This window comes from Bombyx mandarina, chromosome 11 (genome assembly GCF_030267445.1).
Source record: "Bombyx mandarina strain Sakado chromosome 11, ASM3026744v2".
NCBI classification, from domain to species: Eukaryota; Metazoa; Arthropoda; class Insecta; order Lepidoptera; family Bombycidae; genus Bombyx; species Bombyx mandarina.
The window spans coordinates 10,306,291-10,840,878 of NC_143218.1; the positions used below are offsets into that span (position 1 = coordinate 10,306,291).

Sequence of the window (534,588 nt, forward strand, 5' to 3'; positions counted from 1 at the left end):
TCAAAGAAACTACTATCCCACAACATTCAGTAAAGCGTCCCAGTCTTTTTAAAAGTTCATTTTCATCAAATTGAGATCTTGTTTAGACTTTATAGCGACCGGCTCGCGCGCGTCCGCGGCGATGCACTAGTCTTAATTTGTGAGGTAGGCTTAGTCATGATCTAATGAAAGCGCCTTGTTAGAAAATACCGATTAATAAAATGAGATCTTTCATTACAATTACAAATATTAATATAATATAAAGACGATTAAACTAGATTTACATACAATATACAACGAATCGTTAATAAAAATTTTTACAACACCAAAGATCGTTCGTGCGATTTGTGTTCGCACTATGCGTTCTGTTGTCGACGGTTAAAATAATGAATTATTTATAATAAGCATGTAGCGTTTAACGGTACAATGAAAACAACCCTTCTAAAATACAACCGTATGTTCCACACTGTTGAGTTCAGTCGCTTAGTCGGCTAACTAAATATTTTTGGCAAGTTCTCATCGTGTAATCTCATCTCTCGGTGTTCGTCGGTAATACATCGCGGAAGACCGTGCAACCAGATTTGTTGCCAAAATGTACTGTAACTGAAAATTACTATTTCATATAAGCTCGTACAGTAATCGTGAGCGTTACGTTTTGTTTTAGCATAGTTATTGCAGTTCGAGAAACAAATAATACAATATGTCGAACTTAATGATTTATATAACATTAATATGATTTTGATATGGCCATGCGTTTGTCGTTATGTAACATAACGTTATATGTATATTAATCACAGACGCTACTATTTTTTAATTTATCTTTTACTATTTTTTTAGCGTATTCATTTTGTTTGAGTATACAACAACTATACAATTTCTTACCAATAACGTTCTTATATTCCTAAAAACATATATTCCTTTTAATCAAGCAATACTTCATACCCACTCCGACCAATAACTACAAAATATCACAGACTGTGTGTTTATTATGTATACATCTTCTCATAGAAAAGTTTTATGTGTATCACACATGGACGTCAAAAGCAATAAAGATGACATCTAAATAACCATGATCACTATACATATCAAATTTTTACAATATACATATTATGTACCTATCATTATATCAACATTTATAAAATACGTTTCAATTATTTGTCAAGAGAATCTGCAACCTTCGTTTAATGAATTACAATGGAAAGAGTCTGATACACACTATTCTAACGCATGAGAGAAATTATAGGCGCGCTATGAAATCACCACAGATATGTTTGCAGTCACAACCTTCGGAGAAAAACGGAGCCTTGACATGACTGCTTGGAAAAAATAAACACGGAAATCGCAAATCGGAGATAAGCACACGTCAGCCCTAAACTGCTAAAACATACGACCTAACATTCATTGTACCTTTATGTCTTAAAAATGCGACGCCATGTATGCACACAGACGTTCGCTCTGCCCTCTTGAAATCTCATTGGTTATCACAATTTCTACCCTAATTTAAGTTTCGAAACCTATTTTTTATTGTTTTTGTGCTCATTAAAATCCGACTTAATTCATACACAGTTGAGACATGAATCTTTATTATAACTTTTTTAACGAAAACCTTTTTAGTTTTGGTAATGCAGAATAATAGAGGTTTTCAATCAAATCACGCGCGGATAACCAACGGTACTTTTGTGACAGTGAATTAATTAGTCATGGAGTGTAACATTTAAGTTTGACCTAAGTTACTTACATATTTACAACGTCGTACACAAACGCGTACAGAAGCACCCGACAGTAAAAAGCACCTAGAATTCCCGAATAGAATAAGCGTACCATAGTGGTCGGCCGATCGCTGCAGAAACTGCGCAAATTATAATGAACAAGAACGATGGTCACAATTTACGCAACCCGACTCACTGGGGCCGGAACACCTGCAGTCCGCTACGGCTTGATCACCAACTGAATTACTAGTGACGTACCGTCCACAAGAATTCAGTTGATATAATGAAAACAGTTGGAAAACAGCTGGAAACTGCAACGAAGGCGATCACAACACATTTAATTATAGTCCACACGTTTCGGACATTTGACGTATGGCCCGTTGACTCAACGTTTTTTGAGGGGTGGATGGTCTTCTTCGCATACATCGGAGGCTGACCAGCGTCTTTTACGGGCGTCCTCTTTGACACTAAGGTTCTCTGGATGTGTCTGTGGAGGTGCCGACGGTGGCATAGAGCTGGGGGCGGGAGGCACGGGTGACGCATGTTTTCTCGGGGCCAATGACACGAACACATCGCCTATCTGAAGCCGATGTACACGCAGGCCGTATTGTGCCAACGTACGCTCAGGTTTATATGACGCCCATCCCCGACCGTACACGAAGAACGGATGTTCCACGGTCGACTCTAACTCCACCTGGAAATCGAGAAAGGTACGTTTGTACAAATATTTCCAGTATTGCCAACGTCACAGTAGCCGCGTATAAATCTTCCGCAATATCGCAATCTTTCGTAATGCTCAATTGAAAGGCATTAATTAGTAACGCTTTTCTAGTATTTTGTAGATTAGTCGTGATTCAGTAAACGATCTGATTGTTGACAGATCAAAATCTAATTTCAGAAAAGTTAGATTTTTTAGATGCCCTAAACTGGTAAACAGTAAAAGCTTTTTATTCGCGGACTATATATTCCGTAAATATGCCGCGAATACAGAAACCATGGGAATGGTAACTGTACAAAGGATATTCGGTTGGATATCTACTGGATATTAGAATCCTTTTTATCAATGTGTATATACCGACTAGAGACACGAATAAAGGAATCTACAAGAGGAATGGGGTCGCATTTTTTAAACCCGCGAATAGTGAAAACGCGAATAAGATACTTTTTACTGATGGTAGGACCTCTTGTGAGTCCGCACGGTTAGGTACCACCACCCCGCCTATATCGGCCGTGAAGCAGTAATGCGTTTGTGTTTGATGGGTGGGGCGGCCGTTGTAACTATACTGTGACCTTTGAACCTACATCTCAAAGTGGGTGGAGCATTTACGTTGTAGATGTCTATGGGCTCCAGTAACCACTTACATCAGATGGGCTGTGAGCTCGTCCACCCATCTGAGCAATAAAAAAAAAACTATTAAGATTGGGTTCACAGATGAGTAGGAATTTTTAAAAGTCTGACCTGAGAGCGATTCCTGCCGTATGTAAGCGTAAGTGCTAGTTTGTCACCCCGCTCGTCTAGCCTCAGGACGGTACACTGTGTGAGTGCCAGTTCACCAATACGATCTGCACTCATAACAAAGTCTTCCGTGCGCATCTCCTCGACACGCCTCAGCGAACCATCCTCAAGTCGAATCAGCGCACCTCGACAGAAATATGGAGCGGGAACGGCGCGCTCTGGAGATCTGGGTGATTCCTGGAAATTAATGATTTTATAAAAACGAATTCTCATTAGGTACATTCGTGACTCAAAAACATCTGACGCATAAAAAGGAACAATTTTTTTTGTTAAGGCAACTTATTAATATGCTTTTATTAGCTTCAGACGTATATATGTAATGGAATCTTTGAACATGATTTTGACCCCCTTCAAAACATCGGATTAACTCGAAATTTGGTATACTTATTAAGGACCGATGACAATTTAATATTTAAAAAAAATAATGAAAAAATTGAATTTCAACTAAAAAATGAAAAATAAATTTTATCATAGTTTTATCGTAGTACCACTAAAAAAATACACTTTTATAGAAAATCCAAATAAATAGAAAATAAAATTCAATAAATTTGAATTAAAAATAGTGTAAGAAAAAAAAATTATTGGAAAAAAAGCATGGGGTGCATGGTATCAGTAGTTATAAATATTTTATGAACAGATATGAGTAGAAAGGTTATTTTGATGATATCCAGAAAAGCACCCCACGCCTTTTTTTACAATAAAATCATTTTTTCTTAGACTATTTGTTAATTCAAATTTATTGAATTTTATTTTCTATTTTTTAGTAGGATTTTCTATAAAAGCGTATCTTGTTAGTTTATTTAAACCATTATTTATTTTTCATTTTTTAGTTGAATTTCAATTTGTTTATTATTTTTTTCATATTTTTTTTAATATTGATTTGTCATCGATCCTTAAAATTTCGAGTTAATCCGACGTTTTGAAAAGCGTATTTTGTTAATTATTTTAAAAATAAATAATAGCTATTTATTTTTAAAAGAAAATAAATAATAGCTATTTATTTTTAAAGGATTACTTGCCTCTCGCGGAGGTGGTGCGGGGGCGGGCGCAGAAACCGGCGGTGACTGCGGTGCCGGCGCGGGCGATGGCGGCACGAAACCGGATGAATACGGACGATGTTGGTAGTTCGGAGACTGCTGCGCCCGCGATCGGTACAAATACGCATAGGAAGCATGGTGCGGCAGAAAGGGTGTGTATGCCGGTACGGTTGGGAATGGCGCGCTGGGCGGCGGGGGCGCGGGCATGGGCTCCCGGGGTGCGGGACGGCGCGTGGGGTAGCGCGCGTACGGGCGCGGAGGAGGCGCCAGGAACTCTGGAGTCATGCCGCCCGACGGCGGAGGGTACAGTTGATGGCTCAGCTGCCCGAGCTGCAGCTGGGCGAGCGCCTCGCCGGGCAAGCTCGCCGAAATCATCTGATGACCTGAAATAAGAAATAAATAGATATTATTATTATGATGATAAGTTACCTATTTCTGCCGTGAAGCAGTAATGCGTTTCGGTTTGAAGGGTAGGGCAGCCGTTGTAACTATACTGAGACCATAATATCTCAAGGTGGGTGGACGACCATCAAAATATAAAGTGAATACCCCAAAATAAAATGGTCCTCGAGTTTTAGCGAGACTAAAGAACAGCAATTCATTTTTGTATATAGAGAAGATAGATTAGGCTTTAAAAGATGCTTGAAAAAATTGATTCGAATCGTTCAAAACCAAGGGAACGCTTCGGGTTGAACACGTGAAAGCTCCAAGATTAGTTAAGAGAAATAATTAGATCAGCATTAAAATAACGAGTTTATTCAAAGCATTGTGAGATCCAGAATCTGCGTCGGCCAGCATTAATCGTATAGTATCGCAGAGATAACAATGTAGAACGGTCGACGTCAACATTATAAATAGATTTAGTTCACGTACATAAAACTTAGTAATTCAGTGTGCACGCCACATGACTTCGGGCGTCTGTCGTGTGACTATAAACACGGCTTTTATTCTATTTTTAGGGATCCTTAGGTCTATGATCACATAAAACGGATTCTTTGTCGGTTTATCGTTCGTCCATCATTATATGAGTACGTGTGACCGTTCGCGGTTCTCTAGTTTACGTTTCCACTGACTATTGACTAAATAATATTTCGAATACTAGTTTTAATACTACTTTGAAGTACAAGGTTTTTTACAATATATGTTCAAAGACAATTTATATTTCTACCGATCTATAGACAATAGTACGTTAGGATTATTTTTACGTAAAGGCAAGGCGTTACGTAACTAGTAAGTTCTCATAAAGCTGAGCACGCGGTATCCAATACACGCGCTTATCTGCATTATGGATTACCCACTTACTATAATTCCGATCTCAATACAAACAATGTTAAACGTAAACAAATTCTGTTACGCTTCAAAATCCAAACAAGAGTTCGGTAATATCGTCATGATTAAAATTAGGCTAACGTAACATTGTGGTGATCGTCCACATCCAAACCTACAAGCGGTTGCATTAGATACATATAGTTAATAATAATGCGCACACATCTTTGGTTTTTCCAAGATTTTAGTGAAACTAAGAGGCTTCTCGCATTCCTGTGAACGTTCGTGGTACATACGATAATTTGAAGAACAAAGAATGTGTCCGCACACCTGCTCAAACAATAAGCTCTTTTCGAGTTAACACATGCACGTCTTACAAACTAAGGGATATCGTGAGCCGAAATGTACTCACATTATTTATTTAGTACAAATGCATACGGTACAGTAGAATATAAGGTACGTTTCAATTGGAACTCCTTTATAATGCCTTCTATAGTACTAATGGCACAGAAATGTCGTGAATATATTTTTTTTTTATTGCCCTTGTAGGCAGACGATCATACGGCCCACCTGATGGTGAGTGGTTACCATCGCCCATGGACTTCAGCAATGCCAGGGGCAGAACCAAGCCGCTGCCTACCGCTAAATAATAATAAATTCGTACCTCCCGACTAAAGTGCTACGCTTTTCATTAGTCGTATCTAGGCTGTATAGAAACTGAATTCACAATAAAAATTGTTAAAGATGTGAAACTCAACAGAATGTTACACAACTAGGCTTTCTAGACTTAGTCACGAACCTTTCTTGACCTTGTTATTGTGTTCAACGATTTTGTAAAATCGGTTATGGCTAATTTAAAGAATTGAAATTTCAGTATTAATTTTCAATGGTTTCAGTTTATTAGCAGAATTACAAATAAGAGTTTGTATAATAAGTATAGAGCATTATCTCTATATATAAAAATGAATTGCTGTTCGTTAGTCTCGCTAAAACTCGAGAACGGCTGGACCGATTTGGCTAATTTTGGTCTTGAATTATTTGTGGAAGTCCAGAAGAAGGTTTAAAAGGTAGATAAATATGAAAATGCTCGGAATTAAATAATAATAACAATTTTGTTTTTCCTTTTATCTGTCCCCCGTTTGACGGATTCCTTTTGTTTGGCGTGTATTTATCGATTGAGGCACTACGAAGTCTGCCGGGTCAGATGGTAAAATGATAAAAATAATGTTTTATATTATAGCTTACGATTGAATTTACGTTATTTTTGCTGTTCCTATAAATATGATTAATTGTAATACTTTAATTCTCCATCCGTACAATTTACTTTTTGATAGTTCCGTGATTCGCGCACGAGGAAACAAGATTATGCGGCTTCTACTGACGTGAGTCACAAAAACAATGAGAGATGGCCGTATATGTGACTAACTCTTTAAAAATTCAAGCCAATTAGCTAGTTCTCAACCGCCGGCCCAAACATAGCCGGAGGCCGACAGCACTGCATTAGGTTTTATTTTTAACAGAGATCTACTCCTTCTAACAATAGACGGGGCTAGCGACAGAATTTAAGGCATAACAGTAATTTAAACAACATCTTCAAATATTAACATCGCTCCTGAGTTGTTGTAATCTATTTAATAGTTATTTTGAGTGTTGATAACAGCGGCCGAACTCTGTATTTATGTTAAGTACTTATGCCGATATATAATATATATATGGTTCTTTGTAAGTGTAAGTATTGTATAGCATAATGAAAACCAAGATCTACACTTATTTTTCAAACTCCCACATTCCTAACCCCCCCCCCCCCCCCCTCTTGTATGTAACCCGCACGTCGCACAAACCCGTCTATTTCTTTAACCAAAACTGTAAAGCAAACAAGTATTCCATTTTGAAGGCTGAGAAATGGTTTGGACGTCTCGTCAAAATCTTAGACCACACTTTCAAAAATATCTAAAGCTAGTTCGCTTCGTTTTCAATAAATAACGTTTTCTTTAACGACTATTGTAAATTTAACCTAATTTAACAAAAATCTAATTCCATTCTGAGATTACTTTAAAATATATCTATTGAGAGCGACTTTCATACATTTTGCATCCGGACGAACAGATTGACGTATCGGCATTATTCTAATTCTGTATTTCCGACGCAGAACGTTGTTTTTCTGAGCGTAACAGCGTAAAAATACAACGAATGCTAGAGTAACTAAAAATAAAACTGGCAATGGTATTTATCATTTGCCGGAAAACCGAAAACGAAGGAAGATGGATAGAATATTTGAATATAATATATTAATTTGTCCGTTTGATTCAGGAATGCGATCCGTACCCACTCGACTTCCTACTATTCCTTAATCGATAGAGGCCCCATCGTATTTCCTAGACCTCAGCGTACTTACATAATTTCATAAATGTTCTATATTTTCAGTTTTTTTTTTCCTACTTAAGCTGATAAACCTTGAGAGGCTATTTCAGCGTAACCTTAACTAGTAGGTGAGCTCGCGGGGCTCAAACCTGACGACGTTGCTTACATGAACCCTAGCTAGAGCCGTGCTTCGCAGAATCTACCACCGGATCGGAAACGCGACCCACTGAGAAGATCCGGCGAGAAACTCAGTGGGCTGTGTCTGAGGGTTAATTTACTCGTCGAGCCCTTCGTCGCAAGCGACGGGTTCAACGAGAACGGTAACCGGTGCTTGAGGTACCTAAAAGCACCGTTAGTGGATCGGGAGGATCCGAAATGACGTGTTTGGGGCGACGTCGACTGCTTTCCGTTCTTTCCGCAGGATCGGGAATGTAGTTATCGGCGGCCACGATGAGAGGGTTCTCGTGTCGTGCCGGTTTATCGAAGTGGATTTTCAGCACCGATCGTATTCACCCTCATTACCTCTCACGGGTTCGAAACTACACAAAGGAACAGCCACTATTAATGCAACTGAGACTTCTGCCAAATATTTCATTTTTCAAACTTTTCACTTGCGGTGTCTGTCCGGTCAGTCCGTTTGCTCATCCACGATATTAAAAAAAAAAGATGGCCGCATTACAAGAGTACAAACCTAACGTCAATCCTCATGTTGAATCATTATTCAAATATTCAAATTAAAAGGAATTGTTTGGAATTTTGTATCGTTAAACCCGTTAAATAGATTAGTAATTATGCATTATTATTATGTCTAGTGTTAAATATTCTATATATATATCTTTAAACGAGCAATTCTTGTATATATGTATATATATAATCTGAATCTCGGAAACGGCTCCAACGATTTTCAAAAAATTTAGTATACAGGGGATTTCGGGGGCGATAAATCGATCTAGCTACGATTTATTTTCAGAAAATGTTGTTTTATTCGTGTTTTCAATGATCAACTCTTCCCGACATCTATTGGCGAATAATAATACTATTTTTCTTAATTGAGGGCAATTAACCGCTTTAAAGACAAAAGATGGCGTTATCAAAAAAAAAAACCGACCAAAGCTTCGTCATCATCTAGTTCTTATAAATACTATTCTGGAATTTACTCTTTTAAAAAACAGCTAAGAATTTAAACAAAGCACGGCCGGGTGTGAAACCCATGCGCCGCGATTTCACTTCACCCACGTGAATTTTTTATTCTAAAACGAAACACGTGAAAAGATATGGTTTCTTCGTTGCAAAGTGAAAAAGAGGACACACTAACAAGCACATTCTCACGTTAGAAATATTGTTATTGTAATAAAAATTAACGGATATATTTGAACTCAAGGGATTTGTTTTCTATTTTATTCAATGTACTATTGTATTATAGAGTATTGTAATGTATGAATGTATTTACTGTTGAAAGTTTATTGCTAAAAGTACTTACCTTCTAATAGCCTAACTTAGGATTTCAGATTAAATTCTTTTTGATTTCTCTAGAATTCTAGTTACGTTTCTCTACTTAAACATAATTCAAGAGCTTGTATGTGTTTGTGCATTCTCAATTAGATACATGTGTGCGCGTCTTTCTATAGTGTATATAAAGGTACGTTTCAGGCGTATGTTTGTGTATGGATATGTGTGTGTGTGTGTGTCTGCGTTATGCATTACTAGTTGAGTACGTATCGGCGTCGGCGTAGGCGCAAACAAGGCCGCGGGTTCGCCGGCCGCATCGCAAAAAACATCGTATGAATGGCACCGAATTTGCGCTGATCTTACATCATTAAACAACATGGCCGAATGAATATCGTTGAACCGTAACATGCAACACTTTATTTTTAATGTAATTACTGTTGTTATTATAATTTGAATCGAAACTAGGCACTGTCTTAGATTATTTATTATACCAACATTTATTTCAGTGATAAACTGTAATCTTAACAATAATAGTAATTGTAATAGAAAATGTTTACATTTGGGTTCCTGATCGCAGTGTACCTTTTAATGAAGAGCGTTAGATCTAAAACTCCTTAGCAATCAACAAAAAATATGGACACGGCATTGTCTATTGGCGGAAGGGAGAATGTCACTGAAGCCAAAATAAAATTACCACGAAATTAAAACATTTATCACAATTTAATACGATGATGTATTATTTCTGAGTGATCGTTTGTTAGTAGAAATGAACAATATATTATTACACAATTTTTTTAATTACAAACTTTACGTCAATCTACAAAGCTACATCCTCAATTTGATTGCACGCAACGAGTCATACGCATTCTTACAGTGGCCGGATAATAAACCTAAATAACAATATATGTAATGTCATTTTACTAGCACACACATTTTACGCAATACGAAAAACATCCATTTTCTAATTAGTCAATAGTGTGACTAGGAATGTTACCCATTATATTTAACTTCTACTATATCACTATTATTCCTCGAGTACAGAGGACGCACAAAAAAAAAATTAAAAAAAAAGAAGCTAATTTTAATTTTTGAAATACACATATCGTACTTTTCAAATTTTAAATAATTTTGTATAGTTCGTGAGTTAAAACAGTACTATTCGTTATAAAGTACACGCACATAAAATAAAACACAAAACTCTATTTTAGAGAACTGTTGGCAACCCTAAATGTTTGTGACAGCAAAGTCACGTAAAGTGGTGGTAGTAGGGGTGGATCGTCGGGCGGTCGATAGGGCGCCCGTAACCCACTTCCGACGCCCGTGACCTTGCCGCCGCCGCCATTCACACTGCGTCTTCGACTCTTAGTACCTCCCTCTCCCGCCACCCGACATCGCATCGCAGCTTACAAACATCGCGCTATCATGAATGATTGATATAATCACATGATTAGATATTAAATTCGAACATTTTGGACGATTCCCGAGTGCATATTGAACTCTCAACATAAATGTATTAATTATGTTAAACTAGGTTCATACGCATCAACACAATATTGTTCTACTAGGTTTGACAATGTAACTATGGTCACCAATTTTTTTTTTATTACTTGGTTAGTATACGAACTCACGGCCCACTTGGTGTTAAGTTGTTACCGGAGCCCATAGACATCTACAACGTAAACACCGCCATCTACCTTGAGATATAAGTTCTAAGGTCTCAGTAGTTACAACGGCTGCCCCACCCTTCAGACCAAACGCATTACTGCTTCACGGCAGAAACAAGCAGGGTGGTGGTACCTACTCGTGCGGACTCACAAGAGGTCCTACCACCAGTAATAATAATAGCTTTTCGATTAAATTATTTCGGTTTTATCTGAACCAAAACATATAACTTATCCTCTCAGTATCCGCACACATTTATATATTTATTAAACAGATCGAATTATATTATTTCACACTCATAATTTTACACAGTTAAAATTATTATTTTAAAGTTTTGAGTAGGCAAGTTGTTCATTTTCCTTTAGGGCAAGTTTGTTCGAGCGTTATACAATTCACGAGAAGTTGTTTTTGTTCATAATTATTACAAAATGAAACAAAAGGAAAATTTACGGTGATTTATTTTTGGACAATGAAATAATATCGGTTTTATAATGTTAATAATATTTTAATAATATCTGAGCGTTTAAATTTATTTAAATAATTTGCATTTATTTTCAAATATTTCATTTTTAAATAAACATAAATAAATATACATTACTTCCAAGGTATTGTAAACACAATTTACTGAAAAATCGTGAAATGCTTGTTCGTCTATTAAAAATCATACCGAGTACAATAAATTCCATTACGTCAGAATTTCTTACGTTCGATGATCACGTCTTAAGCCGAAATAATAGCCATAATAATAGCTTCCAAAACGATGAAGTAAGCTATAAGCCTATGTTTTGAACACTATTTACGATTATCGCCTTAAAACTATTGAAAAAATGAAGACGCCTCAAATGAGTGGTAAAACTCGTACCATTTATTTTTACTTGACAACAAATTTTATTACCAGAGAGATAGATATCTCTGGTAATAAAATATCAGAAAGTCTCTGTTATTAAAAACACCATCTCGAAAAGAAACACGGTACTTTACAACGCTAGTTTCCTCCGTGAAAACACTCCCGTAGATAGACGAAGGTAACTTAGTAATTGTCGAAAAATAATGTGACAATATCGTTGACAAATGGCGTACTATAAATATTTATAAAGCCGGAGATACGGTCCGCACCTGCGACAGTCAGCTGTCAGAAACGTTTCTAGCATCAACGACGTGTATGTAGTAAGCTATGCATATACATATTTCCGTTTATTTATTTAATGAAACATAACTATACGAATTCTATTTATCAACATGGAATACCTACCTCATATACATACGTATGTATATGTAAGTATGTAGAAATTAAATGGTACAAGAATGCGTGAGTCATTTCCAAAAACATTTTAACAGAAGTTGGCGTAAAATTCAATGATACAATAGATTCGAATAATAAATAGCGGGTTACATCATTTATACGCAAAACAATAAACAGCTTGCAATGTAAAATGTAACGTAAATAATTTTGTTTGTACAATTGATTTATATTGAAATAGTATTAGTATTCTAGCCATGATAGATAAAAACAATAAGGCGGTCGTATTGTAATCTTCTTAACGCTTAAGTTTAGTAATAATATTTTATCTATATTATCATCTGCTATTCACTATTAATGTCGTCCATCATAATCTTGTAGATTGACGTCACATACATATTATAGCTAATTCATTAAAAATGCGTCGTGAGTATGATTAAGCATTCTATTAATTGAACACTGCTCAAAGAAGGCGTTTTTAAACCAATAACACGTTATGATTAGTTTTGACAATTCGTTCACGTCCCGAAACTTCATTCACTTTGTCATTGCTTATTTCATACAACAGTTACAACGAAGCAATACAGACAGGACATATAAAATGTACAGAGCTGTGGTTTATATTTATAAAGATTGCGAGGCTGAATGAGCCGGCGTCTAGTCACGCGACTATTACGTAAACAAGAGTTTCCACAATACTTAGCTTACTTGTTTGCGGCAAAAAGCCGTCTGACGTGTTAATTACATTGCAGTACTGCTAATTATAATATTAAAGTTGCATTTTGATCACTATCGAGAAACTGGCTTGGCGTGTTAAGGACAGTTATTTCGAGTTTCCAATACCACTCACAATCGCTGTGAACCAGTGCGTATTGGTCACGTAAATAAATATGTTCTTTGCTGTAACGATAACGGTAAAATGTCGATTTCGTCGATACTTAACTCTCGATTGATCCGATCCTGGGATTTTTCCTTAGCGCTTTCACGCATACGTGTTCCTTAATATCCGTAGTAATTATTTGTGTCGAAATTTATCCTTCGAGGAGCTCGGTGAGTTCGTTCGAATGACCAATTTGGAATCGGATAACGATTTTATTGAGTGGATCACGCAATGAGAGCCGAGGCAAACAACCTCGCCCACTCGCATCGAGCTCGGCATGGACACTTCTCTACATTCACGGCCGACGTTCCTATAATTTACGTTAGCAATGTACAAGAAGCCCAGAGATCTCTGAACTGTATTCAACTGTTATAAATATTTAAACATACGTATTTATATACCTATTTGTGACGAAAATGCATTAGCATTTATTTGACTTCAAGATTAGCATGATAATCGTACCTACGACTTACGTAAATATATTTAGTTTCTTTCAAACAACACGAATCTACGTAACGTACGGTCTAATAGTTACATATTCAGTTTCAAGAATAAATCTAAACTAATACTTTAATACAGTGTTGTTTTAACTCATATTCAGAGAGTGTATTTGCAGTTATTCCATCATTTCGATAATTATCTTCGATTGAAAGACAGTAGTTTGCAGGAAAATTTGGTTTGGTGGTTTGAAATCCTATTCAAAAACAAGAACCACTATGCGCGATAAGGATTAACCAGAATTGTTGCTACATTTATACGGCAGATACATAAATTAGCGATTTCAGAGACCAACGATCAGTTAATATTTAATCTGGCATTCGTTTTAATTGACTTCAATAAAATAAGCACACGAGTGGATTTTTTTAACATACATTAATATTGTATTGGCGGTAGTTGTCTTATGAGCCCCTGCGGGTAGGTACCACTGCCCTGCCACCGCCCTCCCATTTTCTTCAACGATAGTTGAAGCTCATGTCTCAAAGTCTCAAACTGGATGGCCAAGTTTACGTTGATGATGTTTATGGCCTCCCTTAACCATTTTACACCAGATGGGCTGTGAGTTCGCGTATAAACAAGATAATAAAATAATTTTAGCAAGCCATGTTTTTTTTTATTGTGTAGGTTTTATATTTCTGACTAGCTGACCCGGCAGACTTCGTAGTGCCTCAATCGATAAAATAAAGGTCCTAAATTTTGTATAAAATAAAGTTAAAACAAACAAAAGGAATCCGTCCGACGGGGGACACATCAAAGGGAAAACAAAATTGTTATTTTTATTTAATTCCGAGAATTTTCATATTTATCTACCTTTTAAACCTTCTCTGGACTTCGACAAATAATTCAAGACCAAAATTAGCCAAATCGGTCCAGCCGCTCTCGTGTTTCAGCGAGACTAACGAACAGCAATTCATTTTTAAATATATAGATTAAAAGTGTACAATGTAAGCGATGATTTACAACTACAAACCAGACTAGTTCATAATAACAGAATCATAAAACGTACGAGCATACGTTTCGATCCGTTCGACTCCTACGCTTTATAGGACGCAGAGGTGATAATGTATTTATCAAGACCACAGACTTACCAAAAAAATATATGCTTTAGTTACTTACATACGTGTCGCGCGAGAAAGTTGGAAACTTGATGACATTTAACTGGGCTAGAGATGAGGAGAGATGGGATAAGAATGTTCAAACTTTTTATTTCAATTAATTATAGTCGAATTTCGACTACTGCGGGGACCACTAGTAATATAATAAAGGGCGAAAGTCATACACAGTCATTTGTCATCAACTTAGAATTCCCTACACTCTATGGGAAACAGAAACTGATATAAAAACTTACATTACTACATATCAGATACCCAGAGATATAGCGAACAAGTTCCTCACACAAATGTTTGCCCGATGTAGGAATAGAATTCCACGATCATCGGCCCTATAGTTAGGGGCGTTAATTACTGCACCACCGAATCAGTCATTACAATATTACTGTCTTGCGACATTTATTACTGGTTGCAGGAACTCTTGTGAGTCCGCACAGGTAGGTACCACCTTGCCAATTTCTGCCGTGAAGCAGTAATGCGTTTCGGTTTGAAGAGTGGGGCAGCCGTTGTAGCTGTACTGAGACCTTAGAACTTATATCTCAAAGTGGGTGGCGCATTTACGTTGTAGATGTCTATGGACTCCAGTAACCACTTAACCTAGGTGGGCTGTGAGCTTGTCCACTCAGTTAAGCAATAAAAAAAAATAGATAAAAAATTTAATTGCATTATATAACGGCCTATGAGACACTCTTAGGAGCTGGTTAAGTAAAAAACAGTAGGAATTCACGAAGATTTAATTTCTAATAAAGCTTGAAATAACACTAAAGTATCAATGTCAAGACGAGGACATGTTCTATTTTTATTAATTTTTTATTAAAATATTTATGATATTTATCGGCAAACAAAACAAATTTCCTAATCGCGTTCGCTCTTACATTAAATTCATGTTATTTTAGACTTTCCATTGCTTGTTATTATGTATACGAAATAGCCTCAGCGAATCCGGGTCACATCTAATTTAAAACCACGAACCAAGCGCTGGAGCTTTTTAAAAAACCATGCCCTGACAGCAGCCAATTTGAATTTACTATTTTTGTACCTATAGTTTTTCTTCATAAGGTGAGTTCCCACTTTAAATTCCGCAAGATGATCAAACAGAAAATAGATGTTGTTTTCGATTTAAACCTAACTACTGTTGAACTTATATTATGAGCCACATACTAACGCCGAAAGGCTGGTAATAAATACTAATTAGATATTTACAGCTTACGAACTCATTATCTTTATCTATACTAATATTATAAATCTGAAGAGTTTGTTTGTTTGAACGCGCTAATCTCAGGAACTACTTGTCCGATTTAAAAAAAGTCTGTCAGTGTTAGATAGCCCATTTATCGAGGAAGGCTATAAGGCTATATAACATCAAGCTAAGACCAATACAAGCGGAGCACCAATAAATAATGTATCAAAATCGGGGTTATTTTTACCTTTTGAGAGCTTCCGCTGTGTGCGCTGCAGAAACGGTAAAAGTTTCGCTAAAATAATGAATGACAGAATTGTTCCTCTTTAAAAGACCTAAAACAAAATTCGTAACAGCATATGTCCATATTTTAAGGTTGGCTCACTATAACGTTTTTTATGCTAACCAAATTTGTTCTAAAATAAAGCATTATTTGTGAATTATTTTCCGTTTTTTATGCTAACCAAATTTGTTCTAAAATAAAGCATTATTTGTGAATTATTTTCCACGCGGACGAAGTCGCGGGCAAAAGCTAGTATTATAATAATTCTTCTGTATCGTATATGTGACTGGCTTTAGCGATTTTGATCTAATTTTTTTGGGTTTGTTCAAGTAAAGTTCGATTTGAATGTTCGAAATGTTTTTTTTTTTCCTACCTAAGCTGGTAGCCTTGAGAGGCTATTCCAGCGTAACCTTAACTAGTAGGTGAGCTCACGGGGCTCAAACTTGACGACGTTGCTAACACGAACCCTAGCAAGAGCCGTGCTTCGCAGATTCTACCACCGGATCGGAAACGCGACCCACTGAGAAGATCCGGCGAGAAACTCAGTGGGTTGTGTCTGAGGGTTAATTTACTTGTCGAGCCCTTCGTCGCAAGCGACGGGTTCGACGAGAACGGTGACCGGTGCTTGAAGTACCTAAAAGCACCGTTAGTGGATCGGAAGGATCCGAAATGACGTAATGTTTGTAATAGTCGGATTTAAGACGTGTTTACAGGACAACTTCTGCCGTATTCGCTAGTAGTTTCTTACATATTCATTATTAATTACATTTAAAATTTAACTTGGTGCGATGTGCGCAATTAAACGCGCCTAAATTAATTTTCATTGATCCGTCTAATAATAGATTAGATGAATATCGCTGAGCCGTGAAAGCTTTGTGGTCCGTCAAAGATTCATTTTGATACTTCAGATCAGGGGGGTGCAACTCCCATACAAAGGAAAATAACATACAACTAGCGTCATCTTACTCCTGTGGCGACGTCATTTTTGTAACTTTTAGGCATTAATGATCTAATAAACTCACTAGATGGCAGATATGAGTTCTGACTCAATAAAAAATGTAGCGTACTTTGAAGCAGTGCTTCCACTTTTAGGGAATTCTCCCTTTTTTAGGGAAAAATAGCTGATATTTTGGATGATAAAGACAATTTAAAAAATACCAGGATTTAGGATATTTCGGGGTAAAAAGCAAAGCCTATACTAGTAACTGTTGTGAATTTTAAAATAAACGATAATTAAAGTAAAACAATGAACATTTTATTTTATGGAGAGAGAATGACATTAAGTCGAGTTGACAAGTAAAAGAATAAAACAGAGTTGTGTATAAAAACTATAAAGGTTTGATTCAACAGTAACCCTCTAGTAAAGTAAATCATAGATTAAGCCACTGCTTTTTCTTAGGGATTCCCCAGAATCCCAATAAGTATAATCCGCCAAATTTTTATTTACCTATTTTCGTTGATGTCACCAGAACTTACTTGTATTGTAATATACAGGTACTTCATGTACCATGAAAGATTATCATGGTAATTTCATTTACGAAAACCTTGTAATTGTCATTTCACTTTTGCTAGCAGTTCCTTCTTCAAAGACTGAGGTGGAAAGATTATTCAGTGTTCTCAAATTTAAAAACTGACAAAAGAAACAGGCTTTCTAATGAAACCCTGAACGGCTTGCTTCATAGAAAGTTCCCAACTTTGCCAGCAAACAATTGCTCATTTTTTGAACCGAACAGTGTTAGGTTGTGCAGCAAAAGAATATAAAAGCAATGCGTCGACTTCCTTGAAAATTCTAATCCTATAGATCTATGATCTTCTGGGGGCGTTTATATTATATATACCTACATTAAATAATATGCTGTGGTTTATTTTCTGTATTTTATTTACGCTTTCTATATAAAGGATTTATGAAAGTTGTCTAGGAAATTTTAGGGTAAATTCAAGAGAAACTAGGGTAAAATGTGTTAAAAAAAACGTAAGTGGAAACACTGCTTTGAAGTTTTCAAAATTCCAGGGCCGTAAAACAATCTCAAAAAAAAAAAAAAGTTTTCAAAATGTCGTAACGATTTAATTTATTAAATCGTTTTTTTTTGGTCTTGGTGTGAGTTATTTTACGTTGTAGTATTAATTTAGAGCAACTTTTAGCTTTATGAGAATATTAGACGATTAGACATTGAGAAACTCTGTTTTCAATTCTCTTTAGACATAACTTGGCTCCAATACTTTTTTCTTCGTTAGCGTTTCGTAAGCCTGTGTAACTATTTTCATTTCTTACAGAATGTTTATTATTAAAAATCAGCATGCCTCGAAGATCGAAAATGAAATGCTATTTCGCATGCCTTGATAACGGTGAGTTTACACTATTTTCGCGGTATATTATTTGCTAACATAATTATTATTCATAATATAATTAAATGAATTAGCACCAACTAATGGTCCTTCCTATTTCTGCTGCCTAGCTATCATATATGTTAAGTTTTGATCAAAACAGTCGGTATTAAGTCTCATACTATCACACACACCTCAGATAATAAAATTGTCTCGAGTGGGTGGAAGTATGTATGTTTTGCAACTCAGCGTATTATATGCTTATTGTCAAGTGGGCCCGAACTAGTTTTTTGGAATGATCAATCAGTCATGCTTTCCTGTTTAAATAAAATACAGCACAATTGATCTCACATCCAAAGTTAGATGATGGCATTCACGTTTTGTTTCCTGGTGTTTGATAACTAAGTTACACCAAGTGGCCTGTGACCACGTTCATCCTTCTACCCAATATAAAATAATGTTTTTATTTTTGTAGACAAAGGTTTGATAATGACAAAATTTTATGGAAAAATTATAAGGAGCACTAAAATGTCTGAAACATGAAAATATTGATGCACTATATTTGAACCAGAACGTGTTATGTAATATATTAATTTGTAAGTAAGATTACATTAACACTAAATTTTTCATGGTCGTATTTTTTCAATATTTGTTACATACTTAAGATACTTTGTTTCTCCGTTTCAGAAGAGAAACTGATTCAGCAAGGAACGTGAACTCTCAAGGGATCTTAATTTTTTTTAAATATGTTTATAATTGATAAATTAATAATTGAAATAGTTCATAAGAACTAAATTGATGCCAATTTTGTTTTAAAATAGGTTGTTTAGTTCTTATAGTTATAGTATTACGTTTGAATAGTTGTAATTAGTAAGTTAGTAATATATGAAAATACTGATATAAATTTTTGTAAATAACCTTTTGTAAATTCTACGAGAAGATGATTTTAATTAATGATCAAAAGTCAACGGTCTTTAAAAGCATTATTTGCAATTATTTAGATTTACTGTGGAATATATTTGCTAAGTTGTGTTTTCTGTATGAGCAGATATAAATGAAAATGCCCAAACATGATTGTTTCTTACATTTTCATTATGTGAAATCAATATGCTTGTGACTGAGTATATTAATAATTTATTAAAACTTAAGTGATAGACAGCAACCCCTATGGCACTGCTGAAGTTTATAAGCACTGGTGACCACTTATCATGGGCCGGGTTGCGTGCTCGTCTGCTGTTGAGTGCAATAAAAATTTTCGAAACCCTTTCTATTATTTAGATGTAATATTAGTGTACATTTAATTTGGATTAAAAGATAAATTTACATTTTATGTTTGCATGTGTATGTTTATAATTCATTTGCATGTAACGAACACCAGTTTCTTTTGTAACAAAATGTAAACTAATGGTTTGTAATGAATGTAATTAACTTTAAGATGATTTTCTTTCAATCTGCTGTTTGTTTCATCTAGTATTACCAAAGCTAAAGCATCAGAAACGTCAGAATAGAAATAATTTAGATAGGGAATAAAAGTATAACTAATGTAATCATGTCTAAGATTACTATAAGCGTCATTAAGTACAAACTATCAATATTTAAGAGTACTTTAAATCATCATTACATTTTTTAAACATTTTTTGTTTTTCAAATCATGTAATAAAACGTTTGTGCAGAACAAAATGTCACATGTTATGAACATGATTGTGGGTTAATCGTTTCTTAAATTTCTAAATGTTTATAAGAATGCTAAGAATAATTTAGTATTCACTTTAGTGTGTGTATTATCTCTACAATGCTAGTATAAATGACAATTATTGTATGACGAAGCATAGGTAGTGTTTATAGATGTAATATTTTCATACAAGGTCATGATCTGTCACGATCAACTTTAAGCAAGAACTGCTATAGTTAAGAAACAAATTTATTAAATTTAATTCAAATTGTCTACTATGTTTGTAATGGAAAGCTGACATGTTTATATTTCGCACAAATGACTTAAGTGACATTGAATGATTTGATTATCTAGACTTAATTAACTTTTAGATAACTTTCGATTTAATGTTATTAAGTACTCTAGTAGGATTAATCTAGAGGAGTTATTGTTATTCGAAATTTTATACAATTGTACGTTCATACTATCTTTTAACAGTAAATTGTTTGTAATATAGGGAAATTAAATAGCTTACAGAGAATTACAGCTTTTTATTTTAAAAAACTGTTTTCTCTCTGTATGAAAAGGTCTTATCGATTAGAATGCTGAACACAATCAAACGTTCTTTAATATTTCATAAGTACTACCGGGAATTTCAGCGATTCTAAACGATAAGATTTTTTCATAAAGAGAGTTAATTATAAAAAATATTAAAATTACTAAAAAAGCCACCTGGTGGGGGGTAGGGAGACTAATAATCGACAGCAGCGACGCCTGCTGTCCCGGGCTCTAACTAAAGCAAAAATAAAAATGAGAGTTGCGCATCTATCTCAAATATATTAAGTGTATAATCTATGCTTCAGATGCCTCTGTGAACCACAGTAGATATATCGGCTTAGATTTTTAATACCTACATGAGAATTTCGGACAGTACCGGTCTATTTATTAACCATGTTTTGTGAAAAAACTAGAAATAATAATAATAATTATAAATATGTATATACAATACAAAATATTAATAATTTTATTATTTTTGTAATTTATTTATAGGAATATAAAGTGAATATTCATATTTCGTTGATCCATCCCTGAAAAATGAAATTTGGTACAAAACATTTTTTTTTACTTCATGACGTATAGTTCAAAATATGGTAAGACCTCTTTGAATAGTAAAATGAAAAATAAGATTCCAGTCCTATGAAATACAGAACCTCAGTAAAATTCATATTTTGTCAAATCACAAAACCACAAATATCTCAGTAATTCAAAATATGTATACATTCGACTCCAAACGTCACAAAGAACAAAAAAGTATCCAGTTCACACTACTTTAAAGTCGATTTATCAGGTACTGGATGCTTATATTGTTACCCACAAAATATGTATTTACTCACTTGTCAGAACAAAATTATCTATGGCATTAACAAATACGGAACTATAATACACGAAAATATTAACCCTAATATTCGAACATTTTTAAGGTTAACGACCACTTATCTATTATTTAACTGTTATAATTAGCTCAAATATGCTAGAAATCCTCAAAACAATGAACATAACAATTTAAATTCTGGAAAAGATATTTTTAATTTCAATTGATCTTACGATATCGGTGACAACGTCCGTTATTTCCAAACAAGACTATTATGGAAAAGAATAGAACGTCTTTTAGGTTATTCCATAGACTAAATCGTGCTTGGTTTTTTTGTTGTCAATGTCACTAAGTGTTAGGTAATTTTAGGCAGCGGTTTGGCTCTGCCCCTGGCATTGATGAAGTTCATGGGCGACGGTAACCACTCACCATCAGGTGGGCTGTATGCTCGTCTGCCTACAAGGGCAACAAAAAAAATATAACACAGGCCATAGACACGAAATTCGTATGTCACGCTGTATCTTAAGATATGAGATCGAAGTTTCAATGTCGTTGTATGTATTTTTAACGACTGCTTCATATTTTGAATGGAAACGTAGAATTAGTCGGACGGCGTATGACTGTACTACCGTGCAGGCCCACAATCAATCATGACCGATTTAATTAAGAAATTTTACTATACGTTGTAATTTTGTCATCGTACAATCAATATTGAAAACGCGTTATCTACTTGTTTATACAATTGTTATATAATCCAGCATTCGGCTTAGCTATTACGCCTACCGGATCACGGATTAAATATGTTCAACTGTCACCTGTACATAATTAGCGAAATCCATTGGCAATCCTTCCTCAAAAAAAAGCTTACAAATTGTTGATAGATCAAGTAGACCAAGCAAGTCTAAATCTTCTTCTTCGTACTCGTTGTCACTCAAGATAATAATAAAAAAGACGATCTTTCTACGTTTGCTTCACCGATTTTTGTCAGGATTGTGGCTATTTTTTGGAATCACTCTCTTTCTTTCCTATTACCCTCTTCTGGGGCGTAGGGCACGAATGAAATCCTTCCATTTACATCGGTCTTCGGCAATCTGTTCTAGCTCCTCCCACGTCATGCCCAAGACGCCCAGCTCCTGCTTCACCCAGCGACGCCAAGTTGTTCTGGGACGGCCTCTGTTCCTTTTGCCAGACACTTTCCAGGTCAGTGGTGTCTTGGATAAGTGGGTATTTCTAAAATATGTGACCAATCCAATGCCACTTCCGCGTAAGGATCTCCTTCTCCATTGGTGTCTGCTTGGTAATCCTCCACAGCTCTTTGTTAGTGATCGTATTAGGCCAAAAATTTTCAAAATTTGACGCAGGCATTTATTCACAAATACCTAGGCGGCACTGAAAATTTCGGGAATTAACGAAATGACACAACATTACTATTTAAAAATGTATTTATTGCTTTTCGAAGTATTCTCCGCGAAATTTGACACATTTTTCCATACGATGGAACCAATCATTGAAGCAACCATTCCATTCGGAAGTTGGAGTCTCCAAAATGGCCGTTTTGTAGGCGTCCACAGCTTCTTCAGGTGATGAAAATCTCTGTCCACGCAATTTATTCTTTATTTTAGGGAAAGTATAGAAATCATTAGGGCTTAGGTCGGGGCTATACGGCGGATGGTCTAATAATTCTATGCTTTCTTGCTCTAAAAACTCTTTTGTTCTGTGCGCGGTGTGAGAACTCGCATTGTCGTGATGGAGGATGATACGGTGGTTGCAGTTCTCTTTACGGAGTTCAGAAACGACCTGTGGCAAACAAATGCTAGCATACCATTCTGCATTAACCGTTCTTTGTCCCTCAAGAGGAATAGTCGTAACATGGCCGGTTTTGGAGACAAACGTGGCCACCATTTTTTTTGCAACACTCCGTGAACGAACAATTTTTGTTGGCTTTAACTCATTTTTGAACACCCAAACTCGTGACTGGTTTTTTGTTTCGGGTTCGTACGCGTATATCCAGGATTCGTCACCTGATACAATGCTGTATACAGCATTTGAGGATCCTGCGTGGAATCTTTCGAGAGTTCTGACGCACCAAGTAACGCGAGCCGCTTTTTGCTCTTCACAGAGCGAATGCGGCATCCATCGGGAAAACAACTTTTTTACACCTAATTGTTCATGCAAGATTATTTGTATTTGACTCATGCCAATGTCTAAAGTTACCTGAATTTCGCGGTATGTCACATGTCGATCTTCCTCAATCACCTTACGCACAGCATCAACGTTTTCTTGGGTGACTGCAGTTTTTGGACGACCTTGACGGGGATCATCACTGAGCTTGACACGTCCACGTTAAAACTCAGCAAACCAGCGATAAGTTGTGGTTTTGGATGGGGCTTCATCACCAAATGCAGAAATCATCCGGTCAACACACTGTTTTTGTGTTAAATCACTTCGAAAGTCATAATAAATCATCGCTCTTGAATTTTCTCGAGTCAATTCCATTTTCTCAACGACTAAACAAATTTGACAAAACCTCGTGACAAGACCGAGAATCTTTTTTAAAATAAATAAATGGTATTCGATTTTTAAAACCAAGGAGTTTTCAATTAAAAAGATTTTAATATGAGAGGAACAGTGGAAATATTCCATTCCCGATACTTTTAGTGCAGCCCTCGTACTTGAAGTTTTTTTATGAAGTCTTTGCGAACAAACCAAGTTTCGGAATCACTAGTTTTGGAAAGTTTTGGAATTACTAGTAAAAATAATTTATTTCTTGATGGGTTGACCATGCCAAATGTCGCCTCCGATCTTGAGATATGGTTTTTGAGTCTCAGTTTTACATTACAGCGGTTGCCTTGACCTTCATACCCAAATAATTCAAGGCAAAAATAAGCTGGGTGGTGGTAGCCGTTCTGGCTCACAAGATATCCTACCACCACGGATATGTTTAAATACATTTTTTAAATGACACCTAATTTAAATAATTTATTTGTATTTGAATAACCATATTCATATTATTCAAAAAGAAGACTTAACAATGAACATTCCTGAAAGATGAAACATGCGAGTGCGCTTGCCAAGTATTTTAGCTTATTACTTAGTATTGATCTAAGAATAGCATTGCTGCGTTATCTATTTTACGCTCGTGTCTGTGGACATTAGTCTGCCAAGTGCTTTCCCCTGGGCTGCCAACGATGCACGTACTCCCTTCTAATTCATTTCAAACACAATCAACAAACAAAGGAGACACGTTCCAATCAGGATGCGTTTTGTTTTTTCGATGATATAACTTGTTTTAAAATAGAACAGTAAACATATGTTTGATTGTAACAGCGTTCGCAACCAGAGACTGGCGAGATACATATTCCGCGTTATTTATAACTAAATAAACAGTGCTTATATTGGAATTGATTATTAGCATTATGAGGCATGATTTTGACGTGAAATTTATAAATTTTTAAAATACAATACATTGTTATTTTATAATGTTTTAATTTGCCTTAACCAAGCTGAATGACTAATTGTTTGTTTCTATTATTTTTCTTACTAAATTCTATATACATATAAATAAGAATACAATGCCACCGAGACTGTATGTATATTTTCAATGGCGGTACGTAGGCGCAGTGCAAGTCTTGTCCTATTTCAAATATAATATTTGCAAACATATCTCGAGGCTGACCTCGTGCGAACAGTTATTGCTTCTTTATTTAGATTCGGTCCTTGATTGTTACACTCGTAAGCAAACGTGAGCCTCACATGCATACTAAATGCTCAGATCATAGTGGCCACGTGACTAACCTGCAGCTTGGAGTTACTAGCGATTGTATGCTAATGAAAATGCCCTATACGTCCCGATCGCCTCATCGTCATTCTACTCTATGGGAATCGTATAAAGTCCCGACTTCTATTCAAAGAAAAACTAACCTTCGACTGCAGACGGTGCGAACAACCTGTGGTCAGCGGTTACCGTCGCTCATTGATATCAGCAATAGGTGTACCTACAGCTAACCAGTTTGAAGAAGGATATACATAGTTCTCAGGAAATGTTTGGGACGGGAATTCCAGAGCTAGCTATGTGTTATATGTAAAAATGAGATGAAGGTATAATCTCAAACAATTCTTCAGAGAACTCCCTATGGGACATTCGGTACGGAATAGGGTAAGTTATTTAGATACTTTCAAGTCGTCAGCATATTTTACCGATGAATGGATTGAGTTTTATGTAAACACTCAAACGATATGTAGGCGTTTTCTTTAGAGTTCCTTGTGAATCGAATCTGCCGCGTGACGAGGTCACCTGCTTATACGTGGAGCAATTGTCCGAGCGATCAGAACTGTACAAATAATATTATATGTTCAAGGTTGAGTAAAAGTATTTTGATTTATTCCATAAAAACTCTGATTAAACAGTTTAATTTAGCGAAGATTCAACTAAAGTGATATGGTGATGTAATAGGTCAGATGTCGTCGATTTGTTGTTTATATGTTTATGTTATCTTTGTTTTCAAATTGAGTTGATAAAAATCGATCACTCGGGTAAAAAACGTGCAACGAAGCCCCACGGTTAGGTATGATAATATTATGTATTTTTATTATTCAGATATATTATTTAACAATTGCAATTAATTTTGTAATTAAACTTTGCCATCATATAGCGGACGTTAGATAAAGTTTTTTGAGGAGAAAACCTCTTTAGTACCGCCGTGACTTATAACATTCAGGTAACGAATAATATTGTAACATATCCCGTAACACAAAAGTTTGGTTGGTTGCAGCATATTGATTTTTGTACGATATTAAGAGAGATAGATCCAAAATCGAGGCAATCAAGATGTGGTGTTGGAGACTTATATTACGCATCCCATGGACTGCTGGTCGAAAAAAATTGTCGTCTCGAAAATCTCCATAATAACTAGGCCCTATACAATCAATCTCTCATCTACCCGTTGGTCATAGCATCACCTACCGGCATGCCCCATACCTGAAGCACTCAGGACCATAGAAGATATAAGCACGTGGAAAGGAACTGTGCAATGAGTGATGAGAGAACAGCCATCAAACTAGAGATGACCTTCAGAACTGAAGATGCCGGCTCAGAAGAACAAAGTAACGACGAAGCGACGCTACAAAGAGACATATATACGTCTACTATAGATTCTATAGGATTTGGCATACGAGTAAATGAGATAGAATACATCTGAAGATTTCGTTTGAACCGTGGGTAAAATGATTTTACACACTTTATTAATTTTTTTATTGTACTAGTGCATTTCTATGTTAAGTGGTCGTGTTGAATGCGCCATCCGGCTTGAGATATGAGATTGAAGTCTGAATTGTATGTTTCAAAAGGCTATTCTATAATTAAAAGCGGAAAGCGTAACTGCGTCGCGGCAGAAATGGGCAGGACGATGATTCCTGTTCATGCGGCACACATTAAAAAGGCAAGGCATTATCTGTAATGAACTCAAATTTTTCCACAAAGATAACTAATCTATATACATATAAACACAGTTCATGCAACTTCCTGGGTTAAACGCGGTTTTTAGGTTAAGTCGAAAAATTTTCGTCTTTGGTATTTTGGAGGAGATAAGATAAATTGCAGACAAACATATATACTTTATTATACATGTTATTTTTCTGTTTAGTTTTAAATAAAAATCATGTTGATTATGAAATATAAAATATCTTTAGTATCACATAGATCTGCAGACGCCTACTTCTGGACACAGATATAAAATAAATGAAGCGACAAGTCACAGACGGTCATCTGGCCTCTAGCTAGGGTTTCCTGTACTATGGAAATTGGAGACTGATATGCATACTAATTTAAGTTGAAATATATGTGGCGGGTAGCCATCATACAACGCAAGATAATTGACAGATGCCTGAATCTCGCTTACGACATTTTCAAGATAAAGCGCATATATATAAGTTCCGAACAACAACATTCGGACCATCGGTCTACCGAGCAATATCATCCGCTCGGTGGAAGATCTTCCCTCCGTCGTTCAGACTCCCAAAATATACATTTTAAAAACTTAGACAAAGAAAAACGAAGTTGTACGTCACTCGAACGTTTGCTGGATGTGGGAATCGAACTTGCGACCCTCGGCCTAGCAATCAGTGGCGTTAACTAATGCGCCACCTAGTCAGTCATACTCAATTCAAGATAGCTTGATACACCTTCTGTGATAATTGCGAAGGTAGCCTCGGTAGTTAAAAGACTCGAACCGTACTAATTTTTAATCTGCACGTGTTCTTAAAAAAATAAATACATATTACTATTACTATAAAACCAATGATCGTTAATTTATGAAGTGAACTTTTTTTATTGTAATTTTTGATGATAAACTTTGAATTCTAGATATGAGACAGTCACGTACGCCGTTTGTTATTCGATTTTTAAAAAAAAAGTGTGCAATTCACACTAGGTAGAAGTGAAACCTTCCAAAATGAAAATACAATTATCCTAAACGTCTAAAGTATATGTAAAATTTTGTCATTAGTAAATAATTGTAAGGTAGCGCTCTCTGTGAATTGATATTTTAATTTCACGTATAATCCTAAATTAAAATTCACTACAAGAGCTTTCATACACACGTTAGTATTAAAAATCTCACATATAGCGCTGTATTAAATAGTATGTATATTTCTGTCTCATTCTTTGTATTTGTGTCTCTTACCTGTCGTTTTTTCCGTTGCATCCGGTTTGAAATCACAACGATTCTAAAGAAGTTTTCACTTCAAAAACAAAGACTAACAGGACCGTACTGTGTTTATGTAACTTCTCACGATGTTAACGAAAACGAGAATTGGCTTAGTTATTTTATTTACAGAAAGCCGACGAGTTCGCTTGAGATAGGCGCCAGCGTTGGCGGCCAGCTCACGGTTTACGTTTACTCAGAAATTCAAGTAATGAGGTATGTACATAATTTTAACTTTAGCGTGAAAAAACAGCATTCACAGCCAGTGTGCTCTTGACTTGTTCTTTAAGAACGAACGCAATGGGTTCTTATTTTCTTTCGGACATGAATTATTCTGTTCTACATATATATAATAGAGAGAGAGAGGGAGAGAGAGAGAGAGAGAGAGGGAGAGAGAGAGAGAGAGAGAGGGAGAGAGAGAGAGAGAGAGAGAGAGTTAGATGAAAACTATGGGTCCAAGAGACTGTCCCTTATTTCAATAAATACGTTGATTAAAATACTACTTAACCGTGGTTAATTAATATGGCTTTAATACCTTATGACACCAAGTACTAGTCTTTTTTATTAACTAAACATTAACTTTTTTAAATAACGAAAACTAGATGGCCAGTATATTTAATAGTAAGACAAAATAATGTTTTTTTTAAATTGAATTATCATCTACGCGTTTCAATTGTTTTACTTATGTATATTTGCAGTAGACGAATAAAAGAATCATCTTGACAGGGAAATATGAAACCTTAAAATAGAAGGTAATAAACAATGAAGACTGTTTGAATAAAACACCTTGAGGCTTGAGTATTGTGTGGCTATTGTAATGTTTAAATCTTTCCCGGTAATTTGTAAAGTTTGTGTTTTACATTACATCAAAGGTGACCTTAATCGACATTAAGTCAACTTCCAAAACTTTAATTAATTAAATCGCCACCTAATTACTTCACATCTAAAATTATGATATTTGTAAAATAAGTTTGTTACGGATACAAACATTGGAGAAAAATTCAAAAAAAATCCGTAGACGATGACGAGATCCCAAATTAGTGATTATTCCAAATTAGTGAGGCTGCCGTTGTACTGTAAAAACTGACACCTTAGAACTCATATCTCAAGTAGGTAGGTGGCGGCATTTACGTTGTAGATGCCTATGGGCTCCGCTGACCACTTAACATCAGGTGGGTCGTGAGCTCCACCCACTCTCCTACCACAGAAAAAAAAAAATACAATGCGATGAACCAATTACGTCAATTGGTACAATCTTTTCCTTGATTGCAATCTTCTTTTAAGATTCTATTAATGATAATTAAAGCTATTCGGATATAATTCCAACTGACGATGTTACAACTCGCAATCTTTGATAAGGAATGGGCTTATCGTTTACTACTTAGTGGCAATAATACCACGGTTCGATACAATGAATTCGTGCTTGTGATGTTTTGGCGTAATGTTGATATTCCAGCACGAGTTCTTCACGGAACCCTCGATCAATGGATCCGAGGCTGTTTTCATAATGCTTCTTAGAAACATTCTTGATGGTTCGGATTGGTAATATTTACGAATATTCGTAAACATCTTTCTCCTAGTAAAATCGACTTGTGTACCATTAGACCCTCTGGATACAGAAGATAATTGAAGCCGTCAGCGCAAAATTGGCTTAAGCTTACCATAGTTAGTATGGAGGCAATTAGGTTTAAATTTTCATGAATTTGAATTTCAGTAGGCAAAAAAACAATACGCGCAAAAATAATGTTTACAAAGCATCTGTTATCTATGGGTGAAACCATGGATAGGCCGGTTTTGCATCAAAATTTATTATATTTTAAATAAACTCCAATATACATACATATAAGCTTGAATATAAAAAATTGTGGGTTAGGCCACTTTTGCGCTGACGGCCTTAATTTTAATTAGTGATTAAGCTTTTTTAATTTAACAAAACAAAGGAGAGGTTTTAAGAGGTAACTGTAGATTACAAAAACCAAGGTATCCAACGAAATAACCGTGACCGATCTAGAACTAAAACAAAGTTGCAAAAGTCTGTCCGTTAATGTACCATGAATAACACTACTTTTGAAAAACAAAAGCAAAAAGACGTTGCATCACGGACGATCAAAATGTATTATGAAAAAAAAAACATTTATGAATCTGAAATAGCTCGAGAATCCACGTGTTTGTTTATCAAAAAAATATTATAATACGCGATAACAGGCGTTTAAAATTTCGAGGTTACGTTATAACCTTCAAATTCGGTACATCGCTTAATTTCCTTTTTATCTGTCTTCAACGAGTCAATATACGTCCTTGTCGTGTTGCGAGTCGCTTGATGTACCTGTTGTGGCGGGTGTGTGGTGGTGCTGAGGTACGCTGAAATTAATAGTCAGCATTGAACTTGAACGTAGTGTGGTGCGTGCGAGTGTGACGTCACCGCATACAGCCACGTGCGGCGCGGTGCGGGGCGCCGCAGTCGACCGCGCCGCAAGGCCGCTGCTATCGCCACATCAACACTACCGTCCACTAACCGTGAAAGCAGCCTTATGTTACATCCTCCACACATACCTCCGTCGTGTACACGGCCTAACGTATTAACATTCATGTTGGAAACCATTTTGCGAATTGATAACATTCAGAAATGTTTCATTGTTACATATCCACGGATTTTCTTACTTGATTCAACTGTGAAGCGGGGATTTAAGAGCATTACGGCATACTTCATCGCTTTTGAGATAAGCTACGATAGATGTTTTTCCGAAAGATTATACTAGTTTACAACCGTTGTCATTAAAGTGGTTGAACAAAAAAGGTTATTTGTTTTTGTTTGTTGTTAAAACTAACCGTTTGTAACGTTGTTAAAAATATCAGACACCAATCTTTGACAAATGCAGTATCGATGTAAAACAAAAAAAAACATTTAACATGATCTTAAGGAATACAATTTCAGTTTAAATAATTTTTAAATTCAAGATCTTATTTACTACGTTGCCCTTTTCTACAGCTCTTTTTTTATGATTGAAGGATTACTGGTGACCCGGAGGCTTTTCCAGTTAGATCGATGCTTACTGACTATCAGTAAAAAGTAAATGTTTTTACGCATTTTATTAGTATTAACAAAAACATCAGTTTTTACTCATTTCCTTTTTAATGTTTCCCCGAAACTTGGGAAACATGTAATATTATATTATAACATTGTATGAGAAAGTCTAAGACAAAACCAATGTCTTAGACCTACATATATTCTATTAATGCAATGAGATAATGACAAATAAAAATCTGGACGTGAAACTTATAAATTAAAATTGAACAAATTATAAACGATTATCTGGCTTCAAATCTGGATTCCTTGTACTATGACGGCTAGAAATGATATGCATCGATATATGTTTAAATATATATAAAAAAATATAATATATTTCGATGTAAAACATTTAGACAGAAAGCAAAACATACTGTGCGCTAAAGAAAAAAAGAAAAAACTTTGTTTAATGTTGCAAACATAAATGTAATGTAAACTCTGTTTGCAATTAATTATAAAATAGAGACTGTTTGAATAAAGTATCGCATATTCATTGAACAAGTTATGCAAAAGAGTCTTTCTAAGGTCGGAGTTGAATCCATTATAGTTTCGTAATATTTCGATAGAGACACATTTACTTTTTTTAATAAATTATCTTGACTTTATTACATATTATATATTACGTATTGATATTATTACATTGACATTAAATTAAGCGAATTCATGGAAGGAATCTAAGGAATGTCACCCAAACTGAAATTCTTCGCATTAGTATACCTTTTGTTAATTGTAGGGTAATATCTTATTAGTTCTTTGAATCATTATTTATTTAAATCAATAGGTCAAACAAAATGACTTTCATTTAAAGTTTTAATAGATTGTACTATTAAAAATTATTTAAATCGTAACCTATTCCAATCCCTCTAATGTTTCTGTTAATCGTATAAGTTAACTTATTATTAGGGAGCTCAACACTCATATAAATATAACCTATCCATTAAGTACATGTATTTTTTACATGGATACCAAGTTTCAAGTCAATCGGATGCATTGTTCAGTAGTTATAACGGAACATCCGTAAAAACCACTGCAGATTTATATATGTATTAGTATAGATTTAGTAATAATTTAACAATAATTTTGATTCATAAAAATCTAACCAACTAATTATTATCAGACCGAAATTGAAATATATTTCACATACTCGTACTTTATCATTACTAACTTCACAGCAAACAGAATTCTCGAGTAACCGATTATAATCTTTCTTTTCATTATCGCATAATATGTTTCTGTATTATCATCGTAAGCCATTTGCGTAAATACACTTTTATGAAACAAATACTACAATCTGAATGTATGTAATAAATAACAAAGGATAAGATTTAGGTAACGATTTTTGTTTGTATCTTTAATTTAATTGATGCGCGATAATTTTAAGTGAATAAAAATGTACGTTAATTGAATATATTACATATATTATTTCAAAAGCGTTTTTCGTCTAACATTTTACACGTGCCATTTCAGTGAGACTTGTGTACGGACGATACGATAACAGAAGATTACATAAATGATTACCGAAAGGTTCACCTAGTAAGGAAAACACAATAGAGCTTAAAGAGTTGGTTGTCATTTACAATTGTAATGAAGATTGATACGATCGAAAAAAGATTTAAAAAAAAAACTAAAAAAATATTTATATATGAAACATTACAGAAATAATTCTATTATAAGTCAATTGATAACAATAATAGTTACGTACGTAATAATTTTATGTGCAACAACAAATAATACATATTTTAAAATATTTTCTATGAAACTTAGAAATAGCGGCTTATCAATAAAACTTGCATGACATAATATCGCAATTATTCCAGGAATAATTGTGACAATGCCAAGTGCATGTGTGTACGGGTAGTTTGTCCAATAAGTTGCACATGGGCGACGCAATGCATTAGCACGATGTTACTGTATGCAAGAGGTATTTGCGTACAGCGTATTTCTTGCATAAGTGTTGTTTCACAAGTTCTGCTGCACAGTGTATCGCGAAAGCCGTTACGTAACCGGCACGGACGACCGGCCCATTCATTAGACGATCACCGCCACTGGTTACTTAATCCAAACGATTCTTATATTCAATCACTTTCGCATCTTCGTTCTGTGTGCTTAGTGCGAGTTTTTTAACGTTCTCGAGGGCGTAAAAGTTAGTCCAATTTTGTATGCAGTTGGAACAGCGCCCCTAGCGGCAAACGTGGGCAAACGATCCCATTCCATACAAATATGAGTTAACTTTTACGCTATCGAAAACGTTATAAAAACTCGCACTAAGCACACAGGTTTACGTTTGCGAAACGATAGCTAGTGTCTGTCTTACTGGAGTACAGAAATTTTTGTGGAGAGTATTAAACGGTAGGCAGCGGCTTGGCTCTGCCCCTGGCATTGTTGACGTCCATGAGCGACGGTAACCACTCACCATCAGGTGGGCCGTATGCTCGTCTGCCTATACGGCAATAAAAAAAGAACTTGCACCTCGGATAGCTTAATGTTTTTTAGCGTTTTTGGTACATTTGTTTCATTTCCTTTGAATATACTAGCGACTTGGTAAATACGCCTGCGAACGTTGGGAATTCTAGGTCGTTGCCTTTTGCAATGTACTTATTTATCAATTCGAGAACAATATCGACGATTGAGAGGCACAAGTTTATAACAAATTATCTTTTTTTCGTGTGAACGAACTCACACCCTATCTGATGTTATGTTACAATAGTACCATCTGCGTACAATAGGTGGCCCGCGCATAGTTTCAAGAAATACACATACAACTAGCAGTAGTCACAACACAGAAAAAGCGGAACCGGGCCACTATACAGAATAAAAATGTCACAGTAAAAACCTTCCAGTAAAGATAAAAATTATAAATAGACAGAATTTGTGTGTTCTATTCAAGAATTCATACAACCTATGTTTTTATTGCATATATAGATGGACGAGCTCACAGCCCACCCCGTGTTAAGTGGTTACTGGAGCCGATAGACATCGACAACGTAAATCTCACCACCCACCTTGAGATATGTGTTCTAAGGTCTCATTATAGTTACAACGGCTGAATCACCTTTCAAACCGAAACGCATTACTGCTACACGGCAGAAATAGGCGGGGTGGTGGTACCTACCCGTGCGGTCTCACAAGAGGTCCTACCACCAGTAAGCTTAAGTAATTAGATCACCGTGTCCGTATGCGTGGTGCGTACCCAAAAAGAAAATATTCAAGAACAAGGAGGTAATTTCCATTTTTAGGCAAGTTTAGTTTCTTTGAGATGGGTCAACAACGTCCATCAACCGCGTTCCTGATAAATCAAAGGGAACAAGTCTAGCATAAATAAGTAAACAGCTTTACGTAAAAGAAAAACAATTTTACGGGTCACACTGCTTACATAAAATGTATATCGAGGGGTTAAATGATATTTGGTTTAAGAGATATTTATATTTATAATTAAAGGTGCGTTTTATTTGGTATTAGCATCAACAGTTCTATGTTATTAATTGAACTTTAATGAACTTTACTCCATTCAAATAGCTGAGGATTTTTTTTGTTATAATATAATATTTTTTTCCAAATTTTAAACTTCGAATGACTCTCCTGTAAAGTTGCAAAAATGTTGCAAAAGGATTCTTAATAAGAATGAAAATTAAATATTCAAGAAAAATAAATACTCTTTGGTTGAAATGGGCGAATGAACGGTAAGGATAAACCGGGCACTATTAACCATAACGTAAACGTTGATTGGCAATAGAAATAGGCAGTATCGTGGTACCTATAACTACAGCTTGCAACGATACAAAGAATATTAATAGAATTAATTTAACAAAGCAATTAACATCGAATATAATACTTAATTTTTTCATTCGGTTTTCGCGTATTGATTATCGCAAATTGGTTTTTCCTAACATTCCGAATACTTAACAGATTTCTTATTCATAGATAATTAAGGAATGTTCTAGATATTTAACCTCCAAATGTAATTTGTCAGCTGAATGAAACGTACAAAAAAAATAATCGAATATGTAACTTCCAGTCACGGTTGTTTGTTGTTTGATACACAAATGCACACCGACTAACATTGTGAATTCAATAATAATTGTTTAAAGAACAAAACCAAAGTACAATTCGTTTGTAAGGGCGTTGTTGATAAACACACTCCCTTAACATATTCATAACACAACAATGTCCGTTTGTATAATACATATATTGAGATGCAAATTACTGCACGAACCGCATTGTTTTACGAACACCAGAAATAGCCAATGATGAGAACAAACCCAACGCCTTGTAAATTTTAACAACGCAATTGTATCTTTTGAGCTATTCTTGATCTAAATCTTACATCACCTTCGGATCACGAACAGCCAATCTAGTGGATTTGAGTTGGGTGATGATTTTATTTTAGACTAACTTTAGACTAAGTTAATGGTTTTCTTTAGAGTTAAATAGGCAGTCGGGCCCGTGCAAGCCCAATCTAAATACTAACGCCTATCTTGACACATTACGCCGAAGTCTCCGAAGGTTTAACGCGGAGAATATAACAGTTTTCGACATCGCCAAATTCCTAATGGACTGCCAATTGTGAGCAACCGTGAATACAATTCGAATTACGCTCGCATGTCAGTAAAAAAGAATGACAACCGCTGCGAATAGATAGATCCTTTTAGGAATCTATGAAAAAAAATTGCATTAATTGTTTTTTATACCGTTATTAGATTTCAATTTAATTTATAATAATATTTCCCTAGGAATAATAAAGTGTGATGAGGAAATTATTTTTACATGCAGCAACTATTTGTGTATTATGTAGGTATAAATTACAACTATTTCCTCATTGACAATTCTTTTAATAGGGTTTATAATTTAAAAATCGTTATCAAAGTTTATTGATAAATTATAATTGTTACATTTGTTGTGCAGTTCTTATTGAATAAGCTTGAACTTTAGGTAATCTTCATTTGTCATAATTTTTATTTATCATTTTATTTCAAGAATTTTACCAACATTGAAGTTCGTAATTATGAAAATTTATTAGCCATCTTTGTTTTCAATTCAGCAAGTAGTGACTAGAACATATGTGCTCAAATTTGGTTTGGTAAAAGGCTCAATGTTTTTGTAAGTCATGGTTAAATTCATTATATGTATACAATGAAGGCGCTCCTGGTCATTAATAAATTCAGCAACGCGTGACAAAACACTAATTGGAATTAATTAATATTCCCATGATGATATTCATATTTATTTTCTTTTACTTATTTACATTATAAGTGTGTTTTGATGACATCTTATTCTAAGCCGAAACATAAATTAGTTTTGTCTTATTTCGCAGCATTACTGAATGAACTGTATCTTCAGAAGTATAGTAATGAGAAGGATCACTATTTCTTTACAACTTAACTTTTTTTCTTTTTTTAATTCTATCATTTTGTTGGAATTCGCAGCTTGTATAGATATTAAATAAATCGAATCATTTTACTGTATTGCTTTCAAAGTAGGTTACAATACGTATTTACGGAAAATTGGCTCAAGGTTTGCAATTTGAGTCGATCATTGGAGAAACGAAAAGTCGAAAACACTCATATATGTTTATTTGAGTATAGGTATTAAGATCTGGTTAACGAGGCGATGATGAAACAAAACTGTACTCTAAAATCTCTATACATATATAAAAATGAATTGCTGTTCGTTAGTCTCGCTAAAACTCGAGAACGGCTGGACCGATTTGGCAAATTTTGGTCTTCAATTATTCGTGGAAGTCCAGGGAAGGTTTGAAAGGTGAGAAAATATAAAAAAGCTCGGAATTATATAAAAACAAACAATTTTGTTTTTCCTTTGATGTGTCTTTTATTTATCGATTGAGGCACTACGAAGTCTGCCGGGTCAGCTAGTAATATATAATTTGTATATTACGGGAGTAAACAAATAAAATGAACTGTTTGAAAAACGGAGTAAATTATTTTTAGAGTTTTTTAGCAGCAATAAACCAATTTCTTTAATCACCCCCTATCCACACTTCGTAAGTCTTAAGTTATTTGAATCAGAAACTATTTGAACACTTAGATTAAATTTTTTAACACATTCAATTAAGCAGCAGCTTCACGCTTAGGGACACAAATAAAGGCAAATTTGCTTTATTAAAAGAAAGTCAACTTCCAGTATTTAGGAATTATGAAAAATATTATTCCTAACGGATATCATTCGAGAAATGTTAAAGAATGTTATATTGTTTAATGATAGGATTCCTATTATAAAAATTAAATTAAATTTATTATTTAATTTAATAATAATAATTGGTAAAATAAATAAAGTAGTGCATTTAATAGACATAGCAGTTCCTAATACGCATGATATGCAGAAAACAATAAATGAAAAAATACATAAATATACAAAATTACAGGAAGAAATTACTAGGGTTTGAAAAATTAATAAAGTATATATCGTACCGCTGGTGCTTTCCAGCACTGGACTCATACCAAAGTACTTACTACTTTTTTTAGCATGCAAAAAGCCACATTTTTAAATACGTGCCGGATTGTTCGGAAATCAGACATCAGACGAAATTAAAACTGAAAATGAACTGCACTTGGCTTAGGCCCGTGGTTTTCAGTATTTACCGAAATTCATAAAAATTCGAGAATAAAAACTTTGTATATAATAACAATAATAATAAACCTTGCTCGTATCACAAATGTCCTATAATATAGGCACTAGTGTATTATCGTTATAATGCAGCTGATAGCATTTGATGTTACGTGTAGGCGGTAGTTGGTTGATAACACATCCCACACTCGCTGATCTCGACGCGACATGTACTTACGAATGTGTGCGTGCGCGACAGTTCGATTTATGCCGGTATCTCTTTATTTTCTTTGCAATGGACGTCGGTTTTCTGGCAAATGCCTCTTTATTGAATAAACGTCGTTGATATAAAATAACTTATGTATTTTGTTGTTGTTATATGTTTTAAAAATAGAAAACCGTACATATTTATATTGCAGCGACGCCGTGCGTCGGAAAGTTTTACATTTCATTGTATTTTTTTTCGTGGTCTAGTACTATTAGTAATACGTGGAAGATTTTAGTATTTATAGTTCTTGTTATCAGTAATTTTGAAAATTTGTTGGATAGGCCATTAATTCCTGGACATATCGCCTGCAATATGAGAATTAGCTTCAATAACAATGTATTTTAAATATATGCGCTATAATAGCAGATTACAGAAGTTTTAATCGACTGAACAAATACTTTATTCAAGGATAGATTATATATCTATCAAGGTAAATACGAACGAAAGAATTATTTTAGTTTTTTATTTTTACAGGGATAGGATACTCGTGACGAAAAGTTATGATCGCGAACATAATTGAGTGCATTTCTTTTTAATAATCAAGGTTTTGTTTCTGAAGGTTCAATATTGAATAGCATATCAGTCGAATATCGTACTGTTGATAATAATAGTTATGTATATATGTATAAGACAAACAAGGTGAAGTCAAATCTTAATACTTGATGACGATCGCGAATTGATTTTTAAAACGAATTGACGAACGAATTGATTTTTGGCTTTATAGCTATAGATAGGCGAAATAATTTTAAGGGTAGTAAATTACATAGACAACACATAATTCTACCTACATAGTATTTTAATGTTTACGTATTTACGACTAGAGATTTAATTCGTAAAAATAAAAAATAAAATACTCTATCTAAAATCGCCGTAAAGTGAATTACTTATAATGTCATTATTAACATTCGACAAATTTTGTAAGGATGAACGATAAAACAATCTATCAAAAATGCTATTGTTTTTATTTGCAAAGACTGCTATGTACTTGTTCATTATTGTACAGTTTTTAATCTTTTAATCTCATGAATGTTTTATGATATTTCCTGTTCAAAGATGGAGAATTTTTTTTCATTCTGTTTCGGTTTTAATTCAGTTTTTCAGCACGTTCTATTAATCTTGTTATAATATATCGGATTAAAATTTCTACTCATTTTTCTGTACTGAACATATATTTTTTTGCTTCAATCTATACAAATAAATAAAATTGGAGTGTCTGTTTGTAATAATAAAATAAACACTTTTTACTAAATGCGTAAGTATGTATACACAGTACCTACATATACCAAAATAACATTTTTTTTAATTTTTGTCTGTCTGTCTGTTTAATCCGGCTAATCTCTAGAACGGCTGCACCGATTTTGACGGGACTGTCACTGACAGGTAGCTGATGATATAAGGAGTAACTTAGGCTACTTCTTTTACGCTAGCGTCGCCCCGCGACGTCACCCGCGGTACGAAAATAGCCGCGGGTAACATCACGGGACTCAGCTTGTAATAAAATAATTGTCGACCCTGTTATCTCATTTAACGTGTTAACACGTTTTTATTAGCTGGGTATTTGTGTATGTTTGTTTGTGTGAATAAGAATATTTGAGCATCATTTCCAAGGACTTCAAGAACCGAATAAATCGAAAATTTGCTCACTCGTTAATGGGCGTCAATGCAATAATTTTATAACTTCGCTCTAATACTCACATCAGCATCAACAGGATAAAAAAAAGATAAAATTAATTATTAGTTCGATTTGCCGTGCGTGTTTTTTACTTGTCAAACAATAATATATTATATTTTTAAGATGTCAAACGAGCGAAACGATTGCAAAATAAAATATAAATATTAATTATTAAACTTATCGCACAGCTCAACGTGTTATTTATGTATTTTTATTAAATTAATGTAATAGCCTGACCCCTGCTACTCGTTCTCAAAATACAGATAAAAGTGCGATATATAACACAGCTGTAAAAGTTTATCTCGACGCTTTTCGCAGCATTCAAAACAAATCGTTCTACTTTAATTTTATAAGCATGTTACTATCACGGGCACGAGAGAGAATGATCGGCAACAATCTAAAGCATTGTCTAATAGCAAATGAACAAGACCTAGATCACTACTAGGCTGCTTGGATGTACGAGAGAGTACTCTAAAATTAATCACAAAAAAATACCAAAAAATGAGGTGATAATTATTATTAATAAGGACTGAGAAGCATCGAATATCAAAATTTATTCTTCTTTTTCACGTGTTTGATTTTTATTGAAAACGGCACATTAAAGCACCCCAAACAATCAAGCTCAGTTGCACATTATTAGCGAATTATACAAATATAATTTAAACAGATAATGCTTCAAGATTTAAGTAACGTTTTTTTTTTTAATTTCATCAGTTTTTAAATCATTAAAAAATCGATTAATACAAAAAGACCATCAATATTAACACCTCAAGCTCGCTGCCAAGTATGAAGGCTTTACGTTAATGTGAGCGGGTGCAATAGGAAATTGGGTTTAGCCTTGTTTTTCCCTACTTATTCGCTGGTAACTTAAGGTGCTATTCCAACTATGGAATGAGCTCCCCTCCACGGTGTTTCCCGAGCACTATGACATGTCCTTCTTCAAACGAGGCTTGTGGAGAGTATTAAGCGGTAGGCAGCGGCTTGGCTCTGCCCCTGGCATTGCTGAAGTCCATGGGCGACGGTAACCACTCACCATCAGGTGGGCCGTATGACCGTCTGCCTACAAAGGCAATAAAAAAAAAAAAAACTACGTCCGAACGTGTAGGTGAGCTCACGGGCTCAACCTGAGAGAACTTGCTAACGATAGCTCCAGCGAGAGCATTGTTACGCAGAATCTACCAACGGATCGGAACCGCGACCTAGTGAGAAGATCCGGCGAGAAACTCAGTGAGCTGATTAGATTATGCCTTAAGATTGGGAACATTTTCTAGCTCAAGTTCCGTTTATCATCTTCGTAATATTTAGTGTCGAAACAACATGTACCCAATTTGTAGTGTGATTTAGTTTACAGTTAAAACCGGTTATGACCGCTAACGTCACTCTTCATTAGTCTAAGGCGTTGGAATGGAAAATCAGAGTATTAATTTACGGGAAGGTCAAGTTAAAAAGACAACGATATTGCCAATTCATAGAGAAGATGGGATAGTCGAAGTAGTTTGAAATGGTCAGCGTCACGCACCCGTATGTTCTGGTTAATAAAATTACTAAACTTAATAGTCTTGTAAGATCATGTACATTAATGATTACGCTCCAAGACTTACACATGTGCTGTCAGTATGGGACCACATGTAAAATACTTTTTTTCCTACTAAATTGTTAATACGAGTCGTAGTTCGAATTACGTAGCTTGCTCAATATACACCTTCATTTATCTTATCTATATATTAATACGTGAAGCAAAAACTTTGTATCCCTTTTTACGAAAATTGCGCGGACGGAGGAGTATGAGATTTTCCTCACTTATAGAGAATATAGAGAAGAAGTGCACAATGCTAATATTTTTTTAAAATAATGCATAAAAGATACATTAAATCAATAAAGAAAACATTACACACACTACATACCATGTATTTGACGCACACACGCATGCATACTATTTATTGTCAAACTTTTGTTCTTGACGTCTGTTGTCAAATTGAGAATAGATTAAATATTGTTTGTCTTTATTAATATTTTTTATAGTGTAGTCTTGGCGAAATTTGTGATTATAGAACTATAAAATACAATCATAATAGTGTACAAACTTACAATTCCAATTAATTATAGTTGAATTTCGACTACTGCGTGACCTCTAGTTGATTTAAAACTGCCTATAGTTGTAGTTTGCACTTTGGGGGAAGGTTTCAAGCATAGCACTATCAATATAACTGAATATTTTGATACACTATTTGCTTTATGACAACCACGCATGAATAGTGGTCACAAGTATTAATAAAAAAATTGAAATTCTAGAATCTTCTATCTAGAAACAACTTTTAAGATTGTATAAATTATCCCGAGCAGAAAAATAACATACCTAATACACCTACATCTATGAATTCGTTATTATAATTTCGTATTTCTTCCTTCACAGGGTCTGCACTATTATGCTATTTCGTACAATGGTTACACTGAAGGCCGAGATGAGTAAATCACATCAATACTATATATTCCGTTCTATATTTTGCCACGTGACCAGAACTTTAATGACATACAATCCAAATTGACTCGCATTCTAGGAAAACGACTTCTTGATAATATTAAACAATATTACGTGCTTTAAATAGTTATATCATTAATAATGTTTACTTTCCGTTGTTATCTAACATTTTATTATATTGTTGCACTTGTTACGGTACAAGGTTGAAACAGGTATAATAATTCGATAGGCATACGACTTGATATAATATTTATAACATTTTACACGTGTACGTATTGCCATCCCCATATTTCTGCCGTGAAACAGCCGTGTGTTCTGACTAAATATATGGGATTAATCATTAAACAACACAATTAAGAATTTGAGCTCATGTGTCATGCTAAGTGTTCTGGCATTTATGCTACCATTTTATAATAGGATAAGTTATTTTTAAGAAATTTTAAACGAAAAAAACTAAAAACTCAATTCATGAGCGATGTTTGCAAAAAAAAAACACGTTATATTTCTGGTGCCGAGAAATATAATTTTACATAAATGTGACAACAACGTGGATATGTCATCGGTCAGAGGGTATCAGTCCGACTCGACTGTGTAGTTTTCCTATTTGTTCTAATAATAACGTTAAACTTGAGCAATATTTATTTACACGTTGTATTATTGCTTAGACGTTCCTACAGAACAATTTGTTATGGAAACAATACTGTCAGATTTATCAACAACGCTCTATCAATTAGATTCCATAATGGGGTATTTTTTTACTACACATTCGGTATTCGTTAATCCTTCAAGGTCGGGGTTTTTTTATAATTTTAATAAAATTTCAACTATATTATTTAATTTTTTTCTTGTATCAAATTCAACCTTTATATATATTATATATATATACGACCGATTTACGGGTAATATAGATACTGTTGCAGTTTTCAATATTGCAAATAGGTACCTACTAATAAAATTAATACTACATCGCATTTTTCCAACGTGCGCTATTTGAAGTATACTATCGGCTATGAATGATGCCCCTAACTAAAATAATCATGTTTAATATTAAAGCTAATTACAATTAGAACAATAACTATTTAAACCACGTTGTTATCGGCATAGTTTGTCCCTTACTAATTGTTGTTTAAGCGAGCTCTGTGTCTACATTACCGTTATTAACCTCAGATGACGTAATTTAGAGTAAGTAAACACAGAAATTATGAATTCTGGTACAATAAATGTATAGTTCGTTTTCAAACTTGACGAATTGTTATGATCTGTTCGATCATATTTTAAGATCCAATATTTTTTTAGTACCTAAAGTACACACGTGTAATCACTTTGAAGTTGCCATCGCTAAAATCATTCCAAATATACATTTAAATTGATCATTAACGGTGTCGTAAATAAGCTTACACCATTAAACTATTCTTCCACCTAAGCGACCAAGAAACGGACGGTTTATCTTGGATATCAAGTTTGATATTGGATATCAATCGTAAATGTTTATCGTCCAACAAAACCCGTGATATTTTGGCTCAAAAGTAAAAAATAAACAAACCATTTTCTAAAAGAAGGGCTACAACATTTAGATTCAAAAGAAAAATCTTAGTGTCCCGAGATCATTGACATGTAACGCACATTGAATTGTAGAAAATGTTAATATTGCCAACACGGTAACACTGTTGGACCGGTTCTCACACCACTATACACAGTCTATGAGGAATTGCTTATAGCTAGCTCTACCTTGCTTGTTTACTCTGACGACTCTAACGATTTGTGAATAGCAGTCATTTCAGGCAAATTCAATGAATTCAGTACCTTTTTTGTACTTGATTTCATGATACAAATACACATAGCAGTACTTTCATTACTACTGCCTAAAATTTTCTGAATGAAATGATCTTAAATTTAAGATAGAGGTAGTGATAGAGGTAGGCGGTGGTGTTAGACTGAAACGAGCCGATACGCTCGGAAACAACCTAAATAAAGCGGAGCACCAGAGAATAGCCGTCTCGAGTCTCTACCGTGGAACACACACAGACAAGCAGCGCGCACACCACCGCCGGCTCGCACACTCTCGCCCGCGCACACACAGCCCGCCAGACGAAAATAAAATCCACTCGTATGCGCCATGCAAATAGGAAGGCGGGCCGTGCACGCAAGCCACCCGATTGTGCCATCAAAATTATTTCCTTACGTTTCGTGGTATTGTCTTGAGACGGTCACGGGCGCAGCATCGCAGGCCGTGGATCACTACAACGGCGGTAAGCCGGAGGTCTCATCCGAGGAAAAGTCTATCGTTCACTCTTAACTGGTTCCGTGCGTTCAAATACCGAAGGAAAAGTGCACGGATGCGACGGCCGCTTTTGTTTGTCACTCGCGGGTCGCGCGTCTTCTCGCTGCGGTCACAGCAGGTAAATCAACGGGCAGAGATCTGCATGAATGATATGACGGGTCGATGTGACGATCAGAAATACGCGAACGATGTGCGACGTCGGCGCAGGTCGCAGCGCGACTGGCAGTGGCACTACGCGGAGCCCCGTGCGTAGTGAGTGGCCGTGAGGCGCGGGGACGAGGAAACCCGGCGCGAGTACGGAGCGCCCGGCCGCGGCCCACCGCCTGCCGCCCGGGGGGCGGGGGTAGGGGGCGCGGATTAATCACGTAGTAAGTATGCCCCCCTGGGCCGCGCTCCGCTGCCGCACGCCGATAGAACCTGCCATCCACCAATACATGCATAAAAACTGTAAGCACGCACGTAGTGCCCACAATGAATCAGGAAACTTACGGCACCTTCCAGAGGTTGAGTCGACAAAAGAAGAGGATTAAATTAATAGACTAGTATTAAAATCAAGGATTAAAGACTTTTTTGCAAATGCAAATCATGAATTAATTAGAAACGTAGAGCATGTAGAGTAAGCCATATATTCATTTATTTAATCTCATTATTTTCTGGAATCAGTCTACATATTTTAGGGTAAAAAGTCTTAATATCCATATTGGATACTACTATCTACTATCATCCACTCTCTATCGTTATTTCCCACACATCTCGAGCAGAAATGTTCCCGGACCGGTTTCGAACTTTGCTTACGTCATCGCACAGCTCGTACTCACATGCCTATGGTAACTGTGTTTATGGCTTTCTTTCACCATAATTAGAGCTAACCAGGGCCATTGTACCAAAAATGTTCACTAAACGAGATAAGTTCGTAGTTAGTTAGCAAAGTAGAGTCGTAAATTTTCAATTTTAATGTTCTCGTCTCTACATTTCATTGTTAAGTCTTTGACCAACCGATTTATTTATCTGATTAGATATGAATTAAAAAAGAAAAAAATGACTGTTCTATCGGTGCGACTGACTCCAAAATCTAAAGATTAAGTTTACAACAAACGTATGAATGAATATGTTTCACTATTGGAACTTGTTACAAATGTATCGCATGCACATCGCATCGCTGCGCTTTCTTGAGTGACGCGAGTTGTATGTAACCTGAATCGATTTCATTTATTAGTGAAGGTATGCAGACAAGTTTAGGACTAGATACGGTTACCAGACTCGATATGCACCCTAGTAATAATACCTGGATATATTGTATTTGAAGTTGCACTGTGCGACTAGTGTTCGATTTTTATGCATGTTATACACTCTTAAAGACATGTCAGACATAATCAGGATTGAAGTAACCACCTTCATGGGCTAGTAAACTGTCGTAGCCACCACCAGTACCTAAGATCAAGGTTGGGAGTTGGATACGAAATATCCAAGAAAAAACCGAGGACGGAATGTCGCTTAGGTATATGTTATTGCAGAGACCGGATTCGTTAAGCCATATCTATCTATATATATATAAATGAATTGTTGTTCGTTAGTCTCGCTAAAACTCGAGAGCAGCTGGACCGATTTGGCTAATTTTGGTTTTGAATTATTTGCCGAAGTCCAGAGAAGGTTTAAAAGGTAAATAAAATTTAGGTCTTTTATTTATCGATTGAGCCACTACGAAGTCTGCCGGGTCAGCTAGTTTCATTATAAAAATATTTTATATAGGTTGGAAGGATTCTTAGAACATCTCAGACAGCAATCAATCAACCTTTGTAATTTGGTATTAAGCTTATACCAAGATTTAAGCCTCTCAGTAGACTAACTTCGAATAATTTACACGACAGGTATTTGTTGAGCCTTTTCGCTGGTATTATAGGCAGATTTAGACCAGCTCTCTGCAATTTTAACCTTATGGAGACATTAGGTTTCAATAAAATTAGTTTTAAAGTAGAATCTAATACCGAAGCATTTGTTGCAGCCTTACATGCGGTCAGTACCCGGAATTGTACCTAACTTTATCGTATGAGTCACTTGTGTTTCATTATGCTGGTATACGATAAATAAATGTATTTAAACATATTCTAGTTTTGAATCTTTCCACTTATAGGCACGGGTCATGTGCTAAAGGAGACCATCATGCTGCCTATTTTGACCACGAAACAAGCTGTTTTTTTTTTATGTAAGGGTTTTGCGGCCTAAACAAGACGAGAAAGAGTGCTTGAACTCAGCCAGGAGACATGGGATTTTCTAACGGCCCAAACGCTTCAGTATGCTACAGTAGTTCAAAGCTGATTCTTTGGCGAGTGCATCTACTACTGGATCAGAATTACGATCTGCTGAGGAGAATCGACGAGAAACTCAGCGGGGTTATAGTATGGGTTAGGTATTACGTTATTACGTTAAGTTCTTTGATGAGTACAATGACCTGTGCTATGGCTGCGTGGTTTAGGCCTAGAAGCATCCAAAAACACGGAGTTGAGTGGATCAATTAGAACGTGCCTAAAACATCGTCGGTGATGGGTTGTTGCCTGACCCGGGTAAAAGGTATAGTTAGAGGCGGCCACGATCATTGAGGTACTACTACTACTAATTCCACGCTAGTAATATAGTTCAATGGCCACGACAAAAGAGTTATATTGTCGCGAAGTAGCGTTCCTACACTAACCTCACATATTTACCGATGGATTTGAGACCGGATCATCGTGAAGATTTACATTGCTAAACAGTCAGTCACACGTTTCGATTCGAAATGTGGGAGAGCCGTTATTTAATGCAATTGAGTCTTCGACCTTGTGTATCAATATCTCTGGCCACATTCACGTTGCGAGTTTACGAACTCCGGTAACAACTTCAAGTGGACCGCGAACAATAACAACATTATCACAACAAAAAAAAATATCAAAATGATCTTCAGTATTATTTAATTGTAATAAAAATAGTAGTAGTAAATTTGACTTTAAAAATCTTCATCGCTACGGTAATGGGAAATGCCAAAATAAAGCTAATAAAGAGATATGTCCCTGCTAGGTAACAGGTAGTGTGGATGGATTGCAACTTTCACTCGAAACTGTTTCAGTTAGCGAAGATACGTATATGGTAAGAGTTTTTACGGCAAATTACTTTTTGTGTTCATTCAAACGGTTGATTACAATAGCTGAGCTGAGACAAACGAGGAAGACCGTAATTTAAAAAAAAAACACCCTTCGGTAATAATAACAAAAGATGGAGACTTCGGTTACACAAAGGAGCGTAGCTAAAATCGGCAGCCAAGTAACGTTAACATTATTCCTACTCATTATTGCACTACAAAGTAATCTACAGTTATTGTCGTTTCGTTTCTGCTTCGGGTATAAAAAGCCATAATCCTAACAAAAAGGAATACCCGGCCTGATCTCTCAAGTTCTATAATGAAAATCACAAATTTGTGGGTTTTTGGGCTTCAAAAACCGTTATATATTAATTCGTGGCCTCTTTTAAAAATTAGTGTAAATTTTATGACATGAACATTTCATTTGTACAATAAAGTAAAGTCGAATTAATTCGTTCACTTTCAAACTTTGCTTGTAAGATTCCTTTTGCAATTACACAATGTAAGACAGCGTTTTGCCGGAAATTACATACCCGATCCTGTGGGCCAAATGGTAAACAGTCGCCGTCGCCCTAAACACGTCATTACGGATGATCCATTAACGGTGCTTTTAGGTACCTCAAGCACCGGTCACCGTCCTCGCCGAACCCGTTTGCGACGAAGGGCTTGACGAGTAAATTAACCCATAGACACAGCCCACTGAGTATCTCGCCGGATCTTCTCAGTGGGTCACGTTTCCGAACCGGCGGTGGATTCTGCGAAGAACTGCTCTTGCTAGGGCCAGTGTTAGCAACACTCCTATTTGAGCCCCGTGAGCTCACCTACATGTCAAGGTGAAGCGGAAATAGCCTGTAAAGACTATCAGCATAGGTAGTGAAAAAAAGCGTTTTGACGATTCGTATTTAGAACCTTTATTTTATTACACCTTCATTCAAAAAAAGCTACTGGCGCATATCGACTGAGAATGAAAGTAAATAAATTAAATAAAATCAAGACACTAAGATTATAGTTTGAGAAAAAGTTTCCTTCTACAATCTTTTTATAATATAAACATATAAAACAGGACGGACTTGATTTATTGCATTGCATTAACATTCTTGTACACTACTTACAACAATGCTTACAACAATTAAAATTACTAAAAGTACAACAGAAGTTACTATAGAAAATTCATAGATCGTAGGACGTAGAGTTCGTTTTTGCAGTCGTAATTAATTACTAAAGTAATACAAAGCATTTTAACAACTTATTTTTACATCTTACACTGCTTAGAAATATTTTTATGTACATAAAATATCAAATTAATAACAAGAAAACAAAAATAATAAAAATGTGTTAAATACAATGTATCACCAAAAAAAACTGTATTTTGTTTCAATCCCAAGATAATGCATATAAATATTAAAAATATCTTATCGAGCACATATTATTAATTAAATTATTTGGCCCGAGAATCGCTTACATGTCGACTTAAGTTTATTTATGGCTTAAGGAATAGATAATTATTTTTAATGTACATAAACGTTCAAAGCAACTTCGCGTTGAACTCGTCAGTAGGGCCATCGATCGATTGGACACGCTCAGGCGCAGGGAAAAGAACCCAAACAGCCTTGATTATGTTGTTTAATACCATTTCAGTTTACTCAAAAGCTTACACCCACAATCACTAAAAAGACGTGACGATTTTTTTTAAACAATTTTTTTTAAATCTCTAAATGTTCAACAATCCAATAAAGTATTAAAGCAAAATTAATATGTTTTAAAGTGTAACATAAGTTTTCTTCAAAATTCATAGGATTTTCTTAAAAACGGTCTACAGCGGTTAATGATGTAATTTATGAACGCATAATATGATATATCAAATGTTTTATTAATGTTCTGAATTTGACAGTCAAATTTTTCCTCATTAGTCGATATCAAATTCTATGAACATCAACCTCAGTTGCTTATAGATTTAAACACAGTTAAAGTGAACAATTTTGTTGTGATTCATCCTTTAAATGTAAAAGACGTGTGGCACTCGGGGACTGCCGCGGTAAAGCTATTCCAAAGCATTTTTTATCAACTTATGCAGTAACAATTAGACAATAATAATTTAATATTAAAACAATAATAAAAATAAGACCACGCTATATTTATAAACATTAACAAAAGCAAAACATTAACTGTCCCCTTCACACTCATAAGCTAGACCGCGTGAGAGAGAGATGGGGAGATTTTTCATAATGCTCATGCAGTGCGACGTCACACCGCGCGCTTATTCACAAACACTACACCAGCGCAACGTGTGAATGTGTTGAACGCGAGCTACATAGTAGGCGTAGTGGGGTTATTTTCGTTACGGAATTTCTCGATTCAGTCGCCGCGCTCAAGGCCCGCGATAGAAGCTATGCAATAGCTTAAAAATGTAAAATATTAATTTATGAAACATATACATAACAGCTTCATATAATTCTCCAAGAAATACTATTATAATACAAATAAAATAAATTTAATGCTGTTGCTACATTCGAAATACATATGTCGTTATTTCTACAACGTAATTAATAAAAACCGTGTTTAATTTAGTGTTTTGATTTTTCTTTAAAATAATTTACATTATTGCTTTTAATTTCTCGTGCCAAGTAATTTAAACATATACATATTTTATATAAAATACCAGGAAAATCGTTTTCTCAGAAAAAGTAATCGAAATTGAAACCGAACTTAAGGAAAACAGTTTTGCTGTGTTCGTTTTCATTATAACTTTTCAAATTTAAAAGTCTCGTTTATTTCATGTTCTATGCATATGGGTCGTCTGTTGAGTTTGAATTTAATTCAAAATAATTTATCTCGATTTCGTAATGATTGACAATTCATATTTAGAGTCGAAATAATCGTTACGCCAGGTACTTAGATGAGAACAGTCCTAAGGAAATCGGCGAAATAAACGTAGAGGAAATATCTTTTTCCCACAGATCATAGAAACACAGGAGATATGGCAAGGAGGCGTGGCGCTTGCGAACGCATCTGGCCTCGAAGCGGCTTGATGCCAGTTTCGGTCATAAGTCGAATGTCAGCTTGCGACGTCTTCACTGCTTACGATTTTTTAACAAAATGCCGCGTTGTTGTGTTTTTCAATGATCTGTGCTTTTTTCCTATTTATGTATTACATATTATTTTTTATTAATTCGTAAACATTATAGCAATATTAAGGAATCGTACTTAAGGCCGCGACGACTTTTAAAACGATTTTCATAATTAGAATATTTCTTATCTACTGTGGTTGATTAATATGGAAATTTAAGAGGTTTTTTTGAACGCCGACTCGAATGCTTTGATAGCTGGGTACGTCAATTAATTACAGATGAATTTTGATATCACCGTTCGCGGATTTCGCAATTCCAATAAATGTGTGGTATCAATTTGACTTCATCATAAATTCCAGTGACTAACATACAGCTGAAATACGAAATTCAATAATATTAACTAAAAATAATACTCAGTAAATCACATCGGCATTATTGCGTGCAGACTATCCGATCAAAATTCAAGGCAAAACCAATAATATTGATCTTCCAAGTGAGAAGGTTTTAATAATATTATCGTTAAATTTCAGTCTTCGAAAACGTTTTCTTATCGCTTTAGGAAAACTGATGTCTATGGTTCACGCAGTATCAAAATTACCTACAAAAGTTTTCAAAATTACATAAATGTACATTTACTCAGAGCTAAGTAATGAAAAGAATCGTTCTTGAATAAGCCTGTGGGGAATCTTAATATAGGCCTTAAAAAAAACGGAATTAATATTTTTTTTTATTCACTCTCACAAATTATACATTGTTAAATGAGCATGAAAATTATTTCGTCACAAATTGTAAGTTATTTGACTGGATTGTTGTTTTTAAATCTGGCTAGTCTTTTACTTCTAAAGCTTAAGATATATTTATAAATTTAAATTTGAAAATCGATATATGGTAAAAAATTCTGAAAGAGCTCAAATTTTATAATTTTATAATATATTGCGAAAACGTTGAATTTTTTTGGGATACGAGTTACACAACTAGCTTTAACCCGAGAAAATGGAAAGAGTATCAATCTTTATGAATAACAAAATTAATGAGGGCAAAATCACGTGCGATTTCATAATAATGTATTTTTTGTTCACTTTGAATTTTTTTAGCATTATAAGTCCATATGAATATAATGTCGGCCGTCCCTCCTGAGACATGAGGCCACATTCTGCATGTGCATATTTGCTTCCAGATAGACAAGCAGGGCGGTTCCGAATCGATTGAACTCACAAAACTTTACAAGAAAATACAGTTTTATCTCAACGCAATAATTGATCTCAGTTTTAAGTGAGTTTAATTTCAAAAAATCAATCAAAGTACTTTAGTTACTCACAAAGCAAATTTGCCAGACGTCTGCCTTCCCACGCCTCCTAAGCTTCATTTAATTTTTGTTCAAAAATAAAACTTACAAGACAATTTTTTTTCTTAAATCGAAACCCTAATTTTATTTACTTTCAAAATCACAATATAAATATCCTTTTTAGTACTTTATTTGAGATGTTATTTAACTTTATCAATATTTGAATACCAAAGACTTTATAAAATGAGGTTTTCGTCAATAATAATATTTTTTTATTAACGTCTATATACGCAAGTAACAATGTTTACCTCAAATCTGAACGTTTACATGGCTATTAGATTGTCTTTAAGTTATACCAGCTTATGTAGGTACCTGATGATGTGTGAATACCGATGTCTCTTGAATATTCAAGGGTCGTTGAATCCTGTGCTTGAAGAATCCGGGATTATTCGGTAATCGCTAATTCCAGATCAACCGTGAGTTTAAAACTAATATGCAAAGCACTTTTTTAGAGCGACTTTTTTGTATTCGGCCGCATTTTTGTTTTATACTTATTATTTAACTCATATCTTATTACAAGTGATACATAATATTAATGAAAATGATACAAATTTTATAGCAATCTATAACGTGTTTAATACATCGGACTTACAAAATAATTTTAGACTATGAATTTGGTTTTCCCCTAATGAAACATCCATCGATTTAAACAATGGTATAGAAATTTCTATGAGCAAAATTTTCCTTTGCCAATTTTTTTGTGCATCAACATTCAATCTGTTGTGTGAAATCTATTCAAATTCTATCAAACTATTAGTTTCTTAAGTACAGTTGCTCTAGTATTATAATGAAAGCAATGCGGTGGAAAATTTGGTGTTTTGCCTATAATTCATTCCCCTTCTAACTATAATCTTTGGCTTTCAAGTCTTTTACACCTCGTGTTTTATTTTTTTGAAACATGATCGATAAACAAACGATACCTGGATTAAAATTGATCTTACGGAAACTTGTCAAAGAAACTTCAGCAGGCTTCGACTATACCAATCCAAGTGTCATTTTTGTAGCGCAGGATAGCCTGAAGTTCTTAAGGAGCAGCCTACGACTGCATGCGAAAATACTGAAAAAGTAAGATATTTCAAGACTCGAACCTTTGTTTATTTCGTTATTCCTTTACCAGTGACTTAGTGAGAAGATCCGACGAGAAACTCAGTGGGTTGTCTTAACATCCTTCAAAACTGAATGCTTAACTGCTGTGGTATATAAATTGGCAGGATAGTGATGCAGGATTATACCCGATCCTGTGGACCGAATAGAAAGCAGTCGACGTCGCCCTAAACACGTCATTACGGATCCGCCGGATCCATTAACGGTGTTTTTAGATAGGTTTACCGGTCATCGTTATTTGCGACGAAGTGCTCGACGAGTAAATTAACCCATAAACACAGCCCACTAAGTTTCTCGCCGGATCTTCTCAGTGGGTCGCGTTCCCGATACAGTGGTAGATTCAGCGAAGCACTGCTCTTGCTAGAGTCAGTGTTAGTAACACCTTCGCTTTGAGCCCCGTGAGCTCACCTACTAGCTTGGTGAATCTAGAATAACCCCTCGAGGCTACTAAAACAGGTAGAAAAAAAATACAGGATATGGGCGGGCGCGATTTAGGTTTTCAAATTTTTTGTTCTGTGGTAGCTACTGCTACAATAATCAAATAGTGTGTTCACTTCAAATCGGGTTTTTGTGGAATAGCTTACATATTGGACATAGGTATTTTTACCATAATTATACTGTATCGGCAGCGCATACTTTTGGTAATTTGTTTTTTGTAAAGAAAATGGTACGGTATTTTTATTTTATTTTTTAGATTAGCTACATTGGCACAAGAGTAATCATAATTTGTCAATTTAAATGTAAAATTTAGTCTTCGAAAACATATTAAAATTACGATGAATCTTTGAGGCGATTATAGTACTTAAATTCAATAAAATTAACAACTTTTAACGTAACCTATTAAACATAATTGTGACTACTACGACATTTTATTTATCTTTAAATAAATATTTATGCCACATTCATGGTCGGACATTAAATTATTGAATGTTAAACTTAAAACAAGAAATAAAATCAATTAAATATTAAAAGGCAAATGCCATCCCGCTAAAAGGCATACCAGTCAACCAAAATAAAATTATTCAGATTAATGTATCGTCGTAAAAAAGAATGCTAAGAATTAATATAGAATATAAGTCAGTGTAGAGCGTACGTCGAGAATACTCTTGTTTATTATAGTCCGCCATTTAAACTATTCCTGTAGGTTCCAGACGCCACGAGCCGAGAAATGTCGACGTACACATTAAATATAACTAACTATATTAGATCGTGCGTGTATTACGTTCGGGTACATAATAGAAAACAACATTAAAATATAAATCAGAGGGAACTTTTTCCATAGGATAATCAACTAATATGATTAAATAAAATTTTTGAAGGGCGTCAAAAAGTATGTCTAAAGTGTTGCATAATTACCGTTCCGTATTACTGAAGACTAGAGGTCCCGCAGTAGTCGAAATTCGACTATAACTAATTATATTATTATTATTATTATTATTATTATTATTACTATAACTAATTATAATATTGTAAGTTTGTACACTATTATGATTCTATTTTATACTTCTATAATCACAAATTTCGCCAAGACTACACTATAAAAAATATTAACCAAGACAAACAATATTTAATCTATTCTCAATTTGACCACAGACGTCAAGAACAAAAGTTTGACAATAAATAGTATGCATGCGTGTGTGCGTCAAATACACAGCATGTAGTGTGTGTAATATTTTCTTTATTGATTTAATGTATCTTTTATGCATTCTTTAAAAAAAATATTAGCATTGTGCACTTCTTCCCTATATTCTCTATAAGTGTGGAAAATTTCATACTCCTCCGTCCGCGCAATTTTCGTAAAAAAGGGATACAAAGTTTTTGCTTCACGTATTAATATATAGATGATGTTAAATTATTTTATTAAACGTGCCTGTTGTAGAGATATTTTGCATTTTTTCTTTAAATACAAATACCCCGTTTTCACACACATTTTTTTTCCCAGGGTTAGACGTCACTTCAATGCTATACATACATATGTACGTGTCACAAAGACATATGTATGACGACATCAATACTTTAATTGCAGCTTGTAAGTAGAATAGATTTACTTACTAATAATGACCTCCCATTATCCTTTAAGACTTGTAAACCTAGTAGTAGTATTTGCATTTCAATACTTCTGCTTCTATAGTAGTAAACCATTTAAGCCTTGAAGCATAATTAGCGACCAACAAAAGAGAAAGAGAAGATATCATTCCATTGTTCAACAGAATTTGCAAAATATGCCTTTCGTCTATGTCGATCTTATGGGAATTTCTAGAATATTCTTATAACACTATATGGGCAGTCCAATTCAGTGTTGAAATCGGGGCTGCTCTTAAAAGATTCGTCTTGTTTAATATTATAATTATCTTATCTTGTGCTTTTCACATTTATTTCTGAAGTGATATAAGGACACGATTATGGATACGTTTAAAACCGTAATCTTGCTTTTATTTTATTTATTTATTCACAGCTGTTCGTTCTAGACTGACCATTTATATTTGAGACGTTGGAAAATGAAAAACGAGATAAAACCGTATAAATGTTTTCGAACTTATAAAAACATTTGTGTTCGATAATTATAATAATAATAAGCCTTTTTATTTCTTGTTGTACAATCTTAGGTGGATAATAATATTACACTAAACAACAAATATGATTTTTGTTAGCAAGTTAGCTTAAATCATGTTAGTAATATAAGTACGTGTATTAAAATAAATATAAATTAACAAGAAATCCCGGTTTGGGTAAAGGCCTCCTCCAAAGACTTGTGTATTGAGAATCCTAGTCCAAATATTCCGGGTGAAGTTCCAATGCAGCAAAATATAAAAGCGGTTTGTTCTTCTATTTTGTTCGATAATTACATAGTCACAAACATTCCTGCTCGGTCCAATCTGGCGTCCCGTCTGGCTGCGTTCCTATTTCCGTACGAACCTACGCATCTCCGACTAGTCTCTATTTGTTTTCCGTACAAATTGTTATCGTTTCATTCGCACAAACGTCTCGTCGGCCGTGATGTTTTCAATCTCGAAATAATTTAAAGTAACATTCAAAAGCCACAGTTATTTTCACATAGTAGAGATTGTTTTTATTTTTGGCAGTTTATTTAAACAATTCACGTCTTATTGAATCGACGTTATTATACGTAATTTGTACTTTACCACTATATGTATATAATATGTAGAATGAAACAGTTTTGAAGTCGTCGTGGCCTAAAGGATAAGACGTCCGGTGCATTCGTATGTAGTATAGTAGGTTTAATTATGTCTTCGATTTGCGAAAATAGAAGCAAATACTGTAACGTTCGTAGCAACAACAAAAAAAATGTTTCATTTTTTTTGTAAGTTTCGTCATATTACATAAAGCTTATACAATTTAGGTAGGTTAATTTTTATCAGATCAAAAATTACAATCAGAATAAATACTGCCACTATCTCCAATGTTCTTATAATTAGAATTATCTCATAATTAGAATACATTGATCGAAGATTGTAAAGTGATTTTAAATTTTAATAACTTCTCAATAAAATTTTAGTACATGTTGAATATCGATTAGCGTAGTTTTTTTTTTTTTTTTTCCTTCTTTAACACCTGCGATCAGTCGCCAAGACTGCAATCAGGTGAGTTGTGATTTAACAATTGGTTTGGAGGGACAGAGCCAATGCTCCGTCTCGCCTTAGTAGGGTAGCACGTCGGCTCTCTTGAGTCTTCTAATCGGATTTGGCTGCAATAGTAAGCTGGACAACGGGCTTAGGTGAGCTTTCAAGCGATTCTTATAGTTGGCTGAGTATCGTTTAACGTCATCCAAGACGGTTGGGATTTGATTAGCGTAGTTGGCATTTTTTTTGTTACGCTTACACTTAGTTGATCAATGATTATGGTTGGCTCAATTTCATCTATATATGTACATCAATAAAAGCAATTATATAACTGTCAGCATAGCACGTAATATTTGATCATATGCCGGAATCTTCTTATCAGCCCACAGACGTCCACTACTGGATATAGGCCTCCCCTAAGCCTCGCCACAAAGACCAGTCCTGCGCTGCCTGCATCCAGCGGATCCCCGCGACCCTCAATAGATCGTCGGTCCATCTTGTGGGAGACCTACCCATGCTACGTCTTCCGGCACGCGGTCACTACTCAAGAACTTTCTGGCCCCAACGGCCATCCATTCTACGAGCAATGTGTCCTGCCCACTGCCACTTCAATGTCGCAATTCTTTGGGCTATGTCGGTTATCATGGTTTTCCTGTGAATCTCTTCATTTCTGATTGATCTCGCAGAGAAACTTCGAGCATAGCCCTCTCCATTGCTCTTTGGGTGACCTTGAGCCTTCTCATAAGGCCATTGTGAGCGACCACGTCTCAGTGCCATATGTCATCACTGGCAACAAACACTGGTCAAAGCTAGGTCAAAGACTTTGGTCTTGAGACACTGTGGTATTTGTGATGAGAAGATTTTACGTAGCTTTCCGAACGCTACTCATCCGAGCTGGATTCGACGGTTGACCTCTTTTTTGGAAGTTGGACTTACCTAGCTGGACAGTGTGTCCCAGGCAAATATACTCGTCGACAATTTCGAGCGTAGAGCTTCCGATATTTATTGGAGTGGGCGCTACATGAGCATTCAACATAATTTTTGTTTTGTCCATGTTCATATTTAGACCCACTCTGATAGAAGCCCTACTGAGGTCTTTGAGCAATGTACTGTGCATTGTATGCCGGAATATGTAATGCAATTTAAACGAGTCTAATTTATTAAAGGCACTATTTGTTGTAATCAACTACAAGTAGTTATTTCTGAAAACCCCGATTACAATGGAGTCAATGTTAATAAAATAATAAATAAAAAGGTTAAACGAATTGATCAATACTCAATCGGCTGGAACCCGTAGTCGAGATCTCTCGCTCGAGACTGTAAATTTCAGTGTACAAACGAAGATGGAAATTCCGTGTTTAAATATACACCCAGAGCATCGTGTAACCTGACTGCAACAATAACTTACACATATACTCAGAGTATTACGCACACTTACATCAATATTGCAAAAGAAACGCGAGTCGTCTGGTTTTCATAGTAAACACAAGCGTCGGGAGCCGTGTGAAGATTTATTTTTCCCAGAACGACAAAGCTACATTGTTCTTTGACTGAAATAGGTACGAGTTCAAAGCGATGTGCTGCCAGCTCATTAGGAGTGAGTTTTGTTTATGTTCGTTTCCTTATCCGAGGTGTAAAGCTAATGACTTTCCTCTAATTAGTCTCAGCTCTTTCTTTTGCGTAGATGGTAACGTCAATGTCACGCGCCCCTAGAGATTCACCATTCTTTTTGGAAGCTACCGGTAGATGCATCCAAAGCATATGTTACCATACTCGTCGAGCTGGTCGAAAAGTTCGACCTAAAGAATAGCCCATAGCGTCATCTTTCTTGAATTTCTCGCTAGATCTTCGCAGTGAGTCGCGATTCCGATCCAGTAGTGGATTCATTTGCGAACTATTTTTGACGTGACAACGTCTTATAATTCGATGGAGCCGGCTGCATGCACGAAAAACATGACTCATGCGGCGTTACCTCGCTCTGAGGCGTTCCATTTGAGGCTTGAAGTGCAAGCGAGAGCGCGCAACGAGCGACAAAGAGGCATAATCGGCCTCCGCGTTCGGCAGCGTTCGACATCTGTCTCTCTCCTACTTGAGCGATGCATCCGCGTGGACAGCTGCTATACAATAATACAATTACATGTTTTCGCCAAGTGTGAAGTTCAGTGAAAAGTGAATGTGGTGTCAATTGTCCATAAAAAATATCTATCAAACAAATAAAATTAAAATTTTCTTTTCAAAAATGAAACCATTCCATCAGTATTTTCTTATGACGTTGTCACGTTCAACTATCGTCAGTAAACCGACTTTACAGACAACCGTTTTTTTTTATGAATGATGGATTACTGGTGGCCCAGAAACCTTTCCAATGTCACCAGGACAGGTGGGCGAGCAAAGGCTCAGCCAGGAGGGGTGGGATTTGCTAACAGCTGCCCGAGCGCCCCAAAGGAAACCTAACAACTCAAGGGTAGCTACTTCACGAATAAATCTACTACTATCGGAATCGCAACCCGCTGAGAAGATCCAGCGAGAAACTCAGCGGGCTGATGCATGGGTTCATTTGCACGTCGAACTCTTTGCCGATTCGACGGGTACGGTTACCGGGGTCCCTAGGCCTGCTCCTAGCGTTAGAGCTGAAGGCGCCTAGTGCAAGAGTTATTGGATCCGATAGATTCGAAAGGACGTGTCTAGAGCGTTGAAGGTGACTGGTTCGTGCGTGATCAGAATTCGTTCGTGAAGTAGCTGCCCTTGAGCCGTTAGCTGGGGCAGCTGTTAGGAAATACCGCCTCTCCGGCATGAGCCTGTGCTTGCTCACCCACCTGCACAGGTGAAGCGGGAAGTACCCATCGGCCACCAGCAATCCCTTCATCAAGCCAATGAAAATCATAAATATAATATCAGTTTTTGTTATTTTTCGACCTTCACAATTTCTGGTATAATATGCCCAACGCCTTTATCGGCAAAACAGAGATCAAAGGGAGACTTTATTTAATTGAGAAAAAAAAACGTATTAAGACTGCCTATAACTTCTTTGACAAACACACAGCATTATTAGCTTGGTACGTATCTATGTAACACAGTGTTTCATTTTCACACATTTAAAAGCGTCACGTATTTTTACCTTAAATAGCTTTTTTTCTTAATAACTCAATTTTTTGAAAGCCTATAAAAAATATTTTCCACCTTTTAACACAGCTACCAACAAAACCGTATATTTTTTAGTCGTTTAAACCATTAATTATTGTAAATCCACAAACCAAATTAATGATGAATGTTTTTATTTTTTATTTTCATCAAGTTTTTCTCTCAGCGGAAAAATATCAGACATCTACTCGTAAGTTTATTGTAAATTGTAAACCGAGTCAAATTGAAAGAGACCAGTTTGAATTTTTGATTCAGGTTTAATCGACAGAATTTTGTCGACCTTTGTTTAGCCTGTGTGAACATAAAGGATCATCATAATTTGTAACAGTATTCTCATTGTTCCGCATAACTGTATTTTCTGTGGAAAAATATGAATAAACAATGAACAATAAGTGCAATAGCCGTTACATTTATTTAGAACAATGAATTCCTTGATACTATGTAGATCACAAGTAAATTTTAAAATTCAATACTAAAGTAAATAGAATCTATGTCGGTTAACAGAATATTCGATTAGGTTAGAAAAATATCTAACAAAATATATGACGTTAAATTTTCTACGTGTAAAATAGCTATCAAACAAAAAGCAATTATGATGTTATTTAGGAGTACCTAAAAAATGTTAAAAGAAAAATTAGTAATTAACTAATTAATTTAATTTTGGGATATTTATTATTTGCCTAAATCGTGTGAAATATTGTTAATGTCTCAAGTTTAGAATGTAATGACCTTATGTAATATTTCCGATTAGTATCGATTCAAAAGTTTTGCCGTGATCGTCCGCATGATCCAAGCAGGTAAATGTCATCCGTGTTGAAGCTTGGACGCTCCTATTACATTACGTTGTCAATGTAGCTTCTTATTTAAAATTCTCAACAGAATGAATCACGTACATAAGTGGATTAATTTTTGTTTGTAACTCAGTAAACGTTGTTGCTGAAACAGCGTTAGAAGGTAACGAGAGTGACGAGGAATTTAAAGAATAACTTATTAAATTTTATATTGGTCTCCCCTACCTCGAATGTTCGAAATCTTCAGCTATAATTGGATTTCGGAATGAAAATGCACATGCTAAAAAGCGGAAGGTTTCCCCTATTTTCCTCTTCTAAAGATGGAATCCTTTTGATATTTATTTCTGCAATAACTAAAAAGACTTTGGCTTGGTTTAACTCGAAAATGGCAGAAAAACGGGCTATTTTCTTAATTATAGAACATTCATAATTATTTTCATAACTAATTTAGATTAAGAGGAAACAGAGCAGTGCAATTTATAATATGAACTAAACGCGACCCGGGTTTTCTCGTAGTAAACTATTTCATTTTCGCAGAACATATTCTAAGGTAATATAATTTAATATTTGTAAAGTTATCAAAATGTTGTGGGTTAATCCTCCGAGAACAAATTTTCAAATAATTTTGTAATGTTCAGTATCAGCATTATGAGTCAACAGAAATAATTAGCATTACTATATTTTATGTTACTACTGCCGTATGATAGAATTCTCATTAAGGATTTGAGAATCCTCCAAATTTTATATCGTGTCTAATTTCACGCGATGATCTCATTTAGTACCCTAAATATTAATCAAGCTATATACGAACAATTTGTAATTGTAATCATCTTGTTACTTAAGCGATACTCCGATTATGCTTTCCGTGTAATGTTTATGTAGGATCATTGCACGTTTGAACTTTGATACGAATATTGCACTCGTAAAATAAATGTCTGTGTAGCGAGCACGCTTTGAATGCATGCAACGTCAATTAATTGCGCTACTGTAGCTGTCCTGACTACTTGACAAGCACTAATGTTTTCGGCTTCATTGTTACGATTATTACCAGCCACGAATTCTACCAGTGCGAATCAAGAACGAACACAAATAATACTCACAGTAGGGTTGTCAATAACGCAAATCAACGTTCTTGTTGTCTTTGATTGTAACTAGACGATGACCGGTTTTTTTTTATAACGCCATCTTGTTGTGTCTTTAAAGCGGTTAGTTGCTCTCAATTAAGAAAAATAGTATTATTATTCGCCAAGAGATGTCGGGAAGAGTTGATTATTGAAAACACGAATAAAACAACATTTTCTGAAAATAAATCGTAGCTAGATCGATTTATCGCCCCCGAAATCCTCAGTATACTAAATTTTATGAAAATCGTTGGAGCCGTTTCCGAGATTCAGATTATATATATCTATATATTAATACGTGAAGCAAAAACTTTGTATCCCTTTTTACGAAAATTACGCGGACGGAGGAGTATGAAATTTTCCACACTTATAGAGAATGTAGAGAAGAAGTGCACAATGCTAATATTTTTTTAAAATAAAGCATAAAAGATACATTAAATCAATAAAGAAAACATTACACACACTACATACCATGTATTTGACGCACACACGCATGCATACTATTTATTGTCAATCTTTTGTTCTTGACGTCTGTTGTCAAATTGAGAATAGATTAAATATTGTTTGGTTTTGTTAATATTTTTTATAGTATAGTCTTGGCAAAATTTGTGATTATAGAAGTATAAAATACAATCATAATAGTGTACAAACTTACAATTCCAATTAATTATAGTCGGATTTCGACTACTGCGGGATCTCTAGTATATATTAATATACAAGAATTGCTCGTTTAAAGGTATAAGATTCCTACACTACAATGACAGACTTTGTTGATACTGGCCATTCAAATTTTAAGGTTTAAGGCATCAAAAACTGGCAACTCACAAAATAACACAATATTTTTTCGTTGAGTATGATAAGAATAGAAAAATTTAATAAGTATACCTAAGTTGATATTTCAAACGTGTTTAATTGTTTTGATTATTTTTCAAAAACGAAAATGAAACTCAAAGCACGTAGACATTATTATCTCCTGAATCAAATTCGACAAAAATACCTGTTTATATTGGTATCCATTGTATTAGGTACATGTTGTGCATAAAAAGCGTTAAGCGTTAATTTATTATACAAACACGCAACAATAATTTCTCTGCCCGTTCTCGTATGTAACTCAAAGGGAAGTTGGTTCCTAATCCTTCAGCCAGTGACTAATGTTTTGTGAAGCAGATTTGTTATGTGGATTTTATTAAAGTATTAGTAGAGCTGAGCTGGTTTATTACAGTATATCAGGGGGCGGTGCTGCTGAGTAATTTAATAAACCCTTGAAAATGTAATAAGCACTCAATTGTAAGTTTCGATTTTTTTATACATATTATATCTATATATTTTTTTTATTTTCATGATCAACGAAACTGGATTTAGATCACATTCCGATTATTTAGATTAGATTCATTTAGATTCAGATTCATTTAGATTAGATTAGTTAGGACATTCATCCGATAGCGTAAGCAGTTTTTATCTGTGATTTGTTTGAATGTAAAAGGATATCTGAATTAAGTAGACGCTTTTTCAAAATTTTCTTTGACACATAAAATAATACGGAACTTGTAATAAATGAAGAAACGTACTTTTTAGGCCATCAGAGTAGGCCGATAGATACTTATGGAGCACTGGTATCCATTCTCCTGTGAATCAGTCAATCGCATTTTACGAAACTCATGGAAAGAGATAAAAGGTGGTGCTTTTAAGCACAAGATATATTCTAAGCCATCGAATCTCACTTAGAATAAAATTTGAAACGCATTCTTTTGTTGATTTGCTTATTTGTATGATTTCAGAATCTGATGAAACTTTATTACAAGTGTGTACAAATACCTACATTAAAGTTTACAAAAAAATTGCATCGAAAACGATTTTTATACCACACTAGCGACCCGGCCTCGCTTCGCTTCGGAAACATTAAATTTTATTATTGATAGGCGAAGCCCAATAACCCAACAATAACTGCGAGTGACGCCGCGGGGCGAAGCTAGGCTAAGAAAAGTTAAGTTACTCCTTATATCATCAGCTACCTATTAGTGAAAGTCTCATCAAAATCGGTCGAGCCGTTCCAGAGATTAGCCGGAACAAACAGGCAGACAGACAGACAAAAATTGTAAAAAAAAAAATTTTGGTGTATGTACCGTATATATATTCATATGCATGTAGTAAAAAGCGGTTATTTCAATACTACAAACAGACACTCTAATTTTATTTATATGTATAGATTGGGTGTTTTATATCGTATATCATTATTTTAGCATACCGCCACTACACTGACTTTTATTAACTTTTTTCTGTCTAAATGTATGTATTACATACAATGTATTACAAGTATGTATTAGTATTATTGCAAATTTAATCATCGTCAGAAGAACACTAAAAAGTATATATACTTATCAGAAATTTCAATGTATGTAGTATAAAATACAAGTCTTTTTGTCCAATAGTAAAAATAGTTATAATAGAAAATACAAGTTATTTTATGGGCTCTAATTAGACCTAATTGTAAAGACAGAACTAAGATGTCCGCCATTCATGACGAGAAATAAAGAGATCGAGGAGAGATTGCCTGACGCACCGATAATTTAACAACGGATAAATTCGTAAAATCTAAAACATAGTAACTAACGGAATGTTTGATGTCAAATTTCACTGAATCGCTTTTACGAAATACACGAATCTCTGACACCTGCCAACTCAGGAACACAGAAATGTGCGAAAGCTTCCTCCTAAGTGCTTTGAGGCTAGTGAAAGTAAATATCTGTTTGTTACGGATCGAAGCTTCCGTTCCATGTTTCCTTAAAAAGCTTGTCTCGGATCGTTTCGATCGATAGTACTATTGGCACGAGGAAAATTGAGGAAAATCACACACCTTATGGAAATTTTCAAATCCTATCTACAATCATAATTTTTTTTTTTTTTTTTATATTGTGATGGAAATAAGTGAACATGGATTTCGAACAATTCTAGACTCGATTTAATTCACCCTTATTAAGATAACTCTTCTGGGGCTTCATCATAAGGAAAAGTTAAAAATTCAACTGTTCATATTCAATTGTTAGTTGTGTAATTTATTGAAAATTTAATTTTAAGAGGTTGAAAAACAAATGGAGACTATAAGTGAATTTAAAATAAAAAAAAAAAGTGTGACTATTTTATCGACACACTGTTTTTGCTCTCGTTTAATATACTTAATTGTAGATTATATAATTAACATTTACCTTCAGTACCTAAATGTAAATTTTAGTTGGAATTGAACCGACTTATTATTTATTTCTACATTATTGTAAATAAATAATTCCATTAAATAGTTCATTTTTTTAATTATTGCTTAGATGGGTGGATGAGCTCACAGCCCACCTGGTGTTAAGTGCTTACTGGAGCCCATAGACATTTACAACGTAAATGCGCCACCCACCTTGAGACATAAGTTCTAAGGTCTCAGGTATAGTTACAACGGCTGCCCCACCCTTCAAACCGAAACTCATTACTGCTTCACGGCAGAAATAAGCAGGATGGTGGTACCTACCCGCGCGGACTCTTAAGAGGATCAAGTAGGATAGAAAACATATCATAGCCAATGTATTAGTATATTCTTTAAGAAGCTTGGTGTCAAAAAAGGTACCTATCATCTTTTTAGTGTGAATAACATATTGTACATCATATTGTATAGTATAACAGCTATTTTGCATTAATTTTCAGTTAGGTGCGGGCCGGCTAGGAATAAATACATCCGAGAGGCACAGGGCGTCTCCCGCTACCGTCACCCCTTAAGCGGCGCCCCACCGGTACACGGTCAGGCATCATTCATGCCACGAGCGTAACCGGGTCATCACAAAACAAAAAACAATCGCCAAACACGAAGAGTAACGAAATTTCAAACATCATGATCATGTTTACGAGAACGGAATTGATGATACGCGTTATCGTATTATCAATTCGATGCGTATCTTTTTCAGAATATCTGTTGATATATGGTTGTCTGGAAGAGATCGCCTTTAGCGGTAAGAACACCGTAAACAATTATGCGTGTTTTTTAATGTTAATTGTGTTTTGGTGTGCTCTCTCTTTCTATCTCTCGCTCTCACAAAATAATGAAAATCTTTATAAATCCCGAGCAAATGTAGTGGTCTACTTCAACGATAACTCGTATCTGTGATGTAAACAAATTATTATACAGTGTTACGACAAAATTGAGTTTGTGTACTTCTTGGAATTTAGGTCAGGTCGCGACATCCCGCGGCACGGTCTGGATGCAGCGGCGCCCCGGTGACCTACATCGCAGTAGCAAGGGCATCCCCCTACCCACACTCGTTTTTATCATTAGACCACTCCATGAGGCTCCCCTGTTCTCACTATCAGCATTCGTCTTGGCAAGAAACTTTGGGGACCGGTAACGACTCTTGGAAACTTATTCAAATGGGCACCCTTCAGGCACGCGGCACTTTCTAAAGGCAGAGAAAAGCAGGGTTTTAAGGTTGAGCTGAGCGGAAAAAAGAGGGTTTTGAGCCGAAATAATTTATCTGAGTTTATCTTCTAACACATATTAGATACTAACTGGGTACAGCTTCGCTAAGCATTTAAAATTAACATTATTATTTCTCACCCCCAAAAAGATTCTCATCATTAACGCCCCCGCAAATGGTGTACGGAGTCCCACACTCATATAAATATTAGGCTATCCATTAATAGCATGTATTTTCTACATGGGTACCAAGTTACCTAGCATTACCCTAAATTCTTAGGATGGATCAGATCCTGAAAATGTAATGTTCTAATAGTATAAATACGTTTTAATATGCAAATGGAATACAGATATAGTTATCAAACGCACTGGCAGAAAATCGATTGTGGCCTGAATCCAGACATCTAGGCCATTCAGCACTCCACGTGGAACACACGGCACAAAACATAAATAGAACCATGAGATCCGTAGTCAAGCCCAGTGTTTCCAGACGTGCAATGCGATAACTCTACTGTGATAGTTTGGAGCTAATTGACGTAAAGTTTTACTGTGTTTCACGGTAACTAATATATTAAAGACGATTCGATAGTGCTCATTATATAAATATATATAAATTATTTAGAATTTTTTCCAAAATGGAAAATTCTAGTAGGTGTATGCATTAATGACATTAACTGTTCGCACAGCACAAGATTATTTTTATGTATATATTAATACGTGAAGCAAAAACTTTGTATCCCTTTTTACGAAAATTGCGCGGATGGAGGAGTATAAAATTTTCCACACTTATAGAGAATATAGAGAAGAAGTGCACAATACTATTTTTTTTTTAAATAATGCATAAAAGATACATTAAATCAATAAAGAAAACATCACACACACTACATACCATGTATTTGACGCACACACGCATGCATACCTACTATTTATTGTCAAACTTTTGTTCTTGACGTCTGTTGTCAAATTGAGAATAGATTAAATATTGTTTGTCTTCATTAATATTTTTTTATAGTGTAGCCTTGGCGAAATGTCTGATTACAGAAGTATAAAATACAATCATAGTAGTGTACAAACTTACAATTCCAATTAATTATAGTCGAATTTCGACTACTACGGGATCACTAGTATAAATATTATTATCGATCAATTTTACTATATATTTAGGTTTATATTTTGCTAAGATTGAATAACTTTTTTTTATAGAATAGGTAAGCTTCCATAATCCAGGCTCGCCGATCATAGTGAAATAATAAACTATATCAATCAACAGGTGTCAATGGATGTCAAAATCTTTTAAATAATTTAGGCATAATATTTTTTTTATCGAATATTATTTTTGGATGTAAAAAGCTACCGTCTGTTTTGGAATGTCGACTCAGTCGGGATATACTCGTACATATAACCGGTCTGAAACGCGATAGCCTAGTTTAGGCAACATTATAACGCACGCTTACAAACGAACGAAATGCTTTTATTGGTATTTAAAAATTTTCTCGACATACTATACATATAAATTTTATTTTAATTTACTACTTTTAATACTGTATAAACTATTATATGTATGTATGTATATATGTATGTATGTATGTATATTTATATTTATATGTGATTTTGTATATATGTAGATATACTTTTTTTTTGTATGTATTCGTAGCCTAATATAAATTTCATTGCACCTACCACTATTTACTCTGCACTACCTTTGGTTGACTGGTAGAGAATGCCTTAGGCATTAAGTCCGCCAATGTAAATTTTACATGAAGTGTAATAAATAAATAAAAAATAAAAAAATAAAAAAATTGGAGTGTCTGTTTGTAATATTGAAATAAGCGCTTTTTACTTCATGCATATGAATATATATACGGTACATACATCAAAATAACATTTTTTTAAATGTTTGTCTGTCTGTCTGTTTGTTCTGGCTAATATCTGGAACGGCTGGGCGAATTTTGACGAGACTTTCACTGATAGGTAGCTGTTCATATAAGGAGTAACTTAGGCTACTTTTTTTAAAGGAGCTTCGCTCCGCGGCGTCTCTCGCGGTACGACAATAACCACGGGTGACATCGCGGCACTCAGCTACCAATAATAAAATTTAATGTTTCCGAAGCGAAGCGAGGGCGGGTCGCTAGTCTCTAATAAATTATTAACGTGAATGAATTAATATAACAGCCAAATTAGGAAGTCGAATAGACAACTTAACACGTAACTTTCTAATTATTTTATTTTGATGCGAAACATACCCAGTAGATTTTCTAAATATAAAAATAATTCATACATCAGAGGACAATTTCAATGAAACACTTACTCCGCAACCCCGTTTTTGATTTTGCAATTCTTCGACTACTATTTTATTTATTCGTTCAGAACTACCTCTCGCGTAAGCCTATTTATTATGAATAAAGACTTCATAATTTATCTAGTAACTTCAAACTTTATGTCACTATCGCAAAACTATCACAGCTTATTTCAGATCTCATACATACTCGTATATTTTTATTTTGTATCGTGTATTAGTGCTGTAGTATTAGTGTAGTGTAGTCTTCTTAGTGCTGTTTGTTTGCATCAACATATGTTATTTCCATACTGTTGATGTATTATGTGTATGTAAGTATATTAGTATGTATTGTATGTAAGTACGTATATTAGTATATAATTGGTATATAAATATTGGTATATATTTCATATTATATGTAAACGGTATATATTTTGTTTATTGTATGTATATATTTTCTATAATAATGTATTATATATAGTACACCGCAACATATCTGCTATATTTTTTATATTTTCCAGAATTTCTATAAATTTAACGGTTGTCTGGAAGAGATCGCTTTTAGCGATAAGATCACCTATTGTACAAATGTATCTGCTTTTTTTGATTGGTTTTGAATGTAAATTGTGTTTTGGTGTGCAATAAAGTGTATTATCTCTCTCTCTCTCTCTATTAGTATTTAGAAATGTTTTTACATGACAAAAAAATAACTAATCTATTATAAACAAGATTTGGAGAGATAAATCAAGAGATTAGCTCAACGATGAAACCTTCGCGTAAATTTAATCACAGCTTTAAGGTGTAGTCGTCAGATGATAGCTTATTAAAACTCTTTTGCAATTGAAAAACGGGAGCTGATTCTAAATTTGCGTTTTAAATTGACGTCAGGACGGTAATACTCACAGCCTAACTCGTATTACGTTGTTACTGTACTCCACAAACATCATACCGCGAACCCACCTTGAGATATGAGATTGAAATACATATTAAGTATATCGAAACATCGGCTATTCTGCTTCAACTGAAATGTTTCACCGTAAAAATGAGCTAAACTAAACCCTTACTTAGTATTTCCATCAGTAATAAAGTCATTTATTACAACGTATTTAAAACTTTAACATAAATAACAAAAGCATTGTTAATGTGCATTTTATGTCTATCTTTCTCTTATTTTTCTGTTTTACTTATTAACGTTTTTGTCTCGTAATTTAGCTGACCTTTGGTTATGTTAGCTTTCAACACGCTTACGTCAGCATGTGATGCGTTATTACGTGTAGTTATCCTACTTACTACGTACAAGTTCTTACTCGGAATTATGTTGATCGTTTGTCGTTTTAATTTTATATGTTTGTGTTCACTAAAATCCAAATTAAATTGCATTTAAATTGTGTTCTTAGTTAATTGATTATAACGGGGAAAAAATATAGTGACATACGCGGTGTGTTGATTTATTTTTATAAACTTTGAGTTAAATAACTTAAATAGTATAAGTCACGATTAATGCTTTAATAAAGACAAGTTACGGCAGACATTGATATAATTTTGAATGCCATTCTTCTCAAAGAGCGTTATAAGTATGTGTAATTACAAACCGCATGAAACATGCATCATAAAATTTTTCACAGGCATAATGCGCTCCTACAAAATGTTGTTTAATACGTTTCAAATGAGTATCGAACACGTGAAACAATTTAACACAAGAAGGAAGAACCACCAATGTAACACAAGCCGGTGCAGATAAAACCACAGACATTAGCGAGGTTCTGAGAATTTGTTCACTAAACAAGTTATGGAGCTTGAGATTGCACACATGCGTGGGGCAATCCGATCGTACGCACACAATTATGGGCGTGTGTAAACATGAGAGGCACGGGCTCGGTGCCTGTGTGAGTGCTAGAGGCTTGACAGACGTATCTATGTGTGCAGGGCGCGGTTGTGTGGAGCCAAGCGTAGGCGGGTACGTACACAGAGAGATACAGAGCTTTCACGACGCAGCCTTGGCCGCGAGACACGTGCGTACTGAGGGCTTCGCCTTACTGCTACTGCTCGATGTATCGATAGGTGAAGATTTAACAAATAATAGCCGCACACTAAATAAAAGGTAATAAGAAACTGAAACTTGTACAGGACTTGTTGTCTTTGTTTATAGCTAATAAAAAAATATCTTGTCCTTTTTTTAGCTTCCCATTTTCTCAGCTCGCAATTTTCGTGTTTCCAAAAAACCATTGGACTATAAGTCGTCCGATATTTTAATTGCAAGAATGCAATGCGAACACTTTTTATCCCGACTTTTAGAACTATCGTACAATACTAACATTCGAAGTAGATTCGAAGACACTTTGTACACAAGAAGGAAAATAAAAGGCGATAGGCAAGAGTTTACGCCAAATATTTTAAAGATTTTTGAAATGTCTCTTGCCTTATTATTTTTTTAAGGGCTAAATCACAGAATACCTTGCTGTAGGTAATATATAAAACAGATGACTAGTAGAATGTAGAATAAACTTATATACTTACTATATATATATATATGTAAATATATAAATGCTCTAACAGAGCAAACAATCCTGTTCGTTTGTTTGCACACGACTATTTCCCCAAAATCACGCCCACGACTCTCGGCCCAGCAATCAGAGCGATTTCATCACAGCGCCTGGTTTTAAATCGTTACTAATGATGAGGAATAGACATTACAACGTGAATAGCCCCGCTTATCTTAAGACTACGTCTAAGTCTCACTTGTAAACTATGGCTGCCGTTCTACCTTTAAGCCAGAACGCAGTTGCTTCGCGCCCTACATACTCATGTGGTTCCACAAAACGCCCAATCACCAATAAAATCAGTCAATATATGTAAAAAATAGCAACTTGTAACTTTATCGCCGGAAATTCGCAGAATGAAAGAAGCACAGAATCGGCCGTTGTGGTGAAGCTTGTGGAGGCCTATGTCCAGCAGTGGGCAGTCCGTAGGCCAAAAGAAAAAGACATCTTAAGCAGTAGATGAATTGTTCCGAAAATTCATTTTAAGTCCCGAAATGTTTTCTTAAAATATGAAATGAGTAGGTAATCCAAATTTAGATCACGTTTCATTTTTCACACTGAATTAAAAATAGTGTACATATTATAATAATATACCTATACATATTATTACATAAATAAAATGTTATTATGTTGGTTTGAGATTGCACGAGTAAACTACAGATATGCTTAAAAGAAAAACTTCCATTCTGTTTAGCAATAAACGGATGCATTTATAATAACAATGCCTTAGATATAAATCTGACAATCCATAGAGAATTTTAATAGCTGTTTGTATTACGTAACTTTAAAAACTTAACGCTTAGAAATAGGTATATTTATTCAGTTTTGTATGTATGTTACTAATAAAATAGATAGAAGTTGTTAATGGATTTAAAAAAAGTACCCATGAATTAGATTTCTCTTTATTTCTTTTTATAGATTCACCAAACTAGTAGGTGAGCTCACGGGGCTCAAACCTGACAACGTTGCTAACACTCACCCTAGCCAGAGCAGTGCTTCGCAAAATCTACCACTGGATCGGAAACGCCACCCACTGAGAAGATCCGGCGAGAAACTGGGCTGCGTCTGTGGGTTAATTTACTTGCCGATCCTTTCGTCTCAAGCGAGGGGTTCGACGAGAACGATGACTGTTTACCATTCGGTCCGCAGGATCGGGAATGTAGTTACCGGCGGCCACGATGAGAGGGTTCTCGTGTCGTGCTGCTTTTTCAAACTGATGCACTGATGCCACCTGTTTATCCTTACACATAGACTCTAGGACTCTAGGCTCAGATCATCATGGAGATCCACGTTTCTCACGTATCACGGCGTAAATTTCTCGATAAATTATCGTGCTATCGATATCGTTAGTACCCCTCACTGGCCGAGCAGCGGGTGCAGGGTAGCGTTCCTCTTCTAGCGTCCCTGTGTATCAGCTGAGCGACACGTGCGTAGTATAATGATATACTTATACTATTGGTGTTTAGTCTACTACGCCAAAGGCAGACTTCTGACAAGCTGCGACAAGTATTTACTGAATACCCACCCACACATATTTATAAATGTATTTGGATAACAGTTGTCATGAGTACAAGTTTTGTTTGATTATAGACGCTACTGTTTGGCGAGATCAAATAATGGACTCGCTTCTAATTACTCTTGTGTTATTTTCGTTGAATTGCTTTTTTTATTTATTTATTTAGTACTAGTGAGGAACCAGTCCCGGCTTTTAGCGCGCTTTACAATACCTACCGCTTGAAGCGACGTTGTAGAATCTCGTCATTAAACATAAGTATACCTTATTTGTAGATAAAACTCAAACCTGTCTTTTAAACGTCAAAATGAAATCTCTACTATATACTCGGTTTATTTTTGTTTCTATTTTATTGTTATATACAATAATATAGACATGGTATATTAAGATGGGCAGCGGTATTCGGTGACGTCTATGCGCTTCAGTATTTACTGCATGAGCTTGTCTAGTCCAGTCTTTGTTCTAACCTATGCCAATATTGAGCTATCGTGACGATTCGACTAGGTTGGATTACCTTTTGAATTGGCATAAAGAACGAACGAATGAATGAACTATCTAGTTTCAGAAAGTCTACAAGATCTAATACAAAATGTTATCATAAGGTTCCGAAAAGTTTGCGCTCAGGTTTAATTCATATTGCTTAATTAGAGATCTGTACTCCTTTCTGCTGATAAGTTGTCAAGAGTCTTACCCATGCGTAACTTTTGATTTAGCAAAGAAATAATGATTTAGCGACATGCCTTCGTCTTCAAAAGAACAAAATGCGAGAGCAGCGTCTGTTAAAGTTTCCAAAACTCCATTCGGAGAAGTATTCGTGTTCAAAGAACGACTCTGTTTGATACCTTCTTTTAATCTTGAATTACAAACACGCCCGTCACTTTGTTTTGTAACCCCGGCGATCTGATATGCGCGCGCGCATGAATGCATTCGCGTTGTGACGGCTTCCCCATATGGCCAAGGCTAGGCCTTTTATGGCTCATATAAGTGGCCACTCACCCACCGGCTGAACGAGCCAGCCATATCAATGAACTGGCCATCAATAAAACATGTGGCACTCTGCCAGGAAAGGAAACGGAGAAACGAGAAAAAGAAATATTTGAAAAACGCGCGCACTCACGAGCAATTGTTTGTGTGATCTCAGAGCATTCAATGTTGAACTGCTCCTACTTGCCATGAATTATTCGTTGCGATTCCGTTTTTTCCGTTCGCTCCGCGCCGGTCACTATGCATGCCGTAATTGATTCAATACGATTGCAAAACATCTTTGAGAACTTACATAACTTCCATAGAAACCGTACGTAATTATGGATGGATAGTGATGACGTAACGCGTGCCATTGCAGTAGTGATAATGAACGAACCAGCTATTGCTTGTGCGTAATCAATCGGTATCGGAAGGCTTTTAATGTGCCCTCTCTATTCATAGTTTATTAGGGATGTGTTTCATAAAATATTACTCTAAAATGAGTTCTTTGAGTTCTTTCAGCAATAAACGAAAGTTGTTTTAAAGACAATACACATTTCCATCATATATTTTATTTCAATCATACATTGTTTTATTAAAAATATATAGTTAGATAATTATTAATAATGTATTTAGTGTTTATACTATCGTATCGGTTTGTAGTTAATATACAGATCTTTTATATGCAGCAATGAGTAAACAAACAGATAATTTTGTATATTCGGAACTATTATTTTAGAAATTAACTTAAACGTAGGTAACGTTGAGCGAATGGACGAGATATTAGAATTAAACATGACGCCCACACTAAATGAAATATGATATAATTTCAGAAAGGAAACTAATAAATCTCATTCTCAATTAAATGAACACTTTTAGCATGTCGATAATGGGATGCGAGGCATCCGGAGCGGTCAATGGGCGCATTCCGCAGTCACAGACCGCCTAATAATGGCCGACCGATCCAATAACCAGCAGCGCTCACAACGAACACACGTAGACGATAATTGGGAGTTAACTAATATATGAGAGGCTATAACTAATATATGAGAAAAAGAGAGGAGTGAGTGTTGAGCTAACGGCTAGAAGAGAATGGTAGAGAAAAATTCGCTCTGCCGACCCCACCTAATGGGGTAAGGTGAAAAAAAAAAACAAGATAACTAAATTAACATGCACTATAATGCGATTAAAGGACATACTGACACTACAATTACGTAATGCTATTACTGCTACTACATATTAATTATTACACGTAATAGTAATGCATGTGCACGTTGCAGGCTTCATTGATATTTCTGGAACAGTGTCCAGTTTATAAACATGACAAAAAAAGAAAACCTAAAAAGACTAGATAGAAGACACACCATGAAGGGAATTTTGAGTCATTTTCAATTTTAAAATTGAAGCTATTTGTATAAGTATAGGTAAGATAAAGATGTTATTCTAAACAGTTCCGGTTTAGTTAAATTTGATCTAATCGAAGTAACGATTGGTACTAAAATTTGTAGGTGGAAAATACAAAAAAGGTAAATTATGTTTTTATTTATGGAAACGCAATGAAAATTATGAGCTTTTTTTTCCTCAAATTTTTGGTTTCCAAATTCTTTTTTTTTTCTAAGGAATCCCTAACGAAATCTGTGTTTCGAGGACAGGAAATAGGTTCCTCTTAATAAATTTGAACACATTTATCCTGATAATTGACCACTTATTCGTATGGGTTACAATAGGGTAGTTAATTTGGTCAACTTTATAACACTATGGCATTCCAGGCTTCGTGTCTTTTTTTTATTTGCCATATAAATGTCAAACGAAGTTCATGGGTCACGTGGTGCAATTGAATAAATAATAGACTTACCACAGACACTACGATGAGAATACTTCCGACTCTTTCGAACATGACATCTAAATCGTTATCGAATTGAGGTGTGCTGCTATTCAAACTGAAATGCATGCACTCATGAATGCTTCGAATCAGTGGGATGATTATGCAAACATTTGCATGCTTGAAATACGTAACTATAAAAAAACTTATGTACCTAATTCGAAAGCTAACAGGTTAAGGACCGAGATTTTTTTGCGATTTTTGCCAAAAGTCATTAAATGGATATGGATAATGAATTACTCAAATAAGCTATTCCTACTTTTAGTTTTTTGGTTATACCGAATAATCCCCCTTCAATATGTTATAGCTACTAGCCAAGATGAGCCACGGGGGTCCGCGTTTCTTACATATTCAATAGAAAACTTGCGGTCAGGGGTATTCTAGACAAATGAGTTGCGGCGCTCCCAAGGGACCGCTAATTTTGTTTTGGCAAAAGTAATAGTATCCACCCACCAGACAGGGACCGCTCCGGTCCTTAACCTGTTAAGTTCAGCCACAGTGCAAGACAGCAGAACATGTGTATAAATTGACATAAAATAAAATAAATTCAAGTAAACACACGCGATTTTCCAAGAAACCACGCGGCGTACCAGCTGATAAAATTAAAACGCGCATGTAAAGAACCAGTATTTTATTTTTTTAAACTTGCAAATTCGTATTGTTGTTATTTTAATTAAAATACTGCATAATGAAAATCATTTGAAAGTGGAAAAATTCCCACGGGATCGTTGCGAAGCCTCATATGTGAGGGGTTCACGCGAGGTTCGGCAGAATGATCGCGTGAGAAACACCTTCAAAAGAAATCACTGAAATTCTTCACGTAACATTTGGGAAAAGTATGGGAGCGAATTATTAAAAATATACCCAATTACGTAATAAAAGTTCTGAAATATTTTTCTTTATTAAATTATAAGTGACTGCTATATGTGTCAAATATTATATTAATTGAAACAGAAAGAGAGACCAAAATTTATATTTTTCTATAATATATCACTCCTCGTTCTCCAGTTGTGCTTTCCATGCCTGAAGGTCGTGACAACCTCCACCCACGACTTTCATCTTCTCGATGGAGGTACTGTGTTTAAGCGATGGAATCAAAGCGAACTTAGTCAGATCAATGCATTGGATGCGCCCCCGCGATCTTTTTCCTTCCATTTTGCCAGTAATCCTCAATTTTTCAAAATTATTTCCATATTTCCTGGCACTTAGTCCGAAGTACCTACTTTAGGATTCGCCTGAGGCAGATATTACAAGGCCTTCTTTTGATTTTGAGCTTCGCGAGTTTAAGTATATTAATATTATTATATTTAAACAATCCATGAGATCCGGAGTATTTTTCTCCAACACGACATCTCGAGGAGGGCTTCCGTTTGCAGTCATCACTCAATAAATAAATAAATAGAAACATGTATACACACACACACAGAGTAGAATATAACTGAAACCTTCACTTGTATTCTATCAAATTCTCCCGCGGCCTAAACCTTACAGATGTATATGGTTGTCCCTTTTTAGTATCGCTTTTTCGTTTCATCGTGTTTATAACCATAATGGTGAGGTGATTTTTTGTAAAATTTTACCATTAAATGGAGATTTTACTTAATTTTGTTGATTTTTTTATGACTTGGACGATCAGAGAGAGGGCTCCTTAACCATAACCTGAACCCATAGACACAGCTATAGAAAACACCACGCACCTTCCCGCAGTTCAAAGCCTCAAATGTATCAGAATAACGAAAAGCCGATCGTTCCAATCAATAAGCTTTCGAGTTTAATAACATAAGATTGACCGCCTGGATCAATAAAATCATAAAACAGTCACATTAATTAAAAATTATTATCCCATTATCACAGAGGTCAGTCGTGAACGCACGTGAATTACGCATAAAGTGGTACCTAAATCATAGTTGAAAGAAGGCTGGACTAACTACTACTATAGTTAGGTACTATCGTTTTAAACATCGTATTTTATACACGGACATTCACCGCACACCAGCACAACTGATTTGTTATGTGATTGAACTTGTAATTCGCATACAGCAAGCCCAGTATCGAACAAACTTACGCCACTAAGTTTCTCGCCGGATCTTCTCAGTGGGTTGCGATTCCGATCCTATAGTAGATTCAGCAAAGCATTGCTCTTGCTAGGGCTAGTGTTAGGCAGCGGCTTGGCTCTGTCCCTGGCATTGCTGAAGTCCATGGGCGACGGTAACCACTCACCATGAGGTGGGCCGTATGCTCGTCTGCTACAAAGGCAAAAGGGCAATAAATAAATAAAAAGGAATTCTCTCAGGTTGAGCCCATGAGCTCACCTGCCAGTCCGCGTGTAGTTGGAATAGCCTCATAAACTACCAACAATAAGGAGGGGAAAAAAGTGAACAAACTCAAAACTTTTTGATCAAATATGGCCTTAAGCAAATATGAAAACCTGAAAAAGAGAAAGACGAAATTATCTTTTTTTTAATTATTGGAGCGAATGACCTCTTCTGGTTAGTGTGTACGACGAATAAACAGGTTTGCTGTTTGGTCGTTTAATGGGTCGAAACACAACGTTGCCCTCATAGGGCTGTCTGGTTGTTAAAATAAAGGGTTACCCGATAAAAATATGGTAACAAAATCCTATCAGTTTGTATTATATTAAATATATAAGCACCACCAGTTATATTTATAATCATGGTGAATTTTTTTGATGAGATACATTTGCCATCAAGTCAGTAGTCTACAGAATGTTGCAGCCAGAATGCAATTTACTTCATTGTGTTTCAGTGTAACATACTACAAAACGCCCTTGAAAAGGTATCTTGTAATTAACGGTAGGCGGATTTAACGGTAGGCAGCGGCTTGGCTCTGCCCCTGGCATTGCTGAAGTCCATGGGCGACGGTACGACCTGTCACCATCAGATGGTCCGTAAGCTCGTCTGCCTACAAGGGCAATAAAAAAAAAGATTATGGAAATTTCTGATGTCCACTACTTCCTACCAGGAAGGAACCGACATGCCCAAAAAGTGTGCCTCAACACAAAAACGTACCGGTGATTAAACTAGTAATAACTTTAGGCTTCTACTATTTATTAGCTCTAAATTTTAACTGTATGTTTAAATGATTTTATAAAAAATGTATCTATATAATGTATTTATATGTGTGTGTCGCATCAACCATTAGTTTACAAAGCAAGCTATTTGTTTTCATTCAAAGTTCAGTTCATTCCATTTTAGAGTTGGTAACTGCATTATGTATCTAAAGTTTTTATTTTATTATACAAATAATATTATATCAATTCTTATTTTTAGATATAACCAACAGTAACTATGTCATTAACGTTTTATTTTTTAATTCGAAATAAAAAAAATTGCAGACACAAAAGTAATCAAAGACATTTTTACAAAATTAAATGAATGTCTAAAACTACACAAGGAAATTAGGCATAACGATAAATAAATCCATAAGAGCCTGCGTTAAGAATTATGTAAGTTCAATAAATATGATTTATTTATCATTATTGATAGGTGGCAGCCCTATCAACACAGTGGGCTCCTTGAACGTCTCAGCCCACACGAATCACCGGATCACGTGCAATGGACATGCACCCGCTGTGTTCAATTCTGCACATTACGGCATTGTTCAAAATTCACTGCCTACTTTTAAAATGGGACGCTTTAACATTGATCGAACGTAAATTAGAAATAACTGATAAACGAAGCGTTGTTTTCAAATTAATAGAATTATAAAAATCAGATTCCTAAGTAACCTTTTAAACTCTAATTTTGATTACATTATATTATTTTGCGACAGCTATTATAGTTCCATAAAGTGAATTAGACTTTTATTAGACTATAAAATAAAACATGTACATAGTTTCATACCGTAATGTCATTAAATAATATTGACTAGAGGTCCCGCAGTAGTCGAAATTCGACTATAATTAATTGGATTGTATTTTATACTTCTATAATCACAAATTTCGCCAAGACTACACTATAAAAAATATTAACAAAGGCAAACAATATTTATTATATTCTCAATTTGACAACAGACACCAAGAACAAAAGTTTGACAATAAATAGTATGCATGCGTGCGTGAGTCAAATACATGGTATGTAGTGTGTGTAATGTTTTCTTTATTGACTTAATGTATCTTTTATGCATTGTTTTAAAAAAATATTTGCAAGCATTGTGCACTTCTTCTCTATATTCTCTATAAGTGTGGAAAATTTCATACTCCTCCGTCCGCGCAATTTTCGTAAAAAGGGATACAAAGTTTTTGCTTCACGAATTAATATATAGATATAGTTATGAGTCACATTACGTACAAGCATCGTCCTGATTTAAATCATTCAATATTTTATTTCTTGAACCATGAGTTCCGGGTTACGTTAGTCGGTCGACTCAAACGAATTCTCGACGTGCCTAACAATCTAGACAAACAAAAATAGGCTCTCCTGCCAACTACGTAGGTGTTTCGTAACATTTTTTATATAATGGAATAGTTTCGAATTGTCACATCTCTTCTAATTTTTACTGATGGTAGGACCTCTTGTGATTCCGCACGGGTAGGTACCACCACCCTGCCTATTTCTGCCGTGAAGCAGTAATGCGTTTCGGTTTGAATGACGGGGCAGCCGTTGTAACTATACTGAGACCTTAGAACTTATATCTCAAGGTGGGTGGCGCATTTACATTGTAGATGTCTATGGGCTCCAGTAACCACTTAACAACAGGTGGGCTGTGAGCTCGTCCACCCATCTAAGCAATAAAAAAAAATTCATAATGGGGGACAATATAAAAGTGAGTTCGAGTTTGCGAGTTTTTAAGTCAGTATCTTCTTACCATTATCCCACGTTATGTGTGGTTGACGCAGCATGTTGTCTTATCATGCTGCGTAGGGATTTGGCATAATTTTTACGACTTATTTTTACGACATACGCCTGTGTGACGTCTTTGTATCTTCATACTCAAATACCTGCATAATATATCCTTTGCATCCGTGCCCTAGGGAGGGGCAACTAGTGATTGGGTAGGGGGAAAATTAGAATAGAATACAGGAACTTTTCAGTTTGTTCTTTGATATTTCTTTTACTTCATCCAATTTCGGATTTCTAGAATTATCATTTTATTGTTATAAGATATATAAAAAAAAATAGTATACAATATTAAGTTATAGCATCCATTTAAATGAAGTTGTATTTTATAATACGAAGAGCAGAGCTGTTCCAAATCAATAATTTAGTGGAAGCATTCAAGCATTCAATCAATCATTCATTCAAACATTCTCCCATCTAGGCAATAAAAATAAAAAGATTATGTACAACTTTTTTATCGTGTGTATATACACAAGCAAACAATTTCAAGTAGTAAGATTCCAGAGTATTCATCCCACTGTACATCGCTAGCAAATTTAAAAGAAATTCGCGCAACCCTTTTATAAACTACTGTAATATTTTAATACTAAGTAACATTTCAAGCAGTCAAATTTAAACAATTTTGAAGGTTCATCTTTATCGTAATAAATAGAAAACATAGAGGTCATCATTTATCGGATGCAAAACATGAGTAAAGTAGCTCTTGTGATATCAACAGTCGCATGATTTGAAACTGGGACAGACGAACGGACGGCCACGTCTTAAAATAGCCTCTTTAATGAGCGTGGTGCGAAACGTTGAAGCTTATGCGCCAATAAACAAATGATTACTGACAATTATCGTCGCGGAGGAGAGGCGAGAGAGTGCGGTGCCGCGCCGCGTGTCGCGTACTACGGTAGCGAGGCCGCGCCGCAAAATCGACAATCAACCATACAAATTTCACGCAAAAAGTATAACATTAATTTATTTTTTTGCAAAACAAGTTCTGAATTTTGATGGTCTTAAAAGAAACGTAATTTGCCTATTTTTAGATTAATTTGAATATTTATGTTTTAAAATCCGGCCAGATGTTGATAGATTTTGCTAACATATTTCAAACGAAAGTTAAGAAGCCATTATTTTTTTGTTAAATTTAAAATCACGAATATCCTTCTTGAAGCGTCTAGGGCGCCACCTGTTGTACATTCATGATACTATGACAGGTATTACCACAAAAAAGGTTCTCAGAAGCACTAATAACTTTACAGAGTGAAACTTATAACAAACTACAGGTAACATACTATAGGAATTGAAAAATAACCATGAGTTTTTCGCCGGATTTTCTCAGTGGTTCGCGATTCCGATCCAGTAGTAGATTCTGCGAAGTACTGCTCTTGCTAGAGCTAGTGTTAGCAAATTCTCTCAGGTTGAGCCCATGAGCTCACCTACGCGCCAGGGTGTAGCTGGAATTGCCTCTTAGGCTACTAACGAATAGGTTGGGGACAAAATAGAAAAATAACAAAATTAATCATATACCTACTTAAATTCATTAAAATTAATTCGTTAATATTCGCTTATAATGAACACTAATAATTAAAAATAGCATTCTAAAAATTATCACGGCCTTGTGCGCCATTTTATAAGTTTCATTGTCGTCAATGTCTGTCCGAACGGAAGCTACATTAGATCATCTAGGTATAGTTCTAGGATACTATAATGTGACCGTATCTCGAAATTGGTCACACGTTTTCCTTACTGCACAAGGTTGCCAACTTATATAAAAACGTCTTCTTGATATTTCATGTCCTTGAATAAAAGCCACTATTAAATTAGGACAATGGGTAAGAAATTTATTCTAATATTATTATTTTCAGTAATCTAAAGACACATTTCATTAACTGTCTTGTCAAGATACATGGGCCTGATCACCCATATTTGAATGTAAACTAAGCTAATTACATGAAAGAAGCGCAATGTTTGAGAAAGAAAAAAAAACGCTGACTTTTCTCTATATTAGCTGTCAATAGCGAGTGTAATGGAATTCCCAAAAACGAAGACGGTAGTTGGGAATTACAGATGCGATAACATTCAGTTAAAAGAGCTTTAATTTACTATTGATTTTGCACGGCCCGCTATTGACGCATCCAATACCAACTTCGCATCGGCTGCTTTTGTTTTAAATTTGACGTAATTTCCAATATATGAACCTAATAAACAGACACTTAATTGAGGTCGTCAGCGCAGAAGTGGCCTAACCCACAATTATTTATATTCAAGCTTATATGACGCATATTGGAATTTATTTAAAATATAATACATTTGCAAAACCGGCCTACCCATAGATAACAGATAACTTTGTAAACATTATTTTTGCGCGTATTGTTTTTTTGCCTACTCAAATTTTAATTCATAAAAATTCAAACCAAATTGCCTCCATACTAACTATGGTAAGCTTAGGCCACTTTTGCGCTGACGGCCTCAATTATGCTATATGGTACGCGTGACAACCCTGCACAGTCACGTCGGTTCGCTCACGACGAGGTTAGTGCCGGCACTGCGCCTGCGCACATCGACAAGGACGTCGACCTCAACCTTGGGACAGACCACTAAAAACAATGTTTAGTCTCTTACTCACTACATACCCTCCTAATATGCGGCCGAGCGTGCATTACAATACATTACCATACTTGAATTTAAAAATGCTGCCGATACAATATAGCATTCGTAATTAATTCATCATAATACGTTAAATAAACTATTTTTTTTTTGTAATGTTAAATTGTAAATAATTTGCTAATTTTTTTTTTTTTTTATTGCTTAGATGAATGGGCGAGCTCACAGCCCACCTGGTGTTAAGTGGTTACTGGAGCCCATAGACATCTACAACGTAAATGCGCCACCCACCTTGAGATATAAGTTCTAAGGTCTCAATTATAGTTACAACGGCTGCCCCACCCTTCAAACCGAAACGCATTACTGCTTCACGGCAGAAATAGGCAGGGTGATGGTACCTACCCGTGCGGACTCACAAGAGGTCCTACCACCAGTAATTGAAAAATAATGAAGTTTTTCAGTGAAGTAATGTCAGTAAAAGTTCAGTATGAAGTCAGTAAAAATGAAAATTTTAGCAAACAACAATTGTTTGTCCTTCATAAAATATTGTTGGCCTAAATTACCTGTTAGGACTACGTTTTTCAAATCGCTTTTATGGCAACAAATTGGTGAGTGTTAAAAATCTACTCAACGCATCTTCAGATTTTGTTCATAGAGGTATGTCATTGTAGACTTAGAATGATTGCTCTTGAAAAAACCATTCATTTTTTCATTGTCGAATCCTTAGATAAATGCGATGATAACATTGCTACTTTATTAAATACAGTCATATACCTACGAGTAGTACCACCTCGTATCTATCAATTAGATATAGGATCCGTCCTATTAATGTCAATGAATTGTAATTAATGGTTAAACAGCTGAATTGTGGATATTAAAAATAAATCGAATTCCTGTTTGTAAAATTATCTTGACTTGTTAATTGGAGACTGCATCGTTTTATATTTACTGGCGAATGGACGTTTAAATTATTTAATAACGTTTCAAACTTCGAAAAGGAAATATCACAAACGTGAACCTGTTTGATTGCTATGAAGAATCCTTCTTTGCCCTCGCGATTTTTTTCGGCTTTTACTGAATTATTCTCCACAATGTTTTTATTTACGGACTTCACAATGACCATTACGAAATAATATTAACTAGAGGTCCCGCAGTAGTCGAAATTCGACTATAATTAATTGGAATTGTAAGTTTGTACACTATTATGATTGTATTTTATACTTCTATAATCACAAATTTCGCCAAGACTACACTATAAAAAATGTTAACGAAGGCAAACAATATTTAATCTATCCTCAATTTGACAACAGACGTCAAGAACAAAAGTTCGACAATAAACAGTATGCATGCGTGTGTGCGTCAAATACATGGTATGTAGTGTATGTAAGTTTTTTTTTATTGATTTAATGTATCTTTTATGCATTATTTAAAAAAAATATTAGCATTGTGCACTCCTTCTCTATATTTTCTATAAGTGTGAGAAATTTCATACTTTTTTTTTTTATTGCCTTTGTAGGCAGACGAGCATACCGCCCACCTGATGGTAAGTGGTCACCGTCGCTCATGGACGTCAGCAATGCCAGGGGCAGAGCCAAGCCGCTACCTACCATAAAGTACTCTCCGCAAGCCTCGTTTGAAGAAGGACATGTCATAGCGTACTCCTCCGTCCGTGCAATTTTCGTAAAAAGGGGTACAAAGTTTTTGCTTCACGTATTAATATATAGATGAGAGGCTTGTATATTATTGAATTACTTACCTTTCACTTCAAAAGTCTCGCTCGGACGGCCATATTTTATTTACGAGTATTATTTAAGTGTTTCCCAAGAATATAACGTACTAAAAAAAAACATCTATAGTCGTTGTTAATGAAAACTGTAGATTAATTTACGTATTATACATCAAAGATAAACCTAATAATAAACTAAAGCGTGCCTCGTACAATAAAAGACAAGTGGCAACGATAACGCATCTATAGCTCGCCTGACAGGCCGGACAAGGTACAAGAGATTTACTAGTTACTACGGAGTACGAGCAGAGAAGGATAATGACCTGGTGCGTGTGCGTCGCGTCGCGTCTCATACTACGATGTGGTAATGCATACAAAATGGATGCTCGAGAAACCTAACCTAATTATACACGTAAGTACATAACAGAGATATAATGTTTAAGCTTTTTAGTACCTAAGCATTTTTAAAGCGGATGAGCTTTTTTTATTTTAATTTTTTCATTGTCTAACTTATTTTTTTACTTTTGCATAGTTTGATTATAAGTAAAATAAATCAGTCACATGCAGGCTGCTGGCGATAACTAGAATATGTTTCAATGCAACTTGTATCTTTAACTATGGAAAACAATCAATAATTGTGTCACTCCCCAATAGAGAGACCAATCTGTTGACACATCATTTATTGAATGCCGTCAAAAGGCTTTGTAGTTTGTAGAACATCCCTACTATTAAATAAATGTGAATTTAAGTTTGTTTGTTACGATTTCACGCGAAAACTACTCAACTTTACTATACATTTTATTAAGAAAAAAAAAAATCTTTTTTACGAAAAATAAAAAAATTGTTTGTCAAGTAACCTCAAAATCTAGCTTCTTCAACGCTATCTACCGGTTCAGTAATAAATTTCCAATCCTGAGTACTGTAAATGAAGTCGCGGGTAAAATTTAGCGTTATGCCAAAGTAACTATTCCACGCGGACGAAGTCGCGGGCAAAAGCTAGTATCAAATAATTATATGTACATGTCCGGTGAACTCGTAAGTGATGCGATTAAGCCGTTGTTTAAATCCCTCATCTAAGGAAACACGTACTTATCACGCGTTCGCGTAGCTCCATGACGAAGGTATAAAATCGTTAAATCGAAAAAAACTGCGATAAAATTAGGAATTTGCCTAATCGCTAGTATGGCGTGTTTTAAGACCGCAGATGAATCAAGTTCCTACCTATTTCTGCAGCATAATAATCGGTGTGATATCCCTTATACATATATAATTAAATCCTTTGTATTCTAAGCACCGATGACCGTTCAAGAAATCGACATGAAACATAACCCAGAGACACAAAACACTGGGTGGGTCGCATCTTCTCAGCGGGTCGCGATTTCGAGCCTGTGATGTGGTTCAGCGAAGCACTACTCTTCCCAGAGCAGATCTTTAGCAGGCTATCTTAGACTACGTGCGCTCGTCCACCAACCATGGAAAAACCAATAATAGCCCCTCGAGACCACTAGCAGATAGGTACTCAAAAAAAAAACGTAATGGGAACCATTAAAATTTAAAAAGTATAAATAATTAAAACACTTTGAATTTTGGAGCATTATTGTTTGTAGAGTTTATTAAATTGCTATAAACCTGTTTAATGAAGTAAGTAAATTTAAAAAATTTCAACCAACATTATTTAAATTTTGCATCAGAAAACAATTTAGTTTTACCGATAATTAAAGTTTCCATAAACATAAATAGGCTGTTTGTTATCTTTAAGTACACAAGTATAGAAGCGTAAAATAAACATCGAATTATTTACGAAATATCAACTCCAATGAAGTCAAAGTAAACTCATGAATATTCGTTACTATAAATTTTAGTCTGGAGATATTCTCCTTTTTTGTTCGCTCACATGGACAAATGAGTCCACGTTCCAGCTAGTGGTGAGCAATCATCGAAATCCATTGATATGATACTTATTGTCTGCATATTTTGAGAAGTCAAAGTCTCAATTGTATGAGAGCAATGGGTATTCGATCTTTCAAGGATCCGGTGACTTCCTCAAATCGGCATAATTACGGCGACATTTGCCAAGCTGCTCGTTTAAAATATTTTATCAATCTTATATTACAGTTAAAAACTATTTGAATGATTTATGTTTAAATCTATTATTTATTTATCTACACCATATCTACACTATTATTAATATCTATATAATGTATAACGATAATCTGCTTGAAGCTCGATAAAACTTTCTTCGGTAGGTACCACGATAAAAAGTGAAATTTAAATATATCATATAAATATTCATTAATAAATTTGCAATAACAAATAGATTTGAGACAACAGTAGAAGCAAAAGCCCCAACGTTCTGTTATGACGGCATCTTTAATATGAATGGCAAATTCCTCTGCCCACTTACTGGCCTGAATGATTTCAACATTCTTGGCGCTGCTCCGATAATAATCTGTGGAAAAAATAAACGAACAAAACGTAAATAAATCGAGACGAGTTGAAAGTGCGCTCTCGAAGACCGGTGGCACGACAAAATAAATCTCAGCGATATGGTTGGTACGCTCGCGCTCGGGATAACGTATTTTTACGCAACAGGGCTCTTTCTTTGTTTATGACTGGCCACGACGCCGTGCCGGACCAGACGGTTGGTTATTCAACCGGGCCGCATTCCGCGACGACTTCGCTTTTTGCTCCACCTCCGCTGCCGGTCTTGTGCGCCGTTGAAAAACGACTAATTAGAACGTTTATGGCAAGAATTAACGTCGCACATTGTTGGCGACAAAACGTTTTGGAGCCAACAATGCTTTACGGAATACCGCACGCACTTTTCACTTCGTCCACTTTATTATTGGCCGCATTCCTGCGTAATCTTGTCTGCGTAGTCTGAGTGAATTTTTACAGAAAGTAATCGTTCTTAATTTACCTGAAGTAATATTGGTGGCGCCGGAGTGTCGATGCAAGGCCGTTGTTTACTCTTCGCTCAGCGTCGGTCGTAACGTCATAGCTTGTAGAGAAAAACCTTTTAACACTTACATTAAACAAATACGAAGATACCAAACAAAAAATAAATTAACTACATCGTATCAATTGTACTTCATTTATACACATTCTAGATCCCCTAATGGCTTAATATCATATAATGTAGAATGGCTTCTCAATGCCCAATTCTGTTCAATAAAACTTTAAAGTGTTTTTATTGAATTTTCAATGTAGACACACATGGCTTTTTTTAATTATAAACTGTGTATAAAACATCATAAAACGACTAATAAAGGTCTAAGCAGACTGGTTTGTGTTACGAAAACAAAACGAACACAGGCGCCACATTGTAAATAAGAGCTGCCGCAACAGTGTACACAGGAATTAATTAAAGCGGGTTCACACATTGATTCTAATTCCGGATCATTTCTTACTTGAAACGCATCGATAGACACGAGGCTTAGTATCAAACAAATTCGTGCTGTGGTGGTACCGAAAAAAATTTTTGTTCGTAGCAGGCGCCAATAAAACCGATCACCGAACGACCAAAAGCCGTCACAAAAAATTAACTCCCGGAGCGAAGCATCAACATTACTTACTTTTTTCTTATTATACGTCGGAGTAGTATCGAATTACTATCTCGGAATGTTCGGTAGACGATCCGGACTAGACACGAGGCTGGAGAATCAATGCGTTTCGAATTTCCCATTAAATGGACATCCACGATAAACACAGAGTTTTTTTTTTTTATTACGTCTTAAGTGACGTTGAACTGTAAATGACACTCCGAGAATAGATAACGTTACTGAAGAACAATCCATCAACATCTTGAAGAATAAACAAAATAAGAGTAATATTTAAAATGAAAATAATCTAGTTACGTAGTTAGTATTAAAATCGTCTTTTTTGCCTTGGACAAGCGATGTTCCGAAACATACTGGAATACATACTTATATTATTTATTATAAGTGCAAAACCTAAATATTTTTAAAAACGTGATGCCGAGAGAGCAATAGAATAGCTGCTCGCTTCTTACCAATCAGATTCATTACAATAACATCGGAATACAGTAATTTTTTTGATTGAAGGATTACTGGTGGCCCAGAGTCCTTTCCAGTTTCATCAAGATAGGCAGGCGAGCAAGGGGTCAGCCAGGAGGGGTGGAATTTGCTAACAGCTGCCCAAACGCCTCCGAAGGAGACCTAACAACTCAAGAGCAGCTGCTTCATGAATGGATCTACTGCCGGATCGGAATTGCGACCCACTGAGAAGATCCAGCGAGAAACTCAACAGGCTGATGCATGGGTTAGGTTGCACGTCGAATTCTTTGTCGAGTTCAACGAGTACGGTTACCGGGGTCCCTAAGCCTGCTCATAGTGTTAGAGCTGAAGGCGTACTTTTTTTTTTAATGCAAAAGTTATTTGATCTGATGTATCCGTAAAGACGTGTCGGAATATAATCTGTACTATCCTTTATCCAGAACGCATGTTGAACCAATGCTAGTACTTCCGATTAAACTCTTTGCGGTAGCAGCGTGGGCAGGTATGGACCCGGTCGAGATCGTGGGTAAAGCGGAGTGTTTCTGAGACACAAAGTTGCTACCCCAGATCGGTCCCGAGAGTCTCAATAGTCAGCCGTACTAGATAGAGCCCACACTAAATAGTGCAGCTCCGTATGTAGTGCATTCACCAGTACGTCAGGCATCATCACCGTCTTTCCTGTATGTTAATGATCTGACAATCTTTGTACAAGTAAAGACCCGACGGCAAGGTGAATTTCGCGACCACAGATCATTAGATGGAAGATCTCTTTGAAGCGCTCTACCAGAATACTTCCCCCACAAAAATGTGACAGCTTACTCGCTTCTGCTATATGCACGCCGTCTGAGGTTGAGAATCTTTCTATTGAATTTTTCTATTTCTGGCCTTCAGTTAGGAAGTTCTCTGTCACTTTGGGGAACAGGCAGGCTCCTGTGTCTGCACGAGAAGGCGTGCCCGGCAGATACAGCGGCGGTTGCAGGATGAGGTGAACAAGTTGCTAAAATGCATTCGGGTGGTCCGCGTTTTTGGGTATCTGTTCGGTATCGTACCTGATCTCTTGACGGAACAGTTCGGCGGAGGAGACGAGCTCGTTCATCTTCATCATGGGCGGTGCTCCAAATGTCCTTGATCCTTGGTCCTCCTTTAATCAAGTTAAAATATGAAGTTATACCACTAATATAGAACTAATAAATCACAAATCGTGAAAAAGATTCCAATTTAATGAATAACGGTGGCATAATTAGGTATAACGGTCACATGTTTTGTAGTGTATATTTCGTGTGAAATGGGGATTACGCAAATTCGCTGGATGTTACCTGAAGAAGGCTACTTATGCGAATGACATAAAAAACAAATGTACCTGTGAAAGACCCGGCGCGGCGTTACCACCACCAACCTGTTTCCAACGAAACGTTACTACGCTAGTAAATTCAATAAAAAAAGAAAGAAAAAAAAACGTGAATAGGGCCGGCGAGGTGGCGCTTACTTCTGAAAGGACCGTTTCAAGTGACTCCTATTCAATAGGATGCAATAAACATTGAATAGCTCTGATAGCACGGACTTAAACTTGAGAGCGGTATTATTATTAACATTACGTTGGAGCGTGCACGGATTCGGATAATACTAAACTTTAAGAAGAAGAAAAAAATTGAAAAAACTGAGAGCGATGAATCATTGTAGCAGTCGATCCGGGCTCAATTAAAAAACATTATGGGGATTTCCCAACGTAGACATAGGATTTGTTTTTTTCGAATTTAAAAACAAAATAGGTTATTTCCTTTCCAAATTTGGCAATAGCCGGCATATTTCGCTACTTACAAATTATTTTACATACAAAACCTATTTATCTCAACTGCTGAGCCCAGAGTCTTTTTTTCTCACATCGGCCAAACATTTATTTGACGAGCAATTATTAAACCCATCATAATAACATAAATATCTCGCTGGTTATCTTAGTACGGCTATTTCTAATTAGAGACCAGATGATCCTATGTTATTTGCTCCCGATAATTTCGTATGAATGAATATTGAATTATAGATACTAGCCACTTTTTAGCATCAATGTATCCATGCCATGTATCCTAAGCTGGGTCACAATACGCACAACAAGAACTCAGAATAGGAATTAGTAGGAAATACGAAAAGTTAAAATAGGAAAATATCAGGATGCGTCTATTGCGCATTGCCAACGAAGAAGACTTAGTTTCAATAATAGCTAAATGAACTATTATGATTGTATGTCCTCTGGCTTTTAAATATATATAAATACATTTAACTGGGAACAAATCACACTCGGTCATACAGCCCCAATTTAGGATTCCCTGTGTTATGGGCACCAGTGACTGACATACAAACTTATATACGTTTAAATATATACTGCACCACTGAATCAGTTAACAATATGACAATCATGACACTCATTAACTCCCGTCAATAACATTTCGTTTTATGAAGAAAAAAAAAAGTTTATTCTTTAATTTCAATCATTTTGCAGATTCCTAATCCGTGTCTGTCGGGAAACACAAGAGCGTTACCTGTGGACTGTGAAGATTGGAGACGTTCCCAGCCTATCTATCGGTCCGTTAAATTTACCGAGGACAATAGAGCCCCTGAGTGGGTGTGCACTACAAATAGATGGAGTTGTATACAATGTCCGAAATTTAAATTGCTATTTCAATGACATAATAGAAACGCATTTTGTTTTTCTCAGCGCTACGCAGCACTCGACAACGAAGAGATTAGAATAAAGTTACGAGCTAAGTATATTTTTAACTGTTTTAAAAGGCTGACAGCTCCTCTATTGGTGAACGATCACCGATGCTCATGAATATCAACGATTCCACCGCCTACTGTACTGCCATATTGTAATAAGCTTAGTGAATTGGCAAGTTCATTTATTTTAACCTTGTGATGCATGTGCCTAGGGGATGTAGGAAATGGTAGTGCAAGGTAGAGGGGGAAGAGGTCGACCGAAGAAGACATGGATGGAGTGTGTGAATCACGATATAAGAGAGAGAGGAGTGAGTGTTGAGATGACGGTTTCTCCTCCTTACCCCACCTAGTGGGATAAGGTGGAGAAAAAGAAGATTTATTTTAACCTTATATCACGTTCGCCTGTAAATTTTACCTATGAGGGGACTTAAATTAAAATTTCATCCGCTTCTAATAGCAATACAGTATTAATGTACCGTATTCTGATTTGACAATGCACCGAAAGCCTGGGTAGGTAACAGGATCCTATACTCTTAGTACACTAGTAGGTACTTGCGGTAGGCAGCGGCTTGGCTCTGCCCCTGACATTGGTGACATCCATGAGAGATAATTAAATTCATAATATTTTTGTTATAAAGATCATGTTATATAAAAATACAGTAAAATAATTTCGTTTTTCGTTGGAGACCGATAACGTTTCGCCAATTCATCTTGTTTTCTGGTTTCCTGTGAACATCGTTGTTCTGGACAGAGCTCATATTAATTATATAAAACTCTCTCACAGAGAAGTCGTTTTGTCCCTCGCGACCTCTAGCACCGTGATCTCACTTGCAGGATTCCTAGGTCAATGTGGCCTGTGGACTTACCCAGGTTACCGCCACCAAAGTATCGCTGGTCAAAACATTCCGATTATCACATAAATACGTGCGTTATTGATTTAAAAGTACAATTATGACTTCATGAAATCATTTCGAAGAGGTTAATATGTACTTAAAAGAATATATTGTGCGTAGAAAATTGTTTATTTTATTTACGTTAAGAGACGTAAAAATTGAAACGTGTCAGGTTTAAAAAAAGACGTGTGGCACTCGGGGACTGCCGCGGTAAAGCTATTGCAAAGCATTTTTTATCAACTTATTACAATTATATTATTACAATTAGACAATAATAATTTAATATTAAAACAATACTAAAAATAAGACCACGCTATATTTATAAACATTAACAAAAGCAAAACATTAACTGTCCCCTTCACACTCATAGGCTAGACCGCGTGAGAGAGAGATGGACAGACTTTTCATAATGCTCATGCAGTGCGGCTTCACGCCGCGCACTTATTCACAAACACTACACCAGCGCAACGTGTGAATGTGTTGAACGCGAGCTACATAGTAGGCGTAGTGGGGGTGTCAGGTTATTTTCGTTACGGAATTTCTTGATTCAGTCGCCGCGCTCAAGGCCCGCTATAGAAGCTATGTAATAGCTTAAAACCATTACCAGAATTTATCGTTACCACAACAATGAATAATATCTATTTCCTAAGTTAAAATTCGTCCTTATGCCTTATTGTAATTGCTGGGTGGGGCATGTTGTGAACGCACAGGGCTTGGCACTACCGTTCTGCATATGTCAGTAAACAGCAGTAAAATAGTAGCTTTTAAAAAAATGCAATTTAGACTTAGACGTCAAGGTATGCCAAGGTTGCCAGATTTCCGATGAACCTTGAGTTTAAGCTAGTATAGTCCCAATTACAACGTCAATTTGATTTCAATTCATTTTTGCAATACGCTGTAAATACGATCGTAAATTTTATTTGGTTTAACTTAAATTTATATGAAAATTTGCTAACAAGGTTTGAAAGTAAAGCCACGAGGATGTAGGATAAATTATAAAATAAAAACTATTTCCTGTTGTTGCAATAACAGATATGTATATACTATTCCTGTAATTAATCACCTAGTGCCAAGTGTAATTAACTTTTCCTTTGATTGACATTTAAACCCCATAATTTGAGTAAAAATTCAACCACATTTTTCTAGTTTCGAATATGTAAAATATTTCATCTAGGTATAATATAAATACTATAAATAAACTATGTATGTATGTATATTAAAAAATGTTGTGAATTTTCTTAAAAAATGCGAAGAAACTTTTTCCCCAACCTATTATTTAACAAGATGTCGTGATATCACAAAAAATCACATAAAAACGTTCAAAGGACATGTACAAGCCCGGGTTCTCACACCAACATTCATTAGTCTCAGTTCACAAAGCACAATGGACATATTGGGCCCATGTGTGCAAAACCCTTCACGCACCATTGTGTTTAAAACGTTCGAATCACAAATTTACCGAAACTCCGTCAAAGGACTTTTGCACTTCATCAAAAATATATTTATCTCGATATAATGTAAGTTCCAACCTGTTCAAGCTTTTGTAGATGTCCACAATGGTCTCAAAAAAAAATCCTGTCTACGTCATTGTAACTCTAAATTCAAAGCTGAATTATTGTTTTTGACCGCTTTTTTTCATGTGGTTTTTCAAGTGCACTTCGAAATATTTTACCTGTGGTATTGTCAGAAATGTCATAGTCTCATTCATTTTTTTCAATTAAATGAAGAATACTTTTCTTACCTTTTCGTCATACTTACTTACTGTTTCTTTGAATGGACATATTTAAAATCCAATTTTCTCGAATATAATACAATAAAACCGGTACATCAATATCGTCTCTTGACTTGAATGTATTATGTTTTATTTTTTACGAATTCTAATGTCGTAATATATTTACCCCATGAAATAGATAAATGAAATGAAATATACTCGATAAAAGAAAAAATAAATAATAATTTTAAAATATTATTAATAATTCTATTGTTGCCAAGATTTTTTTTCCACTTTTTCATTGAAGTTTCATTTGGTACTGACTAGAAGGCAACTAGGTATATCTCAGTTAAAAGCTTAAATTAGATCATGATGATAAATCAAAAAGGTTTTTAATCGAAACTAAATCTTATGAAACTTATTTTCCTGAATTCTCGTGTGAATCTAAGCCATGTCCAGAAATGTCCATGAAATGATCTCCAACTCATCAGATTAATAAATTTAAATGAGTTATACTGTTATAGCATTCCACTGAAACAAAAATAGTAGTAAATCAGTTAATAAAAAAGTGTAAGTGAAAGACAAAAACGAAATTCTCAAAACTAAAAAAATGGAATCTAGCGCCATCTATCCATACGATAATGCTCTTTCGTATCTCTCAGGCCTACATTTTGTAAAGCAACAAAGACAGCGGAACCCTTGTATAGGTTCACGTCATTTTCACTAGATGTCACATATATAAAAAACAAGAAATGCGTTTTTTTAAATATTTTTTTATTTACCGGCTGGTATAAAATAATAGACATTATTTTACTGTGAATAACAAATAACAATTATTACACAATTATGAAGAGTGCAAAGATTAGTGACAGATTCTCATAAGTCAACATGTTTAGATGATTGGAATAAACTACAATCATAGAGGGCAATGTCAGAATGCCAAAAAAAAACCTGAATAATTTTTGACTAAATTCTGTTACTTTATAAAAAAATATGTCAAGATGATTTCTTTATAATTCACACATTTAATTTTTAAAAAAATAAGTTTTTTAACGTGAAGTTATTATCTAAACATGTCTCAGGTATTCCATAAGGCCTGTTATACATCCCGTATTCCGAAATGTCGGACACTATCGACCAATACGGATCACAACAAACAAAATGCTGACGAAGACACATACGACAGAAAAATCGAAGAACTTAAGATAGAAGTTTCGGAAAAAATCGACAAAGAAATCGATAGAGCGAAAACATCTCGACGATCGATTTTAGAAAAATTCAACAAAATCGATTCCAAAATCAACTCAATGCTCGAAATACAAGACAAGGTTACGGCTCTTCGCAATGATTTGCACACAGCCGAATATACCCTTTCTGAACTAACAGCTAAGATCGCAAAAATAGAATTAGCATCGAGTAGCAGCGACGGTTTCAGTCTGCATTCAAAGAATATGTCTTTCAGGTCAAAAGAACCGATCTTTGAAGAACCGGAGGTATTTTCGAAAAATATAAAGAATTAAAGATAATTAGTTTACTGCAATGTTTATGTACCTACATAATTTTATATTTTTTATAGATGTTTCATATTTAGTATTTGTTACTAATATTGTTTTATTAGAACCTAACTAAACCCTACCACGGTTTGCTGTGAATTTGTCTTATACATTTATCTACTTGGATCGAATTATATTCACAATTTTTAGGCTTTTCATGTCTTTGCGTGGAACTTTTTTTGACTAATAAATACCTATGGCTTAACATCAGAACATATCTATAATTGAAAATTCCTACATAATTGATTTCCAGCTTCCAGCTTGGGAAATTAATGGACCTAATGAGACAAAAAAATCACAAATTGTTTTTTTGTTAAGTCATGTAACGTATACCTATACTTAGTAGGGGAGACCGGGGCAAGATGAAGTCCGGGGCAGAACGGGAAATAAGCTTGTGTCCATGAATGGTAATCGTGTTCGGACCGGTAACGGCGCCATTTGCACGAAATTCAGACTTCGCAAGTGCGTCCGAGCAGAGCGAACGTGTTGGATCTCGTTTTTGCGTTGTATAGGAAAAAAACTGATTTTGTAAGTGTTTTTATCCGGTTTTTGGTTAAGAAACTGATGTGCAGACATGTAAGTACTTGAATTAATATAATGTCTTAATCCTCAGCGTGTTGTAGTACTATAACACTTTAAATTCAGATTAGATTTTCGCGCCGATAAGATTTAAGATTAGAATTGCTTCCACTTATTTGAATACATGTGAGTCGGGGCAAAATGATCGGGGCATAACGGAATACTATCCCGTTTTGCCCCTTTCTTGCGGTTTAAATAATACCTTCTGTGTACCTACTTACCTATCGATAGTATTGCAACCTGGTTTTGCAAGCGTCCATAGGCTACGGTAACCGCTTTCCATCAGGCGAACTGTAAACTTCTTTGCGGACTTAGTGATATAAAAAAAAGTACAGCTACATATTGTTGTAACTTCTACATTAGCAAGATATATCGTTGCTTTTCTCATAAAGTTTTTTTCTCAGATACAACGGTTCGGAACTATAAACGAAAGACAGATCGTGGCAAATGGGATCTTGAAGTTCTGTCTTATGGGTTCTTAATAGCAGGATGGGGCCTCCTCGAGCCTCAGCTACATATGATGTTTCGCCGCCGTGTAAGAAAAGCTCGTGATACTGTGGATAACGACACTGATTCCGGTAACGACTAAATATGGGAAAAAGCATTTGTGACGATTCAAAACTGTTTTTACAGCAAAACAAGAAGATAAGTTGGCGCAATGTGTGAAATCTATGGAAGAACGGTTAACAGGAAAATAACTTCGTGTAATAGCTTATCAGTTGGCTCAGCGATATCATATTGATAGCCCACTTAATGAAGAAACCGGCATGGCAGGAGAAGATTGGCGTAAAAAATCCATAAAGTTGGAAATAAGAAGATAAAAAGAACTGAAAACAAGCGTCAAGCTAAAAGACTCGCCAAAGAAATCGAATCGGAATATAGTTCATCTTAAGAGGAGGACGGTGACTGGGCCTGCATCTATTGTGGTTACTTATACTAAGAGTCAACCGAGGGTTGGGCTATCTGCAGTATTTGCCATGGTTGGGCACACGATTCCTGTGCCGGGGTAGACGAAGAAGACGACGAGGCAAACATTTCTAAACGCTGTCTGCCCGATTAAAATACGTACTCCTTTTGCCCCGTAGCATTTCCCATCTTACCCCATCCATGGGGCAAGACGGGAAATTCGCCACATTATCGTTAATCATTATTTGTCAAAAAACTTCTGTGATTTTGCTTGATAAAATTATTAATTTTAAGAAACAAATGTATAAGTGTTGCTTATTTTCTTAAAGAATTTATTTAAAGAGTATAATTTTCTTTGTACAGCGAGTTTTGTCTTAGCTATCTCATCTTGCCCCGGTCTCCCCTACTTTCGTATGCATTTAGTAAATTGTTTTTTATTTTAACATCACAAACAGACGATTTGTTAGGCGATGTATAGATGACGATTTTATTTGCTTAGAAGGCCTGCCAACCCCAGTCAAATCGGAACCAGTAGTTCGATAGCCGATAACTTGGAGAAGCTGATGGTAGTTGGTCAGGTTGACGGGAGAAGATCACGCGGACGCTCACCTATCCGCTGGTCTGATCTGGTTAAGACGCTCACCGGCCTGCCAATAACCGAGGCTATAAAGACCGCCGAGGACAGGAAGACGAGAGGAAGCATTGTGCATCGAGTGGTCCACATTTTAGATTAGACACGACCTTCAGTAATGAAGAGACCGACTCAGAAGAAGTTCGATAGACACTACACCTTGAATGAAAAGCCAACTCGAAACAAGCTCTAATTGCCTGATCTCTGACTAATAACAGATTTTCAGACAGCAATTTTTCTGTTGTGAGCTACAACAGGATTTTTTTAAGTGTAAATTTGAACTTTCACTATGTTTTTTTCAAAAATTTACTCAACCTGGTTCAGACCCCGCGCGAAGATCAGTGTAATTAGTGCGAGTTTTTAACATTCTCGATAGCGTAAAAGTTAACTTAAATTTGTATGCAGTTGGAACAGCGCCCCTAGCGGCAAACGTAGGCAAACATTCCAACTCCATACAAACTTGAGTTAACTTTTACGCTATCGAGAATGTTAAAAAACTCGCACTAAGCACACCGACGTCGGCTGAAGAGAGTGAAAGGGAAGTCGTTTGGTGGCTAGGGCCTTAAAACATCCTTAGGCCCGCGGTCCGCTCCCATCATCTGCGGACCACTAAGATCTACATACCCCGCAATCCCCCCAGGTGCGGAAACCTCGTATAAGGGTCTCAGCCCCATACCCGAAAAAAAGGTTAAAAGTCGAAATCATTATATAGGCACAGTGCGCTCGTTAAATCTCATAATTGATTTTTTTTTCTCAGCAAATACGCATCTAATAAGACATGTTTACGAGAGATTTTTCTTCCCCCTGTCTATTCGCTGATAGCCAAAGAGGCTATTCCAGCTACGCCCGGACGGGACACGCGCGACTTCTTGTGTCTTACCTTCTACTATTATTTCCACTATCACTTCTGTTAGAGTCTGGCAGCTCTACTGGGATCAGGCATAGGGACTTTGGTAACTGTACTACTCGTACTGATTGATGAGTTTAACGTGCAACCTAGGCCATAGACACAAATCTATTGAGGTTCTGGCCGGGTCTTCTCAGCGGATCGCGATCTCGATCCGGTAACAGATGCATTCGCGAAGTAGCTATCTTTGAACCGTCTAAAGCAGCTGTTAGAAAATCCCAGTTCTCTTGGCTTATCCCATGCTCGACAACTGGTCCTGGCCAAGTTAAAAAAGGCCTAATGATCACCAGGTTTCCATCCCTTTCCATCCCAAAAAAGGTAGATTTACAGGTCGGTGATAGTTTGTATAAGATTATGGGCGAAAAATAAATACGAAAACTTTTGAACATCATAATAATATATTTGGTTTAAAATCAGATAATGATTATTCTTTATTAAATCAGCTCACAGCTAAACATCAATTCAATTCGTCAAAATACACAATTATTTAATTCAATTACCATTATATTTTAATGTTAACTAAGAAACAAATCTATTACACATCCAGATATAATTACGACAAAAAGAGATTAACATTAAGTAATTTCACAACATAAAAAGCTTTATAAAGACCAAACACAGGTTATATCCAATTTGAAATGGAGAGAATACTTTTAACATTTTAATTCACATTGAATGGAAACACGAAAACTATGTTAGGCTTTTTTTTAACGCATTTTAATATGGCACATTCAAAATGAGACTTTTACTATTGAGAGTTCGACAGGCTAATTTTGAACCTTTGAAGCTTACTCGTTTGGAGTTTGTCTCCGCACTTTTTATAATTCATTAGTTATTAGCATCGAATACACTAAATCTAACTAGAATCTAACATACATCGAGAAAATGTACTTGAAAAAAACGACTAGTAATTCATTGATTTATAAATGTAAAATTAAACTTAATGGAAGGAACCGCATTAACTACAACAAGCAACAAATTAGAGACATCATGTAAAAATTACACAATAAAAATTATCATATAAATGCAACAAAGTATCGTCTAAAACTAAATTGAACTAACATTCAGATCTTAGAGAACCGCAATTCCAAATAAATGCAAATTGTCAAACAATTTGATATGTGAATTATTTTAAAAATTTAATTTTCAGTATCACAACATCCAGACAAGAAAATATCTAAGACACGAACAGCTTCGCTACTATATAAACACCAAGATAACTAACAAAGCTGGATGATTAAATACCAGCGCTCCAACAATGGGCCAAAAACGATCATTTACCGACTTTTTTCAACCTATTCAACGCGAAATTAACTAGACCTTTCAATAATAATTATAGATAGCATAATAAGTTCATAATGTAAAAGATAACAATTGTTCTATAAATATTCCAAACATAAAATAATACTACTTGCGTCATAATAAAAATCGTCAAAATCGAAGTGTATTTTTTCTTCTATTTTATATAAAATACATTATATTAAACGATTTTATTTTCCTTTGCACTTCTATAAAATTCACTTACCTAAACAAATTACATATCTTATTGACCCATTTCATACAAACTATTCTTATTCACAATAACTACTACAGTATACGTTAAAGATCCATTAAAATAATCTCAAACAAACTACACTCGCCATGTAGAAGTCTGAGAATAAATAGTTTTTATGGAAAAAATATTTTAGTTGGCCTTTGGAAGTATATTTCGTGACATACTTCAAAAATGCATTTTGTGGATTTTGTTAGATATTATTCGTCGCCTTACACGTAAGACGGCGAAGCCTTATTTCAGTCGAACAAGCAAATGAAAGCCCTCAGTAGTCCTTCTCCGAAGCTAGCGCAACATCCGCACTTTGTTGTTTTATCATCTTGATCAAAGCTGGGTTGCTTGGGTCTCTTCGGGCGGCGCACGCAAAGCTTACTGGGAACTTCTTCAATTTCGGGCTTAGACCGCGGACTAAGATGTACCGGTAGAGCAGCAGGCTCAGTGGGGCGAGGACGGGCCCACCGCTTCAACATATTCTCTTGCTCCGCCCCGACTGGTACAGGAGCTGAAAGCTTACGTGCACGGGCAATCACCAAAGCTCTCTCCATGGGTTCCAAAAGTTCTAGTGCTAGAGCTCGGTCCAGTTCTTCGCCCGAGAGGAGTAGGTAACGTGGACAATATCCCAGTTCCCCGAGAGCGGCCCGTTTATTGGCCGAAGTCAATTCTCTTTTAGTCCGCTTGCATGCTGCAGTGCTCCACCTGGCCAGAGCTTCAGCCAATATCAGCTCACTCGAAACACGGAGAGTGTTCCGTTTCACGATGAGTGCTAAATCTTCGTAAGTCAATTCTTCCAGACGCTCATCTGATAGTGCTGCGTCGGCGTTATCATCGAGTACAAGTAGAGCGTTATGAGCCAGAGAGTCGCACCAGCGAGAGCATTGTGACAGTAGCCGAGCCGCGAGGTCGTTGGTCAGCGCTGTGAGGGGAGGTGCTGACGCGGCTCCCGGTAGCCGAGCGCACAAATAGCGTAGATCTCTTAAAACTTCCAAGGCGGCTCCCGCGTCTAGCATCTCGTCAAGTCGCCGAGCGCAGCGTTCGGCTAGATGCGGACACAAGAATTTATGTGCAGCATCGAGCGTGCAGCGGGCTGTAGCGACCGAGTTCAACTGTGTGGGCTCGCAATACTGATACCGCAACAGCTGTTCGAAACCTCTCCGGTCTACGTAGTCGACGACGATGATGTCACTCTTAACGGAGAGGAGAGCAGCAAAGACCGGGCTAGTGGCCGCAAGCACGCGCCGGTGTCCGGGATAACGCCAGGTGTCCCCATTGATTCCGGCCACGAACACAATGTCACTCCGTTTTTCATCATCATACAGGCGCGCGCTCTCATCATCAGCGCCTGTCTCTGCAACGGGACTTTCGATTTGTCCATCGATCCCATAACTCTCGGCACTCTCACAATGAATGTCGATCTCGTCTTCCGAATCGGTACGTGCGGGGTTTGTCACTATCGTCATCTTGTCTGTTTATAAATTTCACTACCTGAAACAAAGAAAATTGAAATATTTATTATATTTATAATGCATTTATTTATAAATCAAAATGTGCGAGTTGCCAGGCCCTTCCTATAACAATGAAATTACCCAAAGCTACTACAACAACAAAAACCCTTATTGATATTTATTTACGCTTTATTTCCTAGTGACCATTACATACTAACCAGATCTCTTAGCACAGTTATACAGGCTATGTACGAGAACCATATAAAGCATCATTATTATGTCTATTGGCATTACGAAGTGTTAAATAGGCCACCAAGGGCAGTCACCTACAATACGACTACAATTAGAATGCTCCAACACAATATTCAAATCAAATAGCACAATACATTTAATAACTTTATCAATACTTTAATAATACAATGGCCAAGGAAATTAAGTGAATTTTTTTAGGGTTTCTCGATTAACTTTAATATGCATTCATTTGTTTGTTCGTGCATTTATTATTGCTATAGCCTAACCTTGACTGTTTGAAATTTTTCAGAAACCTATTTTGGCTATAGAACATTTTCTTTCGAATTTCTCAAAAGTTAAAAATCTATATAATAATATGTAAAATGAATTGCTGTTCGTTAGTCTCGCTAAAACTCGAGAACTGCTGGACCGATTTGGCTAATTTTGGTCTTGAATTATTTGTCGAAGTCGAGAGAAGGTTTAAAAGGTAGATAAATATGAAAATTCTGGGAATTAAATAAAGTATAGGTCTTTTATTGATTGATTGAGGCACTACGAAGTATGTCGGGTCAGCTAGTCTTAAATAAAAATTGATTCCAAAATATCGGCTTAATACTGTTTCATGCAATAAACATTTTAATTAAAAAAAAAGACTGCTAATACATATTTTTTTAACTCTATTTAAAATCCTATTGGCATATAAGCTTAATATCTATTTCATTATTCAAACATAATTCAATATGCTTCTAATTAATTCGTTCGTAGAGCATGCCGCGTACATGTCACACACTTCTCCAATGTTGAAATTTATTAAATGACTTTTATTTAGTTTAGTAGTAGGTATTATTAGTATTATTGCAAAATAGAGAAGTGCAATTTTGGATTTATTTTTAATGTAATTTAGGGCCGATCTCTAGTACTAGTATTTTTTTATGTTTAAATCTTAACTTTTTTTTAATGATTTAAAGCCATAAGTTCAATTATTTTTGTTCACTGACTAGTCCTGTGCCGTTTAAATAATGGAAACTCGTGTGGTTTTCGTTTACCTATCTCTAATCTATACTAATATATAAATCTGCAGTGGTTTGTACGGATGTTCCGAACCATGCATCCGATTGACTTGTAACTTGGTATCCGTGTAGAAAATACATGTACTTAATGGCATGCTAATATTTATATGAGCGTTGAACTCCCTACACCAGTTTCGGGGGCGTTAATGATGAGAATCTTTGTGGGGATGAGAAATAATAATGTTAATTTTAAATGCCCAGCGAAGCGGACGGGTACAGCTAGTATACTATAGAATCGAATGGTAACGTCAGTCTCCCAAATATATACAGAAATATAATTATAAAACACGTAATGGAAAACAAAGAACACGATCACAACTGAACGTAATGGATATTCGCGAAACACATACTTGTTGCTTGCGTATATCAACAGACGGCGCATGCGCATGCGTCACTCAATGCATTCCCTCTTGAGTGTAAACAAAAATAATCCTGAAACATGCCTGCGCCTGGGCTGTTTCACGGTACTGTAAACGCTTCGTTTAAACAAACGTATAGGTAATGGGTCAGACTATTAATGCTTTGTTCGAGAATAAGACCGTGATATACATTCAAAACGTCCAGTTATATTTAATTTACGCAACACCCAATTGAATCTAGACATAACGATAACGAAACGCTTTTAAATTAAACTCGATGAAAAGTATTAATTTAAATAAAAACAAGGACGAACATGTTAAAGATGAAGTTAGGTATACTGCAGATTTAAATTCATATTATTTTATCTAAAAAAGAGTTAAATGTGAGCTTGTACAAAAAGAAGGTTGACATTTAATACAAGGATGATCTTAAGGATTTTACTTCAGAACATTTTATATTTAGTGTCTGATCTCGGAGAATTTATTGGCATATTTTTACATTTTTTTCTCACTCTGTATAAAAATTTGATTACGGAAGTCGAACGATGCTCGGAATTAAGAATTCCTCAGGAATTTACAGCCTTTTTACGACGCATGTAGGTGACGAAATGGGATTTCATTGATCTACGCATTAAATAAGATTTGCATGATCGTGTTAAATCATATGTGTATCTATATTCTTTTATATTAAATTTTATTCAAATATTACAAACCCTAAACATGTCAAAGTGAAATTACATTTCATTCACGATCTGTAGAGCTCACACACAAAATCATCGTTATTTTTTCATAATTTCAAATGTAAATTCAGTGCTGCTCTACAGCATTCTGCGATGCGTTGACATGGTTAATAACAATAGTCACTGATATCGAGCGAATATCCATTTTAGCGAACGAAAGGTGTCCCTTAGATTAACTAAAATTTTGCCACAGATTATAATGAATTGTAAAGGAAAACCCGCTGGCATTCCACACAAACGCGTAGTCCACTTCCTCGCTCTAGCAAACGTCCTATATTTAGATTCTGGTTCATCTATTGCGAAAGCTAATCCATCAAACGATGGCACCCAATTTTATTATCCTGTAGATAAGTCGAACACATTATTTTTTACAGATAACTTATAGTTTACAGAACAAAAAAATATGACCACGAACTCAGGGCCCACTTAATTTGCTTAATTATGCAATTACCGGAACCTATAAAAGAAAGAACATGAATTTCGATTTCAAACATTAGATTGAAGTCTCTCCTGATTCTACATCCCAAAGAGGGACTTGCGATTCATCCGCGTCCGAAATAAATGGGATGGCTCGTGCAATTTGCAAAACGCCTCAGAAGGTTCGTTTCGTATTTAAGAAGAGCGCTTAACACGTCTTCTTTGTTTCGCTAACTTTAAAAACCAATAGAACAGAAGATACGGTCCGATTACGCCCTTAGGTCTCGTGAAGCGTGGCTCCTAAATTGCTAAACTACAAATTGACGCTGATAACCGAGTGAACGGCAGCCTTGCACGAGCAACAAGGCGTTTTTTAATTAATATATCTCAATCAGGATCCCTTTGATATGGTTTGCAGCTTTCCGCTTTTTAAATAATCACTCTAATAATATTTAAACAAAAAAATAGTATGGCGTTGCGTCGTCCATTAATGCAAATTACCCATAGATACTGGCAGGATGCTAACGATGCACGATTCCAAACTAATATCACAATCTTTAAAAAGAAACACAAGTATAATTCAAATTTTTGAATGACCGATTTATCGTTCTCGAATCGCAAGCTTGACGGAAAGCGAAACTGGAAATGGGAGAACATGAAAACAACTAACTATCGACAAGAAGAACTCCCCGCTGAACGTCGCCCCGCCCCGTAACATTGATTAATTGCAGCAGAGACGACGCAGCCTCAGTTTAACATAAAATGAATATAGCCTTTACCATTTCATAAGACTGCACAAATATTATTTTTTAAAGCACACTTAAAAATATATATAATATGTTATTGTTATAATGGTGGTCGATATTGAAATGAACGACTCAGGACGTCACACGCGTATATACTTATTACACATCAGGGGAATCGCTATATCGTCCACTCATCTAGTGCAGAAACCAAAATTTGGTTTAAATTATTATCTCACGGCTCTCTTGTTTAAATTCGTTTGCCAAAGTCTAGACTAAAATATCTTGTGCAAAAAGCCTTTCGTTTAAATTCTATGGAACGATTTAATTGAATAAATGAAATTGTTTTAATTTAATTAAATAATGAAATTAATTATATTCTCATAAAATATTTATTAAAAATAGTTTGTAATATTAATAAGTTTCTATTTTGTACTAAAAAATTACGTAACAATGTAACAGAGTAGGTACTTTTGAGAGGAAAACTCACGTATGTATACTGAAGCTCTTTTGAAATAGAAAATAGAGTTGCAACATGCGGAAATGAAAGCGCTGTGAATAGAGACCATTAAAGTTTCAACACTCGAATAATTTTGTAGCATACATTATCAAGATTTTTAAAGTATTTATTATCTGTTCATAAATTATCGTACAATAATAAACTAAATGCATTTTATCATGAGATAATTTTGCCAATTTAATCGCATTCGCCAATTCGAAAGTCCTAAGTATTGTTGAGAAATTTATGTGTAAACAATGATATATATATTATTTATATTTATACTTTCATTCTTTTTAATTAGGAGTAGTTTTGTTTACAATTGTATAACATGTAGGTAGGCGTGTTGGTGTGTAAGCAAATCTTTAAAGCAAACAATTAATTTGTACGTAAATAGAGTCGAAGTTTTCGTTAAAGGCTTAAAATAAACAGTACACACACGATTTCAAAACAAAATAAAGGTCATTCTTTTTGTAAAGTTTGACATAGGATTATCTTGAATTACGTATCTAAATTGTACGCAAACAGTATGTTCAGTTTTGGCTAACATTTGAACAGCTTGTTACGTGTTTCATAATATAAGCCTTTATATCGTTCTGTAGGTAAAATTAACTTTGGAATTTCGTGCAAATATGATACTGCTGCTTACATATTAAATGAGAAAAAAAAATACAGCAGGACAATACTTTTTGGCGTAGACAACGTAATATTCTTTTTGTCTTTATTATACACATCAACCGGTTTCAATCTCTTGTGCTCAATTTCAGTTCTCTATGGATTTCAGAAAAAAAAAATATCATTATAATCGGCACACTGAGTTTACTTAACATTAACCATAACCAACAAGGGGCATGGCAATTCTTACGGTGACTCGTTTTATGACATGCCGACCGGACGGCCCCTTCGAGCCCTACATAGCTGGAATGAGGTCAAGAGTAGCCCGATGCTCCGAAAACGCCACAACTCACGTTGCAATGTTGGGAAATTTGGCAACGCTCAGAACGGTTTCGTATTTTTAAATTTCCACTATAGTTCTACACGTGTTTGTCTTCTTCTAGTACACGGAAATGCAATGATTTTTTTAATTGTTATAACGTTAAAATAATTGTTTACTTTATGGCTCGATTAGCTGTTCATAGCCCATCTGGCACTATTCTTTTTTTTTTTTATTGAATTGAAGGGTGGACGAGCTCACAGCTCACTTGGTGTTAAGTGGTTACTGGAGCCCATTGACATTTACAACTTAAATGCGCCACGCATCTTGAGATATATGTTCTAAGATCTCAGTATAGTTACAACGGCACCCTTCAAACCGAAACGCATTACTGCTTTACGGCAGAAATAGGTGGGGTGGTGGTACCTACCCGTGCGGACTCACAAGAGGTCCTACCACCAGTATTCTTGGGATAACGCCTGATAGCTTTTATGAAGTAATAGGCGGAGTGATGGTGCCAGCAATCAGAACATTAAGTGATGCCAGATTATTCAATTTAATTACGAATAAAGTCAACACAAACATTAAGTATTTTCTTATCAAAAATATTGTAATGGTAGAAAAACTCCAAACCGCAAGCGTAGGAGCCGTTCTGGCTATATCAGTATTCAATGTACTACGATGAACTGGAATAAAATTTATTTATCACAATGTGTCACTTTGTTTCGTCACTTCTTTGTCCAAAGAACGGTCATTAGAAATTCGCATCATGAAAATCAAGATGTTCCGTTTTACATCAGTTCTGAGCGTTTTTTCCGCGTATGGGTGTAAAAAAAAAACATAAAAATGGAAGGTCAAATCTCTCGGCATCAGCTAGACGATAAACATCAATGAACCGAATTGATTCACACCATAATACATTTTAACGTTACTCTTGACTCATCAAACTGAACGTTACGTTGCCAATTTAAGAAGTAAGTCTGAACAATATCTTGCGTACCAAAATATTATATTTTATTTTAAAACAACTGAATTTCTATACTTTTCATTTCTAGAGTTTTCTACATATGTAGTTCCATAAATTTAGATTTTTTTCTTCTATTACCACATTACAATATGTTAAAGTATGTTGATTTCCCTTTTTAATTACTTATGTCTTAAACGCGAAAAAAGCATGACACGTGGAATCGAACGTTATTTTCAATTTCATTGTTACGTTTACGATAAAATCGTGTTCTTTCAAGTTCAAATATTAATTTCCTTGTTATAGTGAGCTGTATACACCATTAATTTGTTACTTATTACTTAATAAAATTTTTATGTAGTCAAACAATTTTACAACTTTAATTTAAATATTTTTACAACTATTCATCGGTATTTTACTTTTAAGATTTAATCTCTAATTTATTTTATAACAGGTCTTCAGTCGTCCATAAACAATGAGAAGTTTTTTGCTTTATTTAATTGTTTATTGTTTTGACGTTATATTTAAAAGGTTGAAAATTATAAGATTAAAATAAATGTTTTAATCCAACCCACCACACAAAATACGGTAAGCTACGAAAAACGACCTAAAAAGATCGATATATTTTCTGTTATCCATTCTAACGTATATAATATATAACGTAACATAATATATGATAATATAGTATCGTATTAAAACTTACTCGGTTTGTAGCAGAAAGGCTTTAGTTGACAGCGAGTATTGCAGCAAGGTTTCTCCATACCAGTTACATACAGACTGACGGGAATGCGATGCGGTATCCTTTTAATATAGATCTGTCTGCTATTGTATATTATTCATCACATTCCCATTTAAAAGCAGGGAAAATTTTACGAATGGAATTTATAACACTTTTGAATGCAGAGTAAACTTTTCCATGATAGGTTCCCATTAAGTTCATTGCGTTTACCGCTTTACAAATTTATATTACGGTACACGACAATCAAAGTTCCTTAATACAGATCCGTATGTATTTGTCTTAAGGTTGAATTTGAAAGGATTATTGGTTATTAGCGGCAAAACCGTAGCCAAATCATCAGTACAGTCACCGCGCTTAGGAGGTTTAACATGAATGACGACACAATACCTACACTTAATTATTAGTTCCGAGTTAAAAGTTACGTCTTTATTTTTCAACTGAATTACTCATTATTGTTCAATAAATCATACGCTACTGTTAAAATAAAAAAAACGTGTTTCAATTTGATTAGAAAAACACAGTAACTTTAGTTTCATAACTGTAACTACACTTTAAAATCTACATAAGGTCTGCTGGATAAAAGCTAACTCAAATTAGATAAAACCTCCCTTTCATACAAACTGATGATAGTCTAAAATTTGTATGTTTTTTAGTATACAATAAAAACATAGGTATCTTTGCCTTTTTTGCTAATTAAACGCAGAATGTCTCAACCAATTCAGATGTAGTACTTTGAATGGTACACAAACTTAACTTGCGTGAGACGCTACTTATAAAATGTGGATTTTTACATGTACCTTTCATGATGTATAAAATATTAAATTATGAATTGTATATGGTGAATCGAAATAGGTTCGGAATAGTATTAGTAGGGCTTAGTCCTTTGAAATCGCTTGAGAAAAGAAAAAAAACAAGGAGTTAACAACAATCAAATGAGTACTGCCTGTTTGTACGTGCAGTTTCATTTAATGTAATTTTGTAGCGCCTCTTTTCCCTGTTCCTTAATTAAAATAACTAACGAAACCGCAAAGTCTGTTATTATAATATGCCAAGACTTTTTTAAACGTTGTTTGTTAAAACCTTTTTAAAACGTAAACTAATGGGAAACACAGCAATACTGTATATATTTTGTAATATATTGTTTTACTATAATATATAATTTCAAAATTCATGAACTTAACCTAACTATTAACATTACTTAATCGGAATTATCAAAATCAAAAACTACTACTAGAGTTATCGAAAACTATTACTGTAACCTAAAGTTTCTAGATACAAGGAAATTTACAATCTATATATTAATACGTGAAGCAAAAACTTTGTATCCCTTTTTACGAAAATTGCGCGGACGGAGGAGTATGAAATTTTCCGCACTTATAGAGAATATAGAGAAGAAGTGCACAATGCTAATATTTTTTTTAAATAATGCATAAAAGATACATTAAATCAATAAAGAAAATATTACACACACTACATACCATGTATTTGACGCACACACGCATGCATACTATTTATTGTCAAACTTTTGTTCTTGACGTCTGTTGTCAAGCTGAGAATGGATTAAATATTGTTTGTGTTAAGTAGTTGATATTTTTTATAGTGTACTCTTGGCGAAATTTGTGATTATAGAAGTATAAAATCCAATCATAATAGCGTACAAACTTACAATTCCAATTAATTATAGTCGAATTTCGACTACTGCGGGACCTCTAGTTCATATTAATTGATCAAGGCACGATTTCACAATTCTCCTAAAAATTTCTAAGATCTATTGAGCTGCAGATTGACATTAAGGTAATGCGATATTGATAGCAATGGTATATTATATAACCAAATAATATTAACGAGAAATGTACATTTAATTGTTGCTAAAATAATAAATTGATTCGCAGAATTATGAATGCCAGATGAAGGCCAGAGGTGAAACAAAATTCTAAGATTACTTTCGGAAGTGTGCCAAAAACATCTTAAAAATTTTACAACACAAGATTATTTTCTTCTTTGAAATTAAGACTTCTCATCTGTAATATACCAAAATTCATTAATAAAAACTTTCAATATCTTTCTTAATTTAAAAGAGATTTCTAATATTGTTACGCAACTTGGTATGTTATTCGATGCTTGATTTTATCTAACACTGCTATATGAAAATGCAGTCCTAAACAACTACACAAAGATTTATAATTGAACCCTTTCCTAAGATCAGTGCCACGATTATCAATTTCCTATCTGCTAAGCTAATTAAAAACAAATGAAAATAATTCAAGTATTTATATACCTACAGTTCAAATATTTTAGGAACGAAATTACCCCAGAGCCGAATGGTTACCAAAATAAAAAGTAAGAAATGTAATAAAGTAGCATTCATATCTGCAAATCTGCAAATCTGTTTTACAAGTAATTCTTAGATTTCTTTTATCATCAGTTTATAGAAAAAATACAATTAAAACAATTATACTTTCGCATTTTGTAATTAATTGATGTTATGTGATGCAAACTTGTTACTATTTTATTGTATGCTGATGTAATGTAATGCAAACTCAACACGATGTGAAATAAAAAAGGAGAATTAAATCGTTTTAAGTACAAAATCGTGTACGTAACACAATGTTTCAAGGCAAACAAAGTGTTAAACAAAATCACGAAATGCATTAATAATTAAACATAATATTTCATAAAAGATGTTTTTTTTCATTGTAGTAACAATGGGGTACCATTATATTATTCTTTCATAGAATTCACTGAACAACATTACTGTATTAACATAAGAATAAACCTATCAGGCGTTCCATTTATTCACTAAAGAACTCAATGTTCGAAAATATATTTTCTATTCATGTTTAAATCCCTTATCATATTTCTTCATTAAACTAAGACAACTTTGAAACGCAAAATGTAAAAATTCCTGAGATATTGACAGCCAACTGAACATGTGCTTTTATGATAAGCTATAAGCCGGTAGGTATGTTATAAAACAATTCTCGAAATAGCGACGCGACCCGATAACCCTCTTATCAAGGCAGCTGCAAACTACATACCTGATCGTCATGACCAATCCATATACCGTCACCATCGTTTTAAGCACGCCATTTAGGAATCCTTCCGGTCTACTATCGGTGACCGGACCATTCTAAGGCTTTCAAAGCTTTTGCTAGCGCAGATGTTAGCAAACTCTCATAAGTTAAGCCCCGTGAGCGCGCCTACACGATCGGTGAAACAAGCATAACCCCACGAGGAAAACAAATTCCGCTATACTTTATTAACGTGCGCCGCAGTTTTAGCAGTTTCGTTCGTCACTTAGCTCGAAAATAAGTATTGAAATAAATGAATGCATTATTTAATGTTCACATACAAATTATTGCTTATCCGATTCAGATGTAAATTTATTAGTTTGATGGGTGGACGAGCTCACAGCCCACCGGTGATCGAAGCCCCTAGACATCAACAACGTAAATCTCGCCACCCACCTTGAGACATGAGGTCTAAATCTCAGTTTTATAGTACATCGGTTACCCCACCCTTTGAAACAAAACGCATTATTGTTTCACGACAACAATAGACAGGGTGGTAGTACACACCCGTCTTGGCTCATGATACGACCCTTAAGTATCTAATAAAAAAGCTGAAGTTGTATCTAATGATAAATAAGTAAATAAATAGGTTAGATATTAAATTAACAAAACGTAGTATAAACGCCTCTACATGACGAAATTACACAAAAAGAAGCCATTATTAAGCACGTCAGTCTAATACTCGTATAATAACGAAAAGTATTGTATTTTATATTGTACTAGCTGACACGGCAGACTTCGTAATGCCTCAATCGATAAATAAAAGACCTAAGCTTTTGTATAAAATAAACTTAAAACAAACAAAAGGAATCCAAAAACAAATCAAAGGAAAAACAAAATTGTTATTTTTATTTAATTCCGAGCATTTTCATATTTATCTACCTTTTAAACCTTCCCTGGACTTCCACAAATAATTCAAGACCAAAATTAGCCAAATCGGTCCAGCCGTTCTCGAGTTTTAGCGAGACTAACGAACAGCAATACATTTTTATATATAGAGATAAAAAAATATAAATATTATACATTTAAAAATCTGCGACATTTAAGTAAGTACTCGAAATTTATTAATTTATGAAATTAATTAAAAGGCTATTGAGTAGCACAAGTTATTTGTATCGTTCATAATTTTCTTTATAATTCATTAACTGTAATTAATTCGGTAAAAATATTCAAAATTTACCACCTTTAGCGTTATATTAAATAAATAATATGATTCTCAACTTTACGTCAAGACCAGTGAGTGAGCAGCAGAATTCAATTCCAGTTAGGATTGATGTTAGAGGTTAGAAGATTATGGATCATAAGTTTTAAATTGCATCTTGAATGATATCTTACTACCATCAACTCACGATAAGTAGCCCGCACTCTGTTTTAACAAATGAGTATTTTAAATAAGTTGGCCATAGCCTGCAAAACATAATAGATATCAGCATTACATACATATTTATGTATGTATATGGTAAATATTCAAGTAATTAAGTATGTAGACTACATTAAAACTACAAAATAGAAATCGAAAGTAGTAGATAGTAGCTACTGGTTATTTGTTAAATAAATTAAATGATGTTGAAAAACAAAACAGTGATACAAATAAATTGTGTTGTGTTGAACACCAAGTGAACTTCATTTCCCTTCAGCATCTGAAAATTAAAAAAATAAATAAAGATACGTAACAACACAAACAATACATACCTGTTGTGAGATTGCAACAACACCAGCTAAATACCCCTTAACATCTGACCCCGGAAAAAAATATATCACAGATTAACTTCTTAATACTTCATACACTTCGATGCGAAAACTTTTTCGATGGTAACAAATTATTCTTATGTCTTTGTTTGTTCACTGCCTATGAGTGTTGTTGTGTGTATGATGGATGTCGTATTGAAGATGGAGTGGGCACGGGATGCGCGCGCCGCCCGCCCTGCGCGGCCTCGCCCGGGAGACAGGTCCGATCACCGAGTGCGCACGGTTAAACAGCTCCGCTAATATTAGTGAACAGATTTTCGCAAGCCGGAGACTCGTGAGGAGGTCGGCCGACGGACGACTGCCGCTTGGCAACGATACTACGTAGACACCTTAAAGGTATCGCGCATGCGTCGCTACTAAGCAACGGAACTTACCCCGTAACCAAGGCAATATTGACTGAAACTTCAGCTGAACATACCTATAATATTATCTGAAGTAAAACGTGACTGTACATTGCATTTCAGCATATCTAAGTTGATTTATTTACTCGTGTAGACCCAAGTGAAGAATGTACGCGTTTTGTATAAGTTTTCACTATTCCGAACATTGTTTTTTGCATAAGATTCAATTTTGCAATTGCAATTTCTGCATAAGATTCATATTTGGGTTACGGAAATATGATCATATATCTGAATTTCGCACTAAGCTCAAGTGGTTACCAATTCGCCTTCGCCGCAATACTCATGTCCTTTCTTTACTATACTGTACTCTCTTTAACCCCCATACCCCTACATATCTCAAAGAACGTTTCGAGTTCCTAGGTGATACGCATAATTTTTCTCTGAGATCATCAGATAACCTGAGACTGAAAATGCCGGTGCATTCATCATCATTCTTTGACAATTCATTCACCGTCCAGGCGGTTCGATTGTGGAATGCTCTGCCGGATGCAGTGAGAAGTGCTCCAACTTTAAACTGTTTTAAAAGAATGTTGAAGGAACACTACTTATCTGCTTAGTGCTGTTTGTTGCATCATTATCATTTATAATTTCCATACTGTTGATTTATTATGTGTGTGTAAGTATATTAGTATGTATTGTATGTAAGTATGTATATTGGTATATATTATATTATGTAAACGGTATATATCTGTTTATTATATGTATATATTTTCTATAATAATGTATTGTATATGGTACACCGCAACATACCTGCTATATTTTTTATATTTTACAGAATTTCTGTAATTTAAACGGTTGTCTGGAAGAGATCGCTTTTAGCGATAAGACCGCCTATTGTACATATGTGCTTTTTGACTGTTTTTTTAAAATGTAAATTGTGTTGGTGTGCAATAAAGTGTATTCTCTCTCTCTCTCTCTGTTTTTTATGAAACAAATATTTTCTCAACTAAAATAGCTGTTCAGTTGTTTTATAAAACCTATATTTTGACTACTATTAACAAAATTAATACACAATTTTATCTTCGTCAGCTTATAGAAACAGAGATATCAGCAACATGCTTCGTCAAAAAGTACAATACTTACTTTCAGCTACAAGCCTCGTTTTATTTAATATTTCTATTTCTTTTTTTATTTATTTGCTCTAGCTAGATGGAAAAACTATTTCAGGGCCTACCTATTCTTAAATGATTACTGTAGTTAATAGACATTACATCATGAGTCTACCCACCGCCCATCTCGAGATGTGAACTGGAAATTTGAATTGTATTCTAACGTCTTCACCTTTCAAACCGTAATCCACAATTATTATCCAGCAGAAACACGTAGAGCGTTATACCAATAAAATTATACCATCCATATCGCAGAGCGACCACCGCCGTTGACAGACATCGCTTATGCCGGGGCACAAACGCGACGCTGTCAACCATGATACATACTTAACTCTTTTGAAGAGCGGCTGATTGTAGAGATTCAAAAATACTTACCATAAAGACAAGTCAAATTCAAAAAATTATTTTCGAAAAATATTCTTAAATATATGTTAATATGTTTACTCATAATTATGATGAATTCAAATGTACTACTATCCAGTTTATTGCACGTAATCAATAGACTTTAGACACGCGCCTGCAGCGATTGTGAGTCATACTAATTTTGAAATAGATACATACAATAACAACGTCGTTTAACATTGCCTTGAAGTTTTCATAGAGAACTTATTAGCTACTTTATTAACACTTTTATGTAGGTTATACTTTACAAATAACAATATAATCGACCGTCAAATTATTTCCGTTCGGTTACGCTTGTTCCGTATTTCCGGATATTTGAAATATATTAAATAAAATCAAACCGCTAAAAGTAATTACTAGCTTTTATTTGTAGTTTGTGTAAACAATTACATTTATCATAGAAGGAGACCTTGTCATGGGATATGCGAACATGGATTTGCTTGTAAGAAAAATAATACACAGTTTTTTAGCGTCGTCGTATCCCAAACAATAAGGGATAGCGATACAATTTTTACTGGTGGTAGGACCTCTTGTCAGTCCGCACGGGTAGGTACCACCACCCTGCCTATTTCTCCGTGAAGCAGTAATGCGTTTCGGTTTGAAGGGTGGGGCAGCCGTTGTAACTATACTGGAGACCTTAGAACTTATATCTCAAGGTGGGTGGCGCATTTACGTTGTAAATGTCTGTGGGCTCCAGTAACCACATAACACCAGGTGGGCTGTGAGCTCGTCCACCCATCTAAGCAAAAATAATAATAATACAAGATTAAAGGATAGGTATATTGATGTTCAAAACACAAGGCAGCTAAGCTGATAGCCTTGAGAGGCTATATCAGCGTCGCCTTAACTAGTAAGTGAGCTCACGGGGCTCAAACCTGATGACCTTGCTAACACGAACCCTAGCAGGAGCCGTGCTTCGCAGAATCTACCACCGGATCGGAAACGCGACCCACTGAGAAGATCCGGCGAGAAACTCAGTGGGCTGTGTCTGAGGGTTAATTTACTCGTCGAGCCCTTCGTCGCAAGCGACGGGTCCGAAGAGAACGATGACCGTTGCCTGAGGTAGGTTTTCTCAGGCATGCATAATTCACGCTTCTAAGCAAAAAAAAGTTAAATATTAGAGTAGAGAAAACTTTTATGCGCCAATAAATATACATAACAAATCAATTAGAAGGTAGACATCTGTAGGTAGAAAGGTCGAACTTGTCACTAAAAGCGATCTCTTGCATCGGTATGCTTAGTGCGAGTTTTTAATGTTCTCGGATAGCGTAAAAGCTAACTCAAAGTAGGTATGTAGTTGGGACAGCGCCCCTTGCGGCAAACGTAGGCAAATGTTCCAACTTCATACACATTTTAGTTAACTTTTACGGTAACGAGAACGTTAAAAAATCGCAGCACACAGAAACATTATGAAGTGACAATTGAATACAGCTATTAAAATTCATAAATTATTGGTCGCAACCTTGAAATTAATATATTTTTTTTACATAATTTTACTGATGGTAGGACCTCTTGTAAGTCCGCGCGAGTAGGTGCCACTGCCCTGTCTATTTCTGCCATGAAGCAGTAATGCATTTCTGTTTGAACGATATAGAAGCCAATGTACTATAAAAATGAGAGAGAACTCGCGTCTGAAGGTCTTTGTTGATTTCATTGACATCCGATAACCACTTAGCACAAGGTCGGGCCCCGAGCTCGTCCATCCATTTAAGCAATAAATAAAAATTTATTCAATTTTATTATAACTAATTTTATTTCAGTAAGAACTGAAATCATCTTTGATTAATAGCCTCTCGAATTTAGAATTGATCAGTGTTTTCAAATGAATAGAGGCGTGATGACTATTTTCATAAAACAAATGGTCTGATTTTAAAGTACAAATGATGTTATGAAGAAATAAATGGATTGGGAACGATTGAGTGGAAAACAGGAAAGTCTTTGTCTGTCATGGATAACATAGTTTCGAAAAGAGGGCAGCTGCCTGTACCTTCTTACCTGGCTACGCCCATGGCTGACAGCATAGTGCGCACACTTACTTGGTATAATATATACTAGGAACAAAATAATCAGATAACCAAAGTTAATACAATAGTATTAATGAGGGTAAAATAATACTGAAGTTCAAATAATCGCTATCTTTCTAATCTACTTTTGATACCTACATACAGTATTGAGTTTCCAATATTATACTACGAATTACGAAAATATCAAACTTTAAGTCAAATATCAGTTTAACTAATTGAAATAAAAGCATAATTATTGTAACTTTACTATATATACAGTTTCGTTGTAATTTGCAGTGTGACAAATAAAAACTTTAATATGGTAATCCACGCTATTTACTACCTTTAATTTTTTTAAAGATTAATTTGAAGAAGTAAATCATGAGATTCTCTTTTTGCTTTTGCCTTTTTGTTTAAAACTGCTGAGAACATCAGTTGCCGGTCAAATTGATCAAAACAGGAGTAGATTGTCAAAAATATAAATATTGTATACTAGCGGCACGCTCCGGCTTTATATATTATTTTCTTAATAAACTTTTATATTCGTTTAAATAATACCTATTTGTTTTTATCTATTTTTTTATTAGTTTTATATTATTATTTTTCTAGTTTTCGTAAAAATGTCATAGGTACATACAAAACAAAAGCCTTTGAGTTTATTGAGTCAGAGCTTCCTTGTACTGGCTGAGCCCTTGCTTTGTCTGAGCCCTTGCTCGCCCACCTGTCCTTGTGAAACTGGAAAGGCCTCCGGGGCACCAGTAAACCCACTATTATAAAAAAGCTACCCTGTGAACGATATTTGACGTTTTTTATTTTTTAAATAAATTAACACTTATTGTGGCTTAGCTATAATAGTCGGACATATGCTGTCGCCACATTTTTTGTAAATAATAATGTGTTCTACAAAGTTATAGTACATTATTTTATTCTATCATCAATAGTTTTCGCAGCACACGCGATATAAAGAATACTTTAGGTAATTTTTTACATCTTGCGTTACATTATTGGTGTTTTAGCAAGGATGTCTAATTTAAAAAAAAAGAATATAGCCTATGTCACTCGGAAATACTGTAGCTCCTAAACAGTAAAATAATTTTTTAAATCGGTTCAGTAGTTTCAAAGCCTATTCAAAACAAACAAACAAATCTTTCCTCTTTATAATATTAAGTATAGATTACTTTATTCTATCATCAATAGTTTTGGCAGGGCACGCGATGTAAAGAATATTTTAGGTGATTTTTTTATACCTTGGGTTACATTATTGGAGATTTAGTAAGGATCCCTAACTATTTTCAAAAAATATTATAGCCTATGTCACTCGGAAATATTGTAACTCCTAAACAGTGAAAGAATTTTTCAAATCGGTTCAGTAGTTTGGAAACCTATTCGAAACAAACAAACAAATCTTTCCTCTTTATAATATTAGTATAGATTAGATGTTTTCGTCTATGTATGTACCTTTTTAATTTTTGATATAACACTTAATTATGTAACAAAAAGGGCAAATTGTACATCTTCAGAATAAGATATCTTTGCACTCTGATTTAAAAAATATCAATGTTTTGACATATGACGTTTTTAACAATTTTGTTTAGAAATCCATTCGTAGTGCATTTGAGTGCGCATGTACTTATATGAGGTGAATGAAGTTAGCCTCTCAAAAAAAATTTTCTTTCCTATTTTCTACTTATTTTCTATTAATTTGTTTGTTCATCATTTGTTCTTGATTGTTCACTGTTAATAATTGTTTGTTCTGCATTTATTTATTTTAAAAAAATTATTAAAAATATATGTACAAGTTAGCCCCTCGATTGCAATTTTTTATATTTTTTCGTCCTTAATGACTCGTAAATATTCATTTTCGATTGTTCTTATATAAAACACGTTTGTTCCCTTTCGAAATTACTCGTTTTTTGTTTAATTTACTATTTGTATTAGTTGATTAAATGTATGCAAAATATGTGTACTGCGCATGCGTCAACTATAATGCCTAAACTTTCTACACGGTTTTAATCGTGAAAAAAAAAACAAATATAAATCCTGAAGGAGCAATTAATTGGTATACAGTTTAATTAAAAAATAAATAAATGAAATAATGTACATTGGCGTAAAGTTAGACCAAATACATTTTTTCCATCCTCCTACCTATCGTTATGAAGATATAAAAAAGATAGGGAGTCCACATAGTAATATAAACAAATAAGTAAATAATATGTTCATTATTTATTTTTCAAGAGATAATGTAGGTATACATTATAATAACTTTTTTACACAGTCGAAATTATATTCCTAACATTAGTAAAATAATATTTTAATAATTTTTTTATAGGTTATGTATTGAAAGTGTTGGAAAATTATTTCATGTTTTAGCTGGAAAACGACATTGAGAATTATATGCAATACAAGATAATGGGCTCCATCAAATGAATTCGAATGAAACCAAATTGTTTACCATCCAAATTCGATTGTTGGAAAACAGAATCAAAATAATAATGAGTTGCTAGCCATACAAGACCAGCATAGAAGTCTTATTAAAATCTCTTCAGTAGTTTTTGAATGAAGAGTGAAAATACAAAAATTCCTATTTATAAGTAAGGATTACTTATTTAATTATAGGTACTTAGTTAATTGTAGGTGGCAAACTATCTAAAAACTTTCTATTTTCCACCAAGTTGACATCAATTATCCTTCCTGCATATATATTTATTGCATTGTTTTTTTTTTATACTGTAACAAGGGGTGATATTACATTTGCAATTTCTGGGAGTTTGTTGAAAAATATATTGCTTGCTTGACTTACAGATAGATTGAAATCATCAGCCAATTGAGAGAATGTTCTATTTAATTTTATTCTCATCAAACATAATATTATATTTTGTTCAGAAACATTTGTATGTTTCTCAATCAAGCCTATTATGAAATATAATTCTTGTGGAAGACCAATATATAAACGTGATTTATTTTTCACTTTAGATAAAGTTGTTAACACATTCATTTTTTCAACTTTTTTAGTCTTCTTGAGAGCTATAGTCTGCAGTGCACAAGTCTTTGATGGAGTGGAGATATAGAGAGATAACTCATAGTCAACAGTTGATCCTTCTGTTGCTGGTGCATTTGACTCATCACTGTCAAATTTGTCCTCAGGAAGAACAGGTTTCTTTTTGCTGGTTCTGATTGTTTACTTGTACTTGCTTCAGATATATTAAGGGGTGATGTGGCAATACACACTTGCCTTGCCTTTGTGTTCCTGTGATGGAGCTACTTGGATAGCTTTGTCATTACTACACCTATTTTCAAGTGGCTGGACATCTGGAAATATTAAATAATGTTAGCAATTTCTAGGTACCCAACAAACTTATAGTTTGTAAATATATAGGATTATATGTGTACTGTAGTAGTAGTAGTAGTAGTAGTAGTAGTATGTAACTTCCTAGTCATCATCATCAGCCCATATAATATATCCCCTTGCTGGACACTGGCCTCTACTACCATTGAGAGGGTTTTTAGGCCTTAGTCCACCACGCTGGCCTAGTGCTGGTTGATGGATTACACACTTAGAAAATCCTAAGGACATTTAGGTGTGCAGGTTTCATCACAATGTTTTCCTTCACTGTTAAAGTAAGTAAGTGATATTACACTGTGATAAATTTTCATTATCACAAACTTCCTAGTACCTTATGTAATAGGAACTGAGGTCCACTTGCCCATTTTGACTACTTCCACTAACTAACTAACTATTCTCCTTTTTTCTGATATTGTTATTTAATTATGAGATCTGTGTGTTACTAATTATTGACAGTTACACCTACCTTGACTACAAGATGGCAAAGGTATAATAATATAACACATCTCATTTTTAGTCGTCTCTTCAATCACTGACAATAGTGAGTCTTTGCCGATTTACAAATGTAGGCCGAGGTTCACTTTGAGTGAATTTTCGTTTTCTATCTGCCCGACAATCGAATTTGGATGGTAAACAATTTGGTTTCATTCGAATTCATTTGATGGAGCCCATTATCTTGTATTGCATATAATTCTCAATGTCGTTTTCCAGCTAAAACATGAAATAATTTTCCAACACTTTCAATACATAACCTATAAAAAAATTATTAAAATATTATTTTACTAATGTTAGGAATATAATTTCGACTGTGTAAAAAAGTTATTATAATGTATACCTACATTATCTCTTGAAAAATAAATAATGAACATATTATTTACTTATTTGTTTATATTACTATGTGGACTCCCTATCTTTTTTATATCTTCATAACGATAGGTAGGAGGATGGAAAAAATGTATTTGGTCTAACTTTACGCCAATGTACATTATTTCATTTATTTATTTTTTAATTAAACTGTATACCAATTAATTGCTCCTTCAGGATTTATATTTGTTTTTTTTTTCACGATTAAAACCGTGTAGAAAGTTTAGGCATTATAGTTGACGCATGCGCAGTACTGAGTACACATATTTTGTATACATATATTCTACTAATACAAATAGTAAATTAAACAAAAAACGAGTAATTTCGAAAGGGAACAAACGTGTTTTATATAAGAACAATCGAAAATGAATATTTAAGAGTCATTAAGGACGAAAAAATATAAAAAATTGCAATCGAGGGGCTAACTTGTACATATATTTATAATAATTTTTTTAAAATAAATAAATGCAGAACAAACAATTATTAACAGTGAACAATCAAGAACAAATGATGAACAAACGAATTAATAGAAAATAAGTAGAAAATAAGAAAGAAAAATTTTTTTGAGGGGCTAACTTCATTCACCTACTTATATGTACGGTACTGTAAAAATAAAGGCATTATTTATGTTATTTAAGTACCAGACAGAAAACAGTTGCTGTTTTCTTCTAATTTAACAGTGTGAACATAATTTTTTTTACTTAAATTTACGTTTCAATAATTACCAAGTATGTTAAACTGTACAATACTTCTATAATTAAAGGTACTTTTATGGGTTCCTATTATTTTTCACTCAATTGTACACATTATATGTATACTTAACAATAGAGAATACTAAGACCAAAAGTTAACAAGGATGTCGTCATTTCACGAAAGACAGAAAAATTTATTCAATCTGCTCAAAGACGCTGAAGAACAGTACAGTTTTTCGAAATCTAATAAAGTCACAACAACCCAAGATTATGGCACAATTGACAGAAAAAGTTACAGAAAACTCAAGCACGAAATGAAGCAATTCAGAGGTAAACAAAGTATATTCAAACGGCCTGAAGCTAACATAAGGGAATGCTTAGGAACTAAAGCTGTACCAGATCATGTAAAAAATCCTGAGAAATGGAAATATTATTCACTCTCGGATGTTACAACTGAGCAAATGTCAGACGCAACCAACACAGCAACTGCATTGGCATTTATAAAAGAGTTGGAAGAAAAACATGAGGATCATAGAACAGAACAAGAAAAACTTGATGATGATATATTTAAAAAGCCAAGATTTAATTTTTCTACTGCAATTAAAAAAGGCTCTGAGGAAAAGAAGGCCATTGTTAAAGGAGGTAAAGTAATCATGCCTGAATATGTAGTTGGTATGTCAAAAAAAAAAGAAAAGAAAAACACTATAGTAATAAAGAAACAAAGTAAAGAAACAGAGGCGTGTAAAAAAATTGAATTAAAACTGGATCATTTATATGAGGAAGATAATTAAAGTTAAGGCAAAGGCATGCATTAAACAACATAAAGAAATTGAAAACCAAAATTGAGAAAGCAACCAAATACAATTAAATAATAATTGTCCATAAATTGACAACCTCATAAAGTGTGCCGATATTATATGTTAAAAAATAAAGGAAGTAAATACTGTGTAAAGTGACTGAAAGAATTTGGGACTAGTTCACATTAAAAAATACATTTGAAATACTAAGACTATCGATTATCCCCTGTCTCCTGTCTACTGTGTTTGAGAAAACTGTGGTAATTGTGTTACAAACTTTTACTTGTACTTGTCAGTGTAATAATGCAGAATAATAAATACTAGTAAACATTTGGTTCATAATTTAAAAACCTTATAATTTATATTATTACAAGACATTTCCATAAACAATAAGTTGTCTGCTATACTTGATACATAAAGCAATGTGATTCTGCTGGATTCAAAGGAAATACATTCCTAATTTATGTACTCAAACAACTTCCACAATGAAAGAATTATATTTTGGTAATAGATATAATATCAAATATAACATTATCAATAGTTTTCTGTTCTACTAATTTTAACTACTAACCTCTATATGCTAAGAATTAAAATAAAATTTGCGCGCGACTAAGCCAGTAATTACAGAGTGGCGGCCTCAACCCGCCATCCTGGAACCCGACAGCCAATGCTTCTGAGATGTGGTGCTGGAGAAGAATTCTCTGGATACCTTCGACAATGAAAAGAACCAATGTGTCTATCTTAGACCAACTGCAGATCAAGATAATACTGTCCACACTCTGCCTTTGCCTCGGACTCGAGTACTTCGGTCATATTGCTCGGAAAACATCCAATAGCTTAGAGACTATTCATGACAGGGAAGATCGAAGGAAAGAGGTCTCTTTCCTCGAGCGGCGCGCGGTCGCGCCGATGTAGTCCGACAAGGTGGTTCGATTAAATCCGCACCACACTAGAGATCCGATTCCACGATGCCTTACATGCGGCTAATGATCGGAGGCGCTGGAGGGATATTACAAGGAGTAAAATCCTGTCGAAATATAATGGTCACGACCTCCGTAGTGAGGAAACGTCTAACACTAGGAGCAGGCTTAGGGACCCCGGTAACCGTACTCGTCGAAATCGACAAAGAGTTCGACGTGCAACCTAACCATGAATCAGCTCGCTGAGTTTCTCGCCGGATTTTCTCAGCGGGTCGCGATTCCTATCCAATAGTAGATTCATTCTCGAAGCAGCTGCTCTTGAGCTGTTAGCTCGGGCAGCTGTTAGCAAATCCCACCCCTCCTGGCTGAGCCTTTGCTCGCCCACCCGTCCTGGTGAAACTGGAAAGACCTCGGGGCCACCAGTAATCCCTCAACCTTAAAAATAAAAAAGTAAGGAAACGACGCGAGGAGGGGTAGGCCTCAACCCACGACAGGTCAATAAAGAAATGCAGTGTAGGTAGGGCAAATTTCATTGGCAAACAAACAATTACATATTTCTTACACTCGTCCCTTCACTGAAACTCAACTTATATTCATAAAGTATGTTCAATAGATTAAAGGCCTTATTTAGGAATTTTTCATTCGTTCATTTTTATTTCCAATTTTTTATTATTTATTTGGAAATATCTTTTATTTGTGAATTGCAGTATACCATGTAGGTCTTTACTAAATTATTTTTTGGCCAGTTCTATCTATATTTATGCAATCAATTATCTATTATTTTCATTTAGAATATTGAATTCTGATAGGTATCTACCCTATGTTTCCATGTCCCCCCACAACTGCATTAAAGCTAATGCCATGTCATATAGTGAATGCCATCAAAGGCTTAAGCTTTTGAACGTACGAAGGCATTAGATATACCTATGTATATATAAACTTCAAATCACAAACATTACTAGTAGGTAGGTAATTATACTATGTATATGCAAAATGGATCATACACATTTTCTAATTTCTGTTATTTAACAAAAACTTCATATACGTACATAACATCTTAAGCTACTGCTACCCTTGCCTGTCACCAATTTGTAGACAGTATGCCATTTAAGCACAGTGTGCTTAGTGCGAGTTTTTTAACGTTCTCGATAGCGTTAAAGTTAGTTCATATTTGTATAGAATGGGATCGTTTGCCTACGTTTGCCGCTAGGGGCGCTGTTCCGACTGCATACAAAATTGGGCTGACTTTTACGCTATCGAGAACGTTTTAAAAATTCGCACTAAGCACACAAAACTTAGAATTCCTTACTTAGGTAACGAATCCAAGTAAGCCCACATTAGTGATTACGACTGACTTGTCTTCTGCAATCTGCTTCCGAAATAACCAAATAATTCCTTGATAATAATCAACTAGCCACCCTGCAAATCGTCTATTAAGTCTAAAATGTTTGAAGTCGTCATGGCCGACGCCAGTTGTTAACATCGAGCGGTGCGGCGATGGTTGTGCTCAAATGCCGCAACAAATACATTTTTTTCTAATGAAATACATACTTAGCACATGTTCACGAGTAACTTTCATATAAAGATAAAGGAATAATATCATCTAATAAAAAATGTAGTATAAGTACCTACGCAATTACCAAACGATTGAGACATAGATCTCAAGGTGGGAGTAAGCATTCACGTTATGATGTCTATTGGCATTGGCAACCCCTCGACGCCAGAGAACTCGTTCATTCGTGTAGACAATTATGAAAAAAAAAAGATTTCCTCATTTAGCATACTTTTTTTTTTCCCTACCTAAGCTGGTAGCCTCGAAAGGCTATTCCAGCGTAACCTTAACTAGTAGGTGAGCTCACGGGGCTCAAACCTGACGACGTTGCTAACACGAACCCTAGCAAGAGCCGTGCTTCGCAGAATCTACCACCGGATCGGAAACGCGTCCCACTGAGAACATCCGGCGAGAAACTCAGTGGGCTGTGTCTGAGGGTTAATTTACTCGTCGAGCCCTTCGTCGCAAGCGACGGGTTCGACGAGAACGGTAACCGGTGCTTGAGGTAGCTATAAGCAGCGTTAGTGGATCGGGAGGATCCGAGATGAGGTGTTTTGGGCGACGTCGACTGCTTTCCATTCTTTCTGCAGGATCGGGAATGTTAGCATACAAATTGTCATCTTGTCAGGACCTTCAATTAATTATTTGAAGTTACATATATATATTTATAACTATTTGTTTGTAATGTAAACTTTCAACATCAACAATTTGTGAACAACTGGTACCTACCAAAAAACAAGTAAAGTAGCACCAAAGCATAAATCGAAAAACAAACACAATCCATATTATGATGTAAGCTTTTATTACTATAAATCAACACTGCGATATTATTGCTGATTCAGATTTGATTTCTAAATTATCTGTCGCATTACTGTCAGTTTTATTATCAACTGCAAAAGCACTCAGATCTCGCATCATGGAATATGCATCTTCTCCATCAGCATAGTACTTTGGCTCAATTTCTAAAATTTTAAAACCCAAAGAGTTTGTGTAAAGATTCAGTGCAGCTCTGTTGCTTTTTCTTACATGCAATGACACATATTTTGCCTGAAAAGATAGAAAATGAAATTATTATAAAATAACAGGAACTCACAAACTTTAATAAACGCTATTTTGGAAATCTTTACCTCTGGAATAAATATTAGCAATTGACACTTATTTCAGTGTAATTAAGTTATATTGAATGCATCATTGATGGACAACTCACACAAATTTCAGTGCAGTTTTTTGCTGCACTGTGTCATATTATGCAATATTAACAACACAGTATATAACTTGATTTAGGCGATCCTCAGTTGTAATAACTTTCAGGCTTATATTAATATTATAATTATATTAACTTTTATGGTTTAATATTTAGGTTACATACTATTTTAATTTTTTTTATTTACATTGTTTCAAAAACTTTTTATCATAATCACAGAAGACAAGGTGTGATTTATCAATATAGTGCTAGCTGTGCTTGTAGAAAATTAAAATTAAATAAAAATGTAAATTCAACTATTTACAATACAGGCTCAAACATTTATTTGCTAAAAACTACATTAGTCAAGAACTGTGTCGTAGCTAAGTACCTGAACACCAGACAGCAGTGTTAGTGTTCAAATAAGACAAAATAAAAGCTAAAGAAAATAAAGAATGTTACAATGTACAGTCAAAAATACAAATAGATTTGAAACCCTTACAATTGGGAGAGGTCTATGCCCGGCAATGGACGACTATGGGCTATTGATGATGTGTATGACACAAAACTGAATAAAAAATGTATTAATTACTTCTAAGTTTACCTGAAAGCATTCAACCATTGCAAGTGATGCCTGATTCATGAGTTTCTGAGCTAATCCTAATCTACGATGTGATCTCTTTACAGCTAGAGATGTGATGTGACCATGACGATTATCCTCACCGTCCTCTTCCATTTTTGCCAAAACATATCCTGAAAGTTTATTTTATTAAAAAATGAACAATTTAGTTAATACATTCATTTTATATTATATCACAAAATTGTTTATTGAATTATTATTTTAATTTTTGTTTGACCATGTACATAATAATATTGTAGGTGGGTTTACTGCATAGATAGGCAAAACCCACTGAGTTTTTTGCTGAATTTTCTCAGTGGGTCGCGATTCCGACCCAGTCTGTGAAGCACTGCTCTTGCTAGGGCCAATGTTAGAAAACTCTCATTCATGAGTTCATGAGCTCAGCAACCAACCAAAGTAGTGAGAGTAGATGAGTATTGATATGTAGCAGATGTAGTGTAATAGTAGGAATGAGTTCTAACTCGGTTGATATTAAGAACATACAAACTACACACAAGGTCTCCTTCCAAATTAAGAAAAGTTGAAGTTTAATGCTATTGGGTAGCATTAAAAATAGCTACCATACCAAAAAAAACATAATATATTAATATGTATGATAGCTTTGAATCTGATATGGTCCGCAACTAAGTTCTCACTGTTTTGATGAAAATGCAACTTTATTGTGAAAAAATGCATACAAATTAATAATTCATCATATTGCCCAGTACTAGCCACAAGTTTTGTTATCTTTCTGGCATAATTAGAAAACCTGGACTGCAGTGTTGGGTTTTTTGAAGCTATCCACAGATTAAGCCTTTCATCCTGACCATGTGCCATCAAAGAGAACAATTAATAATGCCACAGTGCAGTTCCTAGGGAAATGTGTAAGGGTGATGTCCGGTGGAGTAGGGCTTCCTTTTGTACTGCTGGATCAGTTGTTCACAGGTGAAAAGACAATGCTGGACATCTCTTGCCTTCAACTGATAAGGAACCAGAGTGCCTCACTTTTAAACCATTCTTATACATGCAATCTATTGGAAATAGCTTGGTGAGTAACTGGTAATACAAAAGCAACCTGATTTTACATTTGAAACATATCCTCATAAAGCAATGCCTCTGATTCAGTGTCTTCAAAGGCCAACATTGAAATGACAGTCTAAGAACCAATTGCATCATGTTGTTTCGCAGAAAACAGCATTGCGATAAACTTTTAAAAGCACTCTATGCCGTTTTCTTTGAAAGAAAGAAGAAAAGTGACACTTCTCGCTTGGTTTGTATAAAACAAACATTTTCACACAATGAAAAATTTATCATACAACAACAAAAACATCTAATCTGTCAAAGCAGTTTGTTTGCCATGTCTAAATTTGATTGGCACAATTTTTTAGATCTGTTGAAAGCTGTCTATTGACAAACAGCAGGAACTTAATTTCACACCTTATAGATGAAATGATTTGATCGTTTATAAAACTACTATCTTTAGCACTCTTATCTTACCCTACATTCTTTCTTCTGTACCTCAAACAATGTGAAAGAGTATGAATCAAACTAACTTTTACATTTTTTTTATTAGGAAGTACAGATTACTACTTACCAACAATATGTCCTTTTTCATCTTCAGCTACATAACTGAGTTGGGGCCAAGAAAGTCCATGGTAGAAGTAATATTTCATCTGATAGTTCTCTGGCAGACACAATAAGTTGCAATGCTGCATGTTCATAAGGTCACTTGGTCGTGCACAACGGATATTCATCTATAATATATTTACGCATTTTGAGTGAAAAGTGTATTTGAATAAAATTATTTATGATGAATTAAAAAAATTGTTACCTTGAATTATTTATTCTTTTCCAATTTCTTTAATTTAGGTTGTCTCACTTCTGACGCTGGAGGCGTATCTGACATACCACCTAGTAGTTCTCGAACAAATCGAAATTTGGATAAACAGCACTTCCAAACAATGTACCAACCTAGAACAGGAACAAAGGAGTCTTAGTCTAAACCATCAACATCATGTAAATCAGAGTCAATCACTAAAGACATTGAGTTAGTAATTTAAATTGAATAATTGAACTACTTACAAAATAACACAAAGACAAAAACTAACAATACACTACATACGAAGGTTATAACAGCTAAAATCACTTCCTTCATATCTCAAAAAGCATAAGTTAACAAACGGATAATTAATGACAGCACTAGGTTATTTCATAAAAATTACCAGAACAATGACTACACAAGATAAATCAAACATAAAGAACTGTTCTCGGTTATCAGTGATATATATGTTTTTGCCCTACAAATTCATAGCGCCATTTTGGTTGATCCAAACCAAAAACATCGACTCTAAGTGAGCTAACCCAGTGGAAAAAATTTGCGCACAAAAAAATTAATACAGGGTCTAAAATGTTTTGTGTACATACTTCAAAATTTTATTATTTGGAGAAGTTCTTAAAATCAAATCTCTAGAATATCTACTATAACCAAACTTTTTGAAGTATAATTACGACATTATTTATAGTTCATTCTTTTTTTAAGGGATTTTATGACCTGGTATCTAAGACTTTTAGGTGAAGTCTTATTTTAATTTTAATGAAAACTTTTTTGAAAAATGATAATAAGAGATGAAATGAAGTTGACTAATATGAAACATGGCATAAAATGAAATGAAATGAAAACGAAATGAAATGAGATGATATGGGATGAAATATAATCTCAGTAAAATGGTGGTCATTTATAATAGCCGGCAAACTTCTTGAGCATTTGTTGACGTAGTGGGGGTAAGTTCGCGCATGGTACACTCACGTGCAAAAACATTACTTACTCTGCGTCATAATGCTATTAAATTATTAAAATCAACATATGTATTTATTTATATATTTATTAGAACATCAACAAAACATATAGTTTAATAATTGTAATAATTTAATCTTGGGGTAAAATAGATATTCCTTCTATTAAGTCAAAACTAGAGCTGTTCCCAGGTCTTGGTTCAGTTGAAGCGAAGCTGGTATTTGTAATTTTGTTTTCGTTATCATGATCTTGATCATTATCAGCATCACTGTTTTCATCACCCGAGTCGCTATCATCGTGATAAGTCGACATAGGGCTCATCGGCGTAGTTTACAACTCGGTCGATTCGGTCTTCTTTTTTGTCTATAATTAATTATTTTTTGAAGATATTCGATTCGTAGTAATCGAATGTTACTTTTTTCATTTACCAGCTTCCGATTATTTTCTGTTCTTTTTTTCCATCTGAAGCCCAGCTCTTTCATAATTCGTCGTAAGCTTCATTCCGAGCCATTAAAATTTATATCTTCTTTAAATTTTTCGAAGCCTTTCTACGGTACGGAGTTTCGCTGCTTGTTATGTAGTTATTATGATTACATCTTTTTATTACAGATTGAACGAAACTATCCATTCCGGTAACTTTCTTCTTCCCTGATCTTTTCTTACCCGGAGTCCGAAACACGGCGAGCAAGCCAGAACCTTTAGCTTCGTTAATAATACACCTAACAGTACTCACTGATGTTTTTGTTGCTTTCGAAGTCTGTTTTAATTTTTTCCATATCATTCTTCCTCTGTTTTATAAGGAAGCAATATACGTCGTACACAAATTTTCTACCCCTTCTTTTGAATACTACACCAGTTTGTCACGGCATAGTGTATGTTTTATAAAAAAACAACAAACACTCAACAAATAGTAATGGCAACAAAGTCCACAAGCAATTATAACAAATAACTTAACGATTAATAACGATACACTTTCCACTGTACGCAAGCGTACTTTTGGCAGCAAGCGGAATGAGGGCGCGGTGCGGGGCGCAAGGTTCGACTGATCTACCAATAAAGCGCTCGATACGATTTCCCCTGCCGTCGCGCCTCACCCTCACCACCAAAGTGATCTAAAATTCGGTTCTGCGCAGTCAAGGTCATTTGCTCAAGAAGTTTGCCGGTTACTATACTAAGACTTTTTCAGGACTGGACTTTTTGGAACTGAGAATCCATATTTATTAAGTGTAATTTCTATGACTCTAAAAAAATTAGAAATTACGTACCGAATGCTACTGTATCTTAGAATAAAATCTATTGTTCTACTGTCACTGCTGACTCAGTGCTGACCGTGATACTATTACTACTTTAAGATATGAATAACTGTGTGAAAATTACCTACTGTTAGTTTCCCATTTTTTTGTTTCATCCTGATAACCGAATGCTGAGGTTCGGGAACTCTTGCGTCTTACTAACAATTGTAGCAGATTTTACCAATTAAGTAATATTTCCAATACCGCCAATGGATTTCGTGACTGCTGTAACTGTCATATTGTCAACTGTGTCAACTCACAAAACATTTTGGCTATTTCGGCTGTATTCCATTTGCCTGTCCAAATCAAATAAAAAAGTATTTGTGCTTATTCTGCATATGTGCAACTTCGAGTTTGATGTTTGTTTTGTTTTGGTTTTGGACACAAATTTTTGCTTTGACGTTTGTGCCAAAAGTTAGATAAGGTCATTTCTAAGCGAAATAGACCTTCTTCAAATATATTAAAAACGAATAGTCAGTTGCATGTCATAAAATATGTTTAATAAAATATAGAATCCCTAAAGTCCTTAGACAATTACTAAATTGTAGGGTACTTTTTTTGGCCCACCTAGTAACCTCAAAGGGTTATCCTGGCTTCTCCGGACGTGTACTGTGTAGGTGAGCTCGCGGGGCTCAACCTGCTGACCTGCTAACGCTAGCCCTGGCAAGGGCTGTAGTGTACTAAACTGAATAATGGATCATGAAAACCTAGATGAAACAGTTTTTCTCACGTACGTACTAAATAAAATTATAATTTATTTATTCTGAATGAATTCCCTAATGATAATTTCGTTTCTCAGACGTTTTCGAAGCCCGTCTTTTACCAAAGAAGAAGTTATGCTAATATTGAATTTAATTGAGAAATACAAAGATGCCTTACTTAATAAACTGACTAGCTCGTTTGCAAGCCGTACCAAAGAAATTACTTGGATGAAAATAACGAAAGAGTTCAATAAATTGAACCCACGCCATATAAGAACCATGGAAAGTATTAAAATGAAGTGGGAAAACCTGAAGAGAGATGTAAGAAAACTATCAAACAATTTGTTGGACATAAACATTGACCAGTTGGATGAAGTGAAAAGTCGAGTCGTGTCAATGATGTGTGAAGCGGAGAACAGGACTGAAGCTGCAAAATTAAACATTGACTTAAAATTAAATGGTGAGCTGTACTCTGTTATTGGCAATATAAATAATCACACATATAATTAGGTACCTTGAGAGTATTATTTAGTAACCAAGCAAGATTTTATGAAGCAATCCTTCATTGTTTGGTTTTTGTGTAAATTGATTACTCTGTGTTATAAACTAATCGATCGGTGGTAAAAATTATTTAAATTCAGTTATTTATTACTCCAATAAAATAAAAGTTTCCTGTACTTTATATATAAGATGATAAAATGCTGTATCACTATTAATTAGCTTCTCCATCCCTTTGAATTTCATAGGTTTATATATGTAATAGATGTAAAACTATATCAAAAGGCTATGTAAGTTTTTGGTGATATTAAGGTCCCGCTGTAGTCGAAATTCAACTATAATTAATTGGAATTGTAAGTTTGTACACTATTATGATTGTATTTTATACTTCTATAATCACAAATTTCGCCAAGACTATACTATAAAAAATATTAACAAAGACAAACAATGTTTAATCTATTCTCAATTTGACAACAGACGCCAAGAACAAAAGTTTGACAATAAATAGTATGCATGCGTGTGTGCGTCAAATACATGGTATGTAGTGTGTGTAATGTTTTCTTTAGTGATTTAATTTATCTTTTATGTATTATTTTAAAAAAATATTAGCATTGTGCACTTCTTCTCTATATTCTCTATAAGTATGGAAAATTTCATACTCCTCCGTCTGTGCAATTTTCGTAAAAAGGGATACAAAGTTTTTGCTTCACATATTAATATATAGATAAAGTGATATTTAGGTTCATATGATTATACATAACAATAATGATTCAAGAACCTGTTTCTGATTCAACTATAATAAAAGTTAATTTTGCTTTATTCTACTAACATTGTCGACATCAAGTCACTACTCTTGTTCAACATTCCTATATAATATAGCAATTATGACCAATTCAAGTCAAATTTAAAGTTGTAGTGGCCTTTACGCCACTCCTCCAAACTTTTAGGATAAGACCCCTGGTGCATTCATATTGAACGGTGCAACTGTTAGGTGTTTCAATCCTGCAGGCAGGTATCAATTGTTCTAATGAAATACATTCTTAACAAACCATCATTAATGACTTCTACTGTGAAAGAATAACACCATACCAATAATCAAACATATAAAATGTAAATGTAATATAATGTGTATAATGTCTAAATGAAATGTAATGTAACTAGTGGGAAGGTCTGTATGAAATAAAAAAAATCAAATTCTTTGTTTTACAAAAACAATCTGTGCGTTTTGGTTTAAGGGATAAATTTCATAAAAGAATACTTATTATAACACAAAAATAATTTACGAACTCCCAAATGTAGTTACAAAATACTCTATTAATGAAATCAGTGTCTACTTAGTACTTTTCAGTTTTTCAAATAAGTTTTTTTTAAACTATAAACAAAAGTTTCAGGAGATATCTTTCAACCTTTACAAGTTGTTGTTTGAATATCTTTCAACATTTCAACTATTATTTATTCTTTGCAGATTTTGAAGAACAAGATGAAATTGTAACAAATGTGGCAGAAAATGAAACTTCAGCAACACATGAAGAAATATATTCTAACAGTTAAGTACAGTATACATAATATTTATTATAAACCAAATATTAATTTATTTCTCTATTTTCACATCTTAATTAAATACCAAGTGTTTTAAATTAAAAAAATTAATGGCTGGGTAGAGACATTTGCCTGACACTTCAATCTTTGAGATATATTTTGTCATTCCTGTATTCTATATTCCTCATTCTCAAACACTTATGTGAAGTCTGCCCTAGCATTTGGTGCTATAGTTTAGAGATATGGTTCATCACTATTTGTACCTATTAAATGATGTACTTTTTTCAGATAGCAGTAGTTATGATGATGATGAGAGTGATATGACAAGGTGAGCCTATTACGGATTAATAATATATAATATAGCAGCGGCTTTGCTCTGCCTCTAGCATTGCTGAAGTCCATGGGCGACGGTATCCATTCACTATCAGGTGGGCCGTATGCCTATAGGGCAATAAAAAAATATTTAAAATATTAAAAAACATAATTTTTATTTTCGACAGATCTCAAAGAAGTCCAGGTTTTAGAAGAGATGAAATAATACTATTAATATCATTGATTGAGCAAAATCTGAATATAATCTTGGACAAAAGCACAAAAACAACAATAAATGTAGCCAAAGAAAAAACTTGGATGCAGATAGCTGAAATGTTCAACAAACAGAACAAACAAAATAGAATCCAGCGCTCTGGAAACCAGTTGAAAACGAAATGGGAAAATCTAAAGAAAATGGTGAAAAAATGTAGGAAAGGCTCTAAATATGACCAGCATGACTGGGATAGTATTTTAGATAAGGTCGTTGAAATAATATCTTTATCTGAAAATAAAAATAAGGAATTTGAGCCTAATGAATCTAACTGTGAGTTTAACGGTAAGACATTTTTACAATTCAAGTCAAAATATTTGTAATATTTGAAATACTCGGAAGGAATTTAACAATAAAATTCATATACCTTTAATGTTATGTAAAATATGTATAATATATTTGAGTTTTTCAATGTTAGTAAACCTGAACTATGTCCACAGAATTGGATGTATTGAATGGCCTGGATAATACCACAAACGGACATAGCTTTGAAGACAATATTTCTGATGGTATGAGTGTTTAATTAATTTTCAAAGTGTAAAGAAACTATTCCTGAAGGGTACTAAAATATTTTTTTTGTGAATTCGCGTTCTCTTTCAAGACACCTTACTGCGCACCCTGTGTTCCCTCGATATCGGAGATTTTGTGCGTCAATAATTATGACATCCACAGTTGATGAGAGGGTGGTGTTCTAGACAAGTGGCTAAATCATTTCAATGGAAGAAGTTAGAGGAACTCAATTCAAGTTTTACCATATTGCAAACTAACATATGGAACTAACATTATTAATATGTGTAGCTGTGAACAATGTCAGATTAGTGTTTGGTATTTTTCGATACTTTTATCGAGCTTAAAAGCCACCGGGTCTTATCATATAATTATAACTCTAAAGTTTTTGTTAAATAAATATTCTGCTTTGTTCCAGATTATAATACAGCCAACAATGCTACCATAAGGTAAAATTAATTTCCTTTGACCGTTTTAAATTTCAAAAAGCTTGCCTATGTTGAAATTAGAATTTCTTGGAACTTAAATATCTTTATTCTTATTGTTGCTAGGGAGTACCGTGAGCAAGTGTATTCAGGTTCTGTATAATTATCTTCATTGCGGGCTTCATTAATAAAAAACGATAAGTTTTTATGAAATGAATATTGTTTTTAGTTAGCAGTAAGCTAAGCAATTTATTAATGTTATTAGTTTGAAGTCGTCGTGGCCTAACGGATAAGACGTCCGGTGCATTCGTGTTGAGCGATGCGCCGGTGCTCGAATCTCAGGCGGGTACCAATTTTTCTAATGAAATACGTACTCAACAAATGTTCACGATTGACTTCCACGGTGAAGGAATAACATCGTGTAATAAAAATGAAACCCGCTAAATTATAATTTGCGTAATTACTGGTGGTAGGACCTCTTGTGAGTCCGCGCGGGTGGGTACCACCACCCTGCCTATTTCTGCCGTGAAGCAGTAATGCGTTTCGGTTTGAAGGGTGGGGCAGCCGTTGTAACTATACTTGAGACCTTAGACCTTATATCTCAAGGTGCGTGGCGCATTTACGTTGTAGATGTTTATGGGCTCCAGTAACCACTTAACACCAGGTGGGCTGTGAGCTAGTCCACTCATCTAAGCAACAACAAAAAAAAAAGTCTGTTACATAGACGAAAAAAAAGTGTTGTTACAATTTTCAGAGATAGAAAAAGCAAATTCTACGATATATCAAGAAAATTTTCACCTCACGAATGTAAATTGCTCATGCAATGTGTGAAACAAGAAAAGAAATCGATGGCCGTACCGAATTCGAAATCCAATAAATTTAAAAGTTTGGCTTGGATTAGGGTATGTACCCATTGTGCAAATTGTTATCAGATTTCATTTCCTATCCCAGTCACACTGATTTCGGGTCGTAACTAAGTAATTATACATATATCTTTCAGTAGGTATAGTATAGTAAGTAAGAATACTTAATTTCTACACTGTGTGAACTAGCACGAATCGGTATCATCATTCCGACTATTTATTTTCGTTTAGTGCTCCTAATTCAAAATATACTGTAGATGTACACAAAACTGAGTCACATGTAAAATATAAGGATATCCCTGTTAAGAATGATTTCATATAAAACAACTTGGCCTAAAGGTCTAGATACCAGGCCATAAACTCCAAAAAAAAAAGAAATATATAAAACAACTGCACATCAGAGATAACTTTGACTAACTTATTTTGATGCTATTCTTTATATCAATTAAAGAACAGAGGAGGGAAGAAGAAGTCTACCTGATGGCGAATGGTCACCGTCGCTCGTTAATATCAACAATACTAGACTCTCGAGGACTCTTCTAATCTTGTTTTAAGAAAGATAGTGGAAAGAAGTTCCTTCTAGAGCCGGGTAGTTACGGAAACCTGGCGTAAAGGATCGTTGGAAACGTGCTATGGAGGAACGCGTGACGCCAGGAACTAGAGATGAACTTCTACTCCGATGACCGTTGGTGTGGTGGTAAAATTATAATGTGAGGGTCATCTCTAAATCTCAGCTTTGGGTTAACTATTATGACTTATTTTAAACTTAGTACTTACTAATGTTACTGTTTAACCTCTCTTTTTTCTTACTAAACCGTACCTACTTACTAAGTGGCCTGGTTTGGTTGTCTATAGACGAAACTCATTGAAAACTGAATAACATATTTTTCATAGATTACTAAATCATACAACAGGCTAAGTCCGCAGAAAAGATCCACCAAAATGCTCAGAAGCAAGTTCAATAACTTGACGAGATTAGCAAGAAAGATTAGCTTCAAAGGTCCAATTGTGAATATGTACAAAAATCGTGGCTGTGGTAACGGGGACGATGGTCGCGAGGTGAGCTCTACTTTACCCCAATACTTTTAGCAATAAATAGTACTTTCTACCATACAATACTACCATATATACATTTTACTGGTGGTAGGACCTCTTGTGAGCGCGCACGGGTAGATACCACTCTGCCTATTTCTCTCCTGAAGCAGTAATGCGTTTCAGTATAGTGGGTGGACAACACAAGTCATGTCTGAAGGTGGGTGGTGGCATTTTGGTTGTTGATGTCTATGAGCTCCTGTAACTACTTAACACCAGGTAGGCCCTGAGCACGTTTACCCATCTAAGCAATGAAAATAAACCCAAGAGTTACGTATTGGTATTTATTTATTTATTTTTAACGAAAATAAGATCGAGATCGAAAACATTTCAAGATACTCATGTCGGTTTGTATATTAAGAAAATAAATGTATTTTTATTATTTTGAAAACAATTGTTAAAATAAATAATGGAAATTTTTCATAAATAAAATCCAATTTGCTCCGAACACGAAATTTATCGAATAAACAAAGTAAAAATAATTTACATTGTTAAAAGGTTTTGAGTCGGTTTTAAAAATGAGAAAGCAAACAGGATTAACAACCTTTTTATTCATTGGCTACGGTGGGTTATGGAGAGACTCATACTTTCTTTGCCGGAATGAAGAGTTTTGCAAGAGAATCCAGCAAACAACCAAACGACATGCATGGTTAAAGTGTCCGTAGGCAGGACACTGCTCGTAAAACTGATCACGCTGGGGGTAAACTTCTGGAGTGGTCACACCGCAGCCTGGCCTCCCCCTAAGGTCAAATACCCTGGTCAAGGTCAAATCGCGGGCAGCGCGACACCGGTCGTTGCGGTGTACCATGGTCAAGGTCTACATCCAGAAGTGACTGAAAGCTGATGATGATCATTATGCACTTCAATTGCCCTTGAAATAACGCAAATCGTGATTTAAAAAATAATAAAATCTAAATATGTATTGAAAAAGGCATCGAATTTCAGTATATCGTAAAACGAGAGCCTTCCGAAAAAGACTATTCTGATCTCGATGAAATATGTGATGATGATAATGATGCAATCCCTCACAACGATGACCACAATACTGTGAATGCAACGGATTTCATTCAGGACCCACTGATGACAGTTCTAAATGCGGATTCCGGTATAGGTGAGTTAATAGATGAATAACTCAATAACTCAATATCACGCCGACCGATTTCGATGATTTTTTTTTTTTCTATATTAAACTGTTTTGAAATACCTTTTTTTTTCAATTTTTTTTTTTTTTTCGATTAAACTATTTTCAATTATATATTACGTGAATGATGATTCAGAAGGTGTAAAATATAATACATAAACTCAATCTAAATATTGAGGTGTCAGATTAGGTGAGTTACGATCTTTGACCGAACACCATTTCGTAAAATTATTTCATATATATTTTTTTAGATGTAACACAGACCGAAGACAAAGAGGTGACTAAATTAAAAATAGAATTATTGAGTTATAAAAAGGAAACTGCCAAGGTGAGTTACAAGGGAATGAGTGAGATGATACCAAATCTTCTAAATTTTGCGGGTCTTAACATGAGGTCAAGAACGATATAGCATTGGTATTGCCACGAGCTGAGGTTTAGGATACAATAATAAATTCGATTTTAACATATAACAATTCTCCATATAAAATAAGAGACAATCTAAATCGAGTTATCACGTCACAAGACATCGTTTTCGCGACTGGGCATATTTTCCGGGATTTAAAAAAAAAACACATCAATGTGACACGAAAGCTATCGAACGAACGCGTGTCTCGTGAACCGTCCGTACAGATCAACAGCAGCAGCAACAAGTTCTAAATGTTTTTTTTTTTTTATCATTCTCCTACCCTTCCATACTCCTCTATCATATACCATTTCTTCGCTCACTCCCTACTTACACATGTCGTCTTTCACGTATTTTTTTTTTGTGTAGGCTATTCCAGATATCCCTCTATACCTATTACGCAATAGTATTCACTCTATATCAATACACTCTCAGCCCACTGAGTTTCACGCCGGATCATCTCACTGGGTCGCGCTTCCGATCCGGTGGTAGATTCTGCGAAGCACTGTTTTTGCTAGGGCCAGTCAAGGAGAAGCTGAAATAGCCTCTCAAGGCTATCAGCATAGGTAGGAAAAGCAAAAAAATACACTCTAATCTATATATTGGATCACCGTTTGCTCCCAATTGTATCGTTTTTCTCGCTCAACCCTCTTTCAGTCAATTCTCTCGTTTCCGCTTATGTCAATTGTCAGAGCCCCATCACTATTAGCCAATACATGGCTCCCGCTATAACTAGTCACGTTTGCCTAAAATATTTAATGTACATTTCAGCTTGAAAGGAGAAGGATAGAGAACGCTATGGAATCAGATGCATTAGAAGCATCGTTGCGTTTAAGGGCTGCTAGACTTGAAGCCGTCGCGGCCGCCACGAAGCTACCCCGATCCCACCCCGCTCTCGGGTTCACCCCCGAAGAAGCTAGGGCCAAAGAATATCTGCTTCGGTATCAGAATACCTGATGTAACCGTAACGTGTTTGGGGTTACAATATTAGCGAAACATTCGTTTGAGGTTAGAATGAATCTTGACGCATTTACTAAAATTAGATTCACTGTCGCGATCGTCAGTACTATTTTAGATAAAATGAAGACTGAGTTATGTGTTAAGTGTATCGTATTGTTTGTAGGAATTTAATTATAAAATTGAATTAATATTATAAAATTGGATACCAAAGCCAAAGGCCGAATATATTTCGTACTTTGTTTTTTTTTATTTTACAAAAATGCGATTTTTGAAAAATAGTAAATTACCTGACATGAAATCTGTCGGATGTTGCGTAATTATCTAAGATGAATAAATGATAACCAATAAATGTATGTACAATATTAATAAATTTTGAAAATTTTCTGAAAGGTCTTCGAGTTTTTAGCTCTGGTATTATTAAATTCTTTTTAGACTATAAACAATAAAACTCAAAGTAGATATGAAAATTTGTATATTTTATTTGATTGCGTTTTACAAGACGATTAAATTATTATTATTATTAAAATCCGTTTTTAAATGTAACTGTACACAATTTCATCTAGAACCTAACTAATTCACTACGACTACATAGTATATATATATATTACATATTGCTTTATACAACATGATTTTTACATTGATATCGTTTCCAACATGCCCCCGTACAGTCCGAGAGCCTGCAATGTTTATTTTAAATCTTAATTTAACATAAAACTAAAATACTTTATTTCATCATAAAATAGTTTCATAGAAAACGCTGCCGTTTTTTAGGTATACATTCGTCTTTGAAACATAAAAGCACCATATTATTTATCTAAATGCGTCACAGTGATATCGTCAGGTACTACATAGCTGTAACCGTTTAGTGGCAAGAGTCAAGTTGTCAAGTTATATGACTTTCAGACCATACGGGATATTGTAACTTCGTATAAATAATAATTTAAAAAAAACATTGTAACATGAATATTGCAGCTATGCAATTATTTTTAAGTCACATTTGAATGTGAATCTTAATAATTGAGCACTTTTCTTTTCATTGAGGCTTTATTCGTCCTGGTTAATTCATTTTGATCTTCGATGTTGCCAGCTTTAAAATTTTGTTACTTTTTAATTTCGTATTGATCAACGAACGTACTCCTCGTTCGAACTGAAAAAGGTTTCTCTAAAAGCTAATTTTCTTAAGGAACTTCAAACAAATGTATTGTCTATCTCACAATGCCTTTTTCGCTGCAAATAATCAGCATGACTTTTGTATGTTAACTCGTAGTATACGGTAGTAATGTACTTTTACCTAATGCATAAGTAACTAACAATAATTTTGCACATTAACTGTGTAAACGAATGAAGGCTGAGAAGTTTTTTTTTTTAATCAATACTATAATTGTGTTAGGCTCCAATGAGAAACGCCTATGATTTATTTTCAGTAATACAAAAAAAAATCGTTTTGGGAGTGCATTGGAAGCGTCCAACTCAATCGACATTCGAAATATTATAAAATAATTGTTACGAAAGTCTCACAACAATTCACACGCATTAGGATCATTGGCAATGATATTTATTGTAACACGCAAAAAATGCAAAATCGTACAAAACTGGACGGACAACTCAAGTCACAACGGCAAGATGAGCATCCAGCAGCAACACTAAATATGCTCCACTCGTCTGATACCGTCTAGCAAAACTCATCGGGAGCAGCCTTCGTTTCGTCGCGCTTAATTCTAATTAAATAGAAACTCTCAGTATAACAACTTCATAATGCAGTCTACGTTCAAATCGGAAGTCCTGTTTCGTAAACTCTTTGGTTACATCGTTAAATTCAGGCGTTCGACGCCGCGACTCTCGCATGGAAGAAATAACTAGCGTTTCTAACGTTCGTCCGACAGAGGGGACAAGCTCGAGGTGCTCCATTCAACTGGGCATCGGGAGGCAGTTCAAGCGCGAGCGCACGGTGCACTATATCTGTAGCGCGGCCATGGAGGGGGTGAGGGGCGTGGCCGGGGCCGAGGGGGGCACAGCGGTGGCGGGCGTCAGCGGGGAGTCGGGGGGCGGGTCGGCGGCGCGCACCAGCACGCGGCGCAGGTCGTGCGCGCGAGCCGCCAGCGTGCGCGCCGCCTCCGCCATCTCGGCGACCGCGCTCGCGCACGGGAACTGCTGTGCCGCCGCCTTGGTCTTGGCGACGGTCGCGGCCAGCGCGTCCGACAACGCATCCGAACACCGCAGAGCTTTCGCTTTTAAGCCAGCGTGCTGGGCGCTCCTGAGGAAGTAATTAATATTAAGTAAATCTATCTTCTATCTTTATATATAAAAATGAATTGCTGTTCGTTAGTCTCGCTAAAACTCGAGAACGGCTGGACGGATTTGACTAATTTTGGTCTTGAATTGCTTGTGGAAGTCCAGAGAAGGTTTAAAAGATAGATAAATATAAAAATGCTTGGAATTAAATACAAAATAACAATTTTGTTTTTCTTAATATGTTTCCCCTGTCGGACGGATTCCTTTTGTTTGTTTTAAGTTTTATTTTATACAAAAGCTTAGGTCTTTTATTTCTCGATTGAGGCACTACGAAGTCCGCCGGGTCAATTTAGACTGGGAAAGACGAACTCGAAAATATTGAGAATGAATCTCTATTTGTTTAAGGGACCTAAAAGACTAAAATAAAAATTTACAAACATAAGAAGACAACGTTAGGCAATCGAGACGCTTATTAACAGTAATCGACCTGTGACGTACATGGCAGTCAAAAGGATAAATATTATTGTTTTGGTATTCCGATTGAGCGTTTCTCGTGTTAAACAACATACCTATGTACTGTGTCGCCGACGTGTACAATTCTGTGAGCGCTGAGGACGACGAACTTGCCGTGTGCCAAGAAAACGTCGGGCGGCTGGCCCATGTCAATGGTCCGTAGGAATGCTTCCACGGCCGTGGAGAGGTGTGCGCCGTACGTGGCCACTTGTGCCGCGTAGAATGCGGCTAGCTGGCGGTCGTCATGCGGTAGCCTTGTGGCCGCAGCTACGGCACTCACCTGCATTGCGAATAATTAACTTAATGTCTCTGTTAATAAGGTATATTATTACAATACAAACACATACACACAAATACAATACATTACAATATACACATAAAAATCAATTGATACATTTTTTACTCATGGTAGGACCTGTTGTGAGTCCGCACGGGTAGGTACCACCACCCCACCTATTTCTGCCGTGAATATTTTATCCGACTATCAAACATACCTACCATAAAAACTTATCAAACAAAACTCTTCTTCGATATTCGCCCGTTGCGGCGATCGTGAAAAATAAACTGAGCGATGAGGCTTAGGTATAACGATGGAAAGACATTCTGGTTTGAATCGCCGTATCAAAAAACAATACAACGCGTTGGAATTTATATAGCAACTTCACTTCAAAGAAACCACACAATTTTGCCAGAGATTGATAATAACTCGCAGCCAAGAACTCATTCGTGCACCATAGACCAATATAAAGAATGGGACCTTGTTACAATAAGTTATTAAGAGAATAACAATAAGCTTCAAATATACCTCTCCAGCGTGATCGGCGTCTCTAACGAGCGCATCGAAGGAGGCCTGGAGTTTGTCCGGCAGTGCTGCTCGTATCTCAGCGTGCTTGCGGCCGACCGCTGTCCGGGACTCCAGCCTCACGTAATCGTACTCCTCAGTCCATTCATGTTCCGGTACTGCCGGGGAACGCCTGTAATAGTACAATAATAGTTTAGATTTTTTTTATTGCTTATATGGGTGGACGAGCTCACAGCCCACCTGGTGTTCAAGTGGTCACTAAATGCCGTCACCCACCTTGAGATACGAGTTCTAAGGTCTCAGTATAGTTATAACGCCTGCCCCGCCCTTCAAACCGAAACGTATTACTGCTTCACGGCAGAAATAAACAGGGTGGTGGTACCTACTCGTGCGGACTCACAAGAGGTCCTACCACCAGTAATTACGGAAATTATAATTTTGCGGGTTTGATTTTTTATTACACGATGTTGAAGTCACCGTGGAAGTCAATCGTGAACATTTGTTAAGTACGTATTTCATTAGGAAAATTGGTACCTGCCTGCTGGATTCGAACACCAATGCATCGCTACATACGAATGCACCGGATGTCTTATCCTTTAGGCCGTGACGACTGCTATGTTTAACTATAAGCGGCGGCAAATTGTAATTATAAAAAAGATGTGTGGTGTCGTGGGACAATGGATAGGAACGAAGTTCTTTAATATAAAAATATTAATTTTAAGTTCTATTCGAGGTATAAAGAAAATGAAACTGGAGGTTTTTTTTTTTTTTATATGATTGAAAGTTTACTGGTGGCCCGAAGGCCTTTCCAGTTTCACCAGGACAGGTGGGGAAACTGGAGGTTTCGCAACAACCCACGGTCATTCGGTAACGTGCGAACTTATTGTGGTACACTTCATTCACGGTTGTTTGCATAAGAGTTAGTGTATTGCGCAAACGAACGCTCTGAGATCGTGGTCAATGAATGATAAAAAAATATGTTATTTTTTGTACGTTATTACAAAGTTAAGTCGTACACTGTGAGCGTTACTAATAAAAATCTTACGTTACGGACGTTTTTTCCCGGTTAGGGTACCCCCCCGCATCGTCCCAATATTTCCGTACCTGAACAATAACGACGCGTTCCCGTTGATGAAGGAAGCGGCTCGCCTCACGTCCTCGGTGAGGGAGCGCGCGCACGCGACGAGCTGGTCGAGCGCGTCGAGCGTCCCGTCGGTGGGCTCGCGGTCGCGCTCCAGCCGCTCGGCCGCCCAGTCGCCCGCGTCCAGCGCGCTCGTCGCCTCGTGAGTGATGCGCTCGGCGTCTTTCAACGCCTTCACCAGCGGCCGGAGTTTGACCGCTATGCCTAGGAGCGTAAGGATTATATTAGAATACGTAACATTGAAATGTTGGAGCGACGGGAATGGATTAAATTAGAAATGATTATTTAAGGGTTACAGTAGATTGAAGGCAATAGGGACTAGAGGTAGAATAGGGACTTTTTTTTATTGCTTATGTGGGCGGACGAGCTCACAGCCTACCCGGTGTGAAGTGGTCACTGAAGCCCACAGACATCTACAATGTAAATGCCGCCATCCACCTACAGATATGAGTGCTAAGGTCTCAGTATAGTTACAACGGCTGCCCCACTCTTCAAACCGAAACGGATTACTGCTGCTTCACGGCAAAAATAGGCGGGGTGGTGGTACCTATCCGTGCGGACTCAGGTCCTACCACCAGTAATTACGCAAATTATAATTTTGCGGGTTTGATCTTTATTACATGATGTTATTCTTTCACCGTGGAAGTCAATCGTGAACATTTGTTAAGTACGTATTTCATTAGAAAATATTAGTATCCGCCTGTAGGATTCGAACACCGGTGCATCGGTAGATACGAATACACCGGACGTCTTATCGTTTAGACCACGATGACGTCCTACCACCAGTAATGAAAAACGTAATGAAGAGATAATACGAATCAAATTACCTTTATCGTGGGCATCGTGTGCATTGGCTAATGTGGCGTCAGCGAAGACTGCGAGGTCGTGCAGCGCGGCGCGGAGGCGTGCGGCCGCCACGCGCACGTCCAGCACGCGCGGCCGCAGCGCTCCGCGCCGCCGCCAGCCCGGCGCCACGTACGACAGTAGCCGCGACACCGCCGCGGATGCCTCGTCCTGTCCACACAACAATATAGAGTCAATCTTCGTTTTGACGGACGCCTGGTGTAGTGGTAAGTGACATGGTCACTAGACAAGGGGGTCGCGGGTTCGAATCCCGCCAAGGGAAGATATTTGTATGAAAAATATAAAATGTATTTTCTAGAGTTATGGATGTATATCAAATATATGTATGTGTATAATAAAAATCTTATATTTATTTCCGTTATCTGGTACTTGTAACACAAGTTCTTTACGAACTTACCACAGGACCAGTTAACGTAGCGTGATTGTTAGTAAAGATAAATATTTAATATTTAATTTAATTAATCGCAAAAAAAAACTATTTTTTTTAAAGGGATTTTAGACCTGGTAACTAAGACCTTTAGGTACATGTCTTATTTTAATTTATATTCTTATTTTTATGAAAAATGATAATATAGAGTGAAATGAAATGAAGATGATTAATTTGAGACATCAATCAACTGGGACGAAATTAAATGAAATAAGATGAGATGATATGGGATGAAATATAATCTCAGTAAAATGGTGGTCATTTACTGAGATTTTTTCAGTGGACTTTTTGAAGGATCCCGAGAAGTTACGTCCAGCGGTTTTGTTTCATTTTCCCACATATGTGCACTTTCACAGATATTAAACAGTTAATAAACCACCTTTATTACACATTTAAACCTGAAGAAACACTAAACAGACAAAATAAAACAAATCACACAACTTCACTCGCGTTCCCGCCAAAAAAACCAAAAAAACTAAAACTACTAGTGATTTTAAATACAGATTATAAAGTACCTAAGTCTTATAATGGCGGCTTATGTTATTGTCGTATTGTGTTGTTCGATTTTAAAAGTGGTGCAATCAGAACCAATATTAGCTGGCCTAAATGGTAAAATTCAGTATGAACGTTTGTGATGATGATGATGAAATAGTAAATAACATTAAATATTGTAATAATTGTTGCAACGTTAAGGCTGCAAGAGGTGGAATCGGAATCGAAGCTTAATCCAATTAAAACTTTGACCTCATGGTCAAATGCCAGCTTATATAGGTATGGTCAATATATGCTTACTATATAAACAAAATGTTTATGGTAGTAAGCATTTATTACTAGGCGAATCGTGAGCCGCTCTGCCCATCTAGGCTAATAATATTATTATATTTTAACATAAGAATTGAGTTTGCACAAATTTGTAATTCAAAAGGATAAATGACTCACAAATATGGTATATGAATAATAAACAAAACCACAAATCATCATCTAAAAGAATAATTTGAGTTATAACCTCATAAATCGTCAAAATAATACTAAAATAGAAAATTTTTGCACCTGCAATCGTTCTAATGCTTCCAATGCGGCGTCACAAGGCAAAGGAAGAGCACGTGTCCGAGGAACATCGTAAGTGCTCGAAGCGGAGCTTCCAGAGTTGGCAGAGTTCGCGGACGCACTCGATGTGGCCGAAGCTAAGGATCCGGTCCCACTGCAAGCGGAGTCCGCACTGGCGGGGCGCGGGGCGCGAGGCGCGTCGTACCAGTCGCCGAGAGGTCGCGGGCAATCGTACGTCGCGATGCGTTGCACGGGCATCGGCGCTCGGGGCACGTCATAGTGTGAACATTCCTCTATCTGAAATTTGAATTTGTGTCTAATCGATTTGTACAGACGGTTGTGTAGCGGTTAGCCATCATACAACACAAAACATTTGACAGATAAATCTCGCTTAGGATAGTTTCAAGATAAGTTTGCATATATACAAGTTCCGAACAACATTTGGACCGTCCGTCTACCGAGGAATATCATCCGCCCGGTGGAAGATCTTCCCTTTTTCGTGTACCTTCAAATTGTATTGTTTATGGTCCACCTGGATCCCATAGGAGAGCGTTTAGAAACAAAAACCAAAATGAGTTTCACGATACGAACGTGATGTACCTATCTAAGAGATAGGAATCAACTATAAAGGTTTAAAGTGAATGCAAAAGGGTGACAAACAAAAAATCGCGTTTTGTCTGGAAATACTAAGTACCTAACTAGGTACTAATTAGCGCGGATGAAGTGACAGCACTCAGATCGGGTTCATGGGTCTACTTTAAGTAACGAAGGTGCGAGTGTAAGCGCTCTACGGATCAATGAAAGAAATACATTTGTTTAATATATTATAAGATTGGACTTGTAAACAATACTTTATTTACCAAATTATTAAATACCTAAAAACTTACTTTGGTAAACGCGGGAGATTGTTGTGTGGGAAGTGGCTGGTGGGCCACGGGTGCAGGCGGCCTCGTTCGCCGCCTCTGCGTCGCTCCACTGGAGTCGAACACGCCCGCCACTATCCGCAGCCGATTGCCCGGACATATTCCCTGAAAAATACACGTCACAAATTACGACCTTACACTACAGCTATCAACAAAACAATAATTACTCATTCGTGCCTACGTGAGATTTAATTGTTTCGTGCTTTAGGTTATGAATCATAACGATAGTACGGTTTCTCGACAAACAATAGCGGACGGTCATGAAATCTATGCAATAATGACCACGAAAATCTATATTGAATAATTTTCGAATATTTGAAATAAAAATACCTGTCTTCCTCTAAGCGAGCACAGCCACCAGCCCTCGCTGCCACCGGTGTTCTGCTCCAGCACGGTGAGCAGGTCGCCTCTTCGAAAAGCTAGCTCGTCCGGAGACTCCGCAATGTTATCATACAAAGCACGCGCCATACACTGCAATATAACAATTAAATTCTTTCAGAAACAAAGGAAGGGTCTTAGAGTTCCTTAATTAGATATTAATGCTTTTTTTTTATTTTCTTGTTACTATGCTATACTACTTTAAACAAATTTGTGATTTGTTAATCCGCGATAACGACTCAATAACTCAAGAAGATAATCTGATATGATAATCTGATCCAATATGATAATGATCAATCAAGAAACGAATCGAAAACTGATTCGGAGGCGACATGGCGACAATTCGAAACTTAGCACTCAAGCAGAAAAGTCAATATATTTGGGATTTATATAAAATTCTTTCGAGAGTAAAACTCTTGACTTTTGTGCTTTACTTTAGACTTAGGCTTTAGAATATAGTCTCCTAATAATCAGTTTTGCTCACGTTCATCAAATCAATTTCGTTACAGGACAAAAGCGTTATAAACTTCAATGTGTCAGTCGTATTTCATCCCCATTAGTATTAGACAATGTCGAGCGATGTTGCCGACATGCAGCTGCGACAAAACCGCGTCCTACGTCCCACCGGCGCATAATGACTGTTTCTATATCCCGTCGTTTGACAGTCGATTCTAATCGATCAATATTATTGACAACAATGGAACAGTAGTTACATAATTTCATCCGTATTTAGGAACACATTTTTAAAATTTGATAAGTACCTAAAACAAGTAATTTTTTTTTTGCTTAGATGAGTGGACGAGCGCACAGCCAACCTGATGTTAAGTGGTTACTGGAGCCCATAGACATCTACAACGTAAATGCGCCACCCACCTTGAGATATAAGTTCTAAGGTCTCAAGTCTATATAGTTACAACGGCTGCCCCACCCTTCAAACCGAAACTCATTACTACTTCACGGCAGAAATAGGCAGGGTGGTGGTACCTACCCGTGCGGACTCACAAGAGGTCCTACCACCAGTAATTTTGTGGTTGTCGAGTAGTTTTAGTGAAACGCGTTGTTGATAAAATCATCATTATTTATTGGCAACGCCAAAAATGGTAATGAAAGAGATTTTTTTTCTAAAATACATACACTACTGTGACTGTTGTTTGAAAGTCTAGGTAACATTGGCATAGGCGTGTGAAATCATTACAAAATCATTACATATTTTAAAATAACACTATCTTCCATTATCATAATTAACGTTGGCAGAAATTTATATCTACTTATTTATAATTCGCGGGTATTAATCGATATTGAAAATAGATATACGGTTACGCGGAATGACTGCAGTCTATTTTCTGAGACAGTATTGTTAATTCTACTATATACATTTATTTACGATGTTTCTGACAGGCTGTGTCCAAAAAAAATATACGTAAATATAAATACATACTAGTTGCGATCTTCTTGACGTTTTCAAAATATTAAATTAAATAGGTACATGTCGATTTTATTAATTTCCATAGAAAATACATTGAATAACATGTTAACACACATAGGATCATTTTAGAATGCGTTACTCGCTTGTGAATAAAGGAATCATTATTTTTAATGCCAAAATTATAAACTAGAAATACATTAATGATACTTCACTTTGTATCAACTGAAGATAAATTGAGGAGTTGATAAAAAGTTGAGATAATTAATCAAAAAAAAAGAGAACAGTTATGCCTAGACTGGGACAAATTTGACCAAGAATTCAGATGTCCCGAAGTCCGAATGCAATAAAAGTAACGTATTTTAAAAGTTGATTTAGATTATATATACTATTTATTTAAAAAAATAATCGCAATATACTTTCCGGTCTGAATGAATTAAAAATCAAATCTCGGTTTGGTGCAGCGTGCCTTCAGTGAAATCTTACGAGCTTTTTTTTCAGAAAGCTTCAAAATAAGCGAACAATTTCCTATAGCACTATTGTTGGACGAATAATCTTTCTAATTTTTTATTGAATATTGGAACGATCACCTAGATGGTAGTGCGACTAGATTTTAGAGTAATTTGTGAAGTTATGATATTCCAAATTCCAACTAAAAGCGGCTCGATATCGAACAAAATGGAACAGATTTATTGCCGCCAGCATTTTTTTTTACGTACGTATTTCTATTCTTTTTGGAGTTTACTCCTTTAGAATCGATTTACATATATAGGCCCGGGGTATGAAAATTATGGGGACCAAAATCGTACTAGCATGTCACACGAAATGCGTTATGCGCATTTCGTGTGACATGCTAGTACATGCGCCGGCAGTCCGCCACAAAGCCTCGTACTGATCGCGCGTTTCTCTCATTATTGTATTTTCATATATTTGTTAGTCGTTTGTTTTGTGTCTCGTTAATTTGTTAATAATCTGTAGTGTATCGTGTTGTCGTAATATAGAACTATTTCTCGTATTGTTTCGTTTAATTTTTTATATCCAGTAAACTCCAGTCGTGCGTCGGAGCGGACACACACACTTTTTTTTTTTCCTACCTTTGCTGATAGCCTTGAAAGGCTATTTCAGCTTAGCCCTAACGTTTGTAGGTGAGCTCGCGGGGCTCAACCGGAGAGTTGCTAACACTGACCCTAGCAAGAGCAGTGCTTCGCAGAATCTACCACCGGATCGGAAACGCGACCCACTGAGAAGATCCGGCGAGAAACTCAGTGGGCTGTGTCTATGGGTTAGTTCGCTCGTCGAGCCCTTCGTCGTAAGCGACGGGTTCGATGAGGACGGTGACCGGAACGTACGTATGTAGTACGTATTTCGTTAGCAAAATTGGTACCCGCCTGAGATTCGAGCACCGGTGCATCGCTCAACACGAATGCACCGGACGTCTTATCCTTTAGGCCGCGACGACTTAAAGCACAGCATGTAACATTCCAGCAGACAAGATAAGAAAGAAAAAACGCATAAAATAATCTAATAATCAAATCAACTTACAATGTTTACCCATTTTATGGAGCATGTCTTAACGCTAATTTTTAGGTTAAATTTACAGTTACACATTGTGAGCACTGGTTTTTCCAACCTTCTGTAAACTATATTTGTTTTTAGAACTTATTATTAAATTTCACAAAATACTTTACAAAGTCTGTATATCAATCAAGCACTAGTAATGAGACACAAGTGATCGCCACAAAGTTACAAAGTGAACTGATTGAAACAATATTAACACTAAATATAATAAATATATTTATTTATATAAACAACGAGTGTAACCGTTATTGGAACCAGTTGAGTCACAGTGACGTCATTAAGATCGACGCACTTATTAAATTTATGTCCGTTTCGAGATATTGAGACACTGAGACAGGAGCCTATTATTACCAGCCAGCTTGTGACCTTTGGCCAATTATTATTGTGCAAGATATATATAGATAAATAATAAAATTTACCGTCATTATTGCCATGGGCCAAAAGTCTTAGTGTACAAATTAAGTTTTCATTATGTTCAAACCTATACAGTTTATTAGCGTGACCACTGATTTTATGGTAATTGTGAAACAACACGTGTTTGTACTACCTATTTCAGCCCCGAAGCAATCAGTCCTGGCTTGAAATGTAAGACATTACATATGATTGAGACTTCAAGCTCCGATCCCAAGGTTAGAGGGTGATGCTTGAGGTTCAATGTTCAGGTAGCAACTTAACATCGAGGGCTAAGACCATTTTAGTTTACCTTTCTACCTAATATTCTAATCAAAACACTCACTACATTTTGTCAATGATAACAAAAAATTGCAATAAAAATAAATGCTCATACGAAATAAGAATATCATTTTATAATATTATATGACTTGTACTTTATTTTAAATTAAAGATAATTAAAAACAATGAAAATTAATTGTACGCAGATTAAAACCGCATGAGTTGGTGTGATTCATAGATTCACCATTCACAGAAACTGACATAATAGTTGTTAAATTATTATTGTATAGCACTCGATCTATCCACGTGTGAGGTCATTTTCTAAGGTTAATTCACGTCACTATATCGGGGACCATTGTATCATTTGTATCCTTTTATTGGCGCCTTGTGGTCAGCCATTCAGACCCAGTTTTAATAAATGTGTGTGTCTACCTAACGCTCATGCATTTCTTATCTTTTGTGGTGCTTTCAGTATCCATGTAACATTGTGAAGAAATATCCACAAGTAGCAATGCCGAGATTTTTTAAGTTTTGTTGTATGCCGTCATCAAAATTGGTCTCATGTAAACTTTGCTTATTTTATTCCCACGTTAATAGTCTTAACGACACATTTAATCTTACTTACACTTAATCTGTTAATGATCGATAAAACCAATTCACTAAGAGACCTAAATAAAAAAAAAAAAACCATTATTACTATATTGTGTTTTTATCAGCTTTCTTGCCAATTTTAGCCACAGCTGTTTATATAAATGTTTCATTAAACATGGAATTATTATACGAATTAATTTTAAAGTAAACTTCTGAATTTATGATAGATACCATAGTTTCCTGCTCCCACTTGATAGTGCATAAGTACCTCAACTTGTATTATTACGCTTGTTGTTTTGATTAACGGGGTCCGTCGGCTTATAATGTGAATGTTGCTGGCTTTTTTCCCTCCCTATGCTGATAGTCTTGAGAGGCTATTTCAGCTTTACCCTAGCGCGTAGGTGAGCTCCTAGGGCTCACACCGGAGGTTTTGCTAATACTGGCCCTAGCAAGAGCTGTGCTTCGTAGAATCTACCACCGGATCGGAAACGCGATCCACTGAGAAGATCCAGCGAGAAACTCAGTGGGCTGTGTCTATTTAATTTACCCGCCGAGCCCTATTTCGCAAGCGAAGAGTTCAGCGAGGACGGTGATCAGGGTGTCGCTCGCTACTCATATTTAGACAAGTCGAAGTATGAATATAGTAATAGTAATAAAGTATCAAGACTCGTCCACCCTTTAAACGGGAACACATGACTGCTCCGCGGAAACACGCAAAATGTTAAGGCTTAGGCTCACAATACGGCCTACCATGACTATGAAATGTGATTAGATTCCAATATTTTAGAATAACACAGACATTTTTAATCATATATTACGTTGTACTTACTATTCTTCTGATGACTACGTAGTATTTGTTATATATAACAGCTATTTTAAATAACTATTCTGATTTACCAACTTAACTACACATACTTGTAAACTTAAGTGATGGTAGGACCTCTTGTGAGTCCGCGCGGGTAGGTACCACCACCCTGCTTATTTCTGCCGTGAAGCAGTAATGCGTTTCGGTTTAAAGCCGCTGTAACTATACTTGAGACCTTAGAACTTGTATCTCAAGGTGTATTTACGTCATAGATGCCTAAGGGCTCCAGTAACCACTTAACACCAGGCTGTGAGCTCGTCCACCCATCTAAGCAATATAAAAAAAAAAGATAAACGGCTATGATTTCCTCTTGTATTTTGTTTCTACAAATTCGCAATGCTACGTTTGTTTTCAAGAAGTAAAAGGAAAAACAAACATTACTTAGTATTTCTGGGACAGTGAACCTTCGCTAAACCACAACCTACTCTCCGTCCTCGTCTTTGAATCTGTCATCAAAATAGAAATGTCGTAAAGTGCTACGGTTTTGTGGTTATTTTACAAATAAACAAGACGAAATATTAACAAGAGAATTCACAAACAACTTTAGTAAATAATAAATAATGTTTGAAACCACAATAAAATTATTGTTTAATAAATTTATATAGTTTGGCGATTTGGTTACATGCAATCGGCAGGCTCCTAAGCCTGATGCCAAAAATGGTTGACTGGATAACTTCATTCGTTCGTTACCTTGCAATTCGATTCAGTTTTCTGTACTTCTATTGCAGCCACGTGCCACTAATATTGACAAATCAATCGTATGGTAAATTTTCGCGGTCGAGTAAGCTCTGCCATGTGATAGTGTTGAAAATCAATGAGAGCCAACGGGGGACTGAATGGCGGGGCGACCTAGGAAGGTCGCATGTAGTACGACAGAGGTCAAAGCGCATGCGCCAAGGACATACGAGGAACTTCACAAAAGTGGAGCATATTTTTGTACATTTCTAGACGTCGCTTCAAGCTATTGCTAGACCGTCTTTTCCAACTAGGATTCAACGACAGAAATTCAATAGCAATAGTGTTCAAACTACAATTTCAAATTATAAGTTATGATTATTACCTATACCTAAGCTAATTTTTACTTGCGACTTCGCTCGCTTTAATGGTAATTTGGTCAACCAATTTAAGCACAGAACAAGTATTATTGTAGGACGCTGCTAAACAATATACCTATAATTATGTTGTATGTGCTTCTATTTGGCGTTAACATAAACATACTATGTATGAAAGCTGTTGAGAAAATGTTGAGAACATGCATGACTTTTCCAAAAAAGCCTATACTAGTTCTAATAAAAAATTTTTATTTGTATTTCTTCCAAGATACTACAGGTAGCATGATGCAATTTTTTCGATCCGAGGTTTTGTGTAAGTCGGACCTAAGCGTAAAACCTATTTTTTTCTATCCCACAGGAATAGTTTTTTTTTTTTATCTAGATGAAAGGTACCCTATGTCCTTTCTGTACCCGTGAAATGATAAAATGCCAACCAGTCATAATTATCGGTGAGTAGATAAGACGTGTAAGTATAAACAAACACTCACTTTCGCATTTACGCATTTAGTACCTACCTATTAAGTTTTATAAAATTAGTTTAAATAGAACCTGAAGATCATATCAATGATGCGAACTAAAGTGACAGGGCGCCGATAAAAGTCAAAGGCAATAAGATTCATTTATGGAAAAAAAGACAACTCGAAAATATAACCAAACATGACGAGAATCATGCCTGTCATTCAGAACAGCTTTAAAACAAATGAACCAGGAAACGTTGCGGACTGAAAATAGTCACATAATGTCGATGCAGTTGCTAGCGTGCGACATTATGGCAGGGACGAGGCGCCATTCGTCTAGACGCCTGTTATTTTATTATAATTAAACAATTTTTTCCTTCATCGATTGCCACACGGTAATGGTTAGTTACCGCGAAAGATGAATGGGCGATATTACTGATCTGAAACGTCGTCCTTTGAAGTCAAACGATGTAATTGGCTTCTTCGAAAAATTATAAAAGTTTTAATTGGAATTTGGCGTTCTTCAAGTTTGCTTGTTATTTTAAATTGCATGATTTATCTTTGTAAGTGAACCAAAAAGATGCAAATTTATACGATGCGTTACGATGCTCGATGGATACATGTTGTTGTTGATTTATATATCTGTTGTACAGGTGTGTGTTACATAATACGTATGTGTATTATGTATTTTTAGAAAACATATCAAGGTTTTTTATTTTTATTTGTACCTTTACCTATATGGTTGAGTGGATAAGTCCTTTAAATTTACATGATTTCAATGCAATTTATGTCTGTGCGGATATTGGTACTCTATATAGTGCTACTCTGTTTATTTCTGCCACGAACTGTTGTTTTCCAGTTAGAATTGACAGCCGATGTACCAATTGAATTGAAACATCGATCTTATCCCTCAAGACAGGCTGCTGCTTACCTTATCCGCCTTGTAGTGTCTTAATTATTGAATTATACATCAATTTATGTTTAAGTAAATGAACTAGTACATTTGTAATCAATTAACAGTTTATTGGTAGAGTTTAAAAAATCTAATGCGTTGTTGTTAGTGTATAGTCTTGTTTATTTTTTGAAAAAGAATTAATGGCTTTATTAGCCAATTAGGGCTGATAAAACAACGTCTACCAAGTATATCGATCTAAGAAAATGTCTAATAAAAAAATCATATAATTTTTATCGATAAAAACACACGTAGTCATTATCATTTACACACAGCTGTACTTTAAATAATGCTCGCCTGTCGAGATAAGTCAGTCTGAGACATGTTTAGATAGTGTACCAATGGACTAAGTACTATTCAAACAATTGATTTGTATTAGTGTTCACTATTATGATGACATTTGATTGTTTTAAAATTTAGTGTGAGATTTTATTCTGTAGTGTATTTCACTATAAGAAAGTGCTTTAATATTCCTCGTTTAAGAGGATTGAATTCGTTATTACATATTTTTTCTGTTGGTTGTACAATTATAAAACTACATAATTCCGAAACGGTTTTAATGTCTTAATGCTTTTTTAATGCCTAACATTTAGCTTTTCACTGAAATTGCATTTTTTTTTAATAAACAATTAAATAAACCAGCTCTGAAACAGTTCCCAAATCTAGAATCTCTAGAAATTTTGAAAACCACGACTATAAAAAAGCACAATCAAAACATCTAACTAAGCAATGACTGCTGACTCGTAATGTATTTTATATTTGTTGCCGAGTGTAGGTTTTGAATATGCAGGTTTGTAACAAAAGGATGATCCACACCTACGCGACCCAAGCATTTGCCCACGCACCTTACCTAACAACCGACATTTGACCACTTTCCCATCCTAATGATTGCCTATTCAGTCTCCTAACATTCGTACATCGGTATTAATATGATAATTCGTTATTTTATGAATACCATAAAAATGAAGATTATCTATCTCTTAGTAATTCGAGAATTAAAACACTTAACACTCCTATTTAAAGTACCACGCTGTGAACATAAATTGAATATGTAAATTATAGAGATGGCCAATAGTATTTATAGCAGGCTTTAAAAAGTATCTGTAAAGGAACAATGAGAATAGGCGGACCTGAGGGGACGAAATGAAAGGGCCTCCCCGGGAGGAGGACATACTGGAGGGTCGAGTGATGTAATTTTCCTCTGCATTTTATAAAACGCAAATCGAGCAATATATGATTTTAATGTTTCTCCTACAACTTGAGCATTGTTTTCACTTTTACAATTCTCGTTTCATTCAGTTCGAAAACTACATTAGTTAGGTATTAGTTTAAATTTCGGTTTCCCAATTAATTTATGTGTCTGCCGTGCGGTGATGGTGAACGCCCGTTTTTTGACACTTGTAGCTCGCGTCGTCTAGTGGCTGGTTGGCAGACGTCCAACTCACTATTAACACGTACAATAACTGCACCGAACGCCTACGCGGTGTATGGTGCATATCATGTTTTTGCACAATTTTAATTTACTCGTGAAAGGACATAATATATACAAATACAGTACAAATGAGACTGGGCTGCGATATGCATTTTACACCAGATGACACGAGAGACCGTTCACCTATTTACGCAAAAAAAGTATCCAATATTTTCTAAGATATGAATTGACACGTCACAAGGTCGGATCAGTCTGAGGCTGTCCATTTGAATACATATATAGTTTCTCGAACTCGTGCTCATACAGAGTCGTGGATAGCAAGGTAGGTAGGTAACACAAAGACATATTTTGTAATGAAGATTTCAAAGTAAAAATTTTTGAAAGTGCTTAATCTAGCAATAGCAGTTTACTGGAAACATTTATAGCCGATTATTTCTATCGATTACACATTAACTTTCAATTAAATACACTGTACTCAGACCGAAGCTCTGCAACTCTTAACAAATAGCATTATTACATAATTTAAAGTGTAAATGATAAAACACGTATCATCCGATTCTTTTACATCGTAGCATGAAACTGTTTATTACGTTTGTGGGATTCGCGAAATTTCACCCGGATTGTAGCTATTTTTCTTTCGTGCCAACAGCAAGGAGGTTATTACTAATTTGTGTGCAAGAAATCAGGTGCAACAGTTGCTGTACCGCTTTAGATATTTTTTTCTGTACTTTAAACGTTCAGGCATTTTATTAGGACTTGTTAAACTCTATTGGTTCAGGATTAGAGAACACAGCGTCGAGTGGATTAACCAAATGAATGCAAACGTTCACAGCCCTACGCTAAAGTCGAGACGGAACTGCGACTCTCGAGAGAGCTTTAAACAATTTTGGCTCATTCACAGCAGCTCTTAAACAGTCCAGAGCACTGTGTCTGATTAAACACAGCCTGTGTCGCCAAATGTTTATCAATTTTTGTTATTAAATATTTATTTATACATAATAACAAGTTCCGTACTAATTTACAATATATTTTATGTTTATTCCACGATAACATTTTACGATTTTACGAAAGGTCAGGCTGGTTTATTGCACGAATCATAAGTTATTTTTTATTGATTTATATAGACAGAAATACCCACTATTCCTTACTTCATATATTTGGACCGTAGTGAATACCAATTAATGGAATCTGTGTTGGAATCCGATAAACGAAACAAAAAATACCTATCATCCACGCCATCACACGGCATAAGATATTTTATTATATAACATAAACGAATAGAATCGTGCCTCGTAATGCATCAGCATAAAGTAAAAACGCTGTTTGGACTGAATCCGAGACAGCTCATCCCCCCGACAACATCCCTCGATGGGATAAAAGTATTTGCCACCCTCCGCAAGCTTTCCGGGATACACACATCTTTGCTGTTACACGAAGCTCTCACTTCATCGTGCTCGCTCCCTAATAACTTCAAAAATGCCATCAGATAAAAAAAAATGTATTTATATCTCAATTTAATTTGCACTTTCGTCGAATAAAATACTTTTTTTAATTTAACAGCTGTAGTTTGCCAACGTGTTAAGCATCATAGTAGTGTAGCCAAACTATAATATTTTGAAATAGCATTAAAAGGCGGAGACTCATACAGACCACTTGAAGTTGTCACCGAAGCTAATGGACATTACCAAACCCCTAGCATAGCTGAGCTTCGACCTACTTCTTAAGACTGTTTTCTTTACCTTAAAAGAAAAAAACCTAGCTGTAATTATTATCCTACAATAAAAAACATCCAACCACAGACTGAGACGATATGTGAAAGATAAGCTAGCATTTACGTATACAAGTTTCGAACAACAACATTCGGATTGTCAATCTACTCGTCAAAGCTACCAAAGGGTTTAAAATCTCCTTTTTCATTTCTTTCCACAGAACAGGATGGCACGTGTCATCCAACTATCTCAAGAAACTAGTAGTATGTAGTACGAATGAACTTTGTCCCGCTGTTACGATGGTACGATAATACAAGTTTAGCTCAAGCCAAGCATAAAAGCAGACGTAATACTGGATCTTAGGACTTCATAGATCAATCAAGGAGATAAATATATACAGCAGTTATTCTATATGGAACCTATAATCTTAAATGGTAAGACGCGTTGGCATTTTGATAGATCGCCTGTCTTCTTGTCGCTCCTATATGGCTATCATTATCGTACATATCATAGACAATTGTTTAGCTGAACATAATATTATTGTTTCTACATTGATACTCAGTGTTTTATTGCTGTTGATGGAGAAATGGTTCCACTGCCGACCTTAATCGGAGAGCAAAGCTCGCAAATTTTTCGGTTCCACTACATACTGACTTCAAATCGAAAAGCGTTGCTCGGAAAATGATTTAGAATGCTGGTATTTATGTCTGCGCTCTCACAATACCAACAAATGTCTGTTGGCGATCACAGTGTACTGTCAGAATACTGAGGAATATCGTTGTCCCTTTTCTGCTGAATCTCTTATTGTTAGTCGTCTTTTGTAATGTCCACCAGAAAAGATTAAATGTCACTTATTCTAGGATGACAGGGCGCAGCCAAATAGATCTCAGACATCGCGGTAAGTATATTGCATGAAAATATTCGTGTTAAATTATTGCGTAGTGAAAAGTATGTCTATTAGTAAAATTGCATAAGCTTTGAAAAAAACACAAACTATTTAGTTTGAGAGATGTTAGACACGGTAGTCAATCAAAACCGATTTTGAATGATGACCTAACGACCTGTCGAAATCGTGGAAATAAACAGTTGCATGATTCACTTGTTTTAATTAAAGCAATCTGTTTGCTTATACAACCTAATGACTGTTGCGTGAACCGTCACGATACTTTGTGGTTGATTTATCCGTTTCAATTTGAAATATATCGTCGAAATTAATAATACTTCCTTAAAATGCATCATGATTATACTGATAATTTAATGAATGTGTTGTAAAATATATTATAATTGAAAACGCAAAATAAAATTTTCATTTTATCTCTTTTTTTTTATTGCCCTTCTAGGCAGACGAGCACACGGCCCACCTGATGGTGAGTGGTTACTGTCGCCCATGGACCTCAGCAATGCCAGGGGCAGAGCCAGGCCGCTGCCTACCGCAAATACTCTGCAACTAGTTAAATTATTAAGTTGTCAAATGACCTTTAAAATCTAGTGGTGGAGGGAAATTTAAATCAATATTTATTATTATTATATTAGTAATAATGAATGTGTTGTAAAATATAATTGAAAACGCAAAATAACATTTTCAAATTATCATTTTATCATTCTGCAACTAGTGAAATGATTAAGTTGTCAAATGACCTTTAAAATCAGGTGGTGGAGGTAAATTTAAATGAACCAAAAAACGAAAGCATTGGATATTAATTTCTTGAAGTCACCATTATAATAGTGTTAATCGGCCGGTTACCGAAGCCTATAGACATTAACGACGTAAATGCCGCTACCCACCTTGAGTCATGAGCTCTCAGTCTCAGTAAAACTGACATTAAAACGGTTGCCCCATCCTTTAAACCGAAACGCATTACTGTTTTACACGAGAAATAGGCAGGGTAGGGGCTCACAAGACGCCCATCAAGTATATATTCACGGAAGAATAGACACTTAAACTTTGACCGCAAGTCCCGAGATAACGTTCGTGTCGTGACGTGTACGAGCTTTAAGCGTAACTTGATACCAAATCTAAGTCACTAAAATTTAAACAAAATAATTTCAGAATACAAAAGTCATGCTACTAAATTACGCACTGTGTCCAAACGGCGAGGGGATCTGTCAACAAACAAATCATGAATGGAAATATAGTTAAGATTATATTTTGTGGTATTTTTGCTTAGGTGGGTAAACGTAGCTCACAGCCCAACTGTGTGCTTAGTGCGAGTTTTTAACGTTCTGGATAGCGTAAAAGTTGATGGATGGTTGGATGGCGTGGAGCGCGACCTCAAAAATATCGGTGTCAAGAACTCGAAGGAGAAAGCCCTGAACAGAGCAGTCTGGAGAGACATACTGGACCAGGCTAAGGCCCACCCTGGGCTGTAAGGCCTAAGATGATGATGATAGCGTAAAAGTTAACTCGTAAGCAATTTGAACAGCGCCCCTAGCGGTAAACGTAGGCAAACGTTCCAACACAACTGTTACGCTATCGAGACCGTTAAAAAACTCGCACTAAGCACAATGATGTGTTAAGTGGTTACTGGAGTTCATAGACATCAATCACGTTAATGCCGCTACACATGATTTCTGTCATTAATTCAAGTATCAGGTCAGAGCACAAAGTACTCATTCGTCTGTGACACCGACAGCAGCGCTAATGTACCACATCGCAAGTTTCACTGCGCGTCACGATTGACTATACATTAAATAATCGGAAAAAATTAGTCGTATAAATACTTATAAAGTAAGTTATTTTCCTGCGATCGATTCTCGCGGAGGGGACACAACACTTTGCGTCTGACGTGACGCCGACAGCCACTCCAATCTGCGATAGGCGCGCTCCAGTGGACCACAAGACAAATATCAATTGCAGGCTCGCTTCGGGCATATTAAAGAGTCTTCACAGCCTAATATAGCTTTTATATATACCAATATAATACCATTCTTGCCAATAAATTATACTCTTTTTACGCAACATACAAACTTTTTAATTTAAACTTATTTTTGTTAATTGTTTCCGCAGAAAGAAATTAATGTTGTAGAATTAAAAATGTACTGTAAATGTAATTAAAAATGTAACGACTTACGACTTAAATTCAAAAGGTAAATAACATTTCAATCTTACTTAAGTTTTAATCGCGCACAACATTTTGTAATTTTTCGATGCGGTATTTGTCGATTCACCTTATTTTCTGACTAACGAAACCCATTGTTTTCAAAAAAATATATGTATATAATACACACATAACATTATCAATAAATTAAAAATAATGACGCTTCTACGAGTATTATCCTCAACGAAATTAGGAGGTACTTCACTAAATTAATGCGGAAGACGTATCGATTTCATACGTCATAGATATTTTATCACTTACTCGTTACTATGAAAACGCATATAACATTTTGATAATACATCGGAATGGCTATTGTGTAACATGTTATGCATGAATAACGTATGTTGAATATTAAAACCTACTATTGTTAACGACCGGCGACTTATTACTTTACTATCGATTACATTACTTCGTTTGTTGAAAGTACCACCACAAAACTCTGTCCGGGAGTCAGAATGGAACGAAATAACGCATTAAGTTTACATTAATCGTCAGATTCCCTTGTCATATTCGTTGAGGGTCGCATATGGTTCACTCAAAGCCGTCGGCGGGGTAATCTCTTGAAGCTCATGCTGGACACGTGCGTCCACAATGATGACAGATTTTCCTGATTCACTCCATAAAAATGCCAGTCATGCTCGACAAGGGTAAGTTACGACGCACGTTATTATTTCGATTTTTCTTGTGAATGTGTATCAAATGTTTATATTGGTTTACTTATTATTGTTCCGTTTGACAGTAGTCTAATATTTAATGAAGAAAATATTAAAATTATTGATAAATTTTTTTAGCAATATAGACCCATCCAATACGAACACTATAAAAACAATTTAATGGAAGATGATTTTAATTAAACCTTTACAATTTGTGACTCAAACCAAGAGCGTTTACCTACTGGTTAAACTATAAACATCAAGTTACTTAACTGTGCTTACACAGCCCTGTTAGATGCTGCGCTAAACAGACGCCAGATACCGCCGAGATTAAATGCTTTTCACAAATCTCCATACATTTTTAAATAAGCGTTTGTTAATTATTATTATGAAACAAAATAATGTATATAGGTAATTTACTGAATGACGATAGCTTATTACAGAATAGAATGAAGAAAGTTGAAATAGTCTCTATAGCAATCTATGGATAAAGTATGTTTTAATTCGATTAAAAATAGCAGTGCGATATAGTTCAAGGAAATGTTACTTTTTTATACACTTTTTATATTTTTATATATTTTAATTATATATAAGTAAATAAGAAATCCTAATTTTGTTGCATAATTCGTAAACATCGTAATATTATTTTATTCGTATTTAAATAATCCAAACCTTTTTTACTTTTATTAGATCATAATAATCTCTTTAAAAAACATTTATTTGATTCTGTAGAACTTCAATTATAATTGAAAATATGAGCCTAATTATTTATAACTTTTTGGCAAAATAATGTTTTTTTTATTGCCCTTCTAGGTAGACGAAACGCAAGTCAAACGGCCCACCTCATGGTGAGTGGTTACCGTCGCCCAGCAATGCTAAGGGCAGATCCAAGCCGCTGCCTACCTGCCATGAATATATTGTACTAAAGTGTACCACGTAATCATTTCATAAATAATTGCATTACACGGTGCCACGGCATTAAAAACAGGATTGTCATTTGACGCAAATATACGAACTGAATGATAACGATTAATCAATATCAATGTTATTATATACCTACTAGCTACAAATATGCAGAAACGCGAGATCGCAACGCCCAGGTAATTGGATATTCAAAGACGACCACTCGCCTCGTTATCTGCTATCGATTATTTTCAATGCCAGATACTACAATTATTATAATTATACAATATGAACACATCATGAAATACAAGCAATATAAGCATGTTGTACTTTTGTATTTTTGGGTAGCATACAAGTAAACAGCGAAACTTTAACCCTGCCGGTAACAATATCATTTACCTGTCAGTAAGCTGTCCAAATAGCACATGAAATTTGAAAATTATATCAAGCATTCAGTTGAGTTCAAATGTAAATTGAATAAAAGTGCCACTCAAAACTACGCAAATATCTTACAAAAATAATAAAATGTTATCTATCATCTTGCAAAAGAATCTCAAAAGCGTTGAAATCAGGAGAATAAATAGGAACCCACCGCGTCGTCATTATGTTATTAAACGTCTAACTAATGTATTTATATGTAATTACAATAATTTAGTTATATTATTAAAATAATTTTGTAGTATCGGTCAATTGGGATTTACAAAGGTTCTGTTTACAGGTTAGGAATCTATTTGGTCACGACAATCGACAGCTGTTATGACATCATCTATCCATATTATACTTCATGGACGAAACATACAGTGTGATACTTTATTCATTATAATAAACATCATTTGAGCATTTTATTTTGATTAAGGGAAACAATTTTGACAAATTAAAGCCTCCTTAAAAAGCCATATTATGTCCATGTAAGTTAATTTGCATTTATTTTACCAGTCAGTAATGATTAAAAAAGTATTTGTTGTACAAATGAGTCAGTATTAAAACTGACATCTCTTAACTGTACAAGCAATAATTATGATATTTTCCATAAATGTTGTCAGGGGTACGAAAAGGAAATAGTACCTAGTGGGTACCTTCCATTCAGAAAACAATACTATTCGGGGGTCGATTTTTCTATACGATAACGTGACTATAACGACACGATTGAACCAGTTATTCTATGAAAGTATTATATTCATCAAAGACTTAATCATGTAACTTTAAATTATGGAACGTATTTTAATATTATAGCAATTGCAAAAAAATGTTCTTCATCTGTCAACACTACCGAAAAATGAAACGGCTCAACCCTATTACTGAATACTTAACGAAATACTTATGTTAAGCTATTTATGTTAACTTAATTAGACTTTAAAAGGTACGTTTCTTCACCCGTCACTCAGGCTTAGGTTTTCCTAGTCAGCAAACATGTGACTAAAATAGACGCATACGGTGCATGGCATGAGTTAGGGCCCTCATGCATGCGAACCGCCAAGCTACACTAAAATAGAAACGACACATTAACCAGGTGCCGTTGACATCGAGTGCTTATTCTATATTATTAAATGAAGCATATTATATAATTAGACACTGCACTGGTCGTATGCTGCAAGCCGCTAGAGGTGGGTAGGTACCACATAGCCATTTCTGCCTTAAAATGGCCATGCCCATGAAAGACAGGACCAAGATAATTTGATTTGATATAGCAGCATTCTTAATGAGATATTTATAAGCTCCGATCGCTCACTTAAGACCAGGAGCGACGTGAGGCTGTCTACCAAGGTAGCAAATAAATAAAAAATGATTAATGTTTCAATACACACGCAATTATGGATACATCTCAAAATAACTATACATAAATTTCACGTCCAAGAATTGCGAAAAACTTCGTTTTTCTAATAATATGTTTATGTTTTAAATAAGAAATAAATATACCATGACTTAAATACAATATTTATATGCACGTTGTATTGCTATCGGGATGCGGCGGCGGCCTTATCGTCCTAAAGTATTCTTACCTTATTTTTCGAGCTGACTGCATCTCGTCGTACCCACAAATACCAGTAATTCCTAATATATCCTAATGTGGGATAGATAGGGATAAACGTATGTTGCGGTTCGAAGGGTGGAATTGACTATATAGTTAGCAATTGAGGTTTCTACCTTATATTAAAATTATGGGTACTTAATAGACTTCTACTATGTACTTCAGGAATGGGATTTTAAAGAAATGTCTATAGAAAATTAATTCCAAGTTTTTTGCTTCGCTTCGCATAATATGGTACTGTGAGGGCTTTTTTTTGGTCAGGAGGAAATCGCCGTACTTCCGCCCTCCACTGGGCAATGGAGGGTGGGGCATGTCGGAGTCGAACTGACTAAAACCTCCTGTCGCTCAACAACCAACGTTTAAACCTCGCATGAGACAGAACTCATGAAAAGGCAAATTAGGGAAACTAAAGCGTCTAGTGCGGAGCACATCTCTTTCATGACCCTCCGCCTCGGGACGCCGAACCGGCGGTCGTCGGAGCCACGACCACCAGCCCTCTCGGTCGGCAGTACTGTGAGGGATAATCAATAATTGTGTATAATTAATGATTGTCTAATGCTTGAAGCGGTCGTGGTAGTCATTCAGTATCATTGATGTGACCACGACCGTTCTTACAAGAGTGATACGACAAAAAAGAAGAAGAATGCTTCAAGCTTGAACGCACAATAGTTTTGAAGATTATTATACTGATGATGAATCTTTCGTGAATATGTTCTAGATTCTTAATTGCCTGTTTTGAAACTAAATATAAGTCGCATCATTTGATACGAATATACTGGGCGAATTGAATCAAATATGAATTATCAGTAAAAGTTCAAGTGAAAACAGACAAAGAATCTTAAATGTCGGTCTTGGGAGTTATAAGGATGACCAAGGCGCCAAGATAATTCAGATCCGGTTCGGCGGTGACCTTGCATTTGTCACTCTGCATTCACAACAATGATAAATAATATGAACCACTTAGTTTTATATTTCAGTAGAACTTATAATAAGCACATATGTAAATAGTCTTTTTATTTTATTGCTTAGATGGTTGGACGAGCTCACAGCCCACTGGTGTTAAGTGGTTACTGGAGCCCATAGATGTTTACAACGTAAATGCCGCCACCCACCTTGAGATTTCAGTTCTAAGGTCTCATTATAGTTACAACGGCTGCCCCACCCTTCAAACCGAAACGCGTTACTGCTTCACGGCAGAAACAGGACAGATGGTGGTCGATATAATACAATCATATGCGGCATTAATAAAAGTAATTTTCGTAGGCAGCGCTATTTCTGTGCGCCAGGCCATATGTGCGTCTCATCAGGTAAAGTATATTATGAACGATGCGATAATATAATATGATATAGAAATAAACTGTTTTATTTCAAATATTTCATTTTTAGTATAGTTTTCGTATAATATTTGTCGAATTATAAAGGTTTTCCTGAAAATTTACCTCCCTTATTTTAAAATTTTCTAACTTAATACAACATAGTGGAAAATTTCAAATAAAATATTGCAGTGCAAACAGGACCCGTTGGGAGACAGCTATGGCTGGCGCCTTGTTCCCATACTAACATGCTAAACATGCCATTGTATGCACAATACACGCGTACTCTTCTCAAATCTACGTGAATCACAACCTATGGTATATGGATGCATACATAACCGGGCATATGGCTATGGACTATAAAACCACATCATCATCAACTTTAAGACATGACTTAATAATTTGCAAAAGTATCAAGAAACGATGACATTACATTAATTCTACACTGACCAGGGCAGGTCATACATATAAAAAAGTGAATGTTTGAATTTTTAAGTCTGTTTACTATTAAAGGCCGGGATATCAAAAAGATCGATGCCTTTGAAATGTGGGTGTGGCGGAGGATGCTGCGAATACCGTGGACTGCCATGCGAACAAACGAGTCCATTCTAAGGCAGCTAGACATCCGAAAAAGGCTCTCTTACATCTGCCGGGAACGTGTTATGAGCTTCTTCGGACACATCATGCGGTCTCCCAGACATGAATTAGAGAAGCTCATAATTACGGGTCGAATAGAAGGCAAGCGCGCCGTGGGCAGAACACCAGCCAGATGGTCAGATCTAGCAAGAGAAGCACTCGGTGGTAGTCTGTACCATGCAGTCCATGCCACCCATGATCGAGCACATTGGAAGAACGTCGCATGTGGTCGCGATCCTCAGTAGTGAGGGAACGATAGAAGAAGAAACTATTAAAGGATGTCTTTTGATTTTTAAACTATATAGACAATTCAATTTTGTTTGCACCTATAAAATCACGAATTTAATAAATAAAAAGAACGAAATAAAACAGGGGCAGGTTAAAAAGTGGACTACTTTATTGTTTTGATAAAAACAGAAGAAACAATATCTTCACAGGCGAAGCAGCGTTAACATAGTCAAATCTTTATTCGTAGTAGGTATTTAGATTAGAGTTTGTGGACGACGTTGAAACGTTGTACATATATCGGTGTCCTACTAAACGATTTAATTGATACACTTTCTTCATGTTTAAAACAAAACACGTAACAGCGAGACGTGATGGGTACTCACTATGATTTCACGGTAAAGGTTTGTACACATTAACGGTTCGAAATGTAAATATACATAAAATCTAAATTAATACATTATCTTTATCTACGTAAAATAAAAATGTTAGAGTTTTTGATCCAGTCGGTACCATTCAGAACTTATGTGACTTTATTCATATCGGAAATGAATATAAACTAGTTGAAATTGTATCCTATTCCTGCCAGAGTTAAATCTCAAAATAGTTTAATTCATAGTTCAGTCTTAAATTAGCTATGGCTGAGACCGGATATTAGCGCCTCAGCGATATAATCGTAAACTGTTTATAGAGAGGAAAAAATAATGACCAAATTAATCCAGGCATTCGTTACAGGGTCTCGTAAGACTGCGATTACAGCACCGATACAAATCCTCTCCGCAAACAATGCTCAACAAACAACGAAATCGATTTTATTTTGCAAAATATTCAAATAAAACCAAGTCATCGGGAATTGTCTTACAAGGTTCAATTTGGCAAGATGAAAACTAAAAGACAATCTCGTGAACGAGGCGACACACCTAAGGCGACGCTTCGTAATACCCCAGTATCAGGATTATATTTAGCCCGGCTTCTCCGGGATGCTTAGAAAATACTGACTAGAAACTATTCTAGACTATGTATGCATCTAAAGTGGCCTACGTGAAACTTTTGTTTTAGAAAGCACAAAATTTATAATAGCCGTTCCGTATGCTTATTGCGAGTTTTTTAACGTTCTCGATAGCGTAAAAGTTAACTCAGATTTGTATGCAATTGGATCAGCGCCTCTAGCGGCAAACGTAGGCAAACGTTTCAACTCAATATAAATTTGAGTTAACTTTTACGCTATCGAGAACGTTAAAAAACTCGCACAAAGCACACTGAGCTCTTTCTTCACTTATCGAAATGTTGACGTTTGCCAAATCGATTGTGCAATGCATGAACTTACAATAGCCCGTAATTGCTGGCCTCATTGGTTTAGTACGTAAATAAAAAAAATACGGTAAAAAATTCGCAAACAACTTTCGGGTGGAGCTAGCTTGTTTTCGACGGGTTTAATTTACCGATGAATAATGTAAGCGGCGCTAATTTAGCAATCGATTTAGCATAACAGGCGTGAATGTGTATATTTTCCCACATTCAACAAAACATTCTTTTTTAATTTAGTCATTTAAAACCACACATAAGTTTATATATTCACATATATAACACATACTATAGTTTCAAATTACAAAAAACATCTATACTAAAATATTATAAATCTACAGTGGTTTTTACGGATGTTTCGTTATAACTACTGAACCATACATCCGATTGACTTGAAACTTGGTATCTATGTAGAAAATACATGGATGGCTAATATTTGTATGGGTGTTGTACTCCCTAATAATAATGATAATAAATAATAATGTTAATTTTAAATGACCAGGGAAGCGGGCGAGTACGGCTTGTTTACTTAAAAGAACAAAGACGATTTTTACTGAAATAGAACAACAAAACTGAAGTATTACTCGCCACAAAGGACACTCCGCAAAGGGTTTACATTTTATCTACACAAAAACCGCTGTGAGCGAACATGCAACGGCACAACGACACACATAGTCCGTACTTTTTGTTTACTTACCACGTGTTTCTGTTTGCACAATTTATCAAATGCGACTAATGAGAGTTGATAATAAATACACGGAATTTTCTTATGTGGATTATTAAGCTTGTAAAAAAGTATATTTGTTATAGGTAAATGATAGATTACGACGTTTTCAAAAAATTTGTAACCTTACTTTTATCCTCGTAGCGACCTCTAGTTTTAGAATAAACAAAAAACACGTGTTGTAAGAAAAATGGAAATCTTAAATAATGTAATTTTAAAATGGTAATCTAGTAATTAAATAATAAAAATAATATGTAAAAATAATTATGTTAAATGTACAATGAGAAATGTAACAGATTTAGACAATTTAATGAGAATGAGAAGTGAAAATGAAAACGTATCGGAAAAAAGTAAATGCAGGCAAAGAAACAAAATGTAAAAGAATAATCAGAGAAACGAAAATTATAAAAGAACGAAATACGAACCTAACATACAAATAGCGAACAATAAAATTGGCAAAAAAGCAAATAAGCCTAAAAAATGTCTCTGACAATGACTCGTCAGGGGAACGCGCATAAATTAATAAAAAAAAAAACCGTACTTTTAATCCCTGTGGAAAAGTTCAGTAAACAGTCTCTGAAGTCTGAATTCTCTCTAAGAAGTTCTGAAGTCGTCGTGGCCTAACGGATAAGACGTCCAGTGCATTCGTATGTAGCGATGCACCGGTGTTCGAATCCCGCAGGCGGGTACTAATATTTCCAATGAAATACGTACTTAGCAAATGTTCACGATTGACTTCCACGGTGAAGGAATATTATTTGCGTAATTAATGGTGGTAAGACCTCTTGTGAGTCCGCACGGGTAGGTACCACCGCCCTGCCTATTTCTGCCGTGAAGCAGTAATGCGTTTCGGTTTGAAGGGCGAAGGGCGGGGCAGCCGCTGTAACTATACTGAGACCCTAGAACTTATACCTATCTCAAGGTGGGTGGCGCATTTACGTTGTGGCTGTCTATGGGCTCCAGTAACCACTTAGCACCAGGTGGACTGTGAGGTCGTCCACCCATCTAAGCAATAAAAAAATAAATTAAAAAAAACAGTCTTCAATGACGGAACGAACATTGTACTGTTTTTAAATCTAAATTTAAAATAAAACCGTCAGTTTAACGTTTAACTTCAAACAGATTGCTGTTTGCGGAACTTTCTCGAACTTCAGTTGAATTTAAAACTGAATAATCCCTTTTGTTCATCTCTCGAGAACTCTACTACCGTTAGGTATATTTTTCACAGATGTTGTTTAAATTTAAAATACTCCCTTTACGAGAACCTCTTGTTGAATATAGTTCCTATTGAAATCGGGTCGAGAGGATCTTTTCGTCTTCGCGTCCAATCTCGGCAAGAGTTCCCCACATAGTTGTACTCATTTCATTAACGACAACCCATGGTCATTGCCGACCTAATTAGTCCTCTTCGTTGAGGATTGAACTTCAGGAGTAATAAGTCGTTCACTGCGACGAAATTTCAAATCACGGACCCTAGAACTATGGTTTCGCAAGTGCCACATCGAAAATGCCCCAGCGAAAAACACACACCACAGCTGGTATCACACGAGACCGTTGACCGCGCGAGTACATTACGTGCTTATTATAAAGATCAGTCTGGAAGAAATGACATGCCCTACCATCTTTTTTGGTCCTTTTAATTGTGTGTTAAAAGAAGAATAAGATTTAACTAGTCGAAAGAATGAGAAAGAACTGATAACAATTTAAACAAGAAAACAAAAAACCAAATTAAAATAAGTTTGGAATAACCTAAAAAAATAAATTTAGAAAGTTAAGTTTTTGACTATCGTTTCGTGCAAAATCATCTAAAACGAATCAAACTGGATGCACGCAAAGACATAAACAATAAGTCTAGACTGTTATAAAATGTTAGTCTAGACAACTAAGTTACGAGTTATCTATTAAATACAATTATTATATGTCGTTATATGGTTTGAAGTACACTGTTGACGTCAATGTCTTATCACTTTCCTTCTCAAGACGTATGGTTATCTTATCTAGGTATTTTAAGAACTTGTATCGTCAGCTAGACTATTAATAGTTGTTTATATGAATAAATATAAATTAAAGTTTATAACTAACTAGCCACCCGTCCTCGCTTCGCTTCAGAAACTGTAATTTATTATTGATTTCTCCACTATTTAATGGATGTTATTATACATATAAACCTTCCTCTTCAATCACTCTATCTATTAAAAAAAACCGCATCAAAATCCGTTGCGTAGTTTTGAACATTTAAGCATACATAAGGACAGATATAGGGACAGAGAAAGCGATTTTCTTTTATACTATGCAGTGATTCAGGAAAACATTAAAAATAACATAAGCATTACCAAAATAAAAGCAAAAGATAAATTATAATAATTTGCTGAAAAAAACCCAATTGAAAATTAAAGTGCAAGTGAAATGCACATGCCTATTAACACAGAAATCGGCATTTTAAATAAAGGCAAAGAAACATGGAGGGTTGAAAACAAAAGCATCGCACAAATATAGGGCGTTCAGTGAAGCGTATGCACAGAATTAGCTAGTAGAGTAAATGAACTCTGCGGCCAGACTATCCCCCAAAGGCGCGTACAACGAAGATAGTAATGCTGGATTACGCGAATATTTATACGTGTACTGGAAATAAGTGTACTGTGAAACGATTTTGCTGTTGATGTATGAGTAATGTAATTTGATGTACTTAAATTAAACATTAGGGCCAGAATCCATTGAGGATAATATTATATAAAAAATTTAGAACAGTTTTAATTGAGAATAAAATCATACATATTGTAAAATACATATTATGTAATAAATAACATCAAATAAATGACTTACCAGCCTTTTACTATTAATATGCAGCTAGTACTTATGTAACTTCAATTTACTAAAAAGTTGTATAAAGAATAGAAGGTAATGGTTTTTTTTGCGCTACCTGAGTCAACGAAACCTCCTGATATTAAGTGGTTACCCTTACTCTTTGAATTGAGTTACCCACTGGTTACCCAATGGTTGAGGTCACAATGAATTCCACCACCCATTCTGAGATACAAGTCTTAGATAACTTATAAAACGACCGTCTCACTTTTAAAATTTTCAGAATTTGAACTCCGTATAAACTATTCTAATCTCTGTACGATTAATTATTCGCACAGTACACAATTAAATTATAGGTAGGTAAATAACAAAAAAAAAATAACAAAGCTCTGAAGGGTGGCAATAATTGAGCTTCATTTATTTGGGGTAAAACTTAGAGCGGACGAGCTAGTCAAATTGGCGATTTAACATGCGTATATTAGAATAAACTTAGGGTTTCAGTACACTTTTAACCTTTTTTAGCCTTTCTCACATATATAAGAAAATAGATTCGATTTTTTTTATTAATATTGAGAATTTTAAAAAGTCGTTCTGCTTACGATGTTTTTATACGGTGACTGAGCTGTGACTAATGCCCATTAGTATCAGTGTTTACTCTATTAGATGGACCATATGCTGATATGTATTCGTAGGCACAAACCAAGCTAACAAAAAAAAAAACACAATGGTATGGGGGTGGTAAAGAGACGTGTGATCACGGGCCCCTGCTGAACGCAGATAACGCACCCCACGACATGACCGGGTGGGTCCATTACAACACATCATAATGTTAACGATAGCGACGAAATTATTGTACAAGCTTCGAAGCTCAGAGCAACACTAAATAGTCTTAGTCCGCGACCACAGAAACTGTAAATTTTTCGAAACGAAAGAAATAATATCGAGTGGTGAACGGCTATTTGATTTAAGAGACATTTTTGCAACTTCACAGGAGAGCCGTTTATAGTAAAAATATTGGAAATAATAAAAAAAGAAACAAAAAAAACGTCTTCAGCTATTTGAAAAGGGTAAAGTTAATTGGAGTTCAATTAAAAAAAAACATCGAACTGTTTATGCTAATACCAAATAAAACGCACCTTTAGTTACTGTGGCGGGTAGCCATCATACAACGCAAGATAATTGACAGATGCCTGAATCTCGCTTACGACATTTTCAAGATAAAGCGCATATATACAAGTTCCGAACAACAACATTCGGACCGTCGCCGTCGCACAGTGGGTCGATACTGTGATTTTAGTGACTTAGGGACCAACTTTGTTTTTTTATATATTTTTTTATGTAGATAGATAGAGCTCGTTAATCTCAATAATAATTGTTTTGGGCAAAAATTACAAAAACTTTATAGTTTGGTCAGAAAAATGTGTTTTGTGATTTTTTTGTATGGAGCGGGTCACATTAAATTAAATTCCTGCTAAGTACCGCGAGGTCCCGCTTTGAAACTTTATTTTCCTTATACCTTGTCTAGTCTACTATCATTTGATGCTATGAACATGTGCATAAAGTTGCAACTCTGCCAAATAAATGGATCGAAAAAAATTAATAAATACATAGAATAAAAACCTTTATATTTTTTTTCGTAAGTGCTTTTAAGTTAAATTTGATATGGATTAGTAAGTAAAAGCGCGTAATGATACCCATAATTACATAATACCTAACAACAATACATTTAGTAGGTCTCTAATTATGCAATCTCTCTAAATATTATATATTTTGTTTCACCTTTCGATCTTTGGGTCAGAAGACGAAAGAAGATTGTGTAAAATATCCTCATTAGTCGACGTTCTACTTCTCATTCTTGAATAACATCTCTCTGTATATTTCCGAAAATCTTTATTGCGAGCTTCCGCTGCCTCTTCCGAGAGTTTACCTATACGAATGGCACCAAAGTTCTTCATTATTATATATCACTGCCATGTGCTAACAATTTATGGATACTGGAAGGCATATATAATACCAGGGATATACATTAACATACAATTCTGCAGTATATCTAAAAAATTCCGAAAATTTGGAAACGCGCTCTCCAGATGCAACAGAGTGAAGAATCACGTGAAGCCTCTCTATTAAATCTTTACGTATTCCTGTTATGCGGGCTGTTTCTTCTGCATCCCTGAAAAATCTTCTGGCAGTATTGCCATCATTGGTTGTTCCTACTCCTTGCTTGACAACATCTATAAGTAAACCGCATTCCTTTTTAAACGCTTGCTGTATAGCGCTCTTTCTGATTGATATTTTTTCTTTGTCATCCCCCCTTGCAACCCCATTTCTTGAAGTCCAAACGATAAGACGCAAACAAAAAAGTGTCATATAAAAAATAATCTCACAGGAAACTACATATGATGAAAAAATTGTGAAGTAATAAAATTATATTTACCGATATGAAGTAAGCACTCCATGCGTCTTATCCAGGCATGTAAAGATGGCATTCCATACTGGAATATTTCTTCATTATTTTCTCTTTGATAAGCAAGTCACTCCAAAAAACTCTGACGGTTTTGCTTTGCAAATATCACAGACAGCAGAAAATGTTTCTGAAAAATATGAGGTTATTTTGCTGTCCATCATCATCATGTGCAATTGATGCTTAACTTCAACTTGTTTGATTTTTGATGGCTGAAGTCTTTCTATTTCTTCTGTTATGGTAGCTTTTATAATTGTCACTGTTGACTGCGTTTCTTTTGTAAATTTAAACATTATTGGACGGCAATAAAAAGTTGATGAGGTCGTTTTCCCAAACAATTGTTCCATCAAATTTCTGAAGCCTTATAGGAACTAGACTGACCATGAAAATAGATGAATCATCAAACTCTGTTTCAGTTTTTTGTTTATAATTACTTTGACCTGGGGCTCTATCAAAGCCTATTTGCTTATAAGCAGTAGCTCTCTTGCAGAGTCCAAATCCGAAGTAATCACATCTAAAAGCCTATATAGCGCCAAGTTTAGTAATGCTTGCATTTTAATAGCAGCTCCTTCTTTAGTAATAATTACCTCGTCTTTCCCTGGATAACATTTGGTCTTTTCTTGCTTAATTTTATATTAAGAAGGGTATAAATCAGACCCATTTTCACTTGCTGCTTCTCTTAGGTTTATATACTGCCACTTAATTTAAGTGAAACTAATATTGCCTTATCGGGAGAATATGTACTACTTTTCACTTTACTTGTAATTAAATACTCATTAACTTTTTCTAGATCTTCGGGGTGATTTGACAAGTGGTTCATTATTTCTCCTACATCTTCATTTCTAGTGTTTCTCAAACTAGTAATTGTAGTAGTTTTCATTTCATCCGGGGATAACGAAAGCGATTGGTAAATTTTTTCAATGCGTCTTCGTTTTTGCCTGGATCCCAATTCTTCAAAAGATTTTCGAGGTGCAAAAATAGATGTCGAGGCTTCTGTAGTACATTTGAGGGTGGTACATTTTCAACATCTTCAGTATTAGAAATCTCGAGCCTTTCATGTGCAGTGTTGATAGCTTCAGGTATCATTCCTTCAGGCCAGTTTATTGCACATTCTAACCAATCACATTTTTTTCTTATAAACTGTGCTAACATGCGACTACTTCGTTTCCATATTGCACTTATATTTGAACAAAATTGCGTACTGAATTTTTAGAGCTCAACATTTTTCTCTTCGGTCACGTTTATTTGATTTTGTATGAATTGAAAGAGTTTTTTATTATCAGACAGCGATTGTAGTTGCTCTCTTAAAATCATAAATAATCCTAAATTGTTAACAAAATTATCAATTATAACGGAAACAGCAAGATCACAACGACAATCACGAGATGTTAGTAGTAGTACGAATAAACGAACACTAGTTAGTATATAATAAACATGGTCACTTTATACTTCCAGAGACAAAAAAATGTTTACTATATTTTCTACTACCCAGTAATGGCTACTTAACTAATTATCCTCATTAAATAATGTTAACTATCTTAATAATTAGAGAGATTGCATTTAGTAGGTCCCTAATTAATAGGGACCTACTAAATGTATTGTTGTTAGGTATTATGTAATTATGGGTATCATTACGTGCTTTTACTTACTAATCCATATCAAATTTAACTTAAAAGCACTTACGAAAAAAAATATAAAGGTTTTTATTCTATGTATTTATTAATTTTTTTCGATCCATTTATTTGGCAGAGTTGCAACTTTATGCACATGTTCATAGCATCAAATGATAGTAGACTAGACAAGGTATAAGGAAAATAAAGTTTCAAAGCGGGACCTCGCGGTACTTAGCAGGAATTTAATTTAATGTGACCCGCTCCATACAAAAAAATCACAAAACACATTTTTCTGACCAAACTATAAAGTTTTTGTAATTTTTGCCCAAAACAATTATTATTGAGATTAACGAGCTCTATCTATCTACATAAAAATATATATAAAAAAACAAAGTTGGTCCCTAAGTCACTAAAATCACAGTATCGACCCACTGTGCGTCGGTCTACCGAGCAATATCATCCGCTCGGTGGAAGATCTTCCCTTTGTCGTATATTCCTACAGTTACAAAGATAAATGTCGCGTATTAAGCGAAATATCGCTTAAACCAAATAACCTTTCACCACTCGATATAGTGACAATGAAAACGCGATATTAAACCATAAAGTAGTTTTAATTATGGCTACGACTCGCAAAAATCGCGGAAAAAATCTATTAATTATTAAGTTAAAGGTAGAGTTTGTTTTTTAAACTTTCAAATAAAATTCTTTTAAGCAGGAAAATTCTATATTGTTCCATATTAGCTTGTCCATAAAGTATCTATTACAGTAACCCAGTCGCAATCATTAATCTTCTTTGAGCCACTGGTCGTTATTGTCACATCAAAAGTTAGGTCATTATCCCGTCGAAAATCGCGGCCCCGTTTATTATTCTCGTGTTACAATAAAAACAAATAATGAATAATAAAGATCCCAAACAAAGGCTTCTAGCGCACGTACGACGTATTCATTATGGACCACGAAAACAATAGACTTCAGTAAGTACCTAATAACGCTACGTCATTCATCTATTCAATAATCGAACGCATTAATATAAGGAGCCTATATATAATTTTAATAAAAATAATAATTAATGAATATCAAATTAAGAGATTTCTTTTTTATATTAACAATTCGTTTTTATTACTTTCAAGAAATAAAATCTTGAATATACAAATTTGGTTCGAAACTTAAAATAACCGAAGAATCTTGTACACTGTTTTTTTGTAAGTGAATAATATAAACATATGTACATTATATACATATATGCATTAAGTATATTACGTTGTTGTTGACAGTAAACATAGTTCGACGAAGTACAAAATCGTGTCAGATGCAAAAGATAATAGCGAATAAAATAATCCAGCCGCGTGGGGTCACAGCGGAATAATGTGGGTACGAGTCCTGCGAATAAATAAAGCTAATAAAACATTGACGGCAAGGAGCGGCCTGGTTCGTTTCCAATCAGAATTATTGACAGGGGACCGGGCTTTTGCTCCTAATAATTTTATTTCTTGTCTGTTCGATGTATTTGTCCCGGCAACATTCAATAACGATGTAAACGCTACATTGACGCAAGGATTAAATATCGATACAGCTAAATATTGATATTATGAATGATTGGATTGTAATCTCGCCGTATTTATCGTCGGACAGAGATAAATGGCACGATATAGAAAGGTTTGAGCTGTTTCTATTTCAAGAAAACATGCGGACTACACAAGTAACTTCCTATACTTGTAAATAAATGTTATACTCGTGAAAACAGAGCGAGAATCTCAAACATAAACTATGGTTTTGAACATATATTTACGAATAGTTTCCCAAAGATTACTATTAAAACTTTAAATCACGTAATTCCACTAGAAACTTATGAATGTTACAAGAAATAACATCGTTTCTGCATACCAAACAAAAGATGAAAGATCGTGTGTACCTAATGTTTGAATTTAGCTAAACACAAACTGACCATTACATTCCATTTGAGAAAGTACAGGACACGGAATCTCATCTGTATATTCTGGTCTGTGTTTAAGTAAAACGAATTCCTGGGACTGGATTCCCCAACGAAATTTTATGAAACAGCTAACTTTATTTAAATTTAAAGTCAGTAATAAAGAGACATATGTTTTGACTGCTAAAGGCGACGATCTAAGGGCTACTGTAGTTTTTATTAAATGTTACATGTGCTGCATCGCATTTTTACTGATGATAGCTTGGTATTGGAAGCCCGCACGGGTAGCTACTATTATCTTGTTTATTTGTGGGGCAAAGGATTAATGCGTTCCAGTTAAAAGTATGAGACAGTGCTTATGTAATACAATTGATCGTGTAATTAAAACATCACTATTTATTTACCAACTAGCGTATACTTTTAGCGTTCTTCGCGGCTTCGCCTGCGTTATCAAAGAAAAGTTTCATTACGGTTTCCCGGAATGAGATGTTTTTTCAAGATAAAACTATCACTAAAGATAAATAATGTCAATCTGTTTCTTTGTGTCGACGTAAAACGAGGACAAACAAACACAGAAGCAAATAGAAAACACACTTTCACACATAACTTCTTTAAAATTTCGAACCTAAGCCAGAATGGCACCACGGCAGTAACCAAAAATATCGGCGCTACCAACCCAGACGTTCTTTCTATAGCTCCACTAGAAGAATATCTATTTACTAGAGATAGCTTTGCCTATTGCAAAATTTACTTCAAAACTCATATTGAAACGGGAGTAGGGCCGATTCGTATGAGCGGACCTATCTTTAGTAGACAATGGATTAATAGCTTATGTTATGTTTATGTTAATGTTATCCGTCGATAGGTTATTGAAAGAAAAGTAAAGACAAAATGATAGATTTGTCTATCTCTAGTAGCCAAAACGACGCGAAGGATACATGGGTTATTAAAAAAGGCCTTTAACCTACCTGTAACTATTAAGTTAGCATTTCCATTGTTCCTTCCGACATCGACGTATAATATTATGGTAGTAAAGTACATATTACTTATAATAATTAAGTTAGTTATCTACCGAGTATTTCTTGTTTCATTAAGCATGCAAAGACAAGTATATAACAAATATGTTTCACCTGACCGTAAGTGGCTACCATCACTTATTGAAATGCTAGAGGCATAGCTTAGTCGCTGCCGAACGTTTTTATAGTGATACAAGGCTTTTCAAACTATTCTACTATAATAATATTATTCCCATCAAATGTAGCTCCACGAAATGTTTTCCAAATGGTCGTCACATCCGCAATAAACATGTGCATAAAAGACGTCACGATACTAATATCGGGTTATTGTGAGTCGGAATGTTTCGTATTTCACCATGTGCGCCGTTACCACATAGTAAACATGTTAGCTTAAGGCACGGAAGGATTTGTTCCGGTCTCGGAAATCTATAGTTTACTTTGTGACCGATACCACGCATTCAGAACAAAGATATGTTGGGCTTGTTAACTGGGATGGTACTGTATTTAAACATCGTAATAATTTGACTTAATTATTATCATTTAAACGCCGCTTTATTGAAGCCTAGCGACCCGCCCTCGCTTCACTTCGGAAACTGTAATTTATTATTGATTTTTCCACTATTCATTGGATGTTATTATACATATAAACCATTCCCTTCAATCACTCTATCTATTAAAAAAAACCGCATCAAAATCCGTTGCGTAGTTTTAAAGATTTAAGCATACATACGGACAGAGAAAGCGACTTTGTTTTATACTATGTAGTATGTAGTGATAACTTAATATGATATACCATCAAGGAATCTGTTTAAACAGCTGCGAACTGAATTTGTTTTCACTACGAAATAAAAAACAGGTGCTAATGTAGTATTTTCTTTGGTTTTCATAAGTGGTGGACATAATTAAAACTACTTTTACGCGTTTATTACATACACTTTACAGTTTTCTTGGACGTGACCACGAGAACTGTATAATGTTCGATTTCGAAACATTAAAAATTATATTTTAACTGTTCAAAAGCCCGAGTAAATGTAAAATTAGTTTTAATTCAGTTCCAATTGGCTAGATTCTGTTTTATTGAAGCACGCTCGCTGACCGCCCGAGACGCGTGTCCGGGTGAGCTGCGACCAGCACCCACACACAACTTAGCTATACCTGTGTGCTTAGTGCGAGTTTTTTAACGTTCTCGATTGCGTAAAAGTTAACCCAATTTTGTATGCAGTTGGAACAGCGCCCTTAGCGGCAAACGTAGGCAAACGATCCTATTCCATACAAATATGAGCTAACTTTTACGATAACGAGAACGTTAAAAAACTCTCACTAAGCATACTGTAACTGGAAAGGTTTTTTTTATTGCTTAGATGGGTGGACGAGCTCACAGCCCCCCTGGTGTTAAGTGGTTACCGGAGCCCATAGACATCAACGACGTAAATGCGCCACCCACCTTGAGATATAAGTTCTAAGGTCTCAAGTATAGTTACAGGTGAACTTTAATCCTTGCTGTGATGACGAACGTTGCGAACAGAATAATGATACCTGTTCAACAACTCACTTGACCCACAACACTACAGATACCGTTAATTTCGCCGGACCGTGCAAACTTTCCTAGCTACACGATCGATTAGAGATTTATACGTACGGATTTGCGGATTTGGAACCGCGTCCGATTCGCACACGGCGCGTGACCAATGAAGCCTTGGTTTTATGTAAGCAAGTGAATACAGCATCGCCACGACGCACATGTGAAACCAAGCACGCCCTCAATTTATTCTTTGATGTTGTTATAAAATAAAAGTTAAAAACTACTACTGATCTACGTCTGTTTATTGAACACGGGATAAGCCGTTCATATCTTCCTTAAAGTTATATTCCTGTTTAGTGCAGTGATAATGCAAAAAATAGAATTAAGATGAATTCATTATCATTTTCTTTCTAAATTTAATTCTAATCATTAAGTATTGACAATAAGATTTTACAAAATAAATAGGCACTTTCTGAATATGGTTATAAATTAGCTATTTAAATACGCCTGTCATTAAAGCTTATTTACATTTGCACGATATATTCATTCGCACCGCTTAATCTTGTTTAATTCTGAACACTTTTCACGTATACCTGATCGCCACTTACAAGTCTGTTTTAAAAGCAGTCATTTATATTATAGGAATCACTTTTCTCATTAACATAAAATCTGCTTTAAAATGCTTTCAAAATATGGCATAGACATTTATCTATCTGTAAGTACATGTCGAAGTTTCTTTTCCATTTATTTATTGTGATATTACAATATATTTAAATTAAAATAGAACTAGACTATTCTAGTCACTTCGAGGGGTCATACAAGATTCACCGCGCGAGTAGGTGAGCTCACGGGGCTCTCTAACCTGGCGAATTGCTAACACTAGCCCTAGCAAGAGCAGCGCTTCGCAGAATCTATCACGGGATCGGAAACGCGACCCACTGTGAAGATCCAGCGAGAAAGGAACTCAGTGGGCTGTGTCTGAGGGAGAACGTCTTCGCAAAAGCATTACCAAAAAGTTTTAACCTCCTCCAAAGTTATTGGCTCAACAACTTCATCAAGATACAGGCGAATTTGGGAAAACCTTAACTGTAGGATTCAGCGCAACCTTGTCGTATGGCATAGGGCCTGATTCAACCAACTGACTCACGCCCGATCACTTCACCGTCATCGTGATCGTGAGTGACGTAACACTAGCTTATCGATCCTCTTTCAATACAGCGTGGGTCAGACGCCAAATTTACCATTCACGATACCGCAGTCAAATTCGCCAATCAATTTTACAGTTAACAACACTCTTTATGCAAAACGTTTAATTACGAAGGCTGTGTTATAATGTAAATGAATATAAGAAGAATTTTAAAAATTAATTACGTGACCCTTCCTAATTATTGTACTGATAATTTCACTAGAACCTATTAAAGTCCTTCTCGCTTTGCGGCCCCGTGACCACCAACCGAGGGATCCGAAAACCCATAACGTATCGGATTTCAATGGGAACCGCATGCCGCCACTTGTTTTATGTTAAGGTTAAAACGAAACAAAAAATATCTAACAAAAAAAGAAGTAAATCCAACAAGTGCTAATCTTGCCTTTTGAATGAATGGAAACGTATTTATTAATGGATTCCTGCAAATGTTTTGGAAGATTTTTTCTTTTAAAGCTTTACCAATACACATTTGGCGTACACGTGTTTTCAAATAAATATTTTTTAATAGAAAAAAATGTCGCGGTACATCTACAAGTGGTATTGCGCTTACGGGAAGAATACTGTCTGCTTTTTTAAATAAGTAGAACACATCCAATACTTAATTCGTCCATCAATTATTATATAAAGATATAGGTATATATTATATAGGTTCGAACGCTTTAAAAACGTTTCAATGGTATTTCAGATTCGAAAATGTGGCTAAAGTATATCTCAGACTTAAACGATTAACTAAAAACTGAGACCACAAAATGACAAGGCGTCTTGTGTGGGAGAAATTTAAATAAGCGCAAATTATAGTAATTATTGCTGTTACACACGGTCATTGTGAAAATTTATCATAATAGCTTCAACAGAGCGCCGGAGAACCGGTCAACTTTAACATTATATTGCACGCTGTATTCCGAATGCGCAATCTCTAAATAAATTACATTATTATCTTGTGTTGGTCAAGCTCGCACAAAACAATATGAAGTTTCAAGACGTAAAAAAGCTATTTCACAAAAGAACTCTGGACACCGAAAGATATATTATGCGTGGAAGACGTCAGCAGACGCCACAACATGACACGAAGGACAATGGTTTCGTGTCGCATGTCGGTATGAGTTGGAGAAATGGTCGCGACTGATTTGATTGTTCGCGTCGACGCGCACTTTGTCGGCGAGTGTCGAACGCTAACTTGTAAAGCATTGTCTACAAAGAAGGTCTCATAATAACATATAATACCTAGTTTTTTTAAAATAGAACTTAATTTTTCTGAATAAGACTTACGTTAGTTAGATATTTACAAACCTTCTTAAATGTTCGAAAATCGCTTGGGTAACTGTTTGTACATTTAATTATGTATTGAATTTTTAATGATTCTTAGCAACCTCGTCGGGAAACAAAAAAGTTAAGAGACTGCCGCGTGTATCTGTAACGCTATCAATACCAAGAATAATACAACAAGGATTCTATTGTCTAATCAAAATTGGAACATCTCATGATTAATACAGAGATGGTTTTGTTAATTTTTTTTAGTTAGAAGTTAGTTACTTAAAAGAAGGAAGAGAGGTATATATAGTTACTAGGACGAATGGGCCAACACAGCCGGGAGTAAATAGCAGATTTTAGCAATTCACAGTATAACTACAACTTGAAACGATACGATAGCATACTATATCCTAAAAGAATAATAAATAGCATATATAAGTTACATAATGCCAATAAACACTTTAAAAAGATTAACATATCACGTAATTGTTTAATTTGGAACATATCCCAATTGACTTACCTACTACTGCGGTCATACTGCTCAATATTTCACTTACAATCGGATCTCAAACTGGATATAACTATTATTATAAAATCGTAGCATAATCGAAGTTACAAACCTGAAACAACCAGAAAAAATAAAGTTAGAGAGAAAAACGAATCAAAATAAAACTACATAGTTTATACCGAACACTTTTGTATTGTATCTCACACAAAAGGGTGCAATGAGGAACCGACGTAATAAAAGCCTCAATAAACAGATTCCTCTCCTTGAGCATTAAGCCTTAAGTTATATGGCATAAGTGTCAAGGGCGTGGGTTAAGAGCAACGATTAGATGAGATGACAGATGAATGTATTCCAATGGTTTAAAGCGCCGAGGTTTTGTCGTAAACTCACTTAAAGGGGTTGATGACCTCACTACGAATCCTGTAGGGTAATGAGCTAAGACATAAACTAGCTACCGTGAGATTGTTTGTGCCCTTGATCGGTATCTATCCACCTTTTAGGGAACTTATCGTTACTTACGAAATAATGAAATTAATGTTATGACAATAAAAGCGTATTACGACCATAAAATACTATAAATTATCGCTCTCGTGATACGACTCAGTTTAAACCAATAAATTATTACTTTATGTGTAATATTAAGCAAGAATCCTCTGTGCATATGGTTGGATATTAACGCCTCGCTTCGTGTACCTCATTACCGAGGATCGTGATCCTCGTGGAAGCATTTTCAGATGATGCTACTTTATTTGTGACGTACCTACACGCAATTTGCATGTTTTCTGCCAATGTGCCCGTAGGTATATCTCGAATATCCCACGGAGACAAAGGGTAAATAGTTATGCTGATTTCCAAGTGTTTTCATTTACTGGTAGGACCTCTTGTGAGTCCGCGCGGGTAGGTACCACCGTCCTGCCTATTTCTGCCGTGAAGCAATAATGCGTTTCGGTTTGACGGGTGGAGCAGCCGTTGCAAGTATACTTGAGACCTTAGAACTTATATCTCAAGATGGGTGGCGCATTTACGTCATAGATGTCTATGGACTCCAGTAACCACTTAGCACGAGGTGGGCTGTGAGCTCGTCCACCCATCTAAGCAATAAAAAAAACAGTGCAGTCTAAGTTATTTGGACATTAAATTCGCACATGGCAATGGTATTCGGGAGGATCTGAGCAGTCATAAAACACGAACTAAACGACTTTTCGTAAAAAGTGGTAATAGCCGCCAAGTTCGAACCTCACATACGTTAAATTAAAACATTTCCAGGTAGTGGTATCCTTGACGGAACGAGTTATCCGAATCGGTGGGTCCAGTTTCAAAGTGAGAAATTTATTGAATGCAACACAAATAAAACATCGACCAGTTACTTACAATTTACTGGAGGCGATTAGTTAGATTAAAATTCCAAAAAACAATAATCGTTACACGTTTTTAATAATTCAAGCATTATTCGAAACTGAATAATAAATATGATAATGTTTTTTTTATTTTGTTTTTTTTTAATATTTTTTTTTTCCCAAGATATACTTACATTGCATACATGCAGTGATGCGATGTGCGTGCGCCTGTGTTGCCATTTTAAATATTTAATTACTACGTATTGCCGTCAAGGCATTCTAGCTTCATAATAATTGACTTATTTCATGTAATTTCAGCATATGACTATACCTACATAATATAATAAAAGTAATACTTAAATCACTGTCGCCATGTAGGTTCGATTATAAAATTGTAATTTTTTTTTATTGCTCAGGTGGGTGGACGAGCTCACAGCCCACCTGGTGTTAAGTGGTTACTGGAGCCCATGGACATCTATAACGTAAATGCGCCACCCATCTTGAGATACTCGGATATATAACAATTACAGTACACAATATAACAATTAACATTATGTATCTAGACGACTTGTAGGAACTATTCTTATTTTCTAATGTTACGACTTTAAGATAGCAAGCAGCACTACACTACCCATGTCCTGCTGCCTTAGTTAATTAAAACAAATTCCATCCAAATTAATAGTTTATTTTCACTCCTATTTAAAGGTATTTTATTTACGCGCCGGCAACGGAAAGTCGTGGTACATCTAATCTAAAAAAAGCATTAAAGATAATTCGATGATCTGGGACACCACGCTTCCGAGTGATCTAAATTATCTATGCATTTGGTTTGCATACGCACGCATGAATGGATAGAACGAGACCATAAATAGACGTAGCATAATCATAATATGCATTTACGTCATAGATGGACACATGTCCCAGTTGAGCCGTTACTGAGAGATAAGACTGTCCTGGCGCCATACGAAGTAATTTACAAGCTATAATTGCGTCTGCGACAAAACTTAAAGCAACAAAGGCAATTCAATATTTACGTTTAATGGAAGCAATTTAAGGATGATAAATTTGACCGAGATGAATTTGCACTCAAAGCTTTGTGTCTATGGTCGAATAAATTGCACTGGGAAACGTATTGTTTGCTCGGTATAATGGGTCTTTCATCCCGAGCTAGCTTTGAAGAAAGTTCTATTAGAATACCCACAGTATTGCTCCCCGTTCATAATACGTTGGCGGATGTTATTAAAGCACTAAATAACCAATTAAAATAATATATTCGTTCAGTCTTTTAAATTATTTAAATTAAGATATTTAATTAGGCAGTATCTTCACGAGACGATTGCGAAAAACTCTTCGTGCCAGGCAGCAATCAATAGCGGTCTTTATTTAAGTTACCATACAACTTATTGGGATGGATGTGTGGAGTAACGAGAATGGATAGAATACGGAATGAATATGTTAGAGGACGTCGTCTGAAAGTGGCACCTGTGACAGAGAAGTTGAGAAGTGCGCGCTTAGGATGGTATGGATATGTGTGGTGTGATATAGACGAAATGAAAATGAACTTGGTAAGAGAGTGCTAATTAAGAATGTGGGAGAATATAAAGGAAGAGGTAGACCTAAGAAAAAATGGATGGATTGCGTGAAAGACGATATGTGTAAGAGGGGAGTGAGCGAAGAAATGGTATGGTAAATGAACTAACGAAAATTCTAACGAAAAGTAATGGTACTCTAACATTCACAGATATTTACGGTGCAAATAAGTTCACAGAACTTGAATAAATATTTCAGAGTATTAAAATAAAATAAGCACATATATTATGGTTTGTTTGGAATAAATCTTCACAAATGAAATTCATATAATAAATTAAACTAGTTTTGTAAAAAATAAATTTAATACTTTCTACATAAAACTTTCGTTAGAGTTAACATTTTCATAATTTTCCACTCGACATTTAGAAATCTAGTTTTCTAAAATGTTGCCAACTATTAAAATAAAAAAATAAAAACAAGATATGCAGCGGCTAGGGCTTGGCTCTGCCCCTGGCGTTGCCGAAGTCCAAAGGCAGTAACCACTCACCATCAGGTGGGTCTTATGCTCGTCTGCCCACAAAGGCAATAAAAAAAATACCAAAGAACCAAAACCTCGATCCCCGTCGGTATATTGCTGAAAGATAATTAATTTTAATACTCATCGAAGTTAAGCTATCGCTAATGCTAGAAGCATCTACATATACATGTTTATGTCATCTGTAATTTGATTTTCTGTTTTCAATATTACATCGACATTCGGCATCGAGTGCCACTTCAAAAATATTCTTTGCTCATATGAAATTACAATGACGGCGCCAGGCGGGCAGAAAGAATTTTAAAGTGTTTACAATATAGCTACGAATATTAGAAAAATATTAGTTTTTTATGCATTATATTATACGTTATGCCCCATCTAATACTGAAAGACAGCAGGCTCGAATTTGCAATTTAAAAATAAAATAAGAAGTATAAAGTAACAATTTTCCTTTCTTAATTACATGAGCACTTTTTACAAATTTGTTCTAAATATACAAAAAAAATGTGTAGGGATTTGTTTTCCACTTTGTTCCAAATACATCATTATTATACAAAACAAAACCACTGTCAATAAATTTAATTTCAATTTCGTTCAAATTTGCCTTCACAAAATAGAAAACATTTTCTTAAAACAGTATGCTTAGACCTAATAAATGTTTCATCAACTATTAGTTTATCATGTTGCGCTATTATGAGACAAAGTGACGCGCACGGATCGCTTTTATCGATTCTTAAAAATATCGTCTTCACTACAGTCTGTACAGACTGAGTACTCTAATTTTATATCCATAAAGTTCTCACACACAATCCAAAGTCCTATCAACGATGACTTTGCATGACATTTATGCTGGGATGGACGAACAAGTATTGAATAATTCATCCTTTATATATGTAGTATCGATGGTATTAAAGGTTACAAGTCGGCATCACAGCATTGCTATTCGACGTGCATACATAATTTGATTCGATATAAAATCTTGGATAAAGGTGCCACTGCGTCATAGTTTTTAGAAATTAGCAATCGATTAAAACTATATTGTCGGGCAATATGTACTCTTTACTGGTGAATAAAGTACTAAATGCTTAAAAGATTATGTGGTAGGGCAGTCAGATTGAGACAAATTATCAGATTGAGTAAAATTATTCAGATAATATATCAACTACTGACAACACCAACTTTATTGCGTATTTCTTAAATGTTACCAGAGTTATAAGTATAGAAATGGGTTATTTGACTTTTTTGTCCATGAGATTACTACAATGAAATTGTCGACAGCCTTCGTAAGCCAGATAGCTACAGTTATTAATTCATAATAGCTGCACTATCTACCATTAATTACAACTTAAGCCATTTTTAACAAAATAGTATATTTTATTTATTATTATATTTACAAACAGAATAATTGAAATAAAATATATAGAAACAGTACAGATCTATCTGTGTGATAGATCTGTACATCTTACAACCTTACATCTTACATGAATATGAAATAGTTATTGAACAGCTTCACTACATATCTCGCGTTGAATCATTAGTGGCGCCCAACGTGTTGTGCCGAACACAGAATACTCCTACCTAGCAATATCGGTATACTTGATTTTGGAAATCGAGCATTCAATATATGTACATCATAAATGTATTGATTTACTGACTCATTAATATTAATATAATTCGTAAAACATAATTCATATACGTTATTTCTTAAAACCTAAGCACGACATTAATCTGGAAGGACATGACTTGAATTACAAAATTGGATATACCACTGTGGCAATATGTGTAGTTTGTTTGTTCATGATAAACAGTTTATTTTTGGTAAGATTTCTATAGGTAGTATTTTTTCCCCCAAATTAACTATTGTTTGAACAAAAGTCATCAAGAGGGATATTTAATTTTAAGAACACATAGAGTTATAATAATAAAAGTAATAGGGTTGAACGAAATTTGAATGTTATACAATTAAACGAGAATAAAATGGATACGACGCAATTACCATTTCACTGAAAATAAATTGTAAAAAACATGGGCACGGCGAAGCAACATCCGGGATCTGACATCTACGGCAATGGAAACTTCCGCAGTCCCGGGGATGAGTTTGTTTGCCGTTGTTTTCATACAGCCCAAACTCCCCTTGTTCCCGACTTCAATTCTCCCACCGTTCGGGTCCCCATTTACATTTAAGTATTATACAGCTTTACATTTCATCAGAGACTGTTTTACTCTTTATAAAAATCGAATTCCGTCTTCTAAATTATTCAAAACAATCCAGATTAGGTAATCTTGTTTTGAATTTTTCTCTCTCTCGTTTGATATCATAGAATTAATCATCAAAAAAATTGTTTTTGATCGTGAGTTTTAAGTTTAAATAAAAACAAACTAAGCGGGTAGACAGATTTGTGTGCTCCTAACATGCGCACAGTTTAGCTCTGATCACAGCGCTTGCAACTACGATGAAATATAAGGGACTCATTAAATATGAAAATCGTTAAACTAGAGTATAACTTAAAAATATACGGTTCTTACCGCGATTATTAACAACAAACACTATATTAATAAATATCATTATTTATTTTTATAAATAATAATGTTTACAACTTAAATCTCAGGATATTTTTAACAAGATAATTGACTAAAACGAAGCTTGCACATTCAAAATGAATTGTGTTACAGATTACACAGATTAATATTACTTAGTAAATAGTCTGTTTCTCCAGTCTTTAAACGAAATACTCATGTTTCTTTGACACAAAAAAAAAACACAACGCACTATCTTACTGCCAATACATTAATATATGAGAGAATCTTCCAAAGCCCCATAGTACGAGTCTATCCATAACCCACTGCTGTTAAAGCCACCCGCCTAACCACTTTCGCGAAACGGGTACCGGCTTTTAGCAAAAATTTGATCAGTGAAAGTAAAGAGTGATACGTGCGTCACTACGATTGAAGGGTTATTATGTTTGATTTATTATAGTGATAGCATTTTGTTGTTTATTCTTTAAATACTGTTATGATATATAGCTTTAGTACTTTGTTAGTTTAAATCAAATCAAGTTATAAATAATTAAAGGTTACAAAACGGATTCCTCAATATTTCATCCAGTTTTTGTGTCTGCAAAGCAAAAAAAAATTAAGATAATATTTGTTTAGACATGAGTGTGCGGAAAATCTGGAAAATAAAATAAGTATTTTATTTTTTTCATGATTGTGTGATTATTGGTAGCCTGGACGGAGGCCTTTCCAGTTTCATCAGGATAGGTGGACGAGCAAAGGCTCAGCCAGGAGGGGTGGGACTGCTAACGGCTGTCCAAGCGCCTCCAAACGAGATCTAAAAACTCAAGAGCAACTGCTTTGCGAATGAATCTACTACAGGATCGGAATTGCGACACGCTGAGAAAATCCGACGAGACATTCAGCGGACTGATACGTGGGTTAAATTGCACGTCAAACTTTTTGCCGAGTTCGACGAGTACGGTTACCAAAGTCCCTAAGCCTACTCCCTAGTGTTAGAGCTGAAGGCGTCTAATGCAACTGTCATTGGATCTGATGGTTTCGCAAGGACGGTTACTTCAATTATAAATCGTTAAACATTCTAATAATTTAATTAAAACTCATCAATCGCATCATTCTAATTTATTAAGTTGCTCCCGTTGCCCCATAGCTCGTAAATAGCGCCTGAACCTAGTCTCTATTGCATATCTTAAAAAGCTATTCGCGACCTATCAGATTCATCGTTTGTTTAGTTTAAACTGGTGGTAGAACCTCTTGGGAGTCCGCACGGATAGATACCACCACCCCGTCTATTTCCGCCGTGAAGCAGTAATGCGTTTCGGTTCGAAGAGTGGGGTAGCCGTCGTAACTATACTGAGACCTTAGAACTTATATCTCGAGGTGGGTGGCGCATTTACGTTGTAGATGTCTATGGGCTCCAGTAACCACTTAACATCAGGTGGGCTGTGAGCTCGTCCATCCATCTAAGCAATAAAAAAAAAAAACTAAATATAATTAATAAGAAACTACTATCAGCATTTTATTTTTATTTTTTTTGTATGTTTTATGTAATTTGAATAAAGCATGGAATGGAATATTGTATTGCTTTTTTTTTTCAGCAATTTCCAACGGTTTCAATCTAATGGTTTCTCGTAATAAGTATGTCTCTGAGATTGTAATCGTTCGGCGACCGGCGTCTCCGCGGGTCCATTTCCTTTCTTTCTAATGGCGCCGATAAGCAAACGTAATGTTTTATCATTCACTACTTACTAATGATATTTTTGACAAAGCTATTAATATCGAATTGAAAACAAAATTCTGAATTATCGTTAAGATAAAATTCTGAATTTACTTTATTATTATAATTAATGAATTGTGTAGAAACCCAAATTTTGGGCTGTCTTAAATGAGCATATACGTAGTACTAAACACTAAAATCATTGTTTTCTTAAGTCTAAAACAAAAATTCTTATCGTAAAAAATCTAATAGGAAACGGAATTTAAAAATTCCAGCGTATTTTACACGTTCACAATAATGATATGAATAGCATATTCAAACAAACGTTGGCATACATAATTCATATATTGTTATCAAGCCCAAATTTACTAGAACAAAGATGGAGACATTTTGTAACACTTATTGCGTCGCGTCGTGCAAATTCTACTTACTGTACATTTACCATACAAAAAGAGCAATGACCCGCAGACTAAACAACGAAATGGAGGTGTCAGTGCACCGGGAAATTAACACTGACCTTCTATTGCAATTAAGTATGGTAAGTATAAGATCTTCCATTGTTTCTGCTAGTACAGTCCTGCATTCTACCTGATTGGCTTAATTCAATATTGAAGGTTTTCGAGTACCAACTCCAAGTCCACCTATAGCATGCGTAGTATAATCTATGTACATAGCAGCTTAAGTATATTTCCACCAGCTACGACCTGTGTCTAGACAGGTAGTATTTTACAATATATTTTGATGTAATCTGTGTCACTAATTCACGCAGTAAGGAGCTTAGAGGACTCTTTCGTCTTTGGCGCTGACAGAAGTTTTAATGCTTCTGACCAACCTAGTAGTAAATGGTTAGCACCTCTGACAGCAGGGCTGTGGGTCTCTGACTCAATTCAAATTTCGGACGAAATGCCTGGAATTTAATATCTATATTTGTTCTACATGTTTTTTAATATTTTATCGTATTAAAGTATGCTATGTACCTATGTATTAGTCTCTGGTTCCCATAGTACAGGGAATTCTAGTTTGGCACCAGGTGTTCATGTATTTATATTTACTTATTATTCATTGCCCTGGTAAATTCAAAGCTTTTGAAATACATGTATTCCTTTGCATCTGTTCATAAAGTTGAAACTAATCTAAATCTCTATCAGTCATCTCAAACCAGTAAACATATATACCGCTATAAAACTTCACGTGTCTCTTAAAATGGCAAACTATAACAGGAAAGGATCAAAAGGAAAAAGTGAAAAGCTGCAAATGTCATCCAACCGCCGTCGTCCGTTGATACGATTTATCTTCTGTGTAGCCACACTAATTGCGGTAGGCGAGCCTACTCGAAATCTGTTACGGCGCCGCCTTTAACTCATTTGAATAAAAATAAAAACACATTTATTATTTGGATATAAATAGGATATAGTCCTTCATAGCCAAGCATAATTGTGCCTGGATATAACCGCGACAATTAATTTTGCATAATTTACCTATTTAATAAATTTGCTACATTAAATAAAATTTCATATTAATGTTTACTATGGCATTCAAAGATGACATTTTCGATAATAAATTCCTCCTCACATGTCTATAAACATAGATTGCTTTTTTTTTAGTATTGAAAGATTACTGGCGGCACGGAGGCCTTTCCAGTTTCACCAGGACAGATGGGCGAGCAAAGGCTCAGCCAAGAGGGGTGTGATTTGCTAACAGCTGCCCGAGCACCTCCGAAAGAGACCCAACAACTCAAGAGCAGCTGCTTCACGAATGAATCTACTACCGGATCGGAATCGCGACCCGTTGAGAAGATTTGGCGAGAAACTCAGTGAGCTGATGCACGGGTTAGGTTGCACGTCGACCTCTTTATCGAGTTCGATGAGTACGGTTACCGGGGACCCTAAGCCTGCTCCTAATGTTAGAACATAGATTATACATAGTGAAAATAAAATCAATGTAGAATTTTTAAGATTAATTCACCAGACCACAGTAGCTCTAATATTGGCTTCTATGTCCACAATGAAACATATTATTACACACATCGTTAAGACCGTGCTATTTGTCACAATTGCAAAGTAATTTAAGTCGTTCGGTTCGTAGATTGATGATAATGGGTTTGTTTCATTATTATCGTACTAACCATATGTTGCTATTTGGACAACCTTTACAAAACCGGTAGTGGAATAGCATATTTATGAGATTAGCCGTCCACGTACATTAGTCATTAGATCTATTTATTTAGCTAACCAGATTCGAAACTAGCACGAATCTAGCAGAACATAATAATATATGGACTATCGCAAAAAACAAAAATAATTGCGTAGTTCAGTTACCAGCGGTAAACAAGACTTTACACATGTAGAGTAGGTAGTTAAGATCCTCTTGAAGATTTCTACCGCAATCTAGGTTACGAATATGTACGGCACGATTAAAAGATTCCTTATCAGATTCCGCCACTGTAGATCACGGAGACGTCACGTACGTAGAAAGTTCTAGGTAAGTAAAGGTATACCAGTTTAGAATTACTTCAAATAAAGCACTGCCAGCTCGTATCAGCAAAAAAAAACCGGTCGAGTGCGTGTCACTCAACGTTTGCTGGTGAAGATGAACGTTCTCGTTTAAAATTCTAAGAAAATAATGAGTTTTGATCCCGCTTTAATGTAAATACTGTGTAACATAAAATTTCTAATATTAAACAAAAAGTTTTCAGTACATACTTCAATTTCATCCAGATGCATACGAGGAAATTATATTGAATCTCTCTATCTCTCTCTTCTTTACCGTTTGACTACAAAACCGTAACATGAAGTTTAATCCGCCCAACCACCAATTATGTCATTGTTTTCTTTTATTTAACATTATTATTTAATCTGTTATTAAATTATATTTAGAATTAGAATATATTTAGAGTAATAAGACTTAATAATATTAGATATCCATTCCTTTTTCTTCTTTTATCCTTATTATTGCACGTTTGGAGTGCAAAAAGCCATTAGGAGCATATTTTATTAGTGCTCCACGTAAGTGCGCTGTTGAATCGACCCGGTCGCCTGAGGCTACGGTTTGATTAGGTTGTTCAAACGAGTATTTTGCTCTCGTTTCTGCGACGTGTCTTATCTTTGGGAAACTGTCACGCGTCTGGCGCTCCCCTCAACAAATCGCAGGAGAAATTAAAGAAATCTAAACCGATTAAATGATTCGAATATTTCAAGTCATTTACTGCTCAAATTTAGTGTTGTAAGCTAGTCGTAATTAGTAATACGTCTGTAATTTGAATATCTATAAGAGATACGTAAACCGAATCATCAAGTACCGGTAACGGAATTGATAAAAAGGCCAGTATAGTTGTATCGAGTAATGCGACTATTCCGAGTTTTACATTCGGCATGAAAGTATGATATAGGTATTCTAAGAAAATGCGAACCTAAGAAAACTATTCTGATAATGAAGTAATAACATCGTTGGAAGGTTCTCCAAATGGTAATAGGGCGTATCGTTAGTACTCACATACAAGTACCACTATGGTTACCAGGCCTATATGATATTTCTGCGACGAAACAGTCAAATCAAATATGTCAAGATGGGTGTAGCCATTCACGTTCTGTCTATAACCCCCAAGAAAAGACAGACAAAAATTGGCGTGCTTAATTTCGCAGTCAGTCCATTTAATTATACGACAGCGCAACACAAACTAAGCTATGAATAATTACCAAAAATCTAAATGGGTTATAAATCTATTGCAATGTATTCTAATTACAGTTTTATAGTAAGCGTTGTCCGATTTTATATAGTTCAAAACTATTATGTAAATAATTTCACAATTTAATTCTTAACTTCCAAAATAAATACAAATTCGAATATAATAGGTTTTCGCGAAACTTAGGTAGAATTAAAAATACTAGTTGAATCTTGCTTTATTTATTGTTTATTTAGTCGTCCGTCACCATTAAATTTTACCTGTAAAGTATACGAAACGTCGGAAATATACTTTTAATTATCAAGAGCTTTTTTAATCATTTAATTTCTGAATATTTTAAATTTCTTTAAAAATATCCTTTTCTCATTGTTTTCAGAGCTTATGCGTAGTTAACAAAGTGAGGTGAGGTTTCCTACAGAGGGCTGCCCAATGGCCTCGATGTCGTCGAGGTAGCAGCCATATAAGGGTCTGACGGCCGACGAGCTTCGGCTTGGGACACGCCAGGCAGGTATTTTAGGCGCAAGCCCTAAATTGTTTACATGCAATATGTTTATACTCAAATAGAAAGGTCATAAGACGATTTAAAATTGAATAAATGCGATTACTTAGTGTCGTAATGTATCGAGTGATTTAATGTACAAAAATAAACCTTCTAAATGACATGACGACATTATAGTCTATCGTTAGCTAAATATCTAATAGATCTTAACACAATGCCGTGTAAATATCCAAAATATTTTAACTATTTTTTGTTTAAATCTGCTAGGGGACATTCCGAAGTGCTCGATAAAAAGCCTTTAACGTAGTCAAAAATGCCAACGATTTCCAAACTGGGTCGAACAATCGAAATTTTCAAATATATAGAAGCGATGTATTTATTATGTAGCCTAATATGGGTGTCAGGAGAATTCCCGGCTATGGTCCAAAGGACGCCGCCGAGGACGGAAAGGGCAATAAGAAGCGAATCACAACACGACTGGTTATTTAAGGAAGACTCTTCCACGAAACCACGCTCACGTATTTATTAGTATAGTAAGCGTAATTTGGAAGCTTGTGTTTTTTGTGCCATGAAACTGGCCGCGAAGGATGTCGGATATTATACTGTTTTTCTTCTCACGGTGTGAATCAGTTTAAACCTAAAGCTCACATTATTTATTATTCTCCTTTACAAATTCTTTAGTTGGTACTAGTTTAGTTGTAGCCACTGCAGGGATTTAAAAAGATAAATACTAAAATATCTTAATACGGACAGAATGAAACTATACGATATAAAAAAAGGAAACTTCAACGTTATAAGTAGATTCGTGGAAAATATGTTTTGTTTATCGATGCATATCGTAGATTCCTGCTATCGGAACAGATAAGTAAAATCGATAAAGACCGATATCAAGTGCGTATATCAAATAATCGTACTTGACAAGTTCTGTTTTCAGGTAAAAACATGAGCGCGAATCAATAAGAACAATGTTTATGACAAAAATATGAAAAAAGAGCATTTAAATGCCAGGGTCAAATCAATGCGTATTTTTATCGTATATCATTTTTTCCATTAACAACGTAGTCTCGCACATTTTGGTCATTGCATTTTAAAAATTTCCGTTTTTCGATTTATTATTGCTGTTCGTTTATTGATGCTGACTTACTTAAGATGTATTCTCTATTTGTACAGTTTCTACTGTCTCTCTCTAGAACTCTACTAAGTGAAGTCACTAAGGCATTATTAAAGTACTCTATGTATTTACAGCAATCTGATTATTACGAAATAGCCCTTCTGGGATAGTTCAGACATTGGTTAATATTAAAAAGGGGAAAAGGTTTAAAACCCTGAGCGAAGATGATGATAAATCATTAAATATCACACTATGAGTCATTGTATCTATATAACATTTTCAAACCAAGAAAGATATTCGCTTAAAACAAACGAGAAAACTACTACGATATTTGACGCAGACGAACGGCGAGAAATTCATTGATCGCAATAATCGTATTGTTTATATGAAACCAGCTTTGTAGTAGGTCAGTGGGGCGTTTTTGAAGCCCGCATAGGTTCGTGTCACCTGTCCTGCCTCTTTCTGCCGTAAAGTACTCCTATGTTCTAATTTGAGTCCAGTAAAGGAGTCGCCATCTACGCTAGTTAAATTAACACACCATCATCATTATCATAGTCGGCAGAGCAGTCGTGGTCATACGGAATTCTTGTTTATTAAAACCTTGACAGCTGTTCTCCATAGTTCGCAAACTGAGGCTGGGCGCACGCACTCGTCAAGTGAGATTTGGTAAGCATTTTCCCTTAATCAATCCAGCGCAGGGACTTCGTCCGCAACCCACAATTAACACAGGAATTATCAAAGATCTTCAGCGAATCTTTGTAAAATTCAATGTAACTTACTGTATTAAGAGTTTTTCGTTTCTATAAAGATAGCGTTAAAAATTATTTCTAAATAACATTTAGAAATGTAGAACGTTGATAATTTACTTCCATCACCAGCACTAACAACTGTGGAGGGTCATTAAACTTCTGGCGCACAAAATTTATGAAATGCTATTAGGGTGCAGGCATCCATTAGCGTAATAAGTCCAAAGATGTAGACAATATACCGAGATAAGGCTCTAGCACAACCAGCCTACATTGTCCTATCATCGACTTCAGCTCTAATTAAAGCTTCAAAGTAAATTCCCTGGTAGCACGCACCTCATTAAATGTATCATATAGTGTGGGCTACAAATTATCATTTCTTTTTTTTATTGTTTTTTTTTATTGGTTTATTTATATTTTTTTCTTTTTGTGAGTCCGCGCGGGTAGGTACTACCACTCTGCCTGTTTCTGCCGTGAAGCAGTAATGCGTTTCGGTTTGAAGGGCGGGGTAGCCGTTGTAACTATACTGAGATCTTAGAACTTCTATCTCAAGGTGGGCGACGCATTTACGTTGTAGATGTCTATGGGCTCCAGTAACCACTTAACACCAGTTGGGCTGTGAGCTCGTCCACCCATCTAAGCCGTAAAAAAAATATCTAAATGTTTTTTTTTTTTCGAAGTGTTAAAAAACTATTCAGTACCTTTTTTATTTATTTTTTGCGTCATTGAATTTAGTTACTTTAATTTTTTGTTGATACTTTAGAGCAAGTTTTTATCATAGTACCATGAAAGAAATATAGGTAACGCGCCTGTAGTTTTAAAAATAGCTTTATACATTTAGCGACAGTCATAGAGGAACATGGGTAGCTTTCACTATTCAAAAATAGCTGTAAGTTTAAATTTTATAATATTAAATTAATAAAAAACAAAATGTGTGCAATTCACACGTGGTAGAAGTGAAACCTTCCAAAATTAAAATACAATTATCCTAAACGTCTTAAGTATATGTAAAATTTTGTCATTAGTAAATAATTGTAAGGTAGCGCCCTCTGTGAATTGATATTTTAATTTCACGTATAATCCTAAATTAAAATTCACTACAAGAGCTTTCATACACACGTTAGTATTAAAAATCTCACAGATGGCGCTGTATTAAATAGTATGTATATTTCTGTCTCATTCTTTGCTGGCTTCATCCTACACATTTTTGTATTTGTGTCTCTTACCTGTCGTTTTTTCGGTTGCATCCGGTTTGAAATCACAACGATTCTAAAGAAGTTTTCACTTCAATAATAGAAAAAACAATTCACATTTTAACTGAATTAAATCGCATAAAACATTTATGTATATAACGAAACATATAACAATTATTTGTACGGTATAAATAAAAAAATTGTAATATATTATATATCCAGTTAAACGAGTTATTGAAAATTTCATAAATTATTAAAAAAAATAAAGTAGGACTATTAAATGCCAATTGGTTGAATTGGTATTAAGGAGGTCACGCAGCATGCTATCCACAACCGAACATACAATTTACAATATTGATTTTATGTTTAAGACAAATAAATAAAAATAAGCAGTGGGTTGAAGAAGAAATTTTAATTATAAATATTTATTATTTGTTTTTTTGTTGCTTATAATAATGTTATTATATAAGCAAATATGTAAATTTATTCACTTATTGCTTTTAACAAATTAAGTAACCAAAAAAGAAGGCTAGCAATTTCACCGTTTTCTTTTTTAATTAATTTAGTTTAGAAACATCCCTATTACGGTCCTATCTAATAAAAAAACTTGTTATTTCGCAACGTGGTCGCAAACTATCCTTTCTTCCTAGATTATGTGTAACATAATATTATTATCATAATTTCAAAATGTTCTCCAACTAAAAGTTCCGTGTTCTGTTACTTAATCTCTGAAGCGGGGCTAAATCACCATTCATACGAAAAAAAAACAGAGTTCGAAGTAGTCAAGGCATCTTATCAAATCAATGAAAATTTGAGAACCTACTAGACAGACGTTGGTGTAAATTATTTTCTAGATCCTACTACGAAATCCGGTCTTGGGGTTTACTCGGAAAATGATTCACGTTGAAACTACGCGTATGGTTGTAAATGGCGCAAGAAGACGGACACTGAACTTGATGTAATGGAGGTGTGACCTTATTTACACATTGGTAAATACTTAAAGATTACCAAACTCATTTAGATATATTGTCGAGTCTGTACCATATTAATTTTATGGATGCAGATAGTACGTTCCTTTTTACTTATTACAATGACATTCACTTTTGAACACAGACAAGTGCAGCAGACGCCGATTTTTGTATTTTCTTAGAGAACGCAGTAAATAACGCAAGCTTAACAATTTTATTCAATACTCATTTTTAAACTTAATAAACCTTATTTATTATACGAAAAGACCTTTTTTAAAGTAAATGTTAAAGAACGACTAATATCTACCGACTTCGCACTAGACGACTTAAAATAACGTGTTTTAGCTTAGTGATATTAAAATAGACTGAAAGGAGCGAAAGTACTATATGTATCACAAGAATGCAATGCATGAAAACATTTTACAATTTAGGCTGCAATGTGGTGGAGCTTAGAACTGAGAAACTTGCCGATGTTTGCTTATGGAAAAACAGGGTTTTGTTTTTCGTTTTTTTATATCAATAGCTAATCGACCAAAAAACTTTCATCACATAATTCAATACTTAGTATGAGCACTTACGGAAACCGCTATCATTCGCAGCTAATGTTTTTTTTTTTTGAGAATGTACATCATTACGTGTTGGCATTTATTCTAAGTTCATGATTCACCTCACTAACGTATGAAATAATATAATCTATAATCTAGTTCGCAGTTTTATGACAAGTTACTTCACGTGTTACAATATCTAGAACCCATCCTTTATAGGTCTATGGACCCATCCTATGTATTATGACACATGAAATTATGTGCCAATTCAACCTACTTCGTATTATTTTAATGAGTTAAGTCTTGGAAGTTTTAATGTACTAAAAATTGAACAAAAAATGTCGCTCTTTGCACTAATGATCTCAATGACTCACCTACAACGATTTGACTAATTGAAAACTATTTGGCGCCAGAGACGATTTCCCTACTGAATGACAATATATTTAAATGTTTTTTCCCCATTATTAATGTAACTAAAGTTATTAGGCACCACGTACTTAATGTGATTAACGTTTTATGCACATTAAAATGAAAATATATATTTCTGAGAATTCTAACATTGATAAACAGTGAATCACTAATATTACCTGACATTAATACAATGAACTTATAGGAAATTCTGAAATAGGGTAATGGAAGCCAATGTAGTGGCTACCTGTTTATGGGCCCGTTTCCACTGTCAGTGTCAAGTGTACGATGTGACCATAGATGGTAACATTGCCGTTACTTGTTAGAAGCAAACGCACGGTCATTGACTACACATGTGACATTAGAATTGTTCTTTCCGTCGTATTCGCTACAAAGGTCATAATATTATTGTGTACGTCGTAATTTATGAACACGAAAATCGAGAGATGCTTGCTGATTGGAGTTACAATATAACCAATGTTGCACAGTGATAACCAATGTTTTTATAATTTACTAGCGACCCGCCCTCGCTTCGCTTCGGAAACTGTAATTTATTATTGATTTCTCCACTGTTTAATGGATGTTATTATACATATAAACCTTCCTCTTCGATCGCTCTATCTATTTAAAAAAACCGCATCAAAATCCGTTGCGAAGTTTTAAAGATTTAAGCATACATAGGGACAGATATAGGGACAGAGAAAGCGACTTATGTAGTGATATTTTTTTTTTCTTTTCTACAAAAGAACTGCATTGGTGGACGTTGGACCGAACGGCGGATCCAGGGGGGGTCATGACCCCCCCTTGAGCTGGTTCCAGGACTTAGGTGGACCACTAATTGAACATAATGATTTTTACTTGTATCTATTGTTATCAAAATTAAATTATATGTTCTTGACTTGACCACGACTATGTGACCCCCTCCTGGCGCCAAAGCTGGATCCGCCCTTGGTTGGACCGCACAAGTCTTTCTTGGGGTTTGAAGAAGAACCATGATTTCTTGGTTTGAATCGTAAATAATAAATTTAACAATATCAATCGTAAAGCGCGCAATCAGAATAATTCATATTTAAAAGATTTGAATAAAAAGTTTCAACGTTTCCATTAGTTATTTATTTTAATTTTAGTCGACACCGCATTATTGGAAAATATGTGGCAAACGTAAATAATATTCGGTAGAAAAAGTCTTCCCATTTTCTAAATGTTCGTTACAGCAGTTTGCAGTAAACACTTCAAAAGATTTGTCCAAAAATCGCATTTAAAGTGGATTCTAAGCTCTCCTCAGCTCACAGCAGCGGTGAAGTCACGAGTTATGAGAAGAACGACGCTATGAGGATTTTTGCTTTTGCTTTCTAATATCCTAGTCCCCTGTTACGACGCGAACTATAAAGTACATATTCGTATAGTTGAAAAACGTGAAATGATAGTGTACAAATGATAAACGTGATTAAGCCGTATTTCTATTTATTCTCTTTAAAAAAAAATTTTTTTTTTTCTTTTATTTATTGTATGTATGAAGTTCCAATGTCGATTTTTATTGTTTTTTAATCGTTACGAGATTACAGAGACGCTCATAAATTGTAAATGACAAATTTCATTTATACACAATGAGCACTATGTTATAATATAGTTTTAAATGTTCTCAGCGATGGTGACTTCTTACCATCAGGTGGGTCGTAAGTATGTCCACGCTTTAAATTTCTCAATCCGTTCAATGGCCTCGGATTTAAATTACGGGAACATGAGATTTGAATTTACTAAAACGAAAATATTTAATACTTCATATTATAATAATAATTAAAGTATGAAAGTAGGTACCTGTGTTAATCAATTTACGGCTTCGCTACGGTTATCTTAAATCCAGTATTCGCAAATTCTTTGTACCATTTAAAATAGAAAAAACAATTTGAATACATAAAGATATCTCGGATTAATATTACACTGAATAATTTTTTTAAGAGGAACTTCAGCAGTTCCCTGCCAAAAAGTTTTATTCATATAATTTTTTTCGTTGCCTAATCACTCTTAATCTAAGGGGCTATTCCAGCTATTCACGGACTGGTTGAGGTGAGGAGACGTAAGTGAGCGTACGGGGTCAAACTGAGAGTTTGCTAACACTGGCCCTAACAAAAGCAGTGCTTCGCAGAGTCTACCACCGGATCGGAATCACGAGCCACTGCGAAGATCAATGGTCATTTTGTCTATGGGTTAGTTCGCTCGTCGAACCCTTCGTCGTAATCAATAAGCTCGACGAGAACGGTTTCTGGCGCTTGTAGAGCTTAAAAGCACCGAGCGCGGATCCGGAAGATTTGATAAGATACGATAGTATCTACGGTTCTCACGATTCGTACCTAGACCTAATAAAAAAATTACGGTTTAGTTTTTATTACATTATTTACGACGTTTCAAATACTAAACAGTTTTCGTGGTCACGAACGACAGTCAGTCGTATCTACAATAAACAAATTAAACCGTAGAAGTAGTTTTAATTAAAATATGACAATGTTATTAACAGCGTTACAGTTTTCATGTACTACTTTCGTGTACATGTTTATAAAATTCCGATAACACAAAATGAATTAAACAGTCAGCGTTTTAACTATCAAACGATTAAGAATATCATTTTACATCAACGTCGTGAATATTTTAATCGTATCGGATTCAAAAGAGTAGATTCAAAATGTAACATAAAATTTATTTAAATTAATTTTAGAATATCTACAAAAACATCCATATAAAAATTTACGTAAATTATCAGCTTACTACGATACACGATAAGATAACTTAAAAATTCTTTGTACAACATGTTGCGTATAATGTGGACATTACTTAGAAACGATAAAGAAACTATTTTCGTAATGGCTTTCCATGTTAAAAACAGTATATCCAACAAATTAGTTTACAATCCGTTTTACTGTTAAGCAGGTAATTTAATATAATTTATGTCAATGTAATTGAATATGCAATTTCGAAAAGGGCACATCTCTGAAAATGTAAAATGTTCAGGAAATGAAAAAAAAAACTGATTAGGTATTTTCTAAAGCAGTGTAAAATTTAAAATATTAACTTTTGAGATATATTTTAGTGTTAATTAGCAATTGAAAATTACTGGAATTACTATAAAATGGGTGTAAGTAAGCATCAAAACTACATGTATATGAAAAAACGTATTTGACAAAATATGCGACATGTGCCCTTTTCGAAATTGCATATTCAATTGTAACGAAGTGTAAATATCGATGGAGGGTTAGTATCGTAGAAAACGCGAAAACCCAGCGAGGCTCACCTGTGTGGGGAGCACAGTCTCCCGGCCCAGGGGTATCGACATTTTGCTAGCGGCGCCGCCGGCCGCGCCCCGGCGCCCGCCCTCGCCGCACCATCCACCAACACGACACTAGGAGCCGCGCGCCCGCCTGATACCGACTCCTCGACGCTTCGCACAACAAAAAATCACTTTCCCTCAAAAATTGTTTTCCACGACTTTAAAAAGCTTCGCCACGATAGAGCGTGACTATGATGCTCAACGAAAATTTAATATTTTTCTCATTAACTTAATGAAGACCCAAAAATTAAATTCGCTTAATTCAAATGCGGCAACGTACAAAAAACGCGATAAGATCGAGACAACGAACTGACGCCCTCATCGACTGACGCGAGTATTCGACTGGCGCATAGATTGTACACTGGGCTAGCGTGCGGCTGATGGCGGTCGCGCGCATCGTTCACCCCGCGCCTTCGCCCACGGCCCTCGTGCGTCGCTATGTCGCGATCATCACAATCAGAGTCGCAGCACAGCCTCCTTCATCTCGATCATACCTTTCAGACAAGGCGGTAAGGGCCGCTGCTCAGCTGAACACGTGTCTAACTCACGGTCGTAGTGCGGTTATCGAGTGAGAGAGTACACATGCGCACTATACCGTAGTACTCGCTGTGGCCCATTCATTTATACAAATCTCGCCTGAGGCACTTTACACCTGAGCAAACATTATGGAGCTTGACAACAATTGCGTTGTTTCAAAACGAAGCAATTACATATCAAATACGCGTTCATGAGAAGAAACTTATGACACGATCTAGAACACATTTTGGTAAATAATACATTTAAGCGGAAAGCCGTCCGATCTAATACCACCACCATCCAAGTTATTTCTGTTTGAAAGCCGGACACTCCTCATATCTCATGTCTATGGGTGCAAAAATTCGTATTGGGTTGTCTCGAACTCTCGTTGACAACTTGTCACTAGAATGACCATGAGCTCGTCTGTCTAAAGCAATAAAACATACAAAACACATAGACATTTACATATGAACATACAACATAACCATAACTATGACATGCGCTATGACATGTCCTTCTTGAAACGAAGCTTGTGGAGTATGAAGCGGTAGGCAGCGGCTTGGCTCTGCCCCTGGCATTGCTGAAGTCCATGGGCGACGGTAACCACTCACCATCAGGTGGGCCGTTTGCTCGTCTGCCTACAGAGGCAATAAAAAATAAATAAATAAAACTATAAATTAGGTATATACCCCGAAGTGTAAGCTAAACAGTTTTTTTTTAAATATTAACGATTTTAAATGTCGACAATAACAAACAAGAAGAATTATATTTTCTTGGTCATTTTTGGTCGGCGTCCGACAAGCAAGAACCCTCCTTCAGTGTTCGAAGTTATTTAAAGACTTCAATAAGTCCAATGACGAAGACCAGCTATGTACTAGTTTTTGTTCATTATTTATCTCATAAACGTCAATTTTGTACGCAATAGCTGAAGTAAATTCTTAATTTGCTCTACGAATAACCTTATCTTTGATTTCAATACTTTACGTAGTAGGTATAGTAGGTACGTATCTATATTAGTAATCAACCAAAAAAATTTTATCTACCATATCAACGAAATGATTGATGTTTCATTCCAAACATTTGCTGATCTTGGTAACGTAAGAATAAAATTTCCGATTATTAATAAAATAATGAAAATTCACGAAGGTCTTAGGTTCTAGAAGTGCGTAGGCGGAAATCGAGGCTGTGTAGGTACTGGGTAGCTCGTTCACTTCTCCTTTCTACGTTCACTGGTCCAGATTACGTCATTTTACCTGTAAGCCCTAGATTATAGTCTAGTCCTTGGTTATTGTTGTTGTAGGTGTCACCCGTTATTTGCATATTTAAGGAACAAGAATCGTGTCATAAGCTTTTATAACAAAGTATAAAATTAATGCCACTATAAAGAACTGTTGTTTAATAAGAAATAGTCAGCATACTCATGCTGATAAACATTTGTTTTTTAGTCACTTTTTAGAGTTCATAAGGAAGGCACCTATTACTCGTACATATCTATAGCATTAGAGGTGCGATACCGACGAGAATGAATGTTACAAGCCAAATTTTTTACGTGTTGTTATTTATTGTGTATCTTTTTTTTTCTTTTTTTTTATTGCTTAGATGGGTGGACGAGCTCACAGCCCACCTGGTGTTAAGTGGTTACTGGAGCCCATAGACATCTACAACGTAAATGCGCCACCTACCTTGAGATATAAGTTCTTAGGTCTCAAGTATAGTTACAACGGCTGCCCCACCCTTCAAACCGAAACGCATTACTGCTTTTTTTGCTTGTAATGTGCATTGTGTGACTAATAAATAAATAAATAACGCGATAAACATAAACATTATATGTAGGTACTGCGAGTACAAAACTCCTAAGTGTACTCAAGTATCGTATAAATAATTTGCCAGATTGGACTTAAATGAATTTGATAAAATAAGACAAATTTAAAAATATTATTATGTCAAACGATCAAATGTTATCTAAAAATTACAATTAAACTGCATTCATAACAAAATAGATCTCTACCTTGACGCCATCCATATCGCTGTGGCAAAGGGTCCATCTTCCATACGTGGTCATTTTCACATCGAAACACTTCGCCTACGTTACAGAATTGTTGATGGGTGAAATTAATATTTTATAGCACAAAGCAACAGTCATGAACTCACGAATGCAGATTCAGTACTGCAATGCAATGTGACACCGCGGCCTCGGCAAACAAACTGTTTAGTGCTTGATTAGCACAACGTGTGCAAATCGTTGGCGGTGAGACTGAGACGCTTGCTCAAATTGAAATTGATTGCTTGTACGAGTGTTTCTCATTGACGTGATTGAATAGAACGAACGAAACGGGCCTTGCAAGCCATTTAACTATTGTTGACCCTATACTAAAGAAAATTAACGATACACTTTGGCCGGGCATATTTACTCTTAAAGTTATTTGGATGCCAGAAGGTGTATTATCAATGAATTAACTGGGACAATAACTTGAGTAAATCTACGATGACTAAAATAACGGAAATAAAACTGTACAATTTGTAAATTGTCACATAGTCGGAAAAAAAGGGTTTTACTGGGGGTTTTTAACTGTACTGAATGTAACACGGAATGTAAAATGGTTTAGTTTCATTTTATCACGTAGGTAGGCACTTAGATCGCAAATAGCGCAGCACGACACTTCCGAGGACTAGGTATATACAGTACTTATAACGCTACCAGCACAGTTATAACACGGAGACATTATCCAAAAATCACCAAACTCCCCAATTGTACCTTAATTTTAATTAATAACCTCGCGCACTAAAATAAAATACGAGTATTTTTGTTCTGGAGCAGTTTGATGGGATTTCGAAATCATCTCTAGATGTTGCCTACGAATTTTTTATTAGATACAAAAATAAGCGACAATAACCACTATCAGATTTATATAGGAAGATATTTAAAACAAAAACTCATCATTATCGCAATCAATATCAAATCAATACAGAAAGTAATTAAATTAATTAAGGAGAAATCAAAGAAGAGTAAGAAAACGTATATCAGTGTTTTTAGAATTCTCGTTTGTCTGTTTTTTTGTGCACTTCCCGGAACAGATTTCCATGTAGCTTTTACTGGCAATTTTTTTTGGAATTTGTGTAGTTATTCGATAGTGGTTTTTTGGCCTCATGGACGTTAAAAATATTATATCTATATTTTCAATATTCCTGGCCTGGCTGCTAAGGAAATACAACGAAAGTGGACTAGTAGATCTACATAATGATAATAAAGAAAAGTAAGGTTTTGAAACATTTCCATTTTATTTCCAGACACTGCATATTATGACTAACATATTACTGAGGTATCTACATATTATTATGTCATTCTCATGTTACAGATTTACAATTAACAGATATTAAAATAAAGTATATATTTCTTAGCTCAATAAGGAACTAGAGATCTTTTTTCAAAATGCAGACACTCAACTGCACAAATTTGGCTGGACACAATTTCATTACACATGACGTCACTTGGGGTCAAACAAACGACGATCTAACCATCACACTCTAACAGACAACGATTGGCTAAATAATATGTGATAGTACGTTATCATTGGTGTTTAGCGAACGTATAAATATTACAACTCTATACTTCACGAAAGTAGTAATTGAATGGTTGTTTTAATAAAATCTCTTATGTAAATTATTTTTAGTTTTTTATTTTCTAATGTTATTGAGGTCCGCTTGCCTATTATTCACTTGCTTCAGAAAACGTTGCACGAAAACTTTAACGATTGCTTCTGCGACTTGTCCTCAGTTCTCTTTCGATTTCATACTGCCTCATATCAGCTCTTTCTAGGAAATCACGACGATCTAAAAATCTGTAAATAGAAAATCGAATTATCATAATATTTGCCGATTAATGCAATAGAATCGTAACTCAACAAGGAAATCACACGTTTACATTGTGGAATTGTTTTTAATAGACAGACTCAACAGCAATTATAACATATTAAAATTATATTTCTCAAGAGAGAATAAAAAGTATCGTCATATGGCCAATCCCATCATCACTCGGGCTCAAGAGTATGTCTAAGCTTAAAACTGTAAGCAGATCTTAGAATAATAAATTTAATATCAGCTTACAATAATAATAAGCTGATTTTTTATTCAAACTATTTTTGGTATGAATTCTCTCTATACCGGCTATAAATAATTTTTCATTGAGTTTCTCGCCGGATATTTTCAGTTGCGTATCCAATTCGGTGGTAGATTCTGCGAAGCACTGCTCTTACAAGGGCTAGTGTTAGCAATTCTCTCAGATTGAGCCCATGAGCTCACCTACCCGTCCGCGCGTAACTGAAATAGCCCCACAGGCTACCAGCGAATAGGTAAAAAAAAATTCTTACTTTGCTCTAATAGATCTGCATCATACTTGCCAGAACAAATCAATAGGAAGACGATTCTTTTGATTGAAAGGAATATTCATTAAATAAATATGTAGGTACAATTTAAAATATTTTACGTCTTTTTTTATTATTGGTTTTGTTGGCAGACGAGCTTAAACCGTAAAAGTACTTTTAATTAGTTATATTTATATAAAATAGTGCTGCTTTTTATACTGGGAATCGTGTTAATAATTAATAAGTTATGTGCATTTAAAGTACGTAGAAAAGTTACGCAACGGAAAAAAAAAACTTTTATTGCTAATAGAATTTAATGTAAATTACTCGGTTAGAATTTACTCATTAGAAGATCATACTCATTAGATTAGAAGTTACTCAATTACAATTGTAACTGAGTTAATTAATTAGAATAATGTAACTGTATTAAGTTAGTACAATCATTAAATAATAATTCATCGATTATTGTCGTGTTTCAACAGATTACTTACATTAAAATATTTGGTAAGTGAGAGTTTATGTTTTCAATTAATTTAATTCATTAAATTTTTATTCGTATATTGTACAGTGTGCTTAGTGCGAGTTTTTTACGACTGCCTACGTTTACCGCTAGGGGCGCTGTTCCAACTGCATACAAATGTGAGTAAACTTTTACGCAATAGAGCACGTTAAAAAAACTCGCAATAAGCACACAAATGAACCATCACCTCACTTGTTGGGACTATGTAACTAAACAACCGATCTTGCAAATTTTTCGCACAAGCGCCCGTTTTGTTATTACTGGTGGTAGGACCTCTTGTAAGTCCGCGCGGTTGGGTACCACCACCCTGCCTATTTTCTGCCGTGAAGCAATAATGCGTTTCGTTTTGAAGGGTGGGGCAGCCGTCGTAACTATATTTGAGACCTTAGACTTATATCTCAAGGTGGGTGGCGTATTTACGTTGTGGATGTCTATGGGCTCCAGTAACCACTTAGCACCAGGTGGGCTGTGAGCTCGTCCATACGTCTAAGCAATAAAAAATAAATAAATAAATTGTATGTATGTAACGGAATCTTTGAATGTTATTAATACAGACTTCAAGACGTTTGAGGAACGACGACAATGCCGATAATAATTTAATAAGTACGCTATAATTTCTTGAGCACTATCAACAGGATAAAAGATGAAATTAGTTGCTATTAATAGCTATATATTGTGGTGTTTTTTCTTATTTCTAATGAATAACTCACCCTTGTTTGCCTTTGTTGTGACTTTGTATTTCATCGTCAATTCCTTCTTCGTGCTTGTAAGTGACCCAATCTAATTTAGATTTTTCTAAGGTAGACAATCTGTTTTTCTTGTTTAGTTGACCCAAAACATTAGAAAGTCCACCAGGTTTTGCACTACTTGATGACTGAGCTGTTATATCTGATGTTTGATTTTGGGAACCATCAGATTTAATGGCTAAAATTATAAGTATAGTATTAAAAATATGGTAAGTCGTTAGTCTATTATGAATGAGCATCAGGTACCAAAGATAAAAAAATATAATGAGTTGCTTCAAAGTTCTGCCACTAGTCACAAACTCCTCATTGAAGGAACCAGCATTTACTAGTAATACCTATTAAATATATGTAGATACTTTGTACATATTCACACATATTATCTTAATACTTAGAACTGCTTAGATAGATTCATTATACTGAATTATTTATGACTATAAAGTTGCACACAAATATATTTTATGGGCTTACATCACGGAACAGTTATATCTGTTAATATTTTAGTATTACAAATTTAACTTTAGTCCTGTTATATATTCTTAACTTTCATTTACAGTGGGAGCTTTAAGTTTACCTTCCATAGGTGTTTCGTCAACTTTCAACCGCTCTTTTATGACATTATTTTCTACTACAATTTTTTCACCAGCAAATTCAAAAATCCTTCTTTCTTTTTCTTTGGCATCATCATCATTTGTTTTCTTATAATTTACCGTATTATTGCTTGACCTTTCCGGGTTGGTAACTAAATCAACACTTTTTTCTTTAAGAACTGGTTTAGGCTTTGAATCGGTTCCTTCAAGAAACTTCGCCCACAAATCTTCTTCTCGTTTTTTCTCTTGTTCAGAGTCAACAATTAGTTCAGGTGTTTTATCTTTTTCTGATGTAGCTTGTATTATTGTATCATTTTGGCTCTTTCTAGACTTCTTTACTTTATTTATTTTTTCAGCTGTAGCTTTCCGTTTTTTTATTTTACCTTCAACTTCATGTTCGTATTGTTTTTCAGTTTCATCATCAGCAGATTCCTCTTCAGATAGTTTTTCCGGTTCTCCAGGTACATAGTCTTCGTCGCTCTCACTCCCTGATGACATCTGAAAATAGCAGAACAGAGAATTAATAAAAACTTAAATTCAAGTTCCGATTTTTTGTCTAAATCAATAGGAATTATCTTTAAAAAAATACTGCAAGTGTACTACCTACCTACATACTTGAAATTATTCAGTGTTCATTCAGTAATAAATTAAAATATCTTTAATGAAATTGTCAATGGCAGCTTATTATTGAAATATCAGCAAAAAAAATTGAAAATTTAATATTCTGTAAGCAGCATAGTAGAGGATTCTGCTGAAGCTAGTTATTTTCGTAAGCAATTAAAATACTAATAAAAAACAAACACATTAATCTAAAAAGATTTTATTTAAAAAAATGTATTTTCTTGGCATGTTAAACAATAAATTAAGGTAAATTGGGCCTTTTCTTATTTCTATTTCTATTTTTAACATTAGACACTTCATAGAAGTTGCTTCCTGTTTTAGTGCGGCGGTTAGCTCTTTCTATGGCTCTACGTTTCTTTGCAGTCATTTTCTTATTTGAAAACTCATTACTCTGATCGTTAATTTTGTGTTTCTTTCCACTTTGTGCTACTTCTTCTACAGTAAATGCTCCACTGGCAGCTTCTAATCTCTTTCTCTTCATTTCTTTAATTGTTTCGGGATCGTTAGTCAAATGGTCTTCCACATCAGAAGTTTCTTTTTCATCATTACTATAGAATTCACTAACATCTGAAGAGTCGTCTTCATCATCATTTTTTTCTATTTCATCATCACTTTCAATTACTGATGAATTTAGGACACTCTCACCATCTTTAACTTTAATATCTTCTGATATTACTATTTTACCTAAAGGTTTTATGTCTTCATTGTTGTCAAATTTTAATCCAACTCTTATCTTGGCAAAATCTTGTGCTATCATCAAATTACTTATATGAACAATAGGTTTATCACTATCGTCCGTTTTAGTTTCAGGTTTATTTTCTTCTGCTTTAGTCTCAGTTGTTATCTTTTCTTCTTCTTTTGCAACTTCAACAGTTTTTTCATCTTGTGTTTGCTTAGAGAGTGGTACTTCAAATCCCTCTGGAGCTACATAGAAAGGCAATTTACCTCTCTGCCAATCATTAAGGACCATCCTTGCAACTTGGTTAACATCGGGTTCACCTTTTTTTAACAGTTTTCCAGTTCTTGCTGCAAGTTTTTCCAAAAATTCAGTAGCTGTTTCCCATCCATCTACTTTATAAGTCTTCACTAAGTACTCCTTTCTGACTCTTTTAATAACTTCTTCAATATAATCATCAGGATTTTGTACCAGCTCAACCCTCACTACTCCTTTTAATACTTTCTCTGTGTCTGTTTCAGCTGATGGATAAACAACACCCGGACAATCAATCAAGAATATTCTCTTCATTAAGGTGATATACTGCCAAACTTTTGTTTCACCAGCAATTGGGGCTACTTTACAAACTTTTTTAGACCTTAAAGTATTAATCACAGATGATTTTCCTACATTTGGATAACCAATAAAACCTACACTTATTTGTTTCTTGTCAATGTGCAACTTTCCAAATTGACGTAGTAAATTTATAAGTGAGCCTTTACCAAAAGGATGTGTTAATGAAGCATGAAATGCTATCGTTGGATACTCAGCGCTGAGAATTGCGACCCATCTCTGTGTCACCCAATTTGGTACCAAATCAACTTTATTCAAGATAAATATAAGATGTTTATGGGGTTTTTCTTCTCTCAAAAATTTTTCAACATAAGGACTTCTTGTCCCAATGGGATCTCTTGCATCAAGAACTTGCAATAACACATCTGATGAGTCAATTACTTTGTATAATTCATTCCATATCCTCCTACTCATTCCAGCCCCAAAAACCCAGTCTCTTTGTCCTTCTTTTACACCTGAATCTTCACGGACTCTGTCAATATCTTTAGTTTCATCATATTTCTCAGAGCTTTCTTCTACTGCTTTATGCAAATCATTTAGATCGCTGAATTTCAAATTTACTCTTTTTCTCTGCTTTTTAGGACCAAATGTCCTATCAAAACCTTCAGTATCTAGTAGGTGAACTCTTGCATTTTTTGCTTTTTCATTAAGTAATGTTATGGGCAAATTCGTTGGTTTCATGATCACTTGATATGGATTTCTTACAGCAGCTCCAAACTCCTCTTGAAATTTTTGCAATGCATTCTGTGATATAACTCTTGAATTTCCAAACCATTTTTGGTTTGGTTCAACGCGTGCCTGTGTGCCTGATGGTAACCAACCTTGAAAGGGTGCTGGCGTTAGAATTTTTCCGGTTTTATCCCTTTTTGCCTTAAAGTTTCGGTACATCTGTAGTCTCTTAATTGTTCCTTTTGATCTAGGGTTGCCTACGCCTTTCAAACCCTCTGTGGGTCGATCAGGGTTCATTGAATGCCCAGACTTATTAAATCCTTGTTTCCGGGGAGCACCCGGAGTCGACCGAACTTTTCCCATATTTGTATGCAATTTAATACACGTTTATGGAAAAAAAAAACTTCTTTTTCACTTTTATTACACAATTAATGATCTTTAATCTACTACAAGAGGTTATGTGTGGACCGTCACATCACATTTTTTTTTGTCAAACTAACTCAATGTAAAAGTAGCTTACTTCACACTGCACAAAAATATTGTAGGTGTAGCACAAATGAGTTGAAAAATACTTACTATGATGACAAACAAAAAATTCCCAAGTTTGTTTTTTTAGGAACAATATTTAAAGCTTTTATTGATTTATGTTGTATTAATACATTAAATTTTATCGATAAGGTACCTTTATGGAAAAGGTTAAAACAAAACGGCAGAGGCGCCAGCAGTAGTTATAAAATAACTATGAACATAGATACAAAGGAGGAGGATAGATCATCAGATTATACCTATTTATTTTCCAAATACTGTTTAAAATAGAAAGATATTTTGATCTTTGGTTAATGTTCATTGTATTGTCTATGTAATCAATATATTTGTGAAATTTAAACATTACACAACACTGTCCTAAAAATGAATTTATTTATACTTTTTTACAGGGAACTTTAGTCTTTAGCTCGAATTAAATTGTTAACGTAGCATACAACTTAATCAAATCAAAAAAATAGTAAATTGTGTTATTTTGAGATACGCTAGTAATACTATTATATATTAAGTTGAGAAAGTACCCTTTAAGAATTTTTAGAACTTTATTCCTAAATAACAGATAAATGCATATTTTATATCTTTAAACTGCTCGTTTATTCTTTAAATATAATATATAGGTAGCTTTAAGGTTGGTATTAAGTTTGAAAGGTTGAATTGAGAGGGATTAAGTGGGGTAATTGAATATAAATGGTTGTGAGTTTTAATGTATGTATGGAAGGTAATCTTAAATTTATGAAGGTCAGGTTAGTGTTATTTTTTTTTGGAATATTGTATTAAATTATATACAGGGCGTTAAATGTGTGCAAGTGTTGACGGGGGATGTTGGAGTTTGAATATGAACGTAATGGCAGGCAACACTTGACACATGTAAGGTTACATATTTCGAATATTGGAAGGCTTTTATATGTTTAAAACAAATAATGACGTGAAGATAATGACTTCTCATCTGGACACGGTCAGAGCAACATCTTAGAGTTTTATAAAAATAAAATATTATAATGGTGTAATAGTGTACAAAATATTTACAATATAATTATACTAAACATGAAGTAGAGTGTTTTTAAATAACCCCTCACCAGCAGAACCCAGTCCTCTCAAATTTGACCGTCCAAAAAATACCTTCGCCTTTTCAGTTAAAAAAATTTAACCACTAGTATTGTCACGGTAAAAACGTCAAATCTATCGACTGTCAATTCAAAACAATTAATTTCTCGACAGGTTGTACAAACTAGGGAGTAGATAGGTAATATTTCTCCATATTACTTTGTAGTCTTTAGGTAAAGTGGATATTAAGGACAAAAGAATTTACACGTAAATGCTGCATGCTATATATGACAGACAGTTTTACTATTAATTGATAAAAAAGTAGTTTCAAAAATTGTGAAGACACAAAATTTCAAACGAATGGATAATGTTGTATAAGTACAACAGTCAAATATTAATACGTCCAACAGAAACATTAGTTTCTATAGCGCTCATACGATTTCTTTGGTAAAGAATAAAGGCCAGATACCCAGATGCCTTTAGTTTCCAGGAAACGAAGGGCAACATGTATGACATGTTGTCTGAATTCAGAGTTTCAGAATTCGATTCATTTGTGGATATATTAAGATTGACTTCTGGTGATCCGTTAGATACGTTTGGTGAAATGTGGTACCCAATGTTCCTTTGGTCATTATGTTCTTCAGTGTTTGTACACACATGTGCAGCTCTTGTAGCTATTGGAACTCTAAGGAAACACAAATATGGCAAGTTTTTTCCTGTTCTGCTGATAGTGATGGGTGTAGTTGGTCCAGTGACTTCGGGCGTAGCCTGCAGTGCTGCCATAGCATTTATATACCGTGCTGCTAATATGGCGATGCCTCCCATACATGCTATGGTTTGGGGCATTGGTCAAACTATACTAGGAGCTGGAATAGGATTTACAAGAATTTTAGCAACATTGTAATTTGTAAATATAAATTGCACTATTACTATTTGATGAAACAGCTAGCCCACACAGCACATGAAATAAGTGATTGTCAATTAAGTAGTTATTACACTAAGACATCAATTTTTAGCCATATGAAAATAATAAGACAATAGCAAATAACTTGACACTAAGCTAATAATATAATGTAAACATATTTTATTCAATTAGATTCTAGTGCTGGTAAATATGAAATGTTAATGCAAATTTATAAATAATAATGTGTACTTTAAAATAGATGAAGAGCTGTAAATATGTAATTATTGAAATAGAATTTTTTAGTGAACTTGACTGATGCTTCAGTGAGACAATTAATATAAATTTGTATTCTTCCATACTTTATGTATAAATAGTGTATATATTATGCGTAAATGATAAAGCATTCCAAGTGAAAATTGTCGATTCAACTGAAATTTTGTATTTGGAAATTCAATTTTTCAAATGAATTCATTACTTTAGATTATTTGATAATCCCACCGTAGTTAAAATGTTTAATGAGATTTCCTGTATAATATATAATTTTAAATTGTGTAAAAGAGACACTTATTGAAAGTGTAGCTCTTTGTCTTTGTTTTAATAATGGGATTGTAGTGCCCCAATCAATTCAAGACATAACCATATAAATTTTTAATTGTACTTATTTTAATAAGATTACCAAAAAATAAACTCATGTGTTTAATTTGTAAGAAACAAGAATGATTGTGTACCTGCCTTCTTAAATTTCAGTAATTGTCATTATATTATGTATAAGTTTTGTGGCAATAAATTGGCATAGTATTTTGTGTATGTAATGTTATTAAAAAAAAATAGAAGTGTAATTATCTGTTATAAAAATTTGGAACAATATATACCCTAAATTTTTTATGCATTACCTACTAAGAAAACGTCCTTTACTCCTTGTATATTAGTCAAAACATTATTTAAAGAAAATTCAAAACAGTTAATAAATAGAACAATGTCATTTTTAAACCAGAAATAAACTGCTTTTTTTAATTATTTTTTATTGTTTTCTATAACTTTTCTGAGTTGTATAGCTTTGAATATTAAATAAAGAAATAGCTGTTGCTTGATCATTTAAGTTGCCTTAGAAAAAAATGACAAAATAAGCACCCAATTTCTACTAATTGAGCTACATTCTAGTTGTCAATTAATTTTGCTATTAAGGCTTTTTTTAAATATTACATTCTTACAGCCCATCCAACTGCTAAGTGGTCACTAGGGTCCATATGCCTTACCTACCTACTTTCGAAGAACATGCACATGTACAGCATGGCCGTCATTTGTAAACATGTAGCAATACATGCCTCAGAAAGTATTAAAACTGTTCTTTAATATAAGTCTTGAACCCGGTCAATCACTCAATAATTATTCACCAGGCATCTACACTTCAGGCAACGAATGCTAGCAAAATCGGAGTGTTGGTACATCTACAACTCATAAATCATTTATTTTCATGCTAGCATATAGGTCGCATGCGTCATGTCAATTCTATACGGTTCTTCAGTGATAACGACAAAGGGAAGTCAGTTCTACCGAGCGGGTCAAATTGCACGGTAGATCGACAGTCCGAAAATATTGGAATTGGATTGGTTCGAAACTTGTATTTAAACTAAGTTTATCTTAAGGGTCGTTAGCGATATACACGCATCTATCAAATATCTTGCGTTCTACATAAAATATCTACGAGCATTAGTGCTTTATTGTTTTGGGAAAAAAGGACAGGGTTGTTGTCAAATCTCCAAAAATTGTATTAGTCTATTCAAATATGTTTCTTCACTGTACATATTTTACTGTACACATTTTATTAATTTATTGTTGGTTTTCATATAATCTATATATTTACAACATAACAATAATTTGAAACACCCTGTTATAATTTCATTGATCACTAGTAGATACACTACAAAGTACTGCTGTGGCTATACTTTGAATATCCCCTATGTTCTTCTCTGTATAGTGCACTGTAGTCATCTTCTTCATGGCTAACTTCTTGGATCTCTTCCAACATTAAAGGCAGCTCAAATTCATCCTTTGTGAGGGTGTTCTGTAATGATATAGGTTTACTTGATTAATAAGAGATACAAATAAAAAATTTTTAATTGAAGAATCAGTATCTATATATACCTCATGATTCTCTGATCCTCTTCTACTCATTCTGTTTACACTGTCTTGTAGAGACTTTGTTTCTGATGTGGCATCTTGTAGTGCTAATTTCAATTCTACAATTTCTTTTCTTGCATTTGAAAGCAATCTTTCTGTTGTAGCTAAATTTTCGTTCAGCCGATCTCTCTCCACTTCCAAACTGGCTTTTGACTTAGACAGACTTTTAATTCTGTTTTCATACAATCTCAACTCTGAATCGCTTGCTTCAACTTCTGTTAAATTCGCATTTTTTTTCTGTAAATTATTACACATCTGCTTTAAGTGTAACACATTTTGTTCTAATATAGATTTTTCTTCTGTTATGAGTTTAATTTCGTTTTCTAGTGTATTAACTTTACAAGCCATTGCTGCTATTTGTGCTGACTGACTGTCTATGATATTCTCCTTATCCAATAACTTTGATTCTAAGCTCTGAATTTTACTAACATAATTCTGCAACTGCATCGTCTTTGATGCAGATTCACTTTCTAAAGAGTGATTGGTATTTTCTAATATATTTGCTTCAACAGATAAGCTTGCAAATTGCTCTAACATATCAGACCTTTCTGCTTCTTTTTGGGACAATAACTCTTCTATTCTTCTTATCTCAGCTACATAGTGTTGGAGTTGTTGTTTCAAAGTGTCTACTTCTTTCCTTGATTTTTCATGTTCAATTTTAGTAATTTTCAATGTTCCATTTGTATCGGCTAAGCTATTCTGGAGACGTTTATTTTCCATTAATGCATTATCTATTTGCTGTGTCAATCTTAAGATTTCACCATTCAAGAACTGGATTTGGTTTTCATAATCAAATACTTTGTGTTCTGATACTTTGTTGATATTAAGTTTCCTTTTAAGTTCAGATATTTCATTTTCAAGTTTACTGGTTTCATAAGTTGCGGATTTCAACTTCTCTTCAAACACATCCAAACGTTCAGTCTTATGGTCCAGTTCCATTATTAATTTATCACGCTCTTGGTCAACTTTTTTAATAGAATCTATTAAATTACTCTTATCATTTCTTAAAGAAATAATTTCTGACTGTAATTCCTTACATTTATTTTCTAATGTTTCTATTGTATTTCTACTTAGGCTTAATTTTTTTTGAGTACTTAATAGCTCATTTTGTATATCATTAGTACTTCTTTCAGTTTCTATTTGAATATTTTTTATTTGACTTGATAAGGTCTTTTCTTTGATCACATCACTTTGTAAATTTTTAATCTGTTCTCTTAAGAAATTGCATTCTTCTTTCAAATGATCAGCTGAAGCTCTACCAGTGCGATTAGTTTTTTTATATGAAGAGTTTTCTTCCTCTAAATGTTCAATTTCCTTTTGCTTAAGAACCAAGTCTCGTTTATATTTGTCTACTAAATCCATAGCTTCTCGGTACCTGAAATTGTATTCTTTTTTATCCTTTCTTAAAATTTCTATCTCGTGTGCCAGTTCTTTTATTTTATCTTTATATTTTTCAATTTCTTTTTTTGAATTATCACCGCTATTAGAATGTCGTACTGAATGCATATTTTTATACACACTTAGTTGTTGATTAAGAGCCATATTTTCTTTGGACAAATCAGCATTTTCATTATTCAATTGATTAATTACATCTTTATAGTTTTCTTTATTACTTTTCTGCTGGTAGATAAGGTCATGTTTATATTCATCATTTTCTTTTTTTAGCATTAATATTTTTTGTTCACTTTCACAAAGTCTGGTGTGTAAATCTCGAATAAATTCAGTTTCATGGGATCTTGTGTTATTTGAACTTTGCTTATCTTTACATATATTTAAGTGTTTATTGAAATCATCAATAGTATGTGTCATCTTCTCCTGAACGTTTATAATGTATTTTTCATATTTTTTTCTTTCTTCCTCAAGAAGGGATTGTAATTCATATTTAGATGGACACTTTGTACATTCTATGTTATCACTATGGGATGATTTATTTAAAGTGGATAATTTTTCCTGTAGCTTTTTATTTTGTTGTAATAAATTAATATTCTCAAGTTTTAATTTTTCATTTTCTTTGTTATTACTTTCTAAAAAGTCTTCTAGCTTTCTTGCAGTAGCTGAATTTTCTCTTATCTGATAGGATGAAATTTGTTTTTCTAATTCTAAATTTCTTACATGTAATGAATCAACTTTTGTTTGTAAGATATTATTTTCATTGGTTAGAATTGAAATTTTTTTGTTGGCATCCTCTTCAACTTTAAGAGCTAACAAATCCACCTTCTTGAGCTCTTCTTGAAGAACTTTGTATTTCTCTGCTAAGGTCAGAGCTCGGAGCATAGCTTCATGTTGTTTTTCTAAACCAGTTTGAACATCTTTTTTCAATGTTTCATTTTCAGTTTCTATTTCCCTTAACTCTTTGATTAAACTCTGTATCTGGCTGTCAGTACTAGGTTTACAACAATCCTTACTTATTGCTGCCAGTGGTCTACCACCCTCTAAAAGAATATTTAGCCTAATAATTTCATTATCTCTATGCTCAACCTGATTTTTAAGCAACACTATTTCATCACAGAGCTCCTCATTTTTTACTTCTAATAGCAATATTTTTTCTGCTAAGTTATTGATATCTTTTTCTGGATTAGTTGTTCTAGTGTTATTGCAAACACATATCTTACTAAAATTTGTTTCAAAATCTTTTTTCTTATTTTTATTACGACTGCTTTGGGTTTCAGCACACAATCCTCTTAAACTCAAATCACGCACCTCATGCTGAAGTCTACTGATTGTATTATCCTTTTTGATAAGCTCTTCAGACAATGCTTTCGTTTTTCTTTTAATCTCTTTAGAATATTTCAAATTCTCTTCTTTTAATACCATTATTTCTCTATGTAATTTATTGTTTTCCTGGATGAGCCTCGCATTATCGCATTTGTATGGTTCGGCTTGTAAAACGAGTGAATCGCGCTGTTGCAATGCTTCTTTAGATAAATCCATGTAGTTCTGCAGGCTACGCGTAGTTTGCAGAAGATCAGCTAATATACATTCAACTAATGGCACTGCTTCCAAGGGCAAAGTGTTGTTAAAGCCTAGTTCCTCGAGCTTCTGTTTGAGATTAAAATAAGCCTCACCCATGGTTATATCCGTATAAAGATTTGTAGACTTATAGTGACAGTAGTAGTGTTTTCTAAAGAAAATGTTGTTTGCTTGTCGTAAAAATAGTGTCATCAATATATTACGATACCTAGTAAATTTTCTATATTGTAATGATTTTGAATTGGAATCACAAATAGCATTGCAAACCTACATTATTAATTATCTATCTATCTATCTCTTGGATTTATGCATAATAAGTACGGTAATGTTTTACATTAGCGAAATATAAATTTTTTAAACTGTCAAAATGTTTAAGCTGTCACATCAGTTGACATCAGGAAAATTAGAGATGACGATCTGGGATCGATTGATCAAATACCTAATCTATTCTTTAAATTAATCGAAATTAATCTGCAAATCTAACTAGTAGTTTCTAATTAATAGTATTCAATCTATTGAATAAATAAATCACAACTATTTTGAGTCCTAATTTTCTATTGAGTACTTATGTAAGTATTTTCATTATTCACGTAATTTAGCTCAAATTCAACAGACGGCCGAATAAATTCAATATGCTCTGGTTTACCTTAATATTTTCAGAATCAATTGGATAACGGAAAATGTAAATTAGACATGCTTATTCTTCTTTTTTTCACAATAGTTATTGCGAGCCATTATTGTCGGTGTCAAGTTTTTTTGTTATTTATTCCATTTTCTTTTCATTTTTAACTTGGCTCCTCTAAAAATTATTTTTACCTTTACTCATCATAATATTTGAATTAGTACATTATGCCTCTTAAGCACTCATTCTAAGCTAGGAATAAATATTCTGTTAACAGTTATCAATGTTTCAAATCAACACTAGCAAACCAGGCTAACCATAATTCACCGACGCGTCTACTGTTAGCCCTCACCTCAAAGCTCCCGATGACTGTCACTGTCAAGTGTCGATACTGGCTAATGTCACACTGTCAAAAATACTTAATAACAGTTTGCTCTGTTTATTTTATCACTTTACTTTCTAAGTTACGATTAAAATTTAAGCAAAAATCTTTATTTATTTGTAATGATTTCTTTTCAAATTTGAACCATGAATCCGTACAAGGAAACAGAGGAGTCATCTTTCGATACACCTCATTTGTCTTATGAGGATATAGCTACAAAACTGCTAAAAGACAACTTCTTCCTGACTGCCTTAGAACTCCACACTGAGCTTGTAGAGAGCGGCAAGGAACTTCCTCAACTTAGAGAATTCTTCTCGAATCCTGGAAATTTTGAACAGCATGTCTCTAGAGCATCTGAATTAAATTCTATACGTGAGTTGAAATGCCATTTCAATAAAACTATACATGGACAGTTTTTGTAATGATTTAAGTACTTAAGTCCAAAATTTAGGCAATTTAGGCAATTTATGCAAATCGGGAAATAAATAGATATATTCCAATTCATGTTTCTCCCACGTCTTGAAAACTTTAAATTTAACATAATTCAGTAAAATCTAGTGCTATTTAGAGCAATGTAAGAAATCAAGTTATAAAAAAAAATTACTGGTATCTAAAATTTTCCAAATATAATTAAAATACTTATGTTTTTTATTTTATTTTTATAGACCGCACTCCAAGTCAAGCAACTTTAGACTCTTTGGACACAGCAAGATATTCAGAAGATGGTGGAGGTGACCGTGGTGGTAGTGGGGGTGACGTGGCTGTTCTAGAATTTGAGCTGCGTAAGGCAAGGGAAACTATTAATTCCCTAAGGGCTAATCTTACACAGTTTGCAGGTTGGTTATGAACTTGAAACATGAAAAGTGATCTAAAATAAACTACAAAAAATTGAGATTAAAAAGCAAATTGAACATATATACCTAAGTTGATATTATGTCTAGTAGTTTTGTGATTTATAAATATAATAATTTTTCACTATAATTCACTTCAATCTCACTTTGGCTTTTTAGTTTCCCTAAGAAAACTTTAATTGTAAAGTTGAATGTCAGAGTAAGAATTTTACAATATTAAGTGTAATGTAAAACTTTAGACCATATTGAGTAGGTCTGCACAGATAGATTCGAAGTCTTTGCAGCCTAAAGGATAAGACGGTCTGTGCATTTGTGTTGATCGATGCATCGATGTTCGAATCCCAGGCGGGTACCAATTTTTCTAATGAAATACGTACTCAACAAATGTTCACGATTGACTTCCATGGTGAAGGAATAAAATAGTGTAATAAAAAAATCAAACCTGAAGGGTAGGGCAGCCATTGCAATTATACCTCAACCTTAGAACTTCTATCTCAAGGTGGGTGACGCATTTACATTGTAGATGTATATGGGCTCCAGTAACCACTTAACACCAGGTGGGCTGTGAGCTAGTCCACCCACCTAAGCAATAAAAAATAAATAAATAAAATGGTGGGCTGTGAGATAAGTTCACTAAGCAATAAAAAAAAGGTACTACCAGATTTTTGTTTCTTAAACTATGATCTTTTAAATTGATACCTATTATTTTATTACTAATGAACTTTGTTCTCTTTTATGCGGATGTAAATTACATTATGACTGCTTAGGTAGTGAAACATATATCTTATACTTGATGTATTTGAATTTCAGCATTAATTTAAACTGTAGAGAATTATATATCACAATACTTTGCTGGTCTAAAGATCAAGGGTGGATCATATATAATAGATAGTCTGACATCACAATGCTACTAGCTTTATCTTATATTAACTTCACTGGGCATTTAAAATTAACATTATTATTTCTCACTCCCACAAAGATTCTCATCATTAACGCCCCCGCAACTGGTGTAGGGAGTCCAACGCTCATATAAATATTAGTCTATCCATTAAGTACATGTATTTTATACATGGATACCAAGTTTCAAGTCAATTGGATGCATGGTCACTAGTTATAACGTAATGTCCGTAAAAACTATAGATTACTAATATAAATTTCAAATATAGTTATGAATATGTTTCCACACTAATTTTTAGATGGTTCATCAACATTAGATAAAAGTTCCCAAAAAATATGTGACCAGAGATCCTTAAAGCCCCATGAGAAGAGAGCACTCAATTTCTTGATTAATGAATATCTACTTATGCAAGATTATAAATTAACTTCAATTACATTTTCTGATGAGAATCCTGATCAGGTAAGCTGAAAATATACAATATTATTATAAAACTAACAAAATTTCTATAATGCAATTATGAGTTGCTATAATGAATTCAAAACAGTCGACGTTTGACTGAACAATAGTAGAGTATCACCTATATTATCTTTCTGGAGAGGGACACTGAAAATCATAATTGATATCATTAAATATTATTTCCCAAAAAGCCTACACTTCAGTAAAATAAAACTTTGTTAGAGAGATCATTTAAACTAATAGATTTGAATCTATAATTGTATTACATGTACTGAATTCTTGCCAGGAATTCGAAGATTGGGATGATGTAGGTTTGAATATGCCTCGACCTGCAGGAATAGTCTCCCTATTCCGAGGAGAGTCAGTATTGAGTGTACCTAAAGTAGACTCATCAACTGAAACAAATTGGCAACAAATAGACGCTGGATGCCAGACTGAACTTGATGAAAGGAGTATTTGTATCAGTTGCCAGGACTCGATTGATCATGATAATGATTGGGCAGCTGAGGTGAGTTAAAATATTATTTGACATTTGTCATTTTATTTTGCCTAAGTGGTGTGATGTTTAAGTTATTTGGTAGATAAAACCAAGTGGGTCGTCCTCTCTTATTATATTATGTTAATATAACTTTTTTCATAGCTTCTCATTCAAGCTGAAGAGATAGAAATGCTGAAACAAAAGGCTATGGCCTTAGAGATGGAGAAGCAAAATTTTCAAAAATTGTATGATGCTGCTATTGTCAGTTTGAATTCTCTTGCAAGTCCTGCCACCGAGAGCAAAGCCCTTGATTTAAACACAAAAGATGAAAAAATGATTGAAGCCGAACAGGCTATTGATACTACACCAATAACATGTACGGCTTCAGAGAATCATTACGGGAGTGGAAATTCTACACATAGTGCAACACCAGAACAGTTCGAAATGATTGAGAGTGAAAAGAATAGTACTATGTGAGTTTTAACAAGACCTTTTTGAAGTAGACCGAATCAGTAATATTTTAAAATAAATTTCTGTGTATATTTTTTAAATATTTTTTTCAGCACCAGAAAAGAAGGCTCTACGCTAAGTTCCTTTGAACATACTGTGTTGGGTGAAAATTGTATCAGAGATTCACCGTTGCGGCGCGGTAGTGTCACCACTTTAGATGAAGCCCTTAGCATAAATGATGGAGGCGAGTGGACACGTGTTCAATATGAATACAACAGCATCGAAACGAGTAGTAAGGAAATGTGGATCGACAGGTAATTATATGCTTTCCCATTTCGGTTTTTAGTTTTTTTTTAATTGCCCTTGTAGGCAAACGAACATGTGGCCCGCCTGGTGAGTGACTATCGTCGCCCATAGACGTTAGCAATACCAGGGTCAGAACCAACCTGCTGCCTACCATGAAGACATATAAGAGCCGTAAGACATACATAATTAAAAGTTAAAACTACTTTTAAGGTTTAGTCTCGTGTTTTTTTAATTGTTATCAAATATTTCCGACGTTTAGAATTACCTATTTGCAGTTTTCACGGTCACGAAAGACTTCTGTGTAATTAAACCGTAAAATTATTCTTATTTATAAATATCTATATTAAATATATAAATTATTCTTATTTATAAGAGTCTATTTTTTTAAAGTAGGTAAAGGTAGGTTTCAAATAATTTGTTACAAAGTTTTAAGTAAATCAAACGAACGTGACACGAACGCAGATACGATGATGACACAATAATTTTATCTAAAATATGTTTATTAGGTACTTGCCTGTAAATTAAGATGTTTATAAACAAAGTGTTTAAATTTAGTTTCAGTATAGGCAATTTAAATGTCTTCAATTCACCTTATTTTTATGTTTTCTAGTTGCGTTTGCTTGCATATGTATCATGAAAAAACTAAAGCACCGATTTTATTGAGACTTCATTCAATGGTTTACTTTAAAAATATAAGGAGTTTATCTCGGTGATATGACGAGACACTGAGATATCCAAAATAATAAAATAATGTCGGTTAATGCGACCTGCAATTAGTAGAGCCTATCGTCATCGTCACGTGAATGGTTAGGAATGCATAAATGAATACCGTATGTACATATTCGACTTGGGTGTGAAGATCCATTGTTGACTGAATGATGACAAATCAAAAAGTTTGCGGTTACTCGATTACATGCATTAGTATTAATCAAGGAACATTAGTAATTTTTTTTATATAATAATTGCAGTGGTCTACCAAATAGTCTAAAAGTATCAATTCTAAACTGGTGCTGTGAGACGCTGAACCTGAACGAATCATTCTCGAACGATCTTTTAGTAGAACTAATAAACAATGATAAACCAATAACAGTGCCTGGGTTTCTAACGCTGGCTGCCGACACTATGCCTAGGGTAAGATCTAGAAATTTCTATTCATATATTTACGTACACATCTTACACTGTATTGTCCTCGCTCGTACAGTATTGACAACATATTTTATGTACAGTAAAAGCTCTTTATTGGCGGGTATATGTTCTATATGCCGCGAATACAGGGAACGTGAATATGGAAAAGCGCGTTTACAAAGGATATATTGGGTTGGATACCAACTTAATGGAATCTTTTTTATCAATGTGTATGTACCAATTGGATCCGCGAATAAAGAACTCTTTAGCTGCGAATATAGGATTTGGGTCGGAATATACTTAAGAAAATAAACCAAACCTTTACGCACATTATTCAATAATGAAGAATATACTAGTTTAAAAAATAAATAAATAATTATGGACGCTGACTATCGAAAATATCTACATTATTACAATTTCCAATGTTATGTGGATCTGAATAACTAAAATATAATTACTGTGATCACTTATACATAAAATAAGTAGATTGATTTAGAGATACTCGCATTTTTAAGGAGTAATGCGATTAATTCCGGCTTCAGGAATGAGTCTCTTTGCATCCTTTTTAAAAAATATTTTTCTGAATCGTTACCACGGGTGCAAACCGATCAGATTCTGATGAGGATGATTAGTGATATACCGCGAGACAGTATATGCAACTGTGGTTTGTTTTTGATTTGAATTGCTCTAAATATGTATACTGGCGTTCATAGATATGAGGTAGTGAATGTCGTCACTCACTCTGGGAGAAGTAGGTGGAATTCTTTTCGGTATTTTTTTTTATTGCTTAGACGGTTGGACGAACTCACATCCCACCTGGTGTTCTGTGGTTACTGGAGCCCATAGACATCTACAACGTAATGCCCCATCCATCTTGAGATATAAGTTCTAAGGTCTCAAGTATAGTTACAACGCCTTCCCCCTTCAAAACGAAACGCATTACTGCTTCACGGCAAAAGATAACGTGAATTATTTATATAGATAATCCCTCATACTCTCGTGGCACGACGTTTCGAAGCTGCGGCATTACTAGCAGCGAGCGTGGCTCTGCTTCCGACCGGAGATCCAAGACGCGCTCGCACCTTACACTCATTACTTACACTCGTGAAGAAGCCGGAGCCGTCCGACACCAGGTCCATATGTGAAGGTAACATCTAACATTAATAATACGATGTTTTATTTTGGCTGTATCGTGTAGAGTGGCGAAGTTTAAGAGCGATTTTTTTAAGGGATTTTATGACATTGTTACTAAGACTTTTAAGTCATGTCGTATGTTAATTTATATTCTTATTTTTATGAAAAATGATAATATGGAGGAAATGAAATAAAGATGATTAATTTGAGACATTAATCAACTGGTATTCATTCATTTTCATTTATTTTTAATTTGATTTGATTTGATTTGAATGAAATAAAATGAAATGAGATGATTTGATTTGATATGATATGGGATGAAATATAAGATATCTCAGTAAAATGGTGGTCATTTATTGAGATTTTTTCAGTGCACTTTTTGGAGGATCCCGTGAAGTTACGTCCAGCGGCTTTGTTTCATTTTCCCACATTTGTGCACTTTCACTGATATTAACAGTTAATAAACCACCGTTATTACACATTTAAACCTGAAGAAACACTAAATAGACAAAATAAAACAAATCACACAACTTCACTCCTTGCGTTCCCGTTCCCACCAAAAAGTCATTCTAGGAATTTTTTTCCCTACTTACGCCGAAAGTTCGGTTTTCGTCCCGCTGTACAGGGAAGAAAGTCTAACTTTTTCTTCCTGGATTCTGTCAAGTGCGCATGCGCGTTAGTGTCTACGTCTGCTCTCACGCACCTGAAATTCTTCGCCATTGTTGTGCTCGGGTAATTCGCAATATTGTGTTTAGTGTAAAAGTGAAATAAACAAAAGGCAATAAAATTTAATAGTGAAGTATTAAACAAAGATGAGTTCATCAGACAGTTCTTATTCAATTAGTAGTAGTTTATTTAAAAATAAATAAAATAACAGTTAAATTGTTTTTTTTGTGCACAATGTACTATTGTTGTTTCAGCGGCGTGTTACATAGTGAAATGGGGAGGCAGCGGGGAAGTGTTGTCCTCCGTAGCTGAGTTACTGGCATCGAGGTCGGCCGAGCGACGGATCCTGGCCAGCCAGATCTGCGTCGCTATAGCTCCGTACGTTCCGATCGAGCTGTGCACGTCCCTACTGCTCAGTCTGGTGGTGCTGATGTGCGAATCGAACGAGATCGAAATTAGGAGTTTGGCCCTAAAATCCGCGTGCCTAATATGTCCGGTTGCGGAACATAAGTACGCGCAGCTCGAGAATATAATGTTCGGTTTCCTGAAGGATCCGATCGAGAAGCACGTCAAAGATACGGTCAGCATTTTTGGGCCGATACTGGCGAGAAGCGCTCTGATGGCAGGTATGTCCGAGTATGTTTTTACTGGTGGTAGGACCTATATAGGAGGTAAAAGAATATTAAAAAAAAAACATGCCTGCTGAGTTTCTTGCCAGTACTTCTCAGGACGGAGGCTAGTTTTTGTGAATTGGCGGTACTTCTTTTTGACGTTCAACAAGTATGTACTTTCATTTATGTTGAATAAAAAAATTTTGATTTTGATTTGATTTGATTGTGAGTCCGCACGGGTAGGTGCCACCACCCTGCTTATTTCAGCCGTGAAGCAGTAATGCGTTTCGGTTTGAAGGTTGCATCAGCCGTTGTAACTATACTGAGATCTTAGAACTCATGTCTCAGAGTGGGTGGCGGCATTTATGTTGTGGATGTCTATGGGCTCCAGTAACCACTTAGCATCAGGTGGGCCGCGAGCTTGTTCACCCATCTAAGCACTAAAAAATATAAAAAAGGTCGCTATAAAACTGTTTATAGACGTGTGAAGACCTGTGAAAATTTGGTTTAAGCGAAATGTTTGCAACTCTACAGGAGAGCCATTTAAAGTTTAAAATATGAAAAAACTATCATAACAAAAAAACTTCTTCAGAGCTATTTGAATGTGGTAAACTTAATTGAAGTTCACATAAAAACATAGAATTGTTGATACTAATCTATACTAATATAGATTATAAAGAGGAAAAATTTGTTTGTTTGTATTGAATAGGCTCCGAAACTACTGAACCGATTTAAAAAATTCTTTCACTGTTGGTAAGCTACGCTATCCCCGGGTGACATAGGTTATATTTATGATATTTAAAAAAATATAGGGATCCTTACTGAAACTCCAATAATGTTAATCCAATGTGTAAAAAAACTACGTAAAATTCTTTACATCGCGTTTGCTACTTCCCAAGCGAAGCCGGGGCGGGCCGCTAGTACTAAATAAAACCGACCTTTAATTAATTACAAAGATAAATGTCCCGTACTAAACGAAATGTCACATAAACCAAACAGCCTTTCACCCATCGATATGCTTATACATCTACCACAGTTCATCAAGACGCTTACGAACAAAACAGATTTTATTTCGTCTTCTAACGTATCCATATATTTTTTTTCGAATAGTAAAATTGATTTATTTACTTTTCTGGCCTCCTTGGCACGCTTTGCCCTAATAAACATTATATTATCTGTCTCGTCTATTATTTGCACGAAAGATGATAAGTGAAAACAAAGAATAGTGACCTTAACTGTCCTCCTGTTTGTGATGGTTGATGAAATATGTAATATTTATATTTATTGTGTTAAATAAATAAATGTCATTCGTTTATCTCGTCCCAGTTTTTTATGAAAAAAAAAAGTTTACCCAACTAAACCGTTTTCAGGGAAATTCTGTACCGATCTGTGTACACGTATTATGAGAAACGCAGCGAAAGAGAGCTCGGATAATGAATGGAAAAACGCTGCTCTGTATTTAGATCTTATGAAATCTTTAGTATTAGCGAAACTGGCATACGTTATAAACGTTCAAATAATCAAAGATGCCACCTCGTCTGACTGTGATATGGAGAATATAATTTTACAAGAGGTACCTTTAGAGGAACAGGAGCATTTCGTGGATTTACAATGCTTCGTGAGCAATGTTGAAGCTAAGACGCTGCTGGCTGCTACGAACCGTCTGGTCAAAGAGAAACCGGACGTTAGATGGCCGGAACTGAACTGGTTTATTGATTTGTGAGTGTCCAATATTTTAGTTGTAATCGCGATGGTTTCGAAAGATATTACATGATATTTCATTACATTATTTTTTACTGGTGGTAGGACCTCTTGTGAGTCCGCGCGGGTGGGTACCACCACTCTGCCATTTCTGCCGTGAAGCAGTAATGCGTTTCGGTTTGAAGGGTGGGGCAGCAGTTGTAACTAAACTTGAAACCTTAGAACTTATATCTCAAGGTGGGTGGCGCATTTGCGTTGTGGATGTCTATGGGCTCCAGTAACCACTTAACACCAGGTGGGCTGTGAGCTCGTCCACCCAATTAAGCAATATATATATATATATATATATATGAAATAGGTATATTATGCAACATTATAAAAAAAAAAAGAGTCAATTTTGTACCACACGGTCTGTCCGAAATAGCCGGTATGTATTATAATTACGGGTTTGATTCCCGATCAGAAGCAGGGGGATATCTTTGTAAGAGAAGCCTGGCTGTGTCAGGTATGGGTGTGGTCTTGGTACTGTGCCCGGCATCGACAACACGAGGGGAAATCAGGCCATGGGCCGCTAGCATTTATACGCGGCTTTGCTCGCATTAGTGTAGAAGAAAAATATCCACAGTAATGGATTTTTTTCTTTTTTTTCTTTCTTTATTGCTTAGATGGGTGGACGAGCTCATAACTCACCTGGTGTTAAGTGGCTACTGGAGCCCATAGACATCTACAACGTAAACGCGCCAAGTTGTAAGGTCTCAGTATAGTTACAACGGCTGCCCCACCCTTTAAACCGAAACGCATTGCTGCTTCACGGCAGAAATAGGCCGGGCGGTGGTACCTACCCGCGCGAACTCACAAGTGGTCCTACCACTAGTAAGTTCTGGATGAAAGGTACCCTTAGTAGGGCATTGTAATTGCTCCCGTTCCTAAAAACCTATATATAAAATTTCATGATGAAAGTTCATGAAGTGTCTCACAATCAAAATCGAATTTTCAGATTTTATAAGGCGATTTCAAATTTAATTTCATCAAAGCAAAAGAAAAACGGTTAGTCTTCGCGAGCCGTTGACCTTTAATTAAGACTACTTTTGGGTTTTGATCTCGCCTTTTTGTTGTCACTATATTATTTTCGACGCTTCGAATGCTTTACAGTTTTCGTGGTCACCTACGATTTTTTTTTTTGTTAAGAGATTTTATGACCTGGTAACTAAGACCTTTAAGTCATGTTTTATTTTAATTTATATTCTTATTTTTATGATAAATGATAATATGAAGTGAAATGAAATGAAGATGATTAATTTGAGGCATTAATCAATTGGGATGACATTAAATGAAATGAGATGATATGGAATGAAATATAATCGCAGTAAAATGGTGGTCATTTACTGAGATTTTTTCAGTGGACTTTTTGGAGGAACCCGAGAAGTTCCGTCCAGCGGCTTTGTTTCATTTTCCCACATTTGTGCACTTTCACAGATATTAAACAGTTAATAAACCACCGTTATTACACATTTAAACCTGAAGAAACACGAAATAGACAAAATAAAACAAATCACACAACTTCACTCCTCGCGTTCCCGCCAAAAAGTCCTCACCTACGATTAAAATGTTAAATGCTAACTACCTTCAAATGTTAAAAAAAAAAATTCTTGAAATGTTTTTGATAGAAGAATTCTTATTTTTATTTATTTATTTATGTACACACAAAAAATAAGACATAGTACAGAGTAATAGGAAAATTAAGTACAAAGGCACTGCTTATTTCTTTAAGAGATCTCTTCCAGCAGCCCTGCGAGAGGATTATGAGAATAATAATATAATAATTAAAAAACATAAATAAAAAACAAAAATAATTCTTATTTTACTTGACTTCTTATCTCAGATATTTAATATATTTTGATATATTTTGTAAATTAACCAATTTCGATGTTTGTTGCGGTTTTAGTAGTCTTCTTCGTGGTACTTTTTATAAATTTTTCATACGAATAAATATTTTAATTTTTCCATCCTTACAGCGTAAAACAAGTCCTAGACTTAGCGACAACTTCAAAAGTTTTGAGTCATCAAACGATGTATGAAAAATTCATTTCGTTATTTTCGAGTTATGCGGAGAATTTTGGTGTGAGCTTTACTACCCACATCCTGAACCCGATATTCACCGATATTATAATGAATCTCGAGCAGAAAATGGAGAAACTTCACACTGTAAATGTCGAAAGCTCTGTGGTGGTCGGTATCTATTCAGTCACAGTGCTGCCAGCGATTGGGAATTATTCACAACACGGAGAATTTTTACAGAAGTATGTATTCATAATTCAATTTAGTAGTTACGTAATGTGTTCCGGCGTATGTCAGTGCTTAAAATATTAGATAATCTTAAGGCTCTGAAAGCTATGCCTATTGTACTTAAGTCGTTTGCAATAGATCAAAAATACGGAATGAAAAAAAAAAAACACTGCTTTAAACGATTTCATTTATTTTTCAGATGGGTAATGTACTGTAGTCTTCGCAGTTTCCCGCCTAAAGTATTATCCATTCCAATGAAGTGGGTTTGCGAACATCGACCAGACACACTTGATTTTTATTTACAACACCTTAGAGAGTGTGAGTTATTTAATAAATCATGATACTTAAGCATTCATATAATTTACGCGCACATAACAACCATAAATAATTTGGTTTTTTAAATCTGCTTGCTTTCGTCTTCGATAAGTTTGTTCTTATTAATTTTTCGAGAAACTAAACGTATCAGTAAATATTTTAGGTTTTTCTTGAATTGCTGGCAAATTAAATCTAAACAGTGTAAGATACTAAACAAATGCGTCATTTTTGTTTATATGCAGATGCTGTATTGAATTATTTTATTTTCATTAAATAGCCCGCTAATGTTTTTCGATTAGTTGCGGCCAGCAGTTGCGAGAGCGCAAGCGGCAGTTCAGTCCGCGTCTACATCTCCAATATTATCACAGAGCTGTTGAACACAACAGAAATAAATGAGAAATGTATAGAACGACAAGTCCTGCCGGCTGTCGTAGCTCTCTTGCACGACGATGATGTGTGAGTTTTATCTGCATTAATAAAATATAAATTCCGATTCTAGATAGATGACTGCGACATTGACGACTTTTTTCCTAAATTAATTTAAAAAATTAATAATTAAAATTGAATTAAAAAATTAATTAATCAATAAATAAATCAAGCTAATTAACGTCAAGCGAGTTAGGTTGACGCGTATCAGTTTCGAATCTTAAAACTTATTTGAATCTTAAATGAGTTTTCGGCCTCAACTACACTACGACGCCGCAGATATCGCGGTGACGTGGAAATGTAATACAGTAAAAAAAATTATATTCGCATTTTCCCTATTCGCGGATAAAAAAATACCATCTTCATCATTCTTATATTCGTGGATCCAACCGGTAATTGATAAAAAGGATTCCAATTTGTAGGTATCCAAATATCCTTTCTAAACGCGTCGTCAACTCGACTAATAACAAAGTAAAATGTACCTTATTATCACTATGCCTAAAGTATGTTATTAAATGATATCGCCTAGAAACGTGTCCTCTATATGTAAATTATCATTCATCACTCGACGAGTAAATTAACCCTCAGACAGAGCCCACTGAGTTTCTCGTCGGATCTTCTCAGTGTTTCGCGTTTCTGATCCGGTGGTAGATTCTGCGAATTCTGCGTCACGGTTCTTGCTAGGGTTCGTGTTAGCAACGTCGTCAGGTTTGAGCCCCGTGAGCTCACCTACTAGTTAAGGTTACGCTGAAATAGTCTCTCAAGGCTCTCAGTTTAGACAGGAAAAAAGAAAAAAAAGCAACCTTGTTGGAAGTCGCATTAGAAGTTTCACTTCAATATTACAGGTCGGTCCGCGAAGTAGCACTCACCTCATGGGGCAGTATGACTCGCACCTGTTTGATCCGAGGGCTGGCGTGCGAAGCGCAGTGTTGGGCCGCGGCCGACGACCTGCTGTGCGGTACACACGTGCTCTCCACGAAGGAAGGGCTGCGAGCGGCCGAGGCACTAACTCTATTGGTGTTGCCCACTGCCGATAGCCACGCCGTCTCAGAGAAAGGTACTGTCATGCTCGAATAAACCTTCCTAATTTTTGTTTTGCTAGTAATTACCACCTGCCAAGCTTCATCTCTGCACTCCCCTAAGGTAGACTGTTAGAGAATGCCTATGGCATTAAGTCCGCTTTTATACTTTCTAGTTTATGAAGTTATAAATAAAAAAAATAAAAAAATTGGGGATAGCAAAAATAAAATTGTTTGAAATTTCAATGTAGCACACCAAATTGAGATTGATACTTTGGTATAATAGCCGGCAAACTTCTTGAGCATTTGTTGACGTAGTGGGGGTAAGTTCGCGCATGGTACACTCACGTGCAAAAACATTACTTACTCTGCGTCATAATGCTATTAAATTATTAAAATCAACATATGTATTTATTTATATATTTATTAGAACATCAACAAAACATATAGGTTAATAATTCTAATAATTTAATCTTGGGGTAAAATAGATATTCCTTCTATTAAGTCAAAACTAGAGCTGTTGCTAGGTCTTGGTTCAGTTGAAGCGAAGCTGGTATTTGTAATTTTTTTTTCGTTATCATAATCTTGACCATCATCATCATCACTGTTTTCATCACCCGAGTCGCTATCATCGTGATTAGTCGACATAGGGCTCATCGGTGTAGTTTACAACTCGGTCGATTCGGTCTTCTTTTTTGTCTATAATTAATTATTTTTTGAAGATATTCGATTCGTAGTAATCGAATGTTACTTTTTTCAATTACCAGCTTCCGATTATTTTCTGTTCTTTTTTTCCATCTGAAGCCTAGCTCTTTCATAATACGTCGTAAGCTTCATTCCGAGCCATTAAAATTTATATCTTCTTTAAATTTTTCGATGCCTTTCTACGGTACGGAGTTTCGCTGCTTGTTATGTAGTTATTATGATTACATCTTTTTATTACAGATTGAACGAAACTATCCATTCCGGTAACTTTCTTCTTCTCTGATCTTTTCTTACCCGGAGTCCGAAACACGGCGAGCAAGCCAGAGCCTTAAGGCCTTCGTCAAACAGAACGCGTACTTAGCGCGCGTCAGAGCGCTAAACTAACGCCGCGCTATAACGCCGAGATGTATTGTACTACTACGGTATTATACCGTCAAACAGAGCGCCAGCGCTATGAGCCCTATAGCGCTGGCGCGCTGTGTGACGGTATGTTACCACAGTAGTACATCACATCTCGACGTCATAGCGTAGCGCTCTGACGCGCGCTAATTACGCGTTCTGTTTGACGAAGCCTTTAGTTTCCTTAATAATGCACCTAACAGTACTCACTGATGGTTTTGTTACTTCCGAAGTCTGTTTTAATTTTTCCATATCATTCTTCCCCTGTTTTACAATGAAGCAATATACGTCGTACACAATTTTTCTACCCTTTCTTTTGAATACTACACCAGTTTGTCGCGGCATAGTGTATGTTTTATAAAAAATCAACAAACACTCAACAAATAGTCATGGCAACAAAGTCCACAAGTAATTATAACAAATAACTTAACGATTAATAACGATAGACTTTCACTGTACGCAAGCGTACTTTTGGGAGCAAGCGGAATGAGGGCGCGGTGCGGGGCGCAAGGTTCGACTGATCTACCAATAACGCGCTCGATACGATTTCCCCTGCCGTCGCGCCTCACCCTCACCACCAAAGTGATCTAAAATTCGGTTCTGCGCGGTCAAGGTCATTTGCTCAAGAAGTTTGCCGGTTACTATAAGAGGGCTGTTCTATTAGTCGAAATCGATGTTTGCAACACGCTCCAGCACCACCGGTGTGATAGCCACGGTTATTGGCGTTCAGATCCCTTGACATCTAGATAAGGAGAATAGGCCGCCCGTGCGCGTAGCTATGTCATTGAATACGCCAATCATCAAGCCCAATGTTACATTACTTTCACACGATCCCCCAAAAATTTGTATTCAGTATTTGAATTCTTTTTTTTTTTAATTCCTACCTGTGCTGATAGCCTTGAGAGGCTATTTCAGCTTCGCCCTAACGTTAGTAGGTGAGCTCGCGGGGCTCAACCGGAGAGTTGCTAACACTGACCCTAGCAAGAGCAGTGCTTCGCAGAATCTACCACCGGATCGGAAACGCGACCCACTGAGAAGATCCGGCGAGAAACTCAGTGGGCTGTGTCCATGGGTTAGTTCACTCGTCGAACCCTTCGTCGCAAGCGACGGGTTCGACGAGGACGGTGACCGGTGCTTGTGGTGCCTAAAAGCACCGTTAATGGATCAGGAGGATCCGTAATGACGTGCTTTGGGCGACGTCGACGGTTTACCATTCGGTCTACTGGGTCGGGTATGTAATTTCCAGCGGCTACGATGAGAGGGTTCTCATGTCGTGCCGCCTTCTCAAAATGGCGCAGCGATGCCGACTGTAGATACTTACTAAGGGAGTCGAGCTCCAGGTCGTCGTGGAGATCCACATTCCTAAGGAACCAAGGCGCTCCGACGGCTATCCTGCAGAATCGTGATTGAATAACTTGAAGGGATTTCAAGTTGGTGCGGGCTGCGTGAGCGAACACTACGCTTGCATACGTCATGACGGGGCGTATACAAGTTTTGTAGAGAGTTACCTTATTACGGAGGGACAGTTTGCTTCGACTACAAAGCATTGGATAGAGTCGTCCTAGAATAAACGCGGCGCGGTCGCGTACCGTTTTTATATGGGGACGGAATGTCATCCCTCTGTCGAGGGTGACGCCTAGATATTTGACCTTCGAGACCCACGGAATGGGCTGGCCAAAGAGAGTGATGGGACTAACGGCGGAGGTGTTTGCGCGCCTACTACGGAGTGGGATGCTCGAAGTGATGTTCGGAGGGCGACCCCTTTTGAAGAGCACCGCTGCGCTTTTCGTGGGGTTGATGTCTATTCGCCACTTCCGGAACCACTGTCCCAGGGTGGCTACTGCGATCTGGAGTCGCCGATGAAGCAGCGACATCTTCCTACACGAGTAGTAGATAGCCGTGTCATCGGCGAAGAGCGCTAGATGGGTCTCCGGAGACCGGGGTATATCATTGATATACAAACTAAATAATAACGGGGAGAGCGCGGAGCCTTGCGGGACTCCGGCGGTCAGTTGACGGGGACGAGAACGAGTTCCCTCTACTCGATATCGAAACGAACGGTTCGACAAGAAGTCTCGTATGATGAGCACGAGTCTGTCTGGCACTCCCATGTTGTACAGTTTATAAATTAAACCGTTGTGCCAGACTTTGTCGAACGCCTTCGCGATGTCGAAGAAGAGGGCGCCGGTCGGGATTTGTTTACGCCTATTTAGTCCTATCAGAATGTGCTCCGTGAGGCGGTGCACTTGTTGTACGCACGAGTGTTTTGAGCGGAATCCGAACTGTTCGTCAATGAGAATTTTGTTCGCGGTAACAAAATCCCAGAGGCGTTTCCTAAGGAGCCGTTCGTAAATTTTTCCTATCGTCGAGAGGAGACTAATCGGACGGTAACTAGAAGTTTCGTTTGTCGGTTTGCCCGGCTTATGTATACCGATAACGTCCGCTTCTTTCCACACCGCGGGAAAGATGCAGTGCGTCATAGCGGCATTTAAAATTGTAGCCAACATTGCTATCAGTTGGACTGGCAAAAATTTTAGCGCGCGGTTGTGGATGCCGTCGGAGCCGGGTGCCTTCCTAGGTTGTAGGTTGTGGATCGCGTCTCTAACTTCGTCAGTGGTAATGGGGGGTAACGCGTCCGAGGGCGGCAGGGAAGCTCTGCGCTCGACCTCCCTGTCGACTAACTCGGTGTGTTCGGGGTCCGCGTGTTGAGTGCTGGTGGTGCACTGCTCTTGCAGTGCATCGGCCAGCAGCTCAGCCTTGTCATCATTTGAATTCCTGTACACATACCAGACCACGAAAAACGTATATTTGGCACTCCCCTTGTCCTGGCGTGCAACCTGTTTGACAGGACATAAGACCTACAACGACTAGACATATACTAAGATATAGACTTGACAAGAATTTGAAAAGAAACAAACAGAGAAAAGAAACGAAAGAAAAAAATAGACGACAAAAGAACTAACCGACCGTTCACCTCTCTTACACATATCGTCTTTCACGCAATCCATCAATTTCTTCTTAGGTCTACCTCTTCCTCTATATCCTTCTACATTCACAGTTAACACTCTCTTACCAACCTCATTTTCGTTTCGTCTCATCACATGTCCATACCATTCCAAACGCGCAGATCTCGACTTCTCTGTCACAGGTGTCACTTTCAGACTTCCTCTTACATATTCATTCCGTATTCTATCAATTCTCGTTACTTCATACATCCATCGCAACATTCGCATCTCATCGCCTTTTATCCACTATTTTAGTGGTCCAACAAGCTGATCCATACAAGACAGTAGGCCTTATAAGATCTTATATATCTTCCCTTTTAGGGGAAGAGAAATATGTGAGTCACACGTGGTGTCCCCGTGGCGTCTCCGACATAATATATATATTACTAGCGTTCCGCCCTCGCTTCGCTTCGGAAACTGTAATTTATTATTGATTTCTCCACTATTTAATGGATATTATACATATAATAAACCTTCCTCTTCAATCACTATCTATTAAAAAAACCGCATCAAAATCCGTTGCATAGTTTTAAAGATTTAAGCATACACAGGGATATAGGGACAGAGAAAGCGACTTTGTTTTATACTATGTAGTGATAATAAAATTCTTTTTAGACAGTTTTTTCTTTTTTCAAAACTTCCAGCGGTGTCGCTACTGTGCGCCCTGTGCGAGCGCGGCCCCGCGTGCGCCGAGCGCGTGGCAGCCCTAACGCCGGGCCTGCAGCTGGCGGTGCACCACTGCGGGCGCCACCCGGCTATACTGCCCGCATTAAGGTACCACATACACAAACAGCATTCATGCTGTAGGCTTCCACTAACCCTTTGTCTAACCATATCGAGTTATAGTTACATTCATTGGACGCATATTTACAATTTTGTTTTATTGATTAGGTTTGTGGACGAGCTCACAGCCCACCTGATGTTAAGTGTTTACTGCAGCCGATAGACATCTACAACGTAAATGCGCCACCCACCTTGAGATATAAGTTCTAAGGTCCTCCGTGGTGGTACCTACCCCGTGCGGACTCACAGGAGGTCCTGCCATCAGTAACTTAGGCAAATTACAATTTTGCGGGTTTGATTTTTATTACACGATGTTATTCCTTCACCGCGGAAGTCAATCGTGAACATTTGTCAAGTAAGTACGTATTTCATTAGTGAAATTGGTACCCGCCTGCGGGATTCGAACACCGTTGCATGTTTACGCTGCGTGTCGCGATAGCTGCCGACCGAGCGGTACGAAGTTAAACGAATTTGAAGTCGTCGTGGCCTAAAGGATAAGACGTCCGGTGCATTCGTGTTGAAGCGATGCAACGGTGTTCGAATGCCGCAGGCGGGACCAATTTTTCTAATACGTACTCAACAAATGTTCACGATTGACTTCCACGGTAAAGGAATAACATCGTGTAATAAAAATAGAACCGTAATTACTGGTGGTAGGACCTCTTGTGAGTCCGCTCGGGTAGGTACCACCGCCCAACCTATTTCTGCCGTGAAGCAGTAATGCATTTCGGTTTGAAGGGTGGGGCAGCCGTTGTAACCATACTGAGACATTAGAACTTATATCTCAAGGTGGGTGGCGCATTTACGTTGTAGATGTCTATGGGTTCCAGTAACCACTTAACACCAGGTGTTTTGTGGATTTGTGTTCGTGATCGGTGACGTGATTGAGGTAGTAGATGTTAGCAGGTTATTGCAGTACGGTGAAACTAGCTAACCGCAATTTTGTCTATAGATAGTTTCAATAACCATTTACGTTGCACAACGACCATGCCTACTTTGAACCTTGCGCGGTTTTAGTTATTTGTTTAGTTATTGTTTTAGTTATTTCGTAGTGGGGGTGACAGGTTATTTTCGTTACGAAATTTCTGGATTCCGCTCTCAAGCCGCGCCCAAGACCCGCGATAAAATCTATGCAATAGCTTAAAAAAAGCTAATAAAAGCGTATTGAAAAAAACATTTGGATGTTACAGAAAATTGGAGGAGGAGGTGCAGTCGCCCGCGCTGTCGCAGCACCGGGCGGCCGTGGAGAGCCTGGTGCAGACGGCGGCCGGCGCGCCCGCCGAGCCCGCGCGCGACCCCCCGCGCCCCGCCAACCTGCTCGCCGCGCAGGAGGTCGGCAGGAGGGTCACGCAGATGTTCCACCAATCCAAGACCAACATCAATTTACAGAATATATTTAAAAAGAAACCGTAGCTGACGTCACGTGAACGGGAGCTTAACATTCAGTGCCATGTACGTCACCGGTGCCCTACGCGGCGCACTGATGTAATTACGTCGATTTATGTTACTAAGCGTGCCTGGATTGCCTTCTTTTGTTTGATAATGTATATTTTATGGTATTTATATGTATCTACTGGTGGTAGGACCCCTTGTGGTCCGCACGGGTAGATACCACCACCCCGCCTATTTCTGCCGTGAAGCAGTAATGCGTTTCGGTTTGAAGGGTGGGGCAGCCGCTGTAACTATACTGAGACCTTAGAACTTATATCTCAAGGTGGGTGGCGCATTTGCGTTGTAGATGTCTATGGGCTCTGGTAACCACTTAAAAATAGGTGGGCTGTGAGCTCGTCCGCTCATCTAAGCAAAATATATATTTTAGTCTATTAGGTCTCTTAGAAATAAATTAATTGTCAGTATCTTAGGATTAGTCTTTCCCAGTCTACTAGATATTCCGGCGCCTTAGTAAGAAGAACAAAGAGAGAAATCGACATAGTTACTTCAGTGGGCCGCGTAGGGCACCGGTGACCTACACGGCAGTCAATGTGTTAAATATCAAAATTGTGCTACATGGTATGTGGATTTGTTGATAAACATTGAACGCGCTCGTATGTCCATATATGTATGTACACCACAAAAAAATATATATTTGTGAATAATCAACTTACATGATTAAAATCTATTAATTCAGCGGTCGGGGAACTTTTTTCATTATCACTCCAAAATATTTTTGTGTAAGTTGATACTACCCCATGGCGAAGAACAAAAAAGAAACGAAATCGCTTCTTTTTAGTATCTTTCATATTATATATAGCCAGCCCCCATGATAATTTTGAAAAGAAAACAATAACTAAAAATTTATTCTATTCTAAAGAAGTTTCACTTCAATATATACTTTTTACTCACAAAAGTTTCATTTTTCCCCCCCAAAATTTAATTTTACCCCATTTGGGGTAGTTTGCCTCGGTACCCCGACCGCCGTATTGATTTATCTATATAGTGATCGTTTAACAACTACGTTTTACGCGGTTGAACATTCTTCAATATTCCGTACGGAATGTTTTAGCATTTAAATTTACAAGGAACAAACATCCTTAAAAAAAAATGTAAATTGTAATTTATTATTAAGTAGTTACTAAATAATGCATTCCTAATAAGGTAGATTTATTATTTAAAGCTCACTATACATGCTTCAGCTGAGCATGTGTGTACAGTACAAAAGTAAATAGTGCAATAAAAATTATCTACGAACATTTACTAAATGAATCTCTGTTATTTCTTATTATGTTATTTGTATCTTTAAATATAATAATAATAATTTACATGTTATGTATTGCATTAACTGCATATTAATCTTTGTCACTGAATCCTAATAATACTGAAGCTATCCTCAAAATATTATTTAATTATTAATTGACCAATGTGTTGTGTTAAAATAAGCATATTATATTGTACTAGATAAAAGCCGGCTTTGCTTGTTTTTTTTTTATAAGTTGTGTTTTTTCGAATTTATATTTAAATACTAATTACATATTGATAAAATGATGAAATATGAATAATATTTTTTAAATATGAACTGGTTATTTAAAGAAAAAATCTAAATTATCGATAAAGTTGATTATTGAAAACACGAATAAAACAAAATTTACTGAAAATAAATCGTAGCTAGGTCGATTTATCGCCCCCTAAACTAAATTAACTAAATTTTATGAAAATCGTTGGAGCTGTTTCCGAGATTCAGATTATATAAAATATATATTCAAGAATTGCTCGTTTAAATATATAAGATAAGATATTCTATGTATCTAGAGGTGAAAGGCTATTAGGTTTAAGGGACATTTATCATTGTAATTATAAGTGCGTTTTATTTGGTATCCGCATCAACAGTTCGATGTTTTTAATTAAGTTTACTCCATTCAAATAGCTGAAGATTTTTTTGTTATAATATTTTTGCCAAATTTTAAACTTGAAATGGCTCTTCTGTAAGGTTGCAAAAATGTCGCTTAAGTCAAATAGTCTTTCACTCGTCGATATGTATATAGAATACTCAGAGAAAGAAAAGAAGAGAAAAGGCCTCCGTTTTTATTGTGATAAATAAAACTGTGTTTATAAATAAAATTTCAGTAACAGTTAAGTGTTAATTAATAATATTTACAAATAGAATATTAAATAAAAATACAATATAAATAAAATACAATACTTCACTATTTACAATAGATTTTACAATAAGTGATATCGTTAAAAAATTATGCACAGTAAATAGTTTCTTATAGTATTATACTCTCAATTATGTATGTATAGTAAGAAAAATCTTGCATAATTCATAGAGCAGTATTGATCAAAGTTGCAAATATTAATTATATACTAGGTAGGCAAGTCGCAGTTTCACGCGTGTATCAATAATCAAACTAATTTTAAACATATTCGGTTTCATTAAAATATTTTTTCTTCAAACATATTGCGTCATTTGAGATTAAAATTAAAAAGCAGACTTAAAATGAACAAAATCGATGATTTGAGATCACGTACCTACTCTTAAATACCAAATCATAACACAAATTAGAATTACGTATTTACCATAAATAATAGAGGTAGCAAATGCATTGTTAATTTAATACTCAATTTCAGTAAATATATCTTATCTGAGATCGCAGCATTGTATATTACCATACTTCATATAGAACAATCTTCAGATTCACACAACAGAATTAGCGATTCACAATTAGCAATATTTGATGTATAGTCGGATTTTTTATTAGACGAAGTCAACTGACGTTTACTGTGTTGTCAGTTTTTGATGAAATAAAAATAGTGTTGTGACAAAGTGAACGATTGAAAAAACTCCTGAATTAATGAAATTTCCTCGATTGTCTAGTGAATAGTTGGTGTGCCGAATTGCCGATATCGGGTACGGGGTTCGAATTTTAGGCGTGCTTTGTACATACCAACGGGTTTTCGACGAAATATTATGTTCCTATAGTATCTACCTGTACTGAATACCGAGTGTTTTAAACATTAAGAAAAACATTGCGAGGAAGCTTGTAAGACTGTCCTATTTCCAATACATCATATAGTTGAAATTATAGACGTATAAAATATAACAATTATAGGTAGGTAATGAAAATAAAAAAACTGATTGTAGTTACATACTACTAGTAACATATATTGGAGCACTTTAATACAATTTTATTGTAAAATATAAATAATATTCTTTGATAGTTTGAAATTAATGATTAACTTTTCAAACTCATTATTCATTCATGTGATTGAACGAGAACTGAACGCATCACTATTACTTTAAATATAGCAACATTATTTCACAAAGTGACATTAGCTACTGTCAGCTGGCTTCGTCTAATTAAAAATCCGACTATAGATGTATATATATTTTTTTTTATCTTTTTCGGTTCGCGATCTTAACTACACATCCAACGAGCTACTTTTTTAATCATGGCAATAAATCTAAAGTCAGTTACATCTAATCTGCGATAAACTTTGTGATTTAAGAAAAAAGCTACACATCTGTAGTCAGAACTTTGATGGCGTTACGACTATTAAAAGTTATTACATTTTATTAGGTGTTAGATTAATTTGTGCTTCCTATAATTGTGTTGTGTATTTATTAATAATTTTGCGTTGTAGTTCAAATTTCATATAAATAATTTACATATATATTAAAATTCATTTTAAAATTTTATTATTGTGATATTCTAATTATTAAGTAAATACTCGATCCATAAATAATATATCTAGTGAGAAAAAAAACTATATTTTTGGGAATTTTCACCACGGCGCGGCGGTGCGCTGGTTCTTTATTTTTTGGAGTTTCCTGCGGGGACGAGTATCACCAAAAGGTGAACAAGAAGAGAGGCAGGCCGATTAGTAGACGTACCAGCCATTCCGTCGCTGGCTTCTTGTAGGCAGTAGAATCCAAGGAACGCGACTGGTGGACGACGGGTAATGGCGGCTAAGGGCCGGACAGCTTGACCGCACTCCTTAAAATTATTTGTGTTCACAAAACGCATATAACACTCGCACAACAACGATGAATGTTCGTAGGAGTTCTTAAAAGTAGAATAACAAAACCCAAAAAAACCTAATATATTGAGATGAAAAACACGCGGCGAGTTGTACAATGCGCGCGGTGCGGTCGCTGATAGTCTTCTTTTTTTCCTTTTTATTTTTTTTATAACTGGCCATGCGATAGGTTTTATGTCTACTCTCATCAAAAAAAAGAACCAATATCAAAAAGATACACCCTGTTTTCCAATTACAGCACAAGAGGGCATTATGCGGTATAATGCTCAACGTTGAATGTTTCAACTACAGCAACGCTTCGCACAATCGAGCACTCTCAAAAGTAATGCTCTCGCGTGATACTCGCAATCGATACCGACTCAGTGACAGAAAATTGACAAGTGTTTTTTCTTTAAGTTAGCATTAATCGAAATTTTGTTTATATTATCGTTGAGCATTATGCCGCATAATGCCCTCTTGTGCTGTAATTGGAAAACAGAGACAAATTGTGATCTTATTTTTTATTAATTTCCAATATAATCGCTTACTTTTATTGTTTTTGGTTTAACTGTCAGAATTGAAAATCTATATTAAAAGCATATTTTTATAAGTTACGTTATTCGGCCAAACGCAAGTAGTTGTATATGACGTAATTTGGGGTCAAAATACACTATGAATTAAAGCTGTAACATTATAACGATTACACAAATGTGGCATCGTGCTTTAAGATTGGTGTTTAGCTTCACGTCAATAACAGTACCTAATCAAATTATATTTTTATTTAATTAGCATTATTCATAAATTGTTGTGTTGTTGGTACCTATCTAGCCGCCTATATTATCTATACTATTTATTATTATTATTATTATACACAAGGGGATCGCGGGTTCGAATCCCGCCAAGGGAAGATATTTGTATGATAAATATAAATGTCTTTTCCAGGGTTATGGATGTATATTAAATATATGTATGTGTATAATAAAAATCTTACATTTATTTCCGTTATCTGGTACCTGTAACACAAGTTCTTTACGAACTTATCATGGGACTAGTTAACGTGGCGTGATTGTAAGTAAATATTTATTTATTAGTTATTGTTTATTTATTATATCATTGTGGCTTAAATTACTAATAAATAATGTCATTAAAACTATCTCTGATAATTACTGTTATACTGAATTTATATTTTAATTTCGAATCATAATAGCAATGTACTTAAAAATCGTAATCGTATATCGGTGCCACAGGATTATGTTGTCAGTGTAAGAAATACAATGTTTTTTTTTATTATATTAAAAGACTTTTATTTACAACAGATCTTCGATCGATTGCACTTCGAACTTCCCTGTCTTATATTCGGCGTGGAATTTATCCATGACATCTTTAGGTAGTAGGTATTGACTGACAGCTGGATCCTTATACATGTTTTCTATGTAGGCAACCTAGAATTTATAAATTAGATTTCAGAAAAGCAAATAAACATCCAATAATACAATCAAAGTGCCTTTAAAATTTTAACGAATTTGATGTAGATCTTCGATTTACGTGCTTGACCTATGTTTATATAGTTAGGTTAGGTTAGTTTAAATCATTCATACAAAAGGTAAGGTAAGGTATGTACCAGTAAGTCGAATTTTGCGGATTTAATTTTGAGTTTTTCATCGTTCATCGATTGAATTCTCTCGAACCATGGCCAGATCATGTAGTCTGCGAATCCAGGCTTTTCGCCGCCGAGAAATCTTGTGCCACGATTCCTTAACTGTCCCTCGAAAAATGTAAGAGCTTTGTGATAACTCATTAACGTTTCATCGTTGATCGTATCGGGCGTTCTCATAACTTTGAAATACATTACAAATATCTGAAATTGAAGAATAACTTTTTACCGTTTTCGTTTCTCTTCTTCAACCCGTGCCTACCCAATGCTGAGTATATGTCTCTTCATATGCACTCCATTCTTTTTTTTATTGCTTACATTGGTGGACGAGCTCACAGCTCACCCGGTATTAACCGGTTACTGGAGTCCATATACATCTACAACGTAAATGCCACCACCCACCTTGAAATATGAGTTCTAAGGTCTATAGTTACAACGGCTGCCCCACCCTTCAAACCGAAACGCATTTCTGCTTCACGGCAGAAATAGGCGGGGTGATGGCAACTACCTGTACGGACTCACAAAAGTTCCTACCACCAGTAAAAGTCCAGTCCAGTCCAGCTATTTTGACAAGGTCATCGATTCACCTCTTGGGTTATCTGCCCACGTTACGACGTCCCGTACGACATCACCACTCCAGTAATTTTGTGCCCCAACGATTGTCAATGCAATGCCCGTGTGCTTTTTTTCCCTATCTATGCTGATAGCCTTCAGAGGCTATTTCAGCTTCTCCTTGACGTATAGAGCTCACGGGACTCGAACCGGAGTGCTGCTAGCACTAGCCCTAGCAAGGGCAGTGCTTCGCAGAATCTACCACCGGATCGGAAACGCGACCCACTGAGAAGATCCGGCGAGAAACTCAGTGGGCTGTGTCTATGGGTTAATTTACTCGTCGAGCCCTTCGGCGAGGACGATGACCGGTGCTTGAGGTACCTTAAAGCACTGATAATGGATCCGTAATGACGTGTTTAGGGCGACGTCGACTGTTTACCATTCGGCCCACAGGATCCGGTATGAGCCCATGTGAGACCGGCCCACTTCCAATTTCTCAGAGCAGTCACTTTGGCTATGTCAGTCAAACCAGTTCTGCAGATTTCAGTATTGTGCATCCTATCCCATAGAGAAATGCATAACAACCCGTTTCATGGCTCATTGCGCGACTTGCATTTTGGTCATAGATAATTTGCTTTGTGAGCGTCCATCTCTCGGCCCCATCATATGGTACCCTGACGGCCTGTGATGATATTATGTGGAGCCGTTTCCGTTTAAGCGACTTTAAAAAAAAGCACACTCCTATTCGTTTTTATTCTCTTGTATGGCTTTGTATACCTCTCGTAAATATTATATATAGGTACCTACTAAACAAAACAGGCAACTACAACACACATACATCACCGATTGACTTCCTTAGTTTCTGAAACAAACTCAGAAAGTAATGGAAGCATTTCATTCTATTTTTTCACTTTCATCCCGACTACTATGAATAAATATTTAATAAAATACGTACAGGCTCGGAAGCTTCAATAATTATTTTTTCATACGCTTTCTTTATTGGATCCTTTGAAATTAAAGGTATTTCGGGGTATACCTCCTCTAAGTACTCTGCGATGATAAGACTTTCGCAGATACATACTCCATCTTCCACCTCAATTGTAGGTACTTTACCTGAGTTATTTAATAAAATACTATGCTAAGTAACGGTACACAATACAATAGTCTTATTTGAATAATACTAACATTCTGAATTCCAATTAGAGTTTAGCTAGTAAATACTTTAATAGTACATTGTGCACCAAGGGAGAAAAGATGGACATTTCCTCCCGCGTTTTAAATTTCATGCAAACACGCTGGAGGAAATGTCCAACTTTTCTTCCGCGGTGCAAATACTATTTTTTCTCCTACCAGGCCGAAAGTTCGTGGAGTACCGAGCCGGGGTCCAGGGGCGAAGCCCTGGCTGGGGTTAGGGGGGCGGGAGGAAAGAGTGCGTGCTTCTATTGATAACTGGCCTCAACGTTTAAAGGACTGTATTGCATCCAACGGATAACACTTCGAATAAGCTTTTTATACTTTAATTGTTTTATATGTATGTATTAAACTAACACACTGTAAAAGTAATAAATGTTATTTGCAATAGAATTTTTTTTCTTTTGTCTCAGTATTTATGGCAAGACTAGGTATATTAGTCACCACAACGGTTTGATCACCACAACGGTAGTCGTCACCCTTGAAACCGAAACGCAATAGTGCTTCATGGCAGAATAAGACAGGTTGGTAGTACAAATCCGTGAGAGCTCACAAGACGCTCTATTACTAATAATTATTAGGCAAATTATAATTTTTGTGGGTGTAATTTTTTATTACACAATGTTTGTCCTTCATCTTGGAAGTCATTCGTGAACATTTGTTATGGACGTATTTCAATAGAAAACTAGGTAGCTGCCTGTGGGATACGAACACCGGCACAGTCGCATCGTTCAATACTAATGCACCAAGCACTTTATCATTTTAGGCCACGACGATTTCCTCTCACTAGCTTCGCCAAAATGGCCGGTTCTCTCTGCCTACCTCTAGCGGATTCCGGCGACCTTCAGTAGGTCACTTTTTCACATCGTGGGCGGCCTACCCATGCCAATATCAAGTGCGCGCTTTACGAGCAATACGCATTGCACACTGTCACTTCAACATCGCGAACAATCAATGAAAATAAGAATAACCCCGGAAATGACATTCGGAAAGTACCGTGATTGTACGTACCGAATATACTTTTTGTCGGCAACCATTCTGGTTTATTAACGAGATCAATATTTATCACTTCGTAATCGATTTGCTTTGCGTTTAACGTTAATATTGTTCTCTGTGCAAAGGGACATAAACGCATATTATAGACTCGCAACTTTCCGCTCCAAGGTGGTAAAGGATCGCCTGTAATAAATAAAATTTAATTGGGACTTCCTAGGTTATTATGTAGGTTTTTGTTATTTATGACAGACTATTGTGATGACTATGAATCATACATAGAATTTTACATTAAATTCAATGTTAAAGACGTTATGTTATAATAATGAACAGTTAGAAAGTTTGTAAATCGCCATTTACCTTTTCCCAAATGCTTCGTGTTAAAGTTAATTTTTGGTGAAACCATTTTCGTTTACTCTATGATTATATGGATTGTCACTGATTGTAATGACTTGGAGACAAATAAATTTACGCACTGTTAAGATTAATAACGTACGAGTTTATCAACAGACAACCAATGTATAAAAAAGTCGTAGGTACATAATAATTATCGCCGTCTAAGGCAGGACTATCACGAGTGTGGAGTAAATAAATACTTCAGTGCGCATTTGATAAGCTCTGGCCTTTGTTGAATCACCAGGTTGTACCATGAAATTCATCGGCAAAAAAAAATGTAGGTTTTATAGATATTTTTTATGCTATATCTTATGTAATATGCTTTATTATAGACTAGCGACCCGCCCTCGCTTCGCTTCGGAAACATTAAAACACACATGAAAAAAAAAAAAAAAATTAAAGAAAGTAGCCTATGTTCATCAGGGACAATGTCGGCTTCTAATGCAAAAAGAATTTTTCAAATCGGTCCAGTAGTTTCGGAGCCTATTCGAAACAAACAAACAAATCTTTCCTCTTTATAATATTAGTATAGAGTATAGAAGTATAGATATAGACGAAAGGGTATAATAGCATAACAGCAAATAATAGCATAATATTGTAAATTCTACAATTTTATCATTTATTTTATCTTCCAGTTCTTATCTACTTATGCAGATAAAAGTAACTACTGAGTTCAGATTGCAAAGTATATTGTGTAGGTATAAAGAAACTGAGCATGTAATTTTTAAACGATTCTTTTCTTTTATTAGTCTCAGTTTTAACAGTACAACGGCTGCCCTACCCTTCAAAACGAAAAGCATTACTGCTTCACGGTAGAAATAGGCAGGATGGTGGTACCTACCCGTGCGGACTCAAGTTGTCCTACCACCAATAAACCTACAGGTTAATTTAAAAATAAATCCTTCAAATAAATAAAATAAAGTTAATGTAGATACCACCATTTCAAAATAAACCCAGAATTGCATTCTTGCGTTGATCTTGGACATTCAATTAATAATATAAATACGAAGGCCACACTGCTACAATCAATAGTCTTAACCAGCGTATATCAAGTTAATGTACTAACCCTACCTAACACTGATATTTTTGGTCAATCTGTTTGTCTGTTGTGTTTAAATAACACATTAAAGTGAAGGAAGTTTTTATCGAAAATTTTGTGTTGATTTCTATATGTAGTGAGACAAAATCAATTAAATGCTTAGTGGAGCCCATTGACATCAAAACATATTTTTTTCCTAGCTATTCGCCGGTAGCCCAGGGGGCTAATCCAACTACGCCCGGACAGGTAGGTGAGCTCATAGGCTCAACCTCAGAGAATTTGCTAAAACTAGCCCCAGCCATTTAAAATATTTAAATTAAAATATTTCTGCCCTGAAACTGTAGTGCGTTTCGGTTTGATGGGTACAAACTGAGACCTTAGAAACTTAGAACTGATATCTCAGTGGGTTGCGAAATTTACGCTGTATATGGTCTTCGGTAACCATTTAACATCCGGTGGGCCGTGAGCTCGTCCACAAACCTAAGCAATAAAAAATAAAAAGCAAGAGCTGTGCTTCGCAGAATTTACCACCCGATCGGAATCGCGACCCATTGAGAAGATCCGGCCAGAAACTCAGTGGAGTCTGAGTTAGTTCACTCGTCGAAACTCTTCATCGTAATCGACGAGTTTGACCAGGACGGTGACCGGTGCTTGAGGGAACTAAAAGCATCGAGAGGATCTGGGGGATCCGAAAAGACATGTTTCGAGTGACGAGGCTTTGCGTTAGCTCATCGTCTGGATCAGATAGGTAATTAGCGGCGGCCACAATGAGAGGATTGTCATGTCACGGCCCTTTGTTACCAAATATGACAATATAATAATGACAACTTACTATCAGGCGAGCCGCACATTCGTCAGCCTATAACGGTAATCTAAACTAATAAATCAAAGATTGAATTCGAAAAATAAAACCATTTTCTCTGCAAAATTATACTTTATTTTCATTATATTGTTCCAAGTTTCATAAACATGCTTTTTATTCTTTCTTTTTCCTGGGGCGCATGCAGCAAACAGCACTAGTGTCTAGCATATTGTAATTGGCATCTCCTTTGGCGCGAGACTCAATGAACTTCGCATGGGTCTCTGCTGCCAAGAAGTACGACTTCACAGCAGGCACATTTTTCATGTCTTCAATGTAAGTAACCTGACAAAACAGTGATGAACAGCTGTTCACATCAATGATACATAATTTCTACAGATTTCGTGGTATTTAACAATAATTAACAGATTTGCAGAGGTCTTCTATTCACACATTGATTGCCATATAAGTCACCGGTGTCCTATGTCGTTCTTCTCAGTCGTGTCACTCTTGACAGAGTGGTCGTGATCGTCACGTAGTCCTATGTGGTGCACTAAAGTAATTAAATCGATTTCTGTTACTAAGCGCCTCGGTTGTCTATCTTAGCCTTTCACTTTGTCTGTTTATTTGTGTATGTCTTTTAGGTCTCTTAGAAATATATTCATTCTCTAAGATCTACTTGATTTTCCGGCGTTTTTGTAAAAAGATAGAAAAGAAAAATCAACATAATTACTTCAGTGTGTCACATAGGTCACCGGTGACCTACACAGCAGTCAATGTTTTATAGCAAGTGTAAAATAATACCCTAAGTTCATAGGAATAATCAATAAATTATATTGCAATTAGATTAAAATAATATACAGAACTAACATACCAGTCTCTCATATTTAGTTTTGTCAATAGCAAACTCAGCTTTTCCAATCAGGGGCAGGGCCTCAAACCGCTCTAAAAATGGCCAAAGGGTGTAATCGACCCACCCAGGCTCGTCCCCATGTAAATATTTAGTACTGCGCGTTTCAAGCTCTTTTTGTAGTCCCTCAAGTCCTTTGTGGTAAGTCTCTACCATGCTTGGCTCGAGAGCTTGTGCATTGAATGCTGCTGTATAGTAAGCTGATTGTGCCTAAAATGAAATATACTTTTATTGGTTCTTTTTAAATTCATAATATGACAGTTAATCAGTTTTGTATCATAATTTTTTTTTGCAAATACTACACTTCTTAATCTATTGAAACTCAAAAATGTACAAATTTTTTTTTCATCATTTCTGTCTTTGTGTTATTAGCAATTTGTCTTAGCCTGGATCATATGGGGCTTATTATTTTTTGATATTCTTATTAATAAAATCATTCACGGATTCCCTATGGCAGATTACACTTTGTATCACATGAATTGAAACTTGTGCTCCACGGGGATGAAAGGCAACTTATATTTCCCTCCAAGGTTGAGATTGTTTCCATACTAATTAAGTCAAAATCAATTTGTTAATTTGGGTGTGACAACATAACAAGTAGACACAGTAACTTTTGTATATCTAATATATACAATTCTCGTGTCACAATGTTCGATCCCATACTCCTCCGAAACCGTTTGACCGATTCTCATGAATTTTTTTATGCATATTCAGTAAGCCTGAGAATCGGCTACTATCTATTTTTTATAACCCTAAGTGATTAGGGTTGTCCACCCCTAGCATTTTTTTTTTATTTGGCCTTTTTTTTTGTTATAATGACATATGTGGTTGAATGAGGTTTTGTTATTTTTATTATATATTCATCTCTCATCGTTCACAGCACTACATACCTCTTTCACTCATTTACCACATCCCTACACACTTACAATAAGTTAGTTTTTTTTTCTACACTAGAAATTCCCTAGAAATCTTATATGTGGCAAAACAATGTTTGCCGGGTCAGCTAGTAATATTATAAAATAACATTTGCTATTTAACTTCTAATATTTAACACCACAAAAGTAAACTCTACAAGTCTTTAAGTATCAATATGTTATTTTTACAATATCCAATATCCATATATTTACAAAATCAAACAATCCAAGACTCTCAATTATGATATAAATTGTATCCTGTCAACCTGTTACAACTAAATGAGATTGCATTCAATAATTCTAGGAAAGTGTTCAAACAAACAAACAGGAAAATTGCTGTTTTGGATTTAAATACTTTTCTTTAGTTGCCTTTTTTCTATTTTAACTTTTCTTCAAGGTGCATTATATGATGTGTTATTATATTTTTCACGTTAGTTTACCAAATCTGCTATAGTATATAATCTAAACAAACCATTGAAATTTTATGAAATTGATATTAAGCATACTGAATATAATCTTAATAGTTAACTTCATTAATAAAAAAAAATTATAAAAAAATTACATACTGGAGCAAAGCTCTCAACGAGAATTTTATCTTGAGCTCTGCGCAGGGCGTCTGATGCTTGCAGAGGAATCTCTGGATACTTTTCATCAAGATAAACATTTATAATGTTGCTGTCAAAGAGTGCCTTACCAGGTTCATATTCCAAAGCAGGCACAGTACCTAAGAGTTAAGTAATAAAAGTAATGTAGAACAATTAAGCACTTAGTAAATAGTCATGATTAAATAAATTAGGATTCAATCATTGATTTTTTTATATCTTAATTTGCATCAAAGCTACAGAATACATACCCTTCGGGCTAAAGTTGAAGATCCATTCAGGTTTCTGATCTAAATTGATAAAAACTAAATCGTAAGGTATGTTTTTAGCATTTAAGGTCAGCACTGTCCTTTCGGCGTAAGGACAAAATCTCATAGCAAAAACGCGAAGTTTTCCACTATATGGGGGCAAAACATCTCCTGAAAGAAAAGAAGACAATAAATTTATTGTCAAATATTACTAATAAATCGATTAGTTAAATTTTTCATTATTTACCGGTTTGTAAATGCTTCTCGGACATGTTAAAAGATGTAACTTTTTTTAAGTACAAAATAAATTAGTGTCTTCGTGAAGTGTAGCCTTCTAATGTCTTTTGATCTAAATTATTGAAGTCAATGGTCTTCAATAACTAAGTTTCAATTCGTTGGAGACTCCTTGCTTTGCTTCTAGAATTTTTTATTGAGAAAAACAAGAATTCCAGATACCACCAGTATGAATTGAAGAAATGAATTGAATGAACTGAATTCTGAGAAAAATGAATGGGATAACCACAGATAACTTAAAGGTACACTACACTAGGAGAAATGAGAAATCACTCCTGACACACTTAATTGATCAAACAGCTGATTCAAGTACCCATTTAGCACTTGAGTCGACTATTATCAAAGCCGGCAATCTGACTTTTGGACAATGATTGGTAAATCAGAAAAACGAATTATTGACTTTGTATTCCATTGGCAGTCACAAAACTCTTCGGAACGACATCTTAGATAAATAACAGGTTAACTACTAACCTTTATTTAGTGCAGGTTTTGAACCGTATTCTTTGAAGGAGACGATTATATTCAAATCAATCTGTATTGACATATCAATAATTTTTTTTTTCCAAATGCACAGATTGCCACCTTTGATAATAGACGACTCACTTAATAGTTCTGTAATGAAGTAAATACATTGTATTGTTTAAATAGTGTAATATTTACAAATTTTAATAAATAACGAAGTTCGGTGCATGTAACTATAGCTGTAATAGCTATGGCCCAGTGAAGCTTAAAATAATTTAGTTTGAAACCAAAGAATCATAAATTATATTTACGACTTTTGAGTGTGTAGTGTAGAACAGGGATTCCCCAAGTTGATTGCCCAGAGATCAATTTAATCGAAAATTGATTTTGTGTGTCGAAGAGGTCTAAAAAACTGAAGTATCAAATTATTTTGGAAAAGGAGTCTTTTACCCAAAAGGATTTGGGAATCCCTGATGTCTATTCTACAGTCTTTTGAAATTGCTTGTGTAGACTTTAATATGTGCAATGCGGAAACTGACGAACATGTAAATTTGACCAATCATACTAACGTAGTGTTTATATACATTCTATTTAACTCTCGCGCTTGTTTTTCAGAACCGCTGGCTCCAAGTACGTCAATCAAGATTCATTCAGTCAATCAAAATGGAACGTGTAGACCGAACGTAGAACATTAAAAATATTTGAAGAAGTGAACCTCACCACTCCAAGATGAATGAACAATAAGAGCAAATTGAAATTACATGTCATAGATAATAAATACATGGATTTTATTTATGAATGCGTAGATATGTAACGAAATTGTAATAAAAACATGATAACTTCCACTGTAAGTCTGGCCATGCACCTAATATATTCGTCGTTTCAAGGTGTTCGAGTTATCAGTCAAGTATTAGAATACGTCTTACCTTATACTGGTGTACCATTTCGAAATATGTCTGCAATTAAGGACAGCAGAAATATCAACTTTAACACAAAGCATTTAAGGAAAGGTATGTATGTAACAATTCATTATTATTATATTTGGCTGAATCACTGTTTTACATATCTACGGAGTGAAATTATTTTAAAGATGATTTTTATAAGTGAGTTATAGCCGAACGATAATTTCCTTGAGTGCTGTAATCGAGAGTCCTACCACCAGTGAAATTAAACGTAATATTGCTAACAAGTTAAAAAAAGTTCATATTTCTCTAGAAGAGGACACATCGTAGGTACCTTTAGAATTGAAGTGGTATAGCCAAAAATTTTAAGAAATGAGTTTTATATAATACTTTGAACGACCTACTTAAAACATTTATTCTATCTAAATATATAAATAAAATTGGAGTGTCTGTACCGCTTTTTACTACATGCATATGAATATATATACGGTACTTACACCAAAATAACATTTTTTACAATTTTTGTCTGTCTGTCTGTCTGTTTGTTCCGGCTAATCTCTGGAGCGGCTGAACCGATTTTGTTGAGACTTTCAGTAATAGGTAGCTGATGATATAAGAAGTAACTTAGGCTACTTTTTTTAGACTAGCTCGCCCCGCGGCCTCACCCGCAGTTATTGTCGTACCGCGCGCAACATGGCGGGCTTCGCCTATCTATACATATAAATAAAATTAGAGTGTCTGTTTGTAATATTGAAATAGCCTCTTTTTACTACATGCATATGAATATATATACGGTACATACATCAAAAAAACATTTTTTACAATTTCTGTCTGTCTGTCTGTTTGTTCCGGATAATCTCTGGAACGGCTGGACCGATTTTGACGGGACTTTCACTGATAGGTAGCTGATGATATAAGGAGTAACTTAGGCTACTTTTTTTAGACTAGCTTCGCCCCGCGGCGTCACCCGCAGTTATTGTCGTACCGCGCGCAACATGGCGGGCTTCGCCTATCAATAATAAACTTTAATGTTTCCGAAGCGAAGTGAGGATGGGTCGCTAGTCAATAATAAAATTTATTATTTTTGCGAAGCGAAGCGAGGGCGGGTCGCTAGTCAATAATAAAATATCTTTCCGAAGCGAAGCGAGCGGGCGGGTTGCTAGTCAGTCAGTATATAAAATTACAAATTCAATTTAAATTTAGTTAAAAAAGAACAAAGTACACCAAGCCAGTCGCGCGGTGATAGTAGACCAGTAGTTGCAGCTCAAGATTTCGGGACCTCTGTGAAACAGAATTTGTATCTCGCAAAGGCGACGACTTGCTAATCTTGCTATAGTGTCGTTTTCAATACTTTTTAATGATAATCACATTTTAAATATCATTAAAAATATTCATTTAGATATAATAAAAAATTATACTATGTACGCATGCCATCTTATGTCGATGCGCTTTCTAAATAGTTAATTGTTTTATTTGCAGGTGATCCTTTACCGCCTTTCAATGGAAAATTGCGAGTGTACAACATGAGGTATTGCCCCTACGCTCAGCGAACCATTCTAGCTCTTAACGCGAAACAAATTGACTATGAGGTTGTAAATATTGATCTGATCGACAAACCTGAGTGGCTGACAACTAAAAGTGCCTTCGGTATGTGTTAGTGTATTAATATTATATTAGCGAAATGTAATATCTAGAGTTTTGAAGTCGTCGTGGCCTAAAGGATAAGACGTCCGGTGCATTCGTGTTGAAGCGATGCACCGGTGTTCGAATCCCGCAGACGGGTACCAATTTTTCTAATGAAATACGTACTCAACAAATGTTCACGATTGACTTCCACGTTGAAGGAATAACATCGTGTAATAAAAACCAAACCCGCAAAATTATAATTTGCGTAATCACTGGTGGTAGGACCTCTTGTGAGTCCGCACGGGTAGGTACCACCACCCCGCCTATTTCCGCCGTGAAGCAGTAATGCGTTTCGGTTCGAAGGGTGGGGTAGCCGTTGTAACTATACTGAGACCTTAGAACATATCTCGAGGTGGGTGGCGCATTTACGTTGTAGATGTCTATGGGCTCCGGTAACCACTTAACACCAGGTGGGCTGTGAGCTCGTCCATCCACCTAAGCAATAAAAAAAAATAAAAAAAGTTGATATTTGAATATTTTTACTCATGCTTTAATTAAAATTTTCGGATGAGAACCTGTAGCAATGCGCCCGCTATAATTCTCTACTAGGGGCTGTAAGCTCGTTCTCTTTTCATTGGCGTAGAGTTCTCTACCCCGTATACAAATTCAAATTCAAAATTCAAATTGTCTCAATAATGTTGCACTGTACGTAGTTTTCTACCGGACGTCTCTACATCTTATCATCTGACTTTTAAGCAACATATGGATTTATCTTTTTTTTTTTATTGCTTAGATGTGTGGACGAGCTCACAGCCCACCTGGTGTTAAGTGGTTACTGGAGCCCATAGACATCTACAACGTAAATGCGCCACACACCTTGAGATATAGTTCTAAGGTCTCAGTATAGTCACAACGGCTGTCCCACCCTTCAAATCGAAACGCATTACTGCTTCACGGCAGAAATAGGCGGGGCGGTGGTACCTACCCGTGCGGACTCACAAGAGGTCCTACCACCAGTAAATATAAAATATAAAAATAATCTATAAAACGCGAGTCAAAAGTTTCGTGTTTCGGATTGCGAATCGATTATTTTCTAATTTTTTTTTGTGCCTACGGTAGCCCGTTGAACTTCGACCTTCGTTCTTAAATCAGATGAAGTAGAGGTACAATTTCAAAAAGTAACCGATATCCGGTATATCCGATACGCCACGCCGGTAACGATGAACCGTAGTCGTCTCTGTCCTTGTCGTGCGAGTATCTGATCTGATACTCTGCGGTCTGTTGGTATCTCTTCACAACTCAAGGTATCAGAGATATTGATTGATATTCGTTGTTTGTACCACATTCATAAACATGTGCCCAGTTTCAATTAAAGTAACAATCCTAGCAATTTCATTGGCGTTTAGATCTGGAATTCTCAGTTTGTTTGTCGTAACAATTCAGACGTAAAAAGATAAGAAAGCCAAGTTTAATTTCAAACTCTAAAGCAAAACTTTAAAAAAAACTCTCTGTCTGAAAGAACAAAATAATGAATACAAATGGATCGATGCTGTAATACTAATGGTAATGTGGTCAGTACATTAATCTAATAATAAAGACCTGCCAACGTATGAAATTCTTGTTGATAAGTAAAACATTTGCTTTTCAAATTTCAGCAAAAGTTCCAGCGATAGAAATAGCAGAAGATGTGACCATTTACGAAAGCTTAGTGACAGTTGAATATTTAGATGAGGTTTATCCGAAAAGGCCTTTACTGCCGCAAGATCCTTTGAAGAAAGCATTGGACAAAATTATTGTAGAAGCATCGGCGCCTGTAAGAAATGCATGTTTGTAAAAAAAATACAAATTAGCGGAAGGGCATGTTACAATCGTTTAGATTCTAGCATAGCCGTTGTATTCATTCAATTCAATATAAGGTCTTAATGCGGGCCTTGGTCTTCGTGTGTCCGTCTTGGATGATCATAGAAAAATACTAAATTACAGAAAGTATTACATAAACTCTTTCCCATAACACTCTCATGCGGGCTCGGAACATGCCCTTCCGCCAGTAACCATATAAAACTAACTTTGTTAAATTATTTGGTCGTATAACATCATCGACCTTTTTATTTCTGTGAATAGTTAAGATGAAGTGGCAGTGGGTTGGTCATATATGCCGTAAAACTGACGATCGCTGGAGTTAACGGGCTCTCGAGTGAAGACCGCGCAACGGAAAACGTAACGTGGGACGCGCCTTGACTAGGTGGTGCGATTACTTCCGAACGGTGGCCGGCAAGAGGTGCATGTGGAGAGCCAAAGACCGGGCTCAGTGGTGTGGATTGGGAGAGGTCTATGTCCAGCAGTGGACAATGTGGGCTACTGATGATGATGATATACTGATGATGATACTACTGATGATGATGAAATAGTTAAGCAACTCACGGCCTACCTGGTGGTCAGTTAACTACTGAAGCCCATAAACAGCACCTAATTTAAGACATGGGGTCGAAGTTTCTATAATACATAATTGTATTGTATAAGCTTTGTCCTACTCTTCGTACCGGAACGCACGATTGCTACGCGGCAGAAATAGGCGTGGTGTCGATGCTCATGCGCACGTCATTACAGCGCTGCTGCTGGAAGTACAACAGCGCTCTTCGTTTTCAATTCAAAAGAACGACTATAGGGTCGTGCTACCTTCATAAAAAATTAATTTGGAAATGTAAAATAAAAATTTAATAAATTAACTAACTTCGATTTTACATCAGATGTAGTCAATTATTAGGGTTTCTTTGACACACTAGGGTTCTGGTTTACTTAGAAGACAGTCAGTACACCGAAAGCTATACCGTCATATTAATGAAATGGTTACGTAATGCACTATAATTATTTTTACAGTTTAATCTCGTGTTTCTTTTTATTCTTTCCGACGGTTCGAATACATTACGCTTTTCGTTGTATAATGAACTTAATTTTAATTATGTCTATGGCTTTTTTTGTTGTTATTTTAGGCAAACGTGCATACGGCCCACTCGATGGTGAGTGGTTACCGTCGCACATGGATGTCAGCAATGGCAGCGGCAGAGCCAAACCGCTGCCTACCGTAAAGAGGAACAATGCTAAAACCGAAGAAAATACCTACCAAATCAAATTAATTGTTTTATTGAATTAAAGGTTCGTTTCAGATTCAGTCGCTTTTTATAAAGATTCTAAAATTCTCCGACACTGTCAATGAGGAGCATGTTGCTGCGTACCACAAGGCTTTAGATTTCATCCAGGAACAGTTGAAAAACCGAGGCTCTGTGTTCTTGGACGGAAGTGAACCTGGATACGCTGATTATATGATTTGGCCTTGGTTCGAGAGGCTTAGAGCATTTGCCCATGATGAAAGATTGAGACTTGAACCGTCTAAGTATTCTTTACTGGTAAGGATAACCTTTATCATTGTTTATACCAAAACTATATATGTATATATTGTGCTGTAGTATCTGGGGAAGTGGCTCAGCACACCAGCGTCTGGCTGCGGAAATACTACTGGCTAAGTTTTCTCCATTCTTCTGTACAGAGCTGAAGCATGTAAACTAATAAATGCGTCTTAAAAATAAATAAAATAATAATTTCTTTTAAATCATAGGTATACCGAAAAATTCTCAAGCATATGTTTTTAATCTATATATGATTATTAAATTAATTTTCAGTTGGAGTACATAGACAACATGTTGAAGGACTCTGCCGTGAGCCAGTACTTAATTCCGCTGGAGATTTTGGCCAAATTTCATGAAGCCTACACTAAAAAAGAGAGACCGAACTATGAATTGTTAAATGAATGTTTGAAATCATTTTAAAATATGTGTTAATAAATTCATAAGAATTCATAACAGTAAAATCTGTGCGTTTTTATAAACAGTAACACCATGTTTTTTTATTGTGTTCAAACGAGGTATTTTTGGTCCACTTATAGTGAATGGTCATCATTGCTCATGAACATTGATATTGTCAATTGCACAACCAAGCGTTTTCAATGAGCTCTAATTAAGCTCATATATGTGTTCACATGTGTGCTCTGGAAAAAACTTGCAGCTCATTCCCGACCCAGGTGACATGGGTAAGCTGATCTGAATGAAGGCAGTGGTTTCAGATCGACTTCACTGACAGATAGCACGAAAGAAAACTGGACCATTATGAGAAATTCCTTATTCTATATAGGACAAATAAAATCAACATCAATCTGTAGACACAGAACACCAAGTACAATATCTTATATAAGTTAATTTACTTAACTTATATAAGATTTACTACTACTTACATAACATTTACTAAGGTTAAGGTCCTCGAAATGGACAAATTCGAAAAGCTTAAAGGATCACTTTGTTGTCAGTCTGTTTATCTGCAAAATGCTTAAGATCGTTTTCTTAGGAACGAGTAGAGGTGTTAGGTCAAAATTAGTAACAATAAGGTCTACGGAAAGAAGTCATAATAATGTAGTGCCTTTGTACATAATTTTCCTATTACTCTGTACTGTGTCTTGTTTTCTGTGTGTACATAAATAAATAGTTTTTCAGTCAAAGCAATCAAAAGATGTAGGCATATCTGTCTGTGTAACTCATAAATACCCAAATGGGGCATTTTCCATAGACCTAGATGATATGAAAAAGGCAGTATTATAGGACAGGTAAAGGGAATTGTCCTTAACCGACATTTTGGCAGGTAAAAAACATTCTACAAAGAGGTGAAAATTTTGGGAAACCAATATTTGTGTATCGGGTAAAAATAGATTATGCATATATGGAAACTTTGCCTTAGGCAACCAGCAAATAATTAGTTAAGGAAAAAACATTCTACAAAGAGGTGAAAATTTTGGGAAACTAGTATTTGTGTATCAGTTAAAAATAGATTTTGCATATTTCCACTCTTTTTATTCAAGAATATATTTTACACTGTGTGTAACTTAAGAAACATAAAGCCAATCACATAAATACTAAATTAATACAAACTAAATGTCGTTTTTTTTAGTTCATGTCAAAATTTTCTTTTTTTATATCATAATTTTAAGAGTATCATGTAAATATCTAATCAGACTGAATGTTAAACATACATAAATTAATGATGTCCGCTTAAATCTACAAAAATTATGTCAACATGTTTTGGCAATTACAGTCAATATGTATACACTAATTCATAATATTATATAATAAACGTAATTACTGATCACAACATTCTTATAACAATAAAGTAGCAGTTACTAATATTAAACGAGCTTCTAATATATAAGACATGAAGTGATTTAATTTTAAAATTAAGAGATGAAGTGAATTACTCAGCCTTTTGTGATTTACTTTAAGCAATTATTCTTAGTCTACTTTGTATTTATCAGCCAAAGCTTCTAATTTACAGATAATTGTGTTTAAGTCTGAATTTCGATCCAATTTCAAATATGAAGTATTTCTTATTTCATGCAATTTACACCATTCAGGAACTTCGTCTGTCAGAATTTTTATGTCTCTATGTAAATCATTGGCTGATACCTTAGATTTAAAACTGCTGTCTAATTTAGATAGAATAATGTTCAATGCAAGGACATTCTTTCTTTCAGTGACAAAAATGTTTCTTAGTGTTCTGGCGAGATCTGGAAGTCTACTGTAAATGTGATATTTTTGTTCAGTTTCTGAAGACCTTGTCATGGCCTCGAGTGCTTTGGCTGCCTGCTTAGCTTTAACTTTCTCCAAGAGAGCTGTTGGTAAATTACGCAAGGCAGGATTGAGAAGTGTCATTGTGCTTGTAGTAGGAGTTTGAGTTCCATTAGTAACAGTGTTTTTCTTGTTATCATCTGTAATGCCAGTAACTAATTTCTCCTGCTCAGTTAGGCCTCGTGCTTTAGCGTGTGCTAATTTCTCCATAGCTCTCTCCATTTTAGTATTACATTTGAATAGTTCACGTGCTTTAGCAAGTACATCTTGAGCTGTTGACATTTTTTCTACATTTGGCAGCTCAGGCAATTTAGCACTTTCAATTTCAGGCAATTTCTCCAACTCAAATTCTGGATGCCAACGTGTTAACTTATTATCTGGTATGACCATTGGAGGGTCAAGAGTAAGGAGATATTGAGAATGATGTTTCATCACTACCTGCAAAAGGGTATTAAAGAAAAACCTTCTCCTCTCCAGAAGCACACTTGGGTTCATATTTTTTATATCATTGGGAAAATTTGGAGTTACAACAAGTTCATAGGCATCTTTATGAGAAGAAGTACTGAAGTTTTTAATCTTTTGTACTTCAAAATTGTAAAAATCTGGCACTAAGTGCTTTATTTGTGCCAAATGTTTCTCTCCAAAGTTTCTTTTGAGCATTTCCTGGACTGATGGTTTGAGTTTTGTGAATGTTATCTTCTCATTTCTGTTATAAAGCAATGCCACAACTGTCTCCATACCTCTGAATAGCTCAGCCAGGAACCTATATTTATGCGGTAATGGTAGGCTAGTAGAAGTTGTTGCCAATGATGCATGTCTGATATACGCTGGTACCTTTGGGAAAATAAATACAGTTTTAATTTATACTTTTGTTTATTTTCTGCTAAAAATTACAAAATATTATAATGCGCATTGATACCTGATGTCATATTTGGGTAATGTCATTAAACATGTACTCAAGCACAATGTGCAGACATACATCTATACTAATATTATAAAGAGGAAAGAATCGTTTGTTTGTTTGTTTCGAATAGGCTCCGAAACTACTGGACCGATTTGAAAAATTCTTTTTCCATTAGAAGCCGACATTATCCCTGATGAACATAGGCTACTTTTTTTAATTTTTTTTTTTTTTTTTGGTTTCATGTGTGTTTTAATGTTTCCGAAGCGAAGCGAGGGCGGGTCGCTAGTTAGTAATACAATAATATAAATTACTTTAAATTACTACACTACAAACGGTATAAGCTCAGCTTACCTTGCTAGGGCTTTTCACTGGACTCACAAAAACTTTTCTTGGAGAAATGAGGGAGTTTTGAGGACTTATAGGAACATCAGCTTTTTGAGGAAGCAATTCATTTCTTACTGGAACTCTCTTACTTGGACTAATGGAAAAAAAGGTGAATTAAATTATTTTTCATAATAGTTGAAAATTTTGTTTCATTATTCCTGAACCTTCTGATTCTTATAAACTGATACATTAAGATGGATGCAAGAAATATCTACATGAAACTCACCTCGAGGGTACTTCCACATTGATAGACTTGAATTCTTTTAGATTCTTTGTCTCATTGGATTCTTTTAATAGCTTGATACCTCTGCTAATACGTTCAGCAGATGCTTTCAGTTCTGCAAGCTTCGAACTATTAGCTAATTTTTTCCTAATGTCTCCTAAGCTTAGTTCCTGTCGAGCTGATTTTATAGTTCCACGTTGTGACAATTGAGTTGTCTTGGGCACATTTCCCTTCTTCGTAAAAGCTACTTTTTCCTTACATTTTTCGGGCACTTTTGGAGCTGGTGATGTTATATCAGTATTTACATCAGTCTTGATATCATCATTTGTTAACTTAATATCAATTACCGTTCCTGTTTTCTTAGCAGCCGTAGCTTTGTTAAGTGCTTTAGATTCCAACGCACGGTCTAAATGTGCAATTTTACTCTTGGTTGTGGCTATATCATCCGCTGCTGGTCTTTTTCTGCTATTATAAAATGATGTAATCGTTGTTTGGGACATTATACTTATTGCTTGGCGTTTACTAAAATTATGATTAATTACAAGTTTCTAATGAAAGTAGTGGAAACTTTGTATTGCAGCTATTTTTACTATGCCTCAATGTTTTCCCTCCAAAAGACTTCAAATTTACATTTTCATGTCATTCCACTGTCGTTCACATAAATTTTAATCAACTGTCAAAAATTGTCCGTTTGATTGTGGTTTGATTCGTTCACTGCTCTGGCAAAGGGAACAAAAGACGAAGCCATGCATGTTGAGTGAAAAGAAAAAAAGAAGGAATTAAATGAAATAGTTTTAAATGATGTATAACACGTTAGATATTGGGTGAACGAAATGAAATTAAATAATATCTCAATAATGGTAAAATTACACGAAATGCTGAACTTTATGATGCATAAAGTTACGTATATGTATTATACGTATAGTATACTAGCTGAGTGCCACGATGCTACCTGCGGTTATTGTCGTACCGCGGGGTGAGGCTAGTCTAAAAAAAGTAGCTTAAGTTACTCCTATGTCATCAGCTACCTATCAGTGAAAGTCCCGTCAAATCGGTTCAGCCGTTCCAGAGATTAACCGGTACAAAGAGACAGACAAAAATTGTAAAAAATGTTGTTTTGGTGTATGTACCGTATATATATTCCTGTGCATGTGGTAAAAAGCTGTTATTTCAATATTACTAATAGACACTCCAATTTTATTTATATGTATATATTAGTAGTAGTAATATAGTATACGATTAGTATTTCATCGATACATATATATTACATGAAACACATTCTTCTAAAATCTTCTATCATAACTTTTGCTGATCAAAACTGACATGAAATCTGATGTCCTTAATAAGAAGTTCTACATCGAGAGATGTTAATGTTTATTGTCTGTTTTGTGGAGGTATAATGATTACAAACAATGACAAAAAGTGGAAGCCTAACCTAAACTAATTATTTATTAAATTAAATATCATAATTTAATGAAGAAAATAAATTTTTAATTGTTTATATGAGTTACTTTTAGGATTTACTTACTATACAATAGATCAGCGATTCAAAAATGATTATGCCATCTGCCATCTGCTAGTGAGTACCTACTAATGTTGCATTCGGCTTCAATTGTAAGGTTTTTAAACTTCATCGAGCCAGCCGTATCTTGACCACCGACGTTGAACACTGTTTCGTTAGACTTTACTAGTTACTTTACTACCCTGTGCAACTTTCATTTAAACCAAATAAATTAATTTAACAACCTTTGAAAATGCATGAAATGCTTTTATAACTCTCTAAAAGTAGGTAAGTATGCTTTTTGTAACACTAGCATCTTAGTAACGATCTTCCACTAATGTCACTCATATTCACTAAATCTCTAATATCACAATTAAAAAAATGTTGATGACAGTTGTTTCTACTATTAGATTAATTTATATAATATTCAATAAATCAAAACGTTTACACACCATAAACATATTTGGTAAGGGGAAACAAAATTAGCTATTTAAATATGCCTGAAAAGCAAAATTTTACAAAGAAAAGTATTTTAGTCACACCTAGCAGAGTTGTGAATAACCCAGATGAGATTGAAGGTGGAGAAGAAACTGAGATTGCTGCACAAATATCGGTTCCTCAAGATGGAGGCTGGGGATGGGTGGTCGTTATTGGAGCTTTTTTCAGCATTCTAATAATGGATGGAGTAGTATTTACATTTGGAAGCTTATTAAACGACATGGCGAACGATTTGAAATTGCAGGAATCCTTAGTGAATCTAATAAATTCAATCGCCGTAGCGTTATATTTTGTAATGGGTCCATTGGCTTCAGCATTGATCAATCGATTCGGTTTCCGGGCGTGTATGATGACCGGGTCTGTGATCTGTACGTTTTGTCTTTTTTGTTCATATTTTATTACGAGTTATTTAGGAATGTGTATATTTTATGGTGCAATGACTGGTTTTGGGTGTTGCTTAATCAATATGTCTTCAAGTTTGGTGGTTGGTTTTTATTTTGAGAGACTTCGATCAATTGCTTTGTCAGTGACTACAACAGGATCAAGCATTGGAATAATGATCATGTTTCCAATAAACTCCTATTTAGTCAAGTTAGGAGGATGGAGATTGCCTACCCTAATACACTCCGGTTTATTCGGCTTAATATTTTACTTCGGTATGACATTTAGACCATTACTATCGCTGACTGTTGTTAATACGTCTGATGACCCCACCAGAACGGTGACTTATTTACCTAGCATATCAACGGCTTCTGTCCGACGTTCGCCATCAAGAATTTCTAAAGTTGAAGTTCTTACACCGACTGCTACGGAACGATTGTTTGGAGCTGTTTCTAATGCGAATTTTCCCACTGCTGCAGCTGTAGTTGAAGATAATACAGTACTACCAACTTCACAAGCAGGTCCATCTACGCTTGCTGTGTCTAAAATTACACTCAAAGCAAATAGCCCGCAAGGTGGTATAAGTCGCCGACAGCTACAGCGAGTAAGGTCTGTGATATCAAGTAGTGTGCTAGATAAAACCAAAAGAAATATTGAATTAACTGTTCATGAAGACAAATCTGTACATAAAGGTTGTTGCGGGCGATTGTTTCACTGGGAAAGTCATGACCCACAATTAAGACCATTATATCGAGATGATGCTTTTTACGATGGCAAATTAAAAAATCTTCCAGTATATCAAAAAAGTATGCTAAATACTACTGAAGAAACAAAAACTGGTCTCGAGTACCAGTTAGCCGTATCACGTGCTGTTACTACAGCAGATTTGCAAGAAAATAAGGGATTATTTACAACTGCCGCAAGAAGAATACTTGCAACAATGATGGACCCTAAGTTGTTGAAACGATGTTCTTTTTTACTTTTATGTACAAGTGGTATGCTAACGTATTTAGGATATTTAGTACCCTATGTTTTCATACAAAACCGAAATGAGAATGCAGGTATAGCAGCAAACGACTGTAGATTTTTTGTTAGTGCCATAGCCTTCGCCAATACTGCAGGTAGGTTGGCCTTAGGCTTTATTGCGTATAAAGTGGACCCCTTAAAGTTGTATTTTTTATCATGTACGATTTCTGGCGTAGCAACGATATGTTCAAACTTTTCATTTGATTTACATTATCAATACCTTTATTGTTGTATTTTTGGATTTTCAATTGCTAGTGTGGCTAGTCTTCGGTGTATGATTATTGTAAATATATATGGCTTGGATAAACTGACAAATGGGACCGGAATCATTTTGATGTTTCAAGGAATAGGTTCTTTGGTCAGCACACCAGTAGCCAGTGTTATAAAGAAACATTTTGGATATTCAGCAGCGTTCTATGTCGCAGGTTCATGTTTGACCTTAAGTGGTTTATGCTTATTGCCTTTAAAAAATATAGCAATCGTTGAAAACACAAAAATTGAAAATTTAAAAAGGAATTTTATTAAAACAAATACATAAATATTCAACCTTTCTTATAGAGTCTAAATTATTTTATAGACGCACAAAGGGCGTATAAGATATAAATGCATAAAAATAAAACGTCTACGGCGTCATTATAAAATTAAAATTATGAAAGTTGATGTTTGAATGATCGTTATCTAATTACGATAAAACCAATTTCGATGAAATTTCGCACAAAGATAGTTTATAACCTGGATAAAATACATGGAATATGTTAATGATGGTCAACGACGACCCAGGCGACACCGATTATTTCTGCTATAACAAATACATAAGTCAGTTTGTTCGCTGTTATTTTATGCACAAACTATTCAAGATATGGACTTGTAGTTTATAGATCAGACCAGAGTGAAAAAAGCAATTCTTTATCCCAGAAAAAGCAGTGTTTCGTTCTATTAATAACATGAGCATGACTTAAAAACAACATAACTTTCAGATTTGTACTTTAATTTTAAACATATTCATTTGTTCATTTCATTATATTTTAATATTCATTATTAGTAGTCGTTAAATGATTGTTTTCTACTAAGTGGATTTTGAAAACCACGCCCAGTAATATTTGGTACTTCCTCTACAATTTACGCTGATGCTGATGTGGCGCTACCCTAATCTACTAAATTTCGACGGATTCGTATTAGAAACACAGTTTATTCTCTTTACTTCTACCCTCCGTAAAAGAAAAGGACAGATGAATGCATAGAACAGTATTATACATAGGTTGAATGAATGAAGTGAATGGGAGCGCACTATATAATAATATATACACAAAAATGGTTTCACAATAATGGGGTTGGCCGGTTAAAGCTTTTCTCAGATGTCGCCAGCGTAGCTTGTTCCCTTGTCACAGAGAGCCGCCATTTTGTGTGTTTTGCGTTCGTGATATTTCGGCATTTTGTGACTTTGATACGGTTCTTATTACTTTCTAAGTAGTGCTAAACAGTTTTACAACATGTATTCCAACTGGATAGTTAAAGAATTAAAGGAGGAGTTGAGAAAACGTGTTGCATCTTTACGAAGAAAAAAAGTGGATTTTGTCGAAAGGTACAATGTTGATGTTTTATTTTAACTTAGAAAACTTCTCTCAAACTGTTTCCGGTAGCTATTATAATAATAATATTAAATTGTGTACCTTAGGAACTTTATTCCTTGTAGCATGTGCAAAAAGAATTGCTCATATTACACACATTACCTACCAACTAATGTATTATTTTGCTTTTTTCAGATTAGAGCTACATGACCAAAATTTTAATTTTGAAACAAAATGAAAAAAATGCTCTAGCAAAATATGCTAATATATATGATTTGCTAGTGGAACCATGTGGCATTTTCAATAGCCAAGAGCGCCCATATCTTGCTGCATCTCCTGATGGCGTGTTGGGCGAAGAAGCTATAATTGAAGTGAAATGTCCATACGCTAGCAGAAAACATGAAATAAATATAACAACGGTGCCTTACTTAGAACAATATAACGGGATATTGTCTCAAAAAAAACCTGCCCATATTATTATCAAATCCAAGGACAGTTATACTGCTCAGGCAAAACATACTGCAACTTGGTCATTTACACCTACAAGGACATCAAAGTGATTTATGTTGAAAAAGACAATAATTTTATAAATAATATGTTAAATAAATTAGATATCTTTTATGAAAATATTTTCAAAGAAGCATTGTATGAAAAACATCTGTATTATAACTATACACACTTGTCGAAATAAAAAATCAGGAATATTTTTAATTATTTTTATTGACAATTCCTTCTTTAATATTACATAAGTAACTTCTCTACTTTTTGTTTCTTCAGAAACTGGTTTCATATTCCATGAAAATATAGATGGTACAGCACCTTTCTTCAGATATTTATGTTAATGTTTGACACCTACAACACAAAGAATAACATTTAAATATACTATCACAAGGAAACCTGACCATAGTTTCAAAATATTTGTTATTGCAATGGATGCAGCGATTTAGATAGAACTTTCAATAGTAACAGCTGATAATGAACAACAGCTCATGAGGAATGTGTTTCCTCCAGTATGATTTTGTGTTTGTTAAAAGGTTCCTTACAGCATAAATCTACTTGCAAAATTTGTTAGCAACTAATAGTATGCCTAACTAATTATTATTGGATTTTTTTAATAAGAGAACAAAGATGTGTGCTACACTTAGACATGCATTATAAATATTTGACAGAAAGAAGCATACCTGTGTATTTACTAATGTTTTCATAGTCAGATTCCACAAAGTGTTTACGACATAACCTCGAACTTTTTGTGGGAGTACTTTTTTCGCGTCAAATGGCCTTTAACCACAGTCTTCTAATTTTCTTGTCCTTCGGGAATTGATGTACTCCAATTTCTGAGCATATTGGTACAAAACAACGCGTCATTGTGCTTAAAATAATTTTTAATCAAAAATTCCAATACAAATATTGAATGTTATGGGAACAATGCACACCAGCGCCACTTTGACAGTTGCCAACCCCATTATACATACTTTTGCCATGGTTTATGCCAGAGTTTACATTTGAGTCGTCTATTATCAAAGGTGGCAATCTGCGCGTTTGGACAAAAAAATGTTATTGATATGTCAATACAGATTGATTTGAATATAATCGTCTCCTTGAAAGAATACGGTTCAAAACCTGCATTAAATAAAGGTTAATAGTTAACCTGTTATTTATCTAAGATGTCGTTCCGAAGAGTTTTGTGACTGCCAATGGAATACAAAGTCAATAATTCGTTTTTCTGATTTACCAATATTGTTCAAAAGTCAGATTGCCGGCTTTGATAATAGACGACTCATTTGTTCTAAATTTTTCAGAACCACCTTTAACGACAATCCCGTATAGCAATTCCTTTTTAAGCAATAATGTTTAAGCAAAAAATCAAAAAAATATCTTTAGAACGTATATTTTTAACAATCCGTGTAAAATAGAATAGATAATATTATAAAGTAATAGGCGCGCATTGCTATATTTTAAATGCACAAACATAAAATCCACCATTAGTTCTCTTGTGACAAAAAAGGTGAATTTACATTTACTCTATGATAGCCACATTGACGCTTAAATTTGTGATGCGTAAAATCGATATTGTTAAATAAGGTAGGTAGGTATGTTGTTTTGACTAGTGGCGCTTTTTTAAAATACTACTGTCAATGACAATTTAAAAAAAATTGTGTTACAGGACCAGTTATGTATTGCCATTTCGTTTAACACCCTACAATTTGCTTGAAATGTTAAGCTCTAAACTGTAAACAGTTTTAATGAATTATTATTTTTATTTTACTGTAATCAACATGAGTATGTATTTATTACTAGATATATACTATTTTGAAATATCAACTATAAATCACTGTGTTATTATGTTGCTTTCGTTTATTTTACAAAGCATTGCCAGAGATCTGTGATAATTTACCAGACAAGAGTAAAATTGCTTAATACGACAATTGAATGACAGAAATCAAAAAAATCTGAAATATTTTTAACTTTATATTATTCAGGGAAATAAAGTGATCCAAAGCACGCACACTTGCTACTGGGTGTAGCAAGCACTTGCTGCAAAAGAAAGTTCATGTTAATTGGAAAAGCTTTCTTTGGTTTTTTGGCCTGCTAAGGAAATAGTTATTATAATCTCTGATTTTGAAATACATGTGCTTTAAAATAAAGGAGGATATTAAAAAATATTATATTAGATACGCAAATGAAATGTGCACAGTTTTTAAATGAATGATTTGGAAAAGCTTGAACAGTCCTCGTTATAAAACAGTCACGTTATAATAAATTGAATAGTTTATTGACTGTTGTAGTTCAAATTTTACTAACAATGTCAATATATTCGCTAGTGTTATTGCCGTCTAAAATTTAGAGATTCATTCACATTCTCGATTTGGAGTGCATAATAATATTGTAATGAGAATTTTATGATTCCCATTACTAGCACAGCTAACGATTTTTATTGCAATTTGTCAAGGCGAGATAAAACATATTACAAATGGAACTTGAGCTGATGTATTTTGAAGTATGAAATATTTTCAGTTGTACTGCGATAAAACTAACTCGTCTTCTTTGTGATTCTTAGTTTTGTTTTAAGTTTAATATACTGAATAGTACCATGTGGACCTCTTTTCCTTGGAGTTATTGTTGGGTAATTAGCTAGAAATAAATAAACACGAGAAAAAAAAGTGTGAACGTTAGGATGGATGGTTAATACACGTAATGAATAACTTTATTTATAATTGATATTGCCAATATTTCTTACTTTTGAAAGCATCGTTTTGTGCATAAAAGACCACAATTTCTAACAGGAGCTGAGATCACATCTAGATGATCCAAGTCACAGAACACTATTACTTCTAGCGAAGTGATCCAAGTCACCTACGAACGGAGATATTATTCTTTTCGCTAGCAACACCAAGTTCGTGTTCGAGCGCATTTTGTTCTGCGACCGGCCGCCATAATCAAACAAAAAGATTGAAATGAAAAGTTAATTTAAATTTCATTGCTTATTGGTGAAAGTGATATAATAACTACTAAATGAGTTCTAAATCTGATGTAAATAGAAGAGTACTCGCCATACAGGCGAAGAAAAAAAGACACAAAGTTGGTAAAAAGAAAAATCGCGAGGAAGAACACGGGGCTATTGGCCAAGGAAACGGTCTGCGTAACCAGAACCAGAATCGTCTAGAACCAACGCATAGTTCTTCCAACGAAACAATTGAGGAAGACGAAGATGAGCAATACACCAGCGACGACGAGGAGCAGGAGGATAGTGCGGATTACTGCAAGGGTGGATATCATCCTGTCAAGATTGGAGATTTATTCCTGAATCGTTACCACGTCACTCGGAAGCTAGGCTGGGGTCATTTTTCTACCGTGTGGTTATGCTGGGACCTCGTCGACAAACGATTCGTTGCGTTAAAAGTAGTGAAATCTGCACCTCATTTTACGGAGACGGCTTTGGACGAAATTAAAATATTGAGAGCAGTGAGAGACAGCGATCCCACCGATCCTAAGAGAAACAAAACCGTACAACTACTTAATGACTTTAAAATAACTGGTGTAAATGGCACTCATGTGTGCATGGTGTTTGAGGTTCTAGGACACCACCTTTTGAAATTGATACTCAGATCTAATTACCGAGGGATTCCTCGAGAGAATGTTAAGACGATAATTCGTCAGGTTTTAGAAGGCTTGGATTACCTTCACACTAAATGTAAAATTATTCATACTGACATTAAACCTGAAAATGTCCTTATCTGTGTAGATGAGACATATATACGTAAACTTGCCGCCGAAGCGACAGAATTACATTCCTTGGGGCTAAGGTTGCCTCATTCCCTCATTAGTACTGCTCCAAAAGAATTTCAAGAACAAGTGGTTACAGGTAAAATGAGCAGAAACAAGAAGAAAAAGTTGAAAAAGAAAGCTAAGCGTCAATCAATGTTGTTAAAGAAACAAATGGAACAAATAGAAGAAATGGAAGAACAAAAAAAGGATCCACACAATAGTGAATCTGCTCCTATGTCTCAAGATAATGATGATTCACCTCAGACACCAGAGGAAGCAAGTGTCATTGATATAACACAGTCTGAAAATGATACAGCAGTAAATGGGTGTAATGATGTCCAAGCTAATGAAGAAGAAACATATAACATTGATGGTATACAATTGCGAAACAAACAGTATGGGTGTGGTGATGATGCTAGCACTCCAATGTCCGAAGGAGAGATGACTGATACACCTCCTTCATTTAATTCACTTTCTACAAATCGTAAATCTTTAGACAAAAAGCCTGATCCTACTTTTGAAGTCTGTGACATTGAAGTAAAGATTGCGGATCTAGGTAATGCATGTTGGGTACATCGTCACTTTACTGAAGACATACAGACAAGGCAGTATCGTTCCTTAGAAGTGCTCCTAAGTGCTGGGTATGGAACGTCAGCAGATATATGGAGCACAGCCTGTATGGCATTTGAATTAGCCACTGGAGATTATTTGTTTGAGCCTCACTCAGGTGATGGCTACAGTAGAGATGAGGATCACCTTGCTCATATTATTGAACTACTTGGAGATATTCCCAAAAGAATTGCAGCTTCAGGAAAATATTCCAAAGTATTTTTCAATAAAAAAGGTGAATTGCGAAATATAACAGGTTTAAAACCTTGGGGCTTAGTCTCTGTTCTGACAGAAAAATATGAATGGAGTGAAAATGATGCAGAAGAGTTTGCCGATTTTTTAAAACCTATGTTGGATTTTGATCCAAATCGGCGTGCCACTGCTTATGAGTGCCTTCAGCACCCATGGTTAAAATCGTCCAAACCAGAAAAGGAGTCTGAGGACTAACAAATGCTCTCTGAACCAGTCTTAACATTTTTTAAATTGGTAGTGTCTACATAAAGTAATGGGTCTTTCACTTTTATAAATCTTTATTTATAGATTTGTTTGTGAATAACTTAATTTTATCTACTTTATTTTGTAGCTATTCTGATTTTCACAGAATTTGTAATTGTGTGCGACTAATACTAATATTTATTTATCAGGCCTGCTAATAAATCAAGTAGCGAAGTATATAATACACCCGCTGCTCAAAATTGTAACATCATAATGATATTTGTATGATTTCGATGTAATTGTAGCAATTGGAATTTTATTAGAAATCTTAAATTGCCCAACTGTACAGAAGATAGCTTTAGGAAAAATTGTGATGTATGACATGTAGACAATATAGGTTTTGTCACATAATAATAATTAATCTACTAGGAATTTATTAGTTGACGTGATGACATTGTTCTGCACCTATGTAATAAAATAAGTGGCGAAACTTCTGTAACAAAGTCATGCATGCATTGTAGACATTCAAAAAGTAGTAGTATATTTGAATAGTTAAGTTGTGTTTTATCATTATCACAATAAAAATCTCATAATGTAAAGATTAGGATTAAGACAGTATTTGTCATACCACACCTCTGAGACTGCCTTTTATAATACAATGAGTCATAGAAATTGAGCAATGGAGTTACATTTGGAGGTGGTTTACAGCAGTGACCTTTGTCTGAGCCAGCTCATAGTTAAATTTATTATAGATCCCGATATACATTACCATGATTTGTATTATTATATCAGCAAATTTACATGAATAAAACGTGAAACTGACTCGAGTTTTTTAGTCCTATAGGTAATTATTAAATCTACGTAAAAAATGCGACTCGTACGAACAAGAGGCGTGGCCGGAAATTGAAATGAAGTAAGTGGCAGATCTCTGCTCCCAGGACATTCATTGTTAAACTTGTATACGTATTGTACTTTTGTTATACGAGAAAATATGCGTCACGGTAACCTGAACATTAGTATCTACCTGATTGTGGTCTGTAACTAAATACTTAATACTGTGTACGGGGCGCACTCGTGCCGTCAATTACGTCGCATCATCCTCGATTAATGTACATAAGACTCGTAACTTTTACGTTTTTTTAAAACTCGAATTATTTGGACCGATTGTAAAAATAATACAAAATGAATTTGTTAAAATGGAATTTTGCAAGAAATCAGTTCTCAACGGTCCACGTGTTGATGGACATGAAGTCCTAATGGTTTTGAACATTCTGTTAATTAAAATTGAATTAAAAAAAGAAAAAATTCAATTAAAAAAATTGATATTTAGAATTCTTTATGCAGAAATTTTGATACAAATATTTGTTCTCATCGGTTCATGTGTTGATGGGCATTGAGTTCTTCTAATGTTTTTAAAAAAAGATAATGTAGGAATTTTGATACAAATAGGACATGTTTTTGAAGTCGTGGCCTAAAGGATAAGACGGCCGGTATTCGTATCGAGCGATGTAACGGTGTTCGAATCCCGCAGGCGGGTACCAATTTTTCTAATGAAGTAAGTACTTAACAAGTGCTCACGATTGACTTCCACGGTGAAGGAATTACATCGTGTAATAAAAATCAAACCCGCAAAATTATAACTTGTGTAATTACTGGCGGTAAGACCTCTTGTGAGTCCGCACGGGTAGGTACCACTACCCCGTCTATTTCTGCCGTGAAGCACTAATGCATTTCGGCTTGAAGGGTGGGGTAGCCGTTGTAACTATACTGAGACCTTAGAACTTATATCTCAAGGTGGGTGGCGCATTTATGTTGTAGATGTCTATGGGCTCCAGTAACCACTTTAGACCAGGTGGGCTGTGAGCTCGTCTTCCTATCTAAAAAAAAAAAAAGTTAAAAATCTGTATCACAAATGTAAGTGTTTTTCGCTCTATTTCTTACTTGTTAGGGACATACATAATATATTTCTTATTACAACTAGTGGTCGCTCAGTGAATGTAGTAAGTACTCGCTCAGTAATTTGACCATAATTACTCGACACCTTTCGATTCATTAGAATAAATCAGAAAACAGCATGTACTTTTTGTCTAATAAAAAATGATACTGATTAAAATGAGTTATATTTCTGCTCGACAAAAAGTACTATTGCCAATTTTGTAACTACTATTTTACTAAACAAACAAATGGTCAACAAACAAAGCAGAAAACTGTACTTATGTAAATTATTCATCTATATATGTATCTTTGTTATTGCATTTGCGGAAATAATTCGATAAGTGCCATCTATTTTAACGCCGTGGAACTAATACTATTCAAAATATTTTCTAAAGCTACTTGCAGATGGCAGCACATGGTGCTTGGAACAGTAATATCTTTAGCTAAATATTACTTAGTAATTCATAAAATAAATAATGTAGTACGTACTATACGCAGCAGACTATTTTGTTTAAAATCAGCGAATGTTCATAGTAATGAATTATCCGACTATAAATCAGACAACTTGAATTCTCTCAAGTTAATGATTTCGTCCATCTCAAGTTAATAATTTTGCACACTAGTTGCTAAGAATTATAGCCAAACAACAATTTTATTTATTTCTGTGGTGGGTTTAGAAGACTCATTGAACCAATGCAATCCAATCTAATCGAATGTTTCAAGGTGGGAAGCGGCGTCAGTGTCTGGTGAGCCTTGTGCTTATAGCAGTAACATTAACAGAGGATTTAGATGTCAGCCCGGCATCAAGAATCGAGATTAGACAAAAGCAAAGTCACGCGTTCTAGCCCGTGTGAATCCCAAACGTTTGCGTGGTATTTACGTCTCTACATTAACGCTATTAGAATGTGACATTGTGTAGGGGAGAACGGACGTATTTGCCGTTTAGCTAACATACATAAATATGAAAAAAAGAATCAGTTTTAACATATATACTTAGATCATTACAGACATAAGATAGTAAGTAGATCTCAGTTCATTCGATGTTAAACATCGATGATAACGCTGAGGGATCAACTACCCATAATGTGAACACCGTTGGAGATCTGTTAACAGTTGTATTGTTTAAGAGCTATCCCACTTATAGACTGGAATGAGTAATTGCTTTGTGTCCGAAATAAGCAAGATCTAAGCGACAAAAGATCGATTCGTAGAAGAAATATTTCTGGATCATTTTAAATATCTCGGCCTGCATTGCTTAACATTCATCAGTATCATAATTATTTCACTTACCAAGCTCTATAATCTTAGTCTTAAATTTATATATAATCTTAGTCTTAAAAATCGAACAAACTGCTAGACCTCAAGATCTTTTAGTATGAAATAAATATCTAAATAACAACAAATACTACTACAGCACCTCTTGTGAGTCCGCACGGGTAGGTACCAGCACCCTGCCTATTTCTGCGGTGAAGCAGTAATGCGTTTCGGTTTGAAGGGTGGGGCAGCCGTTGTAACTATACTGAGATCTTACAACTTATATCTTAAGATGGGTAGCGCATTTAAGTTGTAGATGTCTATGGGCTCCAGTAACCACTTAATACCACGTAGGCTGTGAGTTCGTCCACCCATCTAAGGAAAAAAAAAGACGGTTAGGGCGTCTTGTCGGCCACAAGTACCACTACCCTTCTTGTCGCGAAACAGTAATGCGGGTCGGTTTGAATGGTGGGGCAGCCGTTGTAACTATACTGAGATCTTACAACTTATATCTTAAGATGGGTAGCGCATTTACGTTGTAGATGTCTATAGGCTCCAGTAACCACTTAATACCACGTGGGCTGTGAGTTCGTCCACCCATCTAAGGAAAAAAAAGACGGTTAGGGCGTCTTGTCGGCCACAAGTACCACTACCCTTCTTGTCGCGAAACAGTAATACGGGTCGGTTTGAATGGTGGGGCAGCAATTAAAACAATTAAGACTTAGACTTTATGTCTCAGGGTGACTATCCACACACATTGTGATGCCAATAGGTGTAGGTAATCATTAGGTGAGCGGTGACCTCGATCCCGCGTCTTTATAATAAGAAAACAGCAACAAAAACGAGTATATGACCAACTTTTACGGTAGGAATCACCACCGCCAGTTGACACCACGTGAAAAACGGTCATCCATCTCCAGATATGAGAGAAAACTTTCATTAGTATTGTCGACTATCAAAGTGGGAGGTATGTGATTAATATGTAGGATGTGCGATATTACATTATGCACCACCAGTATTTACTGGGACGGATTTCGTTAATTATATATATGCTTCGGCATTAAAAAAAAAATTATGTATACATATTTAAAAACGTTTTGCATGTTTTATGCAGTTGCAACGAACGACGTTTGCCAGAGGTCAGTGTGATTTGGCGTTGTTGTGATGCTAAAGACGCGACGCATGCGCGGATGGCGACCTTCTCGCGTCCTCATCGGCAGTTTGCCGCTCACGCCGTGCCGTCACACATGTAAACAGACGGGGAAATCACAAATACGATACACTTTCACCTCCAATATCTTATCGGGCCTACGACGGACTTTTTTTTTGTAAAGTGTTGTGATGTGCTCTACTTACATCTAGTGTTATTTCAGTACTGGCACAGCGTAGAATAAGGTTTGTATTTTTTTTTATTTAATCTTTAATTTCATCTTGTGAGTAATTATATTTTCTTGATAAAATTATACAGACCTCTGAAAGACGATAAAACGTCTCAAAATCTAAATAATGCAATTTTACTCGTATGTTGTGTAATATGTCGGAGGTCATGACCTTGAACTTTTCGTAGGGTCAACGTCCGTGACTGATCAGATGTAAACAAAAATGTAAACATTGAGTAAACTGCTTACTAAGGGAGGTTTTTGGAAAGTTTTTACTCGTAGAAAATTTATGATAGTATTTTATTATATTCACTATATTCCATAATTTTTTGATGTCGATGCGTAGAAGGTAATACGGTCCATTAGAGCCCACCAATTGTTAAGAAATGTCGTTCTATCAATCACCCTGCAATAATTATATTTCGTAGCAGAAATAGGCTGAAATAGGCTTTTAATTATACAAATTTAACATAGAATTATTGGAAATAATAAAAATCTAAAGTCGGCCAAATTCAAATTTGGTAGGTACTCATCACGATATTCGCATGAGAGCATACATTTTATTCTTGTCTACTAGGATACGAAATCTTATTTGACTTAAGATCCTCCTCCTCCTTGCGTCGTATTCCTCATTGCTGAGAGTCGTGACCACCCTTTTGTATCACCTTCGCACGCACGATCTTTCTCCATCTATTCTTGTCTCTGGCGGTGTGGAGGGCGTTGTGAAACGTGGAATCAAGAGCGGTGCGGATCTGGTCGGACCAACGTATTGGGCTGCGCCCCCGAGGTCTTTTCCCTATCGTGACCTTACCAGTCACGATGTGCCTCCCGAGATTGCCACCATCCTTCCGTGCAATGTGACCGAAGTATTAAAGGAATCTGCGAAGACACTCGAATGATTAGATTAAGATCCTAAATAGGCGGAAAAACGGGTTTTCAATCATTGAAAAATAACGGAATTATAACCAAAATTTAAACGATTAATTGTACTTTTAAGAGAGAAATAAATAAATAAATACATATAAATTATTATCATGTTATTTTTTTATTATTATCTACTTCCAAATTAAATATCAATGAATGAATATCAAATGAATGTCCCTTAGCGGGTTCAACTAGAGTTCGGTATGTAAGTGACGCTTTCACAGTAATATTTTTATTATTACTCTGTACATATTTTCGATTTTGGTGCAGCAATTCTAAGTATTTCTGAGACAAAAGCAACATAAACTTTTTTCCGACACACAAATGAATGTCATCTAATATCAATTAAAGCCGGTGCAAGTTTTTAAAGAGTACTGCCATTACCATACTTTTGAAAATTTACTAGATTAGATGATGAAGCACAAAGATTTATTTTCTGTGTTAGTTATTCCTACTTTTTTTTTTTTTTTTATTGCTTAGGTCGGTGGACGAGCTCACAGCCCACCTGGTGTAAAGTGGTTACTGGAGCCCATGGACATCTACAACGTAAATGCGCCACCCACCTTGAGATATAAGTTCTAAGATCTCATTATAGTTACAACGGCTGCCCCACCCTTCAAACCGAAACGCATTACTGCTTCACTGCAGAAATAGGCAGGGTGGTGGTACCTACCAGCGCGGACTCACAAGAGGTCCTACCACCAGTAAAAACTGTTTGTTAAAATTAAAAACAGACCCAAAAGAAAGAAAAAAACTTCCGGTTTGAGCCCCGAGAGCTCACCTAGACGCTAGGGTAAAGCTGAAATAGCCTCTCAAGGCTATCAGCATAGATATAGGAAAAAAAGTGCGATAGGACAAACAAAAATTCACTGTCGCTTTTAATACAATATTATCAAAGGAAAAAAATATAAAGCGATTTTATGAAAGGTAAACCAGTGCATAAAGATTCGATTAAGGTACAGTGGACAAAACAATAAAGTTACATGACTTTTTAGTATTGTTATTGTTTATGAGTACGGACTTATTTGTCATAATATTAGCCTGGCCATTCCTCTAAAGCTTTTGCCCATTTTGACCCTAGAATCGGGCGATTATAAAATTGTATAAAATTTTTGTTGCAAAACAAATTGTAGAATACGATAATTTGATTTTCCCTCGTCATTTTACAATATTTGAAGAACTGAAAGTTTTATAAAAATATCCATTCACGTACATAGCTTTGAATCACAATAAATTTTATTTTTGGAATTTGAACTGAATTTATATTGAATGACTTGATATCTCAGGAATCTTCTTTAGGATTATTTTTATGAGTGTTCTGACCCTGTCATTGTCTGGTGCCGTGATACTTTCGTCGGTCATACATTTTATCATATGTCTGACTCGACGTCTAGAGCGTTTTATTTTCGTCTAGATCTGGAATATTCTGGTTAATCTTCGGGTTTTATTATAGTTCACTTTTAAAATTGTATGTTTTTAACAAGGATATTACTTTATATATCCTTCTAATTATAAAAGTTTTTATTTATTATTTCCGTTTTCTTTTTTCGATCTATCATCGTACTGAGGTTAAGTTATTCGTTGTTTATCACTGGTGGTAGGACCTCTTGGGAGTCCGCACGGGTAGGTACCACCACCCCGCCTATTTCCGCCGTGAAGCAGTAATGCGTTTCGGTTCGAAGGGTGGGGTATCCGTTGTAACTATACTGAGACCTTAGAACTTATATCTCAAGGTGGGTGGCTCATTTACGTTTTAGATGTCTATGGGCTCCAGTAACCACTTAACATCAGGTGGGCTGTGAGCTCGTCCAATCATCTAAGCAATAAAAAAAAATTTACAACAAACTGAAAATTTTAAGGCACTAGAAAATTGGTCCCTGGTTTTATGAGGTGTCCGAATAAACGAACAACGGATGTAATGGTACATAGTTGTCCTCTGTGGAATGCCATAGGTTTTCATTTTTTAAATAACACTTATTTTAATTAGACGTTCAGTGTTTTATGACTGAATCGTCCAGGAAAACTATATAAGAAAAGAAAAATGTAAAATTGACAGAACGATTACGAACTATTAAAGTTTGAACATGAGAACGTCTCTCGGTGTTCACCTTCAGTTAATAAATCAAACGAATTTAAGGATGCGCAATTTTGTTAACACCTAGAATAACCGTAAGATTTGAAATTATAATAATTTATAAGCAATGACGGAATTGACATTTTTTTTTGTTTTTGGATTCTCTTTGTCGTTTTTTTTCCTCTCGAGTAACCGACGGGGAGGTGAGAGATTAGATTAATTTCTGAAATCTATGTAGTTGTAATTTGAAACAGACTAGACCTCCCTGAAGTTCACTTAAAGATAATGAATAGGTGGAGCTAATTTAAATATACCGTGTAGCAGGTGATCGACCTCGGGGGACGGAGGCTTGCGAACCGAGGATCGCTGAGAGGTTCGTGTTGTTTCACGCCTTTCGAAATACGCTTCCATATTAACTTTAATCTATATCTATACTAATATTATAAAGAGGAAAGATTTGTTTGTTTGTTTGTTTCGAATAGGCTCCGAAACTACTGGACCGATTTGAAAAATTCTTTTTCCATTAGAAGCCGACATTGTCCCTGATGAACATAGGCTACTTTTTTTAAATTTTTTTTAATTTTTTTTTTTTGGTTTCATGTGTGTTTTAATGTTTCCGAAGCGAAGCGAGAGCGGGTCGCTAGTAAGTTATATAAATAAGTTGTTTTATGACTATACATTTTTTCTATGTAGTAATTACCGTTTCATTTATTTATTTATTTTTTATTGTTAAGATGAGATAAGATTAAGAAAAGATAAGATAAGATCCGACTTACCCTAATAGGTGTATGGCTCTAATAACGAATAAAAAAAAAATAGACATGAGCACTAAGTCTCAATTTTTACAGTACAACGGCTGCCCCACTCTGCTAACTGAAACGCACTTCCGCTTCACGGCAGAAAGAGGCAGTGTGGTACCTACCCGTGCGGACACAAATAAGACGTCCTACCACCAGTAGTTACGCAAATTACAAATTTTTCGGATTTAAACGCCGGCACAGTTGCGTCGCTTCATACAAACGCACCGGGTGTCATATTTTTTAGGCCATGAAGACTTCAGAATTTAGGTTCATTATTTTTAAATGAAAAAAGTAGTGAAATTATTTCAATTTTTTTAAATCTTGCAACCTCTGTTTTGTTAATTTGTCTAATTGGGGAATCTACAAAAAAAAAAATATCTTCAAAACATTATTCGGAGTATTGAATGGGTAACTAGGAAAGGGAATATCAAACATGTATAAGTACTTTCTACTCAGTAACGACTATTGCGTAGACTATAGTAATTACTGTAATTAGAGTAGATAATTATGTACTTACTCACGTAACATATATGTACATATTTGAGGCCAAAAGCGGAGATGGTAAATGTTTCTTAGAAAATGAATCAATGATTTGTTATTTAAATCTTTATAAATTTTCTTCCAAACCTATAAAAATGTTACTTATAAGGAGTTGTAATTCGTGAAAGTCTAAGAAAAAACAATTATTGTTTATTCTGTGATGTCTACGGGTATCCGGTAATCTCCAAACCTTAATATAAGAAATAATTTTGATACTCAAATAGAATATTTAAACAGAAAGCCAGGATTTGAATATTGTGGTTTAATTCAAATAAAATAGTTATCGTTAAAAGCCTTTACTATCTCATCACAGTTTGTTTACATTAAAAACTCCTTCGACATCCTCCGTACGACTTTGTTTTGGATCATATCCAAAAATACCCAGAATTTTTGCATTTGATCGTGTGTGTGTGCGTGTGTGTTGTGCTCCCGCCAAATTTGATACCAATTGATCGTGTTCACGCGTCACCGGATATTTTCGGTAGTCATTACAGTTTTTACAACGTATTTGATGCGTTTTCTTTGAAAAAAAGATCACGATTCCATTTAGAGATAAATTACGTTGGCGTATTAATTCTAAATTGGTTTCATATGGCGGCGATTTTACTCTACGTCGAATGCGCTTGATTCGTCTTTATTACGAATAAAGTGGTTGCCAATTTCAGCAACTTTGTTGCATGTTTTTGTTGACGACAATGTTTTATTTTGTATTTTTTCTTAGTTGTACATGGCGGAGGAGTGTTGCCACGGATCGTCCTAAAATCTCGGTTGAGTTAAATATAAATAATAAATATTTTCAAGCTTTCAAATAGTTCGGGTAACGTTTTTGGAAAACACCTATTTTAGTACTGGAACATAAGTTTTCTTTTGGTTTTGGATAATTTCAATTATTGTTTAATATTAACATACACCTATACTTATTGCTGACGCTTGTTTTTTTTTAATTTAAGAAAAAACTTTACTTCGGCAAAAAACACGTTTATAGGTGTTTTACATTCATTTTATAGAGAAAACGCATTTCCTTGTTACTAGAATATATCTATTTACTAGCTGACCCGGCAGACTTCGTATTGCCTCAATCGATAAATAAGACTTAAGCTTTTGTATAAAATAAACTTAAAACAAACAAAAGGAATCCGTCCGACAGGGGACACATAAAAGTGAAAACTAAATTGTTATTTTTATTTAATTCCGAGCATTTATATATTTTTCTACCGTTTAAACCTTCTCTGGACTTCCACAAATAATTCAAGACCGAAATTAGCCAAATCGGTCCAGCCGTTCTCGAGTTTTAGCGAGACTAACGAACAGTAATTCATTTTTATATATATAGATTATGTTCAAAACTACTTTTACGGTTTAATTTCGCGTTTATAATTGTCATTATATTATTTTTGTAGTTTGGAGTACTTTAGGGTTTTCGTAGTCACGTACGATTGTGACGTATTCTAAACGTTGGAAATATAATAACATAGACAATAATAAATGAGAGATTAAACCGTAAAAGTAGCTTCAATTGTGTCTGCGAGTCGCAAAAATTGAATAGAATACTATATTATTAGTCAGCCAATAGGCTTGGTTCCACAGAATGTTGGTACTTGAGGAAGTACCAGATTGGCAGTGGCAATCAGTATGCCCTGCCAACTATGTCGGCAGATCAGACTGCTCTGTACCTAGGTTGCACGTAACGAACTATTTCTGTTCGAGCGTGGGAAACTAGTCGGCATCGTAGACATTATAGTTGGACAGTGACTAATTCTAAAATGTATTGTTATAATTTTGATTGTAGTTTATCTTCAAACTATTTGGTAGGGCTCATTCATACTAAGCTCCCCTGCATTCTAGCGTAATTAAGTGTAATGCTTGGCGATGCTTTGCGGATAAAGATAGCTAGCTGTTCTTTTAATGCGAATTTTCATACCCGATCCTGTAGATTGAATGGTAAACAGTCGATGTCGCCCAAAACACGTCATTACGGATGCTCCCGATTCATTAAGGGTGCTTTTAGGTACCACAAGCACCGGTCACTGTCCTAGTCGAACCCGTCGCTTGCGACGAAGGGCTTGACGAGCAAATAGACACAGCTCACTAAGTTTCTCGCCGGATCTTCTCAGTGGGTCGCGTTTTCGATCCGGTGGTAGATTCTGTGAAGCACTGCTCTTGCTAGGGTCAGTGTTAGCATCACTCCTGCTTGAGCCCCGTGAGCTCATCTACTAGTTAAGGTTACGCTGAAATAGCCTCTCAAGGCTATCAGCTTAGGTAGGAAAAAAAAGCGAATTTAGAAATTTCACCTTCATCGTTATTTTCAGTCGACGAAGTACTTCTTAAACTGAAATGGTCAGGTAGATAGATTAATCTATATTTTTTTTATTGCCCCTGTAGGTAGACCAGCATACGGCCCACTTGATGGTGAGTGGTTACCGTCGCTCATGGACGCTCACGGGCTCGATCTGCGAGAATTGCTTAATTATAGCTAACCATCTGTTATTGCAAAGCGTATGCTTTTTTGTTTTGTTAATAATAAATGATTGATATACCGTGATCCAATTTCCTAGGAAAACGTGTATGTGACTGAACTAGTTTTGAAATAATAATTAATGACTATCTCAAATAGACAACACGGTTCATAGTAACAAGACGAATTGGTCGCAACATACATTATTGCAAAATTGCATTCAAACGGTTATCACTATATAAACGGATCACGACATGCATTAAAGTCTCTGTAATTAGATAAAAGTTGTTTATAATATAAAATTGTTATGAAAATTGTTTTACCTAACGTACACGCTTGCATACGTAAACCGTTAAGCTGGTGGAATATTCCTGCTACGCGCTTAAATCTTGGGTTGAGCATATAAATCTTTAAGAAAGATTACTATAAAATATGAAATTATTTATTGTACTGAGAAATAATAAAAGGGATTTTTTTGCTTCGATGGGTAGACGAGCTCTTTTTGTTTTATGGCTTAGATGGGTGGACGAACTCACAGCCCACCTGGTGTTAAGTGGTTACTGGAGCCCATTGACATCTATAACGTAAAAGCGCCACCCACCTTGAGATATAAGTTCTAAGGTTTCAAGTATAGTTACAACGGCTGCCTCACCCTTCAAACCGAAACGCAGTACTGCTTCACGGCAGAAATAGGCAGGGTTGTGGTACCTACCCGTGCGGACTCACAAGAGGTCCTGCCACCAGTTTAAAGCTCGCAGCCCACTTGGTTTTAAGTGGTTACCGGAGTCCATAGACATCTACAACGAAAATGCCACCACCCACCTTGTGACATGACTTCTAAGGTCTCAGTTAAAGGTATATATGTTTGAAGAGGCAGGAGTCAGCTTAAAGATCAGCGTCAGTCTATCGACCAAAGTCAGAAAATGACGTACATAGGTCACGGAAGGTGGAAAGCGCATAACAAATTCATACAAAGATAAAGTATCACGACTCAAGTACTTATTCGGTTTTATTAAACATGTTTATAATAATTACTACACGTTACGTTCTGTTCTATACTCGGAATATGTTCATATTTTGCTGTTCCCTAAGCATTTTTATATCTTACTAGCTGACCCGGCACACTTCGTAGTACCTCAACCGACAAATAAGACCTAAACTTTTGTATAAAATAAACTTAAAATAAACAAAAAGAATCCGTCCGACGGGGGGGACATCAAAGGGAAAACAAAATTGTTATTTTTATTTCATTCCGAGCATTTTTATATTTATCTGCCTTTTAAACCTTTTCTGGACTTCCACAAATAATTTAAGACCAAAATTATCCAAATTCGTCCAGCCGCTCTCGAGTTTTAGCGAGACTAACGACCAGCAATTTATTTATAAGTATATATAAGTATATAGATAATTGAATTGTCTATTTGATTGAAAATGTCCAAGTCCAAGTCAAAAATTTTACTTAAGTTTTTCTAATCGTGGTAGGCAGCGGTTTGGCTCTGCCCCTGGCATTGCTGAAGTCCATGGGCGACGGTAACCACTCACCATCAGGTGGGCCGTGTGCTCGTCTGCCTACAAGGGCAATAAAAAAAAAGAAACCATTTTAAGCATACAATCTACCACAAGTAAACAAATTACTCGTGGTAGATTATGTTGAGATTCTGCGAGGGTTAATGCCACCGCCCGTTCAGCGTATATGTTTTGATTTGAAGGGTGGGGTGGGGATTTACTGGTGGTATGACCTCTTGTGAGTCCGCGCGGGTAGGTACCACCACCCCGCCCGCCCACCACCCCGCCCTCGCATGGCTACTATAATCTTTCCTATTTCTGCCGCAAAGCAGTAATCCGATCCGGTTTGAAGGGTTGTTTGTTTGTTTGTTGAAGGTTTTAAAGCCGTGGTGGGGCAAAGGTGAGGCAGGGCGCTTCAACAGTATTCCGCCATCACAATTGGTCTTGGGCTACACTTCTCTTCTTGGCCTTTACTTCAGATCAGCTTAGCCCGATTGTCTTCATCTCCGCTGCCACCGTGCGCCACCAGGTCTGTTTGGGATGACCTACTTTCCGCTTCCCTTGTATAGGCTCCTAAGGTTATGCCTTTGAAGGATAAGGAACTGTTATTAAATTCTAACGCGTTCTAAACAACGTGTCCCAATGTGGCTGTGATATCTCACATAATCAGGTAATGGTAGGTAGGGCGTGAGCGCATCGATGTAAAGTGATATTAACACGACAATACTATTTAATTTTGACTCATGAAGCTTGTATTGGTACAGCACTTATCAGAATATAAGTTTACATTGTTTCAACTGCAGTAAATCCTTGTTTATATGACAACGATTGTCCGAGGTCGTGATACAACCAACTGAGTGGATAAAACAAACAGTGGGTAACCACACGAGATAATTTACTGTGGCTAACAATCACGGATTCTTCTTTAACAGCAAGCGTCATTGTTTAGTGTTTTCTTTAAAGGTTGTTTTTTTGATTGAAAGATTTTTTTAATTTAATTTAATTTTTAATTTTTCTTAATTACTTAGAAGGGTGAAAGAGCTTACCACGTCCGAGCTAATGTTAAATGGCTGTCAGAGGCCATAATCATTATTTACGTTAATGCCGCCATCTTGAGTCATGAATTTGCTATTCCTCCTTTGAGGCATTACTGCTTCACGACAGAAGTATGTAGGGTGGTGGTACCTACCCATGTGAACTCATAAGACGCTCTACCACCAGTAGTTCCAAAGTTTTCCAAACCAAAAGTTTTCACCAGTAAAATTTGCTCCTGTAGGCATTAGATAGGACTGGGGGCAGATGAAAATATAGTATTCCTATTTTAATGACGGCTAATCTATCGTTATCTTCAATCAAGTACTTTGTTAGTAAGTTTTCCTAAATTTGTGCCTAGTTCAAATGACGTAGTTTATGGTGCCACCAAAGCTACTCCCTTTCCTGGTTGAGCCTTTACGCGTTCACTGTCCTGTTGAAACTGGAAAAGCTTTCGGGCTACCCCTTATACTACCTTCCTCCTCCTCCTTGCGCCGAAAATCCTCAATATTGAGGATGGTGGCCTCCTCTAATAACCTTCTCCTGGATTATCCTGCGCCACTCCTGCCTATCCTCAGCAGGACCAGGCCTATCCTTCCTAAAAAAATAAAAAATGTAAAAAAAAATAAAACACAAGCTACTTAATGAGACATAATTTACCTAAAATGTAGAAAATCCAGAAAGCAAGAAAAGTGTTCCACAGTTATTTATAGTATTGATTAAGGCTTTATACGCATCCATCCGATGGTGCAGTAATTAGCAATCCTGGTTGATTGCTAATTATCTGGCCTATCGTGGTTCCAATCTCCATATTAGGTAAAAGTTTGTGTGACCTATAAGCGTATTTTCTCTTTGTTTAGGTGTTTAATTTATATGCATTTTTATTAAAACGAATATAAATATGTACATCAGTCTCTGTTACCCATAGAACTGAAATTTTTTTTCGGGTTCAGATTATCGTGTTTGTTTTGTCTCTGTTTGTTTATAGCTTTCGTCCAGCTGATCCGATACCAAGTATCTCGTTGACCTATATAACTACTAATGTAACAGAATTTTGTAATGTAAGTTTTGTCGACTACAAGATGTCCGACCAACATGAAGATTTGCCCACGTATGACGTACGTCGGTCGATACAATAGCTGTATTAGTAACTCAGGACCCTGATAAGGTCTACAAGAATAAAAAAGCTCTATGCCTTCCTATTAAATCGTATTTTTTAGTGCTTAAACAAAACTACTTTATCTCCCATACCGAGTATCAGTGATTCAAATTTGCGCTCTAAAACCACGGGTTCGGGAATGAGTTGTTACAGTTAATATTATCACAGTCATAGTTAATCTAAGGAATACATATTGTCCACAAAATTAGGCATTGGTGTCTCTATTTATGTATTTTTGATGTCATCACCAATTATTTACACATTATTAAAATCTCTAACATAGTTTTTTTTCCTTCATGGCATTAGCATATTAATAGCAAGGAGATATTTTTATAAACGACAGCGAATAAGTTGGATTTTTTCTTTCATAGCATTAGCAAGGAGATATTTTTATAAACGACAGCGAATAAGTTGGATTTTTCTAGAAGGTTTTGTTAAACTGAACGTCGCTCTATCAATTGACTCAATTATGTATTGGTATTATCGACAACACCAATTGTTTAACCATATGTTTGCCTCGACAAGGAGCTGCCAAGATAAATTATTTCATTTAGTACAATAATAAAGATACAATGTAAAGAGACCACAAGGTTAACTGATAACTTTTCAAGCGTGGTATGTTTTTATTTATGTACCAATTACACATTATGTTTTATTTTTCTTAAAAACAAATGCAAAGTCAAATTGCACCGTCAAAGAAGCCGACTTCTTTTTATACTCGTATTGATCACAAAGTTAATGTTCCAAAAACATAGAAAGTCATTTATAAATTAACTAGCGTCCCGCTCCGGCTCCGCTCGGGTCTTTATCAAAAATATCAACGATATTTGACGTTGTTTTATTTTTTTTAATTAAAAGAACACTTATTGCGGCATAACTATAATAGTTAGATATATTCCATCGCGATATTTTTTGTAAATAATAATGTGTTTTACAAAGTCGTGGTACATTATTTTATACTATCATCAATAGTTTTCGCAGGGCACGCGATGTAAAGAAAATATTTTAGGTAATTTTTTTACACTTTGGGTTATTATTGGAGTTTTAGTAAGGATCCCTGATTTTTTTCAAAAAAGATAATAGCCTATGTCACTCGGTAACAGTGTAGCTTCCAAACAGTGAAATAATTTTTCTAATCGGTTCTGTAGTTTCGGAGCCTATTCAATACAAGCAAACAAACAAATCTTTCCTCTTTATAATATTAGTATAGATGTCAGTATTTTTCCTTTAGTTTTGAAGAATAAACCGAATAAAAACATTCTACTCGTATATTGATTAAAATGTGTCCATATTGTTATGATCTTGTTACCAAGTGCCATAATACTAACGGTAGCTATCATATAATATGTAGATGATATTTTACAAAAAATGAATTGCACTCACAACATTTTTAAGTTATATTTGCTTTATATGTGCCGTGAAGCAGTAATGCGTTTCGGCTTGAAGGGTGGGGCAGCCGTTGTAATTATACCTTAGACCTTAGAACTTCATATCTCAAGGTGGGTGGCACATTTACGTTGTAGATATCTATGGGCAGCACCAAGTGAGCTGTGAGCTCGTCCATCCATCTAAGCAATGAAAATAAATAAAAAGAAATATATGTATAAGTTCCTAACAATGACATCGACATCTTTGGTCTACCGAATAATGATATCCGGTCGGTGAAAAATTTTCTCTTAGGCATTATCCCTAAATTACTATTACATAGAAATTATATTTTATTGTAAAAGAAACAAAAATATGCCACTACTAACTATCAACACTTAATAGTATGAGATCAAATTATTTATATTTTCTCACCTTTCACCAATAAAATTATGCAAAATACTTAAAGAGCGGAACGTTGTTTAACAAACTTTATAAACTGTAGCTTAAAATATTTTACTAAAATAATCATTAAATAATTAAGTTTTGTTGAATTCCTTCTATCATCAAAGACTTTTGGAGTTGCCTGCCCATTCTTCGTTTTAAATTTCGACTCAACCTTTCACATAATGGCTTTTGACCCGGCTATGTATTTGTTGATAATAACCATGTAGCATATTTTCAGAGTAGAAACGTTTTTAAGGCACTCAGTCGCCTTTATTGTTAAAAAAAACTCAACGGCCTAGTCTCGATTGTTATTTTTCTTTCTATACCTTACATTTTCGTGACTGAAAATTTTTACAGAGTAGAGTTTGCAAACAATCAATAGTGATTGTTGATTGTCTTCTAAAATATATTGGTTTTATTTAAGGAACTGTTCTTGAGTATGCAAAAGAATTTTAAAGTTTCATTTAGATGTATGGAGTAGTTAATACTATTATTATCTCTTTTGCCTGATTTCGTAGAGGAAAAAATGGATCCAACGAATTTTGTAAATTTATATATAGTAGTAGGGAATAGACTGAAATAAACACAAATACAAAACATTAAAAACAAAAGTATTATACAACTAGCGACCCGCCCTCGCTTCGCTTCGGAAACATTAAAACACACATGAAACCAAAAAAAATAAATAAAAAAAGAATTAAAAAAAGTAGCCTATGTTCATCAGGGACAATGTCGGCATCTAATGGAAAAAGAATTTTTCAAATCGGTCCAGTAGTTTCGGAGCCTATTCGAAACAAACAAACAAACAAATCTTTCCTCTTTATAATATTAGTAAGTAATAGTAAGTAATAAGTAATATAGATGGGTAGCGTTATCGCTAAGAGCGACTCATCTATAATTGTACATTTTATTTATTTGTGTACAAAGGCACTTTACTGGTGGTAGGACCTCTTGTGAGTCCGCGCGGGTAGGTACCACTACACTGCCTATTTCTGCCGTGAAGCAGTAATGCGTTTCGGTTTGAAGGGTGGGGCAGCCGTTGTAACTATACTGAGACCTTAGAACTTATATCTCAAGGTGGGTGGCGCGTTTACGTTGTAGATGTCTATGGGCTCCAGTAACCGCTTAACACCAGATGGGCTGTGAGCTCGTCCATCCATCTAAGTAATAAAAAAAATTATTATTATCCGAACACAAAGTTATAAGTCATCGTCGCGTAAAGGAGAAGACGTCTGGGTTAGTTACATTCTACCAGCATTACACAATTCAATGATATTGAGATAAATTAATGCAGTCAGTTTTTCCATACATTTATGTATTCTTATGTATTCCTCTACATAATTTTTCGCGATGCGATTTGCATATTATGTTAAAAGTCATATGTTTCTGTTTGAAGGGTGTGATGGAAATTATATAATAAAATTGAGATTTAATTAACCTCTCCACAGTGTCATGTCAAATCTAATTAAGGTGGGTGGGCAGAGTTCACGTTGCGATGCCTATGTACAACTATAACGGGTCAATACTACTATTCCATCTAGAGCAATAAAAATATTTATATAGGTCAATTTTTGTAAACAATTGTTATCTAAAAGTCGATAATCGTATCATGTTTCATTGTTGACGTATGTGCATATGTATGACTGTTGTACAAGTCGAAGGCAATGCGGTTGACCACACGTCTAGGAATCATATCTCTATAGTCTATACACCGAAATGCAGCTTCATTACAGACAATATTTTGTTATTGCAACATTAGCAACAAATGTATTGTTATGTTTTTGTGCTATAACTAATTAATTACTACAATAATTAAGAAAGTCTTCTTATCTACGAACGTATGTACTCAGGACAATGAACTGGATTATTGTTATAAATGACATCATTGTAATTTAAATAATAAACATTACTGATTCATCAATGTACTGACTGATCAAATTAAACCAATGCTTTAAATTTTATCTGTTTATTGTAAAATGAATGGAGTCTTTTCAGAAAAAGGAAAATAAAAAAACTCAAATTACATATTAAAGTAAATATATTTTTTAATTCTAATAATAATATTAGTTTTTGTACTAAGTTTTTTATTACGTTCAATAATCTTACCTTGACACTTACTGTTTTTTAAAATCACACGACACTGGTTGGTTTTCACGACAAGGACATTTAGGAGAAATTGTATAAAATTACATTTATTGAATTAAATACCTGTCTCACACTTTTCTGCCTTTTCTTTGGGTCACTAGGAAATTGATGAACTCTTACATCAATTGTAGGTTAGTTTGTCGGAGTGGAATCAGACTCTATCCATGCCCCATCTCGACAGTGACAGGAAGTCACTGGAAAAACCGTCTGCTTCTATGGCGTAGTCGCAGAAGACGATTTGCTAATGATAGCGTACCCATACCAGCTATGCAACTGTATTAGCACTCTATGGAACATACCATAGGCTATAGATAATACGTAATAATATAGTGCGTGCTCACGATGAAGAGCCTTTCACAAAAACTGTAACATATTGTGAGCACGCGCGAGTAACTATCACCATTCTGCTTATTAGTAGGATATAGATTTATGTAAGATTTGAAGTTTAGGGCAGACGTTGTTACAAATCAATCCAAATTAGAAGAGAATAAGCTGATTAATTTGAAGAAGTTCAGCCTATATTAATTACTGATTAGAACGGGAAGTGTGCGCGGGAAACATCAGCACTGTTCCCTACCTTCTTTTACGGAAATACTTACTCATACCAGATATTTATTGCTACTGTCATCACTATTCTTATTACATAATGTTTCTTTAAAATCACCATCCTATTTTAGTGCCGTTATTCAATCAAAATTCTTCAATTAACACATAAATTTTAAATGATTCACATCTCTTAGTAAATTTTCTTAAGTTATTTGCAAACGCTGTGAGTTTCTCGTGTTGTCTCTGGACTTGGATACACATGATTGTTTGATATTTGCGAGTCGCTCTGCACACAAGACACGTTGGAGCTTATTCTTAGAATTAAGACTGAGGTCACTTTCAGCTAAATAAATATGTACCTAGTGCATATAATAAAGATGCAGTTTAATCGGCGTTGGAAATTAGTTTTGAGTCTACATTAGCTTAACGTAAAGTTAAATTTCAAAATTAGTTTTGACCATACGCTAGGTGGTAATGGTATGAAGGAAGTATTTAATAAAATGTAATGAACAGTAGTTACAACTAATTTTAATCAATTGTCCACGACCACAAAAACTGTGAATTCCAAACGTCGCGAAAAATATAATGATAATAAAAACATTAAATTAAACAGTAAAAATAATTTTAATTACGTTTAAGACTAGAAATTCGAAGAAATTCCAGTGGGTAGAATCGTAATTTTGCAGGATTGCCGCCAGAACGTCGTCGTATGTGAGTGAATATTGATTATCACGATGATCTGGTCTCGAATCCAACCAGAAACATAGGAAATCCGTAAGCACTATTTTGGAATGACGGCGCAGCACATTAGCTTGCTTCTCGTGGCCGCCGTAGACACGTAAACACAACGGATTCACGAGATTCACGGATCTACTTTCATTACTTTGGGAGCTATTGGCGACAGCATCCAAACAGATACTCGCGAAATCGCTGAAGAGTTCGTCGTGCAACTTAAGTCATTATCCTACTGAATTTTCGCTGGATCTTAGTGGGTCGCGATATCGATACGCTAACAGATTCATCCGCGAAGCAGATGTCTTTGAGCTGTTAGGTCTGTTCGTAGGTGTTCGGGCAGCTGTTAGCAAATATAGACTCTTCAGGCTGGGCCCATGCTCGTCCACCTGCCTAAGTGAAGCTGGAAATGCTTCTGGGTCAATTGCTCTCCCTGCACTACAAAAAAATAGTGTTGCTACGCGCCCGTTCCCGTTTCACGATCACGTCTCCACGCTTGCTTAACCTCGATTACTTCTGACACAGAATATTCACTGGAAACAGTAATAAAAAATCGATTTTTCTGGTAATCGATTTTTTAAGCTTAAAATACTCACATGTTAAGAGTGTCACTCACATGTCAAAGTAACTAAAGATACTGTGTAGTTATGAGAACTCAATAGAAATTACAAACACGAACTCTCAAATCTGTAACTTTTGATAACTAGTTTTATGTAGCCCATTTAAAATCTTGTATAATGGCTTAGTTAACGGATTATCGAACACACATAATACATATATTAAACTGTTACTCGTTTTTCTTACGGCTTTCTCTTTGTAACTAGAGCCGTATAAGTGAGGCAGTCTGATCGATTTTCAATCTACAATATTTTTAGTGTAAAATTTAGCATTGTAAAATATAATCTTGAACTGTGAACAATCCTGATGTTGAAATTAATATTTTCATCAAGAAAACAAACATACCATAAACATGTTTGTTTACAACAATATTACCTTAATGTTTACCCTAAAACGTCAAGAGTTGCTGGGACATTAATCACAAAAGTAGTGTTCAGAGCTAGTGAATTAAAAATTTGTTCGGCCTTAATCGTCGTTAATCGTTATTGGAATAAGGCTGTAATATAAAACAGAATAATGACGTCAGATTTGCAGGACGCGCATTGCATGCGTTTTAATGCGGTCAGCTATATTGTGCCGGTCAAATTTAGATGTATGTAAAATCTTGTGCCAAATTTACGTAATGCGAGGCGGCTCCTGCCTCCCGCGCCCGCGCATCCGCCCTGCATCAAACGTCCGACCTACTATTTATATATAAATGTGACATTGTTTTGATTGTCGCAAATGCAAAAGTAATCGCATACGTGGTACTTTTCCATGCGAAAATCGTTAACCTCTGAGCGATAACGTGGAGAGAGTTCGAGCTCGTAACATACAGAGAGCCCTTTATTTAATTTGTTTAAATTGCCTTAGAATAAAAGGCATATTATCTTCGCTTCGATCGCCCAACGTTACCAACCCATTTAATCAAATAAATATTTATGTTCATTAAAAGTTAATAGGATTACCAATCTATTAAGATAATCTTTACTTTGTGATGTACACGCCAATAAAACCCCCGTCTTTAAACTCCTGTCAGTCTGATTGTATCCTGCAACGGATTCCGACGTGCGGCACATTCCAAGGCTCCCAGTATTGTACAAGAATAGCTTCCACAACGATAAATGTCCACCGAATTCACGCGATTAGACTTCGGTAGTGTTATTATTTAAAGTAAACAAAATTGTGCTGGACTATGTGTGTGTGAGTGTTCTGTGATATGGATTTGCGGGTGAGTGAGTTAAATTAATGTCAAGTCGTAAATTTCCTTTCAATAGAATGTAATGAATAGTTATTTACTGAGCTACCACTAAATGCAACTCAAGAAATTCTACGTTTGGATAGCTATTTCTACAGATATACATATTTAATATTTATATTACATTTATTTATACTAAAATAGTATTGTTTGAAATGTTCCGTCTGTACCAGAAATGCGGAAAAAAAAAGTATTTATGCAAGTGCGTTACCAGGTATTCTTTTTTATGACATACCATCTATGTTCTCTTCACTGTTTTTCGTCAGCCCTTCATATCCATCCATCATCATCAGGATTACATCGAGACGAATTTCGAATCGAGATGAGCATACGCCTTCTTGTGGTTGTGGTCACCGTGGTCATTTGGTATCATCGACAACAGTAACTATCGCTCAGCCCATGCCACTATCATAAACAAGACCTCGTGATATTTGTGAGCAGTAACCACACCATATTAGGCGGCCCAAGAGCTTAACTTTAATTCTAAGCAACAAGAATATGTATAAAAACATTTAATTTTTATCAGACCTAGTGTTGTTACCTATAACTATCCCTTATTTGACTTCATTTAAATAGGTATTGGATTTTTCATTTATAATTCTGCTGCAAAGTAAAAATTTATACCTACGTTGTTTGTTATTTATTTTCATTATTGTTACATTTTACTTCTAGATATCGGTAATTCTCTCTACCTAGATTTACCTAGATCCTCTCTCTACCTACCTACATCTTAACGTTATCTCTTAGGCTTAGACCCGAGCTTAGATGCTTTAATAGTAGTTCTTCGGTGTTATTACAAAAGGTCTTATTCATAATTAATATCAATATAAACAACAATAAGAGAAATTAACGATCCATTACATCTATACTTCTATATCTATACTAATATTATAAAGAGGAAAGATTTGTTTGTTTGTTTGTTTGTTTCGAATAGGCTCCGAAACTACTGGACCGATTTGAAAAATTCTTTTTCCATTAGAAGCCGACATTGTCCCTTATGAACATAGGCTACATTTTTAATTTTTTTTTTAATTTTTATTTTTTTGTTTCATGTGTGTTTTAATGTTTCCGAAGCGAAGCGAGGGCGGGTCGCTAGTTTTATTATAAACGTAGCCGCGTATTATAAATTGAAATTATTTATATTTAATATAAAGGTAATTAATTATATGCTGAGTTGAATGAAGAAAATAATTTAAATGTGCCATGAAAACTTCAAAGTACTGTGTTTATTGTTTTAAAACGACGTCCAGACTCGACGTCATGTGTTTTTTTTAATTTAGTTTTGAAGAATATTTTGGTTTGGTTAGTTTAAGAGCAGGTGCCACGCATATGATTGCACGATGCGATTGGCGTGTTAGCCAGTTATATGTAGTAGCTTATTACATTCGATCCTTTAATAATCATTTACAATCGTACAGATAGAAAAAAAAAACGTTTTGAATTTTCATTAGAGCCTTTTAAGAAATAAATCTATATATTAATACGTGAAGCAAAAACTTTGTATCCCTTTTTACGAAAATTGCGCCGACGGAGGAGTATGAAATTTTCCACACTTATAGAGAATAAGTGCACAATGCTAATATTTTTTTAAATAATGCATAAAAGATACATTAAATCTATAAAGAAAACATTACACACATTACATACCATGTATTTGAAGCACACACGCATGCATACTATTTATTGTCAAACTTTTGTTCTTGGCGTCTGTTGTCAAATTGAGAATAGATTAAATATTATTTGCCTTTGTTAAAAAAATTTATAGTGTAGTCTTGGCAAAATTTGTGATTATAGTGTGAGTATAAAATACAATCATAATAGTGTACAAACTTACAATTCCAATTAATTATAGTCGAATTTCGACTACTGCGGGACCTCTAGTAATAGGAATTAGGTACTGTACTTATTTCGTTTTTAGCGAGACACAGGCATAGCCATCGTAGGCATAATTAAAATTAGTTTTGCGGTTAATTTCGCGTTTATTATTTTTCACTATTAACTACTTCCTGTTTTTAGACCACCAAGATGTCATTCTTCGGTATTTGTAATATTGTAACAAGTATTGTGCTAACCGCCGTCTAATTTTCTATAAAATAATTTCGTGACACTTAAGTTTGATTTATTAAAAAAAAAACTGTTTAATTTTAAATCTGTATCTGTAAAATGTGTATTTTATCTACAAATAACGTTTATCTAATAATTGAAAGATTAGTTGCCAGTGCAATGTGTCATAATCTAAATTATTCAACTTTACAAATGAAATCGTACGAAGTTTTTTTATTTTTTTTTTATTGCTTAGATTGGTGGACGAGCTCACAGCCCACCTGGTGTTAAGTGGTTACTAGAGCCCATAGACATCTACAACGTAAATGCGCCACCCATCTCGAGATATAAGTTCTAAGGTCTCAAGTATATATACAACGGCTGCCCTGCCCTTCAAGCCAAAACGCATTACTGCTTCACGGCAGAAATAGGCTACCCGCGCGGACTCACAAGAGGTCCTACCACCAGTCTAGTCTGTAGAAGTCTAGTATAATTCAGTTGAGCCTTATTTCTTATTGCAACGTGTTGATTATAACGATCATCATAAGCGTCTCTATTGCTCATCAAATTCCGTTTACAGCCAATTGATAATGATAACGAGCTACTCTGTCCTTGTTAGGGTTGAAATCACGAACGACTCGTGCAGTAGTACACTTTGCAGATATTTAATTAGCAGCTAAGGAAAATGTTAAAGTTATCGTAGTACTGAACTTTGATAACCCTAAATGGCCTTAACATTTATGAGTGTCAGCGTTGATTGAACAGCGCTCTTAGAAAGTCAAATAGGTAGTTTTCGGTTAGAGAAATCGATTTTATAACTGACAAACATTTTTATGAGCCATTTGAATGTTAGGGAAATTGTAATTGGTATAATTTGTTCTATATAGATTGTTTACATTTCTACGTACGTACGTAAACTATTTAGTTTTTAATAATTTTAAGCGGATGTTAGAATAAACGATAAAGTAAATTTACATATAATATATCGAATATATTAAGTGTTCATAATTGAGGCTATAACCAGAATGAAATTGTTTAAGACTCGAGTTGATGGACAATGTATAGAAACACAAATTTCGTATCAACTCCTTTAAATAGTTCGTGATTATTTATTGAAGTCTACGTTTATTTTTAATACACAGATAAAGCATATCTTAATACTTACGAGTACGTCTCATTTTACCAACGAATGGGATCTTAGCGATTTACCTAACGCACCTTGGAATGTTTTTAATATCCATAGCCGAGCCAATTTAATATTTAAATTCTTTCCATTTAATATGCCGAATTATTTTGCTTCGTGGAATTTTGTAAAGCGATTCCTTTGCAACGAATAAGAATATTTTGACAATTTATAAACCCAAGAAATTTGAAATCGTGATTATGGTGGTCAAAAAATTTAATTTCGGAGCTTATTCCTTCCTTCCAAGAAACCTTGTATGATAACTTCATGGGCTGTTAAATTGAGTATGACAACAAAACGTTCAATTTAATTCACTCATATAGAATAGTAGACTTTGTCTTTTAAATATTAAATTGTAACTAAAGCTAGTTAATGGTTAGGGAACAACAACAAAAATAAAATCGATTGACAAACAGAGGAGAAAAGTGGACTTAAGAGTATGTGTCTTTACCTAACAACAATAACATGATTGAAATAAATTTTGCTCTAAACGTTCGTAAATTTTGTGGGATAAAATAGTAATAATAGTAAAAATAATAAAAATAGTAAAAAGTACATATGCTTTTCTTGCTGGAGATTACGTGTAAAATGCAAACTATGGTAATAGACGACTTTATAGTATACATTATTCACGATTGTGTTACGGGGAACTGTTGAATGGTAATGAGTACTGCCATTTAGATTCAAACAATCTATGCAGTGCAAATAAACCGTTCAGATGAGAGATTTCTAACCGTAACAGCGATTTCGGATTTACTCAAACGTCGGAATCTTATTAAACTTATTTTAACTGAAGCGGTTCATTAACTACTGAAAGCATTTATTTTAGAGAATGCTTATCTCGAAATTAACTTACTAATTACTTAAATTACGCATGCCAATGTATTTCGTAAAGGTAAACATTTGAGAATTATTAAAAATTTTGAAGTCCACTACAATGGTACAACCTTAAAAAAAGAGAGTATACAATTCTAATTTGTATAATATGTAAATGTTGCTGCTACTAAACTTGCTCGTGAGTACTGCAGCTCGAACGAACCAAACAAGTTGCCATCTGACTTCTCTGTTTAAGGGAACAAACAAGGCTTTGTCCATTTAAGGTCGACTTATTTTTAGTAGCTTATTTACCGTACATACGTAATTATTATTTCCAACATAAAAGATGTATTGCGAAGCCACTGTGTTCGAAACGGAATGTCATCTTATCTATACTAATCTATACTAATATTATAAAGAGGAAAGATTTGTTTGTTTGTTTGTTTCGAATAGGCTCCGAAACTACTGGACCGATTTGAAAAATTCTTTTTCCATTAGAAGCCGACATTGTCCCTAATGAACATAGGCTACTTTTTTTTTTTTTTTTTAATTATTTTTTTTTGGTTTCATATGTGTTTTAATGTTTCCGAAGCGAAGCGAGGGCGGGTCGCTAGTTTTAATATAATTGTAGAATTTTGCTACGTAATTTGTTGTAGTGTTGTAGAAATTATCGAAACTACATGTACGGTTTAGAGTTAAATAATAAGTTAGTATTTTCGCTTATGAAACATTTGCTGAAAATTGCTAATTTTCTATGATTTGACATTTTAAATATTTCCCATTTACGTCCCCTTTTTTATCGCCCATATAGGCAGACGAATCTCTGGTTTCCCTTCAAAACGTATAAGGCAGACCTTTGTAGGCATTAAAAGGCTTTCGAGTTCGGATGCGTGTCAGATGTCTAGTGACAAAGTTGTTACGATTTAAGTCGTGTGATGGTTGTGACTGCGTGATATCATGCTGCGATGATTACACTACTGCGTTGTGGGTAAGCATCGATCCCACATTTGTAAATCGATCTTCTTGGATTTCATCGTTTATGCAAAAAGTTCGGCTACGAACGGCTAACAAAAAACTGCGTAGGTTGTGTGTGTGCTACGCCATTATTTGATTCTGATTCGATCTGTGAAAGCGATGTAAAAGCTATTTATGTCGGTTATAATTTGCGACGATTATTCCCCTAGGCAGATTGTATTCATTTGTTACGTTATTATCGATAGTGAGGTTCCAAAGATATTTTTTGCCACGTAGGTACTATTCGGCTTTGGAATGAGCTCCCTCCACGGTGTCTTCCGAGCGCTATGACATGTCCTTCTTCAAACGAGGCTTGCGGAGAGTCCTTTTGGTAGGCAGCGGCTTGGCTTTGCCCTTGGCATTGATGACGTCCATGAGCGAAGGTGACCACGTTCCATCAGGTGGGCCGTATGCTTATTTGCCATCAAAGGGAATAAAAAAAAATGTGTGGTGTCGTGGGACACCGGATAGGAACGAACGAAGTTCCTCATTATAAAAATATTAATTTTGAGTTCTATTCGAGGTATAAAGAAAACAATTATTCGGGTATACATTTTTTACTATGATTTTTGTATTATTAAAAATAAAAATAATCGGAAGGGACAACCGCTCCGCAGTGCAATGGAGCAGCCTCGCCCTGGGGAACTGCCTGCATTATCACGGTATCTAATACGCTAGGTAAGTATGATTTAGCGAGAGAAATACGAGAACGTCTATCAACTGTGTAACATATCGTCACCGCGATTCAGGAATTGTTGAATTTACGCGCAGCGACATCTGTTGATAACAAACTAAATAGAAAAAATCTTACGTTACGGACGTTTTTTCCCGGCTAGGGTACCCCTCCGTATCGTCCCATAAGGAACTTCGTTCCAAAAATCTTGGTGATATTCATCCAAGGTCAGAACTCCAAGCCCTGTTTCTCGAACAGTGGCCACTTTGTATGCGCCTGCACAGCTATTTCCAATGTAACGTACTTAGTCGGCCAATGGAAAAATATTATCATAATAATGTTGTTGCCTTTCTATTGGTGGGCGGTTTTTGATATATACATAATTATATAAATTACTACGGAACGATTAAAGTTAAATTTAATTAAAGAAAGTTTATTTCATTCCATAATTAACATTAAAATGTTTGGGTTCAATAATTTAAAAAAAAAAAAAAGAAGTGAATGACACGGTTGGCATTTAAAATTAATGATCACCTTATTATTTTATTGAATACTTTAACAACGATAAAGATAATAAACCGTAAACATAGTCTTAATTAAAACTAATATAATGTTTTATCATACACAAATAATGACAAAATTACACTTGTTTTTTTTTTTGATATGCTGTAATTAACTTTTCAAATAGGTAATAAATTTTATAAATTCGAATTAATAGTGTTAAACTTGAAAACTCGCAAATACAATGAAATGTAAGCACTACGCAATGAAATGTTTCTTAAAATGATGCGATCAAATTGTTTTCTTAGACACATTATTACGTTGTATTTGTTTAATTTGTGTCTATTTTTCGGCGATGTCATTGAAGGTCGTGTCCGGCGCGCACGCGCCGCCCGCCTACTGACTACTGACAAACAAGCAGTTACCAGGTCGACAACCCCACGCTAAATAAAATACATACTTATTTTTAAATCTTGCATTTTTATTTGGTTTTCCTCATATGACAATTAATATTAACAAGAGGTCCTACCACCAGTGTAAAATATATCGCCAAGACTACACTTTAGACAAATAATAATAAAGAGAAAACAGTATTTAATCTTTTCTCAATTTGAGACACTATAACTGACAGACTGCAATGAAAAGTTTGAGAATAAACAAATAGTATGCATGCGTGTGTGTGTCAAATACACGGTAGTGTGTGTAATGTTTTCTTTATTGATTTAATGTATCTTTTATGCATTATTTTAAAAAAATATTAGCATTGTGCACTTCTTCTCTATAACCTCTATAAGTGTGGGAAATTTCATACTCCTCCGTCCGCGCAATTTTCGTAAAAAGGGATACAAAGTTTTTGCTTCACGTATTAATATATAGATAACGAAAATTGTTTAAATCTACATTATGAAATATGAATTTTGAATTATTGACGTTTTTCAAGTATAAATGAATAAACGTAATCTGTATTCAGTTTTTACTTATTACATTATAAGTGAAATAGATTAAATAGAGAGAACGAATAATTTCAATTTATTTACCGTAAATTTATTTCTGTTACCAGAATGATAGTTTACAGTAGTCTCCAACATTTCAAAAGATCCTAATGTTAATTTCTAAAACCATTCCAACATATCGTGACGTTGATTGAAACATCCGTGTTTTGCCATTTTATTTTTAGCCCCTAAGACTTAATTATGTTTAAATATATCTTAACACGTTGAACGCCACATGAAAAATCGACTATTTTCGTTCAGGCCATGGTGCTCACCGATGAGCCTTGTCTTACTGAACCGTTCGGGCCATGAGCCGCGTGAGGGTTCCAACGTAAATGCTTCCTACAAACCACAAATTGCAGCTATCAAACAAAACGGATATGGTAGTGAGCCGCGTGGCCCTTTAGCCGTACCGAACGGCTTGGTTTTCAAATCCAATAGAAAGTTGTAGTATTTATCAAGATTGTAGCCTATTAAAATATCTTAAAAACTCGATAAAAGTCGATAATTTTTATCTTCCGTGCAAATTATCGCATTTTATAATTTTTTTAAAGAAAATCTCAAGTTGATAAAAATTATTGATTCCCTGATTTTGGCTTGGCCCGACTGGTGTACTATGATAGGCCCTCCGGTGGGCTGCATGCTATAGCCTATTAAAATATCTTAAAAACCGGACGGTAAAAGTCGATAATTTTTATCTTCCGTGCATATTATAGCATTTTATAAATTTTTTAAAGAAAATCGCAACTTGATAAAAATTATTGATTCCCTGATTTTGGCTTGGCCCGACTGGTGTACTTATGATACACCGGTGGGCTGCATGGCGTTCAACGTGCTAAGAAAACTTTTTCATAATTAACTACTTAGGTGTTAGTAAAGAAAGTAATTTTATAGTAAGACACGGATTAGCCAAAGTTGTTAAATAAAAAAGAATAGTGACAGTACAATTTAATTAGTGTGGAGAGATATACGACAGAGGGAAGATCTTCCACCGAGCGGGTGATATTTACTCGGTAGACCGACGGTCCGAATGTTGTTGTTCGGAACTTGTATATATGTGCTTTATCTTGAAAATGTCGTAAGCGAGATTCAGGCATCTGTCAAATATCTTGTGTTCTGTGATGGCTACCGCCACACCACTCCCCTCCGAGACTGGAGGTCGTGTCATTTAGTAAGCGTTGTCCGTGCTGAGATTAGCTTGCAAGGGCCAGTGCTGCTCGAAGTCTGCGGTGAGTCGAGACTGAGCTTGAATGCTGCGCGTGTATCATGAGTAATCCATGTGATGCAGAGCTGCCACGCCGGAGATGTGTGACCCCAAGCGTTGATGATCCGGTCGTGGGCTGCGATGGACTGTAGTTGCGTGATGAGGCAGTGTCTTGCGTGACGTAGGACCAGGAAGCGCGGTGAATCGGCTGCGATAGTCCTGTTCAGGCTGCAATGTTGGCTTGCTGTGGGACGACTGTTGATGACTTTGTTTTTATCTGCAAGAATGCGGGAATCGTGGTAGCCGAAGTTCTTGATGCGCTGATGATGAAGGCTGCAGTTGTTCCGTCGCAGGTCACCAGTTTGGGGATAAACGACGGAAGGGAAGATCTTCCACCGAGCGGGTGATTGTGCTCGGTAGACCGACGGTCCGAATGTTGTTGTTCGGAACGTGTATGTAAGCGACATTCAGGCATCTGTCAAATATCTTGTGTTCTGTGATGGCTACCGCCACAATTAGAATAAAAACAAAATAAAAATATTATGTACATTTTGTAGGAAGAACATATTATTATGAAAAAAGTTGCAGTTTTCAACATTTTCATTATTGTCCCCTTTTCAAACTTGCAATCTTCGCAAAATATGATTTCCTGTGAATAGTTGTAGAATCTGGAAGGGTTCAAAGATCTTATAAATCGTGAACGATATTATAATTTATCTGCGTTGCTGCATGTTTTGCCGGGTCGTGCACAGTTCAAATATACAAATACGAGTTTAGATAATATGTAGGAGATTCCTATCGATTGACAGAATTGCTGCCATGACAATCTCTTTGGTATCGATCAATATGTAAACCATACGCGGCTGATAGTTCCTTACACGAATAGTCAAACATTGACAACATTATTTTGTTGTGCCAGTTTCATTCTCAAAAGAGTTTTGTGATCCAAAATCCTTAAAATTATTAATGTTGGACACCATTCAATTTTGAACTTGGAATATTTTGTTCTTTCTTTTTTAAGCATTTATTTATTTACATTCGACCATATTATACAATATAATCGTATATTACAAAGTATCCGCGCTAAAAGGGAGCAAAAGGTGGCGCCATATTAGCAAGTAAAAATATTTAAAAAAATAGCGCCATAAACTACCACAAATCACTTCAATCCAGCACACTTCACTCTGTTTAAAACTACTGCATTCATATCTTTTCCACCTTCTATACTAGCGGTGAGTCTTCCAACAATAATCCGCTGTTTACGGGTCGAAACTTTTTCAACTTATCCCTTATACAAGATGGTGCTCTTTACCCCTACCCTCTATAATTCGTCAAGTACAATAGTGATCTTATCAAAAATGACGATGTAATAATGTTAATTACGGAAAGTCACACTAAGGAAAACATTGACTTAACTGATACATCAATGTTTACAATAAATGTATTATGGTCACAGTTAAATAGTTTATCTAACTGATAAATAAAATTAAATATAAACAGCTTTTATAATATTTTAAGATAGTACAACATTGACATTAATTCACAAAATTAATACAAAGTTAATACTATTTAACAATGATTCATACGGATTTTCTATGAATAATAATACTATCTAAATTGGTGATTAATTTTTAATCATAAATGCTCGTTAAAACCGTATGATTTTTATTTCATTTATAAATCATAGTGATCGATTTAGCTTTTCTCCATATTTTGTTTCTTTTTTATTACTCAAGTATAAAAAATATCTTTATCTATTAAGTTATATCACAAGCACCGGTCACCGTCCTCGTCGAACCCGTCGCTTGCGATGAAGGGCTCGACGAGCGAATTAACCCATAGACATAGTCCACTGAGTTTCTCGTCGGATCTTCCTAGTGGGTCGCGTTTCCGATCCAATGGTAGATTCTGCGAAGCACTGCTCTTGCTAGGGTCAGTGTTAGCATAACTCCGGTTTGGGCCCCGTGAGCACACCTACTAGTTAAGGTTACGCTGAAATAGCAAGGCTATCAGCTTAGGTAGGAGAAAAAAAATAATTAAGTTATTATCTATTAAGTTTGTGAAAATGGAGGCAACAAGTTCTTTCTTCTATATTGTTCCGTCACTGCTGAGGATCGCGACCACATGTGACGTTCCTCCACTGTGTTCGATCATGAGTGGCATGACCGCATGGTAAAGACTACCACCAAGTGCTTCTCTTACTAGATCCGACCATCTGGCTGGTGTACTGCCCATGGCACGCTTGCCCTTTATGCGACCCGCAATTATGAGTTTCTTTATTTCATGTCTGGGAGAGTCCGAAGAAGCTCATAACATATTTCATACAGCAGTATTTCTACAAATTCCTATTGTACAATTATGAAACATTTCAACTTTGATAAATATAGGTATATTTCGATATACATGATTTCGAAGATCATGTAAAGAGAAAGAATAAAATAGTTTAACAGTCAGTCTATTTGAAAGATGTTGCTGTACCGATACGTTATACCCCTTTGAGATCTAAGGTCGAAATCAGAAATAGGCTATTATCGATACCCAACGAATGGTAAGAAGGTAAAAATATATTAATAAGGTGCTACTTTGCATACAGAAGCAGTAGTCGATGATAGGAATTAACGAAGAGGCAATAAAAAAATTACCAAAAAATATGAATAATAACGACAGTATATTGATGTTCTAGGCAAAATGATTATAAAAAAAAAGTTTTAGTAGTAACAGTGTCCTTTATAGGGCAATTTCAACTAGAATCATGTTAATTACAAATTAATATGAATATTCCTTTACACGCAAAAGAGGAAATTTGTAATATGTTGAAAACACGAGAAATAGTTGAATTGATGATATTTACATCAAGAAAAACGACGGTCATGTTTTCTCTATCAATTTTGATTCCGGTTTTTATTTGACTGTAATACCAAACATACGATTTTATAGCCGAATAACGTCGATTTATTTTTGTTTGACCAACGTCATGTTCGCGGATTTTGTTCGCTGATGTAATGAAAGTAAATGTTTGCGCAGTTTTCTTCTAATTTTGTTTAATTTGGTAACTGGTTTTATGTAAAGAACGCTAATGTACTCTGGTCATTATTTCACCATGTAAAAAAGCCTTTCTTGTGGAGAGAATATAAATACGTAGATTAAAATCTTTTTAATACGCTGTACCACTGTCCTGCTTTCTTGTCAAAAGTTATGAAAAAAAACATATTTTATTAATTAATTGTTTTAATAATTAGCAGTAATTGATCTATAATATGAAAAATAACAACGTTGGACCAGTAATTAAAATTCTTTTATTACCTTAAATTCCAAATGATTTGATCTTAGAACTTATTACCAAGTTCGAAACGATCATAATACTTCGACATACAGATTAGGACGCAGATGAATAGATCGCCATTTTGGACGAAATCAAGACTTCGGGGGGTGAAAGGCTATTTCGTTTAAGCGACATTTTTGTATGTATAGATGTATATGTGCTCCAGTAACCGCTTAACACTAGGTGGGCTGTGAGCTCGTTCACACATTTAAGCAATAAAAATAAAAACGTGTGGCACTCGGGAACTGCCGCGGTAAAGCTATTGCATAGCATTTTTTATCAACTTATGCAATTATAATTAGACAATGATAATTTAATATTAAAACAATAATAAAACAAGACCACGCTTTATTAAACATTAATAAAAGCAAAACCTTAACTGTCCCCTTCACACTCATAAGCTAGTCCGCGCGAGAGAGTGATGGGCAGACTTTTCATGATGCGCATGCAGTGTGACGTCACGCCACGCGCTTATTCACAAACACTACACAAGCGCAACGTGTGAATGTGTTGAACGCGAGCTACATGGTAGGCGGAGTGAAGGGTGTAAGGTTTTTTTCGTTACGGAATTTCATGATTCGGTCGCCGCGCTCAAGGCCCGCGATAAAAGCTATGCAATAGCTTAACAACAAAGATAAATGTCACCTATTAAGCAAAAATTCGCTTAAACCAAATAGCTTCTCATCCCTCGATATGGTAGCGCGTCATTCAAAAGTTTGTAGAACGCATTTTTTCATAACTTCACACGGTCCCAGTGCGCTCATTCAAACTGTTCATAGTATAATAGTTGTACTAGTGTTGTGCTTGTGCAGGGCCGACCGGTTCCCGACGCATTCCACTGTGCAGGACCGCCAGCACAGCTCCCGCCTGCTTTGTAGAGCGGAATAAGCGTTCAGTGTGCATAGTGCGAGTTTTTTAACGTTCTCGATAGCGTAAAAGTTAGCTCGTATTTGTATGGAATGGGATCGTTTGCCGCTAGGGGCGCTGTGTCAACTGCATACAAAATTGGCTTAACTTTTACGCTATGGAGAACGTTACAAAACTCGCACTAAGCACACTGATCTCCATGCCAGCGGTGACGCATTACGATAGATCTTATATCCTGAACCTAATAATAGTTTAGTTGATTTCACTTGTATATACATATAACGTGTATTCAAAGCGTACTTTGTAAACGTATAGAATTAAGTAGAGACAGGAAAATACTTCAGAATACGTTTCATAGGTTAAGTACTAGATAGCTCAACGTTACACACACCGGCCTATCTCTCACGTCTTACACGTTTATCGTTGGCTTAGTGTGAAATTCATGTGTCTCATCAGTCGATTCAGGATTTTTGTAACTCGTAAGAATTACAGATAACTATCGTGACATTACACACAGCAACTATCAACAGGAAATTGTCCTTGTACTGCTCGGTAAAAGGTATTAAAGAATTGGTATTCAGTGTGAGCCATGCCTTACGATGGAGTCATCTTTTTTTTTTCGTTTGTAGATGTTTAGCGACATTTATGTTGTTTCATTTATTTATACGATTAATGATTTCTGTTAAATCTGAGCACATAAAAGCTATTTACTAAGCGATTAACACAGGATGTGTGGGTTTTGAAAAGCGTTTTATAGGTTAGTTGATTATATGATGTCAAACATATAAGTCGTCGTGGCCTAAAGGATTAAGACGTCCGGTGCATTCGTGTTGAGCGATGCACCGGTGTTCGAATCCCAGGCGGGTACCAATTTTTCGAATGAAATACGTACTCAACAAATGTTCAATACGTACTCAACACATGTTGACTTCCACGGCGAAGGAATAACATCGTGTAATAAAAATCAAACCCGCAATATGATATTTTGCATAATTACTGTTGGTAGGCACTCATGTGGGTCTGCGCGGGTAGGTACCACCACCCTGCCTATTTCTGCCGTGAAGCAGTAATGCGTTTCGGTTTGAAGGGTGGGGCAGCCGCTGTAACTATACTGAGACCTTAGAATTTATATCTCAAGATGGATGGCGTATTTACGTCGTAGATGTCTATGGGCTCCAGTAACCATTTAACACCAGGTGGGCTGTGAGCTCGTCCACACATGTAAGCAATAAAAAAAACATCATTGCGTTTCATATTACGTATACATATTTAATAGCCACGGACAAACGTTCACCTGCCTCGAAATTATGATTCCCTATACTATGGGAACTAGAAAGTGAAAATGTATAATATCACCTAAATGTGTCTAAAATCATTTAGAGATTTAAAAAAAAATTAATATTAATCCAGACAGAGAGCAAGCAAAAAGACTTATTGTGACACGAATGTATATCCGAAGCAGGAATCGAACCCACAACTCTCGACCCACTAACTAATTCGCCGCTAAGTCACTCGAAGTATACAGTAAAAATTATCTTTACAAAATATGAATTAAATGGAAAACTTATTGCTACCAGAGGTCATAACGTATTTATCAAAAACACATAAATAAAAAAAGAAAATAAAACCTGCTTCTTCATAATTATTTGGAAACACTAGCTGACCCGGCAAACATTGTTTTGCCATATATAATATTTCTAGGGAATTTCTAGTGTAGAAAAAAAAACTAACTTATTGTAAGTGTGTAGGGATGTGGTAAATGAGTGAAAGAGGTATGTAGTGCTGTGAACGATGAGGGAATATATAATAAAAATAACAAAACCTCATTCAACCACAAATTACCTCATTATAACAAAAAAAAAATGTCCAAATAAATAAAAAATGTTAAGGGTGGACAACCCTAATCACTTAGGGGTATGAAAAATAGATAGTAGCCGATTCTCAGGCTTACTGAATATGCATAAAAAATTTCATGAGAATCGGTCAAGCGGTTTCGGAGGAGTATGGGAACGAACATTGTGACACGAGAATTTTATATATTAGATTACAAAGTTATTGTAAATTGAGTCGCAATACGTTAAGTATTTAAATATAAATGGAACTGAAACAATTTCATTACGTCTCTTGCATTTGTCTCGCCTTAAACAAGTAAATTATTCTGCAGTGTGGTATAGCATCGACGAACACTGAGAAGCTGGCACAAGGGTATCTATTACATGACATGTATATCGCAAGCTGATATCAGGAACCAGATTTAGCGGGTTCGCCACTGAGAAGGCAGGGTCTGTGAATGATTAACATAGTATGCAGTTGTGTATTGTGCTAAGTGGCAAACTGTTCCCAATTCATCGATTTCTCAATTATCGTTTGATTTAAATTTAATTACTGCTCGAACCAATCGTGCCCCAATAACGATTAATAGCCCAATTTGGAGGAGACTTTCTGTGTTTGAAAGTTGTATGTCTTCATGATGCTACTATTCTTACGTTTATAATCATCAAAGATTAAAATATGTTTTTTTTCTTCGATAAAGCCGTTGACGGTAGCTCCAGATAAACCCGAATCTAATACTGGCACACCTAGCGTATTCTTTACGAATAATAATCATTGTTGTTCCCATATTGGAACTCTTTTAATCGATGTGAATGTTGGGTCAAGATACCGAAACGTCCCGTAAAAATAACATGTAAAATACTCGTATAAGCTTTTATACTTATCGTTTTTTAGAATTAAATTCCTCATTTCATGTATAAAGTAGATATGTGTTAAAATTACACTAGACGGCGTAATTTGAAAATGCAAAAAAAAACAATCCTTATTTAATTTCAAATCATTAACTAACGAGAGACACAGGATCGGGTCGCGTGCCGTGCCTTAGGAGACGCCTATGTCTAACAATGGACTAAAATAGACTGCTAATGATGATGGTGATTATATAGGTTGGATATTATAAGTACATGGTGTAAAGACCGGTACTTAAACCTATACTGGCTAATAGACGAGTCAAAGCCAGCTTGATTTGTTGGTCGATATATGATTTGATTTTAATTTGATGGCAACCAAACTTCACAAGATCATCCGCTAGTCCGCATCTAACTGAAGATTTCTTGAGAATTTAATTGAGAACTATCCAGTCATTTCCTAGCCTATAGGGAACATTTAAATCGACTTTTATAGGTATAGATTAGGATATGGACTATGATTCAAAACCAGTTCTGTTTTATGCAGGTATTGTCAGTGTTTCGATGGTGTGTTAATATATTCAGCGGGCAGGAACGTTTTTTTTTTTTTTTTTTTTTTTATTGCTTAGATGGGTGGACGAGCTCACAGCCCACCTGATGTTAAGTGGTTACTGGAGCCCATAGACATCCACAACGTAAATGCGCCACCCACCTTGAGATACAAGTTCTAAGGTCTCAAGTATAGTAACGACGGCTGCCCCACCCTTCAAACCGAAACGCATTACTGCTTCACGGCAGAAATAGGCAGGGTGGTGGTACCCACCCGCGCGGACTCACAAGAGGTCCTACCACCAGTAATTACGCAAATTATAATTTTGCGGGTTTCATTTTTATTACACGATGTTATTCCTTCACCGTGGAAGTCAATCGTGAACATTTGTTGAGTACGTATTTCATTTGAAAAATTGGTACCCGCCTGCGGGATTCGAACACCGGTGCATCGCTCAACACGAATGCACCGGACGTCTTATCCGTTAGGCCACGACGACTACACTATTATCAGCGTGCCTAGGTAACGGTTCTCTTGGGCCCTATTACTTTAGTTCGTTCTCAACGCATAGTGACTGGATTTTGTTGGTAATACACAAAAATATATTTTGTTTTACTCTTTTAAACGTATTTAAAATATCGGCAGAACAATACGTAGGTAAAGGTCGTGAACCCCGGCAACGCTACAGTGGAAACTTGCTAAATATGAAATTGTTTCGTAGTTTTGATGAGAAATTCACGGCTAAAGTTGAAATACCTATAAACTAGTGTGATCTAAATAATTCGTTGTATCATTAAGAACTTTATCACTCTCCTTCTGTCAAATTGGTCCCCGTGAGCTCAACCTAAATGTGTTGACATTTGCCCTAATAGTGCTTTGCAGAATCTATCACCGGATTGGAATCGGGAGCTGAGATGATCCGGCGAGAAACTCAGTGGGCTATGTCTATGAAATGATCCTCAGCTTTGGTAGTAATACGTCACTTTAAATTTTGATTTATCGATGGTTAGTGATCTTGATTTCTATATCAGAAGTCGATTACCTGCTATCTTTCTGCCTTTGAATCTGGGGGCGTACCTGCTTTTGGCTCATTTAAGATACGGAGGAAAACAGACAAATACTTTGACTGGAAAAAAATATAATACTGTATTATATTCTATTTCTGAGCTGCATAAGGAACCCTAAAAACTAAATTGTTTTACTATTTATCTGCTGTAATTTTCTCTTTTAGTTTACAAGTTTACGATACTTTACAACCGACAGCTATAGTTTAATTAAGGCACATACCAGTATATTGTTAAGTACTCAGGTATACCGCTGTTGGATAAGGTTTAATGAAGTAAAGAATAAATCATCGAAGACCGTATTAAAAAAGCTCGGAAGTTTACCTTGAGATATCTGAAGCTATACGCAGTCTGTCTTCTTCTCAGTCGGGCACTCTTGTCGGAGTGGTCGTGGTTGCGCTGATGCTGTATGTGCCGAAGGACCTGTTAGGTCGCCCATGCTCCCGACGACCGCCCTCCAGGCAATGCGCTTCCAGGTCTGGCGGTTCGAAGCGTTTCGAGTACATTCGACCATAGCGGACTCAGTTGCCTTCTTTATTAGATCAGTCCAGCGGGTCGGTGAGCGGCCTCGTGAACTCCTGCCCTCCACCCGTCCCTGGTTTACCAGTCTCTCCATCGAGTGCTCTTTTCTGGAGATGTGACCAAAGAATTTTAAAACCCTCAGTTGCACAGTTGACGCCGTCTGTAGTATCAATTTACAATTCACCAAACTAATTCATATTGTATTCAAAGAATTACTTTAAATTTCATAGAAAGGAAAAAAATAATCCTAATATGTTCGCATCGGTCTCGTTCAATCTTTTATTAAAATTGGTTCAATAGCCAAATTCTACGAAAAACACCCATCGACTAGGATCATTTTGTAAAAAAAAAAGTGTTTTTATTTCGAAAAGATTCTTCGAAGTATCGAACCTATCGACAGTAATATGATTTTTACTATAAAAAAGTACGTTAATTGTAGCCGTTGATTTTTCGATCTTATTATCTGCATTACTGTTACGATCGCCACCAGAGCTAAAGTCGACAACAATAATAGCAGCTTTTTAAAAAAATCTCATGGATTTACGTAGCAGGTAGAAGACCTGCTTGTGTTCCGAGCCACTTTTTGCCTTTGGTGATTGTCGCTTAAAATACACAAACAAAATACCTTTCAAAGTTGGCACGTTCTCACGTTTACATAATTGTTATTCGGTCGGTAGTTCGTTTATCTCATATGGAATTTGTGTAATGGCAGCCCGCGTCAATTCATTGAAAATTATGGTTTTAAATATTCATAATAATACTGTCGGCGCGACAAATCCTATTTTGGGTTCGTTTGGTATTTTATTTTCTTCGTTTGTCGGTGACCGGAGGTGTATCTCCTTCGTTTATTTTAACTAATGTTCGTCCAATGATTGAAATTCAACCATAATCGCAAGCACTTCAAGGTTTAGATTAATTTTAAATTGTGTATGTTGTACGTACGTGTATGTTGGTCTTTTTGTTCTTGGCATTATGAAAATAAAAACTGACTGTTTTTTAAAGTCAGAAATGAGAAACTCAGTTGACAAACAGAAGAGAAACTGGTACTTACCTGTTTTATAATTTAAAAGAACAATTCCAATACTTTTTAATTATTATTATAAAGCTCGTGAATAGCTAGTAAACAAAATAGTATTCGATTGGCAAACAAATAAATAAAAGTACTTAACCGTTTTTTTTGCCTATTCATATGTAAACAGAGCTTCAACAAAAGTGTCCATCAATCTAACAGACAAAAAAGTCTCATAATTAAAACGGACAAGTTTACGATTTTCACCTTTCTCAAATATTCTTTTGGTAATCATTAATTACTAGCTGACCCGGCAGACTTCGTAGTACCTCAATCGATAAATATAAAAGACCAAAATTTTTGTATAAAATAAACATAACACAAACAAAAGGAATCCGTCCAACGGAGGACACATCAAAGGAAAAACAAAATTGTTATTTTTATTTAATTCCAAGCATTTTCATATTTATCTACCTTTTAAACTTTCTCTGGACTTCCACAAATAATTCAAGACCAAAATTAGCCAAATCGGTTCAACCGTTCTTGAGTTTTAGCGGGACTAACGAACAGCAATTCATTTTTATATATAGAGATTTATATATTAGTAATTAAATTATTCTGGTTGTCAATGAGCTTTACAATTCCATCCTTTTATTAATATGAAGAGTGTGAAATGTTTCCAATTCGATAAATATGCATGTGATTTACTTTAATGGTGAGCGTAAACGCAATAATAAATGTGACTTTGTTTTCTTATTCCTCGCGACAAATTTACATTGATAAACGTATTTGTAGATTGCGGTAAATATTATATCCTTATTGATTCTCAAACAACGGTTCGTTTAGTATCTATTGTAATCAAATGACATCGGGTTGTTCCCGACGTTGAGTTGTTTAAGTTCTATGAATATTTTAAGTTCAATATCCGGTGGTTGCACCCACTCAGCAGGGAAGCGTTTAAAATCTCGACTGGGCTGGAAGATTAAGTTATGAACAGGACCGTATTGAGAAAATATATTAGATTAGTAAATTGATACGGTGTTTTTTTACAATGGTATTGAAGAAATTATATAATATATATTGAAGAAATTTTGAAAATGTACAAAAAAATACATAAATGTTCAAATACATAAATAAAGTTGATATCGTCATAATCTGTATTCATAGATAAAATAAACTTTTTACATTTAATTCTTCAGTGTTCAAAGTTTTTTTATACTTTTTTTGCCCTAGATTTGTGAATTTGTTCAATGCGCCTCTGTAGCATAACTAGATTAAAATAAAAAAAGTTGAGAAAAAACTTGTTATTTAAGGGCATAGCATTCAAATGTGCCCTTCGCGGTCACGGGCGAATAGACATTTGTCAAAGTCGAAATTGTCACTTTAGAGAGGAAACCGTGCCGAAGTTCGATGCTTATAAAAACACATCATTTCTGTTGCCGATAACGTTACTTCGTTATAATATTTTGTTTAGATTAATGATGGATTTCCATTTCCTACACGGAATTCAACTAGCCGAGAGCCATCATTTATGTAAATATAGTTACATATTTTCTTTCTTTAAATATAACCTAATTGTATTGTATTGTTAGTCATTACAGTAATACTATAGCAAACAGTTTTTGCCTTTGGCTTTTTTCATCTTTCCAAGATTTTTTTGTATTGTCACAAACCCTTTGTAATTCTCGAGAAATGACAATCCTGTCGTAAAAACAATAATTCAATGTTACCTTAACAAAATTATTTGTTCGCATTGTTTTTAGTGCCGGCGCGGCGGCGTACGTACTTACTTATCCTACGTCCGGACTAAAAAGTACCGTTATCCTGATTATTTCTGCCGCAGTGATGCCATTGCCATTTGGTTAGAAGCTCTGATACCGGCACTAGATCACCAAACAGAGACCATGAATTTTTAGGGGAAAGTTTTCGTTTGGGGCATTTGCCTAGGTGCTGAACCAGAGTTTAAGCAACCGCTTACGATTTTAAAAAAGAGTCCATTTTTCATTGCAGGTGCCAATGTGGTTGAAATTTCCTACCTTTCTGTCTGTTAAGCAACACAAAGCATACCTTAACGGTTTCGTCGCGCTAACGATAGTATAGTTTGTGCGGCACCCGCTTATCAAGTTTTTTTTACCTTGCCAATTGGATGCAAATAGATCAATATGGTTTTGATGCTAACGTTGAAAGCCGCTGCTGACTTATCGGTAGATTGAGTATCGTCAGCTTCCACTATCGCCATTTATTCATAGTTGTTGGCTTCAATTTTCGGGCGACTACGGAGTTAATTTTTTAGATAAAAATTTACATATCAGTAGCGTTTATATTAATAACGAGTCGTGCGTTCGTTCATTCCGTACTAGTCATTAATGTTGTAAATTGTTTGTACGGCATTACTACCATGACGGAACTAGTATTCCATAATTATTTGTAGTGTCTATATTGATGAAACATGATACAAATGTAGTGAAAAAAAAACATTAATCAATAAACATAATACTGAAATTGAAAGGAAAATTCCATACATTTAATAAATCAATAAAATTATTTTGAATTTAGAAATAATTGCCAGCCATACATAAATTATGTTTCAAATGGCCTTTACTGTAAAAGGGCAAACACCATAGGTAAAGTCTTATTATGTTTACCAATATAAGATATAAAAAAGTGACATTGAAATTATTTTTTATGTGATACTCAAATAAACATATTTATAAATAAAAAATACTCAAAGAGGCGAACGAGAGACGAAAAAAATATCGTTTGTTTATTTAAAGTTCGATTCGCTTAAATCCTTTTTAGCATATTTTCTGTTAACGTCTTCAATGTGCAGACATATTTCTTTTACAGTACTACAATATAGTAGACAGGGTACACATTTTAAGGAATGTAAACTCATACAGAAATTGTAATTAATAGGAAATTCACTCTCCTATTATGATGTGTCGTAGAATGAATAAAATAGAGCAGTCGTATTTTATCTTATCTGTCACGATTGCATTATTGTATTCAAAATTATAGTGACTGATAAGTTAGACCATTGTGTGTGCATGTGACTTGTCACTGTAGTTTAATGAACTAAAGAGTTTTACACAGTAGGTACCTACTGCAAGAAACTGATAATGATAATGAAATGAGAAAAAAATGATATTTTATTTCTTTTCGGGAGCAGTAGACGTAATGAAAACTAATTTTTCGGACTTAATCTCGCGTTTGTTGTTGTCATCACATCATTTCCGACCACATTTCAGTCATCCGTGACCAAGAAAACTGTAAAGTATTTGAAACATTGGAAATAGTACAGTGACAACAAAGAAACCGTTAGATTAAGCTATATTTGTTACGTTCTAAACTATAAGTTATTATTTGTGTTATAATTGATACGTTGAACGAAATATTGATTGATTGATCTATACGATCAGCCTCAGAAGTATTCATGCATTCCGATATGAAGGTTTGGATGACTATTATACGATTTCATTGGGACTTACACCTTACCTTGTGATGTCTGTAGGCTCTGGTAACCACTATTAAAGTGGTGGGTCGTTAGTTCGTCCACCCATATAAGCAATAAAAAATATATTGTTAAATACAGTTAAAAATTTTAAGAATCGTGTCGTCATTATTAAGTGGCATATACCGAAGTATTGTTATTGTATACGAGCCCTATGTTAAAGTCTGTATCTGGCTTGTGACGAGAAAGTACGTTATGACAACATTGCGACCTGCTTTTGTTGGAACTTGTCAGTCTATATACTCTTAAAATAATATAAGGGTTATATACTTTCGGACTAAGAGATTCTCAATTTTTAAATATGTAGTTTAATAATTTAATAATTATATTGTCACACAAATAACTGGCAAAAATTTCCGTCAATTATTTTTAAAACCAATGCAAATTATTTCTAATCCAGTAATATCATTAGGAAAGCTATAATTAATATTTTCGTTCTTTTCCAAAAACAGTTTTGATTTTTGCGTTTAAATTTAATCATTTTAAAGTCAACAGGATCCAATACTAATAAGTGCCCGCAAGCCTAATTACTGCTAGTATTTATCGTTGAATCATATATGCTAGCGGTATTTTGTCAATTACCTTCGCCTTCCGATTTTTTTCTTGCTCCCTCTTTTAATATCCCCCTAATTTTACGACACAGTGGTGAGTCCGCTGTGTTATTTGTGGCAGTAATAAGTGTGCGTACTAATAAAATCTGAGGGGTGGATTAGTCGTAAAAGAGAATTGTTAATTGACTTTTCAAGGTGAGTAGTAACAGCACTCTGGATCGTCTAAGGACTTGGATAGCCAGATGGATCCATAAGAAGATACTCTAAACATTTAAAGCCAAAAGAATATATTGGTAAAAAGTAATAATAGATGACTGCTGAGCGTGGTTTAGTGTTGAGCAAAAGGGGAAGGAAACTTCAAGGATATACCTATCAATCTAAAACTGATTTATTTTTTTGTATTGTTAAGTATATGGTGCGTGTGCCTACGCATGCGAGGCTTTTTTCAACAAATATAGGATAGTGTTTATAGCAGGCAAGTGTTTCACTCGCGTATCCCTCGTATCCAACACGTAGGTATATTTCTTTATTAATAAGTATCATGTAACTTGACAATAAACGACAAAGTTAACGAAGTTTCACTAAAATTTCGATTCAAATATTGGCTTTTTTGATTTTCATATAAAACACATTTTATCTATCGATCAAATAAAACAAGTTCATTTATGTAATTTATAGTAAACATTATATTAATCAGTAGTAATTAATTATTATCAGTACAGGATCAAGTAATGTGGTATCATAATTATGCGTAGCTGCTGCTACTAATTAGTTATCATTTTCCAATACATACAGTTAACTAATCGGTTTAACTAAGTACCTACCAAGATGTTTATTATTTGAATAGACTGCGAGCTTTCTAATTTTGTAAAACAAATAAGTATTTTTTTCTCTGATAATGAAACATTATCTTTGCCTTCCTTTTGTAGTTTAAAGAATAAGGGATTTCCAAAAAGCAAAATTTTGTATAGTACCGTATTGAGGGGTTAGCGGTCGTGTTTATTTGTCACGTTTACTAATAATAATTACTGTTGCTCTATACCATTACCAATTACCAAAAAAAACTCTATAATTACTGCTGCTCTATACCAATTACCAAAAAAAACTCTTTCGTCAGATATGTTGCAACAATCGGCACGGGTTTCATAAAATTTAATCCTATCCGTTTTCTTTTCACATCTTGTTCTTGGACGGCGACGGGCGCCAAGAGACCACACTGTGTACGCGTGATGTTCACGCGCACTCCACATGCCTTTTTATTTACATGTCTCAAGGAAACGGTGTAAGTGATAGTTTATTGTATATTCGAATGGATTGTGTGTTATTTTAATGAGAATAAACAAAAATAATCGATTAATGTACATATAGAGATGTCTAGAATAGGTGATGTATTATTGTCGGCGGGTGGCGGGCGCGCACGGTCGGGCCTCGCACGTATGCGCGCGATCATTCGCACGAAGCGCATGCATCGGACGGCTGCGCGTGCTGTCTCTCTCCTACTTTTTTATTTCCACCCCCATTTGATAAAAGGAATCCTTTTTTTTTTAAATAAACATTGATTCAACACGTTGGCACCGAGTGAACAATTATCTTGAAGTGTTTTCGATTCGTTAATCATAAATTTACATTCGTTTAATAATTAATATAAATAAACTGTAACTTTGTTAAGTGGAACACGATCAGGGGCCAGGACTAAAAGTGTATGTGGTTTTCGAAGGCGTGTACTGGTAATTTATGTGATGAGTTCCCCTGGCTTGGAGATGTCCTTGGAGCACGGGCTTCCCGTCCTCATGAAGAAGGTACCGAATGTTTATCATTAGTTTGTTAGGTGCTTGATTACTCACTGATACACATAATTATCTTTACCTCTGCCCTCTTTAAATATAGGTTCGGTCATTGTAATTAATTGAGACAATCACTTTACATGCGTTTAATTATACTGCTTAATGACTAAAGCTTGTTCGGTTTATTTTTTGAAGATAATAAAATTTCGGTCAGCGTTGTTTTACTAAAAATTCGATTTACGATACGACCCCTAAACTGTACAATCTCGTATTTTATATAATTTAAATATATGGCATTTCGTATTCCATCTGCGGATCGACAATGAACTATATTCGTACATTATAAATATAAATAAATTAAGTTGATTTCGTTCGATAATGGACTCGCCCATAAAACTTGTAGACATACCTGAAGTACCGGTGTCGTTAACGATGATTTGTATTATTGTTATGTAAATTTTTGTGTTCATATCTTTAAAAATGTATAGGTTTAACACGGCACCAGCTTAATGAGCCATAGAACATAGTTTTTTGTTTTTTTTTACTTTTATAGAGCTCACTGCAACCCGTGTAAGGTGGTTATCGAAGCGCATGCGCATCAACAACTTAAATGCCGCCACCCAGTTTGACGCATGAGCTCTAAGTTCTATACTACAACGGCTATCCCAACCTTCAAATTGGGACGCATTAAAGCTTGGCGGCAGCAATAGGCAGGGTGTTGGTAGCCGCCCGAGCGGACTCACAAGACGATCTACCATCGGAAAAAAGTTTTATTGATTAATTCAATTGTTAAGTGAAGCTTAGGTATGCTAGTGATTACAAAAAATCTAAGCTGATTGTAAACTAAAGAACTTGTCGAATTTCAACTTATATTTGATTGCAAAAAAAAAAAGACTTTCCCGCAGAGTTTCTTGCCAATTCTTCTCAGGACGGAGGCTAATTCTTGTGAATTGGCGGTAGTTCTTTTGACGTTCAAGAAGTACCTATGTACTTTCATTTATGTTGAATAAAACTTTTTTGATTTGATTTGATTTGATTTGATTAGACATATGTAGCTATTTAGCATATTAAATAAATCCTAAAAGTAATTTATTAAGGATTCTATTAACATTGTCTTTCATTACTTCGTTAGCGGTTCATGGTCTGTGGAAAGAATTAAATGGAACTTCCAAACTCAATACATTTATGTAAAATAACTTCTATCTAACTTGCGTGAAAAGTATCTATAATTACAATTACAGTCCAGTTTATATGATACCTATATGGAAAAGAATATTTCTTTTTTATATTTATTGAAACGTTGGTAGATGATAGATGGTCTGCTGAAGCAAATTTGTCTAGGCGTACCATATCAATAACATTTTAAATGAAAATTTAAAACAAACAAAAAATATACAATACTCGAAAAGCATATCAACCGAGCCGTAGTAAAGTACCAAGTATTTATATTAAATTAAAAAAATCTAATACTGAAGTAGCTGTAATGATGCTAACGTTTGAATATACATATTTCTTGTTTATAGCACATACCTACTATGATGGCTTCCGAATTCACTTCAGATACTTCGTAATAAACATCTTCAAAATTTTTCATGTAATAAACAAACCGCGGCTCTGTAATTAGCCCGTAATTGTTTATATGTCAGCGCAGTGTCGTTTCGTTGAAGACGTCTGGTGACGTATTGGTTGAATGTGTTTTAAAGAGGAACAATAGTTCTTAGAAATGCGAGGCAAATTAAGGAAAAACCCCCAGAACATGTGCACGAAATACAAAAAAAAAAGATACAGATAAACAAAATGCAAAGTGTGGTAACGAAGATGAGATAAATATTACAAAAAAAAAAATATATGTCATCCTCGCCGAAGTGTATCGAGGACGCGTGCTAAATTGTCTACGAAAGTGTACAGATTAAAAGAGTTTTCTCTATCTAGAATTGGAAAAATTAATTTTATATTACATATAATTAGTTATCACTTTGAACTCAGTGAAGATCCCAATCATCAACGTTGTTGTTTATTGATGGATTTTCGATTATAAATCTGATTTTACAGCGTATCATTTCACCAGTTCGTTGTTAATTGTAATTTCTAGTACAACAGACGGCCAAGTGTCTTCTGCACGAATGATATCGTGTTATTATTGGTTACAAGAGAGGACCAGGTTATACGGGCGGGGCTGTAATCATATAAACGCATGACTCTAGGGGTGTTCATTTAAAGATGTCAGATATTTTAATAGGCAAATTATGATGTTAGATTCTTGGGATAATTCACTACAGCAATGTTATCTTTATTCTTTTTGGAAAGGAAGGGCTACTGGCCCTGAGACCTTTCCAATTTCACCAGGACAGGTGGGCGAGCATGAACTAGATAGATCCTTAAGGGCGTGTCTAGGGCGTCGATGGTGACTGGCTCCTGCGTAAGCTAGTGTTTGGCGATTATTATGACTCTGCTTTCTTTTACAACAAAAAGAATATTTAAGTGCTATTGTAAATAAAATGCCTAAAGATTAAGTATGCATGCTGTGAGCTTTTTCACACTATACTGTATCTTATCAGCCCTAGACCGGTAAATTGAGTGCATGCGGTTTGGTTCACGTTATGTCGCTGTGTCGCTCGCAGCTTTCATTATTATGCTGCTGCTTAACTATATATTACTGCATAGCGATAGCTATGATATAATGATGTCCAGATTGTTTAACTACTGCACGCATTGACGAAGTTCTAGGTTAAAAAAAAATATTTCTCCGACGCACGTGTATTGTGCATTTTATTAGAGCTAAATTAATATGTATCAAATGCAACATCGCATGGCTAACGTCGAAATTGAGAAAATTAACACAATATTATTTATAATTCGCTGCGAATCGTGTAACTAACAAAAGTATTGTGTGTAAAGCAATAATATAAATCTTATAGTTAAACTACAATGTACATTTATTTTTGTATAAAAATAGTCGATTTCTATCCACGTATCGCGATACTATTTTGAGATCGACGAGGTCGACGGCCTCGCATTGGTAACAAAGCTCTTGTCGTCACCAAATAAACTTTATAATTTGTTATAATTTATGCATCAACATGCGTATATCCAAGTAGTGTAGTGGACTGTATATAGTTTCCACTATGATTAATTTAAATCGCTAAATTCCGATACAAGCAAAATCTCGTGTGGATATTACATAAAATGAATTGGAAAGATCTTAATAGAAAACTTAATAATATTAAACTTATTGTAATAATAATAACTGGAGGTACCGCAGTAGTCGAAATTCGACTATAATTAATTGGAATTGTAAGTTTGTACACTATAATGATTGTATTTTATACTTCTATAAACACAATTTCGCCAAGACTACACTATAAAAAATATAATATTAACAAAAACAAACAATATTTAAGAATTACAGACGTCAAGAACAAAAGTTTGACAATAAATAGTATGCATGCGTGTGTGCGTCAAATACATGGTATTGTGTGTAATGTATATTGTGTGTAATGTTTTCTTTATTGATTTATATGTACATTGTACATTGTAACATGTATATTGTGTGTAATGTTTTCTTTATTGATTTAATGTATCTCTTATGCATTTTTAAAAAAAATATTAGCACTGTGCACTTCTTCTCTGTATATTCTCTATAAGTGTGGAAAATTTCATACTCCTCCGTCCGCGCAATTTTCGTAAAAAGCGATACAAAGTTTTGCTTCACGTATTAATATATAGATAATAATTTTCACGACACCGTGACGCGTCGCCGCGCGGTGGCGGGACAGGCAACGTCAGGGACGGAAATGAAGATAAAAAATTTACCTATTTAAATGTAAACACGGAAAGCTATTTTGTTTATGAAGAGCGGACCTAATCGTAACAGCATGAATGTAAGCTTTGAGGGTGACGTTTCGAAATCGAGAAAAACCTCATTAAAAAAAAGAGAAAAAATAAAACGAATGTAAGCAATCAGAGAGGCATTCCGATTCGAAGTGCCGAAGAAGGCTGTGTCCCACCTAAATAGTTGTCGGCTCTTTCAGCCATATTCACTATGCAAACTTGTAAACTAAACTACAAGAGCAACCATCACGGCATTAGTAGAAAAAATAAGACATAATGAATTGAGTCAGGGGAATTTTATTAATATAATTACAAGTTTGATTCGCGTTTAAAGGTGGTCGTGAGTAAATGTGAGGGCATTCTGTATTCGTATCAAGTCATATCAGAAACTTTGTGACATTGTGGCAGTGCATTCACGTGCGTAACCTCGACAAGTGATTAAATGTATTCACTTTTTTATATAAACGTATATAGTTAGTTATGTTGTACCTACTTAATAAACAAGATAGTTATTTGAATAAATGTCACATGGAATATAATTCGATAAACGAAATCAATGGTTCGTATCACTTATTAATGCTTATATTTATAGTTGTCATTCAAATTTTGAATAGGAAAATTTAGCTTAATTTTCATAGCGACACGTACCTATAGTAATGCCTTATCTATTTCCGAGAAAATGACAAACGCATTAAAATCAATTAGACTATTATTATTATTAGAGTATTAAGAACTTGCTTACATTTGCTATCCATGTCTGCTATTTAGTTCTTGTTTATTTTTGTACAGTACTTCATTTGTTTTAGTACATATTTTATTTTATACTGTCAAAAGTTAAATTTTGTTTAAAATAAACCCGGGGTCAGATTGCAGCATCATCGGGTCCTATTCTGAGTTCAAACCTTCGATTTCTCTACTCAGTTGCTTAGGACGAGTTCGGAGACATACGCTTGCATAAGAATTAAATCAATACTCATAGAAAGGTAAAATTTAATTTTGAGTTAATCATCAGAAGATGTTTCTAGAAAATGCCGACAAATTGTAAACAAACATGTACAATGTAAGAGACATACGTTAAACCAATAGGAAAATTTTAGGGCCAAAGTATACGTAGGTATGTACTTTATCGTGATTATTGGAGGGCGTTCAGTTCCGTTTGCAATTTTCTATGTTTTTTTTTATTGCCCTTGTAGGCAGACGAGCGCACGGCTCACCTGATGGTGAGTGGTTACTGTCGCCCATGGACTTCAGCAATGCCAGGGGCAGAGCCAAGCCGCTGCCTACCACTTAATACTCTCCATAAGCCTCGTTTGAAGAATGATTTTACTATGAGTGCCAGAGAAAATCATTTTGCGGAAACATTTTTTATGTTATCGCATGCAGCGCTCAAATTAGACTGCTTTCATTACACAATAGGTATTATTTCATTTGAGTCAATCTATTCATTAACCAGTACTATGTAGTCGAACACAATCATCGTGAGTTGCAAGAAGTATGCTTATCAGCAAGAATTGCACTGAAATACATAATAGATGTTTATTTAAAAAATACCAGCGTGTGATTAGGGCTTGTGTGGTTAGGTTACTCGTAGATAGATAGGTGTGTTAGGATTAAGGTTGAGTGTTAGCCCTTCAAGTATTTCTTCGAAACTGTATCTAGCAGTGGCTATAATCTTCCTTTTCAGAATGTATCCTGAAGTAGCAGTCATTTATACCTAACAGTCGGGCGCTGAGAGCTCTGGTGTAGTTTCCGTTATTGTTATCTTAAATTCCCAATATGTAGCTGCCAATGGCGCAGTGTCATGCAACAAGATTCATAATAATGTATTAATTTTGTAATCAAACAATCATTAACCACACAATGTAATCATAGGTTACTTACTAGTGAACGTTCAATTGTGTTTAATAAATATTGTTACTCTTATTACACACTACGTAGGTGACATAAATATACATCGGATGTCAAACTGCTATAGAAGTCTTGAAGAAAAGTTTTCCCGGAAACTACACACTATAAAAAAAAAACGATTTAATACGTAATGTATACACGCAAGACTCATAAATCAATTTTAACGACTAGAACAACTAAATAGCGATGATGAAATATCATCCAATTTTGCTCGTGCTAAAACAACGAACGATGAGCTGAGATGCAGAGTTTTTCGAAAACATTTTCACGTCTTTATTGAATTTAAAAAGACGATTAAAAAAACGATATAAACTCGTAACGTCCTTTGAATAAGTACATTGTTTCCATCTTTAAATTAATACGTGAAGCAAAAACTTTGTATCCCTTTTTACGAAAATTGCGCGGACGGAGGAGTATTAAATTTTCCACACTTATAGAGAATATAGAGATGAAGTGCACAATGCTAATATTTTTTTAAATAATGCATAAAAGGTACATTAAATCAAGAAAGAAATTATACACACTACACAATTATACACACTACATACCATGTATTTAACACACACACGCATGCATACCGTTTATTGTCAAACTTTTGTTCTTGGCGTCTGTTGTCAAATTGAGAATAGATTAAATATTGTTTGCCTTTGTTAATATTTTTTAGAGTGTAGTCTTGGCGAAATTTGTGATTATAGAAGTATAAAATGCAATCATAATAGTGTACAAACTTACAATTCCAATTAATTATAGTCGAATTTCGACTACTGCGGGACCTCTAGTTCAATTAAATACACCAATTCGAGTATCATATCGCGTCGTTTCGTTTCGTCAAATTCAACGAATGTCGTTTTCATTTCGTGTTTACAAACACAATAGAAAGTCGATGCTTACATTTTTGGTACCATTGAATATACAATAGTACTACTGGTTAGTTTGAACGTCTTTAAACATTTCGACTAACGGTGCAATCACATACGTTATGTTAAATATGATTTATTGATTTTAAAATACACCACTTAATGCGCTGGGCTATCTTGAGTTATTTCGGTGCGCGCGTGTTTTCCAAGTGTATAGATACAGGCACTTGTATGATGACGAAGCAATGCTGGAAGCTACGTCTCAAGTCAACTGTCTGTATGTTTTGGCTAGAAGTGTTTGTTTCCTAATGTTCATTAATGTTTAATTTTTATTAACCTGTGTGAATGTGAAAGTACATGAAAGGTGAGAAAAAGGTGTGACGTCTAGTCGTATGATAGCTAAACTAAAATTGCTATGTTCGATTTTACTTGTTTTTAGGTTTACTTGATGAAGCGTCACGAAAATGTGAATGGTTTTCTTATGACGAAACGCTTTGTGTTCAAAACTGTATTATTAAACTGAATCTCTCTATCTTTTATTTTTAGTTTTTTTTTTCGCTTCTGTGGTGGGGACTTAACAGATGTAACAGATCCAAAAATATTTTTATATCACCAAGAACACAAAATTTTAGGTGAAATACTATTTCCAGTAGGCTCATACTTTTTGCAAATTTAAAAGACATAAAATCTCGAGAGGCGAGGTTCGTAAGAAAACAATATTCTTAATTGCATTAAAAAAAATTATATTCAATTTTTACATTTTAATTAAAAAAAAACAACGTGAAAAACATCGCAATGCTTTCAAAGAAACTTACATAATAAATCACGAATATTTATTTTAACTATGAAGGTGTCATATGAGTAATCCTTTATAATCTATCATAGAAGTCGGCAATGAGACAACTATGGAGCAATATTCTTGAAGTACTTACTATACTACGTTAGTGAACATACTCGAACATATAAATAAAACATACAAGGGCACTAGATGCCTTACCTACCTCTGAGCTGGCATTGAATCTTAAAATGTGATTGAAATCTGCTAATATCCCGTAGTGCATTCCAACTTTTGACAAGTGACTAATGTCCAGTACATTAAATATTGAATTTAACATTAAAATTCATTTTGTTAACCGTAACATGGGCGTGTTTTGTTACTTGTTTACAATTGGTTGAGATTATTGGCATACCTTCCGACTTCCTGTGAGGACACGTCGAGAAAGAGCCAAGCGCGTGATCACTGTCTATTTATATACTAACCCAAGAAGTCTACGCAGTATTTTTCAGCTCACAGTGAAAGTTCCGATTCAAATAGACTAAAGATATCCTCAGATTTCGTATCTCTGTTTGTTTTTGTGTTATTCGAACTATTTGGATTGCGAGTGATAATTTTGTGTGTGCTGTTACATTTTCGATTATATTTGCAGTATCGATGACGTAGTCCGACATTCAACGTGCATTGTGCACTGTGCAGCTGTTTTGATGTTATCAATTTTTTGTGAGTAAATATTTATGTACTAGACATATGTATTGTTAGCTTGAATGTTTTTCACCGTGTACATCGATCAGATAGTCAAAGATCTGCATATTATATGTAAGATGATTCTTCTGACGATATCTGATATCTCATTATGTACTTTTAGATTTATGGTTGGTACTATCTATCACTATGTCATAACAGAGATAATACATATAATATAAACGAAACTGTAATTATAATTTTTACGTACTTATCTAGACAGTAGTGTGCTTTCACATTATCATATAAAAAAACACGAATGATCGATGAAATTTTAATTCCTTAAATATTTCGATTCTAGAATTGATTTGAATACATTTTTTGCACTTGTGTTATGTACGTGATAAGAAATGGTTATTATTTATATTTATTCTTTGCATTTTTAAACAAAATTTACATGTAAAGGAAAGCAATTGGTGCAACAACGGAGCAATTGGAGCAATGCTTAATGTACCTAACTAAATTATGCATCTTACGTATATAGCACGTATTCGATTGGTAACATAATCTAATTTCATATGACAATCATTTCGCAATTTCACGAATCATAACTACGAAAATACTCTATTACAACACAACGTTGAACGTTTTGCGTTGTGTTGTGTAATAGCATCAAAATAATTATAATAGTAAAATCTTATTTAATATATTATGGGTATTTATCTAATCGATCCTTTCGGGAGAAAGTTCCTCAAAATAATTAATCTAAATTTTACAATCGAGCTCCTAAGAAAACAAAAGTAGGTATCTAGTGACGAGTCCGTATAAAAATGTAAATAAAAGTAAATTCGACTTAGTATTCTCGTGTTAAATTATTGAGAAAAACAACACATTTTATAGTTGTAGTGCAAAAAAACTCAGAACTCGCTGTTAAGTTACAGAAGCCCATAGATATATTACCTATTCTAGTGAGTTCGAGGGGTCATGCTAGATTCGCCGAGCGAGTAGGTGAGCTCATGGGGCTCTAATCTGTGGATTTGCTAACACTAGCCCTAGCAAGAGCTGAGCTTCGCAGAATCTACCACCGGATCGGAAACGCGACTCACTGAGAAGATCCGGCAAGAAACTCAGTGGGCTGTGTCTGTGGGTTCATTTACTGGCCGAGCCCTTCGCCCAAGCGGCGGTTTCGACGAGAACGGTGACCAGTGCTTGTGGTACCTAAAAACACCGAAAGTGGATCGGGAGGATCCGAAATCACATGTTTAAACACAGATATCTCATCCAGCAATGTATTGTAAATTGTAATCTACTAGCTAGCTAACTAGCTATCCGTGCACTTCGTCCGCGTGGGTTACACTACATAATCTTTCTCAGTTCAAACTATTTCCATACCAAAATTAGCCCAATGCTCGTGGAAACGTAACAAAGTGACAGTTACTTTTGTACTTATAATATTGGTTAATGCTTTCGCAAAATCTGCATTCTGCACACGCTGTATGTAGCCATAGTTTTATTAAAGTGACATTTCAATTTTCTTAAAAAAAAAATTTGCCTTCATATTATGACAGAAGCATTTGGTTCCATTAAAGCGTGTACAAAACGTGTAATGAATGGGCACGCTCAAATATAGTGACCTCTGTTTGTCCTCTGCGCTGTCTCTTCGATTTCGATTGAACAACCTTGTTTTGTCGCCTGCTAACTGTTCGGACGTACAAAATATCATGTTTCCAATTTCCAAAGTTGTGTTTCTAACAAATAGAATATATTATAGAACAGGATTCAAGGATTTATGTTTTTGAAATGATCTGAGATCGTTTTATCTCTTTTAAACCTTATCGTATTGGAATTTTTTTACCGCCTCTTTTAATGTGATAAGGAGCCATAGTTACAGCCTAAATTGAAAACGCTAAACTAAACAAAATTGTTTGAATATCTTCGTAATTAATGGGGAAAGCGACCGTGGCCTTGGGTTTTTCTGAGTGGCCTCGTATGAGAGATTCACGAAGGCTCATTGGCTCATTGACATGATTTAAGTTAAGCTTTAAGTTAAGCTCGGTGGAGTGGAATCCAAATAAAAAAATGAAACAAAATTTGCAATTTAAGAACTTTTATGTTAAATATATGTATGTTATACATATAATTATCTGCGTGTGGCACCAGTGCGAGGATAACAATATTGTAATTTAAATTCGTCCATTTCCGAGTCAATTAACGTACGCCGGCAGGTTGTTGACATTGCGGCATGCCTATCCGAGTTCTCTTATCCATTTTTATTAGCGTTTACTGTTTTATTGCTGTTTCGTGGCTTTTTTATCTAAAACGCATCTCGACTTGTGTTATTGTTTTTACGAGAATTCCGTGAATGCGCTAGTGTTTATAGATTCTAGAATTGAATAGAAAAAGCTGAAACGCATTGAAACGAGATACTAGGATGTGTATTTTGAAATTTGTCATCAGTTCTTAATAAATAAGTCTGTAAAAACTATCTAACCAAAAACATTAGGTACATTCAAATGTGCATAAGTTTGAATATTGTAGTTAATTTGAGGGTTAGCTACGAAGCGTACAATACGGCTAATATAATAATATTATGTGAGCAAACAACTTAAATCGAGTCGTGGCCTAAAGGATAAAGCTAAATCTGTAATCACATCAGGCGAAACGGCTAGGCGACTGTGCCGATGTTCAAATCCTGCCGGCAGGTAACAATTTTTCAACTGAAATTCGTACACAACTTATGTTCATAATAGCTTCCACGATGAAAAAGGAGTAACCCGAAATTCATACGAACTTGGGCCTGACGTTAAAGTGCTAGAATTTAGGCATAAATTACAATACCTTAGAAGGTTTCATGAGCCCAATTTTCAGGTCTCCCAGCAATGGCCAAATTGGTAAAATCAGACAATGTTTACATTTTAGGTTATGTTTACTGTTCGAGATATTTTAATACAAAACGATATTTTTGAGGCTGTTTCCTACTAAAGATGAGCAATTTTTTACGAAACCTGTTGCAGCAACAGGTTGCTTGAAAATAAAAATGGAACCTGTTACGAGAAATCGCGCATTAGGTTGTTTACGAAAACGAACAAAGCCAAAAATTAAAAACAACGTAATGCGAAATATTGCGAAACGCGCTGCGCACGAAATGATTTTTTAAAGGGATTTTATGACCTGGTAACTAAGACCCTAAGGTCAGTCTTATTTTAATTTTTATGAAAACTTTTTTATATCAAAATCTATATTTATATGATAACTTTTTTATATAAAATATAAATCATCACGTGCTCCCATATTATCTCATCTCATTTCATTTCATTTTATTTCATGCCTTTTTTATTGCTTAGATGGGTGGACGAACTCACAGCCCACCTGGTGTTAAGTGGTTACTGGAGCCCATACATATCTACGACGTAAATACGCCACCCACCTTGAGATATAAGTTCTAAGGTCTCAGTATAGTTACAACGGCTGCCCCACCCTTCAAACCGAAACGCATTACGGCTTCACGGCAGAAATAGGCGGGCGGGAGGCGCGGACTCAGAAGAGGTCCTACCACCAGTAAAATTATTAATTTAACTACATCATAGAAAAACTCAAAAGTACCAAATCGAGTTTTTCATGTTATATTTAAGATTGCCAGTTGAAAATATTTTGAATTGCCGCAGTTGCCGACATGATTTCGTGTCATAACTAAATGGCACAGTTATTTATTTCTTTTAATGATTTTTGTTAGTAGATTTTGGTGCTTTATTGCGTTATTCAATGAGATTAAGTTTATAGTCTGGCTAGCGAATCATGGCACAACTAAATAGCGGCAATCCAAAATATCTTCAGTTGGCAACTTTAAAGATAACATAACACGATTTGATACATTTGTGTTTTTCTATGGCATAGTCACATTAATATAAAAATGCAAAACTACCCTTTCATGCTATATTTAATGTTGTCAGTTGTAGATATTTTGAATTGCCGCCATTGTAAGTAGTTGTGTCACGATTCGATGGCCATACTATGTTTACATTGATTAAAATACCTATAAAAACAGTCATTTAGCCTAAAACAAAACAGTATTAATTATTTTTTACACTCCACTAAATCGATCCTATTTTAGGGATGCTTTAATTCTATTCCGCACGTTTGTGGAGCTAGTTACGTATATTGAAATAAGTGTTGCAGATGTTTACAAAGATTGTTTAAAACAAAAAATAGAATTCAACTTTTTTTCTACACTTAGCCATTGTCAATGTAGCTAAGATTTCAATAGGTTAATCAAGCAAAATAGACGATTTTTTTGGTACATATCCCATTCATGTAAGGCTTAGGACCAGAATGGGGTTTCTCCTTTGTGCAAATAAACATAGTTTATAACCTTTTTTAAATGACGACAAAAAGCCGAGGTTCTATGCTTGACAGTAATATTCCCGATCCTACGGACAGAATGAAAAACAGTCAACGTCGCCCAAAACACGTCAACTCGAATCCTCGCGATCCACTAACGGTGCTTTTACGTACCTCAAGCATCGTTCTCGTCGCACCCGTCGCCGCGTCGCTAGCGACGAAGGGCTCGACGAGTAAATTAACCCACAGACAGCCCACTGAGTTTTTAGCCGGATTTTCTCAGTGGCTCGCGTTTCCGATCCGGTGGTAGATTCTGCGAAGCACGGCTCTTGCTAGGGTTCGTGTTAGCAACGTCGTCAGGTTTGAGCCCCATGAACTCACCTACTAGTTAAGGTTACGCTGAAATAGCCTCTCAAGGCTATTAGTTAAGATAGGAAAAAAAAAGAAAAAAAAACGATAAGTAAGTTTCTGAAAGTTTACTGATATCTCCGATATTTCTGAATCAGGTTCCCGTTGATAATGAGGTAGTCTGTAGTCTTTACTCTGAGTGAGTACTGCCGATGAATGGTGAGAACGTTTGCGGTATCTTGAGTTGACAAGGTTATTTAACCTTGTGTTTTGTTTTATAATTGGACAAGGTCATTTAGATCTTCCGAACAAATCCGATTTAGTGCAGACTATTAAATATGATGTACTGTACAGATAGACGATTAGACAGATAGATGATTGCTGGTTGGTTAACAACGGACAATGTGTTTTTAATTTAAGTTTTTAGCATCGCTCCAGTGGTGACTTGTAATCATACATTAAATTCGCATTGTTGCAATTGTCCGTAACAGTAAAAAATGGTTCTAATCACACAAAAAAAAAAAATTCAACAATATTAAAATAAACACAATGGAAATAGTATTCTGAAGGCTTTGGATATATGGCACAGTTTATTCTATTCATATAAAAACACTAAGATTGATTTCATAATATATCTCCACGAATGTCTAACTAGCGCGATTGTACATAATATAGACCCTTATAGATAGCTTTTTTTTTGTCCTGTTCCAATATTCGCGTTAAACAGAGACATAAATACTTTTCGGACAGAAATATCGTGTCATGTGCACAGACTTAATGCTATTATTATCGGACATATAATATATTGATAGTTTAGTTAGTTCATCAAGTGGTCACTTACGTACAATGTAACACGGGCAATACAATTCGCTTGCTGTCTTATCGGCGAGGTCGATGACCGTTATATCCAATTCGTACGAGCTCCTTACAACACGAGACGTAAGCATTCCTAACTTCTGTGCGCTTATCAACTTTATCTAGGATAATGGAATAATTATCATTGACGTTTATTTAGAATTATTTCTGTGAAATTTTTGAACTTTCTAATCCGATAACTAGATTATAGTTTCGAATATTGAATAGCGTTGCAATATCATGGTCTTTATCACGCCAAAAAACAACCTAAAATCTAATCATAATTCTATATTACGTATTTGATTTATAATATTATGTAAGAGAAGAATTTTCGTAGCCTCGATTTTTTTTTGTCACGAGTTGTCGCCGCCATCCACCTTCAGATATGAGTTCTAAGGTCTCAGTATAGTTACAACGGAATATTGTCTTTTTTTTTTTTATAATAAATAAATTAATTGGTATATGTTACAACGGTATAGTGACGGCGTGGACACATCACACATGTCTCTACGGTACGGCACCGGCTACACCCTTCAAACTGACACGCATTACTGCTTCACGGCAGATATAGGCACGGTGGTGGTGCAGGGTGTGTATTCTAGTTCCACGGACACATATTTATACTATAACAATAATTCTGTTTTAATTACAATTGGTAGTCAATATAGTATTATTGTAGTGTCCTCATTTTTTTACTAATTTGATGAAGCATGGATTATGATGTTATTAAATTATATTATTAGATTTTTACCAAGATTTACACGTATAAGTTACAATAATAAAAAAAAAACAAAAAAAAAACAAATTTCATAAATAAAACACAAGAATCAAACTTGAAACTTGTAAATTATTATTTTTCAGTCTCAGTTCAGCTTAAGTCCAGATAAGTTAACTTTAGTTTAAAAATCAAATCATCGAAATTATCTTGCTAAAATTTATTATGGAGTTAATCTGAATGTATATCAATTTAAATCGAAATCGGTTTTTAAATAACCAAGTTAGCTGAGAAACTTCCATTGTACATTATAATCCAATCAAATTTAGCGGTTTTTTTAGTAGGTGAAAAATAACAAATTCTTACTATTCAATTTCTACTGCAAAATCCATGATTACTTTGCGGTATAAATAGGCACAAGGCGCTCTACCACCAAATTCATTTTCATTTTATTAGTGAGGTTATTATAGGTTAATTAAAATATTTTTTTTTGATCGAAATCAATCTGTCATTGTACATTATTTCGTATTAGAAATTCGAATATTCTAGTAATGCTTTTTTTATTTTTTTTTTATTGCTTAGATGTGTGGACGAGCTCACAGCCCACCTGATGTTAAGTGGTTACTGGAGCCCATAGACATCTACAACGTAAATGCGCCAACCACCTCGAGATATAAGTTCTAACTCTCAGTATAGTTACAACGGCTACCCCACCCTTCGAAGCGAAACGCATTACTGCTTCACGGCGGAAATAGGCGAGGTGGTGGTACCTACCCGTGCGGACTCCCAAGAGGTCCTACCACCAGTGATTACGCAAATTATAATTTTGCGGGTTTGATTTTTATTACACGATGTTATTCCTTCACCGTGGAAGTCAATCGTGAACATTTGTTGAGTACGTATTTCATTAGAAAAATTGGTACCCGCCTGCGGGATTCGAACACCGGTGCATCGCTTCATACAAATGCACCGGACGTCTTATCCTTTAGGCCACGACGACTTCAAATGATGTTTAAATTTATTATTAATAAAAATAATAATATTCATTTTTCCTAAACGCTAAATCGTTGTTTTTAAATATTTAGATAATTTGATGGGCATTATGCCGATGAAACAATGATTATTTTTGTTTACTAAGTAATACGTTAACCTTAAAAAAAAACTTATTTAAAAGATGTTTTTGTTAGCATTTTTATCAATAACGAGTGATTACTTTCATTGTTTGTTCTCGTTCACCTTGGACGTCCGTGAGTCTTCAAAGACATCCAGCAGTGTTTACGAGTCGATTCGATAGCATGATGTAATTACAAGTAAACATATTAGATAAATGCATTTCTCTTTACACGCATTAAGGCCGTCGATAACCTGGAGTGTATGTACTTGTTCACAATAACATTGTCTGTTTGCTCTACTCGTGACCCAAAACGAATTATTTAAAGATTATTTTTTAAAACTTCATGTACACAGTCGAAAGAAATTCACATTTTAACACTACATAAAATTGTTTTTTAAGCAAAATTGTGGTCTTGTAAGCTTGTACGGGTAGCTATCTATCATTACCCCGCCTATTTCTGCCGTGAAGCAGTAGTGCGTTTCGGCTTGAAGGATAGGGGCGCTGTTGTACTAAACAAACTGAGATTTTAGAATTCATGTCTCATGGTGGGTGGTGGCATTTGCGTTGTTTATGCCTATAACTAGTTGTACCTTGAGCTCATGCACCTATCAAAGCAATAAAAAAGGGTAGGTTAAGGGTAAGAAGCATAGTGGAATGCGTGTGTTCGCACCAGTAAGTGAAGTGAAGTTAGTCGAACTGGTACCCTAGAAACCTGAAAGCATGAATGCATCCTAGTAAAACCATACGCTGCCATAATATAACCTTCAGATAGGAATTAGGGGTTGGCATTTAAGGGTATTGTAAAATAAGCGAGAAGAGTCCTATTACGGATGTTGATAGGAATCTAAATAGTACTAGTGGCTCGAGAAGTGTGGGTATTCCCGCGTCTTTAATTATTTGTTTATCTATTTATCTATACTAATATTATAAAGAGGAAAGATTTGTTTGTTTGTTTGTTTCGAATAGGCTCCGAAACTACTGGACCGATTTGAAAAATTCTTTTTCCATTAGAAGCCGACATTGTCCCTGATGAACATAGGCTACTTTTTAAAAAAAAAAAAAAATTAAATTTTTTGGTTCATGTGTGTTTTAATGTTTCCGAAGCGAAGCGAGGGCGGGTCGCTAGTTGATTTAATAATCGAATGGATTATTGTCAATAGTATTCTCCGATTTATAACGTATTCACTTGTGTACAAATATCATTATTATCGAAACAAAATCCCATGATTACTGTCATTTTATGATGGGAATGACAGGAAAATAGGAGTATGCTGGGAAACCTTCTCAAATGATACCATTGTAAGATCCAAACTATAAAGATTATAATAATTTTGGAACTTTACAAACAAGTCAAGCTTTGTCAACAACCCAATTGTTAAATCAAATATAAATGGGCATGATTTATTTAGCTGTTGTTTTAGTGAGACGAGGTGAAGGGGTCTTTTTATTTGAGGGGCCATTGTCTGCTATCAATTTTATTGAATAATAGCCTATAATATAAAGTACATCAATAAATTGTCTTACTGCTCGGCTGTTCGTATACCCATCAAAGACAATTCACTTTCTTACTGCGCTTCATTGGGCGAATCAAAATCAATTCAGCTTGGACATGGTGTTTAATTTTTTTGTGGTTACTGACATAAATAATAAAAAAAAATACGTCAAAAGGTTTTTGCCTTACATTTAAAAAATGCTTAGCATTACAAGCGCTATGATATTAGTACGTAATATCCTACGTATCCTACGTAACCCTTACTTCCTTCTATAACCGATTCCTATATGTATATGGTCAGACGAGCAAAAGCGTGAAGAGTTAATTGTAACACTGAACATCAACGAAAATAAAATTTTGCGAAAGAGTTTTCGTAGTTGCTTGCAACTAAAGCTTCATACTTGTAGTATTTTTTGTTCATAGAAGGTTTATTGCGGTCTATCGTCTCACTAAACATCGCCGCGATCATACATACTAATCTTATGCCAATAGCGTCACGGGCCCACGCTACATTTTTCGTGTCTCAACGTAACTCTCATGTCTGACGTATTGTTTTTGGCTTTCGTATCTAATTGCATAACATTATTAACGTAGCGGTGGGCGTGTGGGACTTGCAGGAGATATTATTGAACTGAATTGAATTTTTTACTGTTTTCATTCCTGACAAAACGTCACGTGCGATGACATTGTAATTTAGATCTGCGTCGAAGCTTTAATTTAGTTTAATAAAACAAAGCCATGTACATCGGAAGCAATGTTTTTGTTTACGATGAAAATAATCGTCATTTATCAACGTGTTAATTAATTTAAGGCTAAGTTTCAAAGAGATCTTCGATCAATAAGAGATCATAATTTTCTAAAACTTTTTCGGTTTAATATTGTACAATGTTAATCTGTGTTCAAATCGACTGATGCGACTTGTGAAGTATGTAATTGATTCTTATCTGTCTGTCTTCGCGATAGTACGAAGTGAGGTCAGGGCTACACGACCTACTTTTGACTGTGTCATTACCTCCATTAAATGGGTCGGCCAGTGACCTTTGAAGGAATACGTCACGACTGCAGGAAAATATGTATAGCTTCATCAAGAAATTTCCACGTTATTTTAAGACAAGGCTGTGACAGTCTTGGCCGACTGCTACAAGTTTTTTTTAACTTTAAACAAAACTATCTTAATATAAATCATATCTCAATTTTACAGTTGCCATGATAGAAAAGACAGTAATGTTTATTTATTCATCATATTTCTTCATTGTCATATATACCTATATTTTATTGCTTAGATGGGTGGACGAGCTCACAGCCCACCTGGTGTTAAGTGGTTACTGGAGCCTATAGACATCTACAACGTAAATGCGCCACCCACCTTAAGATATAAGTTCTAAGGTCTCAGTATAGTTACAACGGCTGCCCCACCCTTCAAACCGAAACGCATTACTGCTTCACGGCAGAAATAGGCAGGGTGGCGGTACCTACCCGTGCGGACTTACAAGAGGTCCTACCACCAGTAATTACGCAAATTATAATTTTGTGGGTTTGATTTTTATTACACGATGTTATATTCCTTCACCGTGGAAGTCAATCGTGCATATTGTTGAGTACGTATTTATTAGAAAATTTGTTACCCGCCTGGGATTCGAACATCGATGCATCGCTCAACACGAATGCACCGGACGTCTTATCGTTTAGACTACGACGACTTTTTATATACAATATTATCTATATAGATATATTCTCGTCACATTGTTTATTTTTATTATAACTAATTTGATAACGGTTGCTATTGGAACAGATTGGAAACAAAACACAGCGTTGTATAGTATGGATGCTTTAAAAGAATAAATAATTAGTTTTCATTGCAATCCAAAATCAGAACTGTTCGTTTATCTCCAGTACCTAAGTTTATTATTAAATGTATATATACTAATCACAGGAATGCTGGAACTGAGATATTTTCTTATCTTATGGGGCCATTCACTCTTGACATTCAAGTTTTGTGTTAATTTATATTAAATGAACATTATCTGTATCTAACATGTTTCGTGGATGTCCACAAAAAAATGCCTTATCATCTCTTAAATTTGGAAAACGTATTATAAATGTTAAAAAAAAACGGTCTGGGCTTTTAGATTACATTCTTTTTATTTTAACATTTCAGACGCAGATGAGCGGAGATCGCGCAGGATCACCGTGCGGTCTGACATCGATACTGCCGATGTCTTGCCGAGGGCGTGCCGTCGCGTTCGCGCGCCACCTACAAACACGGCTACGTAACCTGAGCGGAACACAGGACGAAGACTGTGAGAGCAGCTGGCTTACCCGAGAAAACGCTCAACTCAACAGACCACCAACCTCCCCGGGACAACGCGACCACGACACTTTCTACGATTTCGAATTAGAATGCGAGAGCCCATGCAGTCCCATTGATGAATGCGACCATCCTTTTCCTGAACGATCCCCCACCGAAGATCAGGACCTACCTTTCTACGATGTCGATTCGGATCCAGAAATAAAAGAACAAGCGAAACAGTTATTGCAACAGAACGATAAAGGGAAGAACGGCTTTAAATTCGCTACAGCCTTTTACTCAGATAGCTCCCCCGTAAAACTTCAGCCCGCCCCACGAGAAAACGGTCATGTAGATAAACCACTATATTCCCCTATAACGTTTGAGGGTTGTGCGCGACAGAAAAGTTATGATGAAGTTGATAATGCTACGTCATCTACGATACCCAAGACAGAATTCAGCGCTATACCGTTTCATCTCAGTACGACAATTGACAGTGACTCTGAATTTGAATCTGCTAAGAGTGATCCTTCCGACGCTGCCGATGATATTATAAAAGTTGAAAATGGCGTTGATGAATTAACAGATTGCGTAGAAAATTTATCACTCATTGATGTTGATATTCCTATGGATGAAGATGTATCTCGAGTAGAAACAGTAGAAGAAGAACCAGCAGAATCGAAATGTTTGAAAACGGAACCTTTAGAAATAATTACCAGTGAAGTTCCTAATGAAAAAGAAGTATCCCCTTCTCCAGAAATTGAACCTTCACTTTTAAGTGTAGAAACTCCGAATGAAGAACAAGAAACGGAAGATGATAAGCCTCAGCGCGTCCGACGTTGTTCTTCCTTGAAGACTGGCAAAACACCGCCCGGCACACCGGGACGAAAAAAAATTGTTCGCTTCGCAGATGTCCTGGGACTCGATTTAGCGGACGTAAAAACATTTATGGACGAAATACCGGTAATCCCGAAATCTGCTTATGATGATCTCACAGGATGCGACGTGCAAAATTCTCCACCGGTTCGAAGCCCTCAACGACTTGGCGCGCTCACCTTGATTCCACTCTTTCAGCTGCCGCGGGACGTCACGGACAAACTGGAAAGACAGAATGTGTGTTTGGAGAGTGCTAGGGTTTGCGATGGCGTGCACGTAACTGTATGTGGTTCCGTGCGCGTACGTAACTTGGACTTTCACAAAACCGTACATATTCGGTACACAATGAACAGATGGAGAACTTACACAGACTTGCAGACTACATACGTTCAAGGGTCCTGCGATGGTTACTCGGACCGATTCCAATTTGTTTTATACGTTCCGGCTATAACTTCAGGACAGAGACTCGAAATCGCCGTGCGATTCCAGTGTAAAGGGCAGCAATTCTGGGACAATAATTGCGGAGCCAATTATTGCTTTGATTGTTTAGCGCTGGGTGCTGTTCCTAACGCTGCACCTTTAGCTTCAGGGCCACTGCATCCAGCTGTCGACTGGCACCCGTCATTCTATTGACGCGGCGCGAGATCAGCGACATGAACGGAGTAGTGATTGCGTCGCTTGGAGACGCACGAAGGGCTCGCGTGCCGGCCGCTCGCACTCTCAATAACATTCCCGTGTTCGTTCTGACTGCGGACGGTCCGGAGACGAATGTGGCGCAGAACCCCGAATCAATGAGGCTTGAAAGATGCAAAGCGTTTTTGTGATATAGAAAATTAGTTGTAGATATTATATCGGGTGTACGACTCGTTTTCAGAATGCGATTTGCAATAACGATTTGTCGAGTTACTGTATGTTGAATGTATCGATTATACTGTTATCATGTAGAGTGTCCTCCGATAGGACAATAAATTGTGATCGTTAGCGGTGGCGAGGCTTGAGAGGTCAGAGGCACGAGGGCTGCCGTCGATGTTCCTTTTTGTGTGTAAATATTATATTAAGAAATACGAAATGAATGATATTAATATTTTAATACAATTTTATACAAATTTAGATTTTAGAAATAGTCCCTGTTATGTCAATATCGGATATGCCTAACGGAAGATAATAATGAAAAGAGAAAAAAATATATATATTTGAATCGAATGTTGAGAGTAAAATAATATTTAATAGATTTATTGATAGTATTTTTGATTACAGAATAATATTGAATCAGAAAGTAATACAAAACGTGAAATTATTATTGCAGACATCAAATGCGCAGTCGATAACTCTTCCTATGTGTTAAAATTTTACTAAATTTTATTCTATAATTAAAAGTTATCATTGTACTGATGTTATAATCTGAATTAATTATGTACATACTTTTTATATTTTTATATTTGTGTAAATTCATGACATAGCTTCCTACGAGAACTGATTAAATAATATCTAATTTTTGTTGGTTTCGAAGATATTAAGTGAAATTATTTAGGAATTATTAAAAGTAAATTATTGTTATTTTATAAGAAATAATTTAGCTATATAAATTAGACCGTCTATTGTTTTGTTTGTACCTGAATTTATAAAAACGTTGCCATATTAATTTTAAACGAACGCGGTATCGCAGTCCTAAATAAATAAATCGTCAGTGTTAATATATTATGACTTCTGTTTGAATAAATACCTACCTAATAAATTAATGTGCATAATTATTTACACTTCGTTTTTATTTATTCCTACTTATTCGGATTCCTAATTTGTTCGTTATTATTGCCTATGTTGGAGTAAATAATTGCAAGCGTGCTGAGTGGACGCTTAGGTTAGATAGCACATATAGATAGAGATGTAGATATAGATAGAGATAGATATAGAAGTTCACCATTAGCATACCGTTTAGTAAACTAAGTTTTTGACACATAAGTTATATTCATGATATCTTTTTAACATAAAAGAAGCATTCTAACACAATATAATATACTTAATGTTTCTTTTTAATAATCTCTTATAGTACGTAAACAGAGCGTTACTAAGATGTCTTTGAGCAAGATAAGTTATTTGTTAAAATTGTATTTGTAAAAAATATAAATAAAACTGATTTCGCATAGTGACATTATTTTATTGCATTCGATATTAGAATATCTTTCAACTAACCGAAACGGGTCACAACAAAAATAATTAATAATTAATTTCATCATTTTTACCTTAAATTAGAACAAAGCAATCACAAAAAGAGATATAAATTATTATACTAAAAGTATTATTTACATTAATGCTGCTATAAAACGAACTTAACATAATTATTAATACTAAATATTAGATAAAGGATTTAATATTCACAACTTATCATTTTAACAAAATCTTATTGAAAGTCTTTGTGTTCGTTACGTCGTACAATAATAACAATAAAATAATAAAGATTTTGTTGTAAACTAAATCATACATATGAGTTATTCAACGATATGTGTGTTTTAGATTATATAAAAGCAAGTACATAATAAATTTGCTATCCATTGACAGCATTACAAATTCTGTTTCACGTTTTTAATTCAATCTTCGACATCCATTTATTGCTTTTATTGTATACTAGCTGACCCGGCAGACTTCGTAGTGCCTCAATCGATAAATAAAAGACACAAACAAAAGGAATCCGTCCGACGGGGAGACATCAAAGGGAAAACAAAATTGTTATTTTAATTGAATTCCGAGCATTTTCATATTTATCTACCTTTTAAGCTTTCTCTGGACTTCCACAAATAATTCAAGACCATAATTAGCCGAATCGGTTCAGCCGTTCTTGAGTTTTAGCGAAACTAACGAACAGCAATTCATTTTTATATATAGAGATTACTGAAAACCATTTTTAATTGTATGGATAGTTGCATTAGAAAAATCGGTTTTGAAATTACTGGTGGTAGGACCTCTTGTGAGTCCGCGCGGGTAGGTATCACCAGCCTGCCTATTTCTGCCGTGAAGCAGTAATGCGTTTCGGTTTGAAGGGTGGGGCAGCCGTTGTAACTATACTTGACACCTTAGAACTTATATCTCAAGATGGGTGGCGCATTTGCGTTATGGATGTCTATGGGCTCCAGTAATCACTTATTACCAGGTGGGCTTTGAGCTCGTCCACCCACCTAAGCAATAAATAAATAAAAATTCGTGTGCTGTTATTGTACCTTAATGGATGCACAGACTTTCCCTGAAGTCTCAACAACAACTTTAACAAGTTTTATCACAATCGGATGAATGGTTTAGGAATGCAGTAGCATTTAGTAGCAGCTTGCCGCTGACATTGCTGGTATGCATAAGCGACGGTGACAACGTACGTGGGCTCATATGCCTTTAATGACAGTAAAAACGATGCAATTGAGGACGAACATCCATTTTTATTTTTATAAATAGATTGATTGCCCCTAATCACTCCCACCACTGTATAACTGTTGTGTAAGCAGGATCGGCAGCGACCAGGTAAAAAGGCTCTGAACAATGAGGTTCCGACTTCTCAAAGGTAAATCAAAGATAGATCTCGCAACAAAATTAATCAGTAGACTATAAGGAGCGTAGGAATATCGACCTCAACCTCCCACCCCGCAAAGCGGGAGGCGAAAGCCGGCTATGCCAATCGATGTCTATAATAAAGTGGTATGTTCAAGAAAATTCGCGATTAATGTATATAGATTGTTAAAAGCATGTTTGAATGTGGTATTATAGTCACTTCTCGGAGTATACGAACTTAAAGTTTTTGATGCGAAACTAATCAAAAACCCAATTAAGGTTTTATAGATTCAAGCGCAGCATAAACAATCTGCATTCACAGAATTTTATTACGTTGACGTAGCTACTAAAATCGCGCGTCTAAAAACCCTTTATTTCCTAAAGTTTATCATAATCTTAGTATCAAGTATTTCGTTTGACAAAAAATCTCACTGTTTCAATTGAAGTCATTTATTTTGGATTCCCTTTTCCGCCTCCAACTTCTGGTCGGTGTCGGTAATGTTATAGTCGGATCTCGCAACGCCTTCAGTTGCATGTGCAGCCTCTGTTTGCAGAACTCGTAGAATTCTATTTCTCTTGTGAAGTTCGCTCGAACGATTTGCTTGACGGCTTCGGAGACCGGAGGCTTGAACGCGTTTCGATTAATGCGATTGAAAGTGTTCAACTCTTCTGGAATTAAAAATATTAATTTCTAAGTACATAATAATATGTAATATTCGTGAATTACCAAATGTTCACATTTCAATTCGATCGTGAGCAATACCTTTTTGTAATTGAAGAATGCGAATAGAAGGAGAATAAATATTTAAAAAAATAACGTGAAGGATGGTCATTGATTGAAAAAAGTAAGGAACATATACTTTAAAAGTACAAGAGAGAGAGACAGACAAAAACAAATGAAGCAACATTTTCCATTACATATATTTTAGTCTTAAAAAATAAAGATTACTATGTAGCGTAATTTAGTGACAGATGCGACTGCGTAATAATGACAGTAGAATATGTTTTAGACCATGTGAACAGATAGCACCTCACTCGCGAAGAAGCTTCCCGAGAAGATAGACTTCTTTTGGAATCGCTCGGACGACGGCTAAAAAGTCTCCCTCATCCCGGTTGAGTTCACGAACGGGCCAACTCAAAAAACAAAGCGACGCAATTATACATTCTGGCTTAAAGGCTCAGCCTTAGTGTCATTGAAGTCGAGACTCGTCAATCTTATGTTTCAAGATTCCTTAGTCTACAAAATCTAAATGTAAACATACCCCAATACAAACGCGAAGCGCCTGTGAAAAATCTCGGTACGTAGCGTTCGAACGCCAACAGAGTTGAGTTCATATCTTCTAGTACGCCAACGACTGCGTACTGTTCTTCAACAACACGTTTCGCTCTTTGCAACGCTCCAACACTATTAAACGGGCTGAAAATATAAAATATTGAAATAAATAAATAAAATATGAGCGATTGACGAATCGACACAGTTGCTATTTATACTCATCAGGCGCTTAATAACTAGTTGAAGACACATAATAAAACAGAAAATTGTGATAACCTACTCAGGAAGCTTGTACTGGCTCATTCATTCAGTATTATATACTCAGTCAAAAAACAGCAGGATTAAACAGAAATTTCCTATTGTGGTAAGATCAATTTTACCGATTAAGACTGGAATTGATTTGACAGATTGAGTACATTAGTCATTTGACTTATAAGGGATCATATGCCTTTGTGAGGTGTATTTAATAATTTTTATGGGCTTTTTGAAAAAAGGTGTCTTTTATTTCTTTTTTTCCTACCTATGCTGATAGCCTTGAGAGAATCCTTGAGGTGAGCTCACGGGGCTCAAACCGGGAGTGTTGCTAGGACTGGCCCTAGCAAGAGCAGTGCTTCGCAGAATCTACCACTGGATCGGAATCGCGACCCATTGACAAGATCCGGCGAGAAACTCAGCGGGCAGTATCTATGGGTTAATTCACTATAGTCGGATTTTTAATTAGACGAAGCCAGCTGACAGTAGCTAATGTCACTTTGTGAAATAATGTTGCTATATTTAAAGTAATAGTGATGCGTTCAGTTCTCGTTCAATCACATAAATGAACAATGAGTGTGAAGAGTTACTCATTAATTTCAAACTATAAAAGAATATTATTTATATTTTACAATAAAATTGTATTAAAGTGATCCAATATAATAATATGTTACTAGTAGTATGTAACTACAATCAGTTTTTTTTATTTTCATTACCTATGTACCTATAATTGTTATATTTTATACATCTATAGTTTCAACTATATGATGCATTGGAAATAGGACAGTCTTACAAGCTTCCTCGCAATGTTTTTCTTAATGTTTAAAACACTCGGTATTCAGTACAGGTAGATACCATAGGAACATAATGTTTCGTCGAAAACTCGTTGGTATGTACAAAGCACGGCTAAAATTCGAACCCCGTGCCCGATATCGGCAGTTCGGCACACTAACTATTCACTAGACAATCGAGGCAATTTCATTAATTCAGGAGTTTTTTCAATCGTTCACTTTGTCACAACACTATTTTTATTTCATCAAAAACTGACAACACAGTAAACGTCAGTTTACTTCGTCTAATAAAAAATCCGACTATAGTCGAGCCCTTCGTCGCTAGCGACGGGTTCGACGAGGACGGTGACCGGTGCTTGTGGTGCCTAAAAGCACCGTTAATGGATCGGGCGGATCCGTAATGACGTACTTAGGGCGACGTCGACTGTTTACCATTTGGTCCACAGGATCGGGTATGGTGAAGTGTTGTTAATTGTTGCTAAAATAGTTGTTAAAAATTACGTAAATTATAATATAAAATTACCTTGTCAAATAAACTAGCAAAACATTCCCACAAGGGAATATTAATTTCTGATGGGTTCAACAGATGGCGGGGAAAATCATCTATTTGATAATCACTAGTCTAATGTAATCACCAGTCAAATATTATTTAGCATTTTAATAACTCATAACTTTCTCAATTTTTTAGTCATTTTGCTCTATCCGGTCCTATGACCGCTAGATGACAGTAAATACAAATCAATTAAGAGGAAATCAATTTTTCACATTAACCAATTGATCCAAATATATGCAATTAACAAAATTAATAATTGCGAACAAATTACAGGAGGTCGTTTCTCTTCAAACTAGGGTTCTCTGCACTATGGCAACCAAAGACACATATTTAAATAAATTTCAATACAGGTATACATAGATACTCACACGAAACATTGCTCGATGTGGGAATCGACACTACAACTTCGGCCCATCAATCAATCTACTAATCAGAAGCTATCTATCTATCTAGCAGAAGCAGAGCTATCTAATCAGAAACTACACTGCAAATAGTCAAAGCAGCGTGACAGTCAAGACGTTAGGTAGATAGAATTGGTATTAACACTTTTTACTGGTGGTAGGACTTCTTGTGAGTCCGCGCGGGTGGGTACCACCACCCTGCCTATTTCTGCCGTGAAGCAGCAATGCGTTTCGAATTGAAGGGTGGGGCAGCCTTTGTAACTATACTTGAGACCTTAGAACTTATATCTCAAGGTGGGTGGCGCATTTACGTTGTAGATGTCTATGGACTCCAATAACCACTTAACACCAGGAGGGCTGTGAGCTCGTCCATACATCTAAGCAATAAAAAAAATACTACCCTCGGCCCATCAATCAAACTACTAATCAAAAGCTGGCTATCTAGCAGAAGCAGAGCTATCTAATCAAAAACTACACTTACTATTTTTTTTAAATGCCGAAATTTCAAAGACGTAAAAAAGCAAAGACAGTCGTCTCCTTTGAAAATGAGTTCAGACAAATTTTTATAAAAAAAAATCATAAGAGTTCTTCTAAATTTAAAATAAAAATACATTAAAATAATGTATTAAGTATATAATAATGTAGTAAAAAATACATAAAAATTAATAAAATTACGCGGATGGAGGAGTATGAAATTTCCCACACATCTTTTTAAAATTATGCATAAAAATATATTAAATCAATAAATAAAACATTACACACACTACCATATATTGGACACAACACGCTTAAATACTCTTTTGTTTATTGATAGACTGTGGTCTAATTGAGAATAGATTAATATTGTTTGTCTTTAATATTATTTTCCTATATCTATATCATCTCGAAATCTGTGATTATTGAAGTATAATAGTCACAATAGAACCATAATAATGCTCAAACTTATTATATAATTTCAATTAATTATAGTTGAATTTCGATTACTGAAGGACCACTGGTTAATACACCTACGTCATTAAAAACGTCACTTACGTGCACTGAGCTTCATGTCCGCAGAAGAACAGGGTTTGTCGACGATGGTCCCCGATGCCTTCGTGCGTTTCGCCTTCGATGTACTGACACTCGCGATCTCCGCTCAATACGCAGGTTTCAAAATCCTTAAAAAATAACAAGGTCATTGTATGTATATTTTTTATATGCCAAATAAAATTTCAATGTCCATACACATGGTGCCTTTCATTTTGTCGCATATAAGGTGATGAAAACTCTTAACTTCTTGAAGTCATCGTGGCCTAAAGGATAAGACGTCCGGTGCATTCGTGTTGAGCGATACACCGGTGTTCGAATCCCAGGCGGGTACCAATTTTTCTAATGAAATACGTACTCAACAAATGTTCACGATTGACTTCCACGGCGAAGGAATAAGATCGTGTAATAAAAATCAACCCGCAAAATTATAATTTGCGTACCTAATTACCGGTAGAGTCCGCACGGGTAGGTACCACCACCCTGCCTATTTCGGCCGTGAAGCAGTAATGCGTTTCGGTTTGAAGGGCGGGGCAGCCGTTGTAACTATACTTGAGACCTTAGAACTTACATCTGAAGATAGGTGGCGCATTTACGTTGTAGATGTCTATCGGCTCCAGTAACCACTTAACACCAGGTGGGCTGTGAGCTCATCCACCCAACTGAGCAATAAAAAAATAACTAAACTTAACGATACTAGTAGTATTACTAAATAAAGCTGCAATGGAAATGAAACATTATAGTGGCATGCATAAAGCGCAATCTCCGTTATAATGCCTAATATTGGTGTGCCTCAATTTTCCTTGTTATTAATGATACCCTGTCCATCTATGACACCTACGCGGAGAATAGTGCGGGAATACGCAATATAATTTATAATATCGGAGCGCCGTGGAAGAAATACTATTAAAAATATGCTTAAAGCCTAGACTAGAAAAAAAACACGAATACACGTCCAACTTAAAAGGTACAATATTATGGGTTAGTTAATTATCGTGCCAACGTAACAGTAACATTAATCTTTACAACATACATTAATGACAGGAATAAAAAAACCAAAGAAGAGATCATTAGCAATAATATTTTTCTTTGTTAAAAAACTTGAAGCACTATTTTGAAAACTGTTTTATGTTATTGCAAGAGGATGCTCTTAGCTACGCCTGTCAAGAACCAAAGTATCGATAACAGTAAGTTCCATTTACTCACATATATATGTTTATATATACTTAGATATAAAACCCAGACAAATAGCAGACAGCCTTGTTACAACGTACATACGAATGTATACCCGATGTGGGAATCAAACTCCCGACCCTCAGCCCAGCAGTCAAGGGCGCTAACCATCTATTCTGTCAATTTCAGACACTAGGACAGTTTACAAAAATAAGCATAATCATTATCCTAAAGAGGCCCAGAGGACTTCGAGACCAATTAATAAATGATGGTATTGTAGCTTCATTATTTCTCTACGTGTACAGTTATTTTAGTATATCGGTAATGGCTGGTCATAGTTCTGAAACACTGAACGTTTTTTTTTACATTCTAATTGCCACGTCAAACTTTTTGCTGAGATAAAACTAATTTATTTTTTCATCGTGTCGACGAGACGAGATTGTTACAGTCATAAGGACTACGTGGTGGTCCAAAGCGTGTTTCATACTATAATTTTAACAACAAACCATAAACAGAGTAACATACAATATCGTTGCTAAAATGATACAGCAGAAATGTGACGAAAACAAATTAAAAGTTATTCATTTTGATAAATAATCTTCAGGCTTTATAAAGTTAATCCTTGATTTAAAAAAATAAGAGTGTGACAATAATCAGACACAGTCAAAATATCACGGGATCGTGCAGAGTATATTAACTATTCTTCGTATATCTTAAGATCAGTTTAACCCCCAAAAACAATGTCAATACAATACGCGAATTAAACTACATAAAAACAATCGTATATTAGATTAGATATATGGTCAAAGGGTAAATAATGAACCAGATCATATTGTTACATAAATACGCGTGTAATTGGTATTGTAATAGCCTAGTGCAGGCTGTCAGTATACCTATAGTTATTACTGATTTGTCAGTCTAGATAATAAGAACATATGTAAAAATCTAAAACGAACCTTTTTTTGATGAAACTAAATTGAAAACAGCAGTTACTTCGAAATAATAAGCTCTCCAGTTATTGCTGGTTTCATCAAAAGAAAAATTTGAGATTTTTACGTACTTATGCTCTTAAAGACTAAACTAAATTGAATAGTACAGTAAGACGTTAGTCAACTGTATTGGAATAAAGACTATCTCTTCAGACAAGCATGTGGGATTGCTTTATGGCTGAGAAAGTATAGACAAAAATACCGAGGGGTGTGTATCTAGTCATGAAAATGATAATTGTAATTGGTATAATTATTATTTTTCTTGCATAGATCGGTGGACGAGCTCACAGCCCACCTGTAGTTACCGGAGCCCATGGACATCTATATCTATCTATATCTATAACGTAAATGCCGCCACCCGCCTTGAGATATGAACTCTGAGGTCTCAGTATAGTTACTACGGCTACCCCACCCTTCAAACCGAAACGCATTACTACTTCACGGCTGAAGTAGGCAGGGTGGTGGTACCTACCCGTACGGACTTACAAGTGGTCCTATCACCAGTAAAGATAACGATTAATAATATATTTTTTCGTTTCGTTTGATTACATGCAAACGTTTACTTCGCAACTGGAGGAATGCCTATTGTTGAGAAATAATATGAATTTCATTTTGTTGTCAGATGTCATTAAAATTACTATCGATGAATTTTACCTATCTACCTAGACTCCAGCTTAGGCGAACTCGACCCTTTTTTTTTTTTTTTTCCTACCTAAGCTGATAGCCCTAGCGGCTATTTCAGCGTAACCCTAACTTTAGTAGGTGAGCTCACGAGGGCTCAAACCTGACGATGTTGCTAATACGAACCCTAGCAAGAATCGTGCTTCGCAGAATCTACCACCGGATCGGAAACGCGACCCACTGAGAAGATCCGGCGAGAAACTCAGTGGGCTGTGTCTGAGAGTTAATTTACTCGTCGAGCCCTTCGTCGCAAGCGACGGGTTCGACGAGAACGGTGACCGGTGCTTGAAGTACCTAAAAGCACCGTTAGTGGATCGGGAGGATCCGAGATGACGTGTTTTGGGCGACGTCGACTGCTTTCCATTCTGTCCGCAGGATCGGGAATGTAGTTACCGGCGGCCACGATGAGAGGGTTCTCGTGTCGTGCCGCTTTATCGAAGTGGCGCATGGACGCCGACTGCAGATACTTACTGATGGACTCTAAGTCCAGGTCGTCATGGAGGTCGACGTTCCTGACGAACCACGGGGCTCCGACGGCTATCCTGCAAAAACGGGATTGAATGATTTGAAAGGATTTTAAGTGTATGCGGGCCGCGTGAGCGAACACTACACTTGCATAGGTCATGACGGGGCGTATGCAAGTTTTGTAGAGTGTCACCTTATTTCTAAGGGACATTTTACTTCGCCTACATATCATCGGGTAGAGACGTCCTAGAATGAAGGCGGCACGGTCGCGTACCGTCTTAATGTGGGGGCGGAATGTCATCCTACTGTCGAGGGTGACGCCTAAGTACTTGACCTTCGGGGCCCACGGTATGGGCTGGTCGAACATCGTGATTGGGCGAACGGCGGGGGCGGGGGTGTTGACGCGCCTAGTCGGGAGAGGGATGCTCAGCGTGGTGTTCGGAGGGCGACCCCTTTTGAAGAGCACCGCTGTGCTTTTCGTGGGGTTGATGTCGATGCGCCACTTCCGGAACCACTGTCCCATGGTGGTAGCTGCGGTCTGAAGTCGTCGATGAAGCAACGCCTTCTTCCTACACGAGTAGTAGATGGCGGTGTCATCGGCGAAGAGCGCCAGATGGGTCTCCGGAGACCGGGGTATATCGTTGATATACAAACTGAATAGTAACGGGGAGAGGGCGGAGCCTTGCGGGACTCCGGCTGTGACGTGACGGGGCCGGGAACGCGTTCCCTCGACTCGATATCGGAACGAACGGTTCGACAAGTAGTCTCGTATGATGAGCACGAGTCTGTCTGGCACTCCCATGTTATACAGTTTGAATATCAAACCGTTGTGCCAGACTTTGTCGAACGCCTTCGCTATATCGAAGAAGAGGGCTCCTGTCGGAATGGGTTTTCGCCTGTTCAGCCCTAGTAAGATGTGCTCCGTGAGGCGGTGCACTTGATGGACGCACGAGTGTCTGGCGCGGAATCCAAACTGCTCGTCTATAAGAATTTTATTCGCGGATACGAAATCCCAGAGGCGTTTACGAAGGAGCCGTTCGTATAATTTGCCTATCGCCGGGAGGAGACTGATGGGGCGGTAACTCGCGGTTTCGTTATTCGGTTTGCCCGGCTTGTGTATGCCGATAACGTCCGCTTCTTTCCACGCCGCGGGAAAGATGCAGTTCGTCATAGCAGCATTTAATATGGTGGCCAACATCGTTATCAGTTGGGCTGGTAACAGTTTAACCGCGCGGTTGCGGATGCCGTCAGAGCCGGGAGCTTTCCGTGGTTGTAGGCTATCGATCGCCTCCTTGACCTCGGAAGTGGTAATGGGGGGTAACGCGTCCGAGGGCGGCAGGGAAGCTCTGCGCTCGACCTCCCTGTCGACGAACTCGGTGTGTTCGGGGTCCGCGTGTTGAGTGCTGGTGGTGCACTGCTCTTGCAGTGCATCGGCCAGCAACTTTGCCTTGTCATCGTCATCGTAAGCCGGTGATTGGCCTGAGGGGCGTACGAGAGGCGGCATAGTGGCTATAGTTTCGGACTTGAGGGTCCTAGCTAGTCGCCAGTATGCTTGGTGAGTGGGCGCGAGTTCTTCTAAATAACTATCCCAGTTTTCGTTTCGGGCGTCGCTTAAGCGGGATTTGACCTCCCGCTGTAAGCGACGCATCCGAGTCCGGTTTGAACCCGTGGGATATCGATCGTAGGCCCGGATTGCCGCGTTTCTGATTCTAACGAGGTCCCTAAGATCGGGGGAAAGTCTGATGCGGTGGAAGCAGTCCTCCACATCGACTTGTTTCGAGGATCTTATGATCGCCGTCGAGACGTGATCAGTGAAGATGTTTATGGATTCGACGGTATCCTCGGGGGATGGAGTTGAATCCGGGCCGCAAGGGAGGATTGGTGGAGCGGTGTCAGCTAAGCACGTGCCCAGCTTCTTCCAATCCACCATGGTCCTCGTATCTGGTTCGCGGTTGAGTGGGCGACCGAGCTGCATGACGACAGGTCGGTGGTCTGAGTCGAGTTCTGACATTGCCTCGATGGAGCGTAAGCGCAGAGTTACGTTCCTCAGCAGTGCCAGATCTATTGTGCTCGGACGACGCGCGGCGTTGTACGGATAGCACGTGGGGGTCGGGGGGTTGAATATTTCGAATGTGAGGTCGTCTATGAACGCGTCGAGACGCCTACCGTTCACATTCGTGCGATGGCAGTTCCACCTAGTGTGGTGGCAATTTAAATCGCCTGCCAGGATGACCGCGTCCCCCATACCGAGCAGTGTCTCGAGGTCACTGCTCAGGAGGGGTTTGTCAGGGGGGAGATAAACGGATGCGATGACGATCGGCTGGTGTCCCGTCAGCGCGATGCGGCACACTGACGCCTCGATATGTAAGAGCGAGGGGAACTCGACCCAGTTTTCAATCATGAACCGAATTATTATATTTATTTAAGGAGAGAAAAAAAATTACACCTATTTTCTACCAAACAATTTCAACAACATAAAGGTTATGCAAATCATAATAGATTAATTTTTTTTAAAGGGAAGTCATTTCACAACAAAATATGAAGATTATTTTATCGTGTTGCCAGTAATTATGAGCACCTTAATATTATTCATTAACTACTACAACCGTAGATACGTTTGCCAAAAAAATTTTTTTTGACACAGAACTAAAATATTTCAGTCAACAGGATTGCTATTGAATTTGGATACGACCTAATCCTCGTCCGGTCGCTGTCGATGAGAACGTGAGCATCGATTCTATTCGTGCCGTGTCAGTTGGACACAATCGTGCTTCGTGACCAAATAATCAGTAACACAGGGTCGAGAGCACAAACGTCTACAGAATAACGGAGAACCTATTTAACTATTACATTAAACAGCTTTTGTTCTTAAAATATAAATCGACTTATCGAACTGAAACAACAACAAAAAAGGAGTATGTACCTAGTCAGGTCATAAATTCTGTCACATGTTTAATGTAAAATAATTGAAACAAGTTTATTCATTATGTAACCATTCATATACCAAAATGAACTTAACAAAACATAGATTCTTATGACACTAAAGTTTATTCAAAATGACCTCCGTGATTTTGAATACAGGCCTTCAATCTGCGCGGCCAGTCGTCTATCGCAGCACGAACGAGGTCCATGTCAATATCGGCGGCTGCCTTAATCAAGGATGTCTTGAGTGACTCCAAATTGGGATGAGGCTTTGAGCACGCCTTTTCCTCCAAGTGTTGCCATATCTTGTAATCTAACGGATTCAAATCTGGACTAGAGGAGGGCCAGTCTTCGTGCCGGATGAAGTCGATTTCACGCGCCGCCAGTCAGTCTTGTGTGCTCTTCGCTCTATGAGCTGGCGCCGAATCTTGTTGGAATACCCAGTGCCTGTTGTTGAACATGGTATGAGAAACAGGTTCCACAAGGTTCGTCAGGACTGTATTTTGATACACAACTGCATTCGTTTTTACACCTTTCTCACAAAAATGTACCTCTGTTAAGCCCCAATAAGAAACTCCCTACCATACCATGAGCGAGGATGGAAAATGACCTCGTTAGACACGCGGAATACTGTTGCTCGCTTCTTCACTACTGTGTGCGTACACCTTATCATTTTGTTTGTTGTAGCTCTCTTCTACGGTAAAAATTTTTTCATCCGAAAAAAGAATTTCCCGATTTTTTTTTTCCGCGTACCGCTTCAACAAAGCGCGGCATCTCTTCAGTCTCAGGTCCATTAGACGAGCATTCAAACGATGTCCTGTTTTTCTTCGATATGCCCGAAGCCCTAAGTCTTCATTTAACACCCTTTTCACCGTGGTTCTGCTTAACCCCATCTGAAGGGCCAACAGTTTCTGCTTACGTTTCGGATTTCTTTGAATTCGCGCCTTTACAGCTTTTATCACTGCTGGAGTCCTAACAGACCGAGGGCGACCACTTCTTGACCTGTCATCTACACTAGAGTCTTCATTGTATCGTTTGATGGTACGATAAACGAATCTTTTGGTTATATTCAAAATTTTCAGTATGTTAAAAATTTGAATTGGCGCGTAACCGCAACGATGCAACGCAATAACTGCAACACGGTCTTCTTTAAGCGTCCACTCCATATTTAAAAATGAGTAAAATTCTAAAAGTATACATTTTTATTTTCATGAACAATTCGAAATTCGAATTCAATAAACTTTTTTGTGGCCAGCATTGTAAAAGAAAAGTTTTTACTGTGTGACAATACTTATGACCTGACTAGGTATATTCTGAAATCGACTTAAATATGCAGTAAGTAAGACGCATTCGTATCAGGCGTACCGACTATGACGGCGTTAAAAATAGTTACAATCCCGCAGGCAGTTTTTTTTTGTTACCACACCTTTTCAATTACAATTTCCAGGGACCATAGTGTAACGAAAATAAAACCCGCATAAATTATTACGTACGTTATTAGTGGTGGTAGGACGTATCGTAAGCCTTTACGAATCCTGCTCAGTTCTATAGCCATTATACGGTATAATGGAGACTTGGGCCTTGTGTTTTAAAGTGGGTGGTCGCATTCGCATTGCGATATTTATCTAATCCACCTATGTAGCTAGTATACGCATAACGCCTATGTACTACGAGTATAATAGCTAGTATTCGCTAACGCCTATGCATAATAGCTAGTTTTCGCATAGCGTTTGTTTTGAGCACAATACGGCGCGCTGTAATGATGCCAGATATAATTCAATTAGCCATTTTAATTGAATTTCATTGAGGAATTTAGTTTATTGGAATTTAATTGTTGAAGTACGGGATCGAACGTCGATATTCACTGGTAAATTATTCTTGAATTAGATTCGGTAGTTAAGCATAACGAATTATGTTGGGCCGCTTAAACAATTGCATACCGTAATACTCGTACATATGTACATATCGACGCTTGAAAGGCAAACGTGACTAAGCGACAATAACTGCTTTGTACATAAATGATAGGCAATAAACATATTCGACGCACAAAAAAAATATATTTCTATTAAAATCATTTCAATCCTACAGCTACTAGCTAGATTCGTTAAAATAAAATTTGTTTTCAGGTATTTCAACTTTAAATTAGTCTATTGTAAAGTTCACGCATTGTCGCTTAGTCATGTTTGCCTTTCAAGCGTCGATATGTATGTAAAGGAATTAAGTATTAAGACCACCATTAATAGTTCTGTTATATCTTGATAAAACTAATTATAAAATTCAAAAGTATATTTCACGCATATTTAATTATAATAAAACATTCAAAAAAATTACCATTTTTATATTGTTGATTTAGAAAATAGCGTTAAACTTCGATGGTATCATTACACTTAAAACCGGTCATGAAACAATAATCATATTAAAATAAGTTTCGCAGTACGAAATAGTAGAGGTTATATCGCGCAAGTATTTTTTTTTTATAGTCGATTTGGAATATAATACTTCGATCTTGTTTACAGACATAAAACTCGTGTTTCCAGAAAATATAATACACACACCGCGTCTATTTAACCACGAAACCTTAGAAAAAAGTGTGAATGTGTTCAATTGTATATTTTAAGTTTTCACCTGTGTTATGTTAAATCCCAAATTGCTCGATTCAACAAAACAAATATCTAATAGTTTATTTATTTATTTCAGCTACATCGATTTAAATTCTACGCCGATTCCATATTTTTTACGGCAATCCAATCGTTATATTTTACTAGTCACATCGTGTGAAAAAAAATTCAAACAGTGGCACCAAAATGAACGGTTCGTTTTCCAAATAAGCGATAGAAACCGACTTAAGTCGATAAAAACAACACTCTGTCAATTGCAACGTGTTCACGACAGCGAACTTGCAAGTTTAATTTCGTCTTTTTTAGGTTCAAACAACAGAATAGTCAAGAGGAAGAGTACGTGACTGATGGTAATGGTAAAAAGAAAGGCTACTAAACCGATAAACCTATTTTCGATGCTACAATTTTTTTTAAAATAAATACATTTCGTTCGTTCTATAGATTTAAATTAGATTTAAGTTATAAGCAATCGTTTTTTTTTATTGCTCTTGTAGGCAGACGAGCATACGGCCCACCTGATGGTGAGTGGTTACCGTCGCCCATGGACGTCAGCAATGCCAGGGGCAAAGTCAAGCCTGTGGTTTGAATAATTTTATAATTTTACAGAACAATTTAAGAATCATTTGTAAATCAACATAATATCAATTTCTTGTTGTCTTGGACAGGGCCTTGAAACTGCCATACAATTTTTTTGTATGGAAACTAGCGACATCTTGTAGCGGATGCCTCTAAACTTATATGATGTTAAAGTTAAGCTATTTAATTATGGTATAGCTAAACAAGAAAATATGATAAAAATAATAAATCATACAAGTATTTATTTGTTATAGACAAATTGATTAAATTTTGTTAATTTTTGTTGCTGAAAGTTTACAAAATTCTTCATTAAAAATAAAATATAAGATAGGTAATATGTTACTGCCATCTACAGGAGCAATGAGAAACTCATTACCCTGTGTTAAGCGGTTACTGAAGATAGCAGACATCACAACATAACTGTCATCTTCAAACATACACTTGAATATATTAAACTTTGTCACTGTCAAAATAAACATCAAATAACATAGTCTTACCTTTTTCAGCCAGGCTGGGTCGGGTAACGGCAGATCTGGGAAGGCTCTCTTCCTCTCCACGTAGTACCACGGCGCGCGCACGTAGTAGTACCAAGAGATGACGCGCTCGACGGGGTCCCTAACCACGTTTACATATATCGGCGATGGGAACCCAAACCTAAAGGCAGAAGAGTATTTCAAAATTAAAACTTTCATTAATAGCACAGCTAATGTAAAAGAAGAAACAATTGGTTGCTCTTCAGACGGATCCAATTTATGCATACGACTTTTTAATTTAATGACGTGCGTTTAATAAATTGTAGTTAGTTTTTTTTTATTCTTCTAGTCGGCAGATGAGCGTACTGATGGTGAGTAGTTACCGTCGGTCATAGATAGATAGCAATACCAGGGCACAGCCATGCCGCAGCCTACCGCAGTTTTACTATTTCTGAATCTGTAAGGATAAGACGCCCGGTGCATTCGTATTGTTTTTTTTTTTATTGCTTATATGGGTGGACGAGCTCACTGCCCTCCTGGTGTTAAGTGGTTACTGGAGCCCATAGACATCTACAACGTAGACGCGCCACCCATCTTGAGATACAAATTATAAAGTCTCAGTATAGTTACAACGGCTAACCCACCCTTCAAACCGAAACGCATTAGTCACGGCAGAAATAGGCAGGGTGGTGGTATCTATCCGCGCGGACTCATATGTGGTCCTACCACCAGTAATTACGCAAATTATAATTTTGCGGGTTTGATTTTTATTACACGATGTTATTCGTATCGCGTTTAACACATGTGTGACTTCAACTATGAAGGAATAATATCGCGTAATAAAAAGCAAACCCGCAAAAAATATTATTTGCATAATTACTGGGTGTCTTCTTAGTCCGCATGGGTAGTTACCACCACACTGCCCATTTCTGCTATGAAACAGGGCTGCGTTTCAGTTTGAAGGGTGACGCAAGCATTATACTCGTACTACATGGAAAGACTCATAATTCAGTAGTTGAGTCTGAGTCTCAAGGTGCGTGGCGGCATTTACGTTTTTATGTCTATGGGCTTAGTTAACCACTTAAAATCAGTTGAGTAGTGAGCTAGTCAACCTATTTAAGCAATACATATAATAAACCGTTTTCGAAATCGTTTTCTTTCAGTACCCAGTATACTGTCGTTCAAAATATCAGTTTATTTGAAATAGATTTTCTTCAATGTACATTCTGTGAAAATATATTTCTATCTACCGATTTTATTCTCAAACTTATGTTACTATACAAAAAGGTGGTAGTAGGATCAGTCCGCACGGGTAGGTACCACCACCCTGTTTATATCTGTCATGAAGCAATAATGCGTTTCGGTTTAAATGACGGGGCAGCCGTTGTAACTAGTAACTATACTGAGACCTTAGAGCTCATATCTCAAGCTGACTGGCGGCATTTACGTTGTAGATGTCTATGGGCTCCAGTAACCGCTTAACACCAGGTAGACTGTGAGCTCGTTCACCCATTTAAGCATTTAAAAAAAATGTAGAATTTTGTACATCAAATGAAAACATTTCTCTAACATTTATCTTTCTACCCTACTTTCGCAATTTAAAAGTGAAATGCAATTGTACAATTATAATCAAACAGATCATGCCATTGTGAGAACACAAGGTCAACGTAAGTAATGTTGTTGTACGCTAACAAATAGGGACATCCAAAACATGTTTTTTTTTTGTTTCTGATATCGTTTAGACAATGAAACTAAACAATAGAGCAATTTAACGCGCGCTAAACTTGCATCTTAGAATTACGACTGACAAGAGAACTCATTGTATCTATTGAGAATATGGGACTTAGGACTTATCGATTGTTCATTAGAATTAAGTTGGAACTTCGTAATGGGTTAATTTGCTTAGAGGTTTAGACGCCTACAAATCCAGATCCTAATCACAACATTTGGGGTGACGATAACGCGATTTATGCTCCAGTCCAAAAAAGAATGAACTGTTGCCATCCAGGACAATAATTGGTAGGTACAATAATGAAATTTTTGTACTTAGTATAGCAACACTATTTATTTATTTATTACACTTCATGTAAAATTTACATTGGCGGACTTAATGCCAAAGGCATTCTCTACCAGTCAACCAAAGGTAGTGCAGAGTAAATAGTGGTAGGTGCAATGAAATTATATAAAATATTTACGAGTATATGTACTATATCTGAGTGTTTTAATTATTTCATTATATATTATACCAATTTGAAAGTCGAAAACTCTCTAGCATTGAATTTTATACTTTTTAGTACTTTTAGTCATTTGATAATAAAAGCCGACTATATTTTTATATTCAAGATGTTAGCATCTTGGGTTTATACCATTAGCTGAGGGGTCTAGAGCCTAGTTTAAAAAGAGTGGTAGAACTCCAACGACGTGAGTATAACTAACACACGCACTTTTTAATTTTAAATAAGAATAAAATTGAAGTCAATTTTCTAATGAATGTAAGGGTCCCACGAAAAAAAGTTCTAATTTCACATCTGTACTAATGTTAGTCTCGCAATTAGCGTCAATCGAAAACATTAATCATATTACTTTAACGTTTATTTATTGAAGCTTAACAAATAGGTATTTTCGGAATCGTATTGATTGATGGATACTCTGCGGCGTTTCTTTAAGACGTCAATCGTGAAGATAAATCGTGGTCACCTACTTTAGTTACAATTCACTTTAAGAACAAAAAGTAACGTTTATATGAAATTGTACTAAAATAAGCTTTTAGCCGCGGCTTTAGTCGCGTTAGTGTAGAACGAAAATACTTCTTGATGAAAACTACCTTATATTTGTTTTCTATACAAGTTACACTATACTTATACCCCTGACTGAATGTATTAAAAAAAATCACGATGATCAGTTGCTTAACTAAGGTTTTTATGTTTGTTAGACGTCTGAACGAGCTTACAACCCACCTGGTGATAAATGGTTATTGGAGCCCATATACATCCTTAATTAGTTATAGTATGGATAATCTATATGATAATGTTTTTATATACAGTATTGAGGGACTTTATGTGTACCAAATTATTTTCTATTATTATTTTAAAATTTGTAATACTATGTCTCTGTTATTAACATTTAGATGCGAAGTTAAAATTGAAAAGTAATCCAAAAAGCTCTTTTCATACACAATAGTTAGAAGTTTACCTTATAATTGCACCAAAAAGCCACTATAGCTTATAGTTTGTAGATAATCTCTGTCAGATTAACCTTGGATTCGGAAATTGATTTAGTGTGTTTTCACTTTTACATCTTTTTTTAAAATCTTGTTTCCTCGAGTCTATTGAAATTTGAGATATTAAAACTCATTTTAACGTTACGCTAATTAACCATACCGACTACCGACCTACGAAAATAATAAATTAGACAGAACTTCTTTACGAGTAAATAAATATTTAAATCATTTAAACACTATAGTAATATTCTTCGGTTTGTGCGAACTTTTTTCTTCTGCCTAATTGTTGGTAGCCTAAGGGGCTATTCCAACTACTCACGGACCGGATTACGAGTCTTAAACATAATTAAAACTGCTATTACGGTTTAATCTTGGGTTTTGTTATCGTCATTATATGAAACGGTCAGCAGTTAAGGTTTCGTTGATTTTTTTAAATGAAAAATTGCTAAAATAAACTTAAAACAAACAAAAAGACTCCGTTTGACGGAGGACACATCGAAGGAGAAACAAAATTGTTATTTTTATTTAATTCCAAGCATTTTTATATTTATCTACCTTTTAAACATTCTCTGGACTTCCACAAATAATTCAAGACCAAAACTAGCCAAATCAGTCCAGCCGTTCTGGAGTTTTAGCGAGACTAACGAACAGCAATTCATTTTTATATATACCTATAGATTGCTAGCTACAGCTTTTCCCATTTATCTGGCAGAGTTCGAATACTTTGACGACAGAAGTATGCGTTTTTTGAGGCCGTCCACAAATTAGAGTATTTTTTTATGTCTGTATGTGAGCAGAGACGCTGATCAGTCAGACCATGTGTTATCAGATCATTGGTGTGCCGAAGCGGGGTCTTTCCTACATATCTAAGCTCAGTTCTTAATGTTGTAGTTCTATCAACATCGACCAGCACTTATAACCGTCTATTGACACCTCTATTTCACATCTATTGAGGAATTAGTTGAGCACTCAATGCTTAGGATGTTTCGGATACTTTAAGATTTTCGTGGTCACGAAGTCGTCCGTGCAGTTGTTTTATTTTGTCCGACTCGCTAGCGCCCGTGACTGTTGCGCCGAGAGTCTAACATCAGGCAAACATTCGTGTGAAGAACACGATAATGTTTACTCTTTGTCTTAGTTTTTATTATCTATATATGTACATATTTAAACGTATATAAGTGTATACATCAGCCTCTGGTTCCCCTAATACAGGTACTCCAGCGGCGGATTAAAGGTATAGAGAGGCCATAAATGGCCATCATAATACTACAAATTTTAACTAGTTGTTTTTGCAATTACGATGACGTTGTATCATCAAACCCTAGACTTTAGTAGACCAGGACCCTTGTACCTACTTACGCTAATGCGCGAATGAAATACAAACAAACCCGCAATATTGCATAATACGAGTATATCGATGCTTGTGCAATATCTATATATTAATACGTGAAGCAAAAACTTTGTATCCCTTTTTACGAAAATTGCGCGGACGAAGGAGTATGAAAATTTCCACACTTATAGAGAATATAGAGAAGAAGTGCACAATGCTAATATTTTTTTAAAATAATGCATAAAAGATACATTAAATCAATAAAGAAAATATTAGACACACTACATACCATGTATTTGACGCACACACGCATGCATACTATTTATTGTCAAACTTTTGTTCTTGACGTCTGTTGTCAAATTGAGAATAGATTAAATATTGTTTGTCTTTGTTAATATTTTTTATAGTGTAGTCTTGGCGAAATTTGTGATTATAGAAGTACAAAATACAATCATAATAGTGTACAAACTTACAATTCCAATTAATTATAGTCGAATTTCGACTACTGCGGGACCTTTAGTAATCTATTAAAGATTTAGATTATAGATCAGCATTGAGTTCTTAATCGTCGATATGTTATTTTCTTTATTTATTTAAAAATTCTGAGCTCGCGCGCCCATTGTAACTACACGCCCCTAGGCAAGTGCCTAGTTTGCCTTACGGATAATCCGCCTCTGAGGTACTCCTAATTTAGAGCCGGTAGACCGTGCGTGACTTGTAACCGGTTAAATAGTTATTTAAACTAGTGGTCCCGCAGTAGTCGAAATTCGATTAACTAAAATTAATTGAAATTATAAGTTTGAACGTTATTATGGTTCTATTGTCAACGACTTATATAATCACAAATTTCGCTAAGACTACACTATAGACAAATAATATTAAAGTTAAAAACAATATTAACCTATTCTCAATTTGACCACAAATTTATGCAATAACAAAAGTTTGACAGTAAACATAGAGTATATACATATATGCGTGTGTGTCAAACACATGGTAGTGTGTGTAATGTTTTTTTTATTGATTTAATGTATTATTAATGGATAATTTAAAATAAACTGCACTCCTCTATATTCTCTATAAGTGTGGAAAATTTCATACTCCTCCGTCCGCGCAATTTTCGTAAAAAGGGATACAAAGTTTTTGCTTCACGTATTAATAAATAAATATATTAATAGGTCAAATTGAGAATAGATTAAATTATATTGTTTGTCTTTGTTAATATTTTTTATAGTGTAGTCTTGGCGAAATTTGTGATTATAGAAGTATAAAATACAATCATAATAGTGTACAAACTTACAATTCCAATTAATTATAGTCGAATTTCGACTACTGCGGGACCACTAGTTTATTTAAATACACACTGAATAATTACCTTGTAAAGTTTGTATAGCAGACGTGTTTGATGTAGGAAGCGGGCGGCGCGTGAGCCGATACCAGACTCACGAGGAGCTGCTGGTCTGCAGGGGCCAGACGAATCGTTTCTACACGCTGCACTGCGTCACGATGGAAACCTTTATAGAATTACGAGATAAATACGTATTCTAGGATGAGTAGGTCCATGTTTACGCGAATATAAATATACGCGAGAATATGTTGGATACAGGGTTTTTTATTGCTTTTGTAGACAGACAAGCATACGGCCCATCTGATGGTGAGACATGGTCTTTGTGACAATACTTGGGGTCCCAGAAGTGGACGTATTAACAAAGAGTATTCATGTATCAAATCTTTCTAATGAATTACGTACTCAAGAAATGTTTACAATAACATCGTGTAATAAAAATTAAACCCATAAAATTATAATTTGCGCAATTACTGGTGGTAGGACCTCTTGTGAGTCCGCACGGGTAGGTACCACCACATAGCCTATTTCTGCCGTGAAGCAATAATGGGTTTCGGTTTGAAGGGCGGGGCAGCCGTTGTAACTAACTACCTGAGACCAATAATGTTGAATATTATGCGAACAAAGTCACAAGCAACAAGTAGGAGGTAAGTTCTTTTTTTTCTACAATAAATCAGTTCTATAAAAAAATATCTTACCAAATTGATTTCTGATGGCCAGTCGTCTTAATAGTTCCATGAAGGTCTGACTTCCGACCTTGGGCACCCTGTTGAAGAAAAGCATCTCTCTGCCGGCTCGGGCTGTGTTGTTTAGTTCCCACGGTTCAGGAATTAGTTCTTTGTCTAAGTATTCTTGTTCTATTTGCTCTTGAGATGCGTCCGCTTCGCTTGGTTCCGCTTCTAATGTCCTTTGGGGCTTATTGCGCTCCTAGCGAAAAAAATGTCATCCTCAGAATTCATACGATGACTAAATCTCATCACTTAATAAATATGAATTCCTTTTTTTGCAGCAACAAATTCCGAGTAAAACATTTAACTCGTTCATATTTCATTGTCTTTAAACATTATCTTGTATATATAAAAATGAATTGCTATTCATTAGTCTCGCTGATACTCGAGAACGGCTGGACCGATTTGGCTAATTTTGGTCTTGAGTTATTGGTAAAAGTCCAGAGAAGGTTTAAAAGGTAGATAAATATGAAAATGCTCCGAATTAAATAAAAATAATAATTTTGTTTTACCTTTGATATGTCCCCGTCGGACGGATTCCTTTTGTTTGTTTTAAGTTTATTTTATACAAAAGTTTAGGTCTTTTATTTGTCGACTGAGGCACTACAAGGTCTGCCGGGTCAGCTAGTACGTAATATTTATCTTATCAGTGTGATAAATTATATTTTACGGAATAATTCTAGTTGTGTGGTAATATTTCCTACGTTTTTTCAAAGTATGGGTCCGCGATCGGGATTCTATCACGCCCGTCCTATTTCAACGTCTCATTGTGTGCACTTCACCCAATCATGGCAGTATTCCTCCGACAATGCGACGGTAATAGGCTATCACTTTGTAAGCCGGTAATGTAATTTAAAATTAGAGGTAATCGACCCTGTTCTCGTATCATTCAAGTACCAAGGTAAAGTTATTACAATAATTTAATAACATGAGCTAGGACTTCATCTGACAGAACGTATTGTAGATATTAAAGATTTGTTATAGATTAAAAATGTTTTTGATTAAATTAGTCAATTCATGTACTAATAATTGTTGCGACTTCATAAAACAACCGTATTCAATATACCGTATTCTAATAATGATTACATAAGAATTCTAATCCATTAACATTAATTTTCGCATTATAATCACTTGTATTTTTGTGTTTATACGTATATAAGTTTGTATATAATATCAGTCTCTGGTTCATATAGCAGTAGGCTTCCCTCAGACACAGCCGACTGAGTTTCTCACCGGATCTTCTCAGTGGGTCGCGATTCCGATCCGCTGGTTGATTCTATGGAGCACTGCTCTTGATAGGGCTAGTGTTAACAACTCGTCCCAAGGTAGAGCCCAGTGAGCTCACCTATTCGCTCGGTGAAGCTGGCTACCTCGGGGTTACCAGCAAAGGTAGAAAAAAAAAAAAAAAAGGAGGCTAGATGATCGTTTGTAATTTGTCGTCTGTTGTTTATTTATTGGCTCCGAGTGTGCGTATGGGTTTATCGGTTATTAAGACTGAGCGGCATATGGGCAGATTAGAAGTGTTAACGATGATATATGGTAAGTACTTACAGCACCGCTGTGTCTGCGTAAGGCCTGAAGACCCCCTTTGTACTCTTGCGCAGTTCCCAGCGTGTGTTCCGTCTGATCAGTATGAACACCTAGAACGAACAGAACATTTTATAAGAAACCAAAATTTAGATATTTTTTTGTTTTTTTTTTGTTTTTGTGTAACTGTTGTTAAAATTTAGTTCGAGCATCATGAAAAAAGGTTTAATGTTGTTATGCAATTACAATTCGTACTGGCCTCCAATAAAATCAAATAAAGAAAATTAAGTTAAGGAATATATATTTTTTTTATGTAATTTTAATTTGCTTATAATATCGCGTTCTTTCATTTAAAAAACTGTGAAGGCATCTAATTATCATCTTCCTAAGCATTTTTGAAAAAAAAGTAAATACATTTATATACAATAATAGGTTCTTTAAATTGATCGGAGTCTTTTTTCGACATTTGCAATCTTTGTTTGGGCAAAAATATTTGTATAATTGCACCAAGGAGTTGTATATTAAATACTCTAAATCTACGCTTTTGTCTTTTCTATTAGAGAAGGAACGTAGACGTGCGATTAAGTTTGTGAAATGGTAATTCTGTACCTGAAAATATGCTCTCAGAGCAATTATGAATGGTCGTGATGAATGGTCATCGTCGGCTGATGACTCTAGAACTAATCGGCCAAAATAATGTTACCGCTTAGGTATTAATTTAAAACAGTTTCTAGAAAACTCGGTCCGTCTTTTATTATAAAAAGTAACCGTGAATTTTCGTAAAGAGAGTTTTTTGTTTGCACGGTAAGTCTAAGATGGACAATCTATCAAAACTTCTTTCAATTTATTGAAATTCATTGTATAAATTCGAGACTAACCAAAGTTTTCCTGTATGAGGTACATTTCTTTATTCTCAAAAAGCACCATTTGAGCTACGCTATTTTTTAAAATAAACGTCTAAACTCAAAATAAATTTGCATTCATTAGATTATATTATGTATATATAGACAGACGAGCATACGGCCCATCTGATGGTGAGTGGTTACCGTCGCTCATGGGTGTCGGCAATGCCAGGGGCAGAGCCAAGCCGGTGCCTACCGTTAATGCTTTTAATGAATTTAAGATTATATCTTTTTATTGTGATGATGATGTGATGATATCACTATGCAAAAGTTTAATGTATTTTCATCAGACTTTGATACTACAGCAAATTTTTAAGCTAACAAGACGTTTTGAAGTTGGCAATAAATAAAATTGTTAGATTCCGTCACCTACATAGATACAAGTCAATGAATAGTGTGAATTGTAATAGCAAATCTACGGCTATGTAGCTTAAAGATAATCGGTTCAAAAACCAAAATTTTACTTAAAACTTCTATCTTGGCTTAAAAGTAATTTCACGAAATATAAAAATTTAAATGAAAACTATTTTGTGTGCATGAACAAACTAGTATCGCAATTCGCGACCCAGCTACCTAACCTAGTCCTATCAAAATTGTCTTTCACGAATCTATAATGACTATTAATCATTGTGCGAAGCAGGCTTTCTTTCCGTGTATTCGGAGCAAGGCATGGCTAATGTGTGAACGATCGACTTACTGAAATTTACTCTAAGCTGTTGTATCGGGGGCATTGCGTGGATAAATAAATTTTAACTGTTTGTAAGTCCAGTACGAATGATATACCAGAACACGAAAATGTTATTATAGATGTTAATTGGAGGTAAACCGAACTCCCACAGAATTATTTATTTATTACTTAGATGGGTGGACGAGCTCACAGCCCATCTGGTGTTAAGTGACTACTGGAGCCCATAGACAGCTACAACGTAAATGCGCCACCCGCCTTAAGATATAAGTTCGAAGGCCTCAGTATTTACAAAAGGGACCCCAACCTTCAAACCGAAACGCGTCACTGCTTCACGGCAGAAATAGGCAGGGTGGTGGCACCTACCCGTGCGGACTCACAAGGGGTCCTACCACCAGTAATGTCATGAATTAGCATGTTCATTATAAAAACGACAATGCTACGATGGAATGTAGCTGTTATTATTAAATGCTTAAATCCTACAAATGAGTTTGTAAGTCGTAGAATATATTGTAAGAATGTAAATAAAAATATTATACGAATAAATCAAATACAAGCGTAACTAACTTTATTGCTGGGTCTTTGGATAGTTTACGCGATATTAAACGACCTATTGTATACCAAATAAAGTGCGGCAACAATATAAGAACCCGTGTCTTGTAAACGCACAAGCAGTGGAAAGTTAAAACGTACGTAAGATCCGTTTTTTTAAGGGATTTTATGACCTGGTAACTGAGACCTTTAAGTCATGTCTTATTTTAATGTATATTCATATTTTTATGAAAAATGATACTAAGGAGTGAAATGAAATGAAGATGATTAATTTGAGACATTAATCAACTGGGATGAAATTAAATGAGATGATATGAGATGAAATATAATCTCAGTAAAATGGTGGTCATTTACTAAGATTTTTTCAGTGGACTTTTTGGAGGATCCCGAGAAGTTACATCCAGCGGCTTTGTTCCATTTTCCCACATTTGTGCCATTTCACAGGTATTAAACAGTTAATAAACCACCATTATTACACATTTAAACCCGAAGAAACACTAAATAGACAAAATAAAACAAATCACACAACTTCACTCCTCGCGTTCCCGCCAAAAAGTCTAAGATCCGTTTTATTTCAATATTTACACAGACAATAAAATTAGATTTAAAAAAAAACCATATGCTATTTGGTTTTGAATTTGTTAAGAATGCCTAAAAACATAAGAGTAGGTATTTTTTTACAACGTTCGGTTAATTCTATAAGCTATTTAGCGTTATCGTCATAAGAAAATATATATCAGAACTAATCACAAGTATCTAACCTAAGAAATATGAAGCGAAGTCTATCTCAATTAAAAAAAAATGTACAAGATTGAATGAAAACAAAAAACACACGGCTCACACCTTTGAATAATGGCGACCAAAATACACGGCACTTTTAATTCCTTTATTATTATAATTTTATTCGTAATATGAAAAAAGAAGTACGAAGAATCTAAAGTAGCGGGTAGCATCCGGTAAAAATCGTACAGTTTGATGTTTTTATCTCTCTATTTGTAGCGAATGGCTTAAGTCTACTTGTATAGGTTGAATTATTCCCAAAAGTATACGTAGTATTTATATATTAAGTTGGGGAAAAAGTTTCTTCACATTTTTTAAGAAAATTTACAATATTTTTTAATATAGTAACATTTAACTAAAGCATGTAGGCACCATTTTGTTCGATAGGTTTTTGCCATCTTGTTGGTAGGGACATGATCCGATTGCTATAGAAATGTTGGGGCTTCTGATCAAAATACCGCGACAATTGGTTTTGGCAGTCCTCTCGTGATGTTACCCTGACACTGCCTTAAAAATTCTGAAGAGACCGAAACAGGTGGAAATCTGAAGGTGCAAGTTCAGCACTATACGGCGGATGCATTAACACATTAAAAGAGATTTTATTACAAGTTCATACATACTATAATGCGAAAATTCTTTTTCCTCAACCAATTATGTAGCTTCTGAAATATATGAATAAAAATATGTACTGTTGCGAGATTATAATGCCTTTTTTTTCCATTTTCCCAGCGATTTCGATAGCACAGACTTCCTCTTCACGTCTCAGGCTGTTTTTAATTAGTCTATCGATTTACCCTAACAAAAACAGTATACTAAAAACGGAGCTAACTGATAAAGCTGACTTCATGATTAACAATGTACTTAAACTAAAATATTCGGAATCTTAGATATGTAATCAAACAATTCGAATTATTTATTCGATTTAGATCGATACGTACTCTCTATCGATTTATCGGAAATCAGCCGGGTCAGCAAAAATAATCGTTTTGCAAATCGTGAAACGGTATTTGATGGTTTTAATCTTCACATCAAAATCGTGCTTTGTAAGGAAAAGTCACCAAGATCTTTCAGAAGTATCTCTGTTAGACCCATACTTTAACAAACATATGTACATACATAAATCTATACACAAAAGTAGGAATAGGCTTTTTGGTACCATTCGATGTCTAGTAGTTTAGACGCCTTGTCCTGACGGGGGTTCAATCACCACACTGTCTGAGCAACTTTGTAAAATCCGATGTTAATGTCACACCACACAATTTTTTTTGTTTTTCTGTCTACCTCAATTTAAGAATTTAAACCAGGATATCTAAACGTCTGCTAAAAAGCGCTATGTACTATTATATTAGAGTGCCGTATGTATTTATATGCAATATTTGGTAAGTTTTCTTCTATTATATACATTAAACATGAAGAACCACTTCAAAAATTTACACATACCTACAAAAAACATAAATTTGCTTTTAAACTTTTATTTTAAAATGATATTGTACAAAACGTATAAAAGAATAAAAAGTCTAATTCATTCGGAGAACGCGGCCACGATGAACTTGCAAAATTAAATTAGAGCATGAAATAAATGAAATTATATCGAGACAGTTCGCGTGACCGCTAATGATGTCCATTTGTAGTTTAATGATAACGATTACACGGAGCGCGCGCTAAACCCTAATTTATAGCTGACGGGTGCGCTGACTCGTACGGAAACGGTGCTAATAACAGTGTAGTGTGTGTGCTGTTCTGCATTATCCTTATGAATAGAATATAAAGCGTATTATGAATTTAATGATACTGTCGAATGAATGTTGATTTAAATGACTTGCTTTTGTGGCAGTGATTTGAAGTTGTTGTTAGATTTTAGGGCTGAGCAATTAAATACTGGTGGTAGGACCTTTTGTGAGTCCGCGCGGGTAGGTGCCATCACCCTGCCTATTTCTGCCGTGAAGCAGTAATACGTTTCGGTTTGAAGGGTGGGGCAGCCGTTGTAACTATACTTGAGACCTTAGAACTTATATCTCAACGTGGATGGCGCATTTAGGTTGTAGATGTCTATGGGCTCTACTAACCACTTAACACCATGTGGGCTGTGAGCTCGAACATCCATCTAAGCAATAAAAAAATACTCAAAACTTGGAGCATTGGGATTTATGTGGCATTTAAAGTTTGATGAGCTTTGTTCCATCCATACGTAATTCTAAATCGCGAGTTTACTTTTGCATTTTCAGTTATGTGTAACAAACGGCCATTAGGAAATTTTATTTGTGATAGTCTTTGTGACAGATGTTTGAGATCGATTTCTATATATTTTTTCAAATTTTTGTAATTTTTTTTTGTTTATTATTTAATTCTACGCGACGCGACGTCACAATCGTTTTTAGTTATTTAAATGCGCACACATTTAAATGGTGTTTAGTTGTAAGGTTCGATTTTATATAGTTTAAGTTCACTGTTTGTCTTCTAAATAAAATAAAATAAACAAATAAAATAGTTTTATTATGACGATTTGAAAGTGGAAATTCAGACAAGAAAAAAATTTGAATTGTGAATATTGTCTTCCAAATAACTGCAAATCGTTTCTCGAGTATCTGAATCACTAAAACTGACTTATCTCATTGTACCGTACGTTTGCGTATGAGACGTTCTTACATTACCTACCGAAATTATCGTTTTCAAAAAACACTTGCGATAAAAAAAATCGGATGTATCTTGAATATACATACGGTAGATCAGTCGAATTAATAACAGCGATCAATATTTCAATTGTAACTAACCGTATATATTATTACGTACGAGAGTGTTCACTTTTGTGTTTTTGTACGGGGCCACGGATTATTTATAGCCATTGAAAATAATGAATTCACGGACCACACCGGTAGTTTTCAATAATAAAATTTTAAGGTAATTGTAAAGATAGTGATGGAGTTAACGACGCATTAAATTTTACAAATTACACAATTCAGTCGGAAATGGCGAAAAATAATAATAGTTAAAGCATGTTTGGTTAGAGTAAAAGAGCACCACTGCTTAGATGACTACACTCGCATTATCTACAATACAATCTACAATATATTTTTTTATTGCTTTGATGGGTGGACGAGCTCGCAGTCCACCTGGTGTTAAGTGGTTACTGGAGCCCATAGACATCCACAACGTAACCCACCCGAGCGGACTCACAAGAGGTTCTAACACCAGTATTTACGCAAATTATAATTTTGCGGGTTTCATTTTTATTACACGATATTATTCCTTCATCGTGAAAATCAATCGTGAACATTTGTTGAGTACGTATTTCGTTAGAAAAATTGGTACCCGCCTGAGATTCGAACACCGGTGCATTGCTCAACACGAAAGCACCGGACGTCTTATCCGTTAGGCCACGATGACTTCATTTTCATTTTTACATAATAAAGCTCAGAATAATACAACAATATTATCGTGTCTCATTCCTATAAACAATAATCTTGTTATAGAATGTATTAGAATACTCTATGGCCCTTGCCTTGCAGCAGAATCGGGACCATAAATAATTTACGGACAACGCCAAGTGTTCCCTCCCGAAGACAACGCTCTCGGCCGCTCACGAACGCACGATTGTTTATGGTTTCGAGATAGTTTCATGCTTGTTGCAAATAATATTCATCGTTAAATGTCTCGATGTGGATTTGTTACCGTTATCTCTATATTATTCAAGCTTGTTTGTTATGGATTTAAATATTGAATTAAAGCATAGTATTAATATTGGAGCTTACTTTTTTGTGGTTGTTGATTTTTCGGTTGTAGATTTTTCGGAGCACGTCCACCCATCTTAGCAATAAAAAGGGAAAACGTCCGTCCGTAATTTGAATTACATTCAGTTTAGTGAGGCCTCTTAAACATTCGGAAGTTTACAAGTCAAATAACTTCAAAGAGAGACGTATGCAATCGTTATTTAGTTTCATAATTTCCGTGATCCCTAAATATTGTCATCACCAACAAGACGCTATCTTTGGGCAGTAATTTTAAATATTTTATTAGCAAAGATCAAGACGAGATTTGTTCTTTTAGTGCTACAGCTAGAGTGCTTAACCGTGCTATTCAATAAATATCACATAGTCACTATTATATAAAAGATCGCGGTCATAGTTACAATTGGACTGATTGGAATTATTGTAACCAAAACTAATTACTAAAAGACGTGTCCTAAAATAATTGAGTCAACAGATTAGTATAACTGTGGTGCAAAAGCACTGTATTAATTTTAAAACTTGAGCTTGAATTGAGGTTTTCGAAATCACTGCTATCTTTAAAATTATAAGACATATCGTCTAAATATAATAAAGATAATATGATAAGTTGAAGATGCTAATGAATCAGCGACTATAACGATTTAAGTTTTCAGTTCACTGAAAGTACTGGTGGTGGGACCTCTTGCGAGTCCGCGCGGGTAGGTACCACCGCCCTGCCTATTTCTGCCGTGAAGCAGTAATGCGTTTCGGTTTGAAGGGCGGGGCAGCCGTTGTAACTATATATGTTTTTTTTCTGCCATAAATTCTTAATAGGTATAGAAATTTTTCATCAACTAAATTTGCTTGAACTTAGGATATTTCCTACAAAATGAATTGACATTGAACATAGTCAAATAATCAAGGAAGCCTTTTTTCCTTCATAACATTAGATTTGTAACAAAAACACGTTAGTACATTATACTAACGATATTTTAATGGACCTTAGAAAAATAATAATTGAGAAAGATAAACGTCGAGAGGTCAGGTAACCACGAAAATTACATAATTTTTTAACTCGACACGTAATTGAAGTTTGAACATCTTCATATTTCTATTTATCGAAAACAATAAGTGTAACTCAGTTAATTTTCTTTTGTTATATCGTTTTCTTTTTGCTGTTGTTTGCTTAAAGGCTTTTTACACTTGGCTGAATTTAGTCGACTGAATTCAGTCGCTACTGAATTCAGTGAAGTGTAATAGCATTAAGTAAGTTAGTCTACTGAATTCAGTAGCAAGGATGGTTTCTGACGGACTGAATCATTTAGAAGCCTAATTAGAAACGCATTTAGGAAGGTGTAATCGCATTTAGTTACTTAATGGTTTCAGTCGTCCCATAGCTCTCCGTGCGTAAGGACGTTTTAGTTTGTTTTTTGCTTCCGAATAAAAAGTATTAATTTCGGTCGCCTTTATTTAATGTGCCAGACATTTATAAATAGCCCGACATGTTTCAGGGATAGTTTTTGTCATCAGGCGTTGGGATATTGAAGAACTAAATTTTAAATCTTGATACGAATTTCCTGTTGCAAGAAATATTAATGTTACAACGGGTATGGGATGGTAGTACGTACACGTATAACCTTACAATACCACCACCAGCTCGATGTTCATTTTGACGACGACATTCAATCAACATTTGTGTGAATTATTACAATAATTTTAATATTTACAACCAATTGCTACCCGCGGTTTTGCTCGTGTGCAAGGAAAGTGGCAGTGTATTATCTTGTGGAAATGTGATAAAAAAAAAAATTGGTATAATAAGTAGTCTATGCTACTCTGCAGACATAATAAATAGTATGAAATAAATAAATAAATAAAAAATGGCAATCTCTTTGTTTCGACGTGAATGAACGACATTCGCATTTATAACATTAAAACAGCATGGACACTCATGTCTTGAAGTACCTAACATACATATTTTGAAGTCGTCGTGGCCTAAGGGATAAGACGTCCGGTGCATTCGTATTGAGCGATGCACCGGTGTTCGAATCTCAGGCGGGTGGGTGCCAATTTTTCTAACGAAATACGACCTCAACAATTATTCACGATTGACTTCCACGGTCAAGGAATAACATCGTGTAATAAAAATCAAACTCGCAAAATTATAATTTGCGTAATTACTGGTGGTAGGACCTCTTGCCTCTGCCTATTTCTGCCGTGAAGTAATAATGCGTTTCAGTTTGAAGGGTGGGGCAGCCATTGTAACTATACTTGAGACCTTAGAACTTATATCATAAGGTGGGTGGCGCATTTGCGTTGTAGATGTCTATAGGCTCCAGTAACCAGTTAAGAAATAATAAATAAAAAATATATCCCTCGTGTATTCTCTTCACATTTTTGTTCATATTATCAGCTGTTGTCCTATAGACATTCTTAGATTAAAATGTATTATAAAGCACGAGAGTCTGGAACGCTTCCCGGTTCGTTTGGGTTAACGTTAAACGATACACGGTCACGACTAACGAGGTACATTACAGAAACTCGTAGACTTCGTGGAAATGTTGTGAGAACTATGAACGAGTCTTAAGTAAACATTAGTGCTGTGAACATTATTTTTAATAATAATAAATGACATTTATAATGCTAACATTAAACTATTATCATTATTAATTATTATAAATATTCATTATTATATTATAAGTAATAAGTGTTCGCAAGTCGTAGGCATAATTAAAACAAATTTTACGATTTGGTCTTGTCTAACACCTGAGATCGTCTAATGGTGAAGATGAAATTCCAAGTCAAACTAACTCTCACCCCTCAAAATACGTAATTGTAAATGTGAAAACGTTGACGTAAATGTGAAAAATAGTATATTTTATACATAATTAGTAGATTCAAATGTCAACGAGCAATATCTAAGTCGTCAGTGAACACAAAGCTATACAGTATTTGAAAGGTCGGAACTAATAAAAAGAAAAATAATAACCGAAAAAGAACCGTAAAAGTATGTAGTTTTACAAAATATACACAAAATATAATTTAACATTTAAAGAGCACGAAATAAAAAATCATATCATTCGATACAACAAGCTCGAGTTAGAAAAATCAAACAAATATAGTTTTCAATTGGAAAAACTTCCGACACATACAGTTTTTTTTTTTTTAAACCCCAACGATATTGGGAAAAGGGATATTGATCTATAAACTTTTAATTTCTGATAACACCTACAAGAACTACTATTTGGATTAAAGTAGTCTTGAAATAAATGACAACGCAGAAAATGAAGGTGCAATTTTAAAAATAATCGAAAAGAACGAAAAAGAAAGTAAATTATGAAATGTTAAATCATCATATTATTTACAAATTTGACAGCGTTCTCTATTTAACCATGAACCAAGATTTACGAAGCGTCTCTCGAAGATAATCATGTGAACAGAATTACCCAGTTAAACTCTGGGATAGAGTGAGTACTGTTATTGATTCATAAAATAATTACGTAAAAAGCATTCACTGTCAAAAAACATTAACTGTCCCCTTCACACTCATAACCTAGACCGCGCGAGGGAGAGATGGGCAGACCTTTCATGAGTGCATGCGGCAGTGCGACGTCACGCCGCGAGTTTATCACAAACACTACACAAGCGCAACGTGTGAATGTGTTGAACGCGAGCTACATAGTAGGCGTAGTGGGGGTGTCAGGTTATTTTCGTTACGGAATATCTTGATTCAGTCGCCGCGCTCAAGGCCCACGATAGAAGCTATACAATAGTTTAAAAAACAAGATTAAACCGTAAAAATTGCTTAAATTATGACATTGTCTTAATTCAATAGAAGTTATCATAAACCACCATTTCAATTTCTTCCTTAAAGATTCAAAAAACTTAGGTTATTATATGATATAAATATCAACATAGCTTATTATTTAATAACGGTCAATGTTTATGTTTGTCGGTTATTACGTCAAAGCCATATTCAATCAATTTTCACGAGCACTGCTACTTGATAGTGTGCATTATGTTTTAATACCCGTTATAAAACCTCAACCGTGAAACCTATAATTTCCGTCACCGCAATCCTATTTTTTTCACTTAATAATTGTTATTATTACGGAGATTCTTCTTTAATGTTCTGTGCGTGGTTGCCATTTTGTAAAGTAAATATAATAGTACATTTTTGTTTCTATACGTAACTGGTTCTGTAATTATTTCAGAATCGAAATACAGCCTGTGCACATTGTATAGGTTTGTGAACTGATAGAGAAATTTAAAGTTTTTTATCTATCAACATTTTTCTAACGAAACTTTTAGAATGAAGGTAAATAAAATGACATAATTAAAGAATAGACACGAAATAGAAGAAATAGACACTAAAGACACTAAATAATCTGTACATCAAGTACAGAATCGTTTATAATCTAATTCCACAGTTTCCTACATACAATAACAAAAACGTCGACAGATTAAGACATCTGTCTGTCTTAGGATTGGTGATTTAGAATCAGAGCGAGCGACATTTAATACAATACTGTTTAAGTACAAGATTCAAAATAAATCTCTTACTAAATCTCTCAAAAAAAATTTTTTTTTCATGTACATTTCACGGAGGACAAATTACAAGGTTAGCTTGAATCTAAGTTCTGTTTTTCACACTTTTGACATTGGTAGGTACATCAATTTTGATATATTACTTTTATAAGGTTTTCTTTGATTTAAATTCAGCAATCTTAATTAAATTAAATGTTGAATTCAATGTGCAACGTTCTGAAAAATCGTTTAAGCAATTAGTTTGAGGTCAAAACGCTTTAAGCGATTTCTAAAGCATTGTTCCGTGCTAGCATCTCGAAAACAATGGAATCGAATAGAAAATAAACCTCATTTGAATAAATTCTAGTTGAGGCCATTTAGGATCAAGACAAACATCGACCGCCGTAGCTGAAGTAATTGATCAGTAAAATATCTAAATAAGCTTACATTTAGTATATTTTACTCGGTTTTCGCAAGCCGTAGAAACAATTAAAACAACTTTTACAGTTTGATCTTGTTTGTTTTATTTTCACTATATTATTCTGGACGTTTCGATTACTTTACAGTTTTCGTGGTCACCGGCGACTCTACTGTTATTGGTCGACATTTTACGAATTAATTGACGTAAGCTAATTTTTTTTGATGAAATAGACAACAAAAATAACAGATAAATTCATTTGCTGCGTGTTTTATATTAATTCATAACGAAAGTATTATATTTTACTAATTTAATATCTTGGTGTACGATTATGTATTGAGGAATGTAAATATATAAAGATATGGTAAAGAAAATAAGTAAATTTGATTACTTTTCGCGGTATTCTTGAAAGTAAAATGGTTTATTAAAAAGAAACTTCTAGTTACTATATATTTGAACCAAACTAGCGGGACAGTAATCGTGACGTAATAATAAGCATTTTAATCGATTTAATTAAAATTTACTTCATTAAGTGTAAAAATTGTTCAATTATAGTTTAACTGTGTTTCTCGGGGAGCATAAAAAATAAGAAAGGAAATTGGAATGGTTTTAAAAGTTTAATTGGTTTTTGTAATCATTTTACTGCCGCATAATTATAGTATGGTATTTTACCATCATTGAGTTAACTTGTATCGGGAAGGTGAAGCAACGCATTAATTTGTGTAAAAGTTAATTGGTGAGAATAACAAGCCAATATAGTTAGTAGTAATAAGCCAACACTATAAAGAAAAACTTGAATATAAAACCTTAAATTCGTATGATATTTTTAACATGATAATAGGCCAAAGTAATAATAATACTATAGAATTCCATGGAACAATTCGATCTTCTTCTTTTTTTGCCACGCAGCATCTATGCGTCCCTTAATTAAAAGTTCGAGAACTGTTTTACAATGCATTTGAGATTTCGACTATATAGTTATCTCATGACAGTAGCTTTAAGGTTGTCATATTTTTGAGCCAATCTCGTAACCGCGAGATAGGCACAGGATAACTGGACTTTGTTCTATTTATAAAATTTAATCATGTAATAATTTGGTTTATCACTTAAGATAAAACCTTTTTATACTTTCGCAAATTGTGTGCTAGTGTTTCAACTTAAAAAAAACTAGGATACGAAAAATTTATTTAAAAAAAAAGCAGAATATTGAGAATTGCTTATTTACATTATCGTTTCGTTCTGTTCACCTTATAGAACTGTACTGCTGCACCTGACCTAAGCTTCAATTAGCTATATATATAAAAATAAATTACTGTTCGTTAGTCTCGCTAAAACTCGAGAACCCGATTTGGCTAATTTTGGTCTTGAATTATTTGTTGAAGTCCAGAGAAGGTTTAAAATATTAGATAAATATGAAAATGCTCGGAATTAAATAAAAATAACAATTTTGTTTTTTCTTTGATGTGTCCCCCGTTGCGTCGGACGGATCCCTTTTGTTTGTTTTAAGTTTATTTTATACAAAAGCTTAGGTCTTTTATTTATCGACGATTGAGGCACTACGAAGTCTGCCGGGTCTGCTAGTTGGCTACTAAATATCGAGTGAACAATTCTCTTTTAGTGTGAGTTGAAGTAGTAATTTATTCAAACCATTCAGAGATTTTGTGGACCCGTAAAACGGTATCCAAACTTTACTGGGCTCGTTTGAATTATCCGATATATCAAGATAATGTGGACGATTAAGTTTCTTGATATATTTTTTTTTTACTTAATTAGATGCAAATCAAAATGCACGTAAACATAAGTTAAAAAGTGGAAAATAGGATTTATTATTAGTAGAGAATTCCCGATACTAAATACGTATGTACATTAGTAAGACAAAAAACCAACAAAAATACAATAGTACTATTGGCGGTTTTATCGCGAAAATCAATCTTTCTTCTCATTGAAAATATATTTTTAGACCCGCACGGCTAGATAGAACCGTCCTCCCTAATTCTGCCTAAGCAGGCATGTTTTCCAGTTAGATCCTACAGACATTCAATATTCACATTGTGATGTCTATGGACTCCAATAACCACTCAACAGCAAGTGAGCTTGTCGAAATGGTGCAATATTAAAGCTTAAAAGCAATAGACTCGATCAGCAAAACAAAAATGAGTGTGAAGAAGAAACTAAAGAAACTCTGTGGTCGTCGTGGCCTAACGGATAAGACGTCCGGTGCATTCGTGTTGAAGCGATGCACCGGTGTTCGAATCCCGCAGGTGGGTACCAATTTTTCTAACGAAATACGTACTCAACAAATGTTCACGATTGACTTCCACGGTGAAGGAATAACATCGTGTAATAAAAATGAAACCCGCAAAATTATAATTTGCGTAATTACTGGTGGTAGGACCTCTTGTGAGTCCGCACGGGTAGGTACCACCGCCCCGCCTATTTCTGCCGTGAAGCAGTAATGCGTTTCGGTTTGAAAGGTGGGGCAGCCGTTGTGACTATACTGAGACCTTAGAACTATATCTCAAGGTGTGTGGCGCATTTACGTTGTAGATGTCTATGGGCTCCAGTAACCACTTAACATCAGGTGGGCTGTGAGCTCGTCCACACAGCTAAGCAATAAAAAAAATATATAAATTGCGGTGCAACAAAATTTACGACTTTGAATAAATCAGAAAGCCATTATCGATTTATGGATTTTTCTATTTCCTCTCAACATCATCGATTGCTTGTTTTTTTATTATTAATAACATTATATACTAGTGAAATCAGGTCATGCTAGGCTGATTGAAATGGAAAACATCGATCTCTTGATATTAGTCCCGCGATGCCTTTCAATAGAAACCTTCATTGAATTATCAACAACAACGGTACCAAACATCACTACCGCATGAATTCGAATGCCTTAGAATATAGACAAACATACAGATACACAAACATGTACTTTTATTTAAATAGATTTAAAAATTATATCAGTAGCTAAAAGTGCCTAAAACTGAAAAGGGGATAATACACTAAAAATACAATTTACTATAATATTTTCAGGCATATTTCGCGAACCAGCATCTTGATGTCAGATGAGAACGTTGTTGCGGTATCGTTTGTTTTTTTATTATACTAGTGGACCCGGCGAACTTTGTTCCACCACACGGTTTGTTTCAAACACATCAACCGATCAACTTCAAAATTTTTTTTAAGGTATTTTATGACCTGGTAACTGAGATCTTTATTAAGTCATGTCTTATTTTAATTTATATTCATTTTTTTATGAAAAATGATATTATGGAGTGAAATGAAATGAAGATGATTAATTTGAGACATTAATCAACTGGGATGAAATTAAATGAAATGAAATGGGATGAAATATAATCTCAGTAAAATGGTGGTCATTTACTAAGATTATTTCAATGGACTTTTTGGAGGATCCCGAGAAGTTACGTCCAGCGGCTTTGTTTCATTTTCCCACATTTGTGCACTTTCACAGATATTAAACGGTTAATAAACCACCATTATTACACATTTAAACCCGAAGAAACACTAAATAGACAAAATAAAACAAATCACACAACTACACTCCTCGCGTTCCCGCCAAAAAGTCCAACTTCAAAATTCTACTATAATTAACCATAGAATATATTACGTTTAGCTGTCAGTTGCGTTTTGTTATTCCATATCAGTTGCGTTTTGTTACACCACGTTTTATGTCACGTCCCATGGGAACATGATAAAAAGTATCTTATGTCCTTCTCCTGGTTCTAAGCTACCTCCTTGCCCATTTTCAGCCAAATCAGTTCAGCCGTTTTTGAGTTATAAATAGTGTAACTAACACGACTTTCTTTTATATATATATATATATAGATTACATGATAACCTGTAGTGTAAAAATCAAATCATTACGTTCATCAAATTTTTAATTCCGTAGCAACGTTCACGGCAACGTGTAATTAATAGTTAAGCGATGTTATCGTAAACAGTAAATCGAACAGCGCGTTGATTGCTCAAAGTTATTTAAAAAAATTAAAACTTAGCCACGGGAGGAACATAATCATTAATATGAGACTCGGATTCGTCATTAAATTGTATGGAATAAAAAATGTATTGTCTCAAACATTACTTAATTCAATATTAAAAGTATTTAAAAAAAAAAGTAAATTAATCTATTATTCTTTTTCATATCAGCATTATTTGATTATAATTTTTTTCTTTATTGATTAGATGGGTGGACGAGCTCACAGCCCTAGTGTTAAGTGGTTACTGGAGCCCATAGACATCTACGACGCAAATGCGCCACCCACCTTGAGATATGAGTTCTAAGGTCTCAGTATAGTTACAACGGCTGCCCTACCCTTCAAACCGAAACGCATTACTGCTTCACGGCCGAAATAGGCAGTGTGATGGTACCTAACCGCGCGGCCTCACAAGAAGTCCTGCCACCAGTATTTGTCCTTCTAATTTTGTTATATTTCGTGTGACTAGATAATAAAGGTAGGCTGATTGTGTTATACGCATCTATAATGTTCGTGTACTGATTTAGTTATGAAGACATACCACAATTCGTGTTCGTCGTAAGAAAATACTCATAAATTTATTTAGAAGTCTATAGTCGCTTTATAGCTCCCCACAGATTACAGTTTCAAACCATCCTATTTGCACACCTCGCGGCGTATTTATCTAATCAAGGCAATCTGGAGCATTCAATAAGGAAGTGGTGAGAGAATGATGAAAACCTTGGCGTGCTTGCTGTATTTGCGGTCTACTGACGTGGGAATTGCCGAACTTCAGCTAACGGTTCCTGGTCTGATCTCCTCGATTATTTGTGACTTAATTAAGGATTTTAATGGCAATCATCAAATTTCGTATCTCGCGACAGGTACGCGTGCAGTTTAATGACTTTACGCAGTTAAGAGCCATTTAATTTAGGAATTTCATAGCCGTTTTCGGTAATGAAACTACAGTTGTAATGAGTTCTTGAAAAAAAACTGTTTTTCGGTTAAATCACGCTTATTTACGAAACGAAACTGTAAGCTGCAAACTGCAAATCTTTTGGTAATTAAGTGTAATTAAATATCATGGAAGTTTTATTTTTTTTTCTACTTTAACACCTGCGATCAGTCGCCAAGACTATAATCAGGTGAGTTGCGAGAGTTTATGGTTTGGAGGGAAAGAGCCAATGCTCCGTCTCGCCTTAGTAGGGTAGCACGTCGGCTCTCTTGAGTCTTCTAATCGGATTTGGCTGCAATAGTAAGCTGGACAACGGGTTTGGGTGAGCTTTCAAGCGGTTCTTATAGCTGGCTGAGTATCGTTTAACTTCATCCAAGATGGTTGGGGTATCATGGAATTTGATTGAGTTTTATTAAAGTTACGAATGGAAAAATTGTTTTCTAAACAATTTTTTACACGTTTGCATTGATTTTAATTGACTTAAAAAAAAGGTTTTCAGTTTAACGTCGTCGTGGACTAAGAAAATAAGACGCCAGAGCGTTAGTACTGAGCGATGCGCCTGTATCGATGTTCGAATCCCGCAGTCAGGTAGGTACCAATTTTTCTAATGAAATACATACTTAACAAACGTTTCACGAATTACTTTCATTATTGAAGGAATTAGCATCGCATTATAAGAACCAATAAAAATTATTAATATATTATGTAATATTGATGCATAATTAGTGGTAGTAGTACTCTTGTGAGCTCGCACGGGTAGGTACCACTACCTATTTCTGCCATAAAGCAGTAAAGCGTTTCAGTTTGAAGGTTGGCGATTGCCCCCTTTGTACTATAAAAGCTTTAAATTTACTATAAATAACTCAAAATTCATATCTCAAGGCGGGTTGCAGCATTACTTTGTTGATATCTATGAGCTCCGGTAACCACTTAAAACTAGGTGGGCCGTGGGCTATTTCATCCACCTAATTTATTATTTAAGTGTGAACTTTTTGTTATGTGAGGTGATTTTGTTGATTCTTTTTTTTAAAGCTTGCTTGGTTGCTTCTAACATTTAAATTCCTTCTATTTAAATTACATCAAGACCTAGCCCGTAATTTATTAATAATCGTTAATAAGGCGCACTGAATTGAATTCGAATTTGACTTGTATAAAAACCTTTAAGAATAGACGTTTTGCTACGAACCTAATAATTTTTTCGTAATATCTATATACATATATAAATGAATTGCCGCTCGTTAGTCTCGCTAAAACTCGAGAACGGCTGGACTGATTTGGCTAATTTTGGTATTGAATTTTTTGTGGAAGTCCAGAGAAGGTTTAAAAGGTATATAAATATGAAAATGCTCGGAAATTAATAAAAATAACAATTTTGTTTTTCCTTTGATGTGTCCCCCGTCGGACGGATTCCTTTTGTTTGTTTTATGTTTATTTTATACAAAAGTTTAGGTCTTTTATTTATCGATTGAGGCACTAAGAAGTCTGCCGGGTCAGCTAGTTTATAATAATAATCAAGTTTAGTTTATAAAGTGTTGTGTAAGTAATCGAATGATCGATTTAAAAGGAACGATTAAAGAGTCTGATCGATTAGTTTTTTTTAAACCGCATCTCATCAGGGCTAAACACAATAAAACGTAGCCAGTCGGTGAACGGTATCGAAGTGAATCACGACGATGCGATTGTCATAAAACATTTTCGTGGTAAGTGAAAGTTCGGTACGATTCCCGTGATGGTGACCGGCTTGGCAGGTGCACGCCACACACAATAGAGATGCATCGTGCATAATGAAAAACGTCACGCTAGTCTCGGGATGTCATTTTCTAATAATATACATTCCTTTTTTTTCTTTTTTTTCCCTACCTATACTGTTAGCCTTGAGAGGCTATTTCAACTTGTCCTTGACATGTAGGTGAGCTCACGGGGCTCAAACTGAAGTGTTGCACTGGCCCTAGCAAGGGCAGTGCTTCGTAGAATCTACCACTGGATCAGAAACGCGACCCACTCAGAAGATCTGGCGAGAAACTCAGCGGGCTGTGTCTACGGGTTAATTTACTCGTCGAGCTCTTCATCACAAGCGACGGGTTCGACGAGGACGGTGACCGGTGCTTGAGGTACCTAAAAGCACCGTTAATGGATCGGGAGGATCCGTAATGACGTGTTTAGGGCGACATACATTCCGTTGCGCCCAACATTTATACACCGGACGACCTGATTTCAAATCTGCTTGTTTTAATCTTATTTACAATCTAGCTACGTGCTATAAGCTCAGCTTGAGATGAATTAAAATGCAAATTATGCGTTCGTTGAAAGTTACAATCAAATTACAATTTCAACAACATTCTTCGCCACTCATTTGCATCTAGCAACATTATTGAATCAGTGAGCAACAAATGAATAAAGCTAAAGTTAAGTTCCGTTTGTAACATATTGCTAATTAAATAATCGTGACTTATCTAGCTAAAAAAGACATGACACAGACATTCAACAGTTAAACCGGTAAAATATTACAAGGCAAATCTCCGTTTGTCACAAGAAGACAATATGAATTATGGTCACGTCATAGCCACAGTTACAAGTTTTTTTTTTTTTTTAATACAATTTCTTTCTTATTTGTTAGTGTGAAAACAAAACCAAAAGCTAAAGTTGAGTTTCGAACAACTCAATTATGTCGGGACTGTCTCTCAACGGTCCGAATAGCTTAATAAGATAATTAACACGCTTTCTATTGTTTTGTTGAACAAGAATTCGTCAGTATAATATCTAAAGATCAACTTTCAATTAATCCATTATTATTCGCCATTGATTAAATTTTCCATTATGTTTTCATACAATCAGAGCAGGAATTAGACTGTAACTATTATTCTATGTCACTGTTGTTTAATAAAGTTTTAAATTAATGAATCGTTGTCAATATTTAATTTAAAAAAAAAACAGCGTCGATATTCATCTACTAAGTTAAATCAAAACTAAAATTAAGGTGCGTTTGAGAAAGAAAACGTTAGTTTTGAAAGACAACGTAATAAACATGATGAAATGCTTCAACACCTTAAACTATAATGTTTAATTTCACGCGCTGTCAACACCGTTGTAGAAGAATTTGTTTTTGTTTTAAAAGAGCAATTATAACAGCATTTCTTTATCTGATAGGGCCCGAAATCCTTTTACAAGATCTTTAATGTGAATTAACAATTTGCTTGAATATGTATAACAAAGATCTTATTTTGTTTAGTAGTAACAGTATTGTCGTTAATATATATATTTTTAAAAACAAGGCTATTTTTAATGCGTAGATTCCGTCATTCTTCTAGCGGTAGTTGTTTTCGCTTCAATGGTTGCCTTAAAATGCTGGCTTATAAGGTCGCGTGTATTTTTTTCTCGACTTTCATTTAAATAAATCCATTTAAATACGGTGTTAGATTCTTTAAAAAAAAGATACTTATATATAGTTCTCATTAATATTTACAAACTTTCAACGTATATCGTCCGAAACGAAAGCGATCTACATACGTAAATAATATTGTATATAATTATTATAAATTTCACAAATTTTTTAAATACTAAAAGTCGGAAATCTTCAATTTCTATGGGAATTAAATGTTGATATTGCTTCACATCAGTTTTGAGTCCCGTTGCTTTTTATTTTAATCTAAATTTCAAAGCTGTGACTATTATTCCCTTAGTTTCTTATTCCAAAGAGTCGCTTCCTGTCTGGTCGTCTTTTTCCAGTATTATCACCTTGAAATGAAAGTTGTCGTAGAAAGATCTAGAAAGTTGTCGTACTTCGGTCACACCGTAAAGGAAGGCCAAGTAAATTAATTCAAGGAAAAAAACGTATACTACATCGAGGGTATATAGGTATATAATTTTTTTAGGAAGAAATACTGGTGGCCCGAAGGCGATTCCAGTTTCACCAGGACAGGTGGGCGAGCAGAGGCGCAGCCAAGAGTGGTTCGCGAATGAATCTACTACCGGATCGGAATCGCGACCCGCTGAGAAAATCTGGCGAGAGATTCAGCGGGCTGATGTATGGGTTTAAGTTTAAGTTGCATGTCGAACTCTCTGCCGAGTTCGACGAGTACGGTTACCGGGGTCCCTAAGCCTGCTCCTAGTATTAGAGCTCAAGGCCTCTAGTGCTGAGGTTAATAGATTTGATGGAACGATAAGGACGTATCTAAGTTGTCGACGGTGACTGGCTCCTGCGTGAGCAGGAATTGGAGAGTAGTCAGCGGCAGCAATGATAAGGCGATTATCTTGAGGCATAGCCTTATCAAAGTACCGTTTCGACGCTAACTTCAGATGTGTTCGGATCGATTCAAGACCCAGATCATCGTGTCTCATATTTTAACAAAAACAATTACTTTCGAATTCCGAAGATGGAACAGATGTAGTAAAGATAAGGATGCTAATCGATAATTTATTTAGTGTCGTCTGTAGAGTTATCTGTCAGTCTGGACAAATCTTGTTGTCCATGACCTATTGAGGTAAAAGAGCTTGAAGTTACAGATGGGAAGCCAGAAGGTCTATTCTCAATAGCCGACGACTCAAGTCAAAGGATTTCATTAAGTTTTGTTCCACTAATTATATAATATAACTAGCGACCCGCCCTCGCTTCGCCTCGGAAACTGTAATTTATTATTGATTTTTCCACTATTTAATGGATGTTATTATACCTATAAACATTCCTCTTCAATCACTCTATCTATTAAAAAAAACCGCATCAAAATCCGTTGCGTAGTTTTAAAGATTTAAGCATACATAGGGACAGATATAGGGACATAGAAAGCGACTTTGTTTTATACTATGTAGTGATAATAGTGCTATTACGGCGTATGATGGATATCCAACTAGTTTTATTTGTAAAGTAAATAATTTGGTAAGCTCCTTTTGTTTGAAAGGCTCACAGAATTCTTATTAGTTTTATGACAAGCCATTGATTAGTCCGTGGCTGTAACACAATAAAACTCTAGGATATCGGATCACGAAACATAAAATCAAATTTATCGAACAAATAAACTGCGAATCGAATAAACGAACGTATATCTCAATTTACGGCATAATTTATAAAATGTGCGCACGAAAACGTCATAAAACATAAATATTAAATGAACTTGCGTGCATTGCATTAATGACATGAATTCTTTATGGGATTAATTTATATTTCACATCGATTAGTCCAACCATATAATAGATATTTTTATGAATCAAAAAAGATTGTTTTTTTTTATCATTCTAAATAGCCATGCTTTTTTACGATTTTTAGAGATTTTCGGATTCCGGATTAAATAAAAGTAATCAGATAAAATTATTTCAACAAGATTTTTTGGAGCAGATAGACCACCTACTTCTTACATATGTGTATACATGCTATTTATGTTAGCTAAGTAGATAAAATGACGTTTCTTCTATTAAGCGGCCCAAAGATGTGAATCTTACTTAACTTACCCTCCAAGCAGAAACGCATGATTGAGAACAGAAATAGGCTGGTTCAAGTCATCGCTGCGAACTCCTAACACCTCTACCAGTAAGTACTACTTGCCTCCTCAAAAAATTAGAGTTTAAAATTTTCCAATGCAAGTTACGTAGAATGTAGTGAATTTGTAGACGAGAGGAGAAGGTCAGAATTACAAGACATACAGGCAAGATGGTGCCCACTCCTGAGGGATCTTCTCAAATGTCCTTTAAAGAAGGATTTATCGTAGCACTTAACAAATAATGTAGCTTACATCTATCCTAAACCTCATTTCGAAAACCGGAGGGTACGTAGCAACAATATACATATAAAAGGTACTATAGATAAATCTCGCTCTGGCGGCGGGCGATGCCATGGTAAAAATAACTCTATGCTAATACTTACGATCAGTAAGGTGGTTGAAAGCAGTGACGTCATCGTTCAGTCGGCCCTGGATCCTTCGAAGCTTAGTGCTCAGGTCTCGTGTGTGAAGGAACAGAAACAATGTGCACGATACCGCAACTAGAGCTACCAGCTCGCTTGTTCTGCAAATACAAAAACAAAAATTTTATATTATTAAAAATATGGTGTGAAGACGTAAATTTAAGGATATTGGGATCAAAGCTATATATCTATAGTTTAGAGTTTAGACGAATAAACAAGAACACGGTCAACCTAGCGCTAACTCATCACAGTAGGTATCACTATAGACATCACATTGTAAATCCCGCCATCTACTTTGAGACGTGAAGTCTAAATCTCAGTATACAATATACAATACAAAACAATACCAATACCAAACAATACAAATACAATACCAAACAAGTATACAATACTTGCTAATTCACACTACAAAGTGGAACGGCTTTTGACATAACCAGGCAAGGTCCGCAGTTCCAGGAAACAAGATGAATAAAAAATTAGATATAAAAAAATTGTTTTTAAGAAAATAATTTGAAAGGCTAAAAATTGCAGTGAGACAACCCCTGGTGGAAGACAAAGCCCCACTCAAGAGATTAAGAATTAAAAAGGAATGCATAAAAATATGAGCGTCTCGTTTTCAAAACAAAATACCTATCACAGGTATAGTATACCGAAATTAATAAAAGGTAATTTTAGCTTAACGAACTTTTTTAATACTTCTATTTTAATTTCAACGGGTATTTATTGAGCGCTTTAGATCTATATACTATTTATGAATTAAACTTTAGGACAATCCGCATATAAAGAGCTTTTGAAGCTTTAATAACTCATCACGAATATGATCATGAATATCACTTTATTGTCTTAGTAGGCACGGCGCATCTGATCGTAAATGGTCATTATATAGTTGCCATCACTGTACAATATCTACTTAACCGAATAATCAATACCTAAATCGTATAAAACACCAATAAACTCCTAAGTTCCGTTCATTTGCAAATAATAGAATAATCGAAGAAGAAAGTGTTCGTTGATCAATAATATTTTTCAATTACAATACCCATTTACGCGTAGTTTACCTTTGTTTGTGTATTTGGGAAGTTAATTCAAAAGTCAAGTGAAACGAATCCTTTCGCCGCGATCATTGGAGCTTTCTCTGTTTGGATCTCATATGTTCAAGCATTTAACAATCTCTCGATTTCGAATTTTCCCTTTGGTATTATTGAAACAGGTTGACGACTTACCAGATAATAATAATTTAGTATCTGGATCAATTTTTCCTTTACATTATTTGTCTATTTGTCTTGCATTTTTTTTATTGCCTGCTCACGGCCCGCTTAATGGACGGAAACTATGTTAATGCCGCCACGTACATCGAAATTTTTGTTCCTACCTATTCTGGGAACCTAGAGGGTTATGCCAGTGTAACCGGGCGAGTTCTCGAGACATGAGTTCTGAGTCTCAAATTTATAGTACGACGGCTACCCCCTGCCCTTCAAACTGAAACGCATTACTGCTTTATGCCAGAAATAGGCGGGGTGATGGTACCTACCCGCGTTGGCTCACTAGACAACCTACCACCAGTAATTATGCATCAGTATTAAGTTATGTTTTTTGTGGGTTTGTTGCTTATAATACGATGTTATTGCTTCTACGCGGAAGTCATTCGTGAAAATTTGTTAAGTACGTAATCTATTAGAAAAATTGGTACCTGCGGAATTCGAACACCGGTACGATTGCTTCGCTCGGTACGAAATCACCGGCGTCTTATTCTTTTAGGCTACAACGACTTCAAAGGTCATAGAGGTTTAAGTCAACCCAATTTTGTGCCTATTGTATAACATGGATCTAATTTGTAGATCCACATTCTTTATTTCAGTAATAAAAGCATCGCGTCTATTGAAATAGTAGCCCTGAATAGGTTGAAGTTTCACTAAAAAAATTAAGTAACATACATTTTTATGAGAGCAGTCATAAAGTCATGTCCGTATTATTTTTTTCTGTATTTTTATAGTGGAAACGTACAGAGTGACGAAAGTAAAACTAAATTCGAGACAGTGAATGAGTTTCTTGAAATAAAATAGAAAGTGTTTAAACGTGATTCTAAGAACAAATTGCCATTAAATAAATACCTTTGACTCCCGTGGTTCCGCTTAGCATACATAGGGACGGCTTTATATTCCGCGGAGGCTCTTTTATGAATGACTTAACGGATGTCTTTTGTTTTTAGACTAAGCCTTTGTAGGACATCACGCTGTAAGTGCCAGAAAATGCCTCAAATCGTTATAACAACATGTTTATGTAGTATTTGTAACTTTACGAAATAAATTTCGACAAATAACTTAGATATTTATCGTCATATTTAAAAGATATTGAGTCTAAAATTTTGAGACTTTTGAGTGAAATCCTTAACATTCTATTATTCAAAAATATTTTCACCTTCTACGTAAATGAAGTCGCGGGTAAAATTTTGCGTTATCCCAAATTAACTATTCCACGCGGACAAAGTCGCGAACAAAAGCTAGTAATAGAATAAAATGACAATGACTCTGTAATCTAGTTACACTTTTTAACAATACATTATAGTGATTGTTCAGTGAAACCTCATTCTGAGCTCAAACCCCTTTATTCAACCATAAAATGAAATTGACATTGAAAGCGCTCGATTTAAACCAATATCCAATGAAAAAAACATTCACCTCGTTTCGAAGTGGGTCAAAATAAAATAAATCGTGTATATCTCGAGAGAGAGAGAGAACTTTTACTTATAATCTTTTTTGCTTTTTTGGAAATTTGTAAAAAGAAAGTAAGCAGGTACTTCAAAGCTTAAGCCCCAAAAACGCGATATGGTATTACATCGACCTAGCTCAACAACAACAATTTGGATTCCAAAATACTAAACGAAAAAGTAAAATTGTTAAATGAATAGTAGTAACATTTTTGCTTTGGTTTTAGCGCAATTTCGTTTTCAAGAGCCTGGATGAGAGAAGCCGAGAATCGTGCTCAGTGGCGTGCAATTGAAGAGGCCTATGTCCAACAGCGGACTGGTATAAGCTGTTGATGTAATTATGTTTTACTTGTGGTGGACAGAATTAAAACTACTTTTACGACTTAATTTTAAAGATTTTAATAAAAAAAACGCGAAAACAAGCTCACAGCCCATCTAGTGTTAAGTACTTAAGGGTATGAGTTGATGTCACAACTTTTTTTTTATCCCCTACCTATGTTGATAGCCTTCAGAGGCTATTTCAGCGTAACCTAACTAGTAGGCGAGCTTACGGGCCCAAACCTGACGACGTTGCTAACACGAACCCTAGGAAGAGCCGTGCTTCGCAGAATCTACCACCGGATCGGAAACGCGACCCACTGAGAAGCTCCGGCGAAAAATTCAGTGGGCAATGTGGATCTCGCCACCAACAATACGGGTCGCCACCAACCATAAGTTAAAGCGTGTAACGGCTGCCCCGTCCTGCAAATTGACAACACAACTTAAAATAATAAGCATTCTGGAGTACTAAATTATTAGCGGCAGAAATGATCAGCATTGTTTTACGTGAAGGCTAAAAATACGCTCTGCCAACATTAATCACGATAATTTATTAATTTAGGAATTTTTAATTCCACAACATTTTAATTTAAAATAACTATGAAACTCAACACAAAACTGCAGTAGCACGGTAGTTGTTAGCGTAGAAATGCGTAGAAAGCCTTGATGAATATGAAGCGAGCTTAATCCGATACTGACCCTAGTCGAGATTGGAAAGTTGGGTGCAGCCCGTTCCGTTAGTCTAAGACACTGCACTTTCCTTACGATGCACCATAAGATAACTCATCTGTTTGAATTCGGAACGTCAAAGGTGTCAACGAGCGACGTCCGCTATGACGCCTTACCCCCTTTCCATTTCCAGCCGTCATGGGCGACACATCTGTTTCTTATTTCTTATAATCATTAATTTTAAATTCTTTATTTTGTCACTTATATATAAATAAATTCAAACTAATAATACAGTCCACTCTTATTCACAACGCAACATATGGTCCTTCGAGCCGGATATGAACCAGCGACCTATTATTATTATTATTTATTAAATATTATTTGTTTATCATTAAACATTACGCCTGAATGATTATCTTCGCAGGTATATCGTTTAGTTTGTTTAGTACATTAGCTTACTAACAAAGCCATAACGTAATATTTAAGTTAATTTCAAACAGTTTTTAATTTATTTCACTCAGGACTTAACGATCACTTTTAAAATTGATTTTAATTTAGTACGTATTCACATACAATACTTGTCACAATTTACATTCACAAATAAAGTCGTTCATAAATAAGTATATTTGTTAAAGATTCTATAATTGGTATCTGATTCTCAATTGTCATTCCATTTATATCGGAACACATTGCTGCTTCGCGTTAGCAATAATCAGGATTGTGGCGAATACCTAGACGCCTTACAGGTTTTATTTTTTATTGCTTAGATGGGTGGACAAGCTCACAGCCCACCTGATGTTAAGTGGTTACTGAAGCCCATAGACATCTACAAGTAAATGCGTCACCCACCTTGAGATATAAGTTCTAAGGTCTCAGTATATAAGCAGTTACAACGACTGCCCCGCCCTTCACACCGAAACGCATTACTGCTTCACGGCCGAAATAGGCAAGGCGATGGTACCTACCCGTCCGGACTCACAAGAGGTCCTACCACCAGTAAAACTAAAGTGTGCTTTTGAAAGAAAAAGGACATAAATAGCCTGCTGAATTTGTTTCATCGGTTCTTCGCGTGACTGTAGTAATCTTTAAGAACCGGCGGTAGTGAAAACATGTTTTGACAATTGAGAACGTTTGCGCTGTTTTCGCTTAAAAAATAACAACTTTTTAAATATACATATGGCTTATCATTAAATTTTGTAAATACTGCTCAAAATATTACAATGAGAAAGGGGGTCACCGACTGTTGCTTCTGTAATGCAAAGACTCGAATCGAGCGTCAAATATGATCTACGTATTATTATTTCAGTCTTAATAATTAATTTAATTAGTAACGTAACGTGTTTTAAATTACTTGTATTTTGATTTACGACTACCAAAGATATTTAAAAAGGCATTTGTCAAGAATAAGAAGAAAAGCACAAAAATAAAACACAATTAATTTAAAATGACAGCACTTATAATTATAAATATAATTAATTAAAGATTTATAACTTTCGGCAAAGGCTACAATCACTTTTTTGTTAATTTATTTAATCGTATGCTACATGGCTTCAAAATCGTGGACTTTTTTAATAAAGAAAAACGTCACCTATTCAGTAAGGATAAAAAAATGTCGTTCTCCGAGCCGTAAGCTATCTCTTTACAAAGAAATAACAAACCGTTTCTCTGTTTGGCTGCTTCGAATTTCTCATTTTTAATTTCATAATATTAGTATTTTTCGTCTATTGAATATCAAATTGAACGGAATAGCTACGAATGTTCAGTTCGGATTTAATTTTGTTTTTCGTGACGAAGCGATCGAGGCCCGCGGCGAGTACATTTTTGCTACCAATTTTTTGTTAATTAAAATAGGTGTTAACTACATTTAGGTTATAACTACATCACACTATGTAGTGCCCGGGCACATGTTAATTATTATTTTGAGTTGGAAGATAGTTAGTTGTTATGATTGACAGCATATTAAAGTTAACATATATTATGATAAGTACATCTCGTTCGCAGTCTTTGAACATTCTTATTTATTTTTTATTTGTTAATAAATTATCATCTTTTGTAGTTATGTTAGACTTGTAACACAACAAATAGTTGTTTCCATCGGTGGAATAAGAGAGAGAGAGAGAGAGAGAGAGAGAGAGAGAGAGAGAGAGAGAATACACTTTATTGCACACCAAAACACAATTTACATTCAAAAAAAACAATCAAAAAACAGATAAATTTGTACAATAGGCGGTCTTATCGCTAAAAGCGATCTCTTCCAGACAACCGTATAATTTATAGAAATTCTGGAAAATATAAAAAAATATAGCAGTAGGAATAAGTACATTAAAAGCGTGTTTTTTAAGGGTTTTTTTTTTTTTTTTAAATATTTTAATTGATGCACAAAACAAATTACAACCAAAGAAATTATAAGTTTAAATGTTTAACATAACAATCTGGATTGCAATTCAAAACAGGTGCATACAAAAATTTTTTTACAACTGAACAGATGCCTAAATACGATGTAACTAAGGTTAAGGCATGGAGTTAATAGTTAGAATAGTAACTCCATGGGTTAAGGTTTTATGGTAACTAAGACCTTTAAGTCATGTCTTGTCATGTATTCATTTATATTCTTATTTTTTAAGAAAAAAGAAAATATGGAGTGAAATGAAATGAAGATGATTAATTTGAGACATTAATCATCGTGTCGTCGTGGCCTAAAGGATAAGACGTCCGGTGCATTCGTATCTAGCGATGCACCGGTGTTCGAATCCCGCAGGCGGGTACCAATTGTTCTAATGAAATACGTACTTAACAAATGTTCACGATTGACTTCCACGGTAAAGGAATAACATCGTGTAATAAAAATCAAACCCGCAAAATTATAATTTGCGTAATTACTGGTGGTAGGACCTTTTGTGAGTCCGCACGGGTAGGTACCACCGCCCCGCCTATTTCTGCCGTGAAGCAGTAATGCGTTTCGGTTTGAAGGGTGGGGCAGCCGTTGTAACTATACTGAGACCTTAGAACTTATATCTCAAGGTGTGTGGCGCATTTACGCTGTAGATGTCTATGGGCTCCAGTAACCACTTAACACCAGGTGGGCTGTGAGCTCGTCCACACATCTACGCAATAAAAAAATAAATAAAAAAAAAACAACTGGAATGAAATAAATGAAGTGAGATGATATGGGATGAAATATAATCTCAGTAAAATTTGGAGGATACCGAGAAGTTACGTCCAGCGGCTTTGTTTTATTTTCACACATTTGGGCACTTTCACAGATATTAAACAGTTAATAAACCCCTGTTATTACACATTTAAACCTGAAGAAACAGTAATTAGACAAAATAAAACAAATCACACAACTTCACTCCATGCGTTCCCGCCAAAAAGTTCCAATAAAAGCGTTAATGATGTATAGACAAAGAGTAGGTACCTCTTTCACTTTTAAGACAACAAAAAGTGTTCCAAATACGAAAGTAATTTCCGATATCTATTCATTCAAACCAGACAGATGTACATTTCGGAGCCATTGAGCAGTATTAAACACAGTTCCAATGATAAAATTGTTACTAACGTTTGTAATTTCAAATTTTACAAGGTCAATGGTACAAAATAACAGTAGTTATTGCATTTATTACACTCATAGGAATATCAATTATTAAGTTGCGTGCGAGAATTGACGCATTCGTGGCAGGAGAAAACGTGAACCATCACGATTCAGATACATATATAGATTCTATAATCGATTCAGATACATATAGATTCAATAATCGATTCAGATACATATAGACGGCCGTCTGGTGTAGTGGTAAGTGACATGGTCACTACACAAGGGGGTCGCGAGTTCGAATCCCGCCAAGGGAAGATATTTGTATGATAAATATAAATGTCTTTGCCAGGGTTATGGATGTATATTAAATATATGTATGTGTATAATAAAAATATTACATTTATATCCGTTATCTGGTACCTGTAACACAAGTTCTTTACGAACTTAGCACGGGACCAGTTAACGTGGCGTGATTGTTAGTAAATATTTATATTATATTTATATTATATTTATTTATAGATTCTATAATCGATTCAGATACATATAGATTCTATAATCGATTCAGATAAATATATATTCCACAATCGATTCTTCGGTTAAAACATTCCCGTTTGTCTTGACCTACATCAATGTAATGTAGACTAGGGTAAACCAGTTTAAATTTCCGAATTCAACTAGTTATTTCTAATACACTACAATTTTTATGAGTGTTGCTCGGCAGCTGTTGTACTGTAAAAACAGAGACTTGGAACTCGTGTCTCAAAACGGGTCGCGGTATTTACATTGTTAATGTCTGTGAGCTCTGATAAACACTTAACACCAGATGCGCTATTAGCTCGTTCACCTATCTAAGCAATAAAAAAAAGTCGTCGTGGCCTAAAAGATAAGACGTCCGGTGCATTCGTATATAGCGATGCAACGGTGTTCGAATCCCGCAGGCGGGTACCAATTTTTCTAATGAAATACGTACTCAACAAATGTTCACGATTGACTTCCACGGTGAAGGAATAACATCGTGCAATAAAAATCAAACCCGTAAAATTATAATTTGCGTAATTACTGGTGGTAGGACATCTTGTGAGTCCGCGCGGGTAGGTACCACCACCCCGCCTATTTCTGCCGTGAAGCAGTAATGCGTTTCGGTTTGAAGGGTGGGGCAGCCGTTGTAACTATACAGAGACCTTAGAACTTATATCTCAAGGTGTGTGGCGCATTTACGTTGTAGATATCTATGGGTTCCAGTAACCACTTAACACCAGGTGGACTGTGAGCTCGTCGACACAACTAGGCAAAAAAAAAAAAAAGACTAGCGACTTGAAGCCTTCAAATAATTTTTTTTCGCTTAACTATCTACATTTCAATGAAATTGGCGAGGTAAAACGTTTATATTTAATATTTCACCAATCAACTTTCATTCAAACTTTCTTTTTCGATTTTGTCTTACGATACGTATCCGATAATAATAATAATAATAAAAATTCCGTAAGACCTCTATAAATTTTTTAATTAATACCACCAAAGAACTATATAACATTTATGTGCAATACTATTTACCGAGGCCATTGCCGGTCGAGCTCTGTGTGATTAAAAATACGCTTCGATAGCCTTAAAGTTTTCGTGGTCACGATCGTTCATCGCGAATTACAAATGCAAGATTACACCGTATAAGCCTTTTTATTGAGGCTATTAAAGTTCAATGTGTTTTAGCGATTTCGTATCGCGTTACTCGCATTTCAAAACGCATTCTTAATTCACGAATGGTTTCGTAAAGCGATATGAACCTTAATTTTATTATAAATACTCCGAAGAATCATTTAAGTAATTAATATTAAGATTGCTAATTAATAATAAGATTACTTACTGGTGGTAGGACCTCTTGTGAGTCCGCGCGGGCAGGTACCACCACCCTGCCTATTTCTGCAGTGAAACAGTAATGCGTTTCGGTTTGAAGGGTGGGGCAGCCGTTGTAACTATACTGGAACTTATATCTCAAGGTGGGTGGCACATTTACGTTGTAGATGTCTATGGGTTCCAGTAACCACTCAACACCAGGTGGGCTGTGAGCTCGTCCACACATCCAAGCAGCGGCTTGGCTCTGCCCCTGGCATTGCTGAAGTCCATAGGCGACGGTAACCACTCACCATCGGGTGGGCCGTTTGCTCGTCTGTCTACATGGGCAATAAAAAAAAAAGGCAGTAATAAAAAAAAAAAGTTAATGGATGTTTTAGATCTTCATAACTGCGTAAGAAACGTTCAATTCAACAACATTTCGTTCAGGTGGTAATTAAATTAAGAGATATAAACCATTATTCACCATTCGAATAATTCTAAATCATAGGTTTTCATTACAGAATGATTCATTGACATAATTAATATTTTTTTCGAATTACGATAATAAGACATAAATTAAGATGAAAATTTAAAATTGCCTGCTAGTTTGCGAATCTTTGCGACTTTATCATTCCGTAATAGATAAAATCGATGGTACTATAAATATGCAAATCAAGTATTTTGGGTCGAACACGGCAAAGCGCTTGTCCGTTAAATTAAAATCTTACATAACATGTGCTTTCTAAGCTCTAACATGGAACCAGAAAATTCACATACGATTGGAACTTGTGACCGTTTACATGACACCATCCTCTCACTTTCACGTGACGAAGACGCACATAACGCTCGTCCACTTCACCGGGGAACAGCCCAATCTAACCACTTTTACTTTCTATGTTATCTTGGTTAAAGAGGTAAAGCATTCGTAATTATGACATCATCTGTCTCTAACTCCGAATCTGAAGTGAGCACACTTGAAGCATACGATTGCAAGACAACGTTTGTTTTCTATTTACCATTAAATTTGATTTGTATAGCGGAGTTAGTTATTGATGTAAAAAAACAGTAGAAAGATTTAAAGAAATTGAAATAATCTTATTTATGGTTTAATTTAAAATTTAGGTCATCTACAAATGAATTCAGTGCTGCAATAAATAATTTTTAAATACGCGTACTTCTATTTTGATATTGTAATGGCACACTTACGTTTTTACTGGTGCTAGGACGGACGTCTTGTGAGTCCGTACGGGTAGGTAGCACCACCCCACCTCTTTCTGCCGTGAAGCAGTAGGTAATGCGATTCCCTTCGAAGGGTGGGGCAGCCATTGTAACTAACTATAAACTGAGACCTTAGAACTCATATCTCAAGGTGGGTGGCATTTACATTGTATCTAATCTTAATCTAAAGGTCCAAAGTACCTTCAGACTGAGTTTTATATAAACACTTATATAAGTTAAGTAGGTATATTATAATATATAGGTATAAATTAATTAACATTTGTATAACGTTTATATAAGTTTAATATAACAATTAAAGGCTTTTCCGTTGCTATTAATAACCATTTCGCGTAAGAAATCGTACGAGATATACTGAACATGTTTACTCATAGTCTCTAGTCATATCTAGTCGCTGATATATTAAAACTGTTTTAACTCCTTCTAATATTATTTATTATGATTTAGATACAAGTTACAAAAATATTTTTTTGTTAGCCTGTTAATGCGAAAAGCGTATAAACCTTCTGGTTTAAACAGTTTAAAATTATTTTGCAATAACAACATTGATACGGATTCGTAAATCTTTATTTAGGTAAATTTAAATAAAAGTTTGAAATTAGAGACTTAAATTAACTTTATATTTTTTCTTGCTTCGCGAATAAGCACGACGGGCGCTAACGTTGCGGGCTCAGTGTGCTTAGTGCGAGTTTCTTAACGTTCTCGATAGCGTAAAAGTTAAGCCAATTTTGTATGCAGTTGGAACAGCGCCCCTAGCGGCAAACGTACTGTTATGATACCCTCTGGTTCCTAGCTTTCCTTTCATCATCACCTTTCCCGAATAGCATCAGCAGTTATGATCCTTTATTAGAGAACAATCCCCTCCCTATCCAGTCAGTCTTATTCCTAATTCCACACGGCACGGTTGCCGTCATTAATCGTCGTGAAATCCTTATATATTCATTTCGTCAATAAAATCTTTTTTAAAAAGATAATTTCAATTCCGTATAACAAGTACGCAAACGATCTCATTCTAGCTTTACGCTAACTTTTACGCTATCGAGAACGTTAAAAAACTCGCACTAAACACACAGAACTCATATTATTCTATGCTGCATAAATTATGCTGTCCAAATGAGAAATAAGTTGGAAACGGTAACGGTAACAAAGTATGTGTCAACCTTAAAAAAAAAAAAAATTTCGTTCCACATGTCAGTCATGTCGCATGCTCTGTGCCAACAAAAAGAATGAACTGGAGTAAAGCGCAATGACAGTTGACATGACTTCTCAATGACAAACGCAAAATTATGAAAAACTTGACCCCATACTGTTATTTCTGAGTAATTGTAGTTAACGAAACATATTCTTCGCTGAACAATGAACTTATTTTAGAAACGCAGTCACAATAAAAACATCTAATGACGACGACGGCGGACTCAATGGTCTAGTAGTTAGCGCCGCTGACTGTTGCGCTAAGAAACGTGGTTGTATTCTCATGTATGTCGGGCGAAAATTCGTGTGATTAACAAACAGGTTTGTTTGCTTTTTGTCTGGCTTTGAATTATCTATATATGTATTTAAACGTGTATATAAGTGTGTTCATCAATCTTTGGTTCCCATAATAAAGGGAAGCCTAATCTGAGGCTGAATGATCATGCGTGACTTGTATACGGTCTTATTCATAAAAATATTTTTCCGGATTATTTCTACAAATTTTGATTTACCGTAATTTTCTTGAATTACGTGTGTTATTTAATATACGTTTGCTAAATCGCAGTTGCATTTGTCTTAGAAAGATTTAAGTATTATAGTAATTCGCTACTAAGTGATGTTGACTAAGTGTGTCAGTATGAAAAGCGACCGTCGCGCAATTATTTCCACGCATGATAAAAGAAGAAATTGCTGATTTCCTGTAACATAAAAACTAGTATTATGCTTTTATAATTTCGTTTTTATGGAACATAAAGCTTTTGCCTTTGTAATTTTACAAATATGAAAGAAGTTTTAGTAAGAATCCAGCTAGACGCATTATCGATAATGCTACACTTAATTCGATGTTATAAATAAGAAAGTGTAACTAAGTATTAGATGAACAAGATTTTTGCAAAGACATGAAGGACATTATTAGGTAGAGAATTACTTTTGAACCTGGATAAATCCCCCGTATCTCAAATAGGACAGAAGCCGTAGGAGGTAGCTAGGTAGGCTTAAGGTAAAATGAAAAGTCTGTAAAGCAAAGAAATGTTTTTTGTAAAGAATTTATAGTTATCATAGGAAATTGTGAGTTAAATGTAAGTTACTATACTCTGTTTCTTAAAACTCTTACACTAAGTGAAAATTTATCGCAATTTATTTATTTGGACAACGGCGAGAACAATTTAGCTTCCGACACAGAACTTCATCGTTAACATTAAGATATTCTTATATTTCAAGAGATCTACCTAGTTCATTAATTTCTGATGACGTTAAGATTACGATATGGCGAATTATCGACACAAGCTTTGAGAAAGCATGTCTCAAAATTCAATTTAAAAAAAATCTGTGAAGCAAAGTTAATGTCCTACCTATTGTTTTTTAGGAACCCTACCCATTGACACCTTTCAAGAACGTAGTTACCTTGAATTCCATTGATAACCAAGAAAAAGCTATAAACGATATTTAGTTGATAGAGAAACATTCTACTTGATGTAACATATTGTATTCACTGACGTTGATGCTTGCAGAGGAGGTAAGAGGATGCAAAGTTAGTCGATTTTGGTATGGAAAAACCAGGAAACTAAAATTATGTGTGAACCTTGTGCAGAAAAATAACTAAAAAGACGCAGTAACAATAAACAAATAACTCGAAAGTGTCCTCACTCAGGCAAAACACTCAAACCAGTATAGATAAAAATCTTCTTCAGGTCTCACACTTGTATTTTGTATGTTTAATCAAGCAGATTTCGTATTTTCTAGGATAATAAATATGTCGAAACTAGAAACAAATGTACAATATCACTGTATAAAACTACTTTTATGGCTTCTTAAATTTTTTTGTGCGTGTTAGCCGTCCGTGACCTACAAAGCCGAGATATATTAGAAATTTCGGATATTTTAAAGTTAAGCAGATTCCAAAATCTCTGTGACATTAATCTCTAATCTGATCGAACTCTCCAATAGAAGCAATTAATATATTATTCACAGTGAATTTCATACCATCGTTAGAGAATTTTGTTATTTTTTTTTACGTTAAACTGTATTGAAAATTAATTGTGGACTCGCATAGATAGCCACCATCAATTATTACCAATTGGACAGCCTATTTCTGCCGTCAAGCAGTAATACGTACCAGTCTGAAGGGAGACACATCCCGCAGACAGTGAAATTAGACTTCGATCCCATATCTCGAAGTGGATGTCGCTGTTCACGTTATGACGTTTATAAGCTCCGGTAACAATTTAATACTAAGTGGGATCCGATCGTCTCCAATTCGAATTAATCATCGATTCCATCGATAGCATTACATAGCAATTGGAACACAATAATATTTATATTTGTTATAAAAATTAGGTAATTTTTTTTGTCAAAATCAGCCGTGAAGCGATTGGAGAAATTTTGGAGAAATTGCAGCATAACCTAAAAAAATTAAGATAAAGCTCATGCGAATCTTTATCTTCTCTATATTCTTGTACGCTTTTGAGATGTGGACCCTCAAGGCCTTACCCGATTGAGAATTGACGCATTTGAAATGTGGTGTTGGCGCAAAATGTTGGGCATATCATGGACGGAGCGCCGAACAAATGTGTCAATTTTCTCGGAGCTAAACGTCAAGATCCGTCTATCTACAATCTATATGCAGCGTCTCCTGAAGCACTTCGGACACGTAGCCCGACGAAATCCTGACAACTTGGAAAAACTAATAGTTGTAGATGACGTGGAAGGAAAGAGAAGTCGAGGAAAATCGGCAACCAGGTGGACGGACATTGTCAAGGAGGCCACAAACACCAGCGTCCCGGGTGCCATTAAGCAGGCTGAACGCAGGCAACGTTGGAGGAGGCTGGTGCAGAAACTGGACCAAAGTAGTCACGATCCTCAGTAATGAGGAAGCGACGAAGAAGGAGAAGAATCTTTTTTTATTGCCCGTTTAGACAAATAAGCATACGGCCCAGCTGCTGGTAAGTGGTTATCGTCGCTCATGGACGTCAGCAATGCCAGGGGCAGAGCCAAGCCGCTGCCTATCATTTAATACTCTCAACAAGCCTCGTTTGTATTAGGACATGTCATAGCGTTCAGGAAACACCGAATTGGAAACTGGACGTCAACTTTCACCGTAATCACGAAAAAATATTTTTTGAATATAATTCATTCAGCTTCAAATACAGCATACATACATACAGCCTCAAAATAAAGGGTCTTTAGCATTCCTACGAAGATGTCAAAAACTGATGTATCTAAAGAATCATTATTCTACGAACGTCGGTACGTCAGTCGGTAAATCCGACAGTTTGTTGTCTGATCCACGTCTATTATATTGTAACGGTTCCAAGATGAATAACTATCTCGAACTATGACGATTTCGTACTTCATATTCACAGCATTCACATACACAACGGCTCAGGGTTACGCAGGTTAAAGTTACTTGTTTAAAACTCATTACGTGACCATACGTGATATTTGTTTGCATTCAAATTACGAATTATGACAGCACGCAAAATGAGTAATGATAGTTGTATTACGAGAAATCTATATATTAATACGTGAAGCAAAAACTTTGTATCCCTTTTTAAGAAAATTACGCGGACGGAGGAGTATGAAATTTTCCACGCTTATAGAGATTATAGAGAAGAAGTGCACAGTGCTAATATTTTTTTTAAATAATGCATAAAAGATAAGTTAAATCAATAAAGAAAACATTACACACACTACCATGTATTTGACACACACACGCACGCATACTATTGGTTTATTGTCGAACTTTTCTTTCCAGTCTGTCAGTTATAGTCTGTCAAATTGAGAATAGATTATATATTGTTTTCTCTTTATTAAGTAATATTTGTCTAAAGTGTAGTCTTGACGAAATCTGTGATTAAAGAAGTATAATAGTCCTTGACAATAGAATCATAATAGTGTACAAACTTATAATTTCCATTAGTTATAGTCCAATTTCGACTACCAGGGGACGACTAGTTAAGTTTTATTAGTCCAAATTAATTTGTATCTGTACTATTATTATAATAAATCTATTCACAGTAACTTTAGTACCACATTTAGAGGGCTTTGTATCATTTAAAAACTTATAATTAATCTGAGCTGTTTATATGTGCTTAATTTTTTGTTTAATACGAAAATTGATAGCACAAGTTTTACGTATGTATTAGGTAAAGAGCTCAATAATGTTTCAAATGGTCCGCTTTTTATTTTCTCACGTGCAGTTCTAAGATTTTAATATTCAGATTTTCAAAGAAATACAAAAATAAATATATAAACAAAATTTATACTGAACCATTTTGTATGACTTTGCATATATTTTTTCCTAATGTTCATTACCGTCGGCGTTACACTCGACATAAACAAATTAATAGTCAATCGGAATCCAATCTAAAGTCGATCGCATCTAAGATATGAAGATATCTCGCCACACTTTATTACACCGGCCTGTTTAAATTAATCAACGCTGTTTTGTTTTCCACTTTTTATAGATCCCATCGTACCAAGTTGCTTTTTATTCAGAAGCCGCAGAGAAACTCGTTCGCAATAACCCATTTAACCATTCGGCTCTGCTAGATAGTCTTTTATGACGATATACTTATTGGAATCTAGGCCCATTATACAAAGACGATAACAGAACAATCTCGTAATGAGAGTCGTTTAAGAGACAAAAACTCAACATTGAATGACACGAAACAAATTTGTTAAGCACCTGTGTTTGCCTTGAATTATTTATAGCTTCTAATCGATCTGTCAATCGGATTGCACGGTTTTAAATTAATAGTTTAATAAGTGAGTGTTTAATAGAGTAACGTGTATATGGTTTTATAATTGATGTATATGTGCACGGATATAACACATCAAAAGAGTTGAAGAGCATCAATCAAGATTACGGGGAAGTAGGCACGTAGTTAATGCTGTTTTTTTGCGATTAAACCAGCACTTGATTTGGTTTTAAAAGCTTTGCGTACAATCGCACTTACCAGATGTATAACGGCTCAAGAGTAGTTTTTTAATAAAGATATGTGAAAATTGATATTTTTAGCAACGTATTAGGTAGCCGGATAGTAATAATGAATGAAAACGTTTAAGGCATTTCAAGGAAATTAAAATTATTTCACACAGTTTTTATGAAAACTAATAATTAGTACTTTATATATATATATGTACATAAAGTCCAATAATCGAATCACATCCCATCATTATATTATTATATAGTTACATATATGAACTGCTAATAGTGACAGATGCTATTCCATTGTGGAAGTCATTATGATGTTGTTGTTTGTTAGATTTTTATGCGCAAGCTTTTTTACAAATGTCGATAATGAGATTTTTGAAATATTTTCTATTACATAATATAATAGCTATGGCAGCAGTGAATACATGCTAAGTATGTTCGAATCAAGAAAATACTACCCACGGAAACTGATAAACCACTATTTAATATTTTAACTAAAACAAAATATATCAAAATATCCATAATCAAAATATCCATAACAGTAGTGCCAACGTTAACAACAAACAGTTATATCCATGTTTTTTTGAAAACCCGATCGCATGGAGTATCTCCGAAATATAAGCGGAATATAAAACCAAATGAAATACGAGAGTCTGAAAAATAAATTGAAGATTATTTAAGGATTGCGTCATACGAACGATCACTATCGATAGGGTGCACTGACACTTCGTTTTTGTGGTTTCTTTGCCATTCCACGATCTGACAGTGACATGACGTGTCCATGTTTCGATAATGTGCGAAACCAAACACTCGATCGATATAAAACGTCAAAACATCCTGCCCGAAACGAAAAGACGACTGACAGGATCAAATACGTTCAATCAAATATTCATACATAGTGAGACCTTAGAACTTATATCTCAAGGTGGGTGGCGCATTTACATTGTAGATGGCTATGGGCTCCAGTATCCACTCACCACCAGGTGGGCTGTGAGCTCGTCTACAAATCTAAGCAATAAAAAATAAAATATATATATATAGAATGAAGACGAGTAATATCTAGTTTACATTGGTCCAGTGTGCTGTAGCTAGTTATAGTTTGTGAATGCACGGTTTCAGTGGACCGCTTTATTTACACGTGTCTAGTGATACGTGGTTTTACGATTAAACTGTAATTTTTATGCCAAAGTGGGCTCTCAACATGAGATTCGCTGTGAGTTCACTGGTTGAACTATATGAATGAAATTAATGCACACATTATAATGTTTACGACTTGTCTGTTCAGCACTAGCGTGAGGGTTGACGCTAATGCGGGTAGAGGTCACTGACACTAAAAATATATATTCCATTCTGTCTAGCGCAATTTTAAGGCACGGCACGTGACGATATATCACGAAAAAACTTTTTAACTTGAGACGGTTGACTACTATTGCCAATCACTGGATCAATGAAAATTTGCAGTAAATCAGTAAATTTGTTGAAATATCTTAATTATAGTGCGTTGAAGGCATTGCAAAATATTTAAATTATACTAATTTTGTAACTTAAGACTTAAAATGTTTATTTGTTTCACATCTAAACAATGCATGAGGGTTTGGACACTTAAAAAAAGCATTTAGTTGGTACTTTAATCGTTTTTTTTCTTTGGCTTTCGTTAGCCGGAGACATAAATGTTATTCACGTCACTCACGTTGACACTTGAATGTTTTGCTAACTACCCCCTAATTTTTTTATAATTTACGTGACGTAGTCTAAATGTGTTAAGTATCTTATCTTATACCTTTAAACGAGCAATTCTTATATATTAATACATATGTATAAGTATATAATCTGAATCTCGGAAACGGCTCCAACAATTTTCATAAAATTGAGTATACAGGGGATTTCAGGGGCGATAAATCGATCTAGCTACGATTTATTTTCAGAAAATGTTATTTTATTCGTGTTTTCAATAATCAACTCTTCCCGACATCTATTGGCGAATAATAATACTATTTTTCTTAATTGAGGGCAACTAACCGCTTTAAAGACACAATAAGATGGCGTTATCAAAAAAATCTAGTTCTAATAATGGAAAATAATAATGCGGCTTAATAATAAATAAACTGTGCAAGTATCATCTCAAACTTGTTCGTAATTACAAATATCACTCTGCCGGAGGAATTGTGCTCTCCATTTATGTAGCGAAATAACACACTATTACTGTTTTCCGGTTAAAAAGGATCCTATGGGATGACAAGGAAATGGATTAAGTTCATGGTCGCGATTTTCATTCATATAAACAAGGAAAAAGTAACATAAAACCATGATAAATTGTTTTCTGTAAAATTAGTCTGAAACTATTTCAGTTAAGTCGACATAATATAATGACGCCCACACGTACTGTCGGTTCACAAATGGCAAGTATTTATTATCCAAAAATAATATAAATTAGACCATTACAATAAATGTTGTGAAGTAATTGCTCCTAGTTAACGAGATTCAGTGTAAAGCAATTTGTTCCTGTTACTGCAAAAACACAAATAGGAACGTAACAGTATGGCGACGCGAGATCGTACTTTATCGTATCGTCAACTAATTAATCTGCTTTTATGGACATTCGGATCGAGAGCAGTCACCGATACGCGTTCCTTAATGATCTCATGCAAACTAAATGAATTGTATGTACTTTTACGGTTTAATTTCGCATTTTTTTTACTGTCTTTATATTATTTTGTCAGTCATCCGTGACCACGAAAAACTGTAATATTTGAAACGTCGGAAATAATATTGAAGGGGTGAAAAGCTTAAGTAGCATTTCGCTTAATACAAGACATTTATCTTTGTAATTAAAAGTCCGTTTTATTTGATATTGGCATCAACAGTTCGATGTTTTTAATTGAATTTCAATCAATTTTACTCTATTCAAATAGCTGAATAAGTTTTTTTGTTATGATCCAAATTTCAAACTTTATAAGGCACTCCTGTAAAGTTGTAAAAATGTCGCTTAAGCCAAATCACCCCATCAAACCTTTCACCCCTCAATATAATGACAATGATAAATCAGAGAACAAACCGTAAAAGTAGTTTTAAATATATAATTATATTTAATTATATAATTTCGCCGATTTAAAACCGTAGAAAGCACTACGCTGAATTGTTTTGAATTTATAATGTCTGACTTATTTTTTTTTTGCAGGCAGACGAGCCTGTGGGCCACCTGATGGTGAGTGGTTACCATTGCTCATAGACGACAGCCATACCAGCGGCACAGTCAATCCGCTGCCTATCCTATTACTTGGCTTTAATATATTAGTATTTCCTTGTTCATTTCAAAAGGTCCTATATCTTTCGTTAATAAAGTTTATGTGTTTATAGTTTATAGCAGGTAAGGGATATTTGTACAGTTACCAATCAATGTCAGGCTTAAGGTTGTTCATAGCACTACGGAAATTAACGATCTTCGAAGCATTTTATTGTAAACAAGCGACCCGCTCCGGCTCCGCTCGGATCTTTAACAAAAATTTCAACGATATTTGACGTTGTTTTATATTTTTTAAATAAAATAACACTTACTGCATAACTACAACTGTTAGACATATGCTGTCGCGACACTTTTTGTAAATAATAGTGTGTTCTACAAAGTCGTAGTACATTATTTTATTCTATGATAAATAGTTTTCGCAGGGCACGCGATGTAAAGAATATTTTAGGTAATTTTTTACACCTTGGGCAACCTTGAATTACATTATTGGAGCTTTAGTAGGGATTATAATACCCTGTCACTCGGGAATAGTGTAACTTCCAAACAGTGAAAGAATTTTTCAAATCGGTTCCGTAGTTTCACAAATAAAAAAACAAATCTTTCCTTTTTATAATATTAGTATAGATTCCAGAGTCTGTTCGTCATAGTTTACACGTTTTATTAAAATCTTTATAAATTCATCAATATCTCAACATCTCTACACACTACTACATCGGATATAAAACTCCCTTTTGAACTGTTTAACTACGAAAACAATTACCGCTAATTATATTAATATTGAACGAAAACGTTCGCCTTAATAAGGCATTACTTTCTAGTAATGCCTTATTAAGGCGAACGTTTTCGTTTTTCACTTTCTAGTGAAACGACTTGTTATAATTTTATTTTAACTTTAGATTATATAAGTAAGATCACAATTCAACCAAACCTGTTTGTTACATCGATAAACGGTTCGTTTTTATTGATTTTTTGTTACCTAATAATATTTTATGGAAACATCACTGAGAGCCTTTAGAATATACAAACGATTGTAGGTTAATTTTAAGCTTAAATTTATTAGAAACACAACTTTTTTATTCTATAAAAGAACAAGTTCGTGGCCCATCTGGTATTAATAATAATAATAATAAATTTTTATTTCAGAATGAAATTCCATATGAAGTGTTAGTAATACGAAAAAAAGTACATTTTATTTATTTTACATTGACCATGGCTGGTCTTGAGCGAACATGTGATCACTGAAGCCCTTAGATAACACAACGACACCCACCTTTAGATATGAGGTTAAAGCCTCAATACTATGTGTATTATCTATGTGAATATCATTGTATAAAGGATTTTATAGTAAAGCAGTTATAGACATGATGGTAACACCGATTCGTTCAAACCACTAGTGATTACACAATTTTATAAATTTTGCGGGTTTCCTTTTTAAAGCAGGACTTTTTTCGTTAATCGTGGTAGTATAAGTTTAGTTTCCGATACTATATTTATCTTCATAATTTAATAACTTTTTAACTCTTTTTTTTAAAACTAAAGTTCTCATTAATTCAAATTCGGAATCTATTTATGGGCTCTGATTTTCTCTCAATATAAGAGACTCGTCTACGCTTCGCACCCGGCGCATATTTTGAAACGAATTAATTATAGCCTACGTGTCCACTAAAAACCATTTAATTAAAAAAAATGTTCAGCCAACCATTGAAACTCGACCATAATCACGAACACCTCAAGATCGAGATTCATGTGTTACGTTTTCTCTTTACGCTATGAGCATTTCGAAGAAAAATATAAACAAGCTATTATCAAAAAAATTGTCATACTAAAGCTCGTCTAACCTAAGTTACTAGATAAAAGTGGGTTAAGAAGCCTAGAAGAATCAGCTGGTTTTTTTTTGTTAAATATAAACAATCATCGTCTCCCGTCAGCGTGGCGAAAAATTTGTTATCGTTTACTTAATACTAGCCACGCCGTGCTCTGATTATTGCGAATTATTATATGAACCATCCGTATTAGTTGAAACTACAATTGTGCCACGTATCGCAAGTCGTACTCTTAGCTCACGATATTATATACATATAAGCTAAACAAAATTTCAACCCAATCGGATTAAAGATATCCCAACTGTGAAAACCGACTCGTTGCTATCTTCGGCCAGCCTTAGTTTCTACGGAAGTTTATTTGCGAGTCATAACATTATTTGTGTTTCTCAAATATTTTTTGGTAATAAAAATTTTGCCTATACTTTTTTTAGATACGTATTGAAAGCTCTTCCCAAAGTTCGACCAACTAACAAATTTTAATTCGATCGGATAAATGACGCGCAAACGCATAGAGCACGAACAAAAAAGGCTCAAATCGATTTTTTATGTATCTGAACTATGTACTTATGTGCACGACGGCAATGATAAATTCGTGGTGCATTTGTAAATATATGTGGTTGTACAAGTTTTTCTCTTTTCCTCGCTATCTAAGCGAAGTTGGATGATCATCTATCAAGGGTGAATAACTCGGCCATGTAGAACCACTTTCTACAGCTATCCGACTCTCTGACTCGTCACCTACATAGTGAATGGTTTGCTTCAATAAACGAATTATATTTTAAGTTAAATAGTTGGAATGAAAAGTCATTTTCGTTATGGTGTCTGTGGGGACCGACTTCCGTCTCTTTCTCTCACAATACACTTTGCTCGAGAAATAGGAAAAAATAATTTTTCGAACGGATGATTTGTTTTAAATTACTTATATTTATTATAAATTATTTAGAATGTAGATTTTTTATTTACTTCATTATATTTGATTTTTAAGCTTCATCCTTAACGCCGCTGTTATAGGATCAAATTTTTGAAACAATGTTCAGTTGAACAGTAAAATAATTGTTTTATATTATAATGTTTGTTTAAGGGGCATAACGCTTTTTCGTTACATGACGATTTCTTCCAAGCAACCTCTACCTTAAGTCGCCTTAAGGAGCTTCGTTCGAAAAATACGTGCCATACAAAAGACTTCAACGGGCTCAAACCGAAACGCATTATTGCTTCACGCCTGAAATAGGCAGGGTGGTGGTACCTGCCCATGTGAACTCGCAAGAGTAAAAAATTCCTGAATTCTGCATCGAATAATAAAATCAGTTCCGTTTCTTTGTAGAAACTAACTAATAGTCTCAATTCTTATTGTTGTATTAAAATAAACCTTCCATTTAAATATTTATATTCGCCGTAACGCAATATAACTTTATAATAAAATTGCTAGTTATTGAAAGAAAAAAAAACATTTTTTTGAAAGAAATCCAGAAACAATATCGTAAGATGAAAATGAAATACGCAAAAATTTATAAATTCGCGTTATTAATTGGAGATAGGCCGCATTGTCCTCACCCTACGAACTGCAACCTATTCCTAGCTGCACAAATAGGCAGAATCATCGTAAACATACATTGTATATTTTATGCAGTTCAATACATCGCAGGTTTCTTTACTGGTGGTAGGACCTCTTGTGAGTCCGCACGGGAAGGTACCACCGCCCCGCCTATTTCTGCCGTGAAGCAGTAATGCGTTTCGGTATGAAGGGTGGGGCAGCCGTTGTAACTATACTGAGACCTTAGAACTTATATCTCAAGGTGTATGGCGCATTTACGTTGTAGATGTCTATGGGTTCCAGTAACCACTGAATACCAGGTGGGCTGTGAGCTCGTCCACACATGTAGGAAATAAAAATAAAAAAGGTCACTAAGCCTAGTTTGAAAATACAGTTCTATCAAAATTAACAGAAAAAATACAAATACATTTGTATTTTTAATTAATAAAACTAACGATTAATAATTTTTAGTAGAGCTATTTAAATTAGGGCTAGACGAAACCTCTCGAGCGGAAAAGGTATTCGCGTGCGCGTTAACCAGAAAACCGTTTAAATCACGTCGAATTTTCAAAATTGAATCCTACCTCGTATAGCATAAAGTGCAATACTGTAAAGACCGGCATGTATTACGGTTTACGTAGAATTTAATTGTTTCGCTTCTAAGATATGTGTCACTGTTATGAGATCGACGATACGAAGATGGTATAGAAACAATAATTCTCACTCCTTCATGAATAATTCAATATTGTTACGCGCGCACAATTCTAAGACAACAGCTAAACGGTGATGTACTGTGTATACAAACCGTTATAACGTTTTGTGATCTTTCATAGAACGTTTACTACACACCATTGGCTCAGTCCTGGTACATAACGTGAAGTGTCGTTCTGAGTATTCGATATTTTATGTATTTGGTGTAAAGGGAATACTCGCAGACCACCCAACTTGATTTGTAACATGATTGCTTTGCGAGTGCAATATAGGAGGAGATTGTTTAAATACGCACTTATCGTCTTTAAGTTATCCAATAAAACGGTTAACTACAAATTCAATTACAATTCAAAATTCGGTTATTTCCAAAGATTATAAATATATTGTATAGAAAAAAAAATTGACTAGCTAGTCTAGCTAGTAGCTAACACAATATTGAAATGTCAACGAATAACATCTTAATCGTCCGTGGCGACGAAAACTGTAAATTATTATATTCGCAACGTGTCGGAACTAATTTAATGTAATTAAAATGCGAAATTAAACCGTAGAAGTATCTTTAATTAACTCGTTTATTTCAACTTGGATGTTATGTTAAATTGAATGACAATTCCCCTGTCATTATCCGTCATATTTCACTTGTTTCAGCTTTGCATTATCTTTTCCGTCTACCCTAAAATAGGTTCAATCATCCCATTTACAATCAACGATATCCTCCAATGTTTTAGTTCAGTTCTTTTAAAAAATCGTAAGGTAGATCGCATGTGACATTCGATTCTAGGACAGCATTGCGGTGTAAAGACTAAGGATGCATGTACGTGCAAAAACGTTTTCCTACGACGCCTTCGAAACATTCCAGTATCGAATGACGGATATCGAGTAACCCTGTAACGACCCTATCATTCCGAAGAACAAACAAAAAACGCAATTAAACGCTTTTATAAAACAAGCGAGTTGATGGTCGTGCTTTAGAGTAATGCGCTTTGTGTACCTACGCCGGTACTTTAAGTCCTGATTATTTCATGCTCCATTCTGGATTTTTAATTGCATCTTGAGACACGAAACTGAAGTCCTAATCATTTTTTTTTTTATTGCTTAGCTGGGTGGACTAGCTCACAGCCCACCTGGTATTAAGTGGTTACTGGAGCCCATAGACATCTACAACGTAAATGCGCCACCCACCTTGAGATATAAGTTCTAAGGTCTCAGTATAGTTACAACGGTTACCCCACCCTTCAAACCGAAATGCATTACTGCTTCACGGCAGAAATAGGCAGGGCGGTGGTACCTACCCGTGCGGACTCACAAGAGGTCCTACCACCAGTGATTATGCAAATTATAATTTTGCGGGTTTGATTTTTATTACACGATGTTATTCCTTCACCGTGGAAGTCAATCGTGAACATTTGTTAAGTACATATTTCAACAGAAAAATTGGTACCCACCTGCGGGATTCGAACACCGATGCATCGCAACAACGAATGCACCGGACGTCTTATCCTTTAGGCCACGACGACTTTTTAATTGTTTTAATTGTTAATTATTGTTCGCAGGATAAATAGGCAGGATCGTAGTACCTACCTGTGCACGTTTAAATCCCAGACACACAGCCCATTGAGCTTCTCGCCGGATTTTCTCAGTGGGTCGCGATTCCAATCCGGCGATAGATTCTAGGAAGCAGTGCTGCTTTTGCTAGGGCTAGTGTTAGAGCGCGGACGCGAGACCCCCCTCAGCCCCCGTATGGGCTGTCGGTTGCCGGGTGTGGGGACGCTCGGTACTCGACTGTCGATTGGTGGTGAGGCGATGCATGGTGGCCCATGTGTGCCACCCACGGGGTGTTTCCCGAGACAGCGTCCTTCGGGATTTACAATGACAGGACGAGTACCGGCGAAGGCGGAGTTTCGGCGCGCACTATGTTCGGCGACACACGGTACCGTAGGTTTCGTCTGTGTGGTGCAGCTCGATGGAGTTTAGTCGGTAGTCGGTTCTACGGGGCAGGTGCCTCGCGCGCCATTTTCAAGACGTTGTTACTGGTGGTAAAGCGTCTTGTGAGTCCGCCCCGCCTATTTTTGCCGTGAGGCCGTAATGCGTTTGAGTTTTAAATGTGGGACAGCTTTATACTGTTACAACCGAGGCTCCGGTAACCACTTAACACCAGGTGGGCCATCCCATCCCATCGTCCCGTTCTCCCACCTCTTCTCTGAAGGCGCCGGAGTCCGACATAACCCGGTTTGTTATAAATCTCCGTCGACCGGGTATCCGCATACGGATTTCCCAGGGTAAAAAAAGAAAAAAAAGAAAAGGGCTTGTGCTAGCAATTTTTTTCAGGTTAAGTATTCGTCCTGGCGTAGCCGGAATAGCCTCTCAGGCTACCAAAGAACAGGTAGGGAAAAAGGAAAAGAAAAACTTATGTATTTACGCAAATCTATAAACTTTGCGTATTTTATTTACGTACGCAGTTATTATTTCATCGTTGAAGTGATCCGGGAGCACCTGTTAAATACGTATTTCCCTAGAGAAATTGGTAAGTGCATGCGAGACTTTTACTGCGCAATAGTCGCATCGCTTGATACGAGTACACAGGGCGCAGTATCCTTTAAACCACGACCAATTCGTATGAAGAAACCCATCGGAACTAAAGCACGCAAATATTTTTCTAAATGCCATTAATGATAATATTTCTAAGCAATAGCCGATTTGATTTATAAAAGTGAGCACAGATATTTGCTTAGAACTCTCACAGGTCATTTCGACATCCGAGAGCACTTGCCCAAAGTCAATTTGTCTGATAACGCGTGCTTCCGATTCAGCATTGATGAAAGGTAAACTATTCATCACACATTTAGTGAGTGCGATAACTTTAGCAACGCATATCCGGACTAAGGTGTCATTGAAATCCGGAAGACATTCGTTTGACGAACAGGTTGGTTTAAATTTAAACATATATTTGTTTCTACTTAAGTGTATACATGTATATTATTGTCTATGTATTAGTGTATGGTTCTAGTAGTACATGGAAATCTAGTTTGAGGCCCGGCAACCGTGTCTGATTCATTCTCAATGTAATTAAATTATTTATAATAAATATGTTATACAGTAAGATAAGTTTTCGTCAAAAATGTTGAGATACTGCGTGGAAACTTTCGTTAAAATTACGGCTCCTCAACCTCTTGGAATTAGATGCATGGCTGATCTAAGGCAGCAATAACCAAGACAGTAATAGTGGCCAAGCACGCACAATATGGCCTACTCGTTCCTAAGCCATAGAGACTAATCATGTAAAAATACACTACATTTAAGAGAAAACAGGACGCACTGTTTAAAATTCATTCATTAAATAAAAACGACGCTTTCTTTGTATTATAACTAAGCCAAAAACAGTTACACAGGCCCGCAGTGAATGTAATTGTTGTACATTATCAGTGACTATTCACGGATGAAACTCGCTTGCACGATCTAAGCGAAATAAATTCAACCTCCGATTTTTTTTATCGATATTCCCAGTACTTTCGTGATGTCGATTCTTCTTAACCTAGAAAACTTACTGCATACCGTTGAGTAAAAGACATTAGCGGCAAACCATTTTACGTATAAAAAAAAAACAATATCACTAAGAAAGAGTTCTTGAACTCGTTTACTTGACTTGTACCCATTATACAGAGAGTGGTGAATTCCAACTTTCAAAAATCAGTAAAGATTTTAGAGAACAGATTATCACCGAGACGCGGTATCTTAAAAATCTTAATCTATACATATAAATAAAATTGTAGTGTTTGTTTGTAATATTGAAATAGCCTCTTTTTACTACATGCAAATGAATATATATACGGTAGATACACCAAAATAACATTTTTTACAATTTTTGTCTGTCTGTCAGTCTGTCTGTTCCGGCTAATCTCTGGAACGGCTGGACCGATTTTGACGGTACTTTCACTGATAGGTAGCTATAAGGAGTAACTTAGGCTACTTTTTGGAACGAAGTTCCTTATCACGCGTTGGGAAAGGGGGCTAGACGGAAAAAATTCTTACGAAAAGTTGTCACGACACTTTTTATTTTTAGAGATACTACTGCCATCTATCAATTTTTATGGGAACAACTTAGACTGTTGAAATTATGGAATGAGTGCAACAGTTACTAACGCATCTAACATCTGTATTATATTATAATATGAATGTCACACAATAATAATAGAGAAGTCATGAAATGTTTAGCAATTATAAAATTTGGTGAGCCACAAAAAACAGCATTGAAATCATTTGGTCGGCGTACAAAGATTTTGTTTGCAATTAAAAAAATCAGGCAGCAATCCTTGTTGGAACGAACAGCAGAAGATTTTTATTATTTATGTATAGTCTTAGTATAATTAATGGCTATAGTGTCTAATGTATAGTCTACATGCTGACGGTCATTATTATTATTCACATAAATAGCTGTTTCTTTGTATATTATTTATATTTATTTTTGATAAATCATTGTGAATAAAATGAAGTTGATAATGTAGTTTTTTTATTGTTATCAATAAAAAATGTATACCCGAATAATTATTTTCTTTATACCTCGAATATAACTTAAAATTAATATTTTTATAATAAAGAAATTTGTTCCTGTCCGGTGTCCCATGACACCACACATCTTTTTTAAGACTAGCTTCGCCCCGCAGCTTCACCCGCGGTACGACAATAACCGCGGGTAACATCGCGGGATATAGCTATCAATAATAAAATTGTATGTTTCCGAAGCGAAACGCGGGCGGGCCGCTAGTTTATAATATTTTTAAGCAAACACCCGCCCCGATATTAAATATGGAACATGTGTATGAACACAGCACTGACAGCGCACGGTTACGACGTTTTTTCATTGTTAACATTATGACATTCCGTTCTTTTAAAACGAAACTCAATCAAAGTGTTAAATACTTTTAATGCGCTTTTATTAGCTTCAGACGTATGTATGTATGTTTGTAACGGAATCTTTGAACATGGCATTGCTGCTTTAGGCAGCGGCTTGGCTCTGCCCCTGGCATTGCTGAAGTCCATGGGCGACGGTAACCACTCACCAACAGGTGGGCCGTATGCTCGTCTGCCTACAAGGGCTATAAAAAAAAAACATGATTTTCACCACCTTCAAAACGTCAGATTAACTCGAAATTTGGTATACTTATTAAGGACCGATGACAGTTCAATATTAAAAAAAATTGAATAAAATTAAATACAACTAAAAAATTAAAAATAAATAATAGTTTAAAAAAACTAACAAAATACGCTTTTATAGAAAATCCAACTAAAAAAAGTGTGTGTGTCCGCTCCGACGCACGACTGGACTTTACTGGATATAAAAAATTAAACGAAACAATACGAGAAATAGTTCTATATTACGACAACACGATACACTACAGATTATTAACAAATTAACGAGACACAAAACAAACGACTAACAAATATATGAAAATACAATAATGAGAGAAACGCGCGATCAGTACGAGGCTTTGTGGCGGACTGCCGGCGCAGCAGCCCGGCGCGCATTTCGTGTGACATGCGCATAACGCATTTCGTGTGACATGCTAGTACGATTTTGGTCCCCATAATTTTCATACCCCGGGCCTATATATGTAAATCGATTCTAAAGGAGTAAACTCCAAAAATAGAAAACAAATTTTAATAAACTTGAATTAAAAAAAAGTGTGTGTGTCCGCTCCGACGCACGACTGGAGTTTACTGGATATAAAAAATTAAACGAAACAATACGAGAAATAGTTCTATATTACGACAACACGATACACAACAGATTATTAACAAATTAACGAGACACAAAACAAACGACTAACAAATATATGAAAATACAATAATGAGAGAAACGCGCGATCAGTACGAGGCTTTGTGGCGGACTGCCGGCGCAGCAGCCCGGCGTCACCTGCGATAACGCGGCCGCGCGTTGGCTCCTGATTGGCGCGCGCACGCATCACGCAATCAGGAGCCAATCAGGCGCATAAAGCATTTCGTGTGACATGCTAGGCGCATAACGCATTTCGTGTGACATGCTAGTACGATTTTGGTCCCCATAATTTTCATACCCCGGGCCTATATATGTAAATCGATTCTAAAGGAGTAAACTCCAAAAAAAGTGTGTGTGTCCGCTCCGACGCACGACTGGAGTTTACTGGATATAAAAAATTAAACGAAAAAAAAGTGTGTGTGTCCGCTCCGACGCACGACTGGAGTTTACTGGATATAAAAAATTAAACGAAACAATACGAGAAATAGTTCTATATTACGACAACACGATACACTACAGATTATTAACAAATTAACGAGACACAAAACAAACGACTAACAAATATATGAAAATACAATAATGAGAGAAACGCGCGATCAGTACGAGGCTTTGTGGCGGACTGCCGGCGCAGCAGCCCGGCGCGCATTTCGTGTGACATGCGCATAACGCATTTCGTGTGACATGCTAGTACGATTTTGGTCCCCATAATTTTCATACCCCGGGCCTATATATGTAAATCGATTCTAAAGGAGTAAACTCCAACAATACGAGAAATAGTTCTATATTACGACAACACGATACACTACAGATTATTAACAAATTAACGAGACACAAAACAAACGACTAACAAATATATGAAAATACAATAATGAGAGAAACGCGCGATCAGTACGAGGCTTTGTGGCGGACTGCCGGCGCAGCAGCCCGGCGCGCATTTCGTGTGACATGCGCATAACGCATTTCGTGTGACATGCTAGTACGATTTTGGTCCCCATAATTTTCATACCCCGGGCCTATATATGTAAATCGATTCTAAAGGAGTAAACTCCAAAAATGGTGAAAAAAAAATTATTATTGGAAAAAAGCGTGGGGTGATTTTCAGGATATTATCAAAATAACTCTTCTACTCATATCTCTTCATAAAATATTTATAATTACTTATACCATGCACGCCATGCCTTTTTTACTTTATTAAAATTTATTTAGCTATTTTTTAATTGGATTTTCTATAAAAGCGTATTTTGTTAGTTTTTTTAAACTATTTTTTTTTTTATATTAGACAGATTACATCTCAAAACTACTAGACTTCCGAACGTTTCATTTGCATAAACGTCTCATTAGCACAGATGACACGAGAAACTAAGATAGAAAGTCGAGTACATAAAGCACGTGCACGACTGTTTCATGACTGGTTTAGAATATAACAGAATCTCCTGCCCTTTGTAATGTTAAAGTTTTGTCGAACAAGGAATATTGTAAGCCCATGCGATTAGTAACACCGTGATCTTTTTTTTATTTTTATTGCCTAGATGGATGGACGAGCTCACAGCCCACCTAGTGTTAAGTCGTTACTGCAGCCCATAGACATTTACAACGTAAATGCGCCACTCAGCTTGAGATATAAGTTCTAAAGTCTCAAGTATAGTTACAACGGCTACCCCACCCTTCAAACCGAAACGCATTACTGTATCACGGCAGAAATAGGCAAGGCGGTGGTACCTACCCGTGCGGACTCACAAGAGGTCCTACCACCAGTAAAAATGATGAGTAAAAATGATCTTGACTATTTTTGCAATGAAGCAGTCATGCTTTCTGATTTAAAGAATATTATATCCGTTATACACAATTGAGATTTAGATCTCTATATTATGGGCTCCAATAAACTTTTCAAGATTATTATGAACCAAGCCTTTGCAGTGCGGAAATGTTTGATTATTTAGATCAGGCTGGCGACACGCCCGGTGACCCGTTGGCCGACTCTTGTACCAAAATCTGGACAATTACGCGTAAACTTCGAGTGTGAGTGCAAGAATCGAATATCGAACGGTATCTTCGGATCCAACAAAAACTGTTCATGTACTGACCTCGAGAACGAAATTATCTAACTGTTACTCAATTTTCGGACCCAGCACACGTATGTTCCTTAACAAAAGCGTCCATTATATCGTTTAGAATTCAAATTTACATTACAAACAAGATCGAAGATTTTCCATGTTAAATTGAATGTACGTACGTTGAAGTCGTTCTTTTGTTGAAGCTCACGTCAAATCGGTTTGTGAATATAGCAATGGACATAACAACGGATTGTACAACGTTGTAACAGAAGTTTCGCACTGTTGGACTGTACACAAAGGAATTATCCTTGTCACAGCGCATAACACAATACAATGCAATCTCTTTATCGAAACGCATTTGACGAGAAAAATAAATAAGCGTTTTTCTGAACAACGCCGACTTTAAACTAAATAAACTTATATTTACAAATTTTGTTTTCTCAAAATACCTACGATTAGGCGAGAGATAATTAGATTCACCAAGCCTATCCCGTAAAAATCGGAGAGTAAAACATGCAAACTTTCCGGATCAGAATTTGATTGAGGAAAGAACAGAGTAGCAAAAGACTATAGTGTAAAATATCATACAATAACATACAATACATGATCAGCACTACAACATTCAATACTATCTATTGTAGTAGGATACAACATGGCCGCAAGCCTAGTTGCGATAAATCCTTCTCTACCAAGTTTTGAATGTTCACGAAAAGGAAACATATGGAAAGAAAAATAAGAAACACAACCACAAAAAATAAGCAGGAAATACTTTTCCCTATTTATTATAGTGTATAACTTATTATTCTTATATTATTTTATATCTCTCAATCTTATATTATCTATATCTATACTAATATTATAAAGAGGAAAGATTTGTTTGTTTGTTTGTTTCGAATAGGCTCCGAAACTACTGGACCGATTTGAAAAATTCTTTTTCCATTAGAAGCCGACATTGTCCCTGATGAACATAGGCTACTTTTTTAAAAAAAAAATTATTTTATTTTTTTGGTTTCATGTGTGTTTTAATGTTTCCGAAGCGAAGCGAGGGCGGGTCGCTAGTATAGATTATATAATCTATACGAAAAAGCTCATCTTCATATAATTGACGATGAGACGATATGTACTTGAGCAAGTTTTAATGATCCAATATTGTGGGTACCATAACAATTACTTGGCAGTTTAATGCAGCCAACGAGGGTAGGAAGTGAAGCGTGGATGTCGATAACTGTCTGATAATTGCGAACAATGACCGAGACCTTGTCTTCGCAATCGCTTGGCGCCTTCACTACAATAGCCTTCTGAGAATCTTAATAAGAGTTTGCAAATGCTTTTATTGACTTTGGAAGAAAAAAATCGCCTCACGAAAACGAATGAATTCTTTAAACATATTTAATGAACTCAGATTCAGTTGCTTCTTAGTTAATTAGGTAAAGCCATTGTTATATAAATAAAACTCAAGTGTATTTTTATTTTTGGTAAGTATATTATAATAAATAAACCTAAACGCTATGAGCTTCTATATATATTTCATTCTAAGCAGGCATTAAATTCATTAAAATTCAATATCTTAAAATAAATATAACCGAGTTAAACAAACAGGAAGTTACATAAAGACATTATAGGCAATGCTTATTTATTACATGTGTACAAAACAGTGTCACCGTCAGTGATTGTACCATATTACAACACTATGTAATTTAGCTCCGAAATTTGAGCGTAACATGACGTCACTGACGTTCGGCGAAAGCTCTAATTCAATATCTATAGCCAGCGTCGGGAGAATATTTCTTTAACTGATTGCATCATTTTTACGCTGTTTTGCAATTTCACTAACGATCGTCCCATTCGGATTCCGACTACGATACCCTAATCTAGGTTTGATTTCCAGTTAGAATATCTTTGCTAACGATATTTGGGGTCCGTATGTATTTTGGTCTTGTCACGACGCACATAGAAACCATAGACTAGAGTAATTGAACGTCAAAAGGTTAATAAGTCGTCAATATCCTACGCCACCATATAAATTGTTTAGCAAAAATTATGTTTTATTTAAGTTCATCTTTCTATGTAATTACTCGGGTTTTGCAATGTCGTAGCGATTTCGTTAAATAATTAGACACACATTAGACACACAATAATTTAGTTGTTTCGAATCACGAGACAAAGCGAAGACCGCGATGAACTGGCGGATCTTCAACAGTCAACTAGAGCATGAACGCGGTTTCTCGTCAAGAAACATTTCTCAACAGCAGTAATTGTAGGATGTGAGTTCCTTAAAACAATGATTATGATATATTTTGTTTAAAAAAATATATATTTATAAAATATAATATGCCCCATCGAAAACTTAAATAATAGTAAAGTCGAGCTTAAAAGAAAATCTGTGTGTAGTTTACATTTAAATCCAATATTTTTTAAGACCCACATGTACGAAGAAAGCCGCTTATCTCTACTGTGGCCTATTTCTTGTGCATTGTATTTCGTGTACATTGAAAGACTGTCAAAGGAAGGAGTTCATAAATCAAACATCTTCTATATATATAAAAATGAATTGCTGTTCGTTAGTCTCGCTAAAACTCGACAACGGCTGGACTGATTTGGCTAATTTTGGTCTTGAATTATTTGTGGAAGTCCAGAGAAGGTTTAAAAGGTAGATAAATATGAAAATGCTTGAAATTAAATAAAAATAACAATTTTGTTTTCCCTTTGACGTGTCCCCCGTCGGACGGATTCCTTTAGTTTGTTTTAGGTTTATTTTATACAAAAGTTTAGGTCTTTTATTTATCGATTGAGGCACTACGAAGTCTGCCGGGTCAGCTAGTATGTCACTAAAATTAACTACGTTTTATGTCGTATTGTGCAATTTCCTTTAGCCACAAAACAGCCACGCGTTCCGGTTTCAAGGGTACGACAATAGAAGTCGACTTTGACATTATGTCACACGGTCGGTGACGATAATCACGTGTGTGTGATCCTCGGTAACAACTTAACCCTTTTGACTGCCATGTAGTTCACCGGTGCCCTACGTGGCGCACTGAAGTAATTATGTCGATTTCTGTTACTAAGCGTCTCGATTGCTTAACTTTGCTTTCTTTTGTTTTCTTTGTATGTTTTAGTCTTTAATATCTCTTAGAAATAGATTAATTCTCAGTATTTTCGGATTCATCTCTCCCAGAATCTATTAGCTATTGCGGCGTATTAGTAAGAAAATTAAAGAGAGAAATCGACATAATTACTTCAGAGCGCCGCGTAGGGCACCAGTAACTTACATGGCAGTCAACGTGTTAACAGTAGTAAGTAGCGAGTTTGGCAGTACATCAGCAATAAAAACCAGAAAAATATATAGTATATCAACTCTCAGCGAGAATAATGGCTGTGACGTACGGACAGAGAGGTTGTACCAATAACCAAGGATGTTCTTGGCGTTTTGATCGCAGAGTGGTGCAAAGCCCTAATAAATACAGAAGTATACTCTTCAGATTTTTCACTAACGTCTTGATTCAATATGAATTCAATAATAAACTCAAAATTTTAAATTTTGAATTTTTCTAAAACCAGAAAATATTAATATAATTCTAGAAAATAAAGAAATTGGAAAGTTTTACATTTTTTATGCTACGATTTGTCATTTAATGCCTAATCTAGATTTTTAATGTCTTACATTTGAATAAAACTAAAATAAAAAAAAACTCGATCCACTTTCCCTAGTAAATTATAATTAAAATAACTCTAAATTAGTGTTCCGTTACGAATAAAGAATTTTATGATTATGGGAAAATGTAAAATCCTGGTTGTGGGAATATCAAACGAGAAAAGCAAAAATGTATAGAAGCGGAACGAAATGTTGATAGCAAGAGTAATCATTAAAATATTTTCTCAGGAACAAAATATCACTATATAAATATTTCTCGTAATTTTTTAATTCTTGTACCTTCGAGAATCAGTACAATCGTAATAAAAAATAAATCTGTTTTTTTAAAACTTTAAACTCTTTAGTGGCTGAAAATTTTTGAATGTGATTTTCAGTTATGTATTATTGTATAGCGGTAGTTATCATACAATAGAATATACATAGTTAGCAATTGCCTGTATCGAGCAACTTTTTCGAGATAAGCTTGTATATATACAGGCTCCGAACAATATTCGGACCTCCTGGCTGAGCCACACCACTACACCTTTTTATTTATTGCATAGAATGGTGGACGAACTCACAGCCCACCTGGTGTCAAGTGATTACCAGAACCCATAGACATCTACAATGTAAATGCCGCCACCCACTTAGAGATATGAGTTCTAGGGTCTCAGTATAGTTACAACGGCTGCCCCACCCTTCAAACCGAAACGCATTACTGCTTCACGGCAAAAATAAGCAGGGTAGTGGGACCTACCCGTGCGGACTCACAAAAGGTACCTACCACTAGTAAAAAGACACCTGTCCTGGTGAAACTGGAAAAGGCCCACGGGCCCCCAGTAATCTTTCAATCATAAAAAACTACATTGGGACCGTCGGTCTTCCGAACAGTCATCCGCTAAGTGGAAAATCTTCGATGTCGTTTCCTCCAAAAGTGTTAATGCTATTAACAGAAATGAGTTTCGCCTAACAATAAGTCTTAATTTGTTAAAAAAAGTCAGACAAAACCTTTTTTGAACGCAACTCAAACTTAGCACCAGGTGCGCTGTGCGTCCACCCATCTAAGCAATAAAAAAAATCGCCCCTAGCTATTCCCTAACAAGTCAAATCTACGTATTAATTATTGACCGCGAAGCATTCGTGAGATCTGGTCTGACAGTTAGCTGTATTCCAAGCTTCGATGACGAGCCAGAAGAAATATGGGCTCTTCTGATGGAATAATTCCCTAAAGAAAACCTCCTTACGGAGGGAAAGAATCACCGATATTATATCAGAAAACGACCACGAACAGAAACGAATACAATTTGATTGTATGAAAATAAAATAATGAAAATTTTAACTAAAAGCGATGGCTGAATCCCCATTTCGCTTTGTAATTTTGATAACTAAACCACAAAAATACAGATCATGGAAATGTAAAATACAGAAAACATATTCCCGTTTTCAAGAACGTTCATAAATCAAAAGAATGATTATGATAATTAAATAAACACAGGAAGCTAAACAGGATGTTTTGTGTTTGAGAGAGACTAATAGTCGTCGTTAATGATGCCGTAAGTTTTAAAAATACAACTTCGTTTTTTTTATTTATAGATTTATGGTGTCGTGGTGTCTAAAGTATCACCACTTAATTTCTTCCCGTGGGTTTTAGTAACAGCGATTAAGCGAATCACCGGATCAATCATGCCTATTTCTACCGCGGAGCATTCGTGTGTTCCGGCTTGAAGAACGCGATTGCAGTTGTACAATACTTTTGAGAAATCGACCTCACGTCTCGGCCGAGTGCCGGTATTTACATTGTGCGTATGGATTCCAGTAACCGCTTTAAATCAAGTGGACCGTGAACTCGTTAATCCATCTAAGCAATAAAAGTATTAAGCTGTACCATATCAAAGTATGTACGTTTTTAACATTTAGGCATCGAAACCTATTCACTTGTTTTTTATAAGTAGTTTAATGACACTTTTCTATAGCGTGGCCATTGTTAAAGGTTTTAAGTAAAGTCAATGCTCCAATAGCGAGTTAGTGCAACAATGCTCGATATATTCACGACAAAAACGTTCGACAACGCAGTCGTTTATGTGTTCGGCTCGTGTCATTCACCTGTCTAAGGAAATCTTCAATTGTATGCGTAAATCGATGCCATTAAAACAACATCTGTCCAATGATAAGATCTGAATTTAAATGAGTTACATACTTGGCAATTACACTATGTAAACATTTTCAATGATTGCATTATATAAGCATAAATTATTATTTGCCTAAAAAAATAGCATGTTTTATAACTTCGTCGAGATGCCCTTACACAAAATATTCCTTCTAATAAATACTCCAGTGGTCCACACTATTTTCCTAGAACTTCTTTGTGAAATGTTGAGTATTTCTCAGGAAAGAAAACTTGATATTCCGTATGACATTATTTATGTTAATTGATACTCACCGCTTCGGCACACTAATCCGACGTTGCCGGAACAGGTGATCCATTGTTCCTTTCAGCTTTGTCTTCCTCGGACTCTCCCACGCAAAGGTAAAAAAACTTTCACTCAATCCCAAGTGCTCTGGCGCATCCACCAAATATTATATAACGCGATTGTATTGTTTTTTTTTTAAAATACTATGTCCACTTCACTTCACGTTTGTTTCTTTACACGGTTCAGTGAATTCGGGTCTTCTATCGCAACACAACTGGTAACCTGTTTGAAGGGAAATTTTGCGTTTTGTTTCAAAATGAAGTAGCGATTTTTCAGGAAATGGAAGTGTTAAACTAATTGTTATAATAAATTAATATTATGTAGAAAGGTTGAAATAATACGCTGAGGAAGCACAATACGTAGGTGTAACGTAATCATGAAGCGATGAGCAAGAGATTAATGTTTTGGGACTGCGGAGAAAGTGAACGCGTTACAATGCTCTGACAGACGCCGTTCTTCCCGCTACATTAGCATTAGAGCCGAGTTTAATATCAATGTCATGTACAAATGCTACGTTTTTGTTTTTATTCGCATAATCATTCACATTCACACAGCCTCTTCGTTATGTGATATTTAGCTTTCTCTATACATTAGAAAACAATGAGGCCTCCGTACCGATATAAAAATTACAATAATTCAAAGACTGTGCGTTCGGGGCTTTTAGGGTTCTTATAAATTTATTTATTCATTCTGTGTAGCACGTTCGATGGTGGTCGAATGATTAACGTGTGTTATGAAAGCCCAACTTAATTTATGAGGGCCTATTATACAGATTAATGATGTACTTACTAAAATGCAACGTTATAATATTCAACTACTTTATATATGCACAACGAGTTTTATTTTAATTAATTTTACTCAATACATAATTATAAGTTTATAAATTAAACTGTAATATAACATTGTTTTGCACTGATTACAATTTAGGGAAGTGAAATATTATGTACGTTTTATATATAAAACATATTCTGTTTTAAATTAAAATAGAAAAGTAAGGTAAATGACAAATTACATCAAACAGATTTATACCAAAATATAGTATTTATTAAAACTTTCCCAATGTCGAACTAATTGACGTACATACCGAACACAATTTGCAGTCACATCGACAGCAAAAAACGAATTATTTTTGCTGATATAGTTTATGTTATGAATTAAAACACACGCAAGAGATTCACGGACGATATCAAAGCACGCGTGACTTTCTAGCCGAGTGTTGGCGGCAGATAGCTGTGAGGAACGTGCGATCTCGCGGCCTTGTGGCTGAGCACTGTCTGTAACTACCACTTACCACTTACCAGCGAAGCACACCCCGCTTTTCTGAGCATCACTTTATTCTCGAATTCAAATCCCTTCAAAAACTCAATTTGAATTTTACGACAAGTTCTATTTTTACAACGGATTTAGTTATGAGATATGTTTGTATTATGTATGTAAAGGATTTTTTGAAAGTCATTCTCAACGGATTCAACGTGCGGTTAATTTGAAAATTCCAACATGCATCAAGGACCGTTGACAATACAATAATTTTATAACTTCGCTCTCATATCTGGACCAGTGTCTACAGGATTAAAAAAATAAATAAATGAATTGTTAATACAGTTTGCTATTTCAGCGGTTTTTTTTATTTATTTATCTTTAAATTTTGAATCGCAATGTGAACTTGGCTTCGTTAGTATTGTGCAGATACAGATTCATATAAACCGCTTATGGGATCTAAATCTTTTTTTTAAATATTTGGATTAAAAACTAATGCCTTCGAATGTACGACGACGAGCATACGGTCCCGCCAATACTGGAGCTCACACTGTCCACAAGCAACTGTGCGTCTCACAGTTGCTTGTGGACAACAGTAATGTCAAGAAAGAGCACGGCAAATCAGAGTACATTCTGGAAGCTAAAGACAATGTACCATGTACGTTTATCTTTAGACATGAGGCCATTGAGCATCCGTGGCCCAATGGGTAAGATGCTTAAATCATAAAATGTGTATTTTTTTTAACCCTTTGACGGCTGTGTAGGTCAAAAAAGAATTTAAATGTATATATTATTGATTGTATCTTCCATATTAAGCTATGGACATTTCTTGTTTGACATGACAACTATAATAAATCCAGTGACTAAACGAATAAATCTCTTTCAATTTTTTAATTATCTAATTTACATTCTTTAATATTTGTTATTATTGATATTATATTACGATATTATTGTTTATAAATCGCATACACATATAAAACACTCCATACAAATTATATATATGCACATGGTACTATTAAATTAGTACCTAAGCTTTAGTAACTTTGTATAGGTACATACTTAACTTTAAATAATTTTGATTATATGTACTCATATTAAATATATAAAACAAATTAGACACGATCTATCGTACCTATAAGGTCACTTATCGAAAAACAATTTAAACTTAATTTATTTAAACAAATGCTTACCGCACAAACCTATCCAGTTTCTCTTAAAACGTAACAAATACTAAGACGAATAGTATCTGGCTTTTAGGTCATGTTTATGATCAATGTCAAATGCGTTGGATTTAATCCGTTTGGACTATGATTGCGTGTCTACCGGCTTCGTTGTACTCACGCTATACTCCATTAAGCAACAGATAAAAACAAATGAACTTCTTCAAAGCCGATCTGTAAGTCAGACGGTTATTGTTCATGTAAGCCGTTGTCCGTACCAGTTTCTTATATTGAGTACAGTGATCATGTCTTTGTTCTCTAGTTTTTTCGGTCTAACTACACGTGAAAATTGTAAACATGCACGTACTATAGTAGATAATCTGGGATAAAACTCACAAATGGTCATCTGGTCCCAAACTAAGTTATAGCACGGAATACATCCTACCTACCTTATGTAAGTTTCAATATATAGATATAAACCATTGAGACACAGAGCAAGCAAACCCGTGCTTCACACGAATGTTTATCTGAGGTGGCAACCGAACCCACTAATCGGGGGCGTTAATTACTCTACCAAGTCAGTTGAATAATGTGGTATTGAGTCAGTGGTATTTACTAAATACATTAAAACAGAGACATAATTAAAATAGGTAAAGCCTATTATTGATCGAAGGGTAAAGTTATTTTTCAAATATTTTAATTTGTCTTTAGGTCCCGCTGGTTAGTCGCTCGTTAATTTCGATTCAATCATATACTAGATTATTTACAGCGAGATTATGCACATACATATTTATCTAGAAGTCGTCGTGACCTAAAGGACAAGACGTCCGTTGCATTCGTATCTAGAGATGCGTCAGCGTGTACCAATTTTTCTAATTAAATACGTACCTACTTGACAAATGTTCACGATTGACTTCCACGGTGAAGGAATAACAGCGTGTAATAAAAATTCGTCCGCAAGGGTAGGTACCACCACCCCGCCTATTTCTGCCGTGAAGCAGTAATGCGTTTCGGTTTGAAGGGTGGGGTAGCCGTTGTGACTATACTGAGACCTTAGAACTACATCTCAAGGTGTGTGGCGCATTTACGTTGTAGATGTCTATGGGCTCCAGTAACCACTTAACACCAGGTGGGCTGTGAGCTCGTCCACCCATCTAAGCAATACAAAAAATCTACCATTGGCATATCACGTTCTTAAAAACTATCGTAAGAGTTAGATCGAAACAGAGTAGTTATATCAATGCTGCTTGAAGTGAAATGATCGAAACAAAATCAACCTCGCTTTCACTTAGTTTGGTCGAGTTGAAGATAATAAAATAAATAGTATAGCTTAATGGAAATGAACAATATATTTGTTTAAGATTTAGTAAAATTCACGGTTTAAAATTCAAATATACAATTTTTTATTAATATAAATATATGTGTTACGCATTCACTGTCCACCTTATCTTAAGTGAAATAACCATAGACAGCACAAAGTGATTGCAAAAACTCACCTTAAGGCTTAAATGAATTGTATAATCGCTACCCGACAGCCCCACCGTGAAAATTGAATGCAAAACTGCTTTGAGGAAGAAATTTGTAGAATTGCAGTACCTACTCGTACGGAACTAACAGGCGCCCTAACTAACTACCAGGAACTAACAGGAACTAACTGGAAGCCCATTGGACCTTTCATAACAGGCGACCTATAAAAGGTCCATTGGGCCTCCAGTTCCTGTCAAATCTGAATACTCAGGAAGGGTACTCGATACTTCTTTTCCGGTCATCGCCCTCGTCGAACCCCTCGCTTGCAACGAAGGGCTCGGTGAGTAAATTAACCCACAGACACAGTCAACTGAGTTTCTCGCCGGATCTTCTCAGTGGGTCGCGTTTCCGATCGGGTGGTAGATTCTGGAAGCACTGCTCTTACTAGGGTCAGAGTTAGCAACGACAACAGGTTTGAGCCCCATGAGCTCACCTACTAGTTAAGGTTACGCTGAAATGGTCTCTTAAGACCATCAGCTTAGGTAAGAATAAAATATACTTCTTTTATACACTAATTAAAATGGCCTGTCATAAATAAATAAGCCATAATTTCGTTCCTATTGATATTGAAACAGTAACTGTTTTAAAAATGATTCGTTATATTATGGTACAGACAGACTTGTTCACAGTTCACCCGATCACAAGTTTACAAATGCATATACCACACGATGAGCCTTCGTCTACCTGCGGCTCTACCATGAAGTGTTATAATATATTGAATATAAGTGTTATATACAAGGTCAACTTTGATCGGAATTTGACCTGTCCTACTATTGCGGTAAAAAACCAGCCAGCGAGCGACCATTAAACTACGTTTCAGCACGTTGACAAGCTGATTTTTGACATTTAAACAGCTTTTATTTGAACTGTCTTGCCGTCAAAGCCTGCAGTTGACAAACACTAACTTTTATTGAACTTGGTGCGAGTTTTTTAACGACCTCGATAGCGTAAAAGTTAACTCAAATTTGTAACGAGTTGGAGCGTTTGACGCTAGGGGCGTTTTTCCAACTGCATACAGATTTGAGTTAACTTTTGCCGCTAGGGGCGTTGTTATTTGAAGAGAGTTGTTAGAGTCATTATAGAAAATGAGGATTACTGCCAAGCCATTCGACATACCCGACATTGTATAGATATAGAGACTATGTTTGAAGAATAAGATAATTTACGTATTTTGCGCTCCCGAAAAACTAAGTTCAATCCAGAGATGGGAGATACGTAGCAAAACTCTTTTCGAATCCACTGAGTGAAGGCAGTGGCTCTAGTGACGATTGTTTGGTGGTGATAAGTGTCTATGCCAGAAAAGAGATTATGGGATAATCTAAAGCAATTATTCAGAGTAAATCATGATTTCAGATTTATTATCTTTTAGTAGGGCGTTTTTAAGAGTATGTAGTGCAATCCTACCTATTTCTCCCTCAAAGCAGTTAACCGTTATACGGCAGGCAGTGGCTTGGCTCTGCCCCTGGCATTGCTGACATCCATGAGCAACGGTAACCACTCACCATCAGGTGGGCCGTATGCTCGTCTGTCTACAAGGGCAATAATAAAAAAAAGCGTTCAGTTTTAAGGGTGGGGCTGTGGGTAGCGATTGTAAAATTCAATTGAGAAATCGATTTAAGGTCTTAAGGAGAGTGATTGTATTCACGTTGTGATGTGATGTACGCGGTAACTCCACTTAAAAGGTGGACTGCGAGTACGTTTTATACGTACGTAATATAATGAGACCACGTGGGCCACGTTATCTGGATAACCTATTAGCTGGGTGGACGAGCTCACAGCCCTTCTGGTGTTAAGCTGTCAGAGTCCTATAGATATCAACAACGAAAACGCCGCCACTCATCTTGAGACACGAGTTTAAAGTCCCAATTGTACAGTACAACGGCTGTCTTAGCTTAAAAAACAAAACGCATTACTGCTTCAAGACAAAAATAGGGAGATTGGTGGGACCTACACATGTACATATATGTTTTTCCAGTTATTTAAAATAATTCATTCTACACTTAGATGTTTATTAAATTATGGTAAAACATTTTCGTTTCCAATACATCTTAAAATTATCATATAATAACATCATCATTCATTTAATCAAATTGAGATTTTGTATATATTATAGTTACTATTATATAAAATAGTATAACACATAGGTGTTTAAATAATTCCACACAGACACTGATAAAATATAATATGTATAGTCACTTTTTTATGGATAAGTTAACTGTACTAGAAATTACCTATTATTAAAAATTATGACAGAACCAACTAATATTGAATTTTCTTTCAACAAATTATTGAAATTTTACGGTTCTGACATAGTCATAACATCATAATTATTATCATTTGTGTATACCCATAAACTAAGCGACGTAAGTATGTATTTCATAATTATTTTTTTGTCTGTTAATTTGTTCAGCCATAATTTTCCATTGATAGAATATCACCACTAATTGAATCCATCATTATTTGGAAGCAAAAACAGAAACATTTTTTTAAATTCCTGATTATTCTTATTTTTTTCAACACTTGAACATTTTTAAATGCTAAATTTTAAACACTATGCAAAACACAATCAGAAGTAGTCCTTAGTATGCAGACTAATTTAAATGATTTTAATTAGGCATGGTTTTTATTATCTATGCCACAAAAATTTAATCTATCCTGAAAATTAAGCAAAAATATGTGAATATTATGTGTTTTCAAATTTTTCTTTTAAGTGTCCGATGTTGATAGTAGTTTTCCCCATCCAATGTACACAAAAACTGTAGAGTAAGAGTACATGATTCCAAATTGTTCTCCTGGATCATATCGGTATCGCTTGGCACCAGTATCAGTATTTGATCTCTCAGGATGATTTAGGCCCAATTCTCCATTGCCATAACAACCAATTATCCGTGTATGAGGAAATGCGGCTCGGAAATATTTGAGTTCAATTTCATGCTTTTGATCACGACCAACACACGACAATTTTAGTGCAATGCTATGCTCAAATTGTGGTACCATATTTGCAAACTGTAAATTTATTAAATCATCATTACACAATGAACATTTGTACAGCTCTTCCTTCTTTTACTATATTTAGACATTGAATACATACCTCATTTATAGATTTTTGTATCCTTGCTTTAGCCCATTCAGAGGAGTTCAAAATAAGTGAAAACGAATCAAAATTACTTCTGTTTGAATCTTTGGGAACAAGAAATAATCCAACATTTACTAAGCTTCCACTTACAAATTCAACGTTCTCATTATTACTCTTCACAATGTCAGCTATGCTTTTTGTATCATATATTACATCTTCGACAATACAACCACCAAGTGCATATGGGATATCAGGCTGTCTGTAAATAAAATTATCAACCAATTAGACAGTATCATCTAAACACAAGCAAAATAATAACAACCTTTATACATACACTTTTTTCAAATAATTCAAGAAGACAACTTCTTCCACTGAATGGAACAGGAAAGCCTCAGTGACGTAGGCCAAAACAGTTTTAAATATATATTTTTTTTCCAGTTCATCAATAACATCATAGAATTTCTTTTGCATTTCTTCCACATTTCTGATACTAATGACTTTAAATTCAACATCTGGCATCATAGGTATATAAAGACAACTAATGAATGGATTTGGACGCAAGAACATTTTCTGTGTAATCTTAAACTCATAAGTTGGTGATGACGGAAGTGACATGAATGAGATACAGTTACTCCTCACAGCCAACATACAGTTTTTGGGTGCACTCACATTGTTTTGCAATACATCCACCACTGAAATATTAACAACAAATCAGTATATCTTAGTATTAAAGATAGTTATACCTGAATTATGATAATACATACTAGTGTGTTCATAAGAGCATGGTGGGCTGCATGGATATGGTGAAATTGACCTACATTTGTGTGACATATTAAAGCCCATTTCATTTGCAAAGGTTAAAACTGCTAACGGCTCATTGTATAAAATTCCAGATTGCTTGAACTTCATGATACTTTTTGATGATGCATGTTGTAGTGCTATGACGCAATCAGCAGGCCCCTGTTGCTCTCTCAGTAGTGCTAATACAGCAGAATGCCACAATGAACATACATGCTTGCATATCATTTTTTCCTGCCACGACAAAACTCTTAATATTCGTTTAACTATAACATAATTGTTCATAACTTTCTCTACCAAGTCGTTGTCGCATGTTATAGGATTAACATCTCTTTGCAACTCTCTTTTATCGACATATGCAGCTATATTTTTAGGTAAAGATAACTTTACACATTTCAAATCATCTGATGAGGAGAGGCTGCTGTCATCATTGTCTGCCTCCTCTTCAAATGTTGAAGTTTTTGGATTTTCTGCCATTTTTACATTTCAGTCACAATCTGATCATCAGAACCTGCTATGGGATTACCTTTTAGAAGTGCCAGTATGAAGCAATAAAGGTAAATAAAGAAAGATACTAAATAATATCCTATATAGATCATTAGATCCCTTAGATGTTTCCGAAGCTGTCCACGGTTCAGAATCTCTGCTGGGTCATACTTTCCAAGATTACCTTGAGGTATCGTAAAATATTCATATGTTAGCCATATAAACAAGGGTAAATTGAGGAAAAACAATACAAGTTGCCCATGTGTCACCAATAAGAAGGTAATGAAAGTGTGAGCAATATACTTTGGCACCAACCAGTAATTCAGTTTATCACAGCATTCTTGGGCATTTAGGTAATCACACTCTAAATCAGACAACGTTATTATGTAATAAATTAATAGAAATAATACAGCACCAGTGTCAATTAAACACAGAGAGAAAAGTACTGTTTCGGCTAATATCATCACGCAGAAATACGAGTTAGTTCAATATCGATTTAGCAATACACCATACAATTAATTGCTCTTACACAAAATTATCACCGGAGTAATGTACTAAAATTACACAAAATAATAATAACTACTACAGTAACACAAAAATCTTAATTTTAGAAACCACTGATTCATTGGAGTCATGTATCCGTAATCACCAAAACGACTCATGGATTCAATTGCACAAACATATTCCAATTCCAATTATTTGCCTTCACTTGTAGACTACAACAATGTAGGAAGTAGGTACGGTATCAAATCCCGAGTCGGACGGAATGTTGCTATTACTAGGTATTTAGAGGAATTTATTAATTGTAGCAAATAGCAATGGAATAGCAAAATAGTAGGTATAATAACCGGCAAACTTCTTGAGCATTTGTCGACGTAGTGGGGGTAAGTTTGCGCATGGTACACTCACGTGCAAAAACATTACTTACTCTGCGTCATAATGCTATTAAATTATTAAAATCAACATATGTATTTATTTATAAATTTATTAGAACATCAACAAAACATATAGGTTAATAATTGTAATAATTTAATCTTGGGGTAAAATAGATATTCCTTCTATTAAGTCAAAACTAGAGCTGTTGCCAGGTCTTGGTTCAGTTGAAGCGAAGCTGGTATTTGTAATTTTTTTTTCGTTATCATAATCTTGACCATCATCATCATCACTGTTTTCATCACCCGAGTCGCTATCATCGTGATGAGTCGACATAGGGCTCATCGGCGTAGTTTACAACTCGGTCGATTCGGTCTTCTTTTTTGTCTATAATTAATTATTTTTTGAAGATATTCGATTCGTAGTAATCGAATGTTACTTTTTTCATTTACCAGCTTCCGATTATTTTCTGTTCTTTTTTTCCATCTGAAGCCTAGCTCTTTCATAATCCGTCGTAAGCTTAATTCCGAGCCATTAAAATTTATATCTTCTTTAAATTTTTCGAAGCCTTTCTACGGTATGGAGTTTCGCTGCTTGTTATGTAGTTATTATGATTACATCTTTTTATTACAGATTGAACGAAACTATCCATTCCGGTAACTTTCTTCTTCCCTGATCTTTTCTTACCCGGAGTCCGAAACACGGCGAGCAAGCCAGAGCCTTTAGCTTCGTTAATAATGCACCTAACAGTACTCACTGATGTTTTTGTTGCTTCCGAAGTCTGTTTTAATTTTTCCATATCATTCTTCCCATGTTTTATAAAGAAGCAATATACGTCGTACACAAATTTTCTACCCTTTCTTTTAAGTACTACACCAGTTTGTCACGGCATAGTGTATGTTTTATAAAAAATCAACAAACACTCAACAAATAGCAATGGCAACAAAGTCCACAAGCAATTATAACAAATAACTTAACGATTAATAACGATAGACTTTCCACTGTACGCAAGCGTACTTTTGGGAGCAAGCGGAATGAGGGCGCAGTGCGGGACGCAGGGTTCGACTGATCTACCAATAACGCGCTCGATACGATTTCCCCTGCCGTCGCGCCTCACCCTCACCACCAAAGTGATCTAAAATTCGGTTCTGCGCAGTCAAGGTCATTTGCTCACGAAGTTTGCCGATTACTATACGCGTACGGTACATACATACATAAATGTGTACTCATAGATTATACACTTAATATATTTTGTGTACCTAGTACCGTACAATGGGGTAAATAGGGACAAAATCGACCTTCAGATTGAATTTTAAAATAGTTCCAATTAAATAGTCACTGCTCAACCAAAGAAATAAGTTGAGTCTTGAACGTACCTAGGTGATAAAAACCGTTACATTATTTTAATTATTCATTTTAAAGAAATAATCGGTAAAATAATGGCCGTCCCAATTTACCCAGCGTCCGGGGTAAATTGACACGGTTAAGGGTTAAATTGGGATATTTGTAAGGGTTGTCAACTCGCAGTACTGCGATATATAGGTAGGTGCCATATAATTATTTATATGGACCGAAATGATGAATACAATCCATAATTTAAGCACAATACACAACATAGTGTAAATTAAGCTAGTTTCTATTCCGAAGCGATGTGACGTGAATGATAATCAACAATACAATGATCAAAAAAAGTATGTGCATGTTATATTTTATAAAATTATTATTTAATTTCCTTAAAAATCACAACTCTGAAACAAAATCATAAAATAGAATAAAAAATAGAAAACAAAAGGACTGGAAATGCAATAATACAATTTTATTTAATCAACATTTTCAAAATAATCTTTGAGCAAGAGTAAGATATCAGGTGAATAAGATAAAAAAACAGCTTTATCTGATTACTGCCAATAATAACAAAAATAAAAGAAATTCTTTCTAAGCGAAATAACTAAACTCAATTAATTCACTCACTCATAATTGGATATCTCGGATTTTTAATTAATGCTACATTTAAAATCTGAGGCCTGTTTTTATTTGTGTGTGTTCGTTGTGAATGTTAACAAAATCATGATTCGATGCGTGAATAGATTCTGAAATAACAAAAGTTTTGATTCGTTTGAGTTCTTTTAACTTTTAATTTTTTTTATTGCTATAAAGAACATACGACCGGGCAGATATTACAAGGTAAATGTCGCGAAAAAAAAGTAATTATATATATACTTTTCTTTTACCTATAATACTTACATAAACTAACTGATAAACACATTAACCTTCTTTACATCACGCAATTAAGTGATAGTATAGGCTAAAAAATCTATTATAAGATATCAGTGACAACCCTAACAAGCCATCCCTATTTTGTCTTTTGGCGTTCCAATTTTGTGTTTTCTCGTCCCTAATTTTTCCAGTCTCGTTCCAAATTACCCTACATACGTCCCAATTTTCCCCAAAAAGAAAGGAAAAAATAAATATTTTTTATTTTGTCGAAATATTGTATTTAAAATAAGAATATTGCAACTTACCGTTTGTTGTGGTATTTCCAGGTGTATTAAAAACTTATATAAACTGTGATCTTATTGAAAAAACAACGATAATATCACTTTTTTTAAAAGTTCTTTAAGCTGTTTTAAAACGCACTTTTTAACCACTATTTTAAATTTAATTTGACGAATTTTTGGGACCAACTTAACTCATGCTTAGTACTTCCATAATTAACTTGGTTTTTCTTCTATACATTGATAAATATTACCTTAAAGAAAATTAGGTAGATTCCGTGCTACAAGTACTTTGAGAATCTTCCGCAGGTTTGTCCCAATTTACCCCAGGATCCCAATTTACCCCATGTCATGGTACGTCAAAGTAGTTGAAAGTAGTAGTAGTTTTATTTTTCCAAATGGAAAGGCAAAAGTATCACATCATACAGCCTAATCTTTTATATATATATTTTTTATGAAATATGATATTATGAAATGAAATGAATTGAAATGAGATGAGATGTTATGATATGGGATATTTTTGTGAAAAATGATAATATGGAGTGAAATTAAATGAATATTATTAATTTGAGACATTAATCAACTGGGATGAAATTAAATGAAATGAGATGATATGGGATGAAACATAATCTCAGTAAAATGGTGGTCGCTTACTGAGATTTTTTCAGTGGACTTTTTGGAGGATCCCGAGAAGTTACGTCCAACGGCTTTGTATCATTTTCCCACATTTGTGCACTTTCACAGATACTAAACAGTTAATAAACCACCGTTATTACACATTTAAACCTGATGAAACACTAAATAGACAAAATATAACAAATCGCACAACTTCACACCTCGCGTTCCCGCCAAAAAGTCAAAAAGCCAAAGCGCTGTATGTCAACTACAATTATTGGTAGTTTTCCAATTACAGCACAAGAGCGCATTATGCGGCATAATGCTTAGTTGAGCATTATGTCGCATAATGCGCTCTTGTGCTGTAATTGGAAAACTACCATAATTTTAAGTTTTTAAAAGTGATTTTATGACTTGGTAGCTAAGACCTTTAAGTCATGTCTTATTTTAATTTATATTCTTATTTTTATGAAAAATGATATGGAGTGAAATGAAATGAAGATGATTAATTTGAGACATTAATCAAAGTGTTCAGTTTGTTGTTTCTCCGCCTTGTTTACAGATAAAATTCTTGCAGCCATGGTTTTAATGCACCATATAAATGATCTATGGGTTGCATTATCTTGTGAGATCCGCCTTATAACAAGGTGCTACTCTACATAACGCATACGTTAAGTTATGATTTATGCAAGTAAAGTGTTCGCTTACGCGGCCCGCACCCATCATAACACTTCAGTGTGCTTAGTGCGAGTTTTTTAACGTACTCTATAGCGTAAAAGTTAACTCATATTTGTATGGAATGGGATCGTTTGCGTACGTATGCCGCTAGGGGCGCTGTTCCAATTGCATACAAAATTGGCTTAATATTTACGCAATCGAGAACGTTAGAAACTCGCACTAAGCACACAGATCATCGAATCTCACAGGATAGCCGTCGGAGCAACGTTGTTTGTAAGGATGAAAATCTTCACGGCGACCTCATATTAAAATCAAATCAATACGCATGTATTTATAATCTTCAAACTCAATAAGCGGAGCGGTGGTACCTACAGGTGCAGTTTCACACAATACCACCAGTATGAACTATGGGCGACGGTGGATGTAGCAACGACTTTCCCGTCACATATAATAGCCGGCAAACTTCTTGAGCATTTGTTGACGTAGTGGGGGTAAGTTCGCGCATGGTACACTCACGCGCAAAAACATTATTTACTCTGCGTCATAATGCAATTAAATTATTAAAATCAGCATATGTATTTATTTATATATTTATTAGAACATCAACAAAAAATATAGGTTAATAATTTTAATAATTTAATCTTGGGGTAAAATTGATATTCCTTCTATTAAGTAAAAACTAGAGCTGTTGCCAGGTCTTGGTTCAGTTGAAGCGAAGCTGGTATTTGTAATTTTTTTTTCGTTATCATAATCTTGACCATCATCATCATCACTGTTTTCATCACCCGAGTCGCTATCATCGTGATGAGTCGACATAGGCCTCATCGGTGTAGTTTATAACTCGGTCGGTTCGGTCTTCTTTTTTGTCTACAATTAATTATTTTTTGAAGATATTCGATTCGTAGTAATCGAATGTAACTTTTTTCAATTACCAGCTTCCGATTATTTTCTGTTTTTTTTTTCCATCTGAAGCCTAGCTCTTTCATAATTCGTCGTAAACTTCATTCCGAGCCATTAAAAATTTATATCTTCTTTAAATTTTTCGAAGCCTTTCTACGGTACGGAGTTTCGCTGCTTGTTATGTAGTTATTATGATTACATCTTTTATTACAGATTGAATGAAACTATCCATTCCGGTAACTTTCTTCTTCCCTGATCTTTTCTTACCCGGAGTCCGAAACACGGCGAGCAAGCCAGGGCCTTTAGCTTCGTTAATAATGCACCTAACAGTAGTCACTGATGTTTTTGTTGCTTCCGAAGTCTGTTTTACTTTTTCCATATCATTCTTCCCCTGTTTTATAATGAAGCAATATACGTCGTACACAATTTTTCTACCCTTTCTTTTGAATACTACACCAGTTTGTCACTGCATAGTGTATTTTTTACAAAAAATCAACAAACACTCAACAAATAGCAATGGCAACAAAGTCAACAAGCAATTATAACAAATAACTTAAGGATTAATAACGATAGACTTTTCACTATACGCAAGCGTACTTTTGGGAGCAAGCGGAACGAGGGCGCGGTGCGGGGCGCAAGGTTCGACTGATCTACCAATAACGCGCTCGATACGATTTCCCCTGCCGTCGCGCCTCACCCTCACCACCAAAGTGATCTAAAATTCGGTTCTGCGCAGTCAAGGTCATTTGCTCAAGAATTTTGCCGGTTACTATACCTATTTAATCAAAAAGTAAACAGTGATGCACGACCTATGTTAACCTTTGTGTGCCACTTTATTATTTACTATACTAATGGGCATAAACAGTAGAATCATGTGTGGAGACTGAAGAAAACAATATTTGTCAAAACTTTTTATTTAACGTTCTTTCCTTAAACTAGAAAAGGCTTAGTATTTATGTACAAGGTTTGATTACAGGGGCAAGGTAAAAAAACTATCCAGTTACACTACAGATACGACTCCTGTCATCTTATCACATCATTATTATTTTTATACATAAATTATTTTTGAATACTAGCTCTGTATCGTATTATTAAGGCTCAAAGCCCATTTTTAATTCTAAGCACTAATATAATGAAGAAATTGTACAAACACATTTATGGGGTTGAAAGCGTTACAATGAAGCCAATTTGTTTCTTTACGTAGTTTGGTTACATTTCAGAGAGCAATGCAATGAATAATAATAAATAAACAATTAGTATGTTATCACTTCGAACTTATAATTATAAAACAGATATTAAACTCTCCTAACATAATCACGAGTTAAATAATTAATATAAAGTATACTTATCAAACATCTCACTTAGCAGATAATGTAGGGAAAATACATCATTTATGATGCCTTACATAAGCAGGTATTATTAAATAAATAATATAACAAACACGGTATCTCGACCTAAAGATCATAGTAAAATTATTATTATGGAACATATTCATGTTGTAAGCTAATAAATAAATAGAACATTAGAATTATTGGCTAATTTTATGGATATTATAATTTAGATAATGAGCAAATAGATTTTCGTTATATAGTCTTGGTATCATTTTGTTTTAATATTTACTTAGATAATGGAATACAACTTAAAATAAAACGATCTTTTGACGATCAGACGTGTTAGTTTTAATGCATTAAAATGATAAAATGATGTGATGACTTGACTCGGCTGCAGACTATAGATACAGCGCAACACATGCTCCACCCGGATGCTTTCTAGAATTTTATTAATATTAATTCGATATTAAATCTTTATAGCACCAATTTATATGCAAACGCAATTCATATTGTTTCCATCACGAAAGCATGCAGTAGCATCCCTAGCAAGTAAGCAGATAGATCTGATAACAAGCCATATAAATATAATATACAAGTTTAATTGCCATTGATCAACTAATAGTGACATAAAATATATGTTCAACATACAAGTTCTTAAATTTCTTATTTTTCATTTTCCTATGCGGAGTCATTTTTATGTTAAGTTTGGTGCGGCTACATTTTAGCTCAAAAGTTCGCATCGAGACACTGCGATATAAAATTACGCGCGTTCGATCTACAGTAAAGTTCAGGGCTTAACTTTTTTTTTGATTGTTTAGATAGATGGACGAGCTCACTGCCCACCTGGTGTTAAGTGGTTACTGGAGCCCATAGACATCTACAACGTAAATATAAGTTCTAAGATCTCAGTATAATTACAACGGCTGCCCTACCCTTCAGACCGAAACGCATTACTGCTTCACGGCAGAAATAGGCAGGGCGGTGGTACCTACCCGCGCGGACTCACAAGTCCTACCACCACCTAACTGACTTCTGACTAAATTATCTAACTTTGCATTGCTTTACGTGCGAATATTTATGGGAGCAAGTCGCTGAAAGTAATTAGGTGTTTGCTAAATTCACAATAGAGAATGACTCTTGCTTTTTATAACAATACTAGCGACCCGCCCTAGCTTCGCTTCGGAAACATTAAAACACACATGAAACCAAAAAAAAAAAAAATTAAAAAAAAAGTAGCCTATGTTCATCAGGGACAATGTCGGCTTCTAATGGAAAAATAATTTTTCAAATCGGTCCAGTAGTTTCGGAGCCTATTCGAAACAAACAAACAAACAAATCTTTCCTCTTTATAATATTAGTATAGACAATATACGAGTTTATGTAGAAACTGCAGTTTCAAAGTTTACCGAAACATAATTTTCGGAATCGCGACAGACTATTCTTAATCAACCGAACAGATTGCGACCTGACCAACGACACGTAACAATGCAAACTTTCAATGAGTCTCACTAATGTAGCCACAACATTAACAATTATATAGTATTCATAAAATTAGGTTAATTATTGTATAAAAAAATAATTTACATAGAGCTTACGAATGCGGTATTCTCTAAATATATTTTTACACTTATTCCGCCACAGATTTAATTGACACAAATGATGCAGGAGTAATCTGTGTCCATTTTTCGTTGTAGCAACAAGTATTCAAAAATCAAATAACATAAATGCAAAAATGGCAATATTTCCTTAGCATTACTGATCTCACGCCGACAAAGCAGTAGTTAACGCAAGATAAAACCAATGGATGCAGATACAAAACACATTAGTGAAAACACTCACACATTCTTCTAGTTATGAACAAATTCTTAAGACAGTACAATCGAGTTGTAAATGATAAATAATAAATAGTCCACTCCAACAATTGCGCAAACATTCCGAATACACAGTTCCTTGTTTGATTTAAGTTCACTGCACAACTACTGGATAAATACAAGGTATATAACAGCAACTTATTACGACGCACCTAGCCTACGTTTTAGACAAATTGGAATGATACATTTTCAAGAATGTTATGTTGATATAAATCTATAAGAATTAGGGAAACTCAAATTAACGAAAATCAAGTTTCGTATAAGCTTTTATGCTATACTTACATAAAGAAATATAATAGAATAATTTAACAAGAACTTAGGTATGAGCGGAGTGTCAGACAAGTGATAGTGAACCAATGTTTGCTCAACTGTTGGAGTGTTGGGAGTTGCCCCCCTGAATAAACTAATGAATTCATAACTAACATTGTTCCCAAGCTGGTCCCACCCATGACGATGGCTTGTCAATGTGCTCTTTGTTCACTTTTTTTTTCAGTTAAACGCATTTTTTTTTAGTGATGAACAAAATTTATATTTCGAGCACTGTAAGGCGACTGTGCTTTTTAGCACTTTCAACAAGACTGGAATGTCACTTATTTACTGGGAAATAGCTATCCAAGTATTCAAGATAGCATTTTATTTGATTTCAATAAATAGACACAACACCAAACTAAACATGAGAAATCTTATAAGCTCTGCGCAAGTCAGTTCAAGATACGACAGGTCGAAACGTTAGTGTGCCTATAAAGATTTCCTATGACGATTTTCCCCTAAGTTTTATAGTCATCGGGCGGAATGCAGATTTCCACAACTATGTTGAGTATTATTAATTTCAATATATACACAAGTAAATATGCTATAAATATAAAATAAAATGAACTTATTACATACAGATGAGCCAAGTATGCGCGACGTTCCCGGTCGGCGCGCGTCAAGTGACACGAATGAAATATTTCAACTACTATCTAGCGACACGAGAGCGTTCGTGCCGACGTTAAGTACAAACACCAATAACTTTATTCACAGTCTCGTTGACCGCGAACACTTTGTGTCGCGCGCACAGAACAACGTCTACGTTCGGGTCCCCCCGCTGATCGAGTGACGGACGGCGCGGAGCCGCGGGTGGGGGGCGGGGGGTCAGGTGGCGTCGTACTCGATGCGCTCCCACGAGTAGTGCTTGTGGGCGGGGCGCGGCGCCGGGCGGGACAGCACGCCGCCCAGCAGCGGGTCGCACTGCGGCACGTGCCCGCGACCGAACATGTTGGGGATCATCTCCGTGTCCATGTAGTCGTAGCCCTCGCTGTCCATCGCGGCGCTCGGCCCGATGTCGATGCCGCACTCCTTGAGGTCTAGCTCGCACGGTCGCCTCTCGAAGCTGTCGTGGTGGTGGTGCTCGTCGTGAGGAAACGACGGCAGCGACAAGTCATCCATGTAATCGAAGCCGGTCCGGACATGATCGAGGATGTCGACGCTGGCCAGGGGAGTCTCGACCGTTCTCTCAGATTGGTCTTCTCCGACGTCCATCGGAACGTGAGAGCCGTCGTCTGTCGCACCGGAAAGAAGACTTTCGAAGAAGTCGTCGTCGGCGCCGTTCGGATCGGAAACGAAATCCGGATGGAAGTCTCCAGTGTTCAAGATGTCGACGCCGAGATCCGCATCGATGTCCGGGGCCCGCCGCTCTCCGTTACATCTTTCGTCAGACTGTACGGGATGAAGATCGACGTGATTCATTATTTCATTTTGAATGTCGTCGAGTTCTCTTTGCAGTTCGTCCGCGGCGAGTGAATCACGCACGTGCGTGTCGCCGAGAAGGTCATCGGTTAGTACCTCGTGAGGTGAAAAAGAATCATTAGATGTCGTATATCCCACATCCACGACTGGAGTGACGACCCCCGCGTCGCCTACAGCCGAAGGTGGTAATTCACCGTTCTCTACTAAAATTTCAAGCACGTCATCCATAATCTGACTTTCCTCGTTATGATCGTGCGGGGAGGACACGTGCGGCGGCGGGGGCGGCGGGGGAGGTGGCGGCGGAGGAGGAGGAGGTGCCAGTCGCTCCGGTTCATAATGCGTCGTCGGAAGTATCGCTATGGGTACCACCTTTACGCCGTTCAGTATGTATGCAGGATTTGCAGGTTTTTGAAGTGTTGAATCGACAGTTGTGTCGAGATTCGGAGCGGGTGGAGTCATTGTGAAGAGTCGTACGTATTGAGGTTGGGGTGGTGGTGGCGGGGACTGTTGCAGAGCATCCAGTTTGGCACGGAGCTGCGTTACACAAAGATGCGCCTGCAGTAGACGTCGACCCTGATCACTGGCGGCCGCACCGGCTGCCTCGCGTCGCACCGCTTCCAGCTGTTGCCGCGACACCTCTAGTTTACGTTCGAGCTCCTCGATTTGCCGGCGTTGCGACTGAACGATATCTTCTTGGGGCTCGATCTTGATTCGATGGTCCGGAGACGCAATGGAAACCATTGAAGCTACAGAAGGCACCGATGCGACGGACACCGGTGACTTCGGAGCCTCTTCCTGTTTCTCGACGAGGAAGGGCCTCAATCGATCTATTAGCTGTGGCTTTGGGCCGGACACTCGGAGGTTCCGCCGCTTACATTCGGCACGGAGATCCGACACTTTCATATCTTCAAATCGCGAGGCGACGGGTAGGGAGGGGGACAGTGACGAGAGCGCGGAGGGAGGCGCCGGCGGCAGCGGGGGCGGGGGAGGCGCGGGCAGCACGTCGGAGCAGTCTGACGTCACGGACGCGGTTGACGGCGCTGGAGACGCGGGCAACATTAGCTGCAAGAGAAGCTGTTGCTGTTGCAGTAAAAGTTCATATGGGGTCTCGACCGTTCCGGGCGGTGAAGACGCTTTTTGTGCGTTCGGGGGCCCTTTATATTCATGAAATTTAAATCGAGCCTTTGGTTGTTGTTTTTGTTTATTTTTCTTTCGATTTTTTTCCTTGCCAGGAGCAGGGTGCTGCGGAGGCGAGGTCACGCTTATGGGTGAGAGCGTGGAAGGAGGTGACGGTGAGGGTGATACTTCATCGGGCGGTCCACAGTACGAGGAAGGATGTTGAGGTCGGCCGGAAGCGCCCTCGCTGGTGGCTTTAAATGCGAGTATTCCACTTTTTACTGCAGTTTCTATATTCTCCTCAGTGTGAAGTATGTTCTTCTTGATGAGCTCCAAAGGACCAGGTCTGTGTGAAAGCTGGTCATTGAGTTGATCCGCTAATCGTGCTTTTTTCAGCATCCTTTGTTTTTCAGCCAAACTCGGATCCACATGGCTTTCCTGGAAAAAAGTTAACAGTTCAACATTTGAAACTACCAATTCTACAATTCTACCAATCATCAGTTTCGTAAGCATTATCAACTGTCTCATTTTATAGATTTATAGCGTCATCTATCTGTCACAACAGGAGTCAAGCAATGGCACTTATAATACTTTCAAGTAAAAGAGTTTTTTTCTCAATATGGTAAGTATTCAGTTAATGAAATGTTAATACTTTCAAGTAAATCCCGACAACAAGACCATCCTGAATAAATACAAAATTATAAAATATAACACATACTTGTTCTAAAATGTGTCTCCTTTCTAATTCTTGACGATCTGGTCGTCGTTGGATTTTTGCTTTCAGCAAATCGCCTGTTTTGGCTCTCTCTAGTTGCTTGCATTGTTCAAAATACGCCGGCGGTGTTTTTAATGCTGAAAAACAAAAAAGGTTACATTTATATTATATTGTATTTTACAAACACAGTTTTTTTTTTAATAAAACCATAAACTTATGTTTCCCTATTTTCGATGTAATAAACAGCCGAACGTGCTTTCAATTATCAGTTGTTTATTCCGCTGTCCTAAGAATTACGCCTGCCGTAAAACGTACTAAGAATTGTAATCGTAAATATTTTTCATCGTTTGAATGCGCTATAAATTGAGAACGCATAAACACTTTCAAAGTTCGTAACAACCGAATCAGCCTATCTTCGAATGATTAACTGTTAGTACTTACGGGGCATTATTCCTTGCGCTACGAGTTGGTTGATGGGCCGGCGCATCATCAGCTTCACTTTCAACGCTGCAGAAGTACATTAATTATAAACAATCAAAACATTATTCGATTACGAGTATAGACGGGTGACGTTATTTGATTTATTACATTTTCCTCGACAATAATTTTCCTGATCATACATATTTCGAAGTATCATTCACTGTAGCGTGTGCGTTAGTTGGCCAATAACAAGACACGACAACCATACCGGGTGTCCCGATCGACTTATGCATACAATGGGCACTGATTGAACATCAGACATGTGGTCGTCAAAAATAGTGTGTTATGACGCCAGGTGACGAACTTGACGTAGCGTATCGTTCACGGGCGCCGACGTGATCGATGCGTCGATCGGTGCACAAATTATATCGATCGAGCCGGTCTCGGCTTTAGGGCGTAGGCGCGAATGGAGTTCCTATACATTTGTTTTTGTGGCGGGTAACAGCGAACGATGGGCGGACAACGCTGGCCAGTTGCCAACATAAATAAACACTGCACAAGGAAACTAGTGTTATGCCGCGACCGTATTACAGACGAAACATTCACTACCACTGGGCCGAATATTGTGGGTTACTGGGCGTCTTTGCATGCGCTCGCGTTCACGCCGCACGCAAATGTCGCACTATATCGGAAAACAATGTGAACGAGGGACATGCAAACACTTTATTATTTTTTATTCATATTGCAAGCCGGAGTCAGAGAGCATTACCGGATACAACGATTCTTTAGGCATACTAATTGTATTGCAGCCTTGTTCTATACTAGTGTTAAAGTGAATTAGACATTCATTGCATTACACACAATACGAATGGTTTCCCTTTTATTATTTAACCAACGTAATTATTGAATTGACCTGTTGTTCCTAAGGGTACACTTTTTTAGTTTAGTTAATTCAGTTAACAGCTGCCTATGCGTAAGTAAGATTATAGTTTAATTAAGACGTTAGCGAATATTTTTACAGAAAAACCTTTATGTTGTAAATAATTCTGCCTGTACTGGGGAATAACATATGCTATTAGTGTCTTAAGAAAGAAAAACGTTTTTTTTTCAATTACTACGTATCACGACTTATGTAATTACAAACAAGACTGCGAAATAGGCAGAGACTATAGATCCGGTATTATTAAAAGCTTTTTAGTGCAGTGCTATATTTTTTTGGAACGAAATTCCTTATGGGACGATGCGGAGGGGTACCCTAACCGGGAAAAAACGTCCGTAACGTAAGATTTTTGTTAGTAATGCACACAGTGTACGACTTAACTTTGTAATAACGTACAAAACATAACATATTTTTTTATCATTCATTGACCACGATCTCAGAGCTTTCGTTTGCGCAATACACTAACTCTTATGCAAACAACCGTGAATGAAGTGTACCACAATAAGTTCGCACGTTACCGAATGACCGTGGGCTGTTGCGAAACCTTCAGTTTTATTTTCTTTATACCTCGACTAGAACTTAAAATTAATATTTTTATAATAAGAATCTTCGTTCCTATCCGGTGTCCCTTTTTTTTCCTAACTAAGCTGATACCTTGAGAGGCTATATCAGCGTCGCCCTAACTAGTAGGTAAGCTCACGGGGCTCAAACCTGATGACGTTGCTAACACGAACCCTAGCAAGAGCCGTGCTTCGCAGAATCTACCACCGGATCGGAAACGCGACCCACTGAGAAGATCCGGCGAGAAACTCAGTGGGCTGTGTCTGAGGATTAATTTACTCGTCGAGCCCTTCGTCACAAGCGACGGCTTCGACGAGAACGATGACCGGTGCTTGACCGGTGTCCCACGACATCACACAACTTTTTTTTTATGTTAAGCGCTATCTGCGTGTAATAAGGCGGTTCTCACATTCTTTATGCTTCCCCATGGCAGGCTGGAGCGGGCTGTCGTCGACGATGACTTTAGGCGGCGACACGCGCGGCGAGCTGGACGGCTCGCTGGCGCCGCTGCTGCTCGCCTGCCGTCCAGCCATCTCCTCCGCACCAGAGCTGCATCAGCGCAATAACATCTATATATTAATACGTGAACCAAAAAATTGCACCCATTTTTATAAAAATTGCGCGGAGGGAGAAGCACGAAATTTCCCACACTTATCTATACTAATATTATAAAGCTGAAGAGTTTGTTTGTTTGAACGCGCTAATCTCAGGAACTACTGGTCTGATTTCAAAATTGAAAAATTCTTTCAGAGTTAGATAGCCCATTTATCGAGGAAGGCTATAGGCTATATTACATCACGCTAAGATCAATGCAAGTCGATTAAAAAGCGCGATTTTGGTAAAATAACTCTTTAACATTTATACAAACAATAAATACAATACAATACAAAATATAATACAATACAAACAATAACAAAAATATTTTCACTTTCTACGTAAATGAAGAGGAGGGTAAAATTTAGTGTCATGCCAAAGTAATTATTCCACGCGGACAAAGTCGCGGGCAAAAGCTAGTAGAGAATATAGAGAAGGAGTGCAGAATGTTAATATATTTTTTTTAATTATGCAAAAAAAATACATTAAATCAATAAATAAATTAAATATTGTTTGTCTTTATTAATATTTATCCAAAGTGTAGTCTTGACGAAATCTGTGATTATAGAAGTATAATAGTGTACAGACCTATAATTTCAATTAATTATAGTCGAATTTCGACTACCGGGGGCCCACTAGTTCAATTAATTCTCGGTGTATCGAAAACGAAATTCGTTTACGTTCCATTTTGGTTTTGGTAGCATGTTTACGCATCAAAAAACATTCTTGGTTGATGAGTTCATGTTATATATTGGTTATGATTATGTGATTCTCTTCACTTTGCTTTATGGGCCAAATAAAGCGGTATTATTAGCCCTTGCTATTTAGTGAAGCTCCAACATTGTACATCAATTTTAAGCCCTTTTATCAGCTTAAATAGGTCAAGCCATATACATATATAACAGAAAATTTCAACGTAATTTACAATTACTTTAAGACGGCTGATGACCTTTCACATTTGCACGCGTATCGATCAACACGCAGTAATTTTATTACTTTAACTTAATATATTAAATTATCAATATTTAAAAAAAAAACCTTAGTATTTGATGCGTGATTTTTACCTATATTTAATCTATATTAACTTATTAAACTTTGTTATTTGCAGTAGGTTCAACGGTCACTAAGGACCAAAGATAACACAGTTTAAACAATTGTCAATTTGTAGCCGAAATAGTCAGGATTGTGATGATAAATTGCGGCACAATTTTACATTACTCCTGCCATCAAAAACAAACACTTGGTAAATGTTTCCGGTTCGATTTTTATCTTTCACCGTGCAAATTATTTCTGAACACGTACAAGTTACGTATTTATGCAGTAAAAATCTTTAGGTTTCCGATTAGATTCACCGACCGTCTTACCTATTATGCCTAGATATAATTTCATTTGAAAAATAAGAATATCATGCCATGCAATAGCCATGACAAATAGTTAAGAAGTACTTCAATTTATTTTTATTAATAATCTTTGAAATAAGAGAATCGTGTTTAGACAAGTTATTTAATAACAGTCAACACATTGTTAACATTAGAATAAAGCAATTCATTTGTTTATACGACGCAGCATTACGAAGCATGTTAATACGAGAAAATAAGATGCGTAGTAATTTTTATTCTTGTAGTAGTAGAACCGACCTGAACGTGTCGTCTGAGGGCGGCGTGGGCGGGGTGTGAGGCGGCGAGACCGGCGAGGCTGCGCGGCTGCGGTCGCGACGCTGCTGTGGTTTGAACCACTCGGGGTATATCGCGCTCAGGGTCTCCACCAGGTCGTGGTCGAGTGTCACGCGCCAGGACACGCGCCCGTCCGAGCCCTCCGAGCCCTCGCCTCCACCGCACGACGATCGGCTCTCTTTCAAATCAAATATATAATTAATACGTGAATCAAAAACTTGGTAAACTTTTTACTGGTGGAAGGACCCCTTGTGAGTCCGCACGGGTAGGTACCACCACCCTGCCTATTTCTGTCGTGAAGCAGTAATGTGTTTCGGTTTGAAGGGTGTGGCAGCCGTTGTAACTATACTGAGACCTTAGAACTTATATCTCAAGGTGTGTGGCGCATTTACGTTGTAGATGTCTATGGGCTCCAGTAACCACTTAACGCCAGGTGGGCTGTGAGCTCGTCCAACCATCTAAGCAATAAAAAAATTAAAAATAAAACTTGGTACCCGTTTTTACGAAAATTGCGCGGAGGGAGAATGAAAATTCCCACACTTATAGAAAATATAGAGGAGTGCAGAATGTTAATTTTATTTTTTTATTCTGCATAAAAAATACATTAAATCAATAAAATAAAAAAATATTACACACACTACCATGTATTTGACACAACACATACATAGTAGTACATAATAGATATATATACTTTTTATTTATTGTCAATTGTCAAACTTTTGTTATTGTTTAAAGTCTGTGGTCAAATTGAGAATAGATTAATATTGTTTGTCTTTAATATTATTTGTCTATAGTGTAGTCTTGGCGAAATCTGTGAATATAGATGTAGTCTTTGACAATAGAACCGTGATAATGTTCAAAGCTTATAATTTCAATTAATTATAGTCGAGTTTCGACTACTGGGCGACCACTAGTACATTTAAAACTTCTTTCAAACCATTGTAAATTTTGTATTATAATTTTATCAATATAATATAGAAATTGAAATGATCCAAATGCTAAATCAATACGGCTAAAATATATACGTGTGACGAGAACGTCTTATACCGTTGGTAGGAACGAAGCTAGTTCTGAAACTTGAATACGTCATGCATGAAGAAGAAGACACTAGAATGAGCCAAGAATATAAAGGAATTCATCATCATGTTTTCTCCTTCCATACTCTTCTATCATATACCATTTCTTCGCTCACTCCCCTCCTACCCATATCGTCTTTCACACAATCCATCCATTTCTTCTTAGGTCTACCTCTGCCTCTAAATCCTTCCACATTCATAGTTAACATATAAGTTAACATATAAGAATTTAAAGGAATTGTTTATAAGAAATGTACACTGTGGTACGAGCAAAAACATAAATTTAATAACGGTGACATTAACATTTTTGATCGCGTTTAATAACGATTTTTTATGTACATAATAATCTTCGAAAACTGTTTTCCCATAAGCACAACGCAAACGCACATTAAGAGTTGCCGTAGAAAAAAAAATATGGAAGTGTTATGTAATGTTTTAAACTCTCATAAAGCTGGATTCACGAGGGAATGAAAATACGATCTGAAAATAAAACATCTGTGTATGTTGAGTCATGTACAATATAAAACTAAAAGTAAGGTAAACAAATGCAGACTTCAAAAACGTGAAACCAGCATCCGAAATTTCCTATAATATTAGGAATAACATGGAATCATTGACGTAGATAAGCCGTATATGAGCGTTTAGAGATTTTGTTCAAATCCAGATTTGTACTATATTATTATTATTTACGATAAGCGAAGATCATATATATTATTCAGCGTCATTTACTTTTGCATGATATTTGTTTTTAAAGTTATTAGATACTGAAATAATATGGTATTGATTTTAATTTTTTAAATGTGAAATTAAAATTAGAACACGACATGATGTGATCATTTCTGTACAGGCCGTTCTTAAAGCAATTTTACGAATTTAAAATATCAAAGTAAGTCGTTATCTTTGGAATCGGATACATAAAATATTATTGTAAACAAATCAGTGCACGATTAATTAAATAATTAATTATTGTAAACAAATCAGTGCAAGATTAATTAAATAATTAAATTATCATTTTCGTTCTGAGTTCGCGCTTTATATTGAAAGAAAAAAAAAGAAAATATTGATGGTAGTTCTTGAAATCTAAATGGTTATCTCCAAAACCCAACAGGTTCGTTCGACACATGTTTCACGTTGCAATTTAATTTAGCTCACAGTTTTACCATCGAGCGATCGATCTTTAAAAAAGACAAGTCTTAAAATGGAGTGATTGAAAGACATTTTTCATCTAAAACAACGTCGTGTATGATTTAAGGAATTTTAATTCGAAAGACGTATTTTAGGTTTATTTTTGAAACATAGATTATTAGTTCATGAAAGAAAAATGCAAATAATTATTGTATTTTCGTTCGTCTAGAGTAGTCATCGCCGCTCTGATTTGTCTCGTGTCATCGCCTCCCACACGACTGTATCATCATAATTCGCCACCAACCGACACTACGGTTACTTAGTCAATCGGTTAGTAGGCACACTCATTCAGTTTCTAGAATGTTTTTTTTTTACCATCGCTGCGTTTTGTTTCGTTGTTGTTGAATAATGAATTAATCTATACGGCAAGAACGCCACGACTAACAACTTAGTGTAAGCAAAAAATAGTAATATATTTACTTTAATATATATAAACTGTAATACAATATTAAAAGTCGACATAGTAAACGACATAATCAATATTATTAACCGGAAATATAAAATACATGTTATGCTAATTTGTTTTTTTATCAAAAGCTGAAAAAAAATACAACATGAATGCTCCTCGGAACATTATGTAGTAGATACAGGTCAAGGCATTGCGTTTGAAGTGAACACATTTTAAAGTGTTAGAAAAATTACCGTTTAATTTCTTTGAGTCGCTCCTACTCTCCTACAAACTAAAGCGCGTATGTAACGTAACACGTCAATCAAGATGTCAGCTGGGCACACGCATTTCGCTGCCGTTGGACAACGTGTGCCGTGCCTAATTACGGTTATCGCTATATTATCATCACTGTCTAATGTATTCCATTGTTATTCTAAATTAAATACCGAAATCCAAGCCGACAAGCTACTGGTGATACACAACGTTTAAGAGACTTATATTTTTAAATTTACGTTTCACTTTAAATAATTATTTTCATATTTTTTTATACACGACAAGCCGAGTTGCGAGCCTACATAGGTAGATACCACTATCCTACCTAATTCTGCAGCCATGCTTGCGGTCTTGAATGAACTTGAATTGTATCTGTTCAACAATACAAGTCTTCAACCTCAAGTCTAATAGTGGCACCACATTTGTGATACCTAAGGGCTCCCATCACTATTTAACACTAGAAAGGCCCTCTCGGTTTGCAATAAAAAAGTCAGTTTACTCACGGCTTAGATACGAGATAAGAGATTCGTATATATCCAATAGACCCACGCAAGACTGTCTAATGATATAGTAAGCGAGTTATAGGAAATAATGAATGAACGAAGGTCCCGCGGTATACCGGCATGCGTACGTCACAAAGAGGCTGAGAGGCTTACGTCACGTGTGCACACGGCCCTGGAACACGCGTAGGAAGCCGGCACCTGTCTCCACCCACGTGCTAATGTTTGTCAACCTAAATGACGGTATTGTCATGTAATGTTGTTTTTGTTTTCATTCATTCTGTTTTTTCCCGCTATTATAGCCTAAGTTCCGTATTCGCTGTGATAACACAAGCTCGTCGTTTAACGGAGTTCAGAGCGTAATGAGTCCGACCCTTCGACGTAAGTAAGATTACGATGAAAAACAATTTAATTTTTCAGGATTTTCAAACGAAACAAACATCCCAAAGATTTATTATTGAACTTATCATAGATGTATTTTAATAGTTTAATAATTTTATAGTGGAAGAGTGGCCAGAGTTCAGCCGTGGACAAATGTGACATAATAATCATTCTGTAAATACACTGACATTATTCACTACTAATCGCTTGAAACACGTATCAAATGCTTATGTTTTCATTAAGGTGTATTCCAAGAAAAACAACCAGAGATTCTCCAGTGTTAAGCTAAATATGATTTGTGGAACGCACCTCGGCCGCGACAGAGTTGTGACCTAGTTACATCGTCCACAACGCCCCACAAATACGTTACTGCCAAACTGTCTTTTTCTTTTTTTTTTTTTTTTTCGAAACATTTTTAGTATTGATAACTAGAGCGAAAGGGCTTCGACTCTTCAAACTCTGGTATTCTATGACTTAACATCAAGACTAGACGGCCATGAGCTTCAAATATTTCTATATATACAGCATATAAGTTAGGTGAATGTAATCTATATATATAAAAATGAAACCCGTTTTCCGTTGTCACGACATAACATGAAAACGGCTTGACCGATTTGGCTAATTTTGGTCTTGAATTATTTGTGGAAGTCCAGAGAAGGTTTAAAATGTAGATAAATATGAAAGTGCTCGAAATTAAATAAAAATAACAATTTTGTTTTCCCTTTGATGTGTCCCCCATCGGACGGATTCCTTTTGTTTGTTTTAAGTTTATTTTATACAAAAGCTTAGGTCTTTTATTTATCGATTGAGGCACTACGAAGTCTGCCGGGTCAGCTAGTAACTTAATAAAAAACGACTAATACATAAACTTTCCGAAGCAAATTCTTCCGTTTTCGATTCAAGTAAGGATAAGTTACGTAGTGTAAGTAAGTGTAAGATATATCTTTAGGTTTTATTGTATAATATTATATAGGTAGATAAGCTTTTGGCTCCTCTGATGTTGAGTGGTTAACAAAGTCTATAAACATCACAAATAATTTTCACAATCAACCCTAAAACAATTGCCCGAAATTCATATGCGAACTTTGCAGCAGAAATAGATAGAACAGTGGAGTTTGTTCAGTGTGTGCTAACTATGAGCCTCTCTCCACATGTACACTTTAATTATGAATGTTTAAAATTTTCAAAAACATTTAAAAAACTTCAGACAAAAAAATTCAAATTGGGCAACTGTTTTAAATAGAATTCGAATTAGGCAATTCGGTAATAGTTTTCAATTTGTATGTACTTTGGTAAACTTTAATTATAACATATTTTTTTCATTATGAGTTACAATTATACTGAATACGGATCTAATATCATCAAAATTTAAATTCAATTTTATTGTTCCAAACAAAACTTCAGAAAATAAATAAATAATAGTTTAAAAAAACTAACAATATACGCTTTTTATAGAAAATCCAACTAAAAAATAAAAAATAAATTTGAATTAAAAATAGTGTAAGAAAAAATTATTTTATTGTAAAAAAGCGTGGAGTGCTTTTCAGGATATTATCAAAATAACCCTTCTACTCATATCTGTTCATAAAATATTTATAACTACTGATACCATGCAACCCACGCTTTTTTTAGTGGGATTTTCTATAAAAGCGTACTTTGTTAGTTTTTTTAAACTATTATTTATTTTTCATTTTTTAGTTAATTTCAGTTTTTTCAGTTTTTTTTAAATATTGAATTGTCATCTGTCCTTAATAAGTATACCAAATTTCTAGTTAATCCGACGTTTTGAAGGAGGTCAAAATCATGTTCAAAGATTCCGTTACATACTAACATCTGAAGCTAATAAAAGCGTATTAAAAAATAAAAAACATAATGAAATACGCGTTTTTGATTTAGAGGTTATCTTGACGACTTTTACACGTCTCACGTGAGATATCGCATTGAAATGAAAAATAATCCAAAAACTGCGAGCAACGTTAAAATAAATAAACGATATATTCCACACTCGTGACTCATTGTTTAGATGGATAGGCAACGGAACACATTTCAGCAAAACTCAACAATCAACGTTGTTTATGTAAAGCCTACATACATGAGGCGTATTGCATTAATGTATCCATACGGATCTCAAACGAGAATTATTTTAACGAGTTATAAACAGTTAACGGTACATTTTCAAAAAGGTATTCACCAGACCTTATCCAATTTAAAGACACTGAATAATTCTAGATTTTTCTTCAAGACTCTATGGTGTCGTTCTTGCTCTAATTTTCTGCACAACGAATGTAAACATGGTTAGCCGAGGCTATCTAAATTTGGAATCCAATTGACTTTCGTAACGCGATGAATTGATTTCCATCGCTGGACGTTTAACGCTTTTTTTACTGGTGATTGAGAATGTAGGGACGAAGCATGCATTAATTAAATCAGATTAAAAAAAACATTATTTTTCAGAGATAATCCTGAGATATGTAGCATAGCTTATCTGTTTATGTTTAAGAAAACGGTTGTTATCTAATCAAAGGATTTACGAAAAATGTAATTTGCAACCAAAGTTAATTAAAATAATCCTAAATGTTTGAGCGATTTTTAGTGTGTATTGAAATAACATATTTTGTTAAATCCTGTTGTAGTAATTCCACAATCTGGAATAATGGTTTAACAGTTCCAGAAGTCGTGGTAAACTTTTGACCAAAGAAAGACATAAATTCTTTCGAAATAGATCAAGGCAGGAACCATAGCGGGTCGATGACGCAAAAGGATGTTTTCAGCGAGTCGGCAACAGTGGCCGTCTGTTTATCGTCAGAGCACAGTTAGAGTTATACCGAGTCTGGGCCTATGCCGAAATGCAGCTGTAAAAACACACAGAATTACACCACTTCTCACCGATCTCAGTAAATGTACATACGGTGTGATAGCCAACCCGTTACGCAACCGGCACGGCGCCCACATAAATGGCAACCGACAACATTGTAGGGGCTAAAATACGCTCGAGAGTTCAACATGCCAAATGAATCCAACGCGTTACGACATCGCAAGCCGGCAATTATGCATTCCATCTAATAATTTGTAGTAAACAACATCACCAGGACAGGACTCAAAACATGAGAAGAAAATAAGTAAAACACATAAGTACCTAGTCAGGTCATAAGTATTGTCACACAGTAAAAACTTTTCTTTTAGAATGCTGGCCACAAAAAAGTTTATTGAATTCGAATTTCGAATTGTTCATGAAAATAAAAATGTATACTTTTAGAATTTTACTCGTTTTTAAAAATGGAGTGAACGCTTAAAGAAGACCGTGTTGCAGTTATTGCGTTGCATCGTTGCGATTACGCGCCAATTCAAATTTTTAACATACTGAAAAATTTGAATATAACCAAAAGATTCGTTTATCGTACCATCAAACGATACAATGAAGACTCTAGTGTAGACGACAGGTCAAGAAGTGGTCGCCCTCGGTCTGTTAGGACTCCAGCAGTGATAAAAGCTGTGAAGGCGCGAATTCATAGAAATCCCAAACGTAGGCAGAAACTGTTGGCCCTTCAGATGGGGTTAAGCAGAACCACAGTGAAAAGGGTATTAAATGAAGACTTAGAGCTTCGGGCATATCGAAGAAAAACAGGACATCGTTTGAATGCTCGTCTAATGGACCTGAGACTGAAGAGATGCCGCGCTTTGTTGAAGCGGTACGCGGGAAAAAAATATCGGGAAATTCTTTTTTCGGATGAAAAAATTTTTACCGTAGAAGAGAGCTACAACAAACAAAATGATAAGATGTACGCATACAGTAGTGAAGAAGCGAGCAACCGTATTCCGCGTGACCAACGAGGTCATTTTCCATCCTCGCTCATGGTATGGTTGGGAGTTTCTTATTGGGGCTTACCAGAGGTACATTTTTGTGAGAAAGGTGTAAAAACGAATGCAGTTGTGTATCAAAATACAGTCCTGACGAACCTTGTGGAACCTGTTTCTCATACCATGTTCAATAACAGGCACTGGGTATTCCAACAAGATTCGGCGCCAGCTCATAGAGCGAAGAGCACACAAGACTGGCTGGCGGCGCGTGAAATTGACTTCATCCGGCACGAAGACTGGCCCTCCTCCAGTCCAGATTTGAATTCGTTAGATTACAAGACATGGCAACACTTGGAGGAAAAGGCGTGCTTAAAGCCTCATCCCAATTTGGAGTCACTCAAGACATCCTTGATTAAGGCAGCCGCCGATATTGACGTGGACCTCGTTCGTGCTGCGATAGACGACTGGCCGCGCAGATTGAAGGCTTGTATTCAAAATCACGGAGTTCATTTTGAATAAACTTTAGTGTCATAAGAATCTATGTTTTGTTAAGTTCATTTTGGTATATGAATGGTTACGTAATGAATAAACTTGTTTCAATTATTTTACATTAAAGATGTGACAGAATTTATGACCTGACTAGGTATGTGTACAAAAACAAAAAAAGAAAGATTATAATATTTCTTTTTTTTTTGTATACAAAGCCCAGTAGTGATAGGCGAATGTAATTCAAACTCTTAATATGCTAACAATTTTTTAAATTAATTTTTGATTTTTTTTATTGCTTAGGTTTGTGGATGAGCTCACGACCCACCTGGTGTTAAGTGGTTACCCAGTTATCATAGACATCTACAACGTAAATGCTGCCACCCACCTTGAGATATGAGTTCCAAGGTCTCAGTATAGTTGCAACGGTTGCGCCACCCTTCCAACCGAAACGCATTACTGCTTCACGGCAGAAATAGGCAGGGTGGCGTGCGGACACACAAGAGGTCCTACCACCAGTAATTACGCAAATTATAATTTTGCGGGTTTGATGCGTGTTAGTTCAATAAGAACAGAGAAGAGAGAAGATAAACGCCTGATATCAAATGTGATATAAAATAATTCTTATGGTACGCATGGTATAGTTCAGTTTTACTCGATATCGAGTAGATAATATATATATAATAATAATATGTACAACTCAATGCTCTAATGGTTATTAAAGTTCGAACACATTGGAACGACCAGTGCCGGTATTATGTATCAGCTGTAAGACTTAGTCATCATTTAAAATATGCGATATGGTTTCAGATTATTTTTTTTACTGCTAGATGGGTGGACGAGCTCACAGCCCACCTGGTGTTAAGTGGTTACTGGAGCTCATAAACATCTACAACGTAAATGCGCCACCCACGTTGAGATATAAGTTTTAAGGTGTCAAGTATAGTTTCATGTCATTATTATAAAGGAAATATATATTATTATTATTATTATTATTATTTTATTGCCGTATAGGCAGACGAGCATACGGCCCACCTGATGGAAAGTGGTTACTGTCGCTCATGGACGTCAGCAATGCCAGGGGCAGAGCCAAGCCGCTGCCTACCGTTTAATACTCTCCACAAGCCTCGTTTGAAGAAGGACATGTCATAGCGCTCGGGAAACACCGTGGAGGGGAGCTCATTCCATAGCCGGATGGTACGTGGCAAAAAAGGTCTCTGTAAACGCACTGTGGATGAACGTAGTGGCTCCAGGTAGTATGGATGAACTCTACTCCGGTGGCGGGCGGTGCGATGGTAATAGATAAAATACTTTTATTTCAAATAGGGGCTCCAGTAACCATTTAACACCAGGTGGGCTGTGAGATGGTCCACTCATCTAAGCCATAAAAAAAAAATGGGTGTTTTCTTTGACTGCTTAATCGCATTTTCAGTACGACTACTAATGTGGACATGCAAATATTTTGCACTAAAATAGTTGACGTTCCATGATACCCATACATGATATCCCGGTAGACAAACTTAATTATTTTATGAGTAACGTTAAAAATTAATTGCTAATGCGCGAAATAATGTGTAAAGACAATGAATACAAAAGAATAGTTACGAAACGTATTATTGATTTGACTTCAAAGCACTGACATTTTTAATCCCATAACATATAATAAATGTAATCTTGTAACTTTAATTGAGTGCCAACTATGCGAAATGAAACAGAAATAAATTGAAATCACACAAAAAACGACTCTTACGCAATAAGCATTATCTGAGTCGTTTAAGATGTTCAGTCGTTATAAATATTTCTACAGTTCCGATAAAAAAATTCGTATTCATATACAAATATATCAACTGCCGTGGTTTCAGCCAACACATTTTGATTTCATATATATTCATTATTAATATTATTATTATAATATACATACTAACTGTACCCGTCCGCTTCGCTGGGCATTTAAAATTAACATTATTATTTCTCACCCCCCCCAAAGATTCTCATCATTAACACCCCCCCCCCCCTCCGCCCCGCAACTGGTGTAGGGAGTCCATCATATAAATATTAGCCTATCCATTAAGTACATGTATTTTCTACATGGATACCAAGTTTCGTCAATCGGACGCATGGTTCAGTAGTTATAACGGAACATCGGTAAAAACCACTAGATTTATATATTACTAGTGTAGAAGTATAGATTAAGAGCCACAAACCATTAACTGATTTGAAATGACGAATAAGTAAACAGTATGATTTTTAAAGAGCAGATCTAAAAGAACGAGGAACAGCGAAAAACGTTGAAAGGAATTTGGATTTGAAGAACTGAATCATTACCTTTTTTTAAACTCATTTTTCCGGTCAAGTTTCAGCAGTTAATTCAAAAAATCACAGTCTAAATTATTTCACCAGTGAATGGAGTAAATAACATACCGTGTGCAAAAAGAAACGGCTGATTTAAAAAACTATATCAAATCGTTAAAATTTATAAAATTGATTCGGCATCTGGATCTGGTAAAATCCTAATGTCCAATTTAATATATGTAGGTACAATAAGATTTTTTATTTAGAAGCAATCGAATAACAAGGTAAAGATGGCAGTAGCCAAGACTAGTAAATTGTACAAAACTTAAACAGAAAACATTCATAAAGAATAAAATCTATTTCAGTATAACTACCACACAAAGACAGTTGGAGATATTTGTTAAAATATCTAGTCACTGACGCAAATCTCTGCACATAAATTATTGCAATATATTTGAGTACGTCCAAGAGTGGTTTTACATTCTTTTTATTTTTAATAAGTGACTAACACGGCTCTAATATTATTATATACTCTGGCATACGCACTTATGTACTAAAATAAACGTGATAGACGACTAAATTAAAGATTACTATGGGCGATAAAACAACGTGTCCGGTGTCCCTGTGCGAGCCACTTGTTTCAACAGCTGTTGTTTGTTATTTTAGTTTTACTAACATCTTCGATAAAGATCATAATTGAACAAACATGAATCAGTTAATTAACGACCGAGTTAATTTACGAGCCGAAGACCTCAGAATTTTATCGTAGTTTCAAGACACAATTTTTTGTTTTAAATTCTGTGAGTATGTTAATAAATAATAAACAAAAAAAAACACGGATTATTAGTTGTGTCAACTGTGAAAAGTAAATATAAAAATAAACGACATTTAAACCAAGATACGTGTTACTTGTTGGATGGGTGCAGTTATGATGAACAAACGTATTTAAGATTATTTTAGGGACTGCTTACATTTAGCGTAAAATCAATCTGTCAGTTTTACTGCCGTAAACATTAATTAGGCATTTCAATGATTAGAAGGCCCTGGCCACACAGCCCGTACAAATAAATGTACGACTGATTAATCTAAGATTTATAGTAATTGGCAACGGAGCAGAACTTTCGATAGACAATTAACAGTAACACTTGTTGAATTGTCTCACGGAGACAGGAGGAAATAGCTTTCTCTTGGCAACGTTCAATATTCAGTCAGAATACGGCTGCTTCCCTGCGAAAGTGCCAAATATTTGAACGAAGTCAATAATCTATACTATGAATGAGCCTAGTTTTAAAAATCAATATGTATAAAATATTTAGTTACTTATTAGTTATTTAAGCGGTTTCGTGCTTCTAATACTTAGAAATATGAATGACTACAATATATATTAATATTAAACATCTATTTACGAATTATATTTTCTTTATGTAAACAACAAATTCGAAATGTGTTTCTAATCAGTAGTGAAAAGAAAAACAGCACGTGTCAATTTGACGACCCCCATTCATTCGTCATGAACCACGTGCGATACGGCTCTGCACGCTTTGGCACAACGCCGGGTGACGAGATCACGCCACAATGGACAAAACTATTTAAAAAAAAACGTATTTCCGAACTACGTATTTTACTGTACTACTTATCTATAGCCAACAATTACAGATAGCTGTTTAATGGGGCCTATATATATTACATTTCAGCACCTATATTTATTGAGGCATGTCATAAATATTAGAGATCGTAAATCATATCGAAGCGCCACAAGGCTTTCTTACTTTCGATAGAAACAGCTCTCCAGTCGCCCAGTCTAATAACAAACGGGCAAAGCGAGCGCTGTTTTAGGTCAACGTTGAACAAATACCAAACGGGTCGCTCTGATGCTTCCGTAGTCTATTTCTGAGCTGCATTTAAATGGCGAGAACTGTACTGGTTAAGCTTTACTAGACTTTGGGATGCCTGCTCAAGTGCTATTTCTTGATTTATTTTTGTGTGAAATATGTATGTATTCAAAATAATTCATTATTTTTTTGTTTGAGGGTAGTTTAACACAATATTCAAATGTCGACAGGTAAGAATTCAGATATCCGTGACCAGACAAAATTAAAGTATTTGACACGTCGAAAATAATGAAATGAAAGTAATAAACGCGAGATTAAGCTGTAAAGGTAGTTTGAATAAATTTATTTTTGTAGATTTTTTTAATAATTGACATTGTCCATCGAATAGTTGACGTCAACATTAAACAAAAAGAAATTAAATGTTGCTACAGGTTGCGGAAGCATATCATTCGTACTCATTTCGCAGAGCTGGCTGGTGCGATTAGGTCAGCCGTCGTCTTCAATCTTATAAGTTAAATAAGGAGCAAAAGGTGAACGGCCCGCTTCAAGAGACTAAAAAAATAGCCGAAACACTAAAAGATGGTATTTTCTATATATGCCAGACTAATCTAAAACAACACTCTAACAATGCGATTTATCTCATATCACTTATCGCACTTCATCATCCAGATATTTATTTAATACTTGGTTGAGTCTACGTTAAGACCTACTGTCAGTAGCTTTTATCAAAGTATACTCTCTTAGAAAATATATAGAAAAATCAAATACTTTTATTTCATTCAACGTCTTATTTAGTGACAAATTATTTCATTAAGTAAATTTCCTTAGTTTTCCCAATTCTTTTTCACCACGCGAAGTTAAGTTATTAATGAAACACAAAGTATATCTCAACGTGAACACTGCCGCGTACCTGAAAATATTGAAGATAGCGACCCGGCCTCGCTTCGCTTCGGAAACATTAAAACACACATGAAACCAAAAAATAAAAATTAAAAAAAGTAGCCTATGTTCATCAGGGACAATGTCGGCTTCTAATGGAAAAAGAATTTTTCAAATCGGTCCAGTAGTTTCGGAGCCTATTCGAAACAAACAAACAAACAAATCTTTCCTCTTTATAATATTAGTATAGATGAAATCTTGTAGTTTCTTCCTACGCTTTGATTCGGAACCCATGAAAGACTTACGACAGAAATCGAAATAATTCAGGATAATTGCTCTGGTCTATTATTTTTGTTTTTTCAGCAAATGAATCCTATTATCTAATAAATAAACTAGATGTATTAAAACATTATTTACTACTTTTATAAGCTACGTTAGTTTTATGATAATGATTAAAGGCTAATAATTAAATAACATTTATGGGGGTGTGGCAGTAGACAGCCACAAAAACTTCAAGGAGCTATAGCTCCAGCTTGCAGCACATAATTTCACAAAAAGAGGAACATCAGTCGCGATCCCCAAGTATGAAGAGTCCGGTCGTCGCTTGCGCCTAATGCAATGGTGTCGGTCTAAACCAGCGGTCGGGGAACCAGGGTAAATTACCCCAACTGGGGTAAAATGAAATTTTTGGGGGATAAAAATGAAACTTATGTGAGTAAAAAGTATATATTGAAGTGAAACTTCTTTAGAAACGTTGTTATTTTAAACTCGATGAAACGAAATGAAATGAAACGAAAAAAAGAATTTTTTTTTCAAAATTATCGTGTGCCATAATATGAAAGATGCTGAAAAGAAGCGATTTTGTTTTTTTTTTGTTTTTCGCCATGGGGTAAATATCAACTTACACAAAAATATATTGTGGTATTAATTAAAAAAAGTTCCCCGACCGCTGGTCTAAACGACAGACGACAGTGTGGTGAGCGCGATGGTGGTGATAGCACTTCCAGTTTTATATTATCTTTCCAGTTATATAGGCCATAATCGGCCAAAATCTAAAATTCCTTAATTTAGAAATATTTCATATTACAGTTAGGATGCCAGTGCAATGATGCACGTGACGTGTTTCTTTGGCAAGCGTTTATCCGTAAGACGAGAATTGCGTAAAGGCGCCATGACTAGTGATGCAACGAAGATAATTTTTCGTATTCGCCAAATTACCATTAAATCATCAAACAACAAAATCGTAAAAAAAATGGTTGACGAACGCAACACGTCCGTAAGAAATCGTTTAATTATAGTTCATATTCCCAAATATACTTGTTGACGTTTGAGTCACTTTATTAGGAATAACCATTAGGTCAACAATATGTTTAATTGGTCGTGTGCTTGTAACTCTAAAACTACTAGTCGTTTTAATTTTCAAAATATCATCTAAATCGTGAAAAATTGCTACAAATTTGCGGTCGTATTTCCTGCAGCTATAGTATGTCTAAAAAGAATCAGACATTCGTATTCGCAAAATGAACATTCGTTCATCACATAGTCGTGAACACTTCATTCCGAATCGCCAACCACCTTTCGTGACAACGAAAGCACAGAAATACAATTAGTATCCATCAACGTCCTTAAATAAAACGGTCGTTAGCAATTATTACTTTCGCGACATTATTACAACTACATTCGAAATAACCGCGTCGTAGGAACAAGTAAGCAAAACGAGATGCTGAAACTGAAATCACGAAGGTTAATGAGTTATAACGACTCTTTTTGACTTTTTGGATGTAATTACTCGAAATTGAGCGGCGTCATAATAAATTGCGGCGAGATAACAGACAATAAACATTCCAAAGCCTGGAAACGAGTGCTCTTTTTTCGCAACAACTTTATCATTTTAAAAGATTTTCTTTATGAATAATTAATAACAAAAAAACAACTTAATTTATAAGATTTAAACGTCGATTACTCCGGAACATCAACAATTTTAAGCCTGTAACTTTCATTGAGGCAATACTGACCAAATTCACAAATATTATCGTAAATTGTAATATTACGTACTTATCTTTTACACACTTAATCCTTAACGAGATAAATGAAACACCTTAGACGATAAGCGTAAGTGATGATTCATAAGTAGATAACATTATTTTCATGGAAGCTCGGGACAGCCTTGAGTTGTCACACTGTTGTTTTATTTCGACAGTAATCTTTTAATACGTGCTGAAAAACAAATTGGAACGCATAGGGTGTATTAGGGATCAGATGTTATTTTTTGTTTTATCGTTCAACAAAACGTCTTCCTTGTTATCTTGAGAAAAAAAAAACATTAGTTCCCCAGTCAAATTCAAGTAGTAGTGTGTAAAACACAAGACGACAAGAAACTAGCCGAATTATCATACGAACTACGGAACCTAAACGTGGAAAAAATCTTGGACTCGTTCCAAGCAGCTGATTGATGAGGATGGTCATTTCGTACACGGCCAATCCCGAGATTTTTCTTATTATTTAGCAAAGCAGTGGACCGGTCTATTTCTGTGACGCAAACAACAAGCCGCCGCAAAATATGCCGGCCGTCGCCTTATGAAAAAAAAACACGAAATCGTTAAATTTTAAATACGCTACGTACGTATTATTTTATATTTTTCAGCTAAACAAAACTACCTGATTATTTCGGATAGTAAAAATATTTTGATAACGTACGTACGTTATAGCATTAATAATTCTCGTCGTGTAACTACCGACATAAAATCACGATTAAAGTATGTGTTACATTTTACGAAAACTTTTGTGATAATTTAGTGTATGCAGTACAAGCGAAATGCATTATATAGCACTGCCGACCCGCCTTTGCTTCGCTTCGGAAACATGAAATTTTATTATTGATTATTTACGACATCACATTAGAAACCTCAAACATAACAGAATTTCTCCACTATTTAATGAATGTTATTATACATATAAACCTTCCTCTTGAATCAGTCTATCTATTTAAAAAAACCGCATCAAAATCCGTTGCGTAGTTTTAAAGATTTAAGCATACATAGAGATATAGGGACAGAGAAAGCGACTTTGTTTTATACTATGTAGTGATATATGATAGCATTCTATTGTAGCGAAGCATGTTTTTACACAAAATACCTAACCGTTTTTAAGATTCATAATGTATTCCGAACTAACGAGCTCGGAAACCGTTAGCGGTAACCACTGACCACGACATGTAACACGAAAAACTTTCAGGTAAATGAGCGGTTACCTTCCATAACTACATAATAACATCTTTTATGCGAGTTCGACCGCAAAACAAGCACACGTACACGATATAGCGATCTCTCCTGGCTGAGCCCTTGCTCGCCGACCTGTCCTGGTGAAACTGGAAAGGCCTTCGGGCCACCAGTAATCCCCAATCATTAAAAAAAAGATATAGCGAAACGAACTAGGCATCAAAGATGGGCTCTTAGGAAAAAATACCTACCCGTATTCTGCTACGCGCTTAGAATCTTTGTTACTGAAGCAAAATTGTTGCTGATTTTTATTTTAGAGTCCAATTGTTACACAGTATAATACTCGTACAATTAAATAAGCCTAACCCATTTTTGCAAGTTTTACTCAATCTAGTAAGATAAGTCTAATTAAGTTTTATAGTTGTTGTTTTTTTTATTTCTTAGATGGGTGGAAGAGCTCACAGCTCACCTGGTGTTTAGTGGTTACTAGAGCCCATAGACATCTACAGCGTAAATGCGCCACCCACCTTGAGATATAAGTTCTAAGGTCCCAGTATGGTTACAACGGTTGCCCTACCCTTCAAACCGAAACGCATTACTGCTTCACGGCAGAAATGGGCAGGGTGGTGGTACATACCCATGCGGACTCACAAGGGGTTCTACCATCAGTAATTACGCAAATAAAAATTTTGCGGTTTTGATTTTTATTACACGATGTTATTCCTTCACCGTGGAAGTCAATCGTGAACATTTGTTAAGTACGTATCTCATTGTAAAAATTGGTACCCGCCTGCGGGATTGGAACACCGGTGCATCGCTAGATACGAATGCACCCGACGTCTTATCCTTTATGGATAAATTGGTATCCGCCTGCGGGAATCAAACACCGGTGCATCGCTAGATACGAATGCACCCGACGTTTTATCCTTTAGGCCAGGACGACTTCAAGCATTGTTTAAAATCATTCATGAAATCACGTCACGACCACGGGATATGCTTAACACAAAACTAGGTCACGTCTAGTAAATTAATCAAAAGAAACTAACAGGAAATAAGATCTAAATAACAGTGTAAGCAAATAATAAATTAAATAAAAAATATATATATAAAAAAATGTGTTCGAACTTTTCTATATACAACATTCGATAAAATAAATTAAAAGGTGATTTTGGCTAGAGTGCAAGCGTGGGTGAACTAGATGCGCTTAGCGACGAGATAAATGAAGCTAGCGCTACATTCTTAACATCTTCACGGATATAGCTTGTTTTACGATAAAAAAGAGATACTAACAGATGTTTTCTTGCAGTAAATAATTGAGGATGCAACGTATTTATCCTACAATAACGTTTAGAGATAAAGCGCTACGTACAGCAATACAGCGATCTGACTAGGTACATAAATAAGGAATACCTTTTGGTAATTGATCGACACTGGCCATCGCATAGTTTCCGATCACAACGTAATTTTCTTTAGTTTCGCGTGCGTTGCGGTTTTCGTAGTGGCCGTTCGTATCATTAACTAAACTGATTATAGCCTTTCGGTATTCATCTTCAATTCCGTTTAAACGTTCCTATTTATCTATCGTTCCGATTGTTTACAATTAACACTCTGAAAATACAAAACGTAGAATTTTACAGACATCATGCGTACGTGTATTTTCTAAGAGCATCTAATTAATATGCCTGATGTTTGTCCTCGGACTCACCGAAACATCTGGGATTTGCCAAATACCGCTGCTTTCGAAAAGGAAGAATGTGAAGGTTAATTACCTGAAAACAAAACAATAATTTCAAGTAAGCGTCGATACGAAAATTGTATTAAAGAAAGTTATTTGAAATTCAGTATCTTAAAATATCACAGTTTTATTGATTGAGTTTGTCAGTTTGAGAGCGTTACGCTAATACTCGTATATACAATTTTAATGTGAAATTTCTCAATCCTGGTAATTTTTTTGCTTACAAGGGCAGAGTTTCGTTTCAGTGCTTTGAGTGTTCTATTTTTGAAAACAAAACTCGACTGAGTGGGAATACTAAACTGCCCAGAAGAATTCATCAATTCAATATCAAAGAGTGAGAAATAGCTATTCGAATATCACTATCTAATTTACAAACAAGTAATTACTGGTGGTTTTGCTGGTTCTAGGACCTCTTGTGAGTCCGTACGGGTAGGTAACGCCACCCTGCCTATTTCGGCCGTGAAGCAGTAATGCGTTTCAGTTTGAAGGGGGGGTCAGCCGTTGTAACTATACTGAGACCATAGAACTTATATCTCAAAGTGGGTGGCGCATTTACGTTGTAGATGTCTATGGGCTCCAGTAACCACTTAACACCAGGTGGGCTGTGAGCTCGTCCACCCTCTAGCCAATAAAAAAAATACATAATTGACTGCAGTTTGATAAAACAAAACACATGTAGGAGAGAGATACGTGTTAGCTAAAAAATGTAATAAAATAATAATGATTAATCAGTACATAGAGTTGGCAAAAGTTGAAACGTTTCGCTGGCCGCGCTTAGGTAAAATTATTGTTAAAAATCAGTACCAGTAATTATGTGGTGCGCAAATAGACAAAAAATTCTAAACAATGTTGATAGTGCAGGCTTCCTACGCGATTTCAGTATATTCGAACAATAAATTAAAAAAAAAAATTTGAGAGGTGTTCATTTTTCAAAATTTGCTACAATATGCCAATTTTGTTTATTTGTTTTTGAGAGAATTGTGACAGGCAATATAAGGCCTCATTCCAAAGCGATTGAGTTAACTAAGCATTCAATAAAGTATATCTCTATTTCGATTGCTACTAGATATTGGAATTAAAAAAAAGATATATAAATACAACATAGCTTTCTTTCAAAAGTCTGAATATTAAAAATGTTACACATAGCACGATTTTAATAAATTTGTTTATTCGTGAAATCGGGTCGCTAACATCATGATCAACAGAATAACCACGACCGAGTTCAAAATGTTGCGAAACAATAATATTAATAGCGATCTTCTTAATTAATTCTTCTTATGTTTCGGACCGTGAAATATTTTTTACATGAAATGCTTTCACGTGAAATTCTCTAGCACCTGTCATATAGGTCAGGCGGCTGAAGTTCGTTAATCTCTGGACTGACATTATTTTAGACGGGCAACAGTTCTAACGGGCCACCACGCTGATGTATCGACACGCCAAAAGGATCGCTCTATCTGGCTTTGTACCAAGGAACGCGATCTAGCGGCTGACGAATGTAGAAATATAATTCGATACCCAAGTTGGTATATGAATGTGGCATACAAACATTTTACTTTTTAATCATGTAATGTATTGCTACCGAATAGACGACTTTTATAAGCTTATTTTAATCAATAACTTACAATTGAAAACATTCTTTTGTAAATCGATAAATCCAGATGTACTAATACTAATTAAAATTCCAGATGCAAATAAAGCAGTCTAATTGACGCAAAATACGCCTAATACTATAAGTGTAACATTTGATCAGATATATTTCGGACAATATTTAAGGATAACGCTCAGGGATGATGACACCTCACTGACAGAAATAAATCCGTATGTTAAACAAACCAAGCATTTCCGGGGGGCACGTGCTCACTGACATAATTACGGCACTTACGGCTGATTCCCTGTGCGAGTTTTATTCGAATACAAAAAAATATAAAAATATAATTTTTGGCATCAACGTGCCATGAAAGGGCGCACTAATACGCAAGTCGGTATGTATAAACTTTCGGCTCTGAGTCATTTCCACAGATTTATCCCTGCAGTGAAATTGTTCACACATACTATATGTCACACATAGACTAATTCTATAATTTATTTTTAACTATAATAGCTTTACCACGGGAGCCGTACATAGTTTCGTCAGAAAATTATTGTATGAATCCTCCGAATAAACCACTACCTGCCAACGAAAACAGGGTTGCAATTTCGAGTACAAGTAGATTTAAATAGTTTATTTTATTACTTGTTTACAATTTAAAAAAAAAATATAAATGTCTTACATAGTTTCGATATATAGGTACCATAAAATATTTGAAAAATCTATGTACCTGCCAATGAATGTCATGTTAGAAGCGAGCGAATTAACTGGTTTCGGATTAGCTGAGATGAACAATTACTAAAGCCTGTGAGCGATGGTAAGCAACAGTACGTTAATAATGCTGCCTTCATTAAATAAGAAGATTCCTTTGGAGAAAAAAAATTTTTGCGTTAACGACTTACATTATTCAAAATGACAATTATTTATTTAACGAAGACCTTCAAATTTCTAAATAACGTCCCAAATAGAGCAAGCGTTACGTTTTCAATGCATATCTTTTAACTTGTGTTATATTGTAGATCAAAAACAAACATTGTATAAAAATGGTTATTTTTGCCGACAGCCAGGGTCGTGCGTAATGTAAAACATTCCTAAACAGACTCGGCTGCAAACTGCATACTGTGCTTACGTAATACATTTTTAGTTTAAAAAAAAATTACATTTACAAAAGAAAAACCGGTGTTGTTTCACCGGATGTTCTTTACGAATCAAGAATCTGTTGTTTCGAATATATATTTAACTATTAATTTATCCGATCTTAAATACTACATAGTAATATAATTATGTATGTACATGGTGTTACCGTTACAAATTATTACCTTCGCTTCTAGTTAAACAAGAATATTAACATATTTTAATCGTTGGAAATAATAAAAAATGTCGTATGCAAATATTTTTTGGAGAAACTCAAATATAAGTGACACCTGCTAAATTTGTACAAATCCATTTAATTACTCCAGTTGAGAAAAAAACATCAAACAGTCCATTTTATTTTAATCTACGTTAAATGTGAATAAAGTTATAAATTATTGTTTACGAGTAGTTTTTGTTGAGTACCTAAAGATAGGAAAAAAATGATATTTAAAATTGTCCTTTGTTTACATTTTTTTTTTTTCCTACCTAAGCTGAGAGCCTTGAGAGGCTATTTCAGCGTAACCCTAACGTTTGTAGGTGAGCTCACGGGGCTCAAACCTGATGACGTTGCTAACACGAACCCTAGCAAGAGCCGTGCTTCGCAGAATCTACCACCGGATCGGAAACGCGACCCACTGAGAAGATCCGGCGAGAAACTCAGTGGGCTGTGTCTGGGAGTTAATTTACTCGTCGAGCCCTTCGTCGCAAGCGACGGGTTCGACGAGAACGGTGACCGGTGCTTGAAGTACCTAGAAGCACCGTTAGTGGATCGGGAGGATCCGAGATGACGTGTTTTGGGCGACGTCGACTGCTTTCCATTCTGTCCGCAGGATCGGGGATGTGTTTACATACTCGTATATCATAATATATAATAATATATTGTCTTAAAATTTCTAATATGACATCTTTACATAGCTATAAGGATATATCATATGTCAAGACCTTCACTTGTTTTACATTACCTATTGCATAAGTTTTGTGAATGTTTTAAGAAGCGGATATACGATTTATATCTGTTTTTTTTACAAATTTCATATGTACTCGAAATATAAGACTTTACGTTTATGGTAATTTATTTGGTTCTAAAGCTATAGCTTTTTTATTTATTACAATAATTTTCATCGGATTTCTTTTTTTTATTGGTGGCGGCATTTACGTTGTAGACGTCTATGGGCTCCGGTAACCACTTAACACCAGGTGGTCCGTGAGCTCGTCCACCCATATAAGGAATATATAAAAATATATATATATATAAGTTCTAAGGTCTCAGTATAGTTACAACGGCCGCACCACCCTTTAAACCGAAACGGATTACCGCTTCACGGCGAAAATAGGCAGGATGGTGGTACCTACCCGTGCGGACCAACAAGAGGTCCTACCACCAGCAAAAATTAAATCAATTTCTTTACAAACAACAAACAGGGTTAATGAAATATCTTTCATATTATCACGGTCTATGTATAATATGTTTTGCATTGTACACTATGACGTCAAAAACGATGCAGTCTACTTTCGGCAGCAATAATTTATACGAAAAGATCTGTTTGGTTTTCATCAGACAAGGAAAATAATCTATATTGAAGATTTTGAATGCATTCGTTTTCACGTGATCTATCATTATTCATTTATAGCATATTTTTTAAACTGATACTATAGGAAATGTTCCCATTAATTTAGAAGTATAACACTTTTATTACGTGTAAACTTCATTTGTATTTCAAGGAAATCTATTACAAGTAGGCCAACACCAACTAACTACGTGAGTGCGTTCATTTCATTTTGATATTAAAATCTTACCCATTTTTTAAAACGAGAATTTTTTTTATACATTTCTTAATGAAGTACACGTCATGGGTCGGATAATTTTTTCATTTTTTTATTTCCTACATGTGTGGACGAGCTCACAACCCGCCTGGGGTTAAGTGGTTACTGGAACCCATAGACATCTACAACGTAAATGCACCACACACCTAGAGATATAAGTTCTAAGATCTCAGTATAGTTACAACGGCTGCCCCACCCTTCAAACCGAAACGCATTACTGCATCACGGCAGAAATAGGCGGGGTGGTGGTACCTACCCGTGCGGACTCACACGAGGTCCTACCACCAGTAATTAATTCCAATTGAAAGGCTTCCAATTATACTTTAATGGAAATTCCTAGTATTTATGAATATTAAAAAAACGGGATGTTATACTGAACTACCTAAACTGATACATATATGTGAACACATGAACCAGTTATAGAACTGTCATGAAGTCTAAAACGCATTCAGAAAATCACTTAGCTAATGTTATGTGCATTAGTATCGAGTTTAAACTCTCTCGCGCTCATGTACAGGACGAAGCATTCTGAAAATCAAATAATTTATATCCCAGCAGCGGGTCTTACTACAGAAACAGCATTGAAAATATCATAAACATTCTGGGCATAAATTTTGTGACTCAATCAGTTGTAGTTAAAGATTGTTACTACCCATGTATTTTTCGTTTAGACTACATATTTTCAAAGTGACCGAAATACGTCTGCTTGGTGTAGTTAATGGTTGTCACAATACTAATTCAAAAATAACCATGGAATCCTCAAGTCAAGCATTAAATAAATTACACAATATTTTAGATTTGTTTAACCCAAATATCTTACAAGTTACAAGTTATTTTAAACAATATATAAAAATGAATTGCTGTTCGTTAGTCTCGCTAAAACTCGAGAACGGCTGGACCGATTCGACTAATTTTGGGCTTGAATTATTTTTGGAAGTCCAGAGAAGGTTTAAAAGGTAGATAAATATGAAAATGCTCGGAATTAAATAAAAATAACAATTTTATTTTTCCTTTGATGTGTTCCCCGTCGGACGGATTTCTTTTGTTTGTTTTAAGTTAATTTTATACAGAAGTTTAGGTCTTTTATTTATCGACTGAGGCACTACGAAGTCTGCTGGGTCAGCTAGTTTTAAATATAAAAAGATAGTTATATTATGAAGATGCGAAACTGAAAGTAAATTCGCTACCGTCTATTTGAAACAGCTCCAAGATACTGTCGGCAGATAACGATAATGTGGACCATGCGGTAGCTCGACCACAACTAATCGTGTTCGATGACATTCGTACAAAACGGTTAACCAGTTTATGCATTCTGGTGCCAATAAATTTTGTTCATCAACAAAACACAGCTAGTGAGAAGATCGATTTCACTAAACACTAAATGATGAGAATGTTATCATACTCACTAGTTTCATTCAATTTCATGGCAATTTTTTTTATGTTTCAAATTAATCAAGTTCATTTCATTTCATATTACCATTATTCACTTAAATTTTTTATATAAAATATTAGACTGTATGGTAGGATACCTTTGCCTTTCCAGTTGAAAAAATAGAACTACTATATAGGTTTATACTCATAAGTTTGACAACAAAAGAGTATGCATGTGTGTGTGTGTGTCAAATACATGGTAGTGTGTGTAATGTTTTTAATGTACATATCTTATATGCATTATTTTTAAAAAATATTACCATTATGCACTCCTTCTCTACATTCTCTATAAGTGTGGGAAATTTTATACTCCTCTGTCCGCGCAATTTTCATAAATAGGGTACAAGGTTTTTGCTTCACGTATTAATAAATAGATTTTTTATTTACGTCGTCTGCTCCACGTTGATGGTAATTTTTAATTTTTTGTGTAGCTTAGGCATGCATATGAGATAGAACGATACTATTACCATGCTAGTAGCATTGTTAATCCATGATGTTAATAGTGCAAACCGACAGTGACTCGCGAGTAGTATGTACTCATAAACACACGTTTTGTACAGTCCATTTTATTTGCACGACTTTCATCGAACTAACAACCCGATTTATGAGATGCATAATTATTAGTGTATCGATTTAATCAGTTCACATTAACGACATTATTATTGATTAAATATTTTATCGTTTTTTTTTTTTAAATTAACCGTTAAATGATTCAATCAAATATGTATTTGCGTATTAATGATCTAGTGTTTAAACTGCCACCTGCCATTTTATGAGATGCGTATTAAATGAAAAGTATAAAATTGTATCGAAGATCGTAAAACAACGCAACGAGGTCAAGGTATGTTCAGAACGAGGACGACTCCACTAATTACCCACCCACCATGTCAGTAATACCCATTCTATTGAAAACAACATAGTGCTTCGTGAAAACTTTAAAGAACTAGGTGAAGTACCAAGAAGCTTAATCATTACTAATTATTAATGTTCTTCTTTTAAAAACGATTCTAAATAGAAAAAGCTATTTGCTTTAGAATGAAATAATACTATCTATTTTATGTTTATTAATAATAGCGGCCCGCTTCGGTTCCACTCGGTTCTTTAACAAAAAATTCAAAGATATTTGACGTGGTTTTATTTAAAAAAATAAAATAACACTTATTGCGGCATAACTAAAATAGTTAAACATATGTTGTCGCGACACTTTTTGTAAATAATAATGTGTTCTTCAAAATCGAAGTACATTACATTCTATTCTCTTCATTCTATTCTCTACATTCTATCATCTATAGTTTTCGTAGGGCACACGATAAAAAGAATATTTTAGGCAATTTTTTTACACCTTGGGTTACATTATTGGAGTTTTAGTAAGGATCCCTAATTTTTTCAAAAAATATTATAGCCTATGTCACTCGGGAATAGTGTAGTTTCCAAACAGTGAAAGAATTTTTCAAATCGGTACAGTAGTTTCGGAGCCTATTCAATACAAACAAACAAACAAATCTTTCCTCTTTATAATATTATTATTATTATATTATATTATTATAGTATAGAAGTATAGATGAAAACCGTTGTTTTTCGAAATAATTCCGTTCTTAAATAGTAATAACAAGAAAATAAAAAACTGTTATTATATAATTGTGATGTTTCAATCAGTGTGAAACAATGGATGTATCACTGGTAATATGTTTCTTTACTATTCATTTTTTTTTTTTTTTTTTAGGATTACTGGTGGCCCGGAGGCCTTTCCGGTTTCACCAGGACAGGTGGGCGAGCAAAGGCTCAGCCAGGAGGGGGGGGATTTGCTAACAGCTACCCGAGCGCCTCCGAAGGAGACCTTAACTCAAGAGCAGCTGCTTCGCGAATTAATCTACTACTGGATAGGAATCGTGACCCGCTGAGAAGATCCGGCGAGAAACTCAGCGAGCTGATTCATGGGTTAGGTTGCACGTCGAACTCTTTGTCGAGTTCGACGAGTACGGTTACCGGGATCCCTAAGCCTGCTCCTAGTGTTAGAGCTGAAGGCGTCTAATGCAAAGGTTATTGGATCTGATGGATCCGTAAGGACGTGTATTTGTTATCTGAAACGGTAGTCTGTACTATAAATTGAATGTAAGTTGAAAATTGATGAAGATAATATTATATCAAGAGGATGATAATAATATGATGCTTAAGTTTATCTTACTAAAATGACATGAGACATTTTTATCTTGCGAATTTGATCTTTCTTAAAAATAATATGTTGGGCTTTCATGGAATATTATGTTTGTGATTCGATTTTAAATTCGCAAAACTATAAATTAAGTTGCTGCAACAACAAAATCAGAGGTTCAATAACACCAATATTGTCAATCAAGTAAAAAACAATATGAGCACTCAGTTAAAATAGTTACGTTGTTATGATGTCTAATCCACAAAATAATGCGAGCGAAACCGCGTTACAGACAAAGTTTCAAATATAAATTCAAGCTTCATACGAGCACTAGACTCGATTTGTATATACGCCCACATAACAATATAATTAGCGGTCTCAAAAGGAATGTGAACAGTTTAATTCACGTCAAACAAATTAAATTATAATTAGTTCATATTATGAAGTGATAGCTTGAATCCAACAAGAGGGTTTATATGTGAATTACACAACCACAGACAGTCAGTGCCAAAATTCTATTTGCAACGACAAACCGAGACGGGTATATTTAACTGCCACCCATAAACTGTCGAATAGCTACTGTCTTAAGAACCGTAACAATATAATCAAACAAAACAACGTAACACCCATGTGATCGTTAAATTGCAAAACATACTGTAAACATTTTGTAAAGGGAATAAATACAGCTCAGACATTCAATAACAGGTCAGGAATTTTGGACAAACAACTTTTATGCAATTCCTATTAACGTTATACTGGAACAATGCCTGTTTCATACACTCGTTTTTACTTTATTTTGTTCTGTATTATGTATTAGTAATCTACGGCATCAAAAGAGAAAACAAAGCACACGGTCCAAATTGAGAGCTTCCTCTTGAAGTCGCTTTAAAAAAGCAGATATAAATTCAATATCATTAAAATCCGGTTTAAAATGCGAATAAAATATCACGAAGTCTTCAAAGATGGAAGATTTTTAATTGCACGACGACGGCGACAGTTCTCGGAATTAACTTATATTAGGCAGTTTGTTTGGACTTCATCAAAACAAACTTTTCTTTCCTTATGACTTGAATTCATCCTACACATCCTGCACTACACACTTGATAATTGTTACATTAATAGAATCAATTCTTGGATGGAAATCCGTCAAGTTTATTTTTAATGACCAACGAAGCAATAGAAAATGTCGTAGTCATAACCTATTTATGACGAGATAAACAAAAACACGCTACGTCAATCACGACTTGGATACAAAAGCGAAACCAAATTATTTAGCTGAAAATTAAAAAAAAAAGTTATTTTGCTACATAATACGCGAGTCGACAGGTATTATTTTCTTTCTAGTGTGGGCAGTGTTAAGGAATGTAGCAAAAATAACCTGCTTTAGTTAGTATTTTCATTAGTCAAAAACAATCTTCAATGACAAGATTTCTCTACGTTTTTCTGAACTAAGCTAAAAAAAATGTATTTTTACGATTTTTTTATTTGTATGTATAGTATGTGGCTTTTGCCATAAGTATCTTATTATTTGGCGGCGGCAAATGTGCAAGCAATCGTACGTAGTTTAGTTTTAAAACCGATGCCAGTTTTTGTTTGAATTTTTTTTTTATGCCGTTGCCATCGTTATTCAAGACAGGTGATTGAAGTTGGTTTCATTCAAATAACGGGTATATTTTAACCACAACTATAAATGAATTGTATTTTTCAGAGTACAATGCAACATTAAGTAAATCATATTCCCTCAGGGCATATTTTTATTATTTTACATAATTCATACAATTAACGTTTTACTCGATATGGTTAAAAATCACTTCAATTGACCATCATCATACAACAAAGCGCCTAAATCACTATATGTTAGGACTTAGAATAAATTTAATAAGATGTTATATTCGCCCTACATTCATACATAAAGCGCCGAGGTCAAAAGAGATTGCCAAGATACTTTTCCTTTCAAAAAAATGAATTATTATAAGTGTACTTACTATACATATTTTAATATTTACTATTACTCTGGATAAAAAAGTTTTCATAAAAAAAACCTTCCTTTAGTTAGAAATTAAAAAATGACAAATCTAATACATTATAAAAACGCTAATCCGTCTATATACCCATAAAGAAGCTTCATTAACACTCAGCAACCAATGTGCTAATAGCTATATACTATATTATTAATTTAATTGTTTCTTTACTCCGCTACTATTGTGAACATCGATGATTTCATCCATAGCGTCTCAACGTAGTGTCTCGACGAGCAATACCAATTAATCCGTCCCAGAAGTCTGGCCAGGCCGCGTCAGGTGACGCCACACGTGTCAAAACACTGTCTGCAGGTTCTGACGGCCCAACAAACTAAGCGCTACGTTAAATCTCTGTGACTCTTTTTACCAACACTGACTAATAATGCCAACAAATGTAGGATCATAATAGTACCGTGAATCATAGTTACATAAATTAAACAGTATTTAAATGATATAATAAAGTAACATTAAAACAACACCCCGGATGATCTGTTATCTTGTAATCTCCGAAGACTCGTTAAAATATCTCCGAAATTATGCAAGAGGACAAGGAGTCAAATCTGCGAACGTAAAACATTCGACGTGTGTTGTTTATGAGCTTCCAGTTACATAAGGTTGAGAATGTGGCCCAGTTGGGCGAGAACACTATTTATATGCATTTTCCATTCTCAACGTTGTGACACACATTGTTGATGGCACCTACTCCATGTACGAAGGACGAATTATTTTTTAAACGGTTCTATACTTTATAATCTTTAAAAAAACGTGTAGTTTTAATAGTTATATTGCATGTACATAATAATTCGAAAACGCAACTTTAGATTCATAATTTAATTAATATTTGAGTTTTTATTTGTTTAGTTAAAGCCTAATTAGAAAACGACGGCCTTAGTATTATATCTGTGAAATTTCAATAAAATAACATTTTTCTTTTAGCAGAATAAAAGTATTTTGTCTACGTGTGCTATCTTTTAATATAAAATTTTAATTAAAATAAAAGTTTTATTTTGCAATTTTAATCTTATAGCGTGAAATTTCAACTAAAAATACTTTCCGATTGATTGCAATAACTATATTTATTATACTATTGGTTATTGTTGGAATAAGATGTACATAGAGACAAAACTACGTCGAAAACATCCTCAGTTCACACCAAAATAACAGCAAGAATTAAAGTTAACAGCGAATTAAGTTAGTGATTAATATAATCCTATGCACTGCAAAACATGATTATGCCGTACCGTCGCAGTGCCTGCAGCGCTTGGGCTCCGGGGGTGCGAGCTCTTCGCCGAGTTCGCGATGTCGTACCGGCATGGCGGCGCATCCCGCGCCGGCGCCGCCTCCAGCCGTGCGTCAGTACGGGACTCGCACGCTCCACCTCGACCGCTCCTCTACAAGCGGCGGCGTCGCGGCTGCCACTGAGCCTGACCAGCTTGCCGCCCGCCCGCCGATAGGCGGCGCCCATTCTCGGGTTATTTTGGGCGGGCGTGAATCATAGCTCAATACTACCCGCACCAACTGGCGCCCGCGCATATCAGCCTCGTACTTGCTACGTTTAAAGCCTACGCAATATTGCAGCCCTCTGAACGAACATGTTCCAATGAATGTCTTTATTGTTATTTTACCATGACACTTCAACCTGTGATGCCATATGAATTGATCTTATTTGGCTTTAAAAATAGAATCTTACAAAGGGCACATTTAGTGATCGCATAAATTTATTTTTTGTCTAGTTTGCTAATTAGAATTTAAATTGCAAGATTGAGTCATCATTCTAAACCCATAGAAATGTTGACTTCAAAGCTCAAGATGGACAACAGCATTCAGTAGATCTCTGAGAGCCTCTTGACAAATGATGAACCGTGAGCTTGAAAATACTGTTATACTTTAAACATATCATCTTGAATACATTTTTTTGGTAAAATAAGGTAAAATAAAATAAGGTAATCATTATTAATAAACTGAACTATAATTGAAAATAAAATTAAAATTATGCCCACATTTAAGCAAATTTATATGATAATTATATGAAATGTATATGAACTTTTATAGACTAAAAACTGATTTTTGTGAAGATTTGTATGATTTGATTTTGTTGATGGATTCTGAATTATTTTATTGTAAAAAATAGTTACAAAGACCTTAAGCTGGAATGCATTGTGGAACATATAGTTTCCAACTTTCATCTCATTTTAAATTATGAAACACACAAAAACCAAAAGCAAAGAGAGATAGTGAGGCATCAGAAGATGGATCAAATCTTAAACAATGCACAAATGCTACAACTACCCTGAGTAGTCCTAAACCACAAAAAGTTATTTTTTTATTATATTTTTTACTTTATTAATTTATATCAAATGGCACTTTGCTCACTTTGCGGCACTTTGAGCATTATACAATGCTCACTTTTGACTCATTTTATTATAGTTAGGTTACTGTGTTGCTTGCACTGTTTATTATTAATTTTAGTCCACCTAATATACTCATTAGTTGGTGCGCCCGAAGAGAGAGAGAAAGAGAGAGAGAACACATTATTATAAGCAATGGGTGGTCTTACTGCTAAGAGTCATTGCTTCCAAACAACCGTCAGGTTGTCAAGAATCATTTTATATACCAAAGCTCCATTTTATATATATTTTAGGTGTAACATCTTCAATGATCACATTATAATTACTATCTTTTATATACAGGTACTTAGTTCTTAATGTTCACTGGTTTTTATATTTGGTAAAGGTGATGTCTCATAAAGTATATTTGTTTTTGCACAAAAATTTAGTTTAGTCTCAATTGAATTTCTACTTAATTCCCTTAATTGTGTACATTATTATTGCTAAGCTATGTTATTTTAAAATTATATATCTTTGTCTAAATATGAATAAAAGTAAAATTGCTATTTATCTTTGTGTCTGGTATTACCGACTTTCATTGATAGGTAAAGGTTATTATAGGCCTTTGACATTTTTTATACCTACCATATTTAATTTTCAACAACTGTAAAGTGAGAAACTTGTCTTTTAGACAATTGGTAATGTTTAGTTGTAACTGACCGACTTTTATGGGACTGTTTAGCAAAGATTTACTTACTTAAATTTTTTTTTATTTAAAAAATATATCAGAAATACTTATCGCGGTATCTAGTACTCTCTTAAAACAGCAGAATTCTAATAACACACAGATTAAAAAATGTTCATAGTTGATTAAATTTTCCCAACCCAATTGCAACTATTACAAAAATAGACAAATTGGTTCATAAAACCAATGTTTCAAACACAGCCATCAAATTAAATGTTAATATTATTATTTATCCATACAATGTAACTGACCTCTGAGAAACTATGTTTTTATCACTTTTTTTGCAGTAGCCGTCAACCTTTAATTTTGGTACCTGTTCACATAATAAATGGCAATAAAAATTCTGCCAAAGACTTTATAATGTATTGAGTTCAACTTTATCATGAGCATGTTATGCGTAGTTTTTGCAAAGAAAATACGTGACTGAACAAAAAGACATCATAAAAATTATTTAAAACTAAACACAGCATTAACTTCCCGGATTCAACAATATATTTACAAGCTTTCTAAATCATCTATATGAGGACAATAATTAATTTTAACCATTTTTTTTATATTTTAACACAAAAACGAATCGGGTTTGATTTTGTAGGCGGTTTTAAATCCTACCTTTGAGATCTGTGGTAAAGTTCCTTTCAAGCTTTCCAGTAAAACAAAACACGTGGACAATGATATTAGCAAATACTTATTAATTCCGTTACACCACGTCACTATATTTTTTAATATCGTAAACTTACTAAATAAATATATTTATTAACCATCTTTTGACTTTTCTGCCATATTGAGTTTCAAGTGTTGCCATTAGCTTATACACCATTTTCTATTATTGTGTTATCACGGAAATACTAGAAATGTTTGTCACTAATGTTTACTCTTATACCTGCTTTATTCCTTGATCAACATCATAATTCTTGAAACGAATTAGCACAAACAATAGTGATTTAAAAAATTTTTTTTACCCTTTAAAACGTACAAACATTTAAAAAAAATGGTTACATGGCTGTCAGTACAGATTTGCATTCTCCAACAAAGAACGCATATAAATTTCGTTCACACATAATTTACTTAGATTCACATAGTATCCTAGTATTTTACTTATTTATTTATTTATTTAGTATTTTACTTTAGTGAACTTTGGCTGTATGTGCCACGTTCTCTTTGCCTCTTCAATTAATCTTTTTATAATTAAGTAGAGTAGAAAGAGCACCAAAAGTGTCCACTGAAAAGGGGCCAATTAAGATGACGCCATAGTCTAGCTGTAGCAGCTAGGATTTTTAAAAAAGCACCCTAAACTACCACACTTTGGCTATGTTCCGATATGCACCAAATATATTAAGTGATTAATCTATGATATGCAGTAATATCTTCGATCACTAATACTACTAGATTCCCGATTAGCGCTTCAAAAACGGCCCGAAAAATAAGACCATTATTTCAAATTAGTATGGTCCAATCATAGCCAACACTAATGCCGGCCACTGACATGCGCGCAAATATTCGTACATTGTACGAATGTTTGCGCGCATGTGAAGGGCCGTCAAACATTCATTCGCAAACCTAGCGGCTGTGCAAATGGGTTCGCATACTCAATTTGCGAACCCATTTGCGCTTCCTCCTACACTTGTTTACGAATGTCTCACGAATTTCTCCTCCTTTTTAATTCTTCAATAGAACATTGAAAAGAAAAAGAGTTTTGAATTCTTTCCCAGACATCATTAACAGCCATGCTGTTTTTATGGGATTTCTTTTGATGAAGATACGCTACACAGTAGACGTCACGAACTATGAAAATGGCGATACGTCCGTTACCTTAGCAATCGTCGGCGCAACTGGGCAAGCGAATGTGTGGGAGACTACGCGAAGGTTCGAGGTTCGCGCGCTTTAATGTCTGTTAAAAAACCGACGCAGCTTGGAAAACCACGAATGCAGCGAAAACTTTGCATAATCATTCGCAAATGTCGTCCTACACTTGCAGGTTTGCGTATTCGTGCGCATGTGAGTGACCGGTGTAAGACGTCAAAACGCTGCACTGCGCATTCAAAAACTGAGTAAAAAACCACCGTAACACCAAGGTTTTGGAAGGAATATCTTTTTTGGTAAGTTTATATGATTAAGTGAATTTCATAAAATAATAAACAGAATTATATAGTAAATAAAATTCAATTTACGAATATTGTAATTGTTTGGCCAATGTTTGCAACAAGGCACCAGCTATTGTAACAAACATCAGCTATTCTTGAACAGGGAATGCATAGAGTAGTTTTGTTATTTTTGTTTGTAGATTTCCTAGTAGTCCCTTTTCGCTGTGCACAATGGATATATATTGTCGCCAAAGAAAGAGGATAAGACATATAGAACCCTTATAAAATTCTAGAATTGTTCAATGGTGGTGGCAAATCAATGCAAAAAAGTATTATAAAAACTTTATATGTATGTGTAAATATTTTTAGCGTATATCCTGAAAAGGATTTGTTTTCTAGGGGGAAACGAACACAGCCATAAAATAAGCCTAAATTAAACTGATTATAGAAAAATTCTTTGATATAAGATTACATTATATTTGTAAAAAAAAAACCGCTCATATAAAAATGACTTCTAAAAGACAGCTTTATAACAGGCTGAATCTGCTTAAAGGTAATTAAACAAAAAACTAAAAAAAATTAATTACTTCTGTATAAAGAATACGTGGAAAACATGTTTCTTGTTTCCTTTCATTTTTTTTTTACTTTATTCAATTTTATTATTTATTAGCTATTTATTGTAATAGCGGCAATGTAAAATATTATCTACTACTTTTTTGAATCGGTCAAAAATAGTTGCGACCATACAAAACAAACCTAAAACAAATATATTCTGCAACTCTACGTCTTTCAATACTTACTGTGTTCTGAGCCTTGAAATGTAATACCAAGAACTACATCTAGTTCCACAATACAATAAGCACGAAATTTTAAACAAATATTTTTAACTTTATAAATTAGTCTTTAAGTATCATTTTAGAATAAATATTTTTGTACTGATGACTTTTTATGTTCAAGTGACATTTTAAATTTATTCCATAATATTCTTTCTCTGACGAAAGGACCTAAATAAATATATTTTGCAATGGTAATTAAACTTTATGTATTTATTTATTTATTTATTTATTTTATTATTATTTGTGGTCATAGTTTAACAAAGATTAATAAGCTAATATTAATAAATGTATGACTATGTCCTGCTAGTAAAGCGTACAAATATTAGGTGTAAGTCTACATAAAAATAAAAAATAAAACTTAAATTATTCTACTTTATCATCTTAATTATCTAAAGTTATCGTCTAAATATTCTGACATACTATAGTAAGCCTTATCTATTAAAAATACTTGCAATTTTTGTTTAAAATTTTGTAAATCTACTGTCTTCAAAAATTTGATTGGTAGTTTATTAAATATTCTTGATGACATACTAAAAAAACTCTTGTCATAAAGGGCAGTTCTATGAGGTAGCGAAGAAATCTTTAAAGTATTCCTAACAGATTGCGGTTTTGCAAACAGATGTTTGTTCGTTTTGACAAAAATCGCTACCTCATAAATATATAACGATGTAAAAGTCATGATTTTAAACTTTTGAAAGAAAGGCTTACATGAGTCTGGTACATGAATGTTTGCTATTAGACATGTGTAAGTAATGCGAGTGATATTACTCGGGTAATATTACTCTACGATGTAATGCAACATCACACATTACGCGAAGGAAACAAACATCACACCATCACCCAACATGTTTCTTTCTTTGTCGTGTAATGTTGCTTAATACACGAACGGAACCGAGCGAGCGAGACAGACCGATCGACGCAAAATAAATGAGCAAGCGACACGGAATTATTCCTAGTGATTTGGAACCGTATGTCCTGGCCGCTAGGTACATTTTTATACCTATGGTACGTCTGAATTTTAATATAGGTATTTGTGTTTATATTTTTCATGCGGCCAGCCGGTAGTTTCCCGCAAGTACTTACTTAATTTTTTATTCGCAACTTTTGTAAAATCGCTAGTCGCTCGTAATTGTTTAGTAATATTTCATATTAATTTTTGTGTTTGATTTGAATTACTTAAGCACTTGTTTGAAGATAGTTTTATTATTTGTTTTAATGCGTGTTTAATAAGTGAAAGAAATAACGGTGTCTAAATGAAAGTACAGTCCTCCTTGGATGCACTTTGAGGATATCGCGCCGAAACAATGCATCTACTGCTCTCGTATATTAACATTATGGTCGAGCTCAATTTGCAGTCTAAGTCGCCATATGAAATCCGTTCATCCCACAATAAATTATATTAAGTAAAAAATAAAATTATTATATTATTAAGTAAGTCAATCTCTGTCAAGTAATATAACAGTGTATTACAATACAAAGTTCATACTTTGTATTGTAATATACTACTGTAATGACACACCCGAATCATTACCTAAGTGATGTGTATCAACACATCACTTAGGTAATGATTCGGGTGTATAGATACAATGTATTCGTCGTCACAGTATCTATTGAACGCACCGAGTAATGTTAAGAGTGATGTGTAATGTTTTCGAGTAATATCACCTGTCTGTAAAAGTGATGTCATATCACATTACATTGAGGAGTGATGTTTTGCGCAAGTCTATTTGCTATAGCACGCACACATTTCTTTTGTGCTTTAAATACGTACTCTGTATTAGTGGCGTTTCCCCAGAATATTAAAGCATATCTAAGGGTTGACGCCACATATGCATGGTAAGCTGTCAGTACAGCTGATTGGTCTACTACTTTCGCTAACTTATACAAGGCATACGTATATTGGTTTAATTTTTTACATATTGTATCAATGTGTGTTTGCCATTTCATATCATTATCAATCCAAATACCCAGAAATTTAGTACTATTCACTTCTTCAATATGTGTCCCATCATATTCTATTTTCAAAGAGTGTTGTATTTCTTGTGGGTATGTGACAATTTTTGTTTTATTTAGGTTAATTACTAAATTGTTTCTTAATAACCATTCTATAACTAGCTTAAGAGTAGTGTTAATAGCGGACTCTAAGGAATTTAATTCTTTTTCTGTAAAGATGACGGTGCTATCATCGGCAAAGAGAATCATCGGATGCTCTATGGCTTTAGGGAAGTCATTAATATAAATTAGAAAAAGGAGCGGCCCTAGTACGCTGCCTTGAGGTACACCGAATTTCATTTTCATCCAATTTGAGTGATAGCTTTATACTGTCCTACTCAGTGGACATATGTTGTCTATTTCAACCCTTTGATATCTGTCAGTTAAATATGATTTTAATAATTTATGGACATTTCCTCTAATTCCGTAAGCATTTAATTTATCTAGAAGGGTTTTATGATCCACATAATCAAACGCTTTAGTCATGTCCATGTACAGTGTAGCAGTAGGAATTCGATTATCTAAGTTGTAATATATAGGTTTTAATAGGTCATGTATGGCCATATTAATTGATTTATTTCTTCTGAAACCTTTTTGCTCTTGTGTAAATAAATTATGTTTTTCAAAGTAGGAGTTAATAGCTTCGTAAATAATTTTCTCTATAATTTTGGAAAAAATGGGAAGTAAAGATACCGGTCTATAACAAGCAATGTTTTCTTTATCGTCTTTCTTAAAGAGTGGCTTAATGACAGATCTTTTTAGTTTGCTTGGAAAAACGCCATGTTCTATACATAAGTTTATGATATGGCTAAGTACTGGGCTTATAATAAGTGCTACCGATTTCATTGCCGATGTAATAATATTATCATAACCAGAACTATGAGTGTTTTTAAGGGATTTCATTAACAAAAAGATGTCGTACGGAATAACAGGATTCATGAATAAAGAGTGAGGTGTACTGTGACTATTACTTGTATCTATTTTCAAAATTTCTGGTGTTTCATTTAAATTTACCGGAGAGTTTATTTTATCAATCTCATTATCAGTATTAGTAGCATTATTATGAAAGGTATTAAATTCGTTGGCAATGTTAATGGGGTCTGTTAGTATACGGTCATTTACTTTTATTCGTGTTATACCTATATTCTTTTGGAAAATTTGCCTTACTTGCATTAATTATTCTCCATGTAGCTTTCGATTTATTGTCTGCATTTGATATATAATAATTGTTTTGACACTTTTGAGTTAGCTTTATAATTCTTTTAAGTCGCGCACTATAATTTTTTAGAATCTGGTTCGATAATTCCAAAGTAATTTTCTCTTTTGTTTACAGCATTTACCAATCCCTTTAGATAGCCACCTTGTTTTTTTAACACAGGTATTTCTTATTTTTATCTTGGGAAAACAAAGGTCATAAAATAGTTTAAAATCTTCAAAAAATGAGTCAAAGGCATATTCGGGATCATTTGAATTAAATACATCATAAAAAGTTAGACTTTGTAAACATTCTTGAATTTTTTTTATGTTTTCATTACTAAAATCACTTCGTATTTTGTACCAATGACTAAGAGTACACGTTTTTTTGACGGGGCACGTTAACATCTGAGCAGTGTGGTCTGACATACCAAGATCAATTACTTCACATTTGCTACCTTGTACATTATTTAATATATTATCAATACATGTATTACTACTTGGGCGAGTTACTTCACGTGTACCTATTTTCATGTTAAAGCTATAAGTTAAATGCTCAAATCGTAGAGAAATAGAGTTTCTCTTCAATAGGTCAATATTAAAATCACCACATACAATTACTTTTTTGAATTTCCGTTTATGTACTAAACACATTATAGAATTGTAAACGTTAAAAAATATATTTAGTTTTTCTTGTGTATATTTTGGTGGTCTATATATACAGATTATAACCAAGTTGTGTTCAATTAACTCTATAGCTGAACACTCCACATCATTACAAACGCTGAGATTAGATATCTCTTGCAGTACTTTATATTTGTGAAACTTCTTTATGAGTATACAGGATTCACCATTTCTATTTTCTCTGGCAAAGTGTGCACCTAAATTAAAGTTTGGTAAAGTTACATGCACATAGTCTAATTTGTTCATGTTGTGCTCTGTTAAGCAAATTACATCTACATTTTTTGCACATTTATCAAGTTCTTGGATATTTACACATAATAGGTCAGACTTAATGTATAAGCATTAAGGTTTATAATAAACTGAAGTCGTTACATTATTAAACTTTTTTCTAAGAAATGAAGATGTTTTCGTGTCTGCAAACGTGGCCACTCGAGCGTCTTATTTTTGTTCCTGATCCTTAATCTAGTACTATTATTGATCGAAGAGTAATATGCACTGCGAGCACTGTAAAGTGTGACGTTAATTCAGTATACGGTACTGCGAAGCCGTTCCTTTAGAGTTATGCCGGCCACTGACATGTGCGCAAATATTCGTACATTGTACGAATGTTTGCGCGCATGTGAAGGGCCGTCAAACATTCATTCGCAAACCTAGCGGCTGTGCAAATGGGTTCGCATATTCAATTGGCGAACCCGTTTGCGCTTCCTCCTACACTTGTTTACGAATGTCTCACGAATTTCTCCTCCTTTTTAATTCGTCAATAGAACATTGAAGAGAAAAAGAGTTTTGAATTCTTTCCCAGACATCATTAACAGCCATGCTGTTTTTATGGGATTTCTTTTGGTGAAGATACGCTACACAGTAGACGTCACGAACTGTGAAAATGGTACGTCGTACGAAAAACGATACGTCCGTTACCTTCGCAATCGTCGGCGCAACTGGGCAAACGAATGTGTGGGAGACTACGCGAAGGTTCGCGGTTCGTGCGCTTTGATGTCTGTTAAAAAACCGACACAGCTTGGAAGACCACGAATGCAGCGAAAACTTTGCATAATCATTTGCAAATGTCGTCCCACACTTGCGGGTTTGCGTATTCATGCGCATGTGAGTGACCAGTGTTAGCTATATTGGTCACTGTTTAAAACAAAACGCAGTATAGTATAAGTTAGCAGATGGAACAACCATCTCATATTGGTTGTTTCATCCTTAGGCGGTGGGGTCACCACTTCCCTACGCCTTTTATTATTATTATTGAAAAGAGGTTATGCACACATTATTCTCAGTGGGTGGGTGGTGGTTCGTGTTAGCAACGTCGTGAGGTTTGAGCCCCGTGAGCTCACCTACTAGTTAAGGTTACGCTGAAATAGCCTCTCAAGGCGTTGCTCCTTAGGTCTATCCTCCATGTTTTATGTATAAGTTTTATTATAGCCATGGGCTTCTAAACATAGATTATTATTTATTATATTATTACTTAATATTTATGACTTGTAACGATGCCATTGTTTATAAAATTCTGCAAACTCTATATATATATAAAAATGAATTACTGTTCGTTAGTCTCGCTAAAACTAGAGAACGGCTGGGCCGATTTGGCTAATTTTGGTCTTGAATTATTCGTGAAAATCCAGGAAAGGTCTAAAAGGTAGATGAATATGAAAATGCCCGGAAATAAAGAAAAATAACAATTTTGATGTTTCCCTTTGATGTGTAAAACACAAACTATCCAATCTTTAAGATATTTAAATATCTTTAGGGCGCGAACAATTAAAACAATTTATAGACACACCAGTTCAATTTATTGCAATTGAATAAATAAAAAATCAAACTTTTCCATAAAAATAGTTAGGTTCATTTGAAGTTTCAATTAAAGTTTTCGGCGATATTAATAAATAAGTATTTAATTATACATATCTTTTTCAATCTTTGGATTAGTATTTAATTAGTATTTAATTTAAAAAACATTATGAGCTAATCTGAAACGAGATGTAAAACTACATGAAGCGGAATGTCATGACAAACGTGAGTTTATTTTATTGTTACAATATTTCCAAATATTTTTACTAAGACACCACTTCGTTGTTTTGTTTTCTTTTTCAAAATAATAGAATGAGAGAGAGAAAGAGAGACAGAGAAACAGAGAGAGAGAGAGAGAGAGAGAGAGAGTTCGGAATGCTTTATAAGTTTTGTAACACGATAATTCTACCAGATGCGGATAATAGTTAAAAATAAACCACGTTTGATTTCTAGTAATATTATGTTATAATATTATTTTGGCCTACAAGTTTGTAGATTGACTAAAGAAAATTGCAAATGACAACTTAAGTTGTAAGATAGGTATATCTTCCTAAAATATTATTTTTGTTGAAAATAAAAATATCTTAATAGTCCGTATTTAAAATATAATCAACAATTAAACATTAAATAATAAAACATGTACAAACATTTATAATAAAACGAAAACACGTATTACATATAGTTAGAAATAGTTTAAATTCATAATAATTAAGAAATATGCATAAAAGCAATAGCTATCATTTACTATGATTCACATATTAAATTACATATTAAATCACTTAAACATTTTTTATCAAGGTAAATGCAGTTCCTATAGTATTAGCGGCACGATAACCCACTCTTCTCTTATCGTGTTCGCCTCGAATTACATTTCCGACACAGTAACATTTTTGCAGTTTGAATCTACGATGCGAAACTGCAAAAGTTTCTGAATTGAGAATGTGAGTAGAATTAAAAACTAAAACTACAGCATACTCCATAACCAGCTGGAATTTGCACGGCTTTATATTTGGTCAAACAAAATATTTTATTTAGTATAATTTGAGTATTATTAAGTGCAGGGTGAATTTTCAATGGTAAATTAATATTTTTAGGCAATTTTTCCTAAGTGCATAGATGACTGACAATATACTTTCATGGATCATTGTCTTTTCCTATTCAAAATTTTAAAACAATTGGGGTCACCCCCTATACTCTATTCATTTCGTGACAAGGGAGCAGCCCTTGCCCCAATGTTTAAGTTTGGCCTTTAACAAGATTCAATAAGAATTTATTTGACATTTCAGAATGATGTTGGCTACATATTGTTTTGGCATTTACTGTCTATATTTTATAAATGCCATCTCCATATTCGTACATCTACAGAGGTTCAAACTCTATTTAGGAAAACATAGCAGTCAAATTATAAAGTCCAAGTAGGGTACAATGAATGAATTTAAATGTGATTCAATATTATTTTTCATAACTGTTTTATAAAGTTATAGAAGATGCCTATAAAGTTATTAATAAAGTTATGATAAAGTTAAAAAAGAAATCCTTTAATCGTGACTAGCACTAGTGCTCCATATCAATTGTAGAAATCCCAATCACTTTAATAATCTTGGGAATCATAAAAAATCACCCTGTATAACGAGAGAAGAATTAATATTTAAGCGAAAGGTGCTGTAAATATGCCCCAAAAACTGTTTGGGCGAATAAAATTAAAACACATGTTTTTTCGTTACAAATTAGTCGAATTCCTAAGACAGGCAATGCTATCATTTTGAGAACATTTTGTTTTATAATTTAAAATAAGCTATGACTGACACGATCATGCGATGAAAAAGTAAGATATAGATACAAATGATTTCTACACTTTATGTCTTTACAAAATATTTTCAGATACATCCACAGCAGTTTTCATTTTATACACAGGCGGAGTGTTTATAAAGTTTAAACATTTACCGAGATTGTTTTTAAAACCAATACAACTTATAATGAAATATATTATATTGAAAAAAATATTGGACCACGTAATTATGGCACATTAATATTTAACTAATTTAAACCATTTATAACTGTGATTTCAACCACCGAACCGACCGTTTAACCGTAAAGTCCCGTAACGTAATTTGATTGAAAAATATTTTAATGAAAACTAATGCTGATCCATTTATTACAGTTGAATTTAAAACATAACTTACACAAGAATAAGTGAATTTCAAGATCTGTTATTTTTTAACTGGAATTTTCGATGGCGCAGTCTCCATTCTGTGATTTTTCCGCAGTTTTGTGGTTATTCTTGAATCCTTTCATCATGGCAAGCTCTTTCTTTTCTTTACGAGAATTTCTCACTTCGAATTCAAGTCGATGACGTATTATCCGTTGGACAATGTCTTCTGTCGTCATCGTATTCCCCGAATTCAGGATCTGGAAATACGCGAACAAACAACGTGGTGACGTTTGTATTTGAGGCGGAAACTTTAAAACAAAATTAAGGAAAACCACATTCCTTTACCATTTTTTTTATATTTACTGGACCTCTTGAGAGTCCGAACGGGTAGGTACCATGACCCTGCCTATTTCTGCCGCGAAGCAGTAATGCGTTTCGGTTTGAAGGGTGGGGCAGCCGTTGCAACTATACTGAGACTTTAGAACTTGTATCTCAAGGTGGGTGGCGCGTCTACGTTGTAGATGTCCATGGGCCCCTGTAACCACTGAACACCAGGTGGGCTGTGGGCTCTTCCAATCTATGCAATATAAAAACAGTAGAACTACTGTTTGTACTGAGTTATAGAGATAATTTCCTTGGGTTGCAGTAGTTCTTGGGATCACATGGACAGTTCGTGAACTAATCGAATGAGACGAGGGCTTACCTTGAAGCAGGCTCGTTGTTTAGGCACCTTGTAGGGGTCTGCGCCGTCCGCGTCCGGCGCGATGGGCGTGAGACCATGACAGACGACCTTCACTCGGAAATGGTCCATCAGTTCCGCGGTCACGCTGTACGGAGCACCGATCACAACTTCATGCACGTACTAAAAATAATAACAATAGTTTAATGTAAAAAGGTTCTAGTTCTAGTGCAGCATGCAATTCCGACTTTAGGCATAATGGAGAGATTCACTTTGATAAAGCGGCACGACACGAGAACCCTCTCATCGTGGCCGCCGGTAACTACATTCCCGATCCTGCGGACAGAATGGAAAGCAGTCGACGTCGCCCAAAACACGTCATCTCGGATCCTCCCGATCCACTAACGGTGCTTTTAGGTACTTCAAGCACCGGTCACCGTTCTCGTCGAACCCGTCGCTTGCGACGAAGGGCTCGTCGAGTAAATTAACTCTCAGACACAGCCCACTGAGTTTCTCGCCGGATCTTCTCAGTGGGTCGCGTTTCCGATCCGGTGGTAGATTCTGCGAAGCACGGCTCTTGCTAGGGTTCGTGTTAGTAACGTCATCAGGTTTGAGCCCCGTGAGCTCACCTACTAGTTAAGGCGACGCTGATATAGCCTCTCAAGGCTATCAGCTTAGGTAGGAAAAAAAAGAGATGTTTTCTTATCAGTTTCACTTACACCCTGTATATTATGAGTTGAAGTAAATATTTTCATTCAATAAAAAACTTACTTTGCAAGCCAACACCGATAATACCCTTTCGTGCAAGTTCATGATTGGGTAGTTAGATCCCTTGTAGCGATTTACTTCTAAGTCTGTGTGCAGACCAACGATGAGGAAATCTCCTTGTTTATGAGCTGCCTCCAGAAAATCCAAATGACCCACGTGGAAGAGATCGTAGGCACCGGCAACATATACGACCTTCGAGAATAAAGAATGAGTGTGTTTTATTGGAATTAGATTAAGATTCTTGTTCAGTACAAAAACGATTCTCAGTTCGTATTCAATTTTTTTTTTATTGTTTTGATGGTTGGACGAGCGCCCACTTGGTGTTAAGTGGGTACTGGAGCCCATAGACATCTACAACGTAAAAGCGCCACCCACCTTGAGATATAAGTTCTAAGGTATCAAGTATAGTTACAACGGCTGCCCCACCCTTCAAACCGAAACGCATTACTGCTTCACAGCAGAAATAGGCAGGGCGGTGGTACCTACCCGCGCGGACTCACAGGAGGTCCTACCACCAGTGAAAATATTTTTGATACTTTCATTGCCGGTATGCCAAGGTGTTCGACGGGGCCACACTAAGTATTCATAATAGCTGTCCTAAGCATTTATGACAAAAATTTGATCTTAAATTAAATATAGCACACAATATTTTACTTGATACATTTAATTATTACAAATCACTACAAATTTTGTTTATTACACCGACACATACACACACACACACACACACACACACACACACACACACGCTTTTTTGCGTTTCACTAAATTTGTCTCAAGTGTTTTTGCATTATCTTGCAGATGTGTGAGCGCGGGTTTATGAGCAAATTAAATAAAAGCACAAAAGAAACTACGGCATTATTATTATTTTTCTACAACAAATTAAATGTCTTTTAAGGTTCAGCCTCACCACGATCATCCGGTACATAATGATCCGTACATTCGGTTACGGCCATTTGAGCAATGAGAAGGTTGATACATTAAACTAAGTTCGAGGTTCTTCGCACAAACTTTCTTCGGCAAAAGCACAGTCCGTACGGTTCTCGCTTTGAATTGTTATGGTAGAATCGAATATTTTATCATTATCATAATGTTTTTGTTTGAAAACCAATGCACAGTTCAAAAAGTTTGTTAAGAATGTGAAATAATTGCAATAGTACAATGTGTACCAAGGGAGAAAGAAGAGTAGGATAGTAGAAAGTGTTTGCCAATTTTACACGCGGGATGAGATGTCCTACTTTTCTCCCGCGGTGCACATACTATTTTTTCTCCTACCAGGCCGAAAGTTCGTGGAGTACCGAGCCGGGGTCCAGGGGCGAAGCCCTGGCCAGGGTTGGGGGAGGCGGAGCCCCCCCTCCCCCTTCGAAACAAAACAATTTAACCTTTTTAAAATTTTTAAATAAACTAATAACTAATTGAATAAGAGCTGTCTGATGAACTCATCTTTGTTTAATACTTCACTATTAAATTTTATTGCCTTTTGTTTATTGCACTTTTACACTAAGCGCAATATTGCAAATTACCCGAGCACAACAATGACGGAGAATTTTAAGTGCGTGAGAGCAGACGTAGACACTAACGCGCATGCGCACTTGTCAGTACCCAGGGAGGAAAAGTTACACTTTCTTCCCTGTACAGCGGGAGGAAAAGTTACACTTTCTTCCCTGTACAGCGGGAGGAAAAGTTAGACTTTCTTCCCTGTACAGTGGAAGGAAAACCGAACTTTCGGCGTAGGTAGGAGAAAAATTCATTTACGCTGTATACGAGTTTGCTGTTAAAATGAATCGAAACTTGTTTAATTAAGCCAAGAAATAAAACAACAAATGAAATATAAAAAAACTTGTTTCATTCTTTAAATATTATGGATGTTTATACCTTGTCGGTAGGTTTAGGGGAGAGTCCACTACTGAATTGTATGATCTTCTGTGTTGTAGGCAGGAACTGGGAGCAGCCTGTGTAAGGGGATCTGGCTGTTGAATCTGTTCCAAGATTCGATGAATGCTCTAAAGCTACTGAATATTCTTTCTCACCTCTCCTGTAACAAGATTGCCAAACATTTAAAATTTGTAATATACTACAGTATGGTTAAAGTGTAGTATGCAAGTAAATATGAATCAATGAATTATATATTTATATTTTAAAATTATTAATACCATAATTCAGTTTTGCATTTTATATTCTGTTAAAAATACACTATTTGAATTATTTGTGATGTACAACATTATTATCTATAGTTATATATTAGTTCTTTTGACGTATCATTTAAAAGAAGCAGTGGAAACTTTTGTCTTAACCAGAGAAAGCATTGGAACAATTGGGTTGAATTTGTTCATAGTTTAATGTATAAGAGGGCTGCTGTATTCAAAAAAGGGTATATCATGACAATGACAAAATGCAAATATGCAAAGTACATTTCTTTTTATTAAGCTCATGGCGAACCTATTGTTAATTGTTTACAAGAGTTCATAGAGATCAAAATGATAAAAAGTAAGTAAAAACTTTGTACCTAACACTATAAGCACAACAGAACCATTCATAATCAACATATTACTGAAGTTGGACTTACATCATTAAGTAGCTTTATTCAGAAAATCAGAAAATCAGTTAATAGTGTGCTTACTTACTTAAAATGTTCTCTAGTGAGTAATAACATTCTCCCAACTAAGTCCGTTGTAGATACACCAGCTGTTCTCTGTACTTCCCTTTAAACAAAATAATGTCTATTTCATAGTTGTTTCATTCAATTTATTACTAGTGAACCCTAGCCACCATTTTGTGACTATTTCTAAATATTTAAAATAGAAACATCTGTTAATGAGATCAACATTTCACATACATTTATGGTACTAGGCCATGAATCTTCCCCAAAATGTCAATAATAATTAGAAAAGTTGCAATTTAATGAATCATTCACGAAAAAGTAGAACAGACATAAAAAGTTATTTTTTAAATAGTATACATTCATATATATGTCAAGTTTTATAAATCTATAAAACATATTATCTTAATGATTATTTCTTAGATTCTTTTTGCAATAAATAATAATACTATCAGTTATTGATGATGTATAAAAATGTGATAACATAATGTGTGTCACAAATGATAATCATTACTTAATTATTATAATTTGATACATAATGTGATTATTTTAGTTGTTAAAAGACACATTATTGATGAACACTTCCTATTTAAAAATTTAATTTTAATGATGAAAAGAGTATATAATTTATTATTTACTTGTATCTGCCAGCTTTTTTCACTAAATGATATGTGTCAATCCCATCAGCAGTAACCGTTATGTCATCTGAAAAATGTAGACAAATCTTATTTGTGATTCATAAATGATTTCACTACATTTTATGACTGGAATATTCTTGAAAATCAGTAATTGAAGTTCTCTTGACCTTTGCAATATTATCATTTGAAAATGAGAAACTTTAATATAAGTTAATCCTAGCCAGTGTTAGATACTTATTTGAATTTAGAAATGACACATTATGAAACTCACCTCCGTGTACACAAAAATCACATTGATACTTGTCCAGTGTCTCCAAAGTAGTCACATAAGGAGCACCTTCTACAACTTGATCTACCCATTTAATAGCTTTAACCATCTTGTAACGCTCTTCTTGTGTAAAAACAGGGGGCCCTTTGTGTTTTGATATTTCTTCATCTGTATGCACTCCAACAATTAAAACATCTCCAAGGGCTTTCGCTTGACGTAAAGAATTTGCGTGACCGAAATGAACCATATCGTAACTGGAAAAATCAATACATTACACTGAAACAGCTAACCACCGCGATTGTTACATAAAAAACATCAAGTTTGTAAATTATACCGCGCCGGATAAACTAATAGAGTATTGTAAATTGATTTTATATTTTACCTTACGAATTCCGGTAAATAGATTAATTCTATGTTAATTTTGAATGACATTGAAATTATTTCAAATTCAAACTTCCGGCTATTTTACTCACCATCCATCGCACCAAACTCGGACTTGCTTTTTTTCGTGATTTTTATCACTCATCTTAAACGTGGATTTTTAGATTATAATTTGTTCGGTTAAAATTTTTATTTTAAATTAATTATGTCGTGATTTCAATTTTGTACTTTTTGCACATCAAACCTTCTGCGCATTCATTTGCTGACTAAAATATTTAAATAATTTTGATTAAAGCAAGGGGAAATATGTGACACTTCGTAAAAGTCAAACTGACTTAGACAATTTTGACATTTCGTTAGACAGTATTACATAAAAGTAAATATGTACGGTAGGTAGGTACTAAATACCGTAATAAATTAAAACTTATGGCTCGTATAACCTTGTATTTGGTTTTGTAAAAATTAGAAAGCCGATATAATGTGGCACTTGCGCTACTAGCGTGATGTAAATTTTTGCGAACACTTTTTAATGTGGATAAATCGTCTAAATACTCTACATGCAAATAGGCCAAGAAGTCATCCAATTTGATACGAATAGTAACAATAAAAGTTATCGTTTATTTTCGCTTTTCTTTCTCTTTCTCTCTTTTTTTTGCTAGGTTGTGTAGACGAACTCACAGCCCACTTGGTGCTAGCTGGTTACCGAAGCCCATAGACATTAACAAGGCAATTGCCGACAACTACGTACCTTGAGATATGAGTTCCAAGTCCTAATTTATAATACAACAGCTGGCGCACCCTTCAAGCCGAAACCCATTACTGCTTCATTGGAGAAGTAGGGAGGGTGGTAATACCCACCCGTGCTGGTTTACGAGACAGCCTATTACCAACCCTCTCATAAAAAATGAAAGATATTTGCCTTATTAAAAGTACTTTTACGATTTAATCTCTTGTTTTTTATCGTGATTATTTTCTTCCCAACGATTTGAATACTTTTAAGTATTTTTAATTATGTCTATGAATCGCGAAAACCAAAGACTATACTATAATTCCATTACTCAATCACTTTTATAAACAGCAGCTGTTGGACTGTGGTGAGATCGTCGTTCTTCACAACAAGGCGCATCGACGGCTATCAAGCAAGTTCTAGATTATAGGATCTATAGAGGGAATTTGACTGGGGCGAATCGTGGTGGCGCATATCATACTCGCATCAGCTCAATACGGGATGGATGCAAGTTTTGTAAAGTGCTACCTCCCTGTGAAAGGACAGTTTACTCCGCTTCAGGAAGTAGAATCTGCCAGTAGATTATATGTGGGGGCGGAAAGCCATGGGTATATCAAGGATGACTCCCAGGTATTTGACTTTTTAGGGTCCAAGATATGGACTGAGAATTCAAACAGAGATCCCTTCTCGAAGAGCACAGTTGTGCTTACCGTCGATCTCGACCCGCTTCGGAACCACTGTCAGTATTTCTTTATTACGTTGGGAAATCAAATTTACGGCTACCCGGCCGATGGGAATCAAGCAGGGTTATGCTGGACTCCACGGCAATTGCCGACTAAACCCTATAGATCACTCTCTCCCGACCTCCGATCGCCTGCCGAGACGGAGCTCGGGTTAGGGTAGGTTGGGGAATCCCATGGTCAATATTTAGATCAAGGCGGAATTTTTGAGGGGACAGTAGGTACACGACTCAACATCAGACTCGAGGCAGCCGCCTAAGCGTTGCCGCCGGTGCGCTGGTATACACTGAGCCAGAACCAGCCTGCCGGGTCAGAAACACGTAACACTCCCGCCCGTTCGTGCACACCCACACATAACCGTTCCGCGGGACCATCATCGTCCGATAAACCCGGTGAAAGATTCTACCAAGAAATTTCTACCATGGAAAAATGATTTAAAGGCAAGTGGAATCCACATAATAATATGTCAGCGGATTACTCTAGGAAATAACAACGAGACATCCCCAAATTAAATTAGAAGAATACGAACATAGAAAAAAAAAAGAGTTACATTCACGTTCATATTGCTATATAACAGAACAATTTTCTTGTTTATCAAAACTGAAATTTTCTAAAATTTTATGACAAAAAGAAACTAATAATATTTGAAACATTTTAATTTTATTTCTATTATCCGCTTCCTCATTTCCTTATTTTTTATTGCCCTTGTAGGTAGACGAGCATATGGCCCAGCATATCACCTGATGGTGAGTGGCTACCGTCGTTCATGGACGTAAGCAATTCCAGGGGCAGAGCCAAGCCGCCGCCTACAAAATGTCCTGCCTACAAGTGTATTTATTTGCATATTATGTATAGTATCGCACACGCCATAGTTAGAACGTGCATATTTTATTTTATAAAAAAAGGGTCAAAGGATGTAGTCAAATCATAAAGTACTCTATTTAATGTTTTTAGATTTTTTCTATGTCCATTCCCTTAAAAAAAACATATCCGAAAACAGTAGTGTTCGAAACTCAATTATAATAAATTTGCAGCAGAAATACTATTTTGCTGCTTTTTTTATGCTATTTTTATTTATTCAAAATACCGCTAAATAACGAAAATACGATAAATAACGAAATATACCACAGAATTAATTACATGATCGAAAGATATGACTTCCATTCAACTTAGGTACCGAAAATGATTTTCCTTCAAAAAATTTCATAAAGTAAGTAGTTTAAGATGTTAATAAACATTATTACAAATTCCTACATTAAGAAAACGTGGTCTGATATCTAATCAATTCGCCGAGGAATTTAATTGGCTCGTTTGAATCACGCCACTGAGTGACGAATGTAAAATGTTTGGACTTTGTCGCCTGTACAGGATGAATGACTATCTGCCAGACAATTGTGCTGTAGCGTGGTATATTAATACATTAGGGTTATCTATAATACTATCTGTTTCACACCACTAATTTGTAGGCCGTTGACTGATTTATTTCACTAAAACTAAACAAACACAGCAGATGAATATTAAATTATTTATTAATCTTTTGCATCGGCAACACCTCCGTTCGTAATAGCAAATGTAGCTTCGCTCTCAGGTAAATCCGGTGAATCATATATCTTTGCGATTCTGTTGTCCCCTCGCCCTTTTCTTAGTGATATTCTTGTGGTTGATGCGTGAGCTAAAATATTTCCTCCTATAGGTTTCTTGGGATCGGCTTGAAAAGTAAGAGTCGCTCCTGGATCCGCAGTCATTTGATTTGTTATGAAGACTGCTACATTATATTCTTCCGATATCTAAGCATCAAGGAGACTATTATATTTTCTAAAAGTTAAATGGTAACAACAACAAGAGCGATTTTTCTAGTACTTTCAGTGTCCAAAAATTACGTGTGATTATTCATATAGGTAGGTATTCACAATGCGTGAAGAACTGCCCTGCGGTTTCACCCGCGTTATGTTTTTAATTCAGAAAGACTCTCCATAAACTAACAGTCTAAATTTGGATTCATTGGAATTTAGATTATAAGTAATAGTCGGATATACCCACTATCGACCGTGTTATATCATTCACCATGATAAAAATTATACTAGTTTAACCCAAGTTATAGTTTTAGTTATAATAAAGCCATCATTCGAGATTAACAAAAATACAATCTTTCAAATTTATAAGATTACTAGCCGTACTCGCCGACTTCGCTGGGTATTTAAAATTAGCATTATTATGTATTGTTATTATAATTAAGGAGTCCAACACTCATCTAAATATTATCCTATTTCATTAAGTACATGTAATTTCTACATGGATACCAATTTTCAAGTCAATCGGGTGCATGGTTCAGTAGTTACAACGGAACATCCGTAAAAACCACTGTAGATTTATATATTAGTATAGATTTTTATAATATTAGATAGATTATGTGAAGTGTATTCATGATCGCATGATTAGCCATATACCGACCACCAGATTTTCATCCCCAGCATGATGGGGCAACCAAAACCTGTGTCCGAAGTGAGGAACTCTGGGCAGATTCCGAATCCTGCCCTGGTAAAACTGGAAAGGCCTCCGGGCCACCAATACCTAACTTCTCAAACATACAAAAAAAAGATTCCGAACGAATAGGTTAAATTAGTAATTTAGTTCAATATAAACCAACACGTTTTGTACGTTATTTGCGAAGGACTCGTTCGTCATGGGGCTACCATTCCAGGGGTTGGGGGGGGGGTCGACGTTTCGAGTACGACGAGTAAAGACGAGTTGGTTTTTAAAATGTTAGGAGCCCTCAACTGAGAAGCCGGTAGTTCATGCCTGGACAGGTTTATGCTTTGCAAAGCATAGGTCCTGCACTCGCCTGGACTACAGCTTTCATCTCTAGGCTGGGGCTCTCAAATATCAGCTTTGTCCATGTGACTCTATACTTCATAAGAAAGAGCCGTTTGGATTGTCTTAACAATTAAGAGCTTACTTCTTTCTGTATTTTGTACCATGTGTTTCGTGGTGACTTCATTGAGGAATTATTTAAGATGATCTTATCATCATCATTATTTTACCATCGTCCTACCCGGCACCAGGAGCGAGACCCTACTTTAAGCCACCTGGATCAACGGCATTGATAAGAGAGCATTTTTGCGCCGCACCATCCACTTCTAGAACGGACACCTCTTACGGTAATTCCCGAACTCTATAACAATTTCAAACGAGGTTTGTAAAAAGTCGTCAATGCGGAGTAGCGTCGAGGTTATAACCACGGGCATTTGTGCTGTCCATTAGAAAATGTTGATTTCTCACCATTGTGTGAGCCACAAGCTCTTTTACTGACAAAAAAGGAGGGTACCGTCGGTAAATAAATTACGCAAGTATATTTGACAAAGGTACCGTCGGTAAATAAATTACATAAGTATATTTGACAAATCTTCTATTGAAGACATTGTTACTGCAAGCTGATCGATGTAAAAAAAAAAAAATGTAACTCGTTTATATTTCAAGTGGTGTCAAGAACCCCTAGTAGAACATCCGGCTTATTTATCGTTACTGTCACCCAATGATCATGAACTTTGATAAGTTATTTGTGTTCGGAATTTACGAAATAAGTGTTTTAATTTATTTGCATGAATATCGGAGTTTTGACTTTTACATTGAGGTCTTTTCGATTTCACAGTTATTTATTATTAGCAAACATCAAATGTTTGTTGCTGCACGTAGGGATCCTTGAAAATGTGCAACTGACGATCCACGGTTCTGTGCTGCCCACTTTCATGGAATTCTCACGACTTTCACAATTTCTTATCTATTTTGTCAAAGACAAATACTCGCTACACGCCTCCCTGGGCATGGTCACTACTGCTGAGTTCTTCGATCTCAGAATATCGATCTCTTTTATGACCTTATATTAAAACTCAGTTCAGCAAATTTAATTGAAGTCTGATGCTTTGAATCTAAAGGAAAGCTCTTCTTTTCTAATTTTATCACGGAGAGAAACTCAAACCAAATAGCTCTCGCTATTTGGTAGCCTTAAGGCAACTGATGGGGCCAATAATCTAAAGGACGATCTCGTCTTAATGGGAATAAATACCAGTTTTTACCAACCAAAGTCGTTATTCCTCTAAAAACACTGTATTAACAACGACCAATAAAAAATCAAATCATCAACCAATAAGAACATGATTACACAAGAAATGTGAAACAATCACAGCCGCTGTTAACATGAAGAATATTGTATGTATCGCTCGCAGAAATAAATCAAAATTTTGTATTTCTGTGGTATCGCTGCTTACCATGTTTTTACTAACTGACAAGGACAGACGAGCTCACGGTTTTTACATTAAAATTAAATGGTAGCACTCACTTCGAAACGTGATGTCGAACGGTGCAAAAATATAAAATATTTTATGTTACGAGCGTAGGATGGAACAGGCGTAACTCGAAAGGTCAAAAATCGCATATCTAGTTGAATCTTCTTACGATTAAAAGCTGACGAGATTGCGTTTAGTGGCCACCTTTTTTTAAGTGATTAACGAATCCCATAGACAGTACAGCGTTATGTTTGTATTACGGTTATATCATTGACAGTGTTGGGGAGGCATGTTGCAACACCGCATGGTGTGCTTGCGTTTTGTGAATTCAATCTTGGATCCCAATGATAGGCCTAGCTCTAGTGCAGCTGTGTCTAAACCATATAGTTAGATGGTGTTAAATTGCTTGCTTCGTTTGCCTTAGGTATAACATAGGTTTATCCACTAAATAATTCAACAACCAAAAACTTGCATTTATATGAAAATAAAACGATTTGAGTTTTTATAACGGAAAGTGATAAAATTAACTTTTTTATTGCTCTTTAGGGTGGACGAGCTCACAGCCAACCTGGTGTTAAGTGGTTACTGGAGCCCATAGACATCTACAACGTAAATGCGCCACCCACCTTGAGATATTGATAAGATGTCCGGTACCTTGAGAAGTCGTCGTGGCCTAAAGGATAAGACGTCCGGTGCATTCGTATGTAGCGATGCACCTGTGTTCTAATCCCGCAGGCGGGTACCAATTTTTCTAATGAAATACGTACTCAACAAATGTTCACGATTGACTTCCACGGTGAAGGAATAACATCGTGTAATAAAAACCAAACCCGCAAAATTATAATTTGCGTAATCACTGGTGGTAGGACCTCTTGGGAGTCCGCACGGATAGGTACCACCACCCCGCCTATTTCCACCGTGAAACAGTAATGCGTTTCGTTTCGAAAGGTGGGGTAGCCGTTGTAACTATACTGAGACCTTAGAACTTATATCTCGAGGTGGGTGGCGCATTTACATAGCAGATGTCTATGGGCTCCAGTAACCACTTAACACCAGGCGGGCTGTGAGCTCGTCCATTCATCAAAGCAATAAAAAAAGATATAAGTTCTAAGGTCTCAAGTATAGTTACAACGGCTGCCCCACCTTTCAAACCGAAACACAATACTGCTTCATGGCAGAAATAGGCGGGGTGGTAGTACCAACCTACCCGCGCGGACTCACAAGATCTACCACCAGTACCTAATTACATAAACAGTAATTTTGCGGGTTTAATTTTTAATTCCCCGATGTTATTCCTTCACCGTGGAAGTCAATCGTGAACATTTGTTGAGCACGTATTTCATTAGAAAAATTGGTACCCGCCTTGGATTCGAACACCGGTGCATCGCTCAACACGAATGCACCGGACGTCTTATCCTATAGGCCACGACGATTTCGACTATCAAGATATTCAACCATCAGAAAATATTTATTCTACTGATTGTAGGGCGTACAGTTAATCTGGTGTGGAGGGATAGCTATTTTACAATTTAAATGAAACTTCTGGTTAAATTATTAACAGAAAGTGCTTTCGGGAAAATTACTCGCCTTTTGCAAACGTGACAGCACTTGCGCTAGTTTTTGCTGTCTGTCGGCAAGTTCGCCTCGTCCTGAGAAGTCTACTCTGAACAGTGCCATGATGGAGTCTATGATGAGCAACTTGAACACGCCGGCCTCTTCGTGAAACTTTGCCGCTACGTAGTCTAGAAGCTCAGCCTGGCACAACATTAAAATTTATTGAAATACTAGCTGACCCGACAGACTTCGTAGTGCCTCAATCGATAAATAAAAGACCTAAACTTTTGTATAAAATAAACTTAAAACAAACAAAAGGAAACAAAAGAAAATTGTTGTTTTTATTTAATTCCGAGTATTTTCATATTTATCCACCTTTTAAACCTTCTCTGGACTTCCACAAATAATTCAAGACAAATTCAAAAAATTCAAAATTAGCCAAATCGGTCCAGCCGTTTTCGAGTTTTAGCGAGACTAACGAACAGCAATTCATTTTTATTTATTGAAATATTTTGATAGCCGTTATGCCAGAAGTAGGTCACAAGGAGATCAGATATATGATATATGAAGTTAAGCGTTTCTGTAATAAATTCTTGTGTGACATTCCGATATTTAAATCGTCAGAAGACTGGTTATAGAAATTAAAAAAAAATATTTTTTTTCATGTGTGCCTTATCTATTAGGCCGCCGATTCAAATACTATCTAAATTTATTTATTATATTATTACTTTATTACAATCGATGAACATAATTACGTTATATCTAAATTCGTTTACTTTATTACGTATTAAGTATTATTACATTGATTGGTTCCAACTTATTTATTATTTTAATTAAAAAAATGCATTATTCTTTTTATACTTAATAAAATAATATCAAAGCTAAGTACGCCATACCTGATGCTCTGACGTGTAGGCTCTTGCGTATAAAACATTGTCTAAAACTGCATTCTGATCTAAATTGAATCTGTCCGCGATGGGCCTTAGCCTGTCTGGACGACTGTGCAATATGGCGTTAAAGAAATTTTATTTTTTCTGTGTTATTAATACAAAAGGCACTGTTTGTGTGCAAAAATGAAACGGTATAATTTCTTTTGCGTGTTCGTGGACTAAATTAAAACTAGCGTTCGGTACTATTTATTTGTTTTAAAGTAGAGATTGTCAGATAAAATTTTAAATTTAGATTCAATATTTAGTGAAAAGCGGCTATTGTTATTAACTTTTAACTACTACATATAAACTACGAGTACCGGAGTCTATAGATACCACAAGACTAATGCCACTGCCCAGTTTCAGATATGTCTCAATTGCATTGGTCAACGGTTGTCTTACTAACTCTTCAAATAGCAGCGCACGATTGCTTAAAGGCAGAAATAGACTCGGTGGTATTCACCCGTGAGGAGTCGCAACATATACTACCACCACATGAGTAAATAATAAATGTACTATAACTTTATAACACTCTGAATTATCAGACCAAATTAATGAGATGGGTAATAACTAACATTTAACCTCTTAGCGCAGTTCACTAAAACAATCGTTTTTCACGTTTATCATGTACCGAATACATATTATGTTACTCAGTTTATAATGCCGCTGTACAGAGTGAAATTACTGTAGATAATAATAACAATTAATTAATTAGCCGTAGACCAGTTTGCCTACTTTGGTTCTGTGATAAGGGGAGTTGTGAGCCTGAAGTACGCAGACGTATCGGAATGGCTAAAACAGCTATGACGCAGTTGAGCAAAGTTTGGAAAGATCGTAATATTTCGAATAAGACCAAAATACATCTTGTGCACTCACTGGTCTTTCCAATCGCTCTCTGTGGAGCAGAAACATGGACAATAAAAGCAGCTGACCGAAACAGAGTTGATGCTTTTGAAATGTGACGTTGGCGCCGCCTATTAAGGATTCCATGGACAGCCCACCGCACGAACATCTCGGTCCTACAACAGCTTAAAATGAAGAACGCTCAACGCCTGTCTGCCACCTGTCTGCAACGCATAATGCGCTACTTTGGCCATGTTGCTCGCAGAGGTGTAGACAACTTGGAACGTCTGATGTTCATTGGGAAAGTAGAAGGAAAACGTCCTAGAGGCCGGAGCCCCAAACGTTGATCCGACCAGATCTCCGAGCAAACCAGCGGACCACTTAGCGCTGCACTACACCAGGCAACTGACCGGAACCGATGGAGGCTGGCAGTCGACAAGCTGAAACGGAGTCACAATCCTCAGCAATGAGGAAGCGATGGAGAAGAAGAAGAACTGTACATATATTGTGTTACTAAACATGATTTTATTTTGTTTATTTTGTTTCTATTTTTTTAGTATTCGAATTACCATTCGGAAAATCCAATAGCCTGAACCTGGAATCGAACGCGCCGATTATAGTAAACAAAAATGCTCTAATCTATTGATAATGATCGAAAGAGTCAATCTTAGATAGATTAATTGAAAGTCTACGTTTCATGTTAAATCTTATCTTGAATCAACACTATTATAATTTATGACGTTAAATAGAAAAAAATTCAAACTCTATTTTTCTTCGAACGTCTGGCCTATCTTGTTGAAATTTTAGGTTTCATTCTTTTGGGTTACGTCTAGTCTCTACATCTCTGTTAAAATGTACCGTCCAAGTTCAGGCCGTCGAAAGACGCATCGATTTCTGATACTATATTCTTGAAAGTAACAATAAACCTTTTAATTTGACCCTTTCGATTATTATTGTAAATAAACGGATTTAACTATTTCGACATTTGTTGGGTGGGCTCCTCCTTCAAAGGAATGAAATTATTAAAATGGCCCAAAATATTTGGGACATGTGGTATAACAGTAAATTGTATTGCCACTACATTAATTAACTGGAGATTGTAACTGTTAAAGATTATCAAAGGATACAACGTATGCTCAGTGTCCAAAAACATTACTTTCCCGCCTTGGTAACCTTTAGAATTAGGGATTTGAGTGGTAACACATAATGTATGAGATAATTGAGTTTTTCCTGTACGGAACTCGCCGAAAACTTCTGTTATTGCCATTGATTCAATTCCGCCAGCTAGCAGCTTACTGAAGAAAAAAAATACAGATAGATATTTGATAACACTGCAACAATATGTGGGTAGTAAGCTGGTAAAATATTATGTAAGTACCTACTAGCAGACCCGACAGATGTTGTCCTATACACACATCTTAAATGCGAAAATCTCAAACTTTTTGAATACACAGTATTGATCTGGACTGTTTCGATGAATTAAAAAAAGTTATTACAATATTCAATTGTGAATCTAAACCATTGTCGAACCCATTGGAACACACACACAAAATTTCATCAAAATCAGTCTAGCCGTTTAGGAGGTGCTCACTAACATACACACGGACAGAAGAATTATATATATAACTAGCTGACCCGGCAAACGTTGTGTTGCCTTAAATAAGATTTCTAGGGAAATTCTACTGAGAAAAAAAACCTCATTTAACCACATAATACCTCATTATAAACAAAAAAAAATATCCAAAAAATAAATGTTTGGGGTGGACAACCCTTTTCACTTAGGGGTATGAAAAATAGATAGTAGCCGATTCTCAGACCTACTGAACATACTATTGATACACAAATAAAACCAAAAAAACATGGTTGAAAAATGTATAGTATTGTATAGCTCTAAAATATATTAAGTGTATAATCTATGATGTATAGTGAGTAAGTAAGACAGGAGACCGGCTTCGTCCTCATCCCTACTACGTGATGTTTGCTGGATGAGTGGTGACACCCGGCGGGGATAGCTGATCGATTGATAGTTGATCAGTAGTCGACCGGCGACGGCGGGAGATCAAATTCAATTTAAAAAAAATCATAATTAAAGGAAATTGAAATTATGAACTCTGAATAAGAATTTATCGTACTACAATTATAATATTTGATTGCCATCTTGCAACCTTATTGCGGATCTGTGATCTGTGTGCGGATAGAATAAAAAAAATATTAATCGGGATGGAAAAATAGGGGTTGATCGTATAAGAGTGAAAATTTTGAGTAATATGTTTTTATTTTATTTTAAGTCATGACAAAACAAAATAAAAACTTTGTCAAAAAAATTAAAGTTTATAATTAACAAATAAAAAATAGGGGTTAATCGTAGAGGGGTGAAAATTTCAGAGTAATATGAATTTTTTTATTCTATGTCATGACAAAATAAAAACAAAATTCTCGCAAAAAATTTTAAAGTTTTTAATTAGCAAATAAAAAATAAGGGTTGATCGTAGAGGGGTGAAAATTTAGGGTTATATGTATTTTTGTATGCTGTATCATAAAAAAAAATAAAAACAAAATTTTTTGTCTAAAAAATAACAAATAAAATTTAGGGGTGGACCACCCTTAACATTTAGGGGAATGAAAAATAGATGTTGGCCGATTCTCATAGATACCGGATAAGCACAAAAAATTTCATCAAAATCGGTCAAGCCGTTTCGGAGGAGTATGGCAACGAAAACTGTGACACGAGAATTTTATATATTAGATTATGATGATAAAAGGTCCTTTTCACTTAAGTTAATATCAAAAGTCATTATACGTACTCTAGTTCCGTGCTACCGGTGCTTATTTTGAACACTTGTTTGCGCCGATCACTAACTTCTAAAGCAGTCATAAATCCAAGTGTTACAACTTTTTGACACGCTTCTTTGATTTTTTCTACTTTGGTATCTGAAAAGCCTTTAATGTTTGTTAATTTTTTTTTTGTTGACATTTGAATACCTTTGATTGTACAGATACCAGCAGCTTTTAGTTTTTTTATGTCTGCTACGTTAATGCCATGCTTTTGCAATATGTCAACGTCTTGGAAGAAACTTTCTTCATCATCGTTTTCAGAAATGTTATCATCGAGAGCTTGCTCAAGCATTTTCATTAATAACACTATGACGTTGTTTCTCAATTTAGAAATTTATATTTGGCGCGTAAACATTTAGGCATAGATCATTTTTTGTTTGGTTTCGCTAAATGGAGAGGCAAAGAGAGCCTTAACCTGATACAGCCAAGAATCAAGAGATTAAAAGACGAAGCGAACGTTTGTTTTATGAAAATTAAATTAAAAAGAAATAAAATGAAATCAGTTAAATAATGGAACTGATTGATACTTGCCAAAAAAGTATAGTTACCGTACACATACCTCATATTGACAAGTCTAATTTTATACCTGTGAAACTTCGAGGTACCGCAACATCCAAGCCAGCTTTTATAGGTGTTAATTTTAAAAGTTTCCAATATTTAAATTGTATTAGAGCTTTGTTTGTACAATATTTTTCATTGTTATTCCAAATTCCAACACTATTAAAATAAATTGTAACAGGGGTGGTTACCAGTTTGATTTTGATGAGTGAACCACAGATTATAAAATGTAAAGAAAAGTTCAGTCAAATTGTGGATTACGCGCTGAAGTGAGGGAATTGTTTGAAGCGCATACATTTTCTTTTTTAAATTAAATTAACAAAATCATCAAGAATTTAACCGTCTAGTCCATCTCAGTTAAGGTAAGGGCGTAAGTTAAACTACGGATGTAATGGAAAGTGATAATTTATCATATTAAACTTCCTTCCATATCACAGCCATGTTGAAGTAGTGTTTATTTTAATACGTTCTCGTCAGTTATAGTTTTAAAGTTTCCAAGTTAAAGTTGTTCACAAGTAAATGTGACAGACCCGAGTTTCGTTTGTGTTGTGATCCTAAAAGTTGAAAAGTCTTTGAAATGAAAAGTGTTTTAAAGTGCCACCAATTCTGCCATCGAGGCGTCATCTTTAAGGTAAGGCTGGATGTGAATTCAATATACATCACGTCGTAGCATTTTACAAAACGATACATGCAAATAAATCGGGAAATTAAGTATTAAAATACATATTTATCAACTAAAAATAATGTTGTTATTTAACTTAACCTTCATTATGCCAACGTTTACGTTTCTATCATTTTTGGTTTTCAAACAACTGTGGTAACTATTGAAGAATGCGTAGTAAAACACAAATGAACGTTCATTTAATTCTAGTCACTCATTGCTTTTCTATATTTCACAGAGGAGTCAATAAAGAAGTTTCTTAAGAAACACTATTTATTTATATAATTTATAAAATAAATATTATACATTACCCGATAAAAGGATTTTCTTTGATAACTTGAATAATAATAAGGCTATTCAACATTTACTACAGCTAATAAAAGTCAGTAGAACTCTTGCTACTGTAGCATTTTTCTAACATCACAAGTCTCTTAAGGTTTGCAGTGCGTGAGTGGGACAGGAAACGGTATGATCACGTAGAGAATAGGTAATAGTGAAAGTGGAAGTTGCACCCTTTTTATTTATTTTGTAGATGATTGAATGAGCTCACGGCCCATCCGGTATACCTTCGGTACTGGGCATATGCTATAGGTATAATTAAATGAAATTAAAATTAGGCATAAATAAAAAAAATTCATTTAACATGTTGACTTCCATGTAGGTCACCGGTGCCTTAGTGAAGTGCGCACTGAAGTAATTATATTGATTTCTCTCTTCAATCATCTTACTAATAGAATATCTAGTAGATTCGGGGGAAAAAAACTGTAGATATCTGAGAATGAATCTATTTCTATATTATAATCTATAGAATATATATTCATCTAAAATGTAAAAAGTACTAAAAAGTAATAAAAGTAAAAAAAAAGTAAATAAGTGGCGACCATAACTTTAAACCTAAAGTTATTGTTATTTTGTAAAATGTTAAATTCATGATGCTAAAAGTTGGAATTAAAAAAAAGATTGATTATTGCCATAACATTAAGATTATATTTTTGTCAAAATTTGTGTCATCAATGAATTCAGCTGAAGAAGTAGCTGTATGTTTGGTGTTTTTATTGCCACAATTTAGAAATTATTGCTTATCAGTAGATTGCCATATTTAACAATAAAAGTAGATGTAACAGTAGATACTATTTTCCCAGTTTCTCGAATAATAGAAAAAAGGAAATCAAATTATTTCCATTCAATAGAGTGTGTAAAGATACAAAATGTAATTTTTTTGTTGAACGTCATTCTGTAAAATTTTCTTTTTTACAAAAACGTTCCATTTATGTACTGAGCTATGTAAAGAATCATTAAAATATGTTTGAATTGCTAGTTCAAGTTCATGGACAGGACAATTAATACACTACAATTAAATTCATTTCTGAATTCTGTTCTCAAAGGTTTGCAATACATTAATTGCTTTCATATGGTCTTCATATCAACATAATATGTCTTGATGTCCGATAATCACTAAACCAGATGAACCATGAGCCCATAATCCAAATTTAAAATAAAGCATAAAATAATTTCAATAATCACAGACACTGAACCAATTGGGACTTGTGACACATTGGGATGACTTAAGTATATAGAAAATACCATAAAAGAATAAAAATAAACTTGCACTGTCAAAATTGTTCTTGAATTGCAGTAAGCTTTAAAAAAATAAGAATTGTAACTGGAAACTTCTTTATTGAAGTTTCTTGTGTCATGATATAGTAAAAATCAAATTTCAACATTTACTAACTTACTTTAAGGCTTAAGATGGTTGTAAACTTATTTGGAGTCTAAGACCTAGTTGATGTGAACACGAACTAACAGTTTGGTTATAATTATGCTACAGGACACGCTTTCATTTTCTTTCAGGGATGGATTCTGAAGATTCTAGAGATGGAAATGGAGATGCTCGATCATCTTCAAGTAGTAGCAGTTCGAGTTCCAGGAGCAGGAGGAGCTCATCATCAGACAGAAGTAGAAGATCTAAAAAAGATTCTAAGTTACCGCCTCACTCTCCTCGATCTGGTGGTTCAGGTGGTCCACATTCTCCTTCTCCAGATAGTCAGTCACAATCTCCTTTGCATCCAACATCCAATCAACACCGAGGAGCTAGTTCCCCAGGGAACATGAGCGGTGCTCATTCTGATATTAATTCTCCTGAAAATTCAATGCCTGGATCACCTTTAGGTCCTAAATCTCCAAGTACTCCTAAATCTAGTGATGTGGGTTCCAATCCAGGATCACCTACATTCACTCAACAGTACAGTCCTGTTCCCAATAGTATGAATGAAGGACCAAAGACTCCACAAAGTCCTAGTGGGTCCACAAAATCTCCTACTGGTTCCCCAGATACTAGATCTCGCCCAGCATCACCAGATTCACAGTCACAACCTACAACTCCTACAAGTAAACGACAGTCAAGATCATCGTCGTCCAGTCCTTCTCCAGATCGCAATCCATCTACCTCATTAGATAAAAGATTACCAGTAAATAAAAATGATTGGAGTCCAAAAGAACAGTGGAGAAGACATACAAAAGCTGAACAGAAAATGGTACCAGCTCCACGCAGTCGTAGCAGATCTGAGTCAAGTCAATCTAGCATTTCTTCATACAATAAAAGAAATTCTAAAGAGCCAGGAACAGAAGAAATATCAGAAGGTAAATATTAGAAAAAGAAAAAAAATATATATTTAGCATGTTTAATAAACAAACCATAATAAGATACTATTTTCAAATCTAAATAACACAGGTGAAATGGAATCAGAGGAAGAAGACAAGAAATCTACAGGACAATCCCCAACGAGTGAGAAACAGGATAATAAAAACTTAAATATTAGTCATGAGGATTTGTCTGATGTATCAGATTTGGATTCCATGGGAGAAGACACAGAAAAGCAAGCCAAGGTACACTTGTTATATGAGATACCATAATAATAAAAATTGTCCATATTTATTTATTTATTTATTAAGTTGCACCAACAAAGCGATCATCAATACAAAACATTGAACAATTGACAAAAGTTCATGGCAGATGTCATATTACTAAAATCTCTGCATTGCCTTTGGTTGACTGGTAGAGAATGCCTTAGGCATTTAGTCCGCCAATGTAAATTTTACATGAAGTGTACTAAAAAATGAATAAAATTCATTGTATAATCAGTTGACATAATTGCATTATTTTTATTTTGCTTTATTAATTTCCATAAGTAGTTTTTAACTAACCTTATTTCCTTTGTTGTAGCCGAAGTCACCAGCTTCAGAAACCAAAGAAGTCAACATCAATGGTTCACAGTCCTCTCCAAAATCGGATGGTTCTAAAACAGAATTGCCCAAACATGACAAAGTAAGCAGCAGTAAGGCAAATGTTCTACTTTATACACTTAAAATATCTGTTAATAACAATTAAAATGCCTTTCATATTAATTAATTAAGTTACAAGCAACAAATATTATTTTGTTCAAAATGAAACATTTTTTTCATTTCATATGTACAGTGCTCATATTTTTGTCAAAATTAGAGTTAAAATGCTTCAATTAAATGTTTCACATTATGTAAATGCATATTTTAATTGGTTCTAGTAAATTATATGTTTATTTAGATAAAACTTTGTTAAAGTCAATTGTACTTTATGCTCTTAATTTTGATATTAAATTGTATGAAAATATGAAAATGATAATACATATATGAAGTACTTACTTTATAATTAATTACTTTACATTCAAATAAACAAATACGTAGGCTGTCTTTTGAAAAGTTTTTATGAAAACAAAACTGTTTAAAAAAATTAATATTAGCTAAACATAACTAAAAAAACCAATGGTTAAATTAAACATTTTTTCTCCTATCAAATACAATTTGCGCGGGAAAAAAAAGTAGGACATCTCATCCCGCATGTTTGCCATTTTACACGCGGGAAGAAATGTCCATCTTTTCTCCCTTGGTGCACAATGTACTATTTATAGCATATGACTTTATGGTTTTGGGTAATCCATAAGAAGCCTAAATCTAAGGTGAAGACGGTTTGGTGGATCTCAGTCACATGAAACCAATGTCCCTACACATTAGCTAATTTGTTATAATTGTATTACATTATGTCTAGAGAACAGATCATAATTACAATATTCAATAATTTTTATATTTCAGGAGTCAAAAAAGTCACTTAATACTGTTCTGTTCTACAGAGATTTTTTGTAAAAATGTATAATTTTTTTTGTTGCCAGGTTCCTCGTGAAAAAACCAGCAACACTGAAGATGCAGAGGAACAGCTGGATTTTGAGGCTGAAGAAGGGGAATGTATTGAACCCAAGACAGCTGAATGTGAAAATGGAGAAATTGAAGAGAAAGGTGAAGAAAAAGGTAGTTTGAATAACTTTCGTCTATTCTTGTAGTATCTATGTAATTTATAGCATGAATATAAATTGTAAATGTTATATAATGGCATTTTTGTCTAAAAAGTCGATAAATAAAAAGAGATTCACTTGTGCCCTGATATGCTGTACGCTTTTTGAATAAAAACACTAATATATGCCCTATATTTTTCTGTTTATTTTTCAGAGGAAGCTAAACCAGGTAAACGGTCGAGAGGCTCTTCGTTGGAGGAAGGCGAGGTCTCCGATGAGGCAGAGCGACGACCAGAAGAAAGTGAGCCTCGACCAGTCTGCAGGTTTTTTGCACGCGGAGCTTGTACATGGGGTGTCAGCTGCAGGTGAAAAACTCAAATATTGACCTATTTAAATACTAGACCTTTGTCAAATACAGTCAAATAAAACTCAAGAAGCCTTCAGAAGGTAGATTTTTTGCTAATAATAAACAACTGTTTTGCCAGATTTCTGCATCCTGGAGTTACTGATAAAGGCAACTATAATATGTTTGATGTCATACGGGGAGTACCCACCGCCCCCGCGCGTGATCCCCAACCTCCTGAGTCGGCTTGGGAACGCGGTCTTCGCACTGCCAAAGAGGTAAAATAACATATCTTTTTAAATGTAACTGAAACTTTAGGTTTTGTTAATTCATCGATATTGTCGTTTTGGCTTGAAATTGGACAGATTGAGTACAACATAATTTTTTTTTTGGGTAGCGTTTTTATTGACACGAATTTCGGAAGCGTAGTTCCCATTGTGATGTCTAGTGTCCGATCATATATAACTGGCAAAGAGGTCAAATTGTGTGTGGCTGTTTGTAGATGCTACGCATAGCGAACAAGCGCAAGGAGCAGGACATGGACTTCGAGGAGAAGAAGCTACACCTGTCGGTGGGCGGGGCCGTGCACGATCCCGACGCCGAGCTCGCGTACGCCGCCGCCGCCGTCGGAGCCTCGCCGCCGAGGCACGCCGACATGCCGCCCTACTACCGGGAACATGAACTGTACCGATATTTGTTGTTATTGCTATTGATCTAGTCATTGACAGCTTGATTGTAATCACTTTTTTTTTCTTCAGAAGAGCATACGGGCCGATGTATCGCGGCAGATTCCCGCGGCCCCCCGGTCCGGATGAACGCGAGCGGTATTACGAGCGTGAGCGTGCGTACGAGCAACACGAGCGACCCTACGAACGCATGCCTCCGCACTTCGAAGAGGGCATGCCGGAGGACGTCCCTTATCACAAGGTTTAAACAATATTAAATTCTTGCAGAATTCTTGCAAATATTTAATTAGTTACGGAGTTACTAAATATTCTATTCACATTTATTAAAAGCTTAATTTATTGACAACAAACTTGCATGTATTGACTATCAGAGATATACAGTAAATATAGGATTCATATTTCTCATTTTTACTTGTGGGTACGGCGTCTTGTGACTTCGCGAGTTTTTTTTTTTTTTTTTCCTGAATTGGTAGCCTTGCGAGCCTATGCCAGCGTAACCTAACAAACAGGTGAGCTTACAAGGCCCAAATCTGACGACGTTCCTAACACTAGCCCTAGCAAGAGCAGTGCTTTCAGTGCAGACTCTACCGCCGGATCGACAATGCGACACACTGAGAAGATCCGGCGAGAAACTCAGTGGGCTGTATCTGTGCATTAATTCGCTCGCCGAGCCTTTACCTGATAAAAGTAATTGCGCAGACAGCTTGAAGAGGTCAATATTAATGTAATTAACGCTATAAATTAAATACTTAACATACCTAAGTAATAAATCAAAAAAGAAATAATGATTGATTAATGTCGTTATTTTTTTTATATATTTTTTCTATTGCTTAGTTGGGTGGACGAGCTCACAGCCCACCTGGTGTTAAGTGGTTACTGGAGCCCATAGACATCTACAGAGCGTAAATGCGCCACCCACTATAAGTTCTAAGATCTCAAGTAAGTATAGTTACAACGCCTGCCCCACCCTTCAAACCGAAACGCATTACTGCTTCACGGCAGAAATAGGTAGGGAAATACGATATGATTTGTACTAATGTAAATATGTTGACAAAGCAGAGGCGGGTTCGCTCATCCCGAGAGGTGATCGTGCAGCGCGCGGAAGTGGAACGCAGAGAGGGACGCGGCCGGGAAGTGCGGGGCGAAGCGCGAGGGGAGGGGCGCGGTGAAGGGCGGGGGGAGGGCCGCGGGGACGAGTGGGCTGATCCCTGGATGCGCGCCGAGCCTGCAGCCAGGAGACGCCGTCCACCCTCCTCCGACGACTCATACTCCTCAACCAGGTTCAATTTTCAAGAAATAGTATACTATTATATAACAACAATATTTCAACTCTTATAAGGAATTCTATCACATTTTTGTGAAGTTTTAAAATAGTGTCCTGAAACTTAAGCATCCCTTTTAGTTATCTTATGGTTTATCACGTTTCTACTCTTTTCGCTGTAGTATTTGAGTATGAATAGAGCAAAATAGGAATAAAATAATTCTCTGCATCGTTTTCACTGGAACTAATATTGATAAAAAAACAGTTTAGGGAAAACAAGACAGTTAATGTTTTGAATTATTTTAAATGTTTTATTTTTTTATTTTATCAAATTGTTGTTTGCCTTACCAATAATGCTTCTTAAAGAATTCACTTAAAGAAGTCACTATCACTCTCTAAGGCGTGGTAAACTTCAACATTTTATTGTATTAACCAACTATTTTATTTTTTCAAAGAACAAGTACAATTATTATATGTAATAAGACAAGTACTGTAAAACATAACCATAATCGTTTTCAGTAAAAAAACAATTATCAGAAATACTGATTTGAATATATCACCCCGCTTTTATCCTATTCCCTGCCCATTGGGTTTGCTTTCATAACTCTGTAACGACGTGGTATTTTCGGTGTCCAAACTGATCTGATTTCATTTGATAATCTTCCATTAACTGCATGCGTTTACTGGTCGCGTTCACTGGGATTCGCTGCCGTGTGCGTGTGTGACGAGTGTACGTGCACGTGAGTTGCGTGCTTGTGTGCGTGCGTGCGTGTCCTTTCCTATCTCCCCGGCTTTCTGTTCACCTCGCAGCTCTTCCAATTCCAGCTCGAGAAGCTCGAGGTCCCCAGGCGCGCGTCGCAAAAGGAGAGCTTCATCCTCATCGAGACAAAGGCAAGATTTTTTTTTAATTTCCATCGAGGATGTGTCTGGTGTTTAACGTTCCCCGGAGTCCATAGACATCAGAAGCGTCGATGGTGATCTTTGAAACACGTTGTCAGAATTAAGTCTAAATCGAAAAGTGTGATTTTTTTATGCATGTTAGGGGCAGACGATCTCAGTCTAGCGTTAAGGGGTTACCGCAGGACGTAGAATACACAAAGTGAATGCCGCCACTCAGTACCGAGATACCAGATTGAAGTTTCGATAATATTGAAATACGGGCTTTCTATGTTTTCGACCAGAACGTTTGAACGCTTCGGGACAGGAATAGGCAGGATAGTGTTACCCATCAATATGGCCTAGATAAATACAGTAATAAAGGTTTCCTTAAGTATCCAATATATTAAATGTAATGTGTAACGTGACGGTTTTAGATTATCGCCGTCAGTGATAGTCCGCGAGCGCAGGTTAGCGACAGCGCGCGCCACCGCCATGAACCCGCCGGCGCCGCGGCGTCGCGCTCTGTCGCCCGCCACCGCGCGACAAGGCGCCGTCAACCCGCCGCCGCCCGCCTCCTTCAGACACAAGGTAACGCACGACGCCGCAACGTTTTAATCGTAAGGTATATTAAGCTCCCTGTAAACGATCAAACTTTACGTTTTCATCAAACAATAGCTTAAACGATCAAACCAAAGATCAAACAAGTTTGTTAACTTGCCCGTAGAATCGGTTTTGGTCTCGCCGCAACAAGATGTCGTGTCGAGCAACGACTGAGATCTTGTTTGACAAACACCCCCATACACGTTCAAAGTTGTTTGTCAAACACGCCGTCAATCAAGATTTCGCCCCTTTATGTCGCCGCTCTTACGTTACGGCATGTACTTTGTTGATGATTATGGGCCCCGGTAACTACTCAACACCAGATGAGCCTCTAAGCTTGTTTACCAATAAATCTAAGCAATAAAAAATTCTAAATTAACAAAATCCATCTAACGATAGCAATTTTTAGTTACTACTAATTTTTTTTTGGTGCTATCCACACAGTTTGGAATCCACTGTGCATGCTGTCGGTTTTTTTTTATTCTTACCTATTCGCTGGTAGCCTAAGGGACTATTCCAGCTACGCCCTGACGAGTAGGTGAGCTCACGGGCTCAACCTGTATTTCCTAACATTAACCCTAGCAAGAGCAGGATTTTGTAGGATCTACCACCAGATCGGAATCGCGATCTACTGAGAAATCCAGCGAGAAACTCAGTGGGTTGTGTCTATGGGATAGGCTGTCGGTTGGTTTTTGTTGATTCACGTTATGCAAACTTTAATCATGGTAAAATAATTTATAATCTAGTTGGTATGACCATTGATTTGTATCAGTATACATTATGATTTCATAAAAAGTAATACATTAACACTTTTAATGCGATATCACAGGAAGAAATGGACCCTTACGGACGTAATAAATTACCAAATCGTAACAAAGACAGAAAGAAATATTCGAGATCGTCTTCTTCCGGATCAGGTAAGTTTTGTATTCATTTTAAAATACTTCCAATATTCCTTTCATACGTTATTGGAAAACGTAAATCAAGTTTGTTTTTTTTATGTTTGTTTCCTTACGTATGAGCTTGCTTCATTAATATGAAGTCAAGTTGAAGGATGGGAGCGCCTGATGGAACCACCCATCCCACCCATCCCACTGTCAGTGCTTTTGGATGCTTCTAGTTCTAACACTAGCAGAAGCAGTAGCACAGATACTGTATGCGCGCGAGTTCATGTCCATCGGGGCCAGAGGCGACGCGCGGGGGACAGCTCGCCCCACCTTCGCACGCCTCCCCCGCATTTGTCTGACGTCGAGTGTTGTCCTTGACGGTTGTGACGCGCGCTTATCGATATCGAAAATTTACGCTAACGCTATTGTGCTTTTAACCATGACTACTCTGCTTCCAACAAGTTCAGATAGAATAAAACCTACTGAAAAAAGATACATACTGATTCCGACTCTGATCTGTCGGTTGTCTTTTCATTTGATAGTGATTGAATTGGAATTTAAAAAATATTTTTCTATATTAGAAATAAACAAGTAATTACTTATCACATATTTCATAAATTGCAAAATTACCTTATGTTACATTACAGCTATTGACTAAATCGGTAGTTATTATCGACAATACCATAATTAACTAGGTCACAGCACTACCGCATTCCTCAGGATGGACATGAACTCACGCGCCTACAGTAGATGCCTTACTTTTCGAATACTTCGAAGAGTTCTATAGCCCATAACATCCGCCCACTGAGTTTCAAGCCAGATCTTCTCAGGGAAATCGCGAAACAGTTGCACTTCATCTACTGCTACTTCGCGCATTGTTAAAGACAGTACTATATTAAAAAAAAACATTATTTTAGACTCTTCGTCGTCATCAAGTGAATCTGAAACAGATTCTCGCTCGTCGTCCACATCGGGCAGTTCGGGAGCACGCCGGGCCCGGCACGCCAGGCTACTCAATGCGGCCGCGAGACCGAGGTGCATACTATTCTCTGACATTAGAGCCATAAGGCGGTATATTCAAAATTACATATTTTCTATTGTAACATTTGAAATTGCTATTGGTTAAAATGTATTGTTTTTTATATATATTTATATAAAATAATATATAATTCAGTTCAATTATTTAAGACCTCTAAAATAATTGAACTGAAAGGTGAAGTCACGACTTCAAGAAAATGATAAAAACAACTACTCTTGTATCTATACAAAAGTGATATGCGCAAAAAGGAGATCGGGATTTTTTAAAAACCTAAAGAAAATCTGCAAAACTGTCATTTAAAAAATTTGCTTATGAAACTGTTTACTTATTCACAGTAAATTGTTTTATTTGTAGGTTAAATGCGAAATCAAATGCTGGTTTCGCGGCGGCCGTGTCTACAGTAACCAGTAAAAAGGAATCTTCAATAGAAAAAGGTAACATATATTTTTTTATCTCAAACGCTATTGGTATGTAGGTAAAATCTATTATGATTTTATTTCATAATCAAATATACTTATTACTTCGTGATCATCTTGTATGTCTTCTATATGAAAAATAATTGTATATCTGATAATTGTGATATGAATATGAATAGTAACAATATTCATTCCATTCACAATCATATTTCTATCAAACATATCGAGGGGTGAAAGGCAATTTGATTTAAGCGACATTTCGCTTAATACGCGACATTTATCATTGTAATTATAGTTGTGTATTATTTGGTATTAGCATCAACAGATCTATATTTTTAATTGAACTTTAAATAATTTTACTCTATTCAAATAGTCAAAGAAGTGTTTTTATTATGATATTTTTTCCAAATTTTAAACTCTCTCCTTTAGGCTCTCCCCTTAAAGTTGCATATCGCTTAAACCAAATAGCTTTTTTGCCTTCGATTTAATATTGCGACAATTGCAGCTAGTGATGCGGAAAGCGCAAACAACACTATAACAAGTAACGCCATCTATGTACTATGGAGCACATTAACGTATACAAAACGATCAAGACTATTAGGCGTAATCCCTTATTTTGATGAGCTATTTTATAATCGAAATTTATAAGTACCATCTAGACAAACCATTACTAATAAAAACATTCCTATATTTATTGTTATGATCTTCTTCATAATGTTTCAAAAAGTAGGGAAAAATCTGCCATCTGCCAGATGTTCTGGCGTGTGCCGCAAAAACCGTTAGAGTTACCGTTTAAAATGTATAATGGAAATGTTTATCTTAAAAAGACCTACAGAAAAGCCAGCATGTATCTGTCTTTTATGTGTATGCTATTATAGTCAAAATAGTGAACCATAAATACAATAAAACTTGATAATTTATTTTTAACGCACATTTGTTAGTAAAAAATTTATCCTTTATCAAAATAAATACTTTTATTGCGTCTGATAATAAGGTTAGATAAACTTTAGTCTTTTACACTACATCATTTGGACAAATATTTGAATAGAAACAACCGAGTGCCCGATACTATAAAAGATGAAGATAGAAAAGTCAATAAAACCATTATTAATAAATTAGGGTTCCCGAAGCGAAGCGGGGGCGAGTCGCTAGTGTCTAATATGTATGCTTTCTACATAGAAATGCCTAGTCGAAAACGTTCGACGTCATCGCCTGTAAACGTACCGCCAGCTAAGAAACCCGTCTCTCGGAGAGAGGAACTGCTGAAACAACTGAAGGCTGTCGAAGATGCTATAGCTAGAAAGCGCTCGAAGATTTAATATTTGCTAAACGAATATAGAGTTTATGGTATTAAGCTCGCTCGCTGTCTGCCTGCTTTAATATACAAGTTAAAAAACTTCAAGCCGACGTGATATAGGCTCAGAAGAATTGAGATTGTACAAATGTAAGCATTTAAATTAAAAAATAATTTGTTACAATCAAACACATAGATCACTTTAATATTGAAACATCCCAAATTATCACCAGAATATTTTATAAATTACTATTTAGTGGAATATTAAGTAATTGTGTCTGCAGTTCATCTCCATGTAAGTATTACAGTCACAGTAATAGTGTGATATTAGACAGAAGTAGAAAATTGAGCAAAGAAATAAAGGCATTACATATTTTTAATGGTAATTTTTATTTAAACATTCTTTACTGTCTGAATATTTGCTAACCAATATTTGCGTGATGAGACATTGCGAACCAATACTCGATTTTGTCCCATTTTTAATAATTCGGAAAGGGCATTGTAAGCCACATATCCAATACCACAACTTCGAGCTTCCGAAAAGCTAAGAGCTCCCATTGACAAGTAACCCAAAACTTGCCGTGTTCCAATAAAACGCACACTATCAATTTTTGATGGTAACCACAATTGACGCATATTTTTCACATATTCAGAAGGCTCGTTTGTTCTTTTAGTAACATTGCTGGCCTGAAAAAGAAGGAAATTTATTGGGTTGTTTTAGTTGATCATTGGCTAGATGAGCTCATGGCCCACCTCATGATTTTGATCAAACCCATTTATTTACATTTCAACATGCATGTACCATACCTGAGACAATATATGGAAGTTTCAATTGAAGTTTTAAATAAAATAAAATTAAAAGTATACAGCTTATCCTGTGTAAAACAATTAAGCATAATAGTGATGGTCACATTGGCTCATCCATCACTAATCATACAATTATTTTATTTTGGTTTAGATAGACTAATGAATTATTACTTCATCATGAATGTTGTTTCTAAACAAGAAAATATGTAGTTAAATTTCCAAAGTATCTATTTAGGGTTCAATATGTCCCTCTACTAGGATAAGAGAAATAAAAAAACTTACGTGACCCTGTTTTTTCAGTTTTATTCGATTCTTTCTGGATTTCTTTAATTCTTTAACGTGTTCTTTCCTTTTTTGTTTTCTATGTTTTTCATTTGGATCTTCATGATGTGGTTCAAATAATGTTTTTATATTAGAGGCGTCAGTAACTTCGGGTAAACAAATCAAAGCATGCCGTTTTAAATTTCCTCTCGATTCCAGAGTCAAGTATACAGGGATTAGGCATGAGTTTGAGTTTTCAATTTCTGGCATTCGTTTTTTCCTGTCTATAGAATCCTGAAATATTTCTTTAAGATATTTAATTTATTTTTAGAAGATATTTGTGATAAACTAAAAAAATGCATACTTAAAAAAATATAGTCTAATTATTTACTTGACAATTTTTTTATTTGATGAACAAGACAATCATCAACCACCTTTCTGTTTTCATCAGTGAAGATATGGTATGACTTGCATGGCTTCTGGTAATTTAACATCAAGCATCTTCGTTAAACTAATGAAGAGACAAAACAAAATTACCTGTATTTGATTCAATAACTGTCTATCTCGCAACACAAAGAAGTCATAAATGAGTTCTTCACACCAATCTTTCAATAACAAATCCCAAGGGCAAATAAAAGGGCTGTTAATACCTAATTTTATATAATTAACTCTTTTGCTAGGTGGCAGACGAAAGTATTTTTCTTTCAGTTCATTCTCTATTCTTTTCTCTTCTAGTTTTCCCGCAGCAGAGTCTGGAGGGAAGTAGCACTCCCCCATCTCAAAGGCCAAATTCTCAGTCTCTCTAAGACCTCCAGACCTCCCACCAAACATTATAAAAGTTAGCCAGAAAGGTAAACCATAACCAGCTGGAACTATGATATCCCAACCGCTTCCATACCCTAAAATTAGGAGATCATCATTATCGTTGTCAAATAAAGTAGGGTTTTAAAGCAAATTAGTGGTAACGGAATTTTACTAAAAACTCCTGTTTAAACTAACGAAACTTAATGGATACAAGCGACATAATATTATTAACACTAAAGAACACTTGTCTAGTACAATATAAATTAATAAATATTTAAATAAAAATATATGAAATAAAAACACATAAAATGAAATGGACTAAATATCATAAATCTATGATATGTTTTTATTTTTATTGCTTAGATGGGTGGCCAAGCTCAGCCTACCTGGTATTAAGTGTTACCGGAGCCCATAGACAACTAAAACGTAAATGCCGCCACTCACTTTGAAACAAAAGTTCTAAAAGTCTCCGTTGTAACAGTACGACTGCCCCACCCTTCAAACTGAAGCGCATTACTGCTTCAAGGCCGAAATAGGCAAGGCGGTGATACCTACGTTTGCAGACTTACAAGACATTCTACCACCAGTAATTATAGTTTAATCCAAAAAAATGTACCTATTTTCTTGTAATATGAGTCTTGTGATCCTGGTTTTTGTATCAGTATAATGGGTATACTCTGTAAAACAGGATCATTCTCATTTATATCTCCAGGAACAATTTTTGTCTTAGTCAAGTGTTGAATAAATTCTCCATTAGACATAATCTTCTTTTTTAATTTTTCATGTATATTTAGATCCCATAAAGGTGAGGATGATGCATATGATGGTATATTAAGAACAATGTTTGAGTCAAATGCTGTGTCTGTTTCTATTATTGCTTTTGTTCTTTTTGAAGGTCTACTTAACCGTGGATCCTTTACAATCAATCCTACAATAATCTTAGGAGGCAATTGAGATGGTGAATTCAATGTTGACAGAGATTCCCAGTATTCATCTTTTTCCTCTAAGTTAAGGTCATCATAAGACTTTGCCCAGTCATCATTTTTAATTTTAGCACTTTCTACACATTTTAGGCTATGTGTTAGAACAGCATGGCTATTAGGGCCAGTTAAACGAAATCTGTTAAATATTCCTGCTTTTATTTTAATCTTAACACTTTCATCCATGCCACTGGATTTCCTACGTTTTTTTGTTATTTCAGGATCATAATTTTTGTTTGAATATATTAAATTTGTTAATATTGATTCTATTTCCTGAGTTTGAGAAGGATGAACAAATAACCATAATGTTTTCTTGCATTTGTGTGGCACCCAAATAAAATTTAATTTGCCAATGTATCCGAAAGGATATGTGTTACTTTGATAAAGATGAATCAAACCTTCTCGTTTACCATCAATATATGCCTTAGCACACAACCCAAGACCACAAGAAGGACTGGTTATTGAACTAAACAGTTCTTTAATTGTATCTACTGGACCATTTATTTCTATCGGAGTGACATAAGAGATGTCTTGTAACAGACAGTGAGCAGATGTAGCTCGGTAACAAGCTCTAAATGCTTTATCACAAGGTGCATAAGCTAAACGGTAACCCCACTTTTCTATCATGTGAAATCTTTTTGCATGCCATATATGCGTCTCTAACCATTTATGGTGTTTCTGTCGACGATTGTACTCATCTAATAGGTTCTGTGGACGGCGTCTATATTTCCTGGAAGGTCGTTTTTGCTTTACAGCAAACCCATTATTTTTAAACTGCTTTGTATGAGCTTCTCTTAGTTTTATAGGAAGTCTTTTACTATTATGGCTCATAACACGACGTCGCATGTGAACGGGTAGGTTTTGAAATATAAGTTTGTTATGGTTCGTTCGTTGAATACTTTCCGTCATTGCTGCTATTTCTATACTTCTAGACGCGGCAAATTTTAAGCTGTTTGCCGAAAACGGCAGCTGCTCCGTGCCACCCAGGGTGGCGTCGAATTCTGCTGCTTCCATCGTGATATTAGAAATAAATTGAGTTTAATAGATTTAACTTGAGAGCCTAATGTCTTTAATAAGATAAGTATGTTTGGTTTTCATTTAAACTTTACATTACGAGAGGATAACCTCAAACGAGAAGATAAACAACTTTACTCAACTGTCAACTGTGAAACTCGTGAGACCTTGACACCTGACAATTTTTACTGTCATTCACAGTGGTAGTAATTTTCTATTTTTCCAACTGGAAAGGCACACGTATCATACCATACAGCCTAATCACTTACATTTTTTTTTATGAAAAATGAAGTGAAATTAATAGATGTTCATTAATTTGGAACATTAATCAATTGGCAGGAAATGAAATGAAATGGGATGAGACGATATGGGATGAAATATAATCTCAGTAAAATGGTGGTTATTTACTGGGACTTTTCGGAAGATCCCGAGAGCTAGGTCCAGCAGCTTTGTTTCATTTTCCCACATTGATGCACTTTCACACTTTAAACAATTAATAAATCACCAATATTATACATTGGTTCTGAAGAAGCACTAAATATGTACACAAAATAAAACAATTCACACAACTTCGATCCTCCCGTTCCCGCCAAAAAGTCATTCACTTTTCAAATTTCACATTATGTTCATTAATCATACTGTTATTGCATATCAACAAGCTATTTTGCTATGATTCTGCTAAAAAAACCCATCATGAATGGTATACCAATACTTTGTTCTACAGCTGTTTTGAAAAACGGTTGATACCATTCTATTTTACCAGGACAAGGTGTCAGCATATTCAGCCAGGTAAACAAACTAAATTTGGAGATCTCCTGAAGTCGGATTGTTAACTTATCTGCCGTATAGGCCGGATCTCTTAAAAGAGCTTTGTAGGGAGTCCCTAAGATCCATCGTAAGCAACAGCTTAGCTTGTGAAGGGAATTATTTTGAAAAATAATAAAAAGAATTTAATTATAAGATTTAATAAAAAGAATCTTTCGTTTATTATCATTGTAAATTCCTTGTGTTTCATATCTACAGTTTAATACAGGGTGGCCCATAAGTCCTTTGAAAAGTAAAATTTGAATAAAACGAACAGGGCGCGCGTGAGCGGTGCAGGGGAAGCGGGGGGAGTAACTTCGGTTTCTGGGAATTTAGTCGCGATGGAGCGTTTTACCGGAGCGGACCGTGCGTTTTGTGTGCGCGAGTTTTATAAAAACGACAATTCGGCAACCGTTGCGCGGCGTAAATTTCGAGAACACAAAGGTTTACACAACTTTGACGACACTCCAACTCTTCAAACGATTAAGAACTGGGTTGCTAAGTTCGAGGAGACCGGTTCGACGTTAGATAAACCGCGGTTGGGTCGCCCAAGGACGTCACGTACGGAACAAAACAGACACAGTGACACAGTCTATTCGCGAAAATCCGACACAGTCAACTCGTAAGCGCGCCAGAGCATTAAACGTATCCAGGACATCGTTACAACGGATTTTGAAGAAAGATTTACATATGCACCCTTACAAAATTCAGTTGGTTCAAGAATTAAAGGAAACTGACGGTATTCAAAGACAAAATTATGCGAATGAAATGTTGAATCGGTTTACTTCCTTCAATAACATAATGTTCTCTGACGAGGCTCATTTCCATCTTAACGGGCATGTTAGTAAACAAAATTGCCGCTATTGGAGCCCCATCAATCCAAAACTTAAGCATCAGAAGCCCTTACATAGTCCGAAAGTGACTGTTTGGGCCGCTATGTCAGCCCATGGTATCCTAGGGCCTTACTTCTTTGAGGATGGCAGAGGGCGCGCAGTTACTGTTACGTCGGAGCGATATGTGGCTATGATCGAAGAGTTTTTCATACCAGAATTGCAAAACTTTTCAGGCTTTAATGCCAGGACGTGGTTTCAACAGGATGGGGCCACTTCTCACACCTCTAACACTGCTATGCCCGTTATCCGTCAACTTTTTCCTGGCAAAGTTATCTCTAAGAGAGGAGACATTTCCTGGCCTCCACGTAGTCCAGATCTGACCCCGATGGATTTTTTTTTGTGGGGCTACCTTAAGGCTAAAGTATACGACACAAACCCGCGGTCAATTGAGGCCCTAAAAGAAAACATCCGCAGAGAAATGACAAGCATTTCAGCAGTGACGTGCCGCGCAGTCATCGACAATTTTAGACGTCGTTTGCAAGAGTGCCGTGATCGCAACGGATTACATTTAGGAGATGTTATTTTCAAAAAATAATTCCCGTTTTTTAAGCTTTTTATGTAAATAAAAATTTAATTCATAATGTAATTAGTTTTATTTTAATAAATTTTTTTTCATATCAAAGGACTTATGGGCCACCCTGTACTATCTCGTTTATATATCTTCGATGTATACAAGTTTATTTTGTGTAAACAGGAACGAAGGACCAATAAAGGTGAACTATTTTCATTTCAAAGGTGGTAGGACCTATTGTGAGTCCACGCGGGTGGGTACCACCGCCCTGCCTATTTCTGCCGTGAAGCAGTAATGCGTTTCAGTTTGAAGGGTGGGGCAGCCGTTGTAACTATACTGAGACCTTAGAACTTATATCTCAAGGTGGGTGGCGCATTTACGTTGTAGATGTCTATGGGTTCCAGTAACCACTTAACACCAGGTGGGCTGTGAGCTCGTCCAACCATCTAAGCAATAAAAAAAAGGTGTGTTGTATAATTAAAAAAGTAATTTAACAAGTCGCATCTTTTTGAATTCAGACGTGTTACTATACTAGTGCCACCTTAAAATGACTCCATTTTATGGATCCTCATCATTTATTGAGGGCTTTTCACCCCTTTATAGGTAGGTACCTACTAATGCAATCCGAGTTCACTTTGACAAGTCAAACTAGCTGTCAATTTGTCACAGACCGAGGGGCTCATTCCATTTTACACTTTAATCTTTGTTAACATCGCTTCTTTTTTAATTGGTTAGGATACAATTTGATAGTCTTTCCCACAATTTATAAGTATTGGAGTAGTTTCCGAAAACGAAGACAAGTGGTAATATTGGTGAATTCTGAAAAAATCAAAGTAAAAAATAGCGGTCCAAATATTACATTCACCTAATATTCAGCAATGTATGCTAATTTAAGACGATAAAAATCAACTAATTTCCATGATTATAAGCGAATGCGACAGAAAAGTATATTTATATCCTAATCAGAGCACATATTGTAAATCTTTTGTAGAATCTTTCTCATGAAAAGCGCAAAGCAATACAAAAACTAAATTTGACAATTACATCATGTGAGTCGACTATTATCAAAGCCGGCAATGTGACTTTTGGACAATTATTGGTAAATCAGAAAAACGAATTATTGATTTTGTATTCCATTGGCAGTCACAAAACTCTTCTGAACGACATCTTAGATAAATAACAGGTTAAGTATTAACCTTTATTTAATGCAGGTTTTTAACCGTATTCTTTGAAGGAGACGATTATATTCAAATCAATTTGTATTGACATATCCGTCTGGTGTAGTGGTAAGTGACATGGTCACTACACAAGGGGGTCGCGGGTTCGAATCCCGCCAAGGGAAGATATTTGTATGATAAAATTATAAATGTCTTTTCCAGGGTTATGGATGTATATTTAATATGTGTATGTGTATAATAAAAATCTTATATTTATTTCCGTTATCTGGTACCTGTAACACAAGTTCTTTACGAACTTATCACGGGACCAGTTAACGTGGCGTGACAGTTAAAAAAAAAAAATTGTATAAAAAAAAAAATCAATAAATTTTTTTTGTCCAAATGCACAGATTGCCACCTTTGATAATAGACGACTCATGTATAGTTAATATAGATAGCAAGCACACTTAATATGACTTAAATTATTTAAAAATAGTTTATTTATTATTAGAGACAGGTAAGTTAACTAGTATTAAAGATCATAGGCATTTTCTTCATCATTTCATTTCATTTTATAGACAAATTACCGCCTTTCGCTATTTTTTTTTTTTTGTTCCCTAGCTATGCCGATAGCCTTGAGAGGCTATTTCAGCTTACCCTAGCTTGTGTAGGTGAGCTCACGGGGCTCAAACCGGAGAATTGCTAACACTGACCCTAGCAAGAGCAGTGCTTCGCAGAATCTACCACCGGGTCGGAAACGCGACCCACTGAGAAGATCCGGCGAGAAACTCAGTGGGCTGTGTCTGTGGGTTAATTCGCTTGTCGAGCCCTTCGTCGCAAGCGACGGGTTCGACGAGGACGGTGACCGGTGCTTGTATTGCCTAAAAGCACCGTTAATGGATCAGGAGGATCCGTGATGACGTGCTTTGGGCGACGTCGACGGTTTACCATTCGGTCTACAGGATCGGGTATGTAGTTTCTAGCGGCCACGACAAGAGGGTTCTCATGTCGTGCCGTCTTCTCAAAGTGGCGCAACGATGCCGACTGTTGATACTTACTGACGGGGTCGAGCTCCAGGTCATCGTGGAGGTCCACGTTCCTCTGGAACCATGGTGCTCCGACGGCTATCCTGCAGAATCGAGATTGTATAACCTGAAGGGGTCTCAAGTTGGTGCGGGCCGCGTGAGCGAACACTACGCTTGCATACGTCATGACGGGGCGTATGCAAGTTTGATACTATATGACTTAGGCTAGCTATGGTACAATTTCATTCCTTATTACTTTTCTTATAACTTTCCTGTTTAATTGTGACAGTATATTTTGTTAACCAGCGTGATTGTGCACGGCCATCAATTTTATGATGCCTAATGATCTTATATATATAATGTATTAATATCTTTGCATTAATTTGGTATTGAAAGGTAGAACGGTAGTTCGGTTAAGTATTAAGTGTATTATCTATGGTTCAGCAATAGACATTATTTTGATTGTGTGCCACGATATAAAGCATATAAAGCGGCGGCATTCACATTATTTCGACCAAGGATTCCCGTCTGTTAGGTGTTACCAGATGAGCTGTTCTCGTCTACCTATATACACAGTTAATTATTTAAAAATAATAAAACACAACTACGCAACGTACAAATTTAACACGTTTTGCATTTTATACAATGAACATCTAATTTAAAATTTATTAAATTTAGACATTTTCGCTTAACATAAAATAAAATAATATAATCTTATTGTTATAATTACAAGCCGTACGCCATATTGGCCTTGAATTGTTTACCGGAATTTCAATGATTTATTGAAGCGTCAATGTGCGTAATCAAAATTTTTACACCATTGCACGTTTAGTTACCAACGGAGTTAGACGAGGTTGTGGTCTACCTGATGGGAAGTGATCGTGATGAATCCTGAAGTACCATGGACACTTCTAAAAGTTGTAGGTCGACTGGTGTTAGGACCCTTTGTGAGTCTGCACGAGTAGCTACCACCACCCTGCCTATTTCTGCCGTGAAGCAGTAAAGCGTTTCGGTTTGAATGGTGGGGCAGCCGTTGTAACTATACTGAGACCTCAGAACTTATATCTCAAGGTGTGTGGCGCATTTACGTTGTAGATGTCTATGGGCTCCAGTAACCACTTAACACCAGGTGGGCTGTGAGCTCGTCCACACATCTAAGCCATAAAAAAAAAGACAAACCGTGTGCCGATTCATCCCAGAGCTACTTTACATACCTATAGAAACTATCGTTGTCATTGTCTCCAGTCATTGATAACATTACACTGTCCTGATTTAACATTTCACAGTAGGTGGTACATTAAACAAAAAACCGAAGCAAAAAATAACAAATATGCTTAGTAAACACGTAACATTACATAGCTACTCATACTAGAGGTCCCGCAGTAGTCGAAATTCGACTATAATTAATTGGAATTGTAAGTTTGTACACTATTATGATTGTATTTTTATACTTCTATAATCACAAATTTCGCCAAGACTACACTATAAAAAATATTAACAAAGACAAACAATATTTAATCTCAATTTGACAACAGACGTCAAGAACAAAAGTTTGACAATAAATAGTATGCATGCGTGTGTGCGTCAAATACATGGTATGTAGTGTAGTGTGTGTAATGTTTTCTTTATTGATTTAATGTATCTTTTATGCATTATTTAAAAACAATATTAGCATTCTGCACTTCTCTATATTCTCTATAAGTGTGGAAAATTTCGTACTCATTCGTCCGCGCAATTTTCGTAAAAAG

General features: G+C 35.5%; 26 protein-coding genes and 4 long non-coding RNA genes across 58 annotated transcripts in view; 12 read left to right on the forward strand and 18 right to left on the reverse strand.

The window, feature by feature from the left end:
* The window catches only part of Atx-1 (Ataxin 1), a 46,787-nt gene extending 1,944 nt beyond the window's left edge, over positions 1-44,843 (reverse strand). The window contains exons 1-4 of the mRNA XM_028180634.2: positions 44,448-44,843; positions 4,224-4,624; positions 3,148-3,381; positions 1-2,382 (exon numbers count right to left, since the gene is read on the reverse strand). The exon at positions 1-2,382 is cut by the window's left edge and continues 1,944 nt beyond it. Coding sequence (XP_028036435.2) covers positions 2,074-2,382; positions 3,148-3,381; positions 4,224-4,616 — 936 coding nt within the window. The 5' untranslated portion in view covers positions 4,617-4,624; positions 44,448-44,843 and the 3' untranslated portion in view covers positions 1-2,073. The remainder of the gene's footprint in view (positions 2,383-3,147; positions 3,382-4,223; positions 4,625-44,447) is intronic.
* Positions 44,844-86,190: 41,347 nt separating this feature from the next.
* Positions 86,191-89,789, reverse strand: LOC149502007 (uncharacterized). Of its 2 annotated transcripts, XR_016323872.1 has the most exons (3): positions 89,672-89,789; positions 87,527-87,607; positions 86,191-87,055 (listed from the first exon to the last, which is right to left on the reverse strand). It is a non-coding gene; the product is annotated as an uncharacterized LOC149502007 (long non-coding RNA). The 2 variants fall into 2 exon arrangements; XR_016323871.1 differs by lacking the exon at positions 89,672-89,789 and having other exon boundaries at positions 87,527-88,229.
* Positions 89,790-94,988: 5,199 nt separating this feature from the next.
* On the forward strand, positions 94,989-100,048 carry LOC114242467 (uncharacterized). The gene is made up of 2 exons (XM_028173636.2): positions 94,989-95,431; positions 99,665-100,048. Exons 1-2 carry the CDS (start codon positions 95,012-95,014, stop codon positions 99,749-99,751), a joined length of 507 nt encoding a protein of 168 aa, XP_028029437.2. The 5' UTR covers positions 94,989-95,011; the 3' UTR covers positions 99,752-100,048.
* Positions 95,836-97,336, forward strand: LOC149502008 (uncharacterized). Its single transcript, XR_016323904.1, has 2 exons — positions 95,836-96,067; positions 96,475-97,336. It is a non-coding gene; the product is annotated as an uncharacterized LOC149502008 (long non-coding RNA).
* axed (BTB/POZ domain-containing protein axundead) lies at positions 98,894-113,312 on the reverse strand. Of its 3 annotated transcripts, none has more exons than XM_028173629.2 (2): positions 112,968-113,312; positions 98,894-101,548 (listed from the first exon to the last, which is right to left on the reverse strand). In XM_028173629.2, the coding sequence occupies exon 2, from the start codon at positions 101,521-101,523 to the stop codon at positions 100,306-100,308; it is 1,218 nt and encodes a 405-aa protein (XP_028029430.2). In that variant the 5' UTR covers positions 101,524-101,548; positions 112,968-113,312; the 3' UTR covers positions 98,894-100,305. The 3 variants fall into 3 exon arrangements, with proteins under 3 accessions (XP_028029430.2, XP_028029429.2, XP_089587592.1); XM_028173628.2 differs by lacking the exon at positions 112,968-113,312 and adding an exon at positions 108,169-108,309; XM_089731466.1 differs by lacking the exon at positions 112,968-113,312 and adding an exon at positions 104,827-104,980.
* A 7,910-nt stretch (positions 113,313-121,222) lies between these two features.
* Positions 121,223-122,965, forward strand: LOC114242465 (uncharacterized). Its single transcript, XM_028173631.2, has one exon. It carries the CDS (start codon positions 122,003-122,005, stop codon positions 122,627-122,629), a length of 627 nt encoding a protein of 208 aa, XP_028029432.2. The 5' UTR covers positions 121,223-122,002; the 3' UTR covers positions 122,630-122,965.
* Positions 122,966-125,890: 2,925 nt separating this feature from the next.
* vnc (GNAT family N-acetyltransferase vnc) lies at positions 125,891-129,484 on the reverse strand. 3 transcript variants are annotated; one of them, XM_028173634.2, is made up of 5 exons: positions 129,334-129,484; positions 128,741-128,880; positions 128,504-128,663; positions 126,895-127,043; positions 125,891-126,154 (listed from the first exon to the last, which is right to left on the reverse strand). In XM_028173634.2, the coding sequence occupies exons 3-5, from the start codon at positions 128,661-128,663 to the stop codon at positions 125,921-125,923; spliced, it is 543 nt and encodes a 180-aa protein (XP_028029435.1). In that variant the 5' UTR covers positions 128,741-128,880; positions 129,334-129,484; the 3' UTR covers positions 125,891-125,920. The 3 variants fall into 3 exon arrangements, with proteins under 3 accessions (XP_028029435.1, XP_028029433.1, XP_028029434.1); XM_028173632.2 differs by having other exon boundaries at positions 128,992-129,447; XM_028173633.2 differs by lacking the exon at positions 129,334-129,484 and adding an exon at positions 129,132-129,284.
* A 1,756-nt stretch (positions 129,485-131,240) lies between these two features.
* Positions 131,241-141,842, forward strand: LOC114242461 (uncharacterized). 3 transcript variants are annotated; one of them, XR_016323873.1, is made up of 13 exons: positions 131,241-131,725; positions 131,795-132,156; positions 133,660-133,740; positions 134,022-134,061; positions 134,234-134,601; positions 134,757-134,825; positions 135,242-135,272; positions 136,003-136,150; positions 137,006-137,170; positions 138,149-138,314; positions 138,596-138,672; positions 139,519-139,755; positions 141,591-141,842. XR_016323873.1 is itself a non-coding variant. In XM_028173627.2 (12 exons), the coding sequence occupies exons 1-12, from the start codon at positions 131,688-131,690 to the stop codon at positions 139,702-139,704; spliced, it is 1,731 nt and encodes a 576-aa protein (XP_028029428.2). In that variant the 5' UTR covers positions 131,241-131,687; the 3' UTR covers positions 139,705-140,174. The 3 variants fall into 3 exon arrangements, 2 of the variants coding, with proteins under 2 accessions (XP_028029428.2, XP_089587595.1); XM_028173627.2 differs by lacking the exon at positions 141,591-141,842 and having other exon boundaries at positions 139,519-140,174; XM_089731469.1 differs by lacking the exons at positions 138,596-138,672; positions 141,591-141,842 and having other exon boundaries at positions 139,519-139,657.
* Positions 140,163-206,800, reverse strand: p130CAS (Serine_rich_CAS and FAT-like_CAS_C domain-containing protein p130CAS). 5 transcript variants are annotated; one of them, XM_089731467.1, is made up of 10 exons: positions 206,594-206,800; positions 160,848-160,869; positions 147,987-148,127; positions 147,621-147,761; positions 146,737-147,030; positions 145,223-145,409; positions 144,359-144,599; positions 143,258-143,426; positions 142,509-142,732; positions 140,163-141,961 (listed from the first exon to the last, which is right to left on the reverse strand). In XM_089731467.1, the coding sequence occupies exons 1-10, from the start codon at positions 206,635-206,637 to the stop codon at positions 141,661-141,663; spliced, it is 1,764 nt and encodes a 587-aa protein (XP_089587593.1). In that variant the 5' UTR covers positions 206,638-206,800; the 3' UTR covers positions 140,163-141,660. The 5 variants fall into 5 exon arrangements, with proteins under 5 accessions (XP_089587593.1, XP_028040999.2, XP_089587594.1 ...); XM_028185198.2 differs by lacking the exon at positions 160,848-160,869 and having other exon boundaries at positions 206,594-206,799; XM_089731468.1 differs by lacking the exons at positions 160,848-160,869; positions 206,594-206,800 and adding an exon at positions 204,034-204,614.
* A 1,061-nt stretch (positions 206,801-207,861) lies between these two features.
* On the reverse strand, positions 207,862-213,878 carry Ns2 (nucleostemin 2). Its single transcript, XM_089731470.1, has 4 exons — positions 211,707-213,878; positions 210,784-211,297; positions 210,177-210,390; positions 207,862-208,424 (listed from the first exon to the last, which is right to left on the reverse strand). Exons 1-4 carry the CDS (start codon positions 213,738-213,740, stop codon positions 208,331-208,333), a joined length of 2,856 nt encoding a protein of 951 aa, XP_089587596.1. The 5' UTR covers positions 213,741-213,878; the 3' UTR covers positions 207,862-208,330.
* A 901-nt stretch (positions 213,879-214,779) lies between these two features.
* On the forward strand, positions 214,780-216,886 carry LOC114251034 (transmembrane protein 170A). The gene has a single exon (XM_028185206.2). It carries the CDS (start codon positions 215,470-215,472, stop codon positions 215,866-215,868), a length of 399 nt encoding a protein of 132 aa, XP_028041007.1. The 5' UTR covers positions 214,780-215,469; the 3' UTR covers positions 215,869-216,886.
* A 771-nt stretch (positions 216,887-217,657) lies between these two features.
* Positions 217,658-221,392, reverse strand: Cep135 (Centrosomal protein 135kDa). Its single transcript, XM_028185211.2, has 2 exons — positions 218,014-221,392; positions 217,658-217,933 (listed from the first exon to the last, which is right to left on the reverse strand). Exons 1-2 carry the CDS (start codon positions 221,209-221,211, stop codon positions 217,790-217,792), a joined length of 3,342 nt encoding a protein of 1,113 aa, XP_028041012.2. The 5' UTR covers positions 221,212-221,392; the 3' UTR covers positions 217,658-217,789.
* Positions 221,393-222,047: 655 nt separating this feature from the next.
* LOC114251048 (RAB11-binding protein RELCH homolog) lies at positions 222,048-246,389 on the forward strand. Its single transcript, XM_028185225.2, has 16 exons — positions 222,048-222,395; positions 222,689-222,859; positions 224,071-224,231; positions 224,515-224,736; positions 224,869-225,179; positions 225,270-225,470; positions 226,431-226,593; positions 227,569-227,734; positions 228,642-229,013; positions 230,369-230,717; positions 232,715-232,999; positions 233,185-233,303; positions 233,600-233,756; positions 234,572-234,783; positions 239,499-239,628; positions 240,828-246,389. Exons 1-16 carry the CDS (start codon positions 222,170-222,172, stop codon positions 241,048-241,050), a joined length of 3,468 nt encoding a protein of 1,155 aa, XP_028041026.2. The 5' UTR covers positions 222,048-222,169; the 3' UTR covers positions 241,051-246,389.
* On the reverse strand, positions 244,211-250,054 carry GSTo4 (glutathione S-transferase omega 4). The gene is made up of 5 exons (XM_028185214.2): positions 249,842-250,054; positions 249,500-249,667; positions 248,253-248,410; positions 246,713-246,949; positions 244,211-246,533 (listed from the first exon to the last, which is right to left on the reverse strand). Exons 1-5 carry the CDS (start codon positions 249,885-249,887, stop codon positions 246,399-246,401), a joined length of 744 nt encoding a protein of 247 aa, XP_028041015.1. The 5' UTR covers positions 249,888-250,054; the 3' UTR covers positions 244,211-246,398.
* Positions 250,055-251,830: 1,776 nt separating this feature from the next.
* GSTo1 (glutathione S-transferase omega 1) lies at positions 251,831-254,879 on the reverse strand. The gene is made up of 5 exons (XM_028185230.2): positions 254,637-254,879; positions 254,393-254,560; positions 254,106-254,263; positions 252,590-252,835; positions 251,831-252,060 (listed from the first exon to the last, which is right to left on the reverse strand). The coding sequence occupies exons 1-5, from the start codon at positions 254,659-254,661 to the stop codon at positions 251,893-251,895; spliced, it is 765 nt and encodes a 254-aa protein (XP_028041031.2). The 5' UTR covers positions 254,662-254,879; the 3' UTR covers positions 251,831-251,892.
* Positions 254,880-255,765: 886 nt separating this feature from the next.
* On the forward strand, positions 255,766-261,538 carry GSTo2 (glutathione S-transferase omega 2). The gene is made up of 5 exons (XM_028185223.2): positions 255,766-256,155; positions 257,527-257,694; positions 259,329-259,486; positions 260,838-261,077; positions 261,351-261,538. The coding sequence occupies exons 1-5, from the start codon at positions 255,978-255,980 to the stop codon at positions 261,495-261,497; spliced, it is 891 nt and encodes a 296-aa protein (XP_028041024.2). The 5' UTR covers positions 255,766-255,977; the 3' UTR covers positions 261,498-261,538.
* Positions 261,539-262,546: 1,008 nt separating this feature from the next.
* Positions 262,547-265,566, reverse strand: dup (chromatin licensing and DNA replication factor double parked). The gene is made up of 3 exons (XM_028185213.2): positions 264,854-265,566; positions 264,595-264,721; positions 262,547-264,173 (listed from the first exon to the last, which is right to left on the reverse strand). The coding sequence occupies exons 1-3, from the start codon at positions 265,348-265,350 to the stop codon at positions 263,004-263,006; spliced, it is 1,794 nt and encodes a 597-aa protein (XP_028041014.2). The 5' UTR covers positions 265,351-265,566; the 3' UTR covers positions 262,547-263,003.
* A 1,281-nt stretch (positions 265,567-266,847) lies between these two features.
* Positions 266,848-268,794, forward strand: LOC114251056 (monocarboxylate transporter 7). Its single transcript, XM_089731072.1, has one exon. It carries the CDS (start codon positions 266,848-266,850, stop codon positions 268,792-268,794), a length of 1,947 nt encoding a protein of 648 aa, XP_089587198.1.
* A 784-nt stretch (positions 268,795-269,578) lies between these two features.
* On the forward strand, positions 269,579-270,528 carry LOC149502009 (uncharacterized). Its single transcript, XR_016323875.1, has 2 exons — positions 269,579-269,838; positions 270,020-270,528. It is a non-coding gene; the product is annotated as an uncharacterized LOC149502009 (long non-coding RNA).
* LOC149502010 (uncharacterized) lies at positions 270,527-271,289 on the reverse strand. Its single transcript, XR_016323874.1, has 2 exons — positions 271,006-271,289; positions 270,527-270,676 (listed from the first exon to the last, which is right to left on the reverse strand). It is a non-coding gene; the product is annotated as an uncharacterized LOC149502010 (long non-coding RNA).
* A 709-nt stretch (positions 271,290-271,998) lies between these two features.
* On the forward strand, positions 271,999-275,956 carry SRPK (SR splicing factor protein kinase). Its single transcript, XM_089731472.1, has one exon. It carries the CDS (start codon positions 273,338-273,340, stop codon positions 275,144-275,146), a length of 1,809 nt encoding a protein of 602 aa, XP_089587598.1. The 5' UTR covers positions 271,999-273,337; the 3' UTR covers positions 275,147-275,956.
* A 3,578-nt stretch (positions 275,957-279,534) lies between these two features.
* Positions 279,535-343,400, forward strand: Gbs-76A (Glycogen binding subunit 76A). 6 transcript variants are annotated; one of them, XM_089731474.1, is made up of 3 exons: positions 279,542-279,718; positions 288,377-288,530; positions 340,645-343,400. In XM_089731474.1, exon 3 carries the CDS (start codon positions 340,651-340,653, stop codon positions 342,280-342,282), a length of 1,632 nt encoding a protein of 543 aa, XP_089587600.1. In that variant the 5' UTR covers positions 279,542-279,718; positions 288,377-288,530; positions 340,645-340,650; the 3' UTR covers positions 342,283-343,400. The 6 variants fall into 6 exon arrangements, with proteins under 6 accessions (XP_028041005.1, XP_089587600.1, XP_028041004.1 ...); XM_028185204.2 differs by lacking the exon at positions 288,377-288,530 and having other exon boundaries at positions 279,535-279,718; XM_028185203.2 differs by lacking the exons at positions 279,542-279,718; positions 288,377-288,530 and adding an exon at positions 297,059-297,255.
* A 383-nt stretch (positions 343,401-343,783) lies between these two features.
* pip (heparan sulfate 2-O-sulfotransferase pipe) lies at positions 343,784-428,857 on the reverse strand. The gene is made up of 10 exons (XM_089731475.1): positions 428,664-428,857; positions 427,549-427,801; positions 389,878-390,017; positions 367,545-367,633; positions 365,964-366,192; positions 365,296-365,434; positions 359,398-359,554; positions 349,483-349,607; positions 346,443-346,597; positions 343,784-345,849 (listed from the first exon to the last, which is right to left on the reverse strand). The coding sequence occupies exons 2-10, from the start codon at positions 427,590-427,592 to the stop codon at positions 345,617-345,619; spliced, it is 1,311 nt and encodes a 436-aa protein (XP_089587601.1). The 5' UTR covers positions 427,593-427,801; positions 428,664-428,857; the 3' UTR covers positions 343,784-345,616.
* A 4,658-nt stretch (positions 428,858-433,515) lies between these two features.
* On the reverse strand, positions 433,516-436,439 carry LOC114251044 (uncharacterized). The gene is made up of 4 exons (XM_028185220.2): positions 435,364-436,439; positions 434,934-435,291; positions 434,615-434,858; positions 433,516-434,529 (listed from the first exon to the last, which is right to left on the reverse strand). The coding sequence occupies exons 1-4, from the start codon at positions 435,872-435,874 to the stop codon at positions 434,230-434,232; spliced, it is 1,413 nt and encodes a 470-aa protein (XP_028041021.2). The 5' UTR covers positions 435,875-436,439; the 3' UTR covers positions 433,516-434,229.
* On the reverse strand, positions 435,877-436,439 carry cnir (cornichon-like protein). Its single transcript, XM_028185222.2, has one exon. The coding sequence runs from the start codon at positions 436,345-436,347 to the stop codon at positions 435,877-435,879; it is 471 nt and encodes a 156-aa protein (XP_028041023.2). The 5' UTR covers positions 436,348-436,439.
* A 5,903-nt stretch (positions 436,440-442,342) lies between these two features.
* Positions 442,343-484,473, reverse strand: Mrtf (Myocardin-related transcription factor). 5 transcript variants are annotated; one of them, XM_028185217.2, is made up of 8 exons: positions 484,271-484,459; positions 470,407-470,470; positions 470,112-470,309; positions 452,358-452,571; positions 450,536-450,675; positions 448,647-448,712; positions 448,209-448,342; positions 442,343-447,928 (listed from the first exon to the last, which is right to left on the reverse strand). In XM_028185217.2, exons 3-8 carry the CDS (start codon positions 470,137-470,139, stop codon positions 445,781-445,783), a joined length of 2,730 nt encoding a protein of 909 aa, XP_028041018.2. In that variant the 5' UTR covers positions 470,140-470,309; positions 470,407-470,470; positions 484,271-484,459; the 3' UTR covers positions 442,343-445,780. The 5 variants fall into 5 exon arrangements, with proteins under 5 accessions (XP_028041018.2, XP_089587604.1, XP_028041019.2 ...); XM_089731478.1 differs by lacking the exon at positions 470,407-470,470; XM_028185218.2 differs by lacking the exon at positions 470,112-470,309.
* Positions 484,474-492,221: 7,748 nt separating this feature from the next.
* Pect (phosphoethanolamine cytidylyltransferase) lies at positions 492,222-500,002 on the reverse strand. Its single transcript, XM_028185212.2, has 8 exons — positions 499,820-500,002; positions 499,350-499,600; positions 499,079-499,145; positions 498,466-498,543; positions 497,717-497,876; positions 495,845-496,033; positions 495,098-495,256; positions 492,222-494,651 (listed from the first exon to the last, which is right to left on the reverse strand). The coding sequence occupies exons 1-8, from the start codon at positions 499,870-499,872 to the stop codon at positions 494,460-494,462; spliced, it is 1,149 nt and encodes a 382-aa protein (XP_028041013.1). The 5' UTR covers positions 499,873-500,002; the 3' UTR covers positions 492,222-494,459.
* Positions 500,003-502,705: 2,703 nt separating this feature from the next.
* On the reverse strand, positions 502,706-512,061 carry Dmc1 (Dmc1 homolog). Its single transcript, XM_028185229.2, has 5 exons — positions 511,608-512,061; positions 509,931-510,098; positions 507,928-508,030; positions 507,065-507,232; positions 502,706-502,981 (listed from the first exon to the last, which is right to left on the reverse strand). The coding sequence occupies exons 1-5, from the start codon at positions 511,934-511,936 to the stop codon at positions 502,724-502,726; spliced, it is 1,026 nt and encodes a 341-aa protein (XP_028041030.2). The 5' UTR covers positions 511,937-512,061; the 3' UTR covers positions 502,706-502,723.
* Positions 512,062-512,410: 349 nt separating this feature from the next.
* On the forward strand, positions 512,411-524,964 carry LOC114251026 (uncharacterized). Of its 9 annotated transcripts, none has more exons than XM_028185185.2 (16): positions 512,411-512,827; positions 514,709-515,497; positions 515,589-515,743; positions 516,081-516,182; positions 517,060-517,195; positions 517,394-517,544; positions 517,665-517,800; positions 518,025-518,206; positions 518,281-518,449; positions 519,265-519,488; positions 520,280-520,360; positions 520,783-520,936; positions 521,778-521,865; positions 522,753-522,870; positions 523,229-523,308; positions 524,470-524,964. In XM_028185185.2, the coding sequence occupies exons 2-16, from the start codon at positions 514,711-514,713 to the stop codon at positions 524,607-524,609; spliced, it is 2,703 nt and encodes a 900-aa protein (XP_028040986.2). In that variant the 5' UTR covers positions 512,411-512,827; positions 514,709-514,710; the 3' UTR covers positions 524,610-524,964. The 9 variants fall into 9 exon arrangements, with proteins under 9 accessions (XP_028040986.2, XP_089587072.1, XP_089587074.1 ...); XM_089730946.1 differs by having other exon boundaries at positions 519,268-519,488; XM_089730948.1 differs by having other exon boundaries at positions 519,268-519,488; positions 520,295-520,360.
* Positions 524,958-528,630, reverse strand: Pop1 (POP1 ribonuclease P/MRP subunit). Its single transcript, XM_089730951.1, has 4 exons — positions 527,073-528,630; positions 526,190-526,551; positions 525,674-525,946; positions 524,958-525,271 (listed from the first exon to the last, which is right to left on the reverse strand). Exons 1-4 carry the CDS (start codon positions 528,448-528,450, stop codon positions 524,978-524,980), a joined length of 2,307 nt encoding a protein of 768 aa, XP_089587077.1. The 5' UTR covers positions 528,451-528,630; the 3' UTR covers positions 524,958-524,977.
* Between the last annotated feature and the right edge of the window lie 5,958 nt (positions 528,631-534,588).

Bases quoted from the DNA above. Each gene is read 5' to 3' on its own strand.
- LOC114242467 (XM_028173636.2), top strand. From the start codon at position 95,012: ATGTCTCAGGTATTCCATAAGGCCTGTTATACATCCCGTATTCCGAAA. The intron at 95,432-99,664 runs GTATTTTCGAAA...TTTAATTTTCAG, and splicing joins CGATCTTTGAAGAACCGGAG to TATCACAACATCCAGACAAG.
- axed (XM_028173629.2), bottom strand. From the start codon at position 101,523: ATGACGATAGTGACAAACCCCGCACGTACCGATTCGGAAGACGAGATC.
- LOC114242465 (XM_028173631.2), top strand. From the start codon at position 122,003: ATGTCGTCATTTCACGAAAGACAGAAAAATTTATTCAATCTGCTCAAA.
- vnc (XM_028173634.2), bottom strand. From the start codon at position 128,663: ATGAATATCCGTTGTGCACGACCAAGTGACCTTATGAACATGCAGCAT. The intron at 127,044-128,503 runs GTAAGTAGTAAT...ATAAACTTTCAG, and splicing joins TGAAAAAGGACATATTGTTG to GATATGTTTTGGCAAAAATG. The intron at 126,155-126,894 runs GTAAACTTAGAA...CTATCTTTTCAG, and splicing joins CAATGGTTGAATGCTTTCAG to GCAAAATATGTGTCATTGCA.
- LOC114242461 (XM_028173627.2), top strand. From the start codon at position 131,688: ATGGATCATGAAAACCTAGATGAAACAGTTTTTCTCAC. The intron at 133,741-134,021 runs GTTAAGTACAGT...TACTTTTTTCAG, and splicing joins TGAAGAAATATATTCTAACA to ATAGCAGTAGTTATGATGAT. The intron at 136,151-137,005 runs GTATGTACCCAT...TATTTTTCATAG, and splicing joins AAAGTTTGGCTTGGATTAGG to ATTACTAAATCATACAACAG.
- p130CAS (XM_089731467.1), bottom strand. From the start codon at position 206,637: ATGGAAGATGGACCCTTTGCCACAGCGATATGGATGGCGTCAAG. The intron at 160,870-206,593 runs GTAGAGATCTAT...GTTTGTTGACAG, and splicing joins GCGATATGGATGGCGTCAAG to ATCCCCTCGCCGTTTGGACA. The intron at 147,762-147,986 runs GTATTTTTATTT...TGTATTTTTCAG, and splicing joins GCTCGCTTAGAGGAAGACAG to GGAATATGTCCGGGCAATCG.
- Ns2 (XM_089731470.1), bottom strand. From the start codon at position 213,740: ATGGGAAAAGTTCGGTCGACTCCGGGTGCTCCCCGGAAACAAGGATTT. The intron at 211,298-211,706 runs GTTAAAAATAGA...TGCTATTTTCAG, and splicing joins ACTTCTATGAAGTGTCTAAT to ATGTCATCAGGGAGTGAGAG. The intron at 208,425-210,176 runs GTGAGTTATTCA...TTCTATTTACAG, and splicing joins CACAACAAAGGCAAACAAGG to ATTTTTAGATCGTCGTGATT.
- LOC114251034 (XM_028185206.2), top strand. From the start codon at position 215,470: ATGTATGACATGTTGTCTGAATTCAGAGTTTCAGAATTCGATTCATTT.
- Cep135 (XM_028185211.2), bottom strand. From the start codon at position 221,211: ATGACACTATTTTTACGACAAGCAAACAACATTTTCTTTAGAAAACAC. The intron at 217,934-218,013 runs GTATATATAGAT...ATATCATTACAG, and splicing joins GAGGATCAGAGAATCATGAG to AACACCCTCACAAAGGATGA.
- LOC114251048 (XM_028185225.2), top strand. From the start codon at position 222,170: ATGAATCCGTACAAGGAAACAGAGGAGTCATCTTTCGATACACCTCAT. The intron at 229,014-230,368 runs GTATGTCCGAGT...AACCGTTTTCAG, and splicing joins GAGAAGCGCTCTGATGGCAG to GGAAATTCTGTACCGATCTG. The intron at 230,718-232,714 runs GTGAGTGTCCAA...CCATCCTTACAG, and splicing joins CTGAACTGGTTTATTGATTT to CGTAAAACAAGTCCTAGACT.
- GSTo4 (XM_028185214.2), bottom strand. From the start codon at position 249,887: ATGGTTTCACCAAAAATTAACTTTAACACGAAGCATTTGGGAAAAG. The intron at 248,411-249,499 runs GTACGTACAATC...TAAATAACTCAG, and splicing joins GCCGACAAAAAGTATATTCG to GTAAAGTACCTACAATTGAG. The intron at 246,950-248,252 runs GTACGTATTTTA...CTTCAATTTCAG, and splicing joins TTATTGAAGCTTCCGAGCCT to ATATTTGTAATGTATTTCAA.
- GSTo1 (XM_028185230.2), bottom strand. From the start codon at position 254,661: ATGTCCGAGAAGCATTTACAAACCG. The intron at 254,561-254,636 runs GTAAATAATGAA...CTTTTCTTTCAG, and splicing joins CGAGAAGCATTTACAAACCG to GAGATGTTTTGCCCCCATAT. The intron at 254,264-254,392 runs GTATGTATTCTG...CTTAACTCTTAG, and splicing joins CTTCAACTTTAGCCCGAAGG to GTACTGTGCCTGCTTTGGAA.
- GSTo2 (XM_028185223.2), top strand. From the start codon at position 255,978: ATGATAACTTCCACTGTAAGTCTGGCCATGCACCTAATATATTCGTCG. The intron at 257,695-259,328 runs GTATGTGTTAGT...TTCAAATTTCAG, and splicing joins GACAACTAAAAGTGCCTTCG to CAAAAGTTCCAGCGATAGAA. The intron at 259,487-260,837 runs GTAAGAAATGCA...GGTTCGTTTCAG, and splicing joins TTGTAGAAGCATCGGCGCCT to ATTCAGTCGCTTTTTATAAA.
- dup (XM_028185213.2), bottom strand. From the start codon at position 265,350: ATGTCCCAAACAACGATTACATCATTTTATAATAGCAGAAAAAGACCA. The intron at 264,722-264,853 runs GTGAGTTTCATG...TTTTTCCATTAG, and splicing joins AATGTGGAAGTACCCTCGAG to TCCAAGTAAGAGAGTTCCAG. The intron at 264,174-264,594 runs GTAAGCTGAGCT...ATTTTCCCAAAG, and splicing joins CAGTGAAAAGCCCTAGCAAG to GTACCAGCGTATATCAGACA.
- LOC114251056 (XM_089731072.1), top strand. From the start codon at position 266,848: ATGCCTGAAAAGCAAAATTTTACAAAGAAAAGTATTTTAGTCACACCT.
- SRPK (XM_089731472.1), top strand. From the start codon at position 273,338: ATGAGTTCTAAATCTGATGTAAATAGAAGAGTACTCGCCATACAGGCG.
- Gbs-76A (XM_028185202.2), top strand. From the start codon at position 321,525: ATGAGTTCCCCTGGCTTGGAGATGTCCTTGGAGCACGGGCTTCCCGTC. The intron at 321,585-340,644 runs GTACCGAATGTT...TTAACATTTCAG, and splicing joins TTCCCGTCCTCATGAAGAAG to ACGCAGATGAGCGGAGATCG.
- pip (XM_089731475.1), bottom strand. From the start codon at position 427,592: ATGGATCACCTGTTCCGGCAACGTCGGATTAGTGTGCCGAAGCG. The intron at 390,018-427,548 runs GTGAGTATCAAT...TTGTATTTGCAG, and splicing joins CGGATTAGTGTGCCGAAGCG to AACAAGCGAGCTGGTAGCTC. The intron at 346,598-349,482 runs GTAAGTGACGTT...TTATATTTTCAG, and splicing joins GGACATGAAGCTCAGTGCAC to CCCGTTTAATAGTGTTGGAG.
- LOC114251044 (XM_028185220.2), bottom strand. From the start codon at position 435,874: ATGGCAGAAAATCCAAAAACTTCAACATTTGAAGAGGAGGCAGACAAT. The intron at 435,292-435,363 runs GTATGTATTATC...TTAATATTTCAG, and splicing joins ATGCTCTTATGAACACACTA to TGGTGGATGTATTGCAAAAC. The intron at 434,530-434,614 runs GTATGTATTCAA...ATAAATTTACAG, and splicing joins TACAAAAATCTATAAATGAG to TTTGCAAATATGGTACCACA.
- cnir (XM_028185222.2), bottom strand. From the start codon at position 436,347: ATGATATTAGCCGAAACAGTACTTTTCTCTCTGTGTTTAATTGACACT.
- Mrtf (XM_089731477.1), bottom strand. From the start codon at position 481,903: ATGCCGGTACGACATCGCGAACTCGGCGAAGAGCTCGCACCCCCGGAG. The intron at 452,572-481,830 runs GTACGGCATAAT...TTGATTTGAAAG, and splicing joins GCGCTGCAGGCACTGCGACG to AGAGCCGATCGTCGTGCGGT. The intron at 448,343-448,646 runs GTAAGTACTAAC...TTTGTTTTTCAG, and splicing joins AGCGCAAGGAATAATGCCCC to CATTAAAAACACCGCCGGCG.
- Pect (XM_028185212.2), bottom strand. From the start codon at position 499,872: ATGAGTGATAAAAATCACGAAAAAAAGCAAGTCCGAGTTTGGTGCGAT. The intron at 499,601-499,819 runs GTGAGTAAAATA...TGATTTTTCCAG, and splicing joins CGAGTTTGGTGCGATGGATG to TTACGATATGGTTCATTTCG. The intron at 497,877-498,465 runs GTAAGTAAGCAC...ATCTTGTTACAG, and splicing joins CTCACTAGAGAACATTTTAA to GAGAGGTGAGAAAGAATATT.
- Dmc1 (XM_028185229.2), bottom strand. From the start codon at position 511,936: ATGAAAATGCTTGAGCAAGCTCTCGATGATAACATTTCTGAAAACGAT. The intron at 510,099-511,607 runs GTACGTATAATG...TTTTTTCTTCAG, and splicing joins ACCGGTAGCACGGAACTAGA to TAAGCTGCTAGCTGGCGGAA. The intron at 507,233-507,927 runs GTATGGCGTACT...ATGTTGTGCCAG, and splicing joins CCTACACGTCAGAGCATCAG to GCTGAGCTTCTAGACTACGT.
- LOC114251026 (XM_028185185.2), top strand. From the start codon at position 514,711: ATGGATTCTGAAGATTCTAGAGATGGAAATGGAGATGCTCGATCATCT. The intron at 517,196-517,393 runs GTAGTTTGAATA...TTTATTTTTCAG, and splicing joins AGAGAAAGGTGAAGAAAAAG to AGGAAGCTAAACCAGGTAAA. The intron at 517,801-518,024 runs GTAAAATAACAT...GGCTGTTTGTAG, and splicing joins GTCTTCGCACTGCCAAAGAG to ATGCTACGCATAGCGAACAA.
- Pop1 (XM_089730951.1), bottom strand. From the start codon at position 528,450: ATGGAAGCAGCAGAATTCGACGCCACCCTGGGTGGCACGGAGCAGCTG. The intron at 526,552-527,072 runs GTACATTTTTTT...TCCTAATTTTAG, and splicing joins CTCATATTACAAGAAAATAG to GGTATGGAAGCGGTTGGGAT. The intron at 525,272-525,673 runs GTAAGTTTTTTT...CTTCTTTTTCAG, and splicing joins AACTGAAAAAACAGGGTCAC to GCCAGCAATGTTACTAAAAG.